Here is a 507,365-nt window from a genome sequence, read left to right as displayed (position 1 = left end):
GTTTCAAGGAAACTGGCAGTTTTGCACACTACCAAAAGGAATGCCAATGGCCCTTTGAAGAGTTTATCCAGCAGCACCCAGAGGAAATAGAAGGCACTCACGATGTTCCAAATGGGAAAATGAGGGCAGAGAATTCACTTCACGGGTTACAAAAGATCTAGGAAGCCAAGCAGGGGCTAGGGATTAGCCATCACAAGAATTTGCCACCACTCCTAGGATGGAATGAACAAAGAAAAGAGGTGGTTGGTTGCCAGAGCCACCAATAGGAGCTGGGGCTTCCGGGTAAGATACAAAGGCTGCTGGAGGCTGTTGCCTGACACAGAGAAGGCAGGTGCCAGGGCTCCACCCGTTCTCCCACCTTCCAAGCCCCCTCGAGTCTCCCATTAGTTTAACCTGCCAACCAGGGAAAGAAAGCCTGCAACCATCACTACTAATTCCAGAACATTCTCATCACCCCCAAAAGAAACCCCGCCCCATTAGCAGTTACCCCTCTCTCTTCTCACCCCACCACGCCCAGCCCCTGGCAGGCACTATTGTGTATTCTATCTCTGTGGATTGGCTGTTCGGAATATCTCATGTAAATGGATTCAAGCTCTCTGGTGTCCAGCTCCTTTCCTGTAACATCATGTTTCTTTTCTTTTCTTTTCTTTTCTTTTCTTTTCTTTTCTTTCTTTTTTTTTTTTTTTTTGACAGGCAGAGTTAGAGAGACAGAGAGAGAAAGGTCTTCCTTCCATTGGTTCACCCCCCAAATGGCCACTACGGATGGCGCACTGCACCAATCCAAAGCCAGGAGCCAGGTGCTTCCTCCTGGTCCCCCATGCAGGTGCAGGGCCCAAGCACTTGGGCCATCCTCCACTGCCTTCCCGGGCCACAGCAGAGAGCTGGACTGGAGGAGGAGGTACCGGGACAGAATCCAGCGCCCCAACAGGGACTAGAACCCGGTGTGCCGGTGCCGCAGGCAGAGGATTAGCCCAGTGTGCCGCAGCGCCAGCCTGTAACATCATGTTTCTGAAGTTCATCCAAGTTGGAGCATGAACCAGCACTTCATTCTTTTCATGCCTCAGTACCATTCCCATCTATGGGTGGACCATATTTTTTGTTGTTGTTGTTCTGTTATCTGATGGTGGGCGTGTAGGTTGTTTCCACCTTTTGGCAATTGTGAATAGTGCTGCTGCGCACAGTTGTACATACATTTTTGTGTGAACACACGTTTTCAACTCTTGGTTATAAACCTAAGAACGGGCTTTTTGGACCGTGTGGTAGTTGTACATTTAACTTTTTTGTGAACTGTCAGACTGTTTCCCAAAGTGGCTACACCATTTCACATTCCCACTAGCATCGAATGAGGTGGGCTCTACATTTTTAATGCAGAAGAGGAATGCAGATTGCTGTTTAATCATGAATCATGGCCCAAGGATGGCCCAAGTCCTTGGGCCCTGCACCCGCATGGGAGACCAGGAGAAGCACCTGGCTCCTGGCTTTGGATCAGCGAGATGCGCCGGCCGCAGCGGCCATTGGAGGGTGAACCAACGGCAAAAAGGAAGACCTTTCTCTCTGTCTCTCTCTCTCACTATCCACTCTGCCTGTCAAAAACAAAACAAAACAAAACAAAACAAACATGAATCATGTTCAGCAATGAAAGAACTGAGAACTTACCAAAGATTTTTAAACCATTCTGAGTAGTGGGTGGGTGAGCATATGCATGATTCTGTGGATCTCTGAGCAATGTACACTCCAAGGAGAATCGAGCCAAGTAAAGCCGATTTTCCCCAGTGCTCATGAGGCAGTAGCTCTCCAGCAGCTCCACGCTGACACGCCAAGCAGTGTCACCGGACGCATGCTTCACCTGCTGCTGATCAGGACTAGAGCCTATGAAAAGGACAGACCCTACCCACGGTTGTTGTGCAATTCTAAGACCTCATGTTACAGGAAATGGTTAATTGCTCTGATTCCTCTGAACAAGGAAAACGTATGTGGGGCCAGTTCTCTCCTGTGTGTGTGCTTAAGCATCCTCTTGTCATAATCTAAGAAAATATCTTCTATTGAATAAAATGAGCCCTGACTTTGATAGAGTCATGAAGCATCTCACAGCTCAATCAATACCGAAAGTTCTGAGCTGCTGGGGAAATTTAATCGGTAGCCTAACAAGCATCACTAAGTATTTCCAGACCCAAAGTAACATTTCAGCCTCTCAAAGCTCACCAATTGAGCTGACCTTGCTCCCTGGGGAAGGGAACTCTCTTCAATGTCTCTGGAGCTCCTATTTCTTCCAACATAGACATTACCATCTGCAGCTGCAAGGATCAATGGACAAATTAATTAATTGGAGTTGAGTTTACATTTCTATTGCCAAATTTCATCGTTTGCTTGGTTGAACCCACTTCCCACTTTGCCTAGTGCTAATCAGTGAAAGATTATATATGGTATGTAATTTTCAGAAGTATAACAGTGCATTTTGAAATCATCTTTTTTACTTCTATGTAGGCACCCTGACTTATTCTCAATATTGGCTTCCCGGCAGTCTGTAGTACAAATGGCTACTCTCAGTAATAGAAATTAAAATTATATTTCCTCATTGCTTTTCCTTCTTTGCAGGATGTTAATTCCTTGGTGTGTTAAAAATTGCAGATATTTCCATTTAAAAGAGTTTCTGGACTTCTGAAATTTGACAAATGCTTAGGGTCAAATAGTAGCAACACAGCATGTTGCTAACATAGCTCTGCTGCCATGATAAGGCTGTGTCACAACCAGGAACCCTCCGAGGTGTAAGAATGAGCATGTATGCTCGCACATTAGAGCGGCTGGCTAGGGAGCGCTGCTGATCTTGCCGAGGGGGCTGGATCACAATCTGAGGGCTGGTTGGCTAACCTACAATGGCAAGGATGGCTCTTTCTGTGTCTGTTTTCCTCTACCAGGCCTCCCTAGAGAATACTGTCATGGTAAAAGTAGAGGTGCAAGGGACCAAGGAGAAACACCCAACTCTTGAGTCCTAAGCTTAGGGGTAGCACACATCAATACTTCTGCCACATTCCATTTGCTGAAGCAAAAGGCCAGCCTAGGTTCATGGGTTGGGAAACAGACTTTGCCTTTTTAGCTAGAAGAATGGCAGAAGTCGTGTAGTAAAAAGTCTGGATCCAGGGAAAGCTGAAGAATTGCCAAAAACCTACTCTGTAGCCTATTTGTTTATTTATTTGCTTGTGTATTGGTTTATTTATTTGAGAGAGAGAAAAATAGAGAGAGGTCTCATCCACAGTCAGGACTTGGGAAATCAGTCCAGGTCTCCCATGTGGCTGGAGAAGCTCAGTTACTTAAATCAACACAGCAGCCTCCCAGATCTGCATTAGCAGGAAGTTGGAGTCAGGAGCAGAGATACAACTGAACCCAAGTACCCTAATATGAACCACAGGCTCTTTTTTTAAGATTTATTTATTTTTATTTGTTTGAAAGAGTTACACACATACAGAGAAGGAGAGGCAGAGAGAAAGAGAGAGAGAGAGAGAGAGAGAGAGAGAGAGAGGTCTTCCATCCGCTGGTTCACTCTCCAATTGGCTGCAAAGACCAGAGCTGCGCCAATCCAAAGCCAGGAGCCAGGAGCTTCTTCCAGGTCTCCCACGCAGGTGCAGAGGGTCCGAGCACTTGGACCATCTTCCACTGCTTTCCCAGGCCATAGCAGAGAGCCAGATCAGAAGCAGAGCAGCTGGGACTCAACCCAGTGTCCATATGGGATGCCAACACTGCAGACAGTGGCTTTACCCGCTACACCACAGCGCCAGCCCCTGAATCACAGGTTCATAAAAAGCATCTTATGCATAGGCTAGATGCCCAGCCCGGCAGTCTACTATTTTTTGTTGTTGACAGAGATGGAGAAACTCCATTCCGATCTCCCACGCAGGTGGAAGCACTTGGCCATTTTCCACTGCTTTCTCAGGTACATTAGAAGGGAGCTGGATCAGAAGTGAAGCAGGGGCCGGCGCTGTGGCACAGGGGTTAATGCCCTGGCCTGAAGCATCGGCATCCCATATGGGCGACGGTTCAAGTCCTGGCTGCTCCACTTCCTATCCAGCTCTCTGCTATGGCCTGGGAAAGCAGTGGAGGATGGCCCAAGTGCTTGGGACCCTGCACCCACAAGGGAGATGTGGAAGAAGCTCCTGGATCAGTGCAGTTCCGGCCGTTGCAGCCAATTGTGGAGTGAACCATCGAATGGAAGACCTCTCTCTCTCTCTCTCTCTCTCTCTCTCTCTTTCTCTCTCTCTCTCTCTCTCTCTCTGCCCCTCCTATCTCTGTGTAACTCAGACTTTCAAATACATAAATAAATCTTTAAACAAACAAACAAAAGTGAAGCAGCCAGGTCTCAAACTGGAGCTCATATGGGATGCCAGCACTGCAAGTGGTGACTTAATCTGCTGCCCCAGAATGCCTCAAAACAACAACAACAACCACAACAACAACAACAAGGGGGGCCAGCACTGTGGCATAATGGGTAAAGCTGCCCCCTGCAGTGTTGGCATCCCATATGGCTGCTGGTTCAAGTCCTGGCTGCTCCACTTCTGATCCAGTTCTCTGCTGGTCTCCCACATGGGTGGTAGGAAACCAATTACTGAGTTATCACTTCTGCCTTCCAGGATCTGCCTAGCAAGAAGCTTGAGTCAGGAACTAGAGTGAGGAATTGAACCCAGATGCTCCAATGTGGATTCAACAGTCTTAACTGCTAGACCAAACTCCCGCCCTTCAAAAATATATAGACAGAAAATGCATTTGGCAAAGAGGTACCAAGAACCAGTTTTGGAGAAATAACTGCACACTTTGTTTATTACACTTTTGATAATGAATGTTTTGAAGTATAAATTTTCTTTCTTTAAAGATTTATTTATTACAAGGAGACAGAGGGAGAATCAGACAGAGAGATCTTCCATTTGCAGGTTCATTCCTCAAATGGCTGCAACAGTCAGAGCTTGTCGGTCCAAAGCCAGGAACCAGAAGCCTCTTCCAGCTCTCCCACATGGGTGCAGGGGCCCAAGCACGTGGACCACCTTCTGCTACTTTTCCCAGGCCATTAGCAAGGAGCTGGATTAGAAGTGGAACAGCTAGGACTGAAACCGGAGCCCATATGGGATGCCAGCGCTACAGGTAGTGGCTTAACCAGATAGGCCACAGCATAAATTTTCAACTGATCTCTTAACTCCTCCACAGCCACTCTTTTTCCACAGGCAGAGTGGACAGTGAGAGAGAGAGAGAGAGAGACAGAGATAAAGGTCTTCCTTTTTTTCCATTGGTTCACCCCACAATGGCCGCTGCGGCCGGTGCATCGCACTGATCCAAAGCCAGGAGCCAGGTGCTTCTCCTGGTCTCCCATGGGGTGCAGGGCCCAAGCACTTGGGCCATCCTCCACTGCTTTCCCGGGCCACAGCAGAGAGCTGGACAGGAAGAGGAGCGACCAGGACAGAATCCGGCGCCCTGACTGGGACTAGAACTCTTGGGTGCCGGCACCGCAGGCCGAGGATTAGCCTATTGAGCCCCGGCGCCGGCCCTCCACAGCTACTCTTAGAGTAATAGGAAAATAATGGTTTGCTTCTGGATTGGATTCTTCCTAAGTACAAATTATCCTAAGAACACAAATTATATGATTTCCTTTTTTTTTTCCAGAGAAAGCATTAAGGAGGAAATTAAATTGGATAACATCATGCCAACAATTTTCTACATGTAAACACTTCTGATTAAATAAGCATTGAAAGTAGGAACATGCAAGTGAAAAGAAACTAACTTGAATGTCATTTATGTCCCTACTGTGTTAAAGAGCTTAAACAACTTTTTACAAGCTCAAAATGAATGGCTAGCTCTTTATATATGTTTAACCTTTTTAAAAACTGAAGTGAACTTCACATAACATACAATTAAGCATTTTAAAATGAATGATGGGAGGCTGGCGCCGCGGTTCACTTGGCTAATCCTCTGCCTGCGGCGCCGGGACACCGGGTCCTAGTCCCAGTTTGGGCGCCGGATTCTGTCCCGGTTGCTTTTCTTCCAGTCCAGCTCTCTGCTGTGGCCCGGGAGTGCGGTGGAGGATGGCCCAAGTGCTTGGGCCCTGCACCCACACAGGAGACTGGGAGGAAGCACCTGGCTCCTGGCTTCGGATTGGCGCAGCGCTAGCCGTAGCAGCCACTTGGGGGGTGAACCAACGGAAAAGAAAGACCTTTCTCTCTGTCTCTCTCTCACTATTTAACTTTTCCTGTCAAAAAAAAAAAAATTTAAAAAAATGAATGATGGGGCCGGCGCTGTGGCACAGCGGGTTAAAGCCCTGGTCTGAAGCGCTGGCATCCCATATGGGCGTCGGTTCAAGACCTGGCTGCTCCACTTCCTATCCACCTCTTTGCTATGGCCTGGGAAGGCAGTAGAGGATGGCCTGGGTCCTTCAGCTCCTGCACCCATGTGGGAGACCCGGTAGAAGCTCCTGGCTCCTGGCTTTGGATAGGCACAGCTCCGGCAGTTACAGCCAACTGGGGAGCGAACCAGCGGATGGAAGACCTCTTTCTCTCTCTCTCTCTCTCTCTCTCTCTCTCTCTCTCTCTGCCTCTCCTCTGTGTAACTCTGACTTTCAAATGAATAAATAAATCTTTTTTAAAAAAATCCAATGATAATAGGACATTCACAGTATTATGCAACCATCACCACTAGTTCTAAAACATTTTTATCTCCCCAAAAGGAAACTTCATGTCCATTAAACAATTACTCCCTCCTCTCAACCCTTAGCAGCCACCATTCTGCTTCTGTCTCTGTTCTGGGCTTTTCATGTCAATGGACTCACCCAATACATCAATATGTCTACCTCATCCTGCTTCTGGGCCACCATTCTGGGACACCTGGATGAAGCTGCTGGCTCCGCTTTGGCCTGACCCAGCTCTGGGCCATCTGGAAATTGAGCCAGTGGATGGAAGACTCTCTCTCTCTCTCTCTCTCTCTCTCTCTCTGTCACTCTGACTTTTAAATAAATTAATCTTAAAAAAAAAAAGAAAGAAAGAAAGAAAAGAAATTCTGAGAAATACATTGTGTCCTGGTCCCAGTGTGAGAGCACTAGATTTTGCAAAGATATCTTTCTTTATTGGAAGGCAGAGTGGCAGGAAGAGAAGAAGGGAGAGACAGAGCTCTTCCGTTCACTGACTCAATCCCCAAATGCCCGCAGCAGCCAAGATTAGGCCAGGATGAAGCCAGAAGCCTGGAACTCTATCTGGGTCTCCTATGTAGTTGATAGGGACCCAAGTACTGAGGCCGCCATTCACTATCTCCCAGATGCATTAGCAGGAAATGGACCCATTGGAAGCATGTAATAGCAGGGGCTCAAATCAAATGCTCTGAAGTGGAATGCAAGTGTCCTGAGTGATAGCCTGTCCACTGTGCCACAACTCTTTGATTGACAATACGCAATCTACCGTCAGAGTTTGGACTCTCTCGGAGGGTAGTGGCAAGAGCACTGGATTAGGTTGTCCTAAAGGATCTTGCTAAATAGGCCTATTCAGTCACGGTAGTATCTTCTACCCTGAATTTATTATCTCAACACATATTTGGGTCAGTAACTTGAAATTGAACAATCTTAACTGATAACAGAAGAAAGATTATAAAAGTCAAAAATAGCCACGATATTAATAATAATAAATATATTGGGGCCGGCGCCGTGGCTCACTTGGCTAATCCTCCGCCTGCAGCGCTGGCATCTCATATGGGTGCCAGGTTCTAGTCCCGGTTGCTCCTCTTCCAGTCCAGCTCTCTGCTGTGGCCCGGGAAGGCAGTGGAGGATGGCCCAAGTGCTTGGGCCCTGCACCCCATGGGAGACCAGGAAGAAGCACCTGGCTCCTGGCTTTGGATCGGCGTAGCTCCGGCTGTAGTGGCCACTTGGGGGGTGAGCCAATGGCAAAAGGAAGACCTTTCTCTCTGTCTCTCTCTTTCACTGTCTGTAACTCTACCTGTCAAATAAATAAATAATAAAAAATAAAGTGAATAAATCTTTTTTTTTTTTTTTGACAGGCAGAGTGGACAGTGAGAGAGAGAGAGAGAGAGATAGAGAGAAAGGTCTTCCTTTGCCGTTGGTTCACCCTCCAATGGCCGCCACGGCAGGCGCGCTGCGGCTGGTGCACCGTGCTGATCCGAAGGCAGGAGCCAGGTGCTTCCTCCTGGTCTCCCATGGGGTGCAGGGACCAAGCACTTGGGCCATCCTCCACTGCCTTCCCAGGCCATAGCAGAGAGCTGGCCTGGAAGAGGGGCAACCGGGACAGAATCCGGCGCCCCAACCAGGACTAGAACCCGGTGTGCCGGCGCCGCAAGGAGGAGGATTAGCCTGTTGAACCACGGCGCTGGCCCGTGAATAAATCTTAAAAAATAAATAAATATAGTACAGTTTGAGCAATTTAAAATGAAATGTGTGGGGCCATCACTGTGGTGTAGCAGGTAAAGCCGCCACCTGCAGTACCGGCATCCCATATAGGTGCTGGTTTGAGTTCAGCTGCTCCTCTTCCGATCCAGCTCTCTGCAATGGCCTGGGAGAGTAGTAGAAGATGGCCCAAGTGCTTGGGCCCCTGCACCCGTGTGGGAGACCCAGAAGAAGCTCCTGGCAGCTCCTGGCTTCAGATCCGTGCAGCTCCGGCTGTTGCAGCCATCTGAGAAGTGAACCAGCTGAGCAAGACCTTCCTTTCTGTCTCTTTCTCTGCCTCTGTCTCTCTGTAAATCTGCCTTTATTTATTTATTTATTTATTTATTTATTTAAAAGAGAAAGAGAGAGAGAGAAAGTCTTCTATCTGCTGGTTCACTTCCGAGATGGCCGAAATGGCCTAAGCTGGGCCATTCCGAAGCCAGAAGCCCAAGGACCCATGGGATCAGGGGCCCAAGGACTTGGGCCATCTTCCACTGCTTTCCCAGGCCACAGCAGAGAGCTGGATCAGAAGCGGAGCAGCTGGGACTCAAACCGGCACCCATATGGGATGCTAGCGCTGCAGTCAGTGGCTTTACCTGCTACACCATAGCACTGGTCCCCTGCCCTGTTTTAAACATAACCTAGGATTCAGCTCACTTCATTACAAAGTATTTGTGTGTGTATGTGTTAAGTGGTGAAATAATTAGCTATTCAAATAAAATAGGTCATTCTAAAGAGTTAACTCTAATTAGAGGAAATAAGAATTCAATTGAATTGAGTCACTTGAAACAAAAATATCTTTAGTGCATAGTTAAGAGCTATGTTTGGAAATTTTGCCAACATTGCTCAAAAAGGCTAAGGGTGGTTTTTGGCCTAGCAGCTTAGATGCCCACATTCCATATTGGAGTGCCTGCTTTCAATACCAGGTTCCAATTCCTGACTCCCACTTCCTGCTGGTGTGGGCCTGGAAGGGAGTAGTGACAGCTCAAGTAATTGGGTTCCTGCCATCCATATGGGAAACCTGAATTGAGTTCTAGCCTTCTGGCTTTAGGCCAGCCCAGTCTCTGCCAGTGTAGGAATTTGAGGAGTGAATGGGATTTCCTCTCTCAGTCTCTCGCTTTTCTGTCTCTCTGCCTCTCAAACAAACAAATAAAAAAATTTAAAAATTGGGCAAATATTTGGCCTGGCACTTAAGTATCTACTTAGGGCAGCCTGATCTCATATCAGAAGGAGTACCTGGGTTTGAGTCCTGCCTCTGCCTCTGATCCAACTTCTGGCTAACGCACGCCCTGAGGGGAGCAGATGATGGCCCAAATACTCAGTTCCCTACTACACCACTGGGAGACCCAGATGGAGTTCCTCTTTTTTTTTTTTTTTTTTTTTTGACAGGCAGAGTGGATAGTGAGAGAGAGAGAGACAGAGAGAAAGGTCTTCCTTTTGCCGTTGGTTCACTCTCCAATGGCCACCGCGGTAGGCGCGCTGCGGCCGGCGCACCGCGCTGTTCCGATGGCAGGAGCCAGGTGCTTCTCCTGGTCTCCCATGGGGTGCAGGGCCCAAGGACTTGGGCCATCCTCCACTGCACTCCCTGGCCACAGCAGAGAGCTGGCCTGGAAGAGGGGCAACCGGGACAGGATCGGTGCCCCGACCGGGACTAGAACCCGGTGTGCCGGCGCCGCAAGGCGGAGGATTAGCCTGTCTTTTTTTTTTTTTTTTTTAAAGATTTTATTTATTTATTTGAGAGGTAGAGTTACAGACAGTAAGAGGGAGAGACAGAGAGAAAGGTCTTCCTTCCATTGGTTCACTCCCCAGGTGGCTGCAATGGCTGGAGCTGCACTCATCCGAAGCCAGGAGCCAGGAGATTCTTCCAGGTCTCCCACGTGGGTTAAGAGGCCCAAGGACTTGGACCATCTTCTACTGCTTTCCCAGGCCATAGCAGAGAGCTGGACTGGAAGAGGGGCAGCCAGGACTAGAACTGGCGCCCATATGGGATGCCGGCACCGCAAGCAGAGGATTAACCTACTGCACCACAGCATCGGCCACAGTTCCTGGCTCTTGACGTCAACCTGGCCCAACCCCAGCTGTTGCAGGAACTTGAGGAATGAACAGAACAGCAGATGGGAGATCTCTGTCTGTCTTTTTCTGTCTGCCTTTCAAATAAATAAAATTAATTTAAAAATAAAAAAGAACTAATCTTTCTTTCTTGCATAGGTAAAATCAGAAAATTTCAGGGCAACACTCCTCAGCCCAACTTTCTGAATCCCTCCGTCTCTGGATGCTCCCTTGTTCATCTTCAGCTGATTTGATGTTCATCTTTCATCGTGCCTGTCTAGTTTGGTTGTAAACGTGCATGAGCGTCAGCCTGTCTGTCTGCCTGGGCTCGTAAACTGTCAGGGGGTGAGAGGCAAGATGTAGGTAATTCTCTCTGTGAATCACTTAGTGTGAAACAGCGTCACTCATGATTAGGGATTTAATAAACACGTTCTTCGTGATCTTTGGGATCAGACTGAGTCCCACTTACTGTTTTCTGACCCTGCCTCTTGAGCGCTTCTCAACAAAGGTGGGGAAAGTTGATCTTGTTTACTTAACAAAATGATTCCAGAAGCCATGATGTGGCACAGCAGCTAAGCCACTGCTTGGACACTCAAAGCCCTTATCAAGGTGCCTGGGTTCCAGTTCTGCCTCTGCTTCTGATACGGCTTCCTGTTGATGAGCACCCTGGGAGGCAGCAGGTGATGGCCCAAGTGCTTGTGTCCCTGCCACCCACATGGGAGACCCAGGTTGAGATTCCAGCTCCAGGCTCTGGCCTGGTCCAGCCCTGGCTGTTACGGGCACTGGGGAGATGAACTAATAGACGGAAGATCTATGTCTGTCTCTCTGTTGTTCTCCCTTGTAATACATAAATGAGTTTAAACACTTGAGAGCAGAGAAACTGAAAGGCGGATAAAAAGTTCCCATCTGCTGGTTTATTCCCAAAACTCCTAAAATATCTGAGCAAGAGGAAGTGAGGAATGAATTCCAGAGCCTGGAACTCAATCCAATTCTCTCCCATGGGTGGCAAGAACCCAATTACTTGAGCCATTGCTGCTGCTTCCGTGATCCCCATTAGGAGGAAGCTGGAGTGAGGAGCCGGGGCTGGGGAGTGAATCTAGTGAACCCCAACATTAGATGAGGCATCTAAAACAGTGTAGTAATCACAATGGCAAATGCCTGCACGGATCCTTTTTTTAAGATTTATTTATTTATTTGAAAGATAGAGTTACAGAGAGGCAGAGAGAGAGAGAGACAGACAGAGAGAGAGGTCTTCCATCCACTGGTTCACTCCTCAGAAGGCTGCAATGTTTGGAGCTGTGCTGATCTGAATCCAGGAGCCCGGAGCTTCTTCCGAGTCTCCCACGCGGATGCAGGAGCCCAAGGACTTGAGCCATCTTCAATTGCTTTCCCAGGCCATAGCAGAGAGCTGGATCAGAAGTAGAGCAGCCAGGTCTTGAACCGGCATCTATACGGGATGCCAGCACTGCAGGCAGCGGCTTTACCAGTTAACCCACAGTGCCGGCCCCTGATCTACTTTTAATAACATGATAAGCATGAAAGCTTATGTTAAACGTGATAACTGAGGTTTAGCAATGATACCCACTGGTGAATTTTGAAATGCTATATTTTCATGTTTCTGTAGCTGTTTGATGTTAGCTGTACTGAGAATCTTGACTTGAAATAAATGAATTTTAAAATTTGATCCATTTCAGTGTGAAATTAATATTCTGTAGAATTCACAGAGTACTGACTTTCAAATACATAAATGGAGAATTATAACATTTTATTTTTGATTTTACCAGTTGTAGTTAAGGATAGGATGGTTTTTAAAAATATTTATTTATTTATTTCCATGTCATTTAAAAGGCATAGAGACAGAGATGACTTCCATTTGCTGTTTCACTCTCCAAAATGCCAACAACGGCCACAGCTGGGCCAGGTCAAAGCTAGGAGCCAGGAACTCCATCCAGGTCTCCTCTGTGGGTGGCAGCGACCCATGCTTGAGCCATCACTGCTGCTTCCCAGAGTCTGCATTAGTAGGAAGCAGGAATTAGGAGCCAGAGTTGAGAATCCAACCCAGACATTCTGGAGTGGGATATAGGTGTCCTAACTAGTATCTTACTTCTAGGCTCAATACCTGCTCCGACTTCTGGTTTGTTTTGTTTTACAGGCGGAGTTAGACAGTTAGAGAGGGAGACAGAAAGGTCTTCCTTCTGTTGGTTCACCCCCCAAATGGCTGCTATGGCCGGCGCGCTGTGCCGATCCAAAGCCAGGAGCCAGGCGAATCCCCTGGTCTCCCATGCGGGTGCAGGGCCCAAGCACTTGGGCCATCCTCCACTGCCTTCCCGGGCCACAGCAGAGAGCTGGCCTGGAAGAGGGGCAACCGGGACAGAATCCAGCACCCCAACCGGGACTAGAACCCGGTGTGCCGGCGCCGCAAGGCGGAGGATTAGCCTGTTAAGCCACAGCTCCGGCCAAACCCCCTTTGCTTTTGAAAGGTGGAGAGAGAGAGAGAGAGAGCGAGGGAGCGAGAGAGAGCGCTTCTATCTGCTGTTTTACTCACCAAATGGCTTCAACAGCCAAGTCTGGACCAGGCCAAAACCAGGAGTCGGAATTCCATCTGGGTCTCCTACATGAGTGGCAGGGACCCAAGTTCTTGAGCTATCACCTGCTGCCTCCCAGGGTGTACATAAGCAGGAAACTGGAATCAGAAGCAGGAGCAAGACTTGAACCCAGGCACTCTGCTATCAGACACAGGAGTCCTTTTTAAATTTTTTGTTTTTTAAATTTTCATTTCTTTTTTTCTTTTAGTATTTATTTTCATCTACTAAAAATGCAGGGCCACGGGAGCTTCAAGGGAAGCACAGCACTGTCAACACAGCACTGCCAGCACTTCGCTTTCAGACCTTGGGCCTCCGAAGCTTTGAGAGGATGTATTTGTTGCTCCAGTCACTGGCTTTGCAGCAATTTGATACTGCACCATTCTGAGATTTTTTGACATCTCAATAGTCTGAGTTCCATATATCCCTTTTCTCCAGTGGTTGGCACCTGTGGTTAGTCAATGATTTCAGGTATGAATTCCAGGGTGAAATTGTGCAGGGCCTGCATTTCAGTGGGAGGTGAATTGCTTCTCAATACTGGATGTTTACAATACCCACAGAGAGGTCTTATGTGAGTGCAGATTTACTGGACAAGAATGAGCCTGTTTTACAAGCTCTGCCTCTTTGTTAGAAGAATAGTAACACAGGTAAGTATAATACCGCAAGTGGGATAGGAGAGTTGGCAGCAGTTCTAACTTTCATCACTGCCTCACTAAGCCTCAGGCAACAGAACGCGCTTCTGTGACTCAGTTTACCAAGCCACGTAAAGAAGAAAATCTTGTCTCTTTTCTGCCTACTAAGGAGGATGATGGGGGGAAAAACTTTTAAATGCCACACCTTCAGAGAAATATCAACTGGTCCCACCTTATTTGTTTCACTCTCTGGGAACCACTTTAAAGTTCTGCTTGTATTTCACTTTCAGGGTCCTTCAAGTCTTCATCAGACTTTCACACATAAGTCCCTAGTTAATAATCATTATCTCCATTTTGCGGGTAGAGAAACTGAAGGCAAAAGAGGATTACTTGTTCAAGGCGACAGTAATTTACCAGTAGACTTCCCAAAAGATTATGTGAGCCCAAAACTAAGGATTTTCTTGGGAGCCATCTGTTCTCCAGCTGCAGAGATGGCTTTGTGAAGTCCAGTAAGGGTTGTTGACACCATGTAGAGGGAGTGGATCAGACAGCTGGAATTCAGATAGAACCTGGCTTGAGCAACCAAATAGAGAGAGACTTTTTCATTCTACCACTGAGTAGATTTTACAATCTGTCAACAACTTTGACATTTGCAAACTTGGGTTAAATGAAGATGGTAAGAGAGTCCTTTTGTTCGACCATGAAATATAAGCCATGGCTACAAAAAGGATGGATTACCTTGACTAGGTCCAACACTCAGATGGTTTCGTCTGGCTCATATCTAGGCAACCAAAATCAAGCACTAATTTAACGATGCAATTTAACTCAGATGGGGGTAAGTGTGGTGTGGGTAGAGAGATACAAGTGCTGGGGATGAGACAAGAATGGCAGAATGTAGAGAAGTGTTAAAACTGGGTGATGAAAACATGAGGGTTCATTCTACTATTCTGTTTACTTCATACATGTTTGAAATATTCCAAAAGAAGAAACAGTTTTGTGCTACAAGTTGCTAACCAACTTATAAAAAGCTTATATTGTCTTCTCCCATGACCTTTGAGAGAGTCTGTGAGTAGAATTATAATAGCTCCCCTTTCCTCTGATAGTTTTATGAATACATACACTCCTGAGAAAAACAGATTGTTCAGTAACTTAAAAAAATTTAGACAATGAAACTTTTGCTTATTTTTGAACTTTAGAGGTTTTGAAATTATTTAATTGACTTTGGGCAGTTGTAAATTCAATAAAATAACTCTTTTTTCAGGGATTAAAGAAACCTCAGAGAACAGCCCACCAAGCAGTTAAGCCACAACCAAGTATCCCATGTGTCTTGGCCATCCTACTTTTTGTCTGAAGTTCACAGTATTACGATGTCTTGATTATAAGTTGGCAAATAGCCGGAGCCGCGGCTCAATAGGCTAATCCTCCGCCTTGCGGTGCCAGCACACCGGGTTCTAGTCCTGGTCGGGACGCTGGATTCTATCCCGGTTGCCCCTCTTCCAGGCCAGCTCTCTGCTGTGGCCCGGGAGTGCAGTGGAGGATGGACCAAGTGCTTGGGCCCTGCACCCCATGGGAGACCAGAAGCACCTGGCTCCTGGCTTTGGATCAGCGCGGTGCGCCAGCCGCAGTGCGCCGGTCACAGCGGCCATTGGAGTGTGAACCAACTGATAGGAAGACCTTTCTCTCTGTCTCTCTCTCACTGTCCACTCTGCCTGTCAAAAAAAAAAAATCTATAAGTTGGCAAATAAATCTGATTTTCCTGAACCACAATTGGCATAATTAGGTCACAACTGAAAGAGGCTTGTCATTATAGAAAGTTTGAAACAAAGAAAAATATTACAGGCACCGCAGCTCACTCGGCTAATCCTTCGCCTGCAGCACCGGCACCCCGGGTTTTAGTCCTGGTTGGGGTGCTGGTTCTGTCCCGGTTGCTCCTCTTCCAGTCCAGCTCTCTGCTGTGGCCCGGGAGTGCAGTGGAGGATGGCCCAAGTGCTTGGGCCCCTGCACCTGCATGGGAGACCAAGAGAAAGCACCTGGCTTCTGGCTTCGGATCGGCACAGCATGCCGGCCATAGTGGCCATTTGAGGGGTGAACCAATGAAAGGAAGAGCTTTCTCTCTCTCTCTCACTGTCTATAAGTCTCTCTCTGTCTCTCTCTCTCTCTCTCCCTCACTGTCTAACTCTGCCTGGCAAAACAAAACAAAAAACAAAGAAAAATATTTAGGGGCCAGCGCTGTGGTGTAGCAGGTTAGGCCTTCACCTACAGTGCCAGCATCCCATATGGGCACAAATTCTAGTCCCAGCTGCTCCACGGTTGATCCAGCTCCCTGCTGATGCACCTAGGAAAGCAGTGGAGGACGGCCCAAGTGCTTGGGCCCCAGCACCCATGTGGGAGAACCAGAAGCTCCTGGCTCCTGGTTTCAGACCAGCTCAGCTCCAGCTGTTGCAGCCATTTGGGGAGTGAACCAGCAGACGGAAGATATATATATATATATACACACACACATATATATATATCTGCCTCTCCCTTTGTCTGTAGCTCTGCCTTTCAAATAAAGTAAAAAGAAAAGAAAAAAGAGAAAAATATTTAATCACGTAATGCATCTCTTTTATTGAAGAAGTGTGATGGGGACTGGCATTGCGGCGAAGTGGGATAAGCAGCATCCTATGTCAGAGTGCAGAGTTGAGTTCTGGATGCTCTGCTTCCAATCCAGCTCTCAGGTAATGTGCCTGAGAGGGCAGGAGAGGAAGGACGGAGTGCTTGGAGCCCTGCCACCCATGTGGGCGACCCAGAGGAAGCTTCTGGCTCCTGGCTTCAGCTTGGCACAGCCCTGGATGTTGTGGCCATTTGGGGAAATGAACCAGTGCATAGCAGGCATCTCTCCTCTCTCTCTCTCTCTCTCTCTCTCTCTGACTTTCAAATAAATAAATAAATCTAAAGACAAAACGTTCCCCAATACTGAAATCTCTCCCTACCCATGGTTGCTTTAATTCCCACTCTGCAGCTGCCTTAGCTCTTTTTCTGTTGTTTCTCAATATTGTTATAACAGCTTTAGTGAGATAGAATTCACACAGCAGGCAATTCATTCATTTAAATGGTACAATTCAGGGCTGGCTTTGTGGCATAGCAGATATTAAGCCACTGCCTGCTGCGACAACATCCGATATGGATGCTGGTTAGAGTCCCAGCTGCTCCACTGCTGATCTAGCTCCCTGCTAATGAGCCTGGGAAAGTAGCAGAGGATGGCCTAAGTGCTTGGGTTTCTGCACCCACAGGGGAGGCCTGGAAGAAGCTCCTGGCCATTTGGGGAGTTAACCAGCAGATGCAAGATTCTCTCTCTCTCTCTCTCTCTCTCTCTCTCTCCCTCTCCCCTCCTCTCTCCTTCTCTCTCTCCCTCTTTCTCTCTCTCCAATCATTTAAAATAAAATAAATATTTCTTTAAAGAAATGGTTCAACTCCATATTCACAGGATTGTGCAATCATCCCCACAAACAATTTTAGAACATTTAAATCATCCAAAAATAAACCTGTGTCCAGTAGCCATTACTCAATTTTCCCCCAGCTCCCTCACCCCTAGGCAACAACACTACTCTACTTTCTTTCTCTATGGATTTGGGTATTCTGGACATTTCATATAAGTGAAGTCATACAATATGTGGTTATTTGTGTCTGGTTCTTTCACTTAGCATGCTTTACAGGATCATCCACCTTGTAGCATGTATCAGTAATTCACTCTTTTTTTTTTTTTTTTTTTTTGACAGGCAGAGTGGATAGTGAAAGAGAGACAGAAAGAAAGGTCTTCCTTTTGCCATTGGTTCACCCTCCAATGGCCGCTGTGGCCGGCGCGCTGCTGCGGCCGGCGCACCGCGCTGATCCGATGGCAGGAGCCAGGTGCTTATCCTGGTCTCCCATGGGGTGCAGGGCCCAAGCACTTGGGCCATCCTCCACTGCATTCCCTGGCCACAGCAGAGAGCTGGCCTGGAAGAGGGGCAACCGGGACAGAATCCAGTGCCCCGACCGGGACTAGAATCCGGGGTGCCGGCGCCGCAAGGCGGAGGATTAGCCTGTTGAGCCACAGCGTCAGCCCTAATTCACTCAGACCACATTTTGTTTATCCATTCATCAGATAAAGAACATCTGGGTTTCTACTTTTTGGCTACTATGAATAATGCTGCTATGAACACTATTTTCATCTTATTTGAAAGGCTGAGAGAGAGAAGTAGACACACAGACATCTTCCATCAGCTGGTTCACACCCCAGATGTCCACAGGAGCTGTGCTAGGCCAAGCTGAAGACAGGAACTTGGAATTCCATGTGGGTGACAGGGATCCAGATAACTGGGTCATCACCTGCTGCCTCCCACGTGTGCTTTAACAAGATGTGGGAAGCAGAACAGGTGGGACATGAACTAGGTACTCTGGTATGGGATTCACGTATCTCAAGTGGTAACTTAACCTTGAACCACTCTCCCACCCCAAAACATTACCTATGAGTGGGATTGCTGGGTTATAGGCTAGCTCCGTAATTAATATCTTGAAAGAATCACCAGACTTTCCTAAAGCAGCTGCACCATTTTACATTCCCAGCACTAATGAGGATTCCAAATTCTCCACATCTTCACCAACATTTATGTCTTTTTTATTTTAGACATACTAATAGATGTTCATAGTATCTGTGGTTTTGATTTGCATTTCTCTAATGGCCAGTGATGTTGAGCATCTTTTCATGTGTTTATTCATTAACTTTTTTTTTTTTTTTTGAGAGGTAGAGTTACAGAGGGAGCAGAGGGAGAGAGGTCTTCCATCTACTGGTTCACTTCCCAAATGGCTGCAACAGCCAGAGCTGAGCTGATCTGAAGCCAGGAGCCAGGAGCCTCTTCCAGGTAGAGGTTCCCTGCAAAGGTATAACAAGACCTGCCTCCTGCACCTGTTCTCTCTTTCTCTTTCTCTCTATCCCCTCCCTTCCTTCTTTGCCCCCTCCCCGTCAATAAACCCTTTCCCTTACTCCGGTGTTTGGTGTTTTGTGGTGGTCTTACACTACTAAGCCAGAGTGCCAGCCCTTATTTATTAACTCCTGATGAAACAGTACCATAGCTTTGTAACCTGAGCCAAGTTTGACGAGTCTCTTTAAACCTACATCATGAGAATACCTTTTCTTCTAGGGTGGCATTTTGTATAGCTCTTAAAGGCACCACCTGGGACACCTTGCGCTGGAGACTCCACTTCAATTCCAGCTTCTTGGTAATTCACACACATCTTGAGAGGCAGAAGGTGACTCAAGTATTTGGGTCCCTGCCACCCATGTGGGTTGGGTTCCTAGCTCTTGGCTTCAGCCTGGTCTGGCTATGGCTACTGGGGACATTTGCTGAGTGAACCAGTGTATGGGAGCTCTCTATTATGTTTCTCTGCCTTTCAAATAAAAAAAAATACAAAAATATTAAAATACTTCCCCTTCCAGTAAACCTAGCTGTTTCCCTGACAGGTGAGGAAAAAGATTTTTGTGTATTTTTTCAAAGAAAACTGAGGACTATCCTGGATGAGAAATTACATTATCTGTGAATTGTTTGAAGCAAGGAAAACAATTTCTGATTAAGAGAATGAATGGCCCAGTTTGGTGTGTGGTTTGATCTAACACAGTATATTCAAGAAGTCTATTAAAGAGGCCGTTGCTGTGATGTAACGGGTAAAGCTGCTGACTGCAGTGCCGGCATCCCACATGTGTGCCGGTTCAAGACCTGGCTGCTCCACTTCCAATCCAACTCTCTGCTATGGCCTGGAAAAGCAATGGAAGATAGTCCAGGTCCTTGGGCCTCTGCACCCTCGTGGGAGACCCCGAAGAAGCTCCTGGCTCCTGGCTTCGGATCGGCGCAGCTCCAGCCATTGCAGCCAGTCGGGGAGTGAATCAGTGGATGGAAGACCTCTCTCTCTGCCTCTCCTCTCTCTGTGTAACTCTGACTTACAAATGAATAAATAAATCGTTTTTCTTTTATTTGTTTTTCTTTTTCTTGAATAAATAAATCTTTTAAAAAAATAATGAGGTCCTTAAGAAGAGCAGCAAATTGACATCTTCACGTCTATTTAAATTTCTACACCCTGGTTGAACGAGAGGTGAACGATGTGTCCGAAAAGCCACTGAGTGCCATCCAGTCAGGCTGAAGAACTTGGCATCTTAAATTCACTGCCTTCATTTCTCTGCTCCAAAAATGCTCATTCCGAGGAATCACGCGAATTTTCTATTGAGCGAGGGTTCTGATTATTTTCCTGGCGCTCTAATAGGGCCGTTAGGATTGGCGAGCCCCTGGTTCTCCAAGTGTTTTCGATAAACCCTGTTTTCCAGGCGTCGCGTTCTAGCGCGGGCAGCTGCCGCTCACCACGAGAGCACTTGAGGAGAAATCCGAGGCCCTGCTCGGACGGTACGACCTTCCCACCACCCGGCGCGCTTCCCGGCGGATCTCTGAGGCAGCAGCCCGTTCGGGACCCGCAGGCTCCTCCATTTCCGCCACCCAGCCCACAGCGCCGCTCAGGGCAGCGCCGCCCGCCACACCCAGCCGCTCCCCTTCCTCCTCCCGGCGGAACGGAGTTCTCGCCCGGCCACCCCGCGGCGCCGGAGGCCCCGCCCCATTCCCGGCACCTCATTGGCTCTGGAGACCGGCCCCCGAGCGCCGACTCCGGATTGGCTTACCCGGCCGCCGCTCGGCCTTCTTCCCGGGGCGCGCGGCGAGCGTGGCCACGCCCCTTACGTGCGGACGCTCGGTCGCCTCAGGAGGCTCTGTAATCGCCGCCCAGAAGCAAGGCGGTCGGGCGGCTGGGCGAGGGGCTGCTATGGTGCTGAGTTCCCCGGCAGAGCCGACCGAGTCGGGGCGGTCGCGGCCATGAAGGTGAGAGGCCGGGGAGGCCGGGCAGACCCTTGTCGCCTGTCCTACGTGGCCAGCGCGCCCGGAGCGCCTCCTTTCTTCACGCCCCAGCGGTTACCCGGCCGGCACCTCAGAGACCTCCGGCGGAGGAGGTCGCCCAGCCGGCCGGCACGGGGAGGAGAACGCGGGCTCCCGGCTCTCTCAGGCTGCCGGCGCTCCTCCGGTCAGCGGGCCCTGGGAGCGAGGAGAGGCCGGCGCCCCCCGCGCCTTCGCCTGGTGGGCCCCTCTCCGGCCTGGCCCGGCCCTGTGCGCTTCCTCCGGGGCCCGCCGGTGCCAAGGCCTGGGCTCCGGCGTGCCTCTGCCCACGCCGTGCCCTCTCCCTCCCGGAGTCCTTGAACTAACCCGAATGTCGGGAGCGTCACGGGACCCGAGGGGAAGGAGCGACGCGGGGGAGGCGGGGGCCGGGCCAACAGGTGAGAAACGGCGCGGGGGGGGCGGGGGTCGCACCCGGCTGGTGGTCTCTGTGGGCTTCGCGCTGGGGCCGGGACCTAGGTAGGGCGCCCGCGAACTGGGTGCGTGTCGGCCGGCGCTCGGCACGCCGCGAGCAAGTGTGGCAGCTTGAGTCCCCCAAGGTGGGAGTGAGAGCGTGGGAGCCTCGCTGGTGAGAAGTTGAGAAGGGGGGGCCGGATCCTGACCTACTTTGGGGAGACGGTTCCCTCGACTGGATGGCTGCGTTCTGCAGAGCTCTGCGCACCGCAGCGAGTGGAGGCATTGATTCATTTGCCGAAGTTAGAGCAGACTGGGCTGAGTCAGGAGGCGATGCTACTCTCTCACAGGTAGACGGTGTCGTTACTCGAAGGAAGAGGTGGCTTGGTGTGGGTAAGGAAAACAACAGAACGAGCTGCCGGATTAACAGTGCCTTCACAAAGCATTAAGGACTTAACTGTGGAAGACTGAAAGGGAGTGTCCAGTGGCTAGGGAAATTCAGCAGATAGTTAGCTGAACATTTCTTATGATGTCTTAGCCAAGAGGAAGAGCCGGTGAGTAGAAATAATTCAGAATACCGCCCCACACTTTAGGAAGGAGAAGAGACATTTGCAGGTGATGGCGTTGCAAGGCACAATGATGGATCCCCAAAGTACAAAACCCACAAGAACTAGAAAGGATCCTTCTGGCTGCAGGAAGCAAGCTGGATTTTTGGAATAAGTAGCTTTTGAGCTGGGCCTTGAAGTGCTAACATATTGTAATAACTTGTTTTTTTTAACTTTCCAATTGGCTGGTCCGGAGGTAGTGAATTATCTCAATTGATTGTTCACAGTCAGTTACAGACCGAACTCCTGTTCTACTCTTTAACTTTCCAATTTAGTTTTAAGATTTTACGTCAGTTTAGAATGCCTACTAAAACGTCTGGAAGTAGCTTTGTTTTTATCTTTTTTTTTAAAGACTTATTTATTTGAAAGAATTACAGAGAAGGAGAGGCAGAAGCAGAGAGATCTTCCTTCTGGTTCACTCCCCAAATGGCCGCAATAGCCACTGTTGGGCCAGCCAAAGCCAGGAGCTGCTTCTGGGTCTCCCAAGGAGGTGCAGGAGTCCAAGGCCTTTGGCCATCGGCTGTTTTTCCCGGCGCATTAGCAGGGAGCTGGATTGGAAGTGTACTTGAACTGGCACCCGTATGGCATGCCAACACTGCAGATGGACTCTTAACCTTCTACAGCACAGTGTTGCCGCCCCGCCCTTCTAGAAGATGTATTTAGTAGCTTCACTTTCTAAAGCCATCAATTTGATATGTTAAGATACAAAAACAAAGCAGAGGTCTTACATACATGTTCACAAATATCTCAAAGTATGCCAGTACCTTTTTTTTTTTTTTTTTTTTAATTTTTTTAACAGGCAGAGTTAGAGAGAGAGAAAGGTCTTCCTTCTGTTGATTCACCCCGCAAATGGCCGCTACGGCCGCGCGCTGCAACGATCTGAAGCCAGGTGCTTCCTTCTGGTTTCCCATGCGGGTGCAGGGCCCAAGGACCTGGGGCATCCTCCACTGCCTTCCCGGGCCACAGCAGAGAGCTGGACTGGAAGAGGAGCAACCAGGACTAGAACCCAGGGTACCGGCGCCGCAGGCAGAGGATTAGCCTAGTGAGCCGCGGCGCCGGCCGCCAGTATCTTTATTAGCATTAAATTTGTGGCCGCTCAAGAAGCTGGATGTGGAGGAAGAGAATTAGGGACAGATCCAGTGTTAATTTTTAAGTGCTTTAAATACAGAAGTGTCTTTTGGATGTAAGTGAAGATACTGCTTTCTAAGTTAGTTTTAAAAGCAAAGTTGAAAATTAGAAAAGGTACTGTATTTTCTGAAGCAAACTGTAGACCCAAATAGTCATTAAGCTGTGCTAGATGACTCGTCATGAATGCTGCTTTTATTTTATGTTTCCATGAAACTTGAGCTACAACATTCAGTATTTGGGCTTCTTTGTTTATTTAATTTTATGTTGATTTATACTGAAATTGTTAAATTGTGGCTGTACTTATCTGGAGGTTACTAGGCAGAGTCAGTGATTGTAGAAGTCATGGAAATCTAACTCTGAATGTTCCTGTAAGTAGTACTTCTCTCAGTGGAATTAAAATTTAAAAGCTAAGCAAATAGGTAAGTACATCCTCACTTAAACCTAGGAGTAGCTGATTTTAATATATGTGTGGAATGGATATTTTCTCCTTTAATTTTTTTGTTTAGTGACTGATGTTTTGAAATAGGTTTGCCTATCAAATTCATGTAACTGTTTATCATTGGAGCTAATTAACTCTCTATGAAGGATTAAAAAAAAAATCCAAATTGTCCTGTGTTAATTTGATTTAACCCTTCTTCCTGTTCTTCATATTTGTATTGATTTTACTTATAATTGTTCTAACCACATTCATCTTTTCATGCTCAAAATGAAATAGCAAGGAGATAGTAATTTACTAAATCTAATTTACCTATCTTTTTTTTTCCTATGAAAGGTTGGGCAGTGGTGGTAAGGGTCAAGTACATTATTTAAAAAAACCTCAACATAAAGAAAGTGATATTTATGATCTACACACATTGCTATTAAAAATCTTTCAATTTGGCCAAGATCTTGCCTAAAATTTACTACATTTTAAGGTCCACATCTGTTTTTGCAGCCTAGTTAATGTCCATATATTAAAGAGAGAAAGAATTTAGGATGTAATTTCTTCCTTCGTATATATGATTGGAGATTCAGTTGTCAGGAAGGCAGAATTCTCTTCAAATTTATGTCAATTGAAGCAGCAGTTTCAATAAGTTCTGCTTCAGAGGAGCATGTTTCTTAAATGGCTCTAAATAGATTGAAGACTTTGCTTATTATCTCATCTGTTTTTTCTGCTTTGCTTTGAATTCTGTAGAAGAGTTTAAACTATGAAACTGGTTTTTAAAATCACTGGCACTAAGCTTTGAGACATCTTTTTCCTACTAAACACAGGGACCTTGACTTTTGGCAGTTCAAGGTTATCTAGAGTTTAAACAAAACCTGTAGTGGGAGAATTCTCTGAGGAAAATCTTTGGTGGAAGAACTGAATCCTTGTTTGATCCTAGGAGCTTAAAACCCCTGAGAAAATTAACATTTTTCAATTTGAAACTTCCAAGGTTCATCTTTAATGTGTGAAATATATTACTGTATTTCATGTAGAGTTACAGTAAGTAAAGTAGACCTGTAGGATTATTATTACTGCTGTTTACCTATAATCAAATGACTTAGAAAAAATTTTTGGTACTTAGTTTTCTTTTTTTTTCCAGATTTATTTATTTATTTGAAAGGGTTACATAGAGTGAGAAGGAGAGGCAGAGAGGTCTCCCAAATTAACTGTAATGGCAGATGCTGCCCTGATCCAAAGCCAGGAGCCAGAAGCTTTCTTCTGGGTCTCCCACACGGGTACAGGGACCCAAATACTTGGGCCATCTTCCACTGCTTTCCCAGGCCACAGCAGAGAGCTGGATCGGAAGTGGAGCAGCCAGGACTAGAACCGGTGCCCTTATGGAATGCTGGCACTGCAGGCGGTGGCTTTACCTGCTGTGCCACAGTCCCGGCCCCATTTATTTTTCATTTCTAGTCTGGCTAGTTAATTTTACATTTGATGACATCATTAAAAGGAATCACATCCTGATGTAGTTGAGGATTCAAGATTTGTGGTAAACTTTTTGTTGATTTTTTTAAAGTTAGCATTTTGAAGTATCTTTACCACCCAACCTCCCTTGCTACCTCTCCCTCCCACTCGGGAGTCTAAAAGTGCATTAGGTCATTCATACACAGACACTGAATGTTGAGTCCATTTGAAAATTGGCATTTAACCAGAAAAAGGGCTAAGCTGCTGTTGCAGAGAAATGGAACCTATTTCTTCTTAACTTTTGTTGACTGAGATGATGGTGTGGACTGGGCTTATATCACATGAATCCTACTGAGAGGCTGGTGGTCTGTTGTTGTGGTAACCTATGTCACTGTGCTGGAAACTGACGGTGCCACTCTCTCGGCAAATTATTTAGGTTTGTGGCTAATTCTTTGCCATCCCCTCCTATAGAGGGGAGGGAATTCCTAATTCGTTCTGACGGAATGGTTTGGGAGGAGCACATTCAAGCCTTTCTGTTACCTGGGGGGAAAAAAGAACTTGATGTTGTTGGTTCCAGTGAAAGAACTACACTTGGCCAGACTCGGTACTTTCTCAGTTTTTCTATAGGGAGGATGGCATTCTGGTCTCCACTCAACTAGGTGGTAAGCTGCCCTTGCTCAGTTGTGCTGGTGATTAGGTAGCATATTAGCAGGACCAGTTAGTTGGCTACAAAGCTTAAGTCATGTTCTCTAATTGGTGTGAAGTAAAAAAGCAAACATTAAAATTTCCATTTGTCATATAAGGAATACGCCTTTTTGGAATTGAGGCAGAGCCACAACTCAGTGAACTTAATGCAGATTCAAAAGCCAGAGAGTTGTACCCAGTAAAGACATTGTCTTTCTCGGAACTGGGTTTGCTTAGAAAACTTCGAAGGAAATAATTTGGAAAATTTGCTACAATCTTAACTACCAAAATGGGAGGAGTGCATGCATAAAAGAAAATGAATACAGACTGATTGAACTGGCGGAAACTCAAAGGAAAAGGAAGACAGAGATGGAAAGGGAAAGAATATGAACTTAGGTCTCCAAAACTTTTTTTTTTAAAGAATTACTTATTTGAAAGTCAGAGTTATACACAGAGAGAAGGGGAGGCAGAGAGAGAGGTCTTCCATCTGCTGATTCACTCCCCAGATGGCTGCAGTGGCCGGAATTGTGCTGATCTGGAGCCAGGAGCTTCTTCCAGGTCTTCCCATGTTGGAGCAAGAGCCCAAGGTCTTGGGCCATCTTCCACTGCTTTCCCAGGCCATAGAAGAGAGCTGGATGGGAAGAGGAGGAGCCGGGACTTGAACTGGTGCCCACAAGGGATGCCAGCATTGCAGGTGGTGGCTTTACCTGATGTGCCACAGTGCCGCTCCACCCCCCAATTGCTTTTATAGATCCTTCAAGTAGTAACAGGAAATTTGGACAGATTTGAGAGGGTAAGATTGAAGTATAGGATACTTCAAGCTTTATTAGGCATATCTCAAGGTGACAGTTGTGTGTACCTTGAGGGAACATGCATAAGAAATTCATGAAATTGGTATTTTATGGGAAAATACGGAAAGAGAAAATACACTAAAGGGGAGGCAATGTAGACAGAGCCCAATCCTGGAAGGATTATCTTCTGAGGTGGAATCTTCAACTTGGAGGAAGAGAATAAAAAGTTTAAATGATAGCTGCTTTTGACCCAGAAATCACCAACTTTCTCCCAATATTGGAGATATCACATAAGAAAGCATGTAGAAGAGTAAACTAGGAAATAAAAGTTTGGGCCAGCAAACTGAAAGAAGGTACTAAATTCCACCAGAAGTTTGAGGTTGGTATGTGGGGGAAAAGGAAAGGAACTAACAAGAATCATTAAATTGTTTAATATATTTTACTGTTTATTTGAAAGGCAGAGTTATAGAGAGGGAGAGATAGAAAGAGAGATGGGCTGGGCCAGACTGAATCCAGGCGCCAGTAGCTTCCTTCGGGTTTCCCACATGGGTGCAGGGGCTTAAGCACTTGGGCCATCTTCTGCTGCTTTCTCAGGCACATTAGCAGAGAGGTGGATCGGATGTGGAGCAGCTGGGTCTTGAACCAGTACCTATTTGGGATGCTGATGCCGCAGTGCAGGCCCCGGAATCATTATTTTTTTTTAATATCTTATTATTTATTTTTTTGACTGGCAGAGTGGACAGTGAGAGAGAGAGACAGAGAGAAAGGTCTTCCTTTGCCGTTGGTTCACCCTCCAATGGCCGCTGCGGCTGGCGCACCGCGCTGATCCGATGGCAGGAGCCAGGTGCTTCTCCTGGTCTCCCATGGGCTGCAGGGCCCAAGGACTTGGGCCATCCTCCACTGCACTCCCGGGCCATAGCAGAGAGCTGGCCTGGAAGAGGGGCAAACGGGACAGAATCCGGTGCTCCGACCGGGACTAGAACCCGGTGTGCCGGTGCCACAAGGCTGAGGATTAGCCTATTGAGCCGCGGCGCCGGCCTTATATTTTACTTTATTTTATTTTTTTATTTGACAGATAGAGTTAGACAGTGAGAGAGAGAGAGGTCTTCCCTCCGTTGGTCCACTCCCCAAATGGCCGCCATCGACCCAAAGCCAGGAGCCAGGTGCCTCCTCCTGGTCTCCCATGCGGGTGCAGGGCCCAAGCACTTGGGCCATCCTCCACTGCCCTCCCTGGTCACAGCAGAGAGCTGGACTGGAAGAGGAGCAACCGGGACTAGAAGTGGTGCCCATATAGGATGCCAGCGCTGCAGGCCAAGGATTAACCAAGTGAGCCATGGCGCCAGCCCCTAGAATCATTAAATTGTTATAAACTCAACTGAGGGGCAGACTATCAGGGCAAGCATTTGGTACAGTGGTTAAGTTGCTTGGGATACCTGGACCCCATGGTAAAGTCCTTGGGTTTAAGTCTTCGCTCCATTTCCAATCCAGCTTCTTGCTGTTATGTACCCTGGAAGACAGCAAATGATGGCTAGAGTCCCTGCTACCCACTGAGAGACTTGGATTGAGTTCTAGGCTCCCGATTTCAACATGGTATAGCCCTAGCTGTTGTGGCATTTGGGGAGTGAACCTGCAGATGGAAGATAGATCGAGATATCTCTATTTCTCTCTGCCTGAGACGCCTATGTCTCATTTCAGAGTACCTGGGTCCAATACCCATCTCTGGTTCCAGCTTTTTGCTAATGCATATGCTTAGAGGTTATGGTGATGGCTAAAGTATTTGGGTTCCTGCCACCTAAATGGGAGATCTGGATTGACTGGCCTAGTCCTGAATTTTGCAGTCATTTGGGGAGTGAACCAATGTATGGGAGCTTTGTTTGTCTTTTTTTAAAGATTTATTTATTTGAAAGAGTTACAGAGAAAGCAAGCTTCTGTCTGCTGGTTCACTCCCCAGATGGCCACAACGGGCAGAGCTGGGCTGGTCTGAAGTCAGGAGCTTCTCCCAGGTCTTCCACATGGGTGATAGGGGCCCAAGAACTAGAACCATCTTTTGCTGCTTTCCCAGGTGTACTAGCAGGAAGCTGGATTGGAAGTGGGGCAGCCAGAACTCGAACCCGTGTCCATATGGGATGCTGGCACTGTAAACAGCTGCTCTAGCCCCTCTATGTCACAGCGTTGGCTCCAGCTCTGTCTTTGCCTCAAAGCAAAAAGTTCACCTGAGCCTTTCTGAAAGGATTGGGGAAACCATATTGAGGAAACCATACAGGAAAGTGCAAAGCTCGAGGCCTGTGCATTATTGTAAGAAGAAATGCAGACAGGTTTTGGGGAGCACAGCTTCACAAGTGACCACAGGCATTCTGGAGGGAATATGGAGGGTGGTGTTCCAGCTGAAACTATGTAAGCAGGAAAGAGATCTTCCCTTACACTGAGCAGACCTTAGCCTTTTTTCTAAGATTTGCTTGTTGGGGCCAATATTTTGTAGGGTAGTGGGTAAAGCCACTGCCTCAATGCTGGCATCCCATATGGGCACCTGTTTGTGTCCTGGCTGCTCTGCTTCCAATCCAGCTCTCTGCTAATGGCCTGGAAAAAGCAGCAGAAGATGGCCCAAGTGTTTGGGCTCATTACCCATGTAAGAGACCTAGATGAAGCTCCTGGTTTTGGCCTGGCCCAGTACTGGCCATTGCAGCCATCTGGGGATGATGGGAAGATCTTTGTTTCTCTCTCTGTAACCCTGAAGTTCAAATAAATAAGTCTGTCCACTGATTCACTTCCCAAATGGCCTCAACAGCCAGGGCTGAGCCAGGTCGAAATCAGGATCCAGAAGCTTCATCCAGGACTGCCACATGAGTGCGGGGCCCTGGGTCTTGGGCTATCTTCTGCTCTTCTGCTTTCCCAGGCACATTAGCAGGGAGCTGGGTTGGAAGTGGAACAGCCAGGATTTGAACTGACACCCATATGGGATGTTGGCACTGCAGGTGGCAGATTTACCCACTATACCACAGTGCTGTCCCCTACCTTTTTTTTTTTTTTTGGACAGGCAGAGTGGACAGTGAGAGAGAGACAGAGAGAAAGGTCTTCCTTTTGCCGTTGGTTCACCCTCCAATGGCCGCCGCGGTAGCGCGCTGCGGCCGGCGCACCGCGCTGTTCCGATGGCAGGAGCCAGGTGCTTATCCTGGTCTCCCATGGGGTGCAGAGCCCAAACACTTGGGCCATCCTCCACTGCACTCCCTGGCCACAGCAGAGAGCTGGCCTGGAAGAGGGGCAACCGGGACAGGATCGGTGCCCCGACCGGGACTAGAACCCGGTGTGCCGGTGCCGCAAGGCGGAGGATTAGCCTGTTGAGCCACGGCGCCGGCCTTTTTTTTTTTTTTTTAATGAGAGATATCTTCCTTTTGCTGGTTCTTTCACTCAAATGTCTGCAGCATCCAGGGCTGGAACAGGCTGTAGCTAAGGGCCAGGTCTCCCATATGGGTGGCAGGAATCTAGCTACTTGGGCCATCATATGCTATCTCCCAGGAGCATTAACAAGAAAGTGGTTTGGAAGTGGAGGAGCCAGGACTCAATCCCAGGCACTCTGATATGGGATGTTGGCACCCCAAATGGACCAACTAAGCCACTGTGGGCCTTAAACTTTTTGACTTTGACAGTTTATCAGAATTATCTGAGGAGTTTAGAAACTTCTCATGCCCAGGATATACCTCAGACGAGTGAAATCAGAAGCTCTGGGGCTAGGATCCAAGCATCACATTTTTTTAAAAAGATTTATTTATTGACTTGAAAATCAGAGTTACATAGAGAAAAGGAGAGGCAGAGACAGAGTCCGCTGGTTTACTCCCCAGTTGGCTGCAATGGCTGGAGCTGTGCTGATCCAAAGCCAGGAGCCAGGAGCTTCTTCCGGGTCTCCCACGTGGGTGCAGGGCCATCTTCCGCTGCTTTCCCAGGCCACAGCAGAGAGCTGGATGGGAAGTGGAGCAGCTGGGCCTCGAACCGGCATCCCGTATGGCCAGGGCTTTAACCCGCTGCACCACAGTGCCGGCCCCTGTACTTTTTAAAAAGGTAATATAATCAGGCCGGCGCCACGGCTCACTAGGCTAATCCTCCGCCTTGCGGCGCCGGCATACCGGGTTCTAGTCCCGGTCAGGACACCAGATTCTGTCCCGGTTGACCCTCTTCCAGGCCAGCTCTCTGCTGTGGCCAGGGAGTGCAGTGGAGGATGGCCCAAGTGCTTGGGCCCTGCACCCGCATGGGAGACCAGGAGAAGCACTTGGCTCCTGCCATCGGATCAGCGCGGTGCGCCAGCCGCGGCGGCCATTGGAGGGTGAACCAACGGCAAAGGAAGACCTTTCTCTCTGTCTCTCTCACTGTCCACTCTGTCTGTCAAAAAAAAAAAAAGGTAATATAATCTATCCTCTTACAGTCCTCAGAATTAATGAATGAAGGAAAGGAAACAATGCAACTGAGTGCTAAGGGAGAATATCTTGCCAAAAGTAATGAAGGTAGAATGTACACTAAATAGCAAGTTCTGGATTTCACAGGACCAAGATAGCAGTGTAGATTTTTCACTTACATGGGCAAAGTGGGTTTTGCAATTAACCAGTTGTGTTAAATATACCACATAAAGCTCCTAAAGCAGATAATGAGGCACCTCTTTAAGTTTTCTAGGCTGCAACTGTGAATAAACTTGAAATGGTATTTATTTTATCTAATTGAAAGGCAGAGTGAAAGAGAGGGAAAAACAGAACTTCCATCTGTTGGTTCATACTTCAACTGGCAACAACAGCTGGGGCCAGGCCAGGCAAGGCCAAAGCCAAGAGCCAGGAGCTCCATCCTGGTCTCTCACATGGATGTAGGAGCCCAAGCACTTGGGCCATCTTCCGCTGCTTTCCCAGGTGCATTAGCAGGGAGCTGGGTCTGAAGTGGGGCAGCCGGGACTCAGATTGGGGCTCCCGTGAGGGATGGCAGTGTTGCAGGTGGTCTCTTGACCTGCTGTGCCACAACATCGGCCTACTTATTTTTTTAAACATAACACAAGGAAAGTGTTAAAACTGGTGTAATAGCTCAGTAAAATAAGTATTCCAGATTTTGGGGGGAGGTGGGGAAGAGGGAGATACTCAAAATCTTTCTCCAGAATTCTCCAACTTGATCATAGGTTTTATGTCAGTCAAGGATTTTAATAATTGTACCATTAACGTGGTTTTAGCAGTTATATCCTTCCTTAACTCATTGTAAAATTGGTATGAAGGGTTGGCCAGCGCCGTGGCTTAACAGGCTAATCCTCCACCTTGCAGCGCCGGCACACCGGGTTCTAGTCACGGTTGGGGCACTGGATTCTATCTCGGTTGCCCCTCTTCCAGTCCAGCTCTCTGCTATGGCCCGGGAAGGCAGTGGAGGATGGCCCAAGTCCTTGGGCCCTGCACCCACATGGGAGACCAGGAGAAGCACCTGGCTCCTGGCTTCGGATCAGCACAATGTGCCGACTGCAGCGGCCATTGGAGGGTGAACCAACGGCAAAAAGGAAGACCTTTCTCTCTGTCTCTCTCTCTCACTATCTACTCTGCCTGTCAAAAAAAAAAAAAAAAAACTGGTATGAAGGGCAAGACGTGACACTGCTGCTTTTGAAAGGGAATCTCATTTCAAATTTTTGGTTTGCTAGGTCATAATCTTTTAATTAATCTTTTACTGAGGGCCACACTGTGGAGCAGCTGGTTAAGGTAACTCTTTTTAAAGCAGTATCCCATATTGGGGTAGTGATTTGAGACCCTGCTGTTCCACTTCCCACATGGTTTCCTGGTATTGGGCCTGTGAAGGCAGCAGAAGATGATTAAAATGCTTGGGCCCCTACCACACATATGGAAGATTTGAGTGGAGCTCCTGGCTTTGGCCTGGCCCAGCCTTGGCTGTTATGGCCATTTGGAAAGTGAATCAGTGGAAGGAAGATTTCTCTCTCTCACTGTACATTTCAAATAAAATAAATAAAACTTTAATTAATCTTTACCAAGAAAAAATAATTTGGGGCTGGCACTGTGGCTTAGCAGGTTAAGCTACCACCTGCAATGCCAGCCAGCATCCCAAATGGGCACTGGTTTCCAACTGCTTCACTTCCAATCCAGCTCATTGCTAATGTGCATGGAAAAGCAGCAGAAGATGACCCAGGTACTTGGGCCCCTGTACCCACATGGGAGACCCAGATGAAGCTCCTGACTTCTGTCTGCCCCAGCCTTGACCATTGAGGCCATCTGGAGAGTGAACCAGCAGATGGAAGAACTTGCTGTCTGTCGATATATACTTACTCTGCTTTTCAAATAAAATAAATGAATCTCTCTTTAAAATCTTTTTTAAAAAAATAATTTAAGGGCCTACACTGTGGAGTAGCTGGTAAAGCTGCCATCTGCAGTGCCAGGATCCCATATGGGCACTAGTTTGAGTCCCGGCTGCTTCACTTCCAATCCAGCTCTCTGCTATGGCTTGGGAAAAGAATAGAAGATGGCTCAAGTCCTTGGGCCGCTGTACCCGCATGGGAGAACCAGAAGAAGCTCCTAGATTCTGGCTTTGGATTGGCCCAGCTCTTGCTGTTGCAGCCATTTAAGGAATGAATTTGTGCATGGAAGGCCTCTCCCTCTCCCTCTCTCCCTCTCTCCCTCCCCCTCTCCTTCCATTGGGAATGAACCAATGGATAGAAGACCCCTCTCTCTCTCTGCCTTTCCTTCTCTGTGTAACTCTGACTTTCAAATAAATAAATCTTTAAAAAAAAAAAAAAAAAAAAGGAACTGTGGATGAATCTTTTGCTTAGAAGAATAATTGCTTTGAAGTAACTGTTAGCAAATCTGGATTTTGGGGGATGGCCCTGTGGCGCAGCAGGTTAAAGCCCTGGCCTGAAGTGCCGGCATCCCATATGGGTGCCCGTTCTAGTCCCCACTGCTCCTCTTCCAATCTAGCTCTCTGCTATGGCCTGGGAAAGCAGTAGAAGATGGCCCAAGTCTTTGGGCCCCTGCACCCACGTGGGAGATCCGGAAGAAGCTCCTGGCTCCTGGCTTCAAATCAGCACAGCTCCGACTATTGTGGCCATCTGGGGAGTGAACCAGTGGATAGAAGACCTCTCTCTGTCTTTACCTCTCTCTGTAACTCTGTCTTCCAAATAAAATAAATCTTTTTTAAAAAAATCTGGATTTTCTTGCCTTTATGGATTAAGCAAACCATGGCTCTGGAGTCTGAGTTATATATTTAGAAACTGACTTTTTTTTTTAATGTTTATGTATTTACTTGAGAGGCAGAGTTACAGACAAGGAGAGACAGAGAGGCCTTCCTTCTGCTTGTTCACTCCCTAAATGGCTGCAACAGCCGGAGCTGGGCTGATCAAAAGCCAGGAACCAGGAGCCTCTTCTGGGTCTCCTACTAGGGTGCATGGGCCCCCCACTGGGGTGCAGGGGCCCCAGCACTTGGGCCTACACTACCTTCCTAGACCAGCTGCAGGGAGCTGGTTTGTAATTAGAACAGCCAGAACCTGAACTGGCACCTGTATGGGATGCTGGTGCTGCAAGCAGATGCCTAACCTACTGCACCACATTGCCGGCCCCCTGAGGTATTAAAAGTATGAATTATTAGGACTGACAATGTGGCATAGCAGGTAAAACTACTTTCTGCAGTGCCAACATCCTATATGGGTGCTGGTTCAAGTCCCAGTTGCTCTGCTTCCCATCCAGCTCCCTGCTAATGGCCTGGTAAAAAGCAGTAGATGATGGCCCTTGTGTTTGGGTCCCTGCACCCACATGAGAGACCAAGATGAAGCTCTTGGCTTCTTGACCGGGCCAGTTCTAGGTGTTGGTGGCTGTTTGGGGAGAGAACCAGCAGGTGGAAGATATCTCCCCCTTCTTCTCCCTCTACCTCTCCTGTGTATGAGAGAGAGAGAGACTCTCCATCTCTCTCTGCAACTCTGCCTTTCAAATACATAAATCTTAAAATTTTTGAAACACATGAGTATATATAGTCTTCAAGAACATGGAAATGTGGCCAGCGCCGTGGCTCAACAGGCTAATCCTCCGCCTAGTGGCGCCGGCACCCCAGGTTCTAGTCCTGGTCGGGGCGCCGGATTCTGTCCCGGTTGCCCTTCTTCCAGGCCAGCTCTCTGCTATGGCCCGGGAGTGTAGTGGAGGATGGCCCAAATGTTTGGGCCCTGCACCCCATGAGAGACCAGGAGAAGCACCTGGCTCCTGCCTTCGGATCAGCACGGTGTGCCAGCTGCAGCGCGCTGGCCAAGGCGGCCATTGGAGTGGAGGGTGAACCAGCGGCAGAGGAAGACCTTTCTCTCTGTCTCTCTCTCACTGTCCACTCTGCCTGTCAAAAAAAAAAAAAGAACATGGAAATGTGTGTTATGAAAAAACTGTTTTGGGGTCAGCATTGTGGCATGGTAGGTTAATCCTCTGCCTGTGGCACTGGCATCCCATATGGGCTCTAGTCCTGGCTGCTCCATTTCCCATCTAGCTCCCTGCTTACGGCCTGGGAAAGCAATGGAAGATGTCCCAAGTGCTTGGGCCCCTGCACCCGTGTGGGAGACCTGGAAGAAGCTCCTGGCTTTGGATCAGCCCAGCTCTCGCTGTTTTGGCCATTTGGGGAGTGAACCAACAGATGGAAGACCTCTGTGTCTCTCTCTCTCTCTGTGACTCTGCCTCTCAAATCTTTAAAAAAAAAAAACCATCCTGAATTATTAAAAACTTTTGCACCAAAGTAAATTTGTCTTTTTTTTTTTATTATTAAAGATTTATTTTGGGGCCAGTGTTGGCATCCATATGGGCACCACTGGTTCACCCCCAAATGGCCTGAACAGCCAGAGCTGTGTTGACCAGGAGCCAGGACTTGGGCCATCTTCTACTGTTTGCCCAGGCCTGTTTGCAGGCAGTTGGATCAGAAGAGGAGCAGCCAGGACTTGAACTGACACCCATAAGGGATGCTGGTACTGTAGGCTGGGGCTTTTACCTGCCACAGAGCCAGCCCCCCCCCCCCCCTTTAAGATTTATTTATTTGAAAAGCAAAATTACAGAGAGGGAGAGAGAGGGCTTCCATCCACTGGTTCACTCCCTGAATCGCTGCAAAGGCCGGAACTGGGCTGATCGGAAGCCAGGAGCCAGGAACTTCATCTGGGTCTTCCATGTGGGTTCAGGGGCCCAAGCACTTGGACCATTTTCTACTGCTTTCCCAGGCCATAGCAGAGAGCTGGAAGTGGAGCAGCTGGGACCCAAACTGGCACCCATGTGGGATGTTGGCACTGTAGGCAGCGGCTTTACCTATTATGCCACAGTGCTGCCCTGCCCCCCTTTTATTTGAAGATGTATTTATTTGAAAGAGAGTGCTTCTATCACTGATTGACTCCCCAAATGGCTGCAATGGCCTGCATTGGGCAAGTCAGAAGCCAGGAGTTTTATCCTGATTTTCACATGGGTGCAGGGGCCCAAACACTTGGGCCATCTTAGGCTGGTTATAACAGGCCATTAGCAGGGATTGGAAGTGGAGCAGGTGGGAAATGAACTGGCACCCATATGGGATTCCAGCATATACATTGCAGGAAGTGGCTTTACCTGCTATGCCGCAATGCTGGTCCTTCCTTATTGTTTTTAATAAAAATAAAATGGTTACCTATAAATGCCATAGTATACTGTCCACAGCCGCAGATGAGAGAACAGAGGTTTAGTGATCGTAGGTAATCTGAATTTAGGTTCTTTCTGCTAAATAATAGCTAGGAAAATCTTTGGCCTATAGAACCTTAGTTTGGTATCTTGTACGATAACCAGCAGCCCAAAGTTACCAGATAGAATACATAGCACCCAGGAAATTTGAATTTAAGGTAAAAAAAAAATGAACATTTTTTTGGTATAAGCATGTCTCAAGTATCGAACAGGGCATACTTCTCTCCAGTCTTTTTTTTTTTCTGTCCAGTGTATATGCATCTTTGTATGTTTGGATGGATGTGGGGTTTTTTTTTTTTGTGTGTGTGTGTGTGTGTTTCAATTTGGATCATGCTATTTTTTCCTTTTCCTAACAAGATACCATAAGTATATCCAATGCCAGGTATTCTTGGAAAATAATTTCTTTCCAGTTAGCTTTAAATTTTGGTATCTGAAGGAATATAGGTTGAGTATTCCCTTGTCTGAAATACTTGAGACTGAAAGACCAGTTGAGCATTCCTAATCTAAACCTGAAAAATCAAAAACACTCCAGAATCAAACTTTGTGTCATTTTGATTCTCATAAAGTTGCATATTGAGGCTGCCCCGCCTATTAATTCTCCAGCATGGAATCAGGGCTGAGGGTGCTAGACAGCCTAGGTTCTACTCAGCTTTTTTTTTTTTTTTGAACAGTGTTATTTTAAACAAAACAAAACTGTATTTAAAAGAGAACGAGCTTGTATCTACTGATTCTCCAGATGACCTCAAGAGCTGGAGCTAGACCAGGCCAAAGCCAGAAACCCAGAACTCAATTCATGTCTCCTGTGTGGGTGGCAGGAACCCAACTATTTGAGCCATCACCTACCTGCCAGCTCGCACATCAGCAGGAATCTGGTATGAGAAGTGGAGTCAGAATTTGAACCCAGACATTCTGATGCGGATGTGGGCAGCCCAAGTGGAATGTGAGGTGTGTGTCAAACGCCAGCCCTGCACTTCTGAACTGTGGTACTTGTGGTTCCTTTTCAGGCGGGGGCCACGTCTATGTGGGCTTCGTGCTGTGGGCTGCTGAATGAAGTCATGGGAACCGGAGCTGTCAGGGGCCAGCAGTCAGGATTGGCAGGAGGTACCGGTCCATTCAGATTTACACCAAACCCTGATTTTTCCACCTACCCACCAGCAGCCACGGAAGGACCTAATATAGTTTGCAAAGCCTGTGGACTTTCATTTTCAGTCTTTAGAAAAAAGGTGAGTTGAATGAAATGTTGTGCGCAAAAGACATGGATCAAAACTCTTGATTGAGGGTTATTTTGAATAGCTAATGAATTTTCTTTTTTTAATCTAAAGTTTAGTCTCATTAAACATTTCCCCTTTGTAAAATTACTCATTGAAAGGATTACAGTAGTGTTCATGTTTTCTGAATAGACATTGTTATTTCTCATGCTGCTTAGGCATCCTTTCTCCTGAACTCTGGTTTGTACCTTTTAATTCTTCTGATGATATTTACATTTGGAAACAAATTTAGTCTGCAGTTTTATTCAGAGATGATTTACTGTAGCTGTGATCTCAAGTTTCAAAAAAATTTTCTCTACCCGTATTGTTAACTCCTCAATGAAGAAATTAGTATGATAACTACTGTTTAGATATTCAACATAAATTATTTAGTTTCCACTAGGACAGAGAGTCATTCTTAGAACCATCATGTTACTAGGCCATCTTGGTGTCTTTGCTGGTCACCATCTAGTCCTTTGAAATAGTTGAGGGGAAAAGTGTTAACTTGTGGGAAGAGTACATAGCCAGATGTGCCTGCAGTATAGTGTCCACTTTGATGTTCTCTGTGGAATGGCTTTGATTGTGATTGAGGCTGTGCAACTGATTACTGCATTAGTGGGGACCTCTACTTCCTGGATTGACCTTGAGAGATCAGTTGCCTTTCTTTTAATCTGTTTGGCTTTTTTTCTTCTTTAAGTGAGGAAGTTGTTCACACTGGAAAAGAACCGGAAGAGCGCTTGTAGTTGTGCTTTCTGCTCTGTGGTTGGTGTCAGCTCTGCTCTGCTGATTACATGTTTGTACCAAGGGGCGGAAAGGTTTTAATTCATTAATACAAGAGTGTGTGTTTTTCTTAAAGCCCTGGATTTCAACTTCTGTGAATCCACACTGCCTTGGCAGTGACTGTTTTGTTTTTCCTGGCTTCTGGAATGCTAAGATGCCTGTGCATGTACTTAGTGCAATAGGGAGCTTCATGAGAAACAACAGTTAAATTGTAATAGAAGGCAGAAGGAAAACTAGTATTCTCACATGACTTACATCTTACTAGCATTAAATGCTTCTGCTCTTTTTCTTCAGCACGTATGTTGTGACTGCAAGAAAGATTTTTGCTCCGTTTGTTCGGTCTTAGAAGAAAACCTCCGTAGATGCTCTACTTGTCACCTGCTGCAAGCGACGGCCTTTCAGCGCCCTCAGTTAATGCGGCTGAAGGTGAAGGATCTGCGGCAGTATCTCATGCTCAGAAATGTCCCGACAGACACTTGTCGAGAGAAAGAAGACTTGGTGGATCTGGTTCTGTGCCATCACAGACTAGGCTCTGAGGACCACCTGGACACAGGCAGTCTGAACTCTTCACGGTCCCAGACTTCTAGCTTTTTTACACATTCGTTTTTTTCAAACTCTACAGCCCCCTCTGCTACTGTGTCTTCGTTTCAGGGAGAGCTTATGGATAGAGATGGGACCTCCAGAGCTGGAGCGCTGGCACAGGTACGAGGGTGTGACTGATTACTGAGGGCCTGGCACACTTACTCTTGGCCATATATGGGGGGACTTTAGCACTTGAAGACTTCTGTTAAATGAGAGGTCACGGGCTGGAGCAGAGGTTCCACATCCAGCTGAACTCTCCACTCGTAGGCTCTCCGGATGTATAATCTCAGTGCTTAGATGCCAGGAGGCCCCAGAGCCCACTGAAAGGTCCACAAATAGTTCTTCAGTCTCTTGACCTCATTTGAAGTAATGACTGTGAAAAAGTAGCAGATACCTGTTTGTGGGACTATTTGTACAAGTGTCAGTGACCATAAAAAACAATCTGGGTTGGGTGGGCTTGTGATGCAGAGGGTTAAGCTGCTGTTTGGGATGTCTGTATCCTTTATGACAGTGGCTGCCTCTTCTTCCAGTCCAGCTTCATGGTAATATTCCCGGGAGGCAGCAGATGGTGGCTCAAGTACTTGTGTTCTTGCCACCCATGTGATAGTGAGGGCATTTAGGGGATGAACCAATAGATAGATTTCTTTCTGTGTCTCTCTTTCTCTGTCATTCTGCCTTTCAAATAAATAAATTAATTAAACAACAATAGTCATCTGGGGTGGGCTTTTGGCCTAGCAGGTCACCCACATCACATATCAGAGAATCTGGATTCAGGTCCCAAATCTGGCTCCTGATCCAGCTTCCTGGTAGACCCTGGGAGGCAGCAGGTAAAGGGCTCACCCACATGGAGGACCTGAACTGAATTCCCAGCTTCTGCATGGCCCAACTGACTGTTACAGGCATTTGGAGAGGAAACCAGTGGATAGAAATTTGTTCCATTTGTTTCTCTGCACTTAAATTACAAAAACAAAACAAAACAAAAATTAGTAGTGTTGTAGCTGGCCTTGTGACTCAGAATTAAGCCACCGCTTGTGATTCTCTTGTCCTCTGTCAGAGTGTGAGCTTGTTACTCTGCTTCCTCTCCAGCTCCCTGCTAGTGCACCTGGGAAGGAAGTGGAAAATGGCTTGAATACTTGGGCCTCCATGGGAGACCCGGATGGAGTTCTTGGCTCCTAGCTTCTGCCCATCCCTGGCTGTTGTGGACATTTGGGAGGGAGTGAACCAGCAGATAGACAATCTCTCCCTAAAATGTAAAATGTGGTTAGGGGTAGTATTTCAGGGGCCAGTGTTGTGGCACAGCAGATTAAGCCACTGCCTACAACACCAGCAGCTCATATCAGTGCCAGTTCAAGTCCCAGCTGCTCCACTTCTGATCCAGCTCCCTGTTAATGTGCCTGGGAAAGCAGTGGAGGATGGCCCAAGAACTTGGGCCCCTGCCAGCCACATGGGAGACCTGGATGGAGTTCCAGGCTCCTGGCTTTGGCCTGACCCAACTCTGGCTATTGAGGTCATTTGGAGAGTGAACCAGTAGACAGAAGATTTGTCTCTGTCTCTCCTTCTCTCTCTAACTCTACCTTTCAGATAAACAACAACAAAAAATAAATAAATTCTGGGCCGGCGCCATGGCTAATCCTCCACCTTGCGGTGCCGGCACACCGGGTTCTAGTCCCGGTCGGGGCTCCGGATTCTGTCCCGGTTACCCCTCTTCCAGGCCAGCTCTCTGCTGTGGCCAGGGAGTGCAGTGGAGGATGGCCCAAGTGCTTGGGCCCTGTACCACATGGGAGACCAGGAGAAGCACCTGGCTCCTGCCTTCAGGATCAGCGTGGTGCGCCAGCCGTGGCGGCCATTGGAGGGTGAACCAACGGCAAAGGAAGACCTTTCTGTCTGTCTGTCTCTCACTGTCCACTCTGCCTGTCAAATATTAAAAAAAAAAAAAATCTTAAATTCTTTAAAATAGAAAAGAATTTTATTCCAATGAAGTCCCTGGGCATCCTGATTGAATAACATGCAAGGGTTTCTAATTGATATTCACTTGTGTATGAGTAATCCTAAAATGTTGAAAGAATTGTTTTAAACAATTTATGGGCCGGCGCCGTGGCTTAACAGGCTAATCCTCCGCCTTGCGGTGCCGGCACACCGGGTTCTAGTCCCGGTTGGGGTGCCGGATTCTATCCTGGTTGCCCCTCTTCCAGGCCAGCTCTCTGCTATGGCCCGGGAAGGCAGTGGAGGATGGCCCAAGTCCTTGGGCCCTGCACCCGCATGGAAGACCAGGAGAAGTACCTGGCTCCTGGCTTCGGATCAGCGAGATGTGCCGGCCATAGCGGCCATTGGAGGGTGAACCAATGGCAAAAAGGAAGACTTTTCTCTCTGTCTCTCTCTCTCACTATCCACTCTGCCTGTCCAAAAAAAAAAAAAAAAAAAAACAATTTATGCATATAATGTTTGCCTGAAATGGTTATTTTTTAAAAAGGTTTATTTATTTTAAAAGCAGAGCAATAGAGATAGGGAGAGAGATCTTACATAGATTGGTTCCCCAAATGGCCACAACAGTCACATGGGTGGCAGGAACCCACATGCTTGGCCCATCATCTGTTGCCTCCCAGGTGCATTTGCAAGAAGCTGGATGGGAAGTAGAATAGCTTGGACTCTCCTAACTAGTGCTCTGATTTGACATGTCAGTGTCACAAGCAGTGGCTTTACCTGCTGAGCCACAGTGCTGGCTCTTGAAGTATTTATTTATTTATTTGAAAGGCAGAGTTACAGAGAGGCGGCGGTGGGGGGAGGGGGTCTTCAATCTGCTGGTTCATTTCCAAGATGGCTACAACAGCTAGAGCTGCACTGATCCGAAGCCAGGAGCTTCTTCCGGTTCTCCCATGCGGGTACAGGGGCCCAGGGACTTGGGCCATCTTTTGCTTTCAAAGGCCATAGCAGAGTGCTGGATCGGAAGTGGAACAGCCAGGACTCAAACCAGTGCCTATATGGGATGCCGGCACTGCAGGCAGCAGCTTTACCCACAGTGCCAGCCCCTGAAGTCGTTATTTAAAGCAGAGGGAACTTTCATCTAGTTGCCTTCCAAATGCTCATAAATTAGATAAGCTTTAGCTAGGACTTTTTTTTTTTCCCAAATAAGAGTTGTCATAATTATCATTTTTTAAAGAGATTTATTTACTTATTTGTAAGAGTTACAGAGAAGGAGAGGCAGAGAGAAAGAGACAGATGTTCCATCCACTGGTTTACTCCCCAGATGACTTCACGGTCAGGGCTGGGCCTGAGGAGCTTTATCCAGGTCTCCCACATGGGTGCAGGGGCCCAAGCACTTGGGCTGTCTTCTGCTGCTTTCCCAAGTGCATCAGCAGGGAGCTGGATCTGAAGTGGAGCAGCAGGAATGTGAACTGGCACCCATATGCAATGCTCTGCTGCAGGCAGTGGCTTTTACCCACTATGCCACAGAACTGGCCCTGAGCTATCATAATTATGTAAACAAAAGACATATCTGGGCTGGCGCCGTGGCTCAATAGGCTAATCCTCCGCCTGCGGCGCCGGCATCCCAGGTTCTAGTCCTGGTCGGGGCGCTAGATTCTGTCCTGGTTGCCCCTCTTCCAGGCCAGCTCTCTGCTATGGCCCGGGAGTGCAGTGGAGGATGGCCCAAGTCCTTGGGCCCTGCACCCGCATGGGAGACCAGGAGAGGCACCTGGCTCCTGACTTCGGATCAGCGTGGTATGCCAGCCACAGCGGCCGCTAGGGGGTGAACCAACGGAAAAGGAAGACCTTTCTCTCTCTCTCTCTCACTGTCCATTCTGCCTGTCAAAAAAAAAAAAGACACATCTGACCTTTGAACTACTTTTGAGTATATGGCATCATTTGGGAAGTATGGGTCATTGGATGTCATAGCATGGTGCCTGTGAATCAGTGGGGTGGAATATTGTTACTGGAAACTGGCCTAGACTACCACTGGGTTAATGGACAAAATAGAATCAAAAGAGCTAGGGGTTGGTGCTGTGGTGTAGTGGGTAAAGCCGCCACCTGTGACACCCTCATTCCATGTGGCCGCTGGTTTGAGACCCAGCTACTCCCTTCTGATCCAGCTCCCTGCTAATGCTTCTGGGAAAGCAGCAGAGGATGACCTCAGTGCTTGGGCCCCTGCACGTATCTGGGAGACCTGGAATAAGCTCCTAGCTCTTACCTTTGACCTGGCCCACCCTCAGCTGTTGCAGCCATTTGGGGAATGAACCAGGGGATATTAGATATCTCTGTCTATCCCTCTTTCTTAAAAATTTTAAAAAAAGAAAAAAGTGGAAGAAGGTGTAAACTCAAGTTGAAGGGATTTGTGTTTTTTTCTAATGAAAAGGATGCCTCTGGTTGTGGAGGAACTTGAGAGACTAGAAGTAGCCTCCGGCATCAGTGAAGAAGCCTAGAACGCCCGCCATCTCTGGAATTGGAATGTGTGGGATGCAGCAGGATTGTCTTTCACATTGGATGTCCCCAACACTTGGGCTGGTCTAGGCAGAGGAGTATCTTTCTTCTGGCTGTGTCTGAGAGGCCCCAGTTAAACCAGCCATTTGTGGATCCTTTGGTAAGGATGTGGTGCCACCCCACATCCTTAAGGGCTGTAACATTCCATCATGGGGCCCTCTTTAGGGAGTTAATACTCTGGATATATTGTACAAATTCACACACACAGGAATTGAGATAACTTTATGGAAAGTAAATTCTTTTTTTTTTTTTTTTTTTTTTTAATTTGACAGAGTTAGAGACAGAGAGAAAGGTCTTCCTTCTGTTGGTTCACACCCCAAATGGCTGCTATGGCCAGCGCTGCGCTGATCCAAAGCCAGGAGCCAGGTGCTTCTTCCTGGTCTCCCATGTAGGTGCAGGGGCCAAAGCACTTGGGCCATTCTCCACTGCACTCCCGAGCCATGGCAGAGAGCTGAACTGGAAGAGGGGCAGCCAGGACTAGAACCTGGCGCCTGTATGGGATGCCAGCGCCGCAGGCGGAGGATTAACCAAGTGAGCCACAGCGCCGGCCTGGAAAGTAAATTCTCTATGCAGTCATGTAGGGCCCAACTCTGAGACGGGCAGCAAGATTTGGGATCCAAAGAACGGAGTGTACTGAGCTGTGTCCCTGATAAATACAGGTTGGTACTGTTAGGAAAATACGGTCCCTGACCTAATGAGAACATTCTGGGTGTGTATGTGTAGGTACAAAGTGAAATAGCTTCAGCAAACACAGAAGAGGATGATGACGATGATGAAGATGATGACGACGACGATGATGAAGAAACCTTGGAGGAGAGGGTGAGACTGCCTGTAAAATTTGGTTTCTTTGACATGTCAGTCTGGCAGGAAGGGACGATGCCCATGTGAACTTTCTCTTGATGAAAAAAAAAAGTTTCTCCTGGTTTGAATGTAGGATGCTTGGTTAAAACACTGCAAGGACTGTGGAGCAGTCTGGGAAGGACGTCCAGGGCCAGCGAGGACTGCAGGGGTGGGGGCTGCACGGGTGGGGACGGAGGTGACGGACACTCTGTGATTGCAGACTCCTGGGCTTTCTCAGAAGAGAGTGCGAGCCTCGCTGTCTGACCTGTCAAGCCTTGAAGATGTGGAAGGGATGAGTGTGCGCCAACTGAAGGAAATCCTGGCTCGGAACTTCGTCAACTATTCTGGCTGCTGTGAGAAATGGGAGCTGGTAGAGAAAGTAAACCGGTTATACAAAGAGAACGAAGAAAACCAGAAGTCATGTAAGTTAACTTTGTTTTCATTTTTTTCCCTATAGTATCCTTCCTTAGGCTTTAACAAAGTGAACTCTGTCTCAGTTAAGTCAAACTTATTTTTATTAGAATGGGTTTGAGTGAACATTGATCTGTTGGTCACTTCCCAAATGCCTGCAATAGCCAGCGCTGGGCCAGGCCAAACATGGGCACTCAGTCCAGTCTCATGTGGGCAGCAGGAGCCCAGCTCTTAACGGCCACTGCTGTCTCCCGTGATCTGCGTTAGTGGGAAGCCAGTCAGGATCTGGCGCACAGTGTTGAACTCAGGTACTCTGATGTGGGCCCTGGGCACAGAGCAACAGGGAGACAAGAGGGAAGGAGAGGTGGGGAGTGAGACAGACATGCAGGTCTTTCATCTGCTGGGTTACTCCCCAAATGCCTGCAACAAGTCGGGAGCCTGGAGCTTCATTTGGGTCTCCTGCATGCAGGGCAGGGGCCCAAGCATTTGGGCCGTATTCTGCCTTCCAGGGTGTGTTAGCAGAAAGCTGGATCAGAAGTGTAGTAGTTGAGACTCCAGCCAGCACTCTGATAAGGGCTGTGAGCCCCAAGCAGAGGTTAACCAGTGCACCGCAAGGCCTGCTCTGGGACTTGAGCATCTTAACCTCTGGGCTATAAATGCCCTTTAGATTAAAAAGAAAAAATATTTATCTTATTTATTTGAAAAAGTTAGAGAGGTAGAGCCAGACAGAGAAAGGTCTTCCATCTGCTGGTTCACTGCCCAAATGACTACAATGGCCAGAGCTGAGCTGATCCGAAGCCAGGAGCAGAAGCTTCTTCCAGGTCTCCCACTTGGGTGCAGGGGCCCAAGGACTTTGGTCATCTTCTACTGCTTTCCCAGGCCATAGCAGAGAGCTGGATTGGAAGTGGAGCAGCCTGGTCTTGAACCAGCACCAATATGGGATGCAGGTGCTGCAGGCCGGGGCCCTAACCTGCTGTGCCACAACGCCAGCCCCCTTTTAGATTTATTTTTGATAAGACTTCATACCTTCTGATAGTGTATGAAGTAGTTATGAGCCTGTTTACAGATCTGTGCATTGTCATGTTTGCTCTGAGAACGTATTTGCTATGTGAGTTAATCATTTGTTCAGTCTGATTTTTCTTGCCTTAATTATTTGATAGAATCCTGACAAAATTCTTGTCTGTATAAAAATGTTTTCTAACTAACTCCTGTGGAAGGTCAGTAACTTGTTTATCTCACTTGTAGCTTTTGAACCCTAACAGTGGGAAAAGGTTCCCTATAGCCTAAGTGTTAGGTAGTTCTTCTTAGCTTCAAGTATTAGGTTTCTGTGCAAGTCACAAAAACCTACTTTTTAAAGAACAACTTACTTTTTGATGAAGTATGGTACAGAAACTCTGTTAGCTGTTTACAGGGCCAAACCATAGAGCATTTATTGGCAAGAAAAAAATTAAGTGGTTTTCAGCCTGGTAAGTCATATGCTCTTATCTAAACGTAAATCATTCTTTCATCATTACTTTTTATCATGTTGAATTTTTTCTTTAAAAGCTCGTTATAGGGATTGGGTGTTGTTGGTACAGCAAGTTACACTGCTGCCTGGGATGCTTGCATCCCGTATCAGAGTGCTGGTTGAGCCCCTGCTACTCTGCTTCTCATCAGCTTCTTGCTAACAGATCCTAGAGGCAGCAGATAAGGGCTTGGGTCCCTGCCACCCAAGTGGGATAGCTGCATGGAATTTCAGGTTCCTGGCTTCAGCCTGTCCCACCCATCTGTTGCTGGCATTTGGGGATTGAACCAGCAGATGGATGAGATTTCTCTCTCTCTTTCACTCACTTTGTCTCTTTTCTCCCCCTCCGCTTCCCTGTTGCTTTGTCTTTCAAGTACATAAAACAGAAATATTCATTAAAATTTTTTTGAGATTAGTTTATTTGATAGGCAGAGTTCCAAAGAGGCAGAGACAGTGAGAGAGAAAAGTCATCCATCCCTGGTCCACTCCCCAGATGGCCTCAATGGCTGGAGCTGGGCCAATCTGAAGCCAGGAGCTTCTTCTGAGTCTCCCATGTGGGTGCAGAGGCCCAAGGACTTGGGCCATCTTCGACTGCTCTCCTAGGCCACCACAGGGAGCTGGATTGGAAGTGGAGCAGCCAGGACTCCCATATGGGATGCTAGCACTGAAGGCAGCAGCTTTACCTGCTATGCCACAGCGCTGGCCCCCATTAAAAATTTTTAAAAGACAGTTATAATACAGCATTTCTTGATAAGCAGGTTTACCCTAACAATAAACAAGAAAGGATTTTGGCACATAAATATTTTATTTGTTTGTTTTAAATATTTATTTATTTATTTGAGAGACAGAGTTACAGAGGGAGAGAGACAGAGAGAAAGGTCTTCCATCTGCTGGTGAACTCCCCAAATGGCTGCAATGACCAGAGCTGGGCTAACCTGAAGCCAGGAGCCAAGAGCTTTATCTGGGTCTCCTACATGAGTGCAGGGGCCCAAGCACTTGGGCCATCTTCCATTGTTTTCCCAGGCCATAGCAGAAAGCTGGATCAGAAGTGGAGCAGCCAGGACTTGAACCAGTGCCCAAATGGGATGCCAGCACTACACACGGAGGCTTAACCTTCTATGCCACAGTGCCTGCCCCTTGTTTATTTTCTTAGTTATTTATTTGAAAGGCAGAGTTACAGAGAGAAGGAAAGAGAGATCTTCCATCAAATGACCACAACATCCAGCGCTGGGTCATGCCAGACAGGGATCTGGAACTCCATCCAGGTCTCCACATGGGTTCAGGGATCCAAGCTCTTGGGTCATCTGCTGCTTTCCCAGCCGCATTTTTAGGGAGCTGGATCATTAAGTGGAGTGGCCAGGATTTGAACCAAAGACCACAGAGGATGTTGGTGTCGCAGGTGGAGGCTTAACCTGCTGCACCACAATGCCGGTTCCTGGCACATGTGTTTCTAAGATGATCCTGCATTGGTCTTTTTTTTTTTTTTTTTTTTTTTTAAGATTTATTTATTTATTTGAAAGTCAGAGTTACACAGAGAAGGAGAGGCAGAGAGAGAGAGAGAGAGAGAGAGGTCTTCCATCTGCTGGTTCACTCCCCAGTTGGCATAGTGGCCGGAGCTGCACCAATCCAAAGCCAGGAGCTTCTTCTGGGTCTCCCACGCAGGTGCAGGGGCCCAAGGACTTGGGACATCCTTCTGCTGCTTTCCCAGGCCATAGCAGAGAGCTGGATCAGAAGTGGAGCAGCTGGGACTTGAACTGGTGCCCATATGGGATGCCAGCGCTGCAGGTGGTGGCTTTTACCCGCTACGCCACAGTGCCAGCCGTCTGCCTTGGTCTTATCTTTCAGTTGTCCTAGATTTTTGGGGAAATGGTGTTCTAACAGTGAATGGAGAAGTCATTTTAATTTGCAAATTAAATAACAGGCAATGTACAATGCATGATGATATAATTCCCACCCTGAAAGAGTTTATGGGTAGAGGAGGCCACAACATATATGGCTTCCAGTGTCTTTCCCTTGGTTCTGTCTCCCACTTGGTGGATTTTGTTTGAGCACAGCTGGCATCTTTCCCAGCCTGGCTGGCTTCAAACCACTGAGTGCCAGCATGAACCCCCACAGCCTTACCAGGTAGTGCGACAGACTGGCTCCTTTGCTTTATGCTTTCATTGAATTGAAAAGACTGGGAAGAACAGGACCTGGCGCCATGGAGCGGTGGGTTAGGCCTCCACTGTGACACCAGCAGTCTATACTGGAATACTGGTTTGAGTCCTGGTTATTCTGCTTCTGATCCAGCCCACGTACTTGGGTCCCTGTTACCCATGTGGGAGACCCAGAAAGAAATCTTGACTTCCGGCTTTGGCCTGGTCCAGCTCCAACCTGTTGAAAACATTTGGGGGACTGAACCAATAGATGGAAAATCTCTGACTCTGTTGTTTTGCCTTTCAATAATCCAATTTTTAAAAAAATGTTAGCCCCTACTTCACACCCAGGTCACATTGTAGACACGGGCTGTGAACTCACAAGGCAGGCGGTGAAGTTCATTTCTCTCAAGTGCAAAGGTTGCTGGTCCTCCAAGCTTGCACCCTTCCCCACGTCACTGCTGGTTTCTGTAGAAGCCCACAGCCCTGCAGTCAGATTCCAGCCTGAGGTCGCTTTCACCTCGTCCTTTGACTTTCTTGCTGACGACCTAAATCTGGCCACAGCGCACGTTCCGTTTAACTGAGACAGACTCCAGCTGTGCAAGGTGCCAGGAACGGAGTGAATGAGATGCCGCCAAGGCTTCGCTGCTGGCTGCGCAGTTACTCCAGACTGGACTGTGGAGGCGCCGCAGACTGTGCCCCCTCCCCCAGCCCGCCCCGGCCACATCACGGGGGTGACTCGGGTCTGGATCCTAAGGCTGGTGGGTAGAAGGCCACTCTGGAGTTTCTCTTGCTAATTACAGGAATCCCCCTCTGCTCTAAATCGCTCCTTAGCCGGCTGTGTTGGGGCACAGGCAGTCTTACGGTCCTTGTCCCTCCCTGGGGCAGTATTGGGCCTGCAGGGGTCACTCAGCAGCTGGCTGCTCAGCTTTGGCCCGGGGCCAGCAGGCGGGCAGACGTGCCTGCAGCCCCACTCTCGGTTGCCTTTCAGATGGCGAGCGGCTGCAGCTGCAGGATGAGGACGACGACAGCCTGTGCCGGATCTGCATGGACGCTGTCATCGACTGCGTGCTGCTGGAGTGCGGGCACATGGTCACCTGTACCAAGTGCGGCAAGCGCATGAGTGAGTGTCCCATCTGCCGGCAGTACGTGGTGCGGGCCGTGCACGTGTTCAAGTCCTGAGCCGAGGTTCTCCTCAGCAGCACCGACGCCCCCAGACTCGATCCAAAACATTTCAGTGCGCAGAAGGGACTGGAACCTTCCTGTTCAGAGTGAATCTGTTTTTAAAAATTATTTTCACTATGGACTGGGAACAGAAAGGTGCACCCTAGATTGTGGAAACGTTGGTCCGTTCTGTGATCCCATCCACCCGTGGACACGAGCTTCCCTGCTTCTGCTGGGCTTTTTCACACGTCCCACAAGCACTGACTGTGGGAGCGAGGCTGTTGACGGCAGGGAGCGTAAGCTGCTCTCTTGGAGGACGTCCTGGTCTCTTTCCCTTCCATCCTATTTTTAACTGAAACCACTCGGATGTCTGAAACGTCTGTTCTCTGGATGAGGTCACTGTCCACAAGTGGCTGGTATGGAACATGGTCACCTGACCAGTCCTGTATTCAATGCTAATACCTGATGAATGTAGGTTTCCACATCGTTGCTATCTCTGCATTTAAACATAATTGGGAATCATGGACATTCTGTAGTCAGCTGCCAGGCCTTAGACCAAACACGGCCATCTTTGTCCAGGTACAGCTTTTATAGCAAGGGCTGTGTCTGGCTTCTTCCATTAGGAGTGTGTGTGCTAAGTTCTCTATTAACGTTCAAGCGTTTACACTGTTTTGTATGGTGAAGGTGTATTTTTAGTGCTACCTGCTAGCTAATTTCAACTTTAGGAATAAAATTAGATTAAAATATGTTTTTGTTTACATTGTCTCAGTTCCTGATTCACTAGGGTAAACAGCAAGTTTCTGCACATGGTCTAGCACCCTTCAGAGGAGGTGGGAGCACCTTCAAAGATGTCACAGCGAACCCCACTGCTCGCTCATCGGTAAGGGGGGGGCTGCAGAGTCGCTGTTGCCTGTGCTGTGCCAGGGGCTTCTGAGTTCTCCCCAGCATGCCGGGAAGCAGCAGTCTGACCCAGATCGCTTGTTCACACACGGGGAACCTGGCGTCTGTGAGGTCAAGGGACTTGTCTAAAATCTGTTAAAGGGCAGCTACATCAGAGTTTGAATCTCTCACTGGTGGCAGTTTCTTTTAACCCTTCCAGCACTACACAGCATGCCAATCTTGGGGCATTAGTTCTCATGTGTGGTTCTGAATTCTTTTAGGTCCGCTTGAATCAGGGTGTGCTTTCGGGTGAGTGGAGCCCAGCTGTGGATTTAGGCTGCTGCTAGCAGGCAGATACGATTTTATGCAATGCCTAACTGCTCAGCTGAGATTCCAGCTCTTTTTTTTTTTTTTTTTAAAGATTTATTTAGTGATTTGAAAGTCAGAGTTACACACAGAGAGAAAGAGAGCAAGGTCTTCCGCTAGTTCACTCCCCAATTGGCCGCAACAGCCAGAGCTGTGCTGATCTGAAGCCAGGTCTCCCATGTGGGTGCAGGGGCTCAAGGACTTGGGCCATCTTCTACTGCTTTCCCAGGCCATAGCAGAGAGCTGGATTGGAAGAGGAGCAGCCGGGTCTCAAACCGACGCCCATGAAGGATGCCGGTGCAGGTGGCTTCACCTGCTACACCACAGGGCTGGTCCCCAGCTGTACTCTGCAGTAACACACATCTGTCCTCAGGTGCTCAGGATCTACCCATGAAATAACAGACCTGAAAACAACCAGGAACGCAGGGAGGCAGATGGCTGGCCCGTGTGAGGTCAGGTTGGCTGGCTGTGAAGGAAGTCTTGCCTGTCTTTGCTGGTTCCCAGGGTCAGTGTGTGAGTTAAGACCTCCACAGCCATCACAGCCCCTTCTGGGGCGCTACAGGTGCCTGCCTGCAGCAGCCCGAGTAGATCACTTGCTCCCCACACAGCTTCCTGGGCTGTGTTCTTGGTCTGCACTTCTCATGAGACTGAATTCCAGAATTAACATTTCCCCTACAGTTGCTACTTGGTGGTAGGAAGTCTTTAAATTCAGGCCAGCAGGTTACAGTAAGCAAACTTAAATAGAAACCAAGTAGCTGCTGCTGGTTTGTCTAAAGTTAAACTAGGAAATGTAGTCTCACCTTGAAATACCTTAACATCTCTTCTTGGATTGCTGTATTAAGTGCTTCTTGGTAGCAATAGAAAAATTCTTAGTGAATTTTTTTAGATTGTGTTTTGAAGTAGCCCTGTGTGGCTTAAGGACCAGCCAAAACAGTTCATCCGGTCTGGCACTTGAAATGACTGGACATACGTAACTCCCCTAACTGACGCGGTGATTCCCTCAGCAGTCACGCTGTAGTAGGCGTTACAAGGAGTCTAAGGATGACTTAAGTCCAGGGGGATGTGTGCCCATGATACGCAGGTACTAACCACCTGTTGGTTCATTCCAGGGACCCAGGCCAGGTTTCCTATATGGGTGGCAGGGACTTGACTTCTTGAACCATGCTCCTCGAGGGTCATGTGAGCGGGAAGGTGGGATCAGGAGAAGGTGGGAGTCCAAACCTGGCAGCCTAGCTGCTGGGCCAGATGCCTGCCCTGTACCATTGAGTACAAGGGGCCTGAGCAAGGGAGACAAGGGGGTCTTGGAACCAGTCCCCCAAGGGGTCTGCATTTGTAATGGGCCTGTGATGGCTGAGTGAATATTGTGAGCAGATAATAGGTCATAAAGATGAAATTCTGAAAGTCCGCGACGAATCGCGCGAACTCCCCTTAGCATATGACGGAGCATCATTTGACGCGACCGCAAACGTCAGAATCCTCAGGTAGGAGCACAGCTCCTCTGCTTCTCCGGTTAAGCGCTGTGACCGACCGGCGCCGCGAGCTCTCAGGCTTGTGGTCCTTCTCATGGCTTTACCGGTCCCCGTGGGCTCAGCTGTCGGTCGCACTTGATGGAGTGGCCGCCTCTGCAGCTGCTTCTGGAAAGGCCTTTGTGGAGCATGGACGCGTCCTGGGGGACGTGTCATCTCGCTCGTGACCACTGCACAACCCTGGCCTCTTGCGAGCCTCGGGATGGGCCGTCTGCTGCTGAGAGCATCAGCCTAGGCCCCTTCTCAGTCTGTGTGTCACCCGCAGACCCTGGCTCCAGGAGACGGGAGTCTCAGCTGTGGGGCTTTCCACCAGGTAGCAGGCAGCCATCTTGTTCAAGCTTCCCCCCCGCGGGAGCACTGCATGACAAGTGGCCAACCTCAGTGGGTGCTGTGGTTTCAGATGGAGAGCTCTGGATCTAAGGCAGCAGAGGCACAGGTATGTATTCTGCTATAAACATCTTTGCAAGGGCAAAGCCAGAACTTGATGTCCATGGAGCCCAGGTCTTTGTTGCTCTTTATGTGACAAGAGTCCTTGCTGTGTTCACATTGACTAGAGCAGTTATTTCCATCTAGGAACGTGACATTGCGACACACTTCTATTTTTAAAAGATTTATCTACTTATTTGAAAGGCAGAGACACAGAGGTCTTCATCCACTGGTTCACTCTCCAAATGACTGCAACGGCAAGAGCTGGGCAGATCTGAGCCAGGAGCTTCTTCCAGGTCTCCCACATGGGTGCAGGGGCCCAAGGACTTGGGCCATCCTCCAGTGCTTTCCCAGGCCTCAGCAGAGAGCTGGATTGGAAGTGGAGCAGCTGGGACTCGAACTGGTGCCCATATGGGATGCGGGCACTGCAGGGCGGCTTTATCCGCTACGCCACAGCGCTGGCCCTGACCCTCTTTTTGAAAGATTCTGTGATCTAAAACTTCACTGGTTTCTGCCGGCCACTGGGGAAGCAGCAGCCTAACGAAGTGCCCCCTGCACGTCCCCACGGCCAGGGCCACCCCTCCCCATTCCCATCGTAACGCCAAGTGGCTCTGGAAGTTATTCGGGTAGGGTGCTGTGGGAAGCCGGCCTGCCACTTTGCAAGTCTGCCCCTTGCTCCTGCAGGTGGGGCCTCTCTGGCCGCACTGTTCTGTCTGTTGCTTTTATGAGCTAAATCCCATGCCACACTACCCACCCAGGGCTTTTCTATTAAGTTTCTAGAACAAAAACCCACACTCTTTTTTTGTACAATTGTTTATACAAATTCAACAAAGGTAAAACCGCGTCAGGGAAGGTCTAGGAAACACCACCTCACAACAATGGCACTTAGGAATGCAGAACTTCACAGCTAGGAGGAGCCGCGGCACAAACCTAAACGAGAACTCGGCTCCCACTCCAGAGGGCGAGAAGGGGGAGAGGTGACGTGGGAGTGTTTATTCTACTTCTTTAGTCACTGCATAAATTAGATCGCTGTGGACTACAAGAGCTCATGCTGGAGCAAAACCCTCCTGAGTGCACAGGCTGAAGTCTGGAGTTTTAGATTTTTGAGAAAAAGGTGAACTTTTTACAGAGGAAAAACTTGGCAGAGTGTCTTACTCTGACTATAATTTACATTAATCCACAACATGCTTGGGTAACTTCTTAACGCACAAAGCAGGCTCTCTGCTTCCAGTTAAACATGCTTTTAAGTGGAAGGTTTCAGCCCACTTTGCCGGATCTGGGAACATTTGTAGATGGAGCTTTGTGTTCAGTATATATCAAGTTCTCTCCTACCTTAAGGAAATTGGGAAAACTGGTCATCTCAAACAATAAAAACACTGGTATGCATTCAGACCTTGCATAAATAACTTTTAAACAATTTGTACAAAAATAGTTCTGCATAATGTAAGATGTAACAAAATCAAAACAAAATGTGTCTAGACGGCAGCAGATGGCGTGTGTGGTCCACTGTGCTGACACCAGGAACCTCAGAGGCGTCCTAAACACGGACCAACCAGAACTTCCCCGAAGTCCATCCTCGTCTGACGGGAATGTCTAAAGGCCACCTCAGAAATGGTCCGGCAAGCAGTGCAGCTCCGACTCTCTGAAGGCCCAGAGGAACGCGTCCAGCTCACGCGTCCCCCAGACCCAAGCGGATCAACGGCTTCTCCCTTGGCAAGACTTGCAAAGTGGAATCATCTGTGGTTCCAGGTTCCAAATGGAAATAAAAGCCCTCGTCTGTGTGAAGTCTTTCCCCTCCCGCACTGCATGTCCTCCCCCCGCCCGCCCCATATTTACATACTTGTCCTTGGACTAACTCAGTTTCTGCAGGAGTTTCTCTTCCACTTGCCCAAACTGGACACTGACCGACATCTCGGCTATGAACTGCTCGCAGCCCTCCTTGGTGACTTGCTTGCAGTACCTCAGGTCGATGTGGCAGATGTTGCCGCAGCGTTTGAAGAAGGAGAGGCACTGGTCAGTGACCTTATTGCAGTCTGTGGGAGAAGGACACAGCGTGAGGGGAGAAGGCGCAGAGCCCACGGCCCCACCCTGGCCACTCGCGGCCTGGAAGCTCAGAGCTCTAGCATGCCCTCCCGTCCTGCCCCGAGGAAGCGGTATTTGCTTAGAAACTTTCTTCAAACGGGAAATGGTTTCATCCACGATTAGAAAGGTTAATGTGTGCTTGCCCCGTGGAAAGCGGTGAGGGCCGCCTCTCTGGAGGCACACGGGTGGGCCTGTGTTGGTTCACAAACCCAGGGTCACACGGTAGTGAGCAGCCGCTTCCCTCAGCTGAGGCGTCACTGACGCACTCGCTGGGTCAGAACCAGAACACTCCTGGGGTCCCTCGGGCTCCTTCAGAGAGGCCCAGAGCCCGCGCACTGGCTGCCCCGACCTGATGCCAGCGGGACTGGAGGGGGCTGGGTTAGAAGGGACATGGGTTCTGCCCAGAGTAAAAGACGGAAATCAGAATCCTTCCGCGCCCTCACCTGCAGACACACCCTCAACTCCATCTTTGTTCCTGTTTCTTTTTGGAATTGAATCCACAGGCATCTGGCTTAAACGCCAGCTGGCATCCAACTGAGACTCACCCTCCGGCAAGACAAATGGTTCCTACCTGGCCGAATCAACTGGGTGGACGAATGACTCCTCCCTTCACCTCAGTGGTATTAAGTTTGAGATCTCTGCTTATCATCACTAGTGCCAACACTTTATTTTTTCTATTAAATTGAGTGAGAATGAAAACAGTCAGGGCAAGCTGCCATAATGCATACAAGGCCTGTGCAATCTAATACCTATCGTCCAGCTCCTGCAGGCCGGGGCGGGGGAGGGGAAGAGCTGGAGCAGCAGGCCAGTTACCGACTGCCACCGTCCCACAGCCACCCCTTTTCAGCACAGGATCTGCACAGACACTGGCCAGATCTGGGCAAAATGACCCAGGCCTAAAGGCAGCAGGAATTCATGAACTCTGGAGAACAATAGTGTTGGGAAGGTGGTGTGCACAGCCATTGCTACAGGAGGCCGGGCAGTCAGACAGGGCGGGAGAGCTGAGCAGGACGCAGACAAAAGGAGGTGCCTCAAAGACAGCCCCCACTTCTTCCAGGCCAACCTCAGTCTTTGCATGGACCCCTCAGATACTGCCCAAGATGGCTCAAGTCAGAAGTAACGCTGGCACACAGCTCTTGAGGAAAACCACCTTCTCCCAAAACTCGGCATTACCACAGTTGGGTGGCCACAGTCCTCGGCCTTAGGAAACACAACGTGGGCGCAGCCTTCAAGTAACTAAGCAACAGGGGAACAGGCTCCTTCAGGAGCAAAGCCTTGGTGCCTCTCGCTGGAGGAACGCGTGTGTTTTCTGGGGCCAGCGCAGTGGCTCACTTGGTTAATCCTCAGCCTGTGGCGCTGGCACCCGATATGGGTGCCGGATTCTGTCCCGGTTGCCCCTCTTCCAGTCCAGCTCTCTGCTGTGGCCTGGGAAGGCAGTGGAGGATGGTCCAAGTCCTTGGGCCCTGCACCCCATGGGAGACCAGGAAGAAGCTCCTGGCTTCAGATTGGCGCAGTGCCAGCCATAGCAGCCATTTTGGGGGGTGAACCAATGGAAGGAAGACTTTTCTCTCTCTCTCTCACTGTCTGTAACTCTATCAAATTTTTCTGTATTTTTGAAAATGTTCAAAGATAGGCCTTGATAAGTTAAAGATGTTTTTCTCTATCCTTTTTAACAGTGAAAACCATGTCCAGTGAAAAAGGATTAAGAATTAAAAGCCTCAAACAGTATAGGCAATAAAGATGAACTCCTAACAAAATGTAATTCTGGGCAGATGAAAGCATTCCATGTTCAGAGTGACACGTAGGAGCTGACATTGGTCAGAGCTGGTAAACCCACTGCCTGTGACGCCCGCATCCCATCTGGGAGCCCTTTTGGGTCACAGCTGCTCTACTTCCTCCAATATAGCTCTCTGCTATTGGCCTGGGAAAGCAGCAGAAGACGGCCTAAGTATTTGGGCTCCTGTGCCCATGCGGGAGACCCAGAAGAAGCTCCTGACACCTGGGTTTGGCCTGCCCAGCCCTGGCCATTGTGACCATCTGAGGAGTGAGCCAGTGGATGGAAGATCTCTTTTTTTTTTTTTTTTTTTTAAGATTTATTTATTTGAAAGAGTTACACAGAGAGAAGAGAGAAAGAGAGAGAGGTGTCTTCCATTCGCTGGTTTACTCCCTAATTGACCACAACAGCCAGAGCTGCACCGACCTGAAGCCAGGAGCCAGGAGTTTTCTCCAGATCTCCCACGTGGGTGCAGGAGCCCAAGGACTTGGGCCATCTTCTACTGCTTTCCCAGGCCATAGCAGAGAGCTGGATTGGAAGTGGAGCAGCCAGGACCCAAACCAGCTCATATGGGATGCCGGTACTTCAGGCCAGGGCTTTAACCCGCCACACCACAGCACTGGCCCAGCGCTTGACTTTTTGTCTCCTTCCCTCTCTGCCTCTCAAAAACTAAACAACTAAAACAGAAGCAAACCCTCTTAGAAAGTAAGTGGAATGGTGTTTGCCGGGGGTGTAAAAGTTCTACAAGTGGATAATGGTAGGGCTGTGCGACAGTGAGCGTACTTCACAACTGTACACCTAAACATGGTTGGGCGGTCAGTCCGACGTAACCACAGTAAGCAGACTTATTCTATAAACACACCAGAGGTGCTGGCTGGGACACCTGGGGGATGTGCTGCCGTGATGGGACCACCAGGTCCACTGGAGGTGGGCTCAGTGGGGTTAGAAACTGAAGGCCTGGCTCAAGCCTGTGCTGTCTAAGGAACAGTAAGACACCCAGATCTGCGCCCCTGCAGAAGGCTGGGGTTTGTCTCAGTCTGTATCAGCAGCACCCCCTGAAAAACGGGGCCTGGGGAAGAATTCCCCACTACTTCTGGATGCCCCCAGTTCAGAGCTCTGTCAGGACCACATCAACATTTTGGAATTAAGGCAAGTATTTTTGGCACCCCTGGCCAGCTTATGAGGTAGACAAAAAGATCTGATGTCCAGGTTTTTCCAAAGGAACAACCTGATAGATGACCCTGCCGCGGCCACCCACAGCAGGCAAGCTCCTGTCCTGGTCCCTGAGCGCATGACCAAGTGCCAATATTCAGAGTGAAGGGAGCCTCTCGGGTCTGCTGCAGTCACATCCCATGGTGCAGTTCTGACTCCAGCTTCCTAAGTGCACCATGGGAGGCAGCCGTGATGCTGCAGGTCACTAGGTTCCTGCCACCCACAGGGACACTGGATGGAGCTGCCAGCTCCTGGCTTTGGCTTGGCCCAGCCCAGGATGTTGTGAAAACAGTGGATAGCAGTGCTGTCTGCCTCTCACGTAAAAAAGGTCGAACCATGTGAAACTCAACATTGGACTATTTCTGACCTATATAAACAGGTTCACAGTGCTCAACCTAGACAGCAGCATAAATGAAACAAATGACTGCCGGCGCCGTGGCTCAACAGGCTAATCCTCCACCTTGCGGCACCAGCACACCGGGTTCTAGTCCCGGTCGGGGCGCCGGATTCTATCCCGGTTGCCCCTCTTCCAGGCCAGCTCTCTGCTATGGCCCGGGAAGGCAGTGGAGGATGGCCCAAGTGCTTGGGCCCTGCACCCACATGGGAGACCAGGAGAAGCACCTGGCTCCTGGCTTCGGATCAGCGAGATGCGCCGGCCGCAGCGGCCATTGGAGGGTGAACCAACGGCAAAAAGGAAGACCTTTCTCTCTGTCTCTCTCTCTCACTATCCACTCTGCCTGTCAAAAAATAATTAAGTAAATAAATAATTTAAAAAAAAAAGAAACAAATGACTGCACGAGGAAAAGAAAAAAAAGATACCAGAAGATGAGTCCAGAGGAAAAATCAGAGGAAGAGGATAATGAAGGACCCAAGCCGTGTTCCCGGCACCGAAGGGCGTTTTTCCAAGTGCAAGGGTCACAGGAGCACCCTGCACAATGGCTGAAGCCAGCAGACAAGTGGACAGACGACTCCCATGCGCGTCCAGGGAGAGCACAGGTTCACTTGATACTTGACAGTCAGATGGCTGTGGACTTTGGGAGGTGGAACAGTGGCTCCCCTTCTTTTAAACACATCTCCCAGCTAGGGTTCTATCCTGCCTGGACCATCAGCTGAAAACGACTGTTCCATAAAGACATTCTAGACACGCGAGCTGAGGAGGTCCTCCAGCCCGTGCGCGAGTAAACATGAGACCAAAGGAGTTCCAGCACCGTGGTAGGAGGTGGCAGGGCCACAGCAGGCAGAGCTGGCCAGCCCAGGTGTCTGGTAGGGGGAAGAAAAGGAAGTCTGGGGCTCTCTGCTGACAGACTGGCTGAGGGACTGAGCAGTGCGTGTGGAGAAAAGGAACTCTGGTGTGTGGTTCACTGAGAAATGGAGCAATCACTAACTCTAAGAAAGACCTAAACGGGCTGGCACTGTGGCACAGTGGGTAAAGCCGCTGCCTGCAATGCTGGCATCCCATATCTTGACTAGGCCGTTTCATTTCCAATCCAGCTCCCTCTAACGCCTGGGAAGGTAGCAGGAAACTACCCATTTGGGAGACTTGGAGGAAGCTCCTGGTTCCTGGATTGTCTGGCCCAGCCCTGGCTGGGCAGCCATTTGGGAAGTGAACCAGTGGGTGGAAGATCTCTGTTTTTCCTGTTGTTTCCCTCTAATTGTGCCTTTCAAATAAAAATAAATCTTTAAAAACAAAAACAAGGTGGGGCATTGTCACATAGCAGGTACGCAGCCGCCTGCGACCAGGGCCCTGTGAGTGCCGATTCTAGTCCTGGCTGCTCCACTCCTGATCCGCACCCTGGCTAATGGCCTAGGAAAGCAGCGGAAGACGGCCCAAGTACCTGGGCCCCTGCCACCCTGTGAGACACTGGAATGCAGCTCCCGGCTCTTGGTTTCAGCCTGCCCCAGCCCTGGTCATTGCAGCCATTTGGGGAGTGAACCAGCAGATGGAAGATCTCTGTGTGTGTCTTCCTCCAACTCTGCCTTTCAAATAGATAAATCTATAAAAACTGTACAATAAAAGAAATTTCTTATACTAGTTGGCTCTACAATGACCAATACTTACATGGTCACAAGGTAAAACAGTAGTGACTTAACAAAAAAAAAAGTGGAAAGACGGGGAGATGGCAAGTTTATACACAGTAAGTTGGTGGAAAAATACATATTTTGGAAAATTAGTCATGGGTTTTCGAAACTTTTTTGCACCAAACTTTTTTTGGTGAAAGATTTTATTGATTTGAAAGGGTGAGTTAGATGGGGCCGGCGCTGTGGCATAGCGGGTAAAGCTGCAGCCTGCAGTGCCGGCATCCCATATGGGCGCCAGTTAGAGACCCGGCTGCTCCACTTCCAATCCAGCTCTCTGCTGAGGCCTGGGAGAGCAGTAGAAGGTGGCCCAAGTGCTTAGGCCCCTGCACCCACGAGGGAGACCTGGCAGAAGCTCCTGGCTTTGGATTGGCCGTTGCAGCCAACTGGGGAGTGAACCAGCAGATGGAAGACCGACAGACCTCCCTCCCTCCCTCTCTCTGCCTCTCCTTCTCTGCTAACTCTTTCAAGTAAATAAATAAATCTTTTTTAAAAAAGAAAAAGAAAGGGGCCGGCGCCGTGGCTTAACAGGCTAATCCTCCACCTTGCGGCACTGGAACACCGGGTTCTAATCCCGGTTGGGGCGCCGGATTCTGTCCCGGTTGCCCCTCTTCCAGGCCAGCTCTCTGCTATGGCCCGGGAAGGCAGTGGAGGATGGCCCAAGTGCTTGGGCCCTGCACCCACATGGGAGACCAGGAGAAGCACCTGGCTCCTGGCTTCGGATCAGTGTGATGCACCGGCCACAGTGGCCATTGGAGGGTGAACCAATGGCAAAAAGGAAGACCTTTCTCTCTGTCTCTCTCTCACTATCCACTCTGCCTGTCCAAAAAAAGAAAAAAAAAAAAAAAAAGGGATAGTTAGAGAGAGCGAGGAAGAGATCTTGCATCTGCTGTTCACTCCCCAACTGGAAACACAACGCTGGCTCCACAAATAAACTTTAATTCCATGTTTCCCATGAATTTTATGTCTGAATGGAAAAAATTAAGAGATAGCCACATAAATGGGGGCGAACACTGGAGGTGCTGCCTCAGGTGGAGATGGGAAAGGCAAAGAAGTGGCCCGGACGAGCACCGTTGCTGGGCCGACACTCAGTCGGCAGCACTGCGGCCTCAGCAGACAAGCGTCCTGGGATGTGCCAACCACCACTGTCTTACGGCACAGACTTAACCATCAATGCAAGCAGTCACGCCAATGGGAGGGAACTCTGTTTCTTGGTTTATATCTTAATTCCCAGTTTCCCACCAACTTTTTCAAGTCCCTTCATACTTCACAACTCAACAGAGGGCAGAGATCTGTAGGTACTAAGATGACAGGAGGCTTTCAATGCATTATGGCGGAAAAACAAAAGGCAAAACACAGTTCTCTCCCGTCCGCCCCCCTACACACCCTGCACTGCAGGGGAGGGGATTTCTGCTACACATCCATGACAACCAGGGCAAAACGAGGAATGACTTGAACTAAGTCATGCACTTGAGACACCTGCTGGGCCTCTCTTCCCACACGCAGCTCTGCCCCCAGTTTGAGCCCGCACACTCAGCACTGAGCCGGGAGAATCCCTGCCGGCGATACTTTCCGAGCCAAGCAGCAGCTTCCTACGGACACACTGGCCTGACTCCGTCCACATCGCCCATCCTCCGTGGTGGGGCACAGTCCAAGTGGTCCAGAGGACGGCTTGTCAGCCATGACCATGGACACACAGGGAGGCAAACAGCCAAAGGACCCTGATAAGGCGCAGGACTTGGGCTATCTGAGGGTACGGGGTGGGAAGAGCTATCTTTGGAATCCAGCAAATCTGACCAAACTGCCCTGCGAGCGGGGAGAGATGCTGTCGTCGCCCTGCTGTCCAGCTCAAGCCCCAGGTCCTGAGCTGACCCCTGTTCCATCAGGAAGTGGCGTCTGTTTCAGACAAGGTAACAGAGTTTTCTTTTTCTCTCCAACAACAGGTTCTCTGATGACAGGGTCATGAGGGAACACGTATGTGGCAACAGTGGAAACAGAAATTAGCTCCTCTCTGGCGGTCATGCGCTAGTCGGCCATCACCTTACAGGGTGCCCTCACAGCCGCCAGCCCTGTTTTTTGTAGCCGTTATTACCATTCTGATATTAACTCATTTAATGTACATCTTCTCAAGGCTGTGTGGCTTGTCCACTGCTATGTTCTATCGCCTGGCATTCTGGGTACTAGCAGGCACACACACACAGTTCATGACAACTGTGAGGTTCCCAGCCCACCCCACCGGGTGCAGGGCAGACCTGTGGAGGCCCCACTTCACCTGACAAGTTGATCTCGGTTAAGGAGTCTCGGGTGGTGGTGCCGACAGCAGTGAGCAGGTTGATAGACTGGTCAGTGACGTGATTACAGTAACTGAGGTGCAGCTTGGAGAGCAGGGGCATGTGGCGGATGATAAGCCGCAAGGACGCGTCTGTAATGTCCAGGCCTGCCAGGCGCAGCTCCACGATGTTCCGGAGCTTGCTCCGATTGTCCATCTGACCTGGGGGCAGGAAGCAGGAGGCAAACTGTCAACCTGGTCACACCGATTTGAGGCTCCCAGATGCACCTGGATTTCACTGAGCCATAAAGTGCTCACCCCCCAAAGCCACAACTTCAGCGTTCAGGATTCCACAGCCAAGTCTACATTTCTTCAAGTACGGGGTCCCTGCCAGCCCCAGAGCCCCAGCTGGATTCCCAGCTCCTAGTTCCAGCCTGGCCTAAATCTGGCTGTGGTGGGCATTTGGGGAGCGAACCAGCAGAGGGAAGATACCTCCCTTTCTCCTCCTCTTTCTCACTCTCAGATAAAAATAATAATAAAGATTTTTTTTAAAAGGAACAAAAAAATCAATTTCTGGGTTCTCTTGAAAAAACCAGAAGATCTGGAAACAGGGCCCACACCGCAGCCGGCAACATTCAGCCGACTGGCACAGACGGTCCAGCCTCCCATCCCCCTCAGGCACCTAAGCAGGAGGCACCACCCTGCCAGCCCCTGTCCAGCCACAGCAACCCCACACCTGCACAGGCTTGGAGACAACAGAGCTAGCAGAGCAGCAGTCAGATGCTCGTGAAGACCCGCAGAGTGGAGTCTTGGCCTGGGCAAAGGAGCCTCCGTGTCCACGCCAAGAATACAGCTTGCGTTCGTCCCCAGCTCCTCTAGCACAGAGCTGAGGCCAAGGAGCCACAAAGACATGTGGAGTCTGTGGTTCAAACCCTCGCCAACAGGACCCCCCCGGCGTGGCCCCAACAGGTGATTTACCTGGCCTGTTATCTGTGGGTGGGGACAGGAGATCCCGCATCTGGGCATCCTTTAGTCCTTCTACCCACTGGACATCCAGGGTCCGGAGCAGTGGACAACTGGAACTACAGAGGGCTGAGACCGCGACCCACGAGCAGCCTGACAGCACCAAGTCTCGGAGCCCTGGGGGCACAGACGGGGTGCAGGTTAGGTGACACGCTCCACCACCACAACTGCACACTTGGGGGCCCTGTCCCGGGGCTCACCAGGCAACCGGTTGATGAGCCAGCTTAGCTGCTTCTTGGAGATATTGGTCCAGCTGAGGTCGAGGGAGACGGGCTGTCGCCGGATGATGCCACTCAGCATCAGGGGCGTGATGGACTTGCAGTGGTTCAGGTCAATGCGGGTCCACAACCGCTTATCGCAGCACCTAGGGGCCGGGCCCAGCAGGGGGACAGATCAGAGGTAGCCCCTGCACAGCTGGAACTCGCCTCCACCTACCAGCCTCAGGGAAGCTCCTTAACTCAGCTCTCTGGATTCTTCTGCTTAGCCCCCGTCCCGCCACACGTGGGCATCTCTGCTCCCAGCAGGACATGCTGGCACCTGCTCTCCATCAGGGATTAATTGTAGGCTCTCCTCTGCCCTGTGGGCCACACCTCTGTACAACGGCCATGGGGCAGGAGTCACGCCCATTCATACATGAGGGTAAGCAACTTGACCAGGGCCAGAAGCTACCAGTCTCCAGCTGTACTAAAGGCAGTACTGGCGCCTCTGCTCCTCACTCGCACTAACGCCTTCAAGACAAGGACTGGAGGCTGGATGCAGCTTAAGCTGGCCGCCCAGGACGCACACATCCCACGGCGGAGAGCCCGGGCTTGCGTCTGGCTCCACTTCTGATTCTAGCTTCCTGCTAACATGGAGGCAGCAGGTGATGGCCCAAGCACCTTGGTTCCTGCCACCCACACAGGAGACCTGGATGGAGTTCCAGGCTTCTGGCTTCAGCCTGGCTCAGCCTGGCTCAGCAGACATTTGGGGAGTGAACCAGCAGACTGAAGATTTTCTGTCTGTCTCTCTCTTAAAAAAGACAAGGACTCCACCAGTGCTTACTTTACCTTCCAGGGAGCTAAATCAGGAAAGCAAACAGGCACCAGCTCTCTAACAAGCCAGACTGACAGGACTGCCACGGCCACCTGAACTCCTTACAGAGCAGGATCAGGCTGAGCTGGGGCTTAGAAGGAAAGACCACAGCGTGCAACTCAAGTGGGCACAGGGAACGCAGGCGTCCCGGCAGCCCGAGCCTGGCCAGGAGCTCTGGTGTCGGCAGCCCCTTACCAGCGGTTCCAGGTCCTGCAGACCCGCATGCACACACATAAGTCTTGGTGGCTGAGGTAGCTGAAGACGGCCATCCACACCTCCCTGTGCATGACATGGGCCGCCCCGTCATCCAGGGGCAGTGAGTCGGGCGGGGGGCTGATGGGGGGCGGCCGGATCACGTGGCGCTCCATCTGGATGCACTTGGGCGGGGACACAGAGGGTGGCGGCCGGGAGATGACGCGGGGCGGGCTGCGCAGGCCAGACCCCAGCGGGTGCCGCAGCTCCCGGGGGGCGCCATTGAGCCCTTTGCTGAAGCGGTGGGGGCGCTCGCAGAGACCCAGGGGCCGCTTGGGCTCCTCGTGCTCGCTCTCTGGCTCCGACTTGATGGGCTGGTGGTTCTCGTGGGCCAGGCTGCTCTCCGTCTTCTGGATCTCGTGGTTCAGCTCCTTGCTCAGCTCCTTGCTCAGCTCCTTGTTGGGGAGCCGCCGTTTCCGGCGCATCTTCACCTTCTTCTTCTCCTCTGGGCCCTCGGCCGCCTCCGTGCTGGGCCCGGCCATGGGGGAGCTGGAGCGCGAGTGGTCACTCTCCCTGGTCTTAGGGGGCGCCTCGGGCAGATCGTCCTCTGGTTCCTGCTTGAAGCGCCGCAGGGGCTTGCTGGCCATCCGGTCCTCCGTGTTCTTCCAGGACCTCCGCTGTCAAGGGGAGGGGGAGTGCAGGTCAGCCCGGGGCCTCGGCTAGTGCCCACCCAAAGCCTCCAACTCTGCCAAGGGCTGTGGGCCAGGGCACTTCCTGGAGCTCTGACGGCCCAGGAGGGAGAGCGCACGGTACCTTTTTCCTGAAAAGCTTGTCTTCTTTGCCAGGTTTTAGCTGTGAGAGGAAAGAAAGGAGGCAGAGCTTGCTCCCAGGGCCGTGGAACTTGGTCCCCTCCTTCCCCAACACCCCCCACAACAAGAGCAGAGCAGGGGAGGGAGGAGGCCTCCCTACACCTTCCCCAACACCCCCCACCTCCCTGCCCCCCCAAGAGCAGAGCAGGGGAGGGGGGCGGCCTCCCCACACCTTCCCCAACACCCCCCCACCTCCCTGCCCAAGAGCAGAGCAGGGCCCCCCACACCTCCCTGCCCCCCCCAAGAGCAGAGCAGGGGGGCCTCCCTACCCCCCACCCCCCCCCAAGACCAGAGCAGGGGGGCCTCCCCACACCTCCGACTGCCAGAGGGTGGGCCCTGCCCGTGTTTCAAGGGGGAAGCTGGAAGCAGCAGAGGAGGGCTGTCGTCCCACCCAAGTGACCCCCCCTCCCCACCTCCTCCCGCTCCCCGCACTCATGGCACTAGGGCTCTGGGAGCCAGGGCCAGAGCTTGTCGAGACTCTAGGCGCCACCTTGTGGCTGGTGACAGCAAGGCCAGTAGGCACCAGCAGGGCCACCAGGATCCTGGGAGGTCCCCTGGACTTCCCAGAGGCAGTCTCAGCTTTGTTCCGCCTGGGGCGGGCAGTGCGCCAGAATGTGCCTGGGCCTGAGCCGCAGGGAGTCTGGCAACTGGCTGTGGGACCCGTGGGGCGGGACTCGCAAGGCCCCAGGCCTCGGGAGGGCGGGGCACGGGAGCACCTGCTGCTGGAAGTAAGTGAGACTGGATCTCCACCAAGGGCTGAGGCTGCTGCCGAGAGGGGGCCTCGGCGAGAGGTGAGAGGAGGAGCCGGGCGACGTCTGCAGCGTCGAGGCCTAAAGGGTGTGGGAAGAGGAGTGACTCGCTGGTTTCCCCTTTCCTCCGGGCCAGGCTCTCAGGACTCAGGTGAGCTACCCAGGGCGGCAGGAGGCCAGGACCTGCTGCTCACACCACACCTCCCCCACCTGCGTCTGGGACCAGCCGGACCCCCCCGCCCAAGCCCCTCCGTACTCGCTTTCGTCCACTCAGCTCCTGGGGCTTCTCATACTTCCGCTTCCTCCTCAGGTGCACGTCGTCCGACTTCCGGCGCAGGATACCGTCTGGGGTCACCTTCTTGGGGTGCTCGTCCGACCTGCGCCGGGGCGCCTCCTCACATTCACTCCTCCGCTTGGCAGGCTCCTGCCCTTCCTTGTTGTCCCGGTTCATCTTCTGCTCCTTGAGCAGGGAGCCAGGCAGGTTGGAGGCGTACTTAAAGCCAGGGCCACGCTTTTGCTTGTAGGCCAAAAAGGGAGAAGGAACAAACCAACTGTATATCTTGGACTTGCCCTTCCTGCCGCACCCCGCCAGCCTGATGAGGCCCAGGCCCACCCCACTCCCACTGACCGGGGGCCTGGAGGCCGGCACTCACTTTCCCGGTCTTGCCGGCGTGGTTACACTTCGGACACTCCCAGCAGTTGGGAAGCTCGTCGTTGACCACACCCTCTGACTCCTTAATCTGGGAAGGACACACGGGGACTCGTCAGCAGGGGAGGGCCTCAGAGGTGGCCATACCTGGAACACTCCATCCTCACCCCGGGGCCACCTCTGCCCTGAAGGCAGCGGTCCAGAGCTGCTTGATGGGGACGGCTCTGGATTCAGGCCAGGTTCAAACACGGACCCTCCTGCTTCCGACTGGCTGAGTGATCCCCACGGGCTGGCACCCTCATCCACTCTACAAGTTAGGGGCTCCCAGCACACAGGAGGACCCTGTACGTGGCTGCACAGTCCTGGGAGCCAGCTGCATGGCTCAGGGGGCGCCTGAGCTGGAGGAGCAGTAACCAATCACAATGGAAGGGCTGACTTCCCAGCGGTGTGTCTGTGCGCATGGGTGACAGAGGAGTAAGGGTCAAAGCAGACACCCATAGTCACCACCAAGGGCAAGTGGTGGCCCGCAGAGCTAAAGCTTCACCCTGGGCAGGCCCAGGGGGTCTCTGTGAGACACCCGTGACCTGACCACATTCTCTTGGGGCAGAAGGCACGTGCCAGCCCAGAGCTCCCTCTTCCTTTCAGAAGGGAACCAGCTGCCCGTGGCAGGCAGGCACAGCACAGGGGTCACTGGGAGAAGGCAGCCCTGCTCTGGACATGAAGGCAGAGATGGCAACCACTGGCCCTCCCTGGCTAGGCCTTGTTGTCCCAAAAGACAGGAGCCAGGGCACTGCCTCGAGTCTTCTAGGGCCCAGATGGGAACCTGGAGCCCACGTCTTCTGCCTGCTGAGACATGGGGACGCCCCCACAGTTCTGAGCAGTCGGGGTGGTGAGGGGGCAGCAGGGGGTGGTGGTGCTCAGTTCCTCCAGAGGCAGGGGGGGCATGAACTGCTCCCGACCTCTCCTCCCTGGGCTCATCAACTGACAGACTTCCTCAGACTCAGCGGCTTCCAGGAATCTTCCACACTGCCTGCGGGTCTGACAGCCTCACCCCTCTGCTTCTACTAGAGGCCCTGGGGAGGGCTGCTCAGCAGCACCACCAGAGCCCCAGGGGCTGCTCACCTTAAGGCATCCAGGGTGGATGATCTCGTTGCAAATGGAGCACTCCATGAGCATGAGGTTAAACTTGCCTTCTTCCTCCTCTACCGTGTCCTCCTTCCCCGCCTCGCCACACACAAGGCACACGGCGGTATGGGGCAGCACTGGCTGAAGGGTGGCGAGAACAGGATCAGTCAGCGAGGAGCAAGAACTGGTCCCAGGGGACCAGGTCAAGGGCAACAAGCCTGGGCTGGCTGGGAGACACCAGAAAACGGGCCCAGGCACTCCACTCACTCAGATTCCTACCAGGCCACTAGCTCCCAGTGCCGGGTACTACTGCTCTCAACACGAGGAACATGATACTGAGCAAGACAAGTCAGACTCCAGGCCGTCCTGAACTAGAGAACCAGGAAAGGTAAGGCGAGGAGGGCCAGCGCCAGGGGGAAGGGGAGCTAATCTTAAATATGGAGGTCAGGGAAGGCCTTATATTTGGAAAAGAACTGAAGGAAGTGAGGCGTCAGCCAGGCCCAGACCGACGTAGGGCCAAGGCTGTGCTTTACTGGTGGGTATCAAAGTATAGTCCAAGGACTCCAAGGTCCCCGAGACTGTGCAAGGGAGGATAAAAGTGTCTTCAGGGTCGGCGCCATGGTATCGCAGGCAAAGCTGCCGCCTACAATGCTGGCATCCCATATGGGTGCTGGTTCTTGCCCCCAGTATTCTACTTCTGATCCAACTCCCTGCTAATGGCCTGGGAAAAGCAGCACAAGATGATGGCCCAAGTGTTTGGGTCCCTGCCACCAACGTAGGAGACCTGGATCGAGCTCCTGGCTTCAGCCTGGCCCACTGCTGGCTGACGCAGCCATTTGAGAAATGAACCTACAGATGGAAGGTCTTTCCGTCTCTCCCTCTTTCTAACTCTTTCAAAAATAAATAAATAAATCTTTCAAAAAAAGCAAAACAAAACTGTCTTCAGAACAGGAACACAGCCGCCATTTACACTGCGCTGGAGCTGGGAGACGACTGGTTCCTTGGCACCATCATGGCCCCATGATGTCTCAGGAGTCGCTGGACTAGTGGTGGCCACAGAGGCATTAAAAATGAACTTCATGAAGAGCTCAACCTCCAGGCTCACGTGCTCTCCACACCGCGTATGACAAGACAGGAAGCAGCACACGAGGCTTCCGCCTGCACACCCAGGACACAGCCAGGGGAGGAAAAGCACTCAGGCTGCACGCTCCCCTGGCCACCTTCTCCACAGACACCGTTGCTTCTTGAAAGACTGAGAAAGTCTGGGTACTGACCCATGTTCTTAAAGACGGAAGAAGCTCACCTGTCCCCGAGAAGGCTGACTGGCAGCACTGGCTGCAAATGACAGAATTTGAATTTTCAGATGAGAGTCAGAATTTTGAAAAACTTCCATGAGCCACCACAAACTAGATGGCTTTCTCCATCCTTAAAGGCTTTTCTGACAAGACTGGTGGTGATATGAACACATGGATTTTAACAAGATATATAGACCATGTAATAGCATGTGCCAGTATTTGGAAAACCTGCCTAACCCAGTGAGCCAATACTTCCCAAATGATCAAGCAAGATGTTGCAAAATCACATCAAGCAAAGGAGCTACTCAAAGGCAAGACAGGATTGCTAATGTAACAGCACCATCGATACAGTTTCAGATTCCACGTTGCAACTAACAGGGAAGGCACTGCCTCCCGTGGGGCCAGGCTGTCCTCACACCTCATCTGGACCAACATGGCAGGACAGATGAATGGAAGCAGCTAGGAAAAGCCAGATCCCTTCTAGTGAACCAGACACAAGAGCACAAGAGATTCACTAACGCATAGAACGGCGACAATCTTCTTAATTGTTTCTGTTTTGGACAGCGTAGCTATTTTTCATAAAAAATGTCTTTCTGCTATCATACAATGGAGTTACCACTATTCTTAAATGGACTTAAAACATTTTTGTGGGGCTGGCACTGTGGCAGAGCGGGTAAAGCCGTCGCCTGCAGTGCTGGCATCCCATATGGGCGCTGGTTCATGTCCTGGCTGCTCCACTTCTGATCCAGCTCTCTGCCATGGCCTGGAAAGGCAATACAAGATGGCCCAAGCAACTCAAGCCGTTGCGGCCATCTGGGGAGTGAACCAGCAGATGTAACACCTCTTTCTCTCTCTCTCTCTCTGCCTCCTTCTCTCTGTGTTTAACTCTGATTTTCAAATAAATAAATAAATCTTAAAAAAATTTTTGTAAAAATTTCCCCATTTTAATTGCTAGCACAGGACATGTGAATGAGTAACCCACCTAAGTAAAGTTAGGGAAGTGCCAGGCCTGACTGCACCCCACTCCCAGCGCCAACACAGGCTCTGCGAGGCAGAGGATAAGGTGGCACACAGACCCCCTGAGGAGTGCAGAAGTCTGGATAGATTGGCACAAATACCGGAATTGAAACACACAGAACACTGAAGGTAAAACAGTTCTCATTCATTCAACAAACACCTAATACACGTTTGCTAAGCCTGAAATCAAGTACTGGGGACAGCGAATGAGAAGCCAGCTGCTCCCCTCCAGGCATCAGATCCCCAAGGGAGACACAGAAAGGCAGCAGGGGCCGATTTCAGGAGGGCTCAAAGGCCGGGGCGGGACAGGCAGAGGGGCCTCAAGGTGAACCAAAGGAGGCTGGAGGGTGTTTTGAGCAGGGGAGCAAGCCAGGTCTCTGAGGTGGCCACTAGTGCTGGGGGTGCCAGGCGGGTGACAGTTCCTGGTGGTCAGAGGGTCTCTGGCAGGATGGGGAGGGGGGAGTGAAGCTCCTGCAGATCGGGACGGGGAGGGTGGGAGCATGAGAGGCTCTGATCAAGGGAGGAGGGCGGCGGCAGGCAGCAAGGGGGCCTGTGTGGGCTGCAGGTGGGCAGGATGTGGAACACGCCCTGCCCAGGCAGACGCGTCAGGAGACTCAGAGAGAGCCTGAGGGTCAGGTCGAGCCCACACTTGCCATCAGCTCGAGGAGCCACAAGCGGCCGGAGAGAGGAGGAGACGCCCAAGCGAGGTTCTTCTCGGCCAAGACCAAGACCAACACCGAGCAAGGACCCAAAGCCACAAAGTTAAGGTGGCCCTTGCGACAGGTTTCCCATTACTGGGCCCGGGACACCAGGGGTGGGAGAAAACAAGGCCAAAGAGGAAAAGGCAGATGTGAGTTCACTACCAGCAGGCTTGGCTTTGGGATATGCCGTTCTCACACCAGCAGTTCCCACACGGCTCCCTGACACTCCGCGGAATCCCAGGGGCCCACAGACCCTCTCTCAGAACAGGCAGACACACGTGCACACAGGCAGAATCTGCACTGATGCTCTGGGGTTCACAGAGCCCCTGAAATCTTTTCAGATGTCCTGGGTTTCAGATAATAATTGAAAACACAGGCAGCAAAATTAAAGAACAGAATGAAAAGACAGTTCACAGGATGGGAGAAAATATTTGCATACTGCACATCTCATGTGGGGTGGGGGGAGAAACTTTTACAACTGAATAAAAAAGCATAAGTTTCCAATTAGGAAAAGGGCCAAGGACAGAAACACACGTCTCTGCAAAGGAGATACACAGGTGGCCGGCGAGAATAAGAAAAGATGCTCAATACCACCACCGGAACAATCGAAATGTCCATCAGGAGAGGAACGGACAAAGAAAACGGGACACACGGACACAGGCGATGGAGTACTATTCACCCATGAAAAGGAACACAGTACCGACAATGCCATGATACAGATGAACCTTGTGTGACTCACAGGTACAAGGGTCAGAAAGTAGTAAGCATTTAGAAACAAAGTAGAGGGCCAGTGCTGTGGCTTCCTGGGTAAAGCTGCTGCCTGCAGTGCCAGTACACCATATGGGTGCCGGTTCAAGTCCCAGCTGCTCCACTTCCGATCTAGCTCTCTGCTACGGCCTGGGAAAGCAGCAGAGGATGGCCCAACTCCTTGGGCCCCTATACCAGCGTGGGAGACCTGGAAGAAGCTCCTGGCTTCCAATCAGCACAGCTCTGGTTGTTGTGGCCAATTGGGGAGTGAACCAGTGGATGGAAGACCTCTCTCTCTCTGCCTCTCCTTCTCTGTGTAACTCTGACTTTCAAGTAAATAAATAAATGTTAAAGAAAAAAAAAAAAAGAAAAAGAAACATCCCATATGGCGCCGGTTCTAGTCCCAGCTGCTCCACTTCCAATCTAGCTCTCTGCTATGGCCTGGGGAAGCAGTGGAAGATGGCCCAACTCCTTGGGCCCCTGTACCAGCGTGGGAGACCTGGAAGAAGCTCCTGGCTCCTGGCTTCGGATTGGTGCAGTTCCAGCTGTTACAGCCATTTGGGTAGTAAACCAGCAGATGAAAGATCTCTCTCTCTCTCTCACTCTCTGTGACTCTTTCAAATAAATAAATAATTAAAAAAAAAAAAAAAAAGAATGGAGCTGCTGGAAATGGAGGAAGGGAAGAGGAGTGCTGCTCAGAGGGCACAGAGTTTCAATCTCCTAAGACGAGCGTTCAGACAGACGTGCAGGAGGCTCGTGCTATTGTACCACACACTTAAACGTGGTTAAGAAGGGAAATTTATGGAGCCAGCACTGTGGCATGGCGGGTAAAGCCGCCACCTGCAGAACTAGCATCCCATATGGGCACCGGTTACAGTCCTGGCTGCTCCACTTCTGATCCAGCTCTCTGCTATGGCCTGGGAAAGCACAGAAGACTGCTCAGGTTCCTGGGGCCCTGTACCCACGTGGGAGACCTAGAAGAAACTCCTGAATTTGGATCGGCACAGCTCCGGCCATCGCAGCCATCTGGGGAGTAAAGTAGTGGAGGGAAGAGCTCTCCCGCTCTCTTTCTCTCTCTGCCTGTGCCTCTCTGTAACTCTGCCTTTTAAATCAATAAATATATATATATTTTTTAAAAAGGTAAATTTTGCATCATGTAGTTTTTGACCATGATTCCAAAAACAAGCACTACAAACAGGCCGTGTGGAGGCAGAGGGGTAAAGGCCTCGGGGATTTGCCCCACACTATGCTGGGCCTGAGGATGAGCTCACCAGGCCAAGGGAATCCCGTCGCTCCAGCTGGGCTGGCTTTTCCAGGGGGCAGGGAGATGGCCACTCCCACAGGGAGGACTACTGGGAGTGGCAACCTGGAGAAGGGGAGTGTGTGAGTGTGTGGGTGTGTGTATGGGGGGGCGTCTGCTCCCACTGCCCTGTCCTACAGCCCCAGGCCACTGCAGGAGATGCAGGGAGGGGCCAGCCAGGCTCTCTGGAGCCCAGCTCCTCAACATCATAAATCACTCCTCTGGGCGGGGGGCACTGACCTTCCACCCCAACCTCTGACTCTTGAAAGTGAGACAGGAAGGAAGGAAGGAAGGAAGGCAGGAAGGGCCTGGCATCGTCGTGAACTGGATCAGAGGTGACGGCAACGGGATCAACGACAGGACAGGCTGCAATGAGCAGACACTTCAAAGTACCCAGCCAGCCGGGAAGGAAGGAGGCGCGCGATCACCGCCCACAAAGGAGCCAGAGCCTGAAACACGGCTGAGCTGCCCCAGGCCCGGCGAGGGGGCCTGAGCCGCTTTCATCCCGCAGGGAGCGCCTCCCATGGAGGGGCCGTCTCCAGCTGCGCTCACCGCAATGCACTGCCGCATGATGCAGCTCTGCTTCATCCGCCCGGGGCCCCCGAACTTCTTCATGTCCTTGCAGAAGTGGCACTCTCCACACTCGGTCCGCAGGCAGGCCTCGCACTTGCGGCATCGCGTCCGGCGCCGGCGAGCTCCTGCAGTCGTCCGGTTGGCGGCCAACTTCACCGCGGAGGCCGGGCCCAGCTTGCCCTTGGGCCGACCCACTGCCCGGTTCTGCAGGAGAAGACAGGGCGGGTGAGAAAGAGGTGCAGGGTGGCCTGACCCAGGAGAGGCTGTTGCAGACTGACCCATGGCCCCAGGAAGCTCACGTAAGTCCTACGGCCCCGTGCTCTGAACATGGCCTTATTTGGAGTCAGGGGCTTGAGGGAGGTAGTCAGGTTCAGTGAGGTCATTCAGGTGAACCCTGATCCAATTCTACTGTCCTCTGAGGGACAAAACCTGCACACAGAGACACACACACACAGAGGGAGGAGAAGGCCCTGTGACAGGAGTCTGCAAGCCAAGAAACGCCATGGCTGCTGGCAAACGTCAGAAGCTGGGGGAGGAAGGAAGGGTCCTTCCCAGGGACCTGCAGGGGAACACGGCTCCGCCAGACCTCATCTTGTCTGGGCTCCTGGCTTCCAGAACCCAGGGAACCCCTCCCTCTCCAGGCAGCTCTAGAAAACTGCTACCATGGGCACCCTGTCTCTGAGGCAGCACACCTGGCTCCAGACCCCTCCATGCAGAACTGGCCCTGACTGCCTCCCTGGCTTCCTCCTGCTTGTGGCCAGGCTGTGTCTCCCCAGAAAGGCTACTCGGGGCCACACAGTCGGCCTCTGTTCCCTCTGCTGGGAACGCCCCCTGGCCCACATCATTTGGCCAAGTTACGCATCCTGCAGGGCTGTGCACACACAGCTTCCTTCTGGAAGCCCTCCCTGTCCATGGTCCTCACCGCCCCGGCCCCATCACAGCCCACGACCACCCCGGCCCCATCAGCCCTCAATCACAAACGTCTGTTCTCATGTCGTCCTTCCTACAAGTTGGCAAAGGAGGCTGTCACCACAGGTCCGCTGCTGTTCTCTCTCCCAGATGGCCTGGCACAGAGGGCATGCTCAGCTCGCCAGACCCACCCCGGGGGATGGGAGAACAGCCCACTGGGCCCTGGTCTCCGAGAGCTCCCCTGAAAAGGCTCTAAGCGCTTCCTTCCTTGAGACTCAGAGAACAGACGGCAGGTGAGCAGAAAGCCACGCCAAATGCTAAACTGTGAGGGAGACACCCAGTGACATCCTGGTCACGAGCCCCAGAGCCTTGTGCAAACCCAGGATCCACTGCCAGAGGACACTGTCTTCCCCGTCTGATGTGGCGAAGGCGGAAACGGCCAAGACTGCACAGTTGGCCTTGTCCGAAGCATCTTTCTGAAGAGCATGGGTTTGCTGAGACCTGGTTCGTCCCTCTGTTTCAGGGGAGAAACCCAGCTCACCCTGAGGTCTGATCAGACTGGCTCTGGTGCTTCAAGGCCAACCAAACACCCTTCAGTGCACCGAGTCATAACTATAGTCACTTGTCACACCTGGAACCCCAAATAAACCCACTCTTATTAACTCAAGGGCCCAGAAGAGCTGCTATTAAGACTGTGACAGTGATGGGTGTCCTCTTTCCAAGAATCTCCGCACTACAGCACACACAACCCCCACTGACACCCAGGGGCCGCCCAAACCCTCCAGCCACATCAGGAAGAAACACAGTCCAACCCTCTCCACAAAACTGCCTCCTGAAGTCGTGGTCTCTGCACAGAGCAGGGACAAACCCCTCCCTGTTGAAAGCCACACCTAAGTCTCCAGACTTATTTTCTCAACTGCCTAAGGCATTCACAGAAGCTGCCAGGCCTGCCCCAAAGAGCAAAGGGAGACACTAACACAGTTCCACCACCCCAGCCAGTGCCCTGTCAGGAGAAAAGGCCAAGGAGGGCAGGGCTCGGGTTAAGAGAACACCCGGGGCCAGCACCATGCTCAATAGGCTAATCCTCCACCTGCGGCGCCAGCACCCCAGGTTCTAGTCCCAGTTGGGGCGCCAGATTCTGTCCCGGTTGCTCCTCTTCCAGTCCAGCTCTCTGCTGTGGCCTGGGAAAGCAGAAGATGGCTCAAGTCCCTGGGCCCCTGCGCCTATGTGGTATCAGATTGGCACAGCTCCAGCCATTGAGGCCATTTGGGGAGTGAACCAGCAGATGTTAGACCTCTCTCTCCGAATCTCTATAACTCTACCTTTCAAATAAATAAATAAATAAATCTTAAAAAAAAAAAAAGTGGGAATCATGGCAGGTGCCCTCTGAGCACTGTGACCAGGTGCCATGCTCGTCACTTCACATTTATTGCCTAATTCTCTTAATAATAACCCTGCAGACGAGGACACTAGAGGTTAAGTGCCTGCCCAAGGTCACAGGGACAGCAGAGGCAGTGTAGACTCCACTGTGCTCTGACCCTACAGGCTACAGTGGGTACACACGCACCACAGGGCAAGAGGCTCACAGAGGCTGCCAGAAACGCCACGGTCTGTGCCTCAGCTCACGCAGCGTGAAGAGTGCCAACAGGGGAGCAGAGAGGCTCTGGAAGTTCCTCCTCTCGTCATAGCCCTCATAAAGCATATGCACCCTGCTGCTACTGATTCCTCAAACTCCTGAGACACAGGCAGCCTGTCTCGAGTCGGGTGCACAGGGACAGTGCACAGACCACTCCAGGACACCACCAGAAGCTAAGGGCTCAAACTCAGCCCGCTGGAGCTGGAGATCCAAGACTGAGTCTTTGGTGAGCAACAGAAGAAACGCCAGGAGCCTGAAGGAGCATCAGGTATCAACAGCTAGCGAGTCCCACTGGCCTTGCTGGCCCGACGACTGTGTCAGGGAAGTAAACGGTTGGCCAGTCTGGCCCAATCACAAAGCTCATCTGTCACCATAAAGCAACAGGGAACACCGCGGCCCGCAATGCCAGCATCCCATATGGGCAATGGTTTGAGTTCCAGCTGCTCCACTTCCCAATCCAGCTCCCTACTAATGCACTTGGGAAAGCAGCGCAAGATGGCCCAAGTCCCTGGGCTCCTGCACCCATGTGGGAGACCTGGAAGAAGCTCCTGGCTTTGGCCTGGCACAGCCCTAGCCATTGTGGCCATTTGGGGAGTGAACCAGCAGAGGGAAGACTGATTGATTGATCAACCAATCGATAGATCTCTCTCTCTCTCCTTCTCTCTGTAACTCCACCTTTCAAATAAGTAAATATTTATGACTCCACCCAAAGGAACGCTTTTCCGACCTACAGAAAACAAATCTACCTGCACCCTGATGGCAGCTATGGCATCCTGCAAGGGCAGCATCCCGAGGAAAATCCACAGGTGAGAGACTTCAGAGGGTTCTGTGAAAAAAGCCCTACCAGGACCCTGAAGAACCAATCAGGAATGGTAGAATCACAGAGAATGGTGACCCAGAGGGGACAAAAAGAGTAACAAGGAAGGCCTACTTATTAGACACAGCCCTGACACTTTGCCATGATGCTCTGTCCTAGTACCTTTCAAGCACTACCCAAAGTTACAAACGCTGATTCTAAACTCCACTCGATCCCACTCCTGCCTTCAGCAAAGGGAACGATGCAGCTTCAGACATCCATTCCAACCCCAGGGCCACCTGTTGATTTTATCAGCCCAGGAGTCACACGCTCAGCTCCTTACACGAAAGGTGAGGGAATCTGGAACGCATGTGCACACAGCTTTTCCCTATCAGCAACTCGAAACATCTTACAGGAGACATTAGCACATTCATTCACCAACATTTCCTAAGTTCTTTCCGTCCACCAGACAACATCTTCCGGAAATTCACGGGTACTACCTCCTCAATCCATCATTTTGAAAATATTGGGAATTAAAACAACTTGGATGAGCCTAAATCAATGGAAAGCCATCCTGTGTTCATGGAATGTAACCTTTAATGTAGTTAGAACAGCTATACTCCCTAAAGTTAGCTACAGATCCCATGAACCCCAATCAAAATCCTACTGGCTATCTTCCAGAAATTGGCATACTGATTATGGGACCCACAACAGCCAAAAAAATTCAAGAAAACAGGCTGGTTCTGTGGCGTAGCGGGTAAAGCTGCTGCCTGCAGTACTGGCATCTCCTATGGATGCTGGTTTGAGTCCCGGATGGCTCCACTTCTGATCCAGCTCTCTGCTATGGCCTGGGAAGGCAGTGGAAGATGGCCCAAGTCCTTGGGTCCCTGTACTCATGTGGGAGACCTGGAAGAAGCTGTGGCCATTGTGGCCATCTGGGAGTAAATCAGCAGATGAAAGACCTCTCTCCCCCTCTGCCTCTCTAACTCTGCCTTTCAAATAAAATAAATCTTTTTAAAAAAAAGATTCAAGAAAATAAAGTAGAAGACTCACACTTCCTGATTTCAAAACTTACTAAAAGCTATGGCAAACAAGACAGGGTAGTACTGACTTAAAGACAAACATAGGAATCACTGGACTACAGAAGTCCAGAAATAAACTCTTATTTTTGACCCATGAATTTTTAGTAAGAGTACCAACACAGTGCAGTCAGGAGCGGTCTTTGCAACACATGGTGCTGCTGCAGACACACATCCATACCCAGGAGAATGAAGCAGACCCCTGCCTCACACCACAGAGTCACTAAAAACTGGATCAGCAATCTCAACACTGAGCTAAAACCATAAACCCTTAAAGAAAACACGGTGTGAACATCCATGAGGCTGGATTGGGCAACAGCTTCTTAGATATGCAATCAAAATCACAAGTGGCAAAAGGTAAATCAGAGCTCACCAAAATTAAAAACTTTTGTGCTTCAAAGGACACGCTGAGGTGAAAAAGCTCACAGAATGGGAGAAATTACCTGAAAGATCACTTGTCTAATAAGAGGTTAGAATCCAGAATATATAGAAAATTTTACAATTCAACAATAAAAAGACAAATATGCCAAGCTAAAAAAAAGCAAAAGAGATAAATGAGTATTTCTCCAATAAAGACATTTAACAAATGGCCAGCAAACATATCCAACACAAACCAAAACCCTGGACGTCAGCAGCTAGGAGAAGGAACGTGCACTGGGGACTCATTCCTCAACCCTCTTGTTCACAGTCACCCACCCACCTGCCCGCTCCGGGCCTCCTGGCTGTGTAGTACGTGGCTCCAGGGCTCAGCGCGGAGACAGGGATAAGTAAGCCGTGCTCCCTGCTCTCAAAGGCAGGAGAACGCAGTGCGACATGCGGATATCACAAGCCAGCTTTGCCTGAAGTGCTGACCAGTCTGTCCAATGTTTCTATCAACAATCTGTGAGGTAGGAATGACCACCATTTCCACTTGCAAATGAGGAAGCTGAGGCCCGGTGCTGCTCCATCATTTGCCTCCAGTCGTACTACCAACCAATGAGAAAGCTAAGACGTGAACCCAGGCGATGGCCCCAGGAGTGCTGACCCCAGAGAGCTGGCTGGAAGCACAGGACGTGACACGGGAGTTGGTAGTTAAGGTAGCCTTAGAGTGGGACGGATGACCTACAGGCCAAGGGTAGGGGTGGGGCTAGGGAGTAGATACTCTAGGCAAAAGCAGGAGTAAGAGAGAAAGATGGGAAACTCCATGACACCCACAAGGAACTAGCTCCCTGTGGCTGCAGGAAACAGCTCTGAGGCGGTAGAGCCTGCCCCTGCCCTCACAGGCAGGAGCCACAGGACTGTGTTCCTGCAGCAGAGTAGTGAGTGCCTATTTTTTGGGCAGTGGGCAAGACAAGAAAGGGAGATCAGCTGGAGATCCTGAAGGCAGGGGCAGCAGCAACAGAGGGTGCGGCAGGGAGGAGGCGATTTCGGAGATGTTTTGAAGGCAGACCGAGCAGCAGAAGAGCTGAGTGAGACTGGACTTGGAAACGCAGGCAGGAAGAATCTTGGAAGATGCCAAGGTTTCTGCCTTGAGCAGTGGAGGGGGCTTAGGAGAGGAATGAAAACAGTGATTCTGCTGTGTGGGATTTAGGGGACATCCAAGGAAGGTGTCCAGCCAGCAAACGAGACCAGAGCTAAGATCCACAACTGGGACTCAACACCACATAGGTGTAAGAGCTAGTGAAGTCCATGAGCTTGTCAGGAGGAAAGGACGGAGTGGACAAGAGCCTTTGGCCCAACGTGGAGAACATTCCGGGGCAGGCTGCAGAGCACCGCCCGTTGAGGACAGCTGGGGAGGTGGGCAACACAGCAGGGGGTCAGAGGGCCAGAGTCCCAACTGTCAAGAGAAGTCAGACAGACAGTGAGGCATGGCTGTGCATTCTGACTATGAAGGCAGTTCCAAGTTTCCCCCAAGCACCCCTTACAACAGCACACTGGCCCGTGGCCCCACAGGGCAGCCACACCGCTATGGCATTCCACTTCCTTATGCAGCCATGGCTCTCAACATGGTGTCTGTCCCCACATCTTCCAGCATGAAAACCTATATTTTACCAGGGGCCCAGGCCCCTGAACACACCCCTAGGGATTCAACGGAGGGCTCTAGTTTCTTTATGCACCTAGGGCAGGAGCATGGTACCCAGAGGATGGAGGGCTCAAAAATGAGTGGAAAGCTAAGGATGCCCCAAGTGCACATGGGCACAAGTCACAAAACTGTGTGTATTTTCAGGAAGGCTGAGCGGTCCCCCCTGTTAAAACTTCACCACTTGGGGGCCGGCACTGTGGCACAACTGGTTAAAGCCCTGGCCTGCAGCAGCTCCATTCCATATGGGCATCGGTGTTTAGTCCCGGCTGCTCCACTTCCAATCCAGCTCCCTGTTAATGTGCTTGGGAAAGCAGCAGAAGATGGCCTAAGTCCTTAGGCTCCTGCACCCACATGGGAGACCCACAAGAAGCTCCTGGCTGCGGATCGGCTCAGCTCCAGCTGTTGCGGCCATTTGGGGAGTGAACCAGCAGATGGAAGACCTCTCTCTCTCTCTCTCTTTCAAATAAATGAAGTAAGTCTTTAAAAAACAACAACAACAAAAACTTCACCACTTAATAAACCGTGGTGGGTAACACAATGGTCGTGACCACATTAGTTTCTGATTTTCTAAGTTTCTAATGATGATTATTATTTTCAATAATAAACTGCAGACATTGGATAGAAAAAAAAAAAGTAGGGCATATTTTCACTTCAGGGATTCCCCACCAAGGTAGGCCAGTGCTCGCTAACAGTGCTCCTTTAAGAGGCACCCCCAAACTGGAAAGCAAAGCTTAAGAAGTTTCTGGCACCTTCTAGACTGAAGAAGCAAATAAAGTCCCAGGCAAGGTGCAGACCAGTGAGGAACAAGCACAGCTCCCCTGCCAACACCTCACCCTCTCACTGCTGTCCTGTGGGCCCAGGGCTGCACCCAGGGGGCGCTGCGAGGTGCACAGACCTTTAAAGGAGAGTAGTCTAAAGCTCTTGAGGAGGGCTGGGGGAGAGGTGGGGGCTCCGCCCAGCTGCAGGGTGGACTGCAGGAACCCCCCAGTGGGGGCCTCATCCTTGGGGTCCTTGCAGCCACAGGTGGGCAAGCAGACCTGCACATCCACACTCTCTGACTTGTACCTCCCTCCTCAGAAGGGCCTTTCTTTCTGCACGGATGGGGCTCAGAGAAGAGCCAGGCCTAGCTCCCGCCAGCCTGAGCTTCCAGTCCCCAGCCCCAGTTGCCTCGAGGTCTTCGGAGGAAGCCACTCTACTCAGGCCCAAGAAATCCTTGGGCTGAGACCAGGGGCGGCAGGGGTGAGAGGCAGAGGGGGCGGAGCTCACAGGATACCTGAGCTGACTGCCAACTTCTCTACTGGGACACTGGGGCTGGGTTTAGGTGCATTGAGGGAGATGACAGCTGAGTGAGGAGAAAAAGAAAATCTCCTTAACGTGAACATTTCAACCTCCAGAGAACTTCAGCTGCTAGCACTGCACAGGTGCTGCAACTGGGCTGCCCAACCAGGAGGAAAAAGACCTGGCTACAGGCAGCACAGGTCCTGCCTCTGCGGAAGTCGCTCGCAGGAGTGGCAGAACCCAAAAACGTGGCGTTAAACCCACAGACATCTAAGCCTTGTCCCTGCAGTGTCAAAGATGGTGCCTACCACAGGTAACGGGGACCTCAAGCCCGGAACAGCAGAGCCCAGGTGCCAGGGAACACCAACACCCAGTGGACGTCCCGCTGTCCTGGAAATGAAAACCCTTCGCAGGACTGGGCAGACCCAAGGTTCAAACCAGCAGCTGAGGTGTGGACGAGGTAACCAGGACTCCAGAGTCATCCGCACTCCGCTCTGGCTTGAGTTCCAAGCCAACGCTCCTTGGATGGGCCCTGGGTCGACCGAATCCGAAAGACCAGGGGATCCGGGCAGCCGAGGGGACGCGTCTGAAAAATGTGCTTCGAAACTGAGGAACAGCAAAGACCCAACGTCTCTGTCAACCAAAACCACTTAATGATGCCTGCGAGGCGACGGGAACTGCGCATGTCCCCCACTTCCTCAATTACGCCTGCCGGGGTGGGGGAGAAAGTTCCCACATTTCGGCTCGCACATCCCTAAACATCATATTCCACTGAGGAAACGCACCGGGATTATAAATAAGCATCTCCCGTCCGCAGCCCGCCCCGCGCCCACGCGGTAACACAACCCGGCCCACCGCGAGCTCCCCCGACAGGTCCACCTGGCCCGCGCCGCGCTACGAACGTTAGTTATCCTGCAGGTCACAGCCGGTAAAACCCCAACTTTCCTTCCTCCTCCGCTCCTCCACGCGAACCTGCCCGGAGTGCGTTCACGCCGTAAGCACACCCAGGGCTTTGTTTTACACGCGGATTTCTGCCCCCCGGGCCCCCACAGGGGTCCCTCTCCTGCTAAAGCCAACCGAGGCCAAGCCCTGCCATCCGGGGTCACGGCTTCCTCCGCGCCGCCTCCCGGGCGCGCTCGCCCGGGTTCCGGATGGCCCGCGCCGGCCGCGGCTCGCACCCCTTCCTGTCTCCGTCTGCCCACGGCCGGCGGCGGGCGGCGAGCGCGCGGCGCCCAGACAAAAGCTCGGGCCGTCGGGCCCACGGGCCGCGGGCGTCTGCCAGCCCGGAGGCCGAGGGTCCCGGCGCAACTTTGCGAACAGAGAGGGAAGGAGGCGTCGCGCCCGCGGCTCCCGGTGCTCCCGGTGCGCGTGTGGGCCGCGGGCGAGGGCGCCGCGCGCCCCGCGGCCGCCCGCAACTTGCCCGCGGGCCGTGGCCCGCGCCCGGCAGGCCGCCCGACGGCGAGGCCCGGCGGCCCACATTGTCCCCGCGGCGCCCGGCAGCCCCCCGCGCGCACGCCCGCCCGCACACGCCCCCTGCCCGGGCCGGCTGGAGCGGCCGCCGGCCTGCCGCTCTCCTCCGCGCCCTGCTCGGGCCCGGCCCTGGCGGCCCCGCCGGCGGCGGCTGCAAAACTTTCTCCTCATCGCGGCGGCGTCGCGGCCGCCCTCGGCGCGTCAGGCGGGCGGTCGGGAGGTCGGGCGGCCGGTCCCTCCCTCGGCCCCACCCCGGGCCGCCGACCTGGTCCGGCTCGGATTCATAGTCGTCGTCCTCGGCGCTCACGGACATGGCCATGGCTCATGGTGGGCCCAGGCTCGCGCGCGCTGACATGGCTGGAGCGGCGCCGCCGCCGCCGCCGCCCGCCCGGAGCAGGCTCGGCTCGCCCCGGCTCGGGCTCGGGCTCGGGCTCGGGCTCGGGCTCGGGCTCCCGCTGCCGCGAGGAGGGAGCCGCGCCGCGCGCCTCGCACGCCCGCGCGGGAGGGGGCGGGGAGGGGCCGGCGGGGGAGGGCCGGGGCGCTCATGCATATGCATGAGGCGAGCCAGGAAGGGGCTGGCCCCCCGGGCGGGCGGGCCAATGGCGCGGCCGCGGTGCTCGGGCCGCACACAAAGGGAGCCCGGCCTGCGGTGACACGGGGGCGGGCCCGCCGAGGGCGGCCCCTCGCGGCCGGCGCGCGGGGACTGGGGCTGCGTGGGGGCGTGCCCCGCGCCCCGCCCGGCCCGGCCCGGCCCGCGCGCCGCGGGATGCACATGGGTGGCTGCACGCCGCCGCCGCTGCAACAGGAAACGCACGCCCGCCGTGGGGTGGGGTCTTTTGTGTAGTTCTGCACAAAACGCCCCGCACGCGACGCTGGCCTCGGGTGCCTGCGTCCCCCCGGGTTTGCACATGCTGCGGGACCAGCGGCACCTGACGCCCGCCCTCCGGCCTGCGGAGGATCCGGGGCCTCCGTTGCCCCGCAAGCAGGCGGCTGGGCTGGGCCGGCGCTGCCCCGTCAGCCGCCCTCGGGTTTGCCTTTCCAGGCGTCAAACGTGGGGCGATGCAGGCAGGAGTTCCACGGGAGCCGCCTGCCACGGGGACTGTCAGAGCGCACGCCCTGGACTCTGCCCCGGGGTGGCCGTCCTGCGCTCCGGGAGCGGAACCACCCTTCCCGCGGTGCCCCGGGAATCCCTCAGCCCCGGCTGACAGTGCCGCAGCCCCCAAGCAGTCCGGGGAGGTGTGGGTTTCCCAGTTCTTAAACTGTTCCTAACGCTTCCTCCAAAAACAGCCCACTCCTGCGGAACACCGTGGCTGGAAATCCACACTGATCTTCATCCCCAAAGGGAAGAAGGAAAGAGAAGTCTCCCGGACGTTTACACCTTTGCTCTGGGGAAGAAGAAAAAAAAAAGCCACAAAGCCATAGTTGACTCCAGCCAAGGAGCAGGACCCTCAGCTGTGCCTGCTCAGTAGCTCCATGGATAAAATTGGAAGGGTTTACAGGAGGGATAGGTAAAGAGATCAGGGCTTTCCCAAGAATAAGCCCATTAGCTGTGAAACCAGGTGACCAGTCATCTAACTCTTACTCACGTCCACAGGGAGAGCCCGAGGCACAGGCAGGCGGACTGGGGCCTGGGGCTGCCAGGGAAGATGGACTGTGTGGTGGAGACCTTATAAACAAAGCCTGGGGACAGGGTTGGGGGTTCTGGCAGAGAACTGGGCGCAGGGCAAGCAGCAGGGATGCCATCCCCTTTACGAGACGTCCGTGTGGACTTGAAACACCTGCTGACGCATCGCGGGAAAATAACACAGCAGACGAGCTCTTACTGAACCAGCTGTCCTGAGCTTCCTTCCTGCCCTGGTATATTTTTCACAATCCACTCAAGGTTTGAAAAATACAAGCAAAAAAATACCACCACCACCACCACCCCAGCACCGCCACTTCATTCCATGGACCGAGGGTCCCTGCTCCTGAACAGCTACCTTGCTGTATCTGACCAGTCCAGACGCCAGGAACACAGAGAAAGGGGCTGATAAACTGCTAATCACGCTTTCACTTCCTTGTAGCTGGTCGGACCGGTGACACCGTGCACCACCAGAAGCCTGTAAGGAGGACTTCTACTCCCCAAACGAATCAATGGACAGGGGCCTGTTTACTGGGGTCGTGGGGGCTGATTTCCTTGGAGGGCTCGCAAAATCTCACGTCTGTATTGAACGCATGGTTCTCAATCATCAAGGCGCAAAGGAGAGAAAGGGACAGTGTGGTCAAAGGCAGGTTGCTGCTGACAGGAACACCCTTCTTCCCACTGCAGAGCCAGAAGGGGCCACATTTCACAGGTGAGCACTTAGAGGCCCGAGGGGAATTCCAAAGTCAACTCTGCCCCGGCTCTCTTGTAGAACCCCATGGAGAGAGAGCTCCCTCCAGGGGTCTGGCAGTGACGCACAGACATGAGCTCATCCTTCAGGCAGCTGGGAGGTTTGTGCTATTGTTCACCCATTTTGCAGAAATGAAACAGGCGTACTGCAGCCAGGAAGCGAAAGGACCTGCAGACGGCCCCGCAGGCAATGGGAGCCTGGGCTATCAGCCATCCCCGCCCCAATGCCTCGTGCCAAAGAGAGGATGCCAAGTACGACTGGTGTCGTGACCCAAGTCAGAAACCCAACTGTCCTTGACCAGATTCTGTAATTCTGCGTCCTGGGATCAGTGGTTTTGACGGCCAGGCTGCCATCCGGTCAAAGGCTGACGGTGGACCCAGGAAGGTGCCAGCGGAGGGTCCTCCTCAAGCGCCAAGCAGGCTCCTGCCAGTCGGCATCCTAACACCTCTCACATTGCAGAAGAGCCTCCTACTGCCTCTCCTTCCCTCACTCAAGTGTCCTTCAGTGAGCTGGTGCACACAATTACCCAACATCTGTTTTGTATTGATCGTGCGCCTGGCTGTGAATAAAACACACATTATGCCACCCCGTGCCCGGGAGAACTGCCACCTTAAGATGTCATTAACACTGCCCCTTCAGCCGGCCCGTTCTCCCACGTGTCCTCACCGTTGAGTGACCCTAAGAACAGAACATTCTCCCGGCCACACTTGGCCAAGACTTCACTTCCGTTCTTAGAAAGAGCTCCCCAAAGCCGATGCCACCCAGGCAGCTGGTGCTTGCCCTGAGCCAGGAGGATCCAGAACTTTCACCACGTGGTGAAGGAATAAACAAAAACAGATGGAAGCCAAGTCCTCTGCGGTCATAGTCGTCACCTACTTCCCTGCTTCCTCTCTGAGTGTCATTTAGTTTTCTGCTCTCTTATCAGATCGTGAGACCTCAGGAATGACCCCCAACTGCCAAGAGGTTTGTACCCAGACTCAGCCTTGTCCCAGGCTGGGAACAGGCAATGTGATAAGGGGGAGGGGGGACAATGCCTAAAAGGCAGGGGCCGTATGTAAATGGAATACAGGGCGGCAGAAGCACCTGTGTGTGTGTGTCAGTGTGGTAAGACTCACTACTGAGTTTACAAAGCAAGGTACAGTAGGGCATACACAAAACATACGGTTTTATATTAAACACACATCTGTAAACATGTGTGTTCTGTCGACCCGTATTTCACATATCGGTAAGTATGGCAGGAAACCTGGAAAAGCCAAAGTGACTCAGATGAAGAAAGAATTAGGGTAATGAGTGACGGAAGGGCCAGGATTGAGTCACAGTTAAACGGGATTGTAGTCTCTCTGTAATTCTTTTATTACTTTTAATAATTTATATATTCACGACTTCTTTCTAATGCTAGAATTAATAAAGTCAAAAAAGCCATCATCAAGGTTTATCCATTATTCTCCTCGATTCTTCTCATCAGAAAGGGAGGAAAGCAGAAAACAACTCCATCTGGGTCTCTCACGTGGGTGGCAGGAACCCAGATACTTGGCCCGGCACCTGCTGCCTGCTGGATTGGAAGCACAGAGGCCATTTAACCTGCTGAGCCACAATGGCCAAGTTATGTTAGGTAAACCTTACCTTGATAAAAAGCATATACCTCTCTCTATCAATGAGGGGGCTTCAAAAAGTTCATGGAAAAATGGAATTAAAAGAGAAATTTATTTTTATGCAAAATATTTTGAAGTCCATATGTAGTTTTTTCACAGGAGTCATTTCCATGAACCCTGAAGGCCAGAAGGCCCCTCTCATGCTATAGGTCCCGCCCCGCCCCCCCCAAGACTTAAGTCACCAGCTCTTCTTTTTTTTGACAGGCAGAGTGGATAGTGAGAGAGAGAGAGAGACAGAGAGAAAGGTCTTCCTTTTTGCTGTTGGTTCACCCTCCAATGGCCACCACGGCCAGCGCATCATGTTGATCCGAAGCCAGGAGCCAGGTGCTTCTCTCCTGGTCTCCCATGCAGGTGCAGGGCCCAAGCACTTGGGCCATCCTCCACTGCCTTCCCGGGCCATAGCAGAGAGCTGGCCTGGAAGAGGGGCAACCGGGATAGAATCCGGCGCCCCGACGGGGACTAGAACCCGGTGTGCTGGCGCCGCAAGGCGGAGGATTAGCCTGTTAAGCCACAGCGCCGGCCACCAGCTCTGTCTTCTGTGGTTAGCTTAGCTGGTCAAAACCTGGGGATGAGGAGCCTGCCCTCCTCCCCAGCCCCATGCCAGGAACTTCTTTGCTGGGGGCCCGGGGGCACCTCTCCCTGTGGCTCTGTCTTCACTGAAGAGTAACCTCAGTTCCTGTTCTTGGAGCCTAGTCTGGTTAGAAAAGGAAGGCCCTGAACCCTGGGACCCGTGGAAGCCAAACAGGAGAGTGGAAGGGACCTCTGAAAGGAGCTGCTAGCAGTCACCGTTGGGGGTCTGAGAGCCCTCGGTCAGGAGGGGGAGGGAGGGTACACCTGGTTGCCTGCCCTCCCACTCTGGCTCCGACTCTGCCCCCCTCCCCCCCTTCCTCTAGCTGCTGCCATGGGCCCTGCTTTATTTATTGCTTGCTTTCTTCTTTAAAACTGGCTCTTTGCCGGCACTGTGGTACAGTGGGTTAACGCCCTGGCCTGTAGTGCCGGCATCCCATATGGGTACCGGTTCAAGACCCAACTGTTCCACTTTCGATCCAGCTCTCTGCTCTGGCCTAGGAAAGCAGTAGAAAATGGTCCAATTCCTTGGGCCCCTGTACCCACATAGGAAACCCAGAAGAAGCTCCTAGCTTCTGGCTTCAGATTGGCACAGCTCCGGCCATTGCAGACAATTGGGGAGTGAACCATCAGATGGAAGACCTCTCTCTCTATCTCTCTGCCTCTCCTCTCTCTGTGTAACTCTAACTTTCAAATAAATAAGTAAATCTTTAAAAAAAAAAAAAAATGGCTCTAGTGGGCCCATTTGCCTCTCAGCTCCAAGCAGGGCAAGCCTGTGACAGAACTCATCTGCCCCCGTGAAGCAGGCTTTAAGACAATGCTTTGGAGGCCGGCGCCACGGCTCAACAGGCTAATCCTCCGCCTGCAGCACCGGCACACCGGGTTCTAGTCCTGGTCGGGGCACCAGATTCTGTCCCGGTTGCCCCTCTTCCAGTCCAACTCTCTGCTGTGGCCCGGGAAGGCAGTGGAGGATGGCCCAAGTGTTTGGGCCCTGCACCCACATGGGAGACCAGGAGAAGCACCTGTCTCCTGATCAGCGCGGTGCAGTGGCCATTGGAGGGTGAACCAATGGCAAAGGAAGACCTTTCTCTCTGTCTCTCTCTCTCACTGTCCACTCTGCCTGTCAAAAAAAAAAAAAAAAAAAAGACAATGCCTTGGGGCCCAGTGCTGGGATCCCATATGGGATTCTCTGCTGCTCCACTTCAGATCCAGCTCCCTGCTAACACACCTGGGAAACCAGCGGAGGATGGCTCAAGTGCTTGGGTTCCTGCCACCTATGTGCCTATGTGGGAAACCAGGAAGAAGCTCCTGGCTTTCTTTCTTTCCTTTCTTCCTTTCCTTTCCTTTATCTCTCTGTAATTCTGTCTTTCAAATAAATACATTTTTAAAAGACAATGCTTTAGGGCAGGCATTTGGCCCACCCACTTCGGATACCCGCATGTGATATCACAGTGCCTGGACTTGAGTCCCAGCTTTGCTTCTCTGGAAGGCAGCAAGCGATGGCTCAGGCTGCTGGGTCCCTGCTACCCATGTGAAAGACCTGGATTGAGTTCCGAGCTCCTAGTTTCGGCCTGGCCTAGCTTCAACTGTTTGCAGACATTTGGGGGAGTGAACCAGCAGATCTCTCTGCCTTTCAAATAAAATAAGTAAAATAAAAATAATTAAGAATAAAGCCTTGGTTGGAAAAAGGAAAGAATTGAGCCTGCTTGCTTTTCAGGAGGAAGTGGACAGAGCCGCCCAAGTGGGGAGAGGAAACTTTCAGAAGAAGACAGCTGCCTCCCAGCAGAGCCACGAGAACTGTGGAACAGGAAAGCATGACTGACAAGTGTCGAAACCATCCGTGAACGGTTGGGGGAGCAGGGGACCCCCGACTCTCTGGAAGAATCAGAGAAGAACACTAACTGAAGAATGCCATCACCTTGAACAACTAGGCTATTTATTTCACTCTAACCAAATCTTTGGGTCTGGCTTCCAGATTACAGAAATTATGAGAATAAAGAACAAGCTAAGTGACACCCCAAGGATGCATGAAGGCAGTGGGCAGGATTTCTACAAATCAACATCCTCAGAAAAGCCAAGACTAAGAGAGAATTAAGAATGGATTCCAGGAGAAGCACCTGGCTCCTGGCTCCTGGCTTCGGATCAGCGCAATGCGCCGGCCGCAGCGGCCATTGGAGGGTGAACCAGCAGCAAAAAGGAAGACCTTTCTCTCTGTCTCTCTCTCTCACTGTCCACTCTGCCTGTCAATAAATAAATAAATAAATAAATAAATAAATAAATAAAAGAATGGATTCAATGTGTGCGCCTGGACTGGATCCTGGTCTGGACAAAGCAGCTGAAAAGGAAACGTTTGGGCGGCAGGCAGGACGCAGGGACCGTACTTGTTCTTAGGTGTAATAACGGTGTTTTGGCTACGCAGAAAATATTCTTCCTTTTTCAGAATGTAAATCTGAGTTTAAAATAAAGTGAGTTAAAAAGAAAGGACACCCGTCACCTCAAGACAGCTGTATCCGGAACACACAAACGGAAAATCACAAGTGTTGGCAAGGATGAGCAGCATCAACCCTTGTGCTCCTGGAACACAGGACAGCGCAGCCAGAGCGTGCCTTCGGAGCAGGGTTTAGGTGCCTCTTGGGGAGGCCGGTGCTGTGAGGTAGCGGGTAAAGCCACTGCCTGTAATGCTAGCATTCCATATGGGCACTGGTTTGAGTCCTGGCTGCTCCACTTCTGACCCAGCTCTCTGCTATGGCCTGGGAAAGCAGTAGAAGATGGCTCAAGGCCATGGGCCCCCTACACTCGCGTGGGAGAACCAGAAGAGGCTCCTGGCTTTGGATCAGCATAGCTCCGGCTGTTGTGGCCAACTGGGGAGTGAATCAGCAGTTGGAAGACCTCTCTCTCTCTCTCTCTCTCTCTCCCTCTGCATCCCATATCTGAAAGCCCAGATCTAGTCACAGTTCCTCCACTTCCTATCCAGCTCCCTGCTAATGTACCCTGCAAGGCAGCAAGTGATGGCCCAAGTGCTTGGGTCCCTGCCACCCATGTAGGTGACACGGATGGAATTCCTGGGTCCTGGTTTCAGCCTGGCCTAGCCCTGGGATTTAAAGGCATTTGCAGAGTAAAAAAACAGCAAACAGAAGATCTCTGTCTCTCTTTCAAATAAAATGAAAATAAAATAAATAAAACATTTCTGAAAACAGTACAGACCCTACAGAATATGGTTTGATAGCTCCTAAAAACACTGAACACTGAATTACCTTATGACCTAGCAAGTCCACCTCTGGGTGTGCACTTTTTAAAATATGGGATGCTGGCATTGCAGGCGGCAGCTTTACCTGCTACAACACATTGCCAGCTCCTGGACGTACACTTTTTTTTTTTTTTTCCAAAAGATTTATTCATTTATTTGAAAGGCAGAGTTCCAGAGAAGCAGAAGCAGAGAGAGAGGTCTTCCATCCACTGGTTCACTCCCCAAATGACCACAATGGCTGGAGCTGGGCCGATCCGAAGCCAGGAGCCAGGAGCTTCATCCAGGTCTCCCACATGGGTGCAGGGACCTGAGGACTTGGACCATCTTCTACTGCTTTCCCAGGCCATAGCAAAGAGCTGGATTGGAAGTGGAGCACAGTGATCCACTTCCACTGGCGCCCATATGGGATGCCAGCAAAGCAGGCAGTGGCTTTACCTGCCATGCCACAGAACCAGCCCCCAAAATATTCCTTTTAAAGAGAAACCCACTGTCCACTGAGAGATGAAAGGACAAAAATGTGGTCTATCCAAACAACAGAAGGTTACCCAGCTTTAACAAGGAAATCCTGACTCGTGCAACAGGGCTGAGCCTGGGGGGCATTATCCTGATGAACAAGCCAGTCCCGAGGACAGACTGCCGGACTCCACTCAGAGGAGGGCCCAGCAGTCAGATTCCAGAGACAAGGGCTGAGGCGGGGAGACAGTGAGGAGTTAGTGTTTAACAGGAATCGCCTGGGGAGGACACAAAGTTCTGGAAACGGATAGTGGTGTTGGTACAGCGGGAACGCACCAAACGTCATTACTGACTGACTTACCTAAACATTCTTAAACGCTCCATTTTATGCTTTGTGCATTTTAACACAGCTTTTAAAAGTGTGATAAAAATAAGTAATAATTTTAAAATATAAGAGACAGCACACAGGCCTCCTTTCCACATCCCTCCTGTGATCTTGACTCATAAAAATAATCTTTTTTTTACCCTTTTACAGTAAAGTTTAAAAATGATCATTAAAACTATAGTAGTAAAACATTCCTAACCAATGGGTTGACAAAGATATAAAACAAAATTTGACAATGAAAATAGAATCTAAATGTTCAAAAAAAACCCTTTTTCTTCTTGTGAGTGAGATGATCTCCAAACCCTTCTAGGAGCTTTGCTGTGTTGTGAGCGACATGGGGGGTGGGGTGGGGAGGATCCACTCAGAGCAGATTTTGCTGTAGCTTTCACTTCTCACCTACTTTCTTGAGTTTTTTTTTTTTTTTTTTTTTTTTTAAGAATTTATTTCTTTGAAAGAACAACAGAGACAGAGAGATTTTCCATCTACTGGTTCACTCCCCAAATGGCCACAACACCCAGGGTTGGGCCAGGCCTGAAACTCCATCGTCTCCCACACTGGGCCACCTTCTACTGTTCTCCCAGGCGCATTAGCAGGAGGCTAAATTGGAAGCGGAACAACCAGGACTTGAACTGGCACTGCGATATGGGATGCCCGTGTCACAAGAAGCAGCTTAACCTGCTTGTGACACAATACCATCCCCTTGTTTTTACATATTTATTTATTTATTTCCATTTTATTTAAAAGGCAGAGAGACAGATGGAGAAAGATCTTCCATCCACTGGTGCACTCCCTAACACGGCTGGGGCTGGGCCAGGCAGAAGTCAAGAGTCTGAAACTCAATCCAGGTCTCCCATGTGGGTGGACCCTTGTACCACCAAGTACTTGTGTCATCACCTGTTCCCCCCGGGGTGTGCATAACAGGAAGCTGGATGGGAAGCAGAGGACCAGGGACTCCGTTAGGAGATGTGGGCTTGCCAAGTAGTGACTTAACCACTAGGCCACACCTACCTTCTCTGAGTATAATTAAAGTTCCCCTCATCCCATAAAACGCACTTACCCTCCCCAACTTTAGCACATGAAGCAAAATTAAACAATGTTTCACCCATCTTCAAACAATCTCACCCTTTTTCTTGAGACCGCCTAAATTTGAAGGATGGATTATCTGACATCATTTGGTTGAATGCACACATCTCCCTTTCTAACAAAGCCAAATTAGAGAAAGAGGGAAAATTAAAAAAAAAAAAAAAAAGGAAAAGAAAAGAACATGCCAACTTATAACAGTGTCAATGATCCCTTCTTTCAGATGGGAAACAAGATGATGGCACTTGATGACAAGAAAAGTCTAGAGAATTCGCCATTGCTGCAGAAATAAAACCGTGATGACGGCCAGCCGTGACAGAGGGCGCCCGCCTGGCTTGCTAATTACCCCACCAAAGGCAAGGGCCCTCCGCAGCCCAGTTGCTTTCCAGGAATTTGTCTTCAGAATTATTAACACAGACAGCAGGGCAGGTTGTCAGCCTGAAAAAGAAATCCTTGGCTGCAGGCTTTAATTACAGGTTATTTCCGCTGAATGCCGTCTTAAAGTCGTTCTAAAATGATAGAAACAGTGGCTGAAGAACTCTGGGTAAGAGCTTTCTCAGTCCAGCGGGACAAAGTGGGAGCCTCAATCTGAGGGGCAGAAGGGTTGAGGGGAGATCAAAGAATTGTCCACAGCCTTCTCCCAATTAGTACTCTCAGCAGCTGGCTGGGGCAAGGCCACAAAGGGGAGGGGGGGGGGAGGGAGGCAGTCACCAGGGAGGACTCAGAAGCATTTTAGGGGGGCAGGTGAAAGAGAACAAAGAGATGACACTGGTCAGATGCAACCTCATCTTCCAGAAGCTGGGCCAGAGGGGAGGCGCGGGAGGGAGAAGAGAACTGGGGAGAGCCATGGCGAGGCCGGCAAAGCTACGGAGACCTCGGAGCAGCCTGGCTCCCTGATGGTCGGAGCTTAATGGATTTTGGGATTTTGGATTGGGGATGCGCCACCTGTGTTTGTTATGGATTCTTTGCCACGGAATTCATGGCCAGGAATACTACGCAGCACTTTAGCACAACACGCAGGGGGCCGCTCCGCACAGCAAAATCACCCCCTCCCAAAGTACAAACATCTGAGAACTGGGTCACTGAACTGACCATGAAGACACAGAGGCGCAGAAGGAAGGTGCGAGCGCTGCTTGTTCGGCCTCAGCTGTAAACTCAAAGTTTTCACCATGCTGCTCTTGTGCTCAACCAAAAATGATCTCCAAAAGCAATGCTGGAGCTACTCCCCTGTCCTGCCTGGCTCTCATGCACATTGTGAATCTAGAAACTTCTACCCTCTGGCTTCCCAGTTCACTACCAGGAGGTAATGAGGGGTTTAATGGGATCCTAACCATCATGCCCTCCAGCAAGGACAAGGTAAGGTGAAGGTACTTCAAACCGATCATGGAAAATAGGAATTAAAAAGTGAGTTAATTCTGAAGCAAAAACTTTTTGAAATCCATGCAGAGTTTTTTTGTTTTTGTTTTTGTTTTTTTTTTTAAATTTATTTGACAGGTAGAGTCATAGACAGTAAGAGAGAGAGACAGAGAGAAAGGTCTTCCTTCAGGTGGATCACTCCCCAAATGGCTGCTATGGCCAGAGCTATGCCAACCCGAAGCTAGCAGCCAGGTGTTTCTCCTGGTCTCCCATGGGGTGCAGGGCCCAAGCACTTGGGCCATCCTCCACTGCACTCCCGGGCCACAGCAGAGAGCTGGCCTGGAAGAGGAGCAACTGGGACTAGAACCTGGCGCCCATATGGGATGCCGGTGCCGCAGGTGGAAGATCAACCAAGTGAGCCACGACGCCGGCCCCCATGCAGAGTTTTTAAACAGCATGTGTTTTCAAAACTAACTTATCTATTTTAAAAAGTAAAGTTTCATTTATTCATTTGAAAGCAAAGTGACAGAGACACACAGAGAACTATTCCATCTGCTGGTTGACTCCCCCAAAAGGCTGCAATGGCCCACGCTAGGCCAAGCCAAATCCAGGAGCCAGGATCCAGAAACGGCATCTGGGTCTCACACATGGGTGCGTGGGCCTCTTCCACTGCTTTCCCAGGTGCATTAACAGGGAGCTGGATGGGAAGTCGAGCAGCAGGGACTTGAACTGGCACTGCTGTATGTGATGCTGGTGTCCCAGGAGGCTTAACCCTCTGGGCCACAACAGTGACCCCTAAACTTATCTTCTATTTCCCATGAACTTTTTGAAGCACCTGTGGTTCAGTTCACTCACTAACTGATTTGGAATTGGAGGCCAGGGTAAAGCAGCCCGAGATCGAGGTCCCAGGGCAGCTCTTGCTAAATTCTCTGGTGCTGAGGTCAGAAAATACTCTGCTTGGAGCAAGGCCCATCTTTGGTGGGTCTTCTCGTACTCCCAAGAACCTGCCCACTCCACAGGAGACTCCGCACTCGTGAAGGCCCCTGGGCTGCGGCTCCAGGGCCTCCTCACTGCAGCTGCCCTCCTGGGGGCTTGGAAGAACTGGACTCTCCTCACCCTTGACCTTTGACACCCTCCCTCTGGAAGGCCTAAGGCTTCTTTGGTGTAGGGGAGTGAGCAGGGGATAAGAGAGGAGCTTTTCCTGTCGTTATTAATCCATCTCCGTTTTTTGATTGGCTCAGAGGATCATGCATGTCCACGGGTATAGTGTGACACTGCAGGAAGCTGCCTGACACCAATCAGATCAGGGTCACTGGCACAACCACACCTGAGAAGCAGCCTCAAAGCCAGCACCGTGCTCGTGCAGCCACAGCTATTTCAAGGAAATGAAGCCACTCAGGCCCTGGGCTCCGCACAGGCAAATCGTAATTCAGGAGCAGGAAGTGTCTCTGAGCCATTCAGCCCCTCCCCGCTCCCTGCTGCCCGTCCTGTGACTCTGATTTCTTTTTTTATTTTTTAATTTTTTGACAGGCAGAGTTAGACAGTGAGAGAGAGAAACAGACAGACCGACAGACAGACCGACAGACAGACAGAAAGAAAGAAAAGTCTTCCTTTTTCCGTTGGTTCACCCCCCAAGTGGCCGCTGCGGCCAGTGCATTGTGCCGATCCGAAGCCAGGAGCCAGGTGCTTCTCCTGTCTCCCATGGGGTGCAGGGCCCAAGCACTTGGGCCATCCTCCACTGCACTCCTGGGCCATAGCAGAGAGCTGGACTGGAAGAGGAGCAACTGTGACTAGAACCCGGTGTGCCAGAGCCGCAGGCGGAGGATTAGCCAAGTGAGCCGCAGCGCCGGCCATGACTCCAATTTCAATCCACAGCATCACCAGCCTTCTGGGTGGGCAGATTCAGGTCATTGTTTGCTCACAAATCATAAGTCTGAAAAATTCTACCAACTCCATTGATTGGCGGCCTACCACATAGGGATTTTACAGCAACATGCAAGAAGGCACTAGCAGCCCCTCCTACCGAGCTTTAGCCTAAGATCCCAAAGCTAGTCAGTGACACAGCCAGCATTCAACCCGCTGACCCCAAAGCACTTCCTGGTCATGCATGAGAATGACCCGGAAGCTTTTAGAAAGTGCAGCTTCCCTAACCTATGGAATCCTGGTGCCTGGGGCAGAGATCAGGAAGTTGTATTTTTCTAACAAGTGCCCCAAGAGAAGCTGATGCGCCCCGCCCCCGCCCCAGCCCCTAGACTAGACGGCACTGCCTCCCTGGGGAAGGACGGCCCCAGCGGGTGACAGTAAGGGGAAGCCACGGTCACCCTCACCAGGCTCCTCCTCCTCGACCTCACAGCACCAGCTTAATCACTGGGGGCTGGCAGAGTCTGAGACAGGACGCACTGGCGCCCCTCTCACTGAATGGCGTGCCTGTGCCAGGGACAGGCTGCGAGTCCCTCAGGCGGGGCCCCAAGCTGGCCAGGTCTCCCAAATCTATCTAACCATCGGCAGAGTGAGGGGCGACGGGGACACTGGGCATGTGTGTTCTGTGGCCCTCCGAAGGGGGCTGCCCCCACCCTCTGCACTCGTTCTGGCTCTCTGCTCCGACACTTGAGAACAAATGCCAAGAATTGAGAGTCAAGTACCTGTCTGGTCACAGAGAGGACGGATTAAGAAGCAGAGGCATCAACAGGCTTGACGGCCGGGACAGCCGGGGCACAGTCCCCACTCCTGAGCTGCCTCCTTCGGGGAGGGTCTGGCAAGCTGGCCGGTGGCAGCGTCTGGTGAGCAGAAGGTCAGCTCACTAAGAGAAGAAGCTGACCTTCTGATCGCTAATAATGCCACGGTCAGAGACAGGCCCTTAAGTAAGCTCAGTTCCCTCGTCTTGCTTCTAAGGTCACAGACAGGCCCTCCAAATCCTGCCAACCTGGTCATAAAAGGAAGTAGCCAGAGTGTAGACAGATCAAAACAAATCCAGCACCACTCGTGGAAACAGCCAATCGGGTGACCTCTGGCGGATGGAGACCCGGTAGCATCTTGCGTTTGACGGACAGCGCATCACAAATGACCTCACAGCGCCTAATCAGTTCCAGAGATGGGCTTTGTTCTCCTGGAGGCAAGGTGGAAGATCAAAGCCTTTCTTGCTAATCATCATTTAGCATTAATTACTTGCTAAGTAACCAAATCCCGCTCCCGACCTTGCACCCTGACAGCCTCAGCGAGCGCCCTTGATCTTTCAACCCAACCTGCATCCAATTGGGAGGAAGCCGACTGCGAACCTGGGAACCGGGAGACCTCGGGCGGCCCAGGCAGTCAGCCGTTGTTACCTCTTCCTTTTCTGTTAACTTTTTAACCCCATCAGTCAGGAAATGCATAGACACAGCACAGGCCTCCCCTCCCCCTGCCTGCTGCCACATCTCTCCAGATTACTGACAGAGGCAGGCAGATCTGGGGGCAGCCGCCTCCCCGGCTGCAAGCTGTGTGACCCAGGGAAGACCGGCGTGCCGCTCTGAGCCCGCGGTTTCCTGGACCATGGGCAGGATGCTGTCCACAACCCAGCCTCATGGGGATGTAGATGAGTTTATTTGGGTGCAGAAACAACTGGACCACCATACATATTTATTTTCTTTTTTTTTTTTTTTTTTTTGGCCTGGCAGAGTGGATAGTGAGAGAGAGAGACAGAGAGAAAGGTCTTCCTTTGCCGTTGCCAATGGCCGCCGCGGCTGGCGCTGATCCGATGGCAGGAGCCAGGTGCTTCTCCTGGTCTCCCATGCGGGTGCAGGGCCCAAGCACTTGGGCCATCCTCCACTGCACTCCCTGGCCACAGCAGAGAGCTGGCCTGGAAGAGGGGCAACCGGGACAGAATCCGACACCCCGACCGGGAGTAGAATCCAGTGTGCCGGCGCCACAAGGCAGAGGATTAGCCTATTGAGCCTCGGCACTGGCCCCACCATACATATTTCTTTGCAATATGCACCCTACCCACTGGACTTTCCTGGAAGCCCCTCACATAAGCCCAAGACAGAGGTCTTAGAAGAAACCAACCCGGTCTACACCCTGATCTCGGACTTCTGGTTTCCCGAACGGTGGGGAAATCAATCTCTGCTGTTTGAGGCACTTGTGTAAGTACCCTGCTAAGGCAGCTCTAGAAAATTAATGTAGTACTTCAAATGCATTTTAGAAAACATAACTAAATTGAAAAGAAAAAGACTGCACTTGGCACACCTATAATAAAAAAGACAGATGATCGGCACTGGCAGGGACGTGGCGCAGCGCCGTGGGGATGGGAACCAGTGCAGCCGTCAGCAATCCCCTGCCTAGTCTGCACACCAGAGACAGAAAAACGCAGTTTCCCAAAGGGGCAGGCATCTGCCAGCGCAGCTGAGACACCGCTTGGGATATCCACGTCCCACTCCAGGGCGCCTGGGACTGAGTTCCCCCTCTGCTTCCTCCCCAGCACCGCGGGGGCAGCAGGGAATGGCTCAAGAACTTGGGTCCCTGCTGTCCATGGCGGGAGACCCAGATGGAGTTCCAGGCTCCTGGCTTCAGGGACCCAGCCCCTGCAGGCATTTGGGGAGGGACGCAGCACTTGGACGTTCTTGTCTCTTTGCCTTTCAAACAAACCAACCAATTTCTTTACAAGAAGACCTGTGAGTGAATGTGTCTGTTGGTGGCTGTCTGAGCTGCCCCACCCCCGGGCTGCCGTGAATGCTGACTTATGTGTGCAGCAGGTGTGCGACTCAGCGGCTGAGGTGTCCATGTCCCCCCGCAGAGTGCCCGGGCTCCAGCCGCGGCTCCGGCTTCAGGCTGACAGAGCAGCAGTGAGATGCTGAGCTGCTGGGGCTCCTCCCACCCACATGGGAGGCCTGGATTGAGTTCCCAGCTCCCATCTTCAGCTCAGCCCAGTCCCAGCTGCTGTGGACATATGGGCAGTGACTAGCAGATGGGCGCCCTCTCTCTCAGATCAATACATGAAAGATCTAAAATGACTCATGTGGAAACAACCCAGCTGCCTTTCGGTATGGGACGGAATATTACTCAGCCACAGACAAGAATGAAGCGTGGTACAGCCGGGATGGAGCTTAAAAACACCACTCTGGGGCAGGCGCTCGGCACAGGGGTTGGCCTGCCAGCTGCGACACCCAAACCCCGTAGCTCAGTGCCTGGTTCAGTCCCGGCTCCTCTGCTTCCAGTCCAGCTTCCTGTTGGTGCACCCTGGAGGGCAGCAGGTGACGGCCAGCACTTGAGTCCCAGCCATGGAAACCTGGATGGAGGTCCTGGCTCCTGGCTTCAGCCTGGCCCAGCTCTGGCTGTTGTGGGCATTAGGGGAATAAAACAGCGAATGGAAGATCTGTCCCCCATCCCCTTACTCTACCTTGTGCATAAATTTTAAAAACTTTAAAAACCAAGCCAAAACAACATGCTAAGTAAGTTAGATACAAAAGGACAAATACCGCGTGATTCCACTTCAGGCAAAGCCATGAGGACAGGAAGCAGACTGGTGGTTCCCTGGGGCGGCAGGGAGGGGGTGATTGACAGGGGACACTGACCACTGAGATTTCTCTTTGGGAGTGGGAGAGCGTTTCAGAACCTGGTGGCGGTGGTCGCACAACTCTTCATATACAACCTAAATGCATGAGTGATATCTGTGCCTTAAACAGAGAGTGCTAGGGTTCGTAAATCGGACCCCAGAATTCCAGTGCCAAAAGCTTGATCCCCAAAGTCCTGTGTTGACGGTTTTGAGGCAGGACCTCAGAGAGGTAAGAGGACCATGGGTCGGCGGGTTATGGGGGGAGAGTGGGCCTGTTAGAAAAGTCAGTGTGAGCCGGCGCCGCAGTTCAATAGGCTAATCCTCCACCTTGTGGTGCCAGCACACCAGGTTCTAGTCCCGGTCGGGGCGCCGGATTCTGTCCTGGTTGCCCCTCTTCCAGGCCATCTCTCTGCTATGGCCTGGGAGTGCAGTGGAGGATGGCCCAGGTCCTTGGGCCCTGCACCCGCATGGGAGACCAGGAGAAGCACCTGGCTCCTGGCTTCAGATCAGCACGATGCGCCAGCTGCAGCGGCCATTGGAGGGAGAACCAACGGTAAAAAGGAAGACCTTTCTCTCTGTCTCTCTCTCTCTCACTATCCACTCTGCCTGTCAAAAAAAAAAAAGCCAGTGTGGGTGTCTCAGGAGCCCCCTCCCCACCTCAGGACCCCACAGCAAGGTCCCCACTGGGTGCAGCCCTTTGCATTTGCTGGCCACTGGAACCATCAGAAATTTCTTCCTACAGCACTCAACCTCAAGCAGTTGGTTACAGCAACAGAAAACGGATGAAGACAGAGGGGTAAACAGCCCAGGAAGCAGCTGGAGGGAAAGGAAGGAAGCAGGGTGGGTGTCTGGCCTAGCATTTAAGCCGTAGCTTGGGACGCCCATATTGGCATGGGAGTGCCTGTGGTCCAGGTTCAACTCTGTTCCCCAATTTCTGGCTTCCTCATGTGCATCCTGGGGGGCAGCCGTGATGGCCCAAGTGGTTGTGTCCCTGCCACCCAGGTGGGAGACCTGGATGGAGTTCTCAGTTCCTGGCTTTGGCCGGACCCAGTCCCAGCTGTTGTGGGCATTTGGGGAGTAAATCAGAGGACGGCAGATATCTTTGTCTCTCCGTCTTTCAAAGAAATAGCTAAAAACTAAAAATGTGGAAAAAAAATAGAAAAAAAGAAAAGGGAGAAAAAGAAAAAGAAGTAAGAGTAGAGGCAGGCAATCCACCTGACCACAGGGAACCGGCAAGGCATCACTTCCTCCACGATTTTCTGTGTGACCACCAAGGGGCACTGCTGGCAGGTTCCACAACTAAGCACAATTCCCTCTCACAATCAAAACTTTGCAATGACCAAATTGCGAAAATCATGCCTCTTAACTGGAGTTCCCTGTCCCAGGAGCCCCCCCAACAAGACCAGCTGCCAACATCCACCCATCCTACAGGAGGTGTGAAAGGCGGTGGGAAGCGGCCTCCCAGCTGCAGGCAGGCTGCCTCTTACCTTTGGAGTCTTCTTTGGCCAAGTGACCACGGGGATTCCAGTGATGGCCAGACTGGGGTCGTCATCTGCGTGCTCCTTCAGGACATTCTGTGGCCAAACGAAGGAGCCATGTTAGCCCAGGCAGAGGGGGAGGACCTCAGAGGGGGCTGGCGGTCTCACCTAAGCCAGCACAACACAGATACTCCACAAAGTAGATGCCTGTGCCCCACCACCCACACAGCCACACAGCCAGCAGAAACCAAGTCGCTAGGGGCCCCTGCAGCACACCCAGCATCCCCCTCTCCAACCCACGTATCGCCCACCGGTCATACCGAGGACACCCAGCACTCGTCCAGCATCACGGACTTGCATGCCACAGTCCCAAGCATCCTGGGTATGCTGGGCAGTGGCACCACAGCCCCTCTAAGGTACACACATCCAACTGGGCACTCAGAGACGCAAACAAATCACAAAAGCAGCCTTGCGGGTCTCGACACCTGCACAGAGCCCTGGCCCTGTCCTTCCTCCAGCCCGCCCGCAATGTGTATTCTGACCCTGATGTGTGATTGTGCCTTCAAGGTGAGCCCTGGACATCAGCAGACATTTGGTCTGATTTCACCACGGACGGCATCACCTGGCCAAATGTTGCAGGAAAACGGGCTGCACCGGCCGCCTGCCCCGCTGGGCGCTGCTCTCCTACAAGGCACGAGGTGTTCCCGCTCCTTTGTGAGTGGTTCGAAGGTTCGTGAAGGGTAATTCTGACTCTCCAGATTCTGGCCTTGGATGGAGCTGGCTGACTTTAGAACCTCACCCAGCTGTCAGACACCACTAAATTGCCTGGAACTTACAGGTGAGACAGCCAAGGCTCAGAAAGGTGCGAGGGATGTGGATCCTGCGCCCGACTAGGAAGGGGCAGAGCCCTGAGCCTGCCTCCGGCCCACGACCAACAGCACCTATACCCAGGTTCTTTTGGCACTAGACGTCCTAGCCAAGGTCACCCCAAAATTGGGTTTTCTTGGCTACATTCATGGCATTCTATTAAAAACTGTGTGTAACCCGTCACAGGTCTCCTCCAACCCTTGACCATGAATTTCTGGACGGTAGAAAAACATTTCTTCGGAGGCATCGCTGACCTCATTCTCCCCAACTCCCTCACCCGGGTGACTCCACTCCCTTCTGACTGACTCCACCTGCTGTCCTGCTTCCCAGGGGACTATTTATCTGTTGCCTGATTTTTTTGAGCTGTGACCATCACCTCAAACCGGCTGGAAGAACCAACTCCTTCCACTGCCCCCAAGAGGCAGCCAAAAGCCCCCGTGGTTAAGGTCCAAATCCCGACCCTGGCTCACAGTCAGCATCAAGTGATTGACAAATGCTCCATCCCTGAAGCCTCCACCATGACTAAACCGTGGTAAGCGTCCAGAAAGTAAAATCACACAAATAATAATAACGCACAAATCCCCACGAGGGATACTCTATAAAATCCCTGACCAGGACTCCTTGAAACTGCAAAGGTAACGGAAATCAGCCGTCACTGCCAGGAGAGCTTGGGAGACAGGAGAAGCACACGTGACGTGTGCACACACGTGATATGTGCTGGGTGGGGTCCCGGGACAGAAGGAGGATACTAGGTAAAAACCGAGGAAGCCGGACTACGCTGTGGGTTTTAAGGGTAATCTTCACTTTTGTATCAGTACTGGCTCATTAACTGTAACAAATCTAGTTTGCAGGACCTGCACTGTGGCATAGCAGGTAAAGCTGCCGCCTGCAGTGCTGGCATCCCATATGGGCTCCGGTTCAAGTCCTGGCTGCTCCACTCTGATCCAGCTCTCTGCTATAGCCTGGGAAAGCAGCAGAAGATGGCCCAAGTCCTCAGGCCCCTGCACCCACGTGGGAGACCTGGAAGAAGCTCCTGGCTCCTGGCTTTAGATGGAGACAGCTCCGACCATTGTGGAGCAAACCAGCAGATGGAAGACCTCTCTCTCCATCTCTCTGTAACTCTGCCTTTCAAATAAATAAAATAAAATTTACTTTTGCTAACAAAACCTGTTAATAATAACGGGAACACCAGGTATGAGGGATGTGAATAGGAACTCTGTGCCACCTGCTGAATTTTTCTGCAAGTTTGAAACTGCTCCAAAACAAAATCTATTAATAAAATACTTTGCAAAAAAATGCCAGCCACAATAAAGCAAAACAGAATGCTTAAGCTGCCATTTTTTTTTTAACATATATGCAGCATATTTAAACAGGAATACAGGACCAGGCCTCTGGCACAGCAGTTAAACGAGCCTGTTGGCACCCTGGCATCCCCTGTTAGAGGGACTGTGTCTGAGTCCTGGCTCCACTCCTGATTCCAGTCCTGTTACCGGGCACCCCGGCAGGCAGCAGGTGATGGCTCAAGTGCTGAGGTCTCCCACAGCAGTGGCAGAGACCTGGGGCGGAGTTCTTGGCTCCTGGTTTCAGCCTGGCCCAACCTCCGCCTCAGCTGTTGTGGGCATTTGGGGAGTGGACAAGCAGATGAGAGCCCTGTCTTTCCACCCTGAAATAAACAAATACAACCCTAGGGGCCGGCATTGTGTCGTAAGCAGTTAAGTTGCTGCCTACAATGCTGGCATCCTATATGGACGCTGGATCGAGTCCCAGTTACTCTATTTCCAATCCAGCTCCCAGCTAATAGCCTGGAAAAGCAGCAGAAGATGGCCCAAGTGCTTGGGCCCTTGCACCCACGTAGGAGACCGGGAAGAAGCTCTCGGCTCTTGGCTTCCACCTGACTCAGCCCAGGTTGTTGAAACTGTTTGGGGAGTGAACCAGCAGATGGAAGATCTTTCTCTCTCTCTGTCTCTCCCTCTTTCTCTGTAACTCTGCCTTTCAAATAAATACAATAAATTTTTTTTAAAAAATGCAACCCTAAAGATGAAACATGGCTGTCCCTCAGTTCTGGGACCTCTCACAGACAACTTCTGTGGACGCTCAAGGTCCCAGCACAGAAGGGTGTAGAGTTTGCATAGCACCCGCTTACGTCTTCCTGTGTGCTTTAAATCATCTCTGGATCGCGTACACTACCTGAAAGAGTGCAGACAATTGTCATACTGCACTGTGAAGGGGGGACGAAAGTCTCTGCAGAGGCAGTTTATTTTGCCCAAATATTCTCACTCCGCGGTAGGTTGAGCCTGACACTCTGAAGCGCCAACTGTGCTGGCCCTGTGCAGGGCACTGCGGCAAACACTTCACATCCACTCTAGTATTCGAGCCCCTTCACCACCCTGCGACAGGGGCCGCTGTCATTACCACAGCACTGATCAGGGGAACCGGCCAGGTCCAGGCAGGTACTAAGAGGTGAGGGCCGGGCTGAGGGCCGGGCTGAGTCTGTATCAAGCCAACTCTGAAACCTGGGCCCGCTGATCACAGTATTGCTCAGCTTGTCTTTAAAACGATGGGAGGTCTGCGTCCGTAAGGGGATCGCTCACAACAGCCCCAGGACGGAAGCAACCCTGGGGCCTCCCGTGGGTGAATGGTCCACACACTGGAATGCTGCTTTTACCCCAAGAAAGGAAATTCTGACATAGGCCACGATGTGGAAGAACCTTGAAGAAGTTACGCTAAGTGAAATAAGCCAGACGCACACCGCACGAGCCCAATTCTATGCAGTGCCTCCGGCAGTCACACTCATAGATGGTGGGTGCCGGGGGCTGGGGATATGCAGAATGAGGGGTTAGCTGGGAAGGCTGTTTGGCAGAGCAGTTAAGTCACCGCCTGGGACACCCGAATCCCATAGTGGAAGGCCTGGTCTGTGTCTCTGCTCCTCCACTTCTGATCCCCCCTCCTGCTAAGGTGACCCTGGAAGGCAGCCGTACCTAGGTCCCTGCTCGCACATACAAGACCTGGATTGACCTTGCAAGCCATGGAGATCTAACTCAGCCACCAACTTCACAGAGAGCACTTCTCAGACTTTCCCCAGTCACAGAGGAGGCACATGTGCCCGCAGGAGCCAAGCAAGCAGGAAATCTGGGTGCCTTTTAGTGCTTTCCCTTAACAATGCCCTTGACTTTCATACCCTCTTCCGCATCCCATTGTATCGGTGATTTTTTTTCTATTGGAAGGTCAGTAAGAAAGAGAGAACTTTCCAGAAAGATGCTCCATGTTCAGCCAGAACCTTTGAAGCCCCTGTCACTGATGGACGCCACGTGTTTCGAGGAGGAATCATCACTCCCCAGACTTCCTGTGCCTTTAGTCTGATCGTCACCCCTAGGCTGACACACTCAGTGCCTCCAAGAGCACGCAGTGAAGTGAAGGATGTGAACAGACTAGGCAGCAGCGAGTGGCAGGGCCTATGGCAAAACTGGAGTCCACAAGCCCTGCCTAAAGATAGCAAATGGGGGCCAGCACTGTGGCGCAGTGGGTAAAGCAGCCGCCTGCAGTGCCGGCATCCCATATGAGCGCCAGTTCGAGTCCCGGCTGCTCCATTTCCAATCCAGCTCTCTGCCGTGGCCTGGGAAAGCAGTGGAAGATGGCCCAAGTACTTGGGCCCCTGCACCAGCATGGGAGACCTAGAAGAAGCTTCTGGCTCCTGGCTTTGGATAGACACAGCTCCAGCTGTTAGAGCCATTTGGGGAGTGAACCAGTGGATGGAAGACCTCTCTCTCTGCCTTTCCTTCTCTATGTAACTCTGACTTTCAAATAAATAAATAAATCTTAAAAAAAAAAAAAAAAAAGGATAGCAAATACCACTCAGTTCCAAGCTACTCTCCTCCCAGGGGTGAGAAAGTTCCTACCAGTTCTGATTTCTCTGAAGCAACCCCAGATCCAGAGTTTTACTTGAAATATCTACATTTTTAAAAGTTGTAACCAAGTGAAACTCTTTCTGTAAAAACACTGTGAGGCCGGCGCCGTGGCTCACTAGGCTAATCTTCCGCCTGTGGCGCCGGCACCCTGGGTTCTAGTCCCGGTCGGGGTGCCGGATTCTGTCCCGGTTGCCCCTCTTCCAGGCCAGCTCTCTGCTATGGCCCGGGGAGTACAGTGGAGGATGGCCCAAGTGCTTGGGCCCTGCACCCGCATGGGAGACCAGGAGAAGCACCTGGCTCCTGGCTTCAGATCAGCGAGATGCGCCGGCCACAGCGGCCATTGGAGGGTGAACCAACGGCAAAGGAAGACCTTTCTCTCTGTCTCTCTTACTGTCCACTCTGCCTGTCAAAAAAAAAAAAAAACCACCACTGTGAACCAAATGTACCTGTAAGTTGGCTGGCCCACGGGCCACTGGGTCACAAAAGCCTCTCTGCATGTGATTGAAGGTAGCACCCACTCGACTTGGCCGTGAGCTTTCTTCTGAACTGTCGCAAGATTTCCTGTCATTTCATTCCGAGAGCTAGAATCTCTTTAGAAGGGTGGTTGATTACAAAAAGCTATTACTTGGGGCCGGCGCCGTGGCTCACTTGGCTAATCCTTCGCCTGTGGCACCGGCATCCCACATGGGCACCAGGTTCTAGTCCCAGTTGCTCCTCTTCCAGTCCAGCTCTCTGCTGTAGCCCGGGAAGGCAGTGGAGGATGGCCCAAGTGCTTGGGCCCTGCACCCGCATGGGAGACCAGGAGAAGCACCTGGCTCCTGGCTTCGGATCCGCGCAGCACCGGCCGTAGCGGCCATTTGGGGAGTGATCCACCTGAAGGAAGACCTTTCTCTCTGCCTCTCCTTCTCTCTCTGTGTAACTCTGACTTTCAAGTAAAATAAATAATAAAAAAAATCTAAAAAAAAAGCTACTACTCCCATTGAATTAGTGATTAATAAATTAACAACAAAAAATAAATTTTCTAGTAACCTGGGAGACCCAGATGAAGTTTTAGGCTCCTGGCTTCAGCCTGGCCTCCCCTGGCTGTTATTGGCATTTGGGGACTGAACCAGTGGAGGGAAGTTCCCTTTCTTTTTATTTCTCTCTCAAGTAAATTTTTTTTAAAGTTCATGGAAAAATGGAATTAACAAATTAATTTGCTGCAAAAGTTCTTGAAATCCACAAAGTTTTTTCATAATATGTGTTTTCTGTTAACTTTTTGAAGCCTCTGTATATATTATTCTGAGGTCTCTTTGGTCTCAAAATAAATTTGTCTGTGGGCCAGTGCTGTGGTATAACGGGTAAGGAGCCAGTATCCCATATGGGCGCCAGTTTAAGTCCCGGCTGCTCCAGTTCCAATGCAGCTCCCCACTAATGCGTCTGGAAAAGTAGTGGAAGGCCCAAGTCCTTGGGCCCCTGCACCCATGCTGTAGACCCGAGGGAAGCTCCTGGCTCTTTGCTTCAGTCTGGCCCAGCTCTGGCCATTTGGGGGAATGAAGCAGAGAAAAGAAGCTCTGTCTCTTGTCTCTCCCTCCCTTTATCTCTGTAACTCTGCCTTTCAAATAAATAAATAGATAAATAAATAAATAAATATTTTGTTAAAATTGTCTTTGTTCCATTTTCCCACCAAGTTCCCGTACTTCGGGAAGCTGGTGATCCCCTCTGTGGCCACCAGGGGGCACCCTGAGTCCTGTCCCTTGGGTAAGCATTTTTGTGTGAGTCAGGCAGCAGGAAAAGGGATTATTCTATTTGGAGATTTTTGCCTCTGAGAAGTAGATTGTGCTGGAGGGGAGCACTGTCACCATGCCCTGCCTGAATTGATGCTCCCTGCGGCTTCTGGAAGTGTAGATACAAGGTAGGTCTGGTAGCCAGACCAGCTCGGCCCCCTAAGGGTTACACCCACAAGCCTTCTGCCTCGGAAAGCCCAGGGCAGGTTTTCTGAGAGCTTCTGCCGGAAACTGCCCTGTGTTTGACCTAACAAGACAACCACAGACAACCGGCTGCTGCCCCTCGGCCCCCCTCATGCCAACTTTCCTCAAAGAGTTTAATTCACTAACAGTGGGTTCAGGCCCATTGCTCCTCAGAATGGGGATTACTAATTAGAAACTCCATCTACGCAGAGACTAAAAACATCACAGCTGGGACAGTAAGACACAGGCAGGCTTCGGGATAGAAGCACCAGCCGCAGGCTGGTAAGAGACACAGGGCAGTAATGGCAGGGAGCAGCTGGGGAACCTGGCGGTCTCAGGGAGCCCCCTCGCTACAGGTGAGGACCCCCGCCAAGTGTCGGTGTAACCCAGGGAGCCTCCTTGCTACAAGTGAGGACCCCCGCCAAGTGTCGGTGTAACCCAGGGCCCTCAGGACCTCTCCTTCCTTTCCAGCCCAACTGTCTTGTGGCTACAGGTGAAAACCCATCTGCAGTGGCTTGAGGTGTGTCCCCCCCAAAAGTTGTGATCAAGTCTTAATCCCCAGTTACCGTACTTGGAAAAAAGGTCTTTGCAAATGTACTGAGACTCTAAAGATGCGACAGTCTGTAAATCCAACGGCATCTGTCTTTATAAGAAAGAGAAGAGATTTGGGCGGAGACCGAAGAGCAGCAAGCACAGGCCAGGAGGCTCCAGGAGGAGGAAGAGGTAGGGAGGATCCTGCCCGGGGACCACGGCCTTTCCCACACTGTGAGCCTGGACTTCCGGCCTTGGAGACATCGAAGGATCAGTTCCTGTTGCTGGAAGCCATGCAGTTTGCAGTAAGCAACGTGTCAGGGCGGCCACAGGAAACTAGCAAACGCCCTTGCCACAGCACATCACGGCCAAGGCACCGCACCCCTCTCTGCTTCCCCATCTACAATGACGGGAAAGCAGCAGTGGCAGTGAGACATCTAATGCAAGGAAGGCCCCTGGCACCTGGCAAAATGCCGCCGAGGCCGGCCGGCCGACTTCTCTGTGGCTTGTGTTTTACTTCCTGTGGGGACACCCTGCCCCGTCCTCTGTCAGCCACTGAACAGGTTCTAAGCGCAGGGAAATGTAAATGTTTATTGAGTTGGAAAGTTGATGTAGCTGTGGAACGTGTAGGGATTATTTTTTTGTGGTTCGTGGGCCTAGAAATGATCTTAGGCCAAAAGGAAAAAAAAAAAAAAAAAAAAAGCCCCACCTTGCTTGGCTCAACCCACCCCTTTTATCGGGTGTAGCTTTGCCCAGGTTGGAAGAGATTCCTGGGCCTTCCTGGTCTTTTCCCTCCTCTTGCGGTGGTACAGGCTTCACAAGCCCCTGAACCTGCCCGTAAACTGGGCTGTCTCCATGCCACCTTGTCTGGAACACTGGAAACACTGACAGCTCTAGTTTGCCAAGCACAAACACCTCCTCCCTGGGTTCCCGGCCCCACGATGCAGGGGTCCGCACCAGTCCCATCTTCCTGTATCCACAAAAGCACTCAGCAGGTGATGGGTAGCACAGGGGCTTCAGCCTGACTCCAGAACTTTTCCTCTTAAAATGGAACACCTGTGTGGATAGTGCACTCTTAATTGAGGGTTCCTTCCTCTTATACTTGGAGCTTGGTGTTAAGAAAAAATAACACCTGAAAACAATGGCTCCTGTTTCTTTCATACCCATAATTCCAAGTAGTCCTGTGATTCCCTGGGGACCCATAATTCCACACAATGAGAAAAGTGGGGTCTGGTGCTATAGCATAGTGGGCTAAACCTCCACCTGAGGTGCTGGCGTCCCATATGGATGCTGGTTCGAGTCCTGGCTGCTCCTCCTCCAATCCAGCTCTCTGCTATGACCTGAGAAAGCAGGAGAAGACAGCCCAAGTCCTTAGGCTCCTGCACCAATGTGAGAGACCCAGAAGAAGCTCCTGGCTCCGGATCGGCCCAACTCCAGCTATTTTAGCCATTTGGGGAGTAAACCAGTGGATAGAAGACCTCACTCTCTGTCTGTAACTCTACCTTTCAAATAAATAGGTAAGTCTAAGAAAAAAACTTTATATATATATATATATTTTTTTTTTAAAAGAAAGGTGGATTCTCACAGTGAGTTGTCTGACACTCTGGCAGGCGGGGGAGTGAGGAGTCATGGGAAGGAGGGTGTGGCGTGGCCTTAATTAAGGAGGGGGGCTACTGGGACCTCTCACTAAGCAGCTGCGGAATCACCCTGCAAAGTGGAATTGGACAAAAAGAAAGACCCACTTCCAGCCTTGGCAGTCTCTTTCCACGCAGGCCCAGGCCCTTCACAACCTTGCAAGACACTTGGTTTTCTTCCAGTCACAACTGATTTGAAGACGAGACCAACCCCCAAACAGCCACAGGCCCTCCGAGCCCCCTGGGTTCTAGTTGGGCCGAGATGCCTCTAGGAGGGACTCCTTCCTATCTGAGGACTTTCGTCTACTGATGGAGGTTGCCAACCCAAGAGGGAGGAGAGGAGATATGGGGTTGAATGTGCGCCTCCCTAAACCACGAGCACCCAGCGTCAGACTGCATCAAGCAAGGATGAGGTCACACTGCATAGGCTGGGCCCTAATTCAACGGCGGCACTCAGGAAGTCAGCCCCAGCGCGGAGGCAGAGACAGGAGCGACAGGGCTACCGTCAGGAAGGCCAGGGGCTGCGGGCAACAGCTGGAGGAGACGAGGAAGGACCCTCCCCAGAGCCTGTGTGGCCGCTTGGTTCAGAGCGAGGGTTGTCATTTAACCCCCCAGTGCGTGGGACTCCGTTCTGTCAGCCCCAAAATGAACGAGGTAGACATTACCCTGGAGGAGGGACAGGGGTGGGAGGATCTTAACTTCAAGATCCCCTAAATCACATACAAAATTTTGTGTATATAAACAAATACTGGGGAAAATGGGGAGTCCATTATTTTCCCAAAACTCCCCCCAAAAAGGGTCAGCAACCTCCCCAAAATGCCAAGACTCCATGGGACAGACCCATTCACAAGCGGAGATCTGCTTTCCAGGGAGCTCTCTTACCTGGCGATATCCCCTGAGCCGCAAGCCTTTGCTTTCACAGCATCTGGAAGGAACGCGCACACCTGCTGTGTGCGGGAGCTACACCTGGACAAGTGATTTTATGCACCGGCTCCCTCTGCTGGTGGTCCCTGTCAGCCTACCTGATGTGGGCCTCAGGTCTCCGCTGCTGGACCCCATCATTTCAGCCCCTGGTCACTGAGCCCCTGGAGAGCAGGACAGTCTTAGCACTTCCATACCCTGGCACTAACACAATGTTGCCTACGTGAATATGGACCACCAAGTGCCCAGAAGCTTGGAGCCATGAAGAAATTTAGATTCAGTTCCAACCCCGCGGGCAGCTGACTTGGGCATCAGACATCGCAGAGGGAAGCTCAAAGGGAGCTCTGGAGCCCCTCATCCCAGCTCCATCATCGGCCGGCTCTGTGACACCAGACACGTGCCTTAACCTCTCTGAGCCTATTGCCTCGTTAGTTACATGCAATCAAACGTCCTCCTGGTGCCTGGATAGACATCCAGGACAGTCTCTACCAAGCCAACAGAACCCAGCTGCCCAATGTCACCGCACTGGCCCTGCCCTGCCATTCTCGGCTGCCCCGCTCTGGCTGGCTGGCGGCTGTACAAGCTGCTCCCAGAAAAACAGATGCACACTGCAGGGAAGCTAGCTAGAACAGCAAGGTTTCCTGACCAGGAAGGAGGACTCTGTCCCCAAAACTACCACCGGCACGGCTGCCGGACAGGTAATGCTGCCGCTGGTGAGGCCTCAGGGCATCAACCGGACAGGTAAGGGCATGTGAGCTATGTCCCAAGGAAGCTGTTTGAAAACAAATCCTACAGGGACTGGTAATGGGCCTCGGGGTTAGGACGTCAGTTGGGGCGCCTAGGTTTGACACCCGGCTCTGTCTCCTGACTGCAGCTGAGAAAGAACCTGCTGTCACCCCCAAGCCAGCGTCCTCTGAGAGGTCCCTCTGCAGCTTCCTGGTGGCCTCTGCTCAGACACCCTTGGCAGGCTTGCGTGGACAGAAGCCACCAGGGTCCCCTCCTGGCACTGGACGAACTCCCGGGACAGTCTAGGCTGAGCCACCAGGGCCGAGCTGTCTCAAGTCACTGCACAGAACCTGTCCCCTGCCCCGGCCCCCAACCCCCCAGGACCCCTGCCCACCTTCACACCCTCCAGAAGTGCCTGGGGGTCCTCGATGCCCTCGGGGACACACTTCTTGTTCTCTGGGAGGGACTCCAGTTTCTCCACCAGAGCTTTCAGGCCCTTCAGCTCAAACTCAGTGAGGTGGGTCCACTTGGCAGAGACCTCGGTGCTGGGGGAGCCGGTGGGCGTCTTGGGGTAATCCGTGGCCATCGCTGTGGACTTGACACTTTCCTCTGACTCATTAGACGAAGTCCTTTTGAGGAACCGCATGGCGGGTGCCTTGGGCTTCTTCCCAGGGGCCTCCTGGTCCTCAGAAGGGGTGCTGGTGGGTGAGGCGGGGCCTTCGGTGGGCGGTCTCGGTGCTTTGTCCGAACCCTCGCCCTCCTCCTCCTCCTCCTCCTCCTTCTCCTCCTCCTGGGGCTGCTGCTCGCACGACTCCTCCTCCATCTCCAGCCAGGAATCAGATGAGAAGCCGTCTATGCTGGGCTTCCGTGGGGCATCTGCAGGGGGAGGAGGCACAAGAAAAACAGAGATGGGTGCCTGACTCCCTGCTAGAAGTGTCTGGAACTCCTGCTCACCATACCACCCCTTTACCCCAGAGACCCAGCTTCTCAGATGATCCTACCGGTCCACACCTACTGCCTCCTGAAAGGCTCAGGTCCCAGCCCTGCTCTGTCCCAGGGTGGTTTCACTTCTCCGGACACTCTTGGCACTTTATTATTATTATTATTTAAAGATTTATTTTATTTATTTGAAAGACAGAGTTACAGAGAAAGTTAGAGACAAAGAACAAGGTCTTCCATCCACTGGTTCACTCCCCAGATGGCTGCAACAGGCAGAGCTGCGCTGATCAGAAGCCAGGAGCCAGGAGCTTCTTCTGGGTCTCCCACATTAGTGCAGGAACCCAAGGACTTGGGCCATCTTCTACTGCTATCCCAGGCCATAGCAGAGAGCTGGATCGGAAAAGAAGCAGCCAGGACTAGAACCGGCGCCCATATGGGATGCCGTTGCTTCAGGCCAGGGCGTTAACCTGCTGCACCACAGCACCGGCCCCTATTATTTTTTCAATGTGTACAAATAAAGCACATGTTCAGAAAAGCAAATGTGATCCCATTCCAGAGCAGGGCAGGTCTACAGAGAGCAGATCGGCTGTGGCCTAGGGCTGGAAGGGGAAGATCAGGACATAAGACTGTTGACTGTTACACGTCAAGTGGGCAGACTGTGTGATACGCAAACTGCATTCCAAAGGAGCTGTTAAAAAATTACAAAGTGTAGGGGGCTGGTGCTGTGGTGTAGTAGGCTAAGCCTCCGCCTGTGGTGCCGGCATCCCACATGGGTACTTGTTTGAGTCTCAGCTGCTCCACTTCCCATCCAGCTCCCTGCTATGGCCTAGGAAAGCAGTGGAAGATGGCCCAAGTCCTTGGGCCCCTGCACCTGTACGGGAGACCTGGAAGAATCTCCTGGCTTCAGATCAGCCCAGCTCCGGTTATTGCGGCTGTTTGGAGAGTGAACCAGTGGGTGGAAGGCCTTTCTCTCTGTCTCTCCCTCTCTGTGTCTGTGACTCTACCTCTCAAATAAATAAGTAAAATCTTTAAAAAAAAAAAAAATACAAGGTGCCAGCATTTTGTCTAGGTCAGGATACCAGTTGGGGTACCTGTGTCCCACATCAGAGTGTCTGGGTTTAATATGCAGCTCTGGCTCCTGACTTCAGCTTCCTGCTGATGTAGAGCCAGGCAGACAGTGGTGATGGCTGAAGTGACTGGGTTCCTGCCACTCATGTGCGAGACCGGGACTGAGTTCCTAGCTCTTGACTTTGGCAATGGGACTACTGCAGGCATTTTAGGGAATAAATCACGAGGTGAGAGCTCTGTGTCTCTGCCTCTCCAATAAATTAAATTTTTTAATTAAAAAAAAAAAAAAGAGGAGGCAGGTATTGTGGTGTGGCACGTAAAGCTGCCACTTCTGATGCCAGCATCCCATGTGGGCAGTGTTTTGCATTCCAGCTGCTCCACTTCTGATTCAGCTCCTTGTGAATGAGCCTGGGAAAGCAGCAGAGGACGGCCCAAGTGCTTGGGCCCCTGCTGCCCTCATGGGAGACCTGGAAGAAGCTCCTGGCTCCTGGGTTTTGCCTGGCCACAGAGCTGGCTGTTGTGGCCATCTTGGGGAGTGAACCAGCGGTGGGCTCTTTCTCTGTCTTTCCCTCTCCCTCTGTAAATGACTTTCAAATAAGTAAATCAATGTTTTTAAAAAAATAAAGAGTCAATACTTAAAAAAATGCATAGGGGCCAGTGTTGTAGTGTAGTGGGTCAAGCCAGCATCCTATATCAGAAACATCAATTCTTGGGTCCCCACTCCTCCACCTTCCATCCAGCTCCCTACTAATGTGTCTGGGAAAGCAGCAGAAGATGGCCCTAGGAACTCCATCTGGGTCTCCCACATGAAGGGCAGGGGCCAAGTACTTGGACATTATCCACTGCCTCCCAGGTGGATTAGCAAGGAGCTGGAGCGGAAGCAGAGCAGCTGGGACTCAAACCGGCACTCTGAAATGGCATGCTAGCATTACAAGTAGGGGCTTAACCATAGCACTGTGCCCCCAACCTGATCTTTCGACCCTGTGGTAAAAGACATGCTGGACTGAGCCACAGTGGATTCGGCATCCAGGAGAGGCCCTTGGCAGCAACAGCACTAACAGGGGAAGAATCACGCCTCCTCCCCAGATGGTAGCGGCCAGATGCAGCAGCAGGGCTGCTACTTGCAAGTCAAGATTCAAGGACAGGGGCTGGCACTGTGGCGTAGAAGGTAAAGCCTCCACCTGCAGTGCCAGCATCCCATTTGGGTGCTGGTTCAAATCCCAGCTGCTCCATTTCTGATCCAGCTTCTTGCTAATGGCCTGGGAAAACAGAAGATGGCACAAGTACTTGGGCCCCCGCACCCATGTGGCAGACATGCAAGAAGCTCCTGGCTTCAGCCTGGCCCAGCTCCAGCCATTGCAGCCACTGGAGGAGTGAACCAGGGGATAGAAGATCTCTTTTTTTTCCTCTCTGTATTTCTGCCTTTCAAATAAATCTCAAAAAAAAAAAAAAAAATTTTTTTTTCAAGAACAGAGCAGAGCAGTGTGCCAGGGTGAGGGCAGGGGGTAGAGAGGAGATGACAAAGTCCCAGCAGCAGGGCAGGGCAACGACACTGCAGCTTCGTGCGAGCTCCCTGCCTCGGTCAGAGTGGCCCCTAAGCTGCTCCTCCAAGCTTGCACTGCCAGTCCTGGCCACCCCTCCCACTGGCTCAAAGATGGCCAGGGTGGTTGGGCACTGAAGGCAGCTTATAGGCCTGCTCTAATAAAGGGGCAAAAACCCAGGGGAAAAGTCTGTTGGTGACCTTGGAGAAATAAAATCCCCAACATGCTTTGCAGCGTGGGATGATCCTGTTTTGGCGGCCTTGCCAGGGCCCTGTCTGCCCCTGCAGGGTCACGGACTGCAGGCCACAAATCTAACCCTTTCTGGGGTTACAAGTTCAATTTTTGGGTTCTGTATTCCAAGTGGGAAGCTGACAAGAACGGCTTCCACGAAGGCTCTCCAGGATTTCTGCCCCAAAATGACTCCAGAGTTCCGCTGGGGATTGGCGTTTGGCACAGCGGTTAGTTAGGATGCCACAGGGACCCCGCACCCCACATGAGAGTGCTCCAGTCCGAGGCACCTTGCTTCCAGTCCCCGCTCCCTGCTAATGCGCATCCTGGGAGGCAGCAGTGATGGCCCAGGTGCTTGGGTCCCTGCCACCCATATAGGAGACCCAGACGGAGTTCCAGGTTCCTGGCTGTAGCCTGGGCCACTTCCCGCCATTGTGAGCATTTGAACCAGCATACGGGAGATCTCAGTCTCGGTCTATGTATCTCTGCCTTTCAAATAAAAAGAAAAAGAAAAAGAAAAACCCCCTCAACCCAAGGGCTCTTGGCCTGAAGAAAGGGGTTCTGCTCCAGCCGGGCCCCCCGGGTTCACTCACCAGTGAGCATGGATTCCCTCTGGTACTCCTGAGTGAGGTGGGAGCGCTGGGTCACACAATACACGTATCTCTCCAGGACATACCAGCACATCTCATAGTAGAAGGGGTAACGGAACTTGGGCTGCACCTGAAAGCAGAGGCCAGGCAGGAGGGGGTCAGATCCAGGGGACAGTGGGGGGAGGAGGCAGGGAAGTGGGGGAGAGGGTGAGGGTCACTGTCATCGTCTCAGCGGGAGCGCAAATGATAGGAGGGAGAAATGGCGGTGGGCGAGCACTGAACAAAGGCAGGAGGGAGGCGCTGGGGGGCAGATGCCAGAAGCATGCACAGATGAGGCAGAGAGGCCCTCCGAAGGTCCCTGGGCTGCAGGCCCAGGTCCACTTCGTGCTGCTGTGAGATGCAGAGTAGAGTCCTCCCCTGACCCCTGGGAGCCCACACTGCCCGAGTCCAGCCTCCCCATCCCCACCACGGGCTCGTTGCCCTTCTTAAAAATTCCTGTCCAGACTCTGCTACCCTCGTGTGCCCCTTGGAAACCAGAACCAACCCACAGGCCTCACCCCTTGCTGACAGGCTACGGAGCATCCTCCTACCTGCAGGGGCGGGGCTTCAGGTGTCCACCTCCTGCCACTCCCCAGTCCCCGCCTGGCAATGCCCAGTTCCCTCAGACACAAGCCCCAGTGTGGCCTGGAACTGTCCCGACAACAGGGGATTCACACCCGGGCCTGGAGCTGAGCTCCAAGTGGAAATCCCCTCTCGGCTGCCTCTTACAGGGGAGGAAGTGGAGGTGGAGACAGCTTTGAGGACCGCAGCTCTGAAACGGCCTGGGCCCTGGGGGATTCCGAGGGGTGGCCATGCAGGGTCCACACAGAGGAGACGGCAGCCAAAGAGGAGAGAAAGGGGCACGGCTGAAAGCCTGGGCATGGAGGGGCCTTCCACAAACTGCACCCCAAGTGGGCCTGGGAGGGGTGAGGTCGTGGTGGACGCTCTGCAGGTCCCATGTGTCCACGCTCAGGCCTGCCCACTTGTGCCTTCTCTCTGAGGGCGCACGTCTTGCCATTGTCCAACCACTCAGGGAGTGGGATGTGGAGTAAACACATTCTCCTGCCCCCAGCTACCCTGTGGTCTCTGCTGACAACGAACAGGCACACTCTACACCTGGGACAAGGACAAACACGGGCAGACCTAGGTCCTCTATTGGCCCAAGGATACTGTTTGCCGGCCCTTTTCAGAGTGGCCACCTGGAGCGGTTCCCACTCCGCCCCTCTTAAGAGCCCAGCTCTCAGCTCCTCGTCCATTCCCACTCAGCTCTCTGCTACGATGACGCTGCTTTCCCACTCTGGGGCCTCTCTTCTCCCACCTGAGAAATGGGTCCCTTTTGCTCTCCCTGCCTCCGGGGCAGGGGTGGAAAGCTCTGGAATGAAATCGCGGTGGCCACATGCTCTTCAGCCCTGGGAGGAGATGAGCGGAGTTGGGATCACCATCTAGCAGCTTCCTTGGCTCCAGCTACTTTCCTGAGAGGCTGGGGTAGCGCGGGGCTGCCTCTGTTTTCAGTGCTGGGTCACTGCCCCTGGGAGTTTGGAAGACAGAGGGGCTCTCCAGCCAGCAGCAGACCGGACCTCCTGTGAAGAAGGCTTTGGGGGTCTCCAGCCCAACCCCATGCCAGGGCAAGGGACAAACGGTTTTGAAACTGAGGTGTCAACCCCTGAACCAGAGGCTGGTGGGACCCTGACTCCCATCGACGGACAAAAATCCTGAGGTCGGCTTTGATTTTCCAAGTTTTTGGACACCATCCGATCCACTGTGCCACCGACGGGCACCATGGGCCCTGAGGACCTGTCAGGCTGGGGCACCACGCTTCAGGATGAGAAAGGAGGTCTCCCTTCTTTGAGGCTGAATGCAAGAGAAACCAGCTGGGTGACAACGAATGCTGATGAAGGAATACCAGTTTAAAAAAAATTTTTTTTTTCCAAGAGAGGACCACAGGAAACAAAACTTGCAAAGAGGTGACTTACAAAAAGGCTGCCGCCTTCCACCCTTCGCCTCCAAAAGCTTCCAGCCACACGCCTGGGAACATTAAACACATGATTGCTCCACATCATTTGTTGACAAATTCGGAGCCTCACCAAGGAGCTGAGCCTTTAACCAGCGAAGCCGGCCCGAGCGACAGGCAAAGCGGACAGAAAAAGCACGCAAGGCTCCCGGCCTGCAGGGAAACCGCCTATCTCAGGGCTTCCATCTGCGTTCCAGTGGCACTGGCCTCAGTGCTTCCTCAGAGGCCCAAGTCGTGGTGGCCCCGGGAGACAGCAGCCAAAGGTGTCTCAGTGTGTCTGGAACTCCCAGGTCTCAAGCGTTTGCAAACGTAAAATATTGAGGGCAGTGGAAGTATCTTAAATTTTGTTTTTCTCCTGGAAAAAAAAAAATCAATGGGGGGGGGGGGAACAATCCGGTGGTAGGGGAGGCAGGGTGGGGGGAGGGAGCTGCTGGCTGTGAAGGGGCAGGGCGGGAGGTGTTACCTCTCCTGGGAGGGCTGCTTTCACCGAGCCATTGCAGGGGGGAGAAAGATAAACGTGAGAGAGACGTGGTTAATGGATCTCCCTGTCCCTCACTGAGTTAAGCAGTCGGACGTATGCAGTGGCTGTGGAGCCACTGTCTTGAAAGGAACAAACACGCTGAGCGTTCACTCTTTGGGGGAATTCTTCCATCTCTCCTCGCAGGTTTGGAATGAAAGGAGGGGAGATGGTTCTGCATGGAGGGTGACAGTGGAGACCCAGTAGTCCCAAGATGTGGGCTATGGGCAATGACTCTGCCAGGAAGGCCACAGAGCATCTGGTAGCGGGGGGGGGGGGGGGGGGAGTGGGGGGAAAGGGGGAGCCAAGACACAGCTTCCTTTAGAAACCTAGGAGAACCCTGGGGCTCCCTGGACTGGATGGAGGTCCGCCACCTTGAGCCACAAGGGAGGTTCTTTCTCCAAGACAAATCCCACCATGGGGCTTGGAGACTGACAGTTTCCTCTGGCAGGCCCTGCGTTTGGTTTCCAAGAAAAGCCAAGCTTTAAGACTCTTGAAAAACTATTTTTAAATGGCCATAACCTTCTTAAGAAAGCTCGCAGGGATGTAAAGAATTAAGCTGTAGCGAGCTGACAAGGAACCCTGGCATGTATCTGACTCCCAGTGCTCTCTCCCCAGCGCCTTTTGTCTGCCCTGGCTCCCAGGGTATATACAACTGGGCCTCTTAGCCAAGCCCCCCTTCCAAAGACCAGAAACCAAAGCAGATTAAACAGTCTGCTGCTGCTTCCAGCGCGGCCTGCCTGCCAGCCCCCCAGCTGTCAACCTGCTTCAGGGAAACCAGATGGGGAGCCCACAGAGACGACAGGGACACTGGCCTTGGGGGAGGGGACCTGGCCACGCTCATCTGGAAGTGGGCGTGCGATACTCCACGAGAGCTCAGCATGACGTTCATGGGGAGGGGAGCTGGGTGCCTCACAGAATGAGGAGGCCGGGATGCCAAGGGGGAAGGGATGGCTGCCCCACAGTGGCCAGGGCCTTTGGAAACCCCAGCCTGAATCTGGCTTTCAGGAATTGCCTGGAAAGCCGTAGGCCTCACACCGTCCCCAAGATTTCTCCGTTTCTATCCTACATCTGCTAGTTGTTCACACAGACTGGCCTGTCCTTTGGGGCCGGCCAAAGAACAGTTAGCTGGAGCTCCAGAGAGCACTGACCCAGACTGTGGGATGATCGTCGTGTGCCCAAACAGTGCTTTCTCCTGAATGTCACAGGGTGGCACTGCCCAGACCAGGGCCAGGCTGGCCTTCCCCATACCTGTACAGGGCTGGTGAGTGGCCAAGGGAAGAAAGGCCACAAAACATGGGTTCTGCACACGGCCAGGTCCAGACGTGGGCCTCCACAGATATAGGCATCAGAGGCAGCAAACAGGCCCATGGGAAGGGGCACACCTGATCACTGACCACAGCTCCAAGTGGCCTCAATAAAACCCCTGGCAGAGGGGCTCCCATACTAGGGGTGTTGAAAGGCTCAGAGCCACATGTGCGGGCTAAGACGGACTCATGTATATGATTCCATGTGAACCAAGGCCTGAAGAGAAGACTGGCAGAGACAAGGACCCCAGGCCCAGGCGCAGCTGCCCCTGTGAGGCCTATCTTCAGGGTCTGGACATGACCACACCTCTTGGGAACAAAACAGCTGTCTCTGAGGCAAAGCTCAAGAAGAAACGGTGTGGTCCAGCCACAGAAACAGAATATTACAGCAGCCATGTAAACAAACAATGAACTGATCCATGCTACCATGTGGATGACCCTTGAAACCATGATGCGGCCGGCGACATACACTTGGCTAATCCTCCGCCTGCAGCGCTGGCACCCAGGGTTCTAGTCCCGGTTGGAGTGCCGGGTACTAGTCCTGGTTGCTCCTCTTCCAGTCCAGCTCTCTGCTGTGGCCCGGGAGGGCAGCAGAGGATGGCCCAAGTGCTTGGGTCCCTGTACCCACGTGGGAGACTGGGAGGAAGCACCTGGCTCCTGGCTTCAGGATTGGCGCAGCGCTGGCCATAGCGGCCTTTAGGGGAGTGAACCAATGGAAGAAAGACCTTTTTCTCTGTCTCTCACTGCCTATAACTCTACCTGTCAAATAAAAAAAAAAAAAAGAAACCATGATGCAAGGTGACAGGAGTCAGACTCAGAACCAGCAAACCCACTGGGACCAAAAGTAGATCGGTGGCTGCCAGGGCTAGGGACAGGGAAGTGACGGCCCATGGGTAAAGGGCTTCTTCTTGGTGTGATAAAAATGTCCTGTTGGGGGCCGGCGCTGTGGCGCAGTATGTTAATCCTCTGCCTGCAGTGCCAACATCCCATATGGGCGCCAGTTTGAGTCCCAGTTGCTCCACTTCCGCTCCAGCTCTCTGCTATGGCCTGGGAAAGCAGTAGAAGATGGCCCAAGTGCTTGGGCCCCTGCACCCACGTGGGAGACCTGGGAGAAGCTTCTGGCTCCTGGCTTCAGATCAGTCCAGCTCTGGCCATTGCAGCCATTTGGGGAGTGAAGCAGCAGATGGAAGACTTTCTCTCTCTCTGTAACTCTACCTCTCAAAGTAAATAAATAAAATCTTTTTTTTTTTTTTTTATTTTATTTTTTTGACAGGCAGAGTTAGGCAGTGAGAGAGAGAGACAGAGAAAGGTCTTCCTTCCGTTGGTTCACCCTCCAAATGGCTGCAATGGCCGGCGCGCTGTGCCGATCCAAAGCCAGGAGCCAGGTGCTTCCTCCTGGTCTCCCATGCAGGTGCAAGGCCCAAGCACTTGGGCCATCCTCCACTGCCTTCCTGGGCCACAGCAGAAAGCTGGACTGGAAGAGGAGCAACCAGGACAGAATCCGGTGCCCCAACTGGGACTAGAACCCAAGGTGCCGGCACTGCAGGTGGAGGATTAGCCAAGTGAGTCGCAGCACCGGCCTATAAAATCTTAAAAAATGTCCTGCAATCAGGGATGAGGGTCACACAACCGTGAATGTATTAGAAACCCCTGAACTATGTATTATAAGTGGTGAGTTTTAGGGTATGGGAATTATATCTCTGTTTTTGAATAGAAAAACTGACATTTTGGATAGCGATGTTAACAAAGAGTAAAGATTGAGAAGGGGGCCCTCTCTGCCCCAGGCTCCAGCTGCCCGCCCTATTTCAGGTGCTGGGAGAGGGGGAGGGCAAGCTCGCAGCCACAGTGCCCCTCCGGTTGCAGGGGGACATCTGCAGAGAGGCGGGCACACACCAGGCACGAGAGCCTCAGCCTTGGCCCAGGGTGGGGGAAACCCAGTGTCTGAGAAACTGAGACTATCAGGGGCAAAGGAAAGCCTTGGCCCCGGGCAGCTGGGGATGACCCTAAGTGACTCTGCACTGGGCCCAGAGACAGGACCCAGGGGGACTAACCCTCGGGGGCTCTCCAGCAGATCTGGGGTCCCCAGGAGGATACATGGCCAAGACCTGACCTCGGCCCTCTCTCGACAACATGGCAAGGAAACTCCCCCTGTCCCCAGCCGCCACTTCTACATGGGAGAAGAAGGGAAGGGAAGGGCTCCCGAGAGCTCACGATGCTTTCTCCAGAAACACTTCCTCTTTGGCAAGGGGGTTTTGGCTGTCACCGGCTGGGAGGTGGGCAGAAACTCCACTTGTGACCACCTCCCTATCCTGCATGACCAGGATGGCTGGCCGGAGGCTGGCTCTAGGCGGAGGGGCAGGAGGGAGAGGGGGACTGTGGAGGACTTTGGAGTGGCCCACGCCACACACTGTGCGCCCCCTTACCCGGGTCCTGTCCTCAATCTCGTAGATCCGCAGCTGCATCGGCACGTTGAAGCTGTGCAGGATGTTTCCGCCGAACACCAGGGAGTCTACGGGAGTGTAGACGGCATGGATCCAACCTGGGCCGGGGAGGGTAGAGAGAGGGTGAGCCGTGGGAGGCTGTGGGAGGGAACGCCAGCATGCAGCCGTCGGGGCAGGCGAGGTGAGCACCAAGGCCCTGGTGGCTAACTCAAGTCAGGTGGGGGGAACCGCAGACCAGACCAGCAGCTTGAGAACGTCAAGACAGGCCTTTCCCTCCAGACCAGCTGCAGCGGACAGAGAGGCAGGTAGCCTGTTCCCCACGTCCACGCTGCTCAGGGAGCAGTCTCAGGAGGAGTTACAGCAGGTGGCTCAGAGCACGGAGGGATCTCTCTCCCCAAACCATAGCACCCAGACGCTCTCCTCTGCCTGGGGTCCACTTTGTCATCAAAGTCCTCCCAAGCCTATTTCCAGGTGGCCTCCTCGTGCCGCCTGCACCCCACCTGGGCTCTGCTTTGGCCGGACGCCCACGGCCCTCCCTCCTGCAGGCCCTGGCTTTGCTGCTGCCGAGTCAGCATGGGGATCACAGCGTGCCCACCTGTGACAGGCCTGCTGTAAGGGCTCTCAGGCCTGAGCTTGCTAATATGGATGTCCTGTTGGCAATCCCAACTTACAGATGAGCAAACTGAGCAAGAGAGAAGTGAAGTGACCGAATCAGAACTCAGCCCGGGGAAGTCAGCTTCCGCTCAGCCACGGAAGGCAAGCGGAGAATCCCTTTTCCAAAACTCCTGGGGCCAGATTTCAGTATTTGGGGTTTTTTTGCTTTGTTTTTGCATAGACTTTGCCAGTTGAGCATGCTCACCGCCCACCCTCCCCGCCCCGAAAACCCAGAAAGTTTCAAAATCCAAATCTTGACCACAAACATTCAAAAAGTTTCAGAATTCGGGTTTTGGATTAGGGAGACTCAACCTGGACCACATCTCATTGCAGAGAGGCCACACTGCAAGTGCTCCAGGGACCTACATACAGCTTCAGGCGCCAACATGGACGGCACAGAGCCAGCGGACAGGTAGTTTTATTGTCAATTCTGATCTACACAGGCTGAGACGGCAGCTCGAGAGAGAAGAGCAGCTCACAGAATGAAGTCACAGCTGGCAAGGGAAGCCGCTGCCTTGCACTGCATCTAAGGGTTAGCAAGGCCCAGCCAAGCCTGGGGGACAGGCCTGGAAACATACAGGGGAGACTGAAAGAGAAAGATGGCACCAGGCCAAGACAGGACAGAGGCAGACGCTGCAGAAGGCAGGGGGTCGCCCAGGAACAGGCAGAAAGAGGCAGGTGTTCTGGCCTGAGCGCCTAATTCTATTGCTCGCAGGAACATTCCAGAGACCCAACCCCCCTCGCCCCACAATCCTCCCTGCCCCTCCCAGTGCTGAGACACCCCAGTTCCAAGTCTCGGGAGGCCACCACTGCTGGCCCCTGTGCCAGACTGGCAGCTGCTTGCTCTCCCTGGGAGCACAGGATGGAGCTGCTGGTCCTCGGGGGAGACCAAAGGAGAGATGGTCACCAACAGTGCCACGGGGCGCAGGAACAGAGGCTTTGCTGCAGGGACCCTCATCCTGAGTCCCCTTCCCAGGACTCTGGCTTGCACCAGCACAGGCAGCTGCTGTGCAGGCTGGGGGATGTCACTGTGGGCCACCTTCACCCCTCTGTGCAGGTGTGGGCTGCACCTGTAAAGGGTGTTGACTTCCATACATGCTGTAGTTAGTTCCTTCTCTCTGCTGCCTCCAAGCTGGTCCTCTCAGGTTTCTGTTTCCACGAAGCAGAAGCACGCTACGCTGCCTAATCTTTGCTGTGGTTACCACCATCAGCCCGCGGCTGGGACCCAGGACCTGCTAGCCAGGAGATGCCTGTGGTAGGGGGAAGGCGCCTGAGGGGTCCCCCTCTTCAAGTATCCATTTATCTCCCTACAGAGACCCCACGTCCAGAGGCCCAGGACAGAGACCACCCCCAGCACTGATCACCATGTGACACGCAACACTGGTACCCGATGAAAGCAAGGCGTCCGCTCCCTCCCCCTTGGGAACCTGGTGAGCAAGGACTCGGTCGATAGACGCAATCGCCATCGATATCTGAGGTGGCCTCGTCGATCACAGGGGCTCTGGAAAAGGCTGGTGCTCACACAGATCCACACATACCAGCCCCTCCTCTCCTGACAGGTGGACACGCAGACACACGGGACTTCCATCTGTCGCCCTGATGTGGCAGCACAGAGGAAAACGGAGGAGAGCTGCTGTGGCAAATGGTGGGGAGTGGGAGACTGAGAATCTGCGCCCTGCCACTCCAGGGGTCTCGATGCATCCGCTCGCCTCCTTGCCAAGCCAGGGCCTCCCAGGTGCTCAGGCAACTGCCCCTGCATTAGTGTCGCTCTGACTGCCCCCCTGAGCCCCGCTTGCTTCGGCTCCACCAAGGAGAACCGGGCAGGGGAAATCACAGCGTTCCTAGGCCCTGACTGTACCCGGCCTCCGGACGCTGTCTCGTTCTAGGAAGCGCGGAGCAGGTGTCCCCGGCTGGTGCTGGGCTGGGGAGGCTGGCACCTGCAGCCTCCCGCTTGCAGGCCAGACTCATCGACAAGAGAAGGCAATAAACAGAGGCTATTCAGGCCAGGCGACGAGGGACAGGTGCAGACATGGATGGAAAGCGGTGTGACCCACAAAACCTCCTGACGGGGTGTTCTCTGGGACCGCGGCAGGGCACGCGGAGTCTCAGTCACAGCCCAGATGCCAGGGCCTGGAATCCAAATGCTGCCTCCCCACATCTGCCTCAGCTTTTGTGGCTGCTGCAGGGACACCTTCAAGGTCACAGAGCTCAGGGCACCTCACAGATGCCCCTGATCCCTGGACCCTCACCAGCACTGATGCACACCCTGTGCTGGGCCAGGCCTGGGGCTGGGTCCCATGGCCTCTCCTCCCAATGACCTTGTAGCTGGCACCAAGGGCCAAAATTGACAAACCTGGGCTGCAACGGGCCCAGGAGACTGCCTAGTTTGATCCATGTTACAAAAATGGGGAAATTGCAGATGACAATTAGAACTACCAGAAATGTTTCCTTCCCTAGGGAAACGGGAAGACTGGTGTCCTTGGCTCCATTCCCACCAGGCCCTAACTGGCTGGAACGGAGCAGCAACTATTTCCCACGGCCCTATCACCCTCGGCCACACACTGCTGCCCCTGTCCTGCTCTATACCCATTTCACAGATTGGCCCACCAGGAAGTCTAAGCTTTGACTGTTTTTCACTCCTTGAGAAGCACATTCAGGCCTGCCCAAGTCACTGACCTCAGGGCCCTTCCCAGGCACCCCCAGAAGTGATGAATAAGGTACCCATGCTGGGCCCCATCTCCCTGGTGCGAGCTGGCTGGACTGGCACTCAGGAGGGGACAGTGTGCTGTGTGCCCCTCCCTCCCAGGCTGCCTGGCACCAAGTGGGCTCTTAAGAGAGCTTGCTAAATGAGTATTAACACCCCAGAGTCACACGGCCAAGAACAGGGACCAGTCTCCTGACTCCTGGGGTCCTGGGGAACCAGGTACACCTGGGCCCATGCCCCGCCCCATCACTAATTAACTGTGGGACCTTGGGTCTCAGGTAGCTTCTTTATTAAAAAATAAAAAAGGTGACAGGACACTACATGTTTCCTTACATGAATTCTTAACTAAACCTCACCTCGGCTGGCACAGCCAGAGAAGGCCAACCTCCTGAACATGGTCAGGATGCTGGCCGTGGGTCAGGCAGGAGGTCAGAGATGCCACCTGGCTCATCAGGGTACTTGCAGTCTCCGACTTCTTGTTCTTTGGGAATGACTTCCACCTCCAGCTGTCCTGACTCCAGCGCCATTGGACTAAAACGTGGTCACTTCACAGAACTGGCTCTGGCCTCCCTGCTCCTAACCCTGTCTGCACTCTCACTTCCTCTCCCTCACATCAGGCCCAGCAGCACAAACCCAAGCCCCTTTCTCCAAGCTATCCTACTCCTCTGTCCCCTCCAGCGGTCAGCTTTCCTGGGCTGCCCTGGAATCAGGCAGAAGAACCACCACCCCCGAAGCACTGCCAGTACCCAGCCCTTTCACCTGCAGACAGCAGTGGGAAAGGCTGAGTTGCTTTGCCCCAAACAACTGTGCCAATTCAAACTCCTATCCCAGCAGCACCTGTGAGTTTTCAGAGAGCTGGAGACCTGCTGAGCAGGAGATGGGAGGACTTGCGGCCAGCCCAAGGGCCTAGGATCACCCCGTGAGGATGAAGGCCGGGGTGCAGGGCAGGAAAGGCCAGAATTAGATTCTCGGCTTCAGGACCAGGGAGCCGCAAGCCGGCCTTGGACTCGACAGGGCTTTATTCTCCACCCAAAGCCACAAACCGGCCACCGCCTACCTCAGCAGCAGGTCCATCCCAGCTCAGAGACAATCCCAGGCCCCCAGAAGGACCCAAAATTTTCATCTTGATCATAGACTCAAAACCCCATCCTGTAGTTTTCACTGCGACCACAGAACAAGAAAAAATAGTGTAGATTTTCATAAACTCAACACCGAAATTTAAAAGACGGTCCCTTATACTGAAATTGAGTACAGGTGGCCCTCATCACCATATCCAGGGGGTCCACATCTATAGGTTCAGTCAACCAAGGATTAAAAATATCAGAGCAGGGGTGCAGGGTGCAGGGGTGAGAATTTGGCAAAGTGCTAAGGTCACTTCTTGGGATGCCTGCATCCTATATGGAGTGTCTGGTTCGTGTCCTTACTACTGGTCTGATCTAGCTTCCTACAGCCACATACACCCTGGGAGGTGGCAGAGGTGGCTCAAGTGTTTGGGTTCTTGCCACCCACATGGGACACCGCGATGGAGTTCTGGTCTCCTGGCTTTGGCCTAGCCCAGCCCTGCTTGTGGTAGGCATTTGGGGAGTGAACCAACAAATGGGAGCTCGCTTACTCGCTCTCTCCCTTTCAAAGAAATTGGAAATAAATAAATAATTTAATTGTGTCAGCACTGAACATATATAAACTTCTTCTTTATTTATTCCCTAAACAGTACAACTATTTACACAGTACTGACATCATACTAGGTATTATAACTAACCTAGGGGTGGATTGTGAAATCCCAGTGTGATGTGTCTTGGAACTAATCCCCTGTGGGTCCCAAGTACAACTACCTCCAACTTTTTTAGTGCCAGAATTGTCAGTCGTGGCCCAGTGCTGTGGCACAGCAGGCTAAGCTGCCGCCTGCAGTGCCAGCATCCCATACCGGTGCCAGTTCAACTCCCAGCTGCTCCACTTCCAACCCAGCTCCCTGTGAATGCACCTAGGAAAACAGCAGAAGATGGCCCAAGTGCTTGGACCCCTGCACTTACAAGGGAGACCCAGAAGCAGCTCCTGGCTCCTGGCTTCAGTTTGGCCTACCCCCAGCCATTGCTGCCATTTGGAGAGTGAGCCAGTGGATGCAAGATCTCTCTCTTTCTCCCTTTTTCTATAACTATTTCAAATAAATAAATCAATCTTTATTAAAAAAGAAAGAAGGAATAGTCTTTCTTGGGGTAGGTGTTTGACTCTGCTTAGCACACTCACATCCCCTATGGGAGCACCTGGGGCCAAGAACAGTCCTACTTCTGATTCGAGTTTCCTGCCAGTGTGTACCATGGAAGGCAGCAGGGGATGGTTCCAGTACCTGGGTCCCTGCTGTCCACATGAGAGACTGAGTACTGGGCTCCTGGCCTCAGCCTGGCACAGCCCTGGATGCTGCGTGCACCTGGGAAATGAACCAATGGATGGAAGAACTCTGCCTGTCTCTGTCTCCCTCTGCCCTTTAAATGAATGAAAATAAATAAATAAAACACTTTTTAAAACAGCAACCTTTCTTTCGAGAAGCATCAGTAACAGTTACTGGGTTTTTGATCTTTAGTTAATGTCCATCTTCAGCAAAATTAAAAGTTGATGCCTCTGCCTTTCTCTCTGTCTCTCTCTCTCACTGTCTACTCTGCCTGTCAAAAAAAAAAAAAAAAAAAAAAAAAAAGGCCGGCGCCGTGGCTCACTAGGCTAATCCTTTGCCTCGCGGCGCCGGCACATTGGATTCTAGTCCCGGTCAGGGTGCCGGATTCTGTCCCGGCTGCCCCTCTTCCAGGCCAGCTCTCTGCTGTGGCCAGCGAGTGCAGTGGAGGATGGCACAAGTGCTTGGGCCCTGCACCCAATGGGAGACCAGGATAGGCACCTGGCTCCTGCCATCGGATCAGTGCGGTGCGCCGGCCGTAGCGCGCCGGCCGTGGCGGCCATTGGAGGGTGAACCAACGGCAAAGGAAGACCCTTTTTTTTTTTTTTTTTTTTGACAGGCAGAGTGGATAGTGAGAGAGAGAGAGACAGAGAGAATGGTCTTCCTTTTTGCCGTTGGTTCACCCTCCAATGGCCGCTGCGGACGGCGCATCTTGCTGATCCGAAGCCAGGAGCCAGGTGCTTCTCCTGGTCCCCATGGGGTGCAGGGCCCAAGCACTTGGGCCATCCTCCACTGCCTTCCCGGGCCACAGCAGAGAGCTGGCCTGGAAGAGGGGCAACCGGGATAGAATCTGGCGCCCCAACCGGGACTAGAACCCGGTGTGCCAGCACCGCAAGGCGGAGGATTAGCCTGTTAAGCCACGGCGCCGTCCAAGGAAGACCTTTCTCTCTGTCTCTCTCTCTCTCTCTCTCACTGTCCACTCTACCTGTCCAAAAAAAAAAAAAAAAAGTTGATGGCTCTGAATCAGTTCTGCACTTTGTCTTTAGGTCATTGGTTCACAAAATTGATACCTGGGGACCTCTGAGCTATGCTCTCTGCCCACGCCCCTTCCTCCAGCTGTTTGGAAGAAGACAAACTCCAGCTGGCCCTTTTCTAGTTCCTAAAAAGAAAAAAAAAATTTTTAATTTTTTAAAAAAATTTGAGACCTCAGTCACAACCCTGAGGACTAGAAATCTTTGGGGAGCTCTGAATGGACTCCTGCTTGCTGCAGTTCAAGTCCACGTCTCTTCCTGCCCTCAACAGGCTGCGGCTTGCGCCCTTTGTGGGACCCTCCCCAGCCTCACCTGTCACCACAACCAACACCCTTCCCATCCCCGACTGGAGGAAGCAATCAACCAGCCCTCCAAGTCCTGCTGGAAGGCCTGAGAGAGGGACGCAAGACCAGACCCCGAGGAGGACAGGCCAGGACTCAGGGAATGGGGCTGGGGGTGACCTCGGAGGTCCCCGAGCTCAGTCCCGTCCTGCCCCCACTGTACAGCTGGGATAGCTGAGGTACAGAGAGAGGAAGAGACAAAGAGACAGCAGCAAGCCAAGAGCATGCCAGGATTCCTTTAAATCCACCACCCCACACTGCACATCAGCTTGAGGACCCATCAGATGGACACCATGTCGGCCAGGGTGTCTACCACCGGGGCCCCTCCAGGGCTATCCCTCTGTCCTTCGCAGGGGCGCTTCCCTTCCCTGAGCCAGGCAGGCCTAGGGATAGTCCTGACACCATGGTGACAAAGTCACCCCCACTGAACCCTTCAGCCTCCAAATCCCCAATTCCCCTAACAGAGAAATCTCCACCTTCAGCCCAGCTGTCAAAAGCCCTGGTGTGCCAGCCCCACCCCACACAAGAACTTCTACCAGGGCCAGCATCGTGGTATAGCGGGTAAAGTCGCCACCTGCAAAGCCAGCATTCCACATGGGCGCCGGCTCGTGTCCTGGTGGCTCCATTTCTGATCCAGCTCCCTGCTAATGGCCTGGGAAAAGCAGTGGAGGATGGCCTAAGTGTTTGGATCCCTGCACCCATGTGAGAGATCTGAGGAAACTACTGGCTTCTGCCTGGCCCAGCCCTGGCCACTGCAGCCATGTGGGGAGTGAACCAACTCATGGAAGATCCCTCTCTCCGTGTCTCTCCCCTCTGTCACTCTTTCTTTTGTTCTTTTTTTTTTTTTTTTAATTTATTTATTTGTTTGAAAGTCAGAGTTACACAGAGAGAGAAGAGACAGTGAGAGAGAGAGAGAGAGAGAGAGAGAGAGAGGTCTTCCATCCGATGGTTCACTACCCAATTGGCCACAACGGCCGGAGCCCTGCTGATCTAAAGCCATGAACCAGGAGCTTTCTCCAAGTCTCCCGCATGGGTGCAGGGGCCCAAGGACTTGGGCCACCTTCTACTGCTTTCACAGGCCATAGTAGAGAGCTGGATGGGAAGTGGAGCAGCTGGTCTTGAACCGGCGCCCATATGGGACGCCAATGCCCCAGGCCAGGGCGTTAACCTGCTGTGCCACAGCGCTAGCCCCCACTCTTTCAAAATAAAGAAATCTTTTTTTTTAAAAAAAAAAGAACTTCTACCACAACCACTGCTCAAGACCAACTCTCAGAAACCTAAGTGTGACCAGCTGCTCCCTCTTAGTGGCCTCAAAGGATAGTTCTATGCTCTGGTCCAAGCATCTACCCAGGGGCGGATTCTCTGCAAGCTCTTTAACACACCCATACCTAGCTTCCACTTGTATACCTCCAGTGACGGGGAGCTCACTACCTGCCAGAGCAAGTCATTCCAACACTGGCTGTCACTCTTCTTCCAGGAGCTAACCCTGCACCTGGCTGGCTGCGGTTACCACACCCCTTCCCTTCCTCCAAGCTCCTCCAAGCTCCTCATGGCTGATGTGGTTTGCAGACCCCTTACTTCCCAGGTTACCTCAGCTTTCCCCACAAAGCACAGTGCCCAGGAGGAACGCAACCTCCTCCATGTGGACTGTCCCCTCAATCTGCACGGCAGGAGCGTCCCCTCCCTCCCCCTGGCAGGCGTGCTCCCAGTAATGCGGCTGAAGACTGAACTCCCTGACTCCTGGATCATAGCCCACATCCACCAGTGATGCCACCTATGAAACCCCTCCCCTCCAAAGATCCACGGGCCAGGGGGTCTGAGCTTGCGCAGTCCTCACAGCCACCTTGGGAAGTCTTACTCCCATTTTACAGATAGGAACATTGAGGCACAAAGAGGTGACGCCATGGCTTATAAGTAGCACATCAGGAATTCCAGCTGTAGCTGAGCACTGGGCTCCCCCAGAATCTGCAGGGAAGCTGCCAACTCCCCTGGGGGAAGCCAAGGATTTCTCTGAGTGGGCGTTCTAGCCCACAGGCACAGCCCCAGAGGCACTAGCAACAAACAGCCCCAGTCAAACACCCCAGGCCCAGAGAAACCCGACTTGGCCTAAAACCCTGGCTGAGCCCCGCACCAGCCCCAGCCAGACCTACCAGAGGGGATGAAAAACGTGTATCCCTGTTTCAGCTCAATTCTTTGGCAACGCTCCACGCGGTCCCCCAGGAAGATGTCGCTCTGCTTTCCCGACAGCACCCACTCCTCGTACAGGGCCAAGTTGTGCAAGGTCGGCGGGATCAGCCAGAAGATCTGGGGAGGGAAAGGAAGCAGTCAGCTGCCAATGAGGCTGAGGTCAAGGCCAAAGAGACAGCCCCACCTGCCAGGGTGGCGGGAAGGGGGGGGTGGTACAAGAGAGGGGAGGCACCACCCTTGGACCCCCTCCGAGGCCAGTCCCGGAGGCTCTCTGAGGAGGTGGCCTGTAGGGAATCTCCATTCCGGCCGAGATGCCAGGCTGGGGATACTTCCTGCACTTGGTGGAACATTCTTGCTCCTGAGCCACAGGCTTGTCTGGGAGCTGGGGGGAAGGAGAGGAGGGGAATTTCCGAAGCTGTATGATAAAATGACCCAATAAATAAACCCAGCTTGTGCTCACTTTGGAAGAGGAGGAAAAACATCTGGAATCGAGTGGGCTGACTTCCTCCCAGAATTTCTTCCAGCGCGTTCAGTTAAAACAGATGCACGTGCAGACCCAGACACTCGGGGTGGCACACCCACCCGTGCAGGGACTCCTGCGCCCCCAGATGGACGTGCAGACAAAGGCAGACACAACGCACACGCCCCACATGCACAGCGGGCCTATTCTCTTGGGGTGATGTCTGTCCCAGGTGTGAAATGTTCTCGGGGTCCTGGAGGCAGGCGGAGCTGGCAGCCGGCTTAGAAGCTAGAAGGGGCCGGTGCTGGAGCTGAGGAGATGACCAGGAGGAATGAGTGTGGAAGTGCCTGGGGGCCAAACAGGCAGCTGGGCGTACCTGGGATGCAAATGAGCTGACCTTGACCTTTCCCTCTAGGGGAAGACAGAGACAAGGCGTGGCCACAGGGGATGGAGTGGCCCTAAAACTACCACCGGGCAGGGCTGGCTGGGAGGGGCCAGGCTGAAGGAAGGGGAAAGGTGAGGGAGTCCCTCCCTACTCACGAAGCCTGAGGAGCACGGGAAACCCAGAGACATAACTGGAACTCACCTTCCCACCCCGGAAGACATGGTACCAGACGGAAGTGCCTCCAAAGTCGATGTGGAAGTCAGTGAAGCAACCTTTCACGCTCATCAGACAGTACCTGCAGCACCGGGAAGCCCACGTCAACGCCCGCATCCCAGGAGGCGAGCAGACCCTTCAGCCCGACTGCTGCCCTCTTAGAAACGCCGACTCTGGCAAATTGCTCTTCTTTTTTTTCTTTTCCAAATCCAAATCTAACTGGAAGCCCCTGGAATCAGGCGACCGATCTCAAGCCCCAAAGGCTGGGGGTAGCAATTTTGCTTTCAGGTTCCTGCAAGAGCTGACAACCCACGGCCACTGCACTCCCTCCTTGCTGCAGCTTCTGCCCTTGCTCCACTCTACCCCCCCCCCCACCCCTCCTCTCTGCTCCCGCACAGCTCTGACACCTGCAGTTCTCCCAAGCTGCCAGACCCCTTTGTAGCAGCTGGGCGTCCTGGAATTCAGTTGGAATCCACCTGCACGGCTTGCCAATCACCAGTTCTCAGTCATTCAACCAGTGTGGTCCAGCCCTGAGCCATACATGGCATTGAGAGAAGCACAGAAGACAGTGTAAGACCCCTGCCCTTAAGGATGTACCACTCTAACAGGGCAACAATGCACAGAAGCTACATGGCGAGATGAACAGCAATACGGCTAGGAAGGACAGGATGCCAGCCACAAAAGACCACACAGTGTATGTTCCACGTCTGAAGAACACGGGGGTGGTGGCCAGGAGTGTGGGGTGGGGGTGTGGCGAGGGACTGCTAATGGTACAGGGCTTCATTCTAAAATGGACTATCGTTTTGAGACTTCTAAAAAACCACTGAATTGCACACTTGTAGTGAGTGAATGGTAAGTGAATTTACATCTCCATAAAGCTGTTGAAAATTTTTAAAAAGGTCAAAGGATTAAGAGAAGACCCTGGAACTGTAGGGGCCAGCAGAGAGAGAGCCTGAGCCTTAGGGGCTGGGACAGAGGGCGAGCATCCAGGGAGACAAGGAACCCGCCAGCGGCTCCCCTCCCTCTGAGCGCCAGTAGGCGCCGTGCGGAACACCCTTCCTTGCAAGAACCCGCCGGTCCCCCCTCCTGTCCCATTTACTGCCTCCTTAAGGGTGGGCAGAGCTGGTGGAGGAGGGGGCATGGAGCAGGCTTCCAAACCCAGGCCTGGCAAACAAGGTGCCAGGGCCCCCCTCCCTGCCAGTTACCCCTTCCCACAAGAGCCCCGGGTGGTGCGGCCAGGGCAGCCTCCCCACCACTCATACCCATGCACCTTGGCGCCTCCGGGGCCCCGCACACACATGCTTACCCCACTGACCTCTTTTCCCTGCTGCACTTTGCTTTTCCGAGGTTTGGGGAGAGGGGAGGAACGGGGCGGGGAGGGGCAGGGAGGAGCCAGCAGCAACCCCGAGTGGAAATAATGGGGACGTGGGGCTGAGCTGGCTGGAAGGCGGGAGGGCTCTAGGGCCCCCCTCCCTCTGCCTGCCTTTTGCACCTCGCGTTCAGGTGGACCCGGGGCTCGGCAGTATGCAGGCAGCGTGCCCCGCGTCCCTCCTCCCGATAGGCTGGAAGGAGCCTTAACCATGTGTCTGCAGGAGGCTGACAAATCAGAAGGCCTCCCCGTACATCAGAGCCCCGCTGCCTAGCAACCCCTTCGGAGGGGTGTAGTTGACAGCACAGGACGCAGGCTGTCACGAAGCTGGCACCGGGGTTGCTGAAGTCCCGACTCGGAGCTCCACGCCCTCCCTGCCCGCCAGCCCGTGGCAGCCCAGCCCCATCAGGGCCCCAGCCTAAAGGCCTGGGTGACCCTCTTCTCTCCCAGGAACTGCAAAGGGGGGGGACCCTGAACCTACCCCACCCCCATGGACCACACCAGCCTCTTCTTGTTAAATACCACTTCAAAATATTAGTCCTGGTTTTCCTAAAAACCACCTCTTCGTTGTCGCTTTTCTCTTTTAAAAATCTAACCTTGGTTTCCACCCCCCTCCAGGCCTGAGCTGAACACAGTCGAGGGAAAACAATTTAAGTGTGTGTGGGGTGGAGCCAGGAGAACCAGCTTGGCTCTGGCTGCAGCCGGATGCCCACTCTGTCCCCGCAGCAGAGAGGACCAAAGAGGAACATGGCTCTGGGGCTCCAGGCCCAGGGCTGCCAGGCCACCCAGCCCAGCCTCCCCCCAGCAGCCCCCAGCCCCAGGTTCCCCAGCACGTGTAGAATGGGAATCCCTGTAGCTGCTGCCGCTCTAAGCAAGTAAAGTTCTCCAAGTTGAGCTCCTGTCTGATCTGCCCCGAGGGTCACCCTGCAGCGTGCACTGAGGCCCCTCCCACGCAGGTCGGGGGACCACTTCCAGATCCCCTCTTCTGAAGAGGTTCCCCCCTCCTCCCAGCGTCCCTGGTGCGGGGCCTAGGCTGCCCCTCCTCTCCACCCCTCCCACCCGGACACAGCTGAGTATCGGGGCAGCAAGGGTGGCTGTGACAGGGCTGCTTTGTCCCGGTCCCCGCAGCCAGCAGGCCACCCCTGGCTCCGGCCAGGCGCTGACTCCGGGTCCCCCCTCCCTGCTCGCTCTGGCGTGACGCCTTTGCACTGACCTCTACAGCTTCCTCTTCCCAAGCACACCGCAGTCACATGGGCACCCCGGCTCGGTGCCACGGCAGCTAAGCTCTCTCCCTGCTGCCGGCCGACAGCCGGGCTTCCGTCTCGGCCTCGCAGGCTTCCCGCCTGGGGAAGCCGCACCCCTGACACCCCCACAGCGCAGGTGGCTTCTGTGTAGGAGGGCACCCTCCAAGTTGGCCGCTGAATATCAGGAGCCCCGGAGCTAAGCCCTTGGGGGGTTCCCGCCCTGCACCGGCCCTGGCTGGCTGGGAGAGCCGTAAGGGGGGGGGGGGGGGCGCTGCACCTGCAGCACCAACTTTGGGGCGCTGCTTGGGGGTCTGAGGAGGCGGAGTGGCCGCACCCCGCCCTTTTCTCTCCAACTTGGAGAAACTCTCCCCCCCCCCCCGGGGGGGGGAGACGCCAGGCGGTGTCCCCTCGGGAAGAAGGCTAGCTGGAGGGGGACTGCAGGCTGGCACCGGTGGCGGGCTGGAGGCGCGCGCGCGCTCCACTCTTGCACCCGGCCCCGGGAGACACAAAGAGCTGCTCCGAGACGCCGACCGTGCCGCCTGCGAGCGGGAGGCCACCCACACCCCGCCCCGCGCGCCACAAAGGAGCGGGACGCAGCGCGGAGACGCCCGCCCGGCCCGCCCAGCTGCCCGCGGTTACCCTCGGCGGCGGCGGCAGCGGCGCGCCTCCCGGGCGTCCCCTTCGGCGGCGGAGGCTCGACGCGCGCCCGGTCCCGGCGGCGACACGAGCCGGGCCCCCTCCACGGCGCTGCCAGGCCCCTGCCCAGGACGCTGGGGCCCCCGCTCGCTGCCTTCCGTCCTCGGGGAGCCGGACGCAGCCTGCGCTCATCCCCGCGCTGAAACTGAACACCGGCGCGGCGCGGCGGCCGCCAGGGAGGCGGAGGGAGGCCGCGGCGGCGACAGGGAAGCGCCGGGCCAGCGCCAGGGGACGCCGCGGCCGCCCCCTCGTCCCGGCCGCGTGGGGGCACCAGGCCAGCGCCCCCACGCCCGTTCCACCGGCGACGGCTCGTGAACCCTCGCGCCCGCGTTTTCCCGGAGCGTGGACGCCGCTGGCTGCTGGGTTCCGACCCAACGCAGCCACCTTTCTTCAGTGTGCAGCTCCGCTACAGCAAGGGCCAGAGCTGGGGATTGAGGGAGTGGCAGCTCAGGGGTTGCGAGGACGCGCTGGGACCCCAGACCCCACCGGCTGTGTGATCCCGGGCAACTTGCATGTTCTCTCTGAGCTGCTTCCTCCTCCCTCGTAACGGTTGGGGAGGTGACTTGAAGTTGCACTCTGCCTTCTAAGGCGCTGTTAGTGCCCCTGCCCCTGCTCCTGCCTGCCTCGTGGCTAGCTGTGCACCCCCACACCCCAGAATCACTGTGGGAATCCACTGGGCTGGATACCCAGTAGCCAGAAGCCATGCTACTTAGGTAATTTAATCTAAATTTCACAAGCTTGTGATTCCCGGGCTGTTCCCAGTGTTGAGATGAGGAAGCTGAGGCTAAGGGCTGGGCTCCTGGCCCTGGTCGCCAGCTTGCTAAGTGGCGGTGCTTACCCCAGCCGCCTGTCTCCGGAGTCTCTCAGCCCTTCTCCCCCGGGGTCTACCTGAGGCAACTCCAGCTCCAGTGCAGAGCTGGGGTTGCAGGCAAACCTGAAAGACAGACTTCCGGCTGAAGGAGGCCATCCAGCTCAAATCAGAAGTCCCACCCTCTGCTCCCACCCTGTCACACCCTGCCCCCAAACCACAAGGGGGCAGGAGACGGTCGCTTGTCGCTGAGCCTCTGCAGAGGCAGACAAGCTCCACAGCGCTGCCCAACAACAGAGAACCACAGCTTCTAATTAGTAAATGATAAGAATAAGAGCTGTTTCTCCCTTAAAACAACCCGGTCGTCCTCACTTTAGGGACAAGGACACTGAAGCCGTTTCACAGTGGTCAAGGGCCTGGCCAGGTGTTGCTCCCTGGTGTCACTTCGGGCAGAGAACGGCTATTAGTCCCTTGTTGGTGGCAGGCCATACATTCTTTGGAACTGCTGGAATTTCTTAGCACATGTATGTCTTGCTTGTTTTAAAGACACATCAACTCAGGCAGGGGTCCTTGGGCAGGCACTTTGTCTGGTTGTGGGGTTAACTGAGCTTGGAGCAGACCACCCTGAGAGCTGGACCAGGCTGTCCACGTGAGAGCACTGTCTTTTTAGTCACAAACACCTCAGGTCCTTGATGGCAGGGACCATATCCAATCATTCGGTGTAAACGCAGTACCCAGAAACAAACTGAAAATTACTGTAATCGGCCGTGTGGCACTGGACCAATCTCCTCCTTCCAGGGACTCAGCATCCCTGTCGGAGGGACCAGACAGGGGCTGCTTTGTGGCCAAACCAGGGAATTTCTCAAGTCCAGCTTCTCTAGTTGTCCAAAAGCCCCACTAGTCCTTGCTGTCTTACCCACAGCCTGAACCAGTGTGACCTTCTGTCCTTGTCTGTAAAAGGGAGACAGACGCCCACCTCCAGAACGGCTGAGGTATGCATGCCAGCTGTCTGACGTGGCAGCTGGCTTCAGGCACCACAGCACAGAGAACCCTGGCTTATTTGTTTCTCTTTTAAAGGTAGAGAAGAGAGAAAGCCAGGAATGGAGAGGCCTGGGGTCTGGGGAATGGCCCGCAGCCTCCTCCCCGTTGTCGCTCTCCCTGCCTGACTCATGACCCAGGGATGGCCATTTGTGATGCCAGCAACCACGGCTGACAGGAGGGGGCTCTGAGTCGAGAAGTGAATGCGGGCCGCGGAGGAAAAAGCCCCACACAAGCCTGAGGGAGGGTGGACTGGGGAGCAGAGGGTGCCAAATTCCAACAAGGCCAGATGGACAAACATCTTGTCCCACACGGGGATCACACCTCACATTTCACACCTACTGCACACTCCATCTTCCCCTCAGCACGGGAGGGAGGCAGGGCGAGGACGATGACAACGCCTCTACCCCTTTGTAGAGGAGGTGAAAGGGAGCAGCCTGCTGGTCCCAGGGCCCATTTTATTCTCTGGGTTTCAGCTTCTCCACCCCAGATTTTCCCTCAGTTCCTCCCGCTACCCCTCAGAAAGCATGTGGGGAGAAAAAGACATTCAACTCTCAATTTTCTGGGGCCAACCGTATGCTGCAGGCAGGGTCTCCTTTGTGCTGGGCACTTAAGCTCCTTTACAGCTTGTCAGACCACACCCAGCAACAGGAGCAGAGGAAGAGGAGGGGAGAGCCCCTCATCCCTTTCTAGAAGGTTCTACCATCTCTAAGGGTCTTACATGAAACCTAGGGGGAGCTTTGGTGACACGTCCACAAATCTCTTCCTTCAAGAGAGAGAGGGCTGGACTTGCCAGGTTGCTTTTAATTAACAGAGCACGGGGAAAACCAACACTAAGTGACCTTCAAAATTAGGTCACAAAAGGCACTGTGGCTTCCTCCTTGGTCTTTCTCCAATCCCTTGCTCATAGGAACCAACCATGAGGATGCTCAGGCTGCCCTGCAAAGTGGTCCAAGTGGTGAGGAGCTGAGGCCTCCACCAACAGCCATGTGAGTGTGGCGTCTTAGAAGTGGATCCTCGGGCTCTGGTGGAGCCAACTCACAGCCCAGCCTACCTAGGAGACTGCGAGCCAGAACCACCCAGCTAAGCCACTGTAGGACTCCTGAGCTAAAGAAACTGTGAGATAATGTTCGTTGTTGTTTTTGTTTGTTTGTTTGTTTTTGTTTTTACAGGCAGAGTGGACAGTGAGAGAGAGAGAGAAACAGCGAGAAAGGTCTTCTTTTGCCATTGGTTCACCCTCCAATGGCTGCCGCGGCCGGCACACTGCAGCCGGCACATGGCGCTGATCCGAAGCCAGGAGCCAGGTGCTTCTCCTGGTCTCCCATGCAGGTGCAGGGCCCAAGCACTTGGGCCATCCTGCACTGCACTCCCGGGCCACAGCAGAGAGCTGGGCTGGAAGAGGGGCAACCAGGACAGAATCCGGTGCCCCGACCGGGACTAGAACCTGGTGTGCCGGCGCCACAGGCGGAGGATTAGCCTATTGAGCTGCGGCACCGGCCCATGTTTGTTGTTTTAAGCTGCTAAAAATATATACATATATTTTTTTAAAGCTGTGATGTTTAGGGTAACTGATTGCAGCAATGCACAGGCCATGCAGGGTGTATAATCCTCACAGCCAAAGCAGTTCTCCAGGGCAAGCACAGAGGGGGAGGCAGTGGCAGAAATGGACGGTGGCATCGGTTTCACTCAGTCCACCCCTCACTCTCTCCCCTTTGTTACGCTTCAGGTTGCTTCACGACAGTCACACCACCTCCTGAAACATCTTACTCCAGTTTGCTTGTCGCTCTTCTCCTCACAATATACGCTCCATGAGAATGTGGTCTTTGCCTACGTACTGAAAACAGTGTCTTGCAGGTACAGTAACTAATATGAGAGCCCTTCAAAGAGTTTGTGTAGGGGCAGGCACTTGGCGTAGCAGGTTAAAAAGCTGTTGTTCCTCCATACTTCTGATCCAGCTTCCTGCTAATGTACCTGGGAAGGCAGAGGATGATGGCCCAAATACTTGGGTCTTTGCCTCCCGTTGTGGGAAGCCTGGATGGAGTTCCTAGCTCCTGGCCTAGCCCCAGCTGTTGCAGACATCTGGGGAGTAAACCAGCAGATGGGAGCTATGTCTGTCTCTCCCCATCTCTGCCTGTCTTTCTGCCTTATAAACAAGTAATTAAAACTTTTTTTAGGCCGGCGCCATGGCTCACTAGGCTAATCCTCCGCCTGTGGCACCGGCACCCGGGGTTCTAGTCCCGGTCAGGGCGCTGGATTCTGTCCCAGTTGCCCCTCTTCCAGTCCAGCTCTCTGCGGTGGCCCAGGAGTGCAGTGGAGGATGGCCCAAGTGCTTGGGCCCTGCACCCACATGGGAGACCAGGAGAACCACCTGACTCCTGGCTTCAGATCGGCTACGCGCTCTGGCTGTAGCAGCCATTTGGGGGGTAAGCCAACGGAAAGGAAGACCTTTCTCTCTGTCTAACTCTGCCGGTCAAAAAAAAAAAAACAAAAACTTTTTTTAGTTTTAGAAAATGGAATTAAGAAATAGATTTATGGGGCCAATGTTGTGGCTCAGCAGGTTGGCATCCCATGAGTGCCAGCTGGAGTCCCAGCTGCTCCACTTCCAATCCAGCTCCCTGCTAATGTGCTTGGGAAAGCAGCAGCACATGGCCCAAGTGCATGAGCCCTAACACCCATGTGGGAGACCTGGATGAAGTTCCAGGATCCAGGCTTCAGCCTGGTAAAGCCCAAGACATTGCAGCCATCTGGGGAGTGAAGCAGCAGGTAGAAGATCTCTCTTTCCCTCTCTCTCTGTAAGTCTGCCTTTCAAATACATAACATGAGTTTTTAAAAATATTTTGGTGCAAAAAAGTTGATATCCACTGCATAGTTTTTCTCATAATACACATTTATTTTAAAGTCCGAGAGAGAGAGATCTTCCATCCACTGGTTCATTCCCCAAATGGCCACAGTGGCTGGGGCTGGGCCAGGCTGAACGAAGGAGCCTGGAATTCCATCCAGGTCTCCCATGTGGGTGGCAAGGGCCCAGGCCTCGGCCATCTTCTGCTGCTCCTCCCAGGCCATTAGCAGGGAGCTGGATTGGAAGTGAAGCAGCCGAGACTTGAACTGGCACCCATAAAGTGTGCCAGCATCACAGGAGGAGGCTTTACCTCCTACTGCCACAGCGGTGGGCCCATAGTACGCATTTTCCATGAGAGTTTTGAAGACCTCTTCCATGCATAGATCTCAACATTTTTTGCACTAAAATGAACAAATCTGTTAATCCCTTTTTTCCTTGAACTTTCTTAAATGTCCTTGTACATTAATATCCCTCTTACACAACTCATGTCTCCCATGAGGTTGGAACCACACCCTCGACCCCTGTCACCATGCCCTGCCTTGAAACTCCGAGGCTGCTCCCGCCCACTGATCAGGATGTGTGTCTGCAGCACGCTACCCTCCCCCCACGGCAAAGGGGGGCCGTCAGCCGTCTCCACTGCGCAGGCGCCTCCAGCGCGGAAGCCTTGCGGTTTCCAGAAGCAATGTCATTTTAATTCAATTCTGCAGGCCCATTCCAGGTGGGATCTTTACCTGGAGGTGGGTGGGAGAGTACATTGCAGATCAGTGTTCTTTTCAGCCAAACAAATAGACTATTTCCGAGGTGGCAGTGTCCTTCCTAACAAGGTTCAAATCCTTCAACATGTTCCCGTGGCTACTGACGGGCTTTGTAAATCTGTTTGCCACGCAATTTTTAACCCATGCACCGGAGACATGTGATCCTAGAAAAACTGTGCGTGAGCCCTTTTGTTTTTTGATAAAGCAGACAGGATCCTAAAGGTATTAATAGCACTTGCTATTTAAAGGACTCCTTGAAAGAAAGCAAAGAAGATACTGAGCATCTCTGTGAGGCAAAGCAGACATTAACTCATCGAGATCTGTGTCCCCCAGTGCCACTCTGTCTTCTCCTGTGTCGTCCCCGTCTTGTCCCGGTCCCATCTCTGTCTGCCTGACCATGCGGCCGCCTCCTCACGGCCACCCAGCCCCACCTCCTGCAGGCCACAAGGCATCAGCAGGATGCTGAAGACAAACCTCGGCGTGTCCTTCTCCACTTAAAACCATGGGACTTAAAACCTGTTCTCAGGGAAGGACGGCGAGTTAGGCCCCATCAGCCTGCTGCCCTCACCCTGCCCCAGCTCTGGCAATTCCCCCATGCTTCCTGGCCATCCCAGCTCCTCTGCACCCAGCAGGGAAGCGCTTCCTAGTGCTCCCCACACAAGGAACCCTGGAGCCCTTCAGACCCAGCTCTGGATGCGGCCCCTGGCCTCTGGGGCCACGTGAGTTCCCTGATGTGAGCTCCATAGCACTGCAGGCCACAGTGAAAACTTCCATTTGCTTCTAGGATGACTGGATTGGCATCGTCCTCCCTCCTAGAGGACAGGGGCCTCCTCTGGTTTTGTCTCTCCTGTGTTCCCCAGTAGCTAGCACCAATCAGACATTCAGTACTCAGTTGCTGAATGAACCCATCAGTCACTCGACTGACTGATCCAGGAGCCGTCCTCTGCCTGGAACTCATCTCTGGGTCCCATATCCTTTCTCCCAGCTCTCCCCTCCCAGTTCCTCCGATGGCCTGTGTACTTCCTTCCTCCTTCCCTCCCCACTTCCTCCCACCTCCTCTGTTTATCTAAAGCCCAAGTCACATGCACACCTCTCCACTCCCCAAGCCTTCCTGACTACAGAAAGCCTTCCCCCAGCCAAAATGCTGTCCCTTTGCTAGGCTTAGAGCCGCTGCAGCACTGGCCATCACAGCCCATCCTCCAGCAGGCATGGCCTCTAGTCTTGATCATTATTTTTGTCTTCCCCATCCCAGGGGCTCTGTAAATTGTGCTGTGATGGAAACAGAACAGACCAAATTGAAAATGAACCCAGCTACCCTCCCTCGCCACCTGGAGCCTGGTCTTTGCCTGTGAGGCTGCCCAGATGCAGGCGGGGGTAGGGAGCTTTGGCTCTGGAGGGCAAGAAAAAGGCCTGCGAAGTAATCCGAGAGACAGCCTGAAAGCAAAACCCCGAGGGCTGGGAGCAGGGCGTGCTGGCCTCCCTTACAAGGCCTGGCACGCGGTCCACACTCAATATGCACTGAATGAAGGGCCGAGTGAATGAAAAGTTCACAGCCTTGAAGCTCCTGGGGGCACTGCTGGCAGCAGGGCTGAGCACAGAGGATGCTAATGGAGTCGGGGCTGCCAGCACCAGCTCTTCTAGGAAGCCCAGAGCACCAGGCCTGCCTGGGCCAGACAGCATCTTCTTTCGCTTTTGGGGATGGAAAGACAGAGGGTTTGAGATGGTGGGAACTGCAACGGAGACTTCCTCCTCCTGCACCTTGAGGCCATGACCGGGGCCTCCTTCCTGGCCCAGACCCAACCTCCTGCTTGCAGGACATCACCTAAGCTACCTCTGGCCAGTGAGAGGCCCCTCGGTTTTCACTGGGAAAGATTCTGCTGCATCGGAGGTCTCAGGTCTCAGCACCAAGGAACAGGCAAGCACCAGACCCCTCCCTGTCCCTTGTCAAAAGCAGAGCATTGTGGGCAGGTCCTTCTGAAAACACCCACTCTCAGAATATGCAGTAACATGGAGGGAGCAGACCAACGCTCCACAAGCACGCGTGCAGACACACACGCCTCCCGTCTCTCCTCCTTGGGTCACATCCTGCTGGGGAACCCGTCAGGGAGGCCCACGTGCCATCTCAGTGGAGAGTCCAGCCTCAGAAACGAAAGAGCCCCTGCATTCCAGAGATGCAAGACACCACCTGCCCACACCGAGACCCCCACCCTACAGGTCCCGGCTATGCCCTTTAGGGCTGTGGCCCAGCCCAGCTTAGTCCTTCAGTTCTGAAGGCAGCAGCTGCACAGCAGTGCTCGGGTCAGCAGGGGAGGGCCGCGCCTCCTCACAGCCTCCCCAAGGCCGAGGTCACCCTCCCTACCCCCGCCAGCCAGGCAGTCCTACTTCTTCACTTTCGGGTACTTCATCTCTGCGATGGCGTTCGTGGCTTCCGTCTGCTTCTCCTTCAGGTGCTGGGGCCACATGTTGTCCACCCAGTCCACCAGGTCCACCTGAAAGCCAGACCACTGTCAGCCCTCGCAGGCTCCACTGCCAGGCCAGCCACCGATGCCCCCCTTTGCCCTGGGCAGTCTTTTGGTGCCTTTAATTGGGCCCCCTACCCACTCTTCTTGCCTCAGCCTGCACTGGAGCCAAAAGTCTCCTCCCAACATCCCCTCCCGCCTCCCGCAGGGGGCCAGCTGAGGCCAGAGGCACAGGAAGCAGGCAAGGTGATGTGACAGGTGCCAGGGGAAGGGCCTGCAACCAGGCGCCTACCACGGTGGGACGCTTGACCAAGTGCTCCAACTTGGTGTGGCTGAACTCAAGGCTGATGACGTTGTACAGCTTGTCCCGCTGGGCCTCAGGGGTCTCGTAGTAGCGCACGAACTGGGACATGCTCATCTCCGTGCCTTTCTGGGTGTTCACGTCCATCACATCCACCAGCCGCCGGCTCCCTGAGGGCAGAACCCAAATGCAGCTTGCTCCTGCCAGCCTACAGCTCCAGATCCGGCCCAGGAGCCCCCAACTAAGCTAAGCCTGCTCCTCCTCCAGGGCTCCCCATGCTCCTTAGCTCTGTTCTGTGTCTGCCCAGAGACCTTGCCCCGGCAGTTGTCCTTGGCCAGCCCTGCTGTAGCCCAGTTGCTGCCCTCTACCACAGCTGCCCATCGTTACTGCTCTGTGAGACGACTCCAAGGGTCATCTTCCTGAGGGGTCTCTGGCTGCCCCTCCCACCTGCCACACTGCTGCCAGGGTGAAGAGGCCTGACCTGACACTCCTCCTTCCTTAAAACCTCCCACTGCTCCCCAGCACCTACCAAAGAATCTCTTAGCACAGCACTCAAGGCCTTTCTCTTTGCTCCCAGCACGCAGGGGGAGGGGCTGATTCCCAGTCTCCCCTCCCCAGCCTGTGGCACCAGGAAAGTTGCTCGACTTCTCTGAGCCTCTCAGTCTGCAGCTTGACCACTGCCCGGATGGACTGGTTGGGTGAACTCTCACAATGACCGTACTTGGCACGGTGCTCGGCTCATTAATGAATGAGTGTCCCCCCCACCCCCCGTGTTATTCCCTGGCCTAATCACAGTCCCCAGTGGCCATACCTCTGTTGTCTACTTTCTTGTTTTCTACGTGCTCCATTTCTGTTGTTCTTAAACATTTAGTCATTTTTTTAAAAATGATTTATTGTGTTTATTTGAAAGACAGAGTTACAGAGAGAGGTAGAGCCAGAGAGAGAGAGAGAGAGAGAGAGAGGAGTCTTTCATCTGCTGGTTCACTCCCCAGATGGCCACAATGGCCACAAGTGAGCTGATCCGAAGCCAAGAGCCAGGAGCTTCTTCTGGGTCTCCCACCCAGGTGCAGAGGCCCAAGGAGTTGGGCCATCTTCCACTGCCTTCCCAGGTCACAGCAGAGAACCGGATTGGAAGTGGAGCATCCGGGACTCAAACTGGCACCCATATGGGATGCCGGCGCTGCAGGCTGGGGCTGCAGCATTTAATCATTTATTTGACAGGCACAGTGACAGAGAGAGAGAGAGAGAGAGAGCTTCCATCCACTGGTTCACTCCCCAAATGCCTGCAATGGCCAAGGCTGGGCCAGATGGAAGCCAGGAGCCAAGAACTCCACCCGGGTCTCCCACGTAGATGGCAGGGCCACCATCTTTAGCTTTCCTAGGCACATTAGCAGGAAACTGGATAGGAAGTGGAGCAGCCGAGACTCCAACTGGTACTCTGATAGGGGATACTAGAGTCACAGGTGGCATCTTAACCCATCGTGCCACAATGCCGGACCCTTCCCTGCTGTTCTGTAAGTACTGTGAGGTTCCCCCCTTGTCTTCCTTAACTGCTCTATCCCAACTGTCAAGAACAGAGCCTGGCATGTATGAAGACACTGAAAAAGACTGTGGAAAGTGGAATTAAAAGGTAATTTAATTTGGTTTATTTAATTTAATTTGGTGCAAAAATTTTTTGAAATTCATGCAGCTTTTTCATAATACATTTTTTCCATGAACTGTTTGAAGCCCCTTGTATAAGATCCCACTAAGCCTTTGTGGCATGAGTGCATAATGCATGTTGGATGTCTTGCCCAGCACGTGACACGTGACATCATGTATGAATGACAGCTGAACAGAAGACAGACAGCCTCCTGACTCGGGAAAGCCCAACTTTCCAGCTCAGCAGAGAATTCTGCACTCTCACAGCTCCCCAGAGGGAAGGGAACCCTCTGTGCCAGTCTGGGAGCCCCCACTGACTAAGCAACCCTTGAGGAAGTGATGGTCCTTTCTGGGACTCTGCTCATCTGTAAAATGGGGTAAATGTGTCTTCAGCAAAGATGGAATAAAGTGTTTCGAAAGGGAAGACAACAGAGAGGAAGCAGAGTGACAAATTCATGGTGACTTACTGTGAAAGCCGGCACCTCCTGTGTGTGAGATCCAAAATAAACAAGAGGGCTGCAGTGGGAAACCTAGCACCAGATACGGAAAGACCTAACTCCCCGCTAGCTCAGTAACAGATGGTCCACGGGGACTTAGAGAGATCTACACCAACAAAGAAAGCGGCGAAAACCCAAAACCAGGAAACTTGGTGACCATCTTGCTCGACACCACAAAAGGCTATGGGTACACCAGCCAGGGGCCAGCAAGTGACAGCCTGAGGGCCCAATTGAGGCCACTGTCTATATTTCTATGGCCCACAGCTAAGAAAGGTTTTTGGCATCTCAAAAAAATTTTATTATTTATTTATATTTTAATGAATTTTTAAAAGATTATTTATTTATTTGAAAGGCAGAGTTACAGAGAAAGAGGGAAAGACAGACAGAGAGAGAGAGAGATCTTCCTTCCACTGGTTTTACCTCCCAGATGGCTGCAACAGCCACACCACACCATTTTCCCAGGCACATTAGCAGGGAGCTGGATCGGAAGTGAAGCAGCCAGGGTTTGAACCAGCGCTCATATGGGATGCTGACATCACAGGCAGTGGCTTAACTGGCTACGCCACAATGCCAGCCCCCAACATTTTATTTTCTTTTTTAAAGATTTATCTATTTGAAAGGCAGAGTTTGAGTGAGAAAGGGATCTCCCACCTGCTGGTTCACTCTCCAATTGGCCACAATAGCCAGGGCTGAGCAGGCTGCAGCCAGGAGCCAGGACCTTCATCTGGGTCTCCCACATGGGTGGCGGGGACCCCCCTCACTGCTTTCCCAGGGTCCTTAGCAGGAAGCAGGATTGAACGTGAAGCAGCCAGGGCTGGAATCAAGGCTCATATGGGATGCCTGTGTTGAGGCAGCAGCTTAACTCAGGCCACAACACTGGCCCCTAGGTTTTTACATTTTTTTCTTTAAATAAAGAAGTAGGAATCAAAAGAAGAATATTTTATGATGTGAGCATTATATGAAATTCAAACTCCAAATCCCACATATAAAGTTTTCTTGGCATGCGGCCACACTCGTTGGTTTACAGATCGGCTGGGGCTGCTTCCTGCTACAACGGCAGAGCTGAGCAGTTGCAACAGAGACCACGTGGCCACAAAAACCGAAATATTTGCTTACTGGCTCTGTACAGAGAAAGTGTGCCGACCCTTGAACTACACAGGCTCTCACTGAACTTGAACGCCAATAGGTTCACAGCTACATGGCCAGCTCTGGCACAGAATCTGCCTTGCAACAGGCCCATGGTCAATATTTGCTGAATAAGTAAACACAGTGCCTTCCACATAGGAACTGAATAACACAAGTAACCCTTAGGTGTGTAGCAGAACTTGGGTGTTTCCATCTGTTGGGTTCAACATGTAATTTTCCCCAAAACCCTGGGAGGTATTTTCAACTGTCTTTGTTTTACAAATGAGGAGACCAGAACACAAAGTTCCCCAAAGGTACTCTTCCTCCCAACTGTAATCATTAACACTTACTGAACACACGTCAGCACGGGTGGCCTGCTTCTACACAGGCGTTCCCATTTTCTTTGAAGCAGAACCTCACAGGCAGACATTGCGGCCAGCAGATTAAGCTCCTGCCTGCAATGCTGACACCCCATATAGGTGCCAGTTCAACCCCTAGCTGCTCCACTTCCTATCCAGCTCCCGCAAATGTGCCTGAGAAAGCAGCAAAAGATGGCCCAAGTACTTGGGCCCCTGCACCCACATGGGAGACCCGGAAGAAGCTCCTGGCTCCTGGTTTTGGCCTGGCCCAGCCCTAGCTGTTGCAGCCATTTGGGGAGTGAACCAGTGGATAGAATATCTCTCTGTCCCTTTCTCTCTCTGTAACTCTGCCTTTCAAGTAAATAAATAAATATTAGAAAACATAAATCTATTTTTTTAAAGTGAACTTCAATTATACCCATTTGACAGATGAGAAACTTGCCAGAGAGTGCCCAGTTAGTGAACTGCACAGCTGAGATTTGATGCCAATTCAGCCTAATGCTAGGACACAGTTCTTATCCTGCCCCTGGCAATACTGAATCCTGGTCAAAGCCGAGGCCGAAAAGCAGATCCAGCCTTCAGTGCCTGGCTCCCTGACCCCAGGTCCCAGGAACTAGACCCAGACAACAACACCCTCACTGCCCCCACTTTTTTTTTTTTTTTCTGCACCAGAGTGCAGATCCACCAGGGGGCATCCCTGGCCTTTGGCTGGAAATTCCGGCTGTGATCTTGGCAGTGCTGGCTGCTTCCCTACCCACAAGATGGAACAGGTGGACTCTGCCCAAGTTTTTCAGGAGCTCCACCTAGCACAGAACTGCTGTCAGACCCACCAAGCCCTGCCCCATCTCTGGCCAGACTCCCACCTCTGCCTACCACCCCTCTCTAACCTTGTTCAAAGTCAAGGCCAAGGGGATGTGCTGGGCAGGTAGGAAATGGGACAAAGGGCCCAAAAATCACAGCCCAGAGGCTTCCTGGGAGTCAGCACGGAGGGCCTGCACAATCCAAGATTTTGCAGGTTCACATCCCTGCTGGGCCTGCAGCCAGTGCCTCTAGCTCCTGGGCTTCTGTGAGCATCAGTGTCCCCATCTGTGACACAGGACAAAATCAGCAGCTCCACAGGGGATTGTCCTGAGGCTTAAATAATGCACAAAAAACACCCAAGTAGGTAGTGTCACCTAATCAACCAATTTCACCCACAGAGACAGCTGGAGAAAGGGAGGTGTGGAAAGCTGACTTACCTAACCTTAGAGTCAGCAAAATCTCCCTGGGCCAGTTTCAGTGAACTGACGATTTGGAGCACTAAACTCAACCAAGACAGCTAAAGGGTGTCGAGGTTTTATGGAGAACAATGAAAATGCTGTATTTTTTTAAAGGTTCATGTTTATTTCAAAGGTAGGCTTACAGAGACAGCAAGATCTTCCATCCACTTCCCAAATGGCCACAATGGTTGAGGCTGAGGCAGGCCCAAGCCAGGAGCCTCTCCCCACCCCCACCCCCACCCCCGCCTCTCTAACTCTGCCTTTCAAATAAATAAATCTTTAAAAAAAACCAAAATGTGTACTATCAGGGCCAGCATTGTAGCGCCGTGGGTTGAGCTGCCACTTGATGTTGGCATCACATAATCCCATACTGGAGTGCTGGTTTGAGTCCCACCTGCTCCATTTTAGATACAGCTTTCTGCTAGTGTACCTGAGAACTGCCATCCATGTGGGAGACCAAGTTGGGGTTCCTGGTTCCTGGCTTCAGCCAGGCCCAGCTGTGGCTGTTGAAGCCATCTGGGAAGTGAACTAACAGATGGAAGATCTCTTTCTCTGACTTCCAAATAAATAAACTAAATAACTCCTTTAAAAAAAAAAAAAAAGCCTATTATCACCTTAAAAGACATAAGAAGAGAGGCCCAGTGCTGTGGCATGGGGGGTTAAGCCTCCGCCTAAGGCACTGGCATCCTATATGGGTGGCAGTTTGTGTCCTGGCTGCTCCATTTCTGACCCAGCTCCCTGCTAATGCACCTGGGAAAGCAGTAAAAGAGGCCCAAGTGCTTGGGCCCCTACACTATGTGGGAGACATGGAAGAAGCTCCTGGCTCCTGACTTCAGATAGGCCCAGCTCCAGCCATTGCAGCCATTTGGGGAGTGAATCAGTGGATGCAAGACTTCTCTGTCTGTCTCTCTCTGTAACTCTGACTTTAAAAAAATAAATATATTTTTAAATCCATCTATAACTTAAGAACCACAGTTTCTGTGGCCTTTTAAACATACACACACACCCATACACACCCACCCACCCCCCGCACACACACGAAGAAATGTGAATTATTCAGCCATAAAAAGGAATGAGACTCTGACCCAAGCTGCAGTGTGGATGAACCTTGAAAACAGGATGCCAAAAAAGACAGACACAAAGGTCACACACTGCATGATGCCATTTGTATGCAATGTCCGGAATGGGTGCGTCTGCAGTGACAGAAAGCAGATTAGTAGCTTGCCAAGGGCAGGGGGCGCGCAGATGGAGAATATCTGTTTCGTGGGCACAAGGCAGCCTTCTGGGTGACGCAAATAGTCTTGGGCTAGATGGACATAGTGGCTGCACAATACTGTGAATATACTAAATGCCACCAAATCGCTCACTTTCAAATGGTTAATTTTGTACATGAGTTTCGTAAATTATTTCCCAAAAATAACGCAAGGAGCCGGTGCTGTGGCATAGTGGGTAAAGCCGCCTTCTGCAGTGCTGGCATCCCATATGGGCACCGGTTCGAGACCCGGATGCTCCACTTTCCGATCCAGCTCTCTGCTATGGCCTGGAAAAGCAGTAGAAAATGGCCCAATTGCTTGGGCCCCTGCACCCACATGAGAGACCTGGAAAAACCTCCTGGCTCCTGGCTTCAGATGGGCCCAGCTCTGACCATTGTGGCCATTTGAGGAATGAACCAGCAGATGGAAGACCTCTCTCTCTCTCTGCCTCTCTTTAACTCTGCCTTTCCAATAAATAAATAAATCCTCCACTGCTTTCTGAGGCCATAGCAGAGAGCTGGATCAGAAGTGGAGCAGCCGGGTCTCGAACCATATGTGAGGCCAGCACTGCAGGCGGCCACAGCGCCTGCCCCATAAGACATCATTTTAAACCCATGTATTCCCACCACTCTGACACAACCATTCATTTCTTCCAATCGCGCTCCCTTTCCTAGCTGTTTTGGGTATGTCTCTCTCCCTCCTCATGGCTCAAGAATTCGGGCCACAGACTCTCTCAACTTGCTCTCTCCCAGGAAACTTCACCAACTGGCGACACCCTCCTTCGTGGGACCACGTGTGCATGTGCTTGGGCTCAGTTTCTCAGGATACTTATGGATGCAGATTCAGGTGGGAAATCCTCAAGAAAGGCCAAGAGATGATCGACACAGCTGAGGACTGTGAAGGAGGGAACCCCTCGAAAGACACACCCACTTCAAACTTGTGAATGCCGCCCTATTTAGGAAAAGGGTCTTTGCAGGTGTGACTAAGGAACTCGAGCTGAGGGCATCCAATGACTGGTGTCCTGTAAGAAGTCCATGTAAAGCCAGAGACGCCCAGAGAGAGGCCATGTGAAGATGGAGACAGAGACGGGAACAAAGTGACCGCACGCCCAGGAATGTCTGGGGTCAGCAGAAGCTGGCAGAGCGAAGGGGCCATTCTCTCTGAGAGCCTCCACGGGGAAGCAGTGCTGCCAACATCTTGATTTTGGACTTCTGGCTTCCAAAACTATGAGAGAATGAATTTCTGATGCTTTGAGTCACCCGGTTTGTGGTACTTTGTTAAGGCAGCGCAAGGAATCTAATACAAGGACAGCAGTCACTTCTGGGGCAGGGGAGGTCACACGGGAGCACAGGCCAAGGTGGCAGATACTCATTTCGTAATTTTAAAAAAACTCTTTCGCTGGGCCAGCATTGTGGTGTGGCAGGTAAAGCCAGTTCATATCCTGGTTGCTCTACTTCCAATCCAGCTCCCTGCTAATGGCCTGGAAAAAGCAGTAGAAGATGGCCCAAGTACTTGGGCCCCTGCACCCATTTGGGAGACCAGAAAGAAACTCCTGGCTCCTGGCTTCAGATAAGCACAGCTCCAGCCATTGCGGCCAAATGGGGTATAAGACAGCGGATGGAAGACCTCTCTCTCTCCCTCTCTCTCTCTCTGACTCTCCTTCTCTCTCTGTGTAACTCTTTCAAATAAATAAATAAATCTTATATGTAAAAAAAAAAAGTCTCTCTTTGTCTCTCCACCTCTCTCTGTAGCTCTGACTTTCAAATAAATAATAAATCTTTATAAAAAACCGTTTAGCATATGTAATATATTTTCCTCATGCATAACACTCCTCAAAATAATTCAAAGGACCAAAGCTAGCTCAGATTGTAGCATTCACAGAATAAAAGTCTGATTTTTTTTTTTTTAAGATTTATTTATTTATTTGAAAGGCAGAGTAGCAGAGAGAGAGAGAGAGGGAGAGTTAGAAACGCCCACCCATTGGTTCACTCCTCAAATGGCCACAACAGGTGGGACTGGGTCAACCTGAAGCCAGGAGCCTGGAACTTCATCTGGGTCTCCCATGTGGATGGCAGGAATCCAACAACTTGGCCATCTTGCTCTGCTTTCCCAGCCACATTAGCAGTGAGTTGGACTGGAAGTGGAACAGGCAGGGCTCACACCAGCGCTCCAACATGGGATGCTGGCATCACCCTCAGAATAAGATCTTTAGGTGAGGGATCCCAGTTTTCTCATCTGTACCATGGACATACAGAATACCTACCTCAAACAGTTGTGAAAAAAAATTTTTTTTAAAGATTTTATTTACTGATTTGAGAGGTAAAGTTATAGAGAGAGAAAAGGAAATAGAGAGAAAGGTCTTCCGTCCACTCCCCATACAGCTGTAACGGCTGGAGCTGAGCTGATCAGATGCCAGGAGCTTCTTCTGGGTCTCCCACATAGGTGCAGGGGCCCAAGCATTTGAACCATCTTCCACTGCTTTCCCAGTCCATAGCAGACAACTGGATTGGAAGAGGAGCAGCCGGGACTTGAACTGGCGCCCATATGGGATGCTGGTGCTGCAGGCAGAGGCTTAAGCCCACTACGCCACAGTGCCAGCCCTAATTGTGAAAAATGTTTAATTAAAAAAAAAAAAATTCAGGAACAGGTGGTTGGCACAGTGGTTAAAATGCTGCTTAGTGTGCCCCATATAGGAGTGCCTGGGTTCAAGTCCCACCTCCATTTCCAATCCCAGCTTCCTACTAATGTGTACCAAGGGAGACAGCAGAGGATGGCTCAAGTATTTGGGTCCCTACCACCCAAAGGAACACCCAGATTGAGTTCCTGGCTCCTGGTTTCAGCCTGGCTCAACTCTGGCTGTTGCAGGAATTTGGGGAATGAACCAGTGGATGAAAAGATCTCTATCTGCCTTTCAAATAAATTAATACATATATATATATATATATATATATATATATATATATATATATATATATCCTGGAGGCAAATGAAAGACACCAAACGGGGCATGACACCTCCCTATAAAGAAGCTCGAGGTAAGTACACAAAGCATCCCGCCCCATCCTGCCAATCTGAAGCAACAAGGTTGACTGGGCCGCTTCACTTTCACAATCCGACTCACTAGAACCTGATTCCCAAACTTGCAGCAATTAATATAACCAAGAAAAGCAATGCACAATAAACATAAAAATATGACCATCCCCAAACTGCAAGTCATAAACTACTTCAGTGGTATTCTATAAAATTACATATGACCACACAATGTATTTTTAAAATATTGCCAAATAAAACAGCCTAAATCTAGTTTTCAAAAATCCTCCTGGGGATGGTGTTGTGGCACAATGGGTTAAGTGGAGCCTGCCATCATGATATCCAATATGGACACCAGTTCAAGTCCCAGCTACTCTACTTCCAATACGGCTGCTTGGGAAAGCAAGCAGAAGATGGACCAAGTACTTATGCCCCTGCCAACAATGTGGGAGACCTGGATGGAGTTCCAGGCTCCTGGGTTTGGCCGGCCCAGCCCCAGCTACTGCAACCATTTAGGGAGTGAACAGCAACTGGAAGATACCTCTCAGTCTCTCTGCCTCTCCCTCTCTCTCTGTACTCTGCTTTTCAAAGAAATAAACAAAACCTTAAAAAAATTATCCTATAACAGAGTAAATTTATCAGTTTTCATTAGTGTACTATATTTAGATACTCAAAAAGTTCAGGGAAAATGACCTTTATAAAAACTATGCATGGATTTCAAATTTCTAAAAATTCTGTAAAATTATTTTTCTAAAACTTTTTGATTAACAAACAATACCTGTATATTTTTTATGGACACAGTACAATAGTTCAACACATATACACGGCACAACCAATCCAACCAGACAGCCAGCCTTCCTGTTTCCTGATCTTTTCTAGGTATTTGGGAGTCTCGCACCTCTTCTCTTCCAGTTCTTTCTTTCTCATTGAAGATTTATTTTATTTATTTGAAAGTCAGAGTGAGGGACATATGCAGCGAGATCTTCCATCCTCTGGTTCACTCCCTAAATGTCTGCAACGGCCAGCCTGAAGCCAGGAGCCAGGAACTTCACCAGGGTCTCCCATGTGGGAACAGGGACACAAACATTTAGGCCGTCTTCCGCTGCTTTCCCAAGCACTTTAGCAGAGAGCTGGATCAGAAGTGGACCAGCCGGGACCCAAACCGGTGCCCACATGGGATGCCAGCACTGTAGGCATTGAAGGCAGTGCTTAACCCATTATGCCATCATGCTGGCCTCTCTGTTCCAGTTCTTTATATACAACATCACATGTTGGGTGGGGCCTGTGTTGTGGCACAGAGGTTAAGCACCACCCACACTAGAGACCCAGATGGAGTTCCAGGCTCCTGGCTTCTGTCTGGCCTAGCCCCAGATGTTGCAGCCACTTGGGGAGTGACCAGTGAATGGAATGTCTCTCCCTCTCTCTATAATTCTGCCTCTCGAATAAATAAATAAGCCTTAAAAAATCATATATTACTGTGAACGATGTCCCACACTTACCTGAAACACTAGAACTCGATACTTCCGACTGTGCTTTGGTGCCTGTTATTTAACCTCCCTCTGTTCCCATCCCTCGCACTTCCCAGCATCTAGGATTCTAAGTTCAGACTCAAATCAATCAACTTTAAACTACCAATCAATTTTAAACTACCACATAAGAGAGAAAGCACACAGTAGTTGTCTCTCTGTGTCTGCCTTATACCACCTAACATAATGACCTCTAGTTCCATTAATTTTACTGTAAGTACTAGGACCTCATTCTTTTTCATGGTAGAATAATATTCCAATGTGTCTATATCACATTTTTCTTTAGCCACTCATCCACCAGTGGACACCTTGGTTGATTCCCTACCTTGGCTACCGTGAACACATGAGTGCAGGTATCTCTTTCATAGGCAGACGCCACTCTCTTCACGTAGGCACCCAGAAGTGGGACATACTCAGTTTCCTAAGGAACCTCCATACTGTTCTCCACAATGGCTGAACCAATTTGCATCCCCATCAAGACTATATAAGGTTTCCCTTTCCTCCACATCCTTGCTAGCATTTACTTTTGTCTTTTTTTTTTTTTTAATAATTTACCTACTTTTTATTTATTTGAAAGGCAGAGAGCAAGTGAGAGACAGAGATCTTCCATCCATTGGTTCACTCCCCAAATGATCACAACAGTTGGGGCTGAGGCCAGGAGACTGGACTCCGTCGAGGTCTCCAACATGGGTGGCAGGGACCCAAGCACTTGGGCCATCACCTGCTGCCTCCCAGGTGCACTTCAGCAGGAAGATGGGATCAGAAGCAGAGCTGAAAGTTCAACTACTCTGATACAGGAGTCAGGCATCCCAGGTGGTGTTTTAACCACTGCACCAAATGTGTACCCTTACTTTTTTGTCATTCTGATAATGATCATCTTTACTGCCATGAGATGCTACTCAAAATTTTTTTAACCAACACAATTTAGAATCCCCATTTTCCCTTTACCTTATTCAAGAACATCCATACACATATATGATATCTGTACAATACATGTAACGTGTATATAAATAAATGCATAAGCATGAATATAGGCTACATGTAATGTAGGTGTGTGTACATTCGGAATGAAATGTCATATATTCAGTTATTCAGTCAGTGCACAACAATGGACAAGTAACTAGCACTTCAATAAGACTTCCTAACAGGACAAACAGAGCAATGATCAACTGAGTAAAACTTGAGGACAAATGTGTTTTCCAATAAATATACACACTGTTCACTCATTTATAAGTCCTTACCAAGCAAATATTAATCTATAAGTCATCATTTTCAATCTTAGTCCAAACATGGAACCTAAAAGGTTATCTGGGAGTCATTAAACACTCAAATATTTGATAGATTCAAGAATAAATGACAAATTATTTTGTGTGAAAAAAGGACACAGCTTTAAAATAATACTCAGCTCAGGGCCTGCATCTTGGCAAAGCAGGCTGAGCCACCGTCTATGACGCCGGCATCCCATACGGGCGCTAGTTGGACGTTCCAGCTGCTCCACTTCTAATCCAGTTCCCTGCCAATGCACCCGAGAAAGCACAGAAGACGGCGCAGAAGCTTGGGCCTCAGCACCCTGTGGAAAACTCAGATGAAGCGCCTGGCTCCTTGCTTTAGCCTGATAGAGCCCCAACCATTGTGGCCATTTAGGGAGTGAACCAGCAGACGGAAAGATGGAAGAGCTCTCTCTCTCCTTTCTCTATAACTCTGCCTTTCAAATAAATAAACCTTTTAAAAAGAATTAGTTTAGTTACAAGCATGTACTTAGGTGCAAAATTATACTTTACATACCCCTGAAAATGTTGTTTATTTGTGCATGTATAATAAAAATAAACAAGTAGGTAAGAATAAATTAAAAAGTCAGCTGTGGGTTGGCTGGGATGAGATGAGCGGGTGATCAAAGGCTCTGGCAGCAAGCCTCTCCCCTCCCGGCCTGATCTCAGTCCCTTCTGTTCTGCCAGCGACCTGTTGTGAGATGCGTTCAAGTCCCAGTGCCTGACACCTGTGAACGTGGCCTTATTTGGGAACAAGTTCTTTGCAGATGTGACCGAGCTAAAAGGAGGCCACACTGGATTAGTGTGGGGCCCCAAATCCAATGACTGATTTCCTTATAAGACAAGGGAAAACTGGGCCCAGACAACACAAGGGAGACAGCCATGGGGAGGGACATGGCACCAGCCAAGGAAGGCCAAGGACTGCTGGGAGGTAGGGGAGGATTCTTTAGGGGAACTTCAGAGGGAGCTTGGTCCTGCAGAGCTGCCAGGGAACTATGGCTTTAACCCAGCCAGGTTGTGGTATTCAGATCTGGCAGCTTAGGGAACAAACTCAGAGGCTGATGACAGAAGTACTGGGTAAACCTCCCGATGTCACGGCCACCTGCCCTGTGCCTCCCGCATGGAGGCTGGGACAAGCTGGTCATAGGGCAGATGCCCGAGAGCAGACCTAACTGTGTCATTTGCCTGGTAGCTTCACATGAGCAGAAACATCATGTGTGCCTGCTGTCACAGCTTTTCACCCTCGATGCTGCATTTCGTTGTCATTTGTTTGTTGCAGATCTCCTTTAACATTTTATAAGCACCATGAGGCCAACAGTCTTTGTCTGCTTTGCTCACCATTCTATGCCAAGATTCTAGCACAGAGCCTAGCACAAACTAGGGGTTCACTAAATCTTAACCATACAACATCTGAGTGCTTTTATTAATTTTGAGACCTGTCTGGCGTTATGACATATGACTTCACATATACATGACCAGCTGAATGAAAGAAATGACGTGGGGTTGCCCATGGGTGGGTGTGTGCCTCTAACAAGGACGATGGACCCATCGCCTGGAAAACAGACAGTGCTGAGATCTGGCCCAGGACTCCACGACGAACATGGAGTGGGTATATTGGGCCCGTACAGAAGAACAGACATGTTGGGTGTGCTGCAGGCTACAGCATTAAGCCAACATGTATAATGCCCACGTCCATACTGGAGTGTCAGTTTAAATCCTGGCTCCTCCGATTCCAATTCAGCTTCCTGCTAATGCATCCTGGGAGGTAGTAGGTGAAGGTTCAAGTAGTTGGGCCCCTGCCACCTATGTGGTAGATATAGAGTTCTTTTTCTTTTTCTTTTTTTCTTTCTCTTTTCTTTTCTTTTTTTTTTTCCTTTTTTTTTTTTTTTTTTTTTTTTTTTTGACAGGCAGAGTTAGTGAGAGAGAGAGAGACAGAGAGAAAGGTCTTCCTTCCAGTGGTTCACCTCCCAAGTGGCTGCAACGGCCAGCGCGCTGCACCTATCCAAAGCCAGGAGCCAGGTGCTTCTCCAGGTCTCCCATGTGGGTGCAGGGCCCAAGCACTTGGGCCATCCTCCACTGCCTTCCCGGGCCACAGCAGAGAGCTGGACTGGAAGAGGAGCAACCGGGACAGAATCCGGCGCCCCAACTGGGACTAGAACCCGGGGTGCCGGCACTGCAGGCGGAGGATTAGCCAAGTGAGCCGTGGCGCCAGTCCACAGATGGGGTTCTTGATTCTTGGCTTCAGCCTGGCCCACACCTGGCTGTTGCAGCCTTTAGGAAAGTGAACCAGTGGATGGATGGAAGATCTGTCTTTCCCTCTCTCTGTGTCATACTCCCTTTCAAACAGATGAAGAGAAATAAAAGAGGAACATTTGAAAAAAAGAATGGGTGCATGGAGGGAGGCCTGAGGCTGTTTTGGAGGGTGCTGGCCAATTCTCTCCACGCTGTCAGGCTCCTAGGCACCCTCTGGAGCTTTCTGTGTCACGGAGTCAGAGGCTGCTGGAGCCAAAGCTGGAAGACTCCTGGCCAGGAGAAGGTCCCCAGCTGACCCCGCCTCAGTCTGCCCCACCCCTGACGAAAGGGGAGCCAAGACTTGGAGAGACTTAACTCAGCTGCATTCCTCCCGCTCCTGGGTAGGGCTGAGGGAACAGCTGGGGCCACGGCTGAGTGACTGTATTAGGAGCCCAAGGTTGGAACACTTGGTTCTAAGAATAGCTCCCTTGGAGTGCTCGGAGCTCCCTCCAGCTCCCCAGGTGTCCTGGAAGCCACAGTCCACGGGAAGGGTAGGAGCGGGAGTGAAGGGAGGGAGATAGCAAGTCAGTTCTGGAGGACACTGGGCTCCACAGACCACACCCTGCACTGATGCACCCACCAGTAATCTACTCTTTCCACAGCTGGGTCCGGCTCCCAGGCACAGTGGGAAATACAGACACTTTCCCAGGCAAGCAGGATGACACTGGAAGTGACCATGGGCTTTGCCATTTAATACACCTAGGGTAACGGCCAGCTCTGAACCAAACAGCAGGTGAGCCAAACACAGATGCCACCCAACCGGTGACAAACGACAGCCTTAGCCCCATCACTGCTCTGTAGCCCCTGGTAAACTAATGGAGCTGGACACTGGGCATCCAAGGCTGCTGACATCACAGGGGGAGGAGAGAGATGACCTGGCATTACGTTACTCCTGATGGAAGGACTACTTATGAAGTAGTCTTAGCAGAAACCCCAAATGCATCAATGATTTGATCATTTTAAATTACTGTTTTTAGGGGTAGGTGTTGTGGTATAACAGGTCAAGACACCACTTGCAATGCCAGACATATGGGCACCATTTCAAATCCTGGTTGCTCCACTTTTGATCCAGCTTCCTGCTAATGTGTTTAGGAAAACAGAATATGGTCCAAGTGCTTGGGCCCCTGCCACCCACATTGAGACCCAGATGAAGCTCCAGGCTCCTGGCTTCCGCCTGGCCCAGCCCTTACCATTGCTGCCATTTGGGGAACGAACCAGCAGAATGATGATCTCTCGCTTTCTCTGCCTCTCCCTCTGTCTCTGTAACTCTGCTTTTCATATAAATAAATAAAATCTTTTAAAAATTCCCAGCTCTAAGCCGGCGCCGCGGCTCAATAGGCTAATCCTCCGCCTTGTGGTGCCGGCACACCGGGTTCTAGTCCCGGTCGGGGCACCGATCCTGTCCCGGTTACCCCTCTTCCAGGCCAACTCTCTGCTGTGGCCCGGGAGTGCAGTGGAGGATGGCCCAAGTGCTTGGGCCCTGCACCCCATGGGAGACCAGGAGAAGCACCCGGCTCCTGCCATCGGATCTGCGCGGTGTGCCGGCAGCAGCGCGCCTACCGCGGCGGCCATTGGAGGGTGAACCAACGGCAAAAAGGAAAACCTTTCTCTCTGTCTGTCTCTCTCTCACTGTCCACTCTGCCTGTCAAAAAATAAAAAATTAAAAATTAAAAAATTCCCAGCTCTGTATTTGCTTGCCATACGGCTTAAAGAACTCAACCTTTCTAGGAGAGCAAATGGTCCATTACTAATTTTTTTTTTTTTTTAAGATTTATATATTTGAAAGGCAGAGTTACAGAGAAGCAGAAGCAGAGAGAGAGGTCTTCCACCTGCTGGTTCACTCCCCAGATGGATGCAATGGCTGGAGTTGTGCAGATCCGAAGGCAGGAGCCAGGAGCTTCTTCTAAGGTTCCCGTGCGAGGGCAGGGGCCCAAAGACTTGGGCCATTTTCCACTGCTTTCCCGGGCCATAGCAGAGAGCTGGATTGGAAGTGGAGCAGCTGGGATTCAAACCAGCCGCCCACATGGGATACTGGCACTATAGACGGTGGCCCTACCCACTATGCCACAGGGCCAGCCCCAATTACTGTTAAAAGCCTAACACAGCTATTACACAGAGGGTCTGTCACCCACTGAGCCACCAGCCACCAAGCAGATCTGGTGCTGTGGAAAGAACCATAAGGGGCCAGTGCTGTGGTGTAGCGGGTAAAGCCGCTGCCTGCAGTGCAGGCATCCCATATGGGCGCCGGTTCAAGCCCCAGCTGCTCCACTTCCCATCCAGCTCTCTGCTACGGCCTGGGAAAGCAGTAGAAAATCCTTCTCTGTGTAACTCTTTCAAATAAATAAATACATTTCTTAAAAAAAAAAAAAAAAAAAGGGCCGGCGCCGTGGCTTAACAGGCTAATCCTCTGCCTTGCGGCACTGGCACACCGGGTTCTAGTCCCAACCGGGGCGCCGGATTCTATCCCGGTTGCCCCTCTTCCAGGCCAGCTCTCTGCTATGGCCCAGGAAGGCAGTGGAGGATGGCCCAAGTGCTTGGGCCCTGCACCCGCATGGGAGACCAGGAGAAGTACCTGGCTCCTGGCTTCGATGCGCCGGCCGCGGCGGCCACTGGAGGGTGAACCAACAGCAAAAAGGAAGACCTTTCTCTCCGTCTCTCTCTCTCACTATCCACTCTGCCTGTCAAAAAAAAAAAAAAAAAGGTTTTGAAGATGAGTTAAGGAGCAAGCGGGTGGCCCTGTCAGTGAGGAAGGAAAAGGAGGCCTCTCCTGTCTGTGGACTTCTCAGGAGACCAGATTTTATGTTTATATTTTTTTTACTTATTTGAAAGGCAAAGCGACACTCAGAGAGACAGACTCCCCAGATGCCAGAAACAGCCAGGTTAGGCCACGCTGAGGCCAGGAACTCCACCATAGCTTCCCCGTGAGTAGCAGGGGCCCAGGTGCTTGAGCCCCCAGCTCCTATCTCCCAGTAAGGAACCCAGATTTTATTTATTTTTTAAAAGATGTATTTTATCTATTTGAAAGGCAGAATTACTAGAGAGAGATGGGGAGACAGAGATATCTTCCATTTGCTGGTTCACTCCCCTCAAAAGGCCACAGCAGCCAGAGCTGGGCTAAGCCAAAGTCAGGAGCTTCATCAGAATTTCCCATGAGGGCGCAATGGCCTAAGCTATTGGGCCATCTTGTGCTGCTTTCCCAGGCACAACAGCAGGGAACTGGATCAGAAGTAGAGAAAGTGGGGCCGGCGCCGTGGCTTAACAGGCTAATCCTCTGCCTCGTGGCGCCGGCACACCGGGTTCTAGTCCCGGTCAGGGCACCGATTCTGTCCCGGTTGCCCCTCTTCCAGGCCAACTCTCTGCTGTGGCCAGGGAGTGCAGTGGAGGATGGCCCAAGTCCTTGGGCCCTGCACCCATGGGAGACCAGGAGAAGCACCTGGCTCCTGCCATCGGAACGGCGCGGTGCGCCCGCTGCAGCGCGCCTACCGCGGCGGCCATCGGAGGGTGAACCAACGGCAAAAGGGAGGACCTTTCTCTCTGTCTCCCTCTACTGTCCACTCTGCCTGTCAAAAATAAAAAAAAAAAAAAAAAAAAAAAAAACAAGAGGACTCATCTAAAAAAAAAAAAAAAGAAGTAGAGAAAGTGGGACTCAAATCAGTGCCCATATGGGATGCCAGGGTCACAGGTGGCGGCTTTCCCCATTACACCACAGTGCCGCCTCCAGCACCCAGATTCTAACCAATCTGGACTCTCCATTCTCCTATGAACAACCAGGCTGGAGTCACAGGTGCTTGACTTCTCCCCATCATCAGTGGTCCACAAGGAGGCAATAAAATGAACCATGGGTGCCTCCAGGGGAGCCGGGCAGGACCAGGAGCCCTGTACAGTGGTCTGGTCCTGGCAGCCCCGAATGACCCTTCTCTCGCTTTCAGCTGCATGTGAAGACAGGGCGAAGTCAACGTATGTGCTGTTTTTTCTCTTTCTTCAAACAGAAGCTTTGACAAGAGCCAATTCCATAAATAAAAACAAACAGCTCAGGCTGAAGCAGGGGGCAGGGGGAGCTCAGATTCAGACCCAGATTCCAGGGATTTTCCTTTGAAATCCACTGGGTTAGGTCACTCACACCGACTCTGATTCAGTTCCTGAATACTCAGATCATCGCCCGTCAATGGAAACTCGGGAGAGCTTCGCCCCTCTCGCGCTGAGCTGTGAGATGAAATGAGTGTTCTGTCTTCTCAGGTTCCTGCCTGATCTGCCACTGTCAAAGGGGAGCAGGCTGTAGGGCTGGTCTCTGAGCAAGTGGCTCAACACTGGGAAGAGGCAAGTGTCTCAAAGCGACAGAGGGGACAGATGAGTGCCAAGTTGGGAGCAGCCACCCTGGAGCAGCCGACACAGACCCACGCTGCCCTTAGGGACCCCAGGGATCAACACTGCTGGAACTCTCGGGTCCTGAAGTCTGTGGGTTACAGGAGAAATTCTGCACCCTGGAGCAGTGCCTGGAGGTCCTAAGTAGGCCAGCTGCCTCTTCCTTCCCTCTTCCCTCTCCCCACTCCATCTCACACACCCCAGATTCCAGCATCAGAAATTAAGCCAAGGCCCTGTGGCCCTTCCTTTGCAGGCTCCATCAGTTAGCTCCCAGAGCAGGAAGCTGGAGTCGGAAGGAGGCTGCTCAACGTCTCCTTGAAGGCTACTAGGAAGCACACACGGGCCTGACCCCAAACTCCCCTGAGCCCCGCTCTTCAGAAGTTACAGAGCTGCTCCACATCGTGGTTCTGGAATGTTCCCTATCATCTTCAGGTTTCTGGACTGTTACTTTTTATTCTGCTCCTTGGGACAGTCTTATCCACTTCAAGAGGCAGGGCACTGGCCACGGTGCACACTCTGCTCCGATCCACTATTCCAGCCAGTCCCCATCCTCTCTGGCCTTGGTTTCCTGTCAAGTGTGGATGCTAGGACCAGCCCTACTGACCCGCCACGATGGCTGAAGGCACTCTGTAAACTTCAAGGCAGGTGGCCGGTGCCGCGGCTCACTAAGCTAATCCTCCGCCTTGCGGCGCCAGCACACCGGGTTCTAGTCCCGGTCGGGGCGCCGGTTCTGTCCCGGCTGCCCCTCTTCCAGGCCAGCTCTCTGCTATGGCCCGGGAAGGCAGTGGAGGATGGCCCAAGTGCTTGGGCCCTGCACCCAATGGGAGACCAGGAGAAGCACCTGGCTCCTGCCATCGGATCAGCGTGGTGCGCCGGCCGCAGCGCGCCGGCCAAGGCGGCCATTGGAGGGTGAACCAATGGCAAAGGAAGACCTTTCTCTCTGTCTCTCTCTCTCTCACTATCCACTCTGCCTGTAAAAAAAAAAAAAAAAAAAAAAAAAAAAACTTCAAGGCAGGTGTCCTCTTGAAGGTGCTGTCCCAAACTGAAGGCTCAAGGAGGTGGGAGATGAGGGCCCGAGGCTGAGAGCCACTGTATGACAGGGAACAACCTCTCTCCCCAGGTCTGGGCCTCAGTTTCCTCATTGTGATTAAGAGCATGACTGCAAAGGCACTGGCTCATGTTGCTGGATCTCTGCCACTCACGTGGGAATCCTGGACTGAGTTTTGGCCTCCAGGCATGAGCTTGGCCTTACCCTGTTTGTTTGTTTTTTTTTTTTTATTTTTTTTTTTTTTATTTTTTTTGACAGGCAGAGTAGATAGTGAGAGAGAGAGAGACAGAGAGAAAGGTCTTCCTTTTTGCCGTTGGTTCACCCCTCAATGGCCGCTGCGGCCGGCGCATCTCGCAGATCTGAAGCCAGGAGCCGGGTACTTCTCCTGGTCTCCCATGCAGGTGCAGGGCCCAAGCACTTGGGCCATCCTCCACTGCCTTCCCGGGCCATAGCAGAGAGCTGGCCTGGAAGAGGGGCAACCGGGATAGAATCCGGTGCCCCAACTGGGACTAGAACCCGGTGTGCTGGCACCGCAAAGCGAAGGATTAGCCTGTTACGCCATGGCGCCGGCCCTTACCCTCGTTTTTATAGGCATTTGGAAGTAAAGCAGAAGATGGAAAATCTGTCTCTCTCTTTCAAATTAAAAAAATTAATTTATTATATAATTAATTTTAAAAGAAGAAGAAACAAATCCAGACTAACGTGGGCTGATGCCAATCAAGCAAGAAACAAGCCAAGACCTTGGGATTGTAAGCTGCTCAGTCAGCCATAGCACCGTGCAGAAGGTAAAGGAACAGGCACTGAGATAGACAGATGTGGCACAAATCTCAGCTCTGCCACACACTGGCCATTTGACCAGGCACAGGTGACTCTGAGCCTCAGTTCTGGCATCTGTAAAATGGGCCCAGTGATCAACAGTTTTCTGTGGGTTAGAAAAAATAACAGACCTCAGTAAACAGTGGAGGATGCCATTAGAGATGACCCCCTGATTTACCACGCTTCCGCTGACAACTGTTCAACTTCATGACGCTGCAATGGTAAAACACATTAGGTAGAAATCATACTTCGAATTCTGAAATTGGATCTTCTCCCAGGCTTGCGCTACAAGGTCGGATCCTCTCCTGCCATGTTGCGCAGTGGCAGTGAGCAGCCCCTGGTGAGCCCCGTGATCCTTAGGGGAGACCTCGGCGCGGTGCACTGAGCCGTGCTGCTGAGCCAGGATGCTTGCGAGGCTGGGGGGATTCTGTACATTTCCAACTTTGGATATTCTCCGCTTACGATGGGTTTATCAGGCAGAGCCCAAGGCTGAGTCGAGCAGCATCTGTATTTCTATTTTAAGGAGTTACCCTCACAGGAGAGTGATTCCTATTAGGAAAACAGTGGGCGGGAGAGTGGGTAGCTCCCCCTCTCCCCCCGCCGGCCCCTAGCTTGGTGGAGATTCAGATTTCATGGCACTAGCTTTCCAGGCAAAGGAAAACAGAACAATAGCGAAGAAAACACACCTGAGAAGGGTAACTAAAACCTCCCTCCCTTGGGGATTCTGATCCGCTCTCCTGATTTCCTACCCCTTCCCCTTCTTACATTTCTATCTCCCCTGCCAGCCGGACACCTCTCCGACCTGCCTGTCCAACCCTGTCTGGGGCCTAAATTCAATGGAGCCAAAGCCAAGCACAACCCCACCCACCCCCTAGCTGCTTTCCCTCTGTGGTTGTGTTGGAAGCAACATCTTTCCCTAATCACTGACACCTAATCCCACATCTGAATCGGATGTGCCAGGTATGACCTGGGCAGCTGCATGATCATGTCTCTCCAGGCCTCAGCTGGGAAAACAGAACTAGGAGAATTGTAAAAACCGGGGCCGGCATTTTGGCATAGCAGATTAAGCTGCTGCCTGTGACGGCCAGCATCCCATATGGGCACCAATTTGAGTCCCAGCTGCTCCACTTCCAATCCAGCTCCCTGCTAACGTGCCTGGGAACCCTGCGCACTTGTGGGAGACCCAGATAAAGCTCCTGGTCCAGCCCTGGTGGTTGTGGCCATTTGGGAAGTGAACCAGTGGATGGAAGATCTCTCTGTCTGTAACTCCCTCTCTTTCAGTAACTCTGCCTTTCCAATAAATAAAATAATCTTAAAAAAAAAAAAGCCAACAGTTGAAAAAACAAAACAAAAAAGAATTCTAAGAATGCTTCCCAAGTTGAAAATTGAAAAAGTCTAATGATTAAAGTCTAAACCACGGTTGAAAAGTCTCAGGACACGCGTGGGCGTTTGGTGCAGCAGTCCAGGTGCTCTTTGGGACACCTGCATCTCACTCACATCAGAGTGTCCTGATTTGTGTCCTGATTCCGTTCCCCATTCCAGCTTCCTGCTAATGCACTCCCTGGGGGGGAGGCAGTAATGATAACTCAAGTAGCTGGGTCCCTGCCACCCACGCCGGAGACTTGAACCGGGTTTCTAGCTTCAATCTGGCCCAGCCCTGGTTGTTAGCACTTGGGGAGTGAACCAACGGATGGAAGATCTGTTCATCATTCTCTCTGTCTCTGTCCCTCTGCTCTCAAATAAATTAATTAAAAAAAGAAAGGATTTGGGGACAAGTCAGACATGAAATGAGTCAGTTCTCGGCACTTGAATGAATCCCTGGGAGAAGCTACTGATGAAGGGGTGTTCATTTTGCCTCACAGTTTGGAGGTTCACAATCCAAGAGCACCCCACTGCTCTGGTGTCTGCTGCAGGCTGTGGACGGCTCAGCTCATGCAGGTGGAGCCAGGAAGTGGGGGGACAGGGAAAGCACACTCCTCCCTGTCTATATGGTTTCCCTACTGAATACAGAGACCTGTCCATGGGGATTCCACCCTAGCAACCTCGTCTAATCCAATCACCGCCCAGAGCCCACTTTTAGACACCATAATTGGATCAAACCTCTCCCCTCTTTAATACCATTAAGTTATGACTTTGGGATTTAAATGTCTGCAGGAGCTGGGAGCCAAATTTTGTTCAAACCGTAACAGCCACCTTCAACTTCCAAGAAGTGAGCACTTAGTCTGTCCCCTAAACACAGCCCACCAAGGGCACAGCCTATCTTCTGAGTCTAACTCCACCATGTCACACAGAGCCAGCCAGACACAATGAAGGCACCCCGCGAGCCCATGAGTCGGGAATGAAAAGTGGAAGTCGCAGAACAAAGGCATGGGTTCTGGAAAACACCTAGGGCTAGTCCAGGGTAGCTGGCCATCTGCTCTGTGGTTTGCTGCCCCTACCCCACAGTACCCCACCAGGAGAAGTGGGTAAAACCCCTAAAGTCATAACATCACTGAGACAGTTAAGTCATACAGCAAAATTCAGATATGTGGCTACTATCTCAACAGGATGAAATGAATGAGTGAATTAATTCGCCACAAAGACATTTCACGAAAAGGCATCAAAGAAAGCATCCATTGGCTTGGATACTCTCATTAGAGAGAAACCCAAAGAAGACATCAGCCCGGACAGACAGTGAGGGGGGACCAGCACACTACGGACACCTCCTATCAGATGGTTAAAAGCATCTTCGGGGCCTGTGCCATGGTGCGGTAGGTTAATCCTCCGCCTGCAGTGCTGGCATCCCATATGGGCACCAGTTCTAGTCCCGGCTGCTCCTCTTCCAATCCAACTCTCTGATGTGGCCTGGGAAAACAGTAGAAGATGGCCCAAGTCATTGGGCCCATGCATTCACATGGGAGACCAGGAAGAAGCACCTGGCTCCTGGCTTCAGATAGGCGCAGCTCCAGCCGTTGCGGCCATTTGGGGAGTGCACCAACGGAAGGAAGACCTTTCTGTCTGTCTCTCTCTCTCACTGTCTGCAACTCTACCTTGCAAATAAATGAATAAAAATCTTTTAAAAAATAAATAAAAGCATCTTCATAAGCAACTGAAATTCTCTCCTCCCCAGTCTCCTTACCCAACTCCCAACTCCTAGATATAAAAATATCTGTTTTCTTAAATGATGTGTCCAGAACAGAGACCCCTGGAGGGCTCAGGGGAGGGCCAGGGTCTGCAGAGGTGGAGCAGCCGGGACATGAACCCTTGTCCATATAGGTTCCTGGCATTGTAGGCAGCGGCATTACCAGCTATACCACAACACTGGTCCCAGTGCCCATGTTCTTAGGATAGAGCTGCCCAAGTATTTGAGGATGACAGGTCAAGGTATATGCCAATAATACTTAGATGGCTCAGCAAAGTGTGCAGGGGGTGTATGTGTGTAGAAAAACAAGTCAAGGCACCAGCCGTGGAGCACAATGGGTTAAGTCCCCAGTTTCAATTTCAGCATCCCATATACAGTGCTGGATTTGAGTTCTGGTTACTCCACATCCCATCCAGATTCCTGCTGATGTACACCCTGGGAAGCAACAAATGATGGGCTAAAAATCTGAGATCCTGCCACCCATGTGAAGAACTGGATAGAATTCCTGGCCCCTGGTTTGAGCCTAGCCCATCCCTGGTTGCTGTAGTCATTTGGAAAAGTGAACCAGTAGATGGAGAATCTCTCTGCCTTTCATATTAGTAAATAGTGGCCGGCGCTGTGGTAAAACTGCTGCCTGCAGTGCTGGTATCCCATATGGGTGTCGGTTCTAATCCCGGCTGCTCCACTTCTGATCCAGCTCTCTGCTATGGCCTGGGAAGGCAGTGGAAGATGGCCCAAGTCCTTGGGCCCCTGCACCCACATGGGAGACACGGAGAAAGTTCCTGGCTCCTGGCTTCAGATCAGCCCAGCTCCTGGCCACTGCAGCCAATTGGGGAGTAAACCAGTGGATGGAAGACCTCTCTCTCTCTCTCTCTGCCTTTCCTTCTCTTTCTGTGTAACTCTGACTTTCAAATAAATAAATAAATATTTTTTAAAATTAATAAATAAACCTTTTTTAAAAAAAAACATTTATTTTATTTATTTGAAAGGGAGAGAAAGAGACAGGGAAGTCTTCCATCTACTGGCTCACTCTCCAAATGGCTGCAACAACAAGGGCTGGGCCAGACCAAAGCCAGGAGCCAGGAGCTTCTTCCTGGTCTCCCATGTGGGTGCAGGGGCCCAAGCACTTCAGCCATCATCTGCTGCTTTCCCAGGTGCATTAGTAGGGAGTTGGATCAGAAGTGGAGCAGCCAAGACTCAACTGGTGCCCATGTGGGATGCCAATACTGCAGGTGGTGGCTTAACTTGCTATGCCACAACACTGGTCCAATAAATAAATCTATGTATGTATTTATTTATTTTATTTGAAAGTCAGAATTACAGAGAGAAACAGAGAAACGGAGACAGATTTTTCCATCCACTGGTTCACTCCCCAAATGGCTGCAATTGCCAGAGCTGAGCCAGGCTGAAGCCAGGAGCCCAGAACTCCTTCTGGGGTTCCTATGTTGGTGGCAGGGGCCCAAGTACTTAGGCCACCTTCTGCTGCTTTCCCAAGCTCATTAGTAAGGAGCTGGACTGAAAGCGCAGCAGCCCGGACTCAAACTGGCACTCGGATATGGGATGCCAGCATCCCAAATGGCAGCTTAACTAGCTTAACCAGCCCCCATTGCACTACTCTTGCAATTTTTCTGCATGCTTGAATTTTCCAAAATAAAAAGTTGGGTGAGAAAAACAATACTCTTCCTCTGTCTAAGAGTCTTGTGCATATCAAAAAGAGGAAATGAAAGAGCTTTTAAAAGTGTACTGTGGGGGCAGACATTCTGCACAGTGGGTTAAGTCACCACCTGGGACACCTACATCCACTATCAGAGTGCTGGTTCAGTCCCAGCAACTCCACTTCTGACCCAGCTTCCTGCTAATGTGCCTGGAAAGCACTGGATAATGGCTCTCATGCTTGGATTCCTGCCACACACGGGAGACCCAGATGGCGTTCCTGGCTCCTGGTTTCAGCCTGGCCCAGCCCCAGATATTGAAGCCATTTGGAGAGTGAACCAGTAAATGGAAGCACACTCTCTCTGTCTCTCTCTCTCTCTCATCATTCTGTCTTTCAAATAAATAAATAAATCGTATAAAAAAATTATTGCTAAGTGAAATGCCTACACCCCTTATCAAGAGTGCCTGGGGCCGGCGCCGCGGCTCACTAGGCTAATCCTCCGCCTACAGCGCCGGCACCCCGGGGTTCTGGTCCCAGTTGGGGCGCCGGTTCTGTCCCGGTTGCTCCTCTTCCTGTCCAGCTCTCTGCTGTGGCCCGGGAAGGCAGTGGAGGATGGCCCAAGTGCTTGGGCCCTACACCCGCATGGGAGACCAGGAGGAAGCACCTGGCTCCTGGCTTCAGATCGGCACAGCGCGCCGGCCGTAGCGGCCATTTGAGGGGGTGAACCAACGGAAGGAAGACCTTTCTCTCTCTCTCTCTCTCACTGTCTAACTCTGCCTGTCCAAAAAAAAAAAAAAAAAAAAAAAAAAAAAAAAAAAGTGCCTGGGACCAAGCCCTGCTTCAAATCCAGCTTCCTGGTGATATATGCACTGTGGAGGCAGCAGATTATAGCTCAAGTGCTTGGGTCCCTGCCACCCACAGGGAGACCCAAATGAAGCTCCTGGCTCTTGGCGTCAGGCTGGGCCAGCCCTGGCTATTTCTGGTATATGGGGAGTGAACAAGTGGGTGGAAGACTCAAACAAACTACAAACAGATATACCATGGAGGGAATGTCTGGCATAGCGGTTGAGCCATTAGTTGGGAGAGCCACATCCCATATCAGAATGCCTGGGTTTGAGTCCTAACTTTGTGTTTTGACTCCAGAGGGTGGGAGCACTCTGTCTCTCTCTCTCTCAAATAAATACGTAAGGATGGTATACTGCGAGTAGAGGTCTCAGTGCAAGAAGACAAGGAAAATAAATTAAAAAGGCATAAAGAGGCTGGCATCCTGGCTCACTTGGCTAATCCTCCGCCTGTGGCACCGGCACACCGGGTTCTAGTCCCGGTTGGGGCACCGGTTCTGTCCCGGTTGCCCCTCTTCCAGTCCAGCTCTCTGCTTTGGCCTGGGAGGGCAGTGGAGGATGGCCCAAGTGCTTGGGTCCTGCACCTACATGGGAGACCAGGAGGAAGCACCTGGCTCCTGGCTTTGGATTGGCACAGTGCACTGGCCACAGCACGCTGGCCTTAGCATGCCGGCCATAGCAGCCAACTGGGAGGTGAACCAACAGAAAAGGAAGACCTTTCTCTCTGTCTCTCTCTCTCTCTCTAACTCTGCCTGTCAAAAAAAAAAATTTTTTTTTTAATTTAAAAAGGCATAAAGATTAAAATTGATATTGTTAGTAGATAACATGATCATTAACTTAAAATAGCAATCAAAAAAATCAAATAACTATGAAGAAATCTACATAGAAGATATCCAAGTCTTCTACAACAAAAACTATGAGTAAATGTTCACTTAAGAAAAACTTCATATGCCGGCGCTGTGGCTTAACAGGCTAATCCTCCGCCTTGTGGCGCCGGCACACCGGGTTCTAGTCCCGGTTGACGCGCCGGATTCTATCCCGGTTGCCCCTCTTCCAGGCCAGCTCTCTGCTATGGCCCAGGAAGGCAGTGGAGGATGGCCCAAGTGCTTGGGCCCTGCACCCGCATGGGAGACCGGGGGAAGCACCTGGCTCCTGGCTTCGGATCAGCGCGATGCGCTGGCCGCAGCGGCCATTGGAGGGTGAACCAACGAACGGCAAAAAGGAAGACCTTTCTTTCTGTCTCTCTCACTATCCACTCTGCCTGTCAAAATAAATAAATTAATTAAAAAAAAAAAAAAGAAAGAAAAACTTCATATGATAAAAATGTCAATTCCCCAATCAATCCAAGAATCAACATGATTCCAATCAAAATCCCAGCAGGATTTTAAAAACAAGACAAGCTGGCCGGCGCCGCAGCTCACTAGGCTAATCCTCCGCCTAGCGGCGCCGGCACACCAGGTTCTAGTACCGGTCAGGGCACCAGATTCTGTCCCGGTTGCCCCTCTTCCAGGCCAGCTCTCTGCTGTGGCCAGGGAGTGCAGTGGAGGATGGCCCAAGTCCTTGGGCCCTGCACCCCATGGGAGACCAGGAGAAGCACCTGGCTCCTGCCATCGGATCAGCGCGGTGTGCCGGTCGCAGCGCGCCAACCGCGGCGGCCATTGGAGGGTGAACCAACGGCAAAGGAAGACCTTTCTCTCTGTCTCTCTCTCTCTCACTGTCCACTCTGCCTGTCAAAAAAAAAAAAAAAAAACAAGAAAAGCTGATTCTAAAATGCATACGAAAATGCCAAGGGTGACAAGGGAAGGCAATCTCAAAAAAAGAACAAAGTGGAGGAACTAGGGTCTGGCGCTGTGGCGTAGCTACACTTCCAATCTGGCTCTCCGCTATGGCCTAGGAAAACAACAGAAAATGGTTCCAGTCCTGGGCTGGTGCTGTGGCTCAGCGGGTTAATGCCCTAGCCTGAAGTGCTGGCATCCCATATGGGCATCCCATATGGGCATCCCATATGGGCGCCGGTTTAAGACCTGGCTGCTCCACTTCCGATCCTGCTCTCTGCTATGGCTTGGGGAAGCAGTAGAAGATGGCCCAAGTCCTTGAGCCCCTGCATATACTTGGAGACCTGGAGGAAGCGCCTGGCTCCTGACTTCGGATCAGCCCAGCCTCGGCCACTGTGGCCATTTGGGAAGTGAACCAGAGAATGAAGGACCTCTCTCTCGACCTCTGCCTCTCTGTAACTCTGCCTTTCAAATAAATAAATCTAAAAAAAAAAAAAAAGCTGGGGCTTTCTCAGCTTTTTTTTCACTTTATAGTAAATGAAGAGGGTGTTGTATAGCTTAGCGAGTTAAGCCGTCGCCACCTACAATGCTGGCATCTCGTATGGGCAATCTTTGTGTCCCGGCTTTTCCACTTCCAATACAGTTCCCTTCTAATGGCCTAGGAAAAGCAGCGGAGGCCCTACTACCCATGTGGGAAGCCAGGAAGAAGCTCCTGGTTCCTTCCTGGCTTCTACCTGGCCCAGCCCCAGCCGTTGCAGCCATCTGGAGAGTGAGCCAGCAGATGGAATCTCTCTCTCTCTCTCTCAACTCTGACTTTCCAATAAATGAATAAATAAATATTTTTTAAAAAAAATTTTAATAAAGTTACTGAAGACAGGTAGCATTGGCTCTAGGCTCACGAAGTGACCCATGGAACAGATTACAGCACCCAGACCCAAACACAGCAGTCACCAGACTGGTGACCAAACAACACCTCAGTGCTGGGGGCACTTCTCACAGTAATGGCGCCAGGTCACCTGGATGCTCACACTAGAGGAAGGAAAAGGATCTTGACCCCTGTCTGCCAGCAAACCCAAAACCAGCTCCAGACGAACCACAGAGCTCAGTGGGAGCTCAAACAGGAAAGCTCTTTGAGAAAAACATATGAACATTGTCACATATGTAGGCAAAAATTTCTTGACACAAAAAGAAACTAATGTACCAAGCATAGCTAAATAGTCTGTGTTAAGAATAAGAGTAAGAAGCCAACACCATGGCGTACTGGGTAAAGCCGCTGCCTGCAGGGTCGGCATCCCATATGGGAGCCGGTTCGAGACCCGGCTGCTCCACTTCCAATCCAGCTCTCTGCTATGGCCTGGGAAAGCAGTGGAAGGTGGCCCAAGTCCTTGATCCCTTGCACCCACATGGGATACCTGGAAGAAGCTCCTGGTTCCTGGCTTCAGATCGGTGCAGCTCCAGCTGTTGTGGCCAGTTGAGGAGTGAACCAACAGATAGAAAACCTCTCTGTCTCATTACCTCTCTCTAAGTCTGCCTTTCAAATAAATAAAAATTTTTTTTTAAAAAAAGAAGATGAAGAAATTGAAGGAACTAGTGTTGTGACACAGTGGATTAAGTTGCTGCATCCCTTATGAGCACTGGTTTACACTGGTTTGAGTCCCAGCTGCTCTACGTCCCATCCAGCCCCCTGTTAATGTGCCTAGGAAAATAGCTGAAGATGCTCCAAGTGCTTGGGCCACTGTCACCCATGTACAAGACCAAGATGTAGTTCCAGGCTTCTGGCTTCAGCCTGGCCCAGCGCTGGGAAGTGAATTAATAGATGGAAGATCTCCCTCTCTTCTCTCTCTCTCTCTCTCTGTGTGTGTGTGTGTGTGTGTCTCGCTCTCTTTCTCTCTCTATAACCCTACCTTTTAAATAAATAAATAAATCTTTTAGAAATTTTTTTTAAAGAAGAAGAGGTCAGGACACAGACACACAAGGTGGGAGGACTATGTTGGACAGGGAGAAGATGGCCATTTACAAGCCAACGAGAGAAGCCTTTGAAGAAACCAACCCTGCTGACCCCTGGACCTCAGGCTTGTAGCCTCCAGAACTGTGAGAGTGACGGAATCTAGCCCAGCCAGATGTGCTGAGGCCACAGGCAGACCCGGCCAACTAACACACCTTATGAGCAACAAGAGACAACCACGGAGAAAAGACTCACTCAGGCATTTTACAAGAGACGACAGCCAAAAAGCCATTAGACATATGAAAGGGAGCTCACTTTCATTAGTCCTTAGAGACATGCAAAGCAAAACCACAATGAGATACCACTCCTGCCGGCGCAGGAGCATGGCTAAAATCAGAGGTATGAACATCACCTACTGATGGAGATGCGGAGTACCTGGAACCAGACCAAGTATCAAAGACGATGGGACACAGAGATGTAACCTATGATCCAGCAAGTCAGTTCTTTTTTTCTCTTGTTTTTTTTTTTTTTTTTTTTTAAGCTTTATTTATTTGAAAGGCTGAGTTATAGAGAGAAAGAGGGAAAGAGAGACAAGAGACAGAGAGATCTTCCTTCTTCTGGTTCACTCCCCCAAATGGCTGCAAGGGCCAGAGCTGGGCCAATCCAGAGCCAGGAGCCAGGAGCCAGGAGCTTCTTCTGGGTCTCCCATGCGGGTGCAGGGTCCTAAGGACTTGGGCCATCTTCCACTGCTTTCCCAGGCCATAGCAGAGAGCTGGATGGGAAGTGGAGCAGCTGGGACTCGAAATGGTGCCCATATGGGATGCCAGCACTGTAAGCAGTGGCTTTACCCGCTACGCCACAGCACTGGTCCCCAAATCCATTCTTAAGTACATGCCCAATATCCACATGTTTACCGTGTATGCATGCATGTGTCCACCAAAAGCCATGTTACAGAATGTTCACAGCAGCACTCAACATACAGACCCTAAATGGCAACCACCCCCAAGTGCTCATCAACAGAATTATAAAATATTCACATAATGGAAAACTGTACAGCAATGAAAATAAATTTATTACCGTATTCAACAAACGATATGTGTAACTCTCACAAAGTGGAGTTGAAGAAGCCAAAACCAGAAAGAGGACATTCAGTGTGATTTCACAGGGCAAAAATAAGACAACAGGCACAATTCCACCACATTATTAGAAGCCAGGGTAGGAGCCGGCACTGTGGCACAGAGGGTTAATGCCCTGGCCTGAAGCCCTGGCATCTCATATGGGCACCAGTTCTAGTCCCGGCTGCTCCTCTTCCAGTCCAGCTCTCTGCTGTGGCCCAGAAAGGCAGTGGAGGATGGCCCAAGTGCTTGGGCTCCTGCACCGGCATGGGAGACCAGGAGGAAGCACCTGGCTCCTGGCTTCGGATCAGCGCAGCTCCGGCCGTTGCAGCCAATTGGGGAGTGAACCATCAGATGCAAGACCTCTCTCTCTCTCTCTCTCTCTCTCTCTCTCTCTCAATGTGTAACTGTGACTTTCAAATAAATAAAAAAAAAAAAAAAGAGAAGAAGTAGAAGAAGTCTATCCTGGTCTCCCAGGTAGGTGGCAGTGACCCAAGTACTTCAGCCATCACCCTCTGCCTCCCAGACGTATCAGCAGCAGCTGCATCAGGAGCAGTGGTGGGGGTGGGACTTGAGGCCAAGCAGTCCGATATGGGATGTTGGTGTTCCATGTGGCAACTTGCTATACCACAACATGTGTCAGAAAAGGCTTTTTTTAAGAAAACAGGCAGGGAGCAAGAACAGATTGCTGACAGGGAAAAGCCCCATTTTGGGTCATCTGAGACCAGTCTGTGCCCCCAAATCATGCCCTGAACCACACCAGCCTGCACCAGCACCCTTTACAAACAGCCACCTCTCGGGGGGAGGGCAAGAGCTGAGACCCACGTGGGAGTCTTGGTCCAGCCTCCCCTGAAAAGCAGAACTCCCCTTTTGTGTTAGGAGCATGTTTCTGTCACCAAGCAACCCTGGAGAATGACTGCTCCCCCACCCTCAGTCCACATGGTTCTGCTGCAGCTGACACTGGCCACCAGCCCCAGGTGGGGTTGTGCTAAGCCAATGAGAGCCAACCCAGGCACGCTGGCTGGAACAGCTGAGAGCTGGGGAGGAAAGACTGGCCGGTGGGATGCAAGCCTGGAGCGGTTGGCTCCTCTCTTTCCTACAGGGAGAGACACCTGCTCAAGAGTGAAGCAGAACCAGGAAGCAGAGAGGGAAGCGGGAGGAGAAAACAGCGCCAGCCTCCTGAGGTGACTTGCAGCATGTGGATCGGGACGAGCCTGGAGGTGACACCCTGGACTCACTATGTAGGCCAGTGAATGCTGTTTTGCTTAGGTCAGCTTGGGCCACATTTGTCACTTCTGTCACTGATGACAAATGTGCCTGTCACTGCTCTCCGGAAGCCTGTGTGTGTGTGTGTGTGTGTGTGTAGGATCAGTTACTAAAATGGGCATAATAATACCCCAGGCTAACTGCAGGCCCACAGCCCACCACACCTTCACAAACCACTTCCCTATCCACCACTGAACTTGGTCATCGCAGAAATGTTGAGCGAGAGGGCCGACTCCATCACTCCTGCTTTCTTGGCTGGCCTGGACTATTCCAGAGCCAGCAAGGACATTGTGACAATCTAATTGGGTCCTCTTGCATCCACAATGAGAAGGTTAGGCTAAGGGAAGGACATTAGGCTAAGGGAAGGACAGGCAGCCTGGACACAGCAGGGCTCAGACAACTGCAAAAGGCTTGGCATCTCCTCTAGGGCTGGGCAGGTAACATCGCGCAGGAAAGCTGCAGGTACTGACACTGCGACCTGACAGCCTGGCTCTCATCCTTGCTCATGAAGGGAATCTCATCAGATCCACACCCTGCTGACACAAGAAATAATAGTGGGAGCTATCCCCTGAACACTCCTCATCTAACATTACACTAAGCACTCACTCATTCATGTATTTTCTTATACAAAGGGTCCCCGGCTTACTATGACTTGATGGATTTTTTGTTTGTTTGTTTGCTTCTGATGGTGCGAAAGCCACAGAAAAAGGCTTACTTCAGTGGAACCCTTATTTGTAACGATCCCCAGGCTAATGCTATACAGTCCGATCCTCTCGCGATTCTGCACAGCCACTCCCAGCCAGCCCCATGGTCACAAGGGTAAAACACAGACTCCACAGTGTGCTGTGCTGTGACCTGGGATGTGTGGGAGGCAGGTGTACTCAGTGCATTTTTTTTTAAAGATGTATCTATTCATTTGAAAAGCAGAGTTAAAGAGAGAGACAGAGAGAGAGAACTTCCGTCTGCTCATTCACTCCCCAGATGTCCACAACAGCCAGGGCTGTGCCAGGCCGAAGCCAGGAGTTAGGAGTTAGGAGCTCCATCAGGATCTCCCACATGGGTAGCAGGGGTGCAAGCACTTGAACCATCTTCCACTGCCTTTCCAGGTCCATCAACAGGGAGATAGAACCAAAGCAGATCAGCCAGACATAAACTGGCATCCCCATGGGATGCCGGCTCTGCAGGCAGCGGCTTTACCCACTATGCCACAATGCCAGCCCCGCAATGCATGTTTTACTGAGGATGCTTTCATCCCCTGACAGTTTAACAGGACATGATCCTATCCCAAGATGAGAAGCATCTGAAGATCCCTTCTCAGAGGCAGTTCTGTCGTTGGCTCCATTTTGCAGACAAGCAAACAGAGAGCTAGACAGGTGAAGTATCCCAGAACACTCCGTTAAGTCACAGACTCAGGCATCAAACCAAGATGGACTAACAGCAAAGAGCAGGCTGAGTGTGACACCAAGCCATGCTGCCAGTGAGAACTACTGGAAGGGCACACTGTCCCATCAGCCCCCTTGCTGGAATAGTTTGTGGCCTTCTCCCTCCAATGTTCACTGCCTTCAGTGTTCTAGAATCTGGCTTTAAAAACAAAATTTATGGCCGGCGCCGTGGCTCACTAGGCTAATCCTCCGCCTTGCAGCGCCGGCACTCCAGGTTCTAGTCCCGGTTGGGGCACCGGGTTCTGTCCCGGTTGCCCCTCTTCCAGGCCAGCTCTCTGCTGTGGCCCTAGAGTGCAGTGGAGGATGGCCCAAGTGCTTGGGCCCTGCACCTGCATGGGAGACCAGGAGAAGCACCTGGCTCCTGCCTTCGGATCAGCGCAATGTGTTGGCCGCGGCGGCCATTAGAGGGTGAACCAATGGCAAAAGGAAGACCTTTCTCTCTGTCTCTCTCTCTCACTGTTCACTCTGCCTATCAAAAATTAAAAAATAAATAAATTTTAAAAAACAAAATTTCTAAGTGGCCATTTGGGGCTGACACCACCTGCAGTGCTGGCATCCCAGATGAGTGTCAGTTTGTGTTCAGGCTACTCCATTTCAAGACAGCTCCCTACTAATGTGCCTGGGAAAGCAGCAGAAGATGGCAAGAGTGCTTGGGCCTCTGTCACCCATGTGGGAAACCCACATAGAGTTTCTAGCTGTAGCCTGGCCCAGGCCCAGCCATTATAGCCATTTGAGTAATGAACCAGCAGAGGGAACCTCTCTTTTTCTCTGTAACTTTGCCTTTAAAATCAATAAATAAATCTCTTTAAAAAAGAAAAAAAGAAAGTGGGCACTTGGCCTAATGGTTAAGACATCACTATACCACTTGGGACACCCACATCTGATGTCCCAGGAGGCAGCGGGCGATGGCCAAGTATTTGGGTCCTTGCCATCCATGTAGGAGACAAGGGTGAGCTCTTGGCTCCTATTCGCAGCCTTGCCCAGTCCCAGTTGTTGCAGGCACTTGGAGCCTGAATCAGTGGATGGAGGTCATCTCTCTCTCTGTGTCTCTCTGCTTTTCAAATAAATAATTAATTTTTTTAAAGATTTATTTTATTTATTTGAAAGAGTTACAGAGAGAGGTAGAGACAGAGAGAAAGGTCCTCCATCCATTGGTTCATTCCCCAGATAGCCGCAATGCCCGGAGCTATACCACTCTGAAGCCAGGAGCTTCTTTCCGGGTCTCTCACGTGGGTGCAAGGGCCCAAGAACTTGGGCCATCTTCCACTGGTTTCTCAGGCTACAGCAGAGTGCTGGATCGGAAGAGGAGCAGTTGGGACTAGAACAGGCGCCCATATGGGATGCCATCGCTTCAGGCCTGGGTTTTAACCTGCTGCGCCACAGCTCCAGCCCCTAATTAATTTTTTTTTAATCTAACTCCTGGGAGCCGGCACTGTGGCATAGTGGGCTAAGCCTCCATCTGCAGCACCAGCATCCTATATGGGCACCGGTTCTAGCCTTAGCTGCTCCTCTTCCAATTCAGCTCTCTGTTATGGCCTGGAAAAGTAGTGGAAGATAGCCTAAGTCCTTAGACAATGGCACCCACATGGGATACCAGATGACGCTCCTGTCTTCTGGCTCCGGATTGGCACAGCTCCGGCTGTTGCAGCTATTTGGGGAGTGAACCAGCTGATGGAAGATCTTTCTCTCCATCTCTCCCTCTCTTTGCCTGTAACTCTATCTCTCAAATAAGCAAATAAAATCTTAAAAAAAAAAATTTACTTCCTGAGACCAGCGCTGTGGTATAGTAGGAAGGGCCTCCACCTGTAGTGCCAGCACCGGTTTGAGTCCTGGCTGCTCCACTTCCAATCTAGCTCCCTGCTATGGCCTGGGAAAGCAGTAGAAGATGGCCCAAGTCCTTGGGCTCCTGCATCCACATGGGAGACCCGGAAGAAGCTCCTGCCTCCTGGCTTCAGATCAGCCCAGCTCTGGCCATTGTGGTCATTTGGGGAGTGAACCAGCAGATCGAAGATCTCTTTTTCTCTATCTGCCTCTGCTTCTCTTTAACTCTGCCTTTCAAATAAATAAATAAATATAAAATAAGATAAAACACCCACCTCCCAAACAAGCCCTCTCCTGTTAACTGACGTCATTCCACTTGTCCTCAGCTCCTCCTAAGTGTTCCTATTCCCCCTTCTGAATGTCTGTTCACTCATGTTTGGGTTAATTACTCTGGTTGGATTATGTGACATCCCCACTGGCCAGCTGCCTGCACTTGCCACACGGACCTCAGAGTCAGCTTTTATAAAACCTCCATTTGTTGGGGTGGGCCCTGTGGCACAATGGGTTAAGCCACTAATTAGACACCCACATCCCATATTGGAGTGCAGGTTTGAGTTCCAGCCGCTCTGCTTCTGATCCAGCTCCCTGCTAACACACCCGAGAAGTAGTAAATAATGGCCCAAGTACTTAATTTCCTATCACCTTTGTGGGAGACCTGGATGGAGTTCCTGATTCCTGGCCTCTGCCTGGCCAGTCCCTGGCTGCTGAAGGCGTTTGGGTTGTGAACCAGCAGATGGAAGATCTTTCTCTGGCTCTATTTCTCTCCCTCTGTCACTCTACCTTTCAAAGAAATAAATCAATCTGCTTTTTAAAAAAGACAGTTGGCCGACACCACGGCTCACTTGGCTAATCCTCCGCCTGTGGTGCCAGCACTCAGGGTTCTACTCCCAGTTGGGGCGCCGGTTCTGTCCCGGTTGCTCCTCTTCCAGTCCAGCTCTCTGCTGTGGCCCGGGAAGGCAGTGGAGGATGGCCCAAGTGCTTGGGCCCTGCACCCCATGGGAGACCAGGAGAAGCACCTGGCTCCTGCCATCGGATCAGCACGGTGCGCTGGCCGCAGCGCGCCTACCGCGGCGGCCATTGGAGGGTGAACCAACGCAAAAGGAAGACCTTTCTCTCTGTCCACTCTGCCTGTCAAAAAAAAAAAAAAAACAAAACTGAACCTTCAACCACTGCCGATCGAGGTATAAAATGGCACAGCTGCTTTTGCGAACAGGCTGGCAGTGCCTTGGGAAGTGAAATGCAGTTACCATATGCCAAGGTTTGAAAGCATCCCTCAAAAGCTCAAGAGCTGGAACCCACATTTCTCAATGCCGCCGTGTTAGAAGGTAGGGTCTAATGGGAAGCTTTTGGGTCATGGAGGCGGACCTCTCGGAAACACGTTAATTTATCATGGAACTGGGCTGATCACCACTATACCAGGTTGCTATAAATGGAGGCCTCCCTTGTGTTTTACTTCCACACCTGCCTGCCCATCTGCTTTCTGCCATCAGGTGATGCAGCAAAAGGCCCTCACCAGAAGACAAGCAGATGCTGGCGCCACGCTTGTGGATCCTCAGCCTCCAGAACCATGAGCCAGAACAAATCCCTTTCTTTACAAATCACCCAGTCTCAAGTATTCAAGTATAGCAACAGAAAACAGACTAAGACACCCTATGACTCAGCCATTCTCAAGCACTGTGTACAGCCAAGCAAAATGAAAATGTATGTTCACATCAAAACTTTTACATGAATATTCACAATGGCCAAAAAGCAGAAACAACCAAAATGCCCATCAACTGACGGACAGATAAACAGAATGTGGTCTATCCCTCATTATTCAGCCCTGAGAAAGAAATGAGGTACTGATCCATGCTCAAGGTGGGTGAATCCTGAAAACATTATGCTGAGTGAAAAAGCCAGAGACAGAGGCCCACAAAGCGTACAACTCCACTTACATGAAAAGTCCAGAATAGCCAAATCCTGAGGCGTAAAGCAAGGGAGAGGTCACCAGGGAATGGAGAGAGGTGGAGCTGGGATTTTTGGGGTGACAGAAATAGTGGTGATGGTTGTATACCATTGTAAATATACTGAAACCTGTATATTGCATACTTAAAAATGGTTTTATGTTGGGCTTCATGGCACGTGAATTTTACCTCAATTTTTAAATGTTTTTAAAACCCTTGCTCCAAGAAATAGTGAAATCACATAGTTATCCCCTCACCTCACTTTAAAACTCCCCAATGGCTTCCTATCACATTGCAAGTCAAACCCAAGCCCCCTCCAGGGCCCACAAGGCCTTAATGGCCAGACCAGGTGGCATCTGCCACCCTTCTAACACTTTCCCCATCTCTCTCTCAGGTCCTCATACACCAAGTGTTTCCCCACCTCCTAGACTCTTGGCTTGCTCATCTCTCAGCTAGAGATGTTCTAGAATATTCTTTCCCACAGCCAATTCTCATGAATCAAGACCAAATGCCTTCCCTTTACCCTACAGAGACTTTCCTTGACCACACAGTCTAAAAAACAGCCCCACTCCACTCCACCCTACTCTATTTCTCCATATCCCTGGAAAAGATACCTTTTAAAACTGTTTCCGGGCCAGCGCCCTGGCTTAACAGGCTAATCCTCCGCCTTGCGGCGCCGGCACACCAGGTTCTAGTCCCGGTCAGGGCACCGATCCTGTCCCGGTTGCCCCTCTTCCAGGCCAACTCTCTGCTGTGGCCAGGGAGTGCAGTGGAGGATGGCCCAAGTCCTTGGGCCCTGCACCCCACGGGAGACCAGGAGAAGCACCTGGCTCCTGCCATCGGAACAGTGCGGTGCGCCGGCCGCAGCGCGCCTACCACGGCGGCCATTGGAGGGTGAAACAATGGCAAAAAGGAAGACCTTTCTCTCTGTCTCCCTCTACTGTCCACTCTGCCTGTCAAAAAAAAAAACCAAAAAACAAAAAACAAAAAAACCTGTTTCCATGGGGCCAGTGCTGTAGTGTAATAGGCTAAGCCTCCAGCTGCAGCGCCGGCAATCCCATATGGATGCCAGTTCGTATCTCGGCTGCTCCACTTCCAATCCAGCTCTCTGCTAGGGCCTGGGAAAGCAGCAGAAGATGGCCCAAGGGCTTGGGCCCCTGCACCCACATGGGATACCCAGAAGAAGCTCCTGGTTCCTGGCTTCAGATCAGCCCAGCTCCAGCCATTTGGGGAGTGAACCAGCAGAGGGAACACCTCTCTCTCTATCTTTCCCTCTCTCTGGTCTATAACTCTGTCTCTCAAACAAATACATCTTAGAAAAGAAAGAAAAAAGAAAGAGAGAAGGAAAGAAAGAAAGAAGCTAGCAATTTTGCAGGTTTCTTTAAAAAAACAAAAAACTGCTTCCTGAGGCTGGCGTCATGGACTAGCAGGTTAAGTCTCTACCTGCAATGCTGGCATCCCACATGAGTGCAGGTTTGAAACCCTGCTGCTCTACTTCTGATCCAGCTCCCTGCTAATGCGCCTGGGAAAGCAACAGAAGTATTTGGGCCCCTGCACCCGTGTAGGAGACCCAGAAGAGGGTCCAGGCTCCTGACTTCAGCCTGGCCCAGACCCTCCTGTTGCGCCCATTTGGGGAGTGAACCAGTGGATAGAAAATCTTCCTCTATCTATCTCCTTCTGTCTCTGTAACTCTGCCTTTCAAATAAATAAAAAATAAAAATGTTTCCCTTGGGGCAGGTGTTTGGCACAGCAGTTAAAATGCCACTTGGAATACCCATATCTCATACGGGAGCATCGGGTTTGAGTCCTAGTTCCTATGCTTCTGATTCTAGCTTGCTGTTAATGTGTACCCTGGGAGCCAGCAGCTGATGGCTCAAATACTCAGGTTTTTGCCACCCACATGGAAAACTTGGATGGAGTTCCAGATTACTAGCTCTGGCTGTTGCGGGCATTTTAGGGGGTGAACCAGAAATGCAAGACCTCTGTCTGTCTCTACCTCTCTTTCAAAACAAAATTTTTTTTTAATAAACAATTTCCAGAGCTGGTGCAGTGGCATTGCACGTAAAGCCGCCCCTGTAGGGCTGGCATCCACATGGGGGCCAGTTCAAGGCCCAGCTGCTCCACTTCCATACCAGCTCTCTGCTACAGCCCAAGTCCTTTGGCCTCTGCACCTGCGTGGGAAACCCAGAAGAAGCTCCTGGCTCCTGGTTTGGATTGGCCCAGCTCCAGCCATTGCTGCCATTTGGGGAGTGCACCAGCAGATGGAAGAAGTCTCTCTCTCTCCCTCTCCCCCTGCCTCTGCCTCTCTGTAACTCTGCCTTTCAAATAAATAAATATTTTTTAAAGAATAAATAACAATTTCCTTCTTTATTGCTGATGATGTGCCAACCAAGAGGGCAGGAACCTTGTCTATCATGTTCACAGCTCTGAACGTGCCCGCTATAAAGGCAAAAAATATTCTGGAAATAGGATTATTAAACAACTTCCAGTAAGGTCTGGGAAGCCACCTGCTACCTGTCCAAGAGTCGGGAGCACTAGGTCACCAGCACACTCTGCAGGTGCTCAGGGAGTTAACAGTCATTTGCTCAGCACCCAGTGGCCAGCCCTGCCCTGGGCCTGTCCAGAACCCTGAGGAAGCAACAGGAACAACCCTTCCCTTCGAAAGCCTGAAAGTTTTTGAGGGTCACAAAGCACTCAGTGTTTACCCAGCAACCCACAAACAAACGCGAAGGAGAGATCTAAGATTGTGTTGCTGACACTCAAGCTGCAGGCTAGGGTCCAAGTCAGACTCATAAAGCTGTTACCGGTAAGCGCCCTCTGATCCTGCGCCTCGTGACCCTGCAGCCCGACCTGTTCTCCGGAGTGAGGCGGTTGCAGCTCACACCTCCCGCGGGGACTTTCTTCTCTGAGGCAGTAAAAAGTCTAAATGGGCAGGTGGCAAAGGCCACTTTCCCCTTCCCTTCTCCTCTCTACCTTAGCACCTCAGAGCCGCGCACAGAGCCAGTAACTTACCCACCAGGAGTTTCACATCCCGGACTGTGAAATCGGGGTCAGGCATCCTGAAAAAAGAGAGGAGCACAGGCAGGTGGTGAGAAGCCAGAAACATGGAGCCACACCCTGGGCCCAGGGCAGAGCGTTTTTTTCCAAGAGGGGATCCTTGCCTTCAGTTTGGGAACCCTAAACGAACTACTCCCAAGGGAGAGCAGTAGGCCAGTTAGTGCTTGAAGGGAAGGTCACCCCAGAACCACAGAGCCTCTTCTGCCCAACCAGCAAGCCAAACCCGACCCTAAACAGAGGATGGGCCATCTACACTGTCCACCACCCTTTTCCAGGGAAGACGGAGGTATTTTACCCAAGGGCCAAACACCTACTTTCTTTTAGGGTGGGCGAAAGCCCTCTTTGATTTCTTCCACCCTCTACAAAACTCTCCCCACAGGAGTTGTATGGAAAGTGGGCAGTTGAGTTGTATGGAAAGTGGGCAGTCCCCTCGAAGAGAGGGGAAACAAGACACACATCACACCAGCTCCAGGGATCTGCTAGTGCTGGCCACACCGCTTGTGGTGACGTCCACTGGTCTTTAACAGTGGTGCTGAAGTTCTGATTCCACCTCAAGGATGAGACTCGTGAACAAGTCAGGCAGCAGATGCCGCAGAGGGAGGCAGCCCCCGGATGACACCCTAAGCCTCCGCCCCATCCCTTGCCCAAGGGGCGGAAACCTGTTCTTCCAGCCTGCCTTCCGGATCTCTCTCAGGCCAGCCAGAGCTCTGACAAATCCCAGCCAGAATGTCCTCCAGACGGAATGGAGAAGCAGGCTTGGTGGGGGAGGGAGGCAGAGAAAGGGGAGACACTGGCACCCCAGAAACACAGCCTCCAGAGAAAGGGGTTGATGTCCCACATGGTGGGAGTCTGTGTCCAGGTGCCTGCGTCTGAGCTTAGAGGCCAGCTGGTCTTTTCACAGCTAAGGCCCTGCCTCAGTTTCCTGATCTGAGAGTAGGGGGAAGAGGAGGTCACTCCATGGAACCGGGGTGGGTAAGGGTGGTAGGGGACAGAGTCAACACTGCTTGAGCACCCTACTATGTCCTCTCTGCCCAAAACTGCCAGGAAAAGACCAATCTCTGGAACACTTTCCCCCTTGTCAGGTCTTGAAGGAGATGGTATTCCCAGATCCTAAGATCCTCCTCCGTGATGAGGTGGGTAAGGGGTGGAAGACATCCATCCCACTCGGTAAACTGTGTTAGGGAGGGAGGTGGGGGGAGGGGGGGAGAGGCAGTTAGTTTCAGCGACTTACTTAATTCCCAGTCCATCCTTTTCTCGAAATACCAGGGGAACCCTGAGAGCTTCTCTCTGTACGTACTCATAGTTGAAATCTGTTTGGACATTTGAATTAAAACAAGTTGGTTAAGTTAGGAAGACAGTGAATCACGATCCATTGGTTAAGGGAAGAAAAATGATCCCGGAAGGGGCAGGGGGAGCGCTAGATGCAGGCACCGGCTGGATGGCAAAACCTCCCTGCACGATGATAGGCAAATGGATTAGGCAAAGCCCAAGAGAAGTCATGCCAAGTATCAGCTCTTCTGCCTACTCAGTCATTCTCTGCATGCCCCACGGGTCCGAACTTGTCAATGAAGGGCCTAAGGCCAGCCGGGGATGGGGAGGCGAGCTGGAAAAGAGCCCCGCACAGAGAGAATCCCAGCTCTCCAAAAGAAAGAGAGACACGCCGGAGGAGCACATCCCAAGCTGCGCTCAGAAAGGAGGAGGAACGCAGAACTGAAGGATGCCACCTGGGAGGATCTGAAGACCGGAGAGCAGGGCTCTTGCTGCAGCAGGCAGCAGTGAAAATCTTATTGTAATATCTTGCGACGGTGGAGGGGAGGGGGGAGCCGGTTTCCCTGGAAACTGTGTATTTGGTGCCAAAATAACGAGGGAACTGGGCACAGCCTTGTTGTCTTCAGAGTGAGATTCTGCCGCAGCCATCACAATGCTTGCTTCCCCCTGGATATCCAGGAGGGATGCTCCCAGGTGAAGGCTGGAGGAAGGGGACAGAGTAAGGTCCATAGAACAGTCTGGGGGTGGTCTGGAACACGACCGCAAAGCCCTGGAGAATGAGGAGGCCTTAGACTAATTTCCTTCCCCAATATCAAAAGCAGTGGGTCTGACCTAACCGTGCAGAAGCAAGGGGTGGGGGAGGTGACTATCCTCAGGTGACTACGGCACAAAGGCACAGGCCCCCTCCGGCTGGTCAGATGGGAGAGAGAAGCCTCAGGCCACTGCCCCAGGCAACAGCAGACTTGGGGGAGGAGGAGGAGGCCAGGGCAACTGGCTCAGAAGAGAGAGGAAGAACAAAACCCAGAGCGCTGGGAGAGCCCTGACCTCAGAGATTCAGATCCCCAGGGGCTCACAGTGAATGGGGATTCCTAAGGATTTAAAGGAAGAGAAGTTTAAGAAGCTTCTATTTTGAATCCAGCCTAAGGGCTCCTCCCTCAGGTTTTAGGACAAGATCTGAATTAACTAGCAAAACCCTTAGGCCCCTTTGCAGCCTGGACAGCAGATTTAAGGCTACACCTCCGAGCCCCTGTGCTGGAGCATCCCCCCAGACCCTCATCCTCAAACCCCCATCCCCAACTTCCTCAAAGCAGCTTGCGGAAAAAGCCCGGGGAAGTGCAGGCTGAGTCCTCACAAGTGACTAGGAAGAGTCTGTATTCTGTTTTCTCACAGGACCTGCTAAGACTCAGTAAAACAGGGACAGGGGCAAGGGAAGAGGAGGGGAACTAAAACCCCATTTCTGGGGAGGACATTGAAATGCAAGTGGGACAGCACTCCGCTTATGGACAGGGCAGACTGGAAGAAATGTCTACTCCACCCCTCCTCAACCTTCCCCCACCCCACCAGGGTGGAGAGCCCCAGGAAGCAAGGAGCACAAAAGAAAAACTTCAAAAATGCAAAGCCAAGACAGTCTCCTCTCCTCCAGGGGCTAACCCATGGGCCCCAGCCACACAACCAGAACCTGGGGGAGGGAGGTGCTTCCCGGGTTATCAGCTCCCTGAGGGATGGATGGGTTTGCCAAGGGGAGTGAGGATAAATGAAATGGAAACTGAGTAATTTAAAGGAAATTCAAATAGGTAAGGAGGGGGAGGGGCAAACAAACAAACTCACAAAACCTAATAGAGCCCCAAGCGAGCAAGGAAATCTTCAGAGCTCAAGCCCCACAGGAGATGCTGGGCACCAGAAATGGGGGGCCACGCTGGGTCGCAGGCTGAGTTGGCCAAGGCTCTGGAGGCCAAAGGCAGAGCAGCACCCCAGTGAGTGGGGGGTACTGCAGGCCACTGTCCTAGTAGGAGGGTGAGGGAGAAACCAAGGCCCTGAGGGTATGGAGCTAAGGAGACACTCCCAGGCTTGCCCAACTTCTGCTCTCAGCAGTCAGGACCTGGAGGTCACAGGCAGGGGAAGAGCCCTTGGTGCCCAGAAGGGTGCCCCAGTCTTCATTTCAAACTGTCAGGGAACAGGACTCTCAGACTTAAGCCTGAAGGGAAGTTGACGGGTTCATCCCAGGCCTGACTTCAGACTGTCAAGGCTGCAACTCCAGAGGCCTCAGGCTTAGGTGGGGGCACAGGCCAGAATCTGGGGTACACGTGCCTGCTCCAACACGGCAGGCCCCAGATTTGAGGGGGCGTCACCCCAAAACCCAAAGCAACCCCATCACCAGGTCCCAACCCACAGGACCCGGGATGCTACAGGGGTTCAGAGGCTTCAGGCTGGGGGGGGTCACCGCAAAGTCCCAGGGGCTTCCCTCGTCTGGCTCCAGCCAGGGAGCCGCATCTCAAGCAGCCCAGGGAACGATGGGCTCCGGAAGGGAGAGGACGCGAAGCTCCCGCCCTCCCTGGTTCGCCCGCCTGTCCCCAGGTCCCTCTGTCCGCCGGTCCCCTGGTTCTACCCACCCTGGGGCTGGTGGTGGGCGCAGGCCTGGCTCAGGCCGGCGTCCGGCCCCCCCTTCCCTTCTGCCCTCCTCCCTCACCACCCCACCCCACCCCACCCCCCCAGTGCTCGGCCTCGTTTCGTCACCGGATCCCCTGGAATGGGGGACGCGGGCGCGAAATACGAACCCAGCCACCGGCAGCTGCCTCCCCACGTGCGCGCGGCCCGCGGCACGGAAAGCGGCCCGGGGAGGGGGCGCCTCACCTTTGCCCTCCATGGCGTGCACGAAGTCCCCCTGGTACAGCTGGCTGCGCAGCTTCTCCTCCAGGCTGAAGCCGCGGACGCTGACGATCTCCTCCACGTCCGACAAGTCCTCGTTCTCGTCGTATCTCTGGCGGTCAATCGGGCGCTGAGGGGACCCAAACCAGAGAGCCCGGGACATTACTGGGGGATATGGAGGTCGCCTCTAACCCCGGGCCCAGCGAGAACAGGTGCAGGAGCCGCGCGCCCCCTGCACCCCACCATTGCAACCAGAGCAACTTTGCGCAAATGCCAAAGATGCTGAGAAGGCAAAGGAGAGGGGCCCGCACCCCTGGGGTCCAGCTGCGCCCCGCACGGAGCACTCCCTCCCTGCGTCTTTGGAAGCCGAGTAAGGGACATCTGGGGTGCTCTCCCTTACCCTCCACCCCCGAGATGTGTTGGGCTTTGCCCACTCGGCCAGGAGCCCGGTTATGTAACCCGCGAAGGGGGCTCCGGGCACGGGCTGGCGGGGCAGATGTAGGCCCCGGGAGGAGCCGCAGCAGCGCCCGGCTCGGCCGGTAACAGCAGTCTCGGCGGCCGCGGCAGCAGAGCCGGGAAGCCGGAACCGGGGGCCGGCGGCATTTCTAAGGCTGGAGCCGCCCCCGAGCTACCGGGAGAGCTGGAAAGCCGAAATGGAAGGGCTGAGACCCCGGCCGCCCCCGCCGATCGCCCGCCAGTGCGAGAAGAGGAGGTGGGGGGAGGAGGTACGGGGCTTGGGAGGGGGAGAGGCAGACCGCCCGCCACAAAGCTCCCCTCGGAGACCCCAAAACGCACCAGCAGCTGCCTCATCTCCCCACCAGCGCGCGCGCACACTCACTTCCTAAGGAGACTCCCCCACCACTCCCCGCATCCCCCTGCCTCCTCCCTCCGCCGCCCAGCGCCCGGCCGCGCAGCCCCCCAGATTCCGGGCGAACCCCGAGCCCGCTCAGCCCCCTGCACGCCTTTCCGCGCTACCACCGCCCCACTCAAGTGTCTGAGACTCTGAGCCTCACAAGGGACTGGAGGAGTAAGCTGCTCGCTTCCTTTTGCATGCAATTTATTATATTTTTTTCCGGTCCTCTTGCAAAATACAGAAAAGGAAGAAGAAAAGGCAGCAAGAAACAAGCCAAAAAAAAATAGATCTATCATATACCAGACACAGATTTGGGGGGAAAAAAAAAGCTACACACCAATCTTCTTCCAGAGTCTTTCTCTGCCTCCATTTTTTTAGGAGAGTTCACCAATTAATTGTCAACACTCCTACCCCCTGCATTTTGGCCGGGGGGAAAGGAGGGAAGACCAAAGAAAACAAACCAAAAAATAAATAAATAAAGCAAGCCAGAGCCGAGATCTACAAAGTTTTGCACCAACACTTAGGCAGATCCGTTTGCAAAGTCCTAGGAAACCATTTTCAGCAGTTGGGGGGGGGCGGGAGGCGTCGACGTCATAATCCCCGGAACGTAAACATTGTTGCCGATCGCGCCCGGAGCCCGCGGCCGGGCTGGTGGGGCGGGGGCTCTCGGCCCGGGACTCGGGGCGGGGGGCGGGGGCGGCGGCCCGAGGAGGTGTGGGGCGGGGAGGGGGCTCGGGAGGCACCGGGCGCCGTTAGCGCCCTGGCATCGCTGTTTTGTTGTTGGGTCACGAGTGCGCCTCTGCACGCAGGCGCCGCCGCCGCCCGGGAGTTGGGTGCAGAGCTGACTTTTGGAGGGCTGAGTTGCAGGCGGCGGGTGCATCCCGGAGATGGCGGGGCAGGGAGGGAGGGAAGGAGGAGGGGGTGGGGAGGGAGGTGCAGATTTGCACGGCTGGCCTCAGCGGGAGGCGCGGAAATGCAAGCCGAGCATGCTGGCGTGAAAGCCCCCGGGGCCTGGCAGCCCCTAAAACGACCCCCCTCACCTTAGTCCCTGCCCCCATGGTCCCGAGCTGCCCCTCTTCCTCTTCCTTAGTCGGTAACCTGCGTAGCTGAACCAAATTCAAAGCGTTTTGTGTGTGTATATATATACATGGGCTGGTTTGTTGTTTTGTTTTGTTTTTTTTTTTTTTGCTTTGCATGTCTTTCGTGGGGGGAGGGGCGACCCTCTCTAGACCCCTGTTTGCGGACCTGCCATCTGGAAGAGGCATAGGAGGGAGGGGGCTCAGAAGAAAATGAGCACAGACCCCCTCCCTGACTGCACAGACTGCATAACTTTTAAACTCCCGGGGCTCAAAGATAAGGGGCACCCGCACCCCCCAACACTCCCACACACACACACACACACACAGGTACAGGAAACACAGCTAGACCAGAGCCTTTTCAGACCGCTGACCGGAAGACGTTGCCTTTCATTCATTCATTCTGCCCGCCTCTGTGGAGTCCTTTTACTGGGCGACGAGCCCTGAAACCCAAGGTGGATGTTTTTAAGAGGTCCTGCACTCGCCGCCGAGAGGAGGCAATGGATGCTCCGGAGTGAGAAACCCAAAGAATCGGATCTGGCGCCTCCTAACGCAGCTCGCCAACAAGCTAAGGGTAAGCCCCGGTTGGCCGTTTCTAGCACAGAAGTCGGTGCAAAGGGATGGGGCGTGGGCACGTTTGGACACCCCTTGAGTAATCCTAGAGGATTTCCTAGAAGACCAAGCTAACCCTGTTCACTTCCCTAGTACCTGGGACCACCGCAGGTTGGGTCCTAGGTTATTCTGTACTTACGTCGTCAACAACGGTCAGGTCGACTTTGGTTGTGAGCAAAGGTGGCTGCAAACATTGCTCCAGCCCAGCTCCTGCGACCTGCTAGGCCTGATCTTGGGGGTAAGGACCCTGGTGACACCAGGGCTACAACTGGGGTCACTGCAGAGGGAACTGCCAGCATGGCTGTTTACTTCTGTTAACCCCATGGGCTGGTCGGAGCAGGTCATTTTGTAGATGTAGATTTTTGTAGGCGCTCAAAGTTACAAATCTGTCAAAAAAGCAGTCGGAGGAACGCCGGGAGGAAGTGGCTTTCCCATTCGAAATCTGCTGTGGACCTCAGCTGGGGCTGAGATCCTGAGGGTGGAAAGGGGTCACCCTAAGAGACAGTTCACCCTGCCCCCACCTCATCTTTAAGTTTCCTGTCATATCACTCTGTGGTCTTTTCCACCCACTCAGAAGAGCAGCTCTTTGAAGTTTGTTTTCATCGGTGTTCCCTCCTTGTCAGAGTCTTTTAAGGAGGGCTGAGGCTGGCAAACAGACCTGAAGTGGTGCAGTCGGGCCCTGCTGGGTCTCAAGGTTCAACCCTTAGTGACAGGGTTGGAAAGCATCTTGGTACTCCCCGTTTAGCAAGCAAGGACACTGAGGCTCAGGAAAGGCTACTGGCCCAAGATCACCTGCTCCTGGGTGAGGCTGCCCGGCCCTACCTGGAGCCTGGCCCCACCTCCTCCTGCTGGTGCAGATACTGGCCAGCTTCCTGACTCCCTAGGGCAGGCTGCATGCAATAAAGCAAAACTGAAATAAAGCGCCTGGTGTTCATTCACCCGTCTGCCTGCGACCCTCCTCTTTCTCCATGTGGTCTCATGGCGTCCCTGAAAGCTGCCATCCCATTGGCAGCCCCTTAGTGTAAAATCAGTTAAGTCCATATATCACCCCGACGGGGAGTTCCTGGCCTGTCAGGGTGGGAAGGGGTTGAGCAGCAGCCTAATTTAATCCCCTCCCTTTACAAACCCCCAGGAAACTGCAAACCCAAGAGAAGAATGGGCTGGCTGGGGGTCAGTTCCCCTTTGACTCCCCCAGAATGCCTGCCCTGCTGCCTGGCCCTAAGTGGTCACTCAATAAATGTTGGGCCCTTGATGGATCACCTTCTCCAGCATATTTGCATTTTCTCTTTATCAGTAATTGGCAGATGAAAGGCTTTGTCCTCCCCTTGAAAGAATTCCAAGCATTTGCTCAAAGTGGGGGAGGAGGTTATTTTGGACCAAAGGGGGAAGGGCCCAGGCCCTTGAGCTCCCAGGGTTGGCTAATTGTCCCAGAGCAGTGGAGAGGTGAGAGGGGCGAGAGCTGTAGGTGCTTAGCCACTAGATGGACTTTTTCTTACGGGGAAAACCACACCGGGCCAGTTGTGTTCCAAACATCACGATGATGACTTCCGGGACCCTCCTGCTTGTTCTTAGAAAAGAAAGGCCCAGTCAGATCCTGCCTGCAGTACCCCTATTCATTCATTTCTTCATTTATCAAAGGTTGACTGAACAGCTCTGTGCCCAAAGACAGAGAGAAAGATAGAAGGAACAGCTCCAATTAAAGGCATTCTCTGGCCTGGGCCGAGGGATGAACCAATGGCTTCCCAAAGAAAGAAGAGTTCACACTGGATGGAGCCCTCAGAATCCGGGATTTTCAAGCTGCTAAGGAACTGAAGCTATTCACACATTTTTAAAAGTTCATGGGAAAATGGAATTAAAAGATAGTTTTAACAAAAAAAAAAAGAAAGAAAGAAATCCAAACATAGAATTTTTTTATAACATTTTCAATGAATTTTTTGAAGACCACTGATATGCATGGATTTCTACATTTTTGCACCAAAATGAAATAACCTGTTATTGCATTTTCCAGGAACTTTTTGAAGTACCCTCAAATAATTACAGTAGCTCTCAAGTTCAAGAAGTTAGTTTTTGAGCAAAGGCTCTCCACATGCTCCTGAATCCTCACCAAAGCTCTGTGGTGGAGGCCATGGTGTTCTCCACTTTATATCTGAGGCCCAAGGAGAAGCCAAGCTGCTTGGCCAAATTTTATAGCTATAGAATAACAGCGTCAGGATTTGAACCCAGACAGAGCTTGTTGGAACCCACTGGATTCACCACTGTACTATGCCTCTCCCCCAGGGGTTTCCCTTTTATAAATAGGGTGGGGAAACTTTTTTCTGCCAAAGGGCCATGTGGATATTTATAATATCCACTTAAAAATTATCCTGCTATAGATTTACTGAATTCCGAGTCTAGCATGTAGTTGCCTTGGCAGAGCCAGACCAAATGATTTCTCAGGCCCAATACAGGCCAAACTTTACCCACCTCTGCCTTAGAACTGTACCATAGAAATATTGTTTGTGCTGTCCCACACAATCCCCTCTAGCCATATGTAGATACGGGGCAATTGAAATGTGGGTGTTGGGCTCAGGGAACTGAATGTTTTCAAGTTTATTTTAATCATATTTAAATAAATACAAGAGGATTTCTAAAAGTTCATGGTATATATTTTTGAAAAACTGCATGCATTAATTTTTTTAAAAAATTTACATGAAAAAATTTTTAATTTTATTTTTCATGAACTTCTTGAAGTCCCTTTGTACAGGGAATTAGTTTATCTATCTTATTGGACAGTGCAGCCACAGTACTTTCCGGAATTTGTCTTACCCACCTGCCAGGTTGTATATGAGGTTACTTCAAAAAGTTTGTGGAATAATGAATTGAAAATGAGGGGGTTTTATATATTTACTTTTTTTATTTGAAAGACACACACAGAGAAATAGAGATCTTCTGTCTGCTGGTTCACTCCCCAGATGCCTGTAACAGCCAAGACTGGGTGGGCCAGGCTGAAGCCAGGAGCTCAGAACGCCATCTGGGTCTCATCTGCTGCCACCCAGGATGCACTAGCAGGAAACTGGGTCTGATTCAGAATAGCCAGAACCTGAACCTGCTCTCTGGTAAGGAAGGTCAGTGTCCCACGTGGCAACTTGACTGCTGCGCCACATGCTTACCCCTTAGTTCCTAATTTTAATCCATTGTCCCACAAACATTTTGAAGGATCTTTGTGTATCTTGAGATCTAATTTGGGGGCCAGCTTTGTGGTGTAGCAGTAAAAGCCACCACTTGCGACACTGGCATCCCCTATGCGCACTGGTCTAGTCCCTGCTGCCCCACTTTCAAGGCACTTCCCTGCTAATGCACCTGGGAAAGCAGCAGAGGACGGACGAAGTGCTTGGGCCCCTACACCCACGTGGGAGACCCAGAAGAAGCCCCTGATTCCCATTAGCAGATGGAAGACCTCTCTCTAATTCTGCCTTTCAAATAAAGAAATCTTTAGAAAAAAATCACATAGAAAAAAATAATAAAAATCTAACTGGTGCTGGATCCTCATAAGCAACCCTGTAGAACCATTTGTGAAGTGAATGCAGGGTCTTTGTGGGAAGGGGACCAAGGATATCAGCACAGGCGTCCTGGTGGAGGAGGCCATCTGGTACAAAGCCAGTGCCCATAGGATCAGGCCTTAAACCACCAGCTGAGTACCTGCCAAAAGCATGGCATGAGGTAGGCACCTGGGGTGCCAGTCAGTTATGGAATTATAATAATAACTGGTGATGGGCCGGTGCCGGGGCTCACTTGGCTAATCCTCCGCCCACAGCGCCGGCACCCCAGGTTCTAGTCCCAGTTGGGGCGCCGGATTCTGTCCCAGTTGCTCCTCTTCCAGCCCAGCTCTCTCTGTGGCCCAGGAAGGCAGTGGAGGATGGCCCAAGGGCTTGGGCCCTGCACCCCATGGGAGACCAGGAGAAGCACCTGGCTCCTGCCATCGGATCAGCGCGGTGCGCCGGCCATTGGAGGGTGAACCAACTGCAAAAAGGAAGACCTTTCTCTCTGTCTCTCTCTCACTGTCCACTCTGTTTGTCAAAAAAAAAGAATGTAAAAGTTGCAAAGTGATGGACTATGGCTTCTTAGAAGGTTAAGCTGACATTCGCATATCATAGTACCTGGTCCCAGTTTCCCCCTTCTACCTCCCAATCCAGCTTTCAGCCAATGTGCATCCTGGGAGGCTGAAGTACTTGAGTGCCTGCCACTCATATGAGAAACCCAGATGCAGTTCCAGGCTCCCCACTTGGCCTGGTTCACATGTTGTGGGCATTCGGGGAGTGAACTAGAAGATGAAAGATCCCTCTCTGTGTGTCTCCTCTGTGTGTGTGTGTTTTTTACTCTGCCTTTGAAATAAAAATAAACATTTAGAAAATAAATGAAAGTTGGGGGAAACTAATTATTTTTGCTGCATTTATCTGCTCAATGATATGCTATGGAATCATGAAAAAGATTAATTATATATGCTGATGTGAAATGATTCCAGAATATCCTTAAATTAAAATAGAAAACTAAGGGATGTATATCTATGTTTATATTATTTTAGATGAGCATTTCTGTTGGAATCATCAAAAAATGGAGGAAAGGACTGGGAAAAAAGAAACAAACCTATTTTTTTTAAAATATTTATTTATTTATTTATTTTGACAGGCAGAGTGGATAGTGAGAGAGAGACAGAGAGGAAGGTCTTCCTTTTTGCCGTTGGTTCACCCTCCAATGGCCGCTGCGGCCAGTGCATCTCGCTGATCCGAAGCCAGGTGCCTCTCCTGGTCTCCCATGCGGGTGCAGGGCCCAAGGACTTGGGCCATCCTCCACTGCCTTCCCGGGCCATAGCAGAGAGCTGGCCTGGAAGAGGGGCAACTGGGACAGAATCCGGTGCCCCAACCGGGACTAGAACCCGGTGTGCCGGCGCCGCAAGGCGGAGGATTAGCCTGTTAAGGCACGGCGCCGGCCACAAACCTATTTTTTGATAGAGTGTGAGACTTTTACCATATGCATGCATGAACACTGCCTGATTTAGGGGCCTGTCAACTTAATTTCATTTTATAGGCTGTAATGCCTTTGGAATTTTGTACCAGGGAGATGTATTAGCTACTGAAAAATAAATTCCATTTCATTCATTTTTTTGAGCCCTCAAGGTGGCAAATCAGGCAAATTTAAACCAAATAAATATTACTTAGATATAAACACATAAGTGGCAAAGCATTAAATAAAAGCAAGAGGCTATTAACACAGAGACAGGAAAGGGCGTGTGACAGAAGCTGAAGACTTTGTTAATCTACATGGTGGGCATCTGCGAGTATTCTGTGAAGTAGACTTAAATATTTTACAGATTATGGTTTTTTTTTTTTTAAGATTTATTTTATGCATTTGAAAGACAGAGTTACAGAGGGAGGTCTTCCATCCACTGGTTCACTCCCCAGATGGCCACATCTGCGGGAGCTGCGCTGATCCGAAGCCAGGAGCCAGGAGCTTCCTCCAGGTCTCCCATGCGGGTGCAGGGGCCCAGACACTTGGGCCATCCTCTGCTGCCCTCCCAGGCCATAACAGAGAGCTGGATCAGAAGAGGAGCAACCAGGACTAGAACCAGCACCCATATGGGATGCCGGTGCTTCAGGCCAGGGCTTTAACCTGCTGTGCCACAGTGCCGGCTCCCAGATTATGTTGTTTGTATGAAATACTTCACAATTTGAAAATTATTTTGTCTCATTCCACCAGTGTCATCATTATTTTTTCCCCCTACACTCCCATCCCCAGAAAACTTAAATTCACTTGATTATCCCCAGAAATAGGCCTTGCATTTGCAAATATCCACTTTCCTCTGATTACTGTATCATGGAAATACATCCACTCTCCTGTACATTAGTTTCTTACAGACTGTCTTCTCAGAGACCTTTCTGTATTCCACCCCGGAACAGCTCCTCCATTCAGTGTGTGTGTGTGTGTGTTTACATATTCTATAACAGTATTTAAGGATAAGACACATCTATACATTGTGCTACAGAAAATCTTCAAGATTTGTGAAAGAAGACAGCATGTGACCCTATTTATATTCTAAGGAACTCTACCTAGGTAATGTTTAGGTGGAGAAAAGATAGAAGGTTGGAAAGGAGCAGCAAACCATCATCTTGGTCACCTCTGGAGAAGAAAGAAAATGCTGAGTTTTAACATGGACTATACTTATATATTTGCATTTTTAGCAACCATAGTAAATTTCTAAGTTTCATCAAATATTGCCATATTTTACATTGCTTTCCCAATTTAAACTAGAAGTAATTTTATTTTAATCTAACGAGACAACAGACCACACCGTTCTGTTAAAGTGATTGTTGGAGTTCCCAAAGGTCTTTTTTACTCCTTAGCCTCGTGTGGATTAAAGTAAAAGAGTAAGGAAAAGCAATATTATACAAAGATTGACTTGTCAGGCCTTGGCTTTTTTGGGAAGGCTTACTTTTCTATCTAAAATTCTGCACTTCATAGTATCAATCTTCCTGTATGAGGACTGGAAAAGAACTTTGGAAATAACAGGTGAGTTAATTAAGGGGTTAATGCCAGGAAGAGAGTCATAAAAGTTCAAAGATTCTTTCAAAACTTGCATCCTTGGGTTGACAGACATGTGTATTAACCAATGGTATTAAAAATCCAAGCATGACTTCATCATGCTCAGTTGTCATTGGTTGACAATCCCCCAGGGACTGGACTAGAAGGCTGGCAGTTAACTCTTTCAAGGATGGTCACACCCTTTACATTTTTCTTTTGAAAGATGAAGTAGAGTCAGATGGGAAGCCTAGAAAAGTCCTCAGGCCTCTAGTGCCACCTTTGGATGTGACCCCAGAAGACAGGATGTATCCCTGCCTCCCTTAAAAGGAGCCCTCAGAGGCAAATTTCCTGGAGAAAAGTTTTCATCTTTTAAAATGGGGAGTCAGCTGACCTTGCTGAGTGAGAAGAGAGGGGAGGAGAGAAATCTGTCAGAACAGAGCCCAGGGCTGGGAGACCGGGCCATTAATCTTGAGGGGCAATCCGTCACTGAGGAGATTGAATTGCATTTCCTGCCTGAAGATGCAGCGGCAGATGACCTCTGCAGGGGGCCTCAGACCCCCTCTCACAGCTGGAGAGAGGATGTGTCAGCATTGACTTTCAGGTCTCACCCTGCCCTTTGTTCAGGATTCAAACTCTTTGTGTCCAGGCTGCTGCTGAGGGTTTTGTAGTTGCTCATGCCGCTGATTCTTTTTTAACTGCTCACATCTTGCAACTTCTGAGAAACAAACTTTGTGTTTGGCAGAAAATAATATCTGGAGGTGCCTCCGAGAGGGAACCAGCATGCACACAGGGAATTCTGAGAGGCTACTGGGCCTTCTCTGCCTTTAATGTTTGCCCCTTCCTGGCCTCCCTGAATGCTGTGAGGAACTGGATGGAAACAGAAGTCCGGCAAAACTAGTAACAATGCCTCATGTTTATGTGGCTCCCTTACAAAAAAGCTTTTACACGCATTACCTCATGTCAAAGGCACTGTGCAAACAGAAGCATTTACATCAAGGGACATTCTAAATCCCCGAGTGCAGAGATGAGCTGTGTGACCTTGGACAACAAGCCCAAACTCAGTCTTGGTTTTCTCATCTGTGGAATGGGGGTTGTTAGAGTCATGTGGATTTTCTAAGCAGTGTGTCTTTATTCAGATGAGAGAACACCTGTGGCAGTGGGCTGGGGGCACTGGGAGGGCCATAACAGAGTGCCTGAGTTCACGTCCAAGGTTCCTCTTCCAATTCCAGCTTCCTACTGATACAAACCCCAGGATGCAGTGGAAACCTTTTCTCTCTCTCCAATAAACAGATTTTTTAAGTGAAGGTGCCCTCCTGGGCTCCAAAACCATAACTAGCAGTGGTCAGGGAAGTTCAGCTTTCCACAGCCTGAGGGAGAACAGCCCTGCTGGTTTCTCCAGCCCCCTTCCCCTCCCAACTGCACTCCTTCCATCTGAGCATGCTGAACTCTGTATTTTGATTTCTTTGATGAAATCTGCTTTTTGTAGTCCAGGCCTTTGAATTTGCTGATCCCCTCCTCCCCAGCACTCTGTCCTGCCAGCCCTCCTCCCCTTCAAAGCTCTTACTTCTCTTGGAGTCTGTTAGATATCTTCTGCTTCCTGTCTTCTACTGGCAATTACCACTAAACCATCTTCCCTAGGTGTCTGTGGGGGTTTGTCTCCAGGACCCCTGTGAATGCCAAAATCCCAGGGTGTTCAAGTCCATTACATAAAACTGTGTAGTAGTAGGAACTAGCATTTGGCTCTGTGACTGTCTCAGCTTGGGACAGCCATATCCTATATCAGAATGACTGGGTTCAAGTCTCAGATCCACTTCCAGTTCCAGCTTCCTACAAATGAGCGACCTGGAAGGCAGTAGGTAATGTCTCAAGCAGTTGACTCTGCCACTCAGGTTGAGTCTCTAGCTCCTGGCTTGGAGCCTCAGCGGTTAGAGGCATCTGGGATTCCCAAGCAGCAGCTTAACCCACTGCACCACAATGCTAAAGCATGGTTTTTAGTTGACAGAATACTTGTAAATTGGCAAATGGGAGATCCCTGTTTCTGCCTTTCAAATAAATAAAAACAAACTTTTTTAAAGATTTTTTATTTGAGAGGCAGAAGTACAGAGAATGAGGGGAAAGACAGAGAGAAAGGTCTTCCATCCACTGCTTCACTCCCAAATGGATGCAACATCTGGAACTGGGCCAATCCAAACCCAGGAGCCAGGAACTTCTTCCGGTATTCCATGCAGGTGCAGGTGCCCAAGCACTTGGGCCATCTTCTGCTACTTCCCCAGGCCTTAAGCTGAGAACTGGATCAGAAGAGGAGCCAGGACATGAAACGGTGCCCATATGGGATCCCTGCACCATAGGCGGAGGCTTAGCCTACTACGTCACAGTGCTCCCCACCCCACTCCCCTTTTATTTTTTAAGAGTTTTTTTTTTTTTGTGGGGCTATAGCTGTGGTGTAACAGGTAAAGGCAGGCATTGCAGTGGGAAAGCAGTAGAAGATGGCCCAAGTCCTTGGGCCCCTGCACCCATGTGGGGGACCTGGAAGAAGCTCCTGGCTCCTGGCTTCAGATCAGCTCAGCTCCAGCCATTGTAGCCATTTGGGGAGTGAACCAACGGATGGAAGATTCTTTCTCCTGCCTCACTGTAACTCTGCCTTTCAAATAAATAAATAAAATAAAATAAAAGTGAGATATATCTTCTATCTGCTGGTTCACTCCTCAAATGGCCACAATGGCCATGGCTGGTCCAGGCAGAAGCCAGGAGCCTCACCTGTGTCTCCCACATGGGTGCAGGGGCCCAGACACTTGAGCTGTCTTCCACTGCTTTCCCAGACACATTAGCAAGGAGCTGGATAGGAAGTGGAGCAGCCTCAAATCGATACTCATTAGGGACTGCAGCACAGTGAAACAAGGAAAATCGGTGCCACACTAGAAAGTACAAGTTAGGAGCTCTGGCTAAGAAATCCCATCCATGCCATTCACCAGCTCTGTGACCTGGAGCAAGTGAGGTCACCTTCCTGATGCTCAGTCTCCTTGCCTGTGACAAGGAGGTAAAAACAGAACCTCCAAGGTAGAATGTGAATATGGGTGAGATGGTAAACAGAAACCAAGGTGCCTGGCATATAATAAGTGCTCAGTAAACACTGGCCACCATTGCTCATTATAGTAATTCTCAGACTAGAGGGGACCTCTGAGTCAATTAAACAGTTGCTAAGCACTTAAATTATGTCATGGTCCAGTGGACTCCCTTAATGTCTACTGACCTGAATCTGTGAACTCCATGGAAGAGACCACATCTACATTGTCATGATCTTGGCCCCAGTGGATGTTAATTAGTGTTAAAACATGCTAGGAGGGGGGCCAGAATTATGGTGTAGCAGATAAAGCCTCTCTGCAATGCCAGCATCCCATATGGGTGCTGGTTTGTGTCCCAGCTGCTCCACTGCCTATCTAGCTCCCTGTTAATGGCCTGAGAAAAGCAGTGGGAAGATGGCACAAATGCTTGAGCCCAGAGCTCCTACCACCCATGTGGAAGATCTAGAAGATCCTGGCTCCTGGATTCGACCTGGTCTGCCCTGGCTGTTTGAGGCCATCTAGGAAGTGAACCAGCAGGTGGAAGATCTCCCTCTTCACCTCTCTCTCTTTCAAATAAATATATCAATCTTAAAAAAGAAAAAAAAAAAAACATGCTGAAAATATTGGGCACTGACTTTGAAAACAGGCTGTAACACAGAATAGCTATTAGAGTTGTAACACAAATGGCCTGTGTGCTGGGCCCAGTGGTGGGTGGTCCCTGCCTTCAGGGAACCTACACCTTAGGGGAGGGGACAAATAGTGTTCTAATAATTGCATGGATAGCTGGAACATTGCAACAGCATGGAAAAGTAAATGATGCTATGAAACACACAACTGGGGAGTGGGGAGTGCTGACCTCATCTGGTGTTGGGGAGGAAGTCCAGGAAAACTGTTCCAAAGAGGGAGAGCCCAGAGCCGAGCTCTGGGGGAAGAGGTCTTAGTGAGGCTGAGGTTGGGGACAGCTTCTCACAGATGTAAAAGCCTCGTGACTGGGGAGAACACTTGCAAAAGGAACTGAAAGAGGGCCCATGTGACCTGGGTGTAGTTAGCTGAGGATGGGTTGAGATATTCTAAAGAAACAGGTATGAGTGCACTGGGAAGCACAGCCAAGAGGGGAGAGCCCTAGCAGCATAGTGTGAAATGTAAAATATTTGAAATTGCTCAACAAAAGTGCTCATCAACAGGAGAGTGGACAAATCATGGGGTGTGTCTCCACAGGAGGCAGAGCATGATCTAAAGCTTATGTGGCTGGGCCAGCGCTGTGGCACAGCAGATTTAAAGCCCCAGGCTGCAGTGTCGGCATCCCACGTGGGTGCTGGTTCGAGTCCCAATCAAGCTCTCTGCTGTGGCTTGGGAAAGCAGTGGAAAATGGCCCAATTCCTTGGACCCCCTTGGCACCGCTTGGGAGACCTGAAAGAAGCTCCTGGCACCTGGCTTCGGATCAGGCAGCTTCGGCCATTGTAGCCATCTGGGGAGTGAACCAGAGAATAGAAGACCTTTCTCTCTCTGCCTCTGGCTCTCTGTAACTCTGCCTTTCAAATAAATAAGTCTTTAATAAATAAATAAAATTATGTGGTACAGTGGTTAAGAGCTGAATTGGGGGGGGGGTGCTGATGCTGTAGCTTAGCGGGTAAAGCTGTAGCCTGTGGCGCCAGTATCTCATATGGGCACCAGTCCTGACTGCTCCACTTCCTATACAGCTCCCAGCTAAGGTGTCTGGGAAAGAAGCAAAGGATGGCCCAGCATTCAGATCTGGCTAAAAAGCCCACGAGAGCATTTCAGGCATGAAAAGCCAAGACACCGTGGCAAAAAGTGACCTACATGAAAGATCTCTGCGAGTGAGATCCCGGTGGAAAGAAGGGACCATCAAAAAAGGAGGTACCTTTCTCCGAAGGGAGGAGAGAACTTCCACTTTGATTATGGCCTTGTCTAGATAATGTAAGAGTTTGTGGACTCAAGAGGCTTCCATAGCCTTGGCAGCTCATGATAAGAGCCTCAGGTGATCACTGATGTCATAAATAAGAGTGTCAGTTGTTAAATCAACAACAGGAGTGACTGTGCACTTGCTCCCCGTGTAGGGCCTCTGTCTTTAATATGTTGTACTATGAGAATTAATGGTAAAACTAGGCTTCAAGCAGTACTTTATACTTTGTGTGTCTGTGTGGGTGCAAACTATTGAAATCTTTACTTAGCATAAAGTTGATCTTCTGTATATAAAGATAATTTAAAATGACTTAATGAAAAATGGGATGGGAGAGGGAGTAGAAGGTGAGATGGTTTGGAGGTGGGAGGGCAGGTATGTGGAGAAGAACCGCTAGAATCCAAAAGTTGTACTTATGAAATTTATATTTATTAAATAACAGCTTTCTTAAAAAAAAAAAAAAAAAAAAAAAGGATGGCCCAAGTCCTTGGACCCCGCACCCACGTAGGAAACTCAGAAGGAGCTCCTGGCTCCTGGCTTTGGATCAGCCCAACTCTGGCTGTTGTGACCATTTGGGGAGTGAAACAGCAAATGAAAGATCTCTCTCTGTGTCTCTCTCATTTTCTGTAACTCTGCCTTTCAAAAAAATAAATAAATAGAGCTGACTGGGGTGCCTGTATTCCCTATAGAGTGCTTGGGTTCTAGTTCCTGCTTGGCTTCCAGTTCCAGCTGGGATATATCCTGGGAGCAGTAGGTGATAGCTTGGTACTTGGGTCCTTGCCACACCCATGAGACCTGGATTGAATTCTGAGTTCCTGGCTTAGACTCAGTCAAGCCCTGGCTGTTGTGAGCAGTTGGGGAATGACCAGAAGACGCCAGCTTGGATCTTTTGCTTTCTCTAAAAGACTTCCATTGGACTAGTTTTTTGGGACTTGAGTTATCACCTGCTGCTTCCCAGGGTGTGCACTAGCAGGAAGCTAGGATCTGAAGCAGAACCAGGTCCTGAACTCAGGTACTTGGAAATGGAATTTGGGCAACCTACGCAGACTCTTAACCACTGCACCAAACGCCAGCTTCATATCATTCCCATTTTAGTATATGTGCTGCCAAAGTGAGCACTATTGTTTGTTTTCTAATGTGACAAAATAAACATAATCTAAAATTTGTTGTTTTGGGGCCAGCGCTGTGGAATAGTAGGCTAAGCCTCTGACCGAGGCACTGGAATCTCATATTGGTGTCGGTTTGTATCCTAGCTACTCTACTTCTGATCCACATCCCTGTTAATGCACCTGAGAAAGCAGTGAAAGATGGCCCAAGTGCTTGGGACCCTCATCCATGTGGAAAACCTGGAAGAAGCTCCTGGCTCCTGGCTTTGGATCCACCCAGCTCCAGCCATTGTGACCATTCGGGGAGTGAACTAGCAGATGGAAGATCTTTGTCTCTCCCTCTCTCCATAACTCAGCCTTTCAAATAAATAAATCTTTTTAAAAATTTTTATTGTTTTAACAGTTTTTTGTTTTTTTTGTTTTTTTGTTTTTTTGACAGGCAGAGTGGACAGTAGAGGGAGACAGAGAGAAAGGTCTTCCTTTTGCCTTTGGTTCACCCTCCAATGGCCGCCGCGGTAGGCGCGCTGCGGCTGGCGCACCGCGCTGTTCCGATGGCAGGAGCCAGGTGCTTATCCTGGTCTCCCATGGGGTGCAGGGCCCAAGCACTTGGGCCATCCTCCACTACACTCCCTGGCCACAGCAGAGAGCTGGCCTGGAACAGTTTTAAGGATTTTATTTATTGGGGCTAGGCCAGGCCAGAGCCAGGAGCCAGAAACTTCATCAGGGTCTCCGACATGGGTGGCAGAGATCCAAGTACCTGGGCCATCATCTGCAGCCTCCCAGGAACATTAGCAGGAAGCCACATAGAAAGAAGCAGGATTCAATTCCAGGGACTATAATATAGGATGCAGCTTTACCCACTGTGCCACCAAACCCACCCCTCTGTTTTTCAGCTGACACTCACTACTTGTAAATTGGCACACTGTCACCTTTGTCAATATCCTGAACTGGCAAGACCATAGCAGAAGACAATGAGTGTATATTTTCATTAAAAAAAGAAAAGTATGGTGGTTATGGTTTTACAACAATGTGAATGTACTTAATGCCACAGAAGTACACTCTTAAAAATGGTAAAAAGGGCCGGCACCGTGGCTTAACAGGCTAATCCTCCGCCTTGCAGCGCCAGCACACTGGGTTCTAGTCCCGGTCAGGGCGCCGGATTCTATCCTGGTTGCCCCTCTTCCAGGCCAGCTCTCTGCTATGGCCTGGGAAGGCAGTGGAGGATGGCCCAAGTCCTTGGGCCCTGCACCCACATGGGAGACCAGGAGAAGCACCTGGCTCCTGGCTTCGGATCAGCGAGATGCACCGGCCACAGCGGCCATTGGAGGGTGAACCAATGGCAAAAAGGAAGACCTTTCTCTCTGTCTCTCTCTCTCTCACTATCCACTCTGCCTGTCAAAAAAAAAAAAAAAAAAAAAATGGGTAAAAAGCTATGTTTTGTGGTGTATATTTTACCACAATTAAAAAGAAGGAAGGGCAGGCTGCCATTGTGTCATACCAGGTAAAGCTGCCTGCACTGTTATCCCATATGGGTGTCAGTTTGTGTCCCAGTTGCTCCACTTCCAATCCAGATCTCTGCTAATGGCCTGAGAAATGCAGCCGAAGATGGCCTCCAAGTGTCTGGGCCCCTACCACCCATGTAGGAGACCAAAATGAAGCTCCTGGCTTCAGCCTGGCTCAGCCCTGGCCATTGCAGCCATCTCATCTAGGGAGTAAAGCAACAGATGAAGATCTCTCTCTCTCTCTTTTTTTTTTTTTTTTTTTTTGACAGGCAGAGTGGACAGTGAGAGAGAGAGAGACAGAGAGAAAGGTCTTCCTTTGCCATTGGTTCACCCTCCAATGGCCGCCGTAGCCGGCGCACTGCACTGATCCGAAGGCAGGAGCCAGGTGCTTCTCCTGGTCTCCCATGGGGTGCAGGGCCCAAGGACTTGGGCCATCCTCCACTGCACTCCCAGGCCACAGCAGAGAGCTGGCCTGGAAGAGGGGCAACCGGGACAGAATCCAGCGCCCCAACCGGGACTAGAACCCTGTGTGCCGGCGCTGCAAGGCGGAGGATTAGCCTACTGAGCCGCGGCGCTGGCCGAAGATCTCTTTCTCTATTGCTCCCTCTCCCTTTGTCATTGACTTTCAAAATAAATACATAAGTAAATAAATTAAAAAAAAAAAAAGGAATGGAGGGAAAACGTCACATGATGGAAAGCTTTGTGACTGTACTGAGAACTTGAGTCTTTAATGATTTCTGTGTATTGTCTGAATTTCTACAATAGAATGTGTTATCTCTAAGGAATTAACTGGCCCAGCGCCATGGCTTAACAGGCTAATCCTCCGCCTTGCGGCGCCAGCACACTGGGTTCTAGTCCCAGTCGGGGCGCTGGATTCTATCCCGGTTGCCCCTCTTCCTGTCCAGCTCTCTGCTATGGCCTGGGAAGGCAGTGGAGGATGGCCCAAGTGCTTGGGCCCTGCACCCGCATGGGAGGCCAGGAGAAGCACCTGGCTCCTGGCTTCGGATCAGCGAGATGCGCCGGCTGCAGCGGCCATTGGAGGGTGAACCAACGGCAAAAAGGAAGACCTTTCTCTCTGTCTCTCTCTCTCTCACTATCCACTCTGCCTGTCAAAAAGAAAAAAAAAGAAAAAAGAAAAAGAATTAACTGGCCATTACAGAAGCCCAAGCAAGGGATAACCAAGGAGGAAGGGTCCAATCCTTCATTCTACAGCTGGAAAAACTAGACCAAGTTGAACGTGGGCAGTCAGCAGTCAGGCTTCCAGCTCACCCACAGCAGCATAAGAGCCAGTCTGCTGCAGTCTTGCCTGGTGAATGAGTGAATGAATGGCCCTGGGAAGAAGCAGTAGTGATCAGGCATTGCCTAAGCGTGTGCTGCAGGCAAACTCCTCCCAGGGTGCCAGGGAAGGACAGGCAGGTGAATGAGGGACTAGTTTGGCGTCTTCAAAAACCTGGTTCCCAGGTGAGAAGATAAGGCTCTGAGAAAGGTGCCTGGCAGTACAAGGTGATAAGGGGCCTCTCTGCTCAGAACACACCCACATTATAGCTTTATCTTTGTGCATCAGAGTTATTTATTTACAGGGCAATTCAACAGGAGAACTGGGGGCTTCTTGAGGGCACTCACTCATTCATGTATTTATTGAAGGGCCAGGTACCCAAGCACATATTTCAGCAGCTGTATCCAGTATAGATGTTTGATAAATATACATTGCATTGACTAATAAGCTCTAAGTCTAGCATTCAGTAGCACTCAATAAATGCTTCTTGGGTTGTACAAATAATGCATGGATATATTACTTACACCAGGCCTACATGCAGTAGATGTTTAATAAATCCTGAATTACATGATGGAAGTACTAGCACGAAGCCTGGCACACACAACATCCTCAAATGTTGCACACACCTGCCTTTCTGACCTCTCCTGTCATGATCCTGGACCCTTAACACTTCAATGCAGAGAACAAATTGAAAATACAGACCATGCTTCCATGCATGAACAAGCACTGGTTAAGGATCTACCATGCGCTAGTCACTGGGATACAACACTGGACAAAACATAGTTCTCTCATTTGCTGATATTCTAATGAGGAAAAGAGACAACAGGGAAATATTTTTTTAAAAATTGGGTAGCATTCAGGCATTTGGGAAGTAAACCAGATTCTAATAAATAAATATTTCAAATAAATAAGTAAATATTAAATATTTCAAATAAATATTAAAAGGGGGGGCCGGCGCCATGGCAGAGTAGGTTAATCCTCCACCTGTGGTACTGTTATCCCATTTAGGTGCTGGTTATAGCCCCAGCTGCTCCTCTCCTGATCCGGCTCTCTGCTGTGGCCTGGGAAAGCAGTAGAAGATGGCCCAAATGCTTGGCCCCTGCACCCACATGGGAGACTTGGAAGAAGCACTTGGCTCCTGGCTTCGGATGGGCGCAGCTCCGGCCATTGTGGCCATTTGGGGAGTAAACCAACGGAAGGAAGACATTTCTCTCTGTCTCTCTCACTGTCTGTAACTCTGCCTCCCAAATAAATAAATAAAATCTTAAAAAAAAAAAAAAAAAGGCAGACACACAAAGATCTTCCATCCTCTAGTACTGACTGATGAGTCTGGTGAGGACTCACTTCCTGGTTCACAGATGCTGGAAGGTAGGAAGGGTCTCTGGGCCTCTTTTCTAAGGGAATGAATTCCACACATGAGGGCTCTGCCTGTGTGACCCAAGATCCAGTCCCCCAATACTCTCACTTTGGGGCTTTTGCTCTAACGTAAGAGTGTGGGGCGTCTACAGCACCAGCCATGGGATGTCAAAGGGAGAGCTCTTCAGGCAGAAGGAACAGCCACACAGAGGTCTTGTGGCAAGAATGGACGTGACCTGTGGAAAGAACAGCCAGCAGCAAGCAGAGCTCCTGGGCAAGGGGAGGCAGAGGGGGCCGGGTCCCAGGCTTCTGAGTCATGTGAGGAGTGCAGATGTTACCCTATCTCACATGCAAAGTACAGCACAGTAGGCTGAATCATGACCCCTAAAGATGTCCAGGTTGTAAAACCTGGAACCTCTGACCCTATATGGAAGGAGTTTTACAGATGTGATGAAGTCAAGGATTCTGAGAGGGGGAGACTATCCTGGACCACAGGTGGGCCCAATAGCATCCAGAGGGCCCTTGAAAGACGTAAACAGGTGCAGCAGACAGGAGATGTGACCATGGGAGCAGGGATTGGGGTGAAGATGCAGGAGGGGCCCAGAAGCCAAAGAAGACTGGCAGCCACTAGAAAGTGAAGAAGGTGGGGAAATGGGTTTTGTCCTCAGAGGCTCCAGAAGGAACCAGCCCTACCACTGCCTTCATTTGAGCCCCTGACAATCCATTTTGGGCCTCTGGGCTCTAGAACTGTAGGAGAATAAGCATGTGTTATTTTAAGGCACTACATTTATGGTGATTCGTTAAAACAGCAACAGCGGCCGGCCACAACTAGGGAAGGGACAGGATCAGGCTTAGAGTTTCTTTTTTAAAAATTTTTATTTATTTGAAAGGCAAAGACAGAGATCTTCCAACCACTGGTTCGCTTCCCCAAATGCCTGCAATGGCCAGGCCAAATCCAGGAGCCCAGAACCCAATCCAGGTCTCCCATGTGGCTGACAGGAACCCAACTACTTGAGCCATCACCTGTGCCTCTCCGCGCCCCCACCCCTGCCCTAAAACCAGGATGCACATTAGCAGGAAGCTGGATCTGAACTGGAGGATCCAGGACCCAAACCACAGCACTGCAAAGCAGGATGATGGCATCTTAACCACTGAGCCAAACTGCAAACTCCATGGCCCCCACACTGCTAATTTTATGGTTTTGAATGTTTCTTCCAGTCGCTGACACAGAGCAGGTTTTCAGAGGATCAAGACTAGAAGCAGAAATGGGAGTCTGGACTACCAGCTAAGATACTCAACTCACATCAGAGTATCTGGGTTCAATATTCACCTCTGGCTCCTGACTCCAGCTTCCTGCTCGTACACACCCTGGGGAACAGCAGCTGATGGCTCAAACGCTTGGGTTTCTGCCATTCCTGGCTCCCAACTTGAGCCTGTCAAAGGCCTTTGTGGGCATCTGAGGAATAAGCCAGCAGATGGGAGCTTTCTATGTCTCTCAAATAAACAACACAAAAGAGTAGAGCCGGGACTGGGGCAGGCTACTGCAGACACCTGGGCAGCAGTGATGGCGGCCTAGGGAAGATGGAAGATGGGAAACAGGAGGGAAGGTCTCAGATTTTTAAGGAAAGCCTAAGGGCCTGAACTGACTGGACTTGTGGACAGACTGGATGCGGTGGGGGAAGGGCCCAGTGAAGGAAAGCCATTAGGGGTGACTCCAAGAGTGATCAGCCTCCAATTTCCCCATCTTCCCTGGGGCCTCACTCAGCTACACTGCACTCGACAGGCTGTTCCCGGGATGCTGGGCGTTTTATGTGATTAAGCTGGAACAGTTCTCTGGGAAATAAATGCCCTCAGTCTAAAGGGCTTTTATGAGCCAGGGCAGGGGATTAAAGGCAGCCGGGCTGCAGAGAAATCCCAGGGTCAGGAGACAGCTGAGCGTGGAGACTTTTAATCTAAACCTTAAACGTTTTTATTTTTCACTCTCTGAACTCAGGGTGTCACTTTAAATACATGTTTGGCAACATCGGCTGTTCTATTTTTCTTTTTAATTATACAAAGCGAGATCCTGGAAATGGCTCAGCCCCAGGCAGGGGGAGGCAAGGAAAGTTTGGCAGCAGCAGTTGGAGGCAGAGACACCAACTAAAAAATTCAGTGGATTTGAAATCCTTGGAGATTTCAAACTTCCAACTACTCTGAAGGGTTGTCGTGGAGACAAAACTTCCAACTACCCTGTGGCCAGCCCTGACTCAGGACTTCTAAAAGGAGGCTGACAGACTCACCAGCTCAGAATGGACAGAGGACAGATGGACACATCTCTGAAATAAAAATATTAGCAGCATGAGTGCCATACCTGGACCTTGAATTTGTTCTGGGCTTCTGTCCTCTTTGAGCCTTTCATCCCCCGAGCAGGAAACAGCTAACGCCACAGATAATCACCTCCCTCCTGTGTGTGTGGCACAGGGCTGTTGATACATGCTGCCTTGTTCACTATGCTAAGGGCAGGGGCTATCATTACGTCCATTTTCCACATAGGAAACTGAGGCTCGGAGAGAATACACAGACCTCACTCTGCAGTGTTGAACTTAGGCTTCTTTTCTCTCAAATACATCATTTTCCTTTCCCTGGTTTTGCTGTGGATCCCAGGGAGGCCAACCCCTGCAGCTTCCCGTTCAGCTGGTCTCCTGCACAGACTGACTAACGGGAGGGATTATAGAAAGAGGAAGAGACACAGAAATCTTCCCTTTACTGGCCCACTCCCCAATGGCTACAATGTTCAGGGCCAGGCCAGGCTAAAGCCAGGAGCCCCATGTGAGACTCCCATGTGGGCAGCAGACACCCAAGGACCCAGGCCATCTTCTGCTGCTCTCTCATGCACACAGGGAGCTGGATCGCAAGTGCAGCAGCCAGGATGTGAACCGGCACCTTTACGAGATCCCTGCATCATAAGCAACAGCTTAACCAGCCCTGCCACAGCGCTGGACCCCTTTATTGACTGTTGAGCTAACTGACAGAAGTTTCTTCAAGAACACAAAGCAATTCTTCTTGTCCAGGGATATTACCATTCCCACTCAGCAGATAGGGATCAGAGAGGTTGGGTTGCTACAAGTGACACAGTTACAAGTTGACAAACCTGTGATTCAATCCAAAGCCTGTGTGAATTTTCTCGCCTCAGTTCCTATCCTGACTTGCAGTCTCTTCATCAGCCCCTGGAATCTCAGCTTCCTGGGCGGCCTAAAGACCCCACCCCACGTTACTGTAGGGTCCTTGTACTTGTTTCTTGGGACTGCTATGACAAAGTATTCCAATCTGGGGGCTCAGAGTTCAGAAATCACTGTCAGTAGAACCACCCCCATTTCGCAGGCTCTAAGGGAGGACTTTCCCAGGTTCTCCTGTCAGCTTCTGGGAGCCTCCTGTGGTCTGGGGCTCATAGACAGCCATCTCCTCCGCCATCTTCCCTCTGTGCTCTGTGGCCAAACAGCCCCTTTTCATGAGGACATCATTCGAACTGGGCTGTGGCCCACCCCAATGACCTAATTTTAACTTGACCCCCATCCCCCCCTGTAAAGACCCTATTCCCAAATAAGGTCACCTGGGCACTGAAGGTTAGGACTTCAAAACATCTTTTTGAAGGGACCTAACTGATCCTATAGCAGTCCCCTCTGATCACAGGTGTTTAATTTATAGAGTGTTTCCTGGTTGGTTAGGCCTTCCTGAAAGACTAATTTTGGTTGTAACTTTTATTTATTTATTTATTTGTTTTTATGTGAAAGGGCAGAGACAGAAAGACACAGAAACTTTCCATTTGCTGGCTCCATTCCCCAGATGCACACACAGCCAGAGCTGGGCCAGGCTGAAGCCAAGAGCTGGGAACTCAATCTCTCAGTGGGTGGCAGGGACCCGTGTACTTGTGCCAACACCTGCTGTCTCCCAGGCTGCACATTAGCAGGAAGCTGGATTAGAACCAGAGGAAAGACTTGAACCTAGGTCCTCCTATAAAGGATGTGGGTGTCCAAGTGTCGTCTCAACTACTGCACAAAACACCTGCCCAGAGAAGACGTTTAAACCCACCAACGCCTGCCCCTTTGAGGGATGCAGCGATTCCCCTTGTCATCTATGCCCTGACAAAAGTTATCTCAATATTTCCACCGGCGCCGTGACTCAACAGGCTAATCCTCCGCCTTGCGGCGCCGGCACACCGGGTTCTAGTCCCGGTCGGGGTGCCGGTTCTCTCCCAGTTACCCCTCTTCCAGGCCAGCTCTCTGCTATGGCCCGGGAAGGCAGTGGAGGATGGCCCAGGTCCTTGGGCCCTGCACCCCAAGGGAGACCAGGAGAAGCACCTGGCTCCTGCCTTGGGATCAGTGTGGTGCGCCAGCCACAGCGCGCCGGCCAAGGCGGCCATTGGAGGGTGAACCAACGGCAAAGGAAGACCTTTCTCTCTGTCTCTCTCTCTCACTGTCCACTCTGCCTGTCAAAAAAAAAAAGTTATCTTAATATTTTACTTCAAAATACATATAAAGACATAAAAGACTTCAAATAGCGAAACCAACATTCAAATATTCAAACTCAAAAATTCAAATATTCAAAATTCAGAGGGAATAAAATTGAAAGATCTTACCTCTACCAGACTTTAAGACTAATTTTAAAGGCAGGGTAAATCAAGACAGTACACACTGGCATAAGAGAAGGATATTTAGACCCAGACTCTCACGTAGGAGGGTACTTCAAGAAGTCTGGGGAAAGTGGAAGTGAGAGATTATCGGGGCAGGTGTTTGACCTGGTAGTTGAGACACTCACATCCAACATCCAACTGCTGGGTTTGATGCTAGGCTCCATTCCTGACTCCAGCCTCCTGCTAGTGCAGACCATGGAGGTCAGCAGTGATGGCTCAAGTGGCTGGGGTCCCTGCTACCCACAAAGCAGACCTGCACTAAGTTCTTACTTCCTGTCTCTGACCCAGTCCTAGGCCACTGTAGGTTATATGGGGAGGGAACCAGCAGATAGGAATTCTGTTTCTGCCTTTCAAATAAATAAAAGTTTTAAAAACATAACTTTATTTTGGTGTAAAATTTTTGACTCATATTTTTTCATAATACACACTTTCCACAAACCTTATGAAGACACCAAATATACAAATTTTAAAACATTTTGTGGGGCTAGCACTGTGGCTCAGTGGATTAAGCTACAGCTTGCAGTGTCAATATCCCACGTGGGCACCAGTCCTGGCTGCTCCACTTCTGAGCCAGCTCCTAGTTAATGTGCCCAGGAAAGCAGAAGACGCCCCTTGCACCCACGTGGGAGACCAAGATGAAGCACCTGGCTTCTGGCTTCAGCCAGGTCCAGTCCCAGCCACTTTGGCCACTTGAGGAATTGAGGAGTGAGCCACAGATGGCATCTCTCTCTGTGTCTCCTCCTCCTCTGTAACTCTGCCTTTCAAATAAATAAACAAACTTAAAATTTGTAGCTAAGGTAACTTACCTTTTAAAATTTTTATTTACTGATTTATTTGAAAGGCAGGAACAGGTGAAGAATGAAAGATCTCCCATCTGCTGGTTCAATCCCCAAATGCCCACAACAGCCAGGACTGAGCCAAGCAGAAGCCAGGAGTCTGAAACTACATCAGGGTCTCCCATCTGGGTGGCAAGCCCCTAGCACTTGAGCATCACCTGCTGGTTTCCAGGGTACACATGAGCACCCAGCTGGAATCAGAGAAGCAGCCAGGCTCTAACTCTGCACTCATAGAAGACGCAGGTGTCCCAAGCAACATCTTTTCTTTCTTTTTTTTTAAAGTTCTCTAGCATTACAGAGTTTGCTTTTTTTTTAAGATTTATTTTATTTATTTGAAAGACACAGTTAGACAAATAGGTAGAGCCAGAGTTAGAGAGAGAAAGGTCTTCCATTCCGCTGGTTTTTTTGTTTTGTTTTTTTTTGTTTGTTTTGTGTTTTGTTTTTTTGTTTTGTTTTTTTTTGACAGGCAGAGTTAGACAGTGAGAGAGAGAGAAAGAGAGACAAAGGTCTTCCTTCAGTTCACCCCCAAATGGCTGCTACAGCTGGTGTGCTGCGCCAATCCGAAGCCAGGTGCTTCCTCCTGGTCTCCCATATGGGTGCAGGGCCCCAAGGACTTGGGCCATCCTCCACTACTTTCCCAGGCCATAGCAGAGAGCTGGGATCAATAGAGCAGCCGGGACTCGAACTGGAGCCCATATGGGATGCTGGCACTGCAGGCGGGGGCTTTAACCTGCTATGCAACAGTGCCGGCTCCCCATGCAACATATCTTAACTGCTGTGCTAATTACCTGCCCCAACCTTAAGTTTTAATTCCACATTTCCTTGAATTTTTTGAAGTTCTCTCATATTTTTTACAAAAAAATTCATGCATTTTCACGGAGAAAACTTAAATCACTCAAAAATAAGTATGAGGGGGCCAGTGTTGTGGCATGCCATTTGTGACATCAGTGTCCTATACTGGAGCACAAGTCCAGGCTGCTCTGCTTCCAATGCAGCTCCCTGCTAATGTGTCTGGAAAAGCAGCAGCAGATGGCCCAAGTGTATGAGCCCCTGCCACCCACATGGGAGACTCAAATGGATTTCCAAGCTTTGACCTGGACTAGCCCGGGCCATGGCAGCCATTTGGGGAACCAACCAGTGAATGGAAGAGCTCACTTTTTCTTTATTTTTTCTAAAGATTTCTTTATTTTTTTCTTTCTTTATTTATTTTTTATTTGACAGGTAGAGTTATAGACAGTGAGAGAGAGACAGAGAGAAACGTCTTCCTTCCATTGGTTCACTCCCCAAATGGCCGCCACGGCCAGAAATGCACCAATCCGAAGCCAGGAGCCAGGTGGCTCTTCCTGATCTCCCATGTGGGTGCAGGGGCCCAAGCACTTGAGCCATCCTCCACTGCCCTCCCTGGCCACAGCAGAGAGCTGGACTGAAAGAGGAGCAACCGGGACCAGAACCGGCACCCATATGGGATGCCAACGCCGCAGGCGGAGGATTAACTAAGTGAGCCACAGCGCCAGCCCTGATTTATTTATTTATTTGAAATGCAGGCCGGCGCCATGGCTCGACAGGCTAATCCTCCGCCTTGCGGCGCCGGCACACAGGGTTCTAGTCCCGATCGGGGCTCTGGATTCTGTCCCGGTTACCCCTCTTCCAGGCCAGCTCTCTGCTGTGGCCAGGGAGTGCAGTGGAGGATGGCCCAAGTGCTTGGGCCCTGCACCCCATGGGAGACCAGGAGAGGCACCTGGTTCCTGCTGGATCAGCGCGGTGTGCCGGCCGCAGCGCGCCGGCCAAGGTGGCCATCGGAGGGTGAACCAATGGCAAAGGAAGACCTTTCTCTCTGTCTCTCTCTCTCTCTGTCCACTCTGCCTGTCAATAAATAAATAAATAAATAAATACAAAAAAAAAAAATAAAGAAAGAAAGGCAGAGTTATATAAAGGGAGAGATCTTCCATCTGTTGTTTTACTCCTCAAATGGTCATGAGGGCCAAGGCATGGCCAGGCCCAATCCAGGATGCTGGAACTCTATCCAGGTGTCCTACATGGATTCAGGGGCCTAGGGACTTCGGTCAGTTTCCACTGCTTTCCCAGAAATTATTAGAGAGCTGGATCTGAAATGGAGCAGCCAGCACTGGAACCAGTGCCCATATGAGATGTTGGCATTGAAGGTGGCAGGTTAATCTGCTGTGCCACATCACTGGTCCCTGGAAGAGCTCTTCCTATCTCTGCCTCTCTATCACTCTGCCTTTCAAATAAATAATTAAATATTTTTAAAAAATTAGTGTGGGGGCCAGGATGAAGCTCCTGGTTCTGGCCTGGCCCAGCCCTGGCCGTTGCAGCCATCTGGGGAGTGAACCAGCTGATGAAAGACTTTTTCTCTCTCTCTCTCTCTGCCTTTCAAATAAATAAATCTTTTTTTTTTTTTTTTAATAAGTGTGAGATGGATCACAGACCTTAACACTCAAGTAGAAACCGGAAAGCTTGCTTTTTTTTTTTTTTTTTTTTTTTTTTTTGACAGGCAGAGTGAACAGTGAGAGAGAGAGAGACAGAAAGGTCTTCCTTTTCCGTTGGTTCACCCTCCAATGGCCGCTGCGGCCGGCGCATCTCGCTGATCCGAAGCCAGGAGCCAGCTGCTTCTCCTGGTCTCCCATGCGGCTGCAGGGCCCAAGGACTTGGGCCATCCTCCACTGCCTTCCCGGGCCATAGCAGAGAGCTGGCCTGGAAGAGGGAAAACCAGGATAGAATCCGGCACTCTGACCGGGACTAGAACCTGGGGTGCCGGCGCCGCAGGTGTAGGATTAGCCTATTGAGCCACAGCGCTGGCCCATGGAAAGCTTTTAAAAGCAAAGACAGGGGGCGGCGCCGTGGCTTAACAAGCTAATCCTCCGCCTTGCGGCGCCGGCACCCCGGGTTCTAGTCCCGGTCGGGGCGCCAGATTCTGTTCCGGTTGCTCCTCTTCCAGTCCTGCTCTCTGCTGTGGTCAGGGAGTGCAGTGGAGGATGGCCCAAGTCCTTGGGCCCTGCACCCGCATGGGAGACCAGGAGAAGCACCTGGCTCCTGGCTTCGGATCAGCAAGATGCGCCGGCCGCAGCGGCCATTGGAGGGTGAACCAACGGCAAAAAGGAAGACCTTTCTCTCTGTCTCTCTCTCTCACTATCTTCTCTGCCTGTCCAAAAAAAAAAAGCAAAGACAGGCAAATATCTTGAGGCTGGCAAAGATTTTTCACCCAGAACACAAAAAGAACAACCCATAAAAGGAACGATGGGCACAAAACACACAGACCCAGCAATGGCTCAGCCTGGGGGAAAAGTGAGCCCTGATGCCCAGGAAGCAGGCACCAGCAAGGCAGCGTGTGTGCCCCTGCAAAGGTCTCTGAGCTCCAGGCCTTGACTCACTTTGAGACCAACACCAGAGTCCACCAACCCCAATTCTGAATTTTGAAACCAGTCTCCTGACAGTGTCTAGTTTTGTTTCTAGCTTCCTTCCCCCAATTCTTTGACCATGAAAACCATCACTCACTAAGGCTGCCTCTGGATGACAGTGGAGCTGGCACCAGCTGGCCAGTAGAGAGATTGCACGCATTCTCTGTGACACACAGAGAGCCCAGGTCCATAGAAGGCCAACTTTCAAGCTACTACTAGAAATAAGCCATACAGACACGCCCGGCTTCTAGAAAGAGTGAGCTTCCCATCATCAGTAAAACTCTGTTCTGTAAAGGCATGAACTTAAGAAATGGTGGCTCTTTTTAGTATTAATTTAGGGGTTCTAAGCCTCAGAGACACCAGAGGGGAAGGCGTAGGTGGGGGGGAGAGGAGGAAGGAGCGAGGATAAACAGACGCAAGCAAGCATGATGAGCTCTCACAAAGTGTTCTCTTTCTGAACTGAAATGAAACTGGTGACTCCTTTGCGGGCTTATAGCACAGGACAGGGCTGAGGGGTTCCCCTTTAGCTGGACGTAAGATTTACCTGTCTGACAACCTTTGGGGAAAGACTGAGTGTCCAAGATCAGGACCCCTGAGTAGGTGTTTGTAATAGCTCATTTTTCCTAAGAGGACTGGGGGCTCAGAGAGGTTACGTACTTTGCCCCACGTCACACTAGGACTGAGTAGCCAACCTTAGGCACTGCAAAAGACTACAAATACTTACAAACTAAAGACTGCCTAGTTCTGCAGTTCTCAAACTTTACCCAAGAACCTGCTAAAAGAAAACAACACCATTTTAACAACCTACCTGTGGAGAGTCTGATACAGGGCATAGGGATGACTGGAACAGGGGTGGTAAAGCCCATGATCCTGGAGACCCACCTAGCAACAGGGCTAAAAACTCTGTCCTATAATGACTTACCTGTGCCTCATTTTTCTCATCTGTAAAATGGCGATATTGATATCAGTAAGAAAAAACGTGATGTTCTACATTTAATCATAAGGAAATGAAGTTAGAGATGAGGAGAGGTGGGTGAGATTAACCAGTTACCATTCCTGCATATGTTACAATATGAACTCAAATCCCATCAGGACCCACTGTATGCACCCTGCTCACAACAGGACACCCAGCAGGAACAAATACTTCTCAAGGGTACAGGCCCTCTTATCTACAGCCAAGGAAGGACCCAAGTACAGGGCGGCTGATGCTTTTCTTCCCCAAATTTTCATTTTAAATGCTATCACCTCTGTGTCAAGCATTCTTCCAACTGCTAGCTGGCCCTGTTGCTAGGCGTTATGGGAACCTGTCCATTTCTGGCTAGTATCTATAATGCCTGAACAAAGCCTTTTATTTCAAAGCTCTTTCTGTGACAAGGGCTTTGGCTAAAAAAATACCATGGAGTTGTTGTAAAGAAGTTCTAAATGTAATATATTTAATACGTGCTTTAATGTATTTGCTGTAATTACTTAGAATAGTGCCTGTCGTTAGTAAGAACTTAACTAAGTGTTAACTCTTATTTTCATCCCATGTAATGGAGAGCTTGCCATCTACCAACACAGCCCAGCTAGCTTTGGTCCACCCTGGGCTATGGCCATTGGCTACCGTGGACCATGGGGCCGCAGTCCTTTCAGCAGCATCTCTACACTCTCATGCACATCATGGAAAAACTTCTGTTCGACTTTAGCAAACATCCAAAAAGGCTGAGAGCATACCTCCTGGCTATCAGGGGAGCCACACGTGGTGCTGAGAGGCACTGTGGAAATTGGGAGCCTGGGTTCCAGTCCTGATTCTCCACTGGCTGGCTTTGTGTCTTTTGGCAAAGTGCTTTCTCTCTGGGGCCTCAGTTTCTCCATCTGTTAAATATTGGTTTGGTGCGTCTCAGGGTCCCAGCTGATAACAAAGGTAGAGGAAATTTACTAATTGTGGTTCCTTCAGCCCTCCAGGACCCAGGGAGGGAAGCAGGGATTTCCAAACACCCCCCCCCCAAGATTTCTGATCTGCATACAAGGGGGTGGGGGTTGGCTTCAAACCCTAGGGGATTAGGAAAGGGGGAGGGGCACAATGTAGGAGCTGGAAAAAGGAAACCACCCCCACCTAAAGCCCCCTTCTGGTTTCCACGCCCAGATCCTTTCATTCCTCCTAAATTAGCAAATCTCTGTCAGGGCTTCCTCCTCCAGAACTGTCTCCAAACACACATTATACATCCAGTCCTGAGCCGGGCAGGTCTCAGAACCAAGGACATGTCATTACTGTACTGATTTAAAGTATTTCTATTGGGAATCCCTGGAGTGATTTAAACAGACACGAACTCAGCTCTCAGGATGTTCATCTGCTCCTGGGGGACACAAACTGCTAGATGACTTCAAACACTGCAGTGATCACAGCTCCAAAGGCAAGAAATCAAGGGTAGGTGATGGATCCTGATGTAAGATAGATCCTGGGGATAGGAGGAGTCTTGAAAAGTTCATGGAAAATGCACACATTGCAAAGTTTTTCTACACCAAAATGAACTCACAGTTCCATTTTCCATGAACTTTTTGAAGTGCCCTGGAACTTGACCTGAGACAGATGGTAAGTGAAATGTAACAAATCAAAGGCCAGCACAAGGGTAAGCCCAATGGGGTGAGATTTCAAGTTCCTAATCTTCAATATAAGGCCAGGAAAGGCCTCTGGAGGAATCCCAGAAACTTTTTTCTAAGGAGGGGGCCCTCAGTTGTATTCCACAATGTAGTCGGGTGGAGGGGCGCCCTCCAGTGGTGACAATAGTCAAATGTCACATCGTGGACCTGGAAAGCCAAATGCTTGGGACTGAACCGTGGGCTCGCTTATCATTCATTCCTCTCACATTTTTCATTCAACCAGTATTTACTGAACTAAGGGTATGTGCCAAGTGGTGGTGGAGTGGTAGGGGTAGAGCTGTGAAACCGGCAGTATTCGGGTCAGTTCCTGGCCCAGTACTCAGCTCCCTGCTCAGTACTGCAACGTTGGCCTTCGAATGTTCCAGCAGCCACACACACACACACCCCACACGCCCCCCCCCCCCCCGGGTCTCTGCATGTGCAGCTCCCTTGCTCCTGGAAAGCTGGCTCCTTGCATCGCTGGCTCGAGTCTCCCCTCAAAGGTGACCCGATCAGCAAAGTATGATGGAGTCATCTTATTTATCGCTTGACCCTCCCCACACACGACTAAAACAGTCTATAAAAATGGCCATTTTCCTGTTATCCCTCAACCGAGTGGGTGCTCAGAAAACAAGCGTGGGATGAGTGTGAGGAGTCCACAGGTTAAAAAAAAAAAAGTTCACCGAGCATCGGCCCGCTCGACCCGCGTCAGAGGCCCTGCCCCGGGCGTTCTGACCTCGACCCCGCGTCTCCCACAGCTTCCTCGCTACGCTACGCCCTCCACTCGTCGGTGTCTGTCCCTCCCGCTAGAACGCTCGCCACCCGGCCTGCCCTCGGCGCCGGCCACAGCGCGGGCTCCCCGGCGGCGCGCCGCAGCTTCTGACTGAATGACCGCAGCCTGCTCTTTTCCCTACAGACCTTGCGCCACCTGTTCCAAGGGGGAACTGGGCCTCAGGAGGCGCCCCGAGGTGACCTCAGGCGGCCCGGCCCCGGCGTCCGAGCTCCGGGAGCAGAGCCATCGGAGCAGCTGCGGAGACAGGAGGCGCCGGACCTGGAGCGGGAGCGCGAGCGCGGCGAGGCCTGCGGCCGTGAGGCGATTCCGGGAAGAGGCGAGGGCGCGCCAGAGACGGCAGGCGGAGCCCGTCGGAGGAGCAAGAGTCACGTGGCGCCCGCAGACCCGCCCACCTCGTCGCGGGCGGGGCGGCTGGGCGGGCGGGACGCATGCAAATAAGCCTGGGGCGGCCGGCCAATCGCAGCGCGCGCCGAGGGTCCCGGTGGGCGGGCCGGACGCCGGCCCGCGCGCCGCCTGGGGGCTTCTTTGAGCGGCGCGGCCGGTTCGCTGGCTGGGGCAGCCGCGGCGTCCTCGACTTCCTCTTCGTCCCGGGGCTGCTGGCCGGGCGCGGCCGGGCCCTCGCGGGGGGCAGGCGGAGGCGCGGCGGGGGGCGGGGGCCGCTGCCGTCGCAGGCTCCCGGGCCGGCCCGCGCCTTTGCAGCGTGCTCCATGCATCCGGAGCCCGCCCCGCCCCCGAGCAGCAACAGCCCCGAGCTTCCCCTCAGCGGCGGCAGCACCGCCAGCGGCAGCCGCCGGAGCCGCCGCAGCGGGGACGGGGAGCCCCCGGGGTCCCCGCCGCCGCCGCCCGCCGTCAGCTACCCGGACTGGATCGGCCAGAGTTACTCCAAGGTGATGAGCCTCAACGAGCACTCGATGCAGGCGCTGTCCTGGCGCAAGCTCTACTTGAGCCGCGCCAAGCTCAAAGCCTCCAGCCGGACCTCGGCTCTGCTGTCCGGCTTCGCCATGGTGAGCTCGGGCCGTCCTGCCCTGCCCCCTCTCTCCTGTCCCGGCCGCTCGCTGAGGAGCAGGCGGGGCGGGCCGGGGGTGAGGGGAAGGGCTGGGAGAAGCGGTCCTGGACGCTGGAGGGGGGCCGGAGGTGCTGGACTGAGGAGAGGTGGGCGACGAGGGCCACCCGGCGGGGCGCAGTGGCGAGCCAAGCAGGTGTCCAGGCTAGGGGGCTCAGGGGCAGGTTTGATGCACCCCCACGGTCAGGTCTGTGAGAGGGCAGAAGGCAGGACCCAAGACCGGCTGGCCCATCCGGGAACAGGTGTCAGGAGCTGGGCTGGGGAACAGACCGCGGAGCTGTGGCGCACCCACACCAGGTTTTGTTTTTTTTTCCCCCAGGTAGCTGAGGGGATTTCCTGACACCCCTTTTGGGCTGCATTTTCCGAGGGAACCTCAGCCTGGGGGTTTGACAACCACTCCCACCCACCTACCTGATTTTCTTCTCCAGAAACTCGCTACTGAGTCACTGAGCGTGGGGGAGGAGGGTGGGACATGTTCCCCTTGAATGGGCTGTTTCTTGATGTAGGGGACAGGCCTGTCCTGAGTCTTGGGCTGTGGTGGGGGGTGGGTGAGTGAGGCTGCAGGTTGGACTGAGAGGTTTCTGCAGGCCTAGCTGGCCTCTTGGTGTTTCTCCCCCACAGGGCATGGCACAACCACCTCTTCATTATCAGTGACATCAGCCTACATGAATGGGGGCTGTCCCCACCCCCGAAGATATCTAGCCCAGAGCATTCCGGCCTCCCCTTCAGTGAGCTAAGCCCTTGGCCTTGAGGAAGGGAGTGGCTGCACCGTGGGTGTTTTCTTGGGAAAGGAGTGTGTCTGGGTCTCTCCCTGTGTTCTACAAACAAGCGAGCCTGTGCAGTGGAGCCTGAAGGTGTTAGAGGCCCAGGGTGTCCTGGGGAGAGCTCCAGCTCTCCATGCCCTGCTGCTAGCTGCCTGCGTGACCTCAGGCAAATCTGTCCCTTGCTGGGCCTTGATTTCTGGAATGGTACATGAAGGCTGCTGCTCAGAGCTTCTCTGACTTCAAGAATGGAATTGAAGAAGCCCCTGAGAGATCAGATGTGTGTAAGGGGCCCACACCTGGGTTTTCGTTTGGGCCAGTGTGATGGAATCCTGTTACCCTAGTCCCACGTCGAAAGACCCCCTGTGCCAGGCTCTGTGTCGATTCCCTAACGGCTCAACAGCCCTGTGAGGTGGTTTTGTCTTTGAACTTTCCCTAGGCCACACAGCTAGGCTGATACGGTGGGATTTGAACCTGCATCTGCTGGTGCTAGAACTCACTCGGGGACTTGGGCTGCTTATGGTGTATGGTGGTCTCCTCAGGGTCCCCCCAGGACTAGACCTGGAGAAGGAAAAATGGAGCAAAAAGTTTTCCCTTAAAGCAAAGAGAGTTTGACTGTTTGGGACAAGGGAGCCACGGAATTGTCAGCTTTTTCCCTGCTGTGCTCTGTGTCTCAGGTGGTCGGTGTCTGTTACTTTTCTCTTAAGGTCATGGATTCTTCGCTGTCCCAGGCCCCTGCTCACCCCAGAAGACGTGGGGATCACACGCATGACACTTTGCTGCCCTCTCAACTGCTCTCTTCCTCCTGCAGAAGGCAGGCCTTGTAGTCAGATGTCACCTCCTTCTTCCTCTAGCTAAAAACAGGGCGCGGAAGTCAGGAGGCTGGGGCGGGCAGTCGCCCTGGGTGAGCCGTGGCTCACTCAGACTGTCTCTTGGGGGACCTTTATTTCTCCTGGTTCAAGCTTTCTACCTCTCCAGGTAGAATCCCCCAAGTTCTGCAGGTAGGGAGGGGTTGGGCCTCATCACAGCCTCTATCCAGAGTCAGTGGTTACAGAAGTGACTGGGTGTGCAGCAAAACTGCAAATCTGCAGGAGACAGGACTGGTGCGGGGTAGGAGGGCAGCAGGACAGGCCCCGCCATGCCTCGCCTCCACCACAGACACTTGTTTGAGTGAGAGGCAGAGAGGAGTGGATGTCAGGCAGTCCTGAAGCCGTGGTAACAGAGGGACACGTTTCCCGGATTCCTATCCCTTCCCCATGAGTCAGCATAGCCACTTTCCTGCCCCCAGAGGGCTTCCTTCCTAGAGACCTGGGAAATGAGGAGCCAGTGACTGATCTCCAGGTAGAGGCAGAGTCTGCAAAAGCCTTGGAGGGCATTGAGAGATTCCTGCTTTGTATGTGGAAGGGCCTAGCCAGGTGCCTGTGAGGCACTGGGAGTAGGCCAGGGGACCTCTGGCACATGGCTTTGTCTCTTTAAAGCGAATTTCTCACATGTGTAAAGGTGACAAAATTCCTATTCTGCCCTGGACTTGCATGAAGATTCATTGTGACGCCAGACTGGGCCTGAAGTGCTAGGAAATTTCAGGATCCGGTGATGTACACCTTGGCTGGATTCTTTTCTGATCGCTTCTAGAAACAGCAGGGCCTCAGCTTGGGTCAGCAGCCAAACTCTAGCTAGCAACACAAAATGAGGGCCCCAGGTATAGCATACGGTCAGCATCCTACAGTACCCTTGTGGGCTCTGCTTCAGGCCCTCTGCCTCAGTGTACCTCAGCCTGACCCCATGCCTTGTGGGGAGCACACATGGGGAGCGCGGTCTGTAACGTTAGCCTAAGCAGAAGATAATTGGGAAGGTCAGCCTGCTGTTGTAAACAAAATGCTTTCCACGACCTGGGCTCAATTATTTTTGGATTATCTGCCTCCTCAAGTTCTCTGCCTGCCAGCACCCTTTGGTTCCCAGGGTCCAGAGCAGGTTCAGAGTTGATTGGCATTTCTGTGAAAATCAGCTGGAAGGAAGTGCTCCGATTGTAAAACCTTGGCTAGCCTCTTGGACGTGTTCAGAGTTCAGGGAATGCAGAGGGGAGCAGGAACTTGCTCTCACTCGTGGCGGCTGAGCAGTCGTCAGTCACTGTTGCTGGTTGGGGCCCTGCCTTGGCTCCTCACTGCTAAGGGCATTGGATGTACCATCGGTGTGGTCTTCCTACAGCCTGGTGAGGGTTGGTGGTCATCCCAGAAGAAGGACTTGCACAAGGTCACCTGCTGGGCAGCTGCAGGACCATGGACACATGGGAAGGGAAGCGTCAGAGAGGGGTAGAAGGACAGAGCTGAGAGGCCCAGGTACAATAGAGCAAAGCAGAAGCAGGGCTTAAGCTAGAAAACTTGGACTCATATCCCAGCTCTACCTCTTAACAACTGTGAGACCTTGGGGAAGTAACTTGATCGTTCTGGGCCTCCGTTTCCCCGCCTATAAAATGGGTCACAGTAGTAGGAACCTCACTGGTGTGAGGTTTCGTTGAGTTGGCATTTGCGTAGCACGTGGCCCAGATATCCAGGAAACTCACTCGCCCTTGTTCCTGTGGTCTAGGGCTGCGTTGTCAGTGTTAACTGGGTGAGAAGTCTAATTCCAGCTGAGCCTTTGAGAGTGATGGCGGTAGGATTTGTGGAAGAGCCCACCTGTCAGTGGAAATGGCAGGAACAGTTACAGAGCTGAAAAGTTAGAGGGTCCTGGGAATGGCAGTAGGGCTGGTGTGGCTGGGGTTTCGGGTGTGCAGGAAGTGATGGGGTGAACCTCGTCAGGCAGGATGATGGAGGCCCTTGATCTGGTCATTTAGGAAGTTTGAATTTTTGTATAGTCAGTGGGGAGCCATCAGAGATTTTATTTATTTTGTTTATTTTAAAAGGCAGAAAGACAAAGACCAGGAACTCCCATTCACTGGTTTACTTCCCAAATGCCCACAACAGCTGAGACTGGGCGGGGCCAAAGCCAGGAGCCAGGAAGTCAATCCAGGTCTCCCCTGTGCATGGCAAGGACGAAAGTGCTTGAGCCATCACCTGCTGCCTCCCAGGGTGCTCGTTAGCAAGGAGCCGGAATCAGAAGCAGAGCCAGGACTCCAGCCCAGGCACTGCAGTATGGGATGTGGGTGTCCAGGTGGTATCTTAGCCACTACATTGAATACCTGCCCTAAAGGTTGTAGATAGAGGGGCCGGTGCTCTGATGTGGCAGGTTAAGCCACCATCTGCAGCACTGGCATCCCATATGGGCGCCTGTTCAAGTCTTGGCTGCTCTACCTCCAATCCAGTTCTCTGCTAAGACCTGGGGGAACAGTAGAAAATGGCCTATGTGCGTGGACCCCTGCACCCACACAGGAAACCAGAGGAAGCTCTTGGCTCCTGGCTTTGTCTCAGCCCAGTTCCAGCCATTGTGGCCATTTGGGAAGTGAACCAGTGGATGGAAGACCTTTTTCTGTGTCTCTCCTTCTCTCCATAACTCTGCTTCTCAAATAAATAAATCTTTAAAAAAAAATTTTAAAAAGTTGTAGATAGGCCGGCGCTGCGGCTCACTAGGCTAATCCTCCGCCTTCCGGCGCCGGCACACCGGGTTCTAGTCCCGGTTGGGGCACCGATCCTGTCCCGGTTGCCCCGCTTCCAGGCCAGCTCTCTGCTGTGGCCAGGGAGTGCAGTGGAGGATGGCCCAAGTGCTTGGGCCCTGCACCCCATGGGAGACCAGGAGAAGCACCTGGCTCCTGCCATCGGATCAGCGTGGTGCGCCAGCCGCAGCGCGCCTACCGCGGCGGCCATTGGAGGGTGAACCAACGGCAAAAGGAAGCCCTTTCTCTCTGTCTCTCTTTCACTGTCCACTCTGCCTGTCCAAAAAAAAAAGTTATAGATAAGAGGGTTAGGTGACCAATTTTTTTTTTAAACATTTCATTTATTTATTTGAGAGGTAGAGTTACAGACACAGAGAAAGGTCCTGCATCTGCTAGTTCACTCCCCAAATGGCCACAACAGCCAGAGCTTGGCCAATCTGAAGCCAGGAGCTTTTTCCAGGTCTCCCATGTTGGTGCAGAGGCCCAAGCACTTGGGCTGTCTTCTGCTGCTTTCCAAGGACATAGCAGGGAGCTGGATCAGAAGAGAAGCCAGGACACGAACCAGCGGCCATGTGGGATACTGGCGCCACAGGCGGAGGCTTAGCCCGCTACGCCACAGCGCCAGCCTTACAAATTCGATAATAATGATGCTGGCGGTTACTGCTCACTGAACCTCTTTTGTGCCGGGCATGGGGCAGAGCCCTTTCCTTTTATTTTTATTTGATCTTCACAACAATGCTTAAGAGTCTATACTGCTGATAGGAAAAGACTTCCTAGTGGTTTCTAGCGATTAAGATCACCCAGCTGGTAAAATGCAGGCCCTGGTGTGTCTGACTTTGGGCCTTTTCCTCTCTACCACCCTCTGGCTACCACCCCCTGCCCCCCTTAGCTGCTTGATAAAAGAACCTTTGAAGTCTTCCAGATGCGTGACTGATTCTTGTGCTAGATTTGCTTGCTGGGCTGTGCTACATGGAATTTTGCTGCAGTCCCCAAGGAGAGGGTGCTCCCTGCCAGGCAGAGAGGGCTTTTGTTAAATTTCAGGAGTGTGCAGTGGATCTCCAGAGCTTGCAGCCGGAACGGTGCTGAGCCCTGCTGGCTGTCAGGTTTCTGACTGCTAGAGAACCCTGAGTAGTTTTCCTAACGTGGCACCACAGTGACCCATGCAAGGTGGAGCTGAGGGCACAGTTCCCTCGGGAAGTAAAACTGCTTACACATAAGCAGCAGACTTCTCTCTGATAGGGCTTCTCAAGGTCCCTTATTTAAGTTTCTTCTTCTTCTTCTTCTTCTTTTTTTTTTTTTTAATTGGAAAGGCATCCTAAGAGGAGGTGTGGGGGAAGATCTTTCATCTGCTGGCTTACTCCCCAAACAGGCTGAAGCCAGGTGCCCGTATCTCCATACGAGTCTCCCACATGGGTGACACAGTACCTGAGCCATCATCTGCCTCCCAAGGGATGCATTAGCAGGCGTCTGGATGGGAAGTAGACATGGGACTCAATCCGAGGCACTCCAGCATGGGATGCGGGTATCCCAAGCTGTGGCTTAACTTGCTGTGCCCCCAGTAACCACCCCATAAATGTTCTTTCTATGCACCATAAGAGGGACCTCTGAGACTGTCCTTCAGAGGAGAATCTTCTGGACTGTTATTTAATAGTTCCCTCTGGGAAACATTGGTCCATCCCAGGAATGAGCCAGCTTTTTCTGCAAAGAACCCGTGGTCTCAGTGATAACTACTCAGCTCAGCACTTTGGCTGAGAAGCAGCCACTGATCATCTGTAAATGATGGGCATGGCTGTGTGCCAATAAAATTTTATTTACAAAAACTACAGTCCATCGGCCACGGTTTGCTGACCCATGCACCAAGCTATAGTCTCCACATTTTTGAGCCTATATCTCTATCAAAAAGTTTTGATTATGGGCATTTATCTTAGCAATTAAAACTCTAGTTAGGACACTTGCATCCCATGTTGGAGTGTCTGGATTCGGTCCCAGATTCTGGCTCTTGATTTTACCTTCCTGCTAATGTTATACCTTGAGAGGCAGCAATGATAGCTCAAATGATTGATTGGGTCCTTTTCGCCCATTTTGGGGACATGATTGAGTTCCAGGCTCTTGGCTTCAGGGTTGGCCCAGCCCTGGCCTTTGCAGGCATTTGGGGAATGATCCAATAGATGAGTGCTGTCTCTCTGCCTTTCAAATAAATTAATTAAATAAATAAGTTTGTTTTTGTTTTTTTTTTAAATTTAGCACTAGCGTCACTGTGTGTGTGTGTGTAAATTATATTTGCAATCCAATGAAACATGGGTGAGTGTTGTACAGTGGGCTAAGCCACCACTTGGGACATCCATATCCCACATCAGAGTGCCTGGTTCAAGTTCCGGCTACTCTGCTTCCATTCCAGCTTCCTGCCAATGCATATTGAGAATTAGCATATCATGGCCTAATGCTTGGATTCCTACCACCCATCTGGGAGACTTGGATAAAGTTCTAGGCTCCTTGCCTAGTGCCAGCTGTTAGGGACATCTGGGGAGTGAACCAGCCAATGGAAGCTCTCTATCTTTCTCTGACTCTCTGTGCCTTTCAAATAAAATCTTAACTATCATGTAGTTAAATACAAAAATTTAAAAATTAAAAGAATGAACTAATCAATGAATAGGATTAGGGAGTCTCATATGTTCTTCAGATTCTCAAGGGATTACCCGAAACTGTTCCCCGCTTTGGAGACCTTGTACAGAAGCGCACAAAGTTCCCAGCCTCACCTGCCTTCCTCCACCCCTTCCTGAGGTCCTGTGCTAAGTACTGGAGAAACAGAAGGAGCAAGGGGTGATTCTGTGTTCAGAGCGTGTGGGGCTGGGACGAGACGGGTGCGCAGGCCTTGAAGGTGCTCGTCCAGGGCAGCCGCCTCTGCCAGCCTACAGTGAGTGCCCCGTAACTTTTCCATGATTGAGTGAATGGCTCTAGTCCTGTCCTCAGAGGCCAGGGGACCCTGGTGACTCAGGAGGCAGGATTAGCCGGACGAAGAGGAAGTCTGGGCCTGGCTCTCCCTTCCCCCACCTGCAGCTTCAGGCTGTCAGTGGCTGTGACATAAATTGAGTGAGTTGTAGCCGGCATCTTTTTTTATTTTTACGAAATAAGAGAAAATCCCAGCATGTATTGTGTCTGGTAAGAATAGGCTGTTTGGGTATGCTTTAAGGATAAGTATTGTGTAGTGAAACTTTTGTTCCTGTTAGGCGTGTGTGTCTATTTATAGAAACATCTGAGTACTGGGCTGTGGTGGTCGGAAGAGTTTGTAAACTGCTGGACTGGGCCTTGGCCCTCTCTAAACAGATGCTTTGTGCTTGATGCGGGGCCAGCAGGTTTAGACAGCTCTGGTGACACTCGGTGACTGCAGCTCCAAGGCACTTGAGTTCCAGGCTGCAGCTACTGACTCTCCGGAAAGGATGTCCGAGAGCAGACCTAGGGGATGGAGAAAGCAAAGTTGTGTCTACCAGTTGTGGACGCTGGGGTCAGGCCTGACATGGGAGAACTGCTTCCAAAGGGCCTGGCCTCCGCGATGCCAGGTGCCCAGGGTCTCCATGGAGCCTGGCAGGGATGAGGGTTGGCGGTTGGCATTCAGGCAGGGTGGGCAATGCTTGGCAGAGTCAGCTAGGCCCTGTCCTCCGTAGGATCCGTCATCTGCTTCTCAGCTCTTGCTTGAGTTTTGTCATCCCCGTGGGAGTCCGTGGACCAGTGTGTGGCTCCCTGTCACTCACCCTTCCCATTCCTGCAGGACCCCTGTGGCCAGGTTCAGATGGGCCTGTGGCTGGCTGGCTGGGAGCTGTTTATTTTGGGTTAACAGGCCCAGCACTGGGGCTATATTTACCTTGCGAAGCTGCGTGCAATCTGATCTGGTCTGATCTCTCTGGGACTCAGCTGGGCCCTGGGAGGCAGCTGCCAGTTTCTGCGAGGCCCCCCCTGACTCTCCTCTCCCTACCCATAGGGATGTTTCCCAAGTGGGAAGCATTCTGGAAAAGGCCGTGGCTTTTGTGCCTCTGAACAGTTTTTATCGGGATCCGTGATTTGTGCCGACCGTTCCCTTTCACTCCGAATCAGTCTTTTACGCTGCCCGGTGGCCTTGAACTTGGTCCCAAAGGCGGCACATGAGCCAGCCTGTGCAGCTGGAACATTTGGATCCAGAAAGGGCGACGGGAGCTTTCTCTGGAGCAGCGGCAGGCCCTTTCCTCTTCCTCGGGCCGGCAGCGCCCCCACCCCAGGCCCTCGGGGAGGGCTGGGCGCCTTCGGTGTCCCCAGGACGGGTGTGTTTCAACAGCTGCGTTTTCTGACCCGGCAGCTTGTGGGTGTGACAAATGGTGTGCCGCAGGATGGGCTCTGCCCTGCAGAGGTGGTCAGCTGCCCAGGTGCGCTTTGGGGTACACATTCCTCTTGTGTTGGGGTTTAGAGCCAGGGCAGATGAGGCCCGGGCGGTGTGTGTTGGAACATGGTTTGTGGGGTCAGCCCCTTCCAGCCTGAGCTAAGGGCGCCCAGGGACTATTTTTCTCTTCCATTTCAAGCTCTGTGTTTTTTAACTAAGATTTATGAGGCCTCTTCCCGTGGCCAGCCTTATGCAAAAAATTGACCCGTGAAATCCTCCTTTAGTCTCTCCATGACCTTGTGAGGGGAAGTGCTCTGTGACCCTCCTGGCTTAGAGCCCTTGAGTTTGAATCCAGCACCCCCCATGGGGCAGCCGACTCCCCCGTCTGAGCCTCAGACTGCTGGTTTGTAAAGGAAGGAGACCGATACTACTGCCGACTGTTGACAACTTTGCATCTCTTGCATGCAGGTCTGGTTCTAAGGCTTCATATACATTAACCCGTTAGGTCTTCACAACAACCCTAAGAAGTAGATGCGGAAATGGAGGCACAGAGAGGTTGAACTTCTTGTCCCAGGTCACCAGCTTTGTAGGTGGTGGAGCCAGATCATGCCCAGCTGTGTGGTTGGGGATTTGGTTTCCGAAATAAGCCACCCAGGGCTGGTTGGGATGCAGGGAAGGCTTCAGATAGGGGCCTGGGGTGTTGTTACGTGTGTTCAGCTCCCTCCCACGTACACCCCTAGCACCCAGCTCAGGGCCTCACCCACCCAACAGGGCCGGCCATTTCCTGAGATTAGAGAAGTAGCCTGTGAGCTGGATAGCCAGACATGGCCTCTCCTTTCTCAGGTTTCAGGTTCCGGGGCAGCGGGTCAAAACAGGAAGAGGAAGTGCCAGGTGTGGGGAGGAGACAGGAGGCATTGGCTGTGGGGCAGCAGGCATGGGGGCAAAGACCAAGGAGCCCTGGGCTGTGGCCCTTGATCTACAGTGCCCTGGTGGCCTGCACCCTGCCGCTGCCCCTCACCCGCATGTACTAGGAGTTCTCAGACTGGCCTTCAGCCACCAGTGATGTTGTTGAAATCCTCATGGCACTGCCCCAAATTTATATGAGCTTGAGCTGTTTTGTAAACTCCAGGGCTGAGAAGAACAATAATCTCGTCAGTTGTGGGAATTTTTAGGCAAAATTCTGTGAATCCCACTGGGACGGCCTGAAGAGTCCTGAGAATCCATATGCCTGGATGTCCTTGTGTGAGGAGAGTGTCTGCTCTTTGCAGCAGATTCTCAAAGGTATCCGACCCTAAGTCAGTACCAGACTGTGACCTTGATCTTGCCACTTCCCCTCTTCACAGAGGGAGGCGAGGTCTTGGCCAAAGGCACTCCATGGAGCCCGGGGCGGTTCCCAAGCCAGAACGCACGTCTGCCAGTTTGGCCCTGGTTCTCTGCCACCGCCCAGGAGGATTTCATGAAGATGAGGTTTCTAAACTGAATAACAAGGAAGCTTGTTTGTACTGAGGGCTCGCCAGGTGCCGGGCACTAAGTATTTTATGTGCATTAGCGTATTTAGTCCTCACAGCCATCCTCCGAGCATGTGCTGTTATTTCCATCTTACAGATGTGGCGAGTGAGGCACGGAAAGATGACTGCCAGAGTTACACAGCCTGACGCAGGGCAGAGTTAGGCAGCGTTTGAAGCCAGGCAGCCTGGTGGAAGGGGAGCTGGGGACGGGGAAGGAAGGAGCTCGCCTCCCTCTCCGGAAGTTCCCTACCTGGTAGGAGGCTGGTGTGAGACTGGTGGACAGCTTTGGCATTAGCCATCCAGTCTGCGGTCACCTTATAAAGAGTCACTCTCCTTGGTGATATTGTTGATATTGGTGCCTCCTGCGCTTGCCCCTCAGCCCATGCGGGCAGGCCCTGGCCGCTTGCCCGCTGCCCGCTGTTCCCGGCCCAGATCTGATGAGCTTGCTCCTTTGCATGGGGGTGATTTGCAAGGCCCGGGAGAGAAAAGCGGGTGGCAGACCCAGAGCATGCCCCCGGTGACCCCTGAGTTGCAGGTTTCCAGGAACTGGGGAGCAGCCAGTGCATCAGTCCCGGGGCTAGAGAGGAGACAGCCTGGGGCTGTTGGCTACCCTGCCCGCACCAGGGCTGAGCCCGGCTCTTCTGGGAAGCCTCCCCGGGTTCCTTGTTGGTCTGTGCATGGTGTTCTCAGAAGGAGCCCAGGCATGACCTGGGCCTTCACCTGTCCAGCCCCTCCCTCGCTCCTTGTTCCCCGAGCAGGACAGGAAGAAGTCTCTGCTTGAGTGAAGGAGGAGCCAACAGGTGTTTGGTGGCTGCTTTTGTTTTGTTTTGCTTTCTCAATGTATTTAATTTACCATTTTAACCATTTATAGTGGCAAACATTACCATTTGGGAGGTGGTTACTGTAAACCAGGAATGCTCATTTCATTGTTAAAATAATTCAGTGAGTTAGTGTATCCCTATTTATAGATAAGAATGTTGAGGCTGAGAGAGGTGAGGTACCTTTCCCAAGGACACACAGCTCCTGAGGGGCAGAGCTAGGATCCTAGTTCAGGTGGCCTTGGCTCCAAGCCTGCTTTGTTCATCGGCTTTTTCTCCCACTTCCCAGCCCCAAGAGGGTGACCCTTATTATCCCATCATGCACCTGTGTGAACTGAGGCTCAGAGAGGCCAGATGATTGGCCCAGGGTCCCAGAACTGGGGAAAGGAGAGCCCTTTCTGGGTGGCTCTGTGAGCTGGGACTGTCCTGACACTCACCCTGCCTGTCCCCTCTCCCAGGTGGCCATGGTGGAGGTGCAGCTGGACGCTGAGCACGACTACCCACCGGGGCTGCTCATCGCCTTCAGCGCCTGCACCACGGTGCTGGTGGCCGTGCACCTGTTTGCACTCATGATCAGCACCTGCATCCTGCCCAACATCGAGGCCGTGAGCAACGTCCACAACCTCAACTCCGTCAAGGAGTCGCCCCACGAGCGCATGCATCGCCACATCGAGCTGGCCTGGGCCTTCTCCACCGTCATCGGCACGCTGCTTTTCCTGGCCGAGGTCGTGCTGCTCTGCTGGGTCAAGTTCTTGCCCCTCAAGAAGCAGCCGGGGCAGCCACGCCCTACCAGCAAGCCCCCGGCTAGTGGTGCGGCCTCCAACAACAGCAGCGAGAGCGGCATCACCCCGGGCCAGGCGGCAGCCATCGCGTCCACCACCATCATGGTGCCCTTTGGCCTGGTCTTCATCGTCTTCGCCGTCCACTTTTACCGCTCACTGGTCAGCCACAAGACGGACCGACAGTTCCAGGAGCTCAGTGAGCTGGCCGAGTTTGCCCGCCTGCAGGACCAGATGGACCACAGAGGGGACCACCCCCTGACGCCCGGCAGCCACTATGCCTAAGCCCTTGTGGTCCAGGGCCCTTCCCCATGACCTTGTCCTGCCAAAGCCTCAAGGACAGCCTGTGCAGGGAGCTGGGCTTCATCGAGGGGCAGAGAGCGGAGGGAAGAGGCTTTTTGTAAAAGAGATTACTGCACTTTGAAACTTTCCTCCAAGTCAGAGTAAGCACTTCCTGTTCTTGCAGCTCCAGGTCCACCTCCTGGTTAGGAGGTAGTGGGGGCCCGGGTGGGGACAGACGCCCTCTTTGTCCCCTCTCCTCCCCCGTGCCAGTGCCTCCTGGATGCTTCCTCTCCTTTCCGTCTTGACCTTCCTCCCCGTTGTGCAGCGAGCGTGTGTGTGTGTGGACACATAAATATACTCACAAGGGACGCCTCCTGCTTGAGCCTCCATTTGTTGGGTCTGGGCTGCCTGGAATGGTTTTTCCTGGTGCCCCCGCTCTGGGGGCTTCTAAACAGAGCTTTGGGTTTTTTTCCCCAATATTCTTATTTTGAAAAATTTCAAACCTACAAGTAAAGCTGCATAAATAGTAACTGAAATAGACAAGGTACTTCAGAAAGTTTATGGGGAAGATGGGAGTTAAAAGAAGTTTATTTTGGTGCAAACAATGTTGAAATGTCTAGGTACAAGGGCCTTCAGAAAGTTCATAGAAAATGCATATTGGGAAAAAAATGGCATGGATTCCCAAGTATTTTCACCCTGAAAACTTACTTACTTCTGTTTTTCCACAAACGGTTTGAAGTACCCTTGTATGCACAGCCATTTCTTGTTTTTCTAACAATCACAGAAAACTCTGGGTTAGCAAAAACTGGATCATTGCTCCAAGGGAAATACGGGATTGGCTTCCTGGCAGCCCTTAGTCTTGATGTTTCCATCCGTCCATTAATGCGTAACCTGGTGTTAGGTGTGTTTCTGTGTGAAGACATCTTTATGTCGTTGATTCACTGTGATTGAACTCGCAGCCAGCAGCGCTATAATTCAAGCCAGGGCAAAACTCACCTCACACACGTGTTTTCTCCAGGAGCACTAAATGGCACTCAAGGATTTCACATGGGGACCATTTTAAACAGCAAAATCACCAACAGAAAGCACAAAAATGTGAAAAATGTGACACTAAATAAACCATAAAAATGACACGTACAGTAATGGGCTGAAATAAGGCAGAGTGTTGCTCTGTTCGGGCTCCATGCGTAGGTGAATTCACAAACACTGAGCCGTGAGTGACGAGGCCACATGTGTGTATTTTCCCCTCTGAGCCGTGTGCCTTTTTTTTTTTTTTTTTTTTTAATTAAGATTTGTGTTGTGTGGGGGTATTTTTGTTTTTGTCTTTTTTTTTTTTTTTTTTTTTTTTTGACAGGCAGAGTGGACAGTGAGAGAGATAGAGAGACAGAGAGAAAGGTCTTTCTTTGCCGTTGGTTCACCCTCTAATGGCCGCCGCGGTAGCGCGCTGCGGCCGGCGCACCGCGCTGTTCCGATGGCAGGAGCCAGGTGCTTCTCCTGGTCTCCCATGGGGTGCAGAGCCCAAACACTTGGGCCATCCACCACTGCACTCCCTGGCCACAGCAGAGAGCTGGCCTGGAAGAGGGGCAACCGGGACAGGATCGGTGACCCGACCAGGACTAGAACCCGGTGTGCCGGCGCCGCAAGGCGGAGGATTAGCCTGTTGAGCCACGGCGCCGGCCTGTTTTTGTCTTTTTAAAGACTTATTTGGAAGACAGTGTCAGAGGGATCTTCATCCACTGGTTCACTCACCAAATGGCTGCAGCATCCCGGCCTGGGCCAGGCTGAAGCCAGGAACTCCATCCGGGTCTCCCGCGTGTGTGGGTGGCAGAGGCCCAAAGTCTTGGGCCATCTTCTGCTGCTTTCCCAGACACTATAGCAGAGAGCTGCATCAGAAGTGGAGCATCTGGCCGGTGCCAAGGCTCACTTGGTTAATCATCCGCCTTGCAGCGCCAGCATCCCATATGGGCACTGGGTTCTAGTCCTGGCTGCTCCTCTTCCAGTCCAACTCTTTGCTGTGGCCCGGGAGTTCAGTGGAGGGTGGCCCAAGTGCTTGGGCCCCTGCACCTGCATGGGAGACCAGGAAGAAGCACCTGGCTCCTGGCTTCGGATCAGCGCAGCACCAGCCGTAGCGGCCATTTGGGGGGTGAACCAACAGAAGGAAGACCTTTCTCTCTCTCTCTCTCTTTCTCTGTCTCTCTCTATATATATGTATATATATAACTCTGTCAAATAAATTAAAAAAAAAAAAAGTGGTGCATTCGACACTGGAATGAGCCTCACATGGGATGCTGACATCACAGGTAGTGACTTAAACCACTGCACTACAACACCAGCCTAAGAGCAGTGTATTTTTTGTTTTTATTTTTTTAAGACTTATTTATTTATTGGAAAGGCAGAGTTACAGAGAGAGAGCAAGAGATAGTCACTCCCCAAAAAGCCACATTGGGCAGAGCTGGGCCAATCCAAACCCAGAAGCCCAGCTTCTTCTGGGCCTCCCACATGAGTGTTGTGGCCCAGGTACTTGGGCCACCTGCTGCTTTCCAAGGCACAGTAGCAGCAGCTGGGTCAATCCAAAGCCAGGAGCTACTTCCGGGTCTCCCATGTGGGTGCAGGGGCCCAAGGACTTGGGGTATCTTCTGCTTTCCCAGGCCACAGCAGAGAGTTGGATTGGAAGTGGAGCAGCCAGGACTTGAACCAGCGCCCATATGGGATGCTGGCACTGCAGATGGCTGCTTTACCTGCTACACCCCAGTGCCATCCCCGCCATGTTCTTTAATTACACTTTTTTTTTTTTTTATGCCTCACCACTCCTCCAAAAGAGCATTCAGCTACATAACCACAAATCAATCATCAAATTCAGGAAGTTGACCTTGATAATACTGTTACCTAATATAATAGTCATTTCATTTTCCCACTTGTCCCAGTAGTGTCCCTTCTAGCAATTTCTTTGCCAGTCCGGGATCAAGCACTGCCTTGAGCTCTCACGTCTTGGTTTCCTTTCATTTGGATCAGTTCTTCATTCTTTCTTTTTTGTAGCTTTAACATCTTTGGAGAGTCCGGGCCTGTGGCTCTGGAAGATGCCCGCGTAGTTTGTTTCCTCTGGCACTTTCTCATTCTTAGAATCAGCTGTGCATTTGGGAAGGCCTATTAGGTAAGCGAGGTTGCATCGGGGACCCGCCTTGATGTGTGGATGCTGTTCTAAGCACTACCTGTTGGCTCTGTGAATCCTCAGCATCCTTGTTATCTCCATTTCGCAGATGGCAAGGCTGATGCCCAGGTAAGATAAGTAACCTGGAAAGTCTGACTCACGGCAGATGCTGTCACACAATCTAATCTGGGCCCAGTGTCTTGCAGAACGGTCATGAGCAGGGGCCGGCACCATGGCACAGAGGGTCACATTGCTGCTTCCTGTCCCCGCAGCCCATGTGAACTCCGATTTGAGTCCCCACTGCTCCACTTCTGATCCAGCTCCCTGCTAATGGGCCGGGGAAAGCAGTAGAAGATGGCCCAAGTCCTTGGGTCTCTGCCACCCATGCCAGCGACCTGGATGGATTTCCAGGCTCTGGCTTTGGCCTGGCCCAGCCCTGGCTGTTGAGACTATTTGGAGAGTGAACTATGGGATGCAAGATCTCTCTGTCTCTCCCTCTCTAATTCTTGCCTTTCAGATAAATAAATCCTTTAAAAAAAAAAAAAATTTAGTAATGAGGAGGAGTTGAATTGCAGGACCTGTCTTTGCCACCACCCGTCTTATTCCACACTCAGGCCAGCTTCACTTGTATGAGAATTGCTTGGACCCACAGGCCCTGGAGTTTGAGGTGTCTGTCTGTTGCAAAAACCCAAATATATAAAGTGATTTTGTAAGAGCAAGTGCTCTGGCTGAAGTGAAAACTGCATGGGGGAAGAGGAAGAGACACCAGGGCTGTAGGCACAGATAACGCCGTGTGCGGCCACAGCACGAAGGCGGCTGCTTGTTTCAAGTCAGAAGGAAAGGTTTCACCAGAAACCAACCCTGACGGCAGCTTGGTCTCGGACTTCCAGCCTCCAGACCTGAGAAAACCGTTTGAGCCACCAAACATAAAAATGTTGGGTGTGGCAGTGACAGGCCTAATATTTATCTCCTTCCCATCATTGTTCCCGAGATGCTTTCCCAGAACCCGAGGCTTGAGGAACACACATTGGGAAGTGTGGCCTTCAAGTCTTGTCCTGCCGTGCCCCCAACACAGTGAACAGCAGTTTCCTGGGCTGAGTGGCAGTGGGGCCTCCTCACTGAAGCTTCTCCCACTCACCCTGCACCCTGTGCACCAGGACCTGCCCCTGTCTGGGAGCAGGGAGGGCTGGGCAGAGCCTGTGTAGAGCTCCCCACTGCCCCCCAGAGAAGATTGAGACACTGCATTTTGCAACATTCCCCTAAGACAGCCTTACTTCTGCAGAGATCCTGGATGTGGCTGGAGTAGCTTTGGGTTCTTCATCCCTTAGCTTCTCCTTCTCAGACTGGCCTGCACTCCACCATCAACAGCTGGGCTTGGGAAACTCCCCTGGAGATTCTGATTCAGGTTGGTCAGGGTCTGTCTCTGGAATCCCTAACATGCACCCCAGGCACTCACGCTGGCAGTTAAGAGCACAGTCCCTTCAATTTCACTTTTACTGACATTTTTAATACAGGAGATAACACACTCTCATGGTTGCCAATACAACAGTGAGAAGCTGGACCCCCAGTCGGGCTCCCCATTGATACCAGTGTATTGTATTCCCAGCTAATGATGTTCTACACCCAAACAAACACACACACTCTCCCCCACCACCCCTACCCCCACCCCTCTGTACTTGAAAGAGCAGACAGACCCAAGTTTAAGCCCAAGACTAGCATGGTGGCTTGTGAACCTCCCTAAACCTCAATTTCCTTTTCTCAAATTGTACCGATAGGGCTGGTGCTGTGGCATAAAAGGCTAAGCCTATGCCTGCAGTGCAGGCATCCCATATGGACGCTGGTTCGAGTCCTGGCTGCTCCACTTCTGATCCAGTTCCCTGTTAATATGCCTAGGAAAGCAATGGAAGATGGCCCAAGTGTTTGGGCCTCAATGCCTGCGTAGGAGACCCAGAATAAAGCTCGTGGCTCCTGGCTTTGGCCTGGCCCAGCCCTAACTGTTGCAGCTATTAGGAGAGTGAACCAGTGGATGGAAAACCTCTCTGTGACTCTTCTCGCTCTGTATCTCTGCCTTTGAAATAAATAAATAAAAACTTTTTTAAAAAATTAAATGGCACTAATAACAGCAAGACACCTTGCAGATGGCTGTCACAAGGCAGGGGGCCTGCCAAGCTGTCAGCACAGAGCCTGGCGCAGAGTGAGCTCCGTATCTGGTGAGTTACTGTTGATGCTACATCCCAGGGTGGCCAAGAACATAAGCCTAGGGCCAGGCCACCTGGCCTAGGGAGCACCGAGAACCTCCGGGTCAGCCTTTTTTGAGCCTTTTCTGAGAGCTGGGCACTCACTGAGGACTGAAGGACTTCGCCAACAGTACTTCAGGGTTCCTGGAGTGCGATACTGTCAGTTTTGGGCCGAATGGTTCTTTTTTTATTATTTGTTATTTATTTATTTTTAAAGATTTATTTATTTGAAAGAGTTACAGAGAGAGAGATCTTCCATCCACTGGTTCACTTCTCAAATGGCTGCAAAGGCTACGGTTGGGCCATGCTGAGGCCAAGAGCCAGGAGCTTCTGGGTTTCCCACATGGGTGCAGGGACCCAAGAACTTGGGCCATCTTCCACTGCTTTTCCTGACACATTAGCAGAGAGCTGGATTTAAAAAAAAAAAAAAAAAACTTCTAAAAAATTGTGTTTATATTTATTTGAAAGGCAGAGACACAGAGATCTTCCTTCTGTTGGTTCACTCCCCAGATGCCCCCAACAGCTGGGACTGCACCAGGCCAAAGCCCGGAACCAGGAACTCAATCTGGGTCTTCCACGTAGGTGCCAGTGGCCCCAGGACTTGACCCAGCACTTGCTGCCTCTTAAGCAAGAAGTCGGATTGGGAGTAAAGGCAGGACTCAAACCCAGGCACTCCAATGTGGGATACAGGTATCCCCAGTGGGATCTTAACTGCTGCACCAAAGCTCACCCTTTTATGGCGTCCTTATATTGTCGCATGTTTAGCAGCATCTCCAGCCTCTACCCACTAGATCCCGGTGACATTCCACTATTTGTGACAACCAAAAACATCCCCACACATTGCTAGATGTGGCCAAGGAGCTGGAGTGGGGAATGGGCAAAATGGTTAAGAACCATTGCCTTGTTGGACGGTCACAGCTGCTAACCACAGTAAACCCGGGTGGTAAGTATAATATCGTCCCATGTTACCAGCAAGGAAACCAGGGAGACGGGATTAGGGCGACATTCCCAAGAGCAAATGGCCAGGTCTGGGATTCCCTCGCCAGCAATGTGACCCACGTGCAGCAGCCCCTCTCATCTCAGGAGTGTAGGGTGGACGAGAACCCTGCAGAGCCCTTCCCAGGTATCCGGTCCACAGGTAACCTCAGTGCATGCTGCTCAGCAGCATCACACCTGTTAGCAAAGCCTCAGGGGGCAGGCGTCTGGCACAGCAGTCAGGACTAAACCTGGGACGCCTGCATCCCATATCAGAGTGCCTGGGTTCAAGTCCTAGCTCCACTCCCAGTTCCAGCTTCCTGCTCACGCACGTGGGAAGCTAGTGGATGATGGCTCAACCACTAGAGGCCCTGCCACGCATGTGGGAGACCCAGATGGAGCTCCTGGCTGCTGGCTTCGGCCTAGTGCAACCCTAGCTCATTTTCTCTCTCTCTCTCTCTCCCTCCCTGCCTCCCTCCCTCTCCTTTTGCCTTTCAAATAAATAAGTCCTAAAAAAAAAGAAGAAGAAAAAGAGCAAGCCCAGGGCTTCACCCCAGATGATTAGATGGGAATCCTTGAACAGTTGTGGCTTTTGAAGCTTATACAAGGTCAGGAGCCCCTGTGCTAGGCTGAGAAGCCAGGTCAGGTCCTAATCTCAAATTCTGGTGGCCAGGGTGTTGAGGAGCAAGCTCACTCTCCTCTTTGGGCTAACTCAGAGGTCAGAGACCTGGAGTCACCTACCCTCCCCCCAAGCTAAAGCCATGCAGCCTGGGGACCTCTTTCCTGTTCTCCACCTGAACTCCCACTGCTCCCCTCACACTCGACCTCGCACCACAGGCCCCCGCCTAAGCCACGGGTTCTTCTTTATTCTCATGTGCTCTGGGTTGAGGTCATAGCACAAAGGTCATCATGAGAGGGTTCCCAAGGCCAGCCTGGGGGAGACTCAGTGGCCTCTTACTAGCCAAGCACGGCCCAGTGCTGGAGGAGCAAGGTGCCCTCTGAGGGTGCCAAGGGCGTGCCCAAAGTTGCTGCTCCCTCCTCCAGCAGGAGCCCCACCGGTCTGAGCAGCTGGGTGACACAGGCTTGCTTGTCCTGAAGCCTTGGCATTCTCTGCAGGAGTGAGGGGGTGGCGGGAGCTGGCGTTTGGATGTTGCTGTGCCACAGCCACCTCCCTACACCCTTATTCACACCCAGCCGGGAGAGGCAGGGGCTGACCCCAGGGAAAGAGGTGCACATGGAGGTTGGCACTGAAGGCCTCACTCAAGGACATTTAGGAACCAGCGGGTTCCCTGACTCCAGCCGCTGTGCCCCACCCAGCAGGCCCTGTGTGAGACCCAGACGTTCCAAGCAGGTCTGGCAGGAAAATGGGTTTTAAAGGGAAGGAACCCAAGAGGACCTGCTGCACTGCAGGAGGCGAGAAACCTGCCCTCTCCAGTCCTGCCCCACCCCCCAGCCCTTTGGAGATCCCAGGGAATCTGTGTGTTGTTCCAGGAGCTGTCTCAGCCACGACACAGCGGGGCAGGCATGCCCACCCCTCACCTGGCATCACTCTCCTTCCTCTTCCTCTGTCTTCTTGAACATGGCCAAGGCTTCCTCCAGCACACCGTCAGGGTCTAGAACTTTGATCTGGAGGGAATACCAGGGGGCTGGTTTGGGAGCGTGGAAGGCCCAGGCTGCCAATCTCAGGGGCAGCTTCCCAACTCCCCACTTCCCCTGGGATGCCCTGACTGAAAACAAAACCATGTCTGTTCTCCAGCTGGGAGAGGCTGGGCAGGGCCAGCACTGCTGGTTTCTGTTTCTCTCTGGGTGTGGCTCCAGGACCCTGGTGAGGGCTGCCCACCTCAGGAATGGGGAACTGGGTGGGCTGTGGGGCCTCATCACGGCCGAAGTCGATCATGGTGCCACATTTGGCCACGTCGTCTACCCAGAAGCCTTCAAACAGCTGACCGTGGTCCAGGTAGAAGAAACGCCCATGTCCGTTCTTCATGCCTCTCTGCCAGTAGCCCTCGTAGCGGTTCCCGCTCTCTGGGAAAGGACAGTGGGTGTGGCTGCTGCATTCACCAGGCCAGGCTGACCCTCCACCACCATGGAGAAGACTGCCCTGGGACCTACCGGCAGGTGTCAAAACCACACCAGGCCCTGTGCAAATAAGCCTCCGTTAACCTTCACAGTAACCCCAGGAAGTAGGTACATTTCATTTTTATCCTGACTTATGGATGAGGACAACCAAGTGCAGGTTAAGCCAATCACCCAAGGCCTACCCACTGCTAGGAAGAGCTCGGGCCAGGATCTGATCCCAGGCAGGCTGGAGAAAGGATACCCTTGGAGCTCTCCCTGCACCCAGGCATTGTGAAGTGGAGACTGAGGCGCCCACAGGCAAAGCAACTTGCCCAAGGTTCTACCTCTCATGCTGTGAAGGGAAGGAAGAGGGTGCTAAAAATAAGGAGGTGTGCTCTGGGTGGAGTGGACAGAGAAGGCCTCTGAGGAGGGGACAAGCAACGTCGTAGGGAAAAGCATTGCAGAAACAGGGAAGAGCAGTGCCACAGTGCTGTGGGAGGAACTGCAAGTTAGTAAGGCCAGAACCAAAGGGAGTCCGAGGGAAGGCAGGGGGGAGGGGAAGTTGGAGGCTGAGCCCCAAAGGCCACAGGAAGGGCTGGGCCCCAGCCTGAGGGCCACAGGGAGAACAGAGCGTGATAAGATTGGCTTTCTGCTCTGGAAAGCCCAGGGCATGGCTGAGTCCGGACAGGACAGTTTCTCCGTTTCTCCCTGACGGCTCTTCCCGCTCCCTCTGGCCGGGACCTGGCTCCTCTGCCCGCAGGTCTCTGTTCAGCGTGCAAACACCTCTTCTAAGAGTCATTCCTTGGCCTTGTGTCAAGCTAAACAGCCCTGCCCCCAGCTCCTTCCCCACTTCCCAGCACACCTTCCTGTTTTCCAAGGAGAATTCCTTAGCACTTGTGACCCACAACTAACAGCCTGTCTGACCTTGCGGGAGTGACTTCACCTCTTGGGTCAGTTCATTGTACCCTACAGGATGCTTTATGAGGATTAAATGTGTTCAGTACTGTTGATTGCTGTCACTGTAAGAAATCGTCTTACTGGGGATGGCGCTGTGGCGTAGTAGGTTAAGCCGCCGCCTGCAATGCCGGCATCCCATATGGGTACTGGTTCAGGTCCCAGCTGCTCCACTTCCTATCTAGCTCTCTGCTAATGTGCCTGGGAAAGCAGTGGAAGATGGCCCAAGCGCTTGGACCCCTGCACCCACAGCGAGAGACCTGGAAGAAGCTCCTGGTTATGGCTTCAGCCTGGCCCAACCCGGGTTATTGCAGTCATTTGGGGAGTGAACCAGCAGATGGAAGATCTTGCTCTCTCTATTTCTCCCCACCCCCTTGCTCTCTCTCAACTCTGCTTCTCAGGCAAATAAAATAAATCTTTTTTAAAAAAGAAAGAGAGAAAGGAAGAAAATAATTGTATCATCAAGGGAGGCCTGGGCATCTCTTTGACCTTATCCCAGGTCAGGCAAGGCCAGGCAGGCCCCCAAAGAGGGGCGGTGCCAGTCGCACAGGGCATGGCCAGCCAGGTCCCAGGGGTGGGGCGGAGCCAGTGGCACAGGGCATGGCCAGCCAGGTCCCAGGGGTGGGGCGGAGCCAGTCGCACAGGGCGTGGCCAGCCAGGTCCCAGGGGTGGGCGGAGCCAGTCGCACAGGGCGTGGCCAGCCAGGTCCCAGGGGTGGGGCGGGGCCAGCGGGACGGGGGCGGGGCACTCACTTAACCGCAGCATTCCCTCTCCTTCGTGCTTGTCGTCCCACCACTGGCCCTCGTAGATGTCGCCGTTGCTGTAGTACATGCGGCCCCACCCACTGCGCTGGTCGCCACACCACTCACCCTCGTAATACTCCTTGGGTCCGTAAAACTGGATTCCATAGCCCTGGAAGCAAGAAGATGTCCAGGTCTGTGGCGGCCCACCTTATTCCAGGCGGGAGCCACTCGCAGGAGCTTCCTCCCGGCTTCCTCCCTGGGCCCTGCACCCCAGGGGAGGGTTGCCCCTCCAAAGATGACCCCAGGCTGTCTATCTCTGCCTCTGCTGCCGCCTCCAGGTAGCCCACCATCACTCCTCCTTGTGGGTTCTCACTGCTGCCCATGCATGGAAGCCAGGGGACCTTAAACCAACCTCTGATCTAGTTGCCCCACCCCCACCCTATCCCCAGGGACTCTGACCCCATTAGAGTCTCACAGAATCAGATCAGAGCTAAGGGTTTTCTTCCTAGAAAGATGAACATAAACCCCATACTGAGCGTCTACCCAAGGGGAAGCCAGACTCCCTGCAAACGAGGAGCTTATGTTAAGCAGCCCAAAGTCTACACTCAGAATTCTGGGCCAGTGTTGTGATTAAAGGGTAAAATCCTTGCTTGCCATGCCAGCATCCCATATGGGTGCAGGTTAGTATTCCTGCTGCTCTACTTAAAATCCAGCTCCTGGCCGGCGCCACAGCTCAATAGGCTAATCCTCCGCCTTGCGGCGCTGGCACACCGGGTTCTAGTCCCGGTTAGGGCGCCGGATTCTATCCAGGTTGCCCCTCTTCCAGGCCAGCTCTCTGCTATGGCCCGGGAAGGCAGTGGAGGATGGCCCAAGTGTTTGGGCTCTGCACCCCATGGGAGACCAGGAGAAGCACCTGGCTCCTGCCTTTGGATCAGCACAGTGCGCCGGCCACAGCACGCCAGCCGAGGCGGCCATTGGAGGGTGAACCAACGGCAAAGGAAGACCTTTCTCTCTCTCTCTCACTGTCCACTCTGCCTGTCAAAAAAGAAAAAAAAAAAATTCCTCTCTCTCTCTGACTCTGACTTTGAAATAAATAAAACCTTAAGAAAAAAAAAAAAAATCCAGCTCCCTGCTAATGTGCCTGGGAAAGCAGTGGAAGATGACCCAAGTGCTTGGGCCCCTGCACCAACATGGGAGACCCAGAAGAAGCTCCTGGCTCCTGGCTTTGGCCTGGACCAGTTCCGGCCATTGTGGCCATTTAGGGAGTGAATCAGTGGATGGAAGATCTCTCTTTCTCTCTGTCTCCCTCTCTCTCTGTAATGCTGCCTTTCAAATAAATAATTCTTTGGAGGAGGGGAGTATTAACTTATTTGAGAGGCAGAGAGAGCTCCCGTTTCCTGGCTTACTCCCCAAAAGCTCAAGAGAGCCGAGCCCTGCAGCAGCCAGGATCTGGGAACTCAGTCTCCACAGCGGGTGGCAGGAGCCCAGTCTCTCCTGCTGCCTCCCAGGGTGTGCAGGAAGCTCGAGCAGGAGCTGGAGACTCAAAGCTAGGTACTCCCATGCAGGATCTGGCATCTTGCTGCGGCTTGGCCTCGGTGCCCATATGGGATGCCGGCACTGCAGGCAGAGGTTTAGCCTACGATGCCACAGTACTAACCCTCAACTAGCAACTTTTGGTGTAGCCCCCTACAGGAAGCTTGCCTCGAATTTCCAAGGCTAAGCCTAATGATCCCCCTGTAGACAACCTGTGAAAACCTCTATTCTAACACCAAGTCATATGTAAAGGCTTATCTTAGGCATTCTCTCCCACTGGCCAATAAGCAATTTTAGAACAGAAAACATGAAGACCTAGGCTCTACCCCTTGCCAACTGTCTGATCCCAGGCCAGGCACTCCACCTCTCCGAGCTGTTCTCAGCAGTAAAAGGAAGATGGTCTTGAGTGTTAACTGGAGTATCACCGTGGCTGTTGCTAAATACCTGTTGCCACGGCCCAGAGGGTGTTCGAGAGTAACTAAGAGCATCTGTCCGCAGTTGGGTCATGGGCGCCTCTCAGGACCCTCCCCTCTCATCCTGTGGCCAAGGGTGTGGCCTCTGCTTTCTTCCCCACTTTTATTCCCTTCCCCCACCACTTTACCCAGGCCCAGCAGAAGGGGGATTCTCAGGAGCCCAGAGAAAAGAAAGCCAGGAAATGCAGGCTGGGGGTGGGGGCTGAAGAAGGAGCCCTCTCCTTACAAGCCTGGCAGCTCGGTAGCCACAGGGTTTCCTGGGCTCCTCCCTGGGCCCTCTCCACTGGCTTCCTGTTTCCTGGGTTTTGTTCTGAGAAGTCTGGACTGTACCCCCACCCCTTCAGTCTCCCATCCTCACATAACCCTGTACTTTCCCTGGTAGAAACCCTCTTCCCTTTTTCCCACACCTCTCTGACTGCTACTCTGACACCCACCTGTTCACACTCACACATACACACACATTCATACACTCATACACACCTATGTATACACATGTGCTCATTCACACATGTTCACAGTACACACATGCTCACACTCATAAATTCATACACTCGCACATGTGTGCTCACGTACATGCTCACTCTTACACACTCAAACACACATGCACACAGCCACACACTCACCGATTTCTTGTTGTTCTTCCACCAGCCCGAGTAAACTCTCTGGTACTTTCCTGTCTCTTGGTCAGGAAGGCTGAGGGTGCCGTAGCCATCTCGCTTCCCGTACTTCCAGTCCCCCTCGTAGATGGCTCCTTTCTTCTTCCAGAACTGGGTTCCTTTCCCTGGTGACACACAGAGGGGGTCACACAGCTCCTGGGTTTTCCTCCCTCCCAGCAGATGTGCATTACCCTGGGGCAGGGAAGGGGGTCCCTGCCCCTAACAGGATGGTCCTCCAGGGTGGGGACAGGATCTTGTCCTCATCTCTAGACCCCAGAACCAAGAAAAGTTCCATTTCTACAAACAGGGTTTCCCTAGCCTTCTGCCCTGAAGCCAGAAGAACACAGTAAACACCAGACAGAAACGCACCCTCACTGCTGCACCTTTACCACTTTCAAAAATGTTTATTTATGGGGCTGGCGCTGTTGTGTAGCGGGTAAAGCCGCAGCCTGCAGTGCCGGCATCCCATATGGTGTTGGTTAGAGTCCTGGCTACTCCACTTCCAATCCAGCTCTCTGCTATGGCCTGGGAAAGCAGTAGAAGATGGCCCAAGTCCTTGGGCCCCTGCACATGTGTGGGAGACCCAGAAGAAGCTCCTGGCTACTGCCTTCTGATCTGATTGGCGCAGCTCCAGCCATTGCAGCCATCTGGGGAGTAAACCAGCAGATGGAAGATCTCTCTCTCTCTCTCTGCCTCCCCTTCTCTCTCTGTGTAACTCTGACTTTCAAATAAATAAATAAATCTTTAAAAATGTTTATTTATTTCTTTGAAAGACAAAAAGAGATCTTTCAGTCACCGGTTCACTCCCCAAATACTCATAACAGACAGGACCTGGGCCAGGCTGAAGCCAGGAGCCAGAAACTCCATCCTGGCCTCCCCACATGGGTGGGAAGGGGCCCAAGCACTTGAATCATCAGCTGCTGCCTCCCAAGCTGCATTAGCAGGAAGTTGGATAAGAAGTGGAGGAGCTGAGATTTCAGCCCACACTCCAAGATGGGAGGTGGGCATTCAAAGTGGTGGTAGAACCTGGTGTACCACAATGCCTGCCCCATCAGCTTCACCGCCTAATAGTGCTGCATGGAGACTACAGATGGCCACATGTTCCGAATATTTTCTTCAATTCTCCGAAACAGACAGGGAGTCCTAATCCTCATCCTGCACTCCCACCTTCCAGGTTGCCCTCCAGCCCCTAGAATTTCCATGACGTCCCTGGGACCTGCCAGCCATGCTCCTGCCTCAAGGCCTTCTTATTTCTCCAGATATTCACTCACTCTCTTCCTCCTGTACACCTGTGTCCGTTCTCACATTCTCCACGAGGCCCAGCCAAGCCACCTAAAACTACAACCCTTATAGCCCTCTGTTTGTTTTCACATAACAGGTAATTCTTCATGTCCTCTATTGTCTATTGTCTGTCTCCGAACCCGGAAGGGCACAGACTGGTCTGTTTCATTCACTGCCCTGCATAACAGTGTCTGGCATATCATAGGTGATTAATATTTGTTAATCAATAAACACAGGGCAGGCATTGTGGTGCCGTGGGTAAAGCCACAGCTTGGGATGCCTGCATCCTGTATCAGAGCGCTGGTTTGAGTCCCAGCTGCTCCACTTCCTGATCTGGGTCCCTGCTAAAGAGCCTGGGAAGCAGGGGATGATGGCTCAGGTACTTGAGTTCCTTGCATCCATGTGGGAGACTTGGATGGAGTTCCTGGCTCCTGGCTTCAGCCATAGCTGCAGGCATTTGGAGAGTGAACCAGCAGATAGAAGGCCCATCTCTTTCTCTTTCTCTCTCTCTCTCTCTCTCCCTCTCTCTGACACTATGCCTTTCAAGTAAATAAATCTTAAAAAACAAAACAAAAAATGAATAAAACACAGATTGAGTATCCCTAATCCAGAAATCTGAAATTCAAAATACTCAAAATCTGAAACTTTCAGGGTGCTGACATGACACCACATGTGGAAAATTTCACACCTGACTTCAGGTGACAGATCATAATCAAAATGCAGGTGAACGGGGTCAGCACCGCAGCTCACTTGGCTAATCCTCTGCCTGCACCGCCAGCACCCCAGGTTCTAGTCCCGGTCGGGGTGCCGGATTCTGTCCCGGTTGCTCCTTTTCCAGCCCAGCTCTCTGCTGTGGCCCGGGAAGGCAGTGGAGGATGGCCCAAGTGCTTGGGCCCCTGCACCCACATGGGAGACTAGGAGGAAGCACTTGGCTCCTGACTTTGGATCGGCCCAGCGCACCAGCCGTAGCGGCCATTTGGGGGGTGAACCAATGGAAGGAAGACCTTTCTCTCTGTCTCTCTCTCTCTCACTGTATAACTCTGCCTGTCCAAAAAAAAAAAAAAAAAAAGTGCAGGTGAACTAAAAATATGGTTTAGGCTATGTGTATAGGCTACATATGAAATATTAATTAACTTCCTGTTGAGACTTGTATATGGGCAAATATTCCCCCCAAAAAACTGAAACCAAATCCACTTTTAGTTCCAAGTGTTTCAGACAAGTGCTATTTGTGGAGTACCCACGTGGGCCAATTCATGCTTTGGATCTTGGTAGCCCAGGAATAAATCTGACATTGTCCCTAGGAGTTCACAGGGCCTCAGATTCCTCTTCTGAAAAACGGAGTTGAGGCCTGTGCTGTGGCTCAGCAGGTTAAGGCATCGCAGACAATTATTAGAGCACCTCACTCATATGTAGAAGCCAAAAAGTCACACTTGTAGAAAAAGAGAGCAGAATGGTGGCTACCAGGGCCTGAAGAGTGGAGGGAACGGGGAGATGACAGTCAGAGGGTACAGACTTGCTGTTATACACAAGTCAGTTCTGGAGCCTACCGCACAACATGGTGACCATCAATCATCACATCATGGTGGGCGCTTGAAATCCACCAGGTGAGTAGATTTGGTTGTTGGAAACTTAAAGAAGTGCTTTAAATTTTATATAAATTTAAATTTTATCTTTATTTGAAAGGCAGAGAGATAGAGACAGAGGCAGAGAAACAGAGACAGAGATTGTCCATGTACTAGTTTGCTCCCCAAATGCCTGCAAGAATTGGGGTTGGGCCAGGCTGAAGCCAGGAGTCAGGAGCATCTTCCAGGTCTCCCATGTGGATGCAAGGGCCAAGAACCCAAAACTCAACCCAGGTTTGCCAAGTGGGTGGCAGGCACCCACATAACTGCACAACCTGTCTTCCCTGCCCTCCCACATGCCACCCCTCTGGCCTGCTTTCCCTCACTTTGTCCAGTGCCCCTGGCCTCCTTTGCTCCCGCTGTTCCTCCATCCTGGAATGCTGCTCCCTGCAAAGCTCCACTCGGCTGACTCTCTCACCTCCCAGTCCTGGCTCAGAACTGAAGTGAATCCACCCTAGTTAATTTTAGCACCGCTAACACACCATCTTATTTCGTCAACAAGCCTCTTGCCTCACTGCTGAATCTACGTAGTATGGTCCCTGGCACACAGTAGGAGCTCGAGAACTGCTGTGGCGTCAGTGTGAGTTGGGTTCTTCCTAAGTCATGGACGCACCATTTGTTCAGCCGTATCAAGCTGTACATGTCAGGAATGGTGGGGATACAGCCAGGGCTGACCAAGGCCCCTCCACTTAAGTCATTTACTATCTGCCTCTGGGATAAAGGCCAAACTCACCGCAGCCCATGAGGCCGTATATGGCTGGCCCTGGCCTCCTCTCCCTCACTGCTCCAGCCACACTGGCTTCCAGTCAGGTCCCGGAACAAGCCTCCTCCCTCTAACACTCTGCAGCATCCTCTCGTTCTGTCTCCTCTGGCCAGAGGCACAGCCCTCTGCCCGGCTAACTCATCCTCACTCTTTTGGGCTCAGTCCAAACGTGGCCCCTTGGGCTTTCACATGTTCTCACAGCCCCTCCCTGTGCCCCTTCACACCCTGACACCACCATTTCCAGCTACTTCCCATCTCGGAGCCCTGGCAGATTCCCTGCAAAACTGGAAGCTTCCTGAGGGTTGGGATCATGCCAGATGCCCAGTGCAGAGCCTGCCAGTGGCTGGGAGATTGTTAAGTTTGTGGAAGGAATGAGCCAGGCCACCTGTGCTCGCCCTGCCTAGGGACTCTCCTAACCACTTCCAATCTTTTTTTTTTTTTAAGACTTTTTTATTTATTTGAAAGAGTTACACAGAGACAGAAAGAGAGGCAGAGAGAGAGGTCTTCCATCTGCTGGTTCACTCCCCAATTGGCTGCAACAGCTGGAGCTGCACTGATCTGAAGCCAGAGGCAAGGAGCTTTTTCCAGTTTTCCCACACGGGTGCAGTGGCCCAAGGACTTGGGCCATCTTCTACTGCTTTCCCAGGCCATGGCAGAGAGCTGGATTGGAAGTGGGGCAGCTGGGACTCAAACCAGCACCCATATGGGATGCTGGCACTGCAGGTGGTGGCTTTACCCGCTACTTCACACCGGCAGCCCCCCAATCTGCTTTTTTTTTTTTTTTTCTTTTTTGACAGGCAGAGTGGATAGTGAGAGAGAGACAGAGAAAAGTCTTCCTTTTTGCTGTTGGTTCACCCTCCAATGGCTGCTGTGGCCGGTGCATCTCGCTGATCCAAAGCCAGGAGCCAGGTGCTTCTTCTGGTCTCCCATGCAGGTGCAGGGCCCAAGGACTTGGGCCATCCTCCACTGCACTCCCGGGCCATAGCAGAGAGCTGGCCTGGAAGAGGGGCAACCGGGATAGAATCCAGCGCCCCGACCGGGACTAGAACCCGGTATGCCGGCGCCGCAAGGCGGAGGATTAGCCTGTTAAGCCACGGCGCCAGCCCCAATCTGCTTTTGCCACAGCACCTTCAACTTGGTCAGAGGCATGTCTTGGGGAGAGAAGGCCTTGAGAGGCCCAAAAGTTCTGTGTCCACACCTCCAGGGTCTGAGGGGAAGCAGGACTCAAACAGAAGGCACACAGATCAGCCCACACTGTGGGATCCCAGCTGGGGAAGCCAAGATCCAGAGAATGGGAACGGATCTGCCTGAAGCCTCCCAACGACTCAGTGGCAGAGCCAGGTTCAGAACGTCAGTGTCCTGACCCCAGTCCAGGGCACCGCCCACCCCACACACTACCCGCAAAAAATGAACACATGCAGGCATCTTTAACCGCATACAGTTCGGAGCAGCCAGAGTCATGCTTTTTTTTTGACAGGCAGAGTGGACAGTCAGAGAGAGAGACAGAAAGAAAGGTCTTCCTTTGCCGTTGGTTCACCCTCCATGGCCGCCAAGGCCAGTGCGCTGCAGCCGGCGCACCGCGCTGATCCGAAGCCAGGAGCCAGGTGCTTATCCTGGTCTCCCATGGGATGCAGGGCCCAAGCACTTGGACCATCCTCCACTGCATTCCCGGGCCACAGCAGAGAGCTGGCCTGGAAGAGGGTCAATCAGGACAGAATCCGGTGCCCCGACCGGGACTAGAACCCGGTGTGCCGGCGCCGCAAGACGGAGGATTAGCCTATTGAGCTGCGGCGTCGGCCAGAGTCATGCTTTTAAGGAGGACCTGAGGGGGAGTGTCTTGCCTCATACTGGGTGGGGTCAGCTTTGGAGGGCATCTTGGACAAAGAAAGTTTTTGAGTAGTGACCCCTGCCACACACAGCCCTAAAAGAACATGCTAGAAGTTCCCTTTCTGCACAGACTGTGGACTATGCATTTGAAAGACATTGCCCCTTATTGTTACAAACAAGTATTATTATTATTATTATTTATTTTTTTGACAGGCAGAGTTAGACAGAGAGAGACAGAGAGAAAGGTCTTCCTTTGCCGTTGGTTCACCCCCCAAAATGGCCGCTATGGCTGGCGCGCAGCGGCCTGCGCGTTGTGCTGATCCAAAGCCAGGAGCCAGGTGCTTCCTCCTAGTCTCCCATGCAGGTGCAGGGCCCAAGCACTTGGGTCATCCTCTACTGCACTCCCAGGCCACAGCAGAGAGCTGGACTGGAAGAGGAGCAACCGGGACAGAATCCAGTGCCCCAACTGGAACTAGAACCCGGGGTGCCAGCACCGCAGATGGAGGATTAGCCAAGTGAGCCATGGCGTTGGCCACAAACACGTATTATTTCCACCCTCCCCCCTTTTAGAAAGATTTATGGGGCCAGGGTTGTAGCATAGTAGGTTAAGTCTCTGCCTGCAGTGCCGCCATCCCATATGAGTGCCAGTTCATGTCCTGGCTGCTCTACTTCCGATCCAGCTCTGTGCTAATGGCCTGGGAAAGCAGTGGAAGATGGCCCAAATGTTTGGGCTCCTGCACCCATGTGGGAGACTCAGGAGAAGTTCCTGGATCCTGGCTTCAGATCAGTCCAGCTCTGGCTGTTGCAGCCATTTAGGGAATGAACTAGCAAATGGAAGATCTCTGTCTCTGCCTCTCAATCCAGATTTCCCACATAGGTGGCAGGGACCCAAGTACCTGAGCCATGAACTACTGCCTCCCAGTGTGTGCATTAGAAGTAAACTGAGGGGCCAGAGCCGTGGCACAGTAGGTTAATCCTCCACCTGCGGCGCTGTCATCCCATATAGGTTCTGGTTCTAGTTCTGGCTGCTCTTCTTCCAATCCTATTCTCTGCTATGGCCAGGGAAAGCAGTAGAAGATGGCCCAAGTGCTTAGGTCTCTGCACCCACATAGGAGATCTGGAAGAATCTTCTGGCTTTGGATAGGCCCAGCTCCAGCTGTTGTGGCCATTTGGGGAGCGAACCATTGGATGGAAGATCTTTCTGTCTCTCCCTCTCTCCAGCAGGTGGAAGATCTTTCTCTCTGTCTCTCCCTCTATCTGTAATGCTACCTCTCAAATAAATAATAAATGAAATCTTTAATAATAAAAAGAAGTAAACTGGAATCTGGAGTGGAACTGACATTGTTTCTCTCTCTCTCTCTCAAAGATTTATTTATTTATTTGAAAGGTAAGAGTTACAGAGAGGGAGAAGCAGAGAGAGAGAGAGAGAGAGAGAGGTCTTCCATCCACTGGTTCACTCCCCAGATGGCTGCAATGGCCATAGCTGTGCCGATCTGAAGCCAGGAGCCAGGAGCTTCTTCTGTGTCTCCCATGCAGCACTGCTTTCCCAGGCTACAGCAGAGAGCTGGATTGGAAGTGGAGCAGCCAGGACTTGAACCAGTGCCCATATACCCATATGGGATGCCAGCACTGCAGGCGGCAGCTTTACCCACTATGCCACAGCGCCAGCCCCTGAAACTGGCATTTGAAACCAGGCACTCCAATATGAGATGCAGGGGTCCTGACTGGAGTCTCTATGCCAGAAGTCCCGCCTCCCACCATATTCCCATTTTACAGCTGGGAAAGTGGAGGCTCAGAGTGGCTCAAGGTCATAGTTGGCAGAACTGGGATTCTAACCCAGGTTCATGGACTTCAAAGCACTTAACCCAGGGAGTCAAAAGAGAAGAGTGGTTAAGAGCATAGATCTGGAACAAGACCAGAGTGAGCAGCAGTGTCAAGCTTTTGAATAAAAGCTCATTTTTTTGTTAGTGTCACCAGAACCCTCCTCGCCCCCTGGTGGTCAGAACTGAGGCCAGCCCAGTGGCCCCATCAGTCACATGGGAGCCCCGGTTACTTCTGGGGGGCACAGAGGGCTCCTGCTGGCTGTCCCCAGAGCATTGGGTCTGAGTCTGAAGCCTCAGATCTTAGTTGCAAGCTGGTTTCCAGGAAGCGGGTGGTTCCTTTTCCTCCGCAGAGCACTGCCCAGCACCACACTTGGCTCAGGGCTCAGAGTGACTGGCTAGTCTCCACAGTCCAGGTTGCAGGCTGGCTTCCCAAGCCCCCTTGTCCTCTGCTGTTCCCAAGACTTTCTTTCAGCTAAAGTCGGGGCCAAGGTGGGTTCCAGAACCACTGCCCACGGAGACTCTGGTTGATCTGGGCCAGCACTCATCTCTCAGGAAAGTCTTGGGGACTCTTCTTACATCTCTCTTTTTTTATTTATTTTTTATTTTTTTATTTTTTTTGGACAGGTAGAGTTATAGACAGCGAGCGAGAGAGAGACAGAGACAGAGACAAAGGTCTTCCTTCCATTGGTTCACTCCCCAAATGGCCACTACAGCCGGAGCTGCACCAATCCAAAGCCAGGAGCCAGGTACCTCTTCCTGGTCTCCCATGCGGGTGCAGGACCCCAAACACTTGGGCCATCCTCCACTGCCTTCCCAGGCCACAGCAGAGAGCTGGACTGGAAGAGGAGCAACCGGGACCAGAACCCGGCGCCCATATGGGATGCCGGCACCGCAGGCGGAGGATTAACCAAGTGAGCCATGGCACCAGCCTCTTACATCTCTAATGAGCTCTGCACACTGCTTTCTTGGTCCTGGTTGCCCACACTGACCGCCGGATCCCCTGAGGCTCCCCGCTCACCATGTTTCATGTTGTCCTTCCACTCGCCCACATAGTGGTCTCCGTTCACCGCGAACACCTGGTGCCTCAGTCCGTTCTTCTGGGCCTTCCGGTCCCACTCCTTCCACAGGGTCTCTGACTTCTTTGGACACTTGGAGATTGGCATGTTGGCTGCTTCTGCAGGGCCACAAGGTGCTGGCAAAGGGGTAGGGACATCAGAGGTTCAGTGTACCTCATATAATGCCAGGATCCTGGGAATTCCTGGGGAGGCACCTGTCTGAGCTCAAGTGGGTTGAGTCATGTGTGTTCTGAGTCCCCAGGGCAGGTGAGCAGCCCTTGGTGGGGATCCTGCTGCGCTGGACTGGCCCTGAGCTGTCCTCTCCTGGCTTCTCCTGGGGCCCCCTAAGGGGGAAGGGGTCTGATGGCACAATCACTTGGGAACCCAGGGAGACCAGCAGGAACCAGGGTTTGTGATGGCATCAAGGAGAAACTGCTCTCAGACACCTATTTAATAACTGGGATGACCACTTAAAATGGTCACTGACTCTAAGGCTATAGGAACCCACAGCAATAAGGGCTGGGCAGTGGCTAGTACTGGATCCATGCCAGGAGAGCTGGACTGGAGTCAGATGCCCAGTGCATGGAGCAGAAACAGCACTGGCTCAATGCCTGGCACTGTAGTTCCCTGGGTCCTGCCTCATCTACCTGGTGATAGGACAATGGCAGTGCTCAGGGACTGCCTTTGCAGGAAATTGGGAGCTATTGGGAGAGCCTGCCAATCAAGCTGCTGCCTCTGGGGTGGCAAACTGTCCAGTTTTGCCCAGCACTGAGGGACCCTGGACTTTTGGTGCTAAAATGGACAGTCCCAGGCATACCAGGTGACCACCCCTCTGCCTCTGACCTCTACTTAGCCACTCTACCCCATCAGTTGGTTAGCGTTTATTTTTATTTTTATTTTTAAAAATGTATTTGAAAGAGTTACAGAAAGGGAGAGAAAAAGAGATTTTTCCGGCTGGCGCCGTGGCTCAATAGGCTAATCCTCCACCTTGCAGCACTGGCACAGCGGGTTCTAGTCCCGGTCGGGGCACCGGATTCTGTCCCGGTTGCCCCTCTTCCAGGCCAGCTCTCTGCTGTGGCCCAGGAGTGCAATGGAGGATGGCCCAAGTGCTTGGGCCCTGCACCCCATGGGAGACCAGGAGAAGCACCTGGCTCCTGCCTTTGGATCAGCGCGCCGGCCGCGGCAGCCATTGGAGGGTGAACCAACGGCAGAGGAAGACCTTTCTCTCTGTCTCTCTCTCTCTCACTGTCCACTCTGCCTGTCAAAAAAAAAAAAAGAAAAAGAAAAAGAAAAAGATTTTTTATCTGCTGGTTTAATCCCCAAATGGCTGCAACTGCCAAGGTTGGGCCAGGCAGGAGCCAGGAGCTTCCTCCATGGGTGGCAGTGGCCCAAGCACTTGGGCCATGTTCTGTTCCCTAGGCCATTAGCAGGGAGCTGGATTAGCGGTGGAATATCCAGGACATGAACCAGTACCCATATGGGATGCTGGCACTACAGGTGGTGGCTTTACCTGCTACTCCATAATGCCGGCTCCAGTTAGGTTTTTCCACTGGCCCAGCTCTGCCTGATGGAGTTACAGAGGGGCTAGGTAGTGGTCCAGGGCCTTCTCTGAGTCTTGGAGCCCTGATTTGTGCTTCTCACATCCTTAGGACCTCCACTGCAGACATCCGTGTCCATCTGTCTATCTCCATTGAGCTTGTGTAAGGTGATACAGTCTTCAAATCTTAATCCTTGCTTCTCCTCAGCGATACTGCCATCTTCCTCCGTGGGCCCTGGGGCTCCACACACACACTTCCATCAAACCTGAGCCAGTAGCAAGCATAAGGGACTGGCTGATCACAAAGACAGCCTCCTCATATCAGCCCCAGAGGGTTCCAGAACAGGGTGTCCCAGGCATCTACCCACCCAGAGCCAGTTTCCCAGGCCTGCCACCTTAGATGGGCTTCCGCTAGGTTTGCTGCCCTGCTGACACTGTTTTTAACACTTTCTGGGAAAAAAAAAGGACCACTTTTATATTTTGTACCAAACCCCACACTTCAGGTAGCTGGCTCTGCACGCAGCTTTAGTCACTGGATTACAGGGAAGTGTGGAGTCCCAGGGAGGGGCTGGGATGGGGAGAGGGAGCATGGAGAGCTGGACAGTGGTGTGGGTCTTGCTCCTGGCAGGATACTGGAGTTGCCAATCTGTACTTGTAGCAGTCCTTGCATGTTCTCTGACACGGCAGTTGTGGTCACATAGTCTGCTGGAGATGCCCGTGACCGGCATCTGTGGCCATTCCGCCTCTGCTCCTCAATGGAGCATCATCTCCTTCCTCTCCTGCATACCCAGTGCCTGGCACATAGTAGGCCCTCAGCCAGGCACAGCCAAGCAGGCTCTGACTTGGATGCTTTTCTCTCCTGCTCTTCCCCCTCCTCCCCTTCCCCTACACTGGGGGTCCATGCTCTATAAAACCTGGCTACAGGGAGGCCTCCGGTAGTCTGACCAGGCTCTGGGACCTGTACCACATCTGGTTCTGACAAATTTTGATGATCATACATAGGAACAGGGCAAGTCACTTCAGGGAAAGAAAACACCATGAGCAAAAGCTGGAAGCAGGGAAACAGGCTCAGGTCCTAAACTGTATGTGGTTGTGTATGCAACAAAACACCAATAGAGCCAATGTACGTCTTAGGTGAATGCTGTGGCCCATAGTAGGCTGGGATGGGAGGTCTCTGTTAGAAAGAGGAGTTGGGGCAGGGGCTGTGGTACAGCCTGCATCCTGTGTCTGAGTCCCAACTACTCTGCTTCCAACTCAGCTCTCTGCTAATGGGCCTGGGAAGCAGTGCATGATGGCTCAAGCACTTGAGTCCCTGCCACCCAGACTGACTTCCTGGCTCCTGGCTTCAGCCTGGTCCAGCCCTGGCTGTTGCAGCCATTTGGTGAGTGAAGCAGTAGATGGCTTCTCTGTCACTCTAACTTTCAAATGAGTAAATAAATCTTTAAAAAAAAAAAAAGAGAGATTAGGGGCTGGTGCTGTGGCACAGCGGGTTAAAGCCCTGGCCTGAAGCACAGGCTTCCCATATGGGTGCCGGTTCTAGTCCCGGCTGCTCCTCTTCCGATCCAGCTCTCTGCTGTGGCCTGGGAAAGCAGTAGAAGATGGCCCAAATCCTTGGGCCCCTGTACCCACATGGGAGACCTGGAAGAATCTCCTGGCTCCTGGCTTTGGATCAGTGAGCTCTGGTCGTTGCGGCCATCTGGGGACTGAGCCAGGGGATGGAAGACCTCTTTCTCAGTCTCTAACTCTCTCTGTAACTCTGTCTTTCAAATAAATAAAATCTTTAAAAGAGAGAGAGAGATTAGCAAAAGTTACAAGACGTATTAATGCCATATTAGTCCCAGGCTGACACTTTCTCCTTGGCTTACTTGGAGCTTTAAGACAACCCAGACATCACTTTCTTACATGTCACTGCGTGTTACTTAACGCTGCACCCGAAAACACACACACATACAGCCAGCCGTCCCACACTTTCGGGGACAACATCGGCTCTACCGGAGTGGAGGCTGCTGTCTAACCTGTCAAAAATAAAAATAAAATAAAATAAAATAAAAAAAAAAAACAAACAAAACAGAGCTGTTGACAGAAAAAGAAAACCCTGCAAAGCTGGGCGGGACCCTTCCCGGTTGTGTGGATGCGAAATAACAATCAGGACTACCGCGAAGGGTGGACGGGGTAGGGCTAGGAGCTTTGGGGCCGTCCCGAGCCCAGGCCCACCTGTGCTCGCTCACCTGTGGGCCGCGGCCTTCCAGCACCCCCCAGCCGACAGCGCGCGCGCCGCTGGCCGGGTCCCGCCAGGGTCGCTGTGGTAACGCGCCAGGCCGCCAAGCCGTCGGCAGTGCCCGCCCCTTCCTGCCGAGGCCCGGCAGCCGCCACATTTGAAAGGCAAACCGGCTTGGCGCCCGCTTCTAGTCCTGAGAGCGTTTGAGGGACGCCCTGCGGAGCCCCAGGCCTGCACGCTGCCTGCACATGGCGCTGGCACGAGTCGGCGGCAGGCCCTCCTCGGCCCACAGCCTCCGCCCGCGTTCTCGGCTCCTCACCAGCTCTGCCTGGCTTCCCTGCTGTTCCAGGAAGCTGGGCTGCTTCCTGCAGCAGGGCCAGTGCCAGGACGCCTCTTCCTCCAGGGAGCAGCCCGGACCACCCGTCCTGCCTTCCGGATGTCCGCTTCTCAGTGTGGACTTCCTGGAACGGCCTGATGGACAATCGGAATTTCCATACCTGCTTGCCAACCCTCGCTCCTGTTTCATGTTCTCTTTCAGCACTTGGCGCCAAAATCCACGTGCACGCGCGCGCGCGCACACGTTATTTATGGCCTCTTTGAAGACAAAGATTTTGTTCCTTCCAATTTTTCATTGTCGACAAAAACGTTCAAACACACAGTAAAACGTAGCTACAACGAACACCTGTCACCACCCCTGCCTATATTCCACGACTAACGGGCTAGCGCCACGTGCGGGGCAGAAATGTCCGGTTTTTCACTGCTGTCTCCGGAGGATCTAGATGTCCGGCACGTGCTCCCTGCTTGTTTCTCACGGGGATGGCGCGCTCAGGTGCTGAGGGGAAGGGAGCAAGCAGGCTCTCCAGGCCCCGTGACGGAGGCCGTTTCCCGCCCAGGCGATGGGCTGCGCGCTCCTGGGGAGGTGGTCCCCCTGCTGCCCAGAAGCAGCTCTGACTGGCCCCAAGCTGCAGCACCCGCCACAGCCCGGGCGCACGGCGGGCGCTGTGGACACCAGGGTGCCTAGGGAAGCTGACCTTCCGCCCCTCTCTCCACAGATGCACGCTCGCCCTTCCCCCGCTCTGAGGTTTGTCAGCAGCCGCCGGCGTTTCTCAGGCCTCTAGTCAGTGACTTCCGGCTGCTCACAGCCAATGGGAGACGCGGCAGGGGATTGAGTGGCAGCCAGGAGGGCGGGAGAAGCGCGGCGATGGCTTTCCGTCTCTCCCCCGAGACCGCCTGTAGTTTGCAACTCCCGCTGCACCGGTCTGTCCCCGGGCCTCTGTCATCATCCCCTCTCTGCCCCTCCAGCCCGAAGTGTGCTCGTATGGGGCTGTCGTCTCTTCCCCTAGTGCTGTTTCGGGGTGTCCAACACCTTTGTAACTACTTCCTTTATATTAAATGCACCTGGGGTGGATTGACAGGAACGTGGTCAGGTGATGGACAACACCAAAAATCTGTCCCTGGTGAGGTTGCTGCCAGTTGGTGCAGGTGACCTGAGGCTGGGTGGAGCTGAGGCTGGTGCCAACTTCGACTCTTTGGAGCCCCCTCTTAGCAGTTCCGGGTGCTCAGAACCCCACCCCCACCCCCATCACTTCTAAATTCTTTGCCTTTTCCAGCTCTAATTCTATTTTTTAAAAAGATGTATTTTATTTTATTTGAAAGGCAGAGTTAGAGATCTTCCATCCACTGATTCACTCCCCAGATGCCCTCAACGTCCCAGGTCTGGGCCAGGCTGAAACTAGGAGCCAGGTGCTTCTTCCCGGTCTCCCACGCGGGTGCAGGGGCCCAAGGACTTGCGTCATCCTTCACTGTTTTCCCAAGCACATTAGCAGGGAGCTGGATTGGAAGTGGCGCCTATATGGGATGCCGGCACTGCAGGCCATGGGTCAACCTGCTATGTCACAACAGCTCCAGTTCTTTAGGGGCTGTCCCTGAGCTCTGGGAGCTGCCATACCCATTTGGGCAGAGAACTGGAAGTGCCTGGGAATGGTCTCCTCTCCTGGGTGGTCCCTAGACAGTGACAGATGAAGAGTGTGGAGGGCCCAAGTACTTTGAGGAGGACCATGGAGGGCCATGCTTCAAGACCCCCTGGGGAGAAGTTTTTCCTAATTTTCTTTTGATGATTTTTTTGTTTATTCGTGCAATATACATAATTGTTACCATTTTAATCATTTTAAGTATGGAGTTCAATCACATTAACTCCATTCACGCTGCTGTGCAGCCGTCACCACCATCTATCTCCAGCACCTTTTCATCATCCCAGACTGAAACTCGGTACCCATAAAACACCAGTGCCCTTTTCCCCAGCCTCTGACTACTTGCATTTGTCTAGTCTAGTTAACTCACAGAAATGCACTCATAATATTTCTGGAAGTGTAATTTTTATTCTAGTGTTGGTTGGTGTTTCTGTATACTTTTGCTTGGTTTCTTCCCAGGTCTAGTCACCAGTTTCTTCTGGGAGCACTTACTAAACAAATTGTATCAATATTGTCTACAGCCTTTTTTACAAAAGAAAAAACTTGTAACCACAAAGAAAAACTTTCCCAACCCAGAAAATAACAGAGTGTTTTCCCACATTGAGAAACATTCAAGAGTACCATATTGGGGCAGGCATTTGGCACATTGGTTAAGATGCTGGGTAAGGGATTGGCGTTGTGGTCCAATGGTTTAAGCCACCATTCGGGATGCCCACATAACATACCAGAGTGCCTGGTTTGATACCCAGCTGCTCCCTGATTCCTGCTAATGTACCTGGGAGGCAACAGGTGATGGCCCAAGAACTTGGGTCCTTACCACCTACATGAGCCAAAACCAGGATGGAGTTTCTGGCTCCTGACTTTGGCCTGGTCTAGCCCTAGCTGTTGCAGGCATTTGGGGAGTGAGCCAGCAGATGGAAAATCTCTCTCTGTCTCTCCCTTTCCCTCTCTATTACTCCACCCTTCTCTGTAACCAGCCCTTCCAGCTGCAATGCAGACAAGTCTTTACCTACCCTACATTCTTGTCTGTGGCAAGCTACAAATCCATGAGCTTATTCTCCCTGCGAAGTCAGAGTCTGGTGGCACTTTCCAAACATCTGAGTAGGTGCTTTGAGCTGGCCACTCCCCAGTATATTACATCTGGGGGCTCCTGCCCTAAATCCCCTTCTGAAAACCACTGGCCAGATCTGAATGGCTGGGTTTTGGCTGGGCTCCTCTCAAGGTCCTTGTTTACAGCTTGGGGTGAGAAGAGTTCCTTTGTGTGATCTGGGGTGAGACATAGGGACTCCTCCCAATGCTCACACACAAGTGCTTCCCCCAGAGGCTCAGTCAACACTTTCCAGGGCCCCTAACTTTGGCTTGAAAAGGGGCTGCTCAACCCTGCAAGGGAATCTGAGATTTCTCCACCCACCTCCAGGGGGCGCCGTTCACACGACAGCCTCTGCCTGAGAGCACAGGTGGAAATACATCAGCAGTGAGGCTTCCTGGAGCTGAGCAGCCTGGGTCTCAGCATTCCAGGAAATAGCAGGATCCAGGACCCACCTGTCAGGACCAGCAGAAGTCTCTGACGCACATAATAGACAAAAGATGGAGACAACCCAAGTATCCGTCAGTGGGTGCACAGATCAACAAAACGTGGTCTGTCCACACAATAGGATACTATTTAGCAATAAAAAGGAATGACGTTCTGATACTGGCTGCAACATGGACGAACCTTGAAAACATGGTGCTGAGAGAAAGAAGCCACCCAGAATAGGCTACTTATTTTATGACTCCATTGATATGACATATCCAGAATGGGCAAATCCATAGAGACAGAAAGAGATGAACGGGTGCCAGGGGCCGGGGGAAGGCAGGGATTTCTTTTTATATGATGTGTTTATATGATTGATGGGTGGATTGATTTGAAAGGCAGAAAGAGAAATAGAGAGGGAGGGAGGGAGGGCCTGGGCTGATCCGATCCGAAGCCAGGAGCCAGAAGCTTCTTCCGGATCTCCCACGTGGGTGCAGGGGCCTAAGGACTTGGGCCATCTTCTACTGCTTTCCCAGACCAAAGCAAAGAGCTGGATTGGAAGTGGAGCAGCCGGGACTTGAACTGGTACCCATATGGGGCAACAGCCAGGACTGAGCCAAAACCAGGAGCCTGGAACTCCACCTGGGTCTCCCAAGTGGATGACAGGAACCAAAGTACTTGGGCCACCATCTACTGCCTCCCAGGTGCATTAGCAGGAAGCTGGATGGGTACCCACACTTGAGCCAGCATCCCATATTGGGGCCCCAAGCAGCGGCTTAAACTGCTGTGCCATAATACTCACCCAGCAATTCTTTTTGAGGTGATGAAAATGTTTCAAAAATTGACTATGATGACAGCCACATAGCTCTGTAGATAGACTAAAAAACATTGAATTATGTACTTTAAATGAGTGAATTTATGTATGTGAATTGTATCTCAATAAAGCTCTTTATTTAAAATCTTATGCAGCATGGGCGCCCTCTAGGGGTGCTCAGCTGTCCAGAGTCATAGGTCACCTCTGAAACTTGGGCTAAAAATCAAAGAAACGCCAGAGGGCAATACGAGGATGGGGCAGGCTGAATCCCTACTCTCTTTACTCCCATTCTGTCCCCCCAAAATAAAGTCTTTTATACTTTAACTAGCTGTCTCTTTGCCTTCTTGGAATCCTAAAATCCTAGAACCTAACACTTACTTTGTTCCTAAAATTTAGGCACATGTGGCTACTGGCTACCATCCAGGCCAGCACAGTTACAGAACATTGCTGTCACCATAGAAAACTCCACTGGATAAATATCCTTTAGGGGATGGATAAGTTTTTTTTTTAACTCTTTATTATTATTATTATTATTATTATTATTTTGACAGGCAGAGTGGACAGTGAGAGAGAGACAGAGAGAAAGGTCTTCCTTTTGCCGTTGGTTCACCCTCCAATGGCTGCCGCAGTAGGCGCGCTGCAGCTGGCGCACCGCGCTGATCCGATGGCAGGAACCAGGTGCTTATCCTGGTCTCCCATGGGGTGCAGGGCCCAAGCTCTTGGGCCATCCTCCACTGCACTCCCGGGCCACAGCAGAGAGCTGGCCTGGAAGAGGGGCAACCGGGACAGGATCGGTGCCCCGACCGGGACTAGAACCCGGTGTGCCGGCGCCACAAGGCGGAGGATTAGCCTAGTGAGCCGCAGCGCCGGCCAAGTTTTTTTAAAAAGATATTTTACTGGGGCCGGCACTGTGGCGTAGCAGGTGAAGCCACTGCCTCCAGTGCCAGTATCCCATATGGGCACCTGTTTAAGTCCCGGCTGATCCAATTCTGATCCAGCTCTCTGCTATGGCCTGAGAAAAGCAGTAGAAGATGGTCCAAGTCCTTGGGCCACTGCACCCATGTGGGAGACCTGGAAGAAGTTCCTGATTCCTGGCTTCAGATCGGTGCAGCTCTGACTGTTGCAGCCAGTTGGGGAGTGACCAGTGGATGGAAGACCTCTCTCTCTCTCTCTCTCTCTCTCTGCCTTTCCTTCTCTCTGTGTGTAACTCTTTCAAATAAGCAACTAAATCTTTAAAAATATATTTATGTTATTTATTTGAAAGGCAAAGTTACATAGAGTCAGAGAGAGAGAGAGAGAGAGAGAGAGAGGGAGAGAGAGAGAGAGTCTTGCATTTGCTGGTTCACTTCCCAAATGGCTGCAATGGCCAAAGCAGGTCTGATCTGATCCAAAGTCAGGAGCTAGGAGCTTCCTCCAGGTCTCCCACACAGGGTGCAGGGGCCCAAGGACTTAGGTCATTTTCTACTGCTTTCCCAGACCATAGCAGAAAGTTGGATTGGAAGTAGAGCAGCCAGGACTTGAACTGGTGCCTATATGGGATGCTGGCACTGCAGGCGGCGGCTTTACCCGCTATACCACAGCGCCAGCCCCGTTGGATGATATTTGACTTCTAGTCTCAGTCTCTTTCTTGGAAAGTTTCCTTTTGCTTCTCTTTCTTCCTCCAACCCTCTTTCCTTTTCCCCTTCTTATTAAAAAAATTTTTTTTAAGATTTTTATTTATTTATTTGACAGGTAGAGTTACAGACAGTAAGAGAGAGAGACAGAGCGAAAGGTCTTCCTTCCGTTGGTTCACTCCCCAAATGGCCGCAACTGCCAGAGCTATGCCAATCCGAGGCCAGGAGCCAGGTGCTTCCTCCTGGTCTCCCATGCAGTTGCAGGGGTCCAAGCACTCGGGCCATCCTCCACTGCCTTCCCGGGCCACAGCAGAGAGCTGGACTTGAAGAGGGGCAACTGGGACTAGAACTGGCGCCCATATGGGATGCCAGCACTGCAGGCGGAGGATTAACCTAGTGTGCCATAGCGCCAGCCCCTCCCCTTCTTCTTTTTAATTTATTTACTTGAGAGGCAGACAGAGACAGCCAGCTCTCAGCTATTAGTTCACTTTCCAAATGCCTGCATCCACAGGGGTTGGTCAGGAGCCATTAACTCAACCTGGACCTCGCACACGGGAATCAAGAACTCCATTCCTGGAGCCCTTCCCGTGGCCTTAGGGTCTTCATTGTCAAGAAACTGGAGCCAAAGCTAGGAATCGAACCCAGGCACTTCACTGTGGGATATGGGCATCTTAACCGCTGGGCTAAATGCCTGCCACTCTCTCTTTTTTTAAAAAAAATATTGGTTAGCAAAATACTGTTCCAGAACCAAACATAATGACTGCGGGGATACACTGGTGGAAACTGCAGTGTTTGAAAATAGTTGTTAGGCAAAGCAATAAGCCTAATAAATCATCCCAAGGAAAAATGCACAGCCTCACTAGCAATTAAAGAAACGAAAGTTAAAATAAGCCTGGTATACATTACATGCTGTCTAGACTAGGGAGAGTGCACACAGATGACTGCCTGTGGTACTGGCAGCACCGGGAGGAAAGAGGCGCCATCCCGTTAACTAGGTAAGTCCTGGATAACCACCTGGAACTGTTCCAGGAACCGTGAAACTGCTTTCTGACGGAATAATTCCACTTAGCGACTCCTATTTACCCACACACAGCTGCTGTGAGGCATAGCTCTGCTAGAAAAATGTGCTTCCCAGAACAATCCCGTGAGCCTGCTGGTTTCGTCATTCGCATGTTAAAAATCAGCAAACTCTTAGTTCATGGAAGTTAGGTAACATCCAGAGCAAAGCAGCAAGCAGCTCAGCTGAGCAGCAGTCTGAGGCCTCTGGACCCAGGAAAACCTGTCAGGGATGCGTGTTAGCACCCCCATTTCCAGGAAGTGTCTCCAAGAGACCAGGACAGTGGGAGGGGGGAAGAAGGGCATGCAAAGCCCTTCTTAGCTTTGAATGAGCACAATTATTACACACTATGTGTATGAGCACAATTATTACACACTATGTGTATGAGCACAATTATTACACACTATTAAACAAGAAACAACTGCAAAATGTACACAGGACACAACGTAAGCTGGGCCTGGCAAGTAGTAGGCACACAGTCAATGCTTAATGTAAAAAAGCAATTCAGTTGTTCCTATAGTCAATACTGTATGTACCTTAAAAATGTGCTAAGAAGGTAGAATCTAATAGTAAGTGTTAACGACAATAAAATAAAGTTATAAAAACACACACACACACAATTAGTGGGAGCAGGGCTCTGGCCCTTTAAAATTCAGAGGGCGGGTTTCCTTATTTAAATGAGCGTGCGTAATGTTCAGCCCCGTGACTTCGCCACGTTCCTGCACTCAGTGCGCGTGCGCCGCGAGAGGCCCGGGGAGTCTCTCGGCTCCGCCCGCCTGTTTAGGTAGGCGGAGACAGTCGCGTGAGCTCGCGGGCCCACAGTCTCCCGCCCAATTAACCGGCCCCTCTGCACATGCGTACTCAGTAACACTGCGCTGGGACGCCGCAGGGCGTCGGCGACCTAGACGCCCCTACCGGAAGTGGGCGGGGTCCCGTTCCAAAGCCTAAAGGGCGGGGAAGCGCGGGAAGGTGCGGTCGCTCCAAGTGCTGCTGGGTGTGCTGTGGGGTTTGGACGGCCTACCTCAGAGTGGTGAACTAAGGAAGCTGAAGACCGAGTGGGAACACGGAGAACTTATTTTTCAATGCGTTTTAAATAAATGGCAGTTATTTTCTGAAGTATTTCCCCCCTAATTACAAGAGTACCTCAAAAACCTCACGGAAAATGGAAATAAACAGTTCGGTTTGGTTCACAAAAAATTGAAACGTGTGCATATGAAAGAGAAAAGAGAAATGCGCATTATGAAAAAACTACATGGGTTTCATAATTTTTAGAATTTTGATATTTAAATTGTGCTGGATCCCAAATGCTCACAACCTGGCCTGGGCCAGGCTGGAGCCACAGCGGTGGCTTTGCCGTGTGTCAGCTTGCCTGGCGGGATGGATGGTGCTTCCCAGGTTTCTGGTAGGGTGGGCCACACGGTCCGTTTTTGTGGCCTGAGATGTGGACTGTGGAAGTGAAGCAGCAACCAGTATTCCCTATGCTTGGGGGGAGGTGTTGGGTTGTGTCTTCCACACATTGTCCCTTATCGGTCTGCAGCGGATTTACCTTCCCGGCCATGAGCCATTGAGCCTCGTGGGGTCAGCTTTTCTGCATGCGGATGGGGGACAGCGAGGACGGAGGTGGCCTCCACTCTCCCTCCTTCTCTCCCCCACTTTACAGCCCTGCAGGCTCAAGCTCCAACATCAGACAAAGATGACAGCTCCAATCCCTGCCACAAATCCCTTAAAAAGTTGTGTGTGGGTGGGTATGTGTTGGGGGTGCTGTGGTGCAATGGATTAAGCCGCCATTTGTAGTGCTGGCATCCCACATGGGTGCCGGTTGGAGTGCCAGCTGCTTCACTTCCTGCTAATATGCCTTGGAGGCAGCAGAGGATGGCCCAAGTCCTTGGGCCCCTGCACGCAGGTGGAAGAAGCTCCTGGCTTTGGCCTGGCCCAGTCCCAGCCGTTGTGGCCATGTGGGGAGTGAAACAGCAGATGAAAGATCTCTTCTCTGTAATTCTGAATTACAAATATATGTATATTTTAAAGATTTATTTATTTTTATTTAAAAGTCAGAGTTACAGAGAGGAGAGGCAGAGAGAGAGAGAGAGAGAGAGGTCTTGCATCGGATGGTTCACTCCCCAGATGGCCTCAAAGGCCGGAGCTGCGCTAGTCCAAAGCCAGGAGCCAGGAGCTTCTTCCAGGTCTCCCAGGTGGGTGCAGGGGCCCAAGGACTTGGGTCATCCTCTACTGCTATCCCCGGCCGTAGCAGAGAGCTGGATGGGAAGAGGAGCAGCCGGGACTAGAACGGCGGTCATATGGGATGCCAGTGCTTCAGGCCAGGGCGTTAACCCGCTACACCTCAGCACTGGCCCCCTAAATATATATATATATATATATTTTAAAGTGTGTGGATCTCTTAGTGATTCTGTTTCTCTGACTTCATGCTGACTGAGACACGTAACTCAAGTTAGACACACAGGATAACCAGCCCCGGTCCCTGGAGTCTCCTGCTGCCTGGGATTGCTGTAGTTGTGTGTTCTGTGGCACTTTGCAGGGTGGGGGCCCACAGAGATGAAAAAATGCGACACTTGAGCCCAGAATGAAGTAAGATTCTGAACTGCAGGATTTTTTTTTTTTTTAAGTTTTACTTCTTTTTATTTCATTGAAAGGCAGAGGGAAAGAGTGAGACAGACAGACAGACACACACACACAGAGCAATCAATTTTCTGTCTGCTGGTTCACTCTCCAAATGCTTCCAACAGTCAGGACTGGAACAAGCTGAAGCTTGGAGCCCTGAAACTGAACTGGTGTGTGCAAGGACCTAAGTCTCTGAACTCACTGCTACCTCCCAGGATGTGTATTATCAGATCACTGAACCAGAAGTGGGGGAGACTTAGATAGGGAATGCAGGCATCCCAAGCAGAGGTTTAATCTCTGCACCCCACTGAATTTTCAAAAACAGGATAGGGACAATGTGGCACAGTGGTTAAGAAGCCACTTGGGATGCCTGGTTCCAGATCTGGCTCTGGCTCTGCTTTCAATTCAAGTTTCCTGCTGCTGTGCATCCTGGGAGGTAGCAGGTGATGCTCAAGAATCTATCTCCCTGCTGCCTGTGTGGGAGACCTGGGTTGAGTTACAGGCTCTTGGCTTTGGTTTGGCCCAGCCTCAGCTGTTGTGGACATTTGGGGAGTAAACTAGCAGATGGGAGATCTCTGTCTGTCTCTCTGCCTCTCAAATAAAATAATTTAATTAAAACAGAATATTCTGAGGGCCTGTGTGGGGTTGTGGCATAGCATGTTAAGCCACTGCCTGCAACACCCACATCCTATATCAGCACCAGTTCACGTCCCACTGCTCCACTTCCGATCCAACTTCCTGCTAATGCACCTGAGAAAGCTGTGGAAGATGCATCAAGTACTTGTGTGCTATGAACAGTTCCCAGTTACTCACATGAAGGCTTGTGGGACATGTGCCAAGCACTGTGTGCCCTGTCGTCAGAGACCTGAGCTCAGAGCTGCCACCCGTGTGGGAGACCCAGATGGAGATCTAGGTTCCTGGCTTCAGCCTGGCCCAGCCCTGACCATTGCAGCCATTTGGGGAGTGAACCAGAGTATGGAAGATCTCTCTGTCTCTCTCTGTGCAACTCTGCCTGCTTGCTTTCTTTTCTTTCTTTCTTTCTTTCTTTCTTTCTTTCTTTCTTTCTTTCTTTCTCTCTCTCTTTCTTTCTTTCTTTTATTTGATAGATTGAGTTAGTGAGAGAGACAGATAGAAAGGTCTTCCTTCTGTTGGTTCACCCCCCAAATGGCCGCTACAGCCAGAGCTATGCCAATCCAAAGCCAGGAGCCAGGTGCTTCCTCCTGGTCTCCCATGTGGGTGCAGGGCCCAAGGACTTGAGCCATCCTCCACTGCCTTCCCAGGCCACAGCAGAGAGCTGGACTGGAAGAGGAGCAACCAGGACAGAATCCGGCACCCCAACCGGGACTAGAACCCAGTGCCCATATGGGATGCCAGCGCCACAGGTGGAGGATTAACCAAGTGAGCCATGGTGCTGGCCCCGCAACTCTGCTTTTCAAATAAATAGATCTTATAAAGACAAAAACAAAAACAGAATAGTTTGTACCTTGAGAGTTTATCTCAGGTCCTATCTATCCCATGATGAGCAGAAAGAACCTTAGGTGCCAGCTCCTGCAAGCACTTGCCAAGTGGCTGTCTGCACAACCAGTACTCTTTGAGACTCAGATTCCTCATTTCAAAAATACACAGCTGTGGCCATTTGGCCTAGCAGTGGAGACATCAGTTTGGATGGCTGCATCCTGCATTAGAGTAGCTGGGCTCAGTAGCTGGCTTTGGCTCCTGAGTCCAGTTTCCTGCAGTTGCAGACCCTGGGAAAAGCCATGGAGATGGCTGAAGTGGTTAGGCTCCCACCACCCACTTGTGAGACCTGAACTGATTCCTCAGTTCCCAGCTTCAGCCCAGATCTATCTGAGCATTGTGGGTATCTGGGGAGTAAACTTGCAGGTGGGAACTCTCTTTCTCTGTTTCTTTACCTCTCAAATTAAAAACAAATTATAAAGCAAATACTAACAACTTTTATCTCTCAGGTCTGTTATAGGGATTGGAATAGTATTTGTGAAATTGTGCTATAGGGGCCAGCGCTGTGGCTCACTGAGTTAATCATCCGCCTGCGGTGCCGGCATCCCATATGGGTGCCAGGTTCTAGTCCCGGTTGCTCCTCTTCCCATCCAGCTCTCTGCTATGGCCTGGGATAGCGGTAGAACATGGCCCAAGGCCTTGGGCCCCTGCACCCACATGGAAGACCCGGAAGAAGCTCCTGGCTCCTGGCTTCGGATCGGCACAGCTCCGGCTGTTGCGGCCATTTGGGGAGTGAACCAGTGGATGGAAGACCTTTCTCTCTGTCTATCCCTCTCACTGTCTGTAACTCTATCTCTCAAATAAATAAATAAATAATTTTTAAAAAGAAGAAAAAAAAGTGTGCTATGAACAGTTCCCAGCTACTCACATGAAGGCTTGTGGGACATGTGCCAGGCACTGTGTGCCCTGTCGTCAGAGACCTGAACTCAGAGCTCAGAGGCAGGGCAGGTGCTGATGTCTTTAGAGTGCTTTCTTCTTCTTCTTCTTCTTTATTTTTTTTAATTTTTGACAGGCAGAGTGGACAGTGAGAGAGAGAGAGAGAGAGAGAGAGAAAGGTCTTCCTTTGCCGTTGGTTCACCCTCCAATGGCCGCTGCGGCCAGCTCATCGCGCTGATCCGAAGCCAGGAGCCAGGTGCTTCTCCTGGTCTCCCATGCGGGTGCAGGGCCCAAGCACTTGGGCCATCCTCCACTGCATTCCCGGGCCATAGCAGAGAGCTGGCCTGGAAGAGGGGCAACCGGGACAGAATCCGGCACCCCGACCAGAGCTAGAACCTGGTGTGCCGGCGCCACTAGGCGGAGGATTAGCCTGTTGAGCCATGGCGCCGGCCTTAGAGTGCGTTCTTCTACCAAGTGGCCCTCTCCTGGCTTTGCAGATGAGCCAGAGGGTAGCTTTCAGCAAAACCATTGTTTAATTTTTTAAATATATATTTATTTATATAAAAGGTAGAGCAACAGAGAGAGGGAGAGAAACAGATCTTCCACCTACGGGTTCATTCTCCAAATGCCTGCAGCAGCCAGGACTGGGCCAGGCTGAAGCCAGGAGCCAGGAACTCTGTCCTGGTTCCCCAGGTGGCTGTCAGGGACTGAAGTAGTTGAGCCATCACCTGCTGCCTTCCTAAGGGCGATAGCAGGAAGATGAATTCAAAGTGGAAGATCCAGGACTCAAACCGATGCTCTGATATGAGATGCAGGTGTCCCAAGCAGAGACTTCACTGATGGGCCTCAATGCCTGCCCCATTTTAATTGTCTTTAAACCATCAACCAACAGAATGTGTTTTCCAAGGGTAAGTCAAAATGCAGAAGGCTTGACTTATTTTAGGGAGTTTGGGCCTCTGTGGGAGACAGCCTGGTGTTGCCTGGTGCTGAAGGGGCATCCTACTTGGAGCCAGGAGACATGGACAGGGTGTCCTGGCAGCATTGTTCTCCAAATCTGGGACTGGAAAGGAGCCAAACGTTTACTAGTGTGGAAAGGTCACTCGTGGGCCCTTCATACAGTAGAATCCACAGCAGTGTACATGAATGGATTGTGGTCACCTGCAGCAGGGGGTAGGTCATGCTGAGTCACAGGGCTGAGTGCAGGTTGGGGCTAAAATTTTTGTTAAATTTTTGGGAGTGAACTGGTAGGTGGAGGATCTCTCTTTCCTTCTTTCTGTATTTCTGCCTTTCAAATAAATAAAATAAATATTTAAAGAAAAAAGAATGCCTGTATCCCATAATGGAGTGGCTGGTTCAAGTCTTGGCTACTCTGCTTCCTGCATCCTGGAAGGCTTCATTTAATAACTCAGTGCTTGGGTCCCTGTCATCCTAGGGGGAGACGCAGGTTGAGTTCTGGGCTCCCGGCTTCAGCCTAGGGTGGGGGAGGGAAGATAATATATTCTCATTGTTGAAAATGTAGAAAGCATGTTTTGCATGGTTAAAGATGAAGAGGAAACAAATGAAGAGGACTGACAGTCCCATACATGTATTTGTGTATTTTTTTTTCTCTGTGTGCTAACTTTTCAGGCGGGGGAAAAAAAGAATATTTGCTAATAAATCTTTGTTGAACAAACCCTTTGCTTTTTGTTGGCAGGACTAGAAATTCTAAGAAGTTACCAGCAGATGGCGGAATGAAGCAAGGTTTAATTTGTAGCCTTGCAAGCAAACCAAAACCCTGAAAAGCAGTCAACAAACATTTCACCTGCTGGTTGGAAAACGTTTCTTGTGAATTTCCCAGCTGTATCTGCTATCACCCAAAAGAACCTGGTAAATGCGGCCTCACTGGGGAACTGGCAGGCCTCATTCTTCAAGTGCGTTTGCCCTTCTTTTTGTTGCTTAATTCTTCTGAGAGAGAGGGAGGGGTCATATCCGCTGGTTCACTCCCCAGATAAATTCAATGGCTGGGCCTGGGCCAGACCGAATCTTGGAACTAAGAACTCAATCCAGGTTTCCCGTGTGAGTGGCTGGGACCCAATTACTTGAATCATCATTGCTGCCTCTCACAGGTGCATTAGCAGGAAGCTGGAGTCAGCGGTGGAACTGAGCATCGAACCCAGGCACTCTGATGGGTGTCTTAACTTTGTACATAAATTAGGGAGTGTTCAATTTGTCAAGGGCTTTCCTCAGGTTATATCTGGTTAATAAAGGTATCAGAAGTTGGTAGATTTCCAACTTTTTAAAAAAAGACGTTTAAGCTTGGACACCAAACCAAAAAGAAAATCTCCATTCTTGTCATCACTCTCATTAGGACACATCTATTTTTTTGGGTCAAGTGGGGTATGAGCCCTGGGGAGAGGGTGGTGGTGGCAATACCAGGAGTGAGGCCTGGGTGAGTAATTACGCTAAGGATAATGGGAGCCAGGGTCCTCTCTGTGGAGGCAGGAGGAGCAACTACAGGAAGAGGGACAACCAGGATTGGAATTGGATACTGCTGTGTCTTCAGTGTTATAGCTGCAGATAGTTACAGCACAAATATGTGCAAGTCTATCCATATGCAGGGGTCCTGGATTTGTCCCTGGAGAGAACTGGGGACTAGTGACCCGCTCAGTGATGAACACATACGTCCAGTGTCCAGAACTCACTTGCTTAATTCCAGTGCCCACTGAAAGGAACCATCAGTTCTTGGAGAAGTGGCTGATCTCAGAGTTGGAGCAGGCACAGTACAAAATGTGCATGAACATCTTGTGCTTCAAAGTAAGGAGATGCTCGAAGAATGGTGGGGACAGAGAAGCCTGCTTGAAGGGGATCCCAGTGGCCAAGTCTGTGACGTGAGCATCAATATACACAGTTAGGGACAGGTGTTGGCCTAGCAGTTAGGACGCTTGTGTTCCGTATCCGTGCTTGCAGTCAGTTCTTGGCTCTGGCTCTTGAGCACAGCTCCTGCTAACACAGATCCTGGGAGGCAGCCGTGAAGATTCAAGTAGTTTGATCTCTGTCACGTCTGTGGGAGACCTGGAAACCTGCACTGAGTTCCTGGCTCCCAGCTTTGGCCTCTAGGCCATTTCAGGCATTTGGAGAGAAAATCAGCAGATGGGAGCTCGCTCTCTCTCCCTCTCTCTCTCTTTCATACACACATACACACACACACACAAAGAAGTAAAAACAAACACATAGTTATAGTAATGGATTGTAACTTATTGACTAACATGGGGAAACCTGAATTTAAGTAAGTTGCAAGTCTGATGAAGAACAGAATAGTTACATAGTTAAAATGCCTCTTGGTTAAATACTGCAACATTGCAAAGGGAATAAGAGTAATTGTACAGTGGAGAAGCCTGGAAAACAGGACCTTAAACAATGGAAGCCTCGTCAGTCTTGGGACATGATGAAATTTGTGCCACCATTCTGTTGCAGTGAGAACGAAGCTCTGTGTCTGGAACATTCCTGCCAAAAGTGTGGAACCTGGAGCCAGCGCTGAGGACGTCCTTGCAAACCCAAACAGAAGAATTCTATGAATATCTGTCCCATCCTCCTTAATAACATCAAGTTAAGATAGACAGAAAAGACTCTTCCAGATTAAAGAAGACTAAAGTGATGCAACCATGGATCCAACGTAGGGTCCTGGATGGGATCTTTCTGCATAAAAGATGTTACTGTCACTGGTGGAAGCTGGGTGTGGCCTGGGGTTTGGAGGGCAGTAATAACCAGTTTCATTTCTTTACTTTGATGATCTTATTGTGGCTGATTGGAAGAATGTTTCTGACCGACAGGAAATGCCCACTGAAGTATTCAGAGGTGATGAGGCATCAAATCCACAATTTGCTCTCAAGGTGCACAAAAATCAAAGAGTTTTTTTGCATCATATTTGCAACTTTTCTTTGAGCTTGTTGAATTAAATTATACATATACATACATATTATATATATTATGAGCTCAGAGAATGGGAGAAATTATTTGCAAGGTATACATATGATAAGGGATTTGTATCAAGAATATATAGCTCTTATATATGGATGAGAAAAAGACACATAACCCAATTTTAAAATGGGTAGGGTCTGGCATCCTGGTACAGTGTGTTAAGCCACAGCTTGCAAAAACAGCGTTCTGTGTCAGAGTGCTAATTCAAGTCCCAGCTGCTTTACCTCATTCATTCATTCATTTGAAAGGCAAAGTAGTAGAGAAATATCTTCCACCCACTGGTTTACTCCCCAAATGGCTGCAATGGCTGGGGCTGGGCCAGGCTGAAGCCAATAGCCAGGAGATACTTCAAAGTCTCCCATGTGGGTGCAGGGGTCCAGGCACATGAGCCATCTGCTGCTGCTTTCTCAGGTGCATTACCAGTGAGCTGGGTCAGAAGTGGAGCAGCGAGGACTTGAACAGGTGCTGCTCTTATGGGACACCAGCTTCGCAGGCAGCAGCTTAACTTGTTGCACCACAACGCCGGCTCCAGGCCTTTTTAATTAAACATGACTTAATATATCTGCTTACAGGTGTTCATTGAGATCCCATAGTTATCATTTTAGTAGCTGTATAGCATTACAGGAAATAGACTGCAGCTCGCTTTACTGTTTCCCTGGTGTGGGACATCTGGGATGTTTCTCGTTTGTGGCTGATCTGAAAAGTGCTGCTGTACACATCTTTGCAACAAATTGCTTGTTGGGATCTTTGAGACTATTTTGAGCAAGGGCATCTGTGGGAAGTAGAGGAAGGAAAAGTACCTGGAACTTCTCTTTGGACAGGTGTGCTTTTTAAAGAGTTGGCTGTTGGAATATTGCAGTGTGCAACCTAGCTCTTGAGTAGCTTGGTGATCCTGGTTCTCTCACCCCCCTGACCCTGGACTTCAGCCTTAGCTGGGAGCTTGTAGACCTACAGGATCTTGGATCCTTTCCAGAATCTACTGACACAGAATCTGCATTTTTTTTTTTTTTTGACAGGCAGAGTGGACAGTGAGAGAGAGAGAGAGAGAGAAAAAGGTCTTCCTTTGCCGTTGTTTCACTCCCCAATGGCAGCTGCGGCCAGCGCACCACGCTGATCAGAAGCCAGGAGCCAGGTGCTTCCCCTGGTCTCCCATGTGGGTGCAGGGCCCAAGCACTTGGGCCATTCTCCACTGCACTCCCGGGCCACAGCAGAGAGCTGGACTGGAAGAGGAGCAGCCGGGACAGAATCCGGCGCCCCTACCAGGACTAGAACCCGGGGTGCCTGCGCCACAGGTGGAGGATTAGCCTAGTGAGCTGCGGCACCGGCCCAGAATCTGCATTTTAACAAGATCCCCAGGAGATGATTCACGGGCACATTAAAAGAGAGAAAGGAGTGGGCATTGAATCTGGTGGTTAAGATGCCTGCGTCCCACATCAGGCTTCTTGGGCTCAATTCCTGGCTCTGGCCTCTGAGAGGCAACAGTGATGGTTCAAGTAATTGGGTTTCTGTCACCCACATGGGAGACCCGGATTGAGTTCCTGGCTCCTGGCTTTGGCCTCACTCAGCTTTAGCCATTGTAGGAATTTGGATAGTAATCAGCAGATGGGAGCTCTCTGTGTCTCTGTCAAATAAATACATAAATAAATCATTACGTTTTTAAAGACTGCAGATATGAGAGTGATTTAGATATTGCTTGGGATGCCTGAACCTCCTACCAGAGTGCCTGGGTCAGGTCCTGGCTCTGCCACCAGTTCTAGCTTCTTGCTAATGTGCACCATGAGAAGCAGCAAATGATGGCTCAAGCGTTTGGGCCTCTGTCCCTATGTGGGGTACCCTGAGTCCTGGGCTCCTGTTGCAGGCATCTGGGGAGTGAATGAGTGGATGGAAGATCTGTGTCAAAAACAACACAACCATGTCTGTCAAACAAAATGGAAGTAAAAAAAAGTAAGATTACATCAACAGGTTGTGTGTGTGTTTTAAGATTTATTTATTTATTTGAAAAAGCTACAGAGAGAGAGAGAGAGAGAGAGATCTTCCATCTACTGGTTCACTATCCAAGTGGCAGTAATGGCCAGGGCTGACCAGGCCCAAGCCAGGAGCCGGGAGTTTCATCTGGGTCTCCCACATGGGCATAGGGGCCCAGGCACTTGAGCCATTCTCTGCTGCTTTCTCAGGTCACCAGAATGGAACTGGATCTGAAGTAGAGCAGCTGGGACAGTACCCATATGGGATGCCAGCATTGCAGGTGGAGGCTTTACAATTACACCACAATGCCAAAAGATTTTTTAGATTTATTTATTAAATATTTATTTATTTAAGATTTATTATTTATTTGAAAGGCAGAGTTACAGAGAGGAAGAGGCAGAGAGAGAGAGAGAGAGAGAGAGAGAGAGAGAGAGAGATCTTCCACTTGCTAGTTCACTCCCTAAATGGCTAGGGCTGGGCTGATCTGAAGCCAGGAGCCAGGGGCTTCTTCTGGGTCTCCAATGTGTGTGCAGGGTCCCAAGGACTTGGGCCATCTTCTACTGCCTTCCCAGGCCATTATCAGAGAGCTGAATCAGAAATGGAGCAGCTGGGACTCGGACCAGCGCCCATATGGGATGCTGGCACTGCAGGTAGTGGCTTTACCTGCTATGCCACAGTGTGGGCCCCCAGAAGTTGTTTTTTTTTTTTTTTTTTTTTTTTTTTTTAAAAGTTGATTTATTTATTGAAAGGCAGAGCATCAGAGGGGAAGACAGAGATCTTTCACCCACTGATTCTATGCATTTTCAATTTTTTTCATCTTATGACGGGTTTATTGGGATATAACTCCATTGTAAGTCAGGAGAAACTTACCTGTCAAATAATAACAAAGGTCTTTGGGATTGGGTATTTTGGTGCAGCCTGTTAAGCCTCCCCTTGGATGCCCCGAGGGGAGCATGTCAGAGTGCTGGTTAGAATCCTGCCTACTCTGCTTCTGATTCAGCCCCCTGCTAATGGGCGTTGGAAGCAGTGGATGATGGCCCAGGTATTCGGGTTCCTGTCAACCACAAGGGAGACCGGGATGGAGTTCCTGGCTCCTGGCTTCAGCCTGGCCCAGCCCTGGCTGCTGTGGACAGCTGAGGAGTGGGCCAGTGGATGGAAGACCTCTCTGTCACTCTGCCTTTCAGATAAGTAAACAAATCTTTAAAAAATAATAAAAATATAAAGATCCTTCCTCATAAGATTGTCGTGAGGGCTTGATGGCTATATTCATATGTATTTTTTGAATGTCCATGAAGATCTCTGTATTTACATTACTGAAAAACAGGAATTTGTGGAAAGTAGAAAGAAAACAACTCATGATCTTCATTCTACCTACAAAAAACTGCTGTGAATCTCCTGACACTTTTTTTTTTTACTGTTAAAAATGTAGGATTAATGATCTTTATATAATTTTACTTCCTAGAGTTTCATTTAAGGATGACTCTGGGGGCAGGTGTTTGGTGCAATGATTAAGATGCTGCTTGGGATGCCTGGGCACCCACCATGTTGGAGTACCTTGTTAGAGTCCCGGCCTCACCACCTTCCAACTTCCAGCTCGTGTTCATATGCACTTTATACATATGTTTAGAATACAGAAGAATGCCAGGCACACACTGCTGTGTTTGCTGCCTGTGTGACTCTCCCTGGTGGCTTGGTTAAACTCTCAGGCAGGCAGTCCCTAGGTGGAGCACCTTGAAGAGGACAGACCAGAGGTGTGGGCAGATGGAGGAGCATGGTCTTGCCACACACTTCCCCACCCATCATAACCCAGGTCCATAAGGAGAGTTGGGTCTAGCCCTGGGTTGCTGCTGTCTTTCAAGTCTGAAAGTGCTTGGGCAGGAACTGGCCCCTGTGGCAGCCACATAAGACCTATTAATTCTGGCACCTGCATGGCTGCTTTATTGAGGGTGGCCCACCCGAGCCACCCACAGAAGTGCCCGTATACTCTGTATGTGAGTCCTGACCCCACAGAGAGAACAGTTCCGTAGATGTGCAACCTGACCAACCAGCCAGCCTGCTCCTAAGGTGGCACTTGCCCAGATCTCCCTGGGGGGGGCAAGGCCACCTGGCCTGCACAGGGGAACTTGTGCTGAAGAACCTGCTAGGCTGGAGCAGCTGCAAGCAGAAGCAAAGAGGCATATTTTCAGTCTTCTGCTTGGTAACATTGTATTCCTGTTTCCAGGCTCTTTTTTTTTCTATCAACCTCAATTAAATGAATCATTTGCTTTTCTAGCATTTGAGTACTTCAGCTGGTTTTGGACTTTCACTACACGAGTTCACTCTCTTCATGACACATTCTACAAGGAGTGTCAGGCTCACACGTCTCCAAAGAGCAGCAGGTGGCACAGGTATGTGAAGTGGGCTGGGCGAGGCCACCGGGACTAGAACCTGGTGTGCCGGCGCCGCAAGGCGGATGATTAGCCTGTTAAGCCTTGGCCAAACCTTTTTCTTTTAAAGATGTTAATTAATTATTTGAAAGAGTGACAGAGAGAGAGAGAGAGAGAGAGAGAGAGATTGAGACTGAGATTCCATCTGTTGGTTCACTCCTCAAATGGCTGCAATGGTTGGAGCTGAGCCAGGCTGACACCAGGAACCAGAAACTCCGTTCAGGTCTTCCATGTTGGTGGCAGGAGCTCAAGTACTTGAGCCATCTACTGCCTTTGCTGGTGCAGTAGCAGGGAGCTGGATCAGCAGTGCAGCAGCTGGGACCCAAAACTATTGCTCCAAGAAGGGATGCTGGCACTGAAAGCAGCAGTTCAATGCACTGCACCATGACACCAGCTCTGGAAATCTTTTTAATCTAATAACTACTACATAAATAGCACCCGTATTCAAAAATCATCCAAAAGCGTCTCTTGACGAACGGATCAACAAACTATGCACATTCATGCGATGGAATTGTGTGCAGCAAGAAAGGAAAAGAAGAAATGAATTACTGACACAGTGATGCGGGTGAGTCTCAGATGCATTACTGACCAAGATGGAAGCGCAGGGACTGGATTTTCCCTCTCACCCGAGACAATCCAAAAATTAGGGGGAGGGGGGTTGAATATAAGTGAAACAATGTTTTGAAGAAATGACATGGTTAACAGACTGGGACTCTACCCACCACTCTGATAGGTCGCTACGGCCGAAGCCAGGAGCCAGGTGCCTCCTCCTGGTCTCCCATGTGGGTGCAGGGCCCAAGCACTTGGGCCATCCTCCACTGCACTCCCGGGCCACAGCAGAGTGCTGGACTGGAAGAGGAGCAACCGGGACAGAACTGGCACCCCAACCGGGGGTAGAACCCGGGGTGCCAGCGCCACAGGTGGAGGATTAGCCAAGTGAGCCGGGGTGCCAGTCAACCCCTCGCCGTGTCTTAACCACTACATCAAATGCCTCCCCCAGTAAGCATTTTTCCCCAATAAATATTTTAAATAAGTGACCTCCCCTTTCAATTTTTGACTCCAGCGTTAGACCCTGAAAACGACTTATCTGGAGGTGGAAGCCAACTTCATACACTTGAGTGTTTCCACCCCCAGGCTCTGACACTTACTTGCAATAAAGCGTTTCTGAATTGGATTGCTGTACACACAGCCCACCGCTGAGCTTTGGGAACCTCTGATTTATTCATTAACAGGGCTCTGGTTTAGGAGCCAGAGGGTTTTTGTAATTTAATTTAATTGGGAGACAGAAAGAAATCTTCCATCCGCCGGTTCACTCCCCTAAATACCTGTGACAGCCCTGGCTAGGTTGGGGCCAAAGCTGGGAGCCCGGAGCCCGATGCAGCTCTCCCACGCGGGCAGCAGGAACCCAGGTGCTCTGAGGTGGGACACAGGCTGAGGCTTGCGGGACGAGAGAGAGGCCGGCACGAGTGGATTTAGAGGCTGGAAGGGCGGGCTGGGGGGCGGCGGAGGGGCGGCTCTGGGTCTCTGAGCTCCGAGGCCAAGACACCAGGATGCATTGGTTGCAGTAGTAATAACGGCGGCGTGAGGAGTCAGCGCCCTGCCTGCACGTCCCCTCCCGGCCCCGACCTTGCGGGACGGTCAGGGTCAGCGCCAGCATTCCAGGCCCCTGGCTTTGGCTCCAGTCAGGCGAGGTGAGAGGCTGGGTCCCCAAATCTCCTGTCTTCTCCCTCTCACCTCATAAATGCCCCCAAGCCACAACCCCGAACAAACAAGCTCTGCACACGCAGCTGGCGGACGAGTCCCCCGGCAGCTCGTGGAAGGCATCTCCGGGGGGGGAGTGGGGGGCAGCGACCGACACAGCTCAGCCCTGCAAAACCGAACCGTGCCCCGTGGGGGCCGACGGCGGCGCGCGGAGACGACTGCGCACGCGCAGCCCCGCCTCTCGGGCGTGGGGCGGGGCGTGCGCGAGGGCGGGGCGGGGCGGAGCCCCGTGACGGCGCTGCGCGCGTGGCTTCGGCTGCGCAGGAACAGCTGGTGCCTCAGAAGGCGGCCCGCGGGCGCGCGGGCGTGAGGTGCTGGTGGCCGGCCGGGCCACGCTGCGGGAGCAGCCGCCGCCGCGTTGCACCACTGCGCCATGTCCGGGCAGCTGGAGCGCTGCGAGTCCGAGTGGCACGAGCTGGAGGGAGAATTTCAGGAATTGCAGGTAGGGCCGGGCTACCTGGTCTCGCGGGGCAGAGCCTGGTTCTTCCTGCTCCCCCCACCCGGGGCGTGGGAACCTCAGGGCCCAGGGGCTGCCCCAGGCCAGGCCCCGAGGACTGCCGGTCGGCGTGGACCGGTCGCCTCCCACCCGCCGCGCTTCACTTCTTCCTCCACGTGGGGCGCCCGCCCAGAGCCCCCCTGCGCCCGCCCTCGAACCCGCTCCGTGCTCCGCGCGCCTTCCGCGCTGCACAAAGTTGGCCGGTGGTCTCCGAGGGCGCGTTGCTTGCGGGCCTGAGTGGACCTGGCGGTGCTGGGGCTCTGCAGGGCGGGGGTCTCCTTACGCTCCCCTTCCCCCAAGCCTGCCTCTCCGCTGGCGGTGCAGCTCTGCCCTCCCGCTGCCCCGTTTGGGAGTTGTGCTTCGGAGCCCTTCTCCTTGAAGCTCCCTCCCTGCTTTGCTTGCCGCTCGGGCACCCCTGGGGGACCCCGCTTCCTCGCCTCTGGGGGCTCCAGGGTGCTGCGGGCTGGGCCTGGCGTTGAGGTTGACGTCCGTCAGTTCTGACAGTTGAGAAGCTGGGTGATGGAGGCTGCTCCCGGCCCTCGCCGTCTGGCCCAGAGCCCTACACGGAATGGGGGTGAGAGCTGACGTCAGAGTAGTCCTTACAGAGAATGACCGGGTCCTGGCCGGAGAGGCTCAGAGAGGCCTCAAGCTGCCTACTCCGGTGGCTTGAGACAGGGCCGCCGGAGTGGGCCAGCGGTCTGTGGGCTCTGGTTGCGTGAGATCGCTGTGCTCACCTTCAGCCCACGCCTCCCGTCCTCAGCTGGACATTTCCTGGCCCTGTAACTCCTCTGCCCGGTTCAGAGCAGGAGAGGCGAGCTGCCCGAGGTGGACACCAGGTTACAGGTCCCAAGGAAGAGACCGCGGCAGGGAAGAAGATACTTAGGGCTCTCATCCTTGGCTTGTCCAGAGGGCATAGGTTGGAGTCCCTCCTTCAGGTCTGGGGAGGGGCGTGACCCAGTTCCCAGGGGACCCTTTTGGCTCCACCCCTGTGGAGAAGACCCAGGACCCAACCCCTCCTTAGCACTTGGTCCTGCTGCCTGTGAGGTCCCCTCCAGCTGTGGAGCCCTGGATGGAAGGTGCTGTGTGGAGCTTTTGTTGTGCATAATTCTTTCCCCTTGCCCTGCTGAAGACTGGGGGGAGGAGGTGGAGGCACTTGCCGTTTCACAGCTGTGCGATTAATGCAATTAGCAATAATTAGATAGCAAGTCTTGGCAAGCAGAGGCTGCAGAGATGTTTGGTCTGTTGTGTTCCTGCTCGGTGTCCCAGATGCCCAGGTGTGTTGGGCAGAGGAACTTGGAATTAAGTCTGGATTTTGTCCCCTGGTGCACAGCAAGGGTTATAGACGGGCTGGCTGAGTGAAAACCACTGTCGCTCGCTCAATTCTTTTGAGATGGGCAACCTGGGATGGACCAGACCCCGCTTCAGGGAGGCGAGACCCTGTTGGCTGCAGGCTTTGGTAGTCAACTGTCAGGGCAGAGGATTGACTCAAACCCAAGTGGCCTCTGGAGCAAAAACACTGTCTTCATCTTCGGTTCACAAACGAGGGTACCGAAGCTCAGATGTGCTAAGTTCACACAGCTATTCAGTGGTGCTCCTGGGATTAGAACACAGCTATTCAGTGGTGCTCCTGGGATTAGAACCTAGTTTCCCAAATTCTGGGATGTCCTTGGCCATCTTCTTGCGTGTGAGAGCTCTGAACTCCGGAGATGAGTCTCTGACAACATACATATAATAAAGAGGGTGTGTATGCTCTGCTCATGTTGCACAGTTTCAGATAGGAGGCACTTGTTGGGAACAAGGAGGTGACAGCTGGCAGGCAGGTGGGTAGACTGGAACTGGAAACGTTTTAAAAAAAAAAGGACTTTTATTTCCTCTGGAAAATCCCCATCTATCTTAATTTTACCACATCTGCCTTACAATCTGGGATTCCTGTTTGTGTGTCTCTGATTTTGGGGTGATGTATAATGTCTCTGGGTTTTTTTTTTTTTTTTTAAGAATTATTTTATTTCTCTGAAAGACAGAGTTACAGAGAGAGGTAGAGCCAGAGAGAGAGAGAGAGAGGTTTTCCATTCTGCTGGTTCACTCGCCAAATGACTGCAATGGCCAGACCTGAGCTGATCCAAAGCCAGGAGCCAGGAGCTTCTTCCAGGTCTCTCAAACGGGTGCAGGGGCCCAAGGACCTGGGCCATCTTCTGCTTTCCCAGGCCATAGCAGAGAGCTGGATTGGAAGAGGAGCAGCTGGGACGTGAGCCAGCGCCCATATGGGATGGCGGCACTGCAGGCTGGGGCTTTAACCCACTGCACCACAGTGCTGGCCCCTTGCCTCTGGGCTTTACCTGTACTTCAGCCCCCCTCCCCCCTTTTTAAATTTTTTGAAAACATTTTTTGTTAATTTTCAATTTATTTGAAAGAGATTTTTTGGAAAGTTTATTTTCATTTGATTTGAAAGAGCAGAAAGAGAGAAAGGAAGAGAGAGAGAGAAAGAGAGAGAAAGAATCTTCCATCTGCTGGGTCACTCCTCAAATGCCTGCAACAGCCAGGGCTGGGCCAGGCCAGACCTAGGCGGCTGGAACTCCATCTGGGTGACAGGGACTCACGTACTTGAGCCGTCCTGTACTATCCCTCAGGGTGTGCATTAGCAGGAAGCTGGATCGGAAGCAGAGCTGGGACTGGAGCCAGACACTGATGTGGGATGTGGGCGTGAACTGCTGCACCAGGTGTCCTCCTCCTTCCCTTTTATAAGTGAGGGAGAGCAGAAACCTAAATCCCAGAGTCTGAAGGATCTGGAGGGTCCTTGGAATTCCACTTCCTTCTCTGCCAAAACAAACAAAAAACCTCAGCATGATCTCTGGAACTTTCTAGAGGAAAGGATCGGTTTTCTTTGGACTGTGATTGGCATCTCTCAGGGACTTGCCGGAGTCCGTTGGGACTCCATGAAGACTTCATTGTTGAGTGGCTGGGGTTTTGGCCAGGCTGGTAAATAGAGCATCAGCTTGAGACCAGCTCGTGCTTTGCCCTCTGGCCTGTGGTGTGACCATGGAAGGTCACTTTACAGACACCGTAGCAGGTGATTTAATGAGTATTTCGTGATTTACTTTGCTGGAAACCTGCCTGTCCCTCCCAACCCGAGACGAAGGGGGTCCAGAGCAGCTTTTCCCCAAGCCTGACCTCAGATGGATGCAGGGGCTTTGGTGGCCATGGTAAAGATTCTGACTTTCCCTGTGAATTAAATGGGCATCCTCTGGCTGCTGTGCGTAGGGCAGACACTGTGGAGGCGGCCTAGGAGCCAGCAGATCTGCATGATTTCATTAGAACCTTGGGGTCCCCATTTTACAGAGGTTAAGTGTGTTACTCAAGGTCACATGCAGATAAGTGCTGGAGCCAGGAGATTTTTTTTTTTTTTTGGTTAAGATTTATCTATCTACTTGAAAGGCAGAGTTATAGAGAGAGAAAGGGAGAGAGATCGTCATTCACTGCTTCACTCCCCAGATGGCTGCAGTGGCCAGAGCTGGGCTGGTCTGAAGCCAGGAGCCAAGAATCAGGAGCTTCCTCTGGGACTCCCATAAAGGTACAGGGACCCAACCACTCGGGCCATCTTCTGCTGCTTTCCCAGGAGCATTTACAGGGGACTGAATTGGAAATGGAGTAGCCAGGACTCCGTATGGGATGTCAGCTTCCCAGGTGGCAACTTTACCTGCTATGCCACAATGCCAGATCCTGGAGCCAGGAGTTGAACCCAGGCTGTTGATTGCAGTCTGTGCTCTTAATCCCTACCCAAGGTAGGTCTGTGCCCTGAGTATTCTTTTACTGCCTTTTTTTTTTTTTTCCACAGGCAGAGTGGATAGTGAGAGAGAGAGAGACAGAGAAAAAGGTCTTCCTTTTTGCCGTTGGTTCACCTTCCAATGGCCGCTGCGGCCAGCGCATCTCGCTGATCCAAAGCCAGGAGCCAGGTGCTTATCCTGGTCTCCCATGCGGGTGCAGGGCCCAAGCACTTGGGCCATCCTCCACTGCCTTCCCCGGCCATAGCAGAGAGCTGGTCTGGAAGAGGGGCAACCGGGATAGAATCCAGCGCCCCAACCGGGACTAGAACCTAGTGTGCTGGCACCGCAAGGTGGAGGATTAGCCTGTTAAGCCACGGCGCCAGCCCCTGGGTATTCTTTTACTGCCTTTTTTTTTTTTTTTTTTAAGATTTATTTATTTATCTGTAAGGCACAATGACAAAGAAAACAGACAGCTCTTCCATCTACTGGTTAATTCCCCCAAATGCCTGCAACAGCCAGGCTGGGCTAGGCTGAAGCCAGGAGCTTGGAAATTCTTCCAGATTTTCCACATAGGTGGCAGGCACCCAAGTACTTGAGCCATCATCTGTTGTCTTCCCAGGTACGTTAGCATGGAAAGATCAGAAGCAGAGCAGGTGGGACTCAGACCTACCTCAGATGTGAAGTTGCTGACATCCCAAGTGGCATCAGATTAATCTGTCAGTGTCAGCCCCTTGGCTGTTTTTTTCCCTCTTCCATCATATGTCACCTTGTTGGCTCTTTATTTAGTCGGGGTCATTTGGAAGCATCACTGGATAGAAAGTCAGGATTCCTGGGTTCTGCTATTGTCTAGAGATAGTAAGTGATGTGTAAGTCACGGAGCCAGAATTTGAATCCAGACCTCTTGGGTTCAGACCTTTTGGGGTTCTGAATACAGTGGGCTCAGCCCTTTAGCTCCAGAAGAAGGCTTCTGTGCCTGCCTTGTGCCGTGCCGTCACACAATGATCCAGACTCTCAGCTGCACATGACAAACCCAGTTCAACTGATTTCAAGCCAACAAGGTGGCTTGGACACTGAAAAGTCCAGTGATAAACGGCTTCAGCAAGGCTGGACCCAAGGGGTCAGAAGGTGTCTGTCTCCTCTGTGTCAGCTTCATTCTCAGCTCCTCTCTCTCGTGCTGTGGCATGGACAGCCACTGGCAGCCTCTGGTGGGCATCCACCAGCCTAGCAAACCTGGCAGACACAAAACATCTTCCTCTCCCCTCTCCCTGTAGTTCCAGCAAGAGTCCTGGCACTATTGGTTCAGCTTGGGTCGTGTGATTATCCCTGACTTAAACAATCCCTTGGCTCTGATTGGCCGGGCCTTGGCCATAAGTCTGTTCTAGGAGTGGGATCAGGGCCACTCGTGCTATATGAAATAAGAGCAGGCCTTGTGGTGCAGTGAGTTAAGACACTGCTAGGGGCACCTGCATCCCATACCAGAGTGCCTGGTTTTGGTCTCAGCTCCTCCTTGCTTCCAGTCCAACTTTCTGCTTGCGAGGAAGTGGGTAATGGCCCAAATACTTGGGTTTCTGCCACTCACATGGGAGACCTGGATTGAGTTCCTGGCTCCTGGTTTCAGCTGGCCCAGCCCTGGCTGTTTTGGGAATTTGGAGAGTGAACCAGCAGATGGAAGATGTCTCTCTCCTTCTCCCTCTGTCTCTTTCATTCTACCTTTCAAATCAATAAATCTAAAAAAAGAAAAAAAATGAGTGGTGGAGGAGTAACCCCATGAAGAAAAATGAAAATACTGGTAGAAAAAACAGAAGGAGGGGCTGACGCTGTAGCACAGTGGGTTAATGCCCTGGCCTGAAGCACCAGCATCCCATATGGGCGCCAGTTCAAGACCTGGCTGCTCCACTTCCAATCCAGCTCTCTGCTGTGGCCTGGGAAAGCAGTAGAGGATGGCCCAAGTCCTTGGGCCCCTGCACCTGTGTGGGAGACCCAGAAGAAGCCTGGCTCCTGGCTTCAGATCAGCGCAGCTCCAGCCACTGCAGCCAATTGGGGAATAAACCATCGGATGGAAGACCTTTCTCTCTCTCTCTCTCTCTCTCTCTCTGCCTCTGCCTCTGCCTCTCCTCTCTCTGTGTAACTCTGACTTTCAAATAAATAAATAAATAAATAAATGTTAAAAACACACACACACACACACAAAAAAAAAAAAAAAAAAAAAACAGAAGGATGCTGGCCAGGCATCTTCTGGAGGTTGATAGAGGTTGTCTATGTCTCTGGTTCCCAGATGGTGTGCCGAGATACCTCTGAGGAGCCACAACAAGCTCACTGAGGCATTGTGGGATAATTTAAACTTTCAAGGAAAACACAGTGGCATCTGTTAGACATCACTTAGCTGCCAACAGGTTCACAGGTACACATTAGGTCACAATACATTCTTTTTCTCCAAATCATTTATTTGAGAAGCAGATAAAGCAAGCTCACTTCTGCTGGTTCACTCCCCAAATGGCTACAATGACCAGGACTGAAGCTGGGAGCTGGGAGCTCAGTCCAGGTCTCCCGTGTACATGGCAGGTACCCACTCTCTTGATGCGTAACCACTGCTTTCCTAGCTCTGCATTAGCGGGAAACGAGTCAGGAGCCAGAGCCAGTAATCAAACCCAGACACTTCAGTGTCAGTCACAGATGTCTTACCTGGCATCTGAACCTCTAAGCCAAGTGCCATTCCTCTGCATGCTCCTGGATGGTGTCATATTTTTGTAAAAATGCATGGTGTGTTGCATACTGCTCCTCTCCTAACCCCTTCACAGCTGGGGAATCTGAAGCACAGAGAGATTATATAACTCTGGACTTGAACTCGGCGCAGTCTGACTGCAGAAGCTCATCCCTTCACTGTTTCATGTCCTGTCTCCAAATGCCCGACAGTCATGCATGCGCCCCCACATCCTGGCTCATGACTCAGAATCTTTACCCATACACAATTGATACATTGTAGGTGAAGTCAACTTCCCATCCCTGGTCATGTTTCTATGGTGATGAGTCCTCCTATAGTCAGCATCCCCAAAGCTATTTGGAGGAGATTTCTTAGAAAGAGAGCTACATCAGCACAATCTCTGGAGCATGTAGCACTGCCAAGAGGCATGTCAGTGTCGTGGTCCTGCCTCCAGCAACTCCCGATGTTCCTGGGCCAGACCCTTGTCTGTAAATGCTATGAGATTTTGAGATTTATTCACTTATTTGAAAAGCAGGGTTACAGAGAGAGACAGACAGGGAGAGATCTGTCTACTGTTTCACTCTCCAAATGGCCAAAACAGCCAGGGCTGGTCCAGGCTGAAGCTAGGAGTCTGGAACTCCATCTGGATCTCCCACATGGTGGCAGGAACCCAAGTACTTGAGCCATCTTCTGCTGCTTTCCCAGGTATATTAACAGGGAGCTGGATACGAAGTAGAGCAGCTGGGACCTGAACTGCCAGCTGGGATGCCAGTGTCACAAGTGGAGGCTTGCTGGGACTTGAACCGGTGGTCATGTGGGATGCTGGGATTGCAGGCGGTGGCTTAACCCACTGTGTGTCTGGGAATCTGCACCCAGTGTGACTCCTGCAGCTTGACTGCCCGGTTTTGGATCTTGTGACTCAGCCACCTGTGTTAAGAGACATCTCCAGATGTTTCACAGCCATGCTGGGACCTTGAGTCATTAACCTCGTCTTCCCACTGGGACAGAGCTTGGGCCTCTGAGGACAAGACAGGTGGCAGAGACCTGTGAGTCCTCCAGTGGAAACTCGCTTGTTTGTGTCTCCTGCCCGGGAAGGTGGTGATTAGACACCCAGGGAAGGTGCTGGGACAGCTGAGCTCACAGGGTTGACAGTGAATGGTGCTCCCCGTCCCCCTTTGGTTTAGCCTACTGGAATCCATTCTACATTTTGATAAGTAGCAAATATCCATCCACATAGCCAAAAATTCAAAATCCATCCTGATCTAATCATCACACATTGTACGTGTCTATGAAATTGTTGTACTGACTCCATAAATATGTATGAATGTTACATGCCAGTCTGCAATTTTTATTTATTTTCTTAAAGAGTTATTTATTTGAGGCCAGCATTGTGGCCCAATGCATTAAGCTGCCACCTCCAATGCTGGCATCTCATATGAACTCTGGTTTGAGTCTCAGCTGTTCCACTTCTGATCCAGCTCCTGTGGCCCAAGTGCTTGGACCCCTGTAGGAGACCTAGCTTCAACCTGGTCCAGCCTGGGCTGTTGCAGTCATTTGGGAAGTTAATCGGTAGAGGGAAGATCTCTCTGTCTGTTACTATGTCTTTCAAATAAATACATTTAAAAAATATTATTTATTTATTTATTATTTATTTGAAAGGCAGAGTGACAGGGAGAGACAGAGATCTTCCATCTGCTGATTCACTCCCCAAATGGCCACAATGACCAGGGCTGGGCCAGGCTTCATCCTGAAACTCTATCCAGGTCTCAAATGTGTGTGGCAGGGACCCAAACACTTGGGCCATCTTCCACTGCATTTTGGAAACATTAACAACGAGCTGGACTAGAAGCAGAACTGCTGGGACTGGTCTTTAATACAGGGTGCCACCTTGATTACAGGAGACAGCTTAATCCACTGTGCCACAATGCTAGCCCCAGTTTATAATAAAAAAATTTATATATTTTCATCTACTTGAAAAAGTGATATAAACACACACACAGACCTTCCATTCACTGGTTCACTGCCCAAATGCCTGTGATAGCCAGGGCTGGACCAGGTCAAAGTCAGAAGCCAGGAACTCTATTTGGGTTGCCCATGTATGTGGCAGGGTCCCGCGTGCTTGACCCCAGGATGAGCATTAGCATGAAGCTGGATTGGAAGTGCAGTAGCCAGGACTCAAACCAATATGGAATGTGGCATCCCAAGTGGCAGCTCAACCTGCTGTGCCACAATGCCCACCTCTTATGTGTAAATTTAAAAAGTTGATATAAGGCCGGTGCCGCGGCTCAATAGGCTAATCCTCCGCCTTGCGGCGCCGGCACACCAGGTTCTAGTCCCGGTCGGGGCACCGATCCTGTCCCGGTTGCCCCTCTTCCAGGCCAGCTCTCTGCTGTGGCCAGGGAGTGCAGTGGAGGATGGCCCAAGTGCTTGGGTCCTGCACTCCATGGGAGACCAGGATAAGCACCTGGCTCCTGCCATCGGATCAGCGCGGTGCGCCGGCCGCAGCGCGCTACCGCGGCGGCCATTGGAGGGTGAACCAACGGCAAAAGGAAGACCTTTCTCTCTGTATCTCTCTCACTGTCCACTCTGCCTGTCAAAAAAAAAAAAAGTTGATATAAGTGTATAAACTGAAGAAATTATCATAAAATGTATACTGAACAGTGGTTGAGAAGCTAGCTACTTGGGACACTGCATCCTATATTAGAGTGGATTTGAATCTGACTCTGGTCCCAATTTCCACTTCTTCCTGATGCAGACCCTGGAGGGCAGTGGTGATGACTCAAATAACTGGATTCCTGTCACTCACATGGGAGGCCTGGATTGAGTTCCTGGCTCCCAGCTTTGGTCCCAGCCCAGCCTGGGCCAATGTGGCCATTTGGGGAGTGAACAAGTGGGTGGCTAGGAGCTCTCTCTCTTTTTCTGCCTACACACACACACACACACACACACACACATATATATATATAAAGAAATGAAAATTTTCACAAGACTTAAAATAGACATGTACAATGTTGATAACACTTGTTTGTAACAACTAAAAACAGGAAACCTCGGTCTGTCAGAAGGATGCTCAGGGCAGGCAGGGTTTGAATGGTTACATGAAGTGACATGTATCAACATCTAGCGACAGTTACAGAGAAGTGTGTGCACATACCCTCCAAAGTTAAAGACTTTGGAAACAATTGCTATGTGTTGCCAAATGTTACCTATGTATATAGTGCGAGTGCAAAGGCTCCCAAGGGTTGGTGGGACCGAGGTTAGTGTAGCAGAGCCCTGGCCAGAAGCACATGGCTCTTTCAGCAGGGTTTTGCTGGAAAGGAGGTGATTTAGAGGGGTGGGCAGTTTAAAGGAGAGGCCCCTGGAGTTGGCCACGCTGGGGAACGTTACTAGACCTGATGCCTTTTGGGTGGAGGACAGGCACCCGAACCTGGCTAAAGCGTGAAGCTGTAGAGGAGGAGTTGCAGGCCGGGTCTGGAGCATTTCGTAGAGAAGCTGCAGCAACAAATGTCCCAGCCTTTCTCCCCCTGCTCTTAAGTCTTTGACTGCCTAGAGTCCCCATTAACCAGTCCAACTGGGGCAAAGCAAAGGAGCCCAGGAGCTGCAATCTGTGGGGTCAGCCCGCCAGGACACTGAGAATTGATCTGGGGGTGTGTGTGGGGTGTGGAAATAAGCAGCCTAAGGATTCACCTCCTTGGGGCAGTTGATGGGAATAGTGTTGGGAAGGACACCTGGGGCCTTTCGACTCCATGTGCACTGTTGGTTCCTAAACTGAGTGTGAGAAGGCGGGTGTTAATGAAATGGTTTTCTGTATATTTTTGGGTATGCTTGAAATAATTCAGGCTGTAAACTAAAACATAATGCAGCAGGACTAAAAGGATTATAAAGAAAACAGCCATACAGTTTCAGTGTTTCCGTGATTGGGGCTGTACAGAATCCAGGAGTGTATTGTGATTACCTTTTTTTTTTTTTTTTAAGATTAATTTCACTTATTCAAAAGTCAGAGTTATAGAGAAAGAGGGAGAGACAGAGAGAGGTCTTCTGTCTGCTGGTTCACCCTTTAAATAGCCACAACAGCCGGGGCTGGGTTAGGCTGCAGCCAGGAGCCTGGAGTTTCTTCCAGGTCTCCCATGTGTGCTCTGGGGCCTAAGGACCTTGGCCATCCTCTGCTGCCCTCCTAGGCATATTAGCAGCAAGCTAGGTTGGAAGTGGAGCATCCAGGACTCAAACCGGTGCCCATGTGGGATTTTGGCATCTCAGGCAGCAGCTTTACCTGCCATGCCACAGCCTTGGCCCCCATGATTGTCCTTTTGCTCCTGGAAAAATAAGTGTCAGCATTTGATTAATCACTGTTTTCCTTATACTTAGCCTATTTTTTACCCAAAGGTTCCTCTACCATTCTATTGTGTGTGTGTGTGTGTGCGCGCACACCTGTGCATCTTGAACTAGACAGTTGGGAGACTGGCACTTGAGTGGTACTGCAGAGCTGAGTCCTTTCTCCACAACTCCCTGTCACTTTGATGCCTCCAGCTCTCTAGGTTATTTTGGGAGGTAGCGACTTGATGTGGGAGTTAGTCAGGTTTTAATAGGCTGGTGTTCCCTGCACTGTCTCACTCCTAGTTTGTGGTGTCTCCCATGTTCTAATCTACTGCCACCATTAGAAATAGAACAGTTTTGCACATTCTTTAAAGTTAGAAATGTACCTTACCACCCAGCAAGTCTGTTCCTAAGAATCTGCCCAACAGAAATGAATGTTGGTGGGGCTGGCATTATGGTGTAGCGCATGAGGCCACTGCCTGCCATGCCAGCATCCCGTATGAACATGAGCTTGTGTCTTGGCTATTCCACTTCTGATTCAGTTCCCTGCTGATGGCCTGGGAAAAGCAGCAGAAGATGGCTCAAATGTTTGGGACCCTGCTACCCATGTGGGAGACTTGGAAGAAACCCCTGGCTTGGGGCTGGCACTGTGGCATAGCAGGTAAAGCTGCTGTCTGCAGTGCCAGCATCCCATATGGGCGCTGGTTTGAGTCCCAACTGCTCCACTTCTGATCTAGCTCTTTGCTATGGCCTGGAAAGACAGTGGAAGATGGCCCAAGTCCCTGGGCCCCTGCACCCATGTAGGAGACCCAGAATAAGCTCCTGGCTTCCGATTGGCTCAGCTCTGACCATCGTAGCCATTTGGGGAGTGAACCAATGGATGGAAGACCTCTCTCTGTCTCTCTAACTCTGCCTTTCAAAAATATATGAAAGGAAACCCCTGGCTCCTGGCTCCTGGCTTCAGCTTGCCTCAGCCCTGGACATTGTGGCTATCTAGGGAGAGAACCAATGGATGAAGATCCCTCTCTGTCTTTTCTTCTCTCTATCTGTAACTCTGCCTTTTAAATAAATAAATAAATAAATAAATAAATAAATAAATCTTATTTGAAAGGCAAGAGACACAGAGGGAGAGAGAGGGAGGGAGGAAGAGAGAGAGATATCATCAGTCCACTGATTGACTCCCCAAATGGCCACAATGGCCAGGGCTGGACCAAGCCAAACCCAGGAGCCAGGAGCTTCTATTGGGTCTCCTGCCTGGGCACAGGGGCCCAAATGCTTGGGCCATCTTCTACTGCTTTCTCAGGCACATTAACAGGGAGCTGGATGGGAAATGGAGCAGCCAGGACGTGAACCAGGACCCATATGAGATGCCGGCACTGTAGGTGGAGGCTTATCCCTCTATACCATAGCGCTGGCCCTATAAATAAATCATTTTTTAAAAAATCTTTTTTTAAAAAAAAGATTTATTTATTTGAAAGAGTTACAAAGAGAGAGGGAGAGTCACACACACACACACACACACACTTCCATCTGCTGGTTCATTTTCCAGTTGGCTGCAATGGCTGGAGCTGTGCTGATCTGAAGCCAGGAGCTTCTTCCGGGTCTCCCACAAGGGTGCAGGGGCCCAAGGACCAAGGACATGGGCCATCTTCTACTGCTTTCCCAGGCCATAGCAGAGAGCTGGATCAGAAGTGGAGCAGCCAGGACTCGAACCGGTGCCCATATGCCCATATGGGATGTTGGCACTGCAGGTGACAGCTTTACCCACTATGCCACAGCACAGGCCCCCATAAATAAATCTTAAAGGAATGTTGGTGTCTGAACCACAACTTGCATAGGAATGTTCCTAGCTGTATTATCCACTGTCATTGACCTATGGAAGCAACCCAAATATCCAGCAACCTGTACCATACTTTTAAAAAAGATATCTTTATTTAGAGGCAGAGTTACAGATAGAGATAGAATGACAAAGAGAGGAAGAGGTGTTCCATCCATTCTAACAGATTTGTAATGGATCATTACTCCAAAAATGGCTGTAATGTCTGGGGCTGGACCAGGCTGAATCCAGGAGCTTGGTACTTCATCTGGGTCTCCTACAAGGGTGGCAGGGGCCTAAACACTTGGGCTGTCTTCTGCTGCTTTCCCAGGCATGTTAACAGGGAGCTGGATTGGAAATGGAGCAGCTGGGATGTGAGCTAGCTGCTCATATGGGATGCCAGCATTGCAGGTTGCAGCTTAACCCACAGCACCACAACACCAGCCCTATATACCACATTTGTATTGCAACAAAAAAGATATTGATACATGTTACAAAAAAGAGAAACCTCAAAAACTGTATGCTAAATCAAAAAAGGCTGACACAAAGACCCCATTTATATGAAATAGCCAGAAGTGACAAATCTGTAGATACAGAAAGCAGATAAGTCATCGCCTGGTGCTCAGAAGAGGAAATGGGTGGTGACTGCTGATTTACATCAGGAATCTTATGGAATAATGCAATGTTCTAGATGGGGTGATGGTTGTATAACTTGGAAGGTGTATAAGGATCACTGAATTGGGGTGAGCTTTTGGCGCCGTGGTTAAGACACTGTAATGTCTGCATTCTACATCAGAGTGCCTGATTTTGAGTTTGAGCTCTGCTTCTCATCCAGCTTCCTGCTGGTGTGTACCCTGGGAGGCAGCAGGTGAGGGATCAAGTACTTGGGCTTCTGCCGTTCATGTGGGAGACCTGGGTTAGTTTCTGGGTTTTGGCCTGGCCTAACCCTGGCTGTGGTAGCCATCTGGGGAGTAAACCAGCAGATGGAAGATCTGTTTCTCTCTCTATGCCTTTCATATAAAATTAAAATAAATAAAAAATTTTTAAAAATTCCTGAATTGTACACTCAAAGTGTATGAATTTTATGGTGTATAAATTACATGTGAATAAAATTGTTAAAGTTGTTTAGGGCCATAATTTGGTAGAAACATACCTGGTGTGTGTATTCAAATATCTGCATTTTGAGGTGCCTGTTTAATTACCAGCCTGATGAAGGAGTCATTCAGCCAGGCTCCAAGCCCTTGGTTTTCACAGCTTTCAGATGATGCGGCCCTGGGGAAGTGCTTGGGGGTAATGAGACCAAGGCTCAGGGCTTCTCTCTCTTTTTTTTTAGAAGCTGGGTTTTTTTGTTTTTTGTTTTGTTTTGCTTAAAGATTTATTTTTGAGGGCTGGTGCTATGGCATCATAGGTAAAGCCACCACCTGCAGTGCCGGCATCCCACATGGGCAACAGTTCAAGTCCTAGATGGTCCACTTCCAGTCCAGCTCTCTACTAATGGCTTGGGAAAGCAGTGGAAGATGGCCCAAGTGCTTGGGTCCCTGCACCCACGTGGGAGATCCAGAAGAACTTTCTGGCTCCTGGCTTCAGATTGGCCCAGCTCCGGCCATTGCAGCCATTTGGGAGTGAACCAGCAGATGGAAGACCTTTCTCTCTGTCTCTCCCTCTGTCTGTAATTCTACCTCTCAAATAAATAAAAAAAGATTAAATAAAACAGATCTTCCATCTGTTGGTTTGCTCCCCAAATAGCTACAATGGCCAGGGCTGGGCCAAGCTGAAGGCAAGCGCCTGGAACTCCATCCTGGTCTCAAGACTTGGGCAGGTTTCTGCTGCTTTCCCAGGGAGCTGGATTGGAAATAGAGCAACTGGGACTCGAACCTCTGCTCATATGGGATGCTAGTGTCCCAGGTGGCAGTTTAATCCACCACACCACAACTCCAGCTCCTGGGTTTTGTTTTAAATGCTTTTTTCCTTTTTTGGTGTGTGTTTATTTTCATCGGCTTCCTTTCATCCAGTGTGGTTCACTTTGCCCAGGACACTGGTGTTCCTGCTGACGCTCGACTGAGACGGCGAAGCAGGAGGACACACGCCTGTCCTGTGCTTGCTCGTGTGACTGGAGGTCAGAGGTACACCGCCTTCAGGTGGAGGTGGCTGCAGGTCAGCCGGCACCTCCTTCCCAACTCTGCGTTCCTCACTTGGGTTCATTCTCAGGCATGGTCTCCCCTCACATTGGCACGCCAGGCCCTTAGCTCTGGGCTCCTGTGTTGCTACCTTCAAACTAGGAGGAAAAGTTAGTGTTTTTCAGCTTTCATAAAAGCCCATCACTGAGTCTCCTTGGTCCTGCATGCCCATCAGCTGGGGCAGGGGCCAGTGCTCTGAGCAGCCTGGCCTGGGCTGTATGCCCTTCCCCCAAGCCTTGGGTCTCATGAACCACGTGTGAGGAGGGAGGTCTCCAGAGACACTGTGGGGATCTTAAAGTGAGGACAGTAGCCGCCTGGTTGGCAAAAAGCAGAAGGCTGGTTCCATTCAAGGCCATGGTTTCTTGGATGAAGCCTGAGTTGTCTCATCCTCAAAGCACAGGTGCAACCGAGGGCCTCTGTGTGTGGTGAGACGACAGGGACTGTATCCACCCCACCTGCCAGAAACACCCCCTTGGACAGCTATTTTGAAAAGTGCAGGGGCCGGCGCCATGGTGTAGCGGGTTAGGCCGCTGCCTGCAGTGCCAGTATCCCATATAGGCACTGATTCAAGTTCTGGCTGCTCCACCTCCAATCCAGCACTCTGCTATGGCCTGGGAAAGCATGGAGGATGGCCCAAGTGCTTGGGCCCCTGAACCCACATGGGAGACCCAGGGGAAGCTCCTGGCTCCTGGCGGATTGGTGCATTGTGGCCATCTGGGGAGTGAACCAGCAGATGGAAGACCTCTGCTTGCCTCTTCTCTCTCTTTAACTCTGACTTTCTAATAAATAAATGAAAAAAACATTTTTTTTTTTTTTAAAGAAAGATGCAGCTGCTGTGGGAAACAGCATGGCAGTTCCTCACAAAGTTTTGCCTGGAGGGGCTGGTGCTGTGGTGCAGCAGATCAAACCACCGCTTCTGTCCCCTATCAGGATACCCATGCACGTCCTGGCTGCTCCTGCTTCTGATCCAGCTCCTTGCTAATGCTAATGTGCCTAGAAAAGCAGCAGAAAATGGCCCAAGTGCTTGGGTCCCTGCCCTCCATGTGGGAGACCAAAGTGGAGTTCCTGGCTATTCACATGGGCCTGTCCCAGCCCTCGCTGTTGCGGTCATTTGGGGAGTGAACTAGTGGATGGAAGAGCTGTCTTTCTGTGTCTCTGCCTCTCTCTCTCTGCTACTCTGCCTTTCAAAGAAATAAAAATAAAAGAAATTTTAAATATTTTATGTATTTATTTGAGAGGTAGAATTACAGAGAGAGAGACAGAGAGGTCTTGCACCTGCTGGTTCACTCCCTGAATGGCCACAGTGGCTGGAGCTGGGCTGATCTAGAGCCAGGAGCCAGGAGCCAGGAGCCAGGAGCTTCTTCTGGGTCTGCCATGTGGATTCAGGGGCCCAAGCACTTGGGCTGTCTTCCACTACATAAGCAGAGAGCTGGGTTGGAAGAGGAGCAGTCGGGACATGAACCAGCGCCCATATGGGATGCCAACACTGTAGGTGGAAGCTTAGCCTCCTACACCACAGTGCTGGCCCCAAAAATGAATCTTTAAAAGAAACCCCAGACCCCCAGTGTGGCACAACAGATTAAGCCATCACCTGCAGCACTAGCATTCCATAGGAGTGCTGGTTCGAATCCCAGCTGCTCCACTTCTGATCCAGCTCTCTATTAATGTGCTTGGAAAGCAGCAGAAGATAGCCCAAGTGTGTGGACCCCTGCACTCAAGTAGGGGTTTCAGTAATATTTTCTGCTCAAGGCATCAGACTGGGGAAGTATGGGATGACCATGGAACTTCCCATAATTTTACCCTGTTACATGGGGTCATGCCTGCTCCTACATTTATCTCTTGCTCTGCCACTGACTACAGCTGCTTCTCAGGGGACCACCAATATGGGGACCACACTCCTGGTGACTCACTGCCTTGGCTGCAGGCTCAGGATGTGCCAGCCATGAAGTTCCTGGTTTCAGCCTGGTTGTTGTGGCCATTTGGTGAGTGAACCAGTGGAGGGAAGACATCGCTCCCTCTGTAACTTAGCCTTTCAAAAAATAAATAATATATTTAATTAATTAATTTAAGATTTTTAAAATTTATTTGAAAGAGTTACAGAGAGCTAGAGACAGTGAGAAAGAGAGAGAGAGAGAGAGAGAGAGAAGTCTTCCATCTGCTGCCTCACTCCTCAAATGGCTGCAACACCCAGAGCTGAGCCAAACCAAAGCCAGGAGCGTCCTCCAGGTCTCCCACATGGGTGCAATTGCCAAGGACTTGGGCCATCCTCTGCCGTCTTCGCAGGCACACCAGCAGCACTGTGGAGCAGCCGGGACTGGAACCAGTGCCCATGTGGGATGCCGGCACTGCTGGCCTGGGCCTCAATGCGCTGCACCATAGTACCAGCCCCAAATAATATATTTTAAAAAATAAAAGTAAAAAAGGAAAGAAACCCCAGTGCTGCTTTTTTTTTTTTTTTTAATTTAAAAGCAAGATTTATTCAAGTCAAAGACCTCCAATCAGAGAGGCATGGAGGGGGGCTTCAAAGGGAGGAAAAACCCAAAGGGGCTGGTTGTAGTCAGGTTTTTAGGTACAATTTTGGGGAAGAAACAACTGTCAATCAATAAGGTGGGGACAGACCTAGCGAAAGACCTGATTTGTAATCCTTTATGCTGTCTGGTTTGTTCATGATAAAAGAGCAAGGTGTCCCCAGGATGGGATACCTAATTTATTTTGCAGTAAACTGGGAGCTCAGAAGGGTGACCCCAGTGCTTTAAAATAAAAAATGACACCTGGAATTACCATGTGGCCCAGCAGTTCTACTTCTGAGTATATGCCTAAAAGGATGGAAAGCAGCATTTCAAAAAAAATTTGTACACCCATGCTTATAACAGCCTGATTTGCAAAAGGTGGCAGCAACCCAGGGTGTGCTTGGGCCGCACAATGGATTATTATTCAACTTTCCAAAAGGAAGGAAATGCTGACGCCTGCTCCAACACGGATGAAGCTTGAACATGTTAAGTAATAAGCCAATCACAAAGGACACACACGGTATGGTCCCCTTATTTGGCATATTAAGAGTCAGAGAGACAGAAAGGAGAGGGGGGTTGCTTGGGGTGTGGGAGCAGGAGATAGAGAGTTACTGTTTGAGGGGTTTGTGGTTTTAGTTTGGGGAGATGAGAGCTCTGGAGACAGATGGTGGAGATGGTTGTACAACATCACGGCTGTGCTTAATGCTACCACAGTGTTCTGAGCAGCCTGGCCTGCGCTTTATGCCCTTCTCCAGAGCCTTTAAAGTGTGACTGTTATCACAGTAAAAAATGAGAGAGAGAGAGAGAGAATCCCAGAACTGAATCCATGACCTTTCCTACTGCTTGTGAAACTGGCACAAAGGTGGGACCAACCACAAGTGGGTTTGGGTGAGGAGAGCCCTGGCCGGGAGAATGTGTTATACTGAGGTCCACCCCACCTTGTCCCTGTCATGGCTGGCACATCCTGAGCCTGCAGCCAAGGCAGTGAGTCACCAGGAGTGTGGTCCCCATATTGGTGGTCCCCTGAGAAGCAGCTGCAGTCAGTGGCAGAGCAAGAGATAAATGTAGGAGCAGGCATGACCCCATGTAACAGGGTAAAATTATGGGAAGTTTCATGGTCATCCCATACTTCCCCAGTCTGATGCCTTGAGCAGAAAATATTACTGGTGGAACATTAGAAAAGTGCCTGGAAAAAGTTAAGTATTGATGGCGTGGAGTGTTGGTGAGGTGGGGACAGTTGTTCTGTGCTAGGGGGAGGGTGGATATAAGTTGGTAGAGCCACTCTGCAGGGCTCTCTTAAAACCAGAAATAAGCTGTACCATCTGACCCAGTAATTCCACTTCTCCAGAGAGAATCCTCCCCCAGAGAGACATTTGCATGTGTGCCCAGAGATGCAATGCAAGAACATGGTTCAGTGTTGCATCGTTGGTTATTCACAGCAACTAGAAACAAGCTAAAGACCCAGCCATGTGAGAGTGATTCAGTGAATTGTACATCTGTAGCATGGACTGCTTCACAGCACTCAGAAGAGTGAAGTGTGTGCTTTAGGGCATACACTCTGCTGCTGTAGCAAAGAGATCCTGACATAGACTGGCTCTGGTGAGAGAGTTTTTTTCTCACATCACAGTCCAGAGGGAGGTGTGGCCCAAGGTTATCCATTGCTGCATAAAACAGCAGTAAGTGCTTCATGCTCATGGATGCTGTGGGTCAGGAGTTTAGACAGGGCAGCGTCAAGGCTTGACTGTGCCTTCTGGTGTCTGGGGCCTTAGCTGAGAAGATGTGAGTGGTTGGGATAACTCCTATGGCTGGAGCTGGAGTTGTTTGGAGGTTTGTGTATCTGACTCCTGCACTGGAATGATAAGAACGTGTGTCTTATTGGGAACGTTCAGTGGAGAGCCTACCCATGACTCCCTCTGCGCTTAGGGCTGTGCAGCACGAAAACCTCAGGGTAGTGGGACTTTTAACTCCAAGAGTGAGTATCCAGCAAATAAGGTGGAAGGTGCATGGCCTCCCATGACTTCTTAGAAGTTGTGTTGATGTCACTTTTTCTTTATTCTATTGGTTGCAAGCCTGCCTAGAATATTTTTTTAAAGGTTTATTTATTTATTTGAAAGTCAGGGTTACACACACACGTACACACAGAGAGAGGGGTCTTCCGTCCACCGGATCACTCCTCAATTGGCCGCAATGGCTGGAGCTGAGCTGATCTGAAGCCAGGAGCCACGAGCTTCTTCCTGGTCTCCCATGCACGTACAGGGGCCCAAGGACTTGGCCATCTTCTACTGCTTTCCCAGGCCATAGCAGAGAGCTGGATGGGAAGTGGACCCTAGAACTGGGGCCATCATTCCCTGCCTTTCCAGGTACATTACCAGGCAGCTGCACTAAAGTGGAGCAGCCAGGATTTGAACTGGCACTCCGATATGGGAAGCCGGTGTTCAAAGTGGTAGTGTAGCCTCCTGTGTCACATTGCTAGCCCCAAATAGTATTTTTATAATGCATATTTTCTATTAACTTTTTGAAGACCCCTTGTATGGATGACTTTCAAAAAATTTTGATTAATATGTAATACTTGTGTGTTTTTATGGGATGCAATACAGAAATTCAGTACGTGTATACAGTAAAAACTGACCAATTCAGGTAATTAACATTTCCATAAAAAAAAAAAACCATTTATTTATTTATTTGAAAGTCAGAGTTAGAGAGAGAAGGAGAGGCAGAAAGAGAGAGGTCTTCCATCTACTGGTTCACTCCCCGATTGGTCACAACAGCTAGAGCTGTGCTGATCCAAAGCCAGGAGCTTCTTCCAGGTCTCCCACATGTGTGCAGGGGCCCAAGGACTTGGACCATCTTCTGCTTTCCCTGGCCCTATCAGAGAGCTGGATCAGAAGTGGAGTAGCTGGGACTCAAACCATTGCATGTATGGGATGCTGGCACTGTAGGTGGTGGCTTTTACCTGCTATGCCACAGCGCCAGCCTCACCATTTCCATTTTCTTATCTTTTCTTTGTTTGGAGCCCAGCAGTTCCACTTTTCCAGGGCTTCTTTGTAGGGTATATAATATGTTAGTTTACGAGTGGGCATAGTGGCACAGTGGGTTAAGCCACCACTTGGTGGTGGTTAAACTCTCTGCTTTCCATATGGGAGTGCCTGGTTGGAGTCCGGTTCCACTTGTGATCCAGCTTCCTGGTAATGTGCATCCTGGGAAGCCTCAGATGTTGGCTCAAGTGTTTGGGTCCCTGCCACCCATGTGGGAGGCCTAGATGGAGTTTTCAGGCTCCTGGCTTCAGCCTGGCCCAGACCTGGCTGTTTTGGCCATTTGGGGAGTGGACTAGGTAATGGAGGATCTCCTCTCTCTCCCTTTCTCTCTGTCAATCTGATCTGCACTTCAAGTAAATAAATAAATAATACTAAAAGAAAAAATAAAGCCAATTAGTTACTTCATTAAATCAGAATTAAGAAATACATTATTGTGGGCCGGCGCCGCGGCTCGGTAGACTGATCCTCCGCCTGCGGCGCCGGCACCCCGGGTTCTAGTCCCGGTCGGGGCTCTGGATTCTGTCCTGGTTGCCCCTCTTCCAGGTCAGCTCTCTGCTGTGGCCTGGGAGTGCAGTGGAGAATGACCCAAGTGCTTGGGCCTTGCACCCGCATGGGAGACCAGGGGAAGCACCTGGCTCCTGGCTTCGGATCAGTGCGATGCGCCAGCTGCAGCGCGCCGGCCATTGGAGGGTGAACCAACGGCAAAAGGGAAGACCTTTCTCTCTGTCTCTCTCTCACTGTCCACTCTGTCTGTCCAAAAAACAAACAAACAAACAAACAAAAAAAAAACCCACATTATTGTGAAGTGTAGTTCTCCCACTCAGATTTCCTGGCACCAGATAGACTTAACTTTTTAATTCCCTTTTCCATGAACTTCTTGGAATCCTCTCATAGTCAAAGGAGACTTTAGCTGCAGCTGTACTGTTTTCATTTTTAACAAGGCGATGTCTGTGTGTCTTACCTATGACATTAAATATTCATTCGAACCAAGAGGGAGTGTGGTGGACATCTGGCTACTGGTGTCGTGTCCTGGGTTTATCTCCCTGCATGGGACCCAGAGCAATGGGGGCGGGGGGAGGTAGTTGTATGGGCTCTTTCTCTCCTGGAGCCCCTCAGTGCAGAGACCCCCAGCTTCTCAATGGCTGTCATGTGGTCAGTGTTTCTCTGCCCCTGTTCTTTCCATCAATTCTGGAAAGTTCTTTTTGTTCCCAGAAGATATTTGTTGAGCATAGAGGGATTTTTGGCATTGAAGAATCTAAAAGTGATTAAGACACAGCCTCTCTCTGCACAGATAACTTATTAATTACAGATGGAAACTTAATTGCTATTGAAACAATGGAGAAACCGGATGAATGCCTTTACCAAGCAGTCAGAGTCCGCGTCACCCACGCTGGATCCCTCCAGACAGGTGGCACTGTGGATGGGACTTCCCCTTAGTGGAACTGTGGCTCCAGAGCTTACTCACAAGGAAACGTCAGGGGAACCCAGACAGGAGACGTTCTCAGAACAGCTGGCTTGCATACTTCTCTTTTTGATTTTTTTTTTTTAAGATTTATTTATTTATTTGAAAGGCAGAGACAGAGAGAGAGAGAAAGAGTTCTTCCATCCACTGGTTTATTCCCCAGTTTGCTGTAAGGGCTAGAGTTGAGCCAATCCGAAGCCAAGTGGATGCAGGTGCCCTAAGATTTGGGCCATCTTCCTCTGCTTTCCCAGGCACATTAGCGGGAGCTGGATCTGAAGTGGAGTAGCTGGGACTCGAACCAGCACCCATATGGGATGCCAGCACTGCAGGTGGTGGCTTTACCCACTGACACAGGGCTAGCTTCTCTTATCTTTTTTGAAAAAACTTTATTTGGGCTAGAGTTGTGGCATAGTGCCTGCAACGTTGGCATCCCATGTGGGCACTGATTCAAGTCCCAGCTGCTCCACTTACGATCCAGGACCCTGCTAATGGTCCTAGGAAAGCAGCAGAAAATGGCCTAAGTACTTGGGCCACTGCACCCATATGGGAGAACCAGAAGAAGCTCCTGGCTCCTGGCTTTGGCCTGGTCTAGCCCCAGCTGTTATAGCCATTTGGGGACTGCAGCAGTGAATGGGAGATCTTTCTCTCTTCCCCTCTTTCTCTGTCTCCCCCTTTTTCTGTCTCTGGAACTCTGCCTTTCAAATAAATAAATCTTTCAAAAGCTAAAAATTTTTTATTTATTTGAAAGGCAGAGAGACAACAGATGGATAGACAGAGCTCTCTTATCTACTTCTTGGCTCCCCAAAGGCCCAAACTGCCCACATGGGCAACCCAGATGGAGTTCTGGGTTCCTGGCTTCAGCCTGGCCCGGTCCCAGCCATTGGAGTAATTTGGGGAGTGAACCAGCAGATGAAAGATCTTTCTCTCTGTCTCTCACTCCTTACATGTAAGTCTGCTTTTCTTTTTCTTTTGTTAAAGATTTACTTATTTATTTTGAAAGATAGATTTAGAAAGAAAGGGAGAGACCCAGAGAGAGATCTTCCCTAGGCTGGTTCACTGCCCAAATGGCCACAACTGTTGGAGCTGCGCCGATCCAAAGCCAGCAGCCAGGAGCTTCTTTCAGGTCTCCCATGTGGGTGCAGGGACCCAAGGACTTGGGTTACTCTCTGCTGCTTTCCCAGGCCCATCAGCAGGGAGCTGGATTGGAAGTGGAGCAGTCAGGACTTGAACTGGCACTCCACCCATTTGGGATGTTAGCACTGTAGACAGCAGCTTTACTTGCTACACCACAGCACTGGCCCCTCTGCTTTTCAAATAAATATTAAACAAACAAAAAAAAGATATAGCAACCTGTATTTGGATGGTGTATGAGGTCACAGTGTTGTGTAGTATCAAGGTTAAACTTTCTGTGCTTGGTAGCAATGAGAGAATGTCCCTGTTCTTTTTTTTTTTTGACAGGCAGAGTGGACAGTGAGAGAGAGAGAGACAGAGAGAAAGGTCTTCCTTTGCCGTTGGTTCACCCTCTAATGGCCGCCGCGGTAGCGCGCTGCGGCCGGCGCACCGCGCTGTTCCGATGGCAGGAGCCAGGTGCTTCTCCTGGTCTCCCATGGGGTGCAGGGCCCAAGCACTTGGGCCATCCTCCACTGCACTCCCTGGCCACAGCAGAGAGCTGGCCTGGAAGAGGGGCAACCGGGACAGAATCCAGAGCCCCGACCGGGACTAGAACCCGGTGTGCCGGCGCCGCAAGGCGGAGGATTAGCCTGTTGAGCCGCGGCGCCGGCGAGAATGTCCCGTTCTTAGGAGGTGACGCCGAGGTGTTTGGGAATAAGGAGCATGTTGTCTGAAGCTGACCCCCAATTGTCTTAGCACAGGAGTGGGCAGACTAAAAGACCAACGAAGATTTTCAGGCTTCCTGGGCTATGTGATCTGTGTCCCAGCTACTCATCCTGCTGCTATCATTCCCAACAGCCAAACAGTGTGTTAGTGAATGGGTGTGGCTGTGTTCCAGTAAGTATTTATGGATACTGCAGTTTCAATTTCATGCAACTTCCAAGTGTCATGAATTATTCCTTTGATTTTTTTTTTTTTAATTTTGACAGGCAGAGTGGATAGTGAGAGAGAGAGACAGAGAGAAAGGTCTTCCTTTTTGCCGTTGGTTCACCCTCCAATGGCCGCTGTGGCCGGTGCATCGTGCTGATCCAAAGCCAGGAGCCAGGTGCTTCTCCTGGTCTCCCATGGGGTGCAGGGCCCAAGAACTTGGGCCATCCTCCACTGTACTCCTGGGCCATAGCAGAGAGCTGGCCTGGAAGAGGGGCAACCGGGATAGAATCCGGCACCCCAACCGGGACTAGAACCCGGTGTGCTGGCGCCGCAAGGTGGAGGATTAGCCTGTTAAGCCACGGCGCTGGCCCCTTTGATTTTTTTTAACCAAACTTACAAAACTGTTTCCGTCTTACTGCCCACATAAAATTAGGTGGCCAGATTATTTGGCCTCTTGTCTGTGGTTTACTGGTGTCTGATAGAGAAAATTCGTATGCTCCTGCATGCACACACAGGCAAGGGAAAGACAGCAAATGCGGCGTAATGAGAATGGTCGGTGAATCTAAGTGAGACGCCTATGGCAGTTGTTTGTATTTCTCTTACAATTCTTCTGCATTTGTGAAATTATTTTAGAATAAAAATAGATAAAGGGCATGATTTTTCTCTCTGGGGGGGCTCAGAGATCACTTTACATCTCAGTTTCTGACTTAACTTTTGTATCTGGGGACCCCTTGTGGCAGATGTGAGCGTGTAGGCTCACTGTGTGACTACCCCACTGCTAGATACCTTTCTCAGTGGCCATGTTAAATATGTCTGTTGGATGGCAGGCGCTGCGGCTCAATAGGCTAATCCTCCACTTGCAGCGCCGGCACACCAGGTTCTAGTCCCGGTCGGGGCGCCGGATTCTGTCCCGGTTGCCCCTCTTCCAGTCCAGTTCTCTGCTGTGGCCCGGGAGTGCAGTGGAGGATGGCCCAAGTGCTTGGGCCCTGCACCCGCATGGGAGACCAAGAGAAGCACCTGGCTCCTGGTTTCGGATCAGCGTGGTGCACTGGCCGCAGCTGCAATTGGGGAGTGAACCAACGGCAAAGGAAGACCATTCTGTCTGTCTCTCTCTCGCTGTCTCCTCTGCCTGTCAAAAAAAAAAAAAAAAAAAAAAAGTCTGTTGGTGGGATTGGCTTTGTGGGACAGCGGGTAAAGCTGCCAGCTGTAATGCAGGCGTCCCGTATGGGTGCTGGTTTGTGTCTCAGCTGCTTTACTCCAATCCAGCTCTCTGCTAATGGTCTGAGAAAAGCATCAGAAGATGGCCAAAGTCCTTGGGCCTCTGCCACCCACATGGGAGGCTGGGAAGAAGCTCCTGGCTCCTGGCTTCAGCCTGGCCCAGCCCTGGCTCTTACAGCCATCTGGGGAGTGAATCAGCAGATGGAAGCTCTTTCTTTCTCTCTGTGTCTCTCTCTCTGTAACTCTGACTTTCAAATAAATCTTTTCCTTTTTTTTTTTTTTTAAAGTATTTATTTGAAAGGCAAAGTTACAGAGAGAAGGAGGGAGAGCCAGAGAGAGAGATCCATCTTCCAGCGCTGAGCAAATTGCCAGAGGATTGGAGGAGACTGGCCAGGTCTGGGTCACTGACATCCCTCTGAGTGCAAGCTCTGTCCAAACCATCTGGTCCAAGAGTTGACAAGAGCTAGTCCCCTCGTGGGATATTGCTTGCTTCCCTATCGGAAGGAATGGAGCCTGGATAGGGAAAAGCAGCCGTTTCTCATCACAAGGGCTGGACCGTGTGGTCTTCCCTGAATTCAGTCCCCATTTTCTCGGCCACATCCTTGATAGCTGTGTCCTTTTCTGTGTGCAACTGTGACCTCTGGTCTTGCCCCGGCCACGAGCAGTCCATGGAAAATAACCTGTTCACGTCCTCCTCCCACCCCCACCCCGTCCTGTGCCGGCTCCTCGGTCCCTCAGGAGACGCACAGGGTCTACAGGCAGAAGCTGGAGGAGCTGACCGCGCTGCAGACCTCGTGCAGCGGCTCCATCAACAGGCAGAAGAAGCGCCTCAAGGACCTCAAGCACACCCTCCAGAGGTAGGCGGGGCTGCGGCTCTGAGGCCCAGAAGCCCAGCTCAAGACCGGCTTGAGCAGACACTGGGAATTTTCATGGGGAAAAACCAGAAGTAGCTTCAGGCGTCCTTGAATCTAGGGGTCAGAGGGTGTTTCTAGGAATCTGTTTTTTTCCTCTGAATTCTGTGTTCCCATAGATTGTCTCTGCTGTCAGGCTGACCGCCCCCTGCTGGCCCCTGAGGTGACCACCAGCAGTGCTGGGCTCAGATCCTCCAGCCTTGCTTCCTACCTGGTTGGCTGTCTAAGCAGAGAGAGCAGAAGTTCTGGGCGTGGTCCTCATTGGCTGAGATTGGTCAGGTGTCTACTTGTGAGCCAATCACTGAGACCACGTGGGCGGGACCATGTCCTGAGCCAACTGTGTGACCTTGCAGGGTGGGGCAGCTGCTGGCGGGAAGAGGATGAGAGCAAGTTGTCCAGGTGTGAGGTTGGTCAGGTGCTGTTTTCAGAAGTCTTGCCGGCCAGGTAAACAATAGGTGTCCTTAGGGATGTGAGGGGTCCTCCCGGACAGGAACACCTGGTGCAGTCAGACTTGAACTTGTGACTTCGTTCTGTTCTTGAGCCCAGATCACGTTTGCTTCCCCTGCCTCTGGTCTTCGTGGTCTGGGAAACTGCCTCATCCCCTTGTGGGTGAAGGGGTCCCGGGGTGCTGTGACCCCCCCCAGGCAGGCAGGCTGTGCAGGCCTCTAAGCTGGGCCTCACTTCCAGTCAACTCTTCCCTCCCTCGTGGGCAGTTTATGGGAGAGATGTTGTACCCCAGCCTTGGCTGCCCGTTAGGCCCATTATCATGGGCTGGAGAGCGTGGATGGCTCCACATGGAGACGGCACTGCTCTTGAAAACCCATACATCTTCCTGTGCCTCCTGGTCTAGGGCATTTCGCCCTCTGCACTGTTGCTAACTCTGTGGGGTGGGGTGTGGTGGGAGGTGGACTTGGGTACTGTGGGATGTTTTCCCATGGCCCTGGCCTCTGCTAGCAGAATCCGCTCCCTGTGTGGTAACCAGGACGTCTCCAGACCCCACCCCATGGCCCCGTAGAGAAGCGCCTAGATCCAAGGTCGGCCTGAGAGTTAGGGGCTCAGACAAAGGACCCCTCCCAGTCCGGGGTCCTGTGTCTCATGCCAGGTTTTTCTGTTATTAAGTTAGTGTCACCAACGAATAGCAGTCAGACCTCGATCACGGAGTGCTTATACTTGCAGGTGCCTCTTGTCCTGTCAGTAATTCTCAGGTTATTCTCTTTGTGGAGTGAGAAGGAAGACAGTCGAGCCAGTTGGCATCGTTTGTCCATGTGGTGTGCATACAGTATCATTCCAGGTGCTTGACGCTGTGTCCACCCCTTCGTCCCTGCATGGGGATCACCTGTGAGCTGGGCCCACGTTATGACTGGTTTTCAGGTTTGGGAGATAGTGCAGGAGAGGTTCAAGAGCTTGCCCAAGACCACAAGCCTGCCAGGGAGCCAGCATCACACCCTGAGGGGACGGATGGGGAGGCTGCCAGAGGGTGGGAGGGCGGTGCCCGGGGCATCTGGATCCCTCCTCCCTCTGAGCGATGGCCTGCCCCCATGCCCGCTCCTCTCACCCAGGTACAAGCGCCATGCCAGTCGGGAGGAGGCGGAGCTGATCCAGCAGATGAGTGCCAACATCAAGGAGAGGCAGAACGTCTTCTTCGACATGGAGGCCTACCTGCCCAAGAAGAACGGGTGAGACCTGGAGCCCTGGCTCTCCCGGCTCCCTGTGGGGGCTCGAAGTTGGGCGGTGCAGGAAGGAGAGGGTGACTTCCCCTGAGCCCGGGAGGGGGCCGCATTCCCTGCCTGTGGCAGAGATAGTTCTGGGAGGGCATGTGAGGAACCAGCACCTCCCCACAGGCGTGTGGGGTTGAGAGAGAAGATGTCCTTTTCCAGTGGAATGAGCACGTATCAAGTGACTGCTGCATGCCCAGCATTGTGCTGGGAGTCCCTTGGTGTCAGCCGTTCTATCAACAGCTGCATGCGTCAGGTCCAGAGACACGACAGAATCCTGGCCAAGGTGGCTGAGCCCAGAACTGACCGAGCTCTGCCTCCAGAGCCGGTGCCTGTCTTGTCTGCTCCATTCAGGGAAGTCCCCACCTGCCACCGCCACTCTCACTGCTCCAGAGAGAGTTCTTCCTGTGTCATATCGGGACCTGCCTGGGGCTGCTAAGTGTCCCATCCCTCCCCCCAACCCCATTTCCTCGTCTAGCCTGGCATGGGTCTGAGCCTATACCAGGAGTGAACTCCCTTTAGCCTGCAGTGGGACAGGGCAGCCTACCAGCCCTGGTGTTTCTTTTTTCTTTTCTTTTTTTTTTTTGAGTTTATTTATTTGAGAGGTAGAGTTACAGACAGAGGGAGAGACAAAGAAAGGTCTTCCATCTGTTGGTTCACTCCCTAGATGGCCACAATGGCTGGAGCTGGGCTGATCTGAAGTCAGGAGCCAGGAGCTTCTTCCAGGTCTCCCATGCCCAAGGACTTGGACCATCTTCTACTGCTTTCCCAGGCCATAGCAGAAAGTTGGATTGGAAGAGGAGCAGCTGGGAATAGAACCAGCGCCCATATGGGATGCCAGCACTGCACGCAGAAGCTTAGCTCACTGTGCCACAGCACAGGCCCAGCCCTGTTGTATGTTGACCCATTCCTTTCTGCCGTGTTTGGTTAGCGAGGTCCTAGGTTGGGTGGCGATAGTCTTCTACAGGGCAGAGCAGCAGTGCGGCACTCATGGCTCTCCTTACTCCCTCCCTGCTCCTCCCTGCCAGTCCTTTGTATGTCTTACCTCTGTCAGCAAACTGTGGATTACAAATGATAGGAAAACCAACTCAAAGTTGCTTAAGAAAAAATAGGAGACTTACTGGCTGACGCAATTGAAAACTCAGCTGCAGCTTCAGGTGTGGCTGGGTCCTGTGTCCAGTTGACGCTGTTTGGACCTCTCAGCATTTTTACTCTCTTTGCCAGTGGGTGCCTTTCATTCTTGGACACAGGTTCTCTGTAATGTGAGCCCCATAGTTCTGGGCTCGCATCCCACCTGCTAAGCAATTCTAGTACGAAAAGTTCTGTTCCCCAGGAGTTGCAGGAAAAGTCCCAGGACTGATTCTCACTGGTCCAGATCACATCATGTGACCATCCTTAACCTAATCAGAGGTATGGACTGCTCTGGTTGTTTGGGTCATGTGCTTTTTCCTTTAGCCACAGGGAGAAAAGTGATTCTCTGAAGGGAAATTGCACTGCCCTCTGGGGAGGTGGGGACTGTATGGCAGGTGGGAAGAAAATACATATCCTGTGCACATGCCTGCAGCAGTCACACCAGACGGGAAGCAACCACGGGGCCACACATAGCCAGAAAGGAGGTTCTCTGTTTTCTGCTCTCAGACTCCTGCTCGCCTTTCTTAGTGCAGTTGAGGGAGACCTTGTCACATCCCCTTCTGTCCGTGGGCGAAGCCAGGTCCCTGCAACACAGACCCAAGAGTATGAGGGAGAGCTTCATCCTTCCCACACATCACGGGCCCGAGGGGAGTGGGCCAGGAGGGGTGGGCTTCAGAGGTCGTCCTGGGGCTCATGCCCTTCCGTCTGACCACCCCTCTGCGAGTTGTCTCATCTGGACGAAACTGACTTCGACCCCACATTCTCAGGAAGGGTAAAGAGAGCCAGGGGTACCCGACAAGTCTCCCCTCACCCCGTTTAAAAAGGAGATTTGTTTATTTATTTACTTATTTATTTATAAGGCAGAATGACAAAGAGAGGTAGATTTTCCATCTATTAGTTCACTCTTCAAATAGCTGAAAAAGCCAGGGCCAAGCCAGGCTGAAACAGGGAACCTGGAACTCCACGGGGGTCTCCCATGTGGGTATCAGGAACCCAAGGACTTGGGCCATCATCTGTTGCTTCCCGTATGCATTCATGGGGGGCTGGATTGGAAGCAGAACAGCCGAGGCCCGAACTGGTGCTCTGACATGGGATGCTGGTGTCACAAGTGGCAGCTTAACCTGCTGCGCCGGAATCCCTGCCCCAAGCAAATTCTTTTTCACAAAAACTGCCATTTCCTGGGGAAGCTGAACACACACACTGCCTACTCGAGGACTCAGAAACTCCACTCCGGGGTGTATGCCCAAAGGCAACGCGCGCTTTTGTCCTGCCACATCCACAGCAGAGAAAACAGGCCCAGGAGGCCATGTAATGTATGATTCTGTTTATGGGAATTTCCCAGAGAGACAAATCCATAGAGACAGATTGTGGTTGTCAGGGGCTGGGGGGAAGGGAGGGGGAGCACGGAGTGATGATTGCTGGGTTGCCTGTTTCTTTGTGGGGGATGGGAATGTTCTGGAATTAGATCATGGTGATGGTTGCACAACACCGTAAATATAAAGATCATTAAATTGTGTATTTTAGAAGGACAGATTGTATGGTGTGTGAATTATATCTGACTTAAAAAAAAAAAAAAAGAATGCTCTTAGCTGAGTAAATACTGAAGCACATGAGTGCTGGACGATCTCATGAGAAGCGAGCCAGGCAGACGCGGGAAGAGGACTGCGTGGCCTTGCTCGTGTGCGAGATCAAAGCAGGGAACGAGATTCAGAGAAGCCGTGGACTGCTGGCTGCCAAGGACGGGGCACAGGGGAAGCTGGGAGATGGCGGTCCCAGGGCAGAGTTGCACTGTGTAGCCTAAGTTGAGAGATGCAGTAGATAAAGCGAGGACCTCAGTTCATCAGGCCGTGGGACACGCAGGGCGTCAGAAAGCTCTTGGCAAATGATCATAATGAGGTCTTCACGAAGTTCATGGAGAATGCATGTAGTGAAAAAGCTATGCATGGAGACCAGTGCTGTGGCTTAGTGGGTAAAGCCGCAGCCTGCAGTGCCGGTGTCCCATATGGGCGCCAGTTCGAGTCCCTACTGCTCCACCTCCATTCCAGCTCTCTGCTATGGCCTGGGAAAGTAGTAGAAGATGGCCCAAGTCCTTGGGCCTCTGCACCCATGTGGGAGACCTGGAAGAAGCTCCTGGCTCCTGGCTTTGGATTGGCTCAACTCTGGCCATTGTGGCCCCTTGGAAGTGAACGAGTGGGTGGAAGACCTCTCTCTCTGCCTCCGCCTCTGCCTTTGCCTCCCTGTAACTCTGCCTTTCAAATAAATAAATAAATCTTTTTTTAAAAAAAGCTATGCATGGATTTCAATTTTTTTGTATCAAAATAAACATTTTTTTAAAAAACAAGGTAGCAAAGTTTATTATTTATTTGAAAGAGAATAAAAGAGAGGGAAGCATGAAAGAGAGGGAGATAGAGTTATCTGCTGGTTCACTTCTAAATGCCTGCAACAGCCAGGGCTGGAGGAGGTGGAACTCAAAAGCCAGGAACTCCAGATGTCCATGCAGGTGGCAGGGGCCCAGGAACGTGGCTGTCACCTGCTGCCTCCCAAGTGCATTAGCGGGGGACTGGGTTGGAAATGTGGTGGAGCTGTGACTCCATCCTGGGCACTCTGATATGGCATATGGGCATCCCAAGTGGCTGCTTTACCCACTGTGCCACATACCTGCCCTCAAACAATTCCATTTTCCACAAACTTTTGAAAGTATACTTATGGGCCGACGCTGCGGCTCACTAGGCTAATCCTCCACCGGCGGCGCTGGCACCCCGGGTTCTAGTCCCGATCGGGGCGCTGGATTCTGTCCCGGTTGCTCCTCTTCCAGTCCAGCTCTCTGCTGTGGCCCAGGAGTGCAGTGGAGGATGGCCCAAGTCATTGGGCCCTGCGCCCTCATGGGAGACCAAGAGAAGCACCTGGCTCCTGGCTTCGGATCTGCGCAGTGTGCTGGCCACAATGCATGGACCATAGTGGCCACTTAGGGGGTGAACCAACGGAAAAAGGAAGACCTTTCTCTCTGTTTCTCTCTCTCTCTCTCACTGTCTAACTCTGCCTGTCAAAATAATAATAAGTTAAAAAAAAAAAACAAAAAACAAAGACTGTGGGTGCACATTTGGTTCAGTGGTTAAGATGCCACTTGGGATGCCTGCGTCTCATGTGGAAGTGTCTGGATTTGAGTCCCAGTTCCGCTCCTGATTCCAGCACACCCTGGGAGGCAGTAGTGTGGGTCCTTGCCACCCACATGGGAGACTCAGATTGAGTTTCTGGCTCCCAGCTTAGACATGGCCCAGCCTTGGCTACTGTAGGTATTTGGAAAACAAAATAGGACAGAAGCGCGTGCACACACACACACACACTCCCTTTCTTTCTTTTCTTTTTCTTTCCTTTTTTTTTTTTTTTTTTGACAGGCAGACTGGACAGGGAGAGAGAGACAGAGAGAAAGGTCTTCCTTTGCCATTGGTTCACCCTCTAATGGCTGCCGCGGCCAGCATGCTGTGGCCGGCGCACCACACTGATCCGGCAGGAGCCAGGTGCTTCTCCTGGTCTCCCATGGGATGCAGGGCCCAAGCACCTGGGCCATCCTCCACTGCACTCCCGGGCCACAGCAGAGAGCTGGCCTGGAAGAGGGGCAACCGGGACAGAATCTGGCGCCCTGACCGGGACTAGAACCTGGTGTGCCGGTGCCACAGGCGGAGGATTAGCCTATTGAGCTGCGGTGCCAGCCCACACACTCCCTTTCAAATAAATAAATTTAAAAAAAAAAGCCACCTGAAACAAAAGCTATAAATAAACCAAATGTTCATCAACAGAAGGAATAACTACGTTGTAGTCTCTCCCTTCGATGAAATACCATACATCATGAAAGAGGGGCTGCTGATGGACGTGCGCCATGGATGACTGTCGTAGATGTACTCTCGAGGGAAGAGAGCCAGGCATGAGATCACACACTGTACATTTATGTGAAGTTCAGTAATAAGCGACACGGGAGCCAGTGTTGCAGCACAGCAGGTTGAGCCTGCCACCTGCAAGGACAGCATTCCACACTGGGGTGCCAGCTTGAGTCTCAGCTACTCCGCTTCCGGTCCAGCTCCCGGTTGATGCACCTGGGAAGGCAACAGAAGATCGCCCAAGTATGTGGATCCCTGCTACCCACATGGGCAACAAGGATGGCATTTCTGGCTCTTGGCTTTGGCCTGTCACAGCCCTGGCTATTGCAGCCATTTGGGGCATAAACCAGCAGGGGAAAGATAGATCTTCTCTGTCTCTCTGCCTTTCAAATAAATTAATAAATCTTTCCCCCAAAATAAGCAGAATGTATCCATAGCGATAGAATATGTGACAGTGTTACCCTTGGATGCTTCTGGCTTGGGGAGGGGCATGTGGGAGCCCCCTTGGGGCTGGGAAAGTTTTATTCTTTTTTTTTTTTTTTTTTTTTTTTTTTGACAGGCAGAGTGGATAGTGAGAGAGAGAGACAGAGAGAAAGGTCTTCCTTTTGCCGTTGGTTCACCCTCCAATGGCCGCCGCGGTAGCGCGCTGCGGCCGGCGCACCGCGCTGTTCCGATGGCAGGAGCCAGGTGCTTCTCCTGGTCTCCCATGGGGTGCAGGGCCCAAGCACTTGGGCCATCCTCCACTGCACTCCCTAGCCACAGCAGAGAGCTGGCCTGGAAGAGGGGCAACCGGGACAGGATCAGTGCCCCGACCGGGACTAGAACCCGGTGTGCCGGCGCCGCAAGGTGGAGGATTAGCCTAGTGAGCCGCGGCGCCGGCCGAAAGTTTTATTCTTAGATTTAGATGTTGGGTAACAGTGTAAGTGTGTGAAAATTCTTTTTTTTTTTTTTTTTTTAAAGAATTACTTATTGGAAAGAGGGGAAGAAACAGAGGTCGTCCATCCCTGGCTCGTTTCCCAAATGGCCACAACAGCCAGGACTGGTTCAGGCTGAAGCTAGGAGCCTGGAACTCTATCCAGGTCTCTCACCTGGGTGACGGGCCCAAGCACTTGGGCCATCTCAGTGCTTTCCCAGGCCATTAGCACGGAGCTGGATAGGAAGTGGAACAGCCAGGACTTGAACCGCGGCCTTTGTTTGGGATGGAGGCTGCCCCTAAAAATTCATGTTTTGCACTTCTGGTGTGTGCATTTGTGAATGTTCTACCTTAATTTTAAAGAGAGGCCTGTTTAAGTTGACGTAGAGGCTGTACCAGTAGCTTCCCATCACTCACATGCTCCCATCTGGCTGCAATGGAGGCTGGGGGTTATAGCCTCCAGGCGTCCTGTGTCACAGTTACCACGTTGTGGCTGCTGGTGGCTGTCCCTTGTTGGCCTCTGCCCAGTTGACCTAGCTCTGCCTTCTAGCTCCAGTGCTCAGTGTGTGTGAAGTTTGCAGAGTCCCCGGTCAGTGCCCGCCGCTCACTGGTTTCTCCTTCCAGGCTCTACTTGAATCTGGTCCTTGGAAATGTGAACGTGACCCTTCTCAGCAACCAGGCCAAGTACGTGTGCCCACACCCAGGCCCCCTGCTCTTCCCACTCAGGGAAGCTGGGCCCAAGCTCGACGTTTTGGTTGACAGTCAGGGCTCTGGGTTTTGGTTTTCCTGACTCTGTCATTGCGGTGTGTAGACCATGTGGGGGGTGATCTTCTTCCCGTCTTTCCCAGACTCAGTATGTGGTGTGTAGAACCCCCATTCCCACCCCTTCTCACACATGTTTCTCGAAGAAAATGAGCTTGCTGTCCACCTTCACTGCCCACTTCCAGGTAAAAGCAAACCTTACCATTGTGGCTGCTGTAGTTGATTGAGGGGGGAGACCCTGTCTGGCCCCTGCGTGTCCCCAGCAGAGCTCAGAGTCCTATGCCAGGAGCCCAAGGATGTGGGGAGCTTGTACAGTGATCCCCCATGCTCAGTGGGCCTCACTAGTTCAGGGCCAGGCTGACCTTGAGCAAGGTGGGATGGACCCCACAGGGTGTGGGAGCATCTGCAGGTAAAGGGTCTCATGGGGCTGAGGGTCCCTCCCCCAGACAGGAGCAGTAACCATCTGTGGCCTTTTCCTGGGGTGGGTGTGCCATGGCAGGTTTGCCTACAAGGACGAGTACGAGAAGTTCAAGCTCTACCTGACCATCATCCTACTCCTGGGCGCGGTGGCCTGCCGATTTGTCCTGCACTACAGGTAATGGAGGGCGTTGTGTGCTGTGGGAACACAGGGTGCCCGGAGGGTGCCAGCAGAGAGGGATCTGGGGGCTCCAGGGGCTCTCCAGTGTCTGCCACCTTTGTGATAGTGGAGAAGGAACATTTCTAATAGGAAACAGTGGCCCTGTCCCCCTACAGCCACCCGGCAAACACCCACCCAGCAGCCACTGTGAGGGCCTCCCAGTATTTAAGGAAGAGGGCAGTGTGGTCCATCCAGGCAGTAGAATGTTATTTAGCCATAAAAAAATGGAACAGTGACACCTGCCACAGTGGATGGGCCTTGAAGACAGGATGCTGAGTGAAAGAAGCCCGACGCAGACAGCCACGCCCTCTCGGATTCCATCTGTAGGAAACCTTCAGAACAGACAAATCCACGGGGACCGAGTCGTTCAGTGGTTGCCAAGAGCCTGGGAAGAGGAGAGCAGTGACTGCTCATGGAGGGTTTCGTTGCAGAGCTGACGGAAGTGTTCTGGAATTGGGTCATGGTGCTAGTTGCACAAGTCCATGGGTATGTTACAAACCACTGAGTTGTGTGCTTTAAAAGGATGCGTTTCACGCCATGTGAACTGTATTTCAGTTACCAAAAAAGAAGGGAAACACCAGCTCAGTCCACCTGGGTTCAAATCCTGGCTTTGATCCCAACTGGCGGTTCCCCGGGCAGGTTCTCGCTAGGAGCGTCCATCTCCCCATTAGTAGGAGTGGGACGACAGGAGTGGTCCTGGCACAGTTCGCGGAACTTGCCCTGTGTATGGCCCACTGCAGTGCCTTTGAGAGTTGGCCACTTCTTGGGGCAGGAAGAGGCCATGATGTGCCGAGGGGCAGCTGCTCTGCCCTAGGGGTCCACCTGTCCCTTGGGCTCTGGGTTTTCTGCCTCTGTGGGGAGGCAGCCGGGTACAGCTTGGGCATGTGGCCCACATGTCAAGGGTTTATTTCCTGGCAGGCGCGTGGCTGGGAGTCTGGCCACTCGTCTGGCAAACCAGGGCTCTCGCAGGCCCTGGGGCCTGGCGTGGCTCCATTGGGGCAGAGGCTGCCCACGGCAGCAGTGCCCGCTCACAGGCCCCCTCAAGGGGGTTAAAGTTCTCGACGGACACCTGCAGTCCCTCTCACTGGGGCTGCTGGACCTCAGAGGGCAGGCCTGTGGTGGGAGGTCAAATTCTGGGGCTCAGCAGGGTCTGGGTGTTTCCCTTTCTCTCCACCCCTTCCGTGTTAGTGTCTGAGGGTTGCCGAAGCAGTGCCTTGATCTGGGGGGCTTCAGACAACAGAGGTGGGTCTGCTTACCGTCCTGGAGGCCGGAAGGCTGTGGTCAGGGTCTGGGCAAGGGCCTCAGGCCCTCCTGTCTGCTCCAGTTCCGAGTGTTGCTGGCAGCTCTGGCTGTTGAATGCCTTGAAGCTGTTTCACTCTGATCTCTGCCCCCTGGTCATGTGCTTCTCTCCCTGTGCGTCTCATGCATGGCCTTGTTAGGAGGGCACCAGGCGTCGTCCACCCTCTCCCAGGATGACCTCATCATAACTAATCACGTTTACAAACACCGTGTTTTCAAGTAGGCCACACTCAAAGTCCCAGGGGACGAGAGTGGGGGAAGCAGGAGGGCCAGAACTGCCCAAGCAGAGGCTGGAGGGATGCAGGGCCAAGGAAGGCAGGGGCCTCTCTCCAGAGGCTGGATCGGGCAGGAAACAGATTCACCCCCAAACCAACGGCCTGGGTTTAGCCTGTAAGAGCCCAGCTCCTGACCTGCAGAACTGTAACAGGATGAATGTGAGTGGCTTTGAGCCACCATGGCTGTGGTCTTCCGTTATGGCACTGCAGGAGGCCAGGGACTCCTACCCTGCCTTCACCAGAAAGATGCAGGAAGGGAACGACAGAAAATACCGTGGGCTCACGGCTCGCTGCCGGGCCTCCCCTGGAGGGGTCTAGAGTTTGTTCCTATGAGTGACCCTCCCTCCCCTGGCTTCCTGTTTGAGTACAGAGAGCCTCAGTGGTCAGTTTCTGGGACTCATTTCTCAGAACGCAGACACCATGGTGCTCCCAGCTTACAAAGGGGATGCTGGGCTGGACAGTGCTCTAGCCCTGCCCCATGCACTGTGTATGGAGCTCAGCTCGTGCTCACTGCGGCACTATGCGGGAGGGGCAGGGCCCCACTTCACAGAGCATGAGTCACTTGTCCGTGGCCCCACAGCTGGGGAGAGGAAGAGACATGGATTGGACTCCACAGGCCCTGGGATTCCAGACCGTTCCTGGCTCTCCAAGGCACCTGCAGGCAATGGCCCAGCAGGGTGGCCTGAGTCTGTCCTCTGCCACCACAGACAGCGTCCACAGCTCAGAGATGTCTCCCAGCATCTTCTGTCACTGTTGAAATTGCAGCTTCCTGCCGTTTGCCTCCAGCACCGTTCTGGTTGGTTGGTTGGAGGCCTCATCCAAGAAGCTGGCAGAGCTTTGGAGGGGCTGTCAGTCACCAGTGCCCACCAGCCAGGATCCCTTGAGCCAAGATGAGCCTTCCCACTTCACAGATGGCAAGGCAGAGGCCAGTGGCCCCCATTGAAGGGGCAGAGGAGTTTTCCAGTTAGCTCTACTGACTGTGGTCGGGAGAATGTTTTTGTCTGTGTTACACCGCTGGCTTCAGGGGCCACACTGCAGAGCAAAGTTTCCCTTTTGTCATTGTCCTGCCAGCAGTTTCACATGAGACAGGGAGGACTTCGAAGAGAGACAGATTGCTGTGGGCTGAGTGGCCAGGGAAGGGGAGAACACTTAAGCACAGTTGGGGTTCAGGTGCAAAGTCAGGGGGTCTTGGGCATTTTAGGCTGAGAACAGACCCCCAGGAGGCCAGACTCCCTCTGCACTGCCAGGGTGTCAGCCTGCTATGCTGTTCTGTGGAGTGGGAGGGGCCGGCCATCTCCACGTCTCATACCTGCTGCTTCCACTGGGGCTGTTTCTTCCCACCAGGGTGACGGATGAAGTGTTCAACTTCCTGCTGGTGTGGTACTACTGCACCCTCACCATCCGGGAGAGCATCCTCATCAGCAATGGCTCCAGGTAACCGGGGGCCTGGCTTTGTGGGTATCTGTGGAGCCACGGGGACGCCTGGCACTGGTGGGCATCAGACCAGGGAGAGGGACCATGTGGCTGATGCTGCGTCGCCCATTTGGTTGACTCATATAACAGCAGGAACTCTGTTCTCTATAAGAACAGGCCTTTTGTGGCTGACTTCAAGTAAGGCTCAGACATCATCAGGAGCCACCCAGTTTTCCCCCTCTGCCTCCCACCTGACATCCTTGTTCCCAGGCCCCATGTAGGGTCACCCAATAGTTCTAGGCTCATGTCATTATTTCTGGTATTCCCACCAAGCAGTCTCACTGAGTCTGCTGGCTGGGTGCAGGTGCTGAACCAATCACTATCACCAGAGAAGGCACTTCTGGGATTGGCCAGGCTCGAGTCTCCCACCCACCCCCATGGCTGTCTTTCACAGCCTGGAAGCCGAGGGGCAGGTGGGAATGGCTCTCAGAGGCACACTGGATGTTGCCAGAGGGTGAGTGGGTTTGGGTGGCAAGAACTTGGGTGTCCTGCAGGAGAGTGGACCACTGAGACAGTTCTCGGGTCAAACCTGCCCTTCCAAGAGATGATGGCTAGGGGGAGGAGGCAAGGCTGGGGATGAGGGCTCCTGGCTCCAGTCCCCGGGCCAGCACTGAGAGCACTGTGCCTCTGGACAAGTCAGGTCCCCTCTGTGGGCTGTGTCATGGTCCCTTGGGGGAAGGATCTTGTCACCATGTTCCTCAGTGAATTCGGGCACCATTGGAGCATCCCTTGTCTCCTGGGCTCTGAGAGACTCCGAGTTCCAGAAGCCCGGCTATTTTCTCTTCATCTCCTTCCCACCTCTGAGCTGAGTCTGGGACCCAGTTAAGATCATGTCCGGCCTCTGGAGGGCCTGTTGTCCACAGGCTTGATAAATTTTTTTAGAATTTGGCCATTCTAACCTCACTGCTGTTCTCACCTCTGGTCCTTCCTGATGCAGAGGAAGCACCTGCCACATACACACACAGATACAGAGACACACACAGACACACACATACAGACACAGACATATACACACATCACACACACATCCACATCCACAGACACAGACATATACACACATACAGACACAGACATATACGCACACAGACATATACACACATCACACACACAGACACAGACATATACACACATCACACACAGACACACACAGACATATACATACATCACACACACAGACATATACACACATTACACACACATCCACAGACACAGACATATACACACATACAGACACAGACATATACAGACACAGACATATACACACATCACACAGACACACACATACACACACAGACACAGACATATACACACACAGACAATACACAGACATATACACACATCACACAGACACACACATACACACACAGACATATATACACATCACACACACAGACACACACAGACATATACACACATCACACACACAGACATATACACACATCACACACACATCCACACAGACATATACACACACACAGACACAGACATACACACACATATACACAGACATATACACACATCACACACACAGACACAGAGACAGATACACAGACACACATATACATAGACACACACATATATACATAGACACACACAGAGACACACACACACACAGACACCCACAGACACACACACTCCCTCCTGGGGGCTAATGATGAAGTCTCGGAGCTTTGGGCTTAGGATGGGGTCAGCTCCCAGCCCCCAGCTAATTTGCCACCTTCTCACTTGTCTGCTCGGTGGTCTGTTAATGGCAGCTCCCTGCCCTGCCGGATCTTACCCTGCACCTAGAGCCGAGAGGTAAGGACCAGTGCTGCCCTCGGGCCGGGCCCCCGGGGGCCACGGTGACTCGAGGGGAATGCAGTGTGTAGCCCGTAGCCACTTAGCAAGGATCAGTGTTTCTCAACGGCGCTGTTCTTGCTGTATTCAGGTACCACCTGCGAGATAATTTCCTCCTATTTTAAACCAGTCTCCCATTGCTTTCTAACTTAATTGTGAATCTGTTTGAAAAGGAAACTTTATTGTGCCACCATCTGTGGGGAAAAAAACAACAACCACCTCAATTGCAGGAAAGAGGGTCCTGCAAAAGCACCCTTCCATTTTCCTGCATCAACCGCTGCAGACGGTTATCCTTGCCTCCTGGGTCTCTGGGCCTTTCTCTCTGGAGAAGGGGAGGGTGGCCGACCTCGAGAGGCATCCAAGACATGCTGGCAGTCGACAGAGACTCTCTGACTTCAGGAGAATGGAACAAGAACCCAAACGCTGACTTGTTCTCACGTGATCAGCGACTTCTTGTGTTACCATCTGGTATCATAAAGGAACTAGGTGGTACAAGCTCCACGCCTTGGGAAACACTGAAGTAGAAACTCTTACCAAATAAATAACATTCTTAGTTTGCCTTAATTTTAAGATAATAATCCCTCTGCTTTTGGGTGTGGTTGCGGTGGGGGGGACCAGGCTGTGGGGAAACGGAACCAGGGCAATGGGCAAGTTCTCTGGTTGCTAATTCTGTTGATGCTTTGTCCTCTGATGGACTCATATCAAGAGTGCCCAGGCATGCTGGGCCCTGAACGGTCATTTGTGCTTTAGTACGAGTTCTCTGGACTGCTCATTTTTCTATATGATGAGCTGGGGGGGCGGGGGTGCCATAAAGAAGGAGGCAGGACTGACGGGGTCCTTGCAAGTATGAAGCTCACCAAGAACAGAAGTATATGCCAGAGGGGGAGAAAATGGAGTCTCAGGGTCAAGCCTCACTTGCCTAGCAGTTGTTTTTGTTTTAATTTTTATTTTACTTATTTGAAAGGCAGACAGACAGACAGACAGGGACTCCATCCACTGGTTCACTGTCCAAATGCCTGCAACTAGGAGCCCAGAACTCTGTCCAGGTCTCCCATGTGGGAGACAGGGACTCAACTGCTTGGGCCATCACCTGCTGCCTCCTGGGGTGCACAGAAACAGGAAGTTGGACTCAGGAGCAGAGCCAGGACATGGGCGTCCCAAGCGACATTTTAACAACTGCACCAAACGCCGCTCCCTCTGCCCCCGGGTGTAGCTGGAGTTTTCCTGGTCCCCGGCAGCTTCTGCTCTGTTGTCTTTGAGCTTCTAATGCAGAGCTTTGGGGAGGGTCCACTGGGCCCCTCTGCCGGCTGCCATCCATCTCACACTTAGCAGGCACCTCCTTGGGTGCAGACCCTGAGCCAGGGGTGTAGAAATAACGCACACTTTGGGCCGCCTGTGAGCACCCAGTGGTTTTTGTTCTTTGTTGTTGTTTGTTTTTTTTTCAAGATCTTCTCGTGGCAAATAGGATTGAAGGAATTCCTGGTGGTGAGGGAGCCCCCATGCCTGTCTCCCCAAGTCTGGAATGACTGCAGGAGCTTGTGGCCAGCGTGTAGGGGAGGGGGCAGGCAGGTGGGCCGAAGCTGAGTGACCAGCTTGTGACTCATCCTCAGCATCTGTGGCGATTTAGTCCCCGTCCTAACCCAGCTCCTCCTCAGAGCCGATTTTATCCTGGGAGCAGGAGATGCCTGTGCCGTTCCCCTCCTGCTTGGCCCCTCACCAGGGAACAACGGGGAAACCGTTCCAAGAAAGCCTGCGAGGAGGCCTCCCCGTGGGGCTGAACTCTGCCTTTCTCCTCTCTGGAGTGTCCCAGGCCAGTGCCAGGGCCCAGCATTGCTGTCCAGTAGACAGCCAGGGTCTTTAGGGAAAGGATCGAACCCAAGCTGTGTGTGTGTGGGGGGATCCTTGGGGGCTTTCTGGTGGCTCTAGGGACAGTGAAGCTGAAACACGTGGGCTTCCTGGTGCTCTGCTCTCCTCTTTTGGGCTCACTGAGGCTCTTTTTTTTTTCCCAAAGTTTTTTTTTTTTTTTTTTTTTTTTTTTTTGACAGGCAGAGTGGACAGTAGAGGGAGACAGAGAGAAAGGTCTTCCTTTTTGCCGTTGGTTCACCCTCCAATGGCCACCGCGGTAGGCGCGCTGCGGCCGGCGCACCGCACTGTTCCGATGGCAGGAGCCAGGTGCTTATCCTGGTCTCCCATGCAGGTGCAGGGCCCAAGCACTTGGGCCATCCTCCACTGCACTCCCGGGCCACAGCAGAGAGCTGGCCTGGAAGAGAGGCAACCGGGACAGGATCGGTGCCCCGACTGGGACTAGAACCTGGTGTGCCGGCGCCGCAAGGCGGAGGATTAGCCTGTTAAGCCACGGCGCCGGCCCTTTTTTTTTTTTTTTTTTTTTTTAAAGATTTTATTTATTTGAGAGGTAGAGTTACAGACAGTGAGAAGGAGAGACCGATAAAAGGGTCTTCCGTCTGTTGGTTCACTCCCTAAATGGCCACAACGGCCAGAGCTGGGCCAATCTGAAGCCAGGTGCCAGAAGCTTCTTCCCAGTCTCCCACGTGGGTGCAGGGGTCCAAGGACCTGGGCCATCTTCTACTGTTTTCCCAGGCCATAGCAGAGAGCAGGATTGGAAGAGGAGCAGCTGGGACTAGAACCAGTGCCCGTATGTGATGCCGGTGCTGCAGGCAGAGGATTAACCTACTGCACCATGGCACCGGCCCCTCACTGAGGTTCTTTTTAAGTTTATTTCTTATTTGAAATATTGAGCAACAAAGAAAAAGCAGTGTCTTTCATCTGCTAGTTCTCTCCCCAGATGCCCACAACAGCCATGGCTGGGCCAGGCTGAAGCCAGGAGGCCAATCTTCCACGTGGGTGGCAAGGGCCCAAGTACTTGAATTGTCATCTGCTGCCTCCCAGGTACATAGTAACAGGAAGCTGGATCAGCAGCAGAGGGGGGAACTTGGTTCCAGGCACTCTGATATGGGATGCAGGCGACCCAAGGGGCAGGTTTATCAGCTGCGCCACAACGCCTGCCACTCAGACTCTTTCGTCCTGCTCTTGCTTGCACGACCTGAATTGGAGCCACAGGTGTGGTCAGCGAAGCAGGCCTGGAGGTCAGGGATGGGGACTTGGAACTGTTAACTGGTTCCCAACTGTGCAGGCCAACCTCCTGGAGAGGCCTCCACCCCCAAGAGATGCCAGTGGAATCTTGAGACAGGCTTCTGATTGGCCAGACTTGGCTGCACACCTACCTCCCAGCCAATCACTGTTGCTAGAGGGTTACAGAGCCCTGACTGGCTGTGTGGGTCATGTGCCCACTTACATTCCTCAGCTCCACCCCTCTCACCCACACCTAGAGTGAGGTGAGCTGATTCCCTACGAGAAAGCAGAGGTTCCAGAACCAGCATGGGTAGTGATTGACAGATGGGTAAACCAGCCGACGTCCACTGCCATTAGTTCTGGGCCTGAACAGGTACTGCATCAGCCATCGGACTGGCTCTTCTAGGGACCAGCCCGTGGTGCTGGATCTGTGGGCTTACAAGGTCCCATCCTTGGACATAGACATGCAGTGATGGCAGGCTAGGAGAGAGCTATGGAGTAGAAACCATCCCCTCAGCGGGAAGGCAAGAACAGCCTGGGGCTGAGCAGTGCCAGGCCCGCCACATTTCTCCATACATGTCAGCATGGCTCCCGTGTGCCTCTTCTCCATACGTGTCAGCGTGGCTCCCATGTGCCTCTTCTCCATACGTGTCAGCGTGGCTCCCATGTGCCTCTGTTCTCCATACATGTCAGCATGGCTCCCGTGTGCCTCTTCTCCATACGTGTCAGCGTGGCTCCCGTGTGCCTCTGTTCTCCACATGTGTCAGCGTGGCTCCCGTGTGCCTCTGTTCTCCACACGTCAGCGTGGCTCCCGTGTGCCTCTGTTCTCCACACGTCAGCGTGGCTCCCATGTGCCTCTTCTCCATACGTGTCAGCGTGGCTCCCATGTGCCTCTGTTCTCCACACGTGTCAGTGTGACTCCCATGTGCCTCTGTTCTCCACACGTCAGCGTGGCTCCCGTGTGCCTCTTCTCCACACGTGTCAGCATGGCTCCCGTGTGCCTCTGTTCTCCACATGTCAGCGTGGCTCCTGTTTGCCTCTGTTCTCCATATGTGTCAGCGTGGCTCCCATGTGCCTCTTCTCCATACGTGTCAGCGTGGCTCCCATGTGCCTCTTCTCCATACGTGTCAGCGTGGCTCCCGTGTGCCTCTTCTCCATACGTGTCAGTGTGGCTCCCATGTGCCTCTGTTCTCCACACGTGTCAGTGTGACTCCCATGTGCCTCTGTTCTCCACACGTCAGCGTGGCTCCCGTGTGCCTCTTCTCCACACGTGTCAGCGTGGCTCCCGTGTGCCTCTTCTCCACACGTGTCAGCATGGCTCCCGTGTGCCTCTGTTCTCCACATGTCAGCGTGGCTCCTGTTTGCCTCTGTTCTCCATATGTGTCAGCGTGGCTCCCATGTGCCTCTTCTCCATACGTGTCAGCGTGGCTCCCATGTGCCTCTTCTCCATACGTGTCAGCGTGGCTCCCATGTGCCTCTGTTCTCCACACGTGTCAGCGTGACTCCCATGTGCCTCTTCTCCATATGTGTCAGCGTGGCTCCCGTGTGCCTCTTCTCCATACGTGTCAGTGTGGCTCCCATGTGCCTCTGTTCTCCACACGTGTCAGCGTGACTCCCATGTGCCTCTTCTCCATACGTCAGCGTGGCTCCTGTTTGCCTCTGTTCTCTGTGTCAGCGTGGCTCCCACACGTGTTAGCGTGGCTCCTGTGTGCCTCTGTTCTCTGTATGTGTCAGCGTGGCTCCCACACGTGTCAGCGTGGCTCCTGTGTGCCTCTGTTCTCCACACGTGTCAGCATGGCTCCGTGTCTGGGAGCTGGGGGAGGAGCCACAGACTGTCGACAGAGTCCCCCGTGACCAGGGCAGGCTCCTCCTGGGACATCCACTGTGTTCTCATTTTCAAAGAGCCCACGCCCCACCTGTTTTATTTCGAGGGCAAAGGGGACCCAAGAGCAGCTGCCTGAGGGTGCTGGTTTCATTTTGGAGGCAATAAAAAGATTCCAAGATTGGCTGTGGTGAAAAACCTTGGAATTGTGCACTTTAGATGGGCAAACTCTATGGCATCTGAATGATACCACAATAAAAACTGTTATGTAAACACGCTCATGTGCAAGTCCATCCCAGGGCCCTGGGTATGCAGATGGACAAGAGGGCTCATGAGTGCCAAGCTGGGGAGGAAGCAATTTCGAGCCTCAGCCAGTGTTGCTGGGTCATGCTGATTGGTGGCATCTGTCAGAGCTGGGCCTTGGGTACAGCGAGCTGTGAAATTAAAAGCCACCATTCGGTCAAGCTTGCTGCCCGGAGTCTGTGTTTGGCTCAAGTCCTTCTAGCCAGCACCAGGACATTTCTTGGGGCAGGGTGTTTTGGGAGGCAGGATGGGGAGTGTGGGGGCTCCAGGTGGCTTTGGAGAGCTCTGGAGACACTGCAGAGAGATGTCTTAGTTACTGTTTATTTTTTCAAAGATTTATTTATTTTATTTGAAAGGCAGAGTTACAGAGAGGCAGAGGGAGAGAGAGAAGTCTTCCATCCGCTGGTTTACTCCCCAAATGACAACAACAGCTGGAGCTGCGCCGACCTGAAGGCAGGTGCCCAAGGACTTGGGCCATCTTCTGCTGCTTCCCCAGGCCACAGCAGAGCTGGATCAGAAATGGAGCAGCTGGGATGTGTATGGGATGCCAGCACTACAGGCGGTGGCTTTACCTGCTATGCCATGGTGCCGGCCCCTATTTTTTGTTGTTTTTAAAATCATTTATTTGAAAGGCAAAGAGAGAGAGAGAGACTGAGACTTTCCATCCACTGGTTCATTCCCCATAGCGGCAATGGCCAGGGCTGGGCCAGGCTGAAACCAGGAGCCAGGAGCTTCTTCTGGGTCTCCCGTGTGGATGCAAGGGCCCAAGTACGTGGGTCATCTGCTGCTGCTGCTTTCCTAGGCACATTAGCAGGGACTTGGATGGGAAGTGGAGCAGCTGGGTCTCGAATCGGTGCCTCTATGGGATGCCAGCACTGCGGGTGGGAGGCTCAACCTTCTACACCACGGTGCCAGCTCTGTCTTGGTGACTCTTTAAGCTGAAAATCTAAGGGTCTGGGCAACAGCCTTTGCTATTAGGAAATTGGAGCCTGGGGTCCCCTTAGACTCCGAAGGGCAAGGTAGGGATGTGCAGTGGGTTGGGAGGTCATGCTCAGGACAGAGGGGGGGGGGGGATGTCTTGTCCTTTTCCTGTCACCTCTCAGCTGGTGGCATCTAGGCCAATCACTCCCTTTGCCAGCCACACCTTCTGGACGCCCCTGCATTCATGTCTATATTTATAGAGCACTGGTTGTTTACCTGGTACTCTGTGTATTCGGAATACAGAGTTATATAAAAAAAAAAACAAACCTATTCCTCCCTATAACTCCTGTGACTGCTGCTCCAACTGCTCATTTGTGCCCCGAACTGTTGCATGGACTGTGAAGAGGGGCAGAGAGAGGAAGGTCCAGTCCCCAGGGGTGGGTGTTGTGGTGCAGTGGGTTAAGCTGCCAACTGGGACGTGTTCATCCCATGTCAGAGTGGGATGGTTCTAGTTCTGGCTACTCTGTGCTTCTGATCTGGCTAACTGCCTGGGAGGCTGTGGGTGTTGGGCCAAGTGCTTGGGCTTGGAGTTCCATGCTCCTGGCTGTGGCCCAGCCCTGGCTGTTAGTGCCATTTGGAGAGTGAACTAGCAAATGGAAGATCTCCCCCTCTCTCTGTCACTCTGCCTTTCAAATAAATAAGTTAATCTAAATCTTTTTTTTTTTCCTTAAGATCCAGTCCCTGCTCTTAGAATGCAAGTGTTGTAGCTGGAGGGTTTAAGACCATTCCAACCTGCTCGTTAGGGAACTGCAAATTGAAACCTCAGGACTGGGCCAGGTTCTGCCTGAGAAAATGGACAGAAATGTCAGCGTGACCCCCAGTGTTGCTAAGGGCTTGGGGAGCCAGATACTCTCTTGCCCTGCTGATGGGAGTGAGTTGGGGTAGCTGCTTTGGAGAGTACTTTGACCCCACCATCCTACTTCCAGTAGCCCCCATGGAGAAGTCAGGCATTGCATGAGGGGACTCCACTAGTAGTGACGGCTGAGGAAAAGCCAACTAGACTGTACCTTGGAATGCCCACGTCACACTTACGAATGACAGAGCTGGGACCAGCGTTGTGGCACTGCCTGCAGTGCTGGCATCCCATATGGGCACCGGTTTATGTCCTGGCTGCTTCATTTTCAATCCAGCTCCTTGCTAATGGCTGGGGAAAAGCAGTAGAAGTACTTGGGCCCCTTCCACCCACATGGGAGACCTGAAAGAAGCTCCTGGCTTTGGCCATGATGTAGTGACATAGTTCACTTGAGGTAGTGAACCAGCAGATGGAAGACCTTTCTGACTCTCTCTGCAACTCTGACTTTCAAAGAAATAAATCTTTTTTTTTTTTTTTTGACAGGCAGAGTGGACAGTGAGAGAGAGAGAGACAGAGAGAAAGGTCTTCCTTTTTGCTGTTGGTTCACCCTCCAATGGCCGCCGTGGTAGGCGCACCGCGCTGATCCGATGGCAGGAGCCAGGTGCTTCTCCTGGTCTCCCATGGGGTGCAGGGCCCAAGCACTTGGGCCATCCTCCACTGCACTCCCTGGCCACAGCAGAGAGCTGGCCTGGAAGAGGGGCAACCGGGACAGAATCCGGTGCCCCGACCGGGACTAGAACCCGGTGTGCCGGCGCCGCAAGGCGGAGGAGTAGCCTAGTGAGCCGCGGCGCCGGCCAGAAATAAATCTTTAAAAACAAGAAAACAGCAACTAGTGACTGAGCTCTAGTTACTGGCCTGGGAGTCAAGACGAGAAGGGAGTTGCAAGAGATTTTGGTCATACAGAGAGCCTTGGCCGGCGTCTCCTCCCCGAGCCCAGCAGCCCTCCAGGCTCCCCTTTTTGCTGTTGTTGTTTTTTTTGGTGAATAGTAGCACCCTGGGCTCCATCTTCCTGCCCCTCTTCCCTGCTTTTCCAAGACAGTTTTGGAGACTGCTATTCCCATGGACTTCCCCTGCCCTCCAGCCTGGTCCTTGTTGGGGACCGAACCTGCTGCACCCAGGATGCATTTCCCAGAGCGCTTTGCTGCCACGTGTTGGATAGCAGCTCCCAGAGAGGAGTCCCAGGAGGCCCGCTGAGACAGATGCGGGGACGAGGTTGGACTGTCCGGCTCCTTCCCTCCTGGCTCTGAGCAGGAGCTGACAACCAGCCCTGCGTCCTCCTCCTGTGACCCGGGAACTCTGGGCTGGGAGAACACTGAGCTCTGGGAGCAAGGTCCCCCGACACTGCTGTAGAGGACGGGGGCTGAGCCTGGGGCAGGGGCGGGGAGGGGCTGGTGGGGAGGAGCCATGTCTGCGAGACCCCTCAGAGCCCTGTGCTCATGTGCTTGGATGTCATACATCTGTGTACCGAAATTGGCTTGTCTTTTTATTCCATCTTATATAACCTTTTACAATTAAGCTTTAAATTCTTATTCACTTGAAAGAGGGAGCAAAGGAGAGATCTTCGATCTGCTGGTTCACCCCTCAAATGTCCACAACAGCTGGGGCAGGGCCAGGCCAAAGCAAGGATCCAGGAGCTGCATCCCGGTCTCCTGCGGGGGTGGCAGGGAGCCAGGTACTTAAGCCATCAGCCGTTCCCTTCCTAGGGTGTGCGTTAGCAGGAAGCTGGACTTGAACCCAGGCTTTCTGATAGGGACTGCAGGAGTCCCGGGGTGGCTGAAGTGCCGCACCACAGTGCCTGCCCCTTCCCCAAGCATTGGAAGTGCCCTCATATTGGAGTAGAGTGATGTAGTACACTTGTGTGTGTGTGCACACACGTGCAAATTCAGCACATTTCCTGGGCAGCTCTGGGGCCCATGCATCTCAGGCACACTGGTGAGCACCGGAGCCAGCCCCTGCTCTTTGGAGAGTTTATGTGTGAGTGGGAAAAGGGTGCAGGTAACAAACAGGAAACAGAAATGCATGATTTCACTTGGTGGCGAGCACCATCGAGACAGTGAGATGGGGACTGTGACCCGAGCCAGGCTCTTGGGCTGTGGGAGAGGAGGTGAGTGTGGACCAGGGGCCAGGCAGGCAGGAGTGGGGGAGTGGAGGGAGCTGTGAGCACAGAGGCTGCCCTGACAGCCTGCCCCCCCACCCCAGGCATGAGCAAAGGCAGAAACGCCTTCTGCTGGCCACAAGTTCAAGGTCGAGGTGCTGGCAGGGTCGGTTTCTTCTGAGTCCTCTCCCAGGCCTGCAGGCAGCTGCCCTCTCCCTGTGTCCTCACGTGGCCCCTTCTCTGTGCACCCTGTCCTAATGTCTCCTCCCATTCTTCTGGGGGCACCACTAATACTGGACACCTCTGCCACTTCCCTTAACCTCACTTACCCCTTCGAGGGGCCTTCTGCCATTTGGTCACTCTCTAAGGTACTGAGGGGTGAGGCTTCCACACAGGAGTTTGGGGAACAAAATTTAGTCCCTAAGTAAGGCCTGGAGGTGGCAGCAGCTTAAGAACAGGAGGCTGGACCTGGCAATGTGATGTAGCAGGTAAAGCCTCCATCTGCAGTGCCAGCATCCCGTACGGGCACCTGTTCGAGTCCCGGCTGCTCCACTTCTGATCCAGCTCTCTGCTATGCTCTGGGAAAGCAGTAGAAGACGGCCCACGTCCTTGGGCCCCTGCACACACGTGGGAGACCCGGAAGAAGCTCCTGGCTTTGGATCAGCACAGCTCCAGCCATTGTAGTCAATTGGGGAGTGAACCAGCGGATGGAAGAACTCTCTCTACCTCTTCTTTTCTCTTTGTGTAACTCTTTCAAATAAATAATAAATATTTTTTTAAAAAAAGAAAATGAAACGAGATATTAAAAAAAAAAAAAAAAAAAAAAGACCAGGATGCTCGAAGCCTCAGTGCAGGGGACAGGGGACGGGAGGGGCTTGAAGGCATAGTGAGGCTAGGGAGGTGTTCTGGGGCCATCAGCAGGGGTTTTGAAGCTGTACATCTGTAAGAAGAGCAAGCGCATGGCTTGGGTCTGTCTCATTCCAGGGGGTCTGCAGAGCGGCCCCTGCCCATCGAGGCTGAGAAGCCAGGACAGACCCCTGTGTTTCCCACCCTGAGCTCCTTTCCTTCTCGTTCTCCCAAGGATCAAAGGCTGGTGGGTGTCTCACCACTACGTCTCCACGTTCCTGTCCGGAGTGATGCTGACCTGGTGAGTCTCCCCTCCAGTCCCCCAGGGAGTGGGAATGGGGCTGGCCTCTGGGGAGGGGGCCCAAAGTGGGGGGCTTCCAGGGCTGACTTCTGGGCCAGTAAGGGAAGTGTCAGCTCACAACTGGGCCAGAAGCCCGCCACTGGCCGGTGGGGCTGGAGGTCGCGGAGCAGCGAGGCCGGGGGCAGCAAGCGCAGCTTCCCGAAGGCCGTGTGCCCGGGGCCAGGACACAGAAGGCAGGAAGCGGTGGCCTCAGTCTCAGTCTCTCGCGGTTGGGCGGGAGCTGGGGCCGGGGCGAAGTCGGGTCTCACGCGAGCCTCACCTTTGTCTTTTTCCCGCCTTCTCTGCAGGCCTAACGGACTAATTTATCAGAAGTTCCGCAACCAGTTTTTAGCATTTTCCATTTTTCAGAGTGAGTGTCTCTCGGCCTGCCTTGTGCAGGGGCCCCCAGCTCACATCAGTGCCACTGGGCTGGGGCGGGGTGGGAGGGGGTTCCGGAAACCCAGAAGAGAGCAGTTTTCTCCCAGATCTCCTCCATCCTATCTCCCAGCCCCCACCTGTCTCCTGGAGCCACAGGCGCTGAGGGGACCGAGTTCCCCCTTGGGAACGGGGTAGTGTTGGGGACACTTACCTTGTCTACCTGTTTTAACTAAATCCACCACTTGAGAGTGGCTGTGAATTTATCTGCAATGCACCGGTCCCAGGGTCTCCTCTGGGCGGGGAGCTGAGAGGCTGTGCCTTCTCACCAGGAACCTCTCTGTTCTCTTTTTATTCCACATACATGTTGCCTTTTCTAAAACCATGGCTTAATTTTCTCATAAAAATGTGCTTGCAAACAAATGCAAATGCACAGAGCCCAGCATGGAAATTGTGTGTCATCTCGCCCAGAGGAGTGATCAGTGCCAGTTGAGATCTGCGTCCTCTGGAGCGTTTTTTAGTCATAAATATGCATGTGATTACGCTATATGGATTTTACAGATACGGGATCCTTCTGTGCATGGGGCTTTACTATGTTAATCTGCTTTTTAGCAATTTTCATCAAGTTTTATTTGGCCAATTTATCATGGCTGCATTTCCTTGTCAGGATCTCATTTTTAGCAACTATGAAGTTTCTTGTCATGTGTCTTAGCATTGCACACAGCACCCAGCACAACACAGGGACATCTTGCATTCCTGCAAGCATCCATTGAGTGCGCACTGCATGCATGAGAAAACACCAGGCATTTCTTTCTTTTTTTTTTTTTTTAAGATTTATTTATTTATTAGAAAGGCAGAGTTACAGAGAGGCAGAGGCAGGGAGAGAGAGAGGTCTTCCATCTGCCGGTTCACTCCTCAAATGGCTGCAATGGTCGGAGCTGGGCTGATCTGAAGCCAGGAGCCAGGAGCCAGGAACTTCTGAGTCTCCAACACGCGAGCAGGGGCCCAAGGACTTGGGCCATCTTCTACTGCTTTCCCAGGCCATAGCAGAGAGCTGGATCAGAAGTGGAGCAGCCAGGACTTGAACCAGCGCCCATATGGAATGCCAGCACTGCAGGTGGCAGCTTTACCTGCTGTGCCACAACGTCAGCCCCTCTAGACATTTCTAATCTAGTTGGGGCTTAGATGGGTACTCTTGTCCTTGGAATCTCCTTGTATTCTGGGTAAGGGAGAGAGCAGGTTCAGACTGAAATGTGTGTGTGTCACAGGTGGGAGAGGGTTGTCAGCCGGGGTGCCCTCTGCCTGATGGCTGTGGATTTGGGCGAGAGAGGGGACATCTGGGCGCTGTGCTCCCCCTGCAGGCTGCGTCCAGTTCTTACAGTATTATTACCAGAGAGGCTGCCTGTACCGGCTTCGAGCCCTGGGAGAGAGGAATCACCTGGACCTCACGGTGGGTGAGTAGCCGGGGAGCAGAGGGGAGGAGGCCCTGGACCAGCCCAGCTCCCGCCACCGAGCGTGGTGGGGCAGGAACATCCCGAGGCATAGCTCGCGGCACAGCCGGGCTGCCCTGCCTGATCCCGCGTGCTTTCCAGAATTCCTCATGGACTGTCTCAGTGACACGTGTGCCGCTGCCCAAATGCCAGGCCTGCCACCCTTTTTAAAAGTCTATTTTTGTCTGCATTTTAGAACATGCCTAATGTTAGCCTGGTGTTAGCTGTGCATATCGAGGGCTCACCAAAAAGTTTGTGGGAAATGCATATTCTGACAAAGGTCTACATGCTTTTCTATTTTCTTTTTCGCTGCAAAAATTTTTTTTTTAGTAATTCAAGATGCAGAGAGAGAGGGAAGGAGTACTCCCATCTGCTGGTTCACTCCCCAGATGCCCACAGAGGCTTGGGGCTCCGAGCTGGGAGTGGGAACTCAATTCAGGCATTTCGTTTGGGTGATGGGGACCTGGTTACTTGAGCCCTAGGTGCTGCCTCCCGGGGTCTGCATTCGCAGGAAGCTGGAATAGGATCCAGAGCTGTGACTGAAACCAGGCCTTCCCGTGTGGGGTGCAGGTGTGATAACCAGTGTCGTGACTGCTGGGCTCAACCCCTGCCCTTCAAAACATTGTTGTACCATAATTCTGTTTTTCCACAATTTTTTAAAATCCCCCCTGTAACTTATGTACGAATGTGTAAGTGTGTGTACCTTAGGAATACATGTTTTTCAACCTCTAGAGTTAAAGGTTAAAAATTCAGAGGGCGTTCATCTAAGCCTTGGGGAGAAATGGCTTTTGTAAGACTGCTGTCTTTCGCAATGGTCCTTTTCACCAAATTACTCTGTCCACTGGGTGCCGCTTTGTCAGGCTGCGCTCGGCGGGGTGCACACAGATGTCCTTGAGATACGCGAACTCCTGGGCAGAGATCAGTGCCCTGTGTGTCCGCAGGCCCAATTTGGCTGTGGTGACTGAGAGCAAAGGGCTGGTGACAGGGGCACATCCCCTGGGGTGTCTTCATAGCGAGCGCTCACATATGTAGGAGAGGCCACCCCTAGGTGTGCGTGTGCTCGTGCATGTGTGTGTGCGCGCGTGCCTGTGTGTGTTTGCCAGGCCCACCTGAGGGTGGCTGGCGAGGCCCTGAGGCACTGAGCCCCTCTCTCGCCCTTGGCCTCTTCCTCTCTGCAGAAGGATTCCAGTCCTGGATGTGGCGGGGCCTCACCTTCCTCCTGCCGTTCCTGTTCTGTGGCCACGTGAGTCCCCTCCTCTGGGCTGACCCTGGGAACAGGGTCTTCAGGCATCTCCCTCCTTCTCCAGCCCCAGGCTGGGCCCCACGGGGTCCTGCGGACACCAAGGGCAGGAGCCAGAACTGGCCTTCAGACCTGCTGCGGCCAGGATGCCGAGCCTCATTTATTTTTGGGGGGGGGGTCTCAAGCAGTTGACACCTGGAGCCGGGGGCCCTGGTCCCTCTGCCTGGCTGCCCATGTGGGTCTCCAGGGAGCCAGGGGCTGAGCAGGGCCATCTCCCCCTGCAGTTCTGGCAGCTCTACAACGCTGTCACGCTGTTCGAACTCTCCAGCCACGAGGAATGCCGAGAATGGCAGGTATGGGGTGTGCCTGTGTTAGGGGTAGGGTGGGGATTCCGGGGGGGTACTGGGTCTGCCTGGGGGAATTCTAGCCTTTCTCTGGGAAGGGGCCCCGCTGCCCAGAACTCTGCTATCGGGAGGGAACTCAGGATTCACCCCCCAGCTCTCCCACCCCAGCCTCCCGCAGGCAGAACATTGGGGCGCTTGTTCAGAGGGCTCTGGGCATTGAGGGGGGACCCTTCAGCCTTCGAAACGGATGCAGTTTCTGCCGGCTTCCCTTCCTCCTGCCCCTGCACCCCCGCCTCTCCGGACCCCACCCCCCAGGTATTCGTGCTGGCCCTCACCTTCCTCGTGCTCTTCCTCGGCAACTTCCTGACCACACTCAAAGTCGTGCACGCCAAACTCCAGAAGAACAGAAACAAGACGAAGCAGCTGTGAGCTGCACTGGACTCGCGTGCCCTCGGCCCCCAGACCTCGGGACTGTGCTGCCAGGTCCTTCCCCCGCTGGGCTGGTGGCATCACCTGGCCGGGGAGGCATGGGTGCCGCCTGTCTGCACAGTATTAGCCCCTGCCTATTTATGACGTATTTAACACTGGGCCTTCCAGCTTCCCTGGGATCTGGGGCCTTCCCTGCTTGCCCTTGGCCATGGCCAAGGCCGAGTCAGTCTTCCTGGGGTGGGGGTGGGGGACCGAAGCCTCAGGGATCCCCTTGGTTTCTACTCCTGTCATTTGAACCCCCACGTGGGTGGGGGTTGGGCCGTGCTCCAGGGTTGGACCCATGCCCACCTGCTGCTCGCCGCGTCCCAGGCACCAGGTGGAATGCAACCCTCGGCATCCTATGGTGCCGGCCCCAGGCCGCTCTGCCTCTGCTGTAAGCCCCCCTCCACGGTGGGCTTCATCACGTTCTCAGAGAACCTCCGTCTTGCCTGTCTTGCCTCGTGCTCTCTGCCTCCTGAGTGGCTGGCTGCCCATGGCCACTGACTCCCTGGAGCCACAGGGTGGTCCTGGGCAAGGAGGCCCCAGGTCACCACCAGAGGGCGCTCTGGGCTCTGCCTTGAGGGGCCCTGGCCTTGCTGACACAGTCTGGGCGTGCTTCTGAGTGTTTGCCTACCCCCAACCTTCTGCCACCTCCCAGATGAGCAGAAAGGGCCCCCGTCTGTGCTGGTAGGTTCTGGAATGTGGAGGAGGGAGGTGGGGGCCTGACCCCAGCCTCTAAGTCCAGCCAGGTGTGCTGGCCTCACTGGCGGTCAGGCTGTGAGGTCGGAAGGGGAGAGGCCGGCAGGGGCCTGTGAGGGGTGTGTTTCTTCTCCCCACCCCAGGCCTTGGCTGCTGTTAGTTGTGACTTCACGGGGCCCCTAAAGGGTTTTCCATCTTTAGACTTTAGATTACTAAGAAGGGGATTTCCTCTCCCCCACGTGAAAATCAAGATTTCTGCTTAGAAAACTGGAAAAATCTGGCAACATCGCCAGAGGACGTTTGTCCCAGGCCCCACCGTGCTCCCTGCTGCTTTGGGGTCTCCCACGTGGCCCCCGGTTTCCTGTGAAGCAGCAGAGGGCAGATACCTTGGGCTTCAGTGACCAGAGTTACAGGGCAGAAACAGGAGCGAGTGGGCGTAAACAAACCTTTATTGACAAAGACAGGCAGTGGCCCGCTGGCCTCCACTCCAAGCCATCACTTGCCTACGAGGCCTCTGGCTGTGCCAGGACAGCAATGCCGCCAGGTCTTCCGGGATGGCAGGCTCTGGGGACCCGGGTGGGTGGGAAGTGCCCGTCCCTGGCACCCGGACTTCCGAGAGGCTGAGGCTCAGTTGGGGCCCCAGCGCTGGGCAGGGGAGCTGAGGCCGGGGTACCAGGAGGACAGGAGTCCCCTGAGCCCATCCTAGGGAACACCAACTCCTAGGCCCACCAGGGGCACTTGTTCCAAATGTCCTGGGCTGAGAGTGGGCCTTTAGCCTGGTGCTTGAGATGCCCGCACTCCACGTTGCTGTACCTGGTTTGATACCTGGTCTGGATCCCGACTCCAGCTTCGTGCTGGTGTAGACCCTGGGACGGCTCAAGTCATTCAGTCTCTGTCTGAGAGCTGGATTGCGGTTCCAGCTCCAAGCTTTGGTCCTGGTCCAGCCCTGGCCGTTGCAGGTGTTTGGAGAGGAAACCGGCAGAGAGCAGCTCACTGTCTCAAATAAATAAGTGAAAAAAAGTTTTTAAAAAGTCCTGGACTCCTGACCCCAGACCTTCTAGAAGGAGGTTCAGGCTTCTGAAAATGGCTGTTGCCCACACAGCGGTCCACGCCCTGGATGTGAGGCACCATCCCACGTGGATAGGAGTGGTCCTGGCAGCCTCGAGTGAGGCTGTGAGGGATGGAGGTGGGGCACCTGCTGCCACTCCGAACCGGCCAGTCCTGTCCTCCTGCAGGTGGGGAAGTGGGGTCTGCAGAGAACGGACTTGCCCGAGGCCACCTGGGGCTCCTGAGCCTCAGTGTCCGACCGCGGGGCACAGGGAGGGGAGGAGCCCTTGGGCAGAGGCCAGCAGGTGGTCCAGGGTCCATGCTGACCTTCGCAGAGGTTCCCTTCTTCCCCACGGGCACCTGAGCCCAGCTGCGAAGACAGGGCGGCCAGGCTGAGGCAGAGGAGAGGGAGGGGGCTGGGCCAGCCCCACATCCGGGGCTGCTGCCTGCCTTCCCCTGATAGGCTCTGGGCCCATGGCGGCCCTGAGTCCCTGGGGGAAAGAAGGAAGAGGCTGGAGGATGCGGCCACGGCTATCTCCGGAGTCAGGCGGGCAGAGGCACACGCACACACATAGCCGGCGCAGGTCCCGTTCCAAGCTTCAAGTGGGTGTGCGGAGTGGGGCACGCGGCTGGCGGAGGCTGTGAGGAGGCCGCCCTGAGTCTTGGGAGGGCCGTGGATCCGACAGTAGGTCCCCACCGTGCTCCAGCCCAGAAAGGAGCGCTCCAGAACGTCCCACGAGTCTGGCACTGGGGCGCGGGGTGGGGCGGGCCCAGCCCAGCGCTGTCAGTCCTGGGGAGGCCGCCGGCCGGGTCACAGCAGCAGGCAGAGCCGGCGTTGTTTGTGCCGCTGCGCTTTCTTCAGAGCGCTGAGGGCCACCTTGGCGGCTTCTCGGAAGACGTCCTCCACGTTCTCCCGGAACTTGGCCGAGCACTCCAGGTAGAGCGCCGCGCGGATCTGCTCGCAGGCGCTCAGGCCCTGAGTGCACGAGGGAGGGAGCCAGCGTCAGGGGGGGCCCAGAATGTGACACCGCCTCAGGGATTGGGGGGGTCTGTGAGAGTGCAGGCCTGGGCTCGGGGCCCTCCCCCTCCTGCACCCCATTGCCGGCTCCCCAGTGTGTGAGGAGGGGACACACTGGCTGCTGGTGCCGCCTCCGCCTCCCCCAGGGCCTCTGCAGCTCCAGGCAGAGCAGAGCTGGGCGGGGCTGTGGGAGGAGTCGGGGGTCTCCCTGCCTTCCCTCAAAGCACTATTGGGGCAACTGAGCTTGCCACTGAGTAACAAAACCACTTTATTTCTTCATTTTAAAATCGAATTTACCTTTATTAATGCTTATCTCTTTTTATTAAAGTTTCCTAATAATTTCCCTTTGCATTCCTTTTATTCTGCGCATTCCCCAGGGCCTCACCCAAAACACTGCGGGGCTGGGTTTGCCAGTGACGCGTGGGTAGGAGGGGCTGCTTTCGAGCAGGTGCCGGGTTCCTGGGCTCCCAGGTGGACCACGGGATGGTGGAGAAGAGCACAGACCCAGTCCTGGCTCCCCCTCCGGTCAGCTGTGTGACCCTGGGTGTGCTGTGTAACCTCTCTGAGCCCCAGCTTTCCTCCTCTAAACTGGCAGATGTTAACAGCAGCACCTGCCTCAGAGTTGGGGGAACTGAGTGAAGTATTGCAGAGTGCTATCAATGGTAATGCTAATTTAAAATGGGCAGTCTTAAACTCCCACTCGCCTCAGCTCCCCACCGGCAGGGGCTGTGTGCAGGGACCTGGGCCGCGGCCGTGGCAGGTGTCGGGGAGGGCCCTGCCCACCTGTGAGTAGGTGATGGGCTCCAGCTGGGCGGCCCGGAGCTTCCGCAGCTGCTCCTTGTCCTTCCTCAGGTCGGTCTTGCAGCCGATGAGCACCATGGGGGTCCCGCGGCAGAAGTGCGTGACCTCGGGGAACCACTGCAAGGGGAGGAAGTGGGGTTGGGGCCATGCACACCTCGCAGGGGTGCGGCACCCCTGGAGGCAGGCGGGGGAGGGGCTCACCTTGATGAGGACATTGTCGTAGCTGGTGGGGTTCATGACGTCATAGCAGATCAGCACGAGGTGGGTGTTCTGGTAGGACAGAGGCCGCAGCCGGTCGTAGTCTTCCTGCCCTGGAAACCGGGAGCGGGGACATCAGGGGGTGGCCCTCCCTGTCCACCCAGAGTCCCCGGTCTGGACTCCAGACCTCAGTTTCCCCAAGTACACATGAGATCGAAGCCACATAGGGCTCAGAGCAGCCGACCAGGTGAGCCTGGGAAAAAGGCCACAGTTCTGCCTATGACGCACGGACCGGCTCCCCTGCCTGAGGCTCAGATGAACGCACAGACTCTGAACCCCTGGCCCTCCAGATGCAGAACCATGGGCATGGGCTTCAGCCCCTGGCCTCCCACGTCGGATGCAGCAGCCAAGCTCGTCCTCTCCATCCTTGCAGATGCTGGGGGTCGGGGGCCGGAAACATCCGTGCCCTCCCCTGACCCACAAGGGCCCGCACAGCGGCCACAGGTCCCGCTCCAACAGTCCGGACACAGACTCAGAACCTGGAGGCGGGACGTCGGCAGGGATGGGCTTTTACATTGACAGTTTCCAACTTACAGAGAAACCGCCACAGAACACGCCAAGAACTCCCTCGCCCAGTGGCCCCGTGTTTGCTTTCTCTGCACAAACACACGGGAGAGGTGACCGGGCCCTTCTGAGGCTTCGCCCCCGACTAGCTCAGAGCCTGCTCCCCAAGCTCAAGGGCATTCCTGGGCCTCCCACCAGGAACTCCACACAACCCCGACCCGAGCCTCAGGTCCTGTTCAGAATTTCACCCACAAAGTTTCGTTAAAGCACTGAAAACTCCCACAGTGAGAACCGAGAGCTGCTGAGCTCCCAGGCGGCCCCATCCAGCTCTGCAGAAAGGTGACCGCCTTCCACGGAACAAGGCCCAGGCATCCCCGCGCCCTGCCCCACCCTGCAGCTGCTAGGGAGGCCCAGTGGTGCCAGCCTGCCCCCGCCCCCACCCACTCCTTCACTGCTCCAAGTGGCTTCTCCACCAAGCACCCCAGGCCTCCGCCTGCTCCTGGTCCCCCAGCGGGACGGGGCAGAGCCCCCCTCCCCTAGGACCCCCTCTTCCCCGCTTCACCACAAAGCTGGGGACGGAGGGAAACCGGCCCACCGAGCTTCTCCAGAATAGTCCGCTAACTGCCCCCTCTCGTAACCTCTGCACACGTCTACCCAGACCTGTGCCGGCCACAGGGCGCCCAGCAGGCCCGTCTGCATCAGGTTAAAGTCAGTTCTCGGCTGGCATGAGCTACTGGAGACGGCTGCACGCTGTCCTCTCCACTGTCCACTCCCGGCCAGCCCCAGCACTGTCCTCATCCAGGCCCTTCTGTGAATCCATTCTGCACCCAGCTGGTGGGTGGATCCTCTTTCCATAGCTTCAACACCTTCAGTGGCTCCCCACTGCCTCCATAAAATCCAAACATGGCCCATGGTCCATATAACCTAGTGCCCACCAACGCTGACTTCCTCCCTCTTCACTCCCCGGTCCCCCCACCCCACCCCACAGCACAGCCAAGGCAGCATCTCCCCTCCCCCACCGCCTCCCAAAGCAGCCAAGCTCTTTGATCTCATCCGATTTGTGCTTGCTGTTCCCCTGACCTGCAATGTTTTTCCTTTTCTTCCTTCATTCCTTTCTTTTATCTGAAAGAGTTACAGAGATAGGTCTTCCATTCACTGGCTCACTTCCTAGATGGCCGCAACGGCCGGGGCTGGGCCAGGCCAAAGCCAGGAGCCAGAGGCTTCTTTAGGGTCTCCCACGTAGGTTTAGGGACCCAAGGACTTGGGCCATCCTCCGCTGCTTCCCCAGGCACATTAGCAGGGAGCTGGGTTGGAAGTGGAGCAGCCGGGACACAACCCAGTGCCCACATGGGATGCTGGTGTTGCAAGCTGCGGCTTAACCGGCTACGCCACAGTGCCGGCCGACCCCTGTTCTTCCTTTCCCTCCCTTCCGGTTTATTCCCAGCATTCTGAGCATTCAGTCATCAGTAGGATTTCCTTTCCAGGCTTAGCTGCCTTCTCGTTTCTTTCATAAAAATACCCCCTAGACCTCGTACAGCTTTTAGACTGCATCTGCCTATACATTTAGGAAATCCCGACATTCCTGCCCGGTGCGAGAGGGAACCCGTCAGTGCAGCCAGCCCCTGGATGGTGCGCGTGCACCGAGCCGGCGAGCGCAGGTGGGTTCCCGTTGTTATTCCCTAAGCAGCACAGGACAAGTGTTTAGTGACCTGAGATGATGAACGTGTGGGAGGCAGAGTGCAGGTTCTACTCCGCCCTTTCACACCTGGGACCTGAGCTGCCTGATCTTGGTGCCCTTGGGGGTCCTGCAGCCAGTCCCCCTTGGATACCAAGGGACAGCTGTGCTCCAATTTCACATGAAGAAACTGAGTTTGAGGGGCTACTGCCTATGACACTATGCCATACGGCCACCGGTTCAAGTCCCGGCTGCTCCACTTCCCATCCAGCTCCCTGCTGCAGTTTAAAAGATGCTCTTGGGATAACGGTGGAAGATGGCCCAAGTGCTTCGGCCTCTGCACCCACGTGGGAGAACAGAATGGCGTTTCAGGCTCCTGGCTTTGCCCCAGTCACTGCGGTCATTTGGGGAGTGACCAGCAGATAGAAGATCTCTGTCTCCTTTTTTTTTTTTTTTTTTTTTTTTGGACAGGCAGAGTGGACAGTGAGAGAGAGAGAGAGAGAAAGGTCCTCCTTTTTTCCATTGGTTCACCTCCCAATGGCTGCTGCAGCCGATGCACTGTGCTGATCCGAAGCCAGGAGCCAGGTGCTTCTCCTGGTCTCCCATGCAGGTGCAGAGCCTAGGGACTTGGGCCATCCTCCACTGCACTCCCGAGCCACAGCAGAGAGCTGGCCTGGAAGAGGGGCAACCGGGACAGGATCCAGCACCCCGACCGGGACTAGAACCCGGAGTGCCGGCACCGCAGGCGGAGGATTAGCCTAGTGAGCTGCGGTGCTGGCCTATGTCTCCCTCTATAACTTTCAAATCATAAAATAAACTTCTTTAAAATGAAGAAAAGAAACCAAGTTTGACAGATGTGAAGTGACTTGCACGGGTCACTGCACCAGTTCATGAAACTCCGCGTGGGGCTTGGGTTCCCCTGCTCACACACAGGAACCTCCATGGCGGTTTGTTTTCTACAAACATAGGTTCTGGCCCCCTAAGACGTCACTGCCTCGTAATTCTGGCACAGCACGTAATGTCTTTCCCTTTTACAAACAGGGCAGGAGGGAGCGAGTGGCCAGGAAGTGGGGCTCCCATGCCGGGACCGTCTTCCTGGCACAGTGGTTCTGCTGCAGTTTAAGACACCTCCTCCAAGAGGCCTTCCCTCCTTTGCCCTCAAGTCCACCCTCACCCCGTCTGTCTCCGAAACTGGCCCTGATGGCTCCTGCACCTTCGTACCAGGATAGGATTTGTCTACCACCTGCCTCCTAGACAGCGGCACCGTGAGGGCAGGGACCACGTCTGTCCTTCATAACGACCGCTGCCTGGGGAGAGGGTCGTGACATAGCAGATAAAGCTGCTGCCGGTGATGCTGGACTCCCATATGGATGCTGGTTCAAGTCCCGGCTGCTCCACTTTCAACCCCTGCCTACGGCCTGGGAAAGCAGCGGAAGATGGGCCAAATGCTTAGGTCCCTGTACCCATGTGGGAGACCAGGGAGAAGTTCCTGACTCCGGCATGGCCCCGCCCTGGCTGTTGCAGCCATCTGGGGAAGGAACCAGTAAATGGAAGATTTCTCTTTCTTTCTCTGAAACTCTGACTCACAAACAAATAAATAAATCTTAAAAACAAAGAAACAAAAAAAAGCAAATCGCTGGCACTGAGCAGTCAGTCTGCAAATACTGGCAAAGTGCTGCCTTCAGGTCGCTTAGCTGGTGTGTGAGGAGAGTCTGGGGCGCGCTGTGCCCGCTGGGGTCGGCGACGCCGGCCTCCATGACGTCAGGAAGCGTGACCTTGGCGGAGTGGCAGAGGCAGAAGTCAGGCTGCAGGGGACCACGGGGGACGTCTGGCCACCCAGTGCCAGCCAGCCTGCTCCCCTGGGCCTTGCCCTCGCCCCTCCCTCTTGCAGAAGGCTCTCCTGCACCCCGCCCCCCTCCAGTCTCTCCGCGGCAATGTCACCTCCCCGAGGGCCGACCCTGACCAGTCTGGAACAACAGCCTGCTGGCGCTCTGCCCCACGACCGGGCCGTGGCTGTGGTTCGCCTCCTGGCACACATGACCCCTGATGTCCCACCATACTGTGTCCGGCTCACTGCTGAGACCTGGAACCCAGAGGAACGAGCCACGAGCAGACGGGGCATTCTCCGCTGTGCCAGCACCTGCCAGCAGATCCCAGGCGGCCGAGGGGCCTCTGGCGAGCTGACGAACAGGCACCGCGCACCGCGGGCCCCTGCCAGGCCGCTCTGTAAGCACCAGGAAGCCTTTCCAAGCGGGAGGAAGCCCGGGCCTCAGCTTCCTCCTCTGCAGCACGCCAGCATTGACGGCTGATGGCCACCGCAGGCCCGCCGGTGCACCCCGAGTCAGCCCAGCACCCCTCACAACGGCGGAGAAGCTGGGGCACAGCGGGTATGGTGACTGACTCACCATCACACAGCCACGGAAAAACCACGAACATGGGAGCCTGGAGGGAGGACTACTGGGGTGCCCTCCTCTCGCCCCCCAGCCTGACCAGGGGAGAACTGGCTGCCAACGCAGCCGCCTGGGGGGCTCTGGGAGGGGCCGTGCAGCCAGCCCAGACCCCAGCTCCTCCTCCAGGCTGCCTTCTTGGCTTCACTCTGCCAGGCTCAGCTTCCCCTGGGACTCAGTGTGGGGCTCTACATGGGTACCAGGCCTGCGGGCGAGGTACTTCTGTGTGCTGCTGACCCCCATGTCTCCTTGGGAAGTGTGGAATGTTCTAGAAACTCTCTCCCGGATGTTGGGCTCTCCTCAGACGCATATTCTGGGCCCCTGGTGCTTTGCCTCTCCGGGCCTCAGTGAGGGACTTCGATGTGGTTGCTCTTGAAACAGGTCCCAGGGCCGTTAACCATCTGGGTCAGGCTCCGACTCCGGACTCGGGACCCACAGCTTTAGGGGGGCTCCCAGCCACAGGAGATACCATCACCCTCCCCATCTCACCCACCAGGACGAGGCTTAGGGGGCCAGGTCACACAGGGGTCCCAGCCCCTGCAAAGGATGCACTTGTTTCTAGCCTGGCCAGGGAAAGGTCCCAGGACCAGGCCCATCTTCCTGAGGGTGGTGGGGCTGGGGGCTGGGCGGAGCCAAGCTCCCGCCTCCTGCCACACAAGGCCCATTTCCTCTGTGGGATGGAACTTGGCCGTGGCGTTGGCCACCCTTCTGGGGGGCAGGGGTCTCTGAGGCCCAGGGCTGGGTTGTGTCAGGGGGCTACAGTGGCCCCTGAACATGCTGGAGGCACACACGGGGCCGGCGGCTCCCAGAGCTGACTGGGGTGTTGGTCAGAGGAGGGGTGGGGGTGGTGAGAAGGGGAAGCCACCAGAAGAGGAACCCAACTTACGGGCTGGGCGGGGGGCCCACCCACCTGCGTTTCCTCCCTCCCTGAGACGAGTTGGGCGGGGCCAGCCCTGGCTTCGGTGGAGACCTCCATCCGCCTGTCCCCAGCTTGTCACCTGCCCTGGTGTGCTGTTGGCCTCTGGAAGCCCCCAGTGCCGCTCGTATCCCCAAGCCCTTGCCTTAGCAACTGCGTCAACCACTTCTCCTACTGTCCCCCTCTCAGCTCTCGAAGGGGAACCCAGCTTCCCCCCTCCCACGTGCACCTCCAACCCAGACCCCACCCTCTCCACTGGCGCCCACGCGGCCCACCTCACCCCACCTCCCCCCTGCCCAGGAAGCTTCGGGCTTAACCACAGCTTCCTGCCCCCGAGGAAGTCAGAGCACTGGGTGCTCCCAGCCCCCCTCCCCTCAGAGTACAGACCGCTCCCTGGGGCACCTCCATCCCCCACCCCTGCTGGGGCGTGAGCTGGACCAGGAGCTGGACTGGCCTTGCGCACAGCACAGCTCCCGTGTGGAAGTCCAGTCTCTGGGGCCACTCCGTCCCACAGCTCCGGCTACTGCTGGCTGGAAAGATGCACCCTCCCCCACTGGGCCTTGCTTATTGGGTTCTAGAACCTTCTACAACAACCTTCCTGGCTCAGCCTCTCCCCTCAACCCTACATCTGGCTGCCCTTTCCTGCCAGCCTCCCCGATCTCCGTCCAGCCATCCGTAGAGCCACACAGTCCCCACGATCAGAGGCTCCATTCACTCCTCCTGGGTCTTTCTGGGCCGGCTCTTGGGCCAGCCCAGCCTCACCCTCTGGTGCTCACGCCGCAGGGGAGTTCCCCTGCCAGCAAGGACACCCTGGGGAGCAGCCAGACCCCCACCCCCACACCGCCCGTGGGACTCCCCGAGGGGATTCCCCTAGGCGCTGTGGGGGCTCCAGGGCGGGCGGCAGCGGCTTACAAGTCACCAGGCCTAGGAAGACAGGGATCCAGCCCTGAGCAGCCCCTGTGCCTAGGGCCATGCTCACCCAATCTCACGCTCACAAGCATCTCAGCCCTGGGACAGCTGGGGGAGCCAGAGCCCAGGTACTCCCAGCCCCCTCCGAGGCAAGGGCAAAGCTGGGGACGCGGTCAGCAAGCTGAAGCGGCCCCTGCTCTGTGCAGGGGTGGGAGGTGGGGGGGTAGGCACTGCTCTGAACAGGGACCTGTGGGGGGGGGGGTCTGACGGAGGAGGGCCTGAAGGCAGAGGCAGGAGGAGAGAGAAACGCCCTTGGGTGGCCACGCACCCCACCTGCCTCACCAGCAACCCGCAGAGAGGGTCTCAGGGCTCCTGGAAACACAGGGGTCTGGGCCCAGTCTGTGGCTTCCCCAGCTCACGGGGGCTCTGTCCGGGGGCCCTGCAGGGCTGGGGCTCCCACACAGGGTCCTTCGGGCGGTGCAGGGAAGCTGTGCGTTAGGCCAGCATGCACGGACTGCGAAACTTTTTCAACTCCATCTCTTCTCCAGCGTTCTGAAGAGCCCAGGGAGCACAGCCCGCTCAGGACGGCAACGGAACCGGGCGAGGTCTGGGCCCAGGGGCTGCTGGGGGCCTGAGCGCATTTTCTCTCCGGCGAGGTCAGACCCCCACACGCGGCGGGAAGGGCAGAGGAAGCCAGTTCCACCCCGGTCACGAAGCCCTGACTCACGGGCTGGGCGAGGCCGGCTGGGGATCCCAACCTTTGCTCCCCGACGTAGATGACCGGGGAGGGAGCCAGGGTCTGCGCGGGATCCTGCCGCTCCCACCCCTCCCCGCAGTGAGGAGCCGCAGGTGGCACGCACCGCGAGCCTCGGTTCATTTTCTCAAGTTCTGGCTTTTATCCGCCCCCACCCCCCTGGAAGGACCTAACCAAGGCCCCGGAATTTCAGACCCTGAGCTGCGCCCCGTGGACCAGACCCCAGGAGCCCCAGCCTCCGGCTGCGGCTGAAAACCCAGGGACGCAGCAGCCCACGCAACGCCCGCCCCGCAGGACGCCCGAGACCACAGCACGCAACGCAGCAGGCAGAGGTTTTCTGGAATAAACCACGGGGCCGCCCCCCTGGCGCGGGCACTCACCCGCCGTGTCGTACAGGTTCAGGACCACCTCCTTGCTGCCCACGGTCACGCTGGCCGTGTACTTCTCAAAGACGGACGGGGCGTAGTGCTGCGGGACAGGGGTTGGCGTGGGTGAGGGGCGCGCCCAGCACGCACCGCAGGCCCCCCACCCCCGCGCGCGCCCCGGGACGCCCCCAGCCCCGCGGCGGCCTCACCTCGGGGAAGGCGCCCTGGCTGTACACCATGAGCAGCGAGGTCTTGCCGCATCCGCCGTCGCCCACGATCACGATCTTCAGCTCCTTCCTGGCCGGGCCCGTGCCGGCGGCGGGGGCCGGAGCCCCGCGGGCGTCCATGGCCCGGAGCCCGGAGCCCGCAGCTGTGGCGGCGCCGCGCGGAGCCGGGAGTCGGGGCGGGGTTAGGGGAAGCCCCGCCCCGCGGCCGCCGCCGCCGCCACCAGGCAGTCCTCCGGGCCCACGCCCACCCTCAGCCTCCCCGCCGCCGGGGTGCGGGGCCCCAAGCGCTCCCTCTCTCCGTGCTCTGGAAACAGGCGACGCAGCTCCCGCTGCCTCCCCGCTCCGCTCGGGGCGCCCGATGGGCGGCCCTCCCGGCTGGGCCCTCCGATTGGCCGGCGCGGCCCCCACACCGCGGACAGGGCCTCTGATTGGTGGCGCCCGGGTTCGAGGAGCCGGGGTCCCCGCGTTCCGCGTGCCCCCCGCTGCGTGGCCTCGGGGCCAGGGCGCCTGCGGCCTGCTGGCGCGCAGGACGCAGCCGCGGTGGGTGCAGGACACGCGGGGCCCGGGGCCGCGCCCGCCGCCTGGCCAGCCCCGCAGGACGCAGGTGCAGGTGCGCCGCGGGCACCTGGTGCGGCCGGCTCGCGGCTCCCGCCTCCCTAGGGCCGCGGAGCGGGCGTCGGGCGCCCCCTGCCGGGCGCCCTCCCAAACCACGCGGGGGCCGCGGGGGCGCACCCGGCGAACCGCTGGAGCCCCCGCCCAGGGAGCCTGATGAAGCGTTCTGCCCGCCAACGCGTGTCCTCTGTCCCCCAATTGACCCCCGATGTCCGCCCGCCAACGCGTGTCCCCTGTCCCCCAAGTGACCCCCGATGTCCGCAGCCTCTGGTCCAGAGAACAGCTGCAAGCAGGTGCCATCAGGGCAACTGGCCGAGGGCACCCGTGGCCCCCAACCCTTCCATCCCTGACACCTTGGGCTCACAGTGCCCCCACCCCCGCACAAACCCGAGCGGTGGTCAGGGGCGGCAGGGGCCGCTGGGGCCGGTCCGCAGCACGTAGGCACCAGGGATTCCCAGCTGCAGTAGCCGGCAGCATGGTTGGGGGTCAAATGACCGCACAGAGCCTTCTCAGAGCGGGGTCGCCCCCTGGCCCCGAGGACTCCATTTCAAAGGTCAGGCAAACTCGGTGCCGGAAACTGCCAACCTGGCAGTTCCACAAATGCCAGGTGGTTTTGGGCAGGTGCAAGACAGGAGCTGGCCACCAGAGGGCAGCAGGGACTGCCTATGGGAGCTCGGAGCGCGCCAGGCCCCAGCGCAGATGTCGGGGAGCAGGAAGCCCCCTCTCTTGTGGCCAGGTAGACGGCATCTTGTGGGTCAAATATAAAGACGAACTCAAGGCAACTCAGCCACTCCTTTTGTGAAATACGTTTATTGACAGGCAATTGTGTTCCCGCGGGCGCGGGGGAGGGGGAGAGGGCAGCTGGGACAGCAGGGTGCACGCGGGCTTGGGGAAGGCTGAGTGGAGGCAGGACAGGGACCTGGCCTGGGCAAGTGCATGGCGGCCAGGAAGCACACCCCCCTCCCCCGTTCTGCAGGAGCTGGGGAGCGAGGCCAGACCTGGTAGGGTCACTGGGGCTCCACAGGGTGGGATCCTCAGGGTTGAGGGGTGTGTTAGGCACAAAGCTCCGGAACTGCAGAGGGGCGTAAAAAAACCGGGCCAGTGAGGCAGGGGCCAGGTGGAGAGAGGTCAGAAAAGCGGTTCTCCAGGGCGAGAAGGGGGCAGGAGGCCAGGCCAGGGTGCAGGGGCAGAGAGCTGGGTGAGGCAGGGGCCACTGCCCTGTGCAGCAGGCACCGTGCAGCTCAAGCAGGCTGGGGAGGAGAGGCATGGAAGCTGCCCCCCCCCAGCAGGTGCACCCTCGTCACGTGAGCCCACAGGAGCGCTCCTGACTAGTCCCCCCAATCCTCAGGCCTCGGCCTCTACTCTCTCCGTCTGAGAAACAGGGCTGGGAGGTCTACTTAGGACACAGCAAGCATGCGCGATGTGCAGGCAGGGAAGAAATGAGTCTGTCCCGGCCCCGCCTGGGGCTAGGCAGGGCAGCTGACACTGGCCCCAGCCTGCCCACCCACGGCTGCCCAGCCAGGAGGCTGGCAGGGGCCCAGCTCCCTGCAGCCTGGAGCGTGTTTGATCTGGACCTGGCTCCTGTGGCGATGGTGGGGCTGGATCTGAGCTAAAAATACCCAGGAGCCAGGCCAGCTGCTCCCAGCTCCTCAGAGGCGGCCCGGCCAGGCCAGTGGAGGAGCTGGGCACGCCCGGGGCGCGGGAGGGGGGGGGGAGAGGGTGGGTGTCCTCCTGAGGGCCCTGTCACACTCCTTCCATTCCCTAGGAATTCCTAGAGGGTTTCAGGACAAGGAAGATTCTCCCTGCTGGTTCCTGCCACAGGGGAGCTGCCGGGGGCCGCTGCGGGGGGGAGGGAGGGACGACTCACTGTGCCACAGCCAGGCCACCAGCAGGAAAGGTGCAGTGACTGCTCAGCCCTGACCATGCTCACGGGCCCTCCTCACCGGGTGTCTGAGAAACCCTGAGGGCTCCCCACTCAAAGCACACAGAAGACCCTTAGCCTTCCCAGCGGGGTCCCCGAGGGAGGTGGCCAGGGGACCCTAAGGCCGTCCTCAGGCCTCAGCTGCACATGGGGGAGGGGGCAGGCAGGAGACAGGCCCTCACAAAGCCAGACTCAAGACAGCTCTAAAGGTGACGCCTCCTCCCCCGGGGCATTTGGGCAGGGCCTGCCGGAGGTCATGGGCCAGGTGGAGGCGGCACTGGACCCGGATAACCCAAAATGGTGGAGATGCCTCTCCACAACCTGAGCATCCAGGAGGCCGTAGGCTGCGCCGTGGCTCCCGCTGGAGAGGCCGGAAGAGGCGGGACGAGGGCGGCCACCTGCCAGCCTTTCCGATGGCGTGGCCCTCTCTCCGGCCGCCAGGAGCAGCCCCGCCCCCCACTCCCGGGGTGACCGGTGGGCGGGGCACCTGGGGGCCTGGAACAGCAGCTCCAGGACGGAGTGCCCGGCCTCGGGAGGTGACAGTGGAGGTGGGGCCAAAGGAAGGAGAGGGAGGGAGGTGGAAAAGCCTGGGAGGCAGGGAGGGGAAGAGCCTCCCACCTCCTCCGGCAAGAATCCCGCCCAGACCACAGCTCAGCACCTAACTGCTCCCCCACTGGTTCAAGGACAGGACTGGTGGGGCTGGCTCGCAGCCTTCCAGGGTACAGAAATGATCTAAGCAGCCAGCAAGCAGGAAGGCGCGACCCCGGCCCAGAGCCCCCAGGACTCAACCCAAAGGGAATATGACACCCTCGGGAGCAGACGTCACAGGCCCAAGGGAGGCTCTGGGCAGAGCTGAATTCAAAACTCAGGTTCCAGGGCAGCGTGGAAGGCGAGCAGACGCCCAGGCAACAGTAAGGACGGGAACCATGGCAACTTGTACAAAACAACCTCGTCCTCTCCCCTCACCCGGGCAGGGGCAGGGGGCCCACCCTCATCAGGGCAGGGAGGCCAAGGCGGTCACCACACTGGTTACTTCCCACCAGACAGTTCCCGGTCAGCCATGCCGGCAGACAGCTGGCACGGGAGGCAAGAGCCCAAAATAACCCAGACAGCTGGGGTGGGGGGTGCCACGGGCACGGCGCTGGGCTGGAAGTCAGGACACCTGCAGCCCCATCCTGGCTCTGTGGGCAGTGGCCTCTTGACCTTGGGCACATCACTTCTCCCCAGGCTAGGAGGGAGTGACCCTGAACCATGACCCCATCACAGGACAGCCATGGAGCTGGGCGCATGGGTGGCAAGGACTGGCCACCCTTTGCCCGCAGGCTTCGCCACGTGCTCAGGGAGGGGGCCGGACCAGCCCCCAGTGCCTGCAACCACTCCCAGTGAGGATCAGCTCGCATGGAGCCTGGCTCCCTGAGTCGCACGCCATCCTCCCCCAACTCTCTCCAGCACACATCACTGTCCTCCTTTCACGAGGCGACGCTCGCCCGAGGTCACCAGTCCCGTCCCGTCCGGGTCCCAACCCACGCCCACCTGCCTTAGTCACCCAGGTGCCGCGGCGGGTCCTGGCCTCACAGCGGAGACAGCTGGACCCAACTGGTTCATGCAAGTAATCACAAACAAAAGATCACATGAGGCAGGGGCCGGGCAGGGGCTGGACAGGGACTGAGGGATTCTCGGCCACAAAGGACAGCCACGCAGGGCCTGCCAGTAGCGGGAGGCGACAGACAAGGCACTGGTGTGGCGGGAGGGGACGACAAGGCACTGGGTGCGAAACCCCTCTGAGAGCCGAGCACTCAGCGTGGAGCCTCAGGGTCACTGTGAGAGGTGTTCCCAAGCCCAGAGGGTCTGGAAACAAGGCCTAGCCTGAGAGCCTGTTAGGCAGGTTCCCAGGCTCCGCCCCCATGATCAGCACCCCCCCATGTGATTCTGACAGGCACTCCAGTTCCAGCCGGCCAGTGGTCCAGCCCCATTTCTACAGATGGGGAAACTGAGGCTCAGAGACCATACATCTTACGCAAGGTCACAGAGGGTACCTGGAGAGCCAGGTCCAAACGCAGGTGTGTCTGCACAAAACAAGGCTACATACCCCTGGCCACCTGGGGAGCGGAGGCGCGGTGGGAATCCTGGGGAGGGGCAGCCAAGTTTCCGGGAAAGAGACAGCCCAGACCAGGGCCCACTTCAGTTCTTCGTTGTCCAGCAGCTGGTCACCAGAGGGCGGCTCCTCCAGTGGCCAAGTACTGGCAGCCCGCGCCTGTCAGAGGCAGGCGTCCAGGGCCCGCCCCCCTCAACCAGCAAACACACAACTGGGAAATACTTGCAAGTGCAGCCTTTCCTGTGTGGCCACATTGGGCCAAGAATTGCACGCCCCAAATGCCTGACAACCCAGGCTGACGGGCGGGGAGGGATGGGGCCCCCGGCAGGCCCAGCGGGCAGCTGCTCTCTCTCTCTCACATACACACACACAGTCACACATCTGTGTGGGGGAGGGGCTGCAGAACCAGCCCAGCCGGTTTGGGATTCCCGCCCACACTGGGCTGCAGGCCAAAGCCCCCCAAGTGGCCCTCACGGCCTGGGAAAAGGGTTCACACCTACCTTGGAGGGAGGACTTTCAGATTCAAACTAGGCCTGCTCCTGCTGTCCAAAGGAGGACTGTCCACCCAGGGGGTACCTGCTGCGGCCCCTTCTCCGGCCAAAAACCTGGGCGAGGAAGGCGGAGGTCTGGTTAGGGCAGTCCCCAGTGGGTGGGCCGGCCAGACTCCCAGCGGGCAGGGTCCCTCGGCCCGACAGGGAGCCCAGAGGAACGGTGGCCCCCCAGACCCAGCTGCCTAGGCGGCCTGCACTCGGGAGGGGCAGGGAGGGGGGTGGCGGGGTCCCGGAGGTTCAGACGGGGCGAGGAGCGGCGGGAGGCTGCCCATCTGCATTTCCAAAGGCCCGCCCGGAGCACTTCCCCTCCCCCAGGGAGGGCCGGAGCGCTGAAGGTTCGCCCCAGAGCCCCCGGCCCGGGGCATCCCGGGGGAGGCCTGCTCTGCTTTCCCAAGCCCCCACCCCCACCGCAGCCTGCCAGGCTGGGCGAGAGGGGTGCGCTCCGGGCGGCCCAAAGGGGCGCCTGCGGCCACGCGCAGCGCGGGGACAAAGGAGCTCCCGCCCGTCCGCGTGGCTCTCGCACGGCTGCGGGGAGGCAGGGGCCGGGGGTCGAAGCCCAGTGGCGGCCCCGGCTGGCCCTGAGGTCTCCTGCCACTGGCCCCCGCCCGGGAGGACGAAGAAGAGCGCCTGCGAGCGAGGCCTCGTGCGGGATGGGCCTGGGTCGGGGGCACTGCAGGGCCCCGGCCTCGGGCCTGGGCGGCCTGGGCCGCGGGCGGCGGTTCGCCGAGCCACGCCCGCTCTCCTCTCCTCTCCTCGTCCGGCGTCGCCGCCGCCACCGCCCGAGCCGCAGGCGGCGCGCGAAATGGCGCCCGTCTGGCCGCCGCGCCCGGAGCGGGCGAACAGCAGCAGCAGCAGCCGCGGCGCGCGACGCCCGGGAGGCGCGAGGCCCCCGCGAGCGCCCCCCGCGCCCCGCGCCCCGGCCGGGGCCGCCAGGTGCCGCGCCCACGGCCGGCCGCGGGGACGAAGACGGAGGAAGGAAGCGGGGAGCCGGCCGCCATTAGCCGCGCTCCCTGCCCGGGCCCGCACGCCCGCCCCGGCCGCAGCCCAGCCCGCGGCTCCGCTCGAAACCTGAAAATAAAACCCTGGTGCTCGGGAGGGAGGAGCGAGCGCGCTCGGGAGGCCCGCGGCGCCGGGCTCGGGCGGGAGCTGCTGCGTCATGGCGCCAACATGGACGCCGGCCCTTTGTCCTCCTTCGCCGTGGAGGCGAGGCGCGCCCGGGAGCGCCGAGGAGCGGGCCCGGGCCGCGCAACCCCACGGCCCCGGAGGGGACGGCGCCTGCGGCCGAGCTCGTCGTCTTGGGAGCCCCCCACGGCCAAAGCACATCCGTTCCTTGCACCCACCAAGGCTCGGGGCAGGGCAGGGCCAGGGCGGCTCCGTGGCCGCCCGGGGGTCGCGGGGGAGACCCCTTCCCGCCTCGGGAGCCGAGGTCTGCGGAGCCGTGCAAGCCCCCGCGCTGCCCCGCGCTCCGGCTGCCCAAACACAAAGCTCCAGAAGTCCTGCTCCCCTCAGCTCCCAAACATTCGCAGCCCGTGGCCTGCTCCGGGGGGGGAAAAAAAAAAACATTTCCTCGAAGGGGGCAAAAGGCACTATTTTTTTTTTTTTTTTTTTTTTTTTTTTACTTACCCGCTCAGCCCGGTGCCATGGAGTGTAGATCAAGCTGGGCGGTGGTGGTTTTGGAGATGTTATTATAAAAATAATCTTATTTTTTGATTGTTTAGTTGGGAAGATTGGGGGTTTTGGTGTTGTCTTTTTGGTTGATGTTACCTTTTTGAAAGTTACACTCTCGGGGCATTTCTGCTCCTTCCACTTCTGCAAACTTTCCAGGGCTGGGTTGGCAAAAAGGCGGCTTCGCTGAGGGCTGTTTAGGGCTCTGGATATGGCAGTGGTGAAAACACAGTCAAATCAAACAAAAGGCAAAAGCCACGCACCAGCCCTCCCAACCACCGCAGCAAATACCCCCGAGTTAGCGCTGGTGTTTGGCTGGAACCAGCTAGGACTTGTTTTCCAGTTTTAATCTAGTTTCCTGTGACGGCTTCAGTCTCTCTACACAAAGACAAGGTCTTCCTCTCCCTCACCCACCCTCCAACAAGACGAGAAAAACAGAGCTGTTTTTCTTCAACTAGATCGATTTTCAAAGAAAAGTGTACATTCCTGGGAAGAAAGCTGACTAGCATGTATTGCTGTAAACATTTCCAGAAGCTTAAAGCTAAAAACCTTAGCTTTATAAAAGCAAAAATCGTCCAAAAGCATTTTTTTTTCTTTAAACTGGCTTACATCAGACAAGAGAAACAAAGACATACATGCAGATGAAGGTCCGGAAAATCAGGACATCTCACCGACATGAACATGACAACTGCACTGAGCAAGGGTACTTACAATGTAAAAGGTTTTTAAAGACTTAAAAAGAGTAACAACTGCTCGCAATTGTTTGTTGCTGCCATTTCGCTAGTCCTAAAACTATACACTTAAAAACATTACCTTGTTAAAAAGAGAGAAGGAGTTAATAAGATGGCCAGGTTTAAGTGTTTAATAGAGGAAATTATATATATTTAAAAATTTATTGTTCAGTCAAGAGAATACAGAATAAGACAGCCTCCAAGACCCCCACCCACCCACCCACCTACCCAAGAAAAAATAAAAAAAGAGGAAAAAAATTAAATATGTCGTTTACTTAAGGTTTTTTGGAATTCAAAACTGTTAACTGCTGACATTAATGGTGTGCTATGACCTAGTTATACAAGACAAAGATGGATTCCAAGTCATAAGGAAAAATCCAGATCTTTAAAGGAAAAAAAAAAAAGTCTTCTTCATTCTTCCAATTGTGAGTCCTTTAGCCTGCTGACAAATGTTAAACAACACAACTCAGGCGTCCTGAACTGGATGGTGGAGTCCCCACTTGCAACAAAGGAAAAACCCACTTGGCCATTTAATTCCATTGCAGAAAAATGGCTCCCCTCAGCTCTTGGCCTCTCCTTGCTGTCTGCTGACCGATGTTCGAGACCGGCGTCTAATAACTCAAGCCCTATAGAAGCCGCGCGCTGATTGGCTGCCGCGCCCCGCCGCCCCGCTCCAGCCAATTACCTACCCACGGCCAAATTACAAACCCCGAAAAGAGCCCCAACATGAGGCGCACCCCCAGCCAGCCCCGGCCCGGCGGCGGCGTCGCCTCGGCCGCCCGCGAGCGGCGGCAGAGGGGGCTGCGAGCGCGTCCGCGCCCAGCCCGGGAGCCGCCGAGTCGCACTCACAAAATGGAAGCCGCGCGCTGATTGGCCGCCGCCGCTCCCGGACCTTTAATAAAGAAAGGGGAAGGAAAAAGAGAAATGCAAAAAAGGGGGGACCGTGTCGGCCGCCGGCGGCTGCAGGCCGGCCGCCGGGAGGGGGCGGGGGGCAGCATGTGTCCAGGACAATCGCTGGGCGCTCCCCTGCGAAAGTGCCAGCGGAGAACCAGGCTCCAGTGGCCCAGGTCCAGGCCGGGGGGCTGCTTCCTCCCAGCGGGGCGAGTGCTAACTCGGTTCCAACCCTCGCAGCTCCGGGGGGGAGGGGGTCGCGGGCCCGCGCAGGAAGCCGGAGCCGAGATCCCTCGATGGCAACTCGCCTCGAGTCGACGCCGGCCTCCCCCGGCCCGGCGTCCGCAGCCGCACGACCGCGCGCCCGAGCCCAGCCCCTTCCCCGCGCGCCCACCGCCGGCGCGCACGCCACTTTGGAACACAGTTTTCGGAGGCTCCGGGGGCGCACGGCTCCGAGGGTCGCCCCCCGCCGCGGGAGGGAGAGCCCGCCGAGCCCCCCCCCCCCGCGCCCCCGCCCGCCAAGCCCCCCAGATCAGTCCCAGCAGAATAAATAAATTAAAAGGCCTTCCCCCCGGGGAGGGGGAGGCAGTGTGGGAGCGCGCGAGTGAGGGGTGGGGGGCCGCTGAGGCCCGGGGCTTTGGCGGCGCAGCTGCCGCCGCCGGGAGAGCGCCTGGGGAAGCGGCGAGGAAGGCGAGGGGAGGAGGAGGAGGAGGAGGTGGAGGAGGAGGAGGAGGAGGAGGAGGGTGAGCGCTCGGGTCGGGCTCCTTAGCGGTGTATTGTGGGATGTGCGGCTACTGGGAGCCGAGCCTCCGCCGCCAGCCGCCTCCCGGGCAGCAGCAGCAGCGGCAGCGGCAGCAGCGGCGGCGGCAGCAGCTCGGGGCCCCCGGTCCGGCCGCCCCGGCCTCGGCTCCCGCGGGGGACACCATGTACTGGCTGGCGGCGCAGGGAGGCCGGCGCCCGGCGGGGATGTAAGCGCGGCGCGGGGAGGGAGAGGCCGCGGGCGGCAGCAGCAGCCGGGCGGCCCGAGCCCCCGGCCCGGCCCGGCTCGGCCCCGGCCCCAGGCAGGCAGACGGGCGTGCGGGCGGCGCCAGGGCCTGCCGCGAGCCGCCCGCGCCCGCGCCGGACTGAGCGAGCGCCACGCCGGGCGGCCGGGCGGGCACCATGGGCCGGAGCCCGCGTCCTCCGGGCGCCCCGGGCCCCGCCAGCCCGCAGCGGGGCCGCCGGGGAGCCCCTCGCTGCCGCCCCGAGACGGTGGCCGAGCGGGCGGGCGCGTAATCCTCCCCCGGAAGGGCCATTCCCTCGCTCCGTTCTTGTTTCGGGGGCGCCGGCGCTTTCGGGGCGCGCTGGAAGTGGGGGCGGGGGCCGGCCGGCCGGGCCCCTGGGCGAGTGTGGACGCGGCGGCCGCGGCGGCGCGGACGACAACAACTCGCTGGTTTTCAGGTTGGGTTAACGGCATGGAGAACAGCTACCCCCCCCACCACCAGCACCAGCAGCCCCCGCCGCAGCCCGGCCCTTCGGGCGAGAGGAGGAACCACCATTGGAGAAGTTACAAGTTGATGATCGACCCGGCCCTCAAGAAGGGGCACCACAAACTGTACCGCTACGATGGGCAGCACTTCAGCCTGGCGGTGAGTAGCCGGCCCGGGGGCCCCCGCTGACCCCCCGGCCAACTGTCAGCCGGGGTGTGACAAGCGCCAGGGGGCCGGGGTCCCGGGGTCAGGCCCCCCCCCCGGGCAGGGGGGCGGCCCTCCTCCCATCCGGCCCCCCGTCGCTCCCCGCAGATGTCCAGCAACCGCCCGGTGGAGATCGTCGAGGATCCCCGGGTCGTCGGGATCTGGACCAAAAACAAGGAGCTGGAGCTGTCGGTGCCCAAATTCAAGGTGGGACCCCTCCCCCTCCTGCCCCCCGACTCCCGAGTTCGAAAATAACGCCAGCCGCGACCCAGCCCCGCCGGGCTCCGAGTTCCCGCCGTCCAGGGGCCCCGGGAAGTTGCGGCGGGGAGGGCGCCCCCCTCCCGGCCGCCGGGAACGGAGCTCCCGCTCGGGGCGGCGGCGCCGGGACGCCCGGCGGGGCACCCGGTCCCCACCTGGCCCCGGCCTGCGCAGGAGCCCGGCCCGGGGCCCGCCCCCCTCGCCGGACCCGGGCTTGGGGGAACGACTTCCTAGCCTCGGGGGTCGCCCCCGGCGGGGCCTCAGGGACTGGAGGCCAGAATGGGGGCTGGGGAGAGAGAAACTGTTTCTTTTTCCCCTTTCCTTCCGAACCCAGAGGACTTCCACGTTCCAAACGATTTAATCCTCCGCTTCCCGGGCCCGCCCGCGTGCATTTTTTTTTTTTTTCAAAAAAAATTTTGTATTAATTTTTTTTTTTTTTTTTTTTTACCCTTCGTTGTTTTCAACTGTCGGGCGTTTGGGGAATGCTGTGTTTTCCCTTCGGTTTCAATGTTCTCCAAACTCCCTTCCCCCTCGGCACCTGCCAGGTCGATGAGTTCTACGTGGGCCCGGTGCCTCCGAAGCAGGTGACATTTGCCAAGCTGAATGATAACATCCGAGAAAACTTCCTGAGGGACATGTGCAAGAAGTATGGGGAGGTGGAGGAGGTGGAGATTCTGTACAACCCCAAGACCAAGAAGCACCTGGGGATTGCTAAGGTGGTCTTCGCCACCGTCAGGGGGGCCAAGGAGGCGGTCCAGCACTTGCACAGCACTTCAGTCATGGGCAACATCATCCACGTGGAGCTGGACACCAAAGGTGAGTGCGCGCCCGGGAGGGGAGGAGCCACAGAGACCTGTCACTGCCACTCCTGTGCCTCTGGGGGTCCCCCCTGCAGCGTCTGGAGGCCTCCCCACCTCAATCTTCCCTGGGATTCACCCCCCCACACACACAACTTATTTATTTTTTGGCCCCCTCCTGAGGGTAGAGTCACATGGAGCCAGAGCTGTTGTCTGTTGCTAGGAGACGGGCTATAATTTACCAAATGTGCTGGTGCTTGGCCGCTGCACCCCTAGGGACACCCCCCCAGGCTTCCCCACCACAGGCCCCCCTCACCAGGGCTCAGACAGTCCCCAGTGTTGCTGTCTGTGTGAGGGGAGGAGGCAGAGTTTGTTGATGGGAGGGGGTGCTGAGGACGAGCCATAGGACGCCCTCAAAGTCGGAAAGAGAGGGTTCCTCTGCTGAAATGCGAGGCCTCTGGGGCCCCGGCAGCCCCCCACCCCCACTGCTGCCCCTTCCCCCTGGAAGCGGGACCCAGCCTGTGCCCAGGGAGCTGCGGAGCTGTGAGCCAGTCAGGCTGTGTGGGGCTGTGCTGGGTGCTCTGCTCGGGGCTGACACTGTGTCTTCCCTCCTCGCTCTTAAAGAGACCGCGCACCTCCCCGCACCAGTCGATTGGCTTGGTGCACACTACTGAGCCAGCTTTGGGAGAGCCAGGCTGGGGAGACCACGCTCCCCGCCAAGGTCTGCAAGGCTCTTCTGGGAGGCTGGCTGGAGGGGTGGGCAGCCCTAGAGGGGCTGAGGAAGTCCCCAACGTTATTACTATAAAAGAAGTGGCTGGCTGCTGTGGGACAAGCCTGCCCTGTGGGTGGACCCTGCTGGGTCCAGAGCCCACTGGTGGTCCCTGGGAGCCCTTGGTGGGGAGGGGCTTGGGTGCAGCTGCCAGCGGGTTTGTCAGTGCAAGGTTTAGAAACAGGTGGGGCACACCAAACCCAAGGCAGGGAAAGGTAAACTTTTGTTAGCTTTTGAGTGTGAATGAGTGTTAGTGAGAGTCTAGGTGGAGAAGGGGCTGTCCGGTCCTGAGTAGGCGTGGTCTCGCACGCACTTGCACAGGGGCTCACAGACTCAGTCCAGTCCGCGGCGGCTCAATCTCTGGGGGAGGAGTGGGGCCCCTTTAAGTGTATGTACCCCTTTGGGTGACTGCAGTTTGCACCCTGAAAACGGATGGTGGAGCCCCTCCCCTGTCAGAGGTCCTTGTGCTTACGACAGCCAGCTCTCACCAAAGCGTCATTTCTGGGGAGGAGAACCCCGCCCCCCAGGGACTACCAGCTGAATAGTTTGTGTTTCAAGAAGGAGCCCAGTAAACTGTAAAGTGTAGCTCCAGGAATGTGTCTCCTTTGCATATGTAGGCAGCTGTCTCAGAGGCTTTATAAATACCCATGATCTGGGCCCCCTCTCTATAAAGGCTCAGTGGGCCAGGCCCCAGGCAGACTCGGGGCCCTCCTGGAGTTCACCAGAGTGTCCTGTGCTGTGCAAACTGCTGGTCACAGACTGTCACCTCTGTGTCCCCGGCTTCCCCGCTCCTTGCTGCGAACCTCTGGCAGGGAAACTGGACTGTTAGGGCACCATGGCCCAGGTTGAGGGAGGGGACTTCGTTCTGGGCTTGGTGACGTCCCAGCCCTACGAGGCTCTCCATTCTAATTTTTAACGTCAAAAAAATCATGGAGTTTAGCAGCTTTCTTGAACAGACGGGGATCCTGAGCCAGGAGCCGAGGGGGCGGGATCTTGGCCAGGGTCTCAGAGCTTACTCAGGTCCCTGGGGTCTCTGACACAAGGGACTCCCGAGGATGCTGAACAGGTTGGGATCCCAATGGGCTGCCCCGTCCTGGAGCCCCACTGAGTCCCCCTCCTTTGCCTTTCCACAGGGGAGACCCGCATGCGGTTCTATGAACTGCTGGTCACGGGCCGGTACACCCCCCAGACCCTCCCTGTGGGCGAGCTGGACGCTGTCTCTCCCATCGTGACCGAGACCCTGCAGGTGGGTTTGGCCCGTCCCAATGTGCTCCCTCCTCCCTCCCTCCACCTCGGGAAAGCCTCACCAACTCGGGGACCTCACAGCTCTGGCTTTTGGGAGAGCTACCCCACATCCTCAGCACCCACCTCCCCTGGCACCGCTGGTCCTGCTCCCTGTGGCTTCCAGAGCCCTGCCTCCGCTGTCTGGAGCAAGCCAGGGTTCCCACAGAAGCACTGCTGTGGGAGAGCCCTGTGTCTCAACCCCTGTCCTGAGGAAGACTTCAGGCCCCTTCCAGGACACAGCTGACCCCTCCCCAGACCACCGCCTCCTGGGACGCCCACCTGGCCACTCCGCGTGGGGAGCGTCTCGCCCTGGTGCAGGCCAGCTGGGAAGCTCTGCTCACCCGCGTGTGGCTCAGCTGACTTGTCCGTCACACACCGTTTAAACCTCAAACAGGGACATCAGGGGGCAGAGCAAAGCCCTCGGCCCCTGCTTACCGCCGAGACCGCAGTTCCTGGTGGCGCCCCTGCCTGGGAGGTCTTTGATTTCCTGAGGCAGTTAGGAAATCCCCACTTATAGCAAAGGGTCAGGGTCTTCTCCCTTCTCAGCCTCTGGGATTAGCAGTGACTGGCCACTCCTGAGAGTAAAGCTAGGACCATCCCGACACTCTTCCTCATCTCTGCCCTGTCCCGGCCACATGCTGTGGTTCTAGAGCGCTTTGCCTCTGAGTTTCCCAGTAGCCAGAGAGAGAAGTGAAAGCAGTCCTCTTTCCCCTAGTGAGCTCACCTCGCTGTTTCTCCCTGTAGCTGTCAGATGCCCTGAAGCGCCTCAAGGATGGCAGCCTGTCTGTGGGCTGTGGTTCCGGCTCCTCCTCTGTGACCCCCACCAGCGGGGGGACACCCTTCTCCCAGGACACGGCTTACTCCAGCTGCCGCCTGGACACACCCAACTCCTACGGACAGGGCACCCCTCTCACACCGCGCCTAGGCACCCCCTTCTCGCAGGACTCCAGCTACTCCAGCCGCCAGCCCACACCCTCCTACCTCTTCGGCCAGGACCCCACAACAACTTTCAAGGCCCGGCGCCATGAGAGCAAGTTCACGGACGCCTACAACCGCCGCCATGAGCATCATTACGTGCACAATTCTGCAGCCACCGCGGTGGCCGGGACCACGGCCTCCTTCCGGGGCTCTTCCGACCTCCCTTTCGGGGCAGTGGGAAGCAGTGGGGGCAGCAGTGGCCCTCCCTTCAAGGCCCAGCCACAAGATTCAGCCACGTTTGCCCACACACCACCTCCTGCCCAAGCTACTCCCGCTCCCGGATTCAAATCGGCGTTCTCTCCGTATCAGACCCCTGCGCCTCCCTTCCCTCCACCCCCCGAGGAGCCCACCGCCACCGCCACCTTTGGGACCCGTGACAGCGGAGAGTTCCGGAGGGCTCCTGTGCCCCCACCTCTGCCACCCTCGGAGCCCCCTGCCAAGGAGAAGCCAGGCACGCCACCCGGCCCACCACCCCCTGACACCAACAGCATGGAGCTGGGCGGCCGGCCCACCTTTGGCTGGAGTCCTGAGCCCTGTGACAGCCCCGGCACCCCCACGCTGGAGTCGTCCCCCGCAGGCCCCGAGAAGCCACACGACAGCCTGGACTCGCGCATCGAGATGCTGCTGAAGGAGCAGCGCACCAAGCTGCCCTTCCTGCGGGAGCAGGACTCGGACACGGAGCTGCAGATGGAGGGCAGCCCCATCTCCTCCTCCTCTTCCCAGCTCTCGCCGCTGGCCACCTTTGGCACCAACTCCCAGCCCGGCTTCCGGGGCCCCACCCCACCCTCCTCGCGCCCCTCCAGCACCGGCCTGGAGGACATCAGTCCTACACCACTGCCTGACTCTGACGACGATGACGAGCTGGACCTGGGCCTGGGGCCACGGCCCCCACCTGAGCCGGGCCCGCCGGACCCCGCCGGTCGTCTGGGCCAGACGGCTGAGGTGGCCTTGGACCTGGCAGGAGACAGGACCCCGACTTCAGAGAAGATGGATGAGGTACCCCTTGTCTGTCCGTTTGTCTGCAGTTCTGTCTGTTTTCTGTCCACCACGTTTAGGGTGAGGGTCTGCAGCAGCAGGGCTGGGGAAGCCAGCATGACAGGCGGACGGAGGGAGGGAAAGGAAGATGGGCAAAGCTCGTAGGGCTGTGACCCGAGCAGCTGGTTTGGCTCTGAGCTCCCTAACAGCCCTGGGGAGAAGCAAGGCATGGTCTAGTCTTGTTGCTCTCTTTGTTGGGTAAGGGGACTTAGGACTTTTCCTCGGGATAAATCCCCACGCGAGCTGCTCTGGTGGATATGGGCTGCGGTGAGAGTTACGGAATCCCCCCTTCTCTGTGGGAATTTCAACCATGGGGACATCAGGGCTGGTCCCGATGCTCAGATACACTGGGACGAGAGAGACCAGTCAGGGGCTATGCTGGGCCAGGCCTGGTGCCCTCCGCAGAAATGGAAAACCAGGCAGGGAGGGCCCTGAAGTGCCCCTTCTCCCGGCTGCGGCAGTGGGGGAGCGAAGGGCTGGCTTGCAGGGGGCCGTCCTGTCCACCCCCAGCCCCCTGCCGGTGCTCCTCCAGCCTCAGGAGGTCCCCTTGGGGAGGGTTAAGTCGCCTTGCTTGGCCTCTGCCCCTCCTCCTGCTGGTCCACGATAGGCCCTGCTGACACCTGCTCTGGAGCCCCTGGACCCTGCGGGCAGGAGCAGCCAGGGGGCTTGGAGCTCGGTGCCTCTGTGGGTGGAGGGGGGGCTCCCCGCTTCCTGAGCCCTTGACTGGGCCATTTGGCCGCCTCAGGGAGGAACAGAGAGGAACTTGGCCTGCCCGGGAGGGTGCCACAGGTGGCTGGGCTACAGGGGGCCTCCAGGCACTTCTGGGGAAGTGGTTTCTGGCATCAGGGGTCCAGGCAGGGGGAGCTGACAGGTGTGCAAAGGGTGGGGCTGCCGACCCTGTCCCCTTCCCTCTCGGCCGCCTGGGGTTAGGACCTTTACCATGAGCAGCTGGTCCAGTGCTGAGAAGCCCAGCGTTGCCAGTAGCCGCTGGAGGGAAAGGGAGACCGAGGGAGGCCCTTGACAGCCTGGTCTGGGAGCTTTAGGACTTAGAGCAAGGGAGACCTCCAGCCTGGCCTCGGGAGCCCCCTGCTGGCGGCCAGGAGAGCAGCACCTGGACTCCCCGCTCTCAAGGGCTGAGCGTGGGAGCGCGCGGTACCCACAGAGGCAGCCCAGGTTGAGGTCGGAGCAGGGGCGCAAGGCAGGACGGACCAGTGATGGGAAGGGGGCCAGTGCCTTCTCCACAGAGGCCGCGGGTTAGCGGCGCAGGCTTCCAGCTCTGCCACTTTGCTGGTTGTGTGACCTTGGGGAAGGCACTTTTCCTGAGTCTCAGTTTCATCATCTGTGAAATGGGCCAATGAGCGTAGCTGTCTCACAGTCTCACAGTAGGTGCTGTGCTTTCCTGAAAGGTCCAGCGTCGCCTGGAGCTTCCAGGCGTCCCCGGACCTTTAGTAGGCAGCGGCGGCGCTCTGCTCTGGCCTACAGTTCTCACCCCAGTGGCCGGTTCTCACCCCAGCGGCCGGAGGGGCGGGTGCTGGGCGGGCCCTGGGCTGGCCCAGGGCTGCGGCTCCCTGTGATTGGCTGGCATCAGCGGCCTGGGTTAACCCTCTGTGTGCTGCATCCTGCCTCACTTGGTGCTGTCCAGGACTGGGGCATTCTTTCTGAGTTTTGGGCCCATTGTGCCTGCCCCTGCTTCCTATATCCGGGGGACCCTGAGAGGGAGAGCCTGTAGTGTGCATTGTGTGTGTGTGCGTGCGCGGGCGTGTAGCGCAGCCTTAATAAAACCCGGGGCTCCCTGCTGCAGCTACAGGTTTAATGTCATCCTCTCCCCAGCCCAGTCTCCCTTTGAGGCCCTGGCCTTGCAGCCTGCACAGCTGCCCCTGAACCTCCACACTCACATGCTCTGACTCCGTGCCAGGGGCATCTGTTCATCCAGGGTGTGAGCGCTCGAGGGTCTGGGGGTGGCACATCCCCCCAGACCGCCCCTGGCTGCACCTTGCCCAGGAGGAGCCTGCCCCCCAGTTCCAAGGTCAGGGGGCCCTTGCCCATTTTAGGCGTGAGGTCATCCTGGGCCCTCCTTCTCTGGACTCTAACAACAGCCCGTCACTGGGCAGGGGTCCTGGGTGTGAGTCTCAGTCCTATTTAAACTTTATATGTTTTATTTGAAGGGCAGAGAGAGAGGTCCTCCATCTGTTGACTCACTTCCCGAATGCCCTCTGTGTCCAGGATTGGGCCAGGTCAAAGCAAGTGGCAGGGACCCAAGTGCCTGCGGCCTCTCAGGGTGCACATTAGCAAGAAGCTGGGTCAGAAGGGGGCACAGGCCTTGAACCAGGCACTCCTGTGTGGGAAGTGGGTGTCCCAAGCCATGGCTTAGCCACTGTGCTACACTTCCCCTCGGCCCTGTGTCTTTTTTTTTTTTTTTTTAATTATTTATTTATTTGAGAGGCACAGTTACAGAGACAGAGAGCCATCTTCCCTCTGCTGGTTCAGTCTCCAAATTGTTGGCAATGGCCAGAGCTGGGCCAGCCCAAGCCAAGAGCCGGTCTGCCGTGTGGGTAGTGGGGGCTGGAGCACTTGGGCCATCCTCTGCTGCTTTCCCAGGCGCGTTAACAGGGAGATGGGTTGGAAGAGGAGCAGCCGGGACTTGAACTGGCACCCATATGGGGTGCTGGGCTGCAGGCAGAGGCTGTACCTGCCAAGCCACAGTGCCAGCCCCCTGGGCCTGTGGCAGTGTCTGTCTCACCTGTCAGGAGCGATGGTAGACAGCGCCACCTTGTGAGGCTCCTGGGCAGAGAGTAAACTGTGTGCAGCTCTGAGCCACTCGGCACCCACACTCAGCGCGCCCCCCCCCACCCCTGCAGCAGAGCAGGTGAACAGAACAACAGTGGAAAACTAAAAGCCCACCTGCTGTCTGTGCACTGGAGGTGTGTCAGAGCTGCAGGGCCTACGGGGAGCCGCGTCCTGGCGCCCTGTCTTACTGGCTGAGTTAACTCTCCCCATCCCAGCGTCCTCACTGGCACGAGGGAAGGCCACAGACTGACCGCAGGGTGCTTGTGATGGCTGAGCCCCAGTGGGGAGGTGGTGGGCAGGCTTGGGGGAGGCAGCCTGGGGAGTGCTGACTGGTGGTCTTCTCCAAACCCTGGTGGAAACAGCACCCCCCTCCCTGGGCCCACCCTCCCTCTCCCTGCTTTCCCACCATCCTCTGCCTCTTACTTGACTCTCGTGGTCACCTCTGTGTCACCTCTGACCCTGGCACCTGCACCCAGCGCCGCACGGAGGTGCTGAGCCAGTGTTTGTTGACCGAGTGAACGGCTGTGCGCATGCTCAGGGGACGCGAGCAGGTACCATGCTGCCCGCGGTGAGGCTCAAAGGCCTGGAGAGACTTGGCGGGGGTCCGGCCTGGGAAGCCAGGCGGCCGCCCCCAGCCACCCACTCTCTGCTCTCTCTTCAGGGCCAGCAGTCCTCCGGCGAGGACATGGAAATCTCAGATGACGAGATGCCTTCGGCCCCCATCACCAGCGCCGACTGCCCCAAGCCCATGGTGGTGACCCCAGCGGCTGCGGCCGTGGCGGCCCCCTCGGTGCTGGCCGCCAGCCTGCCGCTGCCCCCGCCGCCCGGCTTCCCGCCGCTGCCGCCGCCGCCACCGCCGCCGCCCCCACAGCCCGGCTTCCCCATGCCGCCGCCCCTGCCGCCGCCGCCTCCGCCACCGCCCCCGACGCACCCGGCGGTGACCGTGCCCGTGCCGCCGCCCCCGCTGCCCGCGCCGCCGGGGGTGCCGCCGCCGCCCATCCTGCCGCCGCTGCCGCCCTTCCCGCCGGCGCTGTTCCCGGTGGTGCAGGTGGACATGAGCCACGTGCTGGGCGGCCAGTGGGGCGGCATGCCCATGTCTTTCCAGATGCAGACCCAGATGCTGAGCCGCCTGATGACCGGCCAGGGCGCCTGCCCCTACCCGCCCTTCATGGCGGCCGCCGCCGCCGCCGCCTCAGCCGGCCTGCAGTTCGTGAACCTGCCGCCCTACCGCGGCCCCTTCGCGCTGGGCGGTGCGGGCCCCGGCCGCGGCCAGCCCTGGCCGCCGCTGCCCAAGTTTGACCCGTCCGTGCCGCCGCCGGGCTACGTGCCGCGCCAGGAGGACCCGCACAAGGCCACGGTGGACGGCGTGCTGCTCGTGGTGCTCAAGGAGCTCAAGGCCATCATGAAGCGAGACCTGAACCGCAAGATGGTGGAGGTCGTGGCCTTCCGGGCCTTCGACGAGTGGTGGGGCAAGAAGGAGCGCCTGGCCAAGGTGGGTTCACGGCGCCCCCTGCCGGGAGCTCGAGGGGAGCGCCGGGCGGCAGCCACGCCCACCCAGAGGGACCCTGGCCTGCCTCTCTCTGCGGCGTGGCCCACCTTTCCCCTTTGTGGGTGCGGGGGCCCAAGCGCTTGGGCCATCTTCTGCCTTCCCAGGCATATTAGTAGGGAGCCGGATAGGAAGTGGAGCAGCCGGGACTCAATAGGTGGCACATGGGATGCCTATGTCACAGGCAGCAGTTTAACCTGCCGTGCCACAGAGCTGTCCCCAGTCCCCTGTGTCCCTCTGTCTAGAGGTGGCCATGGTTATCAGTTTTGCTTTGGGAAATGCAGCCCAGGCAGTCGGCACCTGTCAGAGCCTGTGTGTCGTCCGTGTAGCAGGCCAGTAGCATCAGAAGGAATGGTCTGCTGTTGCTGACACATGCCTGTCACTCAGCCCGGTCCTGCCACCCTCCTGGACCAGAAGCGGCAGTCGCTAACTAGCAGCTGCTCCGTCAGGCACCCGGGTAAGAGGAGCTGGAGGGCTTGAGGGGCAGAGCTCGTCCTCCGGCTGCTCCGGCGCCTGCCCACAGTGCCCCGCGAAGGCTCAGAGATGCCCATTTCCTGTGCGTTGGTCCAGAGTAGGGTAGAGTCAGAGACTAGAAAGTGTCCGTGTGAATTCCGTGACACTGGTGTTCCGGCAGTGCCCATGTGGACTCAGTGTAGTTCTTGTGGATTCCAGTCTGCTAAGTGGGGTGGCTTTAGTGGCCCCATTTTGCAGGTGAGGAAATGGAGGGTCTGTGAGACCAAGCAGAGCTCCTGGGCCACGGGGCACGGGCCAGGTGTGTGCGGTCCCCTGTGGCACCCTGTGCTGCTCAGGGAGGACCTCTGGAAGACTTGGCGGTGGCCTGCAACCCTGGTGACTGTCCCCTCTCTCAGGCCTCACTGACCCCCGTGAAGTCGGGCGAGCACAAGGACGAGGACCGGCGGAAGCCCAGGGACCGAGTGGCCTCGTGCCTGCTGGAGTCGTGGGGCAAGGGCGAGGGCCTGGGCTGCGAGGGCCTGGGCCTGGGCATTGGACTGCGCGGGGCGATCCGCCTGCCCTCCTTCAAGGTCAAAAGGAAGGAGCCTCCGGAGGCAGCCTCGTCTGGGGACCAGAAGCGGCTCCGGCCTTCGACCTCTGTGGATGAGGAGGACGAAGGTGCGTGTCCCGCCCCATCCTGCGGGGCGCGGGGGTCCCTGCCCCCAGCCCAGTCCTGATGTTCCTTTCCCCACAGAATCCGAGCGGGAGCGAGACCGGGACATGGCCGACGCCCCGTGCGAGCTCGCCAAGCGGGACCCCAAGGGCGTGGGTGTGCGGCGGCGGCCGGCGCGGCCACTGGAGCTGGACAGTGGCGGGGAGGAGGACGAGAAGGAGTCCTTGTCGGTGTCTTCGTCCTCGTCGGCGTCCTCCTCCTCGGGGTCCTCGACCACCTCACCCTCGTCCTCGGCCTCTGACAAGGAGGAGCAGCGGGACAGCACCGAGGAAGAGGAGGAGGAGGAGGAGGCAGAAGTGGAAGAGGAGGAAGAGGAGGAGGAGGAGGAAGGTGGCCCCAGGAGCCAGATCTCTTCTTCCTCAACCTCATCCACGTCAGACAAGGTGCGACTTGGCCACGAGGCCGGGGGTCGGGCCAGGGCAGGGGAGCTGGCCCTGGGCTCACGGCTCCCCACCCTGCCCTGTCTCCCAGGACGACGATGACAGCGAGGACCGGGACGAGTCTGAGATTGACGACGAGGACACAGCCCTGTCGGCAGCCAGCGAGAAGGACGAAGGGGACTCTGATGGAGGTGAGTGGGGCCCAGGCGCCAGGGGCCACTGTGCAGGGGCCAGAGCCAGTGCCACGGTCAGAAATCCCGTGTGGGCAAAGTTGGACCTGCCACCTTGTTAAAACACACAAGCTACTGATGGCAGCACTCTTGTGAACTATCTGGAGTGTGTAGATGGCTCAGGCTGGAGGGTCGCAGGGCCAGCTAAGGGGACAGCGGGTTCCTACCGAACCTCGGGAACCACGCTGGACCCAGACACAGGTGAGAAGGAGCCGCTAGTTTGCTCTCTGAGTTGGCCGCACACATGCCTCTCAGGATGTGCTCCGCCCGGGCGTCCCTGGTTCGAGGGTTTCAGGAGCGTGGGGTCAGGGCCCGGCAGTCACGGCTCTGCCTCTCTGTCCCTATCCAGAGGAGACTGTGAGCGCCGCCACGTCCAAGGCCGAGGCTGAGTCCTCCAGCGAGAGCTCCGGGTCTTCTGAGTTCGAGTCAAGCTCCGAGTCCTCATCCGAGTCCTCAGAAGACGAAGAGGAGGTGGCGGCAGGCGAAGAAGAGGAAGAAGAGGAAGAGGAGGAGGAGGAGGAAGAAGAAGAGGAGGCAGAGGAGGTGGCAGGGCCAGAGGAAAGCTTGGCTCCCCCAGGTGCTGACAGCTTTGAGGAGGCTGGCGAGGAGGAGTCTCTGGCCCCGGGGGCTCCTGCCATGGAATCACTGGGCACGGAAGAGGAGGTGGACATTGAGGCGGACGATGAAGCCCCCGAGGAGCCTGCCCCCATGCCGGAGGAGCCCCTCTTGCCTGTGGGCACTGAGGAGCTGACGGACTGCAAGGAGCCCCCAGAGGAGCCGGGTCTGAACCAGGAAGGGCCCATGGTACTGTCTCCAGAGCCCCAGGCGGTGGAGACAGAGGCCCGGCCGCCGTCGTCCCCTGAGCTCCCGCCAGGTAAGGCCTGTAGCCTTTGCGAGTGCAGCTTTCATTGCTGGTGCTTTCCTCAGTGCCAGGATTCTCGGTGTAGTCCTGGGACCCTTGGCCCCATGAGATGTTCCTGAAAGGAGGGACATAGGCACGGTGGGCAGGAGGGCAGAGGCATGGGCGAGGCATCCTGGGTGGAGCTGCAGGTGCTGCCCAGGAGGGCTTTGCCTGCAGGAGCTGCTGGCTACGGTGTTGCTGCTGAGCAGGAAATGTAGCCAGCACCCCGACTAGGCCTCTGGATGTCGCTACTTAGTTTTGTTTTAACTTCTGAAGCCACTTGCCGTTAGCACCTACCTAGAGTAAATCCCACGGGAGAGAAGACAGTAAGGTGTTTTGTCTATTTAGCTGTGGGCTACACTGCAGGTCTTTGAATAGTGATTTGATACCAAGGCTGTGTTGGCCCCCAGTTGTGTTTTAGGCACTCACCATACAACAGTGGACCAACCAGAAATGTCTGCCCCGTGGAGCACACATTGTGGGCAGGATGAGAGGTGACAGGAAAAGTTAGAATGTGTTCTATGGGGCAAGGAAGGTAAATACTGGGGGCAAACAGCAATGGCCCTGGCAAGTGCTGCGGGGAAAAGGCTTAGTGAGTTCTCTGCCCACCTCAAAGCTAATTATCTCGGACCACAGAAGCATCACGGTGAGGACAGCCAGTGTGAAAGGCTAGCAGCCATGTCTCCTGCACCTTTGATGTGCTGCAGCGCTCAGAAGCACCTACTGTGCGCGCTGGGCTGGGTGCTGAGCAGTCCTCGAGTGGCTTAGCTGGAAGGCAGCCCCTGTGCTCGCAGACCCCGGGGGGCTCAGAGGGCTGTGAGCTGGGCAGGTGGCAAGCACATAGTGGGGCAACCACAGTCGGCCCTGGAGAGGTGTCTGAATCCGAGTAATGGTCTGCTCTCCGCCCTCCCTTCTGCAGAGGACAACCTGGAAGTGGAGCCTGCACCCCCTCCCGCGCTCTCCTTGCCTCTGCAGCCACCGTTGCCACCCCTCCGGCCACCCCGGCCACCCAGTCCACCACCGGAGCCTGAGACCCCAGACCCTCCACACCCACCCGCCCCCTTGGAGCCTCTGCCCGAGGACCAGCCCCCGCGTACTCCAGGCCTCTGTGGCAGCCTGGCCAAGTCACAGAGCACAGAGACAGTGCCAGCCACGCCAGGCGGGGAGCCCCCGCTGTCAGGGGGCAGCAGCGGCCTGTCCCTGAGCTCCCCACAGGTGCCTGGCAGCCCCTTCTCCTACCCATCCCAGTCGCCGAGCTTGGGCAGCGGGAGCCTCCCACGGACACCTGGCCGGGACTTTAGCTTCACGCCCACCTTCCCTGAGCCCGGCGGGCCCTTGCTCCTGCCAGTCTGTCCTCTCCCAACTGGCCGGCGCGATGAACGCTCTGGCCCCCTGGCCTCCCCGGTGCTCCTGGAGACAGGCCTACCCCTCCCTCTGCCCCTGCCCCTGCCCCTGCCCCTGGCATTGCCTGTTCCTGTCCTACGTGCCCAGACTCGGGCTCCAACCCAGCTGCCACCCCTGCTGCCTGCTCCCCTGGCTCCTTGCCCTTCCCCCATGAAAAGGAAGCCGGGCCGGCCCCGGCGGTCCCCACCATCCATGCTGTCCTTGGATGGGCCCTTGGTCCGGCCACCAGCAGGGCCCACCCTGGGAAGGGACCTTTTGCTCCTGCCAGGCCAGCCACAGACCCCTGTCTTCCCCAGCACCCACGATCCCCGGGCTGTGACCCTGGACTTCCGGAACACGGGGATCCCGGCCCCACCCCCGCCCCTCCCGCCCCAACCTCCCCCACCCCTGCCTCCACCACCCATTGAGCCCACCAAGCTGCCCTTCAAGGAGCTAGACAACCAGTGGCCCTCTGAGGCCATCCCACCAGGCCCCCGTGGGCGCGATGAGGTTCCCGAGGAGTACATGGAGCTGGCCAAGGCTCGGGGGCCATGGCGCCGGCCTCCCAAGAAGCGCCACGAAGACCTGGTGGCTGCGTCTGTCTCACCCGAGCTCTCGCCACCCCAGCCCCTCTTCCGGCCCCGCTCCGAGTTTGAGGAGATGACCATCCTGTATGACATCTGGAACGGTGGCATTGACGAAGAGGACATCCGCTTCCTGTGTGTCACCTACGAGCGGCTGCTGCAGCAGGACAACGGCATGGACTGGCTCAATGACACACTCTGGGTTTACCACCCCTATATCCTGCTGGACGTTATGGTCTGTGCCGCTGGCGTGCGGAACACAGCCCCCTGGGCCCGATGCCCCTGTCTAGCTTCCAAGTCACCTACCCAAGTGTGTGTAGGGCACAGTGCAGGCTGAGCTGAATCACTTTTATTGATCTATTTTTTTATAAATATTTATTTATTTATTTGAAAGGCAGATTTACAGAGAGGCATAGGCAGAGAGGTTTTCATTTTTATTTATTTATTTTTTTTGACAGGCAGAGTGGACAGTGAGAGAGAGAGACAGAAAGGTCTTCCTTTTTGTCGTTGGTTCACCCTCCAATGGCCGCTGTGGCCGGCGCATCTCGCTGATCCGAAGCCAGGAGCCAGGTGCTTCTCCTGGTCTCCCATGGGGTGCAGGGCCCAAGCACTTGGGCCATCCTCCACTGCCTTCCCAGGCCATAGCAGAGAGCTGGCCTGGAAGAGGAGCAACCGGGATAGAATCCGGCGCCCCGACTGGGACTAGAACCCGGTGTGCCAGCGCTGCAAGGCGGAGGATTATCTTGTTAAGCCACAGCGCCGGCCCAAGAGGTTTTCCATCTGCTAGTTCACTCCCTAAACGGCTGCAACGGCTAGAGATGAGCCGATCCAAATCTAAGAACCAAGGGCTTCCTCCGGGTCCCCCATGTGGGTACAGGAGCCCAAGGACCTGGCCCATCCTCCACTGCCTTCCCAGGCCACAATAGAGAGCTGGATCAGATGCCCACATGGGATGCCAGCACTGCAGGCGGTGGCTTTACCTGCTGTGCCCCAGTGCTAACCCTTGAATCACTTTTAACCAGTCCCTCTGTGCCAAACCCTCTCACCCCAGGGGTGGCAGGTCCCAGACCTGAACATAACAGTGGGATTATGTGACATAACCACAGGGCAGGACGAGTACACATGTGTTCTGGCCCAAGAAAAAGGATTTATTTATTTATTTATTTATTTAATTTGAACGTGTGATGGAGAGAAGACAAGACAGAGAACCATCCTCTGATCTACTCCCCAAATAGCCCCAGTGGCCAGGACTGGGCCAGGCCAAAGTCAGGAGGCTGTAACTCCATCTGTGTCTCCCACACGGGTAACAGGGTCCCTAGCACTTGGACTCTCCCACTGCCTTCCCAGGCATGTTAGCAAGGAGCTGGATAGGACAGTTGACCAGCCGGGGCTTGAATGTGTGTTCCAGTGGGGGATACCAGCATTGTAGGCAGCAGCTTAACCTGTCGTGCTACAATGCCAGCATCTTTGTTTTGGTTTTTAAAGATTTATTTATTTGAGAAGCAGAGTTACAGACAGAGGGGGAGAGAGTGAGAGATCTTCCAGCCACTGGTTCAGTCCCCAAATGGCTGCAATGGCCAGAGCTGGGCCAGCGTGAAACCAGGAGCCAGGAGTTCTTCCCAGTCTCACATGTGAGTGCAGGGGCCCCAGGACTTGGGCCATCTCGTCCACTGCTTTCTCAGGTACTTTCGCAGGGAATTGGATAGGAAATGGACCAGCCAAGACATGAACCAGCAAACACGGGATGCCAGCATTGCAGGCGGTGGATTTGCCCACAACGCCCCAATGCCGGCGCCTGTTTTGCTTTGTTTTGTTGACAAGCAGGGAGAGGCAGAGGTCTCCTGTCTTGTGGTTACTCCCTAAATGCCGGCGATAGCCAGAGCTGGTCCAGACCAAAACCTGGAGCCGGAAGCTCAACTGTGTCTTCCACGTGGATGGCAGGGACCCAACCTCTTGAGCCATCACCTGCTGCCTCTAGCAGGAGAGGAGCTAGGACTGGAACCCAGGCTCTCTGATAGAGGATGTGGGCGTCCCAAGCAGCGTCAGCTACTGCACCAAATGCCCACCCCTCGTCCCCTGATTGAATCCTCCCAGTAGTCTAATGAGGTAGGGGTATTATTTCTCCTGTTTTACATGTGAAGAAACGGGCTCAGAGAGGTTAAGTGTCCTGCCCAAAGCCACGCCACTGCAAAGTGGCAGAGCTGAGGTTTGAGCCCAGACAAACCTGGCCCTAGAACCTGCTCCTCACCAGAGCTGTGCTGGTGGCCAGTGCGGCCCGGGGCTGGCGCTGTTGTCCCTGTTGTGGGACACTAGCTTATTGAGCCCTTCCCCTGCCAGGACGTCTACCGGGTGCCCTAAGCATGTTTAGTCCCTCAGGCCTCATTGTCATCTCATTTCAGGGAAGGGAAACTGAGGCACGTAGTGGCAAAAGAACATAATCCCTAAGGCTGTACAGCTAAGTCCTGACTCCAGTCTCGGCCAGCTGACCAGCGGCCACATGAAGAAAGTGTAGAGGTGATGGGTACAGCTGGTCTCACCATCCCTGGATGCTGATCCAAGGCTGGGGGGGGACAGGCATCGCGAGGGGCCGGGAGAGGTTCTCTGAGAATGTCCATATGGCCCTTGACCCACACCCACCCACCAGCCTCTCTTCAGCTAAGAAAAAGAAACGGGACGATGGCATCCGTGAGCACGTGACGGGCTGTGCCCGCAGCGAGGGCTTCTACACCATCGACAAGAAAGACAAGCTCAGATACCTCAACAGCAGCCGCGCCAGCACCGACGAGCCCCCTGCCGACACCCAGGTACTGCTGCCGGGGGGAGGCACTTGGGGCTCACTGGGGAGAGGGGAGAGGGGAGGCCGGCAGGGCCTGAGAGCCCAGTCGAGAAGCAGTCTGGGTCCCACGGGCACTGGGGAGCCCCTGAGAGGCTTCCGGCAGCAGGGTGAGCAGACTTGTGTCTCCAGCAGGTCCAGCTCCTGCTGTGTGCTGGGCATCATTTGGGGCTGCAGATCCGGGGTTCTCCTGGAGGGAGGAGCTGGTAGTTCCTGGTGGAGGGGATGCTGTGGAGAGATCAGGAAAGGGGCTAGGGAGGGGTGAGTCACAGGGTGGGGGAGGGTGTCACGTTGGAGCCAGGCTTGGATGAAGCCAGGGCAGGCGCCTGTGGGTGGGGGGCTTTTAGACAACAGAGAAGTAGATAAGCCCTTGCTAAAAAGATGGCACTAGAGAGGGCTCACTGAATGCAGTCGGCCACAGACAGGAACAGCACGTGCAAGGCCACAAGGCGGGGAGGAGAAAGGGTCCTGAGAGCCAGAGTGGTGGGCTTAGATTTGTATCCGGTGCGTGGTAGCCCAGGGAGGGTTTTCAGACAAGATGTGCAGGTGACGTGGTTCAGTCTGGGTTTTAAAGCTTGCACCAGCTGCTTTGTCAAGTTGACTGCGGGCGTCAAGATGGGGAGACCGCCTGAGGGTCATTGTGGTTTCCAGGTCAGACTCGAGGGTGGGATGGAAGTGAGAGTCCAGGAAGTTGCATGGGCAGGGCTGGGGCTGGAAGCCAAGCGCCAAGACCTCCCTGTGGCACAGCTTGAGATGGGAGTGTGGGGTATCGGATGTGGAGGTCTGGCAGGTGTGCAGTTGGGCATCGGGGTGCAGTGGAGCTTGGGTGGGGGATTTCCTTCTGGGGACCTGTCAGCACTGTCAGGATGGAGATGAGGAGCTCACCTGGGAGAGCGTTGGGGTGGATGGATGCTGGACGGGGGTGGAGACTGAGAGATGGGACACGAGGGTTTCGAGGAAGGAGTTTGAGGGGACAGCGGGGCCTTGGGTAGATGCCTGCCATCTTTCAGAACAGCTAAGATGAGGGAAAGACAGCAGACGTTGGGGAGGGGGGGAGCTGAGGATGCTTAGATGTTGACGGGAAGGAGCAGGCAAAGAAATGGTGACAGCGAGGGACAGATGGGTGTGGAAAAGCCCAGGGCAAGAAGCCTGGGGAGTCGGAGACAGCAGAGACCCAGAGCTTCGGTGGGGCTGTCGGGTGTGAAAGGGCCAGCGGCACAGCCCCGCTGAGCGCTCGAGACCCAGGTCTGAGTCTGAGAGGCGGTGGCTGTGCACTCCCAGGGCATGAGCATCCCCGCACAGCCCCACGCCTCCACGCGGGCCGGCTCGGAGCGGCGTTCGGAGCAGCGCCGCCTGCTGTCCTCCTTCACTGGCAGCTGCGACAGTGACCTGCTCAAGTTCAACCAGCTCAAGGTGAGACTGGGTGCTGCCCACGGCAGCCGTGGCGGGGGCAGGGGCAGCACTGGGGCCTGGGGGGCAGGGCTCACTCTTCCTCACCTGCCTCCCTCAGTTCCGGAAGAAAAAGCTCAAATTCTGCAAGAGCCACATTCACGACTGGGGCCTGTTCGCCATGGAGCCCATCGCGGCCGACGAGATGGTCATCGAGTATGTGGGCCAGAACATCCGCCAGGTAGGTGCGGCCCGGCACGGCGGGCACCTGGGTGGACGCAGGCCGCGGGGCACTGCCTGACGCCCCGTCGCTGGCAGGTGATCGCGGACATGCGGGAGAAACGCTATGAGGACGAGGGCATCGGCAGCAGCTACATGTTCCGGGTGGACCACGACACCATCATCGACGCCACCAAGTGCGGCAACTTTGCGCGCTTCATTAACCACAGCTGCAACGTGAGTACCGGCCAGGGCCAGCGCTGCGCCCGCCTCTTCGAAGAGGACCCAGGAGCCCCCCGGCAGGGGAGCCGGCTCGGCCTCCTTCCCAAGTGCAGGTCATGTTCATGGGGAGGTAGGGATGTGAGGCCCTGTGCAGGGAGCCTTGTTCAACTCCGAGCTTCTGTCTTCTCATCTGTAAAATGGGCACAGTGAGGCTCTTGTTGCGGTGTGAAGCACTAGTGGTGCTCAGGAAATGTTGCTTCAGTCATGGGCTCCCCCTCAGTGCCTCCTTTGGCTAGGCTTGGAGAGAGCTCAGGCTCTCGGCACAGCCTCCCCCGGGACTCCCTGCAGTGGGCTCCGTGTCTCTGTGTTGTCCACTGAGGAAGACTGGCCACGCATAGGATCGAGCCCTTGCAGTGTGGCCAGTACAACCGAGGGACTGAGTCTTGAGTGAATTGAAGCTTAATTTTTTTTAAAGATTATTTGACAGAGTTACAGAGAGAGAGAGAAGGAGAGACAGAGAGGTCTTCCATCCCCTGGTTCACTCCCCAAATGGGTACAATGGCCCAAGCTGGGCTGATCCAAAGCCAGGAGCCAAGAGCTTCTTCTGGGTTTCCCATATGGGTCCAGGGCCGTCTTCCACTGCCTTCCCAGGCCGTTAGCAGGGAGCTGGATTGGAAGAGGAGCAGCTGGGGCACAAACCGGTGTCCATACGGGATGCCAGTGCCGCAGGCAGAGGCTTAGCCTACTGTGCCCCAGTGCCGGCCCTGAACCAGGTGGTGCAGGGCTGGAGAGGAGGGGGCGCTGACCGCGAGGACTCGTGTGCTGGGAGAGACCCGGCACCACAGGCAGGCTGGTGCCAGCATGAGGAGCCCTGACTCTGGGGCCAGGCTTTGGCATCCTTGCTGTGGGACAGTTACCATCACTGCGCCTCAGTTTCCCCATCAGTGAAGCAGAGGCAATGGCAGCCGTGCCGTCAGAGGTTGTGGGAGTTCCACATGCAGGTCCTTGGTGTGTGCTCACACGGCCAGCCCTGTAGGCGTCCTCGCTCTCACAGCTTTGACTTGGTCATTGTCTGGCCTTAGAGACCAGAGAGACTTTTCCTGGGAGTCTGTGAGATCTGAGAGACAGAGTGGGAAGGCGGGCAGGTGTTCTGGTCGGGGAGTGGTATGTTCAAAGGCCTGGGGGCAGGGGCTGGAACAGCGGTTTGAGGGGCAGCATGTGGAGGTGGTGGGTAACAAGTTAGGGGCCAGCAGGCCGGGCTGAGAAGACAAGGCAGGCAGGTTGGATGGGGCTAGGGTGCTGACAAGTTTCTCTAAACTAGGCTTGGAGCCGTAGGGTGACGAGATCTGTCGGCTCTTGGGAGAGCTTCCCCTGGCTGCTAGGCTACGATTAGATTTGCTCAGGAGAGTGGCAGTGGGGGCTGCTGCCATCCAGGGAGCAATGATGGAGGCCCCGTAGACAGACTCAAGAGTTCCCTTAGAAGCTCGAACGTCCCAGGCACGGTGGGGCTGGAGCTGGCACTGGAGGAGGAGGGGAGGTGGCTGCTCAGGGGCCCTGGTGCCCGGTGTGGCCTCTGCCCCAAGCAGGAGCAGGTCACGAATTCAGGTTCGAGCTTCCTGAGTCAACGCCACCTCCCGGAGCAGCTGAGGGCAGGTGCCAAGCGGGTGCCTGGAGTCATGGGTCTGGGACAGCAGCCAGATTGCTCCGGGTCAGAATTTTTGACTTTGTGGCCCAGGTCATGTCTGCAGCAACTGTCTAACTCTGTGGCTGGAACAGTGGCAGCCACAGGTGACACGCAGGGAATGGGTGAAAGGGGGTGGCTGTGTGCCAATAAAACTTTGTTCAGAGAATTAGGCAGCTGGGGGCGTAGCTGGTAGCACCCTTGTCTCGAGCTCAGAAGAGAGGGCCCGGCTGGCAGGACAAATTGCAGAGTCTCCTGCAGTAGGAAGGGAAAGGGGACCCTGTGGCCGGAAGTCAGGCCCCGAGCAGAGGCGCAGTGGGGTCGGGTGGGCTGGGGCTCACCCTCCCCCTCCTCTCCTGCCGCAGCCCAACTGCTACGCCAAGGTGATCACGGTGGAGTCGCAGAAGAAGATCGTCATCTACTCGAAGCAACACATCAGCGTCAACGAGGAGATCACCTATGACTACAAGTTCCCCATTGAGGACGTCAAGATCCCCTGCCTGTGCGGCTCCGAGAACTGCAGGGGGACCCTCAACTAGCCCCGCCCGGCGCCCACATGTCGGCCGGGGCCAGCCCCAGCTCCCGCCTCATTTCAGGTGCTGTCCCTCTCCCCCTGTGGCCCCTCCAGGGCCCGGCGCCCCAACACTACCCCAGGACACCCCCTGCAGCTCCAGCCTCTCCGCGGGAAAGGGCTTCTCTGTCCGTCAGCCCACGTCTCTTCGTTTCCAGAATTGCTCCTCTGAGGATCGTCCTTGGCCATGAACTTCTGTCTCTGTGTCTCTGACTCCCACACCCAGTCCCTCCCCTCCGGCTTTCTCCATCTTTTCTCTGTCTGTACCCTCAGCCCCTTCCCGTGAATGCTGCTACGTTGTTTTTGTCTTCTCTTTATTTTCGTCCTCGTCGTAAGAAGAGACATTTTAACCGTTGAAATGTGAAGGCAGAATCAGAGCGGGGCCTCGGTTCCACGACCGGGGTGCTGGCCAGGTGCTGCGGGCAGGGGCCGCCAGCGGCCGTGACCTCAGAACACTACGTACCTGCCAGGCCCCCTCTGCCCGCCACGCAGCGAGGAGCCCCCCAGCCTTCTCCACCCACTCCCCAGTCTCTTCCCCGAGCTGCTGGAGGAGCCATCCAGTCCCAGGCAGGAGTGCGCCATGGGCTCCCTGCTCCCCACCCCCCCAAACCTTGGGTTCAATGTTTACTTTTTCATTCGGATGCCAGCAGCGAGGGAGCCCCCGGGGACCCCAGACTGGGTGCGGGGGCTGGGAGGGGCTGGTGAGCTGCCCGTGCCCGCCCCGCCACTGCAGTGGAGTGAAGCTCCACGCCCCCGGCCCAGCGTCGACCCTGCCAGGCCAGAGCATATTTATTTTCTGAGTGAGCAGCTTATTCCTCCCAGAGAAAGCAGAATCTTGGAGAGAAGATTTGAAAACTCAGATCCAAGGCTTTGACAGTTTTTTCCCTTTTGACCCCTTCCATCCTCTTCAGGGTTTATATCCGTGGATTTTTTTTCCTTATGCGTGTGTAAAATCCAGACGAAGGGGAAAACGATGGGTTTGGCAGTTCAGCCGCAGCCCCTGTACCTAGACTGCCGCGAAGGACTCCGGGGCACGTTGTTTCTTGTGGAAACAGATGGGGGGCTTAGGCCTCATTTCTTCGTACTTCCGGGAAAAACCACGACAGGCGCACGAGCGCGAGTCCCCCGGCCCCGGCGAGCAGCGCAGGCGTGTACATAGTCTCTGGAACGTGACTGGTGACCGGCGGCTCCAGGACGAGAGGCCCCGCGGCGCGGCTCCTACCCGTGGACAGACGCGCGGCCTCTGCTATCTCAGCTTGTGTCAAGCTTGTATCATGTAAATTCTGTACAAAGAATTGTTATTTTTCTCTTTTTTTTTTGTCGTTGGTGGTTTTGTTGGTTTTTTTTTTTTTTTTTTCCAGTTCACCCCAGACCCTCTCGGGTTGGAGACCGAGCCCGCCGGTTTCAAGGCGAGGAAGTCGGTGGCATTAGGATGCGATGGGGTGTGGGGTCCCTGGCACCGCGGCAACCTTCTCTTCCACGTGCGGTTCTTTGCCTAATTGTGCAACCGAGGAAATATTTATTTTTCACACAAGGAAATGTGTAGTTGGCAGAGACTTCATTCTCACCCCTCCCCTCCCCCCAGGAAAGAAAGAAGTGGGGGGGAGGTGAGGAAACCAGGGGAGGGGCCGGCCTCGCCCCACCACACTGGGGCCACTGTTAACTTCCCCAAGGGCCAGGGGCTGGGCCCCCTCCCCGGAACCCCGCCCCTACCCAGAATGGTTTGCAATAATCTAGAAGAGTGTTGGCTCATTTTTCTTTCAACTCTTTGTTTGCATTGAACAAAGCTCTGCTTTTGAAGGTTAGGGGTTTCTGCTCTGCCCCCCGCCCCCTGCAAAGAAGAGAAGAGATGAAATCTAGGGATGTTTGTGTGTAGACTCTGTCACCGTATGTAACTTGTTTTGAAGAGAAGTGTTTCCGTTGTGGGTGTGTGTTGCTGTAAATATTTGTTCATATTTTTGTGAATTCAATACTATGTACCATTGTATTATAGTAACTTTTATAAAGCAAACCATAAATACACTGACTTTTCTTACAGATCCGCCATCTCTCTCGCTCTCCTCTCTCTGCCTGTCCTCCTCGCTCTCTCTCTCTGCGGGGAGCACTCCCCGGCCAGGCTCTGCACAGCAGTGTGTGCCATGGTCCACTGGGTGGGTTCTGTGAACTGGGCCACATCACGGTCAGACGGCCTTCCACAGCCTAAAACGTTAAGGTGTCACCGCCTGCCCTTGAGATCCGATCAAGCATTCTGTGGCCATCACCAAAAGAACCCACAAAGGGAGTGTGTGCTCAAAACGCCCGACACCCACGGGGCCAGGGCGACAGGTCCTGCAGACGGCACCCGGACTGGGAAGACCCCACGCCTCCCTTCTCACTGGAGAGATGCCAGTGACAGCAGGACACCATTTCCCCATCAAGGTGGCAAACGCGAGTTTGGAAACAGCCGGTGTTGGCTGGGCCGGCAGACGGGCATGCCGTTAGCAGGAGCCCACTTTGCTGCAAGCTGCAGGAGACCTGAGATGGGGACCGTGGGGACGGAAGATACTCATACCCTTGGCCCAAACGCTGTCCTGTCGAGAACCGAGCCTGACGGACACAGGACTGCTCGCAGCCTGCTCCGGCGATGGTGACGTGAAGCGGGGGTGCGCTCCACTGGGGTGGGCTGGCGGGAGGGAGGGAGAGCTCCCCTGACTCACTCATTCACCCAGTACCACCGTGTGCCAGTCTCACAGGCCCTGGGGAAGCATCCCGAGCCGAATGGCTTGAAGAATCGAGGTGGGATGAAGAGAGCTAAGAGAAGGGGTGTCCATTGTGGGGGCAGGTGTGGGGGGTCGGCCGCAGTGGTAGGGAAGAGGCCGTCCAGGCAGAGGGAACAGGGAAGGCAAAGGTCTGCAGGCAGGTGTCCACCTCAAGTATTTGAGAACAGCCGGATGGCAGGTGTGGCTGCCGCCGACCAAGGGCGAGAAGTGCTGGGTGAGGCCGGTGATGGAGGGCCTGGCAGGGCAGCACGAGGGGGACCACACCCGCACGTTCTGTCTTCTCCCTCGAACTTGGCTCCTGACGGATCTTCTGCCTCCCACCTCCACCCACCCACCACTCCCTGCTGCCACCTAAGCTCAAGACCCAGCGACCCTGGACTCCTATCCCCCCACCCCCATCCTGCCAAACCTGATGGTGCCTCCTTGTTCCCCCGGCCCTCCCTCCCCCCCTGCCCTTCTTTCTCCATTGGTTCTGCCATGGGGGAGAGCAAAGGGGGAGCCCCGATTGGAGACAGATGCGTTCCCAGCAGCCGCCCTGTGCCAGGCGCTACTTTAAAAGCGAGGGTGCTTTCGCCCGAAGCTGGGGCCTGATCCTCTGGGATCTCTCGGGTGTTCTTTTCGTTTTTGAAGTTTCTGATCCCTGAAGATCCAATTTCTTCTACCATCTGAAAAAAAATAGGATAAATTCCCCATTTCCCCCTGGGACACCCACCCACGTGGTTTCCTTGCACTGCGATCCCAGCGGACTCCGGGGAGCACAGGGAGAGGCTGGGAACGCACCTCCTCCTCCTCCTCTTGCTTTTGGAGAAAGTCCCCGAGCTCCGAGGGCTGGGGACCAGAGGCGGCGGATGGGGGTCGGACCCCCACACGCGCGCGCCCTGCACCCGGGTGGTCGCGGGGAAGGCTTGCGCCCCCAGCTCCTCGGCTCCCGCTCCCGCCGCACGGCACACCTGGACACAGGCCGCCTGCCCAGACCACGCAGCCCTACTCCGTCGCTGCTCCCGGCTCTTGCACCTGCCCCTCTGCCCCCGGGTTTCCCGCGGCGGGCTCCCCGGTGCCACCCCGCAGAGGCGCCTCTCTTCGCTCGAGAGGAGCCCCGCCCATCTCCACCGCCACGTGATCCCGGCACGCGCCCGAAGCCCAGCCCTCCCCAGCTCCGGAACGCCCCCGGCATCCGCGCGCCGGCCCTGTGCGGCTGCGCGCCCCGACCCCGCACGCGGGCGCCGCCGCTCCGGACTCCCCCTGGCGGCGAAGAGGAGCTACTGCGCCTCAGCATCCACAAACGCCGGTTGGACCGGGGTGAGCTTTACTCAGGAGGACACGTGGTCACGAGGTGGGCGTGGCTCGGGGGTGTGGCTAGTGGGGACTGACGCGCCGGGCCCGGGAGGGGAGCGTGGTCCGAGGAGGGGGCGTGGCCGCGCGCCGACGGGCGGGCGGAGCCTCTGTAGGTCGGCGGGAGTGGGCGGGGCCTACATGCCGGGCACCACCCCGTTGGTCTCCATGTCGGTGAGGTTGCCTCTCAGATTCTGCTCCTCCTCGAAGGCCTTGAACAGGGAGTTGAAGTTGCCGGCTCCGAAGCCCTGCCGCGGGAGACAGAGGGTGAGCCGCGGACCCAGCTGAGGACAGTGCTGCTCTGCGTGCCCCCTGCGGCGTGCGGGGCACACGCACCTGGTGGTTGTGGCGCTGGATGACCTCCAAGAAGAGCGTGGGCCGGTCTTGCATGGGCTTGGTGAAGATCTGCAGGAGGTAGCCTTTCTCGTCGTAGTCCACCAGGATTTTCAGCTCCTAGGGGGGACCCAGAGGCTCGCTGACCCTCTGTTGGCTAGACCGCGACGGGTCCGTGGAAGGCCTGCAGGGGGTCCCTGCACCTGCACCTCCCAGGCCCGGAAAAGACCCCTTCCTCCAGCAGCCCCAGCCACGTCCACAGAGGGCCTCAGGTGGCCTGTCGCCTCCCCGCCCTGCAGCCCGGGTGTCCGCCCCACGTGCTGGGCTGGGGCTGGGGCTGGGGCTGGGCTGGCCTCACCTCCAGGACATCGATGCTCTCCTTCACCCGGATCTTGGCCGACCTGAGCTTCTCCCGCAGCTGTTTGTAGTAAGTGGCCGGCACAGCCAGGAACTCCATGCCTCTCTCTCTCAAGTGGCGAATCTGCCCCGGATCAGGGCTGAGGTCAGCCTCAGTCTGTCCAGCTGCTGGGCAGGCAGAGGCAGGGCGCCCCTCTGGCAACCCCCAGCCGCCAGGACGCCGCCCCCTGCGTGCCCACCTCAAGCGCTCTCTGAGCGTTGCCTCCTCGGTGTGCCCACGCGGCACTCCTACTATCCCCATTTCACAGATGACAAAGTGGAGGCATTGTCTATTCTCGCCATAGTGGCCAGAGTGACTTTTTAAAAATACAAGGCAAACGGGGTCATTCCTCTGTTTACCCCACGGTGATGCCACATCCCAGAGTCAAGTGCAAAGTCCTCACTCTGCCGTCACCCTCTGGCCCTACTCTACCTTCTGACCCGCCCCCCCACACACACACATTGTCTTAGCCATTCTGTTCCAGCCACACCTGGGCCTTTCCCCCTTGACTCTGTGGCTTCTCCTTCCAGCCCTGTGCACTTTCAGATGTGTGCCCGGAAGCCTTCCCCGGACACCTGCCCTTCACCCTCACTCTCCCCCTCCCCCACTGTATTTTCCTCTAGAATGCTGACCGCCAGCTCCCATACACACTTTTCTTGTGTTCTTTGTCTCTGTAAGGACAGACACTGTGGGTTGCTCGTGTGTCCCAAGGAGCTAAAACAGTGCCTGGCACAAGACAGGGGCTCAAGTGTCTATGGAGTGGCCGAGGCCATGCCGCAAATTCCGGTTGGACCAGGATTGGGCGGGGTCATCCAGGCTCTCGTTCAACCTTGAGGGACAGAGAGAACCCAGTTCCCCAGGGGCTGGATCCACAGACGCATGATGTTCATTTCATTTGGCTGGAAGAGCGTCATAGGTCTCAGGGTCTGGAATTCTCATTTTCAAGGTGTGGCAACAGAAGCCCAGAGAGGATGGTTAAATCCTCCAGAGGCACACAGCAAGGCACCGGCAGAGCCAGGGCTGGAATCCAGGCTTCCCGATACCCTGGCACCTGCTGCCCCCAGGGCCCCGAGTGTTCTGAACTCTCCGTGTGCTCAGGGTGGGCCCGCCAGTCACGGACCCAGAGAAGGGGGCCCAGGACGCTCATGGAGCCGATAAAGGGATGAGGAGAGGAAGGAGCTCTCACCGCGGAGATGATGTCGTGGGTCTTGAGGGCGATGTGCTGGACCCCGGCTCCCCCGTTGTAGTCCACGTATTCCTGGAGGCCGAGGGAAAGACGCCATCATCATTCGTCCCCAGCCCTGCGGGAGCCCTTAGACCCCTTCCCTGCCCTCCCCTCCCCCAGGCAGGGGAGCCCCCACCTGGATCTGGGACTTCTTGCGGCCAGGCGCTGGCTCGTTGATGGGCATTTTGATGGACTCCTCGTAGTTGGCCACCACGATGGAGCGCAGGGAGCTGTACTCCGTGTGCACCTGCGTGTCGTCCACAGACCAGAAGCGGTGGAACTGCAGGTTTCTCAGGTACCTGCACAGTGGCCAGCGGGACACGTCTATTCCGAGTGCCAGCTGGGGACCGGCCTGGCCTGCCCCCACGTCCACCTTCTGGAAGCCTAGATTTGCACCTTTATGATGACAGTTTGTCTTTAGGGGGGAAGTAAGTATCTTTTGACAAAATGTAGGCCCTATGGCAATGCTGCAACAGGTGGACATCGGTTGCTTTGGGAGAGAGGCGCCTGCTGCTGTTTGCTGTTCGTTTGGACGAGGGTGCTGTCTGGGTGGAGCAGTGGTTTGATGTCCCCTCACGACTCACACTGAAACTGGATTGCCACTGTGATGTCCTGGGAGGACCCAGCTCTGCCCCGGGGCATGGATCATTGCCATTCTCAAGGGAGGGGGCTGTTAGAAAATCGAGGCGGCCCCTCGTGCTGGCTCCCCAGCTCTCCTGTGCGCGGTCCCCTGCACGCAGGCTGACCCAGCAGAGAATGGACGGGTGACAGATAGTGACAGTCTCTGGAAGTGTTCCCAGACTGTGACACTCCCAAGGTTCCTCATGGGGAGAACCCAGGATCACTCTGGGTTCAGTTTTACAGTGAGTAATGGGTGACCTCAGGCTGACCACCCACCCCCTTCCACTCTGTTCCCCCACTTTGGAGTGGGCCTTTCCCCTGGGGGTGGGGCTCACCATTCCGAGGCCGACACCATCTCCTGCTCAGGCTGGTTTCCCACAATGTGGTCGATAATCTCCAGGCTGCAGCTGGGCCTGGGAAGGGGAAGGGTGGGGGCGAGAGCGACCTCCAAATCGCCCCCTTCCCACGGACACCTCAAGGACACTTAGATGGCGCTTACTACGGGCCAGGCACTTTGGTTTTTTTAAATGTTCACTTATTTATTTTCATCTACTTGAAAGAGTGACAGAGGAGTGAGTGAGCCTGTTCACGCCCCAAATGCCTACAATGGCCAGGACTGGGCTGGGCCCAAGCCAGGTCTTCCGTGTGGGTAGCAGGGACCCAAGCACTTGGGCCACCATCTGCAGCCTCCCAGGGTGCATTAGCAAGGAGCTGGATCAGAAGCAAAGTAGCCAGCACTCCAACCAGGCAGTTGCTAAACGTGCAACACCAGGCTGCCTGCCGCTAGGCACTTTACTTTGTTAATCACACCCTGCTAACCATCCACATTCTATGGAGGAAGAGACAGGTTTGGAGGGAGTGGCCATGAAGCGCTGGGATTTGACCCCAAGGAGTCTGATGGCCAAGGCTGAGGGCATAGGTGAACTTTCCCAAGTTCTCTAGCAGAGGCCAGGTCCACGTGGGGTGGGGGGCACTTTGCTTGCAACCCACCCCCAGCCCAGGGGCACTCACAGCTTGGAAAGGAGGGAGTCCTTGAACATTGGGGCCTCGAATCCAGGCAGGAAGCGGCCGGTGTAGTTTATCTTCTCCACCAGGGTGTGAGTGGTGTCCCCATACTGCGGGCGGAGGACAGCCCCTGAGCGCCCAGCCCCGCCGAGGCCCAGCCACCTTCCCTGTTGCCAGGACGGCCCTCCCTAACTGCGTGTGTGATCTTGGCCGATTCACTTCCCTGTCTGTCCGAAAGGGACTCCAAACTGTCATTCATTTGGGAGTTTCTTTGGTGGTCTGTCTGTGCCGTGGGACCGGAAGCTGTGTGGGGGCAGGGACCCTGTTTCGTGCATCATGGTCTGCTAGCAGCATGCTGCCTGGCACATGGCAGCTGGTCAGTAGAAAGGTGAGGCCTTGGGGAGGCTGGGGGAGGCACTGGAGCCCATTGCACAGTGAGGCTCCATCAGGTGTGTTGGACCCCGCCTCCTCCAGGAGGTGGTCTCTGAATGACAGCAGAGCTGGCACTCTGCATGGTGCCCACACCGCACAGCACTGTCGCCCCAAGTGGTAGCACGAGTGACCTCCTTGGTCCTTTCGACAGCGCTAGGAGGGGGTGGAGCCGCTGAAACTGAGGAGCCGACCGGGTGGCACAGACGGTCCAGCTCCACTCCTTGCACATAAACAGAGACCCGGGAAGGACCGTGCCTCGCCCGAAGTTTCACACCTCCTGCAGGGTGTGGTTTACCCATCTGGGTTCTCTGTCCAATGCTTCCAACTCCATGGGGAGGGATGACTGCTCTCTGCCCTCAGGCACATGGGGGGCCCCCCTGTCCTGGATCTCGGTGGGAGCGGATGGAGGGGGCCGCCACGGCCAACTCACCGTCTGAAGCACCGCAAACTTCACCTTCCCAAACTTGTCTTGCTCCACCCAGGGCTCCCGCAGGATTTTGGCCCCCCGTTCCCGTGCTTTCTGCAGAGGAGATGGGGGGGGGCAGGCGGGTGGGTGGTGAGGCTGGAGCCTCCCTGAGACTTTGTCTGCTGCCAGCAGGAACCCCAGCTTCAGCTGTTACCCTGAGAGCCAAGCCTCACGCTCACTCGGCAGGGCGGGAAATGAATCGAAGGCTGAGCATTTGGGCCCAGGAGACAGGAAGGGGTGGGTCTCCGTCCTGCCTCACCTAACTCCCCGTCTGGCCCATTGCCTCTCCAGTCCTCATCTCCCCCATCTGTAAAACAGGTGGTTGGGTAGGAATACAATCCGGCATTTAATGAGCGCCTACTGTGTGCCAGGCCCTGTGCTTACTGGCTGCATGGGTCATGTGAAGGTGCTGTCGTCATGTCTGTTCTAGGGGTTGATGCACAGAGAAGTTAAGTCACCTGCCCAAAGCCACACAGCTAATAAGATTCAGACCTGGCAGCCTGTCTCTAAATCCATGCTTGGGTCAGTGCTGGTTTGATGTTATGGTCTCATTTCCTCTCTAAACCATCTCAGTGAAGAGGTGCTGTTACCCCAGTTCCAGATGCAGAAACTACGGCTGGTAGCAGGGACTCTGCACATAAAGGGGGCACGGCGTCGCCAGAACTCGGCTGTGTATCGCAGCAGCTCCCAGCCCAGACCGGGGCAGGCCAGTGGCAGGCGGCGCCTTACTGCCCAGGTGTGCTCTCACCTGCACGATGTAGTCACAGTCTTCCACCTCGAACGCGATGTCCTTCACTCCGTCGCCGTGTTTCACCAGGTGGTCGCCCATCTCTGTGGCCGGCAGGAGGTGCTGGCACCGAGGTCCAGGGCCCCCTCACCTGGCTTTCCACCTTCTGGACTCAGCTCCCCCTCATACTGCATCCCTGTCTGCCCGCCCCCCATACCCCGGTCCCGCCCCCATGCCCTCACCTTTGTTCCCGGGGTTGAGTGCTGAAGAGAGGACAAACACAATCTAAAACACGGAGAAGATGTGGCCGTGACCCTGGGCAAGCGCCCCGCCCCTCCTCCCTGCCCACCCAGGTCACGCCTGGTAGAGCTAAGGGACCCGGGTTTGCACAGCTCCTGGCTAGGGGCTCTAGCTCCTTCTCTTCCCCCTACCATTGGCCTAAGGGTAGGGGCTTTCTCCTATGCTGGGTCTACCTGGGGGGCCACTCCAAGACTCCCTGCTCTGATGGCCTTGGTTTCCTGAGCATCTGCAGGGCCGGCGATGGACCAGGCTGAGGAGGTGACAAGACTAGGGGTGGCCTGTGCTGCAGTTGTACCCAGGGGCCTGATGGACTGACCAGTGGGGCTGAACTTGGTGTCCTGGAACCAGCCAAGCTGTGCATCCCGGGCACACATGCCTGGAGGCTGATGGGAAGATCTGGAAGGGCCAGCACCCTCAGGGGCGCCAACTGCTGGGATGAACGGGGGGCGTGGCGGGGGGGGGGCAGACTCACCTGCCCTTGCTTGATCACGTGGCTAACCACCTGCCGGGACCCTGTCTCCAGGCCCCTGTAGGCCAGCGGCTCAAAGCCCATCTTGGTGCAGTAGAATGAGGCAGCCTGTAGCGCAGAGTGGCGACAGCTTCAGGAGGGCAGTGGTCGGGCCCCGGCCACCCTCAGCCCGTCTGCCCTGGTGCCCCAGGAGCAGAGTCCTTCCCGGGGAGAGAGAAAGGCAGCTTCCGGGCACACTGTGTCCTCGGGTTCCCGCCAGGCTCTGCGGCCCTGATTGTGTAACCAGGGTTCAGAGTGGCCGGGGCCGGGGGCCGAGGCAGGAGTGACCCTCCCCTCCCAGGAGCCCATCCCACACCTGGCTGGAGGCCTGCCCTTGCCCCGGAGGCCCTCTTGCCTGCCCACCCCAACACCGTGCCCTGCCACTACCTGCTTGGCATTGCCGACCCAGAAGGTGACAGAGTGGAAGTGGAGGAATCGGCCTCTCTCGGGCTGTGGAAGGAGGGGAGCCGCGCGGTTGAGTACCCGGAGCAGGGTCTGGGGAAGTGCAGGTGGAGAGGCCTCCCCCGGCCACCTGGCTGCTCACAGCTTCAGCCAGGGACTTAGGACAAGGTGGAGCCCGCGAAGCCTGGCCGGGCCTCCTAAGAGGTTTCTCACAGGCAAATGGAGCTCCTGTGGGCTCAGGGCTGGACAGCACTCCCAGGAGGCCTTGCCCAGGCTTCACTGAGGGGACATAACTTTCAGCTGCAGCAACATGGGTTTAAGTTAGACCTTAGAAGGAACTTGTGGACAAGGTGACGAGAGGGGCAGGTATTTAGGGAGAGGCCCAGCTCGGTGTGTCGGAGTCAGGGATGCATGGGAGTTGCGTGCAAGGGCACCGCACGGGCAGCGTCACTTGTCGTCCCTCTTCTGCTCTTTGCTGGGCCCAGCCTCCCTGCCCCAGGCCCCCCCACTTCCCCACCGTCGTACCTTTGCTCCCTTGTCACTGTAAGTCGTCTGAGGAGAAAGAAATGGAGAGTGAGGCTCAGGGCTCCCACCGAGCTGCTTCCAGAGGTCTCCCCCAAGGTCAGCCAGGGCCCCGGCCACACGCTTACCATGGTGGATCTTGGTCAAGTGACCGGCTGGGAAGGCGGCACAGGAGGCCTGGGCAGTGCCGGACACAAGTATTTAATGCTGAGCAGAGTCCGCCCCAATCTCTTGGCCTTCCTGGGGGTGGGGAGCCGAGCCTGCCCCTGAGAGGTCCAGAGCCTGGGAGCCTCTGACCAGCCCAGCCTCGTGGACAGGGGGGCGGGGCTGCAGGCACAGGACAGGGGAGGGGGGTGGGGTGGGGAGGCAGGACTAGGGTGAGATGCCCAGGTACATTCTGGCCCCTGGGGCTGCGAGTGTGAAACTTGCCAGCCAGGATCCAAAGATCAGACAGCCAAGGCCAGCTGGAGCGCAGTGGTCACTCCAGGGTCTTTCCTTGGGGGAACTCGGAGAGTGTTCTTGAGCCCTGCTCGCATAGCAAGTGCATTCTCCACCCTCAGGACAAACGGGCTGTGTGCATGGTGGTTAGAGGCACAGCTCTGAGGCTTTGCACCTGGATCTGCTCCCTACCGTGTGACAGCAGCAAGTCCCCAAGTGCCCCATGCCTCACTGTCCCCACCTGTGACGCGGGGCAATAATAGCATGGCTGGGGCCGGTGCCGCGGCTCACTAGACTAATCCTCCGCCTGCGGCACTGGCACCCCGGGTTCTAGTCCCAGTCAGGGTGCCGGATTCTGTCCCAGTTGCCCCTCTTCCAGGCCAGCTCTCTGCTGTGGCCTGGGAGTGCAGTGGAGGATGGCCCAAGTGCTTAGGCCCTGCACCTGCATGGGAGACCAGGAGGAAGCACCTGGCTCCTGGCTTCGGACTGTCACAGCGCCGGCTGTAGCGGCCATTTGGGGGGTGAACCAACGGTAGGAAGACTTTTCTCTCTGTCTCTCTCTCTCACTGTCTAACTCTGCCTGTCCAAAAAAAAAAAAAGCATGGCCTGGCCTCAAGGATGAAGCACAGACGCCCTTGGGGGTCTGGCACATGGGGTGGTCTCTGCTGCTGCTGCTGCTGCTTTGTTTCTTTGGGGCGTGGGGGCTGAGGGGAATGGGAGCCTTGGCTTCCGGCAGCCTAGTCCTGGGAGGGAGGTTATAGCTCTGGCCTTGCCCTGGCTCCAGGATCTGCGTTGCACTGGGCAGAGGGGAAGAGCTGGGCTCCCTCTGCCCTGCCCCCGAGGAGTCTTTGAATCTTGCTGTCCTGGAAGATGGTGTGGTGACCGACAGCCACCAGTGGCATGTACCTGGGGGCACCAGCACAGCCCCCTGCTCTGTCCCAGTCCCAGTCCCCACTGCTTTCCCTGTGGACACCCTGGCCAGCAGCACTGGGGGCTGGGGGCAGGGAGCTCTCCCAGGCCAACCGGTTGCTGGGGAGTAGAGCAGACCTGGAAAGTGTAAGGAAAAGGGGGCGAACAGAGAGGAGCCGGGATACGAGCTCACGGCCAAAACAAATTAATTCAAGGACAAAAACAAGTTGGCAGAGGTGCTGACTGCCAGTGGGCCTGTGGCAGAGAGCACAGCCCTCCAGCAGCTGGGTCTTATGTCCCCCAGAGAGGGCCGAGGGTCCGGAGGGGAGGGCAGGGGCGAAGCTGACTACAGGTTTTTCTGTGGGCTTGGAAAAGAATGCAGAGGGTGGGGTGGGAGCACTACAGGGCATGGGGCTCAGCTGGTCTCTTGAGAGAGGGCAGAGGGGGAGGGGGAAAGGGAATTTTTAAAAAAAAATACTTTTTTTTTTTTTTATTTGAAAGTTAGAGTTACACACAGAGAGAAGGAGAGGCAGTGAGAGAGAGAGGTCCTCCATCCACTAGTTCACTCCCCAATTGGCTGCAATGGCCAGAGCTGGGCCAATCCGAAACCAGGAGCCAGGAGATTCTTCTGGACCTCCCAGGGGGTTCAGGGGCCCAAGCACTTGGGCCATCTTCTGCTGCTTTCCCAGGCCATAGCAGAAAGCTGGATCGGAAGTGGAGCAGCCAGAATTCAAACCGGTGCCCACATGGGAAGCCAGCACTGCAGGTGGCAGCTTTACCCACCATGCTGCATCGCTGGCCCCAGTAAAGGGAATTTTATCAGCTTTCAGGCAAGGGCCTAAAATGGCTGAGACTTATGTCTTTGTTCTACCAGAAGGGGAAGCAGGCTGTCCTAACTCCGGACAGCTCTATCGGCCTCTGTGTGGATGGGAAGTGGTGATTTCACCATTAGGCAGATGGGGAAACTGAGGCCTGAAGAGGTGAACACATAACCCTGAGGTCACAGAGCTGGTGAGAACAGAGACCCAGACTCCAGCCTCTTTGATTCTTTTTTTTTTTTAAAGATTTATTTTATTTGAAAGGCAGAGTCACAGAGAGGCCCTCCATCTCCTGGGTCACTGCCAGGATGGCAACAACGGCTGGAGCTGAGCTGAGATCTGAAGCCAGGAGCCAGGAGCTTCTTCTGGGTCTCCGACGTGGGTGCAGGGGCCCAAGCACTTGGGCCATCTTCTGCTGCTTTCCCAGGCCATAGCAGAGAGCTGGAGCAGAAGTGGAACAGTTGGGACTCAAACCGGCGCCCACATGGGATGCCGGCACTGCAGGTGCCAGCTTTACCTGCTATGCCACAGAGCCAGCCCCCTCTTTTTTTTTTTTTTTGACAGGCAGAGTGGAGAGTGGACAGTGAGAGAGAGAGACAGAGGACAGAGAGAAAGGTCTTCCTTTTGCCGTTGGTCCACCCTCCAATGGCTGCCGCGGTAGGCGCGCTGCGGCCGGCGCACCGCGCTGATCCGATGGCAGGAGCCAGGGGCTTCTCCTGGTCTCCCATGGGGTGCAGGGCCCAAAGACTTGAGCCATCCTCCACTGCACTCCCGGGCCACAGCAGAGAGCTGGCCTGGAAGGGGGGCAACCGGGACAGGATCGGTGCCCTGATCGGGACTAGAACCCGGTGTGCCGGCGCCGCAAGGCAGAGGATTAGCCTAGTGAGCCGCGGCGCCGGCCAGCCAGCCCCCTCTTTGATTCTGATCTAGGATCTCATTCCACCCCCTCCCCCCACCTGCCCAGCCCAGCCACTGTCTTCCTTCCTTCTCTCCATTTTCCAGGCAATTTCAGGGGCAGGGGAGGTGGTCCCCTCTGCCTGTCCCCGTCAACTCTCCACCCACTCCCCAGTGTCCTGCCCTGCCCCTGGCTCGGAGATCAGCCAGAGTAGAGCCCACAGGTGCAGCAGGTGCCTTGGGTAGGGGTGGGGAGAAGGGCTGGGTGCAGCCCCCCACCACTCCCCCGTGCCCATGCTTGCTGTGGCCAACACAAACCCCTGCTCGGGGCTGGGCTGGGCTGTGCTGGCTCCGGAGCACAAGGTCACTGTTTGCTGAATGAAGGAGACCTCAGCAGCAGCCTCAGAGCCGCGGAGGCTGGGCTGGCAGGTCCCGCTCTGCCCCTCCTCCCCTCTGGACTTTGCTTCCAAAAACACTGTGCGGCTCTGTCACATTCTAGATACGCCCCCATGTGCCCCGCACCTCCCCAGGCAGAGACTGGGGAGGGAGGCCTCGGGGCCCAGATGCTGCCTGGCTGCTTGGGCTGGGCTCAGCCGGATGGCAGATTAGCAGCAGGTGGGTGTGGCTGTGCCCAGCCCATGTGGGAGGTGCGTTCCAGAGGCCTTGCTCAAGGAGCCTGCGGTTCACATGAGCTCACAGGACGGGCCCTGGTGTGCAGAAAGGAGCCGCATGGCAGGCCTGAGGGCGCTGTTCCCAGGAGGACCTGCCTGTGGGGTGTGCCTGGGTTGGGGTCCAGAAACCTGGATTTGAGGAAGGTTCCTGGCACTCCCAGGAGTGGCAGCAGCGGCCCCTGTGCCTCCGTGGTTTGCACAGATGATGAGGCTCATGCTTGTCTTCTGGGAGTCCTGCAGGGTGTGCCTGCGTGACCTGCCATCCCCAGGGGAAACCTTGTCCCTGGGCTCAGGCAGGCGCGCATGGTAGACAGTGGCTCATCGCTGGAGGCGCTCGCCATGTCCCACGTGACTCTGCTGGAGAGGACTTTCTCGTCTGGTTTCCTCCAGACCTCACCCCACGTGCCTTTTCCCTTTGCTGACCTTGCTTAGTGTCCTTGGGCCATACGGAGTCGTAGCTATGGATGTGACTGTGTGCTGGCTGCTGTGAGGCCCCCCCACCCAGTCACCCACCCAGGGGTGGTCCTGGGGACCCATGAACAGGGGGGGCAGCAGTGGGGCTTGGTAGAATAACCTCAACTTTTGAAATGTGGCAAAAGCATTATTTGGAAAAGAAAGGATGAAGGGCGCGTGGTGTCTGTCCCGGGCTGTGATTACGGGAGTCGCAGCTGCAGGAACACCTGTGGGGCCAGCAGGAGCCAGAGCCTGGCTCAGCATCGAGCCCTGATGCTCTGCTGAGCTGTGCTGGGCTCAAGTCAGGTGAAGTCGCTGCACTCGGTGAACAGGACTCTGACTCCAGGACCAGACCAGATCTGAGATGGCCCTTGGTGGGGGTCGTCTGAGTCACAGATGGTGCTGGTGACCATTTATTTTATTATTTAAATTGTTTTCTTTGGGCTGGCGCCGCGGCTCACTAGGCTAATCCTCTGCCTGTGGCACCGGCACCCCAGGTTCTAGTCCCATTCGGGTGCCGGATTCTGTCACGGTTGCTCCTCTTCCTGTCCAGCTCTCTGCTGTGGCCCGGGAAGGCAGTGGACAATGGCCCAAGTCTTTGGGCCCTGCACCCGCATGGGAGACCAGGAGGAAGCACCTGGCTCCTGGCTTCAGATCGGCATAGTGCACTGGCCGTAGCGGCCATTTGTGGGGTGAACCAACGGAAAAGGAAGACCTTTCTCTCCATCTCTCTCTCTCACTGTCTAACTCTGCCTGTCAAAAAAATAAAAATAATAAATTGTTTTCTTTATTCATTTGCAAATTTGAGAGATACAGACAGACAGAGGGCTCCCATCTGCTGATTCGCTCCCCACTGTGCTGAAGCTGAAGATGGAGTATAATCCGGGTCTCCCACGTGAGTGGCAGGTACCCATGTACCCAAACCATCACCTGCTGCCTCCCGGTCTGCATTAGTGAGAAGCTAGAGTAGGGAACGGAGCTGGGACTCAAACCCAGGCACTCAGATACGGGATATAGGTGTCCCAGGAGCCATCGTTTTTTTTTTTCTTTTTCTTTTTGTTTGTTTTCTTGTTTTTCTCTCTTTTTTTTTTTGTTCTTTTTTCATTTTTTTTTCTTTTTTTGTTTAATTTTTTTTTTTTTTTTGACAGGCAGAGTGGACAGTGAGAGAGAGACAGAGAGAAAGGTCTTCCTTTTTGCCGTTGGTTCACCCTCCAATGGCCGCCGCGGTAGCGCGCTGCGGCCGGCGCACCGCGCTGATCCGATGGCAGGAGCCAGGTACTTCTCCTGGTCTCCCATGGGGTGCAGGGCCCAAGCACTTGGGCCATCCTCCACTGCACTCCCTGGCCACAGCAGAGAGCTGGCCTGGAAGAGGGGCAACCGGGACAGGATCGGTGCCCCGACCGGGACTAGAACCCGGTGTGCCGGCGCCGCAAGGCGGAGGATTAGCCTAGTGAGCCGCGGCGCCGGCTGTTTATTTCTTTTTCAAGAGGCATCTTAACCACGGCACCAAACCTGTCCCACAATCTTGTTTGTTTGGAGCTGGTTGGTCCTGGGAGGTTCCTCTCTGTCAATGTTACCTTCTCAAGCTGCTGTAAGCTTCAAAACTAGAATCCAGTCTACACGGGCCGTGCACAGGCAACGTGGCTGGGAACGGGATGTCTGAAGCAGTCCGTCTGCGGCCAAGCATGGAGCTGAATTATTGCTCTGGAGTTGGAGCCCTCTCTGAATAGGAGTTCCCGTGGGGGCCTAAGGGCCTGCCCCTGACTGGCTGATTGTGCGTGTCGTGCCTGGGCTGCCCTCTGTGTTCTCCAGGGCTGTTCTCGTGCGAGGACCCCAAACACCACCACACTGTGTCCACCCAGGTGGGTGTGCAGCTCAGCCTCAACTCTGTGGCCAGTGCTCCGCTGGGCCTCAACTGATAACCGATGTCTCCTATCAGGTTAAAAAAGAAAAAAAAAAAAAAAGGCTACAATGGAAACTTAAAGGAAAGCCACCTCCCTTTCTGAGATAAACCTTCATGGTTAATGGGACCCACTGCAAGCAGCTGCTCGCGAGACGTCTCAAGGGCATAGCAGATGGAAGCTGGGGCCTCACCTTGCTGCTAATTTTGCCATGAGGTTGTCTTGGCCAAGGGCCTAGGCCCGGGGAGATGTGTAGAAAATGGAGCACTGAGAAGGGCTTTTGTATGAGCTTGGCGTCAAGAAGCACGGGCTGTCGGGGAACCCCACGTCCCAGCGGGGTGTCCGGCTGCTAAGCTGCACAGCGTGGAGTCCCCCCCACCCCCAGCACCTGCTTGCCACTCCATGCATGTCAGCACGGGCTTCGTCCGACTGCCAGGGAGATCCAGGGTGCACACAGCTGGTCCCCGCCCCGTGCCGAGAGCTGTGCAGCTCCCCCTGGTCGCATTCCACGGCTGTGGTAGAGAAGAGTCCAGGTGTCCGTCCACAGGAGATTGGGTAAATATGAGGATGAAGAGGCTTTCTTTTCTCTGTTTTATTTATGTATTCATTTTTAAAAAGATTTATTTTATGTATTTGAAAGAGAGAGAGAGAGAGAGAATCTTCCATCCGCGGATTCACTCTCCAGATGGCCGCAATGGCTGGGGCTGAGCCAGGAGCCAGGAGCTTCTTCCTGGTCTCCCACCTGGGTGCAGGGGCCCAAGCACGTGGACCATCTTCCACTGCTTTCCCAGGCGTGTTGGCAGGGAGCTGGATGGGAAGCAGAGCAGCAGGGACTCAAACTGGCACCCATATTGTTACAGACATGAGACTGAAGGAACCAAGTGGCACTGAGGCTTTCGGGAGGTTTCTTTACACATGTGGGCTGTCTAGACCGGTGTCTCAGGAGTCAGGCCTGGTCCTTTGTCTTTCTCTGCTGTTTTGCCGTAGATCAGCAAGGCAGTTTCAGGGAGGCAGACTGTACCTTAGACACGCAGGACCTAACCACTCACACCTGCAAGGGGAGACAGCTGATGGCACAGGAACTAGTAAATCACTTCAAGGCAATTTTAGGAGGCCACAGCTATCTTCAGTTTGATAAGACAGGTGGGGAAAGGGGTTCTGAAGTCAGCAGCCGCCTGTCCAGACCCAGCTGGCTCATTGATAGCAAGCAGGAGGGGGTGTGTAGCGATATGGGATGCCGGCCCTGTAGGTGGCAACTTAACCCTGCATGCCACAACACCAGCCCCTCATTTATTTCTAAAGATTTATTTTATGTCTTTGAGAGGCAGAGTTACAGAGAGGGAGAGAGAGACAGAGACAGAGAGACAGAAAGATCTTCCATGTGCTGGTTCACCCTCCAAATGGTCACAATGGCCAGGACTGGGCCAGGCTGAAGCCAGGGGCCAGCAGCTTCATCCAGTTCTTGCATGTGGGTGGCAGGAGTCCAAGCACCTGGGCCATCTTCTGCTGCCTCTCTCTGCTGCTTTCCTAAGCCATTAGGCAGGAGCTGGGTCGGAAGCAGAGCCGCTGAGACCTGAACCAGTGCCTGTTTGGGATACGGCAATATAGGCTGTGGCTTGTTTAGCGAATCCATAATGCCAGCTCTTCTCCGTTTTATTTTTTAAAGTCCATATTTACTTGAAAGGCAGAGTGACACAGACACACACACACACACACACATACACACAGATTGATTTTCTACCTGGGGCTTCAATCCTCAAATGCCTCTAACAGCCAGGGACAAACCAGACTGAAAGCCAGGAGCCTGGAACTCCAGCAGGGTCTCCCACGTAGGTACCCAAAGCACTTGGGCCATCTTCTGCTGCCTCCCGGGTTGCACATAAGCAGGAAGCTGGATCTGAAGTGGAGGAGCCAGGACTTGAACCAGGCACTCAGGTATGGGATGTGGGTGTGCCAAGTGGTGGTTTAACTTGCTGTGCTACAGCGCCCACCCTTATCTTTCAATTCCAATTTCCTCCAGTTTTTGAAGCCCCCTTGCATGTAAAAAGTCACCGTTTGTGTGAAAAGCCCTCTGTTTACTGATGGTTTTACTTTTCTTCCTGCGGTTGACTTTGAGTTTTCCACGGTGGAGCACATGCCGGCAGGAATCTCAGCTGCTCACTGGAGTTCAGATAGGCAGAAGCCGCTCAGTCTGCACCCTCGCGAGGCCCCGGGGAGGTGATTTTAGAGCGGTTTCCCTCCGCACGTCAGGATGCTCTTCATGGTTCTGCAGCAAATCCTAGTTACGAGATTTGCAATTTTGCAAATAAGGCTTCTGGGGGGATCACATTTATTGAGGTACAACTTCCATAGAGTGAAATTCACTCTTTTCAGTGTGCAGGTCGATGGATTTTGAAAACGTGTGCCACCAGAATCAGGATGAAGAACAACGCTGTTGCCCCAGACGCACCCTCCCACCTGTTTCTCCCAGCTTTGCAACTCTGTGCTCCGTCCAAACCCCAGGCAACCACGATTCTATTTTCTGCTCCAGTAGTTTTGCCCTCTCCAGAATGTTCTATAAGTGAATCAGACAGTACGTGGCCTTGTGAGTCTGGAATCTTTTGAGATTCACCTGTTGTATGGGTTCATGCGGGGACTTCAAAAAGTTGGTGGAGGGGCTGGCGTTGTGGCGTAATGGGTTAAGCTGCTGCCTGCAATGCCAGCATCCCATATGGGTGCTGGTTCAAGTGCTGGCTGCTCCGTTGCTCATCCAGCTCACTGCTAATGCACCTAGGAAAGCAGCAGAAGGTGGCCCAAGTCCTTGGGCCCCTGCACTGATGTGGGAGACCCAGATGAATTTCCCAGCTCCTGGCTTTGGCCATCTTCCTCTGCTTTCCCAGGTATATTATAGGTGAGCTAGACTGGAAGTATGGAAGCTGGGATGGAAACCAGCACCCTAAATGGGTGCCAATGTCAGAAGCTGTGGCTTAACCTGCTGCACAATGCCTGCCCACTCAGCAACACTTGTTAGGGTGGATGTCTGTTTTTGTCTTAGCCATCCCATCTGTCATTGAAGTAGCATCTCACTGGGCTTCTGATTTGTATGTCTCTAGTAGCCAATCATGTTGAGTATTTTTATATGCTTACTGTCCATTTGTATGTCCTTTTGGTGACGTACCTGTCAGACCCTCGCCAGCAAGGGTCCAACGCAGTCACGACACGGTCACTGTTTCTCGGTTCTCAAGGAACTTTTACTTGTGGGGGCAGAAGGAAAGAGTGAGGGGGAGAGAAGGAAAGAGAAGGAGGAGCTCCAAGCCCAATTCCCAACGTCCCTTTATACCCCAAGTCCCGTGGAGCATCCGCTCCACAGCCAATAGCGGCTCTCTTCCCGTGCAGTTCACGCTGGTATCGTCCAATCAGATGAAAGGACACATATAGTCTCAGGTCGAAAGTTCATCTGCTTCACCGGGTTCCTCCTAGTTGTTTATGCAGAGTCCATTCTGTTTCATCTGTTTCACCTGGCTGTTTTCGTGGGCCTTGTGGTCGACCGATTGCTGCAAGCTATGCAGATGAGGAGGTGCTCACAGGTGGCCAGCCTGCGGTTCCCCACAGTATCTACACATACTCCTTGTCTTACAACGGGGCCATATCTCAGTAAATCCACCATAAGTTGAAAATCTTGTAGGACAGAAAGGCTTTTAATCCATTTACCCCAGTGAGCATCACAGGTTAGCCCAGCCTCCCGTAAAGGAGGGAACTGTGGCGTGAGCCTGCAGCTGGGTGAAACCATCTCACCCAGAGCCTATTCTGCAGGGGTTTTATAGTGGAGGCGTTGACTAGCCCAGGTAATGGCACTGAATCCTGAAAGTGAAAAGCAGCATGGTTGTGTGGATGCATTTGAACACTGCTGTGACGTTGAAATGCGGCAGATCAAACCGTGCTAAGTTGGGGACCACCTGTTGCATCCTTTGCCTGCTTCTAACCTGGGTCCTCTGTCCTTTCATTATGGAGCCCTGGTTCTCCGCATATTCTGGGTGCAAGTCCCTAACCAGACACACGATTTGCAAGTAGCTTTTTCCCATTCTGTGAGGGGTTCTTTTGGTCTCTTCACTTTCTCGGCAGCACCGTTTGCAGCACAGTTTTTGATGAGGTCCAATGTACCTGCTTTTTCTTTGGTCACATGTGCTCTCGGTGACGTATTTACGAAGTGAGCTGAGTTTTTAATTTAGAAGACCTTCCACGGAATGCGCGTGGTCCACCACGTAGTCCCCTCTGGAGGTGGAGCCCTTCTCCAGAGTCACCACAGGAACTCCCGCTTCCTGGCCACGGTGTTTTGTGCACCAGGCACTGTCCTAAGAAGCGCCGCTCCTGCTGTGCCCTCTCCTCCATCGGTGCCACAACGACCCCGTGGATCTGATGCTGTATTCAGCCCTATTTGACAGATGAGCAAGTAGAGGCACCGAAAGGTACCCAAGGACATGCAGCTAACAAGGGACAGAACGGGAACCGAACCCGGGCCGCCTGTCTCCCAGGTCCTCGCGCTGTGTCACCTCCAGCCATGCTGCCGCTGCTCAGATGAGGTCGAAGATGCCCCACTTGGGAATGACCTGCATGCCCGCCTTCAAGTGCAGGAAGACGTCAGGCCCCTGGATTTCTTCACTAAGACCTTGAAGGAGATTCCTCATCCTTTGGCCTGTGGCTGAGTGGGAAGGTCGGTCTGGGTGGGGGTGGGCTCCTGAGCCACAAGAGGGGACTGTGGACTAGTGAGCCGGGAGTGCAGCCTCCATATAGGCAGAGACACACCCGCCCTTGCATCCGGTACTTGCTGGCTGAGTGGCCTGGGGCTGGTCACTTCACCTCCCTGTCCACTGGTCTGTAAATTGGGAACGGTGATGCCTCCCTCCTAGGATCCTACGAGGACTGTCTGACCTCGGGTGTGCACAGCACTTTCCTGCATGCCTGGTGCGTGGTAAGCTCCCCGTTGGGCTTCCTGTTATAAAGAAGGTAGGAGGGTCCCACGTGCCAGGTTGAGGGGTTTGGATTTCATCTTAGTGTCGAAGGGAGCTGTTGAGGATCTGATGGTGGAGTTGGAGCAAGACTGGGACTTCAAAGCCTGCTGTGCTCAAGGCCAGCACCGAGGAGAGAGCTGCGCAGGACGCCCAGCTGTGTGCTTGGACCAGGGTGGCCCAGGGTCCTGGTTGTGATTCTCTGTTAGGTTTGGGTCTCAGAGGCGGAAGTCCTCCATCTCCCCCAGGGCACCAGAGCCGTTCCAAGTGAGGGGTGAGGTCGCAGTTGGGGACTGGTGCAGCTGAGGACTGCCAGGGTTATCAGGGCAGGTGCAGCTGGGCAGGCCCGGCAGGGTGGGGCTGCTCTTATCTCTTGAGGGCAGAGCAGATGCCTGAGCTTGGCAGTGGGGGATGGCTGGATCACCAGGCACCGCGGAGGGCCTGGGGGGGGTGGGCAGAGTGATGGCATGGGATACAGCAAGCCTGGGCCCTGGAGACATGGCCTTGGGCCCTCCCTGGCCCCTCACGGGGTCTCAGCATCTCAGATTGTGCAAGCACATGGGGCCCTGCACCTGGTGTGGTCTGCAGGGCGCCCTGTGTGCCTGCACGGGGGCGTGGCGCAGTCTCCTGCATTCATACACTCCTTGGCTGGCACCTGCATCTCACTTTTCCTTTGGGGAACCATCCCTTCTCCCTCTCTGGGGTTCAGGTGGCGCGTGTGAGCCAGAACCAGCCAATGAGCATCCCTGTGACTGGCTCGGGAGTGGTCCTGTGACCGGAACTGGCTAACATGAGTTTGCTCTGTGACACTAGCTTGATAAACAGGCTGTTCCTGGGTCTGTTGAGCCGAGCGAGTGGAGCTGGTTGGCCGAGTCTGAGCCTGTGGAGGGGGCACGTGCCTGTGCACAAAGCCAGCACAGAGAAAGGACGAGGCAGGCTCCTGGTGTCTTAGCAACTTGCTCCAGGCTTGCCTCTGGAGGGGCCCCACATTTTCCCATTTCCTTAAGCGAGCTTGAGTTGAGTTTCTGGCATCTAAAACCCCGCTGCTGACAAACACAAGGCGAGCAACGACCACAACAGTTCTAGGAACACTTTCTCACTGCCGGGGATTAAGGTGGGGGCGCTGGGTGTCGTCTGTTCCATCAGGGAGGAGCATTTGGTTAGTGACATGGCTTGGATTTACTGTCACAAAGTAACAAAGTAGAGAGTGGATAGCCTTTAGACATTTTCATTATTATTTTTATTTCTCATTTTATTTATTTGAAAGACAGAATGACAGAGAGAGGGAGAGACGGAAGGAGAAACAGCCTTCCATCTGCTGGTTTACGTCCCAAATGACCTCATCAGCCAGGGCTGGGCCAGGCTGAAACCAGGAGCCTGGAACTCCATCTGGGTGTCCTACGTGGGTGGCAGGGATCCAAGCACTTGGGCCGTCTTCCTCTGCTTTCCCAGCCATTAGCAGGGAGTGGGTCAGAAGCTGAGCAGCTGGGACTTGAACCGGTGCTCTGATGTGGGATGCTGGAGTTCCTGCACCACAACACTGGCCCCGCGTTATTATTTTTCAATGCTCTCCATGGTAGACACCACACCTCTCCGTGGCAGACACACCCACCTCCCAAGCAGCACCCACTGCCTGGCTGCGGGGGGGTGGGGGGGGGGAGCAGTCAGCTGTCACCGTTGGCAGTGTCTGCCCCTGCTGTGTGGTGCGGTCTGCTCCAGGCCGTCTCTGCCAAGGCGGTCATGTGTGATGACTGCACAGGGAGTGAAAGCGTTGGCCATTTCCGCCCAATAGTGGGCAGCTCTCCTGGGAAGTCTTTCTCCAGGGTTGGCCAAGGCCCGTCTGGGTCTCAACCAGCCTGGCTTCCCCGACACCAATCCCTAAAAGCATCTTGCACTCCAAGCCGCCTCCCAGCCTCTGCTTCTGGGGAATCCCCTTAAAACCTGCCCCTGCAGAGCTTAGCATGCCCCCCCCCCCCGCCGCCTCTCCCTGCTGGGTGGTCACCGCTGAGCACTGGGCTGGTTTTATCCTCTGCCAGTTACCACTGCTTGTTTCTCCCGCGTTACAGAATGTTGAGACTCAGGAAGAAGATTTGCCCAGAGAACTCGTCGGCTGTGGCTGGAAAATGCCAGGTTGGGGGGCTGGCACTGTGGTGTAGCAGGTAAAGCCACCATCTGCAATGCCTGCATCCCATATGGGCACCTGTTCCAGTCCCGGCTGCTCCACTTCCAATCCAGCTCCCTGCTGATGCGCCTGGGAAAGGAGTGGAGGATGGCTCAAGTGCTTGGACCCCTGCACCCAGAAGAAGCTCCTGGCTCCTGGCTTCTGTCTGGCTTGGCCCTGGCAGTTGTGGCCATTTGGGGAGTGAACCAACAGATGGAAGATCTCTCTCTCTCTCTCTTTCTGTAACTCTGACTTTCAAATAAATAAATAAATCTTTTAAAAAAATGCTGTGCTACGACTCAGGTCCAGACCATGCTCATATCACCGCATTTGCTACATCCAAGCATAAAACCAGTTCCTCTTTCAGGATTTTAAGGTGCTTAGAAAACACGGATGTAGGCCGGCGCCGTGGCTCAACAGGCTAATCCTCCGCCTTGCGGCGCCGGCACACCAGGTTCTAGTCCCGGTCGGGGCACCGATCCTGTCCCGGTTGCCCCTCTTCCAGGCCAGCTCTCTGCTATGGCCCGGGAGTGCAGTGGAGGATGGCCCAAGTCCTTGGGTCCTGCACCCCATGGGAGACCAGGAGAAGCACCTGGCTCCTGCCATCGGATCAGCGCGGTGCGCCAGCCGCAGCGCGCTACCGCGGCGGCCATTGGAGGGTGAACCAACGGCAAAAGGAAGACCTTTCTCTCTGTCTCTCTCACTGTCCACTCTGCCTGTCAAAAAAAAAAAAAAAAAAAAAAAAAAAAAAAACCACGGATGTGAAAATTGTGACCTGAACTTTGTTCATTACCTTTTCAAGGGTAAAACAGATCCTGGCAAACGTTTTCTGAAAAGAGATAATTAGGAAACATTTCAGGCTCTGTGAGCCAATAGTCACTATGGTGATTAATATGTAAATGAACGGGTGTGACTCTGTGCCCATAAAGCTTTATTTACAAAAACAGGTGGTTGGAGCTGGCAGTGTGGTGCAGTGGGTTAAGCCACAGCCTGCAATGCCTGCATCCCACGTCAGAGCATTCGTCAGAGCATTCATTCAAGTCCCTACTGCTCAGCTTCTGATCCAGCTCCCTGCCAATGGCACAGGGAAAGCAGCAGCCAATGGCTCAAGTGCTTGGGCCCCTGCCACCCACATGAGAGACCTGGATGGAATTCCCAGCTCCTGGCTTCAGTCTGGCCCAGGCCTGGCCACCGTGGCCATTTGGAGAGCGCCTTTCAAATAAAAATAAGTCAATCTTAAAAACAAAAAAACAAAAACCACAAAAAACCAGGTGGTGAGGAAAAGGCAGCTAGTGGTCCACATTTGGGCTAAGGGCCATGGTTTGCTCACCTGTGCCCTGGACAATCAATAAAACAATAAATCAAGCCGTGGTTTGTAGCATTTGCAGAATTCTCTGGTGTAAATATTCCCTGAGGCCAATTTCAAGCTACCAGGCCACTGACCTTGGCGCTGGAAAGGACAAGTGTGGTAACATCACACAGGTGGAACAGTCGGAAATAACCTTGAAAGCACTGAGAATACCGTCTCTCCCTTTCTCTCTGTAACTCCTTCAAATAAATAAATCTATAAAAAAGATAAAATCATTCAGAAGTAATGAGATCTAAGCATTTGCTATCTTTGTTTTGTACAGTTTATTTAGCTGTAAGTTTATGTGATTTTTGAAGCATTTAAAAAATATTTATCTATTTGAAAATCAGAGTTAGAGAGAGAAGGGAGGGAGGGAGGGAGGGAAGGAGGGAGAGAGAGGGAGAGAGAGGGAGAGAGATCTTCCCTCCTTTGGTTCACTGCCCAGATGGCCAATAGTCAGGGCTGGGCCAGGCCAAAGCTACAAGCCAGGAGCTTCATCTGGGTCTTCCATGTGGGTGGCAGAGGCCCAAGCATGGGACCGTCTTCTGCTGCTTTCCTATGTGCATTTGCAGGGAGCTGGATGGGAAATGGAGCAGCCAGGACTGGAACTGGGATGCCAGCATCACAGGTGTGGCTTCATTGGCTACACTGCTATGTTGGCTCCAATTTTGCAGCTTTTTAACTTAATTTTTATTTTATTTTATTTTTATAAAAACTTCGAGGTGTTAATCTACCACCATTCTCTATTTTTTGTGTATATTTATCCATAGTTCTTATACACTTTTTAAAAAGATTCATTTATTTGAAAGGCAGAGTTACAGAGAGGCAGAGGCAGAGAGAGAAAGAGGTTTTTCATCCACTGGTTCACTCACCAATGGCTGCAATGGTCGGAGCTGGGCTGATCCAAAGCCCGGAGCCAGGAGCTTCCTCCAGGTCTCCCACATATGTGCTTGGGCTCAAGGACTTGGGCCATTTTCTACTGCTTTCCCAGGCCATAGCAGAGAGCTGGATCAGAAGTGGAACAGCTGGGACTCGAACCAGTGCCCATATGGGATGCCAGCACTTTTACTCGCTATGCCACAGCGCTGGCCCCAATTTTATTTTATTTTTAAAGATTTTTTATTTTAAATGTGGAGTTGGAGAGATCTTCCATCCATTGGTTCACTCTCCAAATGCCTGAAACAACCGGGGCGGGGCCAGGCCAGAGCCAGGAGCCATGAACGCCATCCAGGTCTCCCAGAGGGGCAGCAGGACCCTGGTATTTGGGCCATCATCTGCTGCCTCCCAGACATTAGCAGGAAACTGGACCCAAAGTTCAGAGCAGCCAGGACGTGCACCAGGCACGTCGACCCACGATGCGTGTGTCCCAAATGGTGGCTTAACCTGCTGGGCACAGTGCCTGCCCTGCCCTTAATTTTTGGTGAGGGCAATGCGGGAGTTAAATTTGGCCTCCAAGTTGCTGAGTTGCCTTCAATACATTTCTTAACCTTTGTGAATCCCCTTTCCCAATTTTTTTTTTTAAATTTTTTTTCTTTTTCTTTTCTTTTCTTTTTTTTTTTTTGACAGGCAGAGTGGATAGTGAGAGAGAGACAGAGAGAAAGGTCTTCCTTTTTGCCGTTGGTTCACCTTCCAATGGCCGCTGCGGCCAGCACACTGTGCTGATCCGAAGTCAGGAGCCAGGTGCTTCTCCTGGTCTCCCATGCGGGTGCAGGGCCCAAGCACTTGGGCCATCCTCCACCGCACTCCCAGGCCATAGCAGAGAGCTGGCCTGGAAGAGGGGCAACCGGGATAGAATGCGGCGCCTCGACCGGGACTAGAACCCGGTGTGCCGGCGCCGCAAGGCGGAGGATTAGCCTGTTAAGCCACGGCACCGGCCTCCAATTTTTTAAATATTAGGCTGAGCTGCTGCAGGTTTCCGTTACCTACTGGGATAAGAGTGAGTAGGGGTTCAGTGCTTTGCACTTAGAATCTCGTAGCAAGAAGCAGGGCCTGGGGAAGCCGTTTGGCACAGGAGTGAAGATGCCCGTGTGGCACACGGCGGTGCCTGCGGCTGAGTTGCGCCTGGCTGCTCACCCAGCTTCCTGGCTGCTGACCCAGGCGGCTGTCCTGGCTCCAGAGCTCAGCCCCTGGCCCCTGTGGGAGACCCTGACCATAACCCGGCCCAGCCCACGCTCTTCCAGGCGCTGGGGGAGTGCATCTGCAGATGGAGTGCCCGGTCTTTACCCGTCTTTCAAATAAATAAATATTTTAAAAAATGATGTTAAGAAGACACTCGACTTGGTGGTTTGGTTAAGTTTGGCTGGCATTTCGAGTTCACGTTTTGGAAGTCGGGCAGGTTGGTCACGGAGACGGTTTTCTCAGCTGAGGTGAGGGCTGTTGAATTATAACAGGGGAGGCACCGAGAACGGCACCTGCACACTAGAGGTGTTTGATAAATGACAAGCATAACCATTACTGTAATTAACTCACTTCTCTTTTTAACAAAATACGCAGGCCTTCCCACGCGCGTCTCAGCTCCTCCCCCTTTGCTCCCAGGAGAGCGTGTGGCGCTGGGGCAATACGGAGTGGGCCCCAGTTGGCAGTACAGCTCTGTGCAGCAGATCCACTCCACACATTGCACCGTCTTCCAGGTGAGGAAACAGAGACCCAGAGACGGACACACAGGCTGCAGTAAGGGGCACAAACTGGAATTCGAACCCAGGCCTGTAGGGTTTGTAAAACAGGGGATTAAAAAAAAAAAAATCTGAATTTATTTCGTACATCTCGAGGCTTTTGCAAAAGCGAAGAACCGAATCCAAACACCGTGGCCCCTTTCTCTGGGACATGCGTATGGTAGGTGCCCGATAAATATTTGCTAAGCAAATGAGTAATCAAAGTAAGTCACCTAGGGTGACATCACCCCGTAGCACTTGTGCGTGCGGGGGGCGGGGGCGTGGCTGCGTGCTCCAGCGGGGCGTGGCTTCCCGCGACCCCGCCCCTCGCGTCGCCCCGCGCTCGCGGACGGCTGCGGTGTTTTGGCCCGCGGGCGGAGCCGTAGCCACTCTCTGCCCTGGGGCCCGGGGTGGGGGGCGCGATGTCGGATAAGGAAGCGATGCCGAGCGGAGGCGCCTCGCAGGCCCGCGCCGACACTATCAGCGACATCCAGGAGCTGATGCGGCGCAAGGAGGAGATTGAGGCGCAGATCAAGGCGAATTACGACGTGCTGGAGGGCGTGAGTGAGGGCTCGGGCTGCCGGGCGGGAGGCGTGGGAGCGCCCCGAGGGCCTTGCCGGGACGCTCGCCGTGGCTGTTCTCCCACGGCCTCCGTGGGCGGCGGCGCGGGCTGACCGCCCCCTGCGAGGGGCGCGGCGCGGGCGTCTCTCCCGGGGCAGCCCCGGTAGCTCGGTGCCGCCGAGCTCCCCGCGTTGGAGACCAGGAAGCCGACGGCGGTGATCGCCGCCTGGGTCCTGGTGCACGTAGGAGCCGCTGGAACGCCAGTGCGCATGCGGAACGCCGGGGGGCGTGGCTAGAGGGCGGGGCGTGCCGGGGGCGGGGCCTCAGGCGCTGCTCCGACTGCAGGCCCCGTGTGAGATGTCCGGGATGGGCAGATCCCTGTGACATGTCCACGGTGGGCAGACCCCTGTGACATGTCCACAGTGGGTAGATCCCTGTGACATGTCCACGGTGGGCAGATCCCTGTGACATGTCCACGGTGGGCAGACCCCTGTGACATGTCCACAGTGGGTAGATCCCTGTGACATGTCCACGGTGGGCAGACCCGTGTGACATGTCCACGGTGGGCAGACCCCTGTGAGATGTCCGGGATGGGCATATTCGTGTGACATGTCAACGGTGGGCGGATCCCTGTGACATGTCCACGGTGGGCGGATCCCTGTGACATGCCCACGGTGGGTAGATCCCTGTGACATGTCCACGGTGGGCAGACCCCTGTGACGTGTCCACGGTGGGCAGACCCCTGTGACATGCCCACGGTGGGCAGACCCCTGTGAGATGTCCACGGTGGGCAGACCCCTGGGACATGCCCACGGTGGGCAGATCCCTGTGAGATGTCCACGGTGGGCAGACCCCTGTGACGTGTCCACGGTGGGCAGATCCCTGTGACGTGTTCACGGTGGGCAGACCCGTGTGACATGTCCACGGTGGGCAGATCCCTGTGAGATGTCCACGGTGGGCAAATCCATAGGAACAGAAAGTAGCTGCTGGGGTCTGGGAGAGAGGGAGTGGGTGTGACTGCGGATGAGGCTTCTCTTTGGGGGTGATGAAGATGTACTAAAATTGAGGGTGGGGGTTGGACGAGTCTGTGAATATTCTGAAAACCATTGAATTGTTCACTTTAAATGGAGCAATTTATGATAAGTGAACAATATCTCAATAAAACTTTCAAAAACGGGGGATTGGCGCTGTGGCCCGGTGGGTTAAGCCACCACCTGTGACACCAGCATGCTATGTCAGAACTCCTGTTCCAGTCCCGGCTGCTCCACTTCCGATCCAGCTCTCTGCTGTGGCCTGGGAAAGCAGTGGAGGATGGCCTAAGTGCTTGGGCCCCTGCACCCACGTGGGAGACCCAGAAGAAGCTCGACTTCAGTCTGGCCCACCACTGATCGTTGAGGCCATCAGGGGAGTGAACCAACAGATGGAAGATCTTTCTCCTCTGTCTCTCTCTCCTCTCACTGTAACTCTGCCTTTAAAATAAATGAATCTTAAAAGAGAAAAAACTTTCAAAATTGGAACAACTCAGAGACAGCAAGTAATCTGGGATTGTAAAGACCAGCACTGAGTGGAGTGTGCCCCTTGGAGACTGAATATTGAAGAGAACTGGAAATAGAATAAATATTTTAATTGTGAAAAGATTTATTATTTATTTGAAAGGCAGAATTTCAGAGTGAGAGAGAAAGAGAGAGAGAGAGAGAGACCTTCCATCCACTGGTTCACTCTCCAAATGACTGCAACAGCTGGGGCTGGAACTCCACCCAGGTCTCCCACATGGATGGCACGGGCACAAGTACTTGGGTCCGGGATCAGAGGTGGAGCAGCTGGGGTTTGAACTGGTGCTCATATGGAATGTCAGTGTTGCAGATGGTGGCTTAACCCAATGCTGGCCCCAGGGACAAATATTTTATTTATTTTTAAAAGATTTATTTATTTATTTGAAAGTCAGAGTTAGAGAGAGAGAGAGAGAGAGATGCAGAGAGCGAATGAACTTCATCCATTGGTCCACTCCCCAAATGGCTGCAATGGCCAGGGCTGAAACCAGAAGCCAGGAGCTTTCTTCCAGGTCTCCCATGTGGATAACAGGGGCCCAGGCATTTGGGCTGTCTTCTATTGCTTTTCTCAGGTCATTTGCAGGGAACTGGATTGGAAGTGGAGCAGCTGGAACATGAACCAGTGCCTGTTTGAGATGCCGGCATCGCAGGCAGCAGCTTTACCGGCTAAGCTACAAGGCTGGGGTGGGGCCAGATTAAGTATTTTAGACAGAAGGTTATTTACTGCCTTGTGTGTGAGCCACCAGTTGTGTGGGTCCTTTTTGGGAAGATAGATATAGATTTTTTTTAAATTTATTTGAAAAACAGATTTACAAAGAGGTAGAGGCAGAGAAAGAGAAAAATCTTCCATCTGCTGGTTCACTCCCCAGATGGCCACAACAGCCAGAGCTGGGCTGATCTGAAGCCAGGAGCTTCGTCCAGGTCTCTCATGTGTGTGCAGGGCCCAAGGACCCAGGCCATCTTCCACTGCTTTCCCAGGCCACAGCTGAGAGCTGGATCAGAAGTGGAGCAGCTGGGACTCGAACCAGCACCCATATAGGATGTCGGCACTGCAGGCAGCTGCTTTACCCACTACGCCACAGCGCCAGCCCTAGTATTTATTTTTTAAATTTAATTTATAATTTGTTTATTTTCACTTACTTGAATGACAGAGGTAGAGACAGACAGAACTTCCATAACTGGTTCACTCCCCAAATGCCTACAACATCTGTGGCTGGGCCAGGACAAAGCCAGGAGCTGGAAACTCGATCTGATCTCCCACACAGGTGGCAGGGTACGCATCAGCAGGAAGCTGGATTGGAAGCTGAGCCAGGCCTCGAACCCACACACTTGGGTATGGAACGCAGGTGTCCCAAATGATGTGCTAACTGCTGAGCCAGTCGCTTGCCCTGGGAAGCAGCATCTCATGCGGTATTGTTTCCTATAGGCCAGTCAACTCCTGATCTTGTGGGGAGGCAGGAGAGAGATGGATACATTGTAGAGTCTTGTGTTAAGGGCATATGTAGAACTCTGTCCACAGGGACTGACTGTGGTGCAGCGGGTTGAGCCACAGCCTGCGACACCAGTTCCAGTCCCGGCTGCTCCACGTCCGATCCAGCCCCCTGCTGATGCACTTAGGAAGGCAGCAGAAGATGGCCTGAGTACTTGGGCCTCTGCCACCCCCATGGGAGGCCCAGATGAAGTTCCGGGATCCTGGCTTCAGCCTGGCCCAGCCCTTGGGAAGTGAACCAGAGGATGTAAGATATATCTTCCTCTCTCTGCCTTTCAAATAAGTAAATATTTTTAAAAAGCACAAAAAGAAAAAGAGCTCTGTCCTTGGATAGGAAATCGTAGGCGTGGGTCTCACCTAGAGGCTCCAAGAGAGGAGGGGAGAAAGGTGAGCAGCATCCCCTGGGCAGCCCGACTCGCCCCTGACTGACGGGAGAAGTCTTCAGAACATTCGTGGGAAATGCACGCAATAACTGTATATGGATTTCAAAACCTTTTGCACCAAAGTGAACTTTTATTTCCGTTTTCCACAAGGTTTTTGAAGCACCCGCATAATCACAGCCCGTGTTTGCTACTTTGCGTGGGTATGCCCAGCGGTTTCCCAGGGCCGCAGTGGTGAATCACCACACATCTGTGCAGGGCGGGGGGCCTTGTGGCCCGTCAGCCGTGTGAGCCCTGTCACCTCGTTTTCTCTGGCCCCACCAAGGCACCTGCAGGTGGGACTCAGAATGCAATCGATGGCAGGTGAATTTTTAAAAAAGATTTATTTATTTATTTGAAACGCAGTTACACAGAGAGAGAAGGAGAGGCAGAGAGAGAGAGAGAGAGAGAGAGAGAGAGAGAGAGAGGTGTCTTCCATCTGCTAATTCACTCCCCAAATGGCTGCAATGGCTGGACCTGCAACAATCTGAAGCCAGGAGCCGGGAGCTTCTTCCAGGTCTCCTATGCAGGTGCAGGAGCCCAAGGACTTGGGCCTCTTTTACTGCTTTCCCAGGCCATAGCAGAGAGCTGGATAGGAAGTGGAGCAGTCGGGACTCGAACTGGCGCCCATGTGGGATGGGCGGCTTTACCTACTACGCTACAATGCTGGCTCCAGCAGGTGAATTTTTAAGTTGCTAATTTTGTGTGGCCTGCAAACGACTCTGCATATATCCAGATGGCCCTTGGCACCCTGCAACAACAGAAATTTGCTCTTGTGTGGTTCAGGAGGCTGGAGTGTGAGATCAAGGTGTCGTCAGGGCTGCTCCAGCTGGGGCCTCTGAGGGGCATCTGCCGCCTGCCTCTCTCCCAGCTCCTGTGCTTCCGTGGTCCTTTGATTGAGACAGTGGACAGTCAGCCCTCTGCATCCCCACGTTCTCATCCTCTGGTTCAACCGCACGGCGTGAAGACGCTCAAAAACAGTTGCTCACGCACTGAACACACAGACTTTCTTGTCTCTTTTCCCTAAGCGACATTTACCTGGTGTTTATGTTGTGTTAGGTTTCTTGAGTGATCTGGAGGTGATTTGCAATGTATGGGAGGACACGTGTAGGTTATGTGCAAATACTGTGCCATTTTTGTAAGGGGCCCTGGACCAATCCCCAGGGAGTGCCGAGGAGGGGCTGCAGCTTCTTTCTTCGCCTCCGCCTTCATCCGTGTGATGTTCACGCGCTTTCTGTGTTCTGTCTCTCATATCTCCCGCTGCCTTTCTCTCATAAGGACGTCGGTGTCTGCACTTAGGGGACACCCTGAATCCAAGACGATCTTATCTGGAGATCCTGAATTACATCTGCAAAGATCTTGTCTCCAAATCGAGCCACATTCACAGGGTCTGGGTGTCGTTTCAGGGGTGCTGTTGGGCACTGCACTGTGTGTGTGCCCGGCGGGCTGCTGAGCGCGGCTGCAGGCCAGCACATAGGAAGAGAGCTGAGAGCCGTTATTCCCACTTTAGTTTATCGTAAATTTTTGTTTATTTAAGAGGCAGAGAGGGAACTCTTAGCCGCTGGTTCACTTCCCAAATGCCTGCACTGGCCCCAGGCCACGCTGGGGCAAAAAACCAGGAGCTAGGAACCCAATCTAGGTTTCCCACATAGTGGAGGGAGGCCGTTCACTTGAGCTGGTGGTGAGCCGTCGCTGCTGCCTCCCAGAGCCTGCGTTAACAGGCAGCTGGACTCAGGAGCTAGAGCTGCGCTTCAGACTCTAGCACTCTAATATGGCATGTGGGGGTCTTATTTTTTTTTATTTTTATTTTTTTTATTTTTGACAGGCAGAGTGGACAGTGAGAGAGAGAGAGACAGAGAGAAAGGTCTTCCTTTGCCGTTGGTTCACCCTCTAATGGCCGCCGCGGTAGCGCGCTGCGGCCAGCGCACCGCGCTGTTCCGATGGCAGGAGCCAGGTGCTTCTCCTGGTCTCCCATGGGGTGCAGAGCCCAGACACTTGGGCCATCCTCCACTGCACTCCCTGGCCACAGCAGAGAGCTGGCCTGGAAGAGGGGCAACCGGGACAGGATCGGTGCCCTGACCGGGACTAGAACCCGGTGTGCCGGCGCCGCAAGGTGGAGGATTAGCCTGTTGAGCCACGGCGCCGGCCGGGGGTCTTATTTTTATTTTAAATTAATTTATTTTTATTTGAAAGGCAGAGTGACAGAGAGGAATGGAGGGAAGGAGGGAGAGAGGGAGGGAGGGAAGGAGGGAAGGAGGGAGAGAGAATGAGAATGAGAGTGAATGAATCTTTTAGCTACTGGTTCATTTCCAAAAAGGCTACAACAACCAGGGCTGGGCCAGACTGAAGCCAGGAGCCAGGAACTCCGTCTGGGTCTTCCATGTGGGTGACAGGGGCCCAAGCACTTTGCCATCACCCATTGCCTCCCAGGTGCTTTATCAGGAAGATGGCTCGGAGGTGGAGGAGTTGGGACTCTGCCTGGCGCTTTGCTATGGGATGCAGATGTCCCAGGCTGTGGTTTAACCCACCCCATGCTGCAGGTGTCTGGCCAAATGCTCACCCCTATTCTGATGTCATAATTGAGGAAGCAGAGACTTAAAAGAGGCAGAGGGGGGCCGGTGCTGTGGCATAGTGGGTAAAGCCGCTGCCTACAGTGCTGGCCTCCCATATGGGCACTGGTTCGAGTCCTGGCTGCTCTACTTCTGACCCAGCTCTCTGATATGGCCTAGGAAGTCAGTGGAAGATGGCCCAAGTCCTTGGACCCCTGCACCCACGTGGGAGACCCAGAAGAAGCTCCTGGCTCCTGGCTTCGAATTGGCATAGCTCTGGCCATTGTGGCCAACTGGGGAGTGAACAGGCAGATAGAAGACCTTTCTCTCTCTCTCTCTCTCTCTCCCTCTCTCCCCCTCTGCCTCTGCCTCTCCTTCTCTCTCTGTGTAACTCTGACTTTCGAGTAAATAAATACATCTTTTAAAAAAAAAAAAAAGGCAGAGATTTAAGCTGAGGAGCCCAGCTTATCCATGGAAGAACTGAGCCTCAAACCATTCTAATGGAATGCATAGCCCGTGCCCCTTGTTCACATAGGAAAAGACTTTAAAATATTGAAACAGATGTATTGTTTTGAATAGGGAATACATTCTCATGGTGAAAATCCAAAACTTAGGAACGTTTATAGGATGAAAAGTCTGTTGAGGCAGGTGTTCGGCCTGGCGGTTGGAACGCTCCTGTCCCAAATTGTATTCCAGTGCTTGGGTTAGACCCCTACCCCTGGCCCCTGGCTCCAGCAGACCCTGGGAGGCAGTGGTGTTGACTCAGGTAACTGGGTCCCTGCTACCCGTGGGAGAGATCTGGATTGAGTTCCTGTCCGCCAGCTTCAGTCTCAGCCCTGCCCAGGCCCCAGTGGGCACCTGAGGAGTGAGCCGGCAAACGGGAGCCCTCTCGTGCCCTCTGTCTCATTCTGTCTCTCAACAACCGTAACAAAAGTCTCTCCTTCCCTGCCCCCAGCCGCCCAGTCCCTCTCCCCTCTCCTTGGACACGACCCGTGATATTGGTGTGTGCTTCAGGGGTCAGAAGCCTTCTGCAGTCCTTTTTTGATCTTCTTGGTTTTTAGCAGAATCAAAACCCAGCCACAGCTGGGGGCTCTTTGGGTTCTCAGTCCCTGCCAGCTCCAAGGCCACCAGCCAGGTGTCAGCTGTGCGTGGGCGGGAGGGAGGGCTGGAGGACTCAGAGAAGAGAGGTTTTGGATGCTTATGGGAATGCTTGGTTTTATCTGCGCTGCTCTTAAGTGGCTTCTGTATTAAGAGTGAATCTGAAACACAGTGCCTTCCTCAGGGGTGGTCGTGAGGACACGAGGGAGGCCCCTGGCCAGTGCCAAGGCATCAGTGAGTGGCAGTTTTCATTCCTGCACCTCTGCTGTGACTCTGAAGGAAACGGCCTGGGGAGAGGTGTCTGCAGGACGTGCCACTGTGAAATCTTTCTAATCACATTTCTTCCCTTCAGCAAAAAGGAGTTGGAATGAATGAGCCGCTGGTGGACTGTGAGGGCTACCCCCGGGCAGACGTGGACCTGTACCAAGTCCGCACCGCGAGGCACAACATCATCTGTGAGTGGCCCTGGGAGGCCTCCCCTGCCCTGTGACGCTGGAGACGCCCAGACGAGGTCATAGGAGCTGCCCTGAGGTCACATGTTCTGCCCTGAAGGCTCACTCTCTCTCTCTCTCTCCCCTAAGATTGATTGATTTATTATTATTTATTTATTATTAAAGAGTTACAGAGAGAGGGACAGATGGAGAGAGAGAGAGAGAGAGGTGTCTTCCATCCACTGGTTTACTCCCTAGATGGCCGCAATAGGCAAAGCTAGACCAGGCTGAAGCCAGGAGCTTTTTCCAGGTCTCCCACGTGGGGAGCAGGGGATGTCTCCCTCTGCTTTTCCCGGCTGCATTAGCAGGAAAGTAGATTGGAAGCAGAGCAGCCAAGGTTCCAATCGGTGCCCATATGGGGTGCGAGTGTTGCAGGTGTTGGTTAACCCATTGTGCCCTAATGCCAGCCCTTTGCATGAACTTTTAGAAAATCTTTCATATGTGTGGATTTCAAAACATTTTCTGTACCAAAATAAACACCACTTAACTCCCATTTTCATTCTTTTTTTTTTTTAATCTAAGATTTATTTATTTATTTGAAAGTCAGAGTTACACAGAGAGAAAAGGAGAGGCACACAGAGAGAGAGAGAGGTCTTCCATCCCCTGGTTCACTCCCTAATTGGCCACAATGGCTGGAGCTGCGCCTAGCGGAAGCCAGGAGCCAGGAGCTTCTTCCGGGTCTCCCACATGGGTGCAGGGGCCCAAGGACGTGAGCCATCTTCCACTGCTTTCCCAGGCCACAGCAGAGAGCTAGGTCAGAAGTAGAGCAGCCAGGACTCGAACCGGCGCCCATATGGGAGGCCGGTACTGCAGGTGGCAGCTTTACCTGCCATGCCACAGCGCCAGCCCCTTAACTCCCCTTTTCCGTGAGCTTTTTGAAATGTCTGTAGATTCAGCTGTTTGTGACAGCGCCCTGACCACAGTCAGTACCAGAAAAGGCAGAACATAGTTCTCAGTAGCAGTGCAGAGCTAGTGAGCAGAAGCTCAGGTCTGGTCACCTTTAGGGTCACCCATCCAGGTTCCAGGCGAAGGAGGAAGGTGGGAAGGGCTAAAGGTTCTGGGCCAGCCAGCAGCCCCCTGCCCTGGCAGTTCCTGCTTTCCCCCCATGGGCCCCCCTGCCCGCCAGAGGAGCGGGGGAGGTGCTCCACGATGGCACAGCCCTGTCCTAAATAAACCTGCTGTGCATTTATTCATTTGTTTGCTGCATTTCATCTTTTTTTATTTGAAAGGCTCACACACACACACACACACATACACATCTTCTGTCCCCTGGTTCCCCAAATGCCAGCGACAGCTGGAGCTGGGCCATGCTGAAAGCAAGAGTCTGGGACTCCAGCGGGTCTCTTGTGGGTGCCTCCCTGGGTGCAGGTGAGCAGGAGGCTGGAGCTGAAGCAGAGGAACCAGGGTTCCACCGAGGCACTCCGGTCCGGGCTGCGGGCTGTCCGAAGCAGCACCTTACCCCTGGGCCAAGCACCCCTCCTCGATGTATTTATTTGCTTTTGACCAAGAAAGTAGCGGAGTCGAGGCTGGATGGTGTGAGTTTTCTGCTACAGATGGCTGCAGACTTAGTGGCTTCAAGCCACACGTATTTGCTCCCTTTACTGTTGTGCAGGTGCGCAGTCCCGCTGGGTCTCACGGGACCAGAATCAGGTGTCAGCGGGGCTGGCTCCTGATTTCCTTGGCTCCTGTTTCCTTGGCTCCCGTAGGCTAACTGTGTTCCCTGCCTCATGGGCTCTCCTGTCTTCAGAGCCAGCGATCGCATCTCCCAGGCCTGATGCCGTCATCACGTCTCTCTCTCACCTTGCTGCCTCCCTTTCCCTTATGAAGGCCCCTCTGGTGACACCATGTCCACCTCGATAGTCCGGAATCATCTCCCGGCTCGTGGGCCTTAACTCAGTCACAGCCTCACGGTCCCTCTGGCCCTGTGAGGTTGCATGGTCACAGGTTCGGGCATTGGCACATGGACGTCCTTGGGGAGCGGTGTTGTCCCTGCTGCAGGTAGGCAGCCGGCAGTGGCTACCATGAAGTCGTGTTGGAAGGGAATTCATCATGTGCATTGCTCTGTTAACGGCCTCTGTTTAATCTTTCTGAATCTTGACTTCGCCTACAGCGTGTTTTGGTACAGGGCTGAGCTTTCTCAGGTTGGGGTTCGAGTGACACCTGGGCAGAGGTACAGCTTAAGATGCCAAAGGTTCCTCCAAGCCAGCATCATGTCTCCTTGCATTGAATTGAATTTCACGTGAAAACAAACAGGCAGATACAGAGTAGGGGAAAACCACATGAAGACGACAGGCTTGAGGGAAATTTGGGGCTTTTGGCCAAACCCTAGACTCCCCAGGGGGCAGCTGTCAGGAAGACTCTGGGCATTTGAGAAGTGCTAGGCCCCAGGGCAGGGGAGAACGCTGACTTCACTTTTCTGCAATGATTGCCTGGTACTGAGCAGCATTTATTTAACAGTCCACTCGTTCCCGCAGTCCCAGTGCCGGAGGAGCCGCGCTGTTTTGTCACACTCAGGTCTATTTCTGGGCTGTGTGACACCGCGCCATTGATCCGTTCCCTGGGTGTCAGCGCCTCCCCGTCTGGATGACTTCGTTACACTTAGCAGTCTGGCTGCCTCGGCCTTGGGCTTCCTTTCAAACGTTGTCCTCACACGCTTATTTTTTAAAATAGGCTTTAGTTAAGATCATTTTACGTGTGTGTAAAAACGGGGAAAACGATGGAGAGACGGCCCCTGTCGCCTCTGTTCAGCTTCCCCTGTTACTTACAGCCTACAATACTGTGCACCATCCAACTGCACATTTGTTTTTTAAATATTTATTTTATTTATGTCAAAGACAGAGTTAGAGAGGAAGAGACAAAGAGAGATCTTCCGTTCATTGCTTCACTCCTCAGATGGCTGTAACAGCCAGGGCTGGGCCAGGGGAAGCCAGGAGCCTGGAACTCTATCCTGGTCTCCCCTGTGGAAGGCAGGGGCCCAAGCACTTGGGCCATCTGCCACTGCTTTCCCTGGCTCATTAGCAGGGAGCTGGATCAGAGGTGCAGCAGCTGGGACTCCGATGGGTGCTTCTATATGAGGTGCACGTGGTGGCCCAACCACTGCACATTTGAAATGTGCTGCAGAGAGGCCGGTGCTGTGGTGTAGCGGGTGATGCCACTGCCTGTAATGATGCCAGCATCCCATACAGGCGCTGTGCGTGTCCGGCTGCTCTACGTCCGATCCAGCTCCCTGCTAATGGCCTGGGAAAAGCATCAGAAGATGGCTCAAATATTTGAACCCTGCATCCACATGGGAACGCGGATGAAGCTCCTGGCTTCTGGCTTTGGCCTGGCTCAGTCCTGGCCATTGTGGTCATCTGGGGGATAAACCAGTGGATGGAAGATCTCTTTCTCTAACTTTGACTTTGAAATAAGTAAATCTGGCCGGCGCCGTGGCTTAACAGGCTAATCCTCTGCCTTGCGGCACCGGCACACGTGTTCTAGTCCCGGTTGGGGCGCCAGATTCTATCCCGATAGCCCCACTTCCAGGCCAGCTCTCTGCTGTGGCCCAGGAGTGCAGTGGAGGATGGCCCAAGTCCTTGGGCCCTGCACCCGCATGGGAGACCAGGAGAAGCACCTGGCTCCTGGCTTTGGATCAGCGCGATGCGCCGGCCGCAGCGGCCATTGGAGGGTGAACCAACGGCAAAAAGGAAGACCTTTCTCTCTGTTTCTCTCTCTCTCTCTCACTATCCACTCTGCCTGTCAAAATAAATAAATAAAAAAAATTAAAAAAATAAGTAAACCTTACTATACATATATGTATGTATATATATACACACATACACAGCAGAAACATTTTGTCTAGAAAAAGAAAAATGTCTTAATTCTGATTCTAGTTGTGGTCTAGTGTGAGGTCGTCCGTTCAGTGACTCAGTGTCTGTGGAGTGCTGCCTGTGTGCCAGGCATCGCTGAAGCTTCTGGGGTTCCCTGTGCACCTTGTCACCTGGGGGACTTTTCTAGTCCGAGAGCGACCCTGGCACACCGTCACACTTCACTGCGTCAGCCGGCGGTCTCTCTGTTGTCTGCACTGATGGCGTGTGTTCACGGAGCCTGAGACCGTGGCATCGCCAGGCAGCACACCTCCTGCTGTTGGCTGTCGCTAGGGGGCGCGAGACTGTACGCTGTCAGTGTCTTGAGAGCTCCTACCCGGTGTGTCTCCATTTCCCCATCTTGTGTCTGGGCCTGCGGGCTGAGTCCCCAAGTCCCATGATACCTGAGGGCCCCCTGTGCTCCAGAGTGACAGGAGTGGAGGAACCAGGTCATGTGACCCAGGAAGGCCACCAGGGGAGGCTGCAAGTCTGGGACACACAGGTGCAGGGTGTGGATGGGCTGACCTGAATGAAGGTGTGGAATCCTGAGCAGTAGGGGAAGTTGTTTTAGGTTAAAAGAAAGAATTAAGGGTGGGCATTGTGGCGTGGGGGGTTGGGCTGCCGCTTAGAACCCTGTGTCCCGTTTCAGAGTGCTGGGTCTGGTTCTGGCCGCTCTGCTTCCCATCCAGCTCCTGCTGATGCTCATCCTGAGCGGCAGTGGGTGATGGCTCAGGTCTTTGGGCCCCTGCCACCCCTGTGGGAGACCCAGAGAGAGTTCCCTTTTCCTGGCTTCAGCCTGGCCTGGCCTGGGCTGACCTGGCCTGTCACATGCGTTTGGGAAGTGAGTAGTAGGCGGAAGGTCTCTGTCTCTCTTCATCTGTCCCTCGCTGTTGCTCTCTGCCTTTCAACTAAATGAACATTGGAAGAAGAAACACCTCAGTGCCAGCTGCTTTGTGCAACTGGCCTGCAGCTGAGACTTGCTGGCCGGCCTCGTGCATTTTGAATGAGCCACCAGCACTGAAAATCCAGACGGTTTCTGCCCAAAAACCCCAATTGCCAGCTTTTCTAAAAAAAAAAAAAAAAAAAAAAAAAAAAAAAAAAAATCAGAGATTTGGAGACCCTGGCTCTGCCCCCCAAACCCCAGTATTTGACAGGAGCCCAGCACAGGGGTGGCCTTGCCTGAGCCCCTGTTGCCTCTCCTGCACCGAGTGTGCCCAGCCATGTGGTATTAGGTTGTGCATTGTTTTTCTTCTAGAAGACTTAAGAGAAATGAAATCTGTCTTCTCTGCTATGTCCTGGGAAAGCAGAGGAAAATGCCCAAGTCCTTGGTTCCCTGCACCTGCATGGGAGACCCGGAGGAAGCTCTTGGCTCCTGGCTTCTGATTGGTGCAGCTCAGGCCATTGCAGCCATTTGGGGAGTGAACCAGTGGATGGAAGACCTCTCTCTCTCTGCCTCTGCCTGTCTGTAACTCTGCCTTTCAAATCAATAAATCTTTAAAAAACAAAACAAAAAAACCTCAGCTTTAAATAAAAAAATCTATCTTCTGTGCAGCTCCCTTCACTCATTTTTTTTTTTTAAATTTATTTATTTTAAAGGCAGAGTTACAGAGAGAGGGAGAGATAGAAGAAGAGAGAAGTCTTTTCATCTACTGGATGACTCCCCAAGTACCTTTGGGCCAGGCCACAGCCAGGAGTCTGGATCTCCATCTGGGTCTCCCACATGGGAGGCAGGGACCCAAGCACTTGGTCCATCTTCTCCTGCCTCCCTCCACTGCTTTCCCAGGCACGTTAGCAGGGAGCTGGATCAGAAATGGGGCAGCTGGGATTTGAACCGGTGTTCCAGTAGGGATGCTGGCATGCAGGCGGCGGTTTACCCACTGCACCACAGTGCTGCCCTGCCTCCCCCCTATTTGCATGACCACTGGGCTTGCCCCAGTACACCTTGGTGCTGGTGGTCATGGTCCAGTGGGACGGCATCTGCTTTGCCCACCTTTTCATCCCAGCGGAGGCCGCACAGCCTTTGGCAGGACTTCCCTGAGGTCCCAGTCCAGCAGGTCAGGCTCCCAGCAGTCATCAGGTGTTCCTGTGATGCCTGTGCCCTAGCTTCTTAGCTTGCAGCAGTGCAACCCTTGGCCTCTGTCCCGTACCTCACACGTAATGAACACTCTGAATATTCAGGGGCCGAATGCAGGACTCTTGTGTCCTCTGCTGTCTTCTTCAGGCCTCATACAGTGGTTCTTGTTCCAGGCTTGCAGAATGATCACAAGGCGGTGATGAAGCAGGTGGAGGAGGCCCTACACCAGCTGCATGCTCGCGACAAGGAGAAGCAGGCTCGGGACATGGCCGAAGCCCACAGAGAGGCCATGAGCCACAGGCTGGGCCAGAGTGAGAGCCCTAGTCCTCCCCAGGCCTTCGCCAGAGTGAACAGCGTCAGCCCCGACTCCCCAGCTGGCATCGCGGTAATCCAGGGCCAGCCTCCCAAATCCACCCTCGGGGGTGCTGTGGGTCAGGTAGCCTTGGGGTGGGCGTGGGAAGCAGATCCTCCCTCTCAGTGCTGCAGCTCTGAGTTCATTTACTTGCTCAACACATGCTGACCAAGGCTTTCTGTGCGCAGGGAGCCAAGGTTCCAGAGCGGGGCCAGCCCCTGCTGCCCACTAACTTGGTGGAGGGAAATTGTTCCTGATGGCAGCTGGGCCACAAGGCCTTGGTGACAAACGTTCCAAGAGAGGCTCAGGCTGTCTTCTTGGGGCTCATTTTAGCCGGGCACTTAGTTAAGAAATGAGTGCGGCAGTGGCTGCTGTCCGTTCCAGGTGTCCTGCCGAGGAGGCTGTAGCCTCCCTGGTGAATCTATTGACCATTCAGCAGCTGTATTGAGATGTGAGGCACACACCATGAAGTGGACAGCTCAGTAGCTCTTAGCCCATTCGTGGAGCTGTGCAGCCATCAGCACAGTGTCAGGACTCTGTCCTGGTCGGCTGTGAGCCCCACCCTCGCCCCCAGCCCTGCCCCACCAGTCTGCTCTGGGTCCATCTGGGTCCGTGTCCGGCCACTTCACGGAGAGGGAGTCGGTGACAGGACTGTGAATGCTGTCCTTTGCTGCGGTGACGCTTGTGAGGGTCACCGCGTGGTGGCACGTGCCAGGCTCGCCCTTCCTGGGACTGTCTCCCCTCCCATATGGCACTTTCTGATTCTCCGTCAGTCCGCTGATGGACATGTGGTTGTTTCCACTTTGGGGCTATTATGAATAATGCTGCTGGTAACATTCGTGTTTAAATCTCATCCCATAGCCTCCTCTGGGGCAGGGGCTGAACCCAACCTTGTTACCCTTGAGGAGAGGGCCTGGAGGAACCTGGGCCAGGCCACATCTCTCCTAAGAGGCAGAACCGGGCCCTGTACCCAGGGCCTGCCAATCACCTTGTGACATTAAGCCCACGAGACCATCAGCTCCCATAAGCTCTGTTTCATTTGCTGCTGTGCCTGCCATGCTGGTCAGCGCACAGGTATTTGTGAACAGGGTAAACGAGAGGCAGTCTGTGTTTTTAGGATCTGACCCGAAAGGGTCTCTGTGGTCCTGGATTCGCCCTGTGCCTGTGACTGCTTGTTTGGGGGTTTCTAGAGCAAATGTTTATCTTGTTCAGATCTTGATCCCTGAACCAAATGGGCCCAGACTGGCCTGGCCTGCCCCTCCTGCCCTATTATCTGGGTCAGGACGCTGGGGAGCAGCAATTGGTTTTTCCCATAGTTTCCCACATCCTGGCCTCCATGGCTGCTGGCCAGAGTATCAGATGCCAGCAGACCTGGTCACCTTTAATTAGATCTGTCCTGGAGGGAAACCCCAGGTGGGGGCGGCCCAGCCCACCACTGCCCCTTCCTCCACGGGGAACTCATGCCTGTCCTCTTTACTTTGAGCCACTCTCCCCGTAGAAAACGAGCTCTCTGCATTGACGTTGAACTGGGGAAGCACATTTAACCGTTGCCTGGCTTCCGTTTCCGCCTCCCCAGGGTCTGCAAGTGGACGACGAGATCGTGGAGTTTGGCTCTGTGAACGCGCAGAACTTCCAGTCCCTGCAGAACATCAGCAGTGTGGTGCAGCACAGCGAGGGGGTGAGTGGGGCCGCACGGCTGCCGGGACACGCACGCTTCTGGAGCCTGGGACGGCCGAGGCCCAGGCAGTGACGGATCCCGTGCCTGCTGCGGCGCACTTCCCAGGCTACAATGGTGCCTTCCTTCTGTGTCCCCACAGGGTGCAGGGGTACAGGAGTCCCTGGGGACGCACCTAAAAGGGCATTAATCCCATTGACGCCCCACCCATCAGAAGCCTCACCTCCTCGCTGGGAGTTAAGATCCCACCATAGGAATCCGAGAGGGGCACAGAAGTTCAAGCCATAACCCTCTGAGTTTGGGCAACAGTCCTGGAATCGCTGGGCCAAGCAGAAGCCAGGAATCTGGCATTCCATCCGAGCCTTCCACATGGATGGCAGGAACCCAAGCATTTGAGCCATCATCTACTGCCTCTCCGGATACATTAGCAGAAAGCTGATTGGAGGGGCTGGCATTATGGCATAGCGGTTAAAGCCACCACCTGCAGCTCCGGCATCCCATATGGGCGCCAGTTTGAGTCCCGGCTACCCCACTTCCAGTCCAGCTCCCTGCTAATGCGCCCGGAAAGTAGTGGAAGATGGCCTGAGTATTTGGGCCCCTGCATGCCCATGGGAGACCCAGAAGGAGCTCCTGGCTCCTGATCTACCCAGCTCTGTCCATTGTGGCTATTTGGGAGTGAAATAACAGATGGAAGACCTCTGTCTGTGTCTCTGTCTAACTCTACCATTCAAATAAATAAATAAATAAATAAATAAATCTTGAAAAGCAAGCAAGCAAGCTGGATTGGAAGCAGAGGTGCTGGGGCTTGAACTGGCATTCTCGTAGGGGATGAAGGTGTCTAGGGCAGCAGCTTAATCCACTGTGCCACCAAACCCTACCCCACCCCGTGTAGATTTTGACCATTTCTATCTCCAGAAATATATCTAGTGGCTGGCGCTGGCGTTGTGCTACCGTGGTTGGACTGCTGCTTGTGATGCCAGCATCCCACGCTGGAGCACCAGTCGGAGTCCCAGCTGCCCTGTTTCCAATCCAGCTCCCTGCTGATGTGCCTAGGAAAGCAGCAGAAGATGGCCCAAGTGCTTAAGCCTCTGCCATCCACATGGGAATTTAAAAATTGGATACTGTCATCCAGTTTCTGGCACAGTGTGCCATTGAATAACACTTCTGTTTGTTTTTCAATTATTTAAAACTAACAGAAGATTTTTGGGGGCAAAGACCCATAGCCTTCAGAATTAGGAGCCTCAAACTCCAGAGAAGTTATTGACTGAGCTTTTTGGTTCCCAGATGATATCTTCAGTGTAACCAACACATCCGGGCTTGTCTTGCTCAGGCTCAGCTCCTGCCTGGCCACTTGTTCCCGTGGGTAACTCCTAGAGGGCAGTTGCCTGCGCCGCTCTGCGCCGTGGTTTCCACGCCAGCACCTCTGGCGTCTGTACCTTCCTGGGTGTTTAGCATGTTGTATTTTGTCTTATTTATATGTCTTTTGTATTTTGTGTCTGCTTAAAGAAGTTCTTTTCATACTTTCATTTTTGGTTTTCTTATAATCGATCTGGAATTGATTTGTATAACCGTTTTACTGAGATGTAATTCACATACCATACAATTCACCCATTTAAACTGCTTAATTCAGTGGTTTTTAGTTTAGTCACAGTAACTGTCACACGGTCAATTTTAGCACATGTTTGTCACCCCAGAGAGAAGCTGGGTATGCACTGGCAGTCCCCATCTGCCCCCGCACTCCCCCACTCCCCACTCCCCCACTCCCCTACTCCCCCACCCCCCACTCCCCCACTCCCCTACCCCCCCACACCCCAGCTCCTGGAAACCACTGATCTGCTCTGGCTCTGGGACTGGCCTGTTCGGGGCGTTGTGTGTACATGGGGTCTTGCGCTGTGTGGTTCTGTGACTGGTGGTTCTCGCCTCGCAGGGTGTTTCCCAGGTCTGTGTGTGCTGTGTATGCGTGTTCATTCCTCTTCGTGGTGGAATAGCCTGCCCCACGCCTTTGGTGGACCTCGGAGCTTCTCCACCTTGTGGCTGTCGCTCATTAAACCTGTGCACCTTCATGTCGCCTCTTCGTGTGGTTGTATGTTGTGTTCCTCTTGGGAGTGTACTTATCTGGTATGAGGTGGGCACCCAACCCTTCTCCCCACGTGGGTAGCAGCTGCCCTTGTGCTGTTTATCAAGTGGTCAGTACTCTCCTCCCGTCTCCTCCCTGCTAGATCTCTGTGCCTGGGGGATTCTTCATCCTCTTTCTGGGTCTCTGCTCTGAGCCTTTCTGGGCTCCCTTGGGAGAAAGCTGTTTGTTCTTGATCAGCTTCTCTAACTCCTTGCTGTAAAGGGTCTATTTGTTGTTGTGTCTTGGTGAGTAAGAAATCGCCCAGAAACGGAGCAGCTGAAAACCACAGGCGTTGACATCTCTCACTGTTCTGAGGGTCGGGCAGCAGTGACAACCGGGTGAGTCAGGAGAGGGGGCCAGGATCCGCTGAAGGCGCAGCTGAGGCTGGAGACCCACTTCCGCTGCAGGGGGTTGTCAGGTGGCGGCAGTTCGTGGCCATGGGCTCCTGGAGCTTCCTCATAGCGCAGCAGCTGCCCTTAGAGTGGGCGAGCCGAGGGCGCAGCCAGGGGGCGGTGGCAGCACCCTTTCCCACCCAGTCACTAAGACTTGCATGTCTGTGTTACTTGCTAGAAGCTACTCAGTAAGTCCAGGCCACGCCCAGAGACAGGGAGCTGGGCTTCTTTTCCTGTTTTTTTTTTTTTTTTTTTTAACTAGACACGAGGGAGACAGAGTGCGCACACTAGAGAGTGTGCACACTAGAAAGAGTGTGAGTGTGCAAGAGTGTGTGTACGCGTGCTCCTATTCTTTGGTTCACTCTCTCCAAATGCTTTCTTTCTTTTTTTTTTTTTTAAAGATTTATTCATTTATTTGAAAGTCAGGGTTACACAGAGAGAGAGAGAGAGAGAGAGAGAGAGGTCTTCCGTCTGATGGTTCACTCCCCAATTGGCCACAATTGCTGGAGCTGCGCCAATCTGAAGCCAGGAGCCAGGAGCTTCTTCCAGGTCTCCCACGTGGGTGCAGGGGCCCAAGGACTTGAGCCATCTTCTACTGCATTCCCAGGCCAGAGCAGAGAACTGGATTGGAAGTGGAGGCCAGCGCCGCGGCTCAACAGGCTAATCCTCCGCCTAGCGGCACCGGCACACCGGGTTCTAGTCCCGATCGGGGCACCGGATTCTGTCCCGGTTGCCCCTCTTCCAGTCCAGCTCTCTGCTGTGGCCCGGGAGTGCAGTGGAGGATGGCCCAAGTCCTTGGGCCCTGCACCTATGGGAGACCAGGATAAGCACCTGGCTCCTGCCTTCAGATCAGTGCGGTGCGCCTGCTGCAGCGCACTGGCCACGGCGGCCATTGGAGGGTGAACCAACGGCAAAGGAAGACCTTTCTCTCTGTCTCTCTGTCTCACTGTCCACTCTGCCTGTCAAAAAAAAAAAAAAAAAAGAGGAAGTGGAGCAGCCAGGTCTCGAACCAGTGCCCATATGGGATGGCAGCACTTCAGGCCAGGGCATTAACCCACTATGCCACAACGCCAGCCCCCTACTCCCCAAATGCTTTCGACAGCTGAGCTGGGCCAGGCTAAAGCCAGGAGCTGGGAACTCAATCCAGATCTCCCCCATGGGTGGCAGGGACCCAGCTACTTCAGCCATCACCAGTGATTCCTAGGGTACACGTTAGCAGGAAGCTGAAGGCAGGTCGTCTGGGACGCAGGCGTCACCGGCGACATCACTGCTGAGCCAGGTGCCAGCCCCAGGGATCCTTCACCTGCAGCCAGCTCTACCTCGCCAGGTCAGGTGCCGCCGTTCTACTTCCTTCCTCCCAGACTGCCCTGCGTCATTTGTGCTTGACCCCTGCCCCCAGAGCACCACTGATCTGTTTACCATGGCGTGAGTTTCTTTCCTTTTTTTTTTTTTTTTTAAGATTTATTTATTTGAAAGTCAGAGTTACATGGAGAGAAGAGAGGTGGGGGTGGGGGAGGAGGGCCTTCCATCTTATGGTTCACTTCTCAATTGGCCGCAACAGCCACAGCTGTGCCGATCCGAAGCCAGGAGCCAGGAACTTCCTCTAGGTCTCTCACGTGGGTACAGGGCCCAAGGATTTGGGCCATCCTCCACTGCTATCCCAGGCTGTAGCAGAGAGCTGGATGGGAAAAGGAGCAGCCTGGACTAGAACCGGCATCCATATGGGATGCCAATGCTTCAGACCAGGGCGTTAACCCGCTGAGCCACAGCGCCGGCCCCACATCCGTCCTTTATAGAAATAGCCACTCCACCTTTTCAAGCAAACAGAAGATTTACTTCACGGGGTTCCTGGTACCAAGTGGATGAAAGCCGCACTGCTGGGGCTGGGCGGGGTCAGAGCAGGTTTGGGGGGGCACTAAGGACCTCTGACGCCTCAGCCCCATGCCCACAAGGGCCCCGATTTTTGTGGAACTGTGGCCCAGCTTGAGAATCCAGGATGTCCTTTTCCAGTGTCTGTTCTGTGAATTAAAAAAGAAAAAAAAAAAAAAAACCACAGCATCCTATTGTCAGATATGTGAGCTTCCAATTGTATGGAAGCCTGGAGATGAACATTTGTAGGTAAATCTCTGTTTAGATAACTTTTTTTTTTTTTTTTTTTTTTTTTTTTCTGACAGGCAGAGTGGACAGTGAGACAGAGAGACAGAGAGAAAGGTCTTCCTTTGCCGTTGGTTCACCCTCCAATGGCTGCTGCGGCCGGCGCGCTGCGGCCAGCACACTGCGCTGATCTGAAGCCAGGTGCTTCTCCTGGTCTCCCATGGGGTGCAGGGCCCAAGCACTTGGGCCATCCTCCACTGCACTCCCGGGCCACAGCAGAGAGCTGGACTGGAAGAGGGGCAGCCGGGACAGAATCTGGTGCCCTGACTGGGACTAGAACCCGGTGTGCCAGTGCCGCAGGCGGAGGATTAGCCTATTGAGCCACAGCACCGGCCTGTTTAGATAACTTTTCAAAAAATGATCTATTTATTTATTTGAAAGGCAGAGTTGGGGGGTGGTGGAGGAGAGACAGAGAGAGTTTCTATCTGCTGGTTCACTTCCCAAATGGCCACAACAGCCAGGGCTGGGCCAGACTAAAGCCAGGAGCCAGGAGCTTCTTCTGGGTCTCCACTTGGGTTCAGGGGCCCAAGGACTTGGGCCACCCTCTGCTGCTTTCCCAGGTGCATTAGCAGGGAGCTGGATCAGAAGTGGAGCAGCCTGTACTTGAACCAGCACCCATATGGGATGCAGGCGCTGCAGGCCGGGGCTTTAACCTGCTGCACCACAGTGCTAGACAGATAACTTTCTAAAGATGGCATTTCTAGATCAAATGCATTTATTGTCAACGGAAAAACAATCTTCGATTTTGCTTTTTTCCTTTAAAGAGCATGCATACGCAAATACCTGGTGGCCCCTGCTTTCCCAGTGCCTCTTGGTCGTTTTGCCAGGCAGTGTGGCAACTCTCCACTTCACTGGTGGAGGAAAAGCTGTGCCCTCTCCCACTGGCTGCACCATTTCACGTTCCCTCTGGCAGGCACAGGGGGCCCAGTGTTTCCACATCTTCACCGATGCTTGCTGTTTTCTATTTTTTGGGTTACAGCCGCCCTAGTCAGGATGCCGTGCGATCTTACTGTGGTTTTGATTTTGATTTTCCTAATGACAGACAATGAAGAGCATCTTTCCATGTGCTTTTTGGTCCTTTGTGTCTCGGCTTAGAACAAACGTCCAATGCTCTCTCGTTTCTTAATCAAGTTGTTTGTCTTATTGTTGTTGATTTGGAGTTCTTTATATAGTCTAGATATTTACTCCTTATGAGATACACGGTGTGCAGATACTTTCCTGCGTTATGTGGGCTGCCTTTTTACTCTGTTAGTAGTGTCCTTTGTAAAAGTGTATAAATGTGTGTGTGTATATATGTATATATATTTTGTATATATTCATGTTTATAAATATATATCTTATATGTGCATATATATATTTTTTTTGTTTGAAAGGCAGAGAGATCTTCTGTCCACTGGCTTACTCCCCAGATACCTTCCATAGCTGGGGCTGGGCCAGATCAAAGCCAGGAACTCAGAATTCAGCCCAGGTCTCCCATGTGGGTGGCAGGGACCCAAGGACTTGGGCCGTCACTGCTGCCTCCCCGCGTGCACATCAGCAGGAAGCTGGGTTGGAAGTGGAGCAGGACTTGAACTCAGGCCCTCTGATATGGGATGCAGGCGTCCCAAGCAGTGGCTTAACTTGCTCATCACAATGCCTGCCCTGTAGTATCTTTTGATGTACAAAGATTTTAGATTTTTTAAATTTTTATTTAGATTGATTTATTTATTTGAAAGGCAGAATTACAGAGAGGGATAGATAGAGAGAGAACCTCCATTCACTGGTTCACTTCCCAAATGGTCCCAACAGCTGGGGCTGGGCCAGGCCAAAGCCAGGAACTCCATCCGGTTCTCCCACATGGGTAGAAGGCGTCCAAGTACTTGGGCCATCTTTCTCTGCTTTCCCAGGTCCATTAGCAGGGAGCTGGATCGGAAGTGGAGCAGCTGGGACTTGTACTGGTGCCTGTAGGGATGCTGGCATTGCAGGCAGTGGCTTAACCCCACTGTGCCACAGCGCTGGCTCCTGTGTGCTGTATTTGAGCAGTACTTTATTGAGGGGTATTTTGGGTGTTTTTAGCTTTTTAACTTACGAATAGTCCTGGGATGGACACGGCATTCATATATCATCATTCCTATATCATTCATATATCATATGTTCATATATCATATAACACAGCATTCATCTTGCTGTGTTGTAAAACATTCCCCCAAGTACCTTCTAAGGCTTGCCTTGCAGGATGCACGTTTCCCTAGGAAGCTGGAACCGATTCGCAGCCCTATTGGCTGCCCCACGTGCCATGTCCCCGATTACGCTTAAAATGCAAACCCTCACCAATCCTTTGGGTGGGAACGGTTTTCAGTGTTTTAGCCTGAGCCTCTTGGAGCACCAGCAAGGTGGACCATGAACAGTCTTGTTTTTCCTCGCAGAAGCCCCTGAACGTGACGGTGATGCGCAGAGGGCAGAGACACCAGCTCAGGCTCGTCCCAACGCGCTGGGCCGGGAAGGGGCTGCTGGGGTAACGTATCTGCTTGTGTCAGCTGTTAGCCATGAACCCCGAGGGCAGAGGTGGGGGACACCGGAGGATGGGAACCCCCCTGGTGTGGGAAGGAGCCTGCAGGTGCAGAGGTGGAGAGAGCCCTGGCGTCTCTCCTAAGGCTCCCTCTGCCTCCTTCCTTAACTGGGTAACTGTTTCAAAAACCGCGGGTGACGGTCAGTTCAGAAGGACCCATGCGGCCGGCAGACTTCCTGCTCCCTCCCGCCCTTCCTTCCAGCTGTAAGGTCGTGCCTCTGCAGAGATGAGTGTCGCCGGCTCAGCAGGAAAGCACCTTCCCTCAACCGGGTGGTCTGGTGCGGATGTCCTCGTTGTCTTCTCCACCGGAGGCGTAAGGATCTGGAAGAGGCTGGAAGCCTGAACGTCGAGGGGTGCGACGCGGTGGCCTCCCGGTGTAATCTCTCTGGATTAAGGCATTGTTTAAAACTTGATTTGTGCTTCGCGTCTTTTGCAAATTAGGCCACGGCCCTGAATGGGAATTCTCTGGACTGTGGCCCAGTGGGCAGGAGTCACTCTGGCAGATGCTGATACGACTTAATTCTTTTAAGATTTTTTTTTTTTTTTTCCCAAATAAACACAGTTTTGCCATGCTGATAGGACCATGTTGTCACCCCAGCTGACTCTTGCGACCCTAGCAAACCACAGCTCGGCAGAGGGCTGGGCAGAACAGACCAGGCCTGGTGCTGAAGTCAGCATCCAACCATGCCGTTCTCTGCATCCACGATTCTGCTCTGGAACTGCAGGCCTGACCCGCGCACACCCATCCCGCAGGCCTGACCCGCGCACACCCATCCCGCAGGCCTGACCCGCGCGCACCCATCCCGCAGGCCTGACCCGCGCGCACCCATCCCGCAGGCCTGACCCGCGCGCACCCATCCCACGGGCCTGACCCACGTGCACCCATCCCGCGGGCCTGACCCGCGCGCACCCATCCTGCGGGCCTGACCCGCGCACACCCATCCTGCCGGCCTGACCCGCGTGCACCCATCCCGCAGGCCTGACCCGCGCGCACCCATCCCGCGGGCCTGACCCGCGCACACCCATCCCGCGGGCCTGACCCACGCGCACCCATCCCGCCGGCCTGACCCGCGTGCACCCGTCCCGCGGGCCTGACCCACGCGCACCCATCCCGCGGGCCTGACCCGCGCGCACCCATCCCGCGGGCCTGACCCGCGCGCACCCATCCCGCGGGTCTGACCCGCGCGCACCCTTCCCGCAGGCCTGACCCACGCGCACCCATCCCGCAGGCCTGACCCGCGCGCACCCTTCCCGCAGGCCTGACCCACGCGCACCCATCCCGCGGGTCTGACCCGCGCGCACCCTTCCCGCAGGCCTGACCCACGCGCACCCATCCCGCAGGCCTGACCCGCGCGCACCCATCCCGCAGGCCTGACCCGCGCGCACCCATCCCGCGGGCCTGACCCGCGCGCACCCATCCGGCGGGGCCCCAGGGCCACCCCAGCTCCCCGGGAGGGTCCCCTCGTAGCCCCGCATGGCGGCGGCTTCCCACCAGAGGGCAGCAGACCCCTCACTCCCGGGATACAATGTTGCCAAGTAGCCTGTGGCTTGACTCTGTGGGGCCCCTGCCCGCCCGCCCGCGATGGTCCCTGGAAGATGCTGATTGTCTTCCCTTTTGTTGTCCTCTGTCTCAGAGGGTGGAGGGGCCCTCGGTGACTGCTGCTGGCCGCGGTGGCAGCGTTCGTTTCCAGAGATCCCTGTGGAAGTCTGTTCCCTGCCTGGGCTAGACGTGGACCCCAGCTTGTCCTGGCGGCCTCGGGATCGGTGTAGCCTCCAGCCGCCGTTCTCAGCCTGTCTCCCCCAAACTGTTCCACACAGCCAGGAGCTGCTGTGTTTGCTGTTTACATGGTGTGTTCTAAACGCCAGTTTCTTTTCCTCAAGTCCCAGACTATCATAAACGCGGCCCGCACCATCCAGTTGCCCCCTCGGCCCCGCACTTTATTTTAAGATGTGTGCGTATTCAGCTGACCGGCGGGGCGGGCTGGGGAGAGTCACCCCCATCCTGCAGGAGTGGCCGCAGCAGCGGCTCCGGCATCGGCCCCGTGGCCGCCCGCGGGGGCCTGGCTGGCGGTCGCCAGGACGTGGACGCCGCTGCTAGCTGTCAGCCAGCGGGCCGCCCGCTGCGACCTGGAGGCGGGGTTCGAAGCTCCGCAGGGCAGGGGGCGGAGACTGTGCCGGGAGCTATGGGAGGGGAAGCAGAGCCCCGGCCCGGACCCCGGACCCCGGACCCCGGACCCCGGACCCCGGACCCCGGCCCCGGCCCCGGCCCGGCCCCCAGCGCCCGGCAGGGGGCGTGCCGCCTGCCGCCCCGCGCGCCGGTCTCACCTCGCTTTACGCTCTACGCTGTCTGCTTTACGGCTAGGCGGCCGTGGCGGTTGCCATGGGGCAGAGCGTGGGTGGCAACCGTAACTAGGAAGCGGGGGTCGCTGGAGGTGGCCAGGCGGCGGGACCACCCCGGCCTTTCGCGAACCGAGGTGGACGTGGTCTGTAAGTCCGGGGAGGAGGCCTGGGGCTGGGGGAGGGTCCCCAGCCTGGCGAGGCCTGGCGCCTTGGCGGGGTGGGGGGCGGCACTCGGCCCATCGGCGCGGTCTGAGGTGGACCCCGGGAGACCTGAGCGCTCGCCGCCCCGCCGCGGTTCACAGGGACAGACCTTGCCGGAGAGACGCACTTTCCTAGGTCACTTCGCAGCGCCTAGCGCTGTCAGTTGCGGGGAGTACACGCGCGACCGCGCGCCGACTTGCTTTTCTCCCTGTGACGTCCGGCGCTCGCTCGGTGCTGAGCGCTTTGCCCGTCCCCCAGTCTTCCTGAGAGCCCCAGGATCTGGAATTACCATTTTTTCCCCTCTCACGCATGAATTTAGATTATGCGGATTAAGTGACTTGCCCACGGTCACGGAGCAGGCGCGTGGTGGGATGGGATTCAGTGTGAGACAGGCACTTTTATAATGTATAAAGTTATAAAAATATAATGTATAAAAAATATAATGTATAAAAATATAATGTATAAAATTATAAAAATGCTTATTTATTAGAAAGGGATATAGAGACAGAGAAGTCCCTCTCCTATTCTCCAGTTCAGTCCCCAAATGCCCACAATTGCCAGGTTGGACAAGGTCGAAGCCAAGAGCCCAGGACCCACCCCGTGTCCTGTGATGGTAACGGGGACCCAGGTACTTGAGCCGACACCGCTGCCTTCCAGGGTAAAGAATCGGGAGCAGAGCTGGGTCTTGAACCCAGGCACTGGCTATGGGATGGTGGGCTTTCCACACGGTGTCTGAACTGCACCAAACACCTACCCCCCAGAGCTCCTGCTTTTAACCCCGAGATACACTGTTGCTCTGGTTCCTGTAGTCAGCATTGTTGCTGATGTCTGGGTTATTTGTTTTGCTGCCTTTGGGTCTGGCAGTGTGGCGCAGTAGGTTAAGCCGCTGCCCGTGAAACCAGCGTCCCATGTGAGCCCTGGGTCAGGTCCTGGCTTCACTTCCTATCCAGCTCTCTGCTAACGCACCTGGGAAGGCAGTGGAAGATGACCCAAGTGCTTGGACCCCTGCCATCCATGTGCAAGATCCAAATGGTGTTCCTGGCTTTGGTCTGGCTCAGCCCCAGCCATTATGGCCATTTGGGGAGTGAAGCAGATGGAATATTGATCTCTCTCTCCCTCTGTCCCCCCCACCCAGTAACCTTGCCTTTCAAATAAATCTTTTTTTTTTTTTTTTTTTTTTTTGACAGGCAGACTGGATAGTGAGAGAGAGACAGAGAGAAAGGTCTTCCTTTTGCCGTTGGTTCACCCTCCAATGGCCGCCGCTGTAGGTGCACTGCGGCTGGCGCACTGTGCTGATCCGATGGCAGGAGCCAGGTGCTTCTCCTGGTCTCCCATGGGGTGCAGGGCCCAAGCACTTGGGCCATCCTCCACTGCACTCCCTGGCCACAGCAGAGAGCTGGCCTGGAAGAGGGGCAACCGGGACAGGATCGGTGCCCCAACTGGGACTAGAACCTGGTGTGCCGGCGCTGCAAGGCAGAGGATTAGCTTAGTGAGCCGCGGCGCCGGCTCAAATAAATCTTTAAAGAGGAGTCTAAGGTTACCCTTATAAAGATGAGAGCCCTAGGAACAATACTTTTTTTTCTTTTTAAAGACTTATTTTATTTATTTGAAAGGCAGAGTTACAGAAAGAGGTCCTCCATCCACTGGTTCACTCCCCAGATGGCTGCAACAGCTAGAGCTGAGCTGATCCGAAGCCAGGAGCCAGGAGATTCCTCTGGGTCTCCCACACGGGTGAAGGGGCCCAAGGACTTGGGCCATCTTCTACTGCTTTCCCAGGCCACAGCAGAGAGCTGGATGGGAAGAGGAGCAGCTGGAACTCGAACCGGCGCCCATATGGGACACTGGTGCTTCAGGCCAGGGCTTTAACCCGCTGTGCCACAGCGCCAGCCCCGGAACAATACTTTTAAGATTTGGCCTGGGCTTTCCCAAGAACATGAACAGCGCTGTGGTGGGGAAGCAGAGCCCGGGACTGCACATTTCATAGACAGCTCAGTGCGCCAGGAAGTCAGAACAGCCTGCTGACGGTCCTGACCCACCTTTCTCTGAAGGAGACTCCCTGGTGAAGAATGTCCGATGCCGAAGAAACCCCCCCAGAAGAAAGGGAAGGACACAGAGAGACAGAGATGGAAGAAGACAACGCCGACGCTGAAGAAGTAGATGATTCCCGCCCGGAATCAGAAGAGGACACGTTAGCATGGAGGGGGTCACAGGAGGAGGAGGCGGGGGAGAAGGAGGAGGAAGAGGAGAGGGAGGAGGAGGAGGAAGAGGAGAGGGAGGAGGAGGAAGAGGAGAGGGAGGAGGAGGAAGAGGATGGGGAGAAGGGAGAGGAGAAGGTGGGGGAGGGGGAAGAGGAGGAGGAGGAAGAAGAGGAAGAGGTGGGGGAGGAGGAGGAGAGTGAGGAGGACACTGAAGGAATACAGAAGAAAACCTCCGTGAAGCGCCGGGAGTTCAAGTTGAAGAAAATTGCCGGTGACTCTCAGTCGGTCCTGTCGGGCAGCTTCTTAGTAAGTGGTCACTGCGTCACTGGCCGCTCATCATTGAGGACGGCTGCACCCTTGGTGTGCTCCGGCCTGTGGGTCCAGACACATGGCGCCCAGTCTGTTCCCTTGAGGAGCCCTGTGGTGTGATGTGCCAAGTGCAGTGGGAGAGGCTTCCCGGAGGAGGTGTGTGCATGGCTGACTTCCGGGGGGCTCGCAGGCATCATCAGCTGACGTGTGACCAGGGGGCCAGGGGCTTCCCACAGACCTCTCCCCCGGGAGAACCCAGCTCCGGCCCAAGAACGAGTCCCTCTCCAGAGACACCCCACCCCCCACCCCCCCGCCAGGGCCACTTAGAAGAGTGGTTGTGCTGTGGCAGGTGTGCTAGGAGGCCGAGGATAAACCGCGGTTCACTACGTAAGCACAGAGTGTCCCTGTGTCCTTTCAGAAACGACCCCGAATTCCACGGGGGGCTGACACCGGACAGGCTGACGGGGTCGAGGGGAGCAGGGTGGGTGGGGAGCGCACAGCACGCGCGTTGCATCCCTGTCTCCCTTTGTTTCTTAAGAGAAGCCATAAAGGTAGCAAGGCCAAGTATTCGTTCCAGTCAGGGAGCTCCATGACGGATGAGCTCTCCCGAGGCCCGAGCTTGCAATACGAGCTTCTTGACTTGGAGCCAGGCAGCTCTGAGGAGCAGCAGGTTGGTCTTCAGGAGAGGCAGTCGGCAGGCAAGCTGGAAGAATGGACCGACCAGGCACCGCACGACGGAGTGGGGCCCAAAACAGCTGAGGAACCCATACAGGGAGAGAAGAGACGAGACAAGCGCGTGTCCTACTCCCTCTATGAAGAAGTCAAAGAATTCCCGTGCAGGGTGGCAGCCTCCAAGCAGTCCCAGGTGTCCACCTCCACGGAGGACGGTCTCTTCCAGAAGGCGTCCGCTCCGGAGGTGCAGCCCCTGGTAAGTGTAGCGTTGGCCTTGACTTCCCGGTGCCCAGGGGTGTGTGCAGGTGGTGCCTTTCTGCCTGTGGTGAGGAGATACCACCAGGGGGAGACTTTGGAAGCCAGCGGTAGACTTGGGTCTTTGAACACTCAGCGGAGGGCTCTGGCTGGACGCGTGTGTTGGAACGCGAACTTGGAACGCCGCATCTGGGTCCCACAGCGTTGCCTGGCAGGCGGGAGATTCCAGGCGGATTTTGTCTTTTGCATAGGGTGCCAGTCGGTAGGAGAGACTCCAGGTCAAGACTGGCAGCTCCCTCCCTTCCCCCTCTCTCCTCGCCTCCTTTCCCCTCCCTGCACCTCCTCTCTCTCCAGCCTTGTAAAACTCCTTCATTCCACGATCCCTCCCCTGCCCCTCTGGCCTCACCTTCTCCGCCTCTCCGCCTCTCCGCCTCTCCGCCTCTCCCAGTTCCCAAGCCCGGCCTTCCAAAGGGGAAGCAGCAGGAAGAACACCAGGTGGCCCGAAGGAGCCCTTGGTGCCGCTCAGAGTATCCCGGAGAACCGCCATCTGCAAGGAATAAAAATATTACCATTTAGCAAAGACGGGAGAGGAGGGTTTCTCCTTCCTCCTCCGTCTGCTGCGCTCTGCAGATTGTGAACTGGAACTCGTCCTTTTTCTCTCTCTGTAGATTCTTGCCTTTGTGAGACTTGGAAGGGGCCGCGGGTTTCCTAAGGCACGGGGTGGGCGGGGTGAGCGGCGGGGGGCGGGGCGGGGAGGGGGGGCTCGGCGAGGACCAGGACGGGATAGGGCTGTGTGTGGTTGGATGCCTCCTTCCCGTCGGTCTGGCTGTGTTTGAGCAGGAGGTTCTGTCTGGTAGCCTCTGGTCGTCCAGTGCGAGGGAAGCAGTCGTTGCCCGAGGACTGGAGTGGGCTTTTGCCTTGCCGAGCCAGCTGGCGTGGAGCAGCACCTGAGGAGTGGCCTCAGTGCCAGGCTCGCTCTCAGCCTGACTCCCTGCAGAACCCAGACTTCTAGGGCGTCTCCCTCTACAAGTTGATTTAGCTTTGGGGCTTTACCTTCTTTCTTTTATTTTCGTTGACTTTTATTCGTCATTTCTTCTTTTTTGCTAAAACGCTGTTCTTTATACAAAATTCAGACAACGCAATTGAGAGCACTCCAGAGATTGTGGGGACATGGAACTGAGAGTTCAGTTTATTTGGGTGCAAACACGTGTTTTGAATCCATGCATAACGTTTTCACACCGTGGTTTCCTCTAAACCTTTTGCAGGCTGCTGGTGCGGGGTTGAAGAAGGCAAGGATTGTTCTTACCTTGCCCGCTCCCACCCCAGACGGTTTACCTGGGGATCCACGTGATCTTCTGCTGAAACCGTGTCCTTCCTGCCCTTTCCCCGTGCATGCACACACGTGTTACCCGCGAGCTCATCTGTGCATGCTCACACACACATGGGCACACATGCACATACACACACATGCATAGCTCACTTTTAGTTTGTATTTTGTTGCACCAGTGGGATATTCTGTGTCTCTGTGATGTGTCTTTTCACTTCATATGTCTTGGAGGGTTTCTCTCATCCGTGCCTGTAGCTCTACTTCCTCTTTTTTAAAATTTTTTAATCTTTTTATTTTTTGACAGGCAGAGTGGACAGTGAGAGAGAGACAGAGAGAAAGGTCTTCCTTTTCCATTGGTTCAGCCCCCAATGCCTGCTGCGGCCGGCGCACCGTGCTGATCCGAAGCCAGGAGCCAGGTGCCTCTCACGGTCTCCTATGCGGATGCAGGGCCCAAGGACTTGGGCCATCTTCCACTGCTCTCCCGGGCCATAGCAGAGAGCTGGCCTGGAAGAGGAGCAACCGGGACAGAATCCGGCGCCCTAACTGGGACTAGAACCTGGGGTGCTGGCGCCGCAGGCGGAGGATTAGCCTATTGAGCCGCGGTACCGGCCCCTCTTTTTTTTTTAATTTATATTTTATATTTTAAATTTATTTGAGAGGTAGAGTTATAGACAGTGAGAGGGAGAGACAGAGAGAGAGGTTTTCCATCTGCTGGTTCACTCCCCAGATGGCCGTAATGGCCAGAGCTGGGCTTGATCAAAAGCCAGGAGCCAGGAGCTTCCTCTAGGTCTCCCATGTGGGTGCAGGGGCCCAAGGACTTGGGCCACCTTCTACTGCTTTCCCAGGCCATAGCAGAGAGCTGGATGAGAAGAGGAGTGGTCAGGACTTGAACCGGTGCCCATATAGGATGCCGGTGCTGCAGGCTGGGGCTTTAACTTGCTGTGCCACAGCGCTGGCCCCAGATCGCCAGGGGAAGGGTGGGTCGCTCTGAGCATCTGCTGTGGTCGTGAGAGCAGCTGGGCTGTGACTTGCGGGCTTGTGATCGCCGTGTACGTAAGGCTGCTCTGTTGCCGCTCAGTGAGGCGAGGTCGGTATTGACCTTCTGAATCTGTTTAGGGATCTTTCCTTCTTATAACCAGTTTCTGAAGTGGCAGAATGACTTCCTAGGTCAAATAAGAGGATTTTTTTAAGGATTAGCACATTTCCAAAAAGAACAGTTTCATCGGAATACGTCGGCTTTTACGAACCAACCAAATAGGAAATAATTCTGTTCCTAGAAGTTGCAGCTTGAGAGGATTTTGATTCCGTAATTCTACCACTCACACCCACACAGAAAGAGTTCTAAACAGGGATCTAGCCCACCGGGGGTGAGCAGATGGGAGCAGGAGAGGCAGCAGAACGCGACAGACGTCAGCTGCACGGCCTGCTCTGTGCTCACTGGGGGATTCCTGTGGTTTGTGAGTTTAACACTAGCTGTGCAGTGTTCAGAGGTAGGAACGAGGTCCCCAGATGTCATTTCTGTATTCCGGGCTAACTCACTGATTTTGAGCATTTGATCCCTTTCAATACTACTACATTTGCTTGACTCTAGTTAAGTTTTTTTTTTTTTTTTTTAAGATTTATTTATTTATTTAAGAGGCAAAGTTACAGAGAGAGAGAGATCTTCCACCTGCTGTTTCACTCCCCAAATGGCCTCAATGGCCAAGCCAAAGCCAGGACCCTGGAACTACGACTATGCACAGGTCTCCCATGTAGGTGGCAGGAGCCCGGATACTTGGGCCATCATCCGTTGCCTTTCTAGGCACATTAGCAGGGAGCTGGATCAGGAGGGGAGCAGCTGGGGCACAAACTGGCACTCTGATATGGGAAGCCAGCATGACAACAGGTGGCTTTAACTGACTGCATCACAGTGCCAGCCCCTCTAGTTAATTTTTAAAATAGACACATTTTTTAAAAAGAAAAAAATTATTTATTTGAAAAGTAGAGTTATATACAGAGAGAAGGAGAGACAATGGTTCAATCCCCAAATGGCTGCTACAGCTTTAGCTGCACCAATCCATAGCCAGGAGCCAGGAACTTCTTCCAGGTCTCCCATATGGGTGCAGGGCCCAAGGACTTGGGCCGTCTTCCACCACTTTCCCAGGCCATAGCAGAGAGCTGGTGCAGAAGTGGAGCATCTGGAACATGAACGGGCACCCATATGGGATGCCGGCACTGCAGGCGGTGGCTTTACCCGCTCCGCCAGCCCCCATTTCCGGTTTTCTGAGGAGCACCCATCCTGCTTTCCCTAGTGGCTGTGCCATTGAATGCTCTTGTGCACGAATGCACAAGAGTTCTGGATTCCTCATTTCCTCGTGAAGTTCTCCCTGGTGCTGGCTTTCTGCATACTCACGGGGCTGGGGGGCTGGGCCCCCTAACTCCAGAGCGTTTCCCCATCACACGGCCCCGGGGCCTCGCTGTCTGTCCCGAAGACTCACCTGTTGGGGACGCGTCCTCCTCTGGCCTCGTGGGGTTCACCTCCTCCTGTGACAGCTCCTCCACGATGCGGTCGGGGACTCCCTGGGAGCGGCCTCTCTGTGCAGGACTGCGGGTGCGGGCTCCTTCCCCTACGGGCACCCGCCGCTCAGCGCCTGCAGCCCTCGCCCGTGTTCCCTCTCGTCTTGCAGACGGTGACCTGGACGTTCGGCTGGAACAGCTCGCTGCCCGTCTTCTACATCCGCGAGGAGCGCCACAGGGTCCTCCTGTACGTCTGTGCTCACACGGTGGTCATCTACAACACCTTCCGGAACAAGCAGCACCACCTGCAGGTGGGGGCACCCTGGCCCTGCACTTTGGGGCCCGAGGCCGGCGCTTGCCCTGGCCCTCTGGTTCCTGTCCCCCTCTCCTGCTTCCCCTCAGCAGCTTCTCTCCTTGCACGCCGCTCTGCACCTCACCCTGCGTCCCCCACGCCTGGCGCTATGGCCGCCTCCCACGATGTGTGCATCTCCACTGGGTGACCTGGTCAGCAGCGCTGTGTTGCCCTCTTACTGGGCATCCATCAACACAGCAGGACCTTCCTGGTGGACCCCTACATCAAACATATCACAGAGTTTTTAGTTTTTGAAAGGCAAAGTGAAAGAGCGAGAGATCTTCCACCCTTGATTCACTCCCTAAATGCCTGTGGCACCTGGCACTCTGGAGCCTGGAGCCCCGTCTGCGTCACCCACATGGGTGTCAGGGACCCACGTACTTGAACTCCAGAGCCCACACTAGCCAGAAGCTGGAGTCAGGGCAGAGCCGGGGCCTCAACTCAGGCACTCCCATGCGGGATGCGGGTGCACCAACCGTGTGCCCCATCACCGAGTGTTTGCCAAGAGCGCAGTCATTACTTAGCATTGTGCCAGGGATCCAAGGCGCACGAGTGCAACTTAAGAAATTAATTTTCTTGGGGCTGGCGCTGTGGCATAGTGGGTAAAGCCACCGCCTGCGGTACCAGCATCCCGTATAAGTGCCAGTTCGAGTCCTGGTTGCTCCACTTCCGATCCAGCTCTCTGCTATGGCCAGGGAAAGCAGTAGAAGATGGCCCAAGTCCTTGGGCCCCTGCACCTGTGTGGAAAACCTGGAGGAGGCTCCTGGCTCCAGGCTTCAGATTGGCACAGCTCTGGCTGTTGTGGCTGATTGGGGAGTGAACCAGCAGATGGAAGACCTCTCTCTGCCTCTCCTTCTCTCTGTTTAATTCTGACTTTCAAATAAATAGTCTTGAAAAACAAAAAGAAAGAAATTGACTTTCTGGAAGTCCAGAAATGGACAGGAGGAAAATCAGCCAGCGGGAGGTCGGTTGACAGCAACAGCGGGGGAGGGGAGCTTGTCGTGGGCAGGTGCAGGTGAGATGTAGGCAGGGTGAGTGCAGCCCTAGCAGCGTCAGGTGGCTGGGAGTGGCCTTGGCTGTGTTTGTGGCTCCAGGGTGCACCATGTCTGCTCTGTGGTCAGGAGCAAGGCAGCTCTAGTCCCTGTCCTCATGGGGCCGCCAGTGGACGTTAAACAAATGAACCCAGGCGCCAGGCTCGCACAGCGTGAACAGGGCGTGGGAGGAAATGTGGAAATGCCGGGGGCAGGGCATGGAGGCTCTGGGGGGCAGAGACTCCCCTTAGAGCAGCCCCGTGTGCCCAGTGCGGGTGAGGGAGATAGGAGGCAGGAGCAGGTCGTTTCCCAGCAGGATGGGCTGCCCCCTTGTTTGCTGCCTCAGTTGTTGGGGGGCTGTGGGGGGCGATTGTAGGAGGATGGAGTGGAGGCAGAGTGAGGAGCATTTTTGCTCCCAGAGCGAGGCTGGTGGGGAGCTTGGGGGCCGGGACAGGGAGAGCCCAGATGTTTGCTTTCAGCCTGGCTTGCCAGTTGGGACGGGGCCTCAGCCCCCGGGGAGGCCCCTTCTGTGCGGGTGTGGCCCATCCTTCTGGTGTTTGGAGGAGGGCTGAGAGCTGCCCACCAGGAGGTGGAGGGGCCCCTAGGGAGGAGGTGAGGGGGGGACCCAGTGGAGTTGAACTTTCAGCCACAGGAGCCTGGAGAGGAAATCGGAGCTCTCCGTGGGCCCGGCTTCCGCTGCTGGTGCCGGGGCCGGGACATCCTGGGTGTTGGAAAGCATTTCTGTCCGTCTCCACAGGGCCACCCGAACGTCATCTCCTGCCTGTGTGTCAGCGAAGACCGGCGCTGGATTGCCACGGCGGACAAGGGGCCCGGCTGCCTGATCATCATATGGGACTCCTTCACAGGGTAGGCTTTGCCTCATGACCCCTGTCCTTGCTTTCCGGGGCCAGGCACGGTAACGCCAGCGCCTGGAAGTTTGTTCCAGGGTAAACCAGAGGAGACTGACTCACAGTAACCCAGTTGGCACAAGTTCAGAGTGTAAGCCGATGTCAAAGGCCTCACTTACCAGGACAGTCCTTAACAGTCACCACTGAGCGTCCCCTGCCCCGGCTGTCTGTGTCACCACTGAGTGTCCCCCACCCTGGCTGTCCATCCGTGTCACCACCATGTCCCCCGACCCATCCCCCCACCCTGGCTGTCCATCCATGTCACCACCGTGTCCCCCGCCCCATCCCCCCATTCCGGCTGTCCATCCGTGTCACCACCGAGCATCCCCCTGCCCTGGCTGTCCATCTTTGTCACTACTATGTCCCCCGCCCCTTCCCCCCACCCTGGCTGTCCATCCGTGTCACCACCGAGCATCCCCCTGCCCTGGCTGTCCATCTTTGTCACTACTATGTCCCCCGACCCATCCCCCCACCCTGGCTGTCCATCCATGTCACCACCGTGTCCCCCGCCCCATCCCCCCACCCTGGCTGTCCATCCGTGTCACCACCGAGCATCCCCCTGCCCTGGCTGTCCATCCACATTTGAAGCTGCCCACACGGGCTCGTGGATGCACCGCTCGTTGGCTGTGTTCTGTTTACTTGCCCTGCCATGCTGTAGCTGTGTTGACGGCAGGAGGCAGTCCCCTGCGGGTCTCCCTGCAGCCTCTCTCTGCTCACAGCCCCCCCCGTTGCCTTTGCTTGTGATCACTGGACTGTTTCTAGATCAGGTCGAGGTCCCCCCATTGCCCTGCACCCAGCTTTCCCTGTCGTGCCCATCTCAGAGCAATATGGTCACACCTGTTCTCAGCCGACACCCAGAGTGGCTCGGGTCCCCTTCCTTCCCTGCCAGTGCCCCCTCTCCATCCCGGGGCTCCTCCAGGGCACCCCCATTGGCTGCGGGTGTCTTGTCTCTTCAGCCCTTCTTGGCGGTGGCCGTTCCTCGGCTTTTCCTTGTTTCTGATGGCCTCGATGGCCTTGAGGGTCGCGGGCCAGGGGGTTTGCAGGCTGCCCGTTGGCTGGGATGCTCTGACGTTCTCCCCACGATGACTGTCGTCATTACCTTCTTGACGCGCTCTGATGGCTAGAAGTGCAGATGAGCCTCCCCGTGGGTAGTCAGATCTGCTGGGAGTCTCCTGGCCGGAGCCCAGGCTCAGGTAGCTGTGCGGCAGTCCCGTACCCTCCCCTACGTCAGCTCTGGGGTCACTGAAACCATAAAGTTCCTCGCTTGTGGCTACTTTCCTGCCAGGACACCTCAGAAAGAGTGGAGGAATCTCGGTGGGCAGGAGCAGTGCTACTCACAGTGTGGTCCACGGACCGAACAGGGGCCTCTGGGAGCTTGGATGGCGACTTGGCTTTGATCCTGCTATGATTTTTTAAAAAAGATTTCTTTTATTTATTTGAAAGACAGAGTTACAGAGAGAGCCAGAGCCAGAGAGAGAGGCCTTCCTTCCATTGGTTCACTCCCTAAATAACCTCAATAGCCAGAGCTGAGCTAATCTGAAGCCAGGAGCCAGGAGCTTCTTCTGGGTCTCCGACTCAGGTGCAGGGGCCCAAGCACTTGGGCCATCTTCTACTGCTTTCCCAGGCCATAGCAGAGAGCTGGATCAGAAGTGGAGCAGCGGGGACTCAAACCGGTGCCCATATGGGATGCCAGCACTGCAGGGGAAGCTTTACTTGCTACACCACAGTACTGGCCTCTTGTTGATTTTTTAAAAAATCATATTGAAACATGTAATGGAAGAATAAATTATCTTAATATCTAAAAAAGTATTTCTTTCAAAGGTAGAGTGACAGAGTAGGAGAGATGGAGATCTTCCAAATGCCCACAACAGCTGAGGCTGGGTCAGGCTGGAGCCAGGAGCCCAGAACTTGATCCAGGTCTCTGACATGGGTGGCAGGGATCTCTGACCTTTACAGCCATCACTGCTACCTCCCAGGGTGCACACTAGCAGGAAGCTGGATCAGAAATGGAGAGTAGCTGGTGTTGTGGCATAACGGGGTAAAACTGCCACCTGCAGTGCCAGCATCCCATATGGGCTCTGGTTTGAGTCCTGGCTGCTCCACTTCCAATCCAGCTCTCTGCTATGGCCTGGGAAAGCAGTAGAAGATGGCCCAAGTGCTTGGGCCCCTGCACCTGAGTGGCAGACCCAGAAGAAGCTCCTGGCTCCTGGCTTCGGATCAGATCAGCTCTGACCATTGCAGCCATCTGAGGAGTGAACCAGCAGATGGAAGACCTCTCTCTCTGGCTCTACCTCTCTCTGTAAACTCTTTCAAATACATAAAATAAATCTTTAAAAAAGATTCGCTTTATTAAGGTGATAAATTAGAAACCATAATTCTTCCTTCATCTTATTTGTTCAACTTAAATATGTACCCATATTTTTGCAATTACCTTTGGGAATACATCGATTAATGTTTGCCCTCACAAATTTGGTTCTTAACTCCTTTTTAAACTACATTTAGAAATTGAATATACTGTTTTTTAGCAGTCTGATAAACAGATGCTTCACCAGTACTTAAGTGATTCTTATAAATTTAATAATTTATACATAAATTAGGTAAATCTTAATTTCTCTTAAGTGTTGTAATATTGCTTATATACCTAATTTGGTTTTGATTTAAAATCACAAGTCTGCATCAACTACATGTTGTAAATTAGATATCCAGATCTAATCTGTTGGATTCTGACATTTCAAATTCTCTCTCTCTTTTAAACATTTATTTATTTATATTTTTTAATTATTTAAAAGGTAGAGTTACAGAGAGAGAGAGAGAGAGAAAGACAGAGATATCTTCCATCTGCTGGTTTATTCCCCAAATGGCCATAACAGCCAGAGCTGGACTGAATTGAAGCCAGGAGTAAGGAGGTTCTTCAGGGTCTCCCACATGGGTACAGGGCCAAAGGACTTGGGCTGTGCTCTGCTGCTTTCCCAGTCATTAGCATGGACTGGACTGGAGTGGAGCAGCTGGGACTTGAACCAGGCCCATGTGGGTCACTGATGCCACGGCTTTACCCGCTACTCCACAGAGCTGGTCCTTCAAATCCTCTAAAATGTCACTTGCTACTGGGGCTGGCACTGGGGCGCAGTGTGTTAAGCTTCTGCCTGTAGCGCCAGCCTCCCAAATGGGAACTGGTTTGGGTCCTGGCTGTTCCACTTACGATCCAGCATCTGGTAATGTGCCTGAAAAAGCAGTGGAAGATGGCCCGAGCCCCTGGACCCCCGCCACCCATGTGGGACACCTAGAGGAAGCTCCTGGCTCCTGGCTTAGGCCTGGCCCAGCCCCGGTCATTGTGGCCTTTTGGGGAGTGAACCAGAGGATGGATCTCTTTTTGTCGCTCCTCTATGTGACTCTATTTCAAATAAATAAATAAATCAAAGTCATATGTTCCTAAGAAACTGAGCGAATTCTCTTACCACACATATGTTAGTAGTACAAGTCCAGCTGAGTTCGTCTTCTGTATACTTAATAGGGGTAGAATACACCTTCCTTCTAAAGACCTCACTATGCTGCGTCCAAAAGTTCTGAAGCCCCTTCTTTGTGAACTTGGGGCTGCTGCTCAGGGCGAAGAAGTTTCCCAGTGACAGAGAACCCGAGTGGTCCTCAGCCAAGACCCAGACTCTGTTCCCACTGGTAGGGGCACTGGTGGGGCGTACTGAGCCTGTGTCTGCTGCCTTATGGGGACTCCAAAGGCTGTGTGTGATGCGTGCAGTTCTGCAGTGGGGTGGAGAGCCAAGGAAGGTCCCGCCTCATCCAACCCCATCTCCAGACACCGAGCATTGTTTATGGAGCCTTGTCCTCCAAGTTTTTACACACGCATGTGTGCACACACGTGCACACACACATGCACAGATGTCACTGTCTATGTTGTTTCTCAACTTATGTTTTTCACCAAATTTTGGCCACTTTTCCACATTTAATTCATTCTTTTAAAAACATTTTTAGATGATTATTTGAGAGGCAGAGATAGAGCTCCTGTACACTGCTTCATTCCCCAGATGCCCTCGACAGCTGGGATTGGGCCAGGGCTGAAGCCAGGAACTCAGTCCAGGTTCCCCACACGAGGGACAGGTACTCCACTACTTGAGCCATCACTGCGGCCTCCCAGGGTCTGCATTAGTAGGGAACTGAGTCAGGAGCTGGGGCTGGGACCCAAACCAGGCACTCAGATGTAGCACATGAACATCTTAAGTGACATTTTTTTTTTTTTTTTGAGAAACAAAGTTTGAAAGAGTTACAGAGAGGGAGAGGGAAGGGGAGAAGGAGAAGAAAAGTGAGAGGGAGACAGAGAGGATCATCCATCTGCTGGTTCACAACAGGCAGGGCTGGGCCAGGCCAAAACCAGGAATGAGGAGCTTCATCTGGGTCTCCCAAGTGGGTACAGAGGCCCAAGGACTTGGGTCATCTTCTACTGTTTTCTTAGGCCATAGCAGAGAGCTGGATCGGAGGTGGAGCAACCAGGACTTGAACTGGTGCCCATGTGGGATGCTGGTGCTGCAGGCAGCAACTTTATCTGCTACACCACAGAGCTGGCCCCGTTAAGTGACATCTTAACTGCTAGGCTAAACACCTGCTCCCTATCTCTCTCTTTTTTTTTTTTTTTTGAGGGCAGAATAGTTTTTCACTATGTGGCTTAGCCACAGTATTTCTTAACATTCCTTTGGTTGTTAGATATTTGTGTTATTTCACTTTTGGTATTAGAGTGGTACACAAAGTCCGTGGATTTTCATTTCTCCTTGTTGACTTTTTCCTTTTCTCCAGAGAAAGTCACAGGAGTGGAAGTGCTGGGTGATATGCTATGTGCATTTAAAATTCAGATAAGTGGAGCCAAGTTTCTGTCTAGATATATCATGCCAGCTTGTGCTCCCACTTGTGTGGGAGAGTGCCTCTTTTCCCGGGAGCTGGGCCAGTGTCCAAGTCTTCATTATTTTAATTTTAATTTTTATTTGAAAGGCAGAGAGAGAGAGATAGAGAGAGAAACAAACATAGGAACAGAAAGTTCCGATGCATTGGTTCTCTCCCAAAGGCCAGGGCTGATGGCAGAAGTTGGAGATGCGATCCAAGTCTCCCCTGTGGGTGGCAGGAACCCAACCACCACTGCTGCTGAGAGGCTGTGTGAGCAGGAAGCCGGAGCCAGAAACCGGGGCTGGGACTTGAGCCCAGTTGCTCTGATGTGGGACGCGGGTGTCTTAACCACTGGGCTGCAAAGCAAAGCGCCAAGCATGGGACCCCCACCCAGTTAACGGGTGGACAAGGGACTCAGGATTCGGGTCCACAGCTCACATCCAGCCTCTGGTTGGGCTTTTTGTCGCTGAGGGAAAATTCCATTTGGAAGTGTGCACTGGAGTGGCATGTAGTCCATTCACCAGTGTGGAAGCATCACCTCCGCCGAGCCCCAAAACATTTTCGTCACCCCAGGAGGAGACCCTGTACCCGTGAGAGGTCGCATCCCGTTCCCCACTCCCCCACCCAGCAACCACAGGTCAGTCTGCTTTCCATCTAGGGATCTGCCCGCCCTGGACACTTCCTGGAATGGAGTCACGTGCGTCTGGCTTCTCTCACTGGGCTTCACATTCCCAGGGCTCCCCCGGGCCATAGCCTGTGTCATTGCTTCATTCCTCTTTCCGGCCGCGTCGTGTCCCACTGTACCCAGAGACCCCGTTGTGTGCGAGCCCCTGCGCGAGTGCCTGCCTCCCCGTCCTGTCCTGCAGCATCCCCGTGCACACCATCTTTGACAGCTGCCCCGATGGAAACGGCATCAGGGCCATAGCCATCACGCGCGATGCCAAGTACCTGGCCACCATCTCAGATGCCGAAATCCAGGTAAAGGGCCCTCTGGCTTGGCCTCAGCAGGTGGCCGAGCTTCCAGGAGTGTCCCCGGGGCCAGCTCTGCTGCAGCCACTTGGCGTCCGGGATGTTCTCAGGAGATGAGCAGACTCCACCCCCCGAGCCTGGGCCCGCCTGCCTGTAGTTCAGCACGCGTAGCTTCGGCGTCACCCCAGGCGGCGCAGGTTGTGCCGGCCGCCTTCTGAGCCTGTCTCGTGCTCCCTGTGCTGCCATTTGCAGAAAGTGTGCATCTGGAAGTGGACGTTAGCGGTGGAGACGCCAGCGTGCACTCTGGAGCTCCCCAAAGAGTATGGTTTCCAGGTAAGCTCCTTTTGAAAGTTATACCAAGGCCACGTCCGAGCTGACTGTTTCAATGGGATTTCATTTTGGTGCAGTAGAACTTTTTATTTTATTTTTTTTTATAAGATATATTTGTCTATTTGAAAGGCAAAGCGGCAGAGCGAGAGGGAGAGACATACAGAAAGAGATTTTCTGCGCGCTGGTTCCTTCCCCAAACGACTGCTACAGCTGGGTCTGGGCCGGCCAGAAGCCAGGAGCCAGAAAGTCCTTCTGGGTCTCCCACATGGGTAGCAAGGTTTGGGTACTTGAGTTGTCATCTGGTGCTTTCCCAGGCTGACAGGGAGCTGGATCAGAAGCAGAGCAGCCAGGACTCAAGCCGGCACTCTGATATGGGATGCCAGTGTCGCAAGCGGCAACGTAACCCACCACACCATAATGCAGATCTCTCTCTCCCTGTCTTTTCTGTCTGTCATTCTGCCTTTCAAATACATACGTACATACATAAGTAAATCTTTTAAAAGTAAATAAATAGGGGCCGGCGCCAGGGTGTGGTAGGCTAAGCCTCTGCCTGCGGCGCTGGCATCCTATATGGGTGCTGGTTTGTGTCCCAGCGGTTCTTCTTCCCGCTCAGCTCTGTGCTATGTCCTGGGAAAGCAACAGCAGATGACCCAAGTCCTTGGGCCCCTGCACTCCCATGGGAGACCTGGAAGAAGCTCCTGGCTCCTGGCTTTGGATTGGGCCAGCTCCAGTCGTTGTGGCCATTTGGGGAGTGAGCCAGCGGATGGAAGACCTTTCCCTCTGTTTCTCCCTCTCTGTCTGTGACGCCACCTCTCAAATAAATGTGAAATCTTTAATAAATAAATAAAAATAGAAGCATTGTCTTAACCACTTCTGACCTTATGACAAACTTGTGAGATACATCGGTAAGTTATTATTCTCGGTTTTCCTGGAGTGACTTGCTCAGGACACTCAGGAAACGTCAGGTCTGATCTTCTGTGTCCGTGTTGTCTCGTTTATCCGGTCCCGCTCTGTGCCAGGTGCTGCGAGGGGCTCACACGTGGCCTCCGGACTCCACAAGGCACATGCCAGTGAGCGCTTGCCCCCAGCATTCCTCCCGCTCTGAAATCTGCCAGCCACACGTGCAGAATGTCGCGGACGGACTCACATCTGCGGCTTCTGAAGGATTGATTTTTGGCAAGGGAACCAGCGACCCATGGTGTTTGCCACCTTGGCAGGAGTCAGCCTCCCCTCCCTTCCAGAATCTTCCATTCACTCCAAGTTATCTTGTGGCCCTGTCAACTTCAGAAATGTGTGTGCGGGAGCCGCATTGTGGTACACTGGGATAAGCCGTGTGCAGTGCCAGCATCCTGTCTCAGAGAGCCAGCTTCTGTCCTGGCTGCTCTGCTTCTGATCCAGCTCCTGCTAATGTGCCTGGGATGGCAGCAGAGGAGGCCCAAGTACTTGGACCCCTGCCATCTATATGGGAGACTCAGATGGAGTTCTGGGCTGTTTGCCTTTTTTTTTTTTTTTTTTTTTTGATAGGCAGAGTGGATAGTGAGAGAGAGAGAGAGAGAGAGAGAGAGAGAAAGGTCTTCCTTTTACCGTTGGTTCACCCTCCAATGGCTGCTACGGCCGGCGCGCTGCAGCCAGTGCACCGCGCTGATCCGAAGCTGGGAGCCAGGTGCTTCTCCTGGTCTCCCATGCAGGTGCAGGGCCCAAGGACTTGGGCCATCCTCCACTGCACTCCCAGGCCACAGCAGAGAGCTGGCCTGGAAGAGGGGCAACTGGGACAGAATCCAGTGCCCCGACTGGGACTAGAACCCGGTGTGCCAGCGCCGCAAGGCGGAGGATTAGCCTATTGAGCTGAGGCGCCGGCCTCTTTTTTTTTTTTTTTTTTTTTTTAATTTGAGAGACAGAGTTACAGACAGAGAGAGGGAGAAACAGAGAGAAAGGTCTTCCATCCTCTGGTTCACTCTACAAATGGCCACAAAAGCTGGAGCTGAGCCAGTCTGAAGCCAGGAGCCTCCCATGCGGGTACAGGGACCCAAGGAACTGGGGTGTCTTCTACTGCCTTTCCAGAGAGCTGGATAGGAGAAGGAACAGCTGGGACTTGAACCTGCGCCCATATGGGATTCCAGCGTCTCAGGCCTAGCCCACCAAGCCACATCCTCAGCCCCAGGGCTCTTGGCTTTGATCCAGACCAGCTACAGCCATTTTGGCCATTTGGGGAGTGCACCTTTGAATGGAAGATCTCTCTCTCTGTCTTCAAAGTATTTGCAGGTATTTCTGTCCAAAAGGACACAAAATGGAGTTTATTGGTAAATTCTACTTTACTTTTGCTTATTCCAATTTGTAGACAATTAATTATAATAAATAAGCCTCGAAAGGGAACACACTCAGCACTATTTGTTTTAGCAGCCAGTGTTTAGCTGCTGTCCTCATGGCCTACCAAATGCCTTGTCTTTTCTGTTGCTGTCCCTGCTCAGTTATCTGTCTGAATTAAAACTGCGTTAATGTTCAGCTTAACCAAGGAGTGTCAGAAATTTTGTCTCCTGTAACACATTTCCCTGCCTTTTGTTTCAGAACTACCTTACCTTTAACCCAGCGAATAATAAGGAATTGGTGAGCAATAGCAAAACTCAAGCGATATATTATTCATGGGTAAGTGGGACTATCTTGATTTGTTTTAGATGTGGATACAAGTGATTTGTTCATTCTTTGAGTTTAGATGTTTTGGTAATATCCCACTACAGTATCTACTTAGGAGGCAATGAATATATATTAGAATGTTTTGATTTAATTATAGTGTTTATTTTAGTCCTAATGGGAATTAGCATATTAAATCAGAAGGGGCTGGCGCTGTGGTGTAGTGGGTAAAGCCGCTGCCTGCAGTGCAGGCACCTTGTGTGGGTGCTGGTTTGAGTCCCAGCTGCTGCACTTCTGATCCAGCTCTCTACTATGGCCTGGGAAAGCAGTAAAAGGTCCTTGGGCCTAAGTCCTTGGGCCCTGCACCTGCGTGGGAGACCCAGAAGAAGCTCCTGGCTCCTGGCTTCAGATCAACTCAGCTCCGGCTGTTGCGGCCATTTGGGGAGTGAACCAGTGGAAGGAAGACTCCTCTCTTTCTCTGTGCCTCTGACTCTTTCAGTAAATAGATAAATCTTTAAAATAAATAAATCAGATGCAGATGATTAAATTTCATTTAATTTTTAAAGTAATGAAGTAATATTTATTTGAATATGCGTTTTTTTAAAAACTGATTTATTTGTTTATTTTAAAGGCAGAGTTAGAGAGAGGTCTTCTGTCTGCTGATTCACTCCTCAAATGTCCAGTACAGTAAGGGCTGGGCCGGACCAAAACTAGGAGCCAGGATCTTCTTTTTTTTAATATTTTATTTATATATATATTTGAGAGGTAGAGTTACAGAAAGAGAGACAGGGGCCGGCGCCGTGGCTCACTTGGTTAATCCTCTGCCTGTGGCGCTGGCATCCCATATGGGCGCCGGGTTCTAGTCCCGGTTGCTCCTCTTCCAGTCCAGCTCTCTGCTGTGGCCCGGGAAAGCAGTGGAGGATGGCCCAAGTGCTTGGGCCCTGCACCCGCATGGGAGACCAGGAGGAAGCACCTGGCTCCTGGCTTCAGATTGGCGTAGCTTCAGCTGTAGCGGCCATTTGGGGGGTGAACCAACAAAGGAAGACCTTTCTCTCTGTCTTTCTCTCTCACTGTCTATAACTCTGTATAAAAAGAGAGAGAGAGAGAAAGACAGAGGAGAGACAGAGAAAGAGGTCTTCTATACTCTGGTTTATTCCTCTAATGGCCACTGTGGCCAGAGCAAGCCAGTCCAAAACTAGGAGCCAGGAGCTTCTTCTGGGTCTCCCATGTGGGTGCAGAGGCCCAAGAACTTGGGCCATCTTCTACTGCTTTCCCAGTCCATAGCAGAGAGCTGGATTGGAAGAGGAACAGCCGGGACTCAAACCGGCACCTATGTGGGATGCTGGTGCCACAGGCAGAGCCTTTAGCCCTCTACACCACAGTGCCAGCCCAGGAGCCAAGATCTTCTTTCAAGTCTCCCACATGGATGCAGGGGCCTAAGCATTTGGACCATCTTCCACTGCCTTCCCTGGCACCATTTCCAGGGAGCTGAAAGGGAAGTAGAGCAGCTGGGACGCGAACTGGCACCCATTTGAGATGCTGGCATTGCAGGTGGCGGCTTAACTTGCTGTGCCATAACAGCCCCCAAATGGAGGAGTTTTTTTACTTTATTTCCTTTTGGAAAGAAATTAGGGGGGCTCTCACTTTGGCTCAGCAGGTTAAAGCCCTGGCCTGCTACACTGGCATCCCATGTGGATATCAGTTCAAGTCTCAGCTGCTCCACTTCTGGTCTGGCTCCCTGTTAATGTGCCTGGGAAAGCAGCAGAGGATGGCCCAAGTGCTTCAGTCTCTGCACCCATGTGGGAGACCCGGAAGAGGCTCCTGGTTCAGTCTCCAAATGGCTGCAACAGCCAAGGCCAGGCCAGGCCAAAGCCATGACTGAACTCAATCCAGGCCTCCCACATGCGTGGCAGGGACCCACGTACTTGGGCCATGATTTGCTGCCTCCTAGGAGCATTTAGCAGGAAGCTGCACGGGAGATGGAATAGCTGGGACTTGATCCCGGGCACTGCCATGTCCGATACGGGCATCCGAGTGGCAGCTTAGCCTCCTCCTCCTTGTGGGTGCGGGGGCTCAGGGACTTGGGCCACCTTCAGCTGCTCTCCCAGGCCCAGGGAGCTGGATCAGAAGCGGGGCAGCCAGGACGAGGAATGCCAGCCTCAGAAGCAGTGGCCTACGGAGCTGCAGCACAGCGCTGGCGCCCAGAGTGTCCCTTGGTGGTGAGAGCGTCTCCGAGCTGCGAGTACACACGGGTGCAGAGTTAGTACACTGTGAGTGTACTAACTGCGCCGAGCTGCACACTGCGCGCAGCTAATGGTTAATTGTATAGCAAGTGAATTTTACCTCAGTTTAAAAAATGCAAAGCAGAACCAAATACACTCGGACTCACTGGTCTTCAGCGGTACCCCTCACCTCCAGCATTCACCGCAGGTGTGCTTCACTCCCGTGGGCAGAGTCGCAGTCACCAGTGGCACTGCCGTGTGCGTCTCTTGCAGGGTGGGTTTAGACGTTTCCCAGGCGGGAGGTTCTCTTACCCGTGCATGGAAACTGCAAATCTCTGGCCCTGTTCACGTGGGTGTGTGGATTTTGTTATCCTCGGGGCTCATCTTCCGGAAACTGGGTCTGTTTTCAATGGTGACGACCTTTTTCTGTGCCCATCAGGATGAAGAGAAAGACACACTCGTGCACAGTGCCCCGCTTCTAACAGAAAAAGTGAGCACGTGTCTTTGTACTCGTGCCTCTGTTTGCGCAAGGGTAGTCGCTCAGGGCGGCTCTTCGCACCTCTTACTACTCGAGCCATCGGGAAATAATTTAAAATGTGTTACTTGGCTCCTCCATCCATATTGAATTGTCAGTTGAAAATCACGCAAGCGTCATTAAAAATGAAGCGGGTGGGGTTTGGCACTGCAGTTAAGTTGCTGCTGGGGCAGCACAGAGTGCCTGTGTTTGAGTCACGGCTCTTTTTTGTTTTTTAGATTTATTTTTATTTATTTGATAAGCAGAGTGACAGATATATATATATATATATATATATATATATATATATATATATATATATATCTTCCACGTGCTTGCTCACTCCCTAAATGGCCACAACAGCTGTGGGTGGGCCAGGCTGAAAGCAGGAGTCTGGAATTCCATCTAGGTCGCTCACATGGGTGCAGGGGCCCAGGTACCTGGGGGCCACCTTCTGCTGCTTTCCCAGGTGCGTTAGCAGAGAGCTGGATCAGAAGTAGAGCCCCCAGGACTCACCAGCACTCATGGGATGTGAGTGTCACAGGTGGTGGCGTAACGCGCTGCACCATGACGCTGGCCCCTTAAATGATTTCTGGTGATGGAAAGGTACCTTAGGAAGGAGGAGACCGGGGAATCATTTTATGGTGTTTTATAAGCCTCTGCAACCTGCAGAAGCCAAGCTGTCTGTATGGGAATACTGACTACACACTTGTTCACGGGCTTTAAGCGGTCAGTTTGCTGGACAGAGCACAGCAGCGCCCTTTGCCTGCATGCAGCCAACCTCAGGGCCCCAGAACCGCCCGGCCCAGCCAACCTCAGGGCCCCAGAACCGCCCGGCCCAGCCAACCTCAGGGCCCCAGAACCACCTGGCCCAGCCAACCTCAGGACCCCAGAACCGCCCGGCCCAGCCAACCTCAGGGCCCCAGAACCGCCCGGCCCAGCCAACCTCAGGGCCCCAGAACCACCTGGCCCAGCCAACCTCAGGGCCCCAGAACCGCCCGGCCCAGCCAAACTCAGGGCCCCAGAACCGCCCGGCCCAGCCAACCTCAGGACCCCAGAACCGCCCGGCCCAGCCAACCTCAGGACCCCAGAACCACCTGGCCCAGCCAACCTCAGGGCCCCAGAACCGCCCGGCCCAGCCAACCTCAGGGCCCCAGAACCGCCCAGCCAACCTCAGGGCCCCAGTACCGCCCAGCCCAGCCAACCTCAGGACCCCAGAACCGCCCGGCCCAGCCAACCTCAGGACCCCAGAACCGCCCGGCCCAGCCAACCTCAGGGCCCCAGAACCGCCCGGCCCAGCCAAACTCAGGGCCCCAGAACCGCCCGGCCCAGCCAACCTCAGGGCCCCAGAACTGCCTGGCCCGCGGCGATCCCTGACAGTGGGGTCCCTGTGATCTTTTCTTCCCTCTCTCTTTTCCCCCACAGTATTTCAGCATAATGTGATCCACTGTTTGATATTTATGACCAGCAGTGACTCCTAACCTGTCTTTTGAACCAGACGTTCAACAAGCTCGTGGGAAAATTCAGCCAGTCTGTGTTTCACTTGCATTTAACCCAAATCCTCTCGGCCACGATGGAAGGGAAGCTGGTGGTGTGGGACGTCCAGCGCCTGGGGGGCTCCCCCTGCATCAAGCCGTGCAAGCTGGTGCACTTGCAGAGGGAGGGCATCACGGTGCTCACCACCGTCGACAGGTGACTGACAGGGCCCACCTCAAACCTTCTCGGCAAACATGCGCAGTTTACGCCTGTCTAGAACATTCCTGGGGAACCTCAGTTGCGGTTGAGGAAAGCAGAGAGCGAGGGTCCTGGGTGGGGGTGGGTTTCCTTCTCTTTATAGTCTCGTTGTTTCTAATTGAATGTCTTAAAATCATGAACATACGTTGTGTTTAAAATCCATTTGTGTTGGTGGAACAAAATAACTTTTCCTTCTGTGCCTATTAGACTTATTTCACACCACCAAGTTTACATTTAAGAAAATATTCTTGAGTATATTGTGTTTATCGTATCCCAAAGTAATATTATGAAAAGGTCCGGTACATCTGAACACCATAAAATTCACAAACTCATTTTGAGAGGCCGTGGGACCCACAGGTAATCATTAACGTGAAGCCTCCCTTTCGGGCTGAGTGACCTTGAGCAAGAGTTTAAGCTCTCTGGGCCTCCGTTTCCCTGTCTGTGAAATGGGCACAGGAGTGCTGGGTGTGTGTATGTGTGTGAGTGTATGTGTGTGTCAGTGCTTTCCCGAGGATTCCCTGAGATGAGGCACGTAGACCCCTGCACACTGCTGGGCACGGGTTGCCCGGGGATGAGTGTGTTAGACAAGTTCCCAGGAGGGAACATGAAACGCCTGAAGGTGGGCACCCACCCCTGGGCCCTCTGTTCCCCTGAAGCCCTGTGATCTCGGCTACTTTTCTTTTTGTGCAGAGGCACCATGAAGTCCTGGCAGAGTTTATTCAAGGGAGTGCAAATCGCCACCCTCACTGAGCAGCGCCCGCAGGCGCACCTTGAGTGAGGACAGGGTCAGGGCCCGGCTGGCTCTCCACATTAAACCCAGCCCAGAACCCCGGCAACCATGGAGGTCTCTGAAAACACTGGGCCAGTTATACTGCTTCTGGCCAGCAGAGGGCAGTGAAAGCCGTTCTAGCCAATTACTGTGCCCACCTGCCTGGCTGGTTATTCAGAGACTCATTGAATCCCTCTGCAAATGTAAGAGAAAATTCATCCCCCTGCCCTCTCCCCGTGACCAGAATGTGTCAGTCCAGGGAAAACAAGCTCGTTTAGGATGGAGCCGAGGATGAGATGCGAGCCACTGTGTCATGCGGCACTGCCTCTGGCTCTGATGACCATACACGGTTTAGGATGGTTCCATCAGCCACATCTTCCTTAAGGCAGTTTGTGTCCCACTGCCTGCCGTGAGTGGGCAGATGGATAGCTCTCCCTGTCTCCAAATGTTCATCACTGCCCACCGCATCTGGGCTGGCGGTGCGGGGCCCAGAATACATCAGGGAACCTGGTGGGGTGGCCAGGTGTCAGTATATCCCACACAGGATCCAGGCTATGCTTATACCAAGGGGCGCCCTTGTATATCTGACATTTAGCTTTTACCCGGCGCCCTGTATTGTTCTTTGCTACATCTGGCAACCGTAGGCCTTGAGCAAATTTCTTGATGTTTCTGAGCCTTGTTCCCTAGGTGGAAGTGGGATGGTGAGCCCCTGGGCGGTGTCCTGCGGCGTTCTGACAAGGCCTAGAGTCCAGAGCCGATTCCGCACCCATGGGAGGTCCTGGCTGGCATTGCCCCTGAAGATCGATTCTTGCTTGCAGCTACATCGTCACGGGCGACATCAGGGGCAACATTAAGTTTTACGACCACACCCTGTCCATCGTTAACTGGTACAGTCACTTCAAGCTGAGCGCCATAAGAACGCTTTCCTTCTCCAAGACCCCAGCAGCTCCCCCTACGGAGAAATCAAACTACCCTCCAGACTGCACCTTGAAAGGCGACTTTTTTGTTGTAAGGTAAGTTGTCAGTGAACGTAGTCAGCAAGGAGCCAGCGATTGGCACCGTGGCTAAGACGCCGTTAGGTTTGGAATAGCTCGGGGTTCTGGCCTCTCGTAACCCCAGAAAACAGACAAGGAAGAAAGAGACGGAGACCGACCTCAGCAGAGACAGGTTGCTCTAGTGAAGCTAAGCTGAGTCTCTTCTGATGAAGAGACTGCGTGTGGGGTGTGCTTAGTGCAAGGTGTCCGGCGCGTAACAGATCTTCCCAGGCAGACGAATCCATTAATTCACAGGCTTTTACTGGGGTTCCGCTCCCGGGCAAGGTTCTCCGGTCCCAACAGAGCGGGGACCAGGGAAGTCGTGCGTCACAGACTGGGAGAGCTCCTTCTATAGATTCAGGGCATGGGGTTAAAGGTTGAGGCGGGTCTGATCCTCATTGGTTGACCTTTAGGTACCCGCGGGGACCTTGACAAGGACTTTTCTCCCCCGGAAGTACAGGTAGGAACTCTCCATTCCCGGAAGTGTAGGCCTTCCTTCCTTGCGGATCCCAAAGCTGCCATCCCGACCTTTTGATGATAGGAAAGGGGGCGACGATGAGTCTCTCTGGCTACTTCCTGCTGACTGGGGACGTCGTCTACAAGGGCCCACTGGGGGTATCTTGGGGCTCCGCAGGGACAGGCATGTATGGATGGAGAAGCATCTGGTTGACTGCTACTCTGGAGGCTTCCTGGATTTGATCTGTTATGAGCCTGAGAGCACAAGGAGCGATCATTACAATTATCCCTACAGTTATTATGGGTCCCAGAGTTGGCAGTACCCAAGGGAGAAAAGAGGAAAGTAGATCCCAACCTTGTTGTCCCTGGTACTCCTGTTGTCGTTTGGCAATGCGTTCCTTAAGTTGTTGTGCCATGTTTCTGACCACTCCAGATTTGTTAGTAAAAAAGCGGCACTGTTCCCCCAGAAATATGCATGTTCCCCCTTTTTCTGCTAGTAAGAGGTCTAATGCCCTTCTGTTTTGAAGGGCCACATCAGCCAGGGAGTCAGTCTGGTCTTGCAGGTTTATAAAGGAGGCTGTGACATTTTGTAGCTCCGTATTTAAGGTGTTTGCCAGTTGCTGTATCTGGGTAGTACCATATGCCAGGCTAGCTACTCCTGTCCCCACTCCTGTAAGAACACCTAGTGCCGCTAGAAAGGGAAGGATAATTATGTCCCTATTAGCACGGGCGTTTTGCAGCACTGGTATCGGGAGAGACTGGTTTTGGGGCACCATGGAGACCCCTGGGAGGTCAATTACAGGAATACAGATGTCAGCTGCATTAGGTGGTAGACAGCGGAATAGGGAGCTCCCACACTGGAGGATGTGACCTCTGGTTAAGCAATCTCCTGGCTTTATAGGGGTCATGGAATTACAGAGTGGAGTTGAAAAAGGGTTGGGGGATAGTGGGTCAGGAGATAATGATGAGGTTAGATTGAAGCACTGGTGTAGGTTTTTTGGGTGAGGGAGATTAGTAAGTAATGGAAAAGTTGTCTCATCAGTGGGTCCAGGAGTAGAATTTGTTGGGACCTTAATAGTTGCCACGGAAGGCAACAGGGTGGAACAAATCCAGCAGCCATCAGCCAGAGAGCTATCAGAAGAGTTGAGGAGCTGGTAGACAGAAGAGATATACGACAGCCAATCAGGGCGTGAGAGGCGAGGTGGGTTGGATCTCCGTGGGAGAGGTGGCAAGGGTCGCCACTGAGTGGTTATTGGTGACAAGTTTTCTCCCAGGTCCTTGAGCACCTCCTTAACCCTAGCAACCTCCTGTCGTCGGTTAAAGTCCTGGTGCCCTCTCCCGTCACTATAGCCCCAGTGAGTGGTCGGTGTCATACAGACCTTTGATCTGGGGGGTTTGCCAAAGCAGTCACGTCTGTGAACTCCACCACGGCGGACAGTTACCTGGATTGCTGGTAATCCAGCAAAGGAACATTGGAATTGTGGTGATGTTCTCTCATAACACGTGGCTGGAAAGTAAGATAGGCGGGAGGAGCACGAACATGTGGGCAGGGACTGAGCCGAGACCAGGATCTTAGGAATCATGGGTAGGGCCAGGGGGACTAGGATTACGAACAAACTTAAGCTTGGTAGGCCCCAGAGCAGTGGCTGTCCAGGATGATGGCGGCCCTGGGGGAGGGGAAGGTGCCCTCTTGAGGCGAGATATATGATACCAATTTTCATGACCCAGTAGTTTGGCTGCAGTTGGAGTGGTGAGAATTACGACGTGGGGTCCCATCCAACGGGGATGGAGTGGCTGGTGCTGGGAGGATCGGAGTAGGACGGAGTCCCCCGGCTGGAGAGGCAGGACCTCTGGACCAGCTGGGTGATGAGCAGCTGGGGATGGGAGATGTCGGTCAGCATGTTCCCTGAGAAGTAAATGAAGTAAGGTGAAATAGGGGAGGTAAGAGGCCAACGGCGGGGCGTGGACTGGCAGGTTATGGTTAAGAAGGAACGGTCTTCCATACATGAGCTCAAATGGGCTAAGTCCCAGGGGCTTGGGCGGAGCTGCACGGAGCCTGGTGAGGGCCAACGGGAGGAGCTATGGCCATCCCATCCGAAGTTGGATGGAGAGTTTAGTAAGCTGGTCTTTTAGCATGTCGTTCGCTTTTTCGACTTTACCCAAGGATTGGGGGCAGTATGGGATGTGTAACCTCCAGGTGGTGCCAAGGGCTTGTGTAACTTGTACCACCCGTGATACAAAGGCCGGCCCATTGTCCGGTTGGATAGAGGTAGGCAGCCCGAATCGTGGAATGATGTGCTGTAATAAGATTTCAGCCACCACGGCTGCTGTTTCTGAAGTCATGGGAAGGCCTCTATCCAACCGGAGAATGTGTCCACCATGGTCAGAATATACCGTAAGCGTTTGTAAGGGGGCATATGAGTAAAGTCTATTTGCCAGTCTTCACCAGGAAGGTGGCCTCTCATCTGGTGGGTGGGTATCTGGGGCTTTTGCTTTCCCTGGGGGGGTGGGGGATGTCAAGGAACAGATAGGACAGGATGAGTGAACCTGTTTAAGGAGATCTTTCAGAGTAGGACAGTAAAGAGCGAGTCTGGGTTTATATGTAGAGAGTTGTGTCAGTTAATAATGGAAGGGAGCTTTGAATAGGGAGAGCGATCTTGTCTTTGAGAAGAATCCACCCCTCAGGGTGTTCCCTACCTCCGTTTTGTAGTAGTTGATGCCTCTCCTGAGGGAGGTAAGCAGGCTTAATAGAGGTTGTGAGACACAATAATGGGGCGAGGGCTCCTGTGTAGGTGGGTCTTGACTGGTAAGTGTCCGAGCCACCAAGTCTGCTCGCCTGTTACCCATTGACACCAGATCAGTCGTTTGTTGGTGGCCCTGCCACCTGGAGGGGCAGAGTGAGGGCCTGGAGAAGCTGGTGGGTGTGGGCAGCATTAACTATCGCGTTCCCCGTGACGTCAGGAATCCCCCTTCCTTCCGTATGGCAGAATGAGAATGAGCTATGAGAAAGGCGTATTTAGAGTCCGTATAGATGTTGGCCCTTCGGTCCTCAGCGAGTATAAGAGCTCGGGTAAAGGCATGGAGTTCTGCCTTCTGGGAGGAGGTTGCTGGGGGAAGACATTGCGCCTCTATGGTCTTATTGAGGGTAACCACCGCATATGCTGCTCTCCGCACCCCATCTGCCCCCCTCACTGAGCTGCCATCCACAAACAGTGTTAGGTCAGGGGAGTCTGTTGGGGAATCTGGTCTGTTGGGGTCTGGGAGAAATGTAGTACTTCAGAGCAGGAATGAGAGTCAGGAAGAGGGTCCATGGGGGAAGACGGGAGCGGAAGGAGGGTGGCTGGGGTTCAGGATGGGGAGCGGGCTATAGTAATACGGGGATTTTTGATGAGCAGGAGATGTAGCTCCTGGACCCAGGAAGGGGTGAGGAGGGGGAGCAACCTCTGTCCCAAAAGTCGGGTTTTGGCACCATCTGCAAGGTGTCCGGTGCGTAACAAATCTTCCCGGGCAGACGAATCAATTAATTCACAGGCTTTTATTGGGGTTCTGCTCCCGGGTGAGGTTCCCCAGTCCCAACAGAGTGGGGGCCTGAGAAGTCACGCGTCAGAGATTGGGAGAGCTCCTTTTATAGATTCAGGGCATGGAGGCCTTCCCTCTATGTGGATCCCAAAGCTACCACTTAGGGATGGATTTTTTTTTTTTTTAAGATATATTAATTTGAAAGGCAGAGTTACAGAGAGGCAGAGTCAGAGAGAGGCCTTCCATCCACTGGTTCACTCCCCAGATGGCCACAGTGGCTGGAGCTGAGCTGATCTGAAGCCAGGAGCTTCTTCTGAGTCTCCCACGCAGGTGCCGGGGCCCAAGCACTTAGGCCGTATGCTGCTGCTTTCCCAGAGCACAGCAGAGAGCTGGATCGGAAGTGAAGCAGCTGGGACTTCAACCAGCACCCATATGGGATGCCGGTGCTGCAAGCATTGGCTTTACCCGCTACACCACAGGGCCAGCCCCTAGGACTGGGTTTCTATCTGGTTGAAGAGGGAATATGCTGCTGCTGGTGGGAAGTAGAGAGTAGGGGGCTTTTAGAAACTGTTATGCCCAGTTCAGTTGTCCCCAAAGACCACCAAGGAGCCGATACCGCTGTAAAGCACACGAGAGTTTTAAACAGTCCGGGCCTGGACTCTCAATCAACACCGACGCAGCGGGTCTGAATTGAGAGCCCCGACCCTTCAGTTAACAGGGTTTTTATAGGGTTCTCAGACATTCTATACATCACGGTACCATTTAGCAAATCATCTCATCCCGCGGGAAATTCAGAGGACATATCCTAGAACTGATTAGTGCATCCAGTGGCGGGAACGGACCTGCGAAAGGTGGTTGGATGGCTTTGGGGTTGATGCCTTTTGAATTGATTGGCTGAAGCACAGGGTCCGAGCTGCCGGGGTGTACGTGCCGAACTGCAGGGTCTCGGGTAGCTATCAGTCACCTTATCTGCCCTGAGAAGACACCAGGGACTCTAGGTATTTCTCTGTTATCTGTTAATCGGCTGTTGCTAGGAGAGTTTATTGCAAGGGGAGTTTATTTATTTACTTTTAGGAACTTCTGGCTCAGAGTTCAGGGCCTGGTCAGGCCCGAGTTACAAGATGGAGGCCTAATTCAAAATAGTTACACCTTGATCCAGGCTCAGGTCTCACAAAACCACCGGGGAGGGGCTGCGCGCCGTTGCTCAGCTTGTTAGTACCACGGCCTGCAGTGCCAGCTTCCCATATGGGCGCCAGTGCCCCACTTCCGATCCAGCTCCCTGCTAATGAGCCTGGGAAATCAGTGGAAGATGGCCCAAGTGCTTGGAGACTCTGCACCCACGTTGGAGACCTGGAAGAAGCTCCTGGTTTGGATCGGCGGCTCAGCTCTGGCCGTTCGGGGAGTAAACCAACGGATGGAAGTCCCCTCTCTCTGTCTCTACCTCTCTATGTAACTCTGTCTTTCAAATAAATAATATCTATATCTATATCTGTTTTTTTTTTTTTTTTAAAGAAGCCGCAGGAACTTTTATCTGTTTCACAAGCAGCTTATCTGTTTTGCCAGCTGCTTTGCAAGGAGTCTGGGGGATGGTTGACCTTGGTTCCTGCACTGAGGGTCTCAACAACAAAGGAGGAAAAGGGGGGGTTAATGTCTTGGGAGCTCTGTTGCCCTTGAGATACCTCCTGCATCCCAGGCCAGAGAGCCTGGGCTTGAGTCCGGCTCCACTCCCGAGTGCAGCTCCCTGGGAGGCAGTAGGTGATGGCTCCACTGCTGTGTCCCTAACGTGGGCAAGACCAGGACCGAGTTCCTGCCTCCTGTAGTCTGCATGAGTGGAACGAACGCTCTGGCTGTCCTGGGATGGGGACAGAGGGACACGGCCTCCCAGGCCGCCCTTCTCCTGGCTTGCAGGTGGCGCTGCTCAGCTGGCTGCCGCTGCTGGTGACTCGTGTTTTTAAGAATAGATAATGTCATTTTAATGTGAAGAATCTTAGTGACTGCAAGCTGGCAAGTCCTCATCCCCCTAGTGCAAGCTGGGAAGTCCTCATTCCCAGGCCTGATCCTGTAGGGCCCGGAGCCCCCACCGGAGGTTGGTCCCTGTTCCCTGGCTGAGTGTGTCCTAGCCACTGCGGTTAGAGCCATCAGATAATTAATAGCCAGAGCACTTCCAGACCGAATTATCTGTGAGGCTGCTTAATTACCCTTGCAGTCTTTACAGGCACATCTGTATGGGTGCACCAACTCCATATTTGCATACACAAATGAATATTTGCATGTGCAGATTAGCTAATTGTACAACTGACTGTCCATCTGCATACTTAATGATTCCATCTCCATGTGGAAAAGTGGGCTTTTTCAGTTGCACATGGAGGCTGTTGGGTGTTGGTGGGGTATTTTCTGAGATGCTGGGTTAATAATGTCACTGAATTACAGACGACAGAGGCGGTCCCTGTGCAATTAGCAGCAGGGTAGCTGGCGGCCACTCCCCGCCATGCTCACGCCGCCTGGTGTCCCCGGCACGCAGGAACTTCATCATCGGGACCTCTGACGCCACCGTGTACCACCTAACCACAGACGGCACCAAGCTGGAGAAGCTGTTCGTGGAGGCCAAGGACGCCATCTGTGCCATCTCCTGCCACCCCTACCAGTCCCTCATTGCCATCGGGAGTGTGTGTGGGATGATCAAAGTGTGGGATTATGAAAAGAAAAAGTACCTCTTCAGCAGGGTCTTTGAGAAGGGCCTTGGAGTGCAGAGCCTGAGCTACAACCCGGAAGGTATGCTCCTTTCCCCGGTGACCATGGAAGAGACCCAGGAGGGCTCTGCCTTTGGCCATCACAGCTCCCGGGGGCATCCCCTGACCCCGGTCCCCGCCCCAGGCCTGTCCCAGGCACCACGCCTGGCGGGACTTGTCGGTTGTGCCCACGGCGGCTCCTCTGCACCTGCAACACAGCCTGGCACAGACTCGATGTTTCTAAGTGAATGAAATGCTTTTTTTTTTTTTTTTTTTTTTTTTTTAGCATGAGTAGCACAGAGATAGAGGGAGACATGGCTCCCATTCACTCGTTTATTCTCCAGATGCCTACAGTAGCCAGAGATGAGCCAAGGCCAGGGCCAGGAGCCAGGAACCCACCCACTCCTCCACAGGGGAGACGGGGGCCCAGCCGCGTCCTCCGCAGGGGAGACGGGGCCCCAGCCGCGTCCTCCGCAGGGGAGACGGGGGCCCAGCCGCGTCCTCCGCAGGGGAGACGGGGCCCCAGCCGCGTCCTCCGCAGGGGAGACGGGGCCCCAGCCGCGTCCTCCGCAGGGGAGACGGGGGCCCAGCCGCGTCCTCCGCAGGGGAGACGGGGCCCCAGCCGCGTCCTCCGCAGGGGAGACGGGGCCCAGCCGCGTCCTCCGCAGGGGAGACGGGGCCCCAGCCGCGTCCTCCGCAGGGGAGACGGGGCCCCAGCCGCGTCCTCCGCAGGGGAGACGGGGGCCCAGCCGCGTCCTCCGCAGGGGAGACGGGGCCCCAGCCGCGTCCTCCGCAGGGGAGACGGGGGCCCAGCCGCCACGGCTGCCTCCTGAGCCCGCACTGCAGGAGCTGGAGCTGGGGGTGGATGTCCGGGACCTGGGGCTCTAACCTTGACTAACATGGGTGTCTAACCTCAGGTGCCTGCCTTGGCGGGGGCGGGGGGAGGGGACCTTTCCCATCCTGTTCCCTGGCTTGTCGTTTCAGGAGCCCTCCTTGGAGCTGGCTTCACAGAGGGGACAGTTTACATTCTCGATGCCATGTCCTTAGAAAACGAAAGCCGGAAGCCTTTCAAATACTCCAGAAGCAACGTGACTCACATCAGCTTCTCCCACGACTCTCAGTACATGGCAACGGCCGTGAGTGCTTTCCCCGACTGCTGTCCAGGGTCGTAGCAGCCTTGTCTCCAGCCAGAGCAGAGAGGGGCTGAGGGAAGAGGGGGAGGCTGTTTTTGGGGTGATGCAAAGGCTCTGAGGTTGGGAGGATCGAGGCACAACTCCGGTGTCCTGAGAAGCATCGGCCGTCCCCTCAGAGCGGGGAGTGGCCTGGTGTGACTCATCTCAGTGAAGCTGTGTGTTTGGGGGGACTCTGCCCTGGCAGCGCCCCTGGCGGGGAGGTTCTGGGAGCCCCAGCTCTCTGTCCCTTTGTTCATGATCCCCTCTGATTCTGGACGAGACGACGCTGGATTCTGCTCCTTCCCTGATGCTGGCTCCACCCTCGCACCTTTTTCTGGGTCTGTCTCTCTTGGGGTGGGGGGTGGGGGTGGGTGGAGAGGATGGGGGAGGAGCCACATCTCCATGGCAACCGCTCTCCCCATGGTGTGGGTCCTGGCACACAGCTCCACTTCCCAAAGTGCCTTCTCGCTGGTCTCCCCACTCTGACCTGCGTCACACTTTCACACTGCTTCCCCTTTTAAAATTTCTCTGGGTGAGAGATGTAGACAAAGAAAGCGCCCATCTGCTGGGTCACTCCCCAAAAGCCCACAACGGCTGGGACTGAGCCAGGACCGAGGCTGGGAGTTGGGTGCTCCATCCAGGTCTCCCACGCGCGTGGCAGGGACCCAAGTACTTGAGCCAGCCGGCGCCTGCTGCCTCGAAAGGTCTGGGGCTGGAGTCCAGAGCTGGAGCTGGGAGTTGGACCCAGGCACTGTGGTGTGGAATGAGGGTGTCTACACTGCTAGGCTAAAGGACCAACCCCACCCCCCACCCCCTGGTTTCATGCATTTTAAAAAAATCATTGTGTGTGGCCGGCGCCGTGGCTCAACAGGCTAATCCTCCGCCTTGCGGCGCCGGCACACCGGGTTCTAGTCCTGGTCGGGGCGCCGGATTCTGTCCCGGTTGCCCCTCTTCCAGGCCAGCTCTCTGCTATGGCCCGGGAGTGCAGTGGAGGATGGCCCAAGTGCTTGGGCCCTGCACCCCATGGGAGACCGGGATAAGCACCTGGCTCCTGCCTTGGGATTAGCGCGGTGCGCCAGCCGCAGCGCGCTGCCGTGGCAGCCATTGGAGGGTGAACGGTGAACCAAAGGCAAAGGAAGACCTTTCTCTCTGTCTCTCTGTCTCACTGTCCACTCTGCCTGTCAAAAAAAAAAAAAAAAAATCATTGTGTGGCTGAATCAAGAGAAGCGAAGACAAAGAGAACAAGTGTCAGGCTCTCCCTTGTCCACAGAGAATGAGCTATGGACTTGGAGAAGAGTAAGGCCATAGCATTAGATACATTCTTTCTCCCCCACCACCTTTGTGAGTACCTTGATTTTCTCATCTGTAAAATGGGCGTTCTGTCACCTGCTCTGATAGACTAAGTTTTTTGGGATAAGCAGAATTAGGATGGAAAGCATAATGACGATACTGAAGTTACCACGTGTAACAAGGAGTAACTTGTGTCCCTCTGCTTCTGTTCAGGATGTGAACTTCACTGTGGCCGTGTTCATGGTCGTGGTCAAAAACGGACAGAGGGTCTGGGAGTATTTAGCAAGGCTCCGTTCTCATCGCAAAAGCATCCAAAGTCTCCTGTTTGGGGTCCACCTGGACAGCAATGACCCCAGACTACTGAGCCTCGGGAGAGACAGGCTCTTGGTGAGCTGCATGGTGTCACTTAGCAGACACCACCACGGTGCCTCCTCCTCCCGTCTCTGGCGTCCTGCACAGAACAGGCCGACCCTGTGTGCCTTTGTTGGGGGCATGGCAGTGCCATGACCTTTCCAAGTCGGCCTCCTGCCCCGACGGGGCTGTGATGCACACAGGGAGGGGCTCCTGTCCCACGTGGGGAGGTTCTGGGAGGCCATAGTGCCTCAGGCTCTGAACGCTCAGCCTTCTTTGCGTGGCCGGCGCTAATGCTATCTTGGTTGGGGCTATGCTGGCACCTAAATGTGACACAGAGGGGAAGGTAGGACGGTGGTGAGCGCACAGTCACAGGACCAAACAGGAAGGCTCCCAGTCGGCCATAGTGTTTCCTCCCGCCCCCTTTCCTCTATTTCCTGTACTCACCCTGCTCTGCCCAGTGCTGCTGTGTGGCCACGGGGGCTGAGGTGAAAACACGGATCAGTTCCCTTTCTCAAAGAGGTCATAAAATAGGGAAAGCGACACAGGAAGGGACATAACTGAGGGTCCGTGCCCTGAGTTGGAGTTTTGACAGTTTTGAACCCTCCACGGGGCAGCTCGTGTGACCTTGCAGGAGCCGCCTGGCCCTTCCGTTTGCTCATCTGTCAGGCGCACACCGTGACAGCACTTGCAGGGCCCTCACTCCTGCTGTCCCCTCCGGGGGTACTCAGGCTCTGGAGTACTGCTGGCCAATGTCACCCCTGAGCCCGAGGCTCCCGGGCGAGCGTTATGCCCGGCGGAGTCCTCAGGCGTGTCTGTCTGGGCCCTGCAGATCGAGTACAATCTTCGCAAGAGCTGCAAAGACCACCTGGAGGTGCTGGACATCCAGCGCACTGATCAGGGCAGCCGCCCCACCTGCATGGTCTGGTACCCGCCCCTCACCAAGGAGCTCTTCCTGCTGGTCTGCAACAGCGGCTACAAAGTGAAGCTCTTCAACTCCACCACCAAAATGTGCAGGTGAGCACTGGGAGCCTCCCGCCGGCGAGCCGTGGGCCTCCCAGCCCGGGCCCGTGAGCCGTGTGGCCACTGTTTCGTCGTCCTTGCGTTGCAGAGGAGAAACTGAGGCACAGGCTAAAGTGAGTCGTTCTCAGTGGCCAGGAAGTGGTGGGGGCTGCGTACAGACCCTGGGGCCCTGGAGAAGCTGCAGATGCCCTACAGTCTTCCGTTTTCTCCCACAAAGAAAAACATGCTCACTGGACGACCAGCGCTTAGCCTTTAGGCCACCTGAGCATCCGTTTGTTCAGCGACCCCGTGAGCCAGGTACTCTGCTCCAGGGGCTGGAGACAGGGATGGAAACAGAAGGGTTTCATCGTCGAGGGGCGTAGGCTTCAGTGGACGAGGGCTGATGCTGTGGAAAACACAGGTAGCCAGGCAGCAGGTGCGTGGTACCCAATGCTGCAGAAGATGGTTTGAAAAGGCAGGGTGGAGAGACGCGCAGTCCTGAGATTTGCAAGGCGTGACCTCATCTGAGCAGACTTGAGCAGGGGAGGGAGCCAGCCTTGACGGCGGAGGGAAAAACGAAAAACCTCCAGACAGAAGTGCAGCAGACTGGTGGGGGTTTGGGGAATGCCCACAAGGCCGGCCTGGCTGGGGTGCAGTGAGCAGGGGCAGAGGGTGCGAGAGGCGGGCGCAGCACCCGAAGGTGACATGGAAAGGACTACAGCTGTTCTGGGCCCCGCATGAGCCACTGGAGGGCTTTGAGCAGCAGAGTGATGCGCTGTGATTTGTGTGGCTTCTGGTAGGAGACCAGGTGCTGGGGCACGGATGGTGCGAGGCCCGTGGGGCTGTTGGGAGAGAGGAAGGTGGCTTTGCCCAGGGCCAACAGGGGAGGGGATCAAATCCTGGCAGAGCTCACGGGATTTGCTGACAGAGGAAGAGTGACTTTGTTCACTCACAGCCAGGGCCCAAGCAGCCACAAGAATGGAACTGACCTTTAAGGGAATGAGGAAGACAAGGGAAAGAGAAATTTGAGACAAATCAGGAGCCTGGATGATGTGGCTGGCATGCCTGCCATCATCTAGGGACACACGCAGGAGGCTCTTTCTTGAGGGTGGAGCTCAGGGCAGGTGCTGGGTGCAGCAGTTAAGATGTCCCATGGCCGGTGCCGTGGCTCACTAGGCTAATCCTCCGCCTGCGGCGCCGGCACCCTGGGTTCTAGTCCCGGTTGGGGTGCTGGATTCTGTCCTGGTTGCTCCTTTTCCATTCTAGCTCTCTGCTGTGGCCCAGGAAGGCAGTGGAGGATGGCCCAAGTGGTTGGGCCCTGCACCCCATGGGAGACCAGGAGGAAGCACCTGGCTCCTGGCTTCGGATTGGCGCAGCGCACTGGCCATGGCAGCCATTTGGGGGGTGAACCAATGGAAAAGGAAGACCTTTCTCTCTGTCTCTCTCTCTCACTATCCACTCTGCCTGTCAAAAAAAGAAAAAAAAAGAAAAGACATCCCATATTGGAGCGTCTGGGTTCAAGTCCTGGCTCTGTTTCTGATTCCAGCTTCTTGCTAAGGTTCACCCAGGGAGGCAGCAGGTGATGCTCCAAGTCCTTGGGCCCCTGCAGCCATGTGGGAAACCCGGATGAAGCTCCTGGGTCCTGGCTTCAGCCTGGCTCAGCCCCATCTGTTGTGGCCATTAAGGGGATGAACCAGTGGATGGAAAAATCTCTCCCCCCAACCCCACGACTCTGCCTTTCATATTAATTAATTAATTAAATCTTTTTTTTTTTAATGAATAAATTTTTAAGCTGTGAGGCAGGAAAAGACTCCAGAGGATCCGGTGCCAGTGCTCAATGTCCTGGGACGGCCTCTGTCCCCTTGCAGGGTGTCCCTGTGCTAGGGGAGGCCTCCAGTGTGCTCACCTGCATCCAGTGTGCTCCCGCGACAGGAGGGAGCACTGGGCGCCAGCTCCGGGCCATGTCACCCTCAACACGCTGCTCAGCAGCATCCCACTGACGGGAATGGGGAGGCCTGGGGTAGGGGCAGGGCGGCACTTGAGCCCTGAACCGAGCTCTGACTGCTCTCTGGGCCTCATTCAGCCCGGGCTTTGAGGTCCTACCTGGTCATCCCCGGTGTGTGTGTGTGTGTGTACTGGGCTGGGGGGTGGGAGGATAGGGCTTCTGCTGCCTGTGGTTTGCCGTCTCCTGGCTATGGCTGGAGAGGAGATGGAGTGGCAGAGATGAGATGAGCCTGCTGCAAGGTCCCGCCTGCCTGCCTGGAAGAAGGAAGTTGTGAACTGGAGGCAGCAGCGGCCCCAGCTTTAGAAAGATCACATTGAAGGTTATCTCAGATAAGACAGGGCCTCAACAGGTCAGGACCACCCAGAGTCTTATGCTGTTTTCTTTAAATTGTTTTTATTCAGAAGGCACAGGGAAGAAAGACCGAGAAATGCCAGGCCATATGTAGGAAGGGAAATCAGCACAGTGTTTTTCTTTTTTTTTAAGATTTATTTTATTTTTTTATTAGAGTTACACACACACACACACACACCCAGAGAGAGAGAGAGAGAGAGAGAGAGAGAGAGAGAGAGAATATCTTCTATCCATTGGTTCACTCCCCAGATGACCTAATGGCCAGAGCTGGCCAAGCCAAAGCTAAGAGCCAGGAGCTTCTTCCGGTCTCCAGTGTTGGTGCAGGGGCTCAAACACTTCTGCATCTTCTGCTGCTTTCCCCAGGCACATTAGCAGGAAGCTGGATTGGAAGTGGAGCAGCCAGGACATGAACTGGCACCCATATGGGATGCCAGTGTCACAGGCAGTTGCTTTACCTGCTACACCACAAAACCGCCCCCAGAACAATGTTTTTTGAATTATTAAAACACTTGAAAGAATGTGTAAGAAGAGTTTATGAGGATGTTAGAAACTTTATATGTTATCTTTAACAGACATATGAGTTTTTTTTTTTTTTTTTTTTTTTTTTTTTTTTTTTACAGGCAGAGTGGATAGTGAGAGAGAGAGACAGAGAGAAAGGTCTTCCTTTTTGCCGTTGGTTCACCCTCCAATGGCCGCCATGGCCAGCACGCTGCAGCCGGTGCATCGTGCTGATCCGAAGGCAGGAGCCAGGTGCTTCTCCTGGTCTCCCATGGGTTGCAGGACCCAAAGACTTGAGCCATCCTCCACTCCTCCACTCACTCCTGGGCCACAGCAGAGAGCTGGCCTGGAAGAGGGGCAACCGGGACAGAATCCGGCGCCTCTACCGGGACTAGAACCCAGTGTGCCAGCACCGCAGGTGGAGGATTTTTGGTTTTTAAAGATTTATTTATTTGTGGGGCTGGGCTCTGGCGTAGTGGATAAAGTTGTCACCTACAGTGGCATAAGGGTGCTGGTTTGAGACCTGGCTGCTCCTCTTCTGATCCAGCTCTCTACTATGGCCTAGGAAAGCAGTGGAAGATGGCCCAAGTCCTTGGGTCCCTGCACCCACATGGGAGACCTGGAAGAAGCTCTTGGCTCCTGGCTTCAGATTGGCACAGCTCCAGCCATTGTGGCCATCTGGAGAGTAAACCAGCAGATGAAAGACCTCTCTCTCTGTCTCTAGCTCTCTCTGTAACTCTTTTAAATAAATAAATAAATAAATATATATATATTTTAAAAAGATTCATTTATTTGAAAGGCAGAGTGACAGAGAGAGAGAGAGAGAGAGAGAGAGAGAGAGAGAGAGAAGGCTTGGGCAAAGCATATCCAAGAAATACCAAGAAGTGGTGTCTGCGGAGCAGGCGTGTCAGACCTGAAGTTCCCGTGCGGTACTCAGCAGACAGAAGGGCAGGAGGGATCTGAGCCACACAGGTAGGCGTGAGTGTCTAAGGAACGGCCATCTGCAATCAACACCGAGGCATCTTGGAAAACACTAATTTACCAGGTAGAACTCATAGACCATAAACCCAGCGCCTTGGGGAGGACAGCGCAGTGTAGTTAGGCCACCTGTGTCTGGAATGTGCAAAAAGAACCTTGTGAGTTGTAGAAATAACGAAGCCCTGGACCCACAGCTTAATGGGGGAGGAGTTGCCTTGTGCAGAATTTTAAATTCCAAGTAGAAATGCATTTTTTAAACATTTGAAAGAATGAGGAAAGGCAGCTCACAGGAACAGGCCAGTGCACCTGTGAGCAGATGCTCACTAGTCTGTCAAAGATGCAAATGACAGCCAGATACCACTTTTCATAAATCCGATCAGCGGAGATAAAAGTGACTGATGGTGCCAGGTACTGGCAGCGGTATGAGGAAACGGGCACTCTCGCCCGCGCTGTGGGGGTGTAAATCAGTGTAACCTTTTGGGAAAGCAATTTGTCACCCTCCATTAAATCTTAGCCTATCTTCTGACTTCTAGGAACCTAGCCCACAAACGCACTCACGCAGTTGTGCCAAGACATAAGTAAAAGGAGCTCTTGTTTGAAAATATGTTAAAAAATGGAATCAATCCAAATGTCCATTAATAGGGGATGCGTTAAGTGCTGGTTTCCCAGCGTACTACAACACGAAGCTGAGCTGGACAAGAAAGAAGGAATGAGAGCCTGTGTCTTAGCAAGGAAATAGCTCCAAGATACAGCCAGAGGCAGAGCCCATTGCCAGATGAGCTGGAACCGTCTAATTCTGTTTTCCTTCTTTATGTGTGTGTGTATCTCTTAAGGATTTATTTATTTGAAAGGCAGAGTTACAGAGAAAGAGAGAGGGAGAGACAGAGATCTTCCATCTGCTGGTTCACTGCCCAACCAGTAGTGACAGCTGGAGCTGGGCCAATCAGAAGCCAGGAGCCAGGAGCCTTCCATGTGAGTCTCCCACATGGGTGCTGGGGCCTGAGCACTTAGACCATCTTTCACTGCTTTCCCAGGCACATTGGCAGGGATTTGGATCGGAACTGGAGCAGCCAGAACTTGAACCATTGTCCATCTGGGATGCCTACGCTGTAGATGGCTCGCCATGGTGAAGCGCCAACCCTTAATTCTATTTTCATTCAAAATTGCAGAAGAAATTCTGCAGCCACATAGAGCAAGCTGTTACCCATGATTATCTTGGAGTCATGGTAACAACGTAGATTTACAGGTGGATTTTCTACTTTATTTGTATCTGAATTTGTTCAGAAATTTTCACGATGAATGTGCAGTGCCTTTCCATTCAGAAGGAAAAGATATTGGTTTCACGAAATTGCTAGATATGTTTAATAGGAGTGGGTAACGGTTAAAGAGCTGGGCGCCAGCAGCTGCCCCTGCTGCCTGATGGCCTTGCTGTCCACTGCGGTGGACACTGTTATTACCTTTGTCCTGCAGAAAAGAAGCTGGAGGCACAGAGAAGTTGAATAACTTAACCTTTTTTCTTATATATAATTTAAATTGGGATATACTTCACATACTTATAAAACTCACCTCTTTTAAAAATGTAATTTTTAAGACCGGCGCCGTGGCTCAACAGGCTAATCCTCCGCCTTGCAGTGCCGGCACACTGGGTTCTAGTCCCGGTCGGGGCGCTGGATTCTGTCCCGGTTGCCCCTCTTCCAGGCCAGCTCTCTGCTGTGGCCCGGGAGTGCAGTGGAGGATGGCCCAAGTGCTTGGGCCCTGCACCCCATGGGAGACCAGGAGAAGCACCTGGCTCCTGCCTTGGGATCAGCGCGGTGCGCCTGCTGCAGCGCGCTGCTGTGGCAGCCATTGGAGGGTGAACCAACGGCAAAAAGGAAGACCTTTCTCTCTGTCTCTCTCTCACTGTCCACTCTGCCTGTCAAAAAATAAAAAATAAAAATTTTTAAATGTAATTTAAAAAATATTTTTATGTATTTTAAAAATTATATTTGAAAAGCAGAGTTAGTGAGGGGGAAAAACAGAGATCTTTCATCTGCTGGTTCACTCCCCAAATGGCTGCAACAGCCAGGGCTGGGCCAGGCCGGAGCCAGGAGCCAGGAGCCAGGAACTTCTTCCAGGTCTCCCACATGGGTGGTGGGGGCCCAAATACTTGGGCTGTCTCTGCTTTTCCCAGGCCATCAACAGGGAGCTGGATTAGAAGTAGAGCGGGTGGGATACAAACCGGCACCCACATGGAATGCCTGTATCACAGGGAACAGCTTAACCCACCGTACCACAACATGGGCCCTAAAACTCACCCTCCTAAAGAATCCACTGGGGCTGGCACTGCGGCAGAGAGGGTTAAGCCACTGCATCCAGCCACTAACGAACGTAGCTGGGGAAACAGCAGAGGATGGCCCAAGTGCTTGGTCCCCTGCTACCCTTGTGGGAGACTAGGAAGAAGCTCTTTGGGCAGCAAACCAGTGGACGGAAATCCCATCTGTCTTTCTCTCTCTCTCTGCCTTTCAAATAAATCTTTTTTTTTTTTAATAGATTATCACCCAAGGACTTCTCACTGTATTCCTAAAGTTGTACAGTCATTGCCACCATTCAATTCAAGAATATTTTCCTTGGGGCCAGCGCCGTGGCTCACTTGGTTAATCCTCCGCCTGCGGCGCCGGCATCCCATATGGGCACTGGGTTCCAGTCTTGGCTGCCCCTCTTCCAGTCCAGCTCTCTGCTGTGGCCTGGGAAGGCAGTGGAGGATGGCCCAGGTGCTTGGGCCCCTGCACCCGCATGGGAGACCAGGAAGATCAGTGCAGCACCGGCCGTAGTGGCCATTTGGGGGGGTGAACCAACGGGAGGAAGACCTTTCTGTCTCTCTCTCTCACTGTCTATAATTCTACCTGTCAAAGAAAAAGAAAAAGGGAATCTTTTCTCCTCCTGCAGAAAGACGCTTCTTGGGCCGACTTTCGGTTCACCTATCGAGCAGACCCAGGTCCTGCCGGCAAGAACTGCTAAGGAGCTGCAGAAGCGCTACTTGGTGTTCATCAACAAGGACAAGGTAGAGCCCTCGCTCTTCTCTGTTGTGTGTGCTGCCAGCCACATTCAGTCTCCAGGGTGGTAAGACTCCAGGGGGCCTGGCGCCACGGCCACAGCCTGCCAACTCCATCCAGGCCACGGTGAGGCTGAAACCACCAGGGCAAGCAAGAATGCCACAACCGGGCGCGCCGAGCAGTCCCCCACGGCGGACATGGTCCACAAGGGGACTCTTTCCCTGGTGCATTTGCGTGGAAGGTTGGTTACACTTAGCTGTGTATTCAACAGACAATCTGTATTGAAGAGTAAATCGTAGGATGTGAGAATTAGTCTGGACAACCCTAGACATCTGACGAGCAGACCCCGCAGGAAACCTTCCCTGCTGTGTTCCTGCTGAAGCCAGGCAGGGGCCTCAGGTCCCCTCAGTGGATGCCCAGCTAGGTTAGATGCAGCCCCCACACCCTGTCCTGGCTGTGGACACACAAGTCCTTCCAGCACGTGGGTCAGGAGGTGACATGCGCACCTGTCGGGCCTGGCTTGGGGCTCTGTCCCCTACATCTGAGTGAGCGCCGCGTGTCTCTTTCTAGGTTGGGCTGCAGATCCTGCCAGTGGACGGCAACCCACACAAGACGTGGGCCATTGTTTGCCACCCAAACGGGGTGGCCGGCATGGCCCTTTCCTGTGATGGCTCTTACGCCTTCACAGCAGGAGGCCACGATCGCTCGGTTGTGCAGTGGAAAATCAACCTGAGGTACGTGCTGGGCAGCCTGGCCGTGTAAGGAAGGGCTTGGGCGCAGGCCTTCTTCTCTCACCGCATGGCGGCCCCCCAGTCTGCCAGGCGCTGTCCTGTGACATGTCCAAGCTGTTCCTTGTGTCCTCCGTTCAAATCAGTGAGCAGACGCAAGGCCCCCCTTCTGTCCCACGGGGCCCACAGCACTGAGTGTGCACTTCAGCCCCCCGACTCCACCTGGCTTCACCCTTGCTCCCCCAAATCCCTCTCACTCCGCCTTCAGCACGGCCACAGCAGCGGGACAGACCCAGGCGTGGTCAGGGAGCAGTGGGCAGGGCAGCTCGTCCCGCTCTGCCCCCCGGAGCTGAGGTACCTGCCCCAGGTGGGGCTGCAGAGGTCCAGCACTGGACGTGGGAGCGTACAGGGACACTGAGGCGGCAGAGACGGGGGTTTGAGTTTAGAGCCGTCTCGCGCCCAACTGGGGGACCTCGGCCAGGTTTCTTAGCGTCTTCGAACTTCAGATTCTTTGTGAAAACGGGGGATGTACCGGGGCCTTTGGCAGGACTCTCATCAGGATCTGGCTGGTTAAAGCACCTCGCCTGGAGCTGAGCGCCCAGCAAGTCTATTCTTCCTCACACAGGCCTTCATCTCAAGCTCAGCTCTTGCTCACTAAAAGCGGGGTAGGCCTTAAGGTGACCCCCCACCTGCCTGATTCAGGGAGCTGCCTCAGGGCAGTCCACCCAAGCAGCCGGTTCCATTCCTGACTACGTCCAGGGCCGTGCTGCGCCCCTGTCTCAGGTGGGCACCCCAGCAGTGTGGCGTTTAGGGGCCAGGGAACAGCAGGTGTTAACCTGACCAGGTGCACGCACATCCTTCTCCGTATGGCCGAGACTCAGGCTTCTCCCTCTCACCTGAGTGTGAGCCAGGCATCCTGTTTTGACTTTGACCTCTGCCATCAGCTGAGCGGGCAGGTTTGGGGGACCTGGGGATTCAGAAGGTGGAGGTGAGCTCTGCCTGATCATGTCCTCAACCCAGTCTGTCGCCCAGGACCTGGGAACAGGCGGGGCCTGTAGCAGAATAGAATGTTCCGTTTTCCATTTTTGTCCTCTGGAAATGGTTGAGATTAAAAAAAAAAAAAAAAAAAGCCCGGCACTCGCTTTCCAAAGCTTTCCTGTGCCTGGCCAGAGTCCAGGCTTCCGAGAATTTCAATTTAATCTGTTGTGGGGACAAAGGATCATTATAAACTAATTAGCACTTCATGGCTGCTTCTAGTGATTTAATCTGCTCAGTGTCTCACTCACGGGAAGGAAAGGAAAAACCCTAAACAAGGCAGCAAAGCCCCTACTGGATTCGCAGGTGGCACCTTCTTGGATGGTCGGTCCCCTCCCGCTCTGCTCTCTCCTGGGCCGCGCCATCGCTGCCTGGGATCGTCTGCCCGAGCACCCCCCCCCCACCCCCCACTGGCTCCTCGCACCTCCTGCCTCCCCCTCGGCGGCTACCGCGTCTCCTTCTCTCCTCGTCTGGCATGTTTTAAAGCCCCATTACTTCTGGCCGCCCAGCCTCCCTGCCTCCTGCTCTCCTGCTGCCGCCTTGCTCAGACAAGAACAGAGAGACCTGGATTCAAATCCTGCCCCACCACCTCCTTGCCCGGTGACCTCGGCAAGTCTCCTTCCTCCATCCGTGGGATGGGACTGTGCCGTCACTGGGGCCAGAGCTGTCTCGAGGGTGGTGAGCCCCATTACTACGCCTCTGCCTGCTCAGGGAGCGTGTCCTGGGCACCTGCTGTGTGCCGGTCACGGTGCAGCGGCCTTCCCCGGAAGTATGAGACAGCCAGGTAGAGAGTGGGCAGTCAGCAAATGGCGCGACCCTGTGGTGCCTCCAGTGACCTCTGTCTGTTGTTGCAAGGATAGGAGCTCAACTTGGGCAGCCCTTGGACGCTCAGCCCCTTCCCTGCTGTGGACTGCGCCGAAACTTGAACACCAGCAGGGGCCGCGTCGGTGGGTGCCGGCGATTTCAGAGTTTTTCAGCTGTGGAATGAGACCAAGTCAGTCTCGTACAAGTGCAGGTTTTGTTGCCACGTTTACACGGCCTGAGCCCGTGTTGGAGAGCGGAGGGGCAGGCCCCACCTGCGCACCTCTGACAGGTACACTTCCGGCAAAGCGGCAGCCTGGGGGCCGGCGGTCGCCTCCCTCCCTCGGGAGGGCCGTGGTCCCCAGGGGTTGCTGGCAAACTGCCAGCCACCTGTCCGCGGTCAGCGAGAGAGGAGCGCCCTGGCTTAGGCCCTGGGCCGCCCCGTTCCACTGCTCCACTGTGGAGAGGCCGCCTCCTCCTCGGCCCGGCCGGAAGGGGCTTCCTGACGCCCGGGTCTCCGTTTCGCTCCAGTGCCCTGGATGCAGCGGTCTCCCTCGGGGGTGAGGACTTGACCCCGTTCTACGGCCTGGTGCCCGGCGGCAGGGATGGCAAGTTCTACACGGTAAGGGGCCGCGCGGCCAGCCCTCGGACGCCCCCATGGCGGACCCCGCATGCGCGCGCCCTCCCGGCATGCCCCGGGGCCGCCGACGCGCCCTCCCGGCATGCCCCGGGGCCACCGGCGCGCCCTCCCGGCATGCCCTGGGGCCGCCGACGCGCCCTCCCGGCATGCCCCGGGGCTGACGCGCGCCGTCCCCTCAGGAGCTCGAGGACTACTTCTACTACTCGCAGCTCCGCAGCCAGGGCATCGACACGATGGAGGGCCGGCAGGTGTCCGAGCACATCTGCCTGTCGGAGCTGCCGTTCGTCATGCGAGCCATCGGCTTCTACCCGTCGGAAGAGAAGGTGGGCACCTGGGCGCTGGGGCGGGCCAAGCCGCGTGTCAGCGGGTCGTAGGGCAGGTGCTGGGCACGTCCAGGGAGCTGCGCTGCCGGGCAGGTCCTGGCCGGTCCCCGCTAGGCAAGGCCCGGCCTCGGAATGTTCCAGAAGGCAGAGCCCGGCCAGTGTGGCGGCCGTTGTCGTGCACAGGTGCCGTCAGCCGCTGGGTAGGCGGGTCCTCCTCACCGGGCCGGGCCGCACTCCGGCCCCCGCCGCCCGCAGGCCTGGGCAGCGGTGGATGAGCAGGCGTTGGAGGGGCGGCACGCCTGCGGCCCGCGTCAGCGAGAGGACCGGGTTCCTTCAAGTCCCAGCTCCACTTCCGGTCCAGCTCCCTCCTTATACTCGTCCCGGGGGACCACAGGTGCCCCGCACTGGGAGGCCCAGCTTTGGCCTGGCTCTCGCCTGGCGGCTGCAGGCATCTAGGAAGGGAACTAGTGGCTGGGGGTGGGATTTGTCTCTTATCTGTAAATGAATACAAATCTGTAAAAATAAGTGAAATGCAAGTTACCGGGTTTTCTTTCTGATTTGAAATGCAGTACATTTCCAGTGTTGAAACTACACAGCAGAATGAAGAAAATAATTACTTGTAATTCTGCACCCAGACTTTGCAGTTAATGTTTCCCTTCCTTTCTCACATAGTTCTAGGAGATAAGTTGGTACCTTGTTAAATATGTATTTCTATTCTCTGTTTTCACCTACTGTTATATCGTAAGCATCTTCCACGTCATTCAAATGCCCTGAAAACTTTAAAGGATATATTTTAATTTTATAACCTTTCCTGTTTTAGAAAATAAAACAGTAGGGGCAGGCGCTGTGGTATAACAGGTAAAGCCACCACCTGCAATGCTGGCATCCCATATTGGTATCTGTTTGAGTCCCAGCTGCTAAACAGTGGAAGATGACCAAAGTCCTTGAGCCCCTGCCCCCAGGTAGGAGACGTTGGTGAAGCTCCTGGCACCTGATTTGGCCTGGCCCAGCCCTGGCCATTGCCACCATTTGGGAAGTGAGCCAGCAGATGGACGACCTCTGTGCCTCTCCTTTTCTGTAACTCTTTCAAATAAATAAATAAATAAATCTTTAAAAAATAGTATAATAATGAGTAAAATAGAAATTACTCAGAGGTAATCAGTTACTATTTTGGTATATTTTATATACAGATGTGGATATATTTATGTTTTCATTTAATTGTTTATTTGGGAGGCAGAGAGATGGAGAGAGACAGACAGACAGAGACAGAGATCTTCTCTCCAGCATTTCACTCCCTCAATGCTAACAACAGCCAGAGCTGGGCCAGGCCAAAGCTAGGAGTTGGGGACCTCGGTCCAGGACTTCCATGTGGATGGCAGGGGCCTAACTACTTAAGCCATCATCTGCTGCCTCCTAGGATGTGCGTTGCAGGAAGTTGGAATGGAGAACAGAACTGGAACCCAGGCACTCTGATGTGGGATACAGGTATCCCAAGTGGCATCTTTGCTAGGCCAGACTCCTACCACTCCACCGTATCTCTATTTTTTTTTTTTTTTTTTTTTTTTACAGGCAGAGTGGATAGTGAGAGAGAGAGACAGAGAGAAAGGTCTTCCTTTTTTTTTTGCCGTTGGTTCACCCTCCAATGGCCGCTGCGGCCGGCGCATCTCGCTGATCTGAAGCCAGGAGCCAGGTGCTTCTCCTGGTCTCCCATGTGGGTGCAGGACCCAAGGGCTTGGGCCATCCTCCACTGCCTTCCTGGGCCATAGCAGAGAGCTGGCCTGGAAGAGGGGCAACCGGGACAGAATCCAGCGCCCCAACCGGGACTAGAACCCGGTGTGCCGGCGCTGCAAGGCGGAGGATTAGCCTGTTAAGCCACGGCGCCAGCCCGTATCTCTATTTTTAAACAAAGAATTGACATCATATGGTGTGTGTGTGTGTATATATATATGTATCAGTATTATGTAGTGTGTGTATATATATATTTTTGTGTGTGTATATATATATATATTTTAAAGGTTTGTTTATATTTATTTGAAAGGCAGAACTGCAGAGAGGCAGAGGCAGAAAGAGAGAGAGAGAGGTCTTCCATCTGCTGGTTCACTCTCCAAACAGCCACAACAACTGGAGCTGGGCTAATCCAAAACCAGGAGCCAAGTTTCTTCTGGGTCTCCCATGTGGGTTCAGGGGCCCAAGGACTTGGGCCATCTTGCTTTCCCAGGCCATTCGCAGAGAGCTGGATTGAAAGTGGAGCAACCAGGACTCAAACCAGTGCCCATATGGGATGCTGGCACTGCAGGCAGTGGCTTTACCCGCTACACCACAGCACTGGCCGCGTGTGTGTATTTCTGTGGATATACGCGTGTATGTATGCATGGGCACGTACATCAGCAGTCTCGGTAGCTGTGTTCTGAGACATCCTTAACACAGTGTGCTTTTTCAGGCTGCACACTTGCTGAAGCCATCCCCCAGCTGATGGGGGTGACAACACACGTTGTCTCGAGTGTTAGCTGTCACAGCTGCAGCTGGGCTGGGCGTCTCTGAGTGTGGTTTGGAATACTTCTCTAATTGTTTCCCTGGGTCGGAGATACGAACTTTAGGGTCCTGTTGCCAAGCTGCGTCCCAGAAATGTGGCGTTCTGCATGCCCACGCTCAGGCACACTCAACACCCAACACCCAGCTAAGACTTGATGCTCGCCTTGGGTGACGGGGAAGACTGAGGGGCTGAGCTGTGGTCCCAGTCACCTCCCCTGGGCTGGTGGCCTGCCCACAGTCACCTCTTTCCTGTGCTCCATGTGTGACCAGGAGGTGGCATCTGGAGGGGTGTGTTGTTAGTACCCGCAGACCATGCTGAGTCACGAATGAGGACCTGAAAAACACTTATTTCCAGCTCCCCGAAAGGTCTTCCACCAGCTGTGGGTTTTGTGGAAGTACATGGTCAGAGCACAAGCGGCTGCCCAGGCGATGGGTGCTGCCCACAGAGAGGGCTCCTTGGAGCTGCACTCGTGCCTTCCCCAGCATGGTGCGTAGAGAGCTGGTGTCCAGACGGGCTGCATCAGACTCGCCTGGAGCACATCCTCTGATTCCTGGTCCCTGCACCCTGTCCCAGAGCTCACTGTTCTGAATCTGAGCACAGGGCCTGGGAGTTCACCTCCCCCAGAGTTGTTGTGAGCCCCTGCCTTAGAACCTGGCACTGAGGGGTGCTAACTAGGGCCATGCATATTTGAGGAGATGGGACCAGACCCACTAACTAAGTTTCTTAGCCAGGACCCTCTTTGTCCACAGCACGCTTGGCTCATGTATATAAGTCCAGAGGCAGCATGAGCTGACCAGGCTCTCAGACTGTCACCAGAAAGGATCCTTCTCTCTGGGCCTTGCTGTCCTTTGTGTTGCCCTTGATCTTGGCCTGGTTCCTCACCTACCTCCAGCCAAGCTCAGCCTCCGAGGCAGGAGTGAGTCCAAAGCTCAGGCACCCCGGGGAGGGTGGGCCTGTCTCTAACCTCGTGGCCTCATTTCTGCATAGAGATGCTGCCTTACACAACTTACCTATTAACACACACACACACACGCACACACACAGATCTTCCATCTGCTGATTCACTCCCCAAATGGCCACATGGCTGGATATGGGCCAATCTGAAGCCAGGAGCTAGGAGCTTCTTCTGGGTCTCCCACATGGCTGCAGGGGCCCAAGGACGTGGGCCATCTTCTGCTGTTTTCCCAGGTGCATTATCAGGGAGCTGGATTAGAGGTGGAGTAGCAGGGATTTGAAGCAATGTTCACATGGGATGCTGCTGCCACAGTTCCAGCCCCTAAATATGTATTTTTAAATGAGGATAATGCTTGTACCCATGTCTTGGAGTTGTATGGACTGAGGCTCTGTGTGGCATGGTGCTGATGCTGACAAGGCTTCCATTAGAGCTTGGAAACCATTAGCTAGCATCCTCATCTCTGGATGCCTGGTTATAAAAGGCTTCACACAAGTGTTCTTGCTAGGCCAATGTGTGGATGGAAATCACAGAGTGTTCAGTGGTGTGGAAGGAGGTCCGAGGTGTGTTTTGTGGCTGGCAGAAATCTAGAATCCCAGCACAGCTTAGATCCCCAGGGGGAGAGCAAGGTTGATGGCACAGCCTGGATTCTAGTCACAGCAACAATGTAAGGCCGCCACAAAACACACCAAACACTGGAGTTCAGGAAAAGGTTTATTGTCGGGTGAGGGGAGCCCGACAGGCAGAGAGGAGAGGGTGAGAGAGTGAGAGAGGATGTGTGCTGGAAGCGGGTCCTGTTACACGTTTGCGGGGGGCAGGGGAGTAGGAGCAGCAGAGCTGACACCTGTGGTTGGGCCGTGGGGCTTAGGACCGAAGCTTACTGTGCAAGGTGGCCATCAGGCGGGGGGCGGAGCCCAAGATGGCATCCAGGGCATAGATGGTGCCGCAGGTAAGACTGCCATTTTACTAACACTTCTTCTGACCTCATCTTGCTTTGTTCACAGAACCTTTTGTAAACCTTTCACATTTTCTTGATCTAGTAAAGATAATTTATACAATTATGCCAAAGATACCACTTTGAAGGTGGTCTTCCCGTTCAGGATTCTTTATTTGAAATTCAAGGCTTCTGTGACCGCATCCTCTCATGGCCCAGCAGTGCCCTTGAGAGAACCCGGGTGTTCACTCCTTGCCATGGAGCACGCTCAGGAAGGAGGTGGGCACAGATGACTGGTCTCTGCCCAGCCAGTGTGGGAGTGCGGATGGCCCTCCTCATGTATCCTGTCACTGGCAACACATGAGAAAGCTTAACAACCAAAGTCTTGGGGTGGGCATCTGGTCCAGTGGTTATGCCACCAGGTAGAGCACCTGCATCCCACAGGGGGGTGCCTGGGTTCCAGTCCTGGCTCCCACTCCCAATTCTAGCTTCTTGCAAAGGCAGACTCCCCGAGGCAGTAGGTGGTGGTTCAGGTAGTTGGGTTCCTGCCACCCACGAGTTCTCAGCTCTTGGCTCCATCCTGGCCCAGCTCCGGCTGCTGCAGGTATGTAGGAGGTGAATCAGCATACGAGATCGCTCTCTCTGTCTTTCTCTGTCTCCTTCTCAAATAAAAACAAAATACTTGATGATGCATAAAAGGTATGGAGGACAGGTCCTGTCCCGGTTGCCCCTCTTCCAGGCCAGCTCTCTGCTGTGGCCAGGGAAGGCAGTGGAGGATGGCCCAAGTCCTTGGGCCCTGCACCCCATGGGAGACCAGGAGAAGCACCTGGCTCTTGCCATCGGATCAGCGCAGTGCGCTGGCCGCAGCGCACCTACCGCGGCGGCCATTGGAGGGTGAACCAACGGCAAAAGGAAGACCTTTCTCTCTGTCTCTCTCTCACTGTCCACTCTGCCTGTCAAAAAAAAAAAAAAAAAAAAAGGTATGGAGGAAATGATATTAATCTGTAACAGAGTGGCATTGGCAAGTATTTAAAAACACAAAAACTAAAATAAACAAAGGCGAGGCTGTGTTCACTGCTGCTGTAGCCATCTTCCCCTGGGCCCCAGAAGGGAGTTTTGCTGCCCCAGTCGATGTCTCTACAAATCCCATGGACCCCTGGGTGTCTAATCCACTTTAAAACAACATTTGCTCTTTGGAGACGTTTTCTGAGGGCCCTGTGATCCTGATCTGTCCTCCCCCCCACCCCCATCTCCCATCAGGAAGCCAACTTTATGAGCTGATGAGCCCTTTCCTGTGTGAAGCCACATAGGGAGGCTCTGATCCTCTGTTTGCATGTCAGATTTACAGTGATTTAAAACAAAACAAAACAAAACAAAAAACCTTCTCAGGGCTTTGAAACTTTTAAGCCTAGGCTTTGCTGCAGTTAATGAAACATTTCCTCTTCAGAGGTCGCTGTGGCCCCACCCCAGGAAGTTGCAGGAAAGGCATGGGTTTGACTAATGGAGTACTTTCACACTTGAGTACATAAACGATGTAGAGGCAGGGACTCAAGCCAGCCCCCGAAGACTCTGCATTATTTAGATTTCTCTTACGTCAGTGTGACTGCCGTGGGGATTTGAAGCCAGCCAGTGTGGTAAATCGAAGCCAAATTATACAAGAATACAACCCTCCCTGAAGAATTCCAGCCGTTCCCTTCTACAGAAAACCGCACTCAGAGGCAGCGTGGCCCCAGCCCTAGTGATTGGGGTTGGCGGCTCTCACAATTCTTCATTTTTTAAACGAAAGATCTGCAGAGTGTATACTGTTACAGAAGGAGCTGTCCTACAGCGGCCACTCTCTACAGCTGAGTTTGCATGTAAGAAAGTTTCCTCTTCCATCTTTTTTTTTTTTTTTTTGGCAGGCAGAGTGGACAGTGAGAGAGAGAGAGAGAGAGACAGAGAGAAAGGTCTTCCTTTGCCGTTGGTTCACCCTCCAATGGCCGCCGCCGCCGGCGTGCTGCGGCTGGCGCACCGCACTGATCCCAAGGCAGGAGCCAGGTGCTTATCCTGGTCTCCCATGGGGTGCAGGGCCCAAGTACTTGGGCCATCCTGCACTGCACTCCCAGGCCACAGCAGAGAGCTGGCCTGGAAGAGGGGCAACTGGGACAGAATCCGGCGCCCCGACCAGGACTAGAACCCGGTGTGCCGGTGCCGCTAGGCAGAGGATTAGCCTGTTGAGCCACGGCGCCGGCCCCTCTTCCATCTTTATAAACACACATTTTTTTCTTTGAGAGACAGTGCATGGCGTTCCTTCCCAGTTCCCAATGGCTGTATTTCTATTTAATTTGTGGAAGGCTGTGTTATCCTGATGGATTTTTGTCCTGACTTAACATCAGTGCAACACCTTCGTTCTGAAAATCTAAGGCTAATCCTGGTGGAGACATGTGCCCAGCCCAGGACCCACATGGTGGACAGTCAGCATGTGCTGGTTGAATGAGTGAATGAGTGGATGAATGAATGAAAGACAATGAGGAAAACAGAGTCCGGGCATTGTGATTGGATCACCCTGACGTGTTTGGTTTCTTCAGGAGTCTTGCATGGTTAGGAGCATTTAGAGAGGACATGGGGACAGGTGTGTGCTGGTTATGCTGTGGCCTGGGACTCACATTCCATATCCCTGGAGTGCCTAGGATCCAGTCCCGCCCCCATGCCAGGTTCTAGCTAATGTGTGTCCTGGGAGGCAGCAGGTGATGGCTCAGGTCCTTGGGGCCCTGCTGCCCATATGGGAGATCCTGTTTGAGTTCCAGGCTCCTGAATTCTGCCTGGCTTGGCCATTTGGGGAGTGAATCAGAAGATGGGAGATACCTACTCTCTCTTTCCTATCTCTATGTGTTGTGTGTGTGTCAGACTCTGCCTTTCAAATAAATAAAAATGAATAATTTTAAAAAAAAGGTCACTATTTTGTTGCAAAAATTTTGAAATCCATGTATAGATTTTTCGTAATGCATATTTTCAATGAACTTTCTGAAGATTCCTTGTATGCATGGATTTCAAAATGTTTTTGTACCAAAACAAATTTATCTTTTAATTCCATTTTCTGCAAGCCTTTTGAAGAACCCTCACATGTAGCACAAAGAGGGCAGAAAACTAAAAAAAAAAACCTAAAAGTCAAGATATCCAACACTGGTTATCGCTGAGGGATGGGAATATGAGAACATTTATTTTCCTTCTTTGCATCTCATCATTTGCATTTTTCATGACAAATATGTATTAATCTTTGTTGGTTTTACAACTATAAAAGGGTAGATGACAGTGACAGTGGAAAACATAGCTCAAAAAATATTAGCACTCTTAGAACTGAAGCTTTGTTATGTTGCCTGCGCCATGGCTTCTACTCCATTTCATTTTTTTCTTTTTTCCTTTTTTTTTTTTTTTTTAAGATTTCTTTTATTTATTTTAAAGACAGAGTTACAGAGAGAGGTAGAAACAGAGAGAGAGGTCTTCCATCTGCTGGTTCACTCCCCAGATGGCCACAACGGCCAGAGCTGCGCTGATCTGAATGCAAGAGCCTGGAGCTTCTTCTGGGTCTAACACATGGGTACAGGCGCCCAAGGACTGCTATGGCTTTCCCAGGCCATAGCAGAGAGCTGGATCAGAAGTGGAGCAGCCGGGACTAGAACCAGCGTCTATATGGGATATTGGCACTTCAGGCCAGGGCTTTAACCTGCTACGCCACAGCGCTGGCCCTTCTTTTTCTTTTTAACAAGTTTACAGTGTATCAAGTGCCACTGGTCACCCTTTTTTTTTTTTTTTTTTTTGGTTCACCTGTTTAGAGCCGCCTGTTCACAGAGTTGTGCTCACAGTAGAACTGTGTGATCCCAGAACGGTTTGATCACTTAAAACAAAATCCCACATCCCTCCAGGTCTCTCCCTACTCCTCCCCCATCAGCTCCCGGCCACCCCCAGTCTGTTTTGTGTGTCTAAGGATTTGCCTGATTTGGACATTTCATGCAAATACCGGGTGCAGTGTGTGGGCTTCTGTGTCTGCTGTGTCTCCATCAGCACGGTGTTTCCCAGGTTCATCCAGGTGGTAGTGTGGTGGGGCTTCTCTCCTATTATGGCTGAATCCTGTGGATGTGAGCTGCTGACTCCTTCATTCATGACCTGGAGGGCACTTGGGTAGTTCCACGGCAAAGCTGCTGTGAACAAGGCAGCAAGAAACTTGTGTACAGGTTTCTGCGTGGACATTTGTTTTCAATCGCTCTGTCGAACAGCGTCTCTGTGTCTTGCTATTGGAGGACCTGCCAGATGCTTTTGTGCATTGTCCTTGTTGACCTGAACCAGGAACCATCTGGTGCTCCAGGTGCATGTTTGATCGGGAGCTTGGGTAGCTAACAAAGCCTCGGCTTGGGGTGTGAGATGAGGTACTGGACATGTTCTTTAGATATGACTGTCTTTTTAAAACCTTTTATTTATTTAAATGTATTTTTTTTTGAAAGGAAAAGTTAGATTTTCCATCCACTGGTTCACTACCCAAATGGCTGCAATGGCCAGAGCTAGGCTGATCCAAAGCCAGGAGGGAGGAGCTTCTTCCAGGTCTCCCATGTTAGTGCAAGGACCCAAGTACTTGGGCCATCTTCCACTGCTTTCTCAGGTGCATTAGGAGGGAGCTGGATTGGAAGTGGGGCAGCCAGGGCACAGACAGACACTCATATGGGATGCCAATGCTGCACGTGGTAGCTTTACCTGCTATACCACAGCACCGGCCCAAAACTTTTTTTTTTTTTTTTTTTTAGAGAATGACAGCGCTCCTATCCTGATTTACTCCTCAAGAGCCAGGGCTGGTCCAGGACCACAGTTCAGGTCTCCCCTGTGAGTGGCAGAAACTCAATGACGTGAGCCATCCCCACTGCCTCCAAGGTCTGCATTAGCAGGAAGCTGGAGTCAGGAGCCTGAGGCCAGGATGGAACCCAGGTACTCCTGTGTGAGATGCTGGCATCTTCCTAGCAAGGCCCAATGCCTATGCTTCTTTAAAACCTTTAAAAACATTTGACTGCGTGGGAAGGAGTCCCTGGGGGTACTTGAAGCCCGGGCTGAGTGAGAACCTTCATAAAGGGCCCTGGGAGCAGTGCCATTCACCTGTAATAGAGGGTAGTATGGCCAAGCCTGTGGGCAGAACCTGGCTGTGATGTTCCCCACGCCTGGAGCTTTTTCTTTAGGTGGGGTTACTCTAGGAGTCACAGAGTGATGCACACATAGCAGGCATGGCCACACAGTGGCGCTGCCAGCCCTGCAGCCCTCTCTTCAGCTTCCTGCCCTGTTCAGGGCAGGAAGGAACCCCTGGAGCAGGCACAGGGTGGCAGAGGTGTAGGGCAGGAAGGCAGGTCCTTGAGCCTTGGGAGTCTGTGGAGCTGTGACCAAGTGGATCCAGGGGGCCTTTTTACCCCAAGGCAGAATGGCCTTAGCTCAAATGCCTCACATCCCTCTTTGTTGAAGAGGAGATTAAACACCTTCATCTTAAAGCATTAATTCTCCAGCAGGGACCCCAGACCCATAGACCTCTGAGGGTCAGTGACGGAGGCAGACGTGAAATACCCTGAGTGAGGGGACTTCAGTCACAGAGAGCAGCCTCCCTGGCGTCACAGACCCTGGGGCAGCAGGACTGACGGAGGCCCAGATGTGTGACTGAAAGTTTGAAAATTACCAGACAGGGGCCAGCGCTGTGGCGAAGTGGGTTAACGCCCTGGCCTGAAGCTCTGGCATCCCATATGGGCGCCAGTTTGAGACCCGGCTGCTCCACTTCCTGTCCAGCTCTCTGATATGGCCCAGGAGAGCAGTAGAAGATGGCCCAAGTCCTTGGGCCCCTGCACCCACGTGGGAGACCGAAAAGAAGCTCCTGGCTCCTAGCTTCGCATTGGCGCAGCTCCGGCCTTTGTGGCCATCTGGGGAGTGAACCATCAGATAGATGAAAGACCTCTCTCTGTGTAATGCTGTCTTTAAAATAAATAAAATAAATCTTAAAAAAAAAAAAAAAAGTGGGCCGGTGCTGTGGCTCACTTGGCTAATCCTCTGCCTGCAGTACCGGCACCCCGGGTTCTAGTCCCGGTCAGGGCGCTGGATTCTGTCCCGGTTGCTCCTCTTCCAGGCCAGCTCTCTGCTGTGGCCCGGGAGTGCAGTGGAGGATGGCCCCAGTGCTTGGGCCCTGTACCCGCATGGGAGACCAGGAGAAGAACCTGGCTCCTGGCTTCGGATCAGTGTAGCTCTGGCCGTGGCAGCCATTTGTGGGGTGAACCAACGGAAGGAAGACTTTTCTCTCTGTCTCTCCTTTTCACTGTCTGTAACTCTGCCTGTCAAATAAATAAATAAAAAATCTTCAAAAAAAAAAAAAAAAAGAAAAGATAATTACCAAATTGTTAACCAAACGCTCTACCTTGACAACCCAAATGCTCAGTAACTACTAGTATATTGAGTGATGTCAACTAGACAGGAAGTGGTTTTTCTAACTAAGGCTTTGTGAGCTTTAATAGACATTCTTCCTTGGCCTCACCTGTGCCCACATTTCCCCTCCCCTCCCCTCCCCTCTGCTCTCCTTCCCTCCCTCCCTCCTTCCTTCCCTACCATCTGTCTACCTGCCTGCCTTCTTCCCTCCCTTCTTCCGTTCTCCTTCCTTCCCTACTTCCTCCCTCCCCACTTCCTTGCTTTCCCTCTTTCCTTTTTTCTTTCTTTCATTCTTTCTTTTTCACTCATTCATTCAATATTTCTCAGAGCCCTTACCATGTGGCAGGCTCTGAACTGAGCACAGATGAACACCATAGCTACTGCTTGGTGGGAGAGACAGATCCGGGCCTGGGGAATTAGAGCGTGCACCGCAGCTGCCACCCATCGTTACACTCGACTGGACGTCACCAGTCTGGCACTGATTGTTCTTGGCACAAGTGTCACCTGTGTGAGCCCCTGTGGTCTGAGAGCCCTAGCTCTCAGTGTGGCTCCCAGATCAGCAGCATTGGCATCCCCTGGGGACATGTAAGACATGCAAATTCTGCGACTGTCCTAGGCTCCCTGGATCTAAGCCCCTGGGGGTGAGGCCTGGTCATTTGGTGGCTGGAGAGAGCCCTTGTCTTGAAGCCGTGCTTCTCTCTCTCAGCCACATATTTGAGTCACCTAGCGAGCTTTTAAAAAGTATGACAGCTCAGATTCTACCAGGTCTAATTAAATCAAGATCTTGGGGTATGGGGTTTGGGCCTCAGAAACTTTAGAGCTGCCTGGATGAATGGGATGGAGCCAGTGCCCTGGAGGATGATGGGTCTGTGTGAGGACACTATCAAAGACCTAGCTGAGGACAGCCATGTTCTGTGCATGTCAGCTGGGCCTCCTGCTTCTCTGGAGTGGCCTTCACAGTGCACATTCAGAAGATGCTCAGTGTCCATTTCTATCTCTTAGGCTCCTCCCCCCAGGGTGGGCTTGTTCAGACAAGTGACATCACCTGCCTTTTTAGCTAGCAGTTGCCAAGTAGGCTCAGGAAAGGAGCATTGGTGATGCCAAAGCTACCCCATTCAATGTTTGTAGAGCAGAGGTTCTTTTTTGAAAATTTTAAAAAGATTTACTTATTTGAAAGGCAGAGTTACAGAGAGGCAGAGGCAGAGGCAGAGAGAGAGAGAATCAGTCTTCCATTCACTGTTTCTCTCCCTAAATGGGTGCAATGGCCAGAGCTGGGCCAATCAAAGCTAGGAGCCAGAAACTTCCTCCGGGTCTCCCATGTGGGTTGCAGGGACCCAAGGACGTGGGCCATCTTCTTTTGCTTTCCCAGGCAATAACAGAGAGCTGGATTGTAAATGGAACAGCCGTGGCTTGAACCTGGTGTCCATGTGGGATACTGGCACTGGAGGCAGCAGCTTTATCCATTATGCCACAGAGCTGGCCCCATGTTTTATTTTCTTTTTGTCATCTTTCTTTCTTTTCTTTTCTTTTTCTTTTTCTTTTTTTTTTTTTGACAGGCAGAGTGGACAGTGAGAGAGAGAGACAGAGAGAAAGGTCTTCCTTTTGCCGTTGGTTCACCCTCCAATGGCCGCCGCGGTAGCGCGCTGCGGCCGGCGCACCGCGCTGTTCCGATGGCAGGAGCCAGGTGCTTCTCCTGGTCTCCCATGGGGTGCAGAGCCCAAACACTTGGGCCATCCTCCACTGCACTCCCTGGCCACAGCAGAGAGCTGGCCTGGAAGAGGGGCAACCGGGACAGGATCGGTGCCCCAACCGGGACTAGAACCCGGTGTGCCGGCGCTGCAAGGCGGAGGATTAGCCTGTTGAGCCACGGCGCCGGCCTCTTTTTGTCATCTTGATCTCCTATTTATTAATTGAATTAAATCATAGATTACATTGATAACATTGATACTATTTTTATAACTTTCATTGTTATGTTATATTGTTAAATACCTATAAATTATATATATTCTAATTAACAAGTACATATAAAATGTAATCACAAGAATGATTAGTCTGTTGAGAGCTTGCTTTGTGTCAGATGTTATGTAAGTATTTTACGTACGTTGTCTCAGTAACCTTCAAAGCAGCTGGGCATTTTGCCCAGAAGTTAAGACACACATGTTCCGTGTTGGAATTCCTGGGTTCAAAAAATGATTCTGACTCCTGACTCCAGGTCTGCTAGTGTAGACCTTGGGAGGCAGCAGGTGATGGCTCAAATAATTGGCTTCCTGCCACCCATGGGGAGACTTGGATTGAGTTCCCCACTCTTCCAGCTTCAGTCCCAGCCCAACCAGGCTATGGTAGGAGTTTGGAGAATGGGCTAGCAGATGGAATATGCTCCCTCCTCTCCCTCCCTGTCAAATAAACGAGCAGACAGAGCCCAGCTTGTACACATTACTGTGTTACTCTCCTTTTCAAGATGAGGACACTGAGGGTAAGGAATGATAAGCAACTCAGTCAAGGTCCCATGGACTGGAAATGGCAGTGTCAAGATTTAAAACTTGGTCTGGGGACTGGCACTGTGGCATAGCGGGTGAAGCCGCCGCCTGCAGTGCCGGCATTCCATGTGGGCTCTGGTTGGAGACCCGGCTGCTCCACTTCCAATCCAGATCTCTGCTGTGGCCTGGGAAAGCAGTAGAAGATGGCCCAAGTCCTTGGGCTCCGGTACCTGCATGGGAGACCTGGAAGAAGCTTCTGGTTCCTGGCTTTGGATTGGCGCAGCTCCAGCCATTGCGGCCAGTTGGGGAGTGAACCAGTGAATGAAAGACCTCTCTCTCTCTGCCTCTCCTTCTCTCTCTGTAGCTCTGACTTTCAAATAAATAAATAAATAAATCTTAAAAAAAAAAAAACAAAAAACAACCTCGGGTTGTCATCCAGGATTACACCTTTAGCTTAATAGCAGCCTTCAAAAACAGGGATTTCAAGATTTTTTATACTATCTTTTCATTAACTAATACTGTTGAAACTGCAGGTGCTCCTCCACTTGGGATGGAGCTTCGATCTGATAATAGTATCCTCAGATGAAAGTGTGTGGAAGCATCAGAACCCAGCCACACAGCACACACTGTGTGTCGTAGGTTGTTCCTTCTTGTGCCCCTGTGGGTGCTGGGAGGTGTGCTCACCAGGACCCTGTAGTGCTAGGCCAGAAAAAGATTGAAACTTAAAACTCTATGGTTTCTACTGAATGAGCATTGGATTCACATCATTGTAAAGCTGAAAATCAGGGGCCCGCATTTGTGGCACAGAGGGTTAAGCCACCACCTGCAACACTGCCATTTCATGTGGGTTCCAGTTCAAGTCCCAGCTGCTTTACTTCAAATCCAGTTCTCTGCTAATGCACTGCAAAAGCAGCAAAATATGGTCCAAGTCCTTAGGTCCCTGCGCTCATGTGGGAGACCCCGAAGGAGTTCCAGGCTCTTGGCTTCTCCAAGGCCCAGGTCTGGCCATTTAGGGAATGAACCAGCAGATGGAAGATGTCTCTCCCTCTCTCTCTGTCTTTCAAATAAATAAGTACATTTTTAAAAAAATAAAAAATAATAAACTGACAAATCAGAGACTCAACATAGTACAACATGTAAATAATATGGAGAGTGCTTTATTTATACATAAAATTAAATGTAATTTAACATGCAATTATTTATAACATAAACTCAATAGCTAATGGAAATAGTTCCAAAAGTTAATGGAAAGCTCAAAGATAACTTTTTTTTGGTGCAAAAGTAATTGAAATCCATGCATGGTGTTTTTCTAATACACATTTTCTGTGAACTTTTCTAGTAAGAAACAGTTTGCATATACAGCTACAAAAAAAGTATCAATCCATAACCAACATTGTTATTTCAAAACACCATTCCTGAAATGTTGCATTGAGACTATGTTGTTTCTTTGAAACTACTGGGTGCTTATTTAAATAGAGTATTAAATGAAAATTAATACAGGCCGGCATCGCGGCTCACTTGGCGGCTAATCCTCCACCTGCGGTGCCGGCACCCTGGGTTCTAGTCTTAGTTGGGGCGCCGGATTCTGTCCCAGTTGCTCCTCTTCTAGTCCAGCTCTCTGCTGTGGCCCGGGAGGGCAGTGGAGGATGGCCTAAGTGCTTGGGCCCTGCACCTGCATGGGAGACCAGGAGGAGGCACCTGGCTCCTGGCTTCAGATCGGCGCAGCGTGCCGGCCGTAGCAGCCATTTGTGGGGTGAACCAACGGAGGGAAGACCTTTCTCTCTGTCTCTCTCTCTCACTGTCTAACTCTGCCTTTCAAAAAAAAAAAAAAAAAAGAAAGAAAGAAAAAAGAAAATTAATACAAGCCTTGTAAAAATATCCACATATACTTCATATGCATGGAGAATAACAGCAAAAAAGTGCCTCAGATCTCCCAGGGCAGATTTTTATTTTCTTCTTGGTACTCAGGGTCTAACCAGAAAACACAGCGGTCCACAGATAGGCTGATAATTTGGCATTGCTTCCAGCTGGTGTTCTCTACATTTTTGACCTACACATATTGAGTGATACAAGGAGAAACTGGTTGCCTATTGATGAAATATTTCACAATTTTCTGTGGCTCTTAGTCTCTGTAAAATTTCAAACCCCATAATTTATTAGGAAACACCTTAGCTTATTATGTTTTTTGACATCTTAATTTAAAACATAGCTGTTAAAAGAACTTGCTCATTCATAGCCCTTTGCCAGGCAGAACTGAAGTTTCCGAACGTGAGCCACTGACTGCTACGTGCATAGCCCAAAAATCGTACTGAGAGAGAGGCTGATGGCAGCAAGCAGTGGTTCCCGAGCTTGTTTATTACACTTCCTCTGTTTGCCAATTCCTTGGGAGTCCCATGGGGAGCCCTGTGTTAACTGGCACCACATTTTCCCTGGAATACACAGACACGTTAGCTCTCTTTGCTCATTTTAGAAAATTTGGAAAATATACAAAGAATGACTTTCCAAAGTTTTTTAAGAAATAATTCTTTTAAAGTGGCAAAGAAGAAACATTTAAAAAGTCTCATGGGCCTGGGTTCTCTGGTCGATGGTGTTAGGAGCACAATTGCCTGGTCATCTGCTCATGGCCTAAAGGCAAGCCCTTGTCAAATTTAAATCCGTGCATGGTGTTTTCATAATACACATTTTCTGTGAACTTTTTAAAGACCCATAGTAAGAAACTGTGTGCATTGACAGCTGTATAAAAAGTATGTAGAGCCTGGATTTAAAGCTCTTTCCTCTGCTGGGGTGCTGTGTGTGATGGAAAAATCAGGAGCCCAGGGGCCTGGGTTGTGACGCAGCAGGTGAAGCTGCCACCTGTGATGCTGGCATTTCAAATGGGCACCAGTTTGAGTCTCAGCTGCTCCACTTCTCATTGAGCTCCCTGCTAACACACCTGGGAAAGCAGCAAAAGATGGCCAAGTGGTTGGGCCCCTGCCACCCACATGGAAGACCTGGATGAAGTTCCTGGTGTCTGGCACCTGGCTTTAGCTTGGTGGATGAAGAATCAATTTCTCCCCCTCTCCCCCTCTCCCCCTCTCTCCCTCTCCCCCTCTCCCCCTCCCCCTCTCCCCCTCTCTCCCTCTCCCCCTCCCCCTCTCCCTCTCCCTCTCTCCCTCTCCCCCTCTCCCTTCCCCCTTTTCTCCCTCTCCTCCTCTCCCCCTCTCCCTCTCCCCCTCTCCCTCTCCCCCGTCTCCCTTCCTCCCTCTCCCCTTCCCCCCTCCCCCCTCCCCCCCTCCTCTACCTCTTTCTCTCCTTCTTTCTCTTTCTTTTCTTATTTATTTATTTAAATATTTATTTAATTGAAAAGCAGAATTACAGAGGTAAAGGCACAGAGAGAGAGAGAGACAGACAGACAGACAGACAGACACAAGTCTTCCATCTGCTGGTTCACTCCCCAAATGGCCACAATGGGCAGAGCTGGGCTGATCTGGAGCCAGGGGCTTCCCCTGGGTCTCCCAAGTGGGTGCAGAGGCCCAAGCACTTGGGCTGCCTTCAGCTGCTTTCCCAGGCAATAAACAGACAGCTGGATGAGAAATGGAGCAGCTGGGATTCAAACTGGCACCCATATGGGATGCCGGCTTTGTGGGCGGTGGCTTTACCCACTACACCACAGCACTGGCCCCTTTATTTTTTAAATATTTATTTATTTGAAAATCAGAGAGAGATCTTCTATCCACTGAATCACTCCCCAAGTGACCACAATGGCCGAGACTGAGCCAGGCTGAAGCCAGGAGCCAGGAACTTCATCCAGGTCTCCTATGTGGGTGGCAAGGGCCCAAGCACTTGGGCCATCTTCTGCTGCTTTTCCCAGGTAACTAGCAAGGAGCTGGATAGGAAGTTGAGCAGCCAAGACACAAACCAGCACCATATAGGATGCTGGCATTTCAGGTGATGGCTTTACCCACTATGCCAGGATGCTTTCTCGGTTCTGCTTTTCATGTAAATGAAACTTCTAAAAAGAAAAGAGAAGTCAAGAGTCCAGTAATGCCCACCAACAAATACTTTAAGTCAGGAATCAGGCAGCTAGCATCTAACAGTTGTCATCTTTCACAGATGGAGTGGGAAATCATCACGTTTTCTTCCTGCTCCATACCAATGCATGAATCTAAGTAGTCTGTGTGAACAAAATGAACTCCAATGAGCTGATAGGTTGTAACTGTGCAGGTGACAACTTGAGAGCAGCAAGTGACAGGCTTCAAGGCGATCTTCTAGAAGTGTCTTTAAAGTGACAGTGAATCCTCTGTGAGTTAGGGGTATATACACATGAAGTATATAGAAAAGTATACATATAAGTTTATAAAAAAGCAGAGTGAGGAATGGAAAGTTCAGGGGGTAATTCCATGGGAAGGGGAGATAGAAAGCAAAGGAAAGAAGCATACAAGTGGTTTTCTTCTTCAGTTGTGTGATAGTTTCTTCTTATAAAAAAGTTTTGTTGAGATAGAATTCACAAATGTTGAATTTCACCCTTTTAGGGGGCAGGTGTTTGGCATAATAGTTAGGCTGGTGCTGTGGCTCACTTGGCTAATCCTCCACCTGCGGTGCTGGCATCCCGGGTTCTAGTCCCGCTTGCTCCTCTTCTAGTCCAGCTCTCTGCTGTGGCCCAGGTAGGCAGTGGAGGATGGCCCAGGTGCTTGGGCCCCTGCACCCGCATGGGAGACCAGGAGAAGCACCTGGCTTCGGATCGGTGCAGCACGCCGGCTGTAGCAGCCACTTGAGGGGTGAACCAACAGAAGGAAGACCTTTCTCTCTGTCTCTCTATCTGTCAAAAACAAACAAACAAAAAAAAAACAAACAGTTAAGACCCCAGTTGGGGTGGGGCTGGCTTGCAGTGCCAGCATCCCATATGGGTGCTGGTTCGAGTCCCAGCTGCTCCACTTCCTATCCAGCTCTCTGCTATTGCATGGGAAAGCAGTAGAAGATGACCGAAGTCCTTGGGCCCCTGCAACTGCATGGGAGCCCCAGAGGTTCCTGGCTTCAGATCAGCCCAGCTCTGGCTGTTGTGGCCATTTGGGGAGTGAATTAGTGCATGGAAGACCTCTCTCTCTCTCTCTGCCTCTGCCTCTCTCTGTCACTTTGCCTTTCAAATAAATACATCCTAAAAAAAAAAAAAAAAAAAAAAAAGAAGACGACCCTAGTTGGGATGCGCACATCCCATATCTGAGTGTCTGCGTTCAGATCCCATCTCTGCTTCTGATTTCTGCTTCCTGAATGAGCACCCTAGGAAACAGCAGGTACTTGGGTGAAGCTCAAGTACTTGGGTCACTGCCACTCACTTGAAAACCCAGATGGAGTTTCTGGCTTCAGCCTGGTGCAGCCTGGGCTGTTGAGGTTTAGGGAGTGAACCAGCAGATAGAAGATCTCTCTGTTTCTCTCTGCCTCTATTTCTCTCTCTCTTCCTCTTAATTAAATGAAAATAAATAATTTTTCAAAATTTGCCCTTTTAAAGTGTACAATTCAATGAATTTTAGTATATTCAGAGTTGCAGAACCATCATCAGAATCCAGTTTGACATTGTCACTCTTCATTTCCCCCAATCCCTCATCCTCAGCCATAGACAGCCATGAATTTACTTCCTGCTCCAGTGAACTTGCCTCAAATGGATATTTTGTATCGATGGGTCCACACGGTATATTTCTTTTGTGATAGCTTCTTCTACTTGGCATACTTTGTTCCAAAGCGCATTTTCAAGATTAATCCATGCTGTAGCACATGTCAAGTCTGTTCTTTTTTACAGCCAAATAATATCCCGTGATATGGTCATTCCACTGTGATTTAACTGCAGACAATCAGGTGGTTTCCATTTGGCAGCACAGTGAGGATGTTGCTGTGCGTGTTCGTGTCCTGCTTTTCCTGTGGACGTGTTTTTGTTGTAGGCGTGTCTCTAGGAGTGGGATTACTGGTCACATGGGAACTCTGCTAAATCTCTTGAGAAACAGCCAAACTGTTTTCCACAGCAGCTGCACAGTCTGTACTCCTGCCTCTGTCTGAGTTTCAGGCTCCCCATGTCCTCACTAGACTGGGTACTGTCTGTCTGATTTCTGCCAGGCTAGTGGATATGAAGTGGTTTCTCACTGTGGCTTTGGTCTGCATTCCCTCTGGGTGAGCATCATCTCTTGTGCTTGTTGGCCATCCACGATCTTCCTGGAGAGATACCTATTCAGATCTGCCTGTTTTTAAAGTGATTTGTCTCTTGTCATTGAATTGGACAAGCTCTCTTTTAAAATTTTTTGTTCAGGGGCTGGCATGGTAGCGTAGTGGGTTAAGCTGCCTCCTATAAGGCTGACATCCCTTATGGGCACTGGTTCAAGTCCCTGTTGCTCCACTTCTGATCCAGCTCCTTGCTTATGTGCCTGGGAAAGCAGCAAGAGATGGTCCATGTGCTTGGGTCCCTGCACCCCTGTGAGAGACCTGGAAGGAGCTCCTGGCTCCTGGCTTTGGCCTGGCTTGCCTTTGGCCTGGCCCAGCCCTGGCAGTTGGGGCCATTTTGGAAGTGAACCAGCAGATGGAAGACCTCTCTACCTCCTTCTCTGTAACTCCCCTCCCATCTCTCCCTCTCTCTCTCTAACTTTGCCTTTCAGATAAAATAAATATATAACTAAGTCTTTAAAAAAAAAAAAGCTTTAAATTCATCTTCATTTATTTGAAAGACAGAAGTCTTCCATCCATCAGCTCATGCTCCAGATACCTGCAGCAGCCAAGGCTGGACCTCAGTCTGAGTCTCCCCCATGGGTGGCAGGGACCCAAGCATGTTGGCCATCACCTGTTGCCTCCCAAGGTGTGTATTAGCTGGAAGCTGGAATTGAAAGCAGAGTAGGTACTAGAACCCAGGCACTCTGATGTGTGTTGTGGGTGTCCCAAGTGGAGATTTAACTAAGGTGCCAAGTGCCTACTCCTGGAAGAGTTTGTCTTTTCTAGGGTTTAAGTCCCTTATCAGATACAGGTCCTTTGAGTACTTTCTATCTCTGGGTTGTCTTTTCATGTTCCTGATGGTGTCCTTTGAAGCATAATTTTTTTGATTTTGATGAGGTCCAATTTTCTTGCCATTTTTCTTTTGTAATTTTGTGCTTTTGTTGTCATATGTAAGAAGATTTTTGCCAAAACCAAAGATGTACTCCTAGGATTCCTTTTCTGACCCATTTGGAGTCAGTTTTTGTGAATGATGTGAGGAAGGTGTCCAGTTTTGTTCTTTTTCCATGTGTATATCTGGTTGTCCCCACACCGTTTGTACAAAAGACTATTTTTTCCTGTTGATTTGAACTGACTCCCTTGTCAAAAACCTGTTCATGATGAAGATGAGTGAGGATTTCTGGACTCCTGTTTATCTTCTGTTGAAATCTGTGTCGGTCCTTCTGCCAGAACCAACTGTTTTGGTTACTATAGCTTTGTAGAAAATTTTTTTTTTTTTGACAGGAAGAGTAGACAGTGAGAGAGAGAGAGACAGAGAGAAAGGTCTTCCTTTTGCCGTTGGTTCACCCTCCAATGGCCGCCGCGGATGGCGCGCTGCGGCCAGCGCACCGCGCTGATCTGATGGCAGGAGCCAGGTGCCTATCCTGGTCTCCCATGGGGTGCAGGGCCCAAGCACTTGAGCCATCCTCCACTGCACTCCCTGGCCACAGCAGAGAGCTGGCCTGGAAGAGGGGCAGCCGGGACAGAACCGGCGCCCTGACCGGGACTAGAACCCGGTGTGCTGGCGCCGCAAGGCGGAGGATTAGCCTAGTGAGCCGCGGCGCCAGCCGCTTTGTAGAAATTTTTTTATTTTATTTTTATTTTTTTTTATTTTATTTTATTTTTGACAGGCAGAGTGGACAGTGAGAGAGAGAGAGAGAGACAGAGAGAAAGGTCTTCCTTTTGCCGTTGGTTCACCCTCTAATGGCCGCCGCGGTAGCGTGCTGCGGCCGGCGCATCGCGCTGTTCCGATGGCAGGAGCCAGGTGCTTATCCTGGTCTCCATGGGGTGCAGAGCCCAAACACTTGGGCCATCCTCCACTGCACTCCCTGGCCACAGCAGAGAGCTGGCCTGGAAGAGGGGCAACCGGGACAGGATCGGTGCCCCGACTGGGACTAGAACCCGGTGTGCCGGCGCCGCAAGGCGGAGGATTAGCCTGTTGAGCCACGGCGCCAGCCGCTTTGTAGAAATTTTGAAATCAGCAAATACGAGTCTTTCAGCTTTGTTCTTTTTTTTTTTTTTTTTTTTTTTTTTTTTTTTTATAGGCAGAGTGGACAGTGAGAGAGAGAGACAGAAAGGTCTTCCTTTGCTGTTGGTTCACCCTCCAATGGCCGGCGCGCTGCCGGTGCACCATGCTGATCCGAAGGCAGGTACTTCTCCTGGTCTCCCATGGGGTGCAGGGCCCAAGTACTTGGGCCATCCTCCACTGCATTCCCGGGCCATAGCAGAGAGCTGGCCTGGAAGAGGGGCAGCCAGGACAGAATCCGGTGTGCCGGCGCCGAAAGGCGGAAGATTAGCCTATTGAGCCGCGGCACCGGCAGCTTTGTTCTTTTTCAAGATTGTTTTGGCTATTCTTGGTACCTTGAAGTATGAATGTTAGGATCAGCTGGTCAAATTTCTGCAGGAAAACCATCTGGAATTTTGATAGGGATTCTGTAGTCTGTAGATCAACTTTGTAGTATTGCTATCAATTTGGATAATGTTGCCATTGTTTAGATTTTCTTTTAATAATATTTTATAGTTTATGTAAGTCTTGTATTTGTTTTGTTAAATTTATTCCTAAAGGGTCCAAATGCTTGGGCCCCTGCACCCACATGGGAGAACCAAATGAAGCTCCAGACTCCTGATACGGTCTGGCCCAGCTATGGCTGTTGTGACCATTTAGGAAGTGAACCAGTGGATAGAAGATCTAGATCAATCTCCCTCCCTCCCTCCCTCCCCCACTTCCCTCCCCCCCCCCGTGTAACCTTGCCTTTCAAATAAAAAAAGAAATTATTTTCATAATTTGTTTTTTCTTCTTCTTCTTTTTTTTTTTTTTTTTTTTGACAGGCAGAGTTAGAGAGAGAGAGAGAGACAGAGAGAAAGGTCTTCTTCCATTGGTTCCCCCCCCCCCCCAATGGCTGCTATGGCTGGCGCTACGCTGATCCGAAGCCAGGAGCCAGGTGCTTCCTCCTAGTTCTAGTCCCAGTGGGGGCGCCGGATTCTGTCCCAGTTGCCCCTCTTCCAGGCCAGCTCTCTGCTATGGCCCGGGAGTGCAGTGGAGGATGGCCCAAGTGCTTGGGCCCTGCACCTGCATGGGAGACCAGGAGAAGCACCTGGCTCCTGGCTTCGGATCAGCACGGTGCGCCGCGGTGCGCCGGCTGCAGCGGCCATTGGAGGGTGAACCAACAGCAAAGGAAGACCTTTTTCTCTGTCTCTCTCTCTCACTGTCCACTCTGCCTGTCAAAATAAATAAATAAGGCCGGCGCCGCGGCTCAATAGGCTAATCCTCCGCCTTGCGGCGCCGGCACACCGGGTTCTAGTCCCGGTCGGGGCACCGATCCTGTCCCGGTTGCCCCTCTTCCAGGCCAGCTCTCTGCTGTGGCCAGGGAGTGTAGTGGAGGATGGCCCAAGTCCTTGGGCCCTGCACCCCATGGGAGACCAGGAGAAGCACCTGGCTCCTGCCATCGGATCAGCGCAGTGCGCCGGCCGCAGCGCGCCTACCGCGGCGGCCATTGGAGGGTGAACCAACGGCAAAAGGAAGACCTTTCTCTCTGTCTCTCTCTCACTGTCCACTCTGCCTGTCAAAAAAATAATAATAATAAAATAAATAAAAATAAATAAATAAATAAATAAAATAAAAAATATATAAAAAATTAGATTTGTCAGTTTTGTTGATTTTTTTCTGACTGATGTTTCCTTAGGTGTTCATTTAAAAAATGCCATGTGAATTGCATATATTTTACATATAGCCTGTTGTATATATAAAACAGTGCACAGTAAAATTAGAAAGGCAAAAGGAGTTATAAGGTAGTTGAGAAACATACTAGGGGCTTGGGTCCTATGGTTGAGTGTCACTCTAAGTTACTAGCTTATTCAGATAAATTTCTAAGTTCTTGAGGAGTCTGTCTTTAAAATGAAATTAACATGTGTTTCACAAGGTAAGAGAGTGGTGGATGCACTCTTGGGTAAAAGGTGAGACAATGAGGGGCTGGCGCCGTGGTTCACTTGGTCAGTCCTCCACCTGCAGTGCCAGCATCCCATATGGGCACCGGGTTCTAGTCCCAGTTGCTCCTTTTCCAGTCCAGTTCTCTGCTGTGGCCCGGGAAGGCAGTGGAGGATGGCCCAGGTGCTTGGGCCCTGCACCCGCATGGGAGACCAGGAGGAAGCACCTGGCTCCTGGCTTCGGATTGGCGTAGCGCCAGCCATAGTGGCCATTTAGGGGGTGAACCAATGGAAGGAAGACCTTTCTATCTCTCTCTCTCTCTCTCTCTCTCACTGTCTAACTCTGTCAAAAGAAAAAAAAAGTGAGACAATGAAACGAATTCCTGCTCGGACTGACAAATCTGATACTGTATCAGGGCTGCAGTAACAAAGTAACACAAACAAACCACAGAACCTGCTCCTTCACAACAATCCAAATCCAGCTATCAGCAGAGTCAGGGAGGGTGGACTGCAGTCTGTGGCATCCCTTGGCTTAGAGCTGTGCTTCTCTGGCCTCTGCATCAGCTGCCCTTCCCTTCCTGCAGGTCCCTGTTCCTTTCCTGTAAGGACAGCAGTCACACTGGAGCAAAGGCCCATGCTGCTCGGCTGTGACCTCATGATGACTGATTGCCTCTGCCGTGGTCCTCTCACCACTAACCCCGCGCTCTGAGGTCCTGGGGCTTCAGCGTATTCTTCTTGAGAGGCACAATCATCCCATAATGGACATGTTCTAAGCCACTTGTGTAAATTTGTCTTGTTAATGCTTTAAGTTTTAGAAGCCTATGGAAGTGTCATTCCTTTTTACCGTGATCTTTTTATTTTTATATCTCTCCCCTAGATTGCGGATATGTTTAATGAAATCAAATTTAGCGAGTATGTAAACACTGGGAAGATAATTGACAAAATCAACTTGCCAGATTTCCTCAAAGTTTACCTCAATCACAGGCCGCCTTTCGGTAACACCATGAGTGGTATTCAGCAGACCTTTGAGGTTCTGGGTTTCACCAATTCCAAGGGACAGAAGGCTATTCGAAGAGAGGATTTCCTGAAACTGCTCCAGACTAAAGGTAAATGCACAAACAGGGCGTCTAGGAGCATCCTCCAGCATTCCCGGGGGAGAGTGAAGCCTGGGGAGCCAGACTCCTGGGAGCCCCGTCTTTCAGGGAAGAACAGTAACCTTGCTGCCCACCTGCAAGTGTGGGATGATGGGAGAGACCCTGGCCTGGATGCCGGGAGAAGGGGGCTTCTGCTTCAGCTCCCCAGGAGCTCTGTGGGGCCTGCGTCCTCCCTGCAAAGCCACAGGGGAAGTTCCAGCCTCACTATCCCATGTGGCTGCCGTTAAGATTAGGACATGTTTGTGAAATAATCTACACCGTGGCCAACTTTGCTTTTAATTTTTGCCCACTTTTCCTTGTTACTGTGTATGAGGCAGTTCAGCAGGCATTCTGTTTGGGTGATATTCTCATCTCTGTCCAGCTGGGTGGTTTTGATGTGAGAGAACCCATCCACAGTGGACTGGAGCCAGTCTTCTTCCGCAAATTGCCTTTGAGTTCTGCCAGCTCCAGCCTTGTCACACCGTAGTCACACCTTAGGAGGAAGTCTGTGTGACGGTAACATGAAACTCTAGATTGTGTGTGAGTCCAAAGGAAAGCAGATAGTATAAGAGTTTTTCTGTAAGACCCTGGATGATAATCCTGTACATAGCCCTAGAACTCAGTGGCTGCCTTTGTACTTGATGGAGCCCAGGTGAGCACATGACCCAGGAGGAGATGTCTGATTGCTTCGCTACGCTGTTCGGCCTGAATCCTGAGGGCTGGGGATCAGAGCCCGCTGCCACCTCCGTCAAAGGTACCATGTCAAAGGTAGACTTGAGTGCATTTACTCCCCGACTGTACAAACCTCTCGCTGTGAGGCTGTGCACACAGAGGCAGCCATGGTGAACAAGTGAGGACTCGACTTACAACCTATGGGATGAGAGTCCTGTTCCTCTCATTGCTTCTGGCCTCATTTCTCTCCCTATTCCTTGGATCAGTTATTTGTCTGTGGGTTGGGTGGGTGGACCTTGACCACCAGTAGAGTCCAGCTCAGCACAGCTGTGTCCAGAGAGGTTTGGCTAGGGAGAGACAGCAACCAGGTGGGCAGCTCGAGGCCAGCTTCTGGCCACCAGGACCTTCAAGTGTTTAAACATCTCCTGCCTTCCCTTCCCACCCTTGCCTGAGGGCTGTCCTGCTCCCTTTTCTTAGAGTCCACTGGGCGGGAAGTGAGGGCTGCACATGCAAGCTCAGGAGTGAGCCATCTCAGCAGCCCCTCTGGCCTGTCTGGGCTGGACGGTCTCCCCAGACAAGGCCACTGCCAGCCTCCCTTCTCCTTCGCTGCTGTGTCTGATTAGACAAAGTTCCTGATCTCACATCTGTGTAGACTCTGGTGCCCGGCAGCGTGTTTCCAGGCTGTGTGCTCCCTGCTCCGTTCTCTTGTGTCCTTGGCATCTCCGGGTGCAGCCTGGTTGATGGTGGGTGTTTATGTTGTGACAAAAATACAGCCATGTGGTGTGGCTGGAGCTAACAGGGCTCTGTTCTCTAAGCAGGGATTTCAACTGCTCTCCCTGCAAGGGTTTTCAAGGAACCAAAGCCAAACAAACCCAGGCCCAGAGCACCCCTCCTTTTCCTTCAGCATCCCATCCCGGTGCCTTTGGAAGGCACGTCTGAATTAGAAACCTAGTCGCTGTAGAGGTGTTTGACTCTTTTCTTGTTGGGCTAGGATCAGAAATTTGCCTTGAAGAACTTCCAGAAGAAATCACTGCAGAAATATTCACAACTGAAATCCTTGGCTTGGCCATTTCAGAAGATTCCGAACAAAGTGGTCAGTGAAGTTGTGAGGAATGTTCGAAGCCCAGAGGCACGCGTGCTGTGTGTGTGTGTGTGTGTGTGATTTCTGCATTTCCCTACCCACATTCTGCTCATCAGGACATTTGGACATTAAAAGCAAGTTTCTGTTCAGCAATGGAATTTGCAAAGTTGGACATTCCACTGTTTCTGAAATAGAAAAGTAGGGGGAGGCAGGAACAGCCCTGGCAGCTGGGTGCTGATGGCTGTGGGATCCCCGGGCCTGAGCCATGAAGAGGGTGCTGTCAAGAGGTCTACGCAGGGCACAGTGAGGCTGGGTGGGAGGTGGAGGCCTTGGCAGCAGCCGGCCCCCTTCATGACACCTGCCAGGCATCACCCCAGCTGTGTGGGGCCATGAAGGGGGTGCCCTGGGCCCCCAAGAGTTCTGTGAGTGGCTTCTTCTCTACAGAACACCTAGGTGGTTGGTGAGGCTCTCATGAAACGCATCACTGGTCAAGCTTCACAATGGGGCAACTGCCAGAGAGCAGCAGAAGCAGCCAGCCCAGTGCGTGACACATCTGGGCCTGCCTTGTACACCGCACCAGCCCAGGTGGTTGATTGGCCGCCTCACACTCCACTGGGCTGCAAAGCACACAGGAGGCAGAAATCATCTGCAGCTCTGCACGTGGCTAAGTTGACAGCGGTATTTTGGCCTTTAAAGTATATTGGCACCATAGTGTACACAGATGAAAGGGTCTCGATTTATCTCCATTACTTGAAAGGCAGATGTGTATCATATGTTTGTATATATGAGACACAGAGATCTTCCATCTACTCATTCACTCGTTAAGTGCCCACAACAGCGGGAGCTGGGTCAGGCCAAAGCCAGGAGCCTACAACTCAACCCAGGTCTCCCACATGGGTTCCAGGGACCCAAGTGCTTGAGTCATCACCTGCTGCCTCCCCTAGTGTGCATTAGCAGGGATCTGGGTTGGAAGCAGGGCTTGGACTTGACCCAGGCACTCTGATTTGAGATATGAGCCAAGCGCTGACCACAAGGCCTGATTTTAGAGGCAGTATCCCCAGATGCTCCCTCCAGAGCATGCCCCACCCAGAGCAGGTCCTTCCCCCAAGGAACCAGCATCTGCAGTGACATTTCTGATCCACTTTACCTTCTTTCTCTCAATGAGAGTACGTGAAACAGAGCGGCTGCCACTCACTGGGGCACAAGCCCTCTCTGCTGTGCAGAGTCCAGGTGGAAACTTGGCAACTTGGCACAGTGATGGTCACCGGAACACCCAGGGACACGCAGCAGAACCATCTCCCCCAAGCCAGGCTGTGTCATGGCAACCCCGGGGCAGCCAGCCTGAGCCCAGGATCTGCAGCTCATCGGATCATGCCACCAGGGCTCTGCAACCTAGCTTACATCTTGTTCTTACAGGCGCAAAAGGAAAAACAAGCTTTATGGACCAATTTTGCAGCTGCTCAGGGCTCAGGAGCTACATTAGCAAGCCAGTTAAAAAGTTCTTGGGGACATCTGAGGGAACAGGAAGCTCTCAAGTGACTTGTTTTTCTTTTCAAACTATAACATGGAGTTGGTTGTGGCCTGGACACCAATCAGGGGCTTTTTTCATCATATCTGGCATCCTTTGGTTTTGTGCTTATCAGTATATCCACTAGAAGCGTTTTCCTAGGCAGAACTGACCACTGACCAATGAGGCAGTGAGCTGGGGCCACAGTCAAGCATGGGCTGAGATGTTCTCCCTCTCTGCTGAGCCAGTACTGTGTGTGTGTGTACATGGGTGGGATCCTAGTTAAAGACCCCAGGAGCCACCACCAGCAGGGTTGGTGTCCATGGCATCCCCCCGCCATTCACTTTGGTGACCCCTGTCCTGCAGGTGCTTTCGTTGTCTCTCAGATTGCTTGACAAAAACAGTGTGTAGCTGAGGTGCCCCCTTCAGTCCCAGGAGGGCCCTGTACCTCTCTCCAGTGTAGGCCCAACTGCTAAGTGCTTGTGGAAGAGAAGAGGTTGGCATTATTGCCCCATCTGGGGCAGAGGGCAGGGGTGGTGCACAAACTCGCACTCCCTGGCAGCAACAACAAAGAGACAGTGTCATGCAATTTGTACATCAGGACTTGGGATGGGGGTGGGCACTGTGGTGCAGTGGGTTAAGCCACCACTAGGGATACCTGCATCCCATATTAGAGTGCCTGGGATGGAGTTTGCCTCTACTTCTGATCCAGCTTCCTGCTGATGTGCCTGAGAAACAGTAGGTGATGACTGAACTGAAGTTCTTACGTCCCTGCCACCCACATAGGGAAACCCAAGTGGAGTTCCAGGTTACTGGCTTCGACCTGGCCCAGCCCTGGGTGCTGAAGACATTTGGGAAGTGAACCAGCAAATGGAAAATCTCTCTCACTCTGCCTTTCAAGTAGGGAAACATAAATGAATAGATTTCTTTAAATGCCAGTTAAGATACCCACATCCCCTGAAGGGTGCCTGGGTTCAATTCTCAGTCCCAGCAGCAGGTTCCAGCCTCTTGCCAGGGCAGACTGTGGGAGCCAGTGGTGATGGCTCAGGTAGTTGGGTTTCTGCCACCCACATGGGAGACCTAGATGGTGTCCTGGACCCTGTCTCAGGCCCCAGCCCAGTCCTGGGCTTTATAACCATTTTGGGAGTAAACCAGTGAATGGAAGCTCTGTCTGTTAATAAATAATTTTTTAAAGATGTATTTGTTTACTTGAAAAGCTGAGTTTACATACAGCGAGAGGGAGAGACAGATCAGTCTTCCATCTGCTGGTTCAATCCCCAGATGGTTGCAACAGCTGGAGCTGAGCCAACTTGAAGCAGGAGCCTCTTTGGGTGTACCACATGTTGCAGGGGCCTGAGGACTTGGTCATTTTCCACTGCTTTCCCAGGTACATTAGCAAGGAGCTGGATTGGAAGTGGAGCACCTGGGACTTGAACCAGCACCCATATAGGATGCCAGCATTGCAGGTAGCGGCTTAACCTGCCATGCCACAATGCTGGCCCCATAAGTAACTTTTTTTAAAGATTTATTTATTTGGGAGCCAGCATTGTGGTGTAGCGGGTAAAGCCACCACCTCCAATGCTGGCAACCCATATGGGCACCAGTTCAAATCCTTGCTGCTCCACTTCTGATCCAGTTCCCTGCTAATGGCCTGGGAAAGCAGTGCAGGATGGCCCAAGTTCTTGGGTCCCTGCATCCACATGGCAAACCTGGAAGCAGCTCCTGGCTCCTGGCTTTGGTCTGACCCAGCCCCGGTCATTGTGGCCATTTTGGGGGGATGAACGAGCAGATAGAAGATTTCTCTCTGTCCCTTTCTCTATCTGTAACTCTGCATTTCAAATAAATAATACTAAAACATTTGAAAGGCAGAGTGACAGGGACAGAGATCTTCCATAGGCTGGTTCACTCCCCTAAATGCCTGCAAGTCAAAGCTCCTGCCAAGTCAAAGCCAGGAGCCCAGAGTGCCATCTGAGTCTTGCACATGGATGGCAGGGCCCCAAGTATTTAAGGCATCCTCCCCTGTCTTCCCAGGCACATCAGCAAGGGGCTGGATCAGAAGCCGAGCAGCTAAAACTCGAACTGGTGGTCTGATATTGGATGCTGGTATCACAGGAAGCAAATTAATCCATTGTGCCACAACATGGGCCCTAAAATTTTTTTTCAATTGTTAAAAAAAAAGTCTTGTGGCATGATAGATTCATCCCATATCAGAGTTCATATCCCATATCAGTTCAAGTCCTAGCTACTCTGCTTTTCTCCAGCTTTCTTTTTTTTTTTTTTTTTTTTTAAGATTTATCATTTATTTATTTGACAGGCAGAGTGGACAGTGAGAGAGAGACAGAGAGAGAAAGGTCTTCCTTTTGCCGTTGGTTCACCCTCCAATGGCCGCTGTGGCCGGCACGCCGCGACTGGCGTACCATGCTGGTCCGAAGCCGGGAGCCAGGTGCTTCTCTTGGTCTCCCATGCTGGTGCAGGGCCCAAGCACTTGGGCCATCCTCCACTGCACTCCCGGGCCATAGCAGAGAGCTGGCCTGGAAGAGGGGCAACCAGGACAGAATCCGGCACCCCAACCGGGACTAGAACCCGGTGTGCCGGCGCTGCAAGGTGGAGGATTAGCCTATTGAGCCGCGGCGCCGGCCAACTTTTCTCCAGCTTTCTGATAACTCAGCCTCAAGAACTTGAGTCCCTGTCGTCTGTGAGAGAGATCCAGATAGAATTCTTGGCTCCTGGCTTTGCTCTGACTCAACCCTTGCTGTTGTGGGTATTTGGGGAATGAACCAGGAGATGGGAGATCTCTCTCTTTCCCTCTCTCTCTCTCTGCCTTTCAAGTAGATGAAAATAAATAAACATTAAAAAAAGAGAGACG

The 507,365-nt window shown here is 53.3% G+C and overlaps 10 protein-coding genes and 1 long non-coding RNA gene across 30 annotated transcripts; 6 read left to right on the top strand and 5 right to left on the bottom strand.

Moving 5' to 3' along the window:
* The first annotated feature begins 20,418 nt into the window (after positions 1–20,418).
* On the top strand, positions 20,419–49,646 carry RNF34 (ring finger protein 34). 2 transcript variants are annotated; one of them, XM_062182134.1, is made up of 6 exons: positions 20,419–20,536; positions 36,758–36,976; positions 38,075–38,482; positions 43,559–43,654; positions 43,896–44,097; positions 48,717–49,646. In XM_062182134.1, the coding sequence occupies exons 1-6, from the start codon at positions 20,531–20,533 to the stop codon at positions 48,905–48,907; spliced, it is 1,122 nt and encodes a 373-aa protein (XP_062038118.1). In that variant the 5' UTR covers positions 20,419–20,530; the 3' UTR covers positions 48,908–49,646. The 2 variants fall into 2 exon arrangements, with proteins under 2 accessions (XP_062038118.1, XP_062038119.1); XM_062182135.1 differs by having other exon boundaries at positions 20,420–20,536; positions 36,758–36,854; positions 38,432–38,482.
* Positions 49,647–52,632: 2,986 nt separating this feature from the next.
* On the bottom strand, positions 52,633–219,669 carry KDM2B (lysine demethylase 2B). Of its 9 annotated transcripts, XR_009864875.1 has the most exons (25): positions 219,607–219,669; positions 217,783–217,960; positions 187,815–187,959; positions 184,927–185,005; positions 183,651–183,697; positions 143,230–143,408; positions 142,861–142,967; positions 131,718–131,811; positions 130,635–130,788; positions 121,354–121,469; positions 115,060–115,186; positions 111,085–111,566; positions 100,167–100,253; positions 72,790–73,014; positions 67,175–67,318; positions 66,057–66,143; positions 65,660–65,929; positions 65,371–65,484; positions 64,599–64,637; positions 63,789–64,462; positions 62,723–62,886; positions 62,478–62,639; positions 61,503–61,721; positions 54,740–54,842; positions 54,033–54,119 (listed from the first exon to the last, which is right to left on the bottom strand). XR_009864875.1 is itself a non-coding variant. In XM_062182126.1 (24 exons), exons 2-24 carry the CDS (start codon positions 217,921–217,923, stop codon positions 53,938–53,940), a joined length of 4,038 nt encoding a protein of 1,345 aa, XP_062038110.1. In that variant the 5' UTR covers positions 217,924–217,960; positions 219,607–219,669; the 3' UTR covers positions 52,633–53,937. The 9 variants fall into 9 exon arrangements, 8 of the variants coding, with proteins under 8 accessions (XP_062038110.1, XP_062038114.1, XP_062038112.1 ...); XM_062182126.1 differs by lacking the exon at positions 54,740–54,842 and having other exon boundaries at positions 52,633–54,119; XM_062182127.1 differs by lacking the exon at positions 54,740–54,842 and having other exon boundaries at positions 52,636–54,119; positions 65,660–65,920.
* Positions 219,670–220,154: 485 nt separating this feature from the next.
* LOC133752249 (calcium release-activated calcium channel protein 1) lies at positions 220,155–233,890 on the top strand. Of its 2 annotated transcripts, none has more exons than XM_062182663.1 (2): positions 220,155–220,368; positions 232,024–233,890. In XM_062182663.1, exons 1-2 carry the CDS (start codon positions 220,189–220,191, stop codon positions 232,627–232,629), a joined length of 786 nt encoding a protein of 261 aa, XP_062038647.1. In that variant the 5' UTR covers positions 220,155–220,188; the 3' UTR covers positions 232,630–233,890. The 2 variants fall into 2 exon arrangements, with proteins under 2 accessions (XP_062038647.1, XP_062038646.1); XM_062182662.1 differs by having other exon boundaries at positions 220,155–220,485.
* Positions 233,511–258,583, bottom strand: MORN3 (MORN repeat containing 3). Of its 7 annotated transcripts, none has more exons than XM_062182668.1 (7): positions 258,027–258,580; positions 253,738–253,911; positions 245,371–245,528; positions 242,751–242,910; positions 240,827–241,011; positions 240,526–240,612; positions 233,511–233,594 (listed from the first exon to the last, which is right to left on the bottom strand). In XM_062182668.1, exons 2-6 carry the CDS (start codon positions 253,880–253,882, stop codon positions 240,532–240,534), a joined length of 729 nt encoding a protein of 242 aa, XP_062038652.1. In that variant the 5' UTR covers positions 253,883–253,911; positions 258,027–258,580; the 3' UTR covers positions 233,511–233,594; positions 240,526–240,531. The 7 variants fall into 7 exon arrangements, with proteins under 7 accessions (XP_062038652.1, XP_062038651.1, XP_062038653.1 ...); XM_062182667.1 differs by lacking the exon at positions 233,511–233,594 and adding an exon at positions 234,306–236,302; XM_062182669.1 differs by lacking the exon at positions 233,511–233,594 and adding an exon at positions 238,426–240,096.
* A 21,335-nt stretch (positions 258,584–279,918) lies between these two features.
* Positions 279,919–336,838, top strand: TMEM120B (transmembrane protein 120B). Its single transcript, XM_062182657.1, has 12 exons — positions 279,919–280,057; positions 305,884–306,002; positions 307,616–307,732; positions 314,315–314,374; positions 314,952–315,047; positions 318,008–318,097; positions 330,198–330,263; positions 330,611–330,672; positions 332,039–332,131; positions 333,346–333,410; positions 333,692–333,760; positions 334,067–336,838. The coding sequence occupies exons 1-12, from the start codon at positions 279,989–279,991 to the stop codon at positions 334,178–334,180; spliced, it is 1,020 nt and encodes a 339-aa protein (XP_062038641.1). The 5' UTR covers positions 279,919–279,988; the 3' UTR covers positions 334,181–336,838.
* On the bottom strand, positions 336,764–345,973 carry RHOF (ras homolog family member F, filopodia associated). The gene is made up of 5 exons (XM_062182658.1): positions 345,822–345,973; positions 345,628–345,715; positions 337,986–338,095; positions 337,767–337,901; positions 336,764–336,941 (listed from the first exon to the last, which is right to left on the bottom strand). Exons 1-5 carry the CDS (start codon positions 345,957–345,959, stop codon positions 336,777–336,779), a joined length of 636 nt encoding a protein of 211 aa, XP_062038642.1. The 5' UTR covers positions 345,960–345,973; the 3' UTR covers positions 336,764–336,776.
* A 1,272-nt stretch (positions 345,974–347,245) lies between these two features.
* Positions 347,246–354,093, bottom strand: LOC133751941 (uncharacterized). 3 transcript variants are annotated; one of them, XR_009864876.1, is made up of 3 exons: positions 353,690–354,093; positions 352,783–352,888; positions 347,246–351,072 (listed from the first exon to the last, which is right to left on the bottom strand). It is a non-coding gene; the product is annotated as an uncharacterized LOC133751941 (long non-coding RNA). The 3 variants fall into 3 exon arrangements; XR_009864878.1 differs by having other exon boundaries at positions 353,937–354,093; XR_009864877.1 differs by lacking the exon at positions 353,690–354,093 and adding an exon at positions 352,975–353,607.
* Positions 354,094–355,178: 1,085 nt separating this feature from the next.
* SETD1B (SET domain containing 1B, histone lysine methyltransferase) lies at positions 355,179–379,048 on the top strand. Its single transcript, XM_062182800.1, has 17 exons — positions 355,179–355,273; positions 355,746–355,933; positions 356,087–356,185; positions 356,782–357,052; positions 358,936–359,048; positions 359,831–361,060; positions 364,548–365,378; positions 366,302–366,563; positions 366,640–367,001; positions 367,090–367,189; positions 367,578–368,102; positions 369,049–370,311; positions 372,734–372,900; positions 374,211–374,342; positions 374,440–374,559; positions 374,637–374,774; positions 376,806–379,048. The coding sequence occupies exons 2-17, from the start codon at positions 355,760–355,762 to the stop codon at positions 376,977–376,979; spliced, it is 5,961 nt and encodes a 1,986-aa protein (XP_062038784.1). The 5' UTR covers positions 355,179–355,273; positions 355,746–355,759; the 3' UTR covers positions 376,980–379,048.
* Positions 379,049–381,059: 2,011 nt separating this feature from the next.
* On the bottom strand, positions 381,060–388,271 carry HPD (4-hydroxyphenylpyruvate dioxygenase). The gene is made up of 14 exons (XM_062182656.1): positions 388,169–388,271; positions 388,044–388,070; positions 387,504–387,566; positions 387,081–387,185; positions 386,551–386,593; positions 386,330–386,412; positions 385,546–385,635; positions 384,690–384,793; positions 384,014–384,091; positions 383,194–383,356; positions 383,019–383,090; positions 381,794–381,916; positions 381,439–381,555; positions 381,060–381,350 (listed from the first exon to the last, which is right to left on the bottom strand). The coding sequence occupies exons 1-14, from the start codon at positions 388,169–388,171 to the stop codon at positions 381,240–381,242; spliced, it is 1,182 nt and encodes a 393-aa protein (XP_062038640.1). The 5' UTR covers positions 388,172–388,271; the 3' UTR covers positions 381,060–381,239.
* Positions 388,272–405,613: 17,342 nt separating this feature from the next.
* PSMD9 (proteasome 26S subunit, non-ATPase 9) lies at positions 405,614–429,163 on the top strand. Its single transcript, XM_062182430.1, has 6 exons — positions 405,614–405,829; positions 413,288–413,390; positions 419,519–419,730; positions 421,274–421,375; positions 428,440–428,528; positions 428,785–429,163. Exons 1-6 carry the CDS (start codon positions 405,692–405,694, stop codon positions 428,810–428,812), a joined length of 672 nt encoding a protein of 223 aa, XP_062038414.1. The 5' UTR covers positions 405,614–405,691; the 3' UTR covers positions 428,813–429,163.
* A 1,828-nt stretch (positions 429,164–430,991) lies between these two features.
* Positions 430,992–503,103, top strand: CFAP251 (cilia and flagella associated protein 251). Of its 2 annotated transcripts, XM_062182515.1 has the most exons (22): positions 430,992–431,069; positions 433,172–433,627; positions 434,169–434,558; positions 438,551–438,691; positions 440,521–440,630; positions 446,422–446,533; positions 446,777–446,857; positions 449,420–449,497; positions 452,144–452,194; positions 453,717–453,910; positions 455,540–455,734; positions 462,252–462,502; positions 463,444–463,595; positions 465,135–465,308; positions 466,105–466,289; positions 473,032–473,146; positions 473,709–473,872; positions 476,234–476,324; positions 476,522–476,665; positions 500,984–501,212; positions 501,892–501,993; positions 502,903–503,103. In XM_062182515.1, the coding sequence occupies exons 2-22, from the start codon at positions 433,190–433,192 to the stop codon at positions 503,010–503,012; spliced, it is 3,507 nt and encodes a 1,168-aa protein (XP_062038499.1). In that variant the 5' UTR covers positions 430,992–431,069; positions 433,172–433,189; the 3' UTR covers positions 503,013–503,103. The 2 variants fall into 2 exon arrangements, with proteins under 2 accessions (XP_062038499.1, XP_062038500.1); XM_062182516.1 differs by lacking the exons at positions 430,992–431,069; positions 452,144–452,194 and having other exon boundaries at positions 432,965–433,627.
* The last annotated feature ends 4,262 nt before the right edge of the window (positions 503,104–507,365 follow it).

This window comes from Lepus europaeus, chromosome 23 (assembly GCF_033115175.1).
Source record: "Lepus europaeus isolate LE1 chromosome 23, mLepTim1.pri, whole genome shotgun sequence".
Taxonomy (NCBI): Eukaryota; Metazoa; Chordata; class Mammalia; order Lagomorpha; family Leporidae; genus Lepus; species Lepus europaeus.
Note: the sequence above shows the minus strand (reverse complement) of the source record. Positions and strands in the feature narration are given on the sequence as shown.

Bases quoted from the DNA above. Each gene is read 5' to 3' on its own strand.
- KDM2B (XM_062182126.1), bottom strand. From the start codon at position 217,923: ATGGAGAAACTGAGGCCCCAGAGAGAAAGCACTTTGCCAAAAGACACA. The intron at 183,698-184,926 runs GTAAGTCGCTGA...CTCTTTTTTCAG, and splicing joins AAGGATGGACTGGGAATTAA to GATGCCTGACCCCGATTTCA. The intron at 64,463-64,598 runs GTACCGTGCGCT...TCCCCTTGACAG, and splicing joins ACAAGCTTTTCAGGAAAAAG to CGGAGGTCCTGGAAGAACAC.
- PSMD9 (XM_062182430.1), top strand. From the start codon at position 405,692: ATGTCGGATAAGGAAGCGATGCCGAGCGGAGGCGCCTCGCAGGCCCGC. The intron at 405,830-413,287 runs GTGAGTGAGGGC...TCTTCCCTTCAG, and splicing joins ATTACGACGTGCTGGAGGGC to CAAAAAGGAGTTGGAATGAA. The intron at 428,529-428,784 runs GTAACGTATCTG...CCTTCCTTCCAG, and splicing joins GCCGGGAAGGGGCTGCTGGG to CTGTAAGGTCGTGCCTCTGC.
- HPD (XM_062182656.1), bottom strand. The intron at 384,092-384,689 runs GTGAGTGCCCCT...TCCCCTTCCCAG, and splicing joins GACTCCCTCCTTTCCAAGCT to GCCCAGCTGCAGCCTGGAGA. The intron at 383,091-383,193 runs GTGGGGGCTCCC...CTCGGCCTCCAG, and splicing joins GCAAGAAGTCCCAGATCCAG to GAATACGTGGACTACAACGG.
- RNF34 (XM_062182134.1), top strand. The intron at 38,483-43,558 runs GTACGAGGGTGT...GTGTATGTGTAG, and splicing joins GAGCTGGAGCGCTGGCACAG to GTACAAAGTGAAATAGCTTC. The intron at 44,098-48,716 runs GTAAGTTAACTT...GTTGCCTTTCAG, and splicing joins CGAAGAAAACCAGAAGTCAT to ATGGCGAGCGGCTGCAGCTG.
- SETD1B (XM_062182800.1), top strand. From the start codon at position 355,760: ATGGAGAACAGCTACCCCCCCCACCACCAGCACCAGCAGCCCCCGCCG. The intron at 365,379-366,301 runs GTGGGTTCACGG...CCCCTCTCTCAG, and splicing joins AGAAGGAGCGCCTGGCCAAG to GCCTCACTGACCCCCGTGAA. The intron at 368,103-369,048 runs GTAAGGCCTGTA...TCCCTTCTGCAG, and splicing joins GTCCCCTGAGCTCCCGCCAG to AGGACAACCTGGAAGTGGAG.
- RHOF (XM_062182658.1), bottom strand. From the start codon at position 345,959: ATGGACGCCCGCGGGGCTCCGGCCCCCGCCGCCGGCACGGGCCCGGCC. The intron at 338,096-345,627 runs GTGAGTGCCCGC...CCCGGTTTCCAG, and splicing joins GAACCTGTACGACACGGCGG to GGCAGGAAGACTACGACCGG. The intron at 336,942-337,766 runs GTGGGCAGGGCC...TCGTGCACTCAG, and splicing joins AGCCCATCACCTACTCACAG to GGCCTGAGCGCCTGCGAGCA.
- TMEM120B (XM_062182657.1), top strand. From the start codon at position 279,989: ATGTCCGGGCAGCTGGAGCGCTGCGAGTCCGAGTGGCACGAGCTGGAG. The intron at 307,733-314,314 runs GTGAGACCTGGA...TTCTCCTTCCAG, and splicing joins TACCTGCCCAAGAAGAACGG to GCTCTACTTGAATCTGGTCC. The intron at 315,048-318,007 runs GTAATGGAGGGC...TCTTCCCACCAG, and splicing joins CGATTTGTCCTGCACTACAG to GGTGACGGATGAAGTGTTCA.
- CFAP251 (XM_062182515.1), top strand. From the start codon at position 433,190: ATGTCCGATGCCGAAGAAACCCCCCCAGAAGAAAGGGAAGGACACAGA. The intron at 466,290-473,031 runs GTGAGCACTGGG...CTCCTCCTGCAG, and splicing joins TCCACCACCAAAATGTGCAG to AAAGACGCTTCTTGGGCCGA. The intron at 476,666-500,983 runs GTGGGCACCTGG...TCTCTCCCCTAG, and splicing joins TCTACCCGTCGGAAGAGAAG to ATTGCGGATATGTTTAATGA.
- MORN3 (XM_062182668.1), bottom strand. From the start codon at position 253,882: ATGCCAATCTCCAAGTGTCCAAAGAAGTCAGAGACCCTGTGGAAGGAG. The intron at 245,529-253,737 runs GTGAGCGGGGAG...GTGTGTCACCAG, and splicing joins GAAGGACAACATGAAACATG to GGAAAGGAACCCAGTTCTGG. The intron at 240,613-240,826 runs GTGGGCAGCCCT...TATTCCCTCCAG, and splicing joins CCCAGTTCCCCATTCCTGAG to ATCAAAGTTCTAGACCCTGA.
- LOC133752249 (XM_062182662.1), top strand. From the start codon at position 220,189: ATGCATCCGGAGCCCGCCCCGCCCCCGAGCAGCAACAGCCCCGAGCTT. The intron at 220,486-232,023 runs GTGAGCTCGGGC...CCCCTCTCCCAG, and splicing joins TGCTGTCCGGCTTCGCCATG to GTGGCCATGGTGGAGGTGCA.